General features: G+C 40.9%; 1 protein-coding gene and 3 long non-coding RNA genes across 22 annotated transcripts; all 4 read right to left on the bottom strand.

Annotated features, from left to right (window-relative positions):
• Positions 1-61,104: 61,104 nt before the first annotated feature.
• On the bottom strand, positions 61,105-63,371 carry LOC119852526. The gene is made up of 2 exons (XR_005291706.1): positions 63,214-63,371; positions 61,105-61,210 (listed from the first exon to the last, which is right to left on the bottom strand). It is a non-coding gene; the product is annotated as an uncharacterized LOC119852526 (long non-coding RNA).
• A 9,965-nt stretch (positions 63,372-73,336) lies between these two features.
• Positions 73,337-142,360, bottom strand: LOC119852525. Of its 2 annotated transcripts, XR_005291705.2 has the most exons (5): positions 142,137-142,360; positions 87,025-87,118; positions 79,989-80,117; positions 78,474-78,544; positions 73,337-77,910 (listed from the first exon to the last, which is right to left on the bottom strand). It is a non-coding gene; the product is annotated as an uncharacterized LOC119852525 (long non-coding RNA). The 2 variants fall into 2 exon arrangements; XR_005291704.2 differs by lacking the exon at positions 87,025-87,118.
• Positions 142,361-193,589: 51,229 nt separating this feature from the next.
• Positions 193,590-532,401, bottom strand: QKI (QKI, KH domain containing RNA binding). 18 transcript variants are annotated; one of them, XM_043511269.1, is made up of 10 exons: positions 531,295-532,366; positions 467,089-467,231; positions 387,154-387,270; positions 386,940-386,984; positions 318,794-318,844; positions 279,439-279,582; positions 208,392-208,479; positions 204,206-204,478; positions 201,313-201,384; positions 193,590-196,724 (listed from the first exon to the last, which is right to left on the bottom strand). In XM_043511269.1, exons 1-10 carry the CDS (start codon positions 531,434-531,436, stop codon positions 196,708-196,710), a joined length of 1,092 nt encoding a protein of 363 aa, XP_043367204.1. In that variant the 5' UTR covers positions 531,437-532,366; the 3' UTR covers positions 193,590-196,707. The 18 variants fall into 18 exon arrangements, with proteins under 18 accessions (XP_043367204.1, XP_043367202.1, XP_038253727.1 ...); XM_043511267.1 differs by having other exon boundaries at positions 204,206-204,502; positions 531,295-532,361; XM_043511268.1 differs by lacking the exons at positions 193,590-196,724; positions 201,313-201,384 and adding exons at positions 202,046-202,143; positions 202,788-202,812 and having other exon boundaries at positions 204,206-204,502; positions 531,295-532,364.
• Positions 507,757-531,288, bottom strand: LOC122459397. Its single transcript, XR_006280056.1, has 3 exons — positions 529,453-531,288; positions 510,769-510,866; positions 507,757-509,692 (listed from the first exon to the last, which is right to left on the bottom strand). It is a non-coding gene; the product is annotated as an uncharacterized LOC122459397 (long non-coding RNA).
• Positions 532,402-576,716: the final 44,315 nt, after the last annotated feature.

Genomic DNA, 576,716 nt, shown 5'->3' with positions numbered 1-576,716 from the left:
TGAGTCAATTGACCTGGGCTTTGAGACTCAATGTCATGAGTTTTTTATGGCAATGTAGATATACCCTTGGTCTTCAGATAGATGGCAAGTATCTAGTCAATTCTTTTGATTTTTTTATTTCCTTTAACATTTTTTCACTTATTTTATGCTCAAATGGAACAATATAAAACCTAGTATTTTTGAAGTTCTGGAGATCAGCTTCTGTTGAAAAGAAAAAACATTGAGGCTCAGGTCCCTCCTAACTTAATCCACAAATGGTATCAAAACCAGGGTACATTTTTAGGCTCTTCTTTTCTGCAGGTGACAAGAGATATTGGACTGCAATATATTTTACAAGTATTTTAGGCATCTCCATTTATTTTAGGAGGGAGATAGGCCTCACTGTCTTCATCTGGTATTGATCTATGGACTCTCAGTGGAAATGGTATAGATTCTCTATACCATAGCTGGGGAATAAGAACAAGCAACAGCAGATGGGAGCACCACACATACAGGTGTCTGAGCACCTGAATTAGCCACAACTGTCACTACAACAGCTGAATGCTTTTCACCTTGCAATGAAAATGTTACTGGCACCACTGGGGCTGGACTAAGATGCAGACAAAACATGCTAGAGATGACCAAAGGGAAACTTGCTTTTCCAATATGTGCTGGAATTACATCTGAAATACAGCTCTAGAATGTAGAATGAAGACTGTAGAATGCATTGTAGCAATGGAGAACGAAGTAGTCACACAATGGTTTTCATGTTATTTGTGCTTCCTGACAGGCCTATCAAAATAATTTACAAGTCTTTCAAAGATTTGTGTTTGAGGCAGAAATTCATGGTTTCTAAACTGGAGGAGAGGGTTGAAGTGAGGCCTTGTCACAGCTATAATCTCTTCAGCATTATGCCAATTCAGCATGGCAAAAAAAGGGTCCTGGCAAATTGTCACAGTGGACCCAGTTGAGCAAAATGTAGTCAGAGGTGAAAGTAATATTAAATTCTTACTGGTACAGGGGTGGGGCCTCGAGCAGAAGGGGTGGGACTGGGGATCTGCGTCACCCAGGGCTCCAGCAGCGATTTAAAAGGGCCCGGGGCTCCGGCTGCTGCTGCAGTAACGGCATCGATGGCCAGGAGCCCCGGGCCTTTTTAAGCCCCTGGGGCAGCTGCCCCTTTTGCCCCCCTGTTGGCAGCCCAGGGGGGCCAAAAGGGGCAGCACTTTAGCATCAGCTGCATACGGGCCGGTACCGGCTTCTTACCAGTACGCCATACCCACCCACTTTCACTCCTGAGTTTAGGCAACCCTTCTTTCCATCCTGCATGCCTTATGACAGCAAACTCCACTAGGTCAATCAGGCACTGGCAACTGCCATTTTATGTTAAGAGCCACTGGGGAAATGAGTGAAATCAAACCTGCAATCTGAAGTATGCTGGGCCACTTCCCCCTGTACTGTTTCACATTTTCTCCTCTCTTCAGAACAGTCTCTGCTTCTGCACACAAGATGCAATTTTTTCATATGTGCATACCCAGCACCACCACAAACCTTATGGCAGAAAAGCATTAGTCTCACTGCTAGTGCCAGGAGATTTCAACTTAGGCTGTTTTCATCCAAAATACCCTCTTTGAGCTGGTTTCAGCGCCAGTTTAATGTCAGCCAGCTCATATATGTCCAGGTTTCCAAGTTCTTAAAAAACAAAACACCCAAAAGCTGATGTAGATGAGTGCAGACATAAAATCAATTCTTGAACCTATGGCCTAGCCACACCTTTCTATGGTTTATAATGGAAAAACCAGTATCAAAATTAAGTGTTTAACTCGTTAACTTCCAAATCGTGCTTTTTGTTTTTTATGTTTAGCATAATTGACCAAATGGGGCACATTGACTTTTAATGGTGGTTTTATTTATTTTTTTCTACAATATTTCTTTAGTGCTTTTTCCCTTTTATATGACACATTAATACATAATTCAGTGGTTTTATGTCTCCCTGCACAGTCTGAATGATTTCTTGTGCTATTGAACAGTACTATTTATGACCAAATGGCCAAAATGTCTTTTTTATTATTATTATTAATAATGTTTTTTGGTGTGAGTTTCTCTTTTGGTTTTTTGTTTTATTGCCCCATTTTTAAACCTACTGAAAATGTTTAACCCTCCGGATTCCAGGCCTGAAACAGCTATTTCAGAAGGATCAGAATTGTATATCTACAAATACATATGATTGACAGGGTAGAAACATAGCAGAGGCTAAAGAATCTTTTCTTCTCTGAGTGTGCACATAGCTCTCACTGATATTAACGGAAGCTATGTACTGGTTCTGTACCAAGTGAGAATAGCCACAGGCACCCCATCCTGCTTCCATTTCATTCAGTGGAAGTTAATAAAAATTGTACACAGTTTGACTAAAAAAATCCCTTCCCCCTTAATACCTCTACTTTTACTTTCTTGCTTCACCACTATTTTCCCAGCAATCAGAGTTCTCTGGCCTAGATGGGACTTAAATTTCTAACATAAAAAACAAAGAAGAAAAAATATCATTTTAAAAATATAACCCTTTCAAACTTCCTTTATAAATCATAAAAAAGACAAGCTCAATTTACTGTTCCTTTACAGGAGGAAGGAAGGAAAACATTCTATGGTAAGATGCTATTGCAGTGAAGAAATGGAATGCAGAGGAGAGAGATGAGAAGCCCTCTAAACTAAAATATGTGCATGTCATTCTAAAGGAAGACATTGCATGTATTTACAGTGCTTCTGTCTGGCTCCTGTGGCTTTTATTGTTATTAGGGAACATATAGCAATTCCAACTGGCATTTACTTTGATTTGTCAACACAAAATAAAGGGGTCATTTATACTGATGCACTCCCAAATCTTTGTTTTCCCTAGTTAGTACCTCCTCCTCTTATCTTGCTTTAGATTAACTCAACACCAACACCATGTCAAAAGGTATTGTACTGGCCAGAACTTCCTCCATATACAAAAATATATGATTGACAGACACGGTAGAAACATAGCAAAGTTGTATAAAATTATCAAATTAACATGCCACAGCTCCCATGTCCACCTCCTGCTCCAAGCATTTGTGTGGAGGAGATCGTGTCCCCTGCCAAAGTAAAAGAAACTGGAGGCTGCGAGTCTCCCTTACCCATTCATTGGTGGGAGTTATATAATTCCTCTTCTATGCCAAGCTCTATGAATGTCACCATGGGCCAAACCCTGATCACCTTCCTGGTGCAAATAATCTTCAATGGTGAAAGGGGAGCAGGATTTGGCTTTAGAGGGTAGAGGAGTTTGTCAAATTGCTCCTTTCCCAAAAATACTTTTCCCATTCTTCCAACTGGTGCTCGCCAATAGGCATGTTCAACTCCTGTTGATACCAATGTGACTTATGGGCAAATATCCAGGGCAGAATCTAACCCAGCACTTTCTCCTGGGCAGTGGAACAACTGGTCCACCTTCACCATTATGATAAGCTGCAATGCCAGTTAATTAATCACTCCTTAAAAAGGATTTTAGACAGTGGTAGCAGTAGGCATTCACATTTGAGCAGAAGCTAAAACACTACCAATACAAGATGACTTGTTCCCACAGACTCTTCCTGCCAGCAACCTCTCCCTACGTTCTCCTGCAACACCAGAGCTAAGCAGCAAAACTTACTTAATTCTACCTGCCCTCTGCTGCAACTAAAAATGCACATCCAACAGCAGCACCTCAGATGTCATGTAGAAATATCCACCCACAGCAGACAAGATGATCAGAGAATTAAGGGTAGTCGTTTTCCTAGCATGCATCACTCTTCCTGGGAGCAAGTGTTCTTAGCTTTTGGTTTTAAGATTTTTCAACTCCAATCTCTTATGTTGTGTCTTTGACTTTCTCTTGCTTTCTCCCCACCCCCCATATTGATTTCTAATTTTCCCAGGGTTGCACCTGATCACTGATACAGTAACTCCCCACTTAACGTCCTCTCGCTTAATATTATTTCAATCTTGCGTCCCTGCTCAATTACAGAACATGCTCCATTTAAAGTTGTTCAATGCTTCCCTATAACGTCGTTTGGCTGCCTGCTTTGTCCACAGCAGGCAGCCCCCCATCAGCTCCCATACGCCCCCCCACACACAGTGCCTCCCACCTGCCGGCAGACCCCAAGGATCAGCGCCTTCTCCCTCCTCCCCCTGCCTCCTGCCTGCGGCAATCAGCTTGCTTGCAGGGTTCAGGAGGGAGGAGCGAGGACTCGGTGCACAGGCTCCCCCTCCCTCCCCTGCCTCCTGAATGCCGCAAACCAGCTGATTGCTGCAGGCAGGAAGCAGGGGAGGGAGGGAGAGGCTGTGTGCCAAGTCCTCGCTCCTCCCCCCACCCTCCTGCCCCTGAATGCTGCAAGCCAGCTGATTGCCGTGGGCAGGAGGCGGAGGGAGGAGGGAGGAGCAAGGACACAGGGTGCGAAGTAAAAGCGGAGGAGAAGGGGGGGAAGAAGAGGCAGGTTAAGGGGGGGGCTTGGGGAAAGGGGTGGAGTGAGCGGGCCAAAGGATGAGCCCCCTGCCTCTGGTGCTTGCAGAGTAGGGGAAGCTGCCGCTTCTGCTGTGTAACATGCTTCTCCTAACCTACAGCACCTTCAGCCTCCTTGTCTGCCTCATTGTCTCCAATGCCAGTGGGCGGTGCCTGAGTGGGGTAAGGCGGGGGCACCTCCCAACTATAGTACTGTACTGTACAGCCAAAAAAAAATTCCCTGGAACCTAACCCCTCCCATTTACATTCATTCCTAGGGGGAAATTGGATTCGCTTAACATTGTTTCACTTAAAGTCGCATTTTTCAGGAATATAACTACACCGTTAAATGAGGAGTTACTGTACACCCATTTTCACTCATACTTGTATTCCCCTTTCTGCCCCAACCCATTGCAAATTTTCAATTAGACAACCCTCTTTACCCATCCCCCTACTGAAGCCATCACAATTTACAACGCTTTATTATTGGATGTAAGTCAAGTATCTACTGTCTCTGTCCCTATGAAATAAAAACAATCGGCACTTCATTTGAATGTTACAGTGAGACATTTTGTCTTATTCAGCCGTAAGCATCTGCCTGCACCGAGGGTAAGGTGTAGACTACAGATAAAACCATGAGATTAATTCAGGTTTGCCTCTCAGTGTTTCGAGAAAATAAATCATATTTATTATTTCATTTATGTAATGCACTTCCCACCCATACAATGCTCACAGTTATCTGGCTACTGCTAATACTATCAAAGCTACTGACTTATGTCTTGGGACCCTGCTCCATTGTGCTCACATTTTAAATGCTGTTTATGAAAGCCACTTGTACTGCTGTAATTAAGGTCTAACAGTGACTCCATTAAAAACACCTATCTGCAAGGGTTTATAACTCCACCATAAAATTTTCCTCCAGGCTGAATGTAGCTAAGAGGTATTTTTTTTCCACATCAACATGAGCTGAGAACAGAACATTAGCCTTAATTTAGCCTTCATGAGTTTGAACACATTACTTGAATATATCATAGTGATATCTGAAGTTAAGGTTGCCTGATATTTTCCATTATAAGACCCTATTTTCAGTTGCTTCTAACTTTTCCAGACCAATTGTTTGGGCTGAAATTTTCTGTACTGTCTCTCTGCTTCAGATTGAAGTTTTATAGAAAGTTTCAGCAAAAGTTGCTCAGCTGTTTAAGAATGAGGTTAGGGAAAACTGGGTTTTGCCAATCTAAAAAAAAAAAAAATCTTACAGGTATTTAACTGAGAAGCTTTAGTACCTCCATGTTTTAGAGCAGAGACTTGAAGTTTGGCTGTGTTGGGGGTAAATGTCACCCTGGCAGGAGCCATTTTTTGACATTACAGTGAACATCTATACAAATTTGGTGGAGTACAAACGGCTGAAAATGTCAGCTAAATGCAGCCTGCACTGAGCATGTTCCAGCCCAGGGCCTTTCCCTGCAATTGTTCCTTCTTCGTGCTAGGGGTACTGTGGAGCATGACAACAAAACAGAGGAGGGCAAATCTCATTGCTGCGCTCTCAGTGCCGAGCTGCTCATGCACGCAAAGAATGGAGGAAAAAGGAGGGAACATCCTGACTAGAATGTAGAGGGGTAAGAAGCAGATGGAGGGATAGGCTGGGTGGAGAGAGGCAAGATGGGACAACAGGAACAAACAGGAAATAAGAACATGCTAGGCAGGACAGGAATAGAGGAGCAAGGGGAACAGGATACAGCAGACAGGAAGGAAGAGTCTGTAGCCCCTCAAGAACACTGCCATCAGAACCTAGACTAGAATCCAGGAGTCTTGAGTCACACCTTTTCTCTGCTGTCTAGCAAATAGCTATGAAACCCACTGGCAGAGTATGGCTCTCATCCCACTAAAATGACTCATCCATATAACGGATGACAGCCTATTACTTCTATGGTAATGTATATGCTCAAGTGGGCTGAATTAAGGCTGCACAGGCATTGCAAAACTTGAATGCTCAACTGTGTAACCTTAAGAATGCAGGGGTGTTGTTGTTTCGGGGGGGGGAGTATGCATAATATATTTATCATTGCACTTTTCACATGCTGACACTTAGAGCTGAGCAGTAAGTAGCTATACATCACCCTGAAGAAGCAAAGTTGTTTTTCTTGATCTGAAAATGACAAAGATAAGGCCACCCACATAATCTTAACTTGATTCCCTTGTTAGAATGCATTATGATATTAGTCTTTAATTACACACGACCATGAAGTATTTTTTCCTGCAGGATCCCTGCTTCATTCAGTCAAATGGTATACAAAGAGATGTGACCATGTCATTCAGTTTGTAGCTCCAGGTCTTATTTAACATACCATCCAAATCCTGCCCTGAATACAAAATTATTAATTTCCTCATAGACATTTCAACTATGCTCCCAGAATATCTGAGTGCTGTACAAACATTAATGAATTTAATTTCCAAACACCCCTGTGAGGTGAAAGAGTGGTATTATCCCCACTTTACAGATGGAGAACTGAGACACAAAGATATTAAAGCCAAAATTGTTAAGCATTTAATGGGTTTGCATGTCCACTTTGAGACATCTAAGACCTGTTTTTTCAGAGTCCTTAGCATATTTATAGCACTTTATATGTTCAGTGCACAGCTCCTATTCACTTCACTTGCAGCTGTGCTTGCTTAGCTCTTTTGCAAATCAGAACCCAAGTGTTTCAAGTTGAGCACCCAGGAAACAAGGATCATACAATTAGTGACCACATATGAAAATTTTGGTTTAAGTGACACCTAACTTCATAGAAACTCTGTGGCAGAGGCAGGGATAGAAACCAGTTCTCCAAGATAGGATTCAGCTGTCTTAACCATCAGATCATCCTTAAGGCAACTTTAATTCTGGGACTTCCTAACTTTTTATTCAGGTGCAAAGTCAAGCATTGGTGTTCTTTTGCGAGAGAGAGAGAGAGAGTAAACTCACAACTCCCACCTCCCAAAAAAATCCATTATAGAATATCACTGACACCTACATGGGTCATCATAAGGGCTGGAACTTTTAGAGTCACCACACAAACCTCTGCCACTTAAGCTAATGGATAACTGATAGCAGTAATGGGTTCTTATCCTCTGTGTGGGCCAGGGCTAGATGGGGATGGAACACCTTGTCAATGCATTTCACACATATGTGCAGACAGCAGCAGAATGGGGAGACTTGGGAATCCTGGGTTCCATTCCAGGTACTGGAGGGGAATATGCACTAGGAGGCAGATACTTTTGCCCATTGCCTCCCAACTTGACCCCTGACTGTCCTCTCTCTTCACCACCCTTGACTCCTCATCCCAGTCCTATTTTCCTTGCCTGCGCAATTACAACTTCCACTCTTCAGGCTTCTCAGCCCAGAACCAGTCTTTTTGCCCCTCCATAGTCCCCATCACATTCCCAGTTTCCTTGCCCAGCCAGTTCAGTTCCCCTCCTTCTACCACTCTCTCTCTCTCTTCCTCTCCCCAACCCTAGTCCCAGTTCCCACACCCACCCCAACTTCCAGTCCCAGTTTCCTTCTCTCCCCTCACAGCCTCTAGTCCCCATATCCCACACCCTCAGGCTCCTTTTCCCAATCTACTCCTCCACTCACTTCCCTCTGCATTCAAATCCTGCAGCTACCTCCTCTATATTTCCTGGGCCCAGTAGGGGTCATCAACAGCCCAGAAGAGACACCCTGCTTTCAGTTCTGGTGCCCAGCTTGCAGCAACCCAGAGCTGCAATTGCAGGTCAAGCCCTGCTCATAACCATGTAGCCCCAGCATGGAGCATGTTCTGTGCAGATGGAATCTTCAGGATATTTACCTGCAGTCTTACAAGTCTCTTCTGAGCATGTATAAACTGTGTTTTTCCCCCAAAGACTTATAACTTGGCCAAATGTGGGCAGATTTTCCATAGGGATAGCAAAAGGCTTTTCCCTGACACAAAGATCACTCCCCTGTCAAATTTCAAGCCCCTGCTCCAAAGCAACTGGGGGAGAGGGAGGCGCGCAGGGCGGGGAGAGACTAGAGCAAAAAGTTTTCCCCCTTGACTCATTATCAAACAGCTGAACTATTTTGGCTGAAACTACAGAAGTAATATGCAGTCTCAGGAGACACCCAGCATGGAAAATTTCAGCTCAAATGGTTAAGGTTTGGCCATGTTATAAGCAACTGAAAACAGGATCTTATAATGAGAAGTGTCAGGCAACCTTAATAGGCACTGCTATCAGCCTTTCCTATAATTATATTCTACACTCAATCCACACTTACAACTTGGACAGTTGCACAAAGAGAGAAGCAAATAGTCATTCACATAATGGAAACTCCCAACTCTAACTACAACAATTCAATGTAATTTAAAAAAATACATTTTAACATTTTTAATTAATCATAAGAATGTGGCACAAGATATTAAAATGCAGGCACATGCCTTGCATTCTAGCCATCAGTTACATGCCCTTTATTAAGTATTCAATTAGTATTACGGCATCAGGGGTGAGTTTGGTTTCTAAGGTTCTTAACTGTTACCTTTCTGGGAGATGGAGACAAGTGGCTGTCTCTCAGTGAAGGACTAGAAAAATAAAAGGAGAGTTTTATCAATAGTCTTGATCTAGCCAGCCAGCATGATCCAATGTCAATTGAATGCCATGTCAGAGTTTTGCCTCCTTCTAAATTGATCAAATCTAGAGTCTGAATGAGTCTGTATGCTATAACTGCATGGTGGTTCCCCATTTAAGAAAATGTGTACTAAACTGCATGTTCATTAGAGGTCATTGAGATCCATATTCAGCTTTTTTGGCAGAATTCAACTGTGACAGTACTTAAAAACAGACACTTTCCTGGAAAAATTATGCCAGCTACATTGTTTAATTTTCCAAATCACCCATAATTAGAGCTGTGGGAAAAAGAGGGTCTAAACCTCCCAGAGATTCATGTAAACCTCTTCTCCTGTTTGGGTCCAGATGGGGGTGCCATGCCTCATCTTATCCTAGCCTAAGTTTTGAATTTAATGTTTGGTGGGAGGGAGGAACCCTCAAACCTTAAAGCAAAATTCAATTAAAACTGCTGAGTTCCATTGCAGTAAGTTTTTTCACTCCAAAACATTGCAAAACACCCTGGAGGCAAGCACTTTTTGCCATTACTGTGAACACCCACACAAGTTTGGAAGTGAAAATGTAAACTAACTCAGGTTCATTCGAAGCTGGGGACAGCCTGACTGGTTTTTGTACTGCTTGCCAGTGAAAAGTTTGACATATTTCCCCCACACACACACACACTTTGGACCAAGGTTCCTTGTATGCTGCATGGCCATGCAGTGATCTTGTATCTACCACACACATCACACAGCTAGAAGTGCATCCAACAGCTAGCTCCCACTTTCATGCTAGGCCCTCACGCCTACCAAAACCACAGTGGCTCCTCTTGGCACTGGGGAGCCAGAGCAGGATGGACCCCAGGCTTGCCAGTGGGAAGGAAGAGGCAGGGGCTCTGGGGAGAGAATGGTAAGGGGCTGTCTCTAGGGCTTAGATGAGGGAGCAAGGGTGGCCAGTGGCTGGGTATTTCACCAGAGCTGGCAACCCTAGGACAGCCTAACCCAAAAGGCTTGCAAGCCCTAGTGAAAATTTGGTCTGATCAGGTGCTGGGCTAGAAAGATGTTCTGAAACCAAAGGAGTTTGGTATTTCAGTTGTGTTGTAAACATTTTACACAGTTCATACCGGGTTTATGCTCAGGAATAGCCCTGATTCAGCCACTGGTGGCCAGAAAGTTGGGCTAAACATAGATTAGTTCAACCATTGCACTCCCACGCTTGCCTTTGCCTGGAATTAGTGGTCAGCACTGGCTGCAAGGACACAGACTGCTGCTCACCGGTGGCTGAATCAGGGCTATTTCAAGTGTAAACATGGTCTAAAGGTTTACTGTCTTGATGCCAAAAAAATCACCTAAGAGTGTTGCTGTGAGCACCAGTGCATTGACTTCTAGTGGTAAAGAGATCAGGTACTCAAAGGGAAAAGACAGGCAGGGAGGCTGGAGGTGGAGAGAGAGAGAACAGTTTAATAATTCCATATCTTAGTAGAAAAACAAGTAATTAAGCACAATTTATCAGTAAGCCAACTTTTCTGTCTCCTGGCTACCTACTCAGTTCTACTTTCAATAAATTGGCTAGTCATCCTTGTATTTGCTGCTGCTTACACATGTTTTTATGGTTCAACTTCAGTGATGCCATATCAGTCCTTTGCTAGTTCAAGTTACATGAGTCTCATAGCTCTGGGACTTGTTAGATAAGGACAGACAGGGAGGGAGCCTAAAGACAAATGCAGTTAAAATGTTCATTAATACATTTCTATTTCCTGTAATTTTAGACAGTGTAAATTCAACCCTCTGTCCTCCTGTTTTGAAGTTTCTCCTTGCATCCGATGATGTGAGCTGTAGCTCACGAAAGCTTATGCTCAAATAAATTTGTTAGTCTCTAAGGTTCCACAAGTACTTCTTTTCTTCTTGGAAAGAGAGGACTTCTGAGGGAGAACACCTACTGCAGATAGTTTTGATGTTTCACTCATTCAGGGAAGACCTTCTTTATGATAATCATATCTATCTTCTAAATTACAGAATATCAACATGGTTGTCATTTTCCAGCTTGCACCATAAACTGTAAACCTCAATGGGTAATTTTCCTGAATGGAATATGTGAAATTTCTCCACAGGATAATATCTACCTCCTGGATCTATCTATTTATATAGCAATGTATATAATTTACTGCTTCCTTTAAAAAAAAAAAATCTCACACACAACCCAGAGAACAAACACAAACCTGCTGTAAATATCATTTTCAGGCTAAGTGGAAGGTTGTGATATTAGATGTCATATCCCCCTACCACACACACACACCCCATATTTGGAGACTGTATTAGCTTTTTTTAAAAGGGGGGGGGGTATACCACATCTTTGAGACAAATTTTATGGCTCGCTGAATGGTATGTGTGCTTTTTATGTTTATGAAACTACCATCTAGCAAAAAATAGCAGCCTAATATTTTGACATGAAGGTCATTTGAAAGTTTTACTGCCTACAAGCCTGATCCATTTTGTTGACAAAAGACTCTCTCAGGGCTCTTTAAGATGCCCCAGCCTGCTTGACTTTCTCTCTGTCTAGCATTTCTGTTTCCTCTACTCACCCCCTCCCACCAGAGTAATTATCAGCTCATTATGACTGTCCTAATGAATTATGTTACAGTATTAAGAAAGGGATTGGAATAAATGCTCATTTAAGTCTGAGGAGGAGGGACAGATAGTGTTGATAGAAGCAGTAATCTCTGCCTGAAGCAGCTAACTTGATCTGACCAAGCTCAACTCAGTCCACCCCTTCACCCCCCGACCATAAAAAAAAAACATAAATATTTCAGCTGAAATGAATTTTAGATGGATATAAACATGCTCTTGGGAGGAATTGGCTTCCTAATGCTCATTGGCTCCACAGAAAGAAATTCACTAGAAGGTTATGCCGTGTGCATGTCTGAGCGTAGGCTCTGGCTGGTACTCTCTGTGCAGGCGTGAGTGTATGGGAAGGAGAAGGGTGGAGAAGAACACACTATATTCATTGAGTCTGATCAAAGGACAACCCAAATGGATTCAGTGGTAACTAACAGTAGTAGTTAAAACTGCCTCTCTCTCAATTTGGTCTTCTTATGAAATTAGACAGAACACCCCCTCGCCCATTTTATTTCACTCTCCATAACTTATGTTAGCTCTTCCTAGTTTTCTATTAGCAATGAAATTTCTTCTTCTTGCCTTCAACTGATCCCTTGCCTTAGATAAAAGCTAGAATTAATAAGCAAATGGTGGTGTTATATTTTAAAGTCTTGGCTGTCTATTTTTTTTTTAAATGCTGTGTCTTTTTATTCAGAATCTCATCAAGGTATCCTTTGAGACATTATGCCTCCTAATTTACAGATGCCCTTGACTTTGACGTTTGAAGTTTTATAGTGTTGTCCCATTTTAAAAAGACCAATTTTACATTTTATTAATACCTTTATTTTTACTACATTCAACACACACTTATTTCTGACCTTTAGCTCTAGTTCTTTCAACAGATTTCACTGACTCAAATAGCTCTTCTACATGTCTGCTTTTCTGAGAACTGGCTCTTTTGATTATCATTAGTGTTTATTTATGCAGGGCTAAATCTTGAAATCCATACTTAGTTACTCAATCCTCAGTCAGGCAACAATTCTGCTTGAGTAAGTACTCAGGAAACACTGATGAAGGATTTCAGAATTTGATCCAAAGCATCAGTTTACCCAGCACTGTACAATAAGTACCGTAAGCCAAAAAAGGAGTCTGTACTTTGAAGACCTTACATTCCAAGTAGACACATCATGACCCAGAACAAAAAGCAAAGAGAAGACTATTGCAAGAAACCTTTGTATGTACCGTTATTTTAATTATATACTTTTGGCTCATCATAGTTTTATGTTGTTATACATATGCCATAATCCAGCAACATTTATTTATGTGAGTAGCCCTTTGTAGTTCAACAGGAGCAAACACATGCATGTTTGCAGAATCAGGTCCCTGGTTTGTAAGTAAGTGTATAAATTAAATAGAAAATATTTAACATCAGAGACAGGTGAGACCATAACTTGACCTCCTGACATTCCGTATTATGAGAGCTCTATGTAATTAATTTCAGATTTGATGAAGAATCATTAAAAGCCAGTTAATAGTGATTGCTGAATTAGCCTCTGGTTACTTTATATGTTGCGTTTTTTCAATACTCAGTTTGAAGATGGCACAATTCCCTGAAGAAGACAACAGCAGAAAGCTTATTGTTAGAGAAGTGTTAAAACTTTGCCCATATTGTATTTTTTAAATGGATTCATTGTCACTAAGCAAGAGTAAATATCCATGCAAGCCTATTAGCGGACATTTCTATGCAAACTTCAAAACCTTTTTAGCAGCAAAAGTAATAATTTAAGCTCTCTCTTCAAATAAGAGGCCATAGACAACCAAGGGCCTCTGTGCTTTAAGAGCTGTCAGTAATTGGCTACTTTCTTAGCAAATGCTCAGCTCCTTTGACCGAGCTTGCACTCTTAAAAGCGGCTACTTTCCAGCAAAGACTGTTTGAGGGGTTTTCCCCCCATGCACCAGAATTTAGGAAACTGCAGCAACTAACTCCTATTCTACATGCATTCACTACCCTCTACCCCTATGCCCCCAGAATTGGGTGTGTATTTATACAGAGTATATATTGTATATACACAATATTAAAGAGAGGCATTTTCCACAATAAAAGACAAGCTAACAGCCAAGCAGTAGATTAGTCTTATCACTCTTCTGCAGTAACCAGGGGGAGAGAAAGGGAAAGAGAGCAAAGCAATTTCTGCCAGAGCAGCAGATGACAAAGCTGTTGCCTGACAAACAAAAAATAAAGTGAGTTTTCCCCTCTCTTTCTCCAACTCATTCCCCCTTCAGCTTCCTATTTGTTTGTTAAGTTTGGCCTTTTGTCTTTTTTGCTTTAAAAAAAGACAAAAGACGTGACCGAAGTGGAAGAGGAGGAACAGGAGTGGGAAATGTCCCCCACCCTCCTTTATTGAGCTAGGCAAAAGCATGTCAGCAGTGGAATGACAGAAGCCATCAAGCACCTGACAGGAAGGCAGGCGGGTGAATTGGGCGGACACGATATCGGCTGGGGCCATCAGCACGTTCTGCTGCCTATCAGTGCTGTGCCTGGCAGCTTGGGAGATACATTTAGATAAAAGCAGCCAGCAATCATTGATAACAAGTCCCTCAAATGTCAGGCAGCATAAAGGGCAGCATTGATTGCTGCTGTACAGCCCGCCTTTCCTTTTCTTTGGCGCTCTATTTTCCCCCCCTCTTTTTAATATAGCAAAGACTCTGGCTGGGATAATCTGTCTGCAGAAAAGGCCATTGTGCTGCTACACGCATTGTGTTAGTCACTAAATAGAATTTATCAACATTTCTCCAATTCCCTTTCCTTCCCTCTCCCCTTCTTTCTCCATTTCCCGGCTGCTCCCCAGCCGCTTCCTCTCAGCTATTGGTATGATCAATGCAGGGACAGACAGCAACTCCCAGATCAGACAGATGGGGCCCTGCTGGTCTACCGCAGTTTTGAACAGGCATCCAAAGCTAGAGTTGAAATCAGCTTTCATGTACCCTGTAAAACAGAACAAGCAGAGTATGTCTCTAACCATTTTCTTTACAAGGATTGCCTTGAAAACATAAAGCCAATCAAGGCTTGGATGTTTGCGCCACTGATTTTTTCCATGAAGATTATAGATTTTTATACCATACATCACCAGAATATCCAAGCACCTTCCTGTATTGCATTAAGCAAGGTGACTGCACATGTCACGTGTCTGTTCTCTCAGCCTCACCCCAGAGAGAGAGAGGCATCTAGAGTGGAGTGTCCTGTTTTGCTAGGGATTTGTTCAATGTACCTGTTGCTATGTGGTTACAGTACAGAGGGCCAGGTCAAAGAAATGCACCTTGCACTTAGTATGGAAAGTGTTGAAGTTTGGGATAGTCCTGGAGGGAGTACATTCCACAGTCTCAAACCACCCTTGGAGAAGGTGCGATCTCGCCTGATCAGATAAGCTTTATTCTCATTGTTGAGAGTTTCATCATGCTAGAAGAGCAAAGTTGTCGATCATGGTTTTCGTCCTGGAGCTTTAAACTATCTATTAGGTATCTTGGGCCAAGACCATGGAGCTGTTTGAAGATAAGAGGGGAGATTTTGAATGTGATTTGAAATTCTGTGGGAAGCCAGAGTAAAGAGCAGAGGACAGATGTGACGTGCTCACTGGAGCCGATGTTGCTGAGGTGACATACTGCAGCATTTTGTATTAGTTTGAGTTTCCCAAACTCTGAAGATTTCATTCCCATGTGCATCACATTGCTGTAGTCCAGTCAAGAAGTTACAAAGGCATAAATAACTGAGGCCAGGTCTTTGTTCAGGAGGATGGGACAGAGTCTCCTAGCCAACTGGAGATGGTAGAAAGCATTACTCACAGCCGCTGCAAGACAATACCTCATGATCAGCAAGGACTCCAAGAGTATTCCTAGACTCCCCAAATACTTTCTTTTGTCCACCACCATCACCTCTGCTTGGGTTAGTTTTGATTCATCCCCCCTCGCCCCCTGTTATCCAAGTCCGGCCCTTGGGTCCTGTGAAAACTCACAGCCAGTGGTCCCTCAACTTTTTGTGATAACAGACCAATTCACAGCACCACCTAGGCTGCAGCTGCTGCTGTCATTAGGGCCACTACTCCACTAGGAGTTCTATTCCAGCCAGCTGTCTGCAGCTGAATCAGCTTCTCTGCCTAGCAGCTGGAGTGGCCTCTTTCCATCAGTGCTGGGTGAGGGAAAACAGCTTCACAGGGAAATGCGTGACCTGGTGTAGTGAACTAAGGATAGAACTGAGACCAAAGAATTCCTGCCTTATCACCAATGCCCTCTGTAGACTTCTTTGAACTCTTCCTCCATTTTCCCATCTGTAAAATGGGCATAATATGTAACTTCCGTGCCCATCTCTGAGGAGGAGCTGCAGTGACCAACCAGTTGATATTTGTAACATGCTATATTAATGCTAATGTCCACAAAAACTGAGTAGCTCTAAACCTCCAGCTTATTTTCAAGCTTCTCCCTTTACCACAAGGCTATCCTCCTTTTTAGTGACAAACTATGAAAGGTCATGTCTATTATAGAGAGAGGCTCAATGGTCAGGCATGTGCTCTGCACTCAGCTTAATCCTCTCTTTTCTTTTTTACTGATGTGAATTTCAAGCCAAGTTTTGGCTTTAATAATGAGCAGATTGTTCCCAGCTATTAAAAAAAAAAGTACAATCCTTGACACTTATAATCACCATTTTAATTATAATTTTAGAACTTGTACTTCGTCAATAATAGGGCTCAAACAAAAAGTATAGTGCCCCAGAGAGCTAAATTAAAAGTGGTTTTGTCTCAGATGTTTGCTATAATTTTGGCTATTTGATCTGATGCAGTTTTATGCTTTTATTGATTTAGCTGTTAGTGTTTTGCATGTAAAACCTTTCCGGGGGGATGACACACATTGAGGGCCACACCCAATTCTCAGGACACATCCCAAGTAACCAGCCATGCTGTGGGTACTCATGAGACAGGCAGGAATCCTCCTCAGGGACCACACAGTAGCTGCTGAACTGAGCCATAACCCACAATGCAATCTCTAAGCTGCAGCAGCACTTGTGGCTCCTATACCAATTTGTACAGAGATAGGAGGAAATTCCCAGAAGATCCATGCAGTGATAGATCCACCGGCTCCCCACACCCTCCGCTCCGTGTGAGCAGCAGAGCTCTGTAAAGCACCAGGGGTAAAGACCACTTGCCCAGAGCTGTGACATTCCAGACCTCTTCTTTCTCTGCACAATGGAACCATACTTTGTTCCATAGCTGCCAGGGGATGGCCACAGTAAGAAAAGGTAGAATTTGCCCCTTAATAAAAATCATTATAAATTCAGCAGGGTGTCAGGGGCAAGGCTGAGGGATGTTCTGGTTCAAGGAAATGAAGATTTGCAGTTTGAAAGATCATTGGATGATGCTGTCTAAAGACAAAAAGAAAAGGAGTACTTGTGGCACCTTAGAGACTAACAAATTTATTAGAGCATAAGCTTTCGTGAGCTACAGCTCACTTCATTGGATGCATCCGATGAAGTGAGCTGTAGCTCACGAAAGCTTATGCTCTAATAAATTTGTTAGTCTCTAAGGTGCCACAAGTACTCCTTTTCTTTTTGTGAATACAGACTAACACGGCTGCTACTCTGAAACCTGTCTAAAGACAAGTTTGCAACTGGGGAATGGAAGGAGAGAATGTTTCTTTTCAGAAGTGGTTGCTTTGATCAGAGTCATTCACTCTGAAGAATGGAATATCGAATTCCTTTTGTAGTCAGCCCAGGCTTAAGCAGGTTTGAGTCTGGCTGCAGTTTGTGGATTTGTGAAACATAAGTAACCCTCCCACCTTCCCTCCTCCTTTCTTCCTTGACTTAGGGACTTTCAGAGGGCATTACACAGCTTGACCTGGGAAACTGGGCTTTGTAAACTTGTTTGGAAATTGCTCATCCATGCATGGCCATGCAGTGGAGTACAGTTGAGCTACTATCACTGGTGATTTGAATGAATGTGAGCTAATCAGTGTGTGGGTATGGGGCCGGGGGGCGGGAGGCGGGGAGGGGAGGGCGGGGAGGGGAAGGAAGTGACATATATTACCCAGTTTAGAATCAGGATGGATTTCTGTCATTGAAGGGAAGGTACCTGAAGTGGAGATGTATTAAACTCTCCTTGATCAGGGAGAAAGTTTACAGTTCAGCTTTCAGTGCGTGCCAGTTTTCTCAATTATTCTGCGTGCCTGATAATGCTGATGTAACCAACTCTGCCAGTTTTTCCATTGCAAACCTCTGTTTTCCAGAGGACTGGACAGCCTGCTATATGGCTCCTAAACAATTTGAAGAAACATTCCCAATTCCTATACCTCACAGAATCCTTGCACCCCTCTTTCTCAGCAGACACTAAGCTGCCCCATCCCTTTTTGGCTGCTTGTCTGTGTCCCTTAGCCTGTACCTCACCCATGTATGTCTCCCTTAGCAACAGCTAAGATGGGCCTTTGTTTCAAAGCTTTTCATGAGACAAGCCTGAGCATGTTTAGCTAGCCAAGCCTTTAAAAGCAGTTTCCCTCAAAGCCACCAGTACAAGTAGTAGACTGTGATCTTATTTATATTGTGAGAGCTCCTCAGACAGGGAACGAGGCTGCACTGTGCAAGTCATTGTATGCATGTATACACATACTGCAAGACAGAGTCCATGCCCCAAAAGGCTTACAATCTAAGGCCTTGTCCACAAAGTGTGACAAAACTGATCACTATAATTACACGGTTATAACTGAACTGAAAGTCTGCATTCACACTGGTTTCTCTCAAACAAGTCAAGCTGCTTCCCGTGTGAAAATGTTGAGCAAAACATACAAAGTTTGCCTGCAGAGATTTTGCTTTTGCAGAAACTGCGTTTTCTGTCCCAGGAACTGGAACTAGAATGTGGAACTCTCCCTCGCAACTAAAACACAAATATAAAACTCATCTCTTTGACTTTGCACTTTCTCAGGAAGTCCTTTGCACACAGCCCACTCACCCACTAAAAAACAAAAAAGCAATATGAACTAATTAAACAACTTCTCCTGCAGACTGAGGAGGAGAGAGAAAGAGAGAGAGAGCAGTTCCTTCTACTTTTAAATATTTAGGAGGCACCCAGATACTATGGAGATAGATTTCAGAGTGGTAGCCGTGTTACTCTGTATCAGCAAAAAGAACTAGGAGTACTTGTGGCACCTTAGAGACTAACAAATTTATTTGAGCATAAGCTTTCGTGGGCTAAAACCCAATTCATCGGACCATGAAAGCTTATGCTCAAATAAATTTGTTAGTCTCTAAGGTGCCACAAGTACTCCTCATTCTTTATGGAGATAGAGGCCACAGAAGTAAATAAGATTTCAGGAGTTGATTCAGAAGTTTTATACAAAACGACAGGTCAGCTATTCAGAAATATTTTCTCATTTCGTGCTTGGGGATGTAACAACACATGGGGGGAAAGAGAGGAAAGGACCTGATGACAATTAAGGGTTGATGAAGAAGTTGAGATGAGAGCTATAAAGAGGGCTATGGTGAAATAGTTATGCTGGGTCAAGAAGGCATAGAGAAGAAAAGAATCCAAGGACGGATGGTAAAGAATGGGTGGATATAAGAAAGAGTTAAAATCCCCCCACCCCACCAGTAAATGTTAAAATACGTTTTTAAAATAGGCAAGAAAATAACCTTGTGTTGAATCTCTACCCCCACTGCTTTGCCTGTATTAGAACTGGGCAAATGTAAAGAAAAACAAAATTGCTATTAGTCAGAATTTTTAATTGAACTTGCTACCACAATAGTCATGATCCTTGTGTTTGCCTTCTGCAAACATTCAAGCCTTTGAGTTTTCTGGGCAAAAATTTCAAAGTCACATACACAAGTGTTCTCAGAAAGTAAATTCTCAATTCAGACATGCACATTTTCACATCAGAAGATTTTATCCAATCTGTCACAACTAAATAATACAGCTCCAGTTCGGAGCATTCATGATCAATCAATTCAATAAAAATTAAATAAATATGAATAAAGAATAAATTTGAAGAAATCGTGATCTGCTTATAGTTTTTCCTGTGAGCAGAAAGAGACTATGTTTGCAGAATAATTATTCCTTGTTCACTTAGCTCTACTCTTTATGTTGTCGACTGGAGGAAATGCTCCAAGAGTGCTCTGTACCTGGCAGGAGTTGCTGGCATTTTGCAGGATCCAGCAATGTGCTGCCAAAATTTTAATGTGGTGTTCCTTCAAGGAGCTTCTGCCTCTGTCAGCAATACTTCGGACACTTCCTAGGTAAAGCATTCTTTTGCCACTCTCTAAGTAGAGCAGATTTTATATGCCCAGGTTCTCCAAACTCCATACTGGGGGTGGGTGGGCAGGCACTGGGGTGGAGAGAGGTAAGTTTCTGTGGCTGCAGGATTCCCACTCAAGTGCAGCAGCACCTTAGCCATTTCCTCACCATCTCTCCCTAGTATGCTCCTGCAGGAGGAAGCTGGGGAAGTTTATCCCACATGCACTCCTGTATGCACTAGTGGTGGACACAAAAGTAGGGTGAATAAGTTTCCCAAATGAAATCTGGGACCATGCAGTGGGAGAGATGGACAGGTTTTTCCTCCGAAAACCTCATCCACCAACACTAATCCCTCTACTCTCAAGCCATGTTTCCCCACAAATCATGCTGTCATCCTCTCCTCCAAGGACGCTGCCCTCTAACCATTCCCTCCCAAAACCAAACCACTCAAAATCTGTTGTCCTTCCTGCAGGAGGAAGCTGGGGAAGTTTATCCCACATGCACTCCTGTATGCACTAGTGGTGGACACAAAAGTAGGGTGAATAAGTTTCCCAAATGAAATCTGGGACCATGCAGTGGGAGAGATGGACAGGTTTTTCCTCCGAAAACCTCATCCACCAACACTAATCCCTCTACTCTCAAGCCATGTTTCCCCACAAACCATGCTGTCATCCTCTCCTCCAAGGACGCTGCCCTCTAACCATTCCCTCCCAAAACCAAACCACTCAAAATCTGTTGTCCTCCCCTAACCACATTCCTGCTCTTCTCCTGTTGGCCTGAGTGTGGTACAGCTGGCTCATTGTAAGGCTGAGCATTTTAACCAGCAAAGCCAGGCTTAGTACTTCTGGATGGTATAGCGGTTCAGGCCTGGTACTCAGAAGAACTGGGCTCAGTTCCCTGTTCTGTCACACTCTACCTGGGACGAGGCATGTAGTGTCTCAGTCCCGCAGTTGAGAAATGAGGATAATGACGCTTCCCTATCTCACAGTCTGTTTTAAGATTAAGGAGACCGTAGAGATGATGCAACGCTCAAATACTCTGATGATAAGGCCCATAAAGATACCCACTGCAAAAAAGTATCCATCAAAGTCCTGTCTTTCATTCCTGTGCAACTATGTACGGGGTCAGGCTAAGAATTTTGTGGAGTGTCAGCATGATGTTCTTTGTGGTACACCCCAAACTTAAAGTCATTTTGTATAAATGACCATAAGATCCTACCCAGCCTTCTGCTGCAGATGTGCTAACCAGTTGCTGGTTCCTTTCACCCCTACAATCAGTTGACATTTCCAAGGCAATCTTTCTAAGGACAAGGACCAAAAGCTTTCTTTAAATAAAGAAAAAGCTTTGTTAACAAGGGACTTGTAAGGCCCAGGAGCAGCAAAAGCTTCCTAAAACTGGGCAGGCCACCGGTACTTGAAATATGGTCCCCCCTTCTCCCTGAGACCCTGCCCTGGCTCTGCCCATTCCCCCGAGACCCCGCTCTCATGCCGCCCATTCTCTCAAGACCCTGCCCCCGTTCGCTCCTCTCCGTCCCCTCCCTCCTGTTGCTCACCCTTACAGCTGGTAAAAAGTGATGCGGACATGGCCTGCTGCCTTTCTCGCAATTCTAGCGCCCCTGCCTCCTGTAGTTCATAAGTGGTAGATCAAGTCCTTAAGCCTCAATCCTACAAATCCTTTTAAACATGTGAGTAACTTCACTCACAGAAGTAGTCCTACTGAAGGCAGTGTGGCTACTCCAAAGCTTGCCGTTAAGCATGGTGTATATGTCTTTGCAGCACTGGGGCCCTAGAGACTGAACTCTTTGGAAGAAAGGTCCCTGACCCCACATATCTGTAGCACTACAGCTGATTTTTCAAATGCACCCTTTCTTAAAAGAAATAAAATCACCCAAAAGACCCATACAAAATAAAAATTCCACGTACAAAGGAAAAAGCAGTTACATCTTTTGTTTGGCCCTCTGTGCCTATGTACAGGAAGGATTTGTTACAGAGTGGAATGAGCCCACACTGACCCAGCCACCAATCACCCGTCCCCAGCAAATGCTCCGTTCAAAATTTGATGGAGCCATCCAGTTACGTAGCTGTGAATAGTCAGGCAGTAAGATTTAACTGGTTAATAGGAGCTCAAAAGGAGGAAGGTTTAATAGGTAGCTAACTCCTGGTTTGCCTGTGATAAGAGGGGGAGAGCAGCAGCAGGGAGGAAGCAAGCTAGCTAGCTCAGGACAGCTGAAACTGAGATCAGATTAATATTTGGGTGTGCATGAACATGCATGGGTAGGATTTTATTGGGGGTGGGAGAGAGAATGTGTGAAATTTTTATCCACTTTCTAATGCTTTATAGTGCTGTAGTGCGCCGGTTTCTGCCACAGCAGTGTCTTGGAATGACAGCCGGGTTGGGCTTTCCCTCACTCATTCTCACCATCATTTCTGTAGCTGTCACACTCTTCACCATAGCAAAGAACAAATTCCCTACCACCTGAACAAAGATCTGACATTCTATTTCTGTCGCTCGTTCTGCTCCCTGACACAGAAGCTACAAATCAGAAACGAGGAGCTAAGATCAATTGCATCAAGTTAAAAAAAAGAAAAAGAAAAGAAAATAAACATTCAGAAATCTAAAAATACAAGTGGTTTTTAACAATAAAACCCCAATTTTAAAAGAATATTCAGTTGTGGCTGGCATCTTATAAGTGGATAAAATGCTAATGTTCACAGACAGACAATGCCTCAATAGAGGAGGAGAAAGAAATTGTTCATCTCTAATCAGGGTTGATTTAGACTGCAGTGTGCCTGCTGTATCTTCTAGGCTCCTTTTCAATCCAGTATCCTAATTGTAGTCTCAAATACAGAGAGGAAGAATGCCAATGATTCAGGTAAAACCAGAAAAGGTGTGGGCAAGACTGGACTGCAACTAGGGTGACCAGACAGCGAATGTGAAAAATTGGGATGGGAGTGGTTGCTAATAGGTGCCTATATAAGAAAAAGACCCAAATATCAGGACTGTCCCTATAAAAATCAGGATATCTGGTCACCCTAACTGCAACACAGTTAAAGTGAAGCCAGAGTAGCAGATCCTACCATCTAATGAGACAGGGAAGGGAGCTCTCACCTTTGAAATGCAGGCTTCCGTGGCAGATTTGGCATCACGGCTGCTGTAGCTTGCAGGCAGGCATTCGCTTGCTCCCCATTAAAGCAACTGGAGGAAGCCAAGCTTTGAACATCAGGCCCTGCCACTGCAAACACAGCACAAACGCCCTGCAGCAATGCCACCATCATGGCAGCAGTGAATTGTCTGAACACCAGCAGCACAATTCTTAAGAAAACCGGCAAATATGACAGCACTCGCACATGAATCTGGAGACAAAGCAGAAGCTGCAGCCAGGGATTTATGAAGTGCAAGCCAAGATTGAAAAATAACATTTTGCAGAGGATTTTTTTTTAATTGCAATTGTTGGTTTCTGGTAAATTTTTGAGCAGATTTGATGAGATGGTGGTGAAGTACTAAGCGCCAGTTGCAATCTAGTATTGTATTGATAGACTCTCCATCAGTTCCCCACCTAGTTGTAGCTCTGCCAGCACACCTCAATGCAGATCTTTAAACACTCCTGTCCTGGAGTTCTTTAGACATCCTAATGCTGTGAGGCGGCTCTCCTCAGCACAGCCTGCCAAAGAAAAGTTCCCCTTCAAAACCATGATCCGATTGGACCTTTTGGTTGATATCACAGTAACACATCACCTTCCCCTATGGAAATGTCCTACAGAATCTGACAAAAAAAATTATAACTTTTCTATAGAATTTAATGGAGAATCACATCCCCACTTTAGAACTCTACTGGATGGTTAAAAACAAAGATGTAAAAACAAACTGGTCTATTACATTCTATAGATTTTAGAGTAATTTCTCTGGAATGAACAGAGTCTGTACTTCAGACATGTTACATACTGTAACGGCTGGGTCAGTGTGGGCTCATTCCACTCATTACTTTTATCTGTATTTTCTTATCGCTTGTGTTTCAGATTGAACTGTAAGGTTTTTGTGGCAGGGACTTTTTTTTTTTAAACATACACTCTGTGTTTGTGTTTATAGTTCTTGGTACACTAGAGCCATGATCTCCAATTAGGCCCTCCAGGCACTACTGTAACAAATAATAAAAGCAACTTTTTGTTTTTGTTTGTTAGATTCTGTAAAACTTTTCCATAAGGGAAAAAAAAATAGGGTGGCAGAGGGTATTTACTTATTTAAATCATATATTTTGGGGGAGTGGTAAAATCTTATGATGTCTTTCAAGTATTTAAAATTCATCAGAAAAGCTATGACTAAAGATTCACGCCTCCAGTAGTTCAGGCTTCTATTGATATCACAAAACCATTAGAGCATCAGTCATTACCACAATGTTATTAAAATCCATTAGCAGGTATATAGGCAGATTATAGCTTCATTTTCTTTCTAGTATATATATTCTATATAATATGTAGAGTCCTATCACTTTAAAAATGCAATCAAGCTACATCTTCCAAAGAAATGCTGCAGTTATCTTGGACGCACCCTTTCAGAGGAGTAAGTCCCTAGAGGCAACTTGTGAAGTTTGATTGGCAGATTTTGTAAGAGACTAGTTTAGTCAAACAGATCTTTGTAATTGAGACTGGAGCTTTGAAACCAGCCACAGGGACTCGCTTCTTGGAGGGAAAAAATCCAAGCTGGGGGACAGGATTCGGCTGCTCCTGTTTGAGCCTACAAATGTCAGCACATTGTCCCAGCAAGACATGACACTGATGTGATAGAAGAGGCTTCGCTTCAGCTGGGCCAGAATCAGGGCCGGTTCCACAGTTTTTGCCACCCCAAGCAGTGAAAAAAAACTGCCGCCACGGACAGCAAAGGGGAGAAGCTGGCGCCAAACTGCTGCTGTGGCCGGCAGGACTGAGGGGCTGCCGCTGAATTGCCGCCGCCCCTTGCTATCTGCTGCCCCAAGCACCTGCTTGGAACGCTGGTGCCGGAGCTGGCCCTGGTCAGAATAGACATGTTTCCTATTGGCAAGACAGAGTTGAGTTCCTGAAGCAGAATTCAAATTTAGAGGAGAAAGGCTGTGTGAAAATCTGAATATCACCAAGAGCCCCCTAACATCTGAATGCAAAGTTGAAATCCTGTCAACTTGTCAGTGAAAAGACAGCAAATAGATTGTGAATCCCTTGGCTTGGGTCTTCTGTTTCTTGTACAGAAGCGAGAACCCTTTCACTATTTAAATATAAATAAAACAAAGAATGGCAACAATATGGTGAAACTTTTCCAGACATCTAATAAAACATAACAAAAAATGTGCGTAAGACAACTTTACTACCCTGGTCCTTAGTCCACTAGCCCCTACATAGTCCCTGGGGCAGCTTTACATTGCACCAGCTCATAGCTGGTGACTTAATGGCGGTCATAGCAGCTGGGACTTGGCTGGATGTACTGGTTTCCCAGCCACATTCCTTTTCCTTGGCCATGCCTGCTATGCTGGAGGCCAGGATGGGAGGTGATGCAGAAACTACTCTTCCGCCAGAGGAATCCTCAGGACCTGGCTTGCTATTAGCAGCTGCAGAAAAACATGTAGTGTCACCTATCAATGGACACCAACTTCCCAGTTACACTAATTGATTGGATGACACCATTGATTGGATGACAGCCTCCACCACATTCTCTGGACTCAAAAGGGGACCCTCCAGTCCTTGACTGACCCTTTTCCTCTGTGTTCAAGAGATAACGGTTTCTGTGCTTCATTCCCCTGGAGTCTGTCATTAGCAAACTAAAGGAAAAAGTTGGGAGGACAAGGCTATGTTGGAGTTACACATGTTAGGACCGTCCTCTGGTATCCCCAGGGGGCCAAAGAGCTTATTTGGGCAGACCATTTTCTCTCACTGAAAATCTTGATATCAAAATTAGAGGTTTTTCTAAATATATATATCTCCTTTAATTCAAACAGGAATCAGTACAGGGAAGTCTGATGGCCTATGTTATATAGGAGGTCAGATTAGATTATCACAATGGTCCCTTCTGGCCTACGAGTCTCTCCATTGCTACTACTCTTGTTCATCGTTTGGGTTGATGACCAATAATGGCAGATAAAGATACAACAACTCTTAATTAACAGAGATGGGTGGGACAGTTCCACGACCCTCCCACCCAAACCCCTGCTGCAGACTGCTGAAGGGATCTTACCATCCCCTTGCAGTGCTGGCAACCTTCATGATTTTATCACAAGTCTTGTGATTTTTGGTGCATTCCTTAAAGCCCCAGCTCTCGGAATCAGGAGATTACATGAAAATCTCAGCTTTCCTTTTACAAAAAGTTTAACACCCTTTTGATTGCAAATAAATAAATAAATAATAGAAAAACAGAATCAAGTTCCGCTTAAAAACCTTAGAAGCCAGAAGGCAAATAAAAAGAATCCAAAATGCATGATAAAATAATTCATGTCTTTTAAGTTAGTCTCAAGCTTTTGGGGCCTGACTCACTATTTTTGAATGTCCTTGCCAACTCTGAAGGCCTACGTACATACACCCAAATCATAGTTACTCATTTATTTGTGACAATGATGAATTGTACTCAGTTACTGGCAACACAATGTCATCAAAATAAAGTGAAAGCAAAAACCTACTGGTTCAAAGTTTGCTTGTGAATCCAGAGCCAGGAAATATTCATGTCAAATCTAGTTTTTGAAGGAAAGGTTCATACACCTCTGCATGTGGCCCTACCAGTCATAAAGGTAACCCGGCCAGGACTCATCCATTAATCTATGTCATTCTTGGTGATCTTAAGGCTGGTCTACACTGGGAACTTCTATCAACATAGCTACATCACTCAGGGGTATGAAAAATCCACACCCCTGAGAGACAGAGCTATGCTGACCTAAGTCGCAGTGTAGACAGCACAAGGTTGATAGAAGAATTTTTCCATTAACCTAGCTACCATCTCTTGGGGAGATGGATTACCTATGCTGATGGGAGAACCCCTTCTGTTGGCATAGGTAGTGTCTACACTGAAGTACTGCAGCTGTGCTACTGTAGAGATTCAAGTGTAGACATGCCCTAAAGACTTGTCTTTACTGCAAAAGTAACAAGTTATAATTTGAGTATTGTCCCTACCTTGACTCCCATCAACACACAGAACCCCTTAACTTGAGCATGGTGAAGCTTTTAACTCAACTTGGATGGTTTATTAGGCCCTCTAGACTACTGCACAACTCATCAACTCCATTCCAGCGCTGCTAGTCCTTCAATGCCTTCCCACAATGCCCCAGTGTGTCCACAGAGGATAGACAAGTTTTTCTGCAATGCACTGTGAAAGCATTCTTAGTGCAGCTCAGCTTGCTGCACTAAGAACTATGGGGCATGCCCCCAGAAGTCTTAGTGCCACACAGAAGAGCGTGCAGCAACTTGAAGATGTCCCAGTGTGGCCACTCACATTCAGGAGGAGTCTACTTAAATGTAGATAACTCAAGCTAACTCTACAGTGAAGACATACCCTGTGAGTTTATTCCTCCTCTGTTTCCCTTCCACAATGCTTGCTGACTCCACATTGCATCAGTCCAGAGACTGGAGAATAAATTCAACTCAAAGTCACTCACAAAGCTCATGTCGCCCACATGCCAGTGGATTAAAGCATTGATACCAGAGAGTTTCAAACCTTCAATTCACTCTGAACAATTAAGAACCAGAAACTCCAATTTCATGTTAATTGGTTTTAATTAAAAATAGTTTTCCCCCCAGCTTTATCTACAAAGACTTATTGTCAGTATAGCAGCAATCTAATCTCTGAATTCCATACATTATATGCTTTACCTTTGCCGTTAAATAATAAAGTTTATCTCAGACCTGAATTGTCTTTTGGAGGAAAAATACAGAATATAAAGTTATGCAGAACAATAGGAAATTCATTTCAGGGACTTACTTATCCATAAAAGGCAGTCCTCCATCCTCACCCTCCAAAACGAGGCAATAACCCAAAAATTTTATCCAACTAAAATCTAAAGAAATTAGCTCTTCCTCTGGCTGCACATCACAAAGTGCTCTCATGAAGCTACTGATATTGCAAAGTCATCCAGTAGGTGATTGCAGCATCAGCAATCAAGAAGTTGGAGGATTATAAGTGGTACGACTTTCAGTCTATGAGAAACCGTAACATTCTGATCTGGAGGAAAGGAACAGAACAAAGGAAGCAGCAATCACTGGACATGTCTGGCCACTAGTGAGCAAACTTGAAGACTATGAAATAATGCAGGCAACATATTGCAGTTTCAGTAAGAGAGGAAAATGAGCAATGAGAAATAGCAAAGGAACTCTGAGTTGAATTACCAAACATTGCCTCTTACTAGATTTGTATTTCATATCCTGCTTTATATTCTGTTTTCTCAGAACCAAGGATTTTTGTTCTGGTGGGGGCAGGGGCTTAAATGTGGAGAAGAGGACTAGGGAAATGAAAGCTAAAAGGTTGATAGGGAACAGTAAATTGAGAAAAAAAAATTCCCTATTGTATTCTCAGAAACTCCATTTTCTGGTAAATTTGTCTTTCAAAACTGTGGAGAGATGATTTTCCTCTCAGAAGTTTACAGAGTGCAGGGAAAGGGTTATGTAAAATAATATACTGTATACTTACCTGGCACCCCCAGAAGATCTCAAAGTGCTTTACAAGCACTGAGCGAGACTGTGGCCTACCCTTAAGACATGGCACAGGGGAGAATGGGGGTACAAAACTTCCCCTGTGAGGGTTACTCACCTCATGGATCAGTGAATGGTTGGGGCTGATGAGATGGGAGAACAGCCTCTGCAGGACCACTACTCTCTCCTCTTCAGGTGAGTAGGGAATGGATGGAGCCTGACTCATCCCTCATTTCCTCCAATACACTGGCCAGAAGCACTGAACCAGCATGGAGAGAAAAGAGTAGTCTGCTCCTGGTATAGACAAGTAAGCAAATCACTTCCCCTCAGAGCAGAGGGGAACCACAGAGAGAAATGGAACTCCCATCGATGTGCCACTCCTTGCTTAGGGCCGATATAAGGAGACAATCTACCCACAGAGATTGGCACATAAAAGTAATGCATAGCTTTTTATATGCAGCATTACATGTGTAAAGCACTTTCCAAAGCGATGCTTCTGTTCTGACAGTGGATCTTTGCACTCACTCAGAATCCCATGAAGTCCCTTGGAGGTAGGCAAGCATATCCCTATTTGACATGGGAAAACAAGTGCACAGATGTTACGCCAGTTGCCTACCCAGAAAGTCAGCAGAAGAGCCTGCAATAGGACGTAGGTTTCTGACTCAAAGTCCTGTGGCAGCTGCATGTGGCCAACCTTTACCCTCTCCTCAGCACTGGTAGTAAATTCAGTCTAAACTGTCTGGGGTGTTTTTGTTTGACTTACATCAGGCCCTGTCAATTTTCAGAAACAGTCCCCTCCCCACATAGCCCCAAAGTCACATTCCGCTTATATACAGATTTATGTTATTTTGAGGATTTTTTTAAAAAAGAAATCTGTTCATTGAGCCAAGCCTCAGCAGTAACTAGTTTTCCCCTGTGAACTTTAATAATGATTCTTACAAAGCAGTGGCTGGGAACCAATAGATCCAGTGCCTTTCTGGAGAAGGTACCCTTACTTGGAAGGTCAGTCATCAGATGAGATTCATTTTTCACCAGAGACAAGAGAAGTGTTGAGGTCATATATCAGTATGGTGTTAGAAGCCAGTTCTCTCCCATTTGCAAAACTCTGACAATTCCTTCCTTTTCCAGAGAAAAACAAAGAAATTGTTAAATAGGACTGTATTATTGGAATTGTTCCATAGCCTTCTTTAATCAAAGAGTCAACTCCCCTACCTACCCTGAAATGTAATGACAATCCAGTTGTATTGTTTCTGTTTACATGGTCCATGACATCATAATGCCTTCTTTTGTTTTACAAGCTCTGTATCACTTTGTAAGTCACGTCCTCAAGTAGCCTGCCTAGGGACTTGTTGGCAAAGCAGATTGCTGCCTCATGGGAATCCTACTTCGTACTGGGAGTATCCTCATGATTTTCACCCCAGGTGTCAGTGGTGCTGACCAAACAATATAAAGCTAAGATTTGGGATATGCAATTAAAACAGCAGATGTCTGCTTTATAAGTGACTTCTGGAGGGGCAGTCTTCTTGGATTGTAAGCTCTTTGGGGCAGACACTGTCATTTTGTTGTGTTAGTTCAGAGCTTAGTACCACAGGATCCTCATCCATGACCGCGGTTCCTAGGCACTGCAATAATAATCTTCTTGGAGGTAGGTTACCAGCCAACCAGCCTTGTCAGATGTCAAGCATAGCAAAGGTAATTTACTCATGTTTCTGAGGAGAGTCAGTGATGTAAAGGGGAAAAAGGCAGGGCTAGAACAAATTGCTTCACAAGCAAGAAAGTTTATGGGGAAGCTGGGAACTCAAATTGGATATCCTTTTCCCATCAGGTCCTGAAGAGGGAAGAGAGATCAAGCCACAAGTTGCCTGTCACTCTGATCTCACTGCTGAAGGGGAGGGGGAGAGGGGAGGACTCTAAACAAGTTATACTGGGAGCCATAAGCACCTGCTTACCTTACTTGCACTTTTACAGTGGTTGGGGCAGAGCAAAGTGAGAATAAAAGCCAGATAACTTAAAGTTGTGAAAATCCTCATAAAATTCAAAGACAGGAAACAAAAAATCTCAACTGGTTTCAAGTTACCAGCCTAAGTTTGGGCAAATTTGCAAATCTTTCTATAAGCCCAAGGCAAATGTTGGGCAATCCTAGGTCAAAGTTTCAGGTGAATCTTGGGGCTGAACTATGTTCTTTTGTGACAACTATGCAATACTTACTCAATTGTCTATTATAATTTTTCCACCCAAAACCAAGCAAAGGTTTGTAGTTCAGCCAGTATTTACTTAACACTTAGAGATAGTGTCTCAAAACCAATACGCAGGATCTAAGAACAGATGCTAACCAAAAGAAAAAGGCTTGCATGAATCTCTGTGAAACAAAAGGCATTCAGTTTTGTGCAGGCACATTAACTGTATATAGATTTATATTAAGGTCCACAATCCAAGCAGACCTGCCTGGGGGAATTCACCAGAGGTGAGGGAAGGATTTTTGCCATATACCCATATACCAATTGCTCATTTACCAATTAAAACTTCTGGAAGCTTATAAGCTCTTGTAAAATGTTATTTGAAACTGCATTAACCAAGACAATGGTGACTCACTTCTCTCCCATGTCATCTTGGCAGTTAAAAAAAACAACCGGGGTGGGGGGGAAGGTGGGTGTAGGTGAGGATTTATAACAAATATCTTTAACAGCTACCAGGCATATTATTATTTAAATACCTACCAGGCATATTATTACCCAGAGTGACTGTAGCCAATACAATGGGAGCTGCTTATTCAACTGATTGAAGAGTTACAAGACTAAGGAATACTAACAATATTAAGTGAATATTTTTTTAAAAAAAATATAAGTATCCAAGTATAAAAATGTAGGAAAATAACACAGAAAACACGCAAGTATAGTACATGGAAGCGCTTTAGAGCGCATGCAGAGACTAGCTGAAACATATACAAACTGTGCACTAGAAAAAGCCACCACCAGACATCTTACTGAACAAGCATTTAAAATTTACTCATAAAATTTACCATCAGCCTCAACCTGGACCAGTCCACACAAGAGATCCACTTCCTGGACACTACGGTGCTAATAAGCGATGGTCACATAAACACCACCCTATATCGGAAACCTACTGATCGCTATTCCTACCTACATGCCTCCAGCTTTCACCCAGATCACATCACACGATCCATTGTCTACAGCCAAGCTCTACGATACAACCGCATTTGCTCCAACCCCTCAGACAAAGACAAACACCTAAAAGATCTCTATCAAGCATTCTTACAACTACAATACCCACCTGCTGAAGTGAAGAAACAGATTGACAGAGCCAGAAGAGGACCCAGAAGTCACCTACTACAGGACAGGCCCAACAAAGAAAAGAACAGAACGCCACTAGCCATCACCTTCAGCCCCCAACTAAAACCTCTCCAACGCATCATCAAGGATCTACAACCTATCCTGAAGGACGACCCATCACTCTCACAGATCTTGGGAGACAGGCCAGTCCTTGCTTACAGACAGCCCCCCAACCTGAAGCAAATACTCACCAGCAACCACACACCACACAACAGAACCACTAACCCAGGAACCTATCCTTGCAACAAAGCCCGTTGCCAACTCTGTCCACATATCTATTCAGGGGACACCATCATAGGGCCTAATCACATCAGCCACACTATCAGAGGCTCGTTCACCTGCACATCTACCAATGTGATATATGCCATCATGTGCCAGCAATGCCCCTCTGCCATGTACATTGGCCAAACTGGACAGTCTCTACGTAAAAGAATAAATGGACACAAATCAGACATCAAGAATTATAACATCCAAAAACCAGGTTTCAGAGTAGCAGCCGTGTTAGTCTGTATTTGCAAAAAGAAAAGGAGTACTTGTGGCACCTTAGAGACTAACAAATTTATTAGAGCATAAGCTTTCGTGAGCTACAGCTCACTTCGTAGCTCATGAAAGCTTATGCTCTAATAAATTTGTTAGTCTCTAAGGTGCCACAAGTACTCCTTTTCTTTTTATCCAAAAACCAGTTGGAGAACACTTCAATCTCTCTGGTCACTCGATTACTGACCTAAAATTGGCAATTCTTCAACAAAAAACCTTCAAAAACAGACTCCAACGAGAGACTGCTGAATTGGAATTAATTTGCAAACTAGATACAATTAACTATTTGTCATTACACAAAGTAAAACTATTTCCCCATGTTTATTTCCCCCCCCTCCTCCCCCCTCCAGGGTTCCTCAGACGTTCTTGTCAACTGCTGGAAATGGCCCACCTTGATTATCACTACAAAAGCTTTTCTTCCCCTCCGCCCCCCCCCCCCCCGCTCTCCTGCTGGTAATAGCTCATCTTAATTGATCACTCTCCTTACAGTGTGTATGGTAACACCCATTGTTTCATGTTCTCTGTATATATAAATCTCCCCACTGTATTTTCCACTCAATGCATCGGATGAAGTGAGCTGTAGCTCACGAAAGCTTATACTCAAATAAATTTGTTAGTCTCTAAGGTGCCACAAGTACTCCTTTTCTTTTTGTGAATACAGACTAACATGGCTGCTACTCTGAATCCTGTCATAGAATGACAATGGCCATTCTGTGAATCAGTGTCCCCAGTTCATTCAAAGACAGCAACCTTCTGAAGGCTATTCGGAGGATTATCTGAAAAGAGTTGGTGGTTTCAATTCAACTCCTTCCAAACAGTCAAAAAGCCACCACCAAAATTAGCACCTCTGTTAATAATCTCCACTAAGTCACCAAGGATCAGCTAGGGCAGCAAGCCTAAACTACCTCTCTGATCCTCTAAAGATGACCCCTCCAGGTCAGCTCTGTAAGGTGCCACAAGGATTCCTCATTGTCCCTCCAGGTCTGTGGTAAGACCCAGATTCTGGACAGCACTTAAGTACATTCTTTAAATTTGAACATATGCATAAGTGCTGTCCAGAATAAAAGAATTCAATAGAGAGAGTCACAATGCTAATTTTGAAAGTTACATGTGACTTCATCTTGCAGATACAAACAAGGCTGGCCTTTCTGCTTGATTTAACATGATCTAAACCAGCATCAGTTCTTTCTCAGCTACTTCAGCACCCAGTCACAATTAACTAAGGTAATTGGTTGGGTGTCAAGTGATACACGTTTCATGTATAGCAAAGAAATGTACTAGCCAGTTAGCAGTAAGAAAAAACAATCTCTAACCGACCCTAAATTTGGCTTAAGCACAGAATCCTTTCTAAAGTTTTAATTTGATGGACTCTACCTTGCAATATTGTTCCAAGTTAGAAAAACATGAATCTTCCTGATACATAGGAAGAGAAACAGAACACAGGGCAAGGGCAGCAGGTTGGAGGCAGCTACTGTAGAGAAAGTTGCAGGCAGAGCACCAGACGGTACAGAGCAGGGGAAGCAGCCCCTGAAGAGTTGGGCAAAGGAGTCGCAGCTTCAGAATTGGTTTAGGAAAAGAAAAGCAGCCCAGCTGGCAAATGGTGATACAGCCAATAAATAGTATTGATTATTGCATCTAATTTAATTACTTGTCTGGACAAATATATTTGAAGTTATTGTACTAGAGCTTCATTTCAACCCTATTATGTTTTTCCCCTGCACACATAAAGGGTGAAAGTATATTTCCGCCAACCTGATTTGTGTAAGATTAACAAAGATGAGAATGAAAGGAAAGGCTCCGTGTGAGGTCCTACAGTGTGAGCCTCTCCTCCCACAGCCACAGAACACAACACAAAATGGTGTCTTGTTCTGCAGACAGCATAAGCCTGAGTGATTTAAAGGTGTACTGTAGAGAAAGCAAAATCCATTCTGGGCCAAAGAATGGACGCTATAAGGAATTTTATGGACAGACTTACAGAAACAAATGTGATGTGCAATGGTACAAGAAGTTAGAAATCCCCAAAAAATGCTTTGTAAAACAACCACCAAAACGGACTTTGAAAAAAAAGTTTCCATTTCTACCACCACCTCAACTCGGAGTCTCTTGGAAGCTAACATCACAAACAAAGCACGTTTTAATTAGAAGCAAGAGATCAGGGCCTACAGTAGGCAAACATCCTCTAGCAGGCATATCTATAGACTGATTAATATCTCCTGCTCAGGATTTTATGGAGGAAAAGTAAAAAGCCTGTTCTTAAAATTTAAAAAAGCCCAAGACAGATATTTAATTAAACAACTGTTCTAGAAATAAAACACAAGGTTTTTTTAAACTAGAAAAAAGCATGAGAAAGCTTTTAACACTGAGCTATATTATATAAAAAAATAAAGCAGTAACACATGACAGAATGTAGCGATGAGAGTTTTCTTACCACTGCACCTAGCACAGGCTGCTCTGTGTAGCACAAAGACAACATTAAGGTATGTGTCAAATTCTGCCCTAAGTCACACCCAGTGCAACCCCACTGGTAACATGGTTTTCTTCATTTTCACATGCTTCTGCACTTCCAGGTTCTTGCCAGGTGAACAGGTTCTTGCATTATATCCAGATCCAAGAGATTGGGGTATTTCAGGTAGTTATACAAATTCTGGAGTGCACATTTTAGTGGTTAAAGCACTGGACCAGGATCAGGTAATGTGGATTCTATTCCCACCTCTGCCATAGATTTACTGCATTATCTTGGACAAATCACCATCTCTCCGCATCTCCATTTCATCTTCTGCAAAATGAGGATATTTCCCTATATCACAGGGTTATTGAAAGGCTTAATTCAATAATGTTTGCAAAGCTCCAAGGTCCTCAAATGCAAAGTGGTATACAAGTGCAACATACTACATTATTGCCCAAACACCAAGGGAATATTTTAGTGAGGAAGAAATGAAAATAATTTCTCTTTGTACTCCAGATTACAAATTATGGGTACCACTGCCAAATATCTCTAGAAGAGACCATCCAGTGAAGAATCAAAGCTTCCCTTTTTGAATTCGGTTTTGTTATAAATTCATTTTACTGTGAGAGAGAGTCAGAGGACTCAGAAATCTTTCTTGGATTTTGTTTGTGTTTTGTTAGAATTATTTTGCCAATGCCATAAGAACAAAAGTCAGAATACATGGATTACAAACTATCAAGCTTTATTAGGTTGCACAGACATTACAACAGATTTAATCTATTCAAGCCATTAGTATTTGCAAAATATGGAGCAATTATTTGCTGGAGTAAAGAACAAACAGAAAACAGTGTTAGAGGTATAATTAGTCAAAATATTGTAGGTTGCACACAGAGATTTGATATTAATCATGCTTTTTGTGTCTGTTCTCCCCTCCAACCCCTTTGCTCTCACTTTCTTCTCCCATCCTCTTGCAAAAACAACAAGGAGTTTGGTGGCACCTTAAAGACTAACAGATTTATTTGAGCATAAGCTTTCGGGTAAAACCTCACTTCTTCAGATGCATGAAGTGAAAGTTACAGATGCAGACAAAAATCTGTAACTTTCACTCCATGCATCTGAAGAAGTGAGGTTTTTATCCATGAAAATTTATGCTCAAATAAATTTGTTAGTCTCTAAGGTGCCACAAGTACTCCTTTTCTTTTTGCGAATTCAGACTAACACGGCTGCTACTCTGACACCTTTTTTTGTCATTCAAAATATAGCCACAATCAACAACCTGTTCTGTCTGCTGTCACCACCCAGGGCCCCTGATCTAGCAGGGCCCTTAAAGTTAATCATGCTCTTAAATACCTGATTTCAGAGTAGCAGCCGTGTTAGTCTGTATTCGCAAAAAGAAAAGGAGTACTTGTGGCACCTTAGAGACTAACAAATTTATTAGAGCATAAGCTTTCGTGAGCTACAGCTCACTTCATCGGATGCATTTGGTGGAAAAAACAGAGGAGAGATTTATATACACACACACAGAGAACATGAAACAATGGGTTTATCATACACACTGTAAGGAGAGTGATCACTTAAGATAAGCCATCACCAACAGCAGGGGGGGGAAGGAGGAAAACCTTTCATGGTGACAAGCAGGTAGGCTAATTCCAGCAGTTAACAAGAATATCAGAGGAACAGTGGGGGGTGGGGTGGGAGGGAGAAATACCATGGGGAAATAGTTTTACTTTGTGTAATGACTCATCCATTCCCAGTCTCTATTCAAGCCTAAGTTAATTGTATCCAGTTTGCAAATTAATTCCAATTCAGCAGTCTCTCGTTGGAGTCTGTTTTTGAAGCTTTTTTGTTGAAGTATAGCCACTCTTAGGTCTGTGATCGAGTGACCAGAGAGATTGAAGTGTTCTCCAACTGGTTTTTGAATGTTATAATTCTTGACGTCTGATTTGTGTCCATTCATTCTTTTACGTAGAGACTGTCCAGTTTGGCCAATGTACATGGCAGAGGGGCATTGCTGGCACATGATGGCATATATCACATTGGTAGATGCGCAGGTGAACGAGCCTCTGATAGTGTGGCTGATGTGATTAGGCCCTGTGATGGTATCCCCTGAATAGATATGTGGACAGAGTTGGCAACGGGCTTTGTTGCAAGGATAGGTTCCTGGGTTAGTGGTTCTGTTGTGTGGTGTGTGGTTGCTGGTGAGTATTTGCTTCAGATTGGGGGGCTGTCTGTAAGCAAGGACTGGTCTGTCTCCCAAGATCTGAGAGAGCGATGGCTCGTCCTTCAGGATAGGTTGTAGATCCTTGATGATGCGTTGGAGAGGTTTTAGTTGGGGGCTGAAGGTGATGGCTAGTGGCGTTCTGTTGTTTTCTTTGTTGGGCCTGTCCTGTAGTAGGTGACTTCTGGGTACTCTTCTGGCTCTGTCAATCTGTTTCTTCACTTCAGCAGGTGGGTATTGTAGTTGTAGGAATGCATGATAGAGATCTTGTAGGTGTTTGTCTCTGTCTGAGGGGTTGGAGCAAATGCGGTTATATCGTAGCGCTTGGCTGTAGACAATGGATCGAGTGGTATGATCTGGATGAAAGCTAGAGGCATGTAGGTAGGAATAGCGGTCAGTAGGTTTCCGATATAGGGTGGTGTTTATGTGACCATCGCTTATTAGCACCGTAGTGTCCAGGAAGTGGATCTCTTGTGTGGACTGGTCCAGGCTGAGGTTGATGGTGGGATGGAAATTGTTGTAATCATGGTGGAATTCCTCCAGGGCTTCTTTTCCATGGGTCCAGATGATGAAGATGTCATCAATGTAGCGCAAGTAGAGTAGGGGCATTAGGGGACGAGAGTTGAGGAAGCGTTGTTCTAAGTCAGCCATAAAAATGTTGGCATACTGTGGGGCCATGCGGGTACCCATCGCAGTGCCGCTGATTTGAAGGTATACATTGTCACCAAATGTGAAATAGTTATGGGTCAGGACAAAGTCACAAAGTTCTGCCACCAGGTTAGCCGTGACAGTATCGGGGATACTGTTCCTGACGGCTTGTAGTCCATCTTTGTGTGGAATGTTGGTGTAGAGGGCTTCTACATCCATAGTGGCTAGGATGGTGTTTTTAGGAAGATCACCAATGGACTGTAGTTTCCTCAGGAAATCGGTGGTGTCTTGAAGATAGCTGGGAGTGCTGGTAACGAAGGGCCTGAGGAGGGAGTCTACATAGCCAGACAAATACCTGAAACAGTGCTATTACCAGTCTATAGGAGCACTCATGTTCTTAAAGCTAAGCAAGTGCATAAGTGCACTGCCAGATTGGGACTTTGATGTCCCCAATAGTGGGCTATAAGCTGTTATGGAAAGGACTGCTGACTACATTATGTTTCTTGCCTTTCTGCCCTTCTTTTTGTCTTTCCAGTTAAAAAAATGCAAAATATATATCATCCACATGTAGTGACTGGCAAGTCTCAATGGTTCAAATAATCACTCAAGATACCAGCCATCCATAAGAATGGATGCTCCTATGAATTATCTCCATCTTTTGGATGGAATCTTGGACCTATGTAATCCATGTCAAAGTTCCCATTGATTTTAACAGAGCCTAGATTTCCCCTTTTGAGTCTACAAAATTGGATTGAGCATCCCAGAAGAAAGGCCCATCTTGAGAGTTTTGATATATTCTGTGTCTAGTCAAGCCAGGGATAATCTGAGAATAGCCTTGATCATGGTATTTCAGCACTTCTGCTTCAGGTACAGATGGGCACAAAGACAAACATAACTTTTAAAAAGTTAACAAAATGTTATCCACATTTTAAAAAAAAATTAAATTTGAATTTTGGGGAAAGGGTCAAGTCACTTCTTATTGCATCCAAACCAGTTTGCTCACCCCCATTTTCTCATCACAGCCTATGCTGGCAAATCCATTTCACTGTCCTCAGCAAAGTTAGCTCATAATAGTATGTACACAGGGGGCAGAATTAGATATAAACCCCTCTGCCCCAGATCCCAAAAACACCCAAACTTTTGGGTAAGTTTGGATCCGTACTTTGTGACTTGAGCCATCTCTATTCAAACCAATTGGCTTGAATATTCAACCACATACATTCAAGCAAAACTTTTAACTACCCTTGATTTTACTGGCCACTATTGACAGTCACAAGTGGAGGACAACTGTAAGTAATAATAATAATTTAATAAAGAGACCTTTGTCTGTCATAAGAGGACATTTCATTTTAATGCAATGCCCTTCAGAATAGCCAATGGACTGGCTGGGTTTCAGGATTAATGAACACTTCATTGTCAGGTTCAATATATTGCACTTGTGGAGCATACTGAGATGATATAATCATAGTTTTGCCCTTGAGTTTGGAATGACCCTTTAAGGACTTAAAATAAGTTTTAGAGAGAGAATCAAATGCACAGGTGCACCTATAAAATTAAGTGCTGCTTTTTGATAGTCATCTTAACTTTTCCAAGACATTGAGTTCCTAAGGAAGGATTACAGATGGGTGCAAACTAAACAGAGAATATAAAATCTGTGAATGCTACCACAAAACAGAATAGAAATAGGATTCTTACTAGAGCTTGCAGGATATTATGAGAAATTTGGATCGAATTCTATGCAAAATAAGAAATGTTAATGCAGTGTTAGGTTTAACGATACAAATGCATAAAAATGAGGCAAGTTAAAACTTGTTCTCATCACAGGCTAGTGCACCTAGCACACTGTTGTCACTGTACAAATAGTAAATTACCTCATTTTTAAATACTAGCATTTAATACAATTCTTAAATTGTGACATCAAGCAGAAAATTCCAAATATCTGTTCTCCTAAAATGTCAGCACAGCCACATTGTATGTACTGTGGATTTCACTTGTGCGTGATTTAACAGCAAACAGTAGTACATGAGAGGCACTCAGATAACATGGCACTGAAGGTGCCATAAAAACCTATAGCTAGATTAGAGAGGTAAGTAAGTACATTTAAGAAGGAAAACAAATAAATAACTACTGCATCATATGGGTCAGTTGCAGTTCTTTGTTATTGCTACTCGTTGACATGAATAAGATTGAAACAGAGAGCACTATTTAACCCTCTGAGTGCAACACAGCTGAGTTAGTGGCTCAGATCTTGGCCCCCACAAAAGTTGCTTTGCAACATTGGCAGTGAAAAAGCAGCCTTAAAGCCAACTTCACTGGGTGCCTGTTAAAACAAACGAGGACTTTATGTTTGATTTCTAAAATTATAGCTGCAGATTTCTGGAAAGCAAAGGGGACTCAGAACTCATCTACGAAGGCAAACCTTGCCCAGACAAGCACACATATGTGCGCACTCCTCACTCCCCGTTCCAGCTCAGGAGATGAGGCACTCAAGGTCTGTGGATACCGCCTTTAAGACCCAGTGGCCCTTTTACCCAAATAAAACCCATCCCCAAGGCCATTACTCTTTTAGAGTAGGCTGGAATCCCCTGGAAGTTGGATATCTGCTTTGGCAGGAGGGGTGTTTAGCTAAACAGGATGCCTTCTGACAAAAGAAAAACACTGGGCAATTTGTAAGGGATTGGATGAGCAGAGGGTTGGACTAGATGACCTCCTGAGGTCCCTCCCAACCCTGATCTTCTATGATTAGTTTATCTCTTATTTCTTTATGGCTTGTTGATTCCTCTGTGCTAACCTCAGGTGCTTTAGTTTTGCTTGTAACCTTTAAACTGAACCTCAAGTAGCTATCTTGATGCTTAATCCCTGTAATTGTTTTTTTTAAAATCTAGCAAAAAGCCTAAGTTCCAGATGTATTTTCTTTCTTTTTGTTTAATATTTACTTTTTTTTTTTATTAAGAACAGGATTGGATTTTTGTGTCCCTTAGAGGTTTGTGCATATGTTATTTAATTAGCTGGTGGCAACAGCTGATTTCCTTTCTCAGCTCTTCCCCAGAGGGGGGGTGAAAGGGCTTGAGGGTACCCCACAGGGAGGAAAAGGCCTGGGTAGAGACCATCAAATCGTGGAAGTCAATGAATGACTACGCAGGTGTGTCGGAGAGAAGGCTTTGGATTCTTTGACCATGGGATGGGGTTCCAAGAAGGAGGAGTGCTAGGCAGAGACGGGCTCCACCTAACGAAGAGAGGGAAGAGCATCTTCGCAAGCAGGCTGGCTAACCTAGTGAGGAGGGCTTTAAATTAGGTTCACTGGGGGAAGGAGACTGAAGCCCTGAGGTAAGTGGGGACGCAGGATACCGGGAGGAAGCACGAGCAGGAGTGTGCGAGAGGGGAGGGCTCCTGCCTCATACTGAGAAAGGGGGACGATCTGACGAGTTATCTCAAGTGCCTATACACAAATGCAAAAAGCCTGGGAAACAAGCAGGGAGAACTGGAAGTCCTGGCACAGTCAAGGAATTATGATGTGAATGGAATAACAGAGACTTGGTGGGATAACTCACATGACTGGAGTATTGTCATGAATGGATATAAACTGTTCAGGAAGGACAGGCAGGGCCCTGCACATTTTCAATCTTTTTTAGACAACCATGAGGGCAAAGATTTTTAATGAAAGCTGAGATTTTGACATTGCATGATGCCAGGAACTTGGGTCCAAGGCAAAAGCTTATAGCGCCTATGGCTTAATCTGGCCCTGGCTACAGAGGGCTCCAATTTCTGAGGGACTTGTCATATCTCTAGCCTGGAGTAAATTGGCTGGCATAGCTTAAAAGCTGCACTGGCTTATTGCTCAGCACTCATCATAGGATTGTTCAGGTAAGATTCTCTAACATCTTGTCTAGTGGACCTTGACAGTTCTTCATTCAAGCTAACTGACTAAAGTTTCCAAGTTCTATTCCCTGGTATTGCTACCTCCTAGCCCAGCTATTTAGCTTCTCCTTAGGATCACCCCCCAAAAAATTGTGTTACTAGTCTAGGTTAATGCCCACTGCAAATAAATATGGATAGTAACTGCCTCTGTGCATCTTACTCAAGCGGAGCAATAAGTGGCATAAGAAAAACAAACAAAGCAGACAAGAAAAGAAAGGAAAAAATTTCACGAGAGTGACAAATGACAGCTTGTCCCAAAAGCTTATGTCAAAACCATATCCAGCTGAAAGGCTGTAACACAGTGTAAAACATGCACTCATTAGAATTTGACATTAGCAATGTTTATAAACCAGGAAACTGATTCCGTAACCAACACGATCCAACAGGGGATAGTGAAAATGTTAATTATAATAAATGAGGAAAACTAAACAGATGGAGCAATTACAGTAGCATTGTATGAGCCTAATCCAGCTCACCTTACCCTTAAATCAAAGGGACAACTCAAGAAAATAAGGGTCATATTCTGCTGGCCTATCTATGTTTGTAATGAGGCTCTACTACAGCAAACATGGGAGACTGACGACCATAGAATATAGCCAGCTAGTGCTAAAAATAGCATCAGCTCAGTCAAGGAACAGGAACAGTAGTACACAGAAATCTTCTTTTATAAACTATGACTCCGATTTTCAGAGGTATTTAGGAGCCTACAAATGCAGATAGGTGACTAGTGGAGTATATTCAAATAAAACCAACAGAAAGGGAAATTTTTCAAATCTAAACATGCAAGTTGCTCATGGAAAATAAATGCCTGCAGCGCCAAACAGAGAAATGGTGCCAAATATGCAGCTACACATACAAGTTGGGTAAACTGTGCACCAAAACAAGGGAGTGACTGAGCAAATGCCTGTATGTGCATGTACAAACACCACATGTGTAACTTTTGCATATGCGGCTGCATTCTTTATGCATAAATTTGCCTTTCACCGACCCCAGCATGCATATTTTGAAACTAACTTGCATGCACAAAAACTTGTGCCTATGTCCCCAAACAACGTTGCCAATGTCTCTGTTAACATGTTCTACATTAGGGGTTTGGGACCCCTCGGGGGGGTCATGGAGTTATTACATGGGGGTTGTGAGCTGTCAGCCTCCACCCCAAACCTTGCTTTGCCTCCAGCATTTATAATGGTGTTAAATATATAAACAAGTGTTTTTCATTTATAAGCGGGTGATGGGTCACACTCAGAGGCTTGCTATGTGAAAGGGGTCACCAGTACAATAGTTTGAGAACCACTTTCTACATAATATGCCACAGCTATTCTTGGTGCAACTTGAACAAAGAAAGACATTCGGCTCTTTATTCTCTCCCTTTCTAGGTTTATCAAAAGGGTTTTAATATGTACAATTTGTCCCTATTTGCCTTTCCAGTAAACAAACTCTCTGCTTCCACAGAAAACTTTTTGTTGGTTAAGGAAGAACCTTTAATTCACCTTTTAACAAGGCATGATTTCCTGCATTTATCATTTTAGCCTCAAAAGTCTTTTGACAATAAGATCGGAAGTTAAGACAGCAGGGAGAAGTAGTGAGGGTCACAGGCTATTTCACAAATTATTATGCTTCTAATGACTCTACATGAACAAACAATTCAGAAGCAAAATAAAATAGATTTTTCCAAAATGCTCAAGCCCTAAATAATCATCCAAGAATTCAGCTTTCCTGCACATTTACTCTCCCTTCTAGATTTTTTGCTCCTTTTTTTTTTTCTCTCTCCGTTACTTCCATAATCTGTGCAATACTTATTACTGTTTGAAATGGGACTACATTAACACACTCTAGGGAACTTTTAGTATGTGCCCCACTTGAGCCAGTTAGCGTGCAACATGCTGGGGCACATTAGACTTTACACCCCAGCTGGTGTGCACTAATGCACTGAGTGAACAAGCCCTAATTTGACTGTAAAAGAAAACACCTCGGGGCCCTCACTCTCAACATTTGAATAACTTCTACCCTCCTTTCCAGAGATCACCAGCAAAGTTGGTTAGTCAGCTAAGGCAGCAGAAACTGAATAGCCAAATGCACAGTTTTGCCTTGGCCTATCCCATAATAGAAATAGGAGCCTACCACAAAGTTTATATCTGGACCCAGAGATAAGGTTGCTTCAGGAAGATGTTTCCTTCCTAGTGTACAGGATGACATACATGTGTTATGGGTGCTTTCTCTATGTTGCTATTAATTGGATATTGTGTTGAATTTAACTTAAATGAACAATGGATTTCCTAGTCTTTGAACAATTCGTTGGTGGGAGTTGCACTTCAGCAACCTTAACCAGTCCACACTTTAGTGTTTGTGTTTGAATCTAAAATAGTTTGGGACACCGTTTTTACATAAACTTTTTTTAAATTAATTTTTAAAGGGTGAGCTTCACTGTAAGTCCGTTCCTAAGCACCAACAGAATTTTTTAAAGTTGGTTCTCAAATTCCTCCCCCCCACCCCCCTTCTTCTTTCTTTTAACAAGATTTGACTTTCCCTTAAGAATTGTTTATGGTACAAGTCTCAGAACAACGTAAGCGGAGTTCAACTTCTTGCTAATGAGTTGATATTGAGCTGATTTTATGAGCTGGCAATGTATCAACTACTCATCATTAAATCATTCCCAAAATGAACATTAATGAACTTCACCAACTAGAACAATGCAAAGCAGCTCAGCCTTCCCCTGATTTCCAATTCACTGCAAAGTAACTTGAATTCAGACTACACCATTGGCTTCACTGAATTCCTGTCTAACAAGGGGCCATAAAAACAATGAGTTTCTGCATACACTCATTGGATGTTCTTATACATATTAATTTGGTCACACAATATATTCCAAGTACCCAGTGAATTCTTGCATGGATATGAACCATCTTAACATGCTACATCAATATGCCAAACTCTTGTAGGAGTAAACTGGGTTTTATCTTTAAAAACAAGTATCTTTTCAAAGTTAAAGATTTGAGTGGTGTCAATTTTTTTCATGTTAAAGGTCAAATGTAAAACAACACACCTGTTTTTTGCCTTGCACTGCTTCCTTGAAGATCGATAAAGATGGTTTCAAATGTTTTACATTTTCTAGCATTTGAAATATTAGGATTTCACTTCCCTCACTGTGCTGGAGGAATTTGGCACCAGGTCACACTTGTGGGAATGTGGATTCTATCTGGGAAAAGGAGTGATTCTGAAAAGGGCCATATCTGCTTTAGGGGAAAGAGTCCGGTTTTAAACACATGTTAAAATGCTAGGATAGACAAGGCAAGTTATAGTTTTAACTCGTTAGTCAAACTAGGTTAACTCTCAGCAGGGAGCCTACAGTCTACCTCAATCAGACTATACATGGTAAAATAACATCTTGCCTGGTCTACACGAGCTGTGAAATACTGGCTTCACGGAAGTCAATAAGAATTTTGCTGTTTATTACATGGGGTCAGAATTTCACCCTAGCATTTTAACAGATATTAACTAACAGGTGTTAGCTAAACAGGTATTTAAAAAATTTACCCTTTTCCCCCCTAGTAAGGACCAGGCCTAAGTGGGCTAACAATCCTTGAATGTGTAAACAGAAGAATACTAAGTAGGAGGAGGAAGGTGGTATTACCTCTGTATACAACGTTCATGAGACCATTACTGGAATACTATGTCTGGGTCTGGGGTCCACACTTTAAAAAGGATTTTGAAAAACTGAAAAGGGTTCTGAAAAAAAAGATCAGAAGTATGATCAGAGTCTGGCACATCAGCCTTACAGAAAAAAAGAGTCAAGACATGTGGTCTGGTAAGTTTCTCAAAGAGAAGCTGAAGTGGTGTCTCGACCATGGTTTACAAGTGCCTATGAGGGGAAAAGATTTCTGATAACAGAGGGCTCTTTAATCTAGCAGACAATGTTATGGCAAGATCTAATGGCTGGACATTGAAGCTAGTAAAAGTTCAGACTAAAAATAAGGTGCACATTTTTAAACAGTGAAGATAAGTAATCACTGGAACAACTTACCTAGGAGTGTGGGGGATTCCTCATCACTTGACATCAGTCTGGATGTCATTCTAAAAGAGACGATTGCTCAAACAGAAGTTATGGGCTTGATGCAGAGATTAAGGGGTGGAATTCTACGGCCTGTGTTATCCAGGAGGTCACTAGATTATCATAACGGTGCCTTTAAATGTAACAGCCTTTGGAAAACCAGCAAAGGGATGTCACATGAGGCTGATACCTGAACCTTCACTTCCACCTACTCTGAATTAGAAATATGTCGATTCCGGGACTGTTTTGCATAATCCCAAGCTACATGACACAGTTAAACATCACCGCCTATTTGAGAGACCATATCGCTCTCCATGCTGTACTGCCACAGCTGTGGCCAGCAGAGGTGGTAGGACTGGGCCCCGCTCTGTTCAACAGAGAGAGCTGCTGGCAGAGTCTTCTCCAGGAAGGGGTTGAGATGTCAGAATTCTATCTCAATCCTCACCCCATCTTTGATTCAGTGTAGCTTAGATGGGTTATTCTTTAGGGCACACTACAAGGTCATCTCTTTTCCTAGGCTTTTGGTGGGGAAGCTAAAGACTGGGGGGAAGGGGTGTACCGTGTAGCTGGGGTTAGGGACTGGCATGAAGGTCTTTTCTCCCTTTTTCTGGTTTAAGAAAATTGCTGTGCTTACTTTTGTTGATTCAATTATTTTGAACTTTTAATGCATGTCAAAGAAATCTTGAGTTTCTGGAGAGATGTTGTCTGGCTTTTAAAAAACCTAAATAAAATAAATGCGGCATAACAGAAAGAAATGCTCTTTGCCGAAGCAGTGGATTTTAGAAATAGCTAGATTTAAAAATACTGCTTTAATTATTGATGTTATTTTTATCATATTGTGACATTATGTCACAGAAGCTGTCACACCATTTAAATACATTCCAATTCGCTCACTGAAATGGTGCATCTTAATTAATATCACAGTTATTAGGAGGTAACAATGGCTGTACCCATGGACCCAGGTCTCCAATAAGGGAATTACTAGACTGTGTTTTAAAACTCGAGGCACCATGTCTCAGAGCCCAGGTCTACAGACTCAGGCTCACACTATGGCAGTACAGATCCATCTATTTCCGTCCTGCTTCCTTACAGCATGAATATACCTGAAAGGAGCTCAGTATTCCAAATGTAAAATGTTTCTCCATGTTAACATTTTATTTTAATGCACTTTTCACTATGTCTCGCGGCAGCTGGGGACTGCTAATGTCATGGCTCAGTACATGCAGTAGTGAAGCACTGCATCCGCTTGCCACATGTTCGTGCAGATCCAGTTACACGGCTCTTTAACAGTGAATGAGAACAGAGGTGGCAAACTCTGAGGCTATAGGGAGAACCAGAACATGCCCAACAAGCTATACATGCACTGTTACAGCTGGGTGAACACTAATTCAGGCATAGGCTGTAGCTGAAGAGGGTTGCAAGAAGCAGCTAAAGGGATATGTTAGTCTGCTTCAGTATGTTATTTCTCTGTGGTCAACACAGCTGAGTGGTAGTAGTTAAATGAGGCAGACAATATATGAAGTGGAAAATCTCTGAACCATACAGCCCTAGTGAACAAAATTGCTATTTTCTTGCATCGGCAATAAGAGAGAGGGTATCAAATATTCAAATCAGCGGCACTGTGATGGGTACCTGCATGGACCCACAGTATGCCAACATTTTTATGGCTGACTTAGAACAACGCTTCCTCAGCTCTCGTCCCCTAATGCCCCTACTCTACTTGCGCTACATTGATGACATCTTCATCATCTGGACCCATGGAAAAGAAGCCCTTGAGGAATTCCACCAGGATTTCAACAATTTCCATCCCACCATCAACCTCAGCTTGGACCAGTCCACACAAGAGATCCACTTCCTGGACACTATGGTGCTAATACGCGATGGTCACATAAACACCACCCTATATCGGAAACCTACTGATCGCTATTCCTACCTACATGCCTCCAGCTTTCACCCAGATCACATCACACGATCCATTGTCTACAGCCAAGCTCTACGATACAACCGCATTTGCTCCAACCCCTCAGACAAAGACAGACACCTAAAAGATCTCTATCAAGCATTCTTACAACTACAATACCCACCTGCTGAAGTGAAGAAACAGATTGACAGAGCCAGAAGAGGACCCAGAAGTCACCTACTACAGGACAGGCCTAACAAAGAAAAGAACAGAACGCCACTAGCCATCACCTTCAGCCCCCAACTAAAACCTCTCCAACGCATCATCAAGGATCTACAACCTATCCTGAAGGACGACCCATCACTCTTACAGATCTTGGGAGACAGGCCAGTCCTTGCTTACAGACAGCCCCCCAACCTGAAGCAAATACTCACCAGCAACCACACACCACACAACAGAACCACTAACCCAGGAACCTATCCTTGCAACAAAGCCCGTTGCCAACTCTGTCCACATATCTATTCAGGGGACACCATCATAGGGCCTAATCACATCAGCCACACTATCAGAGGCTCGTTCACCTGCGCATCTACCAATGTGATATATGCCATCATGTGCCAGCAATGCCCCTCTGCCATGTACATTGGTCAAACTGGACAGTCTCTACGTAAAAGAATAAATGGACACAAATCAGACATCAAGAATTATAACATTCAAAAACCAGTCGGAGAACACTTCAATCTCTCTGGTCACTCGATTACAGACCTGAGGGTGGCTATCCTTCAACTAAAAAGCTTCAAAAACAGACTCCAACGAGAGACTGCTGAATTGGAATTAATTTGCAAACTGGATACAATTAACTTAGGCTTGAATAGAGACTGGGAATGGATGAGTCATTACACAAGGTAAAACTATTTCCCCATGTTATTTTTCCCCCCACCCCACCCCCCACTGTTCCTCAGATGTTCTAGTTAACTGCTGGAAATAGCCTACCTTGCTTGTCACCATGAAAGGTTTTCCTCCTTTCCCCCCCTGCTGCTGGTGATGGCTCATCTTAAGTGATCACTCTCCTTACAGTGTGCATGATAAAACCCATTGTTTCATGTTCTCTCTGTGTGTATATAAATCTCCCCACTGTATTTTCCACCAAATGCATCCGATGAAGTGAGCTGTAGCTCACGAAAGCTTATGGTCAAATAAATTTGTTAGTCTCTAAGGTGCCACAAGTACTCCTTTTCTTTTTGCGAATACAGACTAACATGGCTGCTACTCTGAAACCTAGCATAAACTGTGAGTTGCACATGGGAATTCAAGTTGTATCAATGACTGATTTTAACCTGTTTATCCCACTTGACCCATCTTCCCTCAAATAAGAGGCATATCTGAGAATTTTTTACAAGTCTCTTGAAGAACATCTGCAAAATAATTAGTAATTTTCAAAGGAGTTGCAGATCTATAGCTTCCACTGAAGCCAGCAGTTGCACAACAGCTTTGAATAGTAGGTCCCTTTTTATGTAAGGTTCTTAAATGTAGACACTCAAGTCTGAAATGTTTGGCCTATTTATACTACAGAGTGAAATTCCATGGCAGTTGCAGGTGCTCAGCACTTCAGGATTAAGACCTAAAACAGTACATTTTTTCTTAGGAGGCCCAGTCCTTTGAAGTGTCAAGCACCTGCAAAAGCTATTTCATTCAACTGGAAGTGAGGGTGCTCAGGATCTCACAGAGACTGGGCCATTGGCAAGGATGGTCCAGAGACAAGAATAGCAAATATGGCAGACGAACAGCTTGGCTTAACAGTGAAATCTTCAGTGAGCTTAAACACAGAAAGTGGAAGAAATGGAAACTTGGACAGATGACTAGGAAGTATAAAAATGTTGCTCAAGCTTGTAGTAGTGTGATCAAGAACGCCAAAGCACAACTGGAGTTGTAGCTAGCAAGGGATGTGAAGGAAGGGGTTCTACAGGTATGTTAGCAACAAGAAAAAGGTCAGGGAAAGTGTGGGACCCTTACTGATTGGGGAGGCAACCTAGTGACAGATGATGTGGAAAAACCAGAAGTACTCGATGCTCTTTTTGCCTCAGTCTTCACAGACAAGGTCAGCTCCCAGACTACTGCACTGGTCAGCACAGTATGGGGAGGAGGTGAGCAGCCCTCAGTGGTGAAAGAACAGATTCAGGACTATTTAGAAAAGCTGGACATGCACAAGTCCATGGGGCTGGATGCAATGCATCCAAGTGTGCTAAGGGAGTTGGCTGATGTGATTTCAGAGCCATTGGCCATTATCTTTGAAAAACTCATGGCAATCGGGGGAGGTCCTGGACAACTGGGAAAAGGCAAATATAGTGCTCATCTTTAAAAAAGGAAAGATGAAGAATCCAGGGAACTACAGACCAGTCAGCCCTTCCTCAGTCCCAGAAAAATCATGGAGCAGGTTTACAAGGAATCCATTTTGAAGCACTTGGAGGAGAGGAAGGTGATCAGGAACAGTCAACATGGATTCACCAAGGGCAAGTCATGCCTGACCAACCTGATTGCCTTCCATGATGAGATAACTGGCTCTGTGGATATGGGGAAAGTGGTGGATGTGATATACCTTGACTTTAGCAAAGCTTTTGATATGGTCTCCCACAGTATTCTTGCCAGCAAGTTAAAAAAGTGTGGATTGGATGAATGGACTATAAAGTGGATAGAAAGCTGGCTAGATCGTCGGACTCAATGGGTAGTGATCAATGGCTCGATGTCTAGTTGGCAGCCGGTATCAAGCAGAGTGCCCCAGGGGTCAGTCTGGGGGCTGGTTTTGTTCAACATCTTCATTAATGATCTGGATGATGGGATGGATTGCACCCTCAGCAAGTTCACAGATGACACTAAGCTGTGGGGGAGAGGTAGATATGCTGGAGGGTAGGGATAGGCTCCGGAGTGACCTAGACAAATTTGAGGATTGGGCTAAAAGGAATCTGATGAGGTTCAACAAGGACAAGTGCAGAGTCCTGCACTTAGGATGGAAGAATCCAATGCACTGCTACAGGCCTGGGACCAACTAGCTAAGCGGCAGTTCTGTGGAAAAGGACCTGGGGGAAGCTGGATATGAGTCAACAGTGTGTCCTTGTTGCCAAGAAGGCCAACGGCATATTGGGCTGCATTAGTAGGAGCATTTCCAGCAGATCAAGGGAAGTGATTATTCCCCTCTATTCAGCACTGGTGAGGCCACATCTGGAGTATTGCATCCAGTTTTGGGGGCCCCCACTACAGAAAGGATGTGGACAAATTAGAGAGAGTCCAGCAGAGAGCAAAGAAAATGATCAAGGGGCTGGGGCACATGATTTATGAGGAGAGGCTGAGGGAACTGGGCTTATTTAGTCTGCAGAAGAAGAGTGAGGGGAGATTTGATAGCAGCCTTCCACTACCTGAAGGAGAGTTCTAAAGAGGATGGAGCTAGGCTATTCTCAGTGGTGGCAGATGACAGAACAAGGAGCAATGGTCTCAAGTTACAGTGAAGGAGGTCTAGGTTGGATATTAGGAAATACTATTTCACGCGGAGGGTGGTGAAGCACTGGAATGGGTTATCTAGGGAGGTGGTGGAATCTCCATCCTTAGAGGTTTTTAAGGTCAGGCTTGACATAGCCCTGGCTGGGATGATTTAGTTGGGGATGGCCTGCTTTGAGCAGAGGGTTGGATTAGATGACCTCCTGAGGTCCCTTCCAACCCTAATCTTCCATGATTCTGACAAAAACAAGTTGAACTAATTAAAAAAAAGAAAAGCCAGAGATCACTATACAAGGAGTAACTAAAAAAATGAAGGTCTGGATGTAACTGATACATACCAGTGGCAACCTCTCCAACAGAAAAATGTCACTTCTTTCTCTCCCTCCCTGGATATAGTCTTGGATCAATTTTTATATTTATAGACCAAAGTATTAGGTGTATCTTTTGTCAGCATACAGTGAGTGCTTTAAAATAAACACTTACAATACCTAAGAATTTGACTTTAGTGAAATACTTCCTGTTCTAACTATAGGAAATGCTACAAATATCACAGTAAAGTCCAAATACCACTGAGCAATACTTCTTCTTTTTTTTTTTTTTAAATGGCATCTACTAAATAGAGTTAGTAAAACTGCACAGTAAGCTTATCACTACAACCATCCAGAACTGGAATACTACAGGCACACTACATTCCAGTTGTAAATCCACTGAGGTCAATGGGGTAATAATACCAAGGATGAATCTGGCCCTTTGGAGGGGGGGAAAAAGCTTGAGAATTCTAATTAAAAACTACTATTTTAGTAGAGAAAGTGGTGAGGAGACTGATTTGTAAGATCATTTTTACTGAAGGGATGTCTGAAAACATCATTTGGGATGCTGTGAAGGCTGTTGTGAGAAAGTAGCTGATTAGCATTGCCTGACGAGTCAAAAGAAGGGAGGAAGAAGCGTATGAGAGGTTGCTGAGAGAATTAGCGGTCAAACAGACAAAAGAATAACAAATGCTGAAAAATTCTTGAGGGGTCCATCCTGGTCTGTTTTTCAGGGATGGGGAAAATCAGAATGCCCTTGTTACTATTAATAAAAGGGGGGAAATAGGCAACAGTATTATCCAAAGGCACTGACAAAAGAATTATGTTTAAAAGATAGCATGTTCTAATCTAGTGTCAAAGGGTTTGGCTCCCACCCCTATAGGTTATAAACGCTTTCTAAACACAGACCTTTGGCCACCAATGACAGTGTTCAGGTGGCCCTTCCAGAAGAGCAATGGGTGGGGTGGAGAATGCTGCACATGAACTGCCCATGCTATCCCTGATTTCTGGCTCTGTAATGCACTTCAGTGCCCAGTGAACTTAATCCAGCGTCTGGCATAATAATCATTAAATTCAGGAAGCTATAATTTTATTACTAATAATAATAAAAAAAATCATAAATTCAAAGTCCTATGTTGGAATGTTTAGTATTGGAGATGGACAAATCCAGAACTTGATCTGAATTTCACCAATTGCCCCTGCCTTTAAAATAAGCCTAACCAACGCCCCAGATCTGAACACAGCTCCAACTTTCAGGATGTGAAATTCAGATCCTGATCCAAAATTATGGCTTGGGCCTCAGCTCTACATAATGCACCCAAAGACTCTGCTCTCATTTACACTGGTGTAAGTCTGGAGCAACCCCAGTGAAATCAGTGGAATTACACTGGTTTCAATTCAAGATAGCAGACCGGCCTCAGGCCTATAAATGTCAAACTCTGAAAATACTGAATTAAACACTTTTCTAAAATAACCTTTTAGAAAGATTTTTTTTTAAACACACGCGCACACACACAAAGTTGTATGTTTTGAAACATCTTGGAATCCTCTACCCATCCCTTGTATATGTATCTCTCATCAGTCTATATGATACCACATTTCTGGTTGCAAAGCAGTGATACAGCTGCAATGCCAGTATGCCTAAAGCTTGCCTCAGGCAAGTGTTAAACCTTTACCACCCTCCTGAATTATACCAGCAAACAGTAAGAGCTATCCAGAAATCCTTTCCTTTGGACATGTGCCCTTTGCAGAGGTAGATACTTCAAAAGACTGAAGCCTTCAAGCTCATTCCTGGAAAATACATTTTTTAAATAATTTAAACGCAAATCACTGCATATTTTAGGCAGGAATCTAAAGGAAAGTCTCAGATAAAAACAGCAGTTGCTTCTTCTTTTGCATTAGCTAACAGCATACTGTACTTTTGAAGCCATTTGCCCTCCAAATAGGTATATTTCCTATCAGAGTCATTTGATGTCACTGGGAGTTTTGCCCAAGTAAGAAGTGCTAAATTGGGCCTTTAAACAGCATTTAATAATCATACCCTATTTAATCTTTACAGGATAGACTCAAATCCAAGAACCATGAAGGGCATTCGACCATGTGATTTGTGCAGCAGAGATGGAGAAGCAGAGGAAGATTGGCTGGATAGCGGAGGTGCACTAACATTCTGTTAAAAGTTTCAGAGTAGCAGCCGTGTTAGTCTGTATTCGCAAAAAGAAAAGGAGTACTTGTGGCACCTTAGAGACTAACAAATTTATTAGAGCATAAGCTTTCGATGAAGTGAGCTGTAGCTCACGAAAGCTTATGCTCTAATAAATTTGTTAGTCTCTAAGGTGCCATTCTGTTAAAAGTACACTACGTGATAAAGTGGTGTTTTCTTTGCTATCACTTTGGTGGATCTGCTTTCAATAAGAGAAAATATCAGGTGTATTGAAGGGGACATGACCCAGGGTGCTGACTGGCAGAGGGTACGGGGGTGCCTAGAGTTTTACTGGAAGCCCCTGGGTCACATATATACATAATATATCACCAAAGGGTGGCATGCGAGGTCTCTCCCAAGCCCCATGACCTCACTGGTTGTCAATCGTTTTAAGAATGCATGTGAGGATAATATTTGAGTATGTATCTATACTGAAAATTCTGTTCTTGAGGCAGGTAACCAGGTAGTGACAAGTCTCAGTTAAGTTCCTTTCAAGCAGGAGGCAGAAGACACTTCTCTCTGTCTGGTCGTGTGTGTAGTGACCCTGGATTGCACACAGAGTCAAATGCTAGTCAAGAGATGGCAAAAATCTTCAAGAGGGGGAAATTTAGAGGGGGAAGAAAAAAAAGCAGCAGGAAGGGATCCTGTTTATAGACAATGGAATGTTGGGGTACACCGGGGGGTGGGGCAGTGTGCAGACATACATCCTGGATTCTTCACTGAGGAGGCAAGCTAACAGCATGTTTGTCTTATGAATGTGGGGGAGGAGGGATCACAGCTAAGCTGGACTGAAAAATGCTGGGTGAGCATTACTCCACAAGACATGCATGTACCTAGTTAAGTAAATTTAGGCTCTAGAATGTGTGTTATGATTTTATATGTAACCATTTGTTTCCAGTATTTCTACTTGCTCTCAATTGAATCTCCATACGGTGTTTAGTAAATTTCTCCCTGATTTCAAAATAAACATATCTGAGTGCTGCGTGTTGAGCCAAGTGGTGATCTGAGGTGAAGCTGGTAAGCTCGGGCGCACTGTTTCTTTGGAAGCAGCAAATCTGTGAACACTGAGTGTCCAGTGGACCAGGGGCTGGATCCTCCAGGGAGGCCCTCAGAGGACTCAAGAGTTGGAATGTGCCCATCACTAACCTGTAGAGACAGCAGGGCCTGCAAGGACTAGAGAGGAGTGCTTGTGTTGCCCATAGCTGGTGGAGTTGGGGAGCTGACCCATAGCAAGCAGACAAGACTTCCTTATTTGAAGGACAGATGGTAGCAAGGTGCCTGACAACCCTGGGTATCCCCAAAGAAGCATCACAGGGGTGTTTCTTTTAAATGACACCTGCTGCTCTCTCTCAGTTTGTGCCAGATTCTGTTTGGCCCGTATATGGGCACATGGTAGGAATAGAAGAGAGGGTGCAAGAAGCCTCTCTCACTTGAGCAACACATGTAAAGAACACAAAGAACTGCAATCTCTGTGCTTGGAGCAGTGCCAAGGTTCCACCTCCCTTATTTCCCAGGAGGTACACAGTGTCCCAAAGGGGATAAAGAGAAAATGGGCCTCAGGGACTGGCTGACTGCACATGGGGCAATAATCCGCAGCCCACAATAAAAGATTATAGTTGTGGGAAAGCTTCCCCTGTACGTGTGGAAACTCCAAGACCACCCTGACTCATTAGAACAGGAGTGGCTAACCTGTGGCTCCAGAGCCACATGCGGCTCTTCAGAAGTTAATACGCGGCTCCTTGTATAGGCACCAACTCCGGGGCTGGAGCTACAGGAGCCAACTTTCCAATGTGCCAGGGGGTGCTCACTGCTCAACCCCTAGCTCTGCCACAGGCCCTGACCCCACTCCACCCCTTCCCACGCCCTCTCCTGAGCCTGCTGTGCCCTCGCTCCTCCCCCAAAACTCCTGCACGCCACAAAACAGCTGATCAGGAGGTGGGGGAGGGAAGGGGAGGCGCTGATCGGTGGGCTGCCAGTGGGTGGGAGGCGCTGGGAGCAGGGTGAGGGAGCTGATGGGGGGCTGCTGACGTATTACTGTGGCTCTTTGGCAATGTACATTGGTAAATTCTGGCTCCTTCTCAGGCTCAGATTGGACAACTCTGCATTAGAAGCAGGATGTCCCCAATGCAAGCCTGGGATGGGGTCACTTTACTCTGTCCCTAAACAAGGCCATTCAAGCCCTTATTAATTCTGGCAGCCGATTCTTTTTTGGAGGATTTCTGATTTTTCTTTTAAGTTTCCCAGCACAAAGTTAAAGCAGAAGTTCCAACTGATCCTAATTGCAGCCACGTGCCGGCTCCAACGCTTGCTCATAGGAATAACTCAACCACGCCAGATGGTACCTGATTTATCAGACTTTGGGGAGGGTACTTCAGAACAAAATGCCTGCAAAAGCGTCTGTAGGAACAGGGAAGGAGTGACTGCACTTTCTTTGTGATGCTTAATCACTCCGATAGACATTTTTATAAGGAGAGCACAGTCAAGCCCAATCAGTATGGATGTTTATTAGTAAATACCTACCTATTTTTTTTTAAACAAAGATGGCTCACGCACTTGGTAACCAGGGCCGGCTCCAGGCACCAGCGAACCAAGCAGGTGCCTGGAGCAGCAAATGTAAAGGGGCAACAGGACGTCGGGCTCTGGGGTGGCAATCTGCCCACGGCGGCAGTGGGAATTCGGCGACCGCTCTGTCACAGCGCGTTTCGCGCTTGGCGACAATTCGGTGGTGGAGACGCGTCTCTTCTTTGGCAGCTGCACCATCACTCCAGCTCCGCGTTTGGCAGCAAGGTTTTTTTTTTTCTTTTTTTTTTTTTTGCTGCTTGGGGCGACAGAAACGCTGGAGCTGGCCCTGTTGGTAACACAGAGCCTTTTGCTCCTAGGCTACTGGACCAAATCCAGACCACTCCTGTATTTACCAAGCATGAACCATTCAATAGTTGTTTGGTGGCCTATGTAAGATATGTTCTAGGGAGAAGGGGTTTTGTTCCAATTCCTAGAGAATAAGTGCCCATGTAATAACTCACTATTCACCCTCTTAAACTACTTCTCCCGGAAAAGGTTTGGCCACATTTCTAGGGAGGAAAAGCTTGTGAACCTGCCTGTTCTGTAACTGCCCAGTGATTAGATCTCGGTCTTGAATGGCTCTCAGTCTTGAAAGGCTGCCTTTTTCACAGACATTGAAATTACTTAAAAATTACATTTAAAGGAGAAAACTGACTTTGTACTAAGGATCCAATGGTGCATGAAGTAGAGGCTGGGCCCCCTGTGAAAGAAGCAAAGAAGTGTCACTCCCAGGATGCTCTGGAGGCCAAAGCTAGCCATGGACAGTTTCTATGCCTTCACACTAGCTCCAGGGCTCCCTTTCTCCCCTGGTTACCTAGAGATCAGTACTCAATAGAGATGCAATTCCAGGGACATCTCAGTACACTTACAGGGGCCTTCCATGAGGGAAAGGGACTGAATTAAAGGGGGCTTCCCACAGTGCAGAGTATTCCACAGAAAGTCAATATAGCCTCAGGTGGTATTAGCTTTTCTGGAAATTCTCTGGGAAGGGGTGTGGGTGTGTTGTGGGGAGGTAAGAGAGTCATCTGTGATTCTATCCTCCCCGGTCATCCCTATGCAAACTGGGGGATAGTGGCAAGTAAACTGTTGCTCACACACCCACTTTTGCATAAACAGGAATAAAGCCACATGGGCTCACCAACACATGATCTGCCCCCATCATTCTAGCCTTTCGTGATCCCTCTGTATTATTTCCCCAGCCCCATTCATGTTTGCCCAATATTTTTATATAAATGTTTGTTATTTCCACTTTTCTTGATATATTAACAATCGTGAGAAGGAGGAAAAGCAGATGCTTTAGCATACAACGAATAGATATATAGTATATAGTGGAAATAAACCATAGTTCTAAATATAATCTTCAGAAATAAATTTCCTATCATGCAGGATTTATTTCTACTTTTAATCTGTGTATACTAAATTATACAAGTTCAGTACATCTAGTGAATGATAAAGTGATTAGTCCATCCTCTCCTACATCTCCCAATTTAGTATCTGGATTTAATAAATGTGCTGTTTACCCTTTTCTTCCAAGGCATGAATAAATATGGTAAAGAAAATAGAGTCTAGCAGTGATCCCCGCGACACCCCAGGTGGACACCTCTCCAGGATTCAATACTTTGTTGTAAATCATTGCCATTTATTTATACTCCTTCCATCCATGTGACAGTGCTTATCCCCAAGTCAGTAACAATTAATTGTTCAAGATAGGAGGCATTGTATCAAATGCTTCCCTAGTATCTAGAGCTGTACTGTATATTACATCTATGCCATCCTTCCCATCAGCCACACATTTTGTAATTTAAAAAGGCAATCAAAAAAGGGATGATTTACTCTTTATAAACCCCTGCATTTATTTCTTATGATTCCAATAGCCTTTTGGTGCTTGCAGATATTTTTCCTTTAATATTTGTTTCATTATTTTACTAAGGACAGATAGTGATTTCCATTAGTTGATATCACATTTGCTCCTCCACCCTCAGTCCCTCTCAAAACATCTAATACCTCACATTCTCCTCCACTATTCAAAAATAATCATGAATAATTCAAGAAGTATATTAGCTAATTCTGGGAACATCCTAGGCTGCGCATTAGCCAGACTTCTGATTTTTACTCTATATCACCATTTCAAATTTTGGATCATTCAGCTTTAAACAACCACAGCTAGAGCAAGTGAACAGGTTTTCTTCAAACATTGCTTGTTTAGTAGATCTCATTCAGACTTAAGAATCAACCCAAGTTTGAAGACTTATGTACTGTATTAGGGAGGTGTTTAAAAAAATCTAGTTTGTATTATATTGTATTATTTGACAAAGATTTATAATAATGATATCCAGAGAGACCATATTTAGGTATAAGAACACAGGAGCAGAGTTAAGGATAACCTTTCAAACTTCCCTTCCATTTCATACTTTTGAGTGTTTGATTTCTCAGCCTTAAAGTTCTATTTAATGGTAGTGGTCTTTTTAAAATATTTTGGTTTTATAAATGGGATGCTTCTGGAGTGAAGTGGACTTGATTTTTTTGTTTGATTTGTTTTTTAAATAAAGGAAAATTCCAAGATCTGGAACTATTTCCCTTTACACTGGGAAGGCCTGTGCCTTTTCTGAGGCTAGCAGAATCCAGCCTTCTATTAATCTAGACCTCCTGGGTACCTAGTTTAATATGCCCCTTTATCTTTATTTGGCAACTGGTGTGTCAGGAAACAGATTTTATTTAACATGCAGTAAGTCACTACTTTACTGAATGGCACTCACTAAATCAATCCCCATTAAGTAGAATTTATGCTAATACTGTCCCAAGTAATTATTTGTTATTGTCACTCACTCATCAGCCTAATCAGCTTTTTAGTAGATGCATTTTGAAAGCTTTAATTGTGTTAGCTCTCATCCAATTCTCCCCCCGCCCCCAAGTTTAGCCAAATGCTTATTCATATTTAAGGCATAGTTCCATTCTGAAAGGGGCCTCTAAAATAAAGCTGCATGAGTCCATGTTTTTTGTCTGTCAATCAGTTTCCATATCAAATGTGGTCAGTTTACAAGTAGACATATGTTTTTTTCTAACTACTGGCCCCACAAACTCAGCCTGGACTGTGACTGTCTTTCCATCTCACACATAGTCCATAATAAGAAAGATTCTGTTGGCTAAATGAGGCCCTTGTCTACACCTACAACACTATTTTATTTTCAGTGGGTTTGCATAGGTGTAACTGATTGGACATCAGTAAACAATTATTGTAGGGCCTGATTGAAAGCCTATTGAAGTCAATTGGCTCCCATTAATTTCTATGGTTTTGGATCAGGCCCTTAATGCACAAGATGGAATACAATCCAGCTCCAGTCTGTTAGCTCTACAGAGACAACCTAGCTAACAAGCAAAAACTGTTTTTCAGGTCTATGGCCAAGCCAAAAGATTGCGGGGGGGGGGGAGGGATTAGTTTGTTTTGAACACCCCCCCCCAATTTACTCAATGAAATAAAAAATCCCCCCAAAATTCATTCAGGTCAAAAAGAAAAGTTGCTTTGAATCAACTTTACATTTCAAAGCTGTCATTATGAAACTACATTTTTGAAGCTGTTTTGATATTTTTTTCCTAGTGCACACTATTTCAATATTTCTTAAATTTTTGATTTCAGGTTTTCTGGCTGAAGCTATTCACCCAAATTCATGAATAGTTTTTGTGCTCTCCCCCTGCCCCCTACCAAAATGCATTTTTCAACAAATTTACTATTTGCCAAAAAAAATTCACCCAGCTCTAGTGCAGGTCTATTTCTATCACTGAAGTAAGTGATCTGATTCTGAATACACACAGAGACCAGATCGGCTGAGTAAGAAGGTACCATTTTTATAGAACCACTTTTCTGACTATAAGGGATATTTATGCATCAACCTTACTGTTCAGAGTTCAGTCATTTTTAACTTATCCTTCACTAAAAAACAAACGTTGCAATGATTTTTTTCTCCAAATGGGGAAGAAAAAAATATAGTCACCTACATAATACTAGAAAACAAAAAAGATTTTACTTAAACTCTCTGCAGCAGGGTTGTGCGTTCAGCCAGCAGGCCTAGTGGTCAGGCCCTGCTGCTCTAGTCTCTCTTTCACTTCAATGTTTTAGGGACGCCTGGCTATGGGTCAGCTTTCTTGCTGGGAATACCCTAGTCCTGCCCATCCTAGGACTAGCCAAAGGGGAACCCTGGGTGAGTAGGGGGACCCAGACTCTCTCACTCCTTGAAAGGGTGACAGCATGTGCCTGTCTACACTTGACCCACCTCCTGTTCACCTTCTGGGCCACTTGCTATCACTTCCGACATCTCAGTTTAGGGCATGGCTGCTGTTTGATTATAGTCCTTTGCGCCAAATCCGCCCAAGTCTCAGGGCTGATGCAGACAACCCTCTGGTGCCCCACATTGTTCTCCCTACCTCTGGGGTGATGTCTCCAATAAGAGACAGGGGAAAAGACTCACAGCAGGACCACTTCAGTAAGTGCTTCAATTCTTCCTGTCTCAGGACAGTGTTTGTGTTCCTCCCCCTAGCTTGGGTTGCTGGAACTCGTTTTATACTGCTCCTTTTCCCAGGAGCATGCTCAGTAGTGCCTGAGGCTTTCCTGGCCCAGTCCTATTCCAGCCGTTCCCCTGCCTGGGCCTTAGTGTGCATTTGTAAGCCCCATCTGACCCTCCCAGAACTCCATGCACAGACCAAGCATGGAAAAAATAGAGCCCAAAGGTTCTGATATAAACTGAAACAAAACAATTATAATGAAAATGGTTTTTAACCTTACCTACTTTGATTGTGTCGGATAATACACCAACGTTAAGATAGTCATCAAGAGTGACCAGGTTTAGAAATGAGAGTGAATTGTTTTTTAAATCTCTAATGTATTTGAGTTTATAATAATGGGAAAATTGCTTCACAAATCACACCACAGAGCAAGCTGGGTACAAGTCTTCTTTAAGAGTCCTTATTTTGGCTTGAAATGATTCACTGTACATATAAAACTCCCCCATTGTCCTCCGTTGATACATCGTTCAGCTTTACCTTCTGCAAAGACAAAGCCAAGAGGAGGATTAAAACCAGAAGAAAATCTCCCATATGAATTAGTTTAACGCCCCAGTGTTTTAGTACAGTAAATATTCTCTTCTTCCTACTTTCCTTAGAGGCAGAAATCAATACAGCTGACTTACTTGGAGGTATCTCTTCCCTCCAAGCGTTCTAGTGCAGGTAACTCAAGGAACTACCGGTAAATTATCCTTTCAAGAAAACCCCTATTCATTATATATTTACCTATAGTGAACACAATACATGCCCCTACTCTTGTTGTTATAAAGGATGGGCAACTCCTCTTTCCTGCCCTGTAGGCCAGGAAAGAAATGTAATGGGTGGTCATCTTAAGTCTCTAGCAAATGCTTATGTATCAAATGAGCAACCAAATTGAAGGAAATTCAGATGCGTATGTACAAGACTAAGGGCTAGTCTACACTAGAAGCACATCAGCAGCACGGCTGAACTTATGCAGTCATACTGCTGTAGCGTGTCCAGTGAAGTCATTCTATGCTGACGGGACAGAGCTCTCCCGTCAGCATTATAAAACCACCTCCATGAGAGGCAGACAGGAGAGAGCTTCTCCCGCCAACATAGCACTGTCCAAACCAGTGCTTAGGTCGGTGTAACTTACATCACTCAGCAGAGTGGCTTATTTACACTCCCAAGTGACATAAATTATACCGAAGTAAGTGGTAGTGTAGACAAGGCCTAGGAGAGGTTTGAAAGGCCAAGAGTTCCCAACACAAAGCAGGTCGAAGTGTCAAGTTTTAGCACACCCTGCTTGTGATTTTTAAATCTTCCTTAAAAGAAAAGGAGTACTTGTGGCACCTTAGAGACTAACAAATTTATTAGAGCATAAGCTTTCGTGAGCTACAGCTCACTTCATTGGATGCATTTCATCGGATGAAGTGAGCTGTAGCTCACGAAAGCTTATGCTCTAATAAATTTGTTAGTCTCTAAGGTGCCACAAGTACTCCTTTTCTTTTTGCGAATACAGACTAACACGGCTGCTACTCTGAAACCTGTTGAATCTTCCTTGTAAGAGTTGCAAAGCAAATATAAAGCTTCATTTTACTTATCCAGGGAGCTTTCCTAAAGAGGGAGAGACACACTTAGCTTTAGCTGTTTGCTTTCTGAAATTTACGTCTGCTTATGAAATGTAGGCGGCACACATTATGGCTTTTCTAAAATGAAAATAAACACTTCCCTGATTGGTGGATAAAGTTAACAGAAATTGATAAATTACTTTCTATCCCACTGGGCAAGAAAATCTCCAAAGTTTTAGATTTCAATTGTATGAGAAATTACTTCTGCAATTCAGCCAGCAGGAGCAAATTTAACTGTGTTTTTTAATCTTATCTGAGTGTGACAAAAATCAGAAATTTCATAGCTTTGCCACTGTAACATATGAATGCGCAAGTTACAAGGGCTCTGTTTAGAGCATTCTAATTTATGAATGCCACCTGCGTATTTGTAATGCTCATTTGAAAGTTAGGAATTCTTAGGATGCTGGAAGACTGCTCTCCAACTCACGTCAGCTGCACTGCCTAAAGGAACAGAAGGTAACACGCAGAAAGGATTACTGCTTGAGCTACACAAGGTCTGTTTCACACTTCCCTGAGCACACTCTCTGCGCTTAGGCTTCTGAGCGCTCAACAGTTAGTTAAAGCACTGACTAAGAATATATTTGCTGGAGTTTGAATTAGTCTCTTTTTTAAAAATTCTTCTTTTGGCAACTTCAGTATTAAAAATGTTCACAGTTTTCAGGAATACCTGTCACTGAGTTATTACTTCTATTCTGGGAACAGGGCTGCTGTCTCAGTGAAGGCTGCTGTTTTAATGGTACAGCAGGGTATTCCCACCAGGTTACCAGACAGAGTAGGATTTAGGTAATTCAGGTCCTGTTAGAAATTAGGGAGTTTCAAAACTGCACTGGGAAAGCAGAGACCTCACTACTCTCTATTAAGGGCATCTGCCCTCCACCTGTCAAAGTTACTTACATGGCGATTCTGTGGCTATTACACTCAGTCTCTCCTAGATATATAAATAGCAGTGTCGGCAAGAAATGTCTTCAGCAAGCCAGGAAATTATGCCCATTCCTCTCTGATGATGATTTAGACACAATGATGTATGCTTGTGTCTCCTCCAGGTGACACATTGCAACACTCTGTCTGGGGAAGACCAAGAAGTAGTCATGGAAGCTCTGGCACACAGCAGTCCACTACTAGGCATGGGAAACAGAACATATCACATTGGCTCCCTTCCAGTTCTGTTTCAGGTCCCCTGTCCTGATCTTTAAAGTTCCTCAGCAGTTTCCTCAGTTTCTCAGGATGAGCCCAAGTCTTGCCATTTAGGTCTCTTCTCCTTATGTTAGCCTTCCCTAATGGCCTAGCAAGATTAGTCCTGGAACAAGATTCCCATCAAGAATGATCTAAGTTAGGAATGTGGCATAGAGTTCAGATGCTCACCCAGAGCTTACATAGCAATTGAACTCTTATGGCTAAATCCTGCAGTCCTTATTCAGGCCAAATTCCAGCTGACTTTCATGGGACTTCAGGATTGAGCCCTTTGACTGAAATTCTCATGATCTTTCAGTATTTTCTGTTTAGACTAGAAATTCCACAAGAACAATTTCAACATAATGATGCCCTTCTTGTTCCAGGCACAACCTCACATCTGAAATTCAGATGGAGAATGTGAATGAAAACAAAAAAAGTAAAGAGAAAATTCAACCACAACATTTCAGAAATACTACAAAGGTTCTGTTTGGGTATAGTCCTAGAAATGGGCAAAGCATTGAAACATTATCCTTTTCCTCCATATCAGTGTATCCATCTATGCCAAATTAAGATGCCTTTACATGTTTGTGTATTATATATATATATATATTGTGACAGAGTTGGGCTAGATGGCTATAGAAGAGTAATAGAAGGCAGATATATTAGCCCCAGGCTAAGTAGGTCCCTTTTCCCTGGATAAGGTAACAGGAAAGGTTCCAGAACAATCAGGAACCTTCTGGAGACAATTAAGACAGGCTGATTAGAACACCTGCAGCCAATCAAGAAGCTGCTAGAATCAATTAAGGCAGGCTAATCATGGCACCTGGGTTTTAAAAAGGAGCTCACTTCAGTTTGTGGTGTGCGTGTGAGGAGCTGGGAGCAAGAGGCACTAGGAGCTGAGAGTGAGAACACGGACTGTTGGAGGACTGAGGTGTACAAGCATTATCAGATACCAGGAGAAAGGTCCTTTGGTGAGAATAAAGAAGGTGTTGGGAGGAGACCATGGGGAAGTAGCCCAGGGAGTTGTAGCCGTCGCACAGCTGTTCCAGGAGGCACTCTAGACAGCTGCATTCCACAGGGCCCTGGGCTGGACCCCAGAGTAGAGGGCAGGCCCGGGTTCCCCCCAAATCCTCCCAACTCCTGGTCAGACACAGGAGGAGTCGACCTGGACTGTGAATTCAGAAAAATGGCCAAGCTGAGGGCTGCCGTGAAGCTACAAGGGGAGCAAATCTGCCAATAAGTGCAAGACCCACCAAGGTAGAGCAGGAACTTTGTCACAATATATATATAAATTTAGATACAGAATCAATGGATTCTGGTAGGCATTTGTGTTCTTTACTAGGTATTTGCATGTGGGAATTCTTGCTTTATATTCTTCTACATATTGTGGTGAAACTTCCTGTGTGTGTGTGTGTGCGTGCGTGCGTGCGTGCGTGCGCACACACACACACACACACAAACAGCAACACGCACAGCAAGTTTCACCACAATATGTAGACGACTATAAAGTAAGAATTCCCACATGCAAATACCTGGTAGAGAACACAAATGCCTACCAGAATCCATTGATTCTGTATCTAAATTACATACAAACACACACACACACACACACAAGAGAAAACAGAATTCAGCTACAAATACAAAATACATGTATATTGTTGAGAGCATAAGAGAAAGCTGGTCCTTTTCTCTACTATAACAACAAGCATGATAGCCATCTAATCATGTATTGAGAGAGTGTAGCTGCCTAGTTTCCACTGTAGCCACAAGATACCATTTTATTTCTGGCTCATCTAGCTGTTCAGTCTGTTGTGTCCCTGAGGATAATTAGTCTTGAACTCAGGGAAACGATTTATCTTACACCAGGGATATTCTATCAAATACCTCTTCACAAAGAACTCTTTTAATAGATAGAAAACACTCCCTGAGGAAAATGATTATGTTTTAGGCCTTCTAGCCATTTCAAGCAAGTGCCATATCTGAAATCACAGAGTCTTCCTTTGGTAACTGGGTGGTAGGCAATTAGCATTATTTTGAACTGAAAAGGCTGTGTCACCATGACAGCCTCAAAGGAGCAAGTTATTTTTAAACAAACCTGTTTTTCCCATCCCAATCTGTTTTACTTTCCCTACAAATATTACACAGTACTACTGGACAGAGTCGTGATTTAGGCCTCATCTACACTGACAGCGGCGGGTAAGGTACGGATAGCTACATGCCACAGTGAAAAGCAGGCTGTGTGTCACTACACATGACAGTGAAAAGCTCCAGCAATGAGGAATGAGAGGGACACGACACTGCTAAAAGCAGCAGTGTAGACCTGGGAAGCACTGCTTGGATGTGTAGAGAGCCATGTAGATTACATGCTCCGAGGGTCTGGCGTGTCTTTACTCGCCTAAGCTGTGCCTTGTCAGCTACACTGCCATTTATACCTGTACTGGGGAGCATGCAGTGTATGTGCTCTACATGCCACAGTGCACGAAGCCAAAGCCATAGAGAAAGCCCGAAATCTGGGCTCTTTCCTGAGAGAGAAAGAAATAAAAGTGACAGTTCACAGCTACTGCAGGTAATGGCTGCAAACTGAAATCTTTCCCCAGAAGTCCCCAAAGGCTCTTTTAAATATTCTATGACTTCACTTGTGTCCAGAAGCACCTCCCAGGGAGAAAACACATTTCTCTTTCTGTTGGCAGAAAGGCACTGAATTGTCGTTATCAGTTTGTTTTTGCAGTCCTCCCAGGTAGCCAATTAACGGAAAGAAAAGTTATTTGAGCTTTTACCTAATGCAATATCTGGCTGTGCCACAAGGGCATTAATTTGAGCTCCACCGTACCTTAGAGATGGCGACTGTGAAACTAGATTCCCCCACTCTGAGAATTAAAATACTATCACCAAATAAAAGGGAAGGAGTATAAAAATAAGCAAATCCCGGACTGCTCTATTCCCCGCCATACTCCCCGCCATGAATACTGTCCTTGTTGCAGTGAAGACGTCAGCTGTTTGCTGCCTTTGGAGCAGTACGAAAACCTTTCTTCACCACGTAAAGGAATCTTGAGATAAGGGCATCTCTTGTTGTTCACACACATAGAGGAGCGTGCGGATCTTTCGAGGGGCCACCACAGGGAGTTACATCTTGAAGTCCGTACTTAGTTTTTATTCTCACTACAGCAAAACTCCACTTGGTATCAGTCCTAATTAATGACTGAATAAGGATTTAGGGATTGGGCACATTATTAACAACCCATCAGGCTACCCGGATAATAGTAAATGACATTCATCCCTCATTAAAATGTCCTTTTATACAATTTTCCCTAATTATGAAAAAAGGAAGAAATGGAGATTACCTCTTTCACCAGACGCGAGACCACACACTTATGATGTATAGGAGACAGGACCCCATTGAAGCCAAAGGGAGTTTTGCCATTTACACCAGCAGGGCCAGGATTTCACCCATGGTCTAGTGCAGCATTTCTCAAATGCAGCCACATGTGGCCACCAGGGGCTTTTCTTGCAGCCTCAGCCTCCTGGGCAGTGGTTTGGACTAAGGAGCGGGGGACAAAGCAAGTGGCCCATCCCCAGGGGCTACCAACAGTGGTTGTGCCCCGCCTCCTTCTGGAGACACACAAGCTGGAGGAGCAAGCAGTTAGCAAGTTCCCCCACCTTCTCGGGAATGGTGGGGTTGGGCTTCAGCCCTGGGGTAGCAGGCGGCAGACTCCAGCTATGGGGCTTCGGGCTCTGTCCCCTGGGTGTGGGGCTTTGGGCTTCTTTCTCCAGCTATGGGATGGCTGGCTCTGTCCTCGAGCTTCCCCGCCCCTCTCCCCCATCACCTCCGGCACCCGTTGCCTCCCGCAGTGCCCCATCGCTCCTGGCCCCCGCTGCCTCTGTATGCACCTCCCCATCCGGGACTTAATTTGTCCCCGAGCTTGCAGGGGCTGAGTAAGTTTGCTGTGAAAAGCGATATCAACAAACATACAAATATCACTTTTCACAACAAACTTACTTATATCAAGCAAGTCTAAAAAACCCAACAACCCAAAAAAGCAAAAGAAACAACAAGAAAAAAAGACAAGAATGTTCAAAGCACCTTATTTGTGTTTCTATTCTGTTTTGGTCCAATAAAGAATAGAGACAACTGTACATTATTTGTATTATTGAGTCTGCAACAACAACAACAACAAAAACCTACATAGATAAACTATAATGATTTGGACATGAATATGTGCATACTTATTTGTTTTTCCTAAAATTAATTAAGTATTTTAAGAAAAATTGTCAGAGAGGCCAGCAGCAAGCGTTGATGGCTGCACTCTGAGGCCACCAAAAATGTGTCTTGAGAACTCCTGGTCTAATGATTCAAGCACAGAATCAGGGGTCATAACTTCTTGAATTCTAATCCTGCCTCTGATAGTGACTTTCAGTGGGCCTGCCCACATTAGAATAAAAGGTGCTTTTAACATGTGTTAGTTTAAGCTTTGTCCATACTAGCACTTTTGTCGGTAAAACTTCTGTCTGTGAAAAAACACATCCCTGAGCGACATTAATTTCACCAACAAAAGCACTGGAGTGGACAGCGCTGTGTCAGCACTAACCCTGCTCATTGGGGGTGGTTTAATTATGTCGGGCAGGAGAGCTCTCTCCTGCCAGCAAAGAGCAGCAACATGGGAGACCTTAGAGCGGCACAGCTCTAGTGATACAGCTGTGCACTATAAGGGCTTGTCTACACTGTGAAGCGTGTTGAAGTTTTGATCTTGCAGTTGACCAAACTGAGGGTGTAAGGTTCTATAAGGTGTCTGTCCATAGCAGCAATGGTAGGACTGAACTGGAATGTTCGATTTATCTAGAGTCTACAGTGAAAGAGAACTTAGTTAACAAGGCTGAAGCACCTATATCACTGGTATATATATATTAAAAAAGCCCTAACAATATCAGAGTCATAAAAACCTTTGATCAGCAAGTTCCTTTTTTTTACGCCTACCAGGGCTCTGAAATCAAGAAAATGAAAGACGTATCTACTTCTTGTAGCATACACAGGAAAATAATGACAATTATTGGGAGATAGATTTAACAGCTGTTGATGCAACAAATGCTCTTCAAATCAGTTGCACGGGAGACATTGGAGGTAATATTATTTCTGGGTCATAGGCAAATTGAAGTGTTTCAAGGAAGGTAGTCTTATAGAAATGGGCTCACTGAGATTGCCTAGTATATATGCCAAGAACTTCCTGATGGTCAGGTGCCATAAGCCCATGTTTAAGTCCCTAGCTGCTGCTGTCATGCGACTGTCAGAATCTCAGTTTTCATTACATATAGCAAGTGAATACGCCTCATGGCTGGGAAGAAACATTTGAAAATGTGCTCTGAGTATAATGGATGAAGGGATGCCTGCCTGTGTCTGCAAAGAGTTGGAAATAATAGATCTGAGAGGTATGAGCTGCCCCTCGTGCCTCAATGGGGCATTAAGTCCAAAACACACTGCTCTGGGGAGCCCATCACAAGACTCCGGGTGTGGCATGAGAAAAGTACAATGGGTCTAACCCACCCACCCGGGGGGGGGAAGAGGAGCGACAGTGGAAACCTGCAGCTACCCTGCAACTTCTACAGGAAGGGAGGCCCTGTACTACTTCTAGTAGTGGGGTAACCCCATGCTATGCCCTTGCCTCTCTGGGAGGAGTAGGAAGGAAGTCCCTTTACCAACTAGACACCGGGTGCAAGCCATGGCCACAGTACAGGGGCAGGTCCAATGTGAGCCTTGTGTTGCAGTGAGTAGCGCGCTGGCTTGCCTTAATCTGGCACTGCTAAGAGCACCTGACGGGGAAGAGTAAAATCAGCAGCAGTGTCCATGAACTGAGGCTTCGGGGCACAAACATCAGTTAGGTGCCTAACTCCCATCTGACTTTCAGTGGAAATTAGGCACCAAACTGCCATTTTTGCCTTTGAAATCTCTCTCTCCTTTAGCCATAGTATTATTAAAAACGGCTTCCTCACTGACACTGATATTGACTCTAGGCTACATAAGCCAAAACACTGAAGCGTGACCATCTTCTGAAGCATGACTTTAAAAGAAATCATGTTGATTGTCTCTGTTGCTTCAATAATTCTAGGTCCAATTGTCTCCCTTTACAGTTTAACCCACTCAAGTGGTGGGAGCTGGATGGTGTTTCAAGCTCTCCGCTCCTCAAACTCCACTTGGGATCTGAAAGTCGAGTGATGTATATTCTTTTGAACAAAATGGACACTGCACCAAGTACTTGTGGGTCTGTTTTGAAACATGTATGTTATTAAACAGGGTACCATTTCTAAAATCTATCTACTGACCTACCTCACTTACAATGTATTTAATTAATTACTACCACTATTTTTAATAAAACATCCCTATAAAACAAAAGCCATTTTAAAAAAATCAAGTTTTGTTCCTTCTGACTCATGAATCATCACCAGCAATAAAGATTTAGCAAAGAGGAGCGAATTAACAAAAGAAAAGAATCCTATTCCATATTTAAACAATAGTAAAAAAGAGTGCCGGAAAAGCATGTCAGAAGAACAATCTGACAGGAGTCTAAATGTACGCAGACAACAAACCAGCTGATTCAGAAAGTCCCGTTTTACACAGTCCTTTTCTGAATAATAACTACACTTTAAATTTGCCTCTCTGGTTCCACAGAAGGGTACCATTTTTTAAATTATTATTCGTTTTGTTATTTGGTAGATTTTATGATAAGCAAAGCAAATTGGGATTAATGAAAAACAACACTTTAAATTTAAAGTAACCAAAAAGTGTGCACGTCACCTGGGAGGGTGAGAAAAGTGAAGGTCAGAAATGAAGCTCAACTTTCTGCACTTTTTGGTCATACTAATCTGACTCTGACTAGCACAATCAGCAACATTAGTCCTGCCATAACCAGGAGGCCTTGGAAAAGAGAGAAGCAGCGTGCATAGTGGAGAAAAAAGCTGAAAGAGTCTTTAAGACTGGAACAGGAGTCAGTGCATGTTGACCCAGTCATGTGACAGGAGTGTTGCCCTTTCTTGACCCTGACCTTTGGCAAGAGACAGAGTTCCATTCTTACCCATACTACAGCATATTGTACATGTGCTTTTTCCTCCATGCAGCGTTGCTGCAGCCATGTTGGTCCCAGGTATCAACAAGACTAGGTGGGTGAAGTAATATAATTTATTGGACCTATAAAATATTACTTCACTCACCTTGTCTCTCTTGTTCCCTCAGGCTCTTCTGCTCCTATATATTTTAATGTGAAATGAGCACTCTTTCTGAACCCATGATGAGCTGGAGGCCAGGGAACATGGGAGGGAAAATATGAATCCAAAAAATATCACTTTGAAAGGAATTGCTTGAAGAAGCAGTAGCTAAAATATAAATGGTTAGAGGTCCTATTCATTCCTTAGTCAGGCAAAACTCCCTTGGATTTTAGTGGGGGTTTTGCCCATATGGGAACAATCTAGTGGCCACTGAAGTCAGTAGGCGTCTTTCCATTGACTTCAATAGGCACTGGGTCAGGCTTCTAAGGAGTAAGCTGTAAATAGAATCAAATTTAGCTAAAGCCAGGGGCGTCTAAAATTAGTGACTGGCAAACTCTGAAAGGTTCAGTTCAAGTAAACACACAGTAATATGGAAACTTATTGAAAACTTAGCTGACCTCCCAACAGACTGAGGTCTTCGCCCTTCCTTTACAGTCTGCACACCAATGAGCAGACATTAGATATTTGATTTATGTTTGCTTGAAATCAGATAATGAAACCCTAACATAAAACCCACCTCTCCAGGACTAATTAAAAGTGAAAAGCCTATCTCATTTAGATTCAATGGGATCTAAAAACTGGTTCATTTAACCTAAAACCATACAGATATTTTTAAAGGCTCTGTTCAAGCATTTTCCAACAAAAACAGAAATTGCAGAATTACGATATGTAAATATTCAGAATGATATTCAGTCAGAATATCCTCTACTTTAGAGGCAGCAAGGATCAAGCAGATCCTCAATGATAATGCAGATTTGCATTTCATGGCGGAGAGTACAATGGGGAAGGAAAAGATCACACATACCAAGACACGCAACCTTTGCACAGCAGAAGACTTCAAAACTGATGCATTAAACAAATTAATTTTTTGGAATCACTATTGCTCTGTGAATTTAGTCCTTCTCTGTAGATATCATATTGAGTTAGATTTTCATTTTTAAAAGTATCTCCATTTGCTATGTTCAACTCAGTCTTATCTAGGACTTTACTTGGGATGTGTTAATCTATAAATGATAAAGGTTGTGTTTTGCAAGCCATATAAGCATAAGGATATTTTGAAACAGAAGGAACAGAGAAAACACATTTTTCCAGATCTGGCTAGAGCAACCCAGTTAAGTAGAGAAAGATTGTTGAACCCTAGATCAGAATTTATTTAATTAGATAGTAATATGTCTGTAGTTCTCCAGCCAAATTATGAGATACAGTTGAAGGCAAAACACATTTTTATGACAATGCTAAGAGATTTTTAATGAGCTTTTAAATAAAAGATGTAGACACTGTAATGACAAGTTAAATGTTTCACATGTTGAGACTGTCTCTCACTCTATGCTTGCTACATTTAAAGATGCCAGAGTTATGAATGCTAGATAGCTTGGTTCTCATATAAATTAAATATTGGAAGCCAAACAGAAAGTAGCCCTCCTCATTAAAGCTGAGCCAATAATTTATTTATTTAGTTACGGTTCTGGGGCTAAACCCTTCCACACCCCCTCCCCCCCCAAAAAAAATTTGGTTCAGACTGAACTAACACTGAATTTTTTCAGGTTTTCTTTACAAAATAAGAAAGACCCATAAGAAATTCATTTGGAAAGCACAGAACATGATATTTTCAAAACAAAATTTGCTCCCTCAGGACTGGCAGCTACTGCATGAAATTGACCTGCAATGCAAACATGTCAATTTCACCTAGTAGCTATCAAGGCTCCCAGGGTCTGCAGCTTGAGGCAGTGACACCATGCGGACTGCCCCAGGGTCAGGGACACCAGGGCTTCGACTCCCAGGCCAGCCTAGAGTCTAGAAGCCCTGCTGTACCTAGCCCCAGGACAGTCCATATGGCAGGGCTGTCCTGAAGCAACAGACCCTGGAAGTCCATCCCAGGAACTGCAGGCTCCGGTCTCTGCAGCAGTGAGCCTGGAAGCTCTGAGAGCTATGGGTCAAATTGGGGTTCTCAGGGCTTTCAGTCTCCCTGACTCAGAACTGGGATCCTGGAAGTCCTGAAAGCCTCTGCTCGAGCCAGGTCTCCCAGGGCTTTCAGGTTCCTGGCTCAGCAGCAGGGAGCCTGGAAACCCTGGAAGCCCAGACATATGGTCTGCCTCACAGCTGGGGACTCCAGAAGCATCAGTGACAGCTCACCAGGTATCCAGGCCAAGAAACCCTGCCTTTCATTTGTTGAAAGTTCATTGAATCCAGAGGTTTTGGATGAAACTTCTTGGGCTTAACGAACTGGCATTTTCCAACAAAAGTTTGATTTGTCATAAAATTTCCTACCAGCTCTACTCCTAATACATTTATGCACAAAGGGCCAGATGGGGGATCCTTTACTCACACTCATGAGCACTTGCTCACATGAGAGGTCCCTATTTGCAGGGGTGGAAAACATGGCTTCCTGCCTTGACAGAACAATTTGGGTCAATCCATTCATGGAATGTTTATTCCTCAGGGGATATTCTGTTATTATGAATGCATTGTCCTGGGATAACTCAGAGATATTTTGGCCCGAGTCCTACAACTTCTTGTCTGCAAGCAGACTACCACGCCTGCATGGAAATCTACCGCCGTCAACGGGGCTACACCCAGCCATGTACACAAGAGACAAGAAGCCTATAAAAGCTAAACACAAGAACAGTCCCCTTCAGTTTGCCATTTTCATCATTGATAAGCACGTACCCAGATGTTTTCTGAGAACTTTTTATTGACAAATTTTGGCAATGACTGTAATATATTCTCTTTGTGCTTGATTGTATATCAAGATTACATCAATATTTTATTGCTGTAACACCAATAAATGCAAAAATAAACCAAAAAATTCCAAATTACTGATTTACAATAAAAATGGTGAAAAATGCAAAAACTGTTTAATTTTCACTGCCTGATAGTGAGTTGCATTTTGCAGCCCTTACTCTGGCAAGCCTCCCACTGAGTCACAGCTAGGTTAAGGCCTTCAGGATTTGGTCCAGCATCAGGGAGTTTTAAGTAGCTAGGGCTCAGTCCTGCTATTAAATATGCATGCACACATGTCTTGTAAAATATTCATAATGCATGAGCATGCAAAAGGCCTGAGTAGATTACACATCATGCACACTAACATACGTGAAGTCAGGGTGAAATTCTTTGCTGTTACTGATTAAAAATATAAAATGACAAATCAGAAAGTAATTTGTGTTTCCCTCTGAAACAATCCATAGCGCTCATCTGCAATGACTGGCTATAATTAAAGATACTGGATTAATTAGGATTGGCTATGATGTGGCTGTAATTAAAGTAAAATATTTTAGGAGAGATGTCAATATTCCAAATTAAAATGAAACAGAAAATCCAAGGCTACTCTGCTTTAGAGGAAGCAGGTGTTTTTTTGTTTTTAAAGTGATTTTTGCTCGAAACTGGGCGTGAGGAGACGTATTCTATCCTGGTTCTGTCACTGCCTCAGAATGTGAACTTGGGCAGTCACTCTACCTCTCTCCGATTCCATTTCCTCCTTTTTAAAAGTATGGAGAAAACCACCCACCTTTGTGGAACACTTTGAGATGGTCTGATGGGCTGTGCATTGTGTATAGTATTTCTCTATAGTTATTATTAAATTGCAAAGTGTTCACTCAATATCAACCCTGGAACAGCAGAAGACTAAAGGTTTAACCCAGAAATGACCTATATAGAATGCTGCCTGGTAGCTCAGAATTAGTTCAGTGGGAAGGGGACTAATTATTTCAGAGGAAGCATATTCTAAATGGCCTCACAAGGAAAGTACTCATGAACTCATTACTCATGACTCAGGAAAGGTAACTCTGATTAAAACTATTGGCATCTGAACAGAACGAGTAAGGCCAGTTTCCAAGTCATCTATCATTTATTCCTGTTACTTCTGGTAAGTGAAACTGGGGCAGCTAGTGGCATTTTTTTTCCCAAACTAAAACACATCACACACACACCCCCAAAAAAGAAAAGCATCAGAACGTCACAAGAAAACTGCCAATCTTAGAGCAATTTCTACAATGTGTCTAGATCACCTGAGACAATGTAACTGCTCTTTTCTGGTGATAGTGATAACTTTCTGGATATGGGGCTAATAAAAATGATGTGGTGTAACATAGCAAGACTGAGGAATTGATAAGCCAATAAACTGTAACTGTCACTGAGTTTTCTTTTTAAATTCAAACTAATACAGTAACATGACCAGCAACAGTCCCAGCAGCTTCAATCTCAGTGTCTGCAGGAACCATGAAATAGAATATATACGTTATCTTTTTGTGTATCAACAAGGTAGCATGCTCACAGACCAGTTATTCTCCACTCTGTCACCCTCCCACCCCAGCTTTGTTACCTGTGTGCTGGAGCTATGCTCCTCCAGGTTATAAAAGAAAAATAAGGCAGTACTGGGGCCAGTATTGGTGGAGACCATTAATGATGCTTCCAGAGAGGGCAGGGTTGCATGCTTCCTTGAAGCAAAGTCGTTAGGTCCCAGCTGCTTAAAATGCCATCTTGTTATACTATCATCTTTCCAGCTATTCCCCATCCCTAACGTGCTCTCTTTGGGGGAAATAATTGAGAAGGTGGTGGCAATTATCTGCACTGGTATTATCTACAATTCTTGATTTTCCCTTGATTCCTTTCAATTGGTTTTCAGGTCCTTGGGTAGAATGGAGACTGTGTTGGTCTCAATGGATGATGACGTCCTGGTAATGGACTAAGATATTATGTCCATGAGGAGTCTTTTGAAGCTGTCAAAAGACTTAGGTGCCATTGTACTATGAGGTTTTGTGGACAACTGCAGACCACGAGAGAGATGGGAAGGAATACCCAAGGGGTTCCATTCATATCTGTTATCAAAGGGGGTAGTCCTAGGCAGTTCCTCGTTCACTCTGAAAACTCCCACATGCAGAGTTTTGCAGAAGATTTACTAATCTGGCACTTCATTTGTGAAGCTGCTGGCAGTGGCGCAGGGAAACAGTCCGAGATGGGGTGCGCTCAGTATGTAGATTATACCCCGATCTAAAAGCACATCTTGTTCATCAAGCCAGGACGAAGCAGTATGGATAACTTCTTAGGTCCGGACTTGCATGAAAGCAAGCTGGGTCCGGCTTAGGCTCAGGCTGTCAGGAATCAGGGCCTGCAGCAGAGTCAGTCTCTGGGCAAACTAGCAAGCACAATAGTTGGCTGCTTGATTGGCTACATCGCCTGATTGGTTGGAAGAATCAGCAGACGGGCTCTTAACACAGCAACAGTTCAATAAAGGCTCAGAGCTTTTGCCCATGGTAGTGATGGCTCTTGCTTGTTCCCAGCCTCTCTCCCACTTCAGATAATGTGACCCTGACCCTGACCCTCAGGTCCACTTCCTGACCTCTGACTTTGGCTCTGACCCTCAGCGCTGGTCTCTAACTCTGGGCTCTAATTACTGGCTACTGACTCCTGTGCCAACCACTAGACATGCCCCCGGAGGCAGATTAGGGAGTTGTGGGGCCCTGAGCTAGAGCAAGTGGGGGCCCCTCCCCAGCCCTTCTGCCTGCAGTCCCTCCTGTCCCCCTCCCCAGTGATCCTGTCAGTCCCAGGTGGCAGGGGCTCATGCAGAAGGGCCATGCACACCCGGGAGGTAGGGATAAGGGGACTGCCAGAGTCCTGCCACCCAGCTTCTCCTTCCACCACCCCCTCAATATCCAACAGGGAGGGAACCCAGGCTCAGGCTCTCCTCCCACAAGTCCCTCACCTGGAGGCAGTGGGGCTCCAGCTGTCATCCCTGTGGTGGGCAGCAGCAGCCCAGAAGTAAGGGTGGCAATGGGGCGCTAAGTCTGCTGTGAAAAGTGATATTGACAAATAACACTTTTCACATACCACCTTGGCTTCTGTGCTGCTGCTGGCACCCAGCCAGCAGCCACTGCTCTGCCTTCAGAGCTGGGTGGTGGTATATGTATTGTGGGAGGGGGGGGAAGGGAGCATAAATGACTACAAACACAAAGAAGGGGGACCCAATCAACTAAGTTTGAGAACCACTGTTTTGGGGGGACTAATTTTTTTTTTTAAACACTTTGGATTGGTAACCTTACATATGTTAAATGATGCTAAGCCCAGCCTCAGCAATAAAGTTGAGCATGTGCTTAAGTGTACGCATGTGTAACCGGGCACATAAGTGCTATGCTGAATCAAGGCATTAGACTGAGTGCCCCCCATCAGCCCTAGAGGTGGTCCTTTTGTGTCAGACTTGAGGCATGATAGCAGGGCAGCGTAGGAAATTTTCACTGACACGGCTCTCATGTGTTCTAATAGCAGACTTGTTTCCAGGGCTGTCAATCATTCACTGGCATTAAATTCACTAAATAACTTTTAAAATAAATAAAACCCATAATATACAATTAGTTGAGTGCATGAATATAATGCTGCCTCTTATAAAAATGTGTGCTGTATGAATTTTCAGCCAATCCTCTCCCCACTTTGAAATCTTTCCCCATTATCATAAATCAAAAGGCATTGCTTGGTTTAAATCACTTGCTGTTTGAAGATGAATCACCCTTGATTTGCTGAGTTTTGCTTACGGTAGGCAGAAAACTTGCAAAAACTCGACACTGGTAAAAATTCCTGGTCTCATGCTGCCTGAAAAAGAACCACACAGCTTTAAAAAACTTGATCTAGCAAGCAACATAAAAATGAAACAGAACTGTGATTTAGAAAAAAAAATCCCATCGGGGGAGCTAGTAATCTACAGTTTGGTCCAGAGAATGTATACACAGCAGTCTATCAAGAGGGATCCCAAGTTCTAATTACCATGTGGAGATGTGTCGTGGAATGTTTAATCTGAACTAGAGGCGCATATCTAAACAATTTTCTCTAACATCTGTCCCTCTGGATAAGAAACTACTAAACATCCCACACTGGATTGTGCAGAGTCACAGGTTTTATAACAATGGGTATTTTACGTGTAAATGACTGATATCTAATTCAACCAAAAGAGTCACTGCCGTAGAATTGCCCACTGAGGTCTTCCTGAGATCATGTCTTCTGCTGCCAGAGTCAGACAATGACTATTTGATTTCCCCTCTGCCCCCATCCCAGCACAATTAGATTCTTGCCACCTTTTCCAAAGTCAGAAAAAATGAGTCCATTTAAAAAGTCAGTTGAATAAACTGATGAGCCCAATAGTCTGGAACAGCAAAACAGATCATGAGTTGGTGTAAATCATCCCTAGGGGGAAAACACAGAAGAAATATGTTGCACGCAGTAGTATCTAGGCTTGTTCTGTGCAGAAAAACTCTCAAAAGAAAAGAAACAAGCAAAAATAAAACAGGCTTCATTCTTTATGGCTCCCATTAGCTAGAACCCCTCATGGCAATACCCATCAATTTAACTTTTGGATGTCTGGATACTAGCCAGGGAGCACTCAGCTTCCATATGCTCAGCAAAGAGCACAACAGCAACTAGGCAATGCTGTTGTCAGGCTAGCTTGGTAAATCACAGCATAGTTCTTCAGAAGCCCAATTTCTTAAACTTGCTGCTCAACTTTGAGAAGTCACCCTCTAAAATTAGCACAGTTTAGTAACTCAGACTCATGGACTTCAAGGTCAGAAGGGACCATTGTGATCATCTAGTCTGTCCTCCAGCACATTGCAGGCCACAGAACCTTCCCCACCCACTCCTGTAGTAGGCCCATAATCTCTGCCTGAGCTACTGAAATCCTCAAATCTTGATTTAAAAACTTCACTCATCCTTATTCTGCTACTCTAACTATATGAAATCTGGATACATACCTCAACTATCTTGCTATCCTCAGCTCCTCTAGTCACATTTTTGGCCCCCACTTACATCTAATGGTAGAGGACTATAGAGAAAACAGAAAAAGGTTTACTACAAATGGCAACTAAGATATTTTTATACTACACAAGAATGGCCATGTTGCGTCCGAGCAATGGTTCATCTACCCCAGTATTTGACAATGACCAATGCCACGTGCTTCAGAGGGAATGAACAGAACAGGGTAATTATCAAGTGACCCATCCCCTGTTGTACGCTCACAGCTACAGCTATGCTGCTATAGCGCCATGGTATAGATGATTCCTACATCTACAGATTTTTCCGCCCGTTAGTAGTTAATCCAACTCTCCAAGAGATGGTAGCTAGGTCGATGGAAGAATTCTTCCATCGACCTAGCTTCATCTACAGTAGAGGGTTAGGTCAACCTACCTATGTTGCACAGGGTGCAAAATAGCTCTGAGCAATGTAACTAGGTTGATCTAATTTTTAGGTGTAGATGAGACCTAATTATTAATTTTCCTCGGGAGACAATATTGTCAGGAAAAATGAGAACAGGGGTCAGAAACTTCTGAATTCTAATCCTGGCTCTGTCACTGACTGGCCTCATGGCCTTAGATAAGTCATTTCACCTCAGCCTCCCTTTTTTCCCAGCTGTAAAATGGAGACAATACAGACAGTTGTCAGGATTAGTATTAGTGCTTCTTATGTTCAAAGTACCTCGTGTTATTGTGTCTATCTAGAATCCTGTACTGTTACACATCCTGGTCCTCTTTGGATAGTGGAGAGTTACACTGGTGGCATATTGACTACTGCATTTTGTTTCCAGGAACTCTATCAAAATAAAGCTTTATTTTTCTTTTCCTAATCCTAGGGCAGTTATCTGAAGCACTTGGAAAATCTTAGTCTCACTAGCTTTGATCTACCATTGCTGCCATGTGGCCAGTCTGCTTCTTTCAAGCAGCAAATCATGCTCACTAAATGAATCCCGCTACTATGCCAACTGTGGTGGTGGGTTTTGTACTAAGAATACTATTCACTGGAAACTAAAATGAGATTCATGTGTCCACCAGTTTTTATGAATGGCCTCTTGTTGTCATTATAGTGACAATAAGCACTGGAAATTGCCTGTTGGATTATACTTCTTAGCATCTTTAACAGGAAATTGGGTGTGTCTTTTAGTGGGAGAATAGGGGGAGGGGAGATAGCATGATGGATTGTTAGCAGAACACACCAATAGTCTGTTTCCTTAAGGGAAAAACTGAATCCCATAAATTCACAATATACCAGAGAATACCAGCATATTTCACATATGCCAGACAGCCATCAGTTAACAATGATCTGTGGTCACTGCTGTATTGAATTCAAATAGAGGTCAAAGGGGAGTTGTAATTAATTTTGGAGCCTGACTCATTGCATTTCAGGATCAAATTTTTTTGTTTCACTCTAGGGTAGTTTATTCTTGCCTTAAAACTGAATGTCCATATTAGCCGAAGGGTTCTCTTTCTACTCACCTGTTGATAACCGTGATTGATTAGCCTTTCAGAAACCAGCTCTTGGTGAGTCTGTTGTAACCGCCTCCTGAAGAAGTCACTCTGCAGAACTAAGCTTTTCCCTGGTTTCAGAGTAGCAGCCGTGTTAGTCTGTATTCGCAAAAAGAAAAGGAGTACTTGTGGCACCTTAGAGACTAACACATTTATTTGAGCGTAAGCTTTTGTGAGCTACAGCTCACTTCATCGGACGCATTTGGTAGAAAAAACAGAGGGGAGATTGATATACACACACAGAGAACATGAAACAATGGGTTTATCATACACACTGTAAGGAGAGTGATCACTTAAGGTAAGCCATCACCAGCAGCGGGGGGGGGGGGGGGGGGAAGGAGGAAAACATTTCATGGTGACAAGCAAGGTAGGCTATTTCCAGCAGTTAACAAGAATATCTGAGGAACGGTGGGGGGGAGAAATAACATGGGGAAATATAGTTTTACTTTGTGTAATGATTCATCCATTCCCAGTCTCTATTCAAGCCTAAGTTAATTGTATCCAGTTTGCAAATTAATTCCAATTCAGCAGTCTCTCGTTGGAGTCTGTTTTTGAAGCTTTTTTGTTGAAGGATAGCCACTCTTAGGTCTGTAATCGAGTGATCAGAGAGATTGAAGTGTTCTCCGACTGGTTTTTGAATGTTATAATTCTTGACGTCTGATTTGTCCATTCATTCTTTTACGTAGAGACTGTCCAGTTTGGCCAATGTACATGGCAGAGGGGCATTGCTGGCACATGATGGCATATATCACATTGGTAGATGCGCAGGTGAACGAGCCTCTGATAGTGTGGCTGATGTGATTAGGCCCTACGATGGTGTCCCCTGAATAGATATGTGGACAGAGTTGGCAACGGGCTTTGTTGCAAGGATAGATTCCTGGGTTGGTGGTTCTGTTGCGTGGTTGCTGGTGAGTATTTACAACACACACTTTGCTTCTCTACAAAAGAAAAAGGACACTAAGCTATCTAAACTACTACATGCCACAAGGGGCCACAACAGTGGTTCCCGTAACCCACCCAGCAATATTGTTAATCTATCCAACTATACTCTTAGCCCAGCAGAAGAATCTGTCCTATCTTGGGGCCTCTCCTTTTGCCCCTCCACCCCCACGAACATGATACAGTTCCGTTTTCTATCCTATTTTCGACGTCTCCGACTCAAGGAATATTTCCAACACACCTCTGACCAACATATAAACCCACAGAGACATTCCTACCAACACTACAAAAAGAAGGATTCTGGGTGGACTCCTCCTGAAGGTCGAAACAGCAGACTGGACTTCTACATAGAGTGCTTCCACCGACGTGCACGAGCTGAAATTGTGGAAAAGCAGCATCGCTTGCCCCATAACCTCAGCCATGCAGAACACAATGCCATCCACAGCCTCAGAAACAACTCTGACATCATAATCAAAAAGGCTAACGAAGGAGGTGCTGTCGTCATCATGAATAGGTCGGAGTATGAACAAGAGGCTACTAGGCAGCTCTCCAACACCACTTTCTACAAGCCATTACCCTCTGATCCCACTGAGAGTTACCAAAAGAAACTACAGCATTTGCTCAAGAAACTCCCTGAAAAAGCACAAGAACAAATCCACACAGACACACCCCTAGAACCCCGACCTGGGGTATTCCATCTACTACCCAAGATCCATAAACCTGGAAATCCTGGACGCCCCATCATCTCAGGCATTGGCACCCTGACAGCAGGATTGTCTGGCTATGTAGACTCCCTCCTCAGGCCCTACGTTATCAGCACTCCCAGCTATCTTCGAGACACCACTGACTTCCTGAGGAAACTACAGTCCATTGGTGATCTTCCTAAAAACACCATCCTGGCCACTATGGATGTAGAAGCCCTCTACACCAACATTCCACACAAAGATGGGCTACAAGCCATCAGGAACAGTATCCCCGATAATGTCACGGCTAACCTGGTGGCTGAACTTTGTGACTTTGTCCTCACTCATAACTATTTCACATTTGGGGACAATGTATACCTTCAAGTCAGTGGCACTGCGATGGGTACCCGCATGGCCCCACAGTATGCCAACATTTTTATGGCTGACTTAGAACAATGCTTCCTCAGCTCTCGTCTCCTAATGCCCCTACTCTACTTGCGCTACATTGATGACATCTTCATCATCTGGACCCATGGAAAAGAAGCCCTTGAGGAATTCCACCAGGATTTCAACAATTTCCATCCCACCATCAACCTCAGCCTGGACCAGTCCACACAAGAGATCCACTTCCTGGACACTACGGTGCTAATAAGCGATGGTCACATGAACACCACCCTCTATCGGAAACGTACTGACTGCTATTCCTACCTACATGCTTCTAGCTTTCATCCAGCTCATACCACACGATCCATTGTCTACAGCCAAGCTCTATGATATAACCGCATTTGCTCCAACCCCTCAGACAGAGACAAACACCTACAAGATCTCTATCATGCATTCCTACAACTACAGTACCCACCTGCTGAAGTGAAGAAACAGATTGACAGAGCCAGAAGAGTACCCAGAAATCACCTACTACAGGACAGGCCCAACAAAGAAAAGAACAGAACGCCACTAGCCATCACCTTCAGCCCCCAACTAAAACCTCTCCAACCCATCATCAAGGATCTACAACCCATCCTGAAGGACGACCCATCACTCTCACAGATCTTGGGAGACAGACCAGTCCTTGCTTACAGACAGCCCCCACAACCTGAAGCAAATACTCACCAGCAACCACACACCACACAATAGAACCACCAACCCAGGAACCTATCCTTGCAACAAAGCCCCTTTACCAACTCTGTCCACATATCTATTCAGGGGACACCATCATAGGGCCTAATCACATCAGCCACACTATCAGAGGCTCGTTCACCTGCGCATCTACCAATGTGATATATGCCATCATGTGCCAGCAATGCCCCTCTGCCATGTACATTGGCCAAACTGGACAGTCTCTACGTAAAAGAATAAATGGACACAAATCAGACGTCAAGAATTTTAACATTCAAAAACCAGTTGGAGAACACTTCAATCTCTCTGGTCACTCGATCACAGACCTAAGAGTAGCTATCCTTCAACAAAAAAGCTTCAAAAACAGACTCCAACGAGAGACTGCTGAATTGGAATTAATTTGCAAACTGGATACAATTAACTTAGGCTTGAATAGAGACTGGGAATGGATGAATCATTACACAAAGTAAAACTATTTCCCCATGGTATTTCTCCCCACCCCCCACCCCACCCCCCACTGTTCCTCAGATATTCTTGTTAACTGCTGGAAATAGCCTACCTTGCTTGTCACCATGAAAGGTTTTCCTCCTTTCCCGCCCCTGCTGCTGGTGATGGTTTATCCTAAGTGATCACTCTCTTTACAGTGTGTATGATAAACCCATTGTTTCATGTTCTCTGTGTGTGTATATCAATCTCCCCTCTGTTTTTTTTCCACCAAATGCATCCGATGAAGAGCTGTAGCTCACGAAAGCTTATGCTCTAATAAATTTGTTAGTCTCTAAGGTGCCACAAGTACTCCTTTTCTTTTTGTGAACTCAGAATGAGATTGTAAGACTCACAATTGGAAAATTCTCTATTGATAAGAAAAACAATTGTATTCCTTTCTGCTCTCATTTTCCCCATTAATGATCCATTTTCTCCAGAGATTTGCAGCACAGTAGAGTTTTGCAAATCTCAAGTTAAGCAAGAATTTTTCAAATTTAAAAGTCCTTCATTAACATGGTGTAGCATGATGTCTTAGTAGAGAACATGCGTGGAATGTGGTTTGACAGAACAGCTTACAACAAAACGGAACTTGGCCTCTTGCTTTTTCCACTTTTTCTCATTTTCTATCTCCCTATAATTATGACAGATATTTAGTTTTTATCTTTTGAGTGAGAACTCCCTTCCTCTGAATAGTTATGACATCCTCATCATGAAGAAATCCTGTATCTAATATCGTGTCAGGTGATGAGAGGAATCCTAGGGCAGTTACTGGAGGCACCTGGAAATCCTAGGACAGTTATCTGAGGCACCTGGAAAACTTCAGTCTCACTCATAGGCAGTGGTGAACCATGGGGCCCGGCCCAGCCTGGCCTGGCCCGGCCCAGCATGCCCATTCCAGATGAGGCCCCGTCTCCCCCACCCCCCTTCCACTAATGAAGCCAAGAGACCCACCACCACCACCAGCCCCTCACCCCCGGGCCACCCGAGTGCCTCCAGTGTCCTGGACGGGCAGCACACACCTCTCCCCCCAACCCTGGAGCACCGGGTGGGCAATGCACCCCCCCCAACCCCAGAGCACCATGCAGGTGGCACATGTCCCGCCCCCCTCAACCCTGGAGCTCCAGGCAGCACGGCGCCAGCCACCCCCAGTCTCGACCACAGGCCAGCCGCCCTAGCCCCAACCCCACCCAGCAGGCTTCTCAGAAGAGGAGGCAGCCTGCCTGGACTGGGGCAACTAGCGGCAAGCAGGAGGGGTCTTTGGGATGGAACATGGGTGGAGCCATGCAGGGCTGTTTGGGGGGAGACAACCTTCCCCAGCCGATGCTATGCACCTCCCATGGTCTCACTAGCTTTGTTCTACCACTAGTGCCATGTGGCCAACCTAGGAAATCCTAAATTTTACCTTGAGAATTTTAGCAAAGCATTGAGGGATATTTTTTACAGATTCTTAAAATGCTGTTCTACTCTGAAAGGTAGTTATGTACAAATGGCCCCTTCTTACTCAGCAGATCTGCTCCCTGCATGTATGCTGTTATGGTTCAGATGACTTATATTAACTAAAATAAAACGTTTACTTCTTTTTGCCCCTCTGTTAGCACTCTAAAACTTTAATGTGTTTCAAGTCTTTATTCACCTTCTTTGTCTTTTCTCAGTACAGAAGTCTCTGCAGGAAAGATTAATAAATCCCCATTAACAGCATAAAACAAATCCACAGAAACCAAAATCGTTGACAGCCAGAGTGTCAAAAATCAGTTATGCAAGAAGCCTGTTCATTAAATTACAAGGTGGATAAATTCCCCCTATTGCTGGCTGCCAGATCATCAGAGCCTTCTCTATGTCTTCCCCACCTCTGGGCTCAGTCACCTGGCTGGAAGGATTCCCATATCTTTGCCTGTTCTATGGCCAATTGGGAAAACAACCTAAAACAAAAACAAAAGTTACAACAAGCGATATCCTTCCTGCCTCTGCTTTTAGGAGAGCAAAGGTAGTGAAATATTAGCAATTTCACACATGCTTTCCCTGGAGCTCTTGAGGTAGGTTTGTGATGGAAATAGTCTCTCCATCTGGTTCAGACTGCTGGCCAGGACCCCCGATGCAGCAAGACCAGACTTGTTTACAAACCTCCACTGAGGCCTGTGCTGTCAGTGTTCGTGTTGGGGCTGCCTGCGCTGCCAATGGCGTCAGGCCAGGTGTTGTCACAGCCATTGAAACATCTGGGGCTCAGATCCAAAGCATCTGTGGTGTCTTTGTGGTTTCCAACATCAGCATAACAAAAATATACACCTATGTATTTTTACTGTAAGGCACATGTGCATTGTAGAATGAGATTTTTCTATTTGTTATCTTATGTGATACAGCTAGGAGAGTGCAGTTCAGATGCTATCTCAATTTGGATTATAAAATCTTAAATTTTAGTGCAACTATTCAGCTATATAGAGGTTGTTGAACCACTTAATTGAAAGTGGTGGTTTCCAAAAGGCATAGTGCATTATAATATACTATCCCCAGGCATTTTTCCAAAGCAACTTCAGCTACATCCCACATTACTCACTGCCTCCTCCTCCTTGTATATGGCCTCTGTGAGGTGAGATCTGGAAACAAAGGAACCTTCGCTCAAACCATTTGGGGCAATCTATAATTTCTAAATGGCGGCTGAACCCTTTTTCTGGATTTAAGATAAGGTAGGAACCACTCAACTCTGATTTTTGGAACTTGTTACAAAATACCTAATTTAAAAATACAACATTGTAACAGATCCTCCAAATATTCCTTTTTTCAAGCATTTTAGAAAACGGTTGTTTTTCCTTTGAGAGACAGCGCTTTTGGACAGAGCCACAAGGAAGGCACTTTAGGGTCCTCATTTCACCCACAGAACGGGCAAAACATAGGCAAGGGTAGTATCAGGTTCCCTCCTTTGCTGTGACAATGTGTTGCTTACATGTTCTGACTGGACCACTACTATGGGTAAGGGATGGGTAGTCCGAGCAAATGCCTGGGAGCTACAAACTCCCCAGGTCTAACCCAAAAGACTTCCTTTGTGGCCTTGGAAAGTTTCCTTATTAGTAAAATGGGAATTATAAAGCTTCCTTCATAGAGGTATTATGACATTTAATCAAATGGGGTTGGCAAAGTGCTTCCAGGTCTATAGCAGCTATTAACAGTTCAGTGTTCCTGTTTCTTCTGTCTTTGGCCTCTGCATGGAGAGCAGCAGTTGTTGTTAAAACTTTATAGAAAGACATAGGATGGAATTCATGGTTAGTCCCCAAAATACCCACAACCCCATGGACACAGCTGAGAGATGACCTCTTGAGGTCCCTTCCAATTCTATGAATCTATTATGAAAGGTGGCAAGGAAGGAATTTCAACTACTGTCACATTTCTTATGAGTGGAATGAGTCAAATTTTGCCCTGGAATTATGAAAAAAAAATCTAGAAAGAATTAAGGATCTGTCCACAATACGTAATAATAATGATATAATGGCAGTAGAAAAATGCCTGCCTTGTCCATGGGCTTGTGTGTACACCTGTCTACCTCAATTTTCTCCACATTGCTTTAGCTCATTTTGCAATATATTTCTAAGGCTATAAAATAAATCTATTTTCTTCAGTGCACAGAGACTTTAAATATACAGTTATATGCCCTTATTGTTTTAAAATTCATATTAAAAGCAAAAAAAAAAGATTCATTGGTACAACATTAAGGTTGAAATTTTCAATAGCATAAGTCAAGAAACTAATGGACAATCAGGACCATTCAAATATTTCTTCCCTTGGTACCATACCTGGGTGCATCCAGAGAATGTACATTTCTATATAGCAGTAAGTCAATTTGTCACAGCTTCTCTCTCTTTCTTCCTCAGTCTCATCTTCCGAACACTGGAGAGAGGATAGAACTGCAAGTCTTGATTTACACTAACAACACATACACATGATCCTGCGTAAAAGGGAAGGTGACCTTCTACACCAATGTTGTCACCAACATTACAAAATTGTGATAAATCATGTACAACGTATGCCTTGTAAGGTATCATTGGAAAAAAGTTATAATCTGCTAAGTATTATTCTCCTGTTGAAATGTGAGTATCACCATTCAGAGTAACAGCCGTGTTAGTCTGTATCCGCAAAAAGAAAAGGAGGACTTGTGGACCTTAGAGACTAACAAATTTATTTGAGCATAAGCTTTCGTGAGCTACAGCTCACTTCATGGGATGCATCCGATGAAGTGAGCTGTAGCTTATGAAAGCTTATGCTCAAATAAAGTTTTAGTCTCTAAGGTGCCACAAGTCCTCCTGTTCTTTTTGCATCACCATTGTGTATGAAGCTATGCAATTTTACTGTATGCTTATTGCTAGACATGTTGTGTTCCTGGGTGACACCCACAACATAGATTTACTTCAATACCAGCCAGCCACTTGTTGACAGGCCATTAAGGAGAATCAGCTCTTCAAGTGGTCCCTCCCAAGGACATCTCAGAGAGCATGTGGACAATAGATGCCCATGACACAGCAGGGCAGGTAGAACATGTGATCCATGACTCCATGTTTGAGCCAGTATTTTTCCATGCACATATATTGGGGGTATAAATTGGAGACTATGACATCATCTCCTTGCCTCATTCCTGCCTCATATCTCTGGACTGTGATATCTACCAAACAGAGCTTTGAACAATGGACTGAGGACCCCAATCATTTGGGTGAATCAGAGAGACTTATTGCAAGTTAGCAGATTTAACATCACTGCTATTATCCTGATCTACGGACCAGAGGTGAAAGTAAGCCGGTACAGTACGGTACCGCGTACGAGCAAGAGTCAGTACACAGCCGACTGTAACGGCAAGGGGCAGCTTCCCCAGGCCAGCAATTTAAAAGGGCCCTGGGCTCCTGGCAGCCCATAGATTACTGCAGTTGAACATAATGCTGGCTGCATCACTCCCTTGTATAGCATTGACTGTGAAACTGATGTGCCTTAACCATATCAGCCTGATGAGCCATTAGCTTGGGGGGAACTTAGCAGTGCTGGCAGAGGGAGGTGAGAGAAGCCAAGCCTGTCCCCAATGTCTGAAGCTGGAAAGCAGGCAAGTCTCCAGGCTGTTCTCACAACACTTACTTCTAATAGGAGGAGCTTTCCACAATGTCCTCCCCAGAATCATTTCAATACTTAAATTTTCCATTTTATCTCTGATCAGAATAACGGGAAAGAACTATACAGGCATCTAGCCCTCATCCCTTGGTGTTTGGTACCTTTCCTCTAGTGGTCAATATATGGTTGGGATAAAAATTCGGTGGTGATGATGCCTCCCAGACACAGATCAAGCCATGCTGCCGACACTTATTCTTCCCACCCTTTCAAACATTCCAGTGGTTTGGAATCAGAAGACACCCTACAAGCCAAAGTTGCCTACAAGTGTGTCCTGTATCACTGTTTCCTTTTCTATCAAATTCAGTTTGTTTTTCTCTCTTCAGTAAGAGGTAAAAAGGCTGGCTAACGGGTAGCACAAGATGCATGCTCACATGATCCCTGCTGACTTCCCAAGTGACTATATTCACCACCTCACATGGACATGGGATGTTAACTAAACTGACAAGGGCCAGACATCAGTGAGAGAAGGTAAGGAAAATATCTGCCTTGCCAGTATATAATTATATATAATTATAGCAGTAAGTAAATATATTTTCTGCAGTTTTCAGGGTCTCTCAAGCATAGAGGACAGAGTTTCAAGCCACTGGAAACTCCTGCTTGAAGTGATGTTTTAGCAAGACACTTTCAATGCTAGAGCTGGGTCAGGATTATTTCGTTGCCTTTTGAGAATGGGAGAGCTGGTTACAAACCACACTTGCCCTCTCCCTTAAGAGTCTCAGTGCAACAGTCACCATACAGGGAGCCTTGCATAACTGAGTGTAAGCGATGTGAGATCACTGCTTGTTTCTTAGCAAATGATTGAAACTACTGGAAATCATGGCAAAATGCACTGATGCATTCCACCCCATACCAAAAGTCTGAAGAACGTTAAACAAATAATTCTTGCTTTGAAAATGGACCCCAATTTGTAAAGAGGTTTTCAACAGCGAGATGCCTGTCACTGAGGGAAGAGGCATATCAGAGTATTGTATCAAGGAGATAGGAGAGCAGGGTACTATAGAGACCCACAACAGGAAAACAGAAGCGCACCATGCCTTTTGCAGGACTTCACAGGCATATGTGGTACGGAATGCAACTTCTTTTGGAAGCTACCATCTTGGTGAGAGGAATTGTGGTGGGAAGGAATCTGCTGTGCACCTTAATTGCATGATGTGTGATCTACCTGTGAATAATAACCGGAATGAACCAAATACACACCATGGCGAGTTAGCATTTTTCACATCAGATTAATTCACACAACAGCCTCAGGAAGCAGGTAAGTATTACCCTCACTTTACAGATGGGGAAACTGAGGCAGAGGAGTTCTGTGGCCTTGGGTCACTCACTGAAAAAAATCACTATTCAACCCAGGATTTCAATTCAAGACTTGCTTATTCCCAACCCAAGGAAGAATTTGGCTCCATGTGTTTTTGAAGGTTGGATTTGCAAATTCGCCCTTCTGCCGTCAGACCCACACACTGAAAACATGCATTTGTGACACACAAGAATGTGGTAAGAAGTTGTGCATGCTACATTGCACAGAGAAGTTTACCAAAAAGCACCAGGAGCTAAGCACCAAAATCTGCCTGACAGCGCATTCCTCCCGTATTGTGATAAGGATGTCTCCTCAAAGAGTAAGTGAAAAGCTCAGCTTTGAGGAAACACTCTTGCACCAATGAGTAAAGCATACTTATAAACATAGAACAAATGTCAGTCACAAAAGACAACAAGATTTTGTCATCCCTTCCATACTACATACTTTTTTCCCCTCCTGACTGCCAATTCCTCAGCAGCTGGAGTACCACCTTGCTAGAGGAAGCCTGTCATAACTAATTGCATAGCTTGCCATTTCTGTTATTATTTTACTCTGCCCTGGTTCCAGGGTCGGTGCTGAACATTCAGCAGTGTTTGAGGTAAGAGATAGTGGATCTTTTTCATTTCTATGATAATGTACAATTGTGGCAGGTTTTCTATCACACTGCATAATCTCTATAACTGGTTTTCGTTATTACTTTTATATGGCATCCCATGCCTGTCCTCTAGACTCTCAGGAAATGTTAAAGCTATTCAGATGCAGCTCTTACTTTGTCTACATGATTGTTCAGTCAGGCTTCACAAATGCGTTTTCATTTGTTTCGGTCTCCCTTTCCCACTCCCAGGTTAAGGTTGTCATTTCAGTGGCTGTACACTAAGGTGGGATTGTTTGAACATAATATACCCTGGATTCTTCCAGGCCCAGATTCAGGATTAAGGACTATTCTGTGTCGTCTTGTATTACAGATGTGAATTTACCCTTTAAAAATAATTTAGTGATATGAATAAGGAAGTGGTGGCCCAGGATGGGACACAGCAGTATCCTGGTTAGCCTATAAAACCTATCTGTATTAATTTAAGTTTTTGCCATCTGGAAAACTGCTTAGCACATGATTGTCTCCTAAGCCTCAGCCTGTAATGCAATCTGATCCTTAACCATATTTTGTAGTTAGACTAAAGCAATATGGTCAGACTGTCAATGAGGACAGCAGCAAAAGGGGGAGCAGTTGTGGGGCAATGGGAGGAGAGTGCCGAAAAAAGAAGGATATTCTGATGGCAATGGAGGCACACTGAGAGGAAAGGCACATGAAGTGCAGCATCGAGAGGTATGGCCTCAACTCACACTTGAAAGAATAGGTCAGTCTCCATCTCCATGGACTTTGGCCTCTCAGCTAGGGTGATTTAAGAATATAATAAAGGTGTCAATTAGCACCAACAACTGTGGGAAGAAATTTTCAGTCACTACTGGCCTGGTCCAGATGTGAACCAGGGACCTAGAGGTAATAAACTTTGTATCCCCTTGCTGACCACTACACAATCCATTACCCTCCTGCCCTCCATCTTTATACTGAATCTATTTCTTGGCCACTCTAGAAGTTAACATGGTGTAGATTCAGACCTATCAGGTAGGCCAACTTTACTCTTGGTCTAAACGTCACTGACATAGCACTTCAAGAGGGATGAAATTCATTCCTCTGCTCCATTTCCTGCTTCCCAATCAGTCTTCCACTGACCTTGGGTCCTAGACAACCAAGAGGAATCTTCTTCCCCACAACCTCAGGCACTCTGTAGAACAGTAGTTCTCAAACATTTGTACTGGTGACCCCTTTCACATAGCAAGCAGAATTTGGGGTGGAGGCTGACAGCTCGCGAACCCCCATGTAATAATCTCGTGACCCCCCTGAGCAGTCCCAACCTCCAGTTTGAGAACTGCTGATGTAGAATTTTCCCCAGAGAACTAACATTTTCTGACACCGGTATAATTTTGGGGACAAGGGTATGTCACTTTCATCCCCTGTCTACAGGGAGCACTGACAATCTTCTCTCCCCTCTCCAAAATTAAAGACAGCAATGCCACACTAAATAAGGGGAAATAGTCTACTAACACGGGGAAGTACCTTACATAGTTTTAGGGCTGAAATGTAATTTAGATTTAGCCAGAAAGGTTTTTATACGTTAATTAAATACTAATGCTAACCCATATCTTACCAACGATTAGCTATGTTTAGAGATGGACTTATTACATAATTGTTAAACTAGGTATTTAGCAGATAACTTTCTTATTAGAAAGATTAAAAGTCTATTTGAGAGACTTCATTTTTAAATGTCACCATTTGAGTTTACGAGACTTCTCGCTGTGCTGAACGTGAACTGTGTGTATTTAAAGTGCTAATAATAGGCCATCAGTTGTAAGCATCCAGAGCAATGTGTGGTTTGCACTTGGATTGTGTTTGTACTATGCTGTGAATAGAGCCATTTTTTAAAGGGGACTGGCTATGTCCCTCTTATGCTGCAGGTCCCCCATTGTTCCAAACACATAGCTATATGGAAGAAATGTTTACCATTTATTCTAAAGACTAATCTTATTGGACTCCAGTAGGATTGACCCAATTCCCCAAAACATCCCCTTCTTTATTCTCTCCATGGCAGCATGTTAACTAATCAAATAAGGAGGCAGTATAAGAGACTAGGAGATTCATTTTAATCTTGCTACTCAGAGATTTATCCTTGCAACTGACACTAGCCTCAGTGGGATGGTATACACATGTAACACTTCATACACAGAAACAGGAATAAAAACCCACTCCTCAGTAAGGGTTCTAGAAAACTGATCAGCAGTATACCATGACAAAAGCCACTCAATGAGGAGCACTAAATATGCATCCTAGGAATTTGAAGAGGCATGTGTGATATTCAGGGCAAAAATGTGGACCTAGCCAGCATACCAACCTGCAAGGTCAAGAGAATCTCTAATGCTGACTTATGTACAGTGGTGTTCTGCTGAAGTTCCCAAAGAACCAAGCTAGCATTTCAGAGGACCACTGCTGTGTTTTACTTGAGGTGGGTTTGCACCAGAAAACTCAAATCCAAATTGCAACCCAGGTTTGAGACAGTTTGGCTCTAGAACTGAATTTCATTGCTGATTTCTTGCTGAATCAAACCTCATGCCGCAGAGGTGTTAGTCTATGTTATGCAGGTTAATATACCTATCTGGATACAGCATTTTAGCTCTGGCTCTACTGCCACGTTAAGAACAAAATTTTCCATCTCACTGCCTGAAGTTAGGCAACTCCTTACTTAAGCACTTTTTAAAAACCTGGCACAACTTTCAGAAATGTGGAGTTCCCCGCTGTTCCTCGCCTCTGCAGTGTGCATTGAGGATGCTTTGAAAATCCAGACACATGCACCCCCCCCCATTTAGGCAATCAAGTTAGAAAATGAGTACTTGTGGCACCTTAGAGCATTTAAGCATAAGCTTTTGTGAGCTACGGCTCACTTCATCAGATGCATTCAGTGGAAAATACAGTGGAGAGATTTTATATACACAGAGAACATGAAACAATGGGTGTTACTATACACACTGTAACAAGAGTGATCAGGTAAGGTGAGCTATTACCAGCAGGAGAGCGGCGGGACTGGGGAAACTTTGTAGTGATAATTAAGGTGGGCCATTTCCAGCAGTTGACAAGAACGTCTGAGGAACAGTGGGGAGAGGGGAATAAAAATGGGGAAATAGTTGTACTTTGTGTAATGACCCACCCACTCCCAGTCTCTATTCAAGCCTAAATTAATTGTATCCAGTTTGCAAATTAATTCCAATTCAGCAGTCTCTTGTTGGAGTCTGTTTTTGAAGGTTTTTTGTTCAAGAATTGCCACTTTTAGGTCCGTAATCGAGTGACCAGAGAGATTGAAGTGTTCTCCAACTGGTTTTTGAATGTTATAATTCTTGACGTCTGATTTGTGTCCATTCATTCTTTTACGTAGAGACTGTCCAGTTTGGACAATGTACATGGCAGAGGGGCATTCCTGGCACATGATGGCATATATCACATTGGTAGATGCGCACGTGAACGAGCCTCTGACAGGGTGGCTGATGTGATTAGGCCCTATGATGGTGTCCCCTGAATAGATATGTGGACACAGTTGGCAACGGACTTTGTTGCAAGGACAGGTTTTTGGGTTAGTGGTTCTGCTGTGTGGTGTGTGGTTGCTGGTGAGTATTTGCTTCAGGTTGTGGGGGCTGTTTGTAAACAAGGACTGGCCTGTCTCCCAAGATCTGTGAGAGTGATGGGTCGTCCTTCAGGATAAGTTGTACATCCTTGATGATGCATTGGAGAGATTAAAAAATGTTGGTCAAGACTTCAGTAAAATCCAGCAGTGAAGGTGTTAAACATGAGTCTTTATAAAGGGTTCGTTTTTGAGGGTTGGGATTGGGGGACTGTGCTTAAGGAAGCAGCATTAATAATATGAGAAAAGGAAGTGCTGGTCTCTTGTTTGTTTGTTTATTGTTTCAGCAGTTTGTACTGTGTGTCTCCTGTGCTATCTTCATTCCTCAGTCTCCCACCCGGTTAATTATACAAGGGAAGTACTGCTTCCTGCAGGGACCTCCTGGGTACTTTCCCATTGTTCACAGAGTTGACACAGAATAGACACAGAATACTGGAGACTGTAAAAAGGGCTGCTCATTTGTTGGCCTGTGAGAAAACACTCCAGAGACTTCGACTCTGTAAATAAAACAGATGGTTGTATTGGCAGAGGCAAATTTCCACATGAGTGATGCATGTAATAGGGTATACCCAATGAAAATCCCACTAAAAATAAAACAAGGAATTTACAAGGGGATGGGGGGGGAGAAGGGGGACATAAGAGGCAACAAGATTTTCTATGCCTCCAACAGCACCCCCTTAAATCTCCCTGGTCTTTAAGGTTCTTGGCAGAGGGTGCTCTGTGTCACTCTCTCCTAAGGCCACCACCCCTTCGATAGCTAGCAGGATGGCCTTTCCACTTCAAGTCCAGCATCAGGTCCCTCAGCTCTAATCCAGAAATTCAACCCCCTTGCTGCCACAAGGTTTCCTTTTCCTTTCTTTAACAGCGTATTATGGGTTTGTTGTTTCAAAAGGGAACATCCAACATGTTTCCATCAATCGTTGTGTAGACAGATCAATATTTATTTTTGGTAAAAAGATATCTTGTCTGAAACCTTGTAGCTGCTGCAAAACAGCAACAGCAAGAGGGCCATTGCTTTGAAATTGGGATCCGTCTGGCTGTGGATCTGAACACTCCCAAAGTCTGACACAGGGCTAGGGCTGAACTCCAACGATAACTTGAAAAAAATATTGTTAGAGAAATTCATACAGAAGTGTTAACATGTCTGTGGGAGTTGATTGTTCTCAGCTTGGAAGCAGCCGTGTCCCTGGGAAGATGCAGGAAGTTCAATTACCTGTGAGTGACGGAATTTTTACTCCCATTAATTTCCCTGGGAAAAAGCAGGTTTGGAAAACTGTCTTTTCACAAGTTGCGACATGTTTTAGAAGAGCTGATGGATTTGTGTTAAATTAATGGGTGGTGGTTTATTTTAAAAGTAGATGGGGTCTGGGGTTCATACAAGGGCATCCCCCATCAAGCCCACTCCCACACATACCCTGAAAGAGTTCCTCACACTATTTGGGCCCCTGTGTGCTCTTCTGTTGGCATCCAGGGGCTATAATGAGCACTTGCTAAATGCCTTGAGAGTAGAGGCAAAGTAGAGGTGACATAGGAAGCCCTATGCTGCCCTCCTGTGCAGCCTCCAATGCAAGAGCGTGCCAGGGACAAGACTCGGAGCGTACATGGCCAGCACACAAAAGCTCCACCTATTCTAGGCTGCCATAAATTAGAGTAGCGATTGGGGCTACGTCAAAAACTCATTCCATTGTTTCCAACACAAGCTTTTATTATACTGAGATTTTGAAAATAATCCCTGGAGTTTTTCTTTAAAGGGGGCACATTTTTATCTAAAAGTTGATCCCTCCTTTTTTTAAGACAGGGCTGCAGCCACAGGGCTATCACAAAAAGAGCTACATGGTTTTGTTGCATATAAAAATATTATTTACGCGTACCACATGCTGTTGGCGACAGTGACAAAGCAGGGTATTAGCAACTGACTCGGTTTAATAACTTAAAAACAAACAGTCTTTCCACAAACTATTCAGCTCAGTCCTTGCAGAGCTACCAAAGCCTTTCACTAATGCACTCCTAATAGCTCTGTTTTCTCTTCCCTACCCGCCTTTTGTCAACAAATATGTAAGAAAAGAATTTCACAATGTCAGGAATTTTCAAGCATTTGAAACAGGCTGTGTACACTTGACATGACCCAGCTGCAGAATAAAGCCTAGTGCTTGCCCAGATAGGGAGGTTCAGCTTGCTGCTGCTTCTTGAAAAAGATTTGTATTTTTTTTTAAATCAAAATCATAAACACTAACAAAAAGTAAGCCTAGTCCGTAGACAGAGAGAGCTCATTTTACAAGTGCTTAGATCAAATCATGTGAGGGAGACTTTAAAATTGTTAAAAGAAAAGTAGCACTTGTGGCACATTAGAGACTAACAAATTTATTAGAGCACAGCCTGGACCAGTCCACACAAGAGATCCACTTCCTGGACACTACGGTGCTAATAAGCGATGGTCACATAAACACCACCCTATATCGGAAACCTACTGACCGCTATTCCTACCTACATGCCTCTAGCCTTCATCCAGATCATACCACTCGATCCATTGTCTACAGCCAAGCTCTACGATATAACCGCATTTGCTCCAACCCCTCAGACGGAGACAAACACCTACAAGATCTCTATCATGCATTCCTACAACTACAATACCCACCTACTGAAGTGAAGAAACAGATTGACAGAGCCAGAAGAGTACCCAGAAGTCACCTACTACAGGACAGGCCCAACAAAGAAAAGAACAGAACGCCACTAGCCATCACCTTCAGCCCCCAACTAAAACCTCTCCAACGCATCATCAAGGATCTACAACCTATCCTGAAGGACGACCCATCACTCTCACAGATCTTGGGAGACAGGCCAGTCCTTGCTTACAGACAGCCCCCCAATCTGAAGGAAATACTCACCAGCAACCACACACCACACAACAGAACCACTAACCCAGGAACCAGAGTAGCAGCTGTGTTAGTCTGTATTCGCAAAAAGAAAAGGAGTACTTGTGGCACCTTAGAGACTCTAAGTAGTCTCTAAGGTGCCACAAGTACTCCTTTTCTTTTAACCCAGGAACCTATCCTTGCAACAAAGCCCGTTGCCAACTCTGTCCACATATCTATTCAGGGGACACCATCATAGGGCCTAATCACATCAGCCACACTATCAGAGGCTCGTTCACCTGTGCATCTACCAATGTGATATATGCCATCATGTGCCAGCAATGCCCCTCTGCCATGTACATTGGCCAAACTGGACAGTCTCTACGTAAAAGAATGAATGGACACAAATCAGACGTCAAGAATTATAACATTCAAAAACCAGTTGGAGAACACTTCAATCTCTCTGGTCACTCAATAACAGACCTAAGAGTGGCTATCCTTCAACAAAAAAGCTTCAAAAACAGACTCCAACGAGAGACTGCTGAATTGGAATTAATTTGCAAACTGGATACAATTAACTTAGGCTTGAATAGAGACTGGGAATGGATGAGTCATTACACAAAGTAAAACTATTTCCCCATGGTATTTCTCCCTCCCACCCCACCCCCCGCTGTTCCTCTGATATTCTTGTTAACTGCTGGAAATAGCCTACCTTGCTTGTCACCATGAAAGTTTTTCCTCCTTTCCCCCCCCCCCGCTGCTGGTGATGGCTTATCTTAAGTGATCACTCTCCTTACAGTGTGTATGATAAACCCATTGTTTCATGTTCTCTGTGTGTGTATATAAATCTCTCCTCTGTTTTTTCCACCAAATGCATCCGATGAAGTGAGCTGTAGCTTACGAAAGCTTATGCTCTAATAAATTTGTTAGTCTCTAAGGTGCCACAAGTACTCCTTTTCTTTTTGCGAAACAGACTAACACGGCTGCTACTCTGAAACCTTTAAAATTGTTGTTTGTTTATAAGCTTCCCTGTGCTGGCAAAGTTAAGATAAATGACCAATATGCAGTAAGTCAAAGGGCATCATGGACTTGAACATCCAAAGCTGGTGCTTTTAAAGGTTTTGATCCAGATTGCAGCCCAGTCTACAAACCCGCAAGGGGATATATAAGGCAGTAAGAAATCCCCATTTTCATATCTGCACAGTTTCCTCAGACTTCGGAGTAGATGCATGGGGTAAAGTGGACACTGGATGCCTCCTGATCTTCCACATCCTTAACAGGCAAAAAGGAAGTGGTTGAAGAAAGGTGGGAACTGGGCAGAGCCTTGGCATTGTTCCCCCTCCCCATTTGGGCTGACTTTTGTATTGAACACCTGTGAGGAGGGTAGCAATGTTTACCGCCCCGGGAGACCAGGGGAGTAGGCAAGGAGCCACCATTCCCTCACTGCAATGCACCACCCCTTACACACACACACACACACACACACACACACACACGTGTGTACAATCTGTCAGTCAACGTGGCTAGCAGAATAACTTGCGCACCATATTATTTCAGGGAGGACAGGAGCAATTCTGCTTCTTAGGGGACAAATTCAACAGGCTTTGATCAAGCAAATCTCCCATTGAAATTAGTAGGAACTATGCTTGATTGGCCCGATATTTTAAAGGTTACCTGCTGTTGCTACAAAGATGAGTGCTTTTCTAAGTTTATATGTCGCAATCTTCAATGTGAAACGTGATGTTAAATACAGACTTTTACAACTACCAAATGTATGTATGTCTCACACAGAGAAGAGCCTGATGAATTGGGAAAAGCAGTTGGACAGCCTAACAAACGCCCAGCAGGCAAGATAAAGAAAAGATACCATTTAAAACTGGCCCCAAATGAAATAAAATACAGTGCTGAATAAAATACATGAATAAAAACTGACAGCAAATACCTTTGGCCTTCATTTCTTCTTTAAATCTTCATTTAGCAGCTTCTTTTTTAAGGGACCAGAGCTCAGAGAGAGTCTTACTTAATGTTACTTTACACCAGCCAAATGCATCCCCCCTTAAGCAGGTTTTAAGCACTGATAGGTTTCAGAGTAGCAGCCGTGTTAGTCTGTATTCGCAAAAAGAAAAGGAGTACTTGTGGCACCTTAGAGACTAACAAATTTATTTGAGCATAAGCTTTTGTGAGCTACAGTTCACTTCATTGGATGCATTTGGTGGAAAATACAGTGGGGAGATTTATATACACACACAGAGAACATGAAACAATGGGTTTTATCATACACACTGTAAGGAGAGTGATCACTTAAGATGAGCCATCACCAGCAGCGGGGGGGGGGGGGGAGGAGGAAAACCTTTCATGGTGACAAGCAAGGTAGGCTATTTCCAGCAGTTAACAAGAACATCTGAGAAACAGTGGAGGGGAGAAATAACATGGGGAATTCCAACACACCTCTGACAAACATATTAACCCACAGAGACCTTCCTACCAACACTACAAAAAGAAGGATTCTGGGTGGACTCCTCCTGAAGGTCGAAACAGCAGACTGGACTTCTACATAGAGTGCTTCCACCGACGTGCACAGGCTGAAATTGTGGAAAAGCAGCATCGCTTGCCCCATAACCTCAGCCGTGCAGAACACAATGCCATCCACAGCTTCAGAAACAACTCTGATCATAATCAAAAAGGCTAACGAAGGAGGTGCTGTCGTCATCATGAATAGGTCGGAATATGAACAAGAGGCTACTAGGCAGCTCTCCAACACCACTTTCTACAAGCCATTACCCTCTGATCCCACTGAGAGTTACCAAAAGAAACTACAGTATTTACTCAAGACACTCCCTGAAAAAGTACAAGAACAAATCCACACAGACAACCCTAGAACCCCGATCTGGGGTATTCTATCTACTACCCAAGATCCATAAACCTGGAAATCCTGGACGCCCCATCATCTCAGGCATTGGCACCCTGACAGCAGGATTGTCTGGCTATGTAGACTCCCTCCTCAGGCCCTACGTTATCAGCACTCCCAGCTATCTTCGAGACACCACTGACTTCCTGAGGAAACTACAATCCATCGGTGATCTTCCTAAAAACACCATCCTAGCCACTTGGATGTAGAAGCCCTCTACACCAACATTCCACACAAAGATGGACTACAAGCCATCAGGAACAGTATCCCCGATAATGTCACGGCTAACCTGGTGGCTGAACTTTGTGACTTTGTCCTCACCCATAACTATTTCACATTTGGGGACAATGTATACCTTCAAGTCAGCGGCACTGCGATGGGTACCTGCATGGCCGACATTTTTATGGCTGACTTAGAACAACGCTTCCTCAGCTCTCGTCCCCTAATGCCCCTACTCTACTTTCGCAACATTGATGACATCTTCATCATCTGGACCCATGGAAAAGCAGCCCTTGAGGAATTCCACCAGGATTTCAACAATTTCCATCCCACCATCATTCTCAGCCTGGACCAGTCCACACAAGAGATCCACTTCCTGGACACTACGGTGCTAATAAGCGATGGTCACATAAACACCACCCTATATCGGAAACCTACTGACCGCTATTCCTACCTACATGCCTCTAGCCTTCATCCAGATCATACCACTCGATCCATTGTCTACAGCCAAGCTCTACGATATAACCGCATTTGCTCCAACCCCTCAGACGGAGACAAACACCTACAAGATCTCTATCATGCATTCCTACAACTACAATACCCACCTACTGAAGTGAAGAAACAGATTGACAGAGCCAGAAGAGTACCCAGAAGTCACCTACTACAGGACAGGCCCAACAAAGAAAACAACAGAACGCCACTAGCCATCACCTTCAGCTCCCAACTAAAACCTCTCCAACGCATCATCAAGGATCTACAACCTATCCTGAAGGACGACCCATCACTCTCACAGATCTTGGGAGACAGGCCAGTCCTTGCTTACAGACAGCCCCCCAATCTGAAGCAAATACTCACCAGCAACCACACAACAGAACCACTAACCCAGGAACCTATCTTTGCAACAAAGCCCGTTTGCCAACTCTGTCCTCATATCTATTCAGGGGACACCATCGTAGGACCTAATCACATCAGCCACACTATCAGAGGCTCATTCACCTGCGCATCTACCAAAGTGATATATGCCATCATGTGCCAGCAATGCCCCTCTGCCATGTACATTGCTCAAACTGGACAGTCTCTACGTAAAAGAATAAATGGACACAAATCAGACGTCAAGAATTATAACATTCAAAAACCAGTCGGAGAACACTTCAATCTCTCCGGTCACTCGATCACAGACCTAAGAGTGGCTATATTTCAACAAAAAAGCTTCAAAAACAGACTCCAACGAGAGACTGCTGAATTGGAATTAATTTGCAAACTGGATACAATTAACTTAGGCTTGAATAGAGACTGGGAATGGATGAGTCATCACACAAAGTAAAACCATTTCCCCCCATGTTATTTCTCGCCCCCCACCCCACCCCACCCCCCACTGTTCCTCAGATGTTCTAGTTAACTGCTGGAAATAGCCTACCTTGCTTGTCACCATGAAAGGTTTTCCTCCTTCCCCCCTCCGCTGCTGGTGATGGCTCATCTTAAGTGATCACTCTCCTTACAGTGTGTATGATAAAACCCATTGTTTCATGTTCTCTGTGTGTGTATATAAATCTCCCCACTGTATTTTCCACCAAATGCATCCGATGAAGTGAGCTGTAGCTCACGAAAGCTTATGCTCAAATAAATTTGTTAGTCTAAGGTGCCACAAGTGCTCCTTTTCTTTAAGCACTGATAGTTACCATTCACAAGAAGTATGTGAAAGTATTTCTCCAAGACATGTCCTGATAAAGCAGACTTCCCCAATGAAATCTGCCTGTAATTGCACTTTGCGTACAACTGCATTGGATATGTACTCAAGCCAAAAAAAAAAAAAAAATCTAGATTTCAAACAATTTGGGAGGAATTCAAATGTGGAGTTTTGGTCATTGTACCAGAACACCACTCTTTCAGCTTTGTCTAGACGAGAAGTTTTTAGTCCTATTGTAACTGACAATTCATTCAAGTTAACTAACATATACTTGTAGAGATGAGAGAATAATCGATTTTTTCAGTTCCATGGCCAACTGAAAAATCCAGAAAAAAAAAAAGTGTGGTTCTTTTTAAACCAAAATGTATAAACACAAAAACAAAAAGCAAGCATCATTCTGGGATGTATTAGCAGGAGTGTTGTAAGCAAGACACGAGAAGTAGCTTTTCTGCTCTATTCTGTGCCAATTAGGCCTCAGCTGGAGTAGTGTGTCCAGTTCTGGGCACCACATTTCATGAAAGTTGTGAACAAACCTGGAGAAAGTCCAGAGAAAAGCAAAAAAATTATAAGAGATCTAGAAAACATGAGCTATGAGGGGAGAATGAAAAAATTGGGTTTCTTTGGTCTGGAGAAGAGAAGACGACGGAGGGGGGAATATAACATTTTACGTACTCGAAAACTGTTGTTACAAGCAGGAGTAAGAAAAATTGTTCTCAACCTCTGAAAATAGGACAAGAAGCAATGGGCTTAAATTGCAGCAGGCGAGATTTAGGTTGGACATTTTGAAAAACTTCCTAACTGTCAGGGTGGTTACGCACTGGAATAAATTGCCAAGGGAGGTTGTGGAATCTCCATCATTGGAGATTTTTAAGAGCAAGTTAGACAAATACCTGTTATGGGTGGTCTAGATAATACTTAGTCCTTCCATGAATGCAGGAGAGTAGACTAGATGGCCTCTCAAAGTCCTCTCCAGTCCTACAATTCCATGATATAACGGCTGTCCTCTTCTGAAAGGACTTAAGCCATGGTGAGCTACGAGTCCTAGAATTCTGTACCTCAATTTGATAAATGATAACAAAAAAAAAAAAAAAATGTCCTTTCAACTAAACAAACCAAATTTTGAAATGTTTTTGTTCAGCCAAAGCTATTCACAAGTAGTTTGGTGTCCCAAAAATCAGATTTTACTACGAATCAAAAACATTTCATAGAATCATAGAATATCAGAGTTGGAAGGGACCTCAGGAGGTCATCTAGTCCAACCCCCTGCTCAAAGCAGGACCAATCCCCAACTAAATCATCCCAGCCAGGGCTTTGTCAAACCTGACTTTAAAAACTTCTAAGGAAGGAGATTCCACCACCTCCCTAATGCAACGCATTCCAGTGTTTCACCACCCTCCTAGTGAAAAAGTTTTTCCTAATATCCAACCTAAACCTCCCCCACTGCAACTTGAGACCATTACTCCTTGTTCTGTCATCTGCTACCACTGAGAACAGTCTAGATCCATCCTCTTTGGAACCCCCTTTCAGGTAGTTGAAAGCAGCTAACAAATCCCCCCTCATTCTTCTCTTCTGCAGACTAAACAATCCCAGTTCCCTCAGCCTCTCATCATAAATCATGTGCTCAAGTTATCTCATCATAGAAGGAAATCAGGAATTGGTCAGGCATGACCTGCCCTTGGTGAATCCATGTTGACTGTTCCTGATGACCTTCCTCTCCTCCAAGTGCTTCAAAATAGATTCCTTGAGGACCTGCTCCAGGAGGTGAAAGTAAGTTGGTACGCCCCGGTACGGCATACCGATAAGAGCCGGTGCGCTGTACCAGGACCGGCTTTCCCAGAGGGCAAATTTAAAGCCCTGGGGTAGCAGCAGTGGGGCTGTGGTGGGGATTTAAAGGCGCCCGGAGCTCCAGCCGCTGCTAACCCCCCCTCCCCCTGGGGCCCTTTAAATCCCGGCCTGAACCCTGCTACCCGAGCCCTGGGGTAGCGGTGGCGGGGCTCTGGTGGGGATTTAAAGAGCCCTGGAGCTCCAGCCGCTGCTACTGCCCCGGGGCCCTTTAAATCCCCACCTGAGCCCTGCTGCCCGAGCCCTGGGGTAGGGGTGGCTGCCACAGCCCTTTAAATCCCCACCGGAGCCCTGCTGCTGAAGCCATGGGGTAGCGGCGGTGGGGCTCCGGCGGGCATTTAAAAGGCCGGGGCAGGAGCGGCGGCTGGAGCCCTGAGGCCCTTTAAACCCAGAGCCCCCCCATCCCTACCCCAGGGCTCAGGCAGCAGCGCTCAGGCGGGGATTTAAAGGACTCGGGGCTCCAGCAGCTGCTACCACAGCAGAGCCCCAAGCCCTTTAAAGCCCTGCCAGAGCCCAGAGCCCCGGGGTAGCAGTGGCAGCTGGGAGCCCCCAGGACTCCTCACGGATTTAAAGGGCCCAGGGATTTAAGGCCTTGCCTCTTCTGGTTAAGGCCACGCCCCCTGCTCAGGACTCTGGTGTACCGGTAAGTCCTCTAATTTACTTTCACCCCTGACCTGCTCCATGATTTTTCCAGGAACTGAGGTGAGGCTGACCAGTCTAGTTCTCCAGACTCTCCTTTTTCCCTTTTTTAAAAAGATGGGCACTATATTTGCCTTTTTCTAGTTGTCCAGGACCTGGACAAACTGTTGCCACGAGTTTTCATAAATAATGGCCAATGGCTCTGCAATCACATCAGTCAACTGCTTCAGCACCCTCAGATGCATTAGATCCGGCCCCATGGACTTGTGCATGTCCAGCTTTTCTAAATAGTCCTTAATCTGTTCTTTCACCACTGAGGGCTGCTGACCTCCTCCCCATACTGTGCTGCCCAGTGCAACATTCTGGGAGATGACCTTGTCTGTGAAGACCGAGTCAAAAAAAGCATTGAGTACAGTACTTCAGCTTTATACATATAATCTGTCACTAAAAAAAAAAAAAAAAGAAAAGGAGTACTTGTGGCACCTTAGAGACTAACAAATTTATTTGAGCATAAGCTTTCGTGAGCTACAGCTCACTTCATCGGATGCATTTTTGCGAATACAGACTAACACGGCTGCTACTCTGAAATCTGTCACTAGGTTGCCTCCCCCATTCAGTAAGGGTCCCACACTTTCCCTGACCACCTTTTTGTTGCTAACATACCTGTAGAACCCCTTCTTGTTACCCTTCACATCCCTTGCTACCTGCAACTTTCAATTGTGCTTAGGCCTTCCTGATTACACCCCTGCATGCTTGAACAATATTTTTATATTCCTCCCTAATCATCTGTCCAAGTTTCTACTTCATGTAAACTTCCTTTTTGTGTTTAAGCTCACCAAAGATTTCTCTGTTAAGCTAAGCTGGTCGCCTGCCATATTTGTTATTCTTTCTGCACATCGGGATGGTTTGTTCCTTCACCCTCAATAAGGCTTCTTTAAAATACAGCCAGCTCTTCTGGACTCCTTTTCCCCTCATATGAACCTCCCAGGGGATCCTGCCAAAGATAGCTTTGTTTAAAAGCAGAGCCATTTTTCCACTGAGCTATGCAAGCAACTGTGGCTACACTGAAACTAAACTACAAGCGAGGGGTGGGATTCCCCTGCTTGTGCACACATATATTTGAGCCAGCACAAGTATAATTAGCAGCATTGCTATAGTAACTTAGGCATGCCTGAGCCATGCTGAGTACATGCCCACTGGTTTCAGGCAGTTTTGTACTCCCCCTGGCTCAGCCGTGCCTATGCTACCATGTCTTTGCTGATATTTATACTCACAATTGCTCCGTGACCATGGTTTTCAACTTGTGGGGTGTGGGCCCCTGGGGGCCCGCAGTATATGTTTAAGATTTCCAAAGGGGTCCACGCCTTCATTTGAAATATTTTAGGGGTCCGCAAATGAAAAGGTTAAAAGCCACTGCTCAGTGAGGGTGAGGGTGGCTGGGAAGGGGTAAGTTTTTGAATTCACTTCAGTCACAACTTCAGGACAGTGACGAGAATAGTAACGGTAGCCCTGCAATACTTCTTGCACAAGCAGTTATGGCCGCAGGCTCTGGCCTTTTGGAAAAGCCTCATGCAATTTAATAGAGGTAAAGTCAACAGGATTCTCTAGAAGTTACTCTAAAAGTCTGTTGAATTTGATAAAGAATGCCACTCTTTGTAGGATTTTCTAACCACCTACAGAATGTAATCAACATGGTTAGCCCCCCCACCCATGGATATACTCCTGACAAATCCAGAACCAAGTCCATGCAGCCAATAAACCATGAATTGGATGATGATCAAAGGAGTTCAGCATCAATCAAAAAGTGGGAGTAGGGAGAGAGGAATTGTTTCCACCTTTCAGTGTGGTCTGTATTCAGGTTTAATTTATGAGTCTCTCAAGTATGTTTGAACTCTCGGCTCACTCACCACTGTGTTCCACTGCTGCCTGCTGTTTCAGAAGACAGAGCAACCAACCTTGACTGCACATTAACTTCACCTGAATTATATTTTAGTCCTTTTGAGAGGAGCATCTGAAAGCTTTTTGTTCAAGAGGGAGGGCAAGAAAGAGGCACCCCATACATGGGGGAGGGAATTGAAATTAAAAGCCAGCTGGAGTTATTTCAATTAATTTGGGTTCCGAAGACCCCTAGAGAAAGGCTCCTCTTGGAACTACTGAAGCAGAACAGAGTATTTCAGAGTCTCAGTTTCACATTAAAGTATCAGTGGCACAGAAAAAACACTTTCCCTCCTGGTTCATTCATCCTCACAAATGCACTGAAGCTGCCTTGTAACTGCGAACAGGAGTTTAGTCTGACAAGTTTTATAAAAGCATGTGGCCCCGCCCTGGCAAAGAGAACACACACAGATTATTTTGAACTCTCACAAGCAGTCATAGAAATAAACCTTTAATCTTAGTGCTGGTAATACACAAAAGATCATAGAGCGGTCTCAATTATTTATTCTTTATGCTATTGTTTATCAGTGTTGATAGTCTGGCCAGTCACAGTGCTTTGAAGTTGTAAATTGCTTTATAAAACTGAAAATGTCATTATACCACCAATATGATCGAGTAATCTCCCAAAGCCGTTTATGCCCTCTGCATCATTAGATTAGGAGTTTCTTCCAAGCATTAATATTGCACTAGCAGAGTATTCACTGGATGATCTCAAAGAACTACAAAAACAATTAAACCCCAACATCCTTCTGAAATAGGACAGTATTTTTGTCTAGTACACTGAGATGGGTTAAACCAAGAAACAGCAGTACAATAAGTCTGTGTGACCCTGGGCAAGACAATCACTGACTGAGCCAGAAACAGAGCTCCTAATCTACTTTAACCTTTCAGTAAAACTGCTTCATTGATATGAAATATCCAGTGAGGTTTTTGATCATTGCAGTACCAATCAGAGCTCTAAAAGCCAAAATTTGCCAAGCTCAGGGGATCAGAAAAATCTCATCTACAGGTTTGCCTGAGAGTTCTGTTTCAGTCTTTGTCACAAGCAGTGAGTCTTAAATTTAGCAGGGGAGATACAGTAGCTAACGTTTTATAATTTAAAAATTTTGTTTCACCTGCCAAGCTTTGCTGAAGGGTTTTATTTTACAAAAATCTATAACCAGGGAACACTGGCATTTCCTTTTGTATTAGAGACATGAAGGAATTAAGGGATTCAAGATAGAAAAGCCCTCATGAATAATTTAGACTCCACTTCCAGCATATATACCCTTCACCTGATATGCACCAATATTGGGATCAGATACCTATGGAATGGATGATGGTGCCAGGTCTCACTGATCCAAAAGGAGGTAGAGTCTCTGATCAGTGTCAGCTATCAAGTTTTCTTCCACCTTTCAGGACCTTCAATTGCAAGTTGGGAACTTTGGCTCTGGAAAATCTGGTCTCATGGACCACAACAAAATCACAATAGGGGCAAGCAGATTCAGAGGACTATTTCTAGAACCTTTTGCACAGGGCCAAGTGCCAATACATTCTACCTAACTCTAGTATTTTTCCTCCTACACTCCCCCCCTCCCCGCCCAGTTAATATTGCCATAAACATTTAGACTAGATATAAAGTGAGAGCAAGATAGCACTGGGGAAGGATTCCCCTACAGTCTGAGTAACATCTTGTCAGGAGGAGTACTAGGACTGGCCAGAAAACAAGAATTCCCTTTCTGCTGATTCGAAGCAAGGAATTGAACTTGTGTCACCTATATCCTAGAGTGTCCTAACCACGGGCTATTGGCTGATCTGGGGGGTGGGGGGTTCCTAGTTTGTTTCCAGGATGGAATTTCTAGTCAGACTTTTTCCTGACAAAAATTTCATTGAAACCGATACATTTCCACAAGACATTTTGGTTTTGACAAAAAACTGCATTTTCCAGCCAAAAAAAGTTTCATCAAAAATTTTTCTACCAACTGTAATAAGAACTGCTGCTTTAAATATATAGCAGGAAGAAAGGAGGGGATCTGGAAAAGACTTGAGGCTCTACAGTGAAGCAAAGAAAAAAGATAGGTTATGTCTACACTAGAACTTTTTACAAGGAAGATTCCCAATGGTCCTAATACCTGTCCAGCTAACTGTGTGGAAGATACCTCATAGTTAACCTTATTTGTTCCATTTGCACCTGGGCTGGCGTGATATGACTTTGCACACTCTGCCGCATCTCAAACTTGGTCTAGCAGTATCCTAGTCATCCTTTCATGATGTCCAAATCTAAGATAAGCAGATTAGAGCGAGACAATGTAGACACCACCTATCCAGTAATAGTGGAAAGGTTTATTTTTTTGGTTTTTTTATTTCTATTTTGTCCAGCATACAGTCTGCTCATTTCCATGGCAAATTCTTTACGTGCAGTTGTGCAAAAAGATAACAAAAAGCCATTTCCCTGGGCAAAGAAAGAATTCCCCTCCATGGCATCGTGATAAAAACAGCCCAGATGCCAACAGCTCTCACTGCCACAATGGCATTACGGAATCCAATGGGAAGTCTAAAAGCTGAGTTGTCTTTCCATTTCTATAGGGCTCCTAGTTATAAATATATTACCCACCTCCTACCAGCATGGGATAAGGTATTTGCTTCTAACGTGATAGCCACTTGTAGTTGCAACACTTTAAAAGCGTGCCTGCCTTTCTAGTGCTGATGGCCTTATGGAAGGCGCAGTTATCTTCAGGTCCTGGGTCTAGGTATGTTCTCTGGTTATAAAACAGTAAATTGTAATAATAGGGCTCAGGCAAACAAGATGTTTTTCTGTCTATCTAACCTGTCTATATGAAGTTGATGTGAAGCATAGAACAGCCCCGGAGTGCTCTAAGTATCTTTTCAAAATGGCTCTGAAAACACTAATGATTTTATTATTTATAGTGAATCACAGTATCTTGGAGCAGCACGTGACAGGGCCACTTAACAGATCATTTGATTACAACTTTAAAAAAAAGCACAACAGTGTACGTGAAGGACAGAGTATCAACTTGTATGCTGCATTTTCCTGTTCATTATTTTGGGTCACAACCCTGGGCCTAATTTTGATCTCATGCCACCATAAATCTAGAATAACTGTGCATTGGTGTGAGAGGAGTTATAGAATAACTTCACTGGTGTAACAAAAGCAGATTCTGGCACCTTAATATTATTAAATCAGATTTTGATATTAGTTTCCTTGTTTGTTTAAATCCCTCAGAGTTTACAGGGCAAGTATTATTTACCAGAGAAACTAAACAAAACTTCTCTGAAACCCTTCTGATCTCCCAATAAATATGTATTTACCAGAGCCATATGGAAACCGTCATGAAGGGTACATCTATATAGCAAATAACACCCCTGCAGCAAGTCTCAGAGCCCGCGTCAATTGACTTGGGCTTATGGGCTCATGCTACTGGGATACAAATAGTGGTGTAGGCATTTGGCCGTGGGCTGAAAGCCTGGTCCAAGACCGTCCCCTTTTCCAGGTTTCAGAGCCTAGGCTCCAGCCTGAGCCCCTCTGTCTGCATGGCTATTTTTATCCCAGTAGCACAAGCCCAAGTCAGTTGACCTGAGCTCTGAGACTTGCTGACACAGGGGGCTTTTTGCTGCATAACCAACCATACCCAAAGAAACCTGAAGCCACAAGACTCAAAGTTTTCATGCCATTAAAAATAGGACATTCAGGCCAAGTTTGCCAAAAGCCCCATGAATATCCGTATGAAATGAGGCTCTAGGGGCTATCAATAGAAATATTACATAGTACACACAATAAATGAAACTAGTCTTGCCCTCGAGCACATTTGGGCCATGTATAGGGTTACACATGAAGGTCCCAGGAGACTTCCTGAAACCCACGATTTCAAAAAGAGAGACCATAAAGGGAAAAACAGGGGAGCTTTGCTTTGAGATTTTGGGTTTGTTTAACCTAAGAAACACGATGGGAGGAGGGGGAAGTGGGAAGTAAAGCTTCATAGAGCAAAACTAAAGATTATCACCAACCCCTGTCCTTTTGGAAGAGTCCCATAGAGTTTAATAGAGAATGGTACCCTTCCTTTAGAATTTAAGCCAATTTATAGAATTCTGCCACAGGGTTAGTATTTTCTACTACATTCTGTAGGGCTTATAAGAATATATTTGCATCATCCCTATTAAAGGCCTTGTCTACACACCAACTTGAACCAGTTTAAAGATATGCTTTTAAACCAATTTAGCATGCAACCTGTGTATGGACAAGGCCATCTATAGTGTCAATTTATTTTTTTTAAAATTGACTAATTTCAGATGCAATATCCTTTAAATAGAATTACATGTTATTGCTTAAATATCCTTTTAAAATTAAACTACTCCTCTTAATACTCAAGGAATTTCTCAGCAAGAGAGAACATGACTGGCAGGAGAAAGCCTGTGCAAACTTTCTAAATGGAAAGTGCAGCCCAAAGCACAAAGTAAACAAACTCAAAGATGAGCTTAGCTCCTCCTGTACCACTAATATTGGGCAGTCCAGTTCCTCCATTGGATTACAGTCGCTTGCTAGTTGTGGTACCTCATGCCAGGTATGCCAGCACATTCAAAATCCTCTACCACTGTCTTCTGTCAGTTCTTCTTTCCTTTTGGTTCGTCTCACTATCTTGCTTTAGATACACAGTTCAATGTTTGCTTACTGTCTCCTATCTTCCACACAGTGTACATGTCTCAGATACCTGAGACTTCTTTCTTTGATGTTATTTTCCAACATGTCCTGCTCTGTCAGCTTCCTTGCTCTCACATTTGTTATTTCGTCTTGCCATAAAATGTCTAGTATCTTCCTCAGCTGTCTCTGATAGGCAGCCTCCAATCTCTTTTTATTAGCCACGATCATCAGCCATCTGCCTGGCCAGTAAGAATCTTGCACAGATCCTCTTGAACCAGCTCCTAGCCCAAATTAAAATGGACAAAGTTCTGAGTTGCAGTGCAGCTTTCATGCTCAGCAGAGTACTGTTGACATAGTTTTCCTCATCTGACAATGACAGAAGAAGTATTGCAAACAGTATTCACCTTTGTACATCGGGTTTCCAAAGCTTTTGACGCAATCAGCAGCACTCCCCCCTGTAAATTGCTCCCTAAGTTGGAATGTCCAGACAAAAATCATCATCACTCAGCAATTCCACAAAGGCATAGTTGGGAGATTTAGTGTTGATAGTGATCCAATAGACCCATTTCCATGAATGGGTTGAAGCAAGGATCCTTTGTTTATTCTTGGCTGAGATGCTAGAAGAAACCCTCCACAGCTCTTAAAATGGCATCTCTGTATGCTTTCACACTGGCAAGCTCATTAATCCCTCATCTGTGTGTGATTACCAAGGTGATCAAAGCTCTGACCCAGGAATTGCTCTATGCCAGTGATTGTACCTTGTGGCACACTCCGAAGCAGCACTGCAAGATCTTACAAACCGTTTTGCTGTGGTGGCTTGTAACTTTGGCCTTACCATCAGCTAATTGAAAATTGAGGCCATATACGAGAAAGTTCCTCAACTCCTTACCAAGATCCATCAAGAAGATTGGAAAGTAACCACATTCCAAGCCATCAAATAGTCAAAATATCTTGGCAGCATCTTAAGCAAGAAAGTGACAAATTGATCAAGAAATGGATGAATGAATTAAGAAAGCCAACGCCTCTTATGTTCATCTTTATCACCAAATCTGTAAGCAACATGGAATCGGTCTACAGACAAAAATCAAAGTGTAGAATGATATTGTCCTCAGTATATTGCTCTACGGGTGTGAAACATGAACCTGTTATTAATGGCACATTAAAAATCTTGAGAGTTTCCATTTGCAACACCCACAATGACTGTTGGGCATCATATGGCAGGACCATATATCCAACATGGAAGGTTTTGTGAGATCTGGTTTAGTTGGTATCACAGCTCATTGATTTGTGCCCAATTGAGATGGACTGGTCATGTAATTCATATGCCTGATATCTGTCCAGCAAAACACATTCTATATTCCAAATTAAGCTCTGGCAACTGTCAGCATGGAGGGCAAATGACACTTAAAAGATATTCTGAAACAAAATCTGCACATGAAAAATACTTCTGATTTGACCTTTGAGCAACTGGTGGCCGATAACTTCTCACAGCTCTACAGCTTAAGGGTGGGGAGGAGGATGCTCATGACTGAGAAGAACCACAATGTGCATCTGGAAGCACAGCACCAGACATGGAAACAACATGCAGCACAATCAACAGAACCAGGCCAATAGCTCTCTGGTTAGAGTGGTAAGTGTTGTTCTTCCCAGATTGGTCTATGATGCCACACAAAGACCCATTAGTACAAAACCTGTGATTGTCAATCTTGTCCTTGAAATCTGGGTGACTACTATTACATCACCCAAGTCTCTGCTTCACACAGTAGCGTGCTCAGTACAATCTCATGGTATAATCTGACCTCTAGTTTGATGTGGAGACCTGTTAGACCAGATGATGTACAATCTTCCAAAGGTGGTTTCATTTTCCTAATTTCATATGAATCTCTTTGTCGCAGCCACCTTCAAACGTTATCACACTCCCCAGATGAATCGAACAGGTAGAGTTCTGTTATTTTCCCACCTATGTACACCTTTGCGTCTGTTCTCCAGTTTCCTACTTTTATCATCTTTATTTTCTCTGCATTTACCTTCAATCCAATTTTTGCTCCTTTCTCGGATGTAAGGGCAATCATTCTGTTCCACCTCACACTTAGTAAAGCTATGTTGTCAGCAAAGTCAAGGTTGTGCAACTCATCACCTCTAACCCATTTTACATTGTCCACAATGCCTTTTGTTGCCTGCTTCATCACCTGGTCTATTGCTAATGCAAAGAGGATCGGTGATAACACACATCCTTGTCTAACTCCAGTCACAATATCAAACCTCTCACCCAGGTCTCTATCCAATCTTATTGTGCATCTATTTCCATCATAAAAATTCCTTATATTGACCAGCTTGTCTCATGTCCCAGAGGTTCCACAGTATTCCACAGGGCTTCTCTGTGGATACTATCAAATGCTTTCTTGAAGTTGATAAAGTTAAGCTGGGTTTTTGCCAAGTAGTAGCTTTTCTGATGCTCTGTCGAAGAGTGAATATCTGTTCACAATATGATCATGGCCAGAACCCAGCCAAGTATTCTTGTAATATTCTGTCTGCTGTCTTCTTTTCAGTATAATGGTAGATTATACTTATCTGGGACTGATAACAGTACAGTAAAAAAAAAATCCTCATTTTTAATTTTAAAACATCTTTAGTGGTAATCCCCTTTGGTGTTGTCTGTAACTCTGACAAACAGTCAGACAGAAGATTATGTTTGAGTTGATAATGTCTTTTCAAATGTAAGTTCTATAGACATTTCCCCATCAGAGCTGTGAACTAAAAAAAAAAAATTATTCACATTTTGATGCCTCTATTATTTACCCAATCCAGCTGCAATAGTTTTCCCTTCCAAATACATGGAGGAAATTGGGACCCTGAGATCTGCATGTATGAATGCTTCCATATGGTAAGAGAGGTTGGGTGTTTCCATTGCACTGTCACCCCACCTTACTCCACCCCCCCTCGAGTACCGCAGAGAGAGCTCCATGAAGTCTGGGGCCCACAGAAAGCCAGGATGGTGTCAGGATGGGCGGGGACAGGATGGGGCTGGCCAGTAGGAAGGCAGGATCCATGTCAGCCCACCCTGGCCCCACCAAAATTGGCTGGAAAAGCTATTTCGGCATTAGGCTGTATTCACTTTTCTGCTACTCCCCAGCTGCAGTGGCTGACCCAGGGGAAATGTGAGCAGAAGGGTTCCCTGGCAGAATGACTCCAATGGAGCTGTGCTTGTAGGGAGCCAGTGGGGCTGACAGAAGCCAAAGCCGTAGTCTTCAGCAGATCCGCAAGGTCTGCCAGGTTTAAAGGCATTTTTCCCCATCAAAGAGGCCCAAACTCCTCCCTTCTCCCCCTCCCGATGTGATAATGAGAAAGAGTCCTGAAAGTTAAACTGCAGCTTTTCCAGCAATAAATCACCTCCCATTACCACAGAAGGGAGCTATCTGAGGGAAGCCATTCACTACTCTGTCTTACCAATGCTCATTGTATGCATAGCATTCAGCCGACTGGCAAAGTTTACCCAGCACTGCTCTGTGGACATAATGTCACTTGAAAACTAGATCAATGTAAAGTGGACCATGATATGGTGATGGGAGGTATATAAATGCCTGCAATGAATAATTATGGTGGTGGATATGTACTCAAAACACTAAGGCAGTGTCTGTCTGCAGAGGAATTTGCTTTAAAAGTCTCCTACATTTAAAACAGCCAGTCCAGCTCCACCAACACTTGTCATTTATTACCTTTGCTTTATTTCAAAGCTCCCATTAACTTTAGGGGCTGCATGAGCCCAGCACCCTTGAAAATCAAGCCATAGAAGAGCACTGTCAACTTATAATTAATGTAGGTGAAGTAAATGGTCTGCAATATCTTATTAACACCACTTTAGTTTCTTAGAACTGAAATATTTTAAAAATCCAATTCACTCATCACTATTTATGCTCCATTTACTTTCTCTGATTCCCTCCAGTTGAATAATGAAAATCAGTTGAGTCACTTTCACTTATATTTCATTTTCAGGATCCTAGTGCTGCCTCTTTTGAATTGCAAACATTGCAGAGGAAGGGGTTGTTGTTTTTTTTGTTTAACAATGGTTTCTAATACTTTTTTTTTTAATATTAATGAAGACTGTTCTAAGGTTTTCCAATTTTTTAAAAATTAATCTAAATTTGGGCCTAATTTGTGTTTACAGTGTCAATTCAGTTTTTTAAAAAGGCTCACCTTTGGCTGGTCCCTATCTTTTTGATTACAGAGATCACTAATTTTTAACCAGTATAATAAGTATAGAATGCCTGATCACTTTTCTTAAAGAAATTAATGCACACAAAGAAACCCCACTCAGTTTTGAGCCAGACTACATTCCGTTTGTCACTACAACCAGTTTACCAAAGTGACATCACCAGGAAGTCCAAAAAAGAACCAGCACCACACTTCCAAATTTTTCCAAGAAAAGAAAAATGATCTCTCTCTTCCTGTATTATGCTATGGCTTGTCATATAATAGCAATAATCACTACAGCCTTGTGATATATTCAGAACAGCTTTGAGATTAAGTGTTTCAGCTTTAACCAAATCCAGCAGCTGTTCATTGTTTTGTATACTACAAATCAATAGAGCTTGTGCCTTACATACACCGGTAAAATAGCATGCTGTATACAATCCCCACCCCATGAACCTGCAAGCAGCAATTACAATATGCATAAGTGACAAGTAATTGTTACCAGACTGGTAGAAATGATGACAATTTTTACTTTTCAAAAGTAACTTTTCCAGTTGCATATTTGTCACAAGTTCCAGTGTTAAAGGGTAGTTATATATAGTTTTATTATTCATATATGCAAACACCACGAGTGAAATTCTGATCCTATTGAAGTCAATTGGAGTTTTGTCATTGACTTAAATGGGGCCAGGTTTTCACTTTAAATGCTATGGGCCAAATTCTATTCTGTTACACTGGTGTAAGTTTGAAAATAGCAACAGCCAGACAGTATCAGCCAGATGGTCTTCTGGGGTAGACAGGGGTAGTTTTAAAATTCCTTATCAGCCCAAGATTTTTTTTAAATTCCTAAAAATATTTAGCTTCGAGACACAAGATATGGTATTCCAGCTCTTACTAATTCTCTCTCTTACACTCCTGAGATGGTAGTGACTCCCACTAATTTAGTCACATGGGTTCTTTTACATACCCTAGGCCCAGGGGACATCATCATCGAGACCAAGGAAAATAACCACAATTAACCATGGCTATTTTATTATTAAAGGAAAAGAGCACATTAAACAAAACACGAATGATAAATTGCATACTTCCATTACAACCTCTTGTATATGCCTCTCTATGGAGAGTTTTTTTCCAATAGCCATTACACCTGTGAGAGTAGACCACTTCCAGGAGCACCCTTCCTTCAGTAAGCCCAGACCAAAGTACATTGAATTCACAATAATTTTGGGAAACAATCTTGGTATCTTATTAGATATTTGAAAACTGTTGTGCACAAGAGAAGTGCCAAAAAAGGTTATGTATCTAGAAATTTGGTCACCCTTTTTAGCATCCCCAGCCAGCAAGCCAGAATCTTTTCATATTAACCTGATCCTAACTAACTAATGATGTGGTATGGTAACATTTTATTGAAACGTTTTACTAAGGCAAAAAGTTACTCAAAAAAACCATTTATGTATGGACAAAATAATTTGTTTAAGGGCAGTTGAAACCTGTCTGGTTATTAATACTAACCAGAGAGTTTATAACTGGGCAAAGTTAACTAAATCCTATAAAAAAAATATTTAAAATCAGTTATTTAGAAGAAGCCATTTAAGGAGCTGTCTTAAAACAGGCTAATGATGACTATTCAAAGTCTTAAAACCAATTAAATCCCACTCTCTGTTTACCAATGTTTCGCCCCCGTCTCCTTTCCAGGAATAAGATGCAGCTGAAGAACTGGGTTTTTTACCCAGGAAAGCTTATGCCCAAATAAATCTGTTAGTAAGGTGCCACCAAACTCATTGTTTTTGTGGATACAGGCTACCCTTTTGATATGTAATATTTTAAGTTACAACAGCATTTCCATACCCCAATAAAATCATTACAAGCGTTTTCAAATCTAATCCCTTGGCAATGTTTTAGTTAACTTTCTCTCACCAATCCATATTCAAGTGTTGGGGATGTTTCTTTGGAATCTTCTGTTTTACTTAGCTTTCATGGCAGCTTGCTTGTAGATAGAGATGGACAGGATAAATTGATGAGTGCTTGCCCTATAAGCAGCACAGCAAAGGGTGAGAGTATGAGGTGTGCTCACTTCAGAGAGTTTTTATAATACTCTTCTCCTTTCTATTTCCATGAAATTACAGGAATACTCACCTCTTTCAGGTTTGTTTAGATTCCAAGCTGGTTACTGACACACTTTCATTGGCTCAATATGGGCCTTCAAGGTTGGTTTTGGTGATACCCTCAGCTCCTGAATATGCAGTCTGCCTAATGAAGGAGCAACAGTACTTTCATTGCCTTCAATCTTGTTGTGGCAGGAAAGTATCAGATCACTTTGAAAGTTAAAGCTAACTTTTTTATTCTGTCCATTTTCTGAGATATTCCTTTCATTTTATTAGTTTGAGAGGAAATTAAATTCCGTTTTCATAAAGCCCGTACATTCCTGTTCTTTTATATAAAAGTTTTCATTTTTGAAACAGTCTTAATAATAAATAATTTTAAAAGAGGGTCTTTAGCTTCAATATTAGTGAGGACATTGTTGATTCTACATGCCAATTTCTTTGGAAAGATGATTCTTCTTGTCCTGACTTGGGTGAGAGATTTGCTTGAGCACTGCCTGTAATTAATTAATTTCCCATTAATATAAATATTGTATACTTAAATGGCTTCTTATATTAGCAATCAGTTTAACAAGGCCATTGGATTTCATATTGCAACACAGAACATTTTACCATTTGCATCGCAATGATAGGCATTATATTAGAATCTTTGTATTTAGCAACCATATTTGCAAGAATGCATTTCACAAAGGTGTTTGCCATTTCAATATTTAAGAAATAAACAAAAAGTTTTAAAAACAGTTCCAACTACATGCGTTTTTCCTAGACTTTTAAAGACAAAAGCAGAAGTTTTTCTTGCAGAAGGGTGGGAGATTGGTAGAGGCACACTTTACCCTTCTGTTGTATGGTTGGATGAGGATCTTCAGTGTTATTTCTCTTTGGAATCCTCTTTGCATTTACTTGTTGCAGTTTTTACAATTAACAAACTCTTATCAAGTACTGTCACAGAGTCACCAGGGCGATGCTCTGGAGCTACTCCATATAATGCCAGTCAGGACCCTGGGGGAGCATGCCTCCTCTTTGTGAGCATACAGTCAGCAGGGCAAGAAGCTTACACAGCTTCACTCTTCCTGGGTCTGACCTCGGAGCTTTCGGTGTCCCCTTCCACACTGCGTTCTCCCTGCCGCGAGTCTGCCGGGGCAGGACTCCTGGGGAACCCAGAGGGCCCTGCACCCCAACTCCACAGTGAGACGTGACTCTCAACCAGCCAATAAAACAAAAGGTTAACTATTCAACAGGAACACACTGTAGGACAGAATTTGTTAGCACAGAAATCAGTGACTTTCAGCCAAGTCCATCTTGGAGAGTCCTGGGCCAGAAGCCCTGGACTCCCCCTCTTCCAGTCCCCAGAGGCAGACGGTCAGCTCCCAGCAATCTGACTTCAGACAGCCCCATTGCTCCTCCTCCTTGTCTTTTTCTCACTTCCTGGGCAAAGAGTCACCTGGTTGTATCCCCCTCCTGGGTCTCAGGTTACAAAGGGCACCAGACATCGCATACGTGCAGGCCGCTGGAGCAGCTTCACCTGCCCCAGAGGTCTAGCCAAAGTCACACATCCCTATTCCCACCACCAAGGTATTGGTGCAGCACACAGGGAAACTGAGGTGCACACACTATTCCTGCAAAACAGTAAAACTCACATAGGCTCAACAGTAAGACTCACAAACAACATAACAAGGGAAAATCCCCACTTCATCACAAGTACAATCTACAAAACCCCAATCACAATAACCAATCTTACATCCATTTTTCAAAACAGTATAAAAATTGGCATAGAAAGTTAAAGAAAGATTAAAAACCCTGCATTTTAAACTTTTTTTGTAGAAGTACTCTTAGGGACAATAAATGTGGTTTCTGGCTAAAAAGAGATGATCTTCCTGACACTTGCTTGTCCTTGGGGATAGAAAGCAGAAACCTCCTGCAATGTCTTTAACCAGCCTGAACATTTTACAACATAACTAACAAATATACATGGATATTGTTATATTTTCAAGCATCCCTGGCTATAACATACTTGTAGCTATATCTTAATATTCAGTGAAGGTGCAAACAAGTAATGACCAATATTAAAAATCTTATACTAATTTTATTAATATCATGTTGGCATCCATATTGAGATGTCATCCTCACAGTTCAGCTAAGCCAGTGTCCTGTCTACAAAACTGCCAGTACCAAAAATCACAGGAAGGCACAATCATCACCATAATGGATCATTTTTTTATTCATTTGTATATAGAAGTTTCTTGCTAACCTATGAAATATCAGGTTTTAGATCCCTTTTAAATAAGTTAACCTCTTTAATAAAAAGAAAAGGAGTACTTGTGGCACCTTAGAGACTAAAATTTATTTGAGTATAAGCTTTCGTGAGCTACAGCTCACTTCATCGGATGCAATTGGTAGAAAAAACAGAGGGGATATTGATATACACACAGAGAGAACATGAAACAATGGGTTTATCATACACACTGTAAGGAGAGTGATCACTTAAGATAAGCCATCACCAGCAGTGGGGGGGGGGGGGGAAGGAGGAGGAAACCCTTTCATGGTGACAAGCAAGATCTCCCAAGATCTGTGAGAGTGATGGGTTGTCCTTCAGGATAGGTTGTAGATCCTTGATGATGCGTTGGAGAGGTTTGACAGAGCCCAAAAGAAAAGAGTACTACAGGACAGGCTCAACAAAGAAAAGAACAGAACGCCACTAGCCATCACCTTCAGCCCCCAACTAAAACCTCTCCAACGCATCATCAAGGATCTACGACCTATCCTGAAGGACGACCCATCACTCTCACAGATCTGGGGAGACATGCCAGTCCTTGCTTACAGACAGCCCCCACAACCTGAAGTAAATACTCACCAGCAACCACTCACCACACAACAGAACCACTAACCCAGGAACGTATCCTTGCAACAAAGCCTGTTTGCCAACTCTGTCCACATATCTATTCAGGGGACACCATCATAGGGCCTAATCACATCAGCCACACTATCAGAGGCTCGTTCACCTGCGCATCTACCAATGTGATATATGTCATCATGTGCCAGCAATGCCCCTCTGCCATGTACATTGTCCAAACTGGACAGTCTCTACGTAAAAGAATGAATGGACACAAATCAGACGTCAAGAATTATAACATTCAAAAACCAGTTGGAGAACACTTCAATCTCTCTGGTCACTCGATTACAGACCTAAGAGTGGCTATCCTTCAACAAAAAAGCTTCAAAAACAGACTCCAACGAGAGACTGCTGAATTGGAATTAATTTGCAAACTGGATACAATTAACTTAGGCTTGAATGGAGACTGGGAATGGATGAGTCATTACACAAAGTAAAACTATTTCCCCATGTTATTTCTCCCCCCCACCCCACCCCACCCCCCACTGTTCCTTAGATATTCTTGTTAACTGCTGGAAATAGCCTACCTTGCTTGTCACCATGAAAGGTTTTCCTCCTTTTCCCCCCCCTGCTGCTGCTGATGGCTTATTTTAAGTGATCACTCTCCTTACAGTGTGTATGATAAACCCATTGTTTCATGTTCTCTGTGTGTGTATATCAATCTCCCTTCTGTTTTTTTTCCACCAAATGCATCCGATGAAGTGAGCTGTAGCTCACGAAAGCTTATGCTCAAATAAATTTGTTAGTCTCTAAGGTGCCACAAGTACTCCTTTTCTTTTTGCGAATACAGACTAACACGGCTGCTACTCTGAAACCTCTTTAATATAACTATTATACTTGTCAATTTTTTTTTTTTAAAAAGAGCTTGTTAAACTCTTACCCTCAATATATTATGGCAATGAGTTCCACAGCAATTTCAGTAACACTACTCCAGAATTAAGAACGTAATTTGGCTCTATGAAGTGGGTGAAATCCTGGCCCCATTAAAGTCAGTGTCAAAACTCCTATGGACTTCAAAGAGCCAGGATATTACCCAATATGTTTATCGCAGCAAAATATATGAATTAAGGCTGAACTCAAGGTATAAAAATAAATTTCATTCTAGAAGCAGTATTTTTTCAAGGCATGTATGCATTGAAAGAGTCCATTTCTTCACATTGCCAGCCAGAAGCCAGCCAAGGCTGGACAAACTCTTGGCTGGGGCACTTACAAAGACAAATATTTGGCTTGTGAAAGGAATAGCACGTAAAATCATCATTTCTAAAGTGACATTATGTTATTATGGGAAAACTTGGCATCATTTTTACTAGTGGTTTACAGTTACTCATTAATTTTGCTAAATTACAGCAGCTGCTACTCTTAAGGCCTTCAGAAGTAGCAAAGTTGCTCCCCTGCTTATAAGCCCTATGGGCACAGCTGCATCACCACCACCACATGCAAAATAGTGTTTACACAGATGGTGACAAGATTCAACTCACACATGTATACACATCTGAGAGATGTTTGAAAGAGACAGTGTTGTCAGGAGTATTTTTTGAACCACACATAGCAATGTAAGTCACTTTCCCCAGCAAGTAATACTACATACATTAGTGTCAATGACACATTTATGTCCAGAAGTATATTACAGACAACAATTAATAGAATTTTGTGGAACACATCACAGACATTTTGGGTGGGCAAGTCTCAGAACCTTCATCTGATTCTAGTATCAGAAGAACATCAGATTGACAATTCAGTCAACTTCGATCTTTATTGCTTCAGGATGTTCAACTCCTTCTCTGAATTCTTTATCATATACAAAAATATACACTGCACTGTATTTTCTTCATTAGTGATTATAAGGGCTACTAAATACAAATAATAAATTAAACACACAATTAGTAAAGCCATGCAGAAAAGGAAAACTTTGGGACCCCAATCTTCCAAGAGCCACAAGAGGAAAAAAAAAAAAAACTTATAAAGTGAGATAAAGAGAATAGATTTTGACATTAGCATTCACAGTTTGGGGGTAAGAGAAAGAGCATCTCTTGATATTATAGGCTATTTTATGCTTTTCCTAGCCCTGGTTGGAATTTCAACTGTTTAAACAAAACAAAAACAAAAAACACACTCCCCCACACAGGCTCAAGTTGTTTTATGAATGCAGCCGACACTTCACTTTTTAGTTTCTGCCACTGCATGTTCCTTTTCACATTCCTAACCACTTGGAAACTTCTTACAGGGGAGAAACCAGCAGAGAAAATAAGTTTGGATGCTCCTTGCTTATTATATGCCATTCAAGCACGCCTTATTAACTCAGTTTCAGTTCTTCCTTCATAGGTAGCAATGCTGTGATAATATTTGCAAGCAGCCAAGGTAATTACCATCCAGCAGGGTCCAATTGTTTTCAATTAAAAGCTTGACTGAAGTCTTCAGCTTTTAATACCATTGTGACCATCTGCTTTCACTAAAGTTCACCATGCGGCCTACCAGCCAAAGCACGGGACTCATTCTAATGCTGTTTAATTAAATGGAGAAACTTTTTCTTGTCCGAGATCCATTATTTCTCCTAAGGAAAAGGCAGAGTAGATGGGCAGCAGAGGTACTGCATGGCTTTACTAGCAGCCTGTAGCAAGATGGAGTTTCCAGGAAGATCATTACCTTCCTGACAGGTTTCCTGACAAGTTTCAGAGTAGCAGCCGTGTTAGTCTGTATTCACAAAAAGAAAAGGAGTACTTGTGGCACCTTAGAGACTAAAATTTATTTGAGCATAAGCTTTTGTGAGCTACAGCTCACTTCACCTTCCTGAGAGATACATCTGTTATTGCAGTGACGAGAGGATCCAGGGGACCAACAGGAAAGGACAGTTAATGTTGGCTGCCCTCTTTTTCCTTCACTCAGCTGCATCTTCTCCTTTCCAGCAAGCCTGAAAAGGCCAAAATGAAGAGTTCATCTAAAAACATCCAAACCTATCTCCCCCTGCTGATTGTGCTGCTGCAGAGTCCAAGAGCATCATCACAGGAAGAAATAATTCTGATGCCTATGTGTGTAAGCTTCCTCTTGCTCTCACAGATGATAAATAATTTGCAAGTCTGTATCGTCTCTCAGCCAGGGATCTCAAACCCCCTTACAGACATTAATTAAGCCCCACAGATTCCCCCTAGCGATACGCAAATTTGACAAATGGGGAAATTCAAGCAATGAGCAGTTAAGAAACTAGCCCAAAGCCATAACATAAATAAGTGGCAGCCTGGATGAGGAGTTAGGAGTTCCTAACTCCAATACACAGCATTGCCTCTTGAATTCTCAGCACATAAAGAAACTAAAAAGTTAACTCTTTTGCTACAGCTTTGTTTTATACCTTCCAATATTAATATCTCTGGCTACTGTCATTCCAGAAATAGCTCCCAACCACGCAATGCGTAATAAGAGCTTTCAGGACCATTCATGCATTAAAAGCCTCTCGCAGGAGGGCAATGCCATTTGATTTTGCTCCCAGCTACAAATAAAGTGGATTATGCTGTCACCCTAATGGCCGACAAATTATTGTTTAGGAGGACAAATACAAGGTTCTACGTTGCAGGCCAGTGGGCAGAACCTATCTAGGGAAGGTGAGTAACATTCTCACAAAGGGCAGAGTTTCAATCTCTTTCCTTTACCGATGCACAAACAAACTAAGGAATCCAGACAACAACAAGCCACCCAGAACAGTGGATCCAAATGGCCAGGGACCTTCCCAGCTTCTTACCCAGGGAAATTTTCAATGGGCTGCAATTCTACCATGACAATGAATTGTTCTGTGCTAGAACTTCACATATAGCGTTTTAACTTTATTATGTAGATATTATATACAGATGCATATATGATCAGGTTCTGGTCTCATTTATGCTGATATAAATCTATAGTAGTTTTGTTGAAGCCAATTCAGCCCCTGTGAATTAACATCAGTGTAAATGGAAATCGGAATCTGAAGTTTGGGAAGTGATTACTCCAGAAAGTAGTCTAAATTGTTTTAGAGTGGGAGCCACAAAGGGACTTAAGCCCCTACAAAAAAAATAATAAATCACAGGAACAACACTGTGATCCACAAAGCCTGCGTTAAGCAGCTAGGCTCCCTAGACCTAGACAATGCCTGGGGAGAGACAGGCATCTTAGAATATGATCCACCAAAACCAGCACGCTAGGCCCAAGCTACCAAATGGGAGATGCTCACAACAGGGGCGTGTCATCAGCCTCACCCCTCTCTCAGAGAAAGGTGCAATCCAGGCTGCAGGGAGGTGCCCATCCGCTAGCAATCCATGAATGGGAACCAGCCACCTAAGTTGTTTCTTGCCGGAAAGAGGTGGGTACCTACCTTTCTCCACAAAAATGACTGGGAGGAGGAGGAAGAGGTGATGCCCACTTTAAAATGTTGAGCCCAGTGGTTAGAGCACTCAGGTGGGATGTGGGGGCACGCAGGTTCAAGGGGGAGAAAGGGGTAAGACACCTGTTGAAATCCTCAGGTGGGTGAGCTAAGCACAGAGCTATGGGATATTCTGATGTGGGCTCCCTCAGTCTCTCCTGTTGAAGCTGTTCTGCTGTGGGTACTGAAAGAAAGTGATTGGAGCAAGGGGACTGGAGCTGGGGTCTCCCAGTTGGGTGACCTAGCCAATATGCTACAGACTCATTCTCTCTCGCTTGCTGGTCCAAGGATGATTTAAGTCTTTGGCTAAAGTGAAAGAGCTTCAACAGGACCTTCAAATGGGACCCCGCCCATGCCTGAGGCGGCTGAACACCTACCTTCCCTGAATTCATGCCTCACTGTGGGGGTTAGGTGGATGCTAGGTGTTCAGGTGCTAGAGGAAGGCACCAGTGCACATGCTCAGAGGCAGGAACGTAGGTGCCAAGGGAACTTTTACCCTGAAAACTAAGCTGTCAAGTGATTTGAGGTGCCAACAGGGCTCAGCAGGAGTTTTGTGGATCACAATGGAGCCAAAACTGGGACTTGGGCACCTAAACCCCAGACTTAAGGGCTTAAGTATGGATCCCACCCTTTTGTATTTTGGAAAGGCTTGAGGTGTTGCTGTTTAAACACATTCAGCAACTGCAAACGCAGTACAATTGGTTTCCATACAGATTTCTTTTAAAACTGCATGTAGCATGTATCCTAAACATACATAATTATACACCAGGCTATAATGGTTTATTTAGAAGCATTCAGGTCTCTTGTGTAGCCAGCCAACATGCATTTTAAAAAGCAAGCACTGAATGAATATTTAGCGAACACCACCACACAATGCCGGTTAGGAAGTATTAGGTAGTATTAGGAAGAACTGGTCTCAAGACAGATTTGGGTAGCACCTAAGGGTCTATTCCAGTCCATCTGACAAACATGCATTTTAAAAAATGAATTAAATATAGTATTTACCCAAAGGTCCAGCAGAGAATTCATGTGGGATACACCCATTCAGATCCAGGGCAGAATCAGGACAGATCCATGTAAGAATAAAAATAGCTCATCATTTTCTACTTCAGTTTCCATCCCAGTACTCTAATGATACATCTACACTGCAGGAAAAAAACCTGTGGCACCAAGTCTCAGGGCACGTCTACACTGTGATAAAAGATCCATACCTGGCCCCCAGCTGACTCAAGCTCACAGGTCTTGGGTGTGAGGCTATAAAATTGCAGTGTAGAAGTACAGGCTCAGGCTGGAGTCTAGGCTCTGAGACCCTGCAAGAGGAAGGCGTCTCAGAGTCCAGGCTCCAGTGTGAGCCCAAATGTCTACACTGCAATTTTATAGACCCTCAGCCCCAGACCAAGTCAACTGATGAGGGGCAGCTGCTGGTCTTTTATCACAGTGTTGCTATACCCTAGTGTTTTACAAACATGCATGAAGTCTTACATCACATCTGAGGGAAGTCACTATTATCCCCATTACAGCGATTGAGAAATCAAGGCACACAGATAGGAATGAGCTATTGAAGGTGAGAAGCAAGTCGCAGGAAGAGACAAACGGACTGCAGTCCTCTGTTCCATGACTGCATTTCTTAAGTGGGAGTGACCTCCTTTGTGGTCATACGCTAAGTTTTAACAAAAAAGTATCTATTAAAAATTCCCAAGGTATGAAGAATCACATTTGAAGTGTATTTGTTTATATACGCATTTATTGCGACTGTAAAATGACATTCATGGATTGACAGCAATAGGTGTGGTCATTCTACTGAGCATTCCAGACATACAGTACAGTCATGTAAACAAAGCTCACACCACTCATTCTGAGACAAGCTAATTACAAGAAGACTCTAAAAGGCAGATCCAAACCTAACCTAAATGACCTTTTTAATCTGTAGTGTTTTTAGTCAGTACTACCTCTATCCCCTTTACCACCCTGGCAACCTCCATCACCTCACACCCCAACCAGAGAGAGAATTCCCGGTGTCACTGAGCACTTCCCTTACCTGCAGTGCTGAAAGAACTGATGGATGGATGAGTCATCGTAAGACTGAGAACCAGAAATGAACCATGCAAATACTCATGCATGCACATGGAGGTCCATGGAGTACTGCAATAAACTTTTCAGTTTGCTTCCAGGCTTGTAAATGAACTAGAAGGAAGTGACCAGGAGAGAGACAGATACCACAGTAGCATTTGGATGGGAAATAAAATCTCTTCCTTATCAAGTAAGATTCATCTTTTTTATGATTATTTTGCAATCAAATATGACTAATCTCAGGAGTCCATACTTCATTTTTCTGTTTGTCAATGTGATTTGTCCCATAAAAGATACCACAGGAATTCTAAGTGAAAGGAGAGGGGAAAATACACACCCCACACTGAAGATTGCAGAGAGTTGTGTCACAAACTTCTGCAGCATCTTCCTGCCAAAGAGACTTGAATTGTTGCTTTAGAAGGTTTTGTTAGTTTCCTTTGAGTTCTCTCATTCCCTTGGACCCAATTTACATTTGAATTTTGAAAACGTGTAACTGAGGTCAAAGGTCAGCAGTAATAATTTTCAGTGTGCAGCTCTAGAGTTTCACTGAGGAAAAAGTATGCCCGCATGATACCACCTCTAGTGCAGGTTGGAGTCCAAAGAAAATGGACTCCAGAGCTGAGCCATCAAGACTGAGATAGCTGAAAACAATAATTACAAAGGATAATTCAAGGCACATTTTATGTCCCAAGCCCTCAAGGAACTCCATGTCAGAGTAACCGTGTACATGCAGGGCACTACACTCATTCCAAGGTGCCCCAAGGTGCTGGAAGCTCTTTGGAGCACACGTTTCTTAATTATCACTTGCTCGGCTCCAAGCAGAGTTAGTGCCTAACAACCAACAACAACCTTGTAAAAGGGAGGGAATTGAGAAGTTGAACTGGACAGGCTGTACCAACCCACCCCTACAATACACTTTTGTTCGCATGGGTGAGGCAAATTCTTCAAATCAAGGTAGGGACAACTTTTTTTTTTTTAAAGGTGAGTTTTACTTTGTAAAAGTTATTTACTGATGTAGATAGTTTATTAGATAATTAAAGGCTCTCCTCTATGAGCCAGCCATTATTATCTTTCTTCCCTCTTAAAGCACCCTGCAGCTTAAAGAAATAGGTACTTGATTCTACCAAATTAAAAAGGGTACTGGAAAGAACAGCAGGATAATAAATATATTAATAAATATAGCTGATTTTCTGAACTTACATAAGTTGTTAAGAACCCATTAGGTTATTCCCCTAACAACATTCCTGTCTTAAAAATCTCTGCATTTGGAAAATCTCTGTCATCTCATACACTGAGCTCTCTAGCTGCATTCCATATGGCAAGTACAATTGTTCCAGATCAGCCCACCCATACAATATCACAGGGTTTGGTTCCTACACTCAATAAAATATTACTTGTCCTATCTGATCCGCTTCTCAGGTTTTACATCATCTTGTCACTACAATCCTCTGTAGTAGCTTTTGGACCTCTTTCATTATTGAGTTAAACACAAAAAGTTGCTACTTTCTTTCAGATACACAAATATTTTTTCCTTCTGTGTTGGGGGCAGGAGGAAGGCTTTCCTACTTTCATTGCATTTCATGGTGTTTCTACTTGAAGGAATTATACTAACCTCAGTACCACTCAGGCATAACGTTGTACTAGGATTCATCAGCATTACTTCTGTTGAAGGTTTAGTCATTTATAAAAACGTGTCCATTGTGTAAGTCTCTGAGAACATTTGTATTAATAAGACACAGGTAAAAATTTCCTCCCATAATGAAGTGGAGTGAAGGACCCAGAAGACTTTGGTGCATACGTAAAAGACATATTTCTTGTATATTGAACCTTTATCTACACATAACGGGGCCAAGTCTTTGTCCCTTTGAAATCCACAGCAAAACTCCCTTTGATGTCAGTGAGAGTCATTCCATTGATTGAGCCTTTGGGGGGGAGGGGAGAGAATTTTAGTGATGCCAAGTTATCTGCACCTCTTATGAGTACCCATGTGATGTAGTGACTGCTCACTACTTCTGCAAATCCTTAAGTGTCTCTAGCTGGGCATTAGGTCCCTAAAAATTAGTGGGTACTTTTGATAATTTGGACCTAAATGACTTGCCCAAAGTCAGTCAGAGGCAGAGCTAGGAATATAATTCAAGAGTCCTGATTTCCAATCACCAGCTTTAACCACAGGACCAGATGGCCTTGCCAAAAATTTAAGTTAAGACAACTTTGCAGATAAATATCCTCTAAAGATATGAAGCATCTGTATCAACAGCTGCTAATGCCAGGAGATCCATTAATATACTTCAGTGTTTCACTAACTCATTGTTCCTTCCTCTACAAGATGCAGTTTTTCCATTAGATGTGTAACAATATCAGTGGCATCCAAACGCATCAGAGACTAAATAAAGATATGCTTTTACAGAATGTTAAAGACAGCAAAAAAAAAAAAGGTTAATTATCTCTAGTGCACCTGGGTTAATTATAAAAATACAGCAGACACTGGATGTTATTGGGTACAAGTGCCTGGGAGCAGAGACAAGAAGATACTGTACATTAATTCAACAAGTGTTCTAGCCTCCACCTGTGTTTAATTAGTTATCCCAGAATCAGCTCTGTGCAGCAAGACAGCTCTGGAAGCTGCTGGTGAGAAGCGTGCGGATTTCTAAACTAGTGAGACTGCTGCTTTGATTAATTGAGTCCCTTGCAATCTTCCTTCTGTGTTCAAAGAAAAGTTTATCATTTACTGTGGAAATCCAAGTTGGATTATTCAACCCAGAGCATGGAACAATTCATTTTTATTGTCCACACAATATTTCCAAAATGACAATAGTGACAGTTACTGCTTTGGTTTCCCTGCAGCCCTAAGACAAATTCATGAGTACAATATAGTCCAGAGGGAGGGGACGGGGAGAGGGGGAGAAAAGAGAATCCAAGCAAGAATAGCAGTGAAAGCATGAAGCACACCCCATTGTTCCATAAGACGGATATTTTAGCACCACGTTGTGACAACCAGGAATGCCTCCTAAGAAACAACTATTTGATGGGAAGGGGACCGACAAAATAACAGGGTACATCTAGCTATTAGCCTACCTAGGCACTCATCTAGCCCTCATCATAGTCTCGGAGCACTTTGTAAATATTAGTGAATTTATCCCCTGGGGCAGTAGAAAAGTATGACTGTTACCATTGTATAAACGAGGAACAGGAGGGTTAAATGGCTTACCTAGGGTTACACAGGAAATCAGTGGTATAGAACTAAGGTCACCTACAGGTTAGTGCAGTGTCTTTACCAAAAGACCTTACTGGAAGGCATGTGGCCCCTTGTGGCACTGGGGAGAGCAGATAAAGGAGCCCCTTGCTGCACCAGGCAATGAGCACTCATCTCACAACACCTGTTTAGGGGTGGGGCAATGGCACCATCCTAGCCAGACACACCCTCTAGAGCTGCTAGTATCCTGGTCCCTGCACCCAAACATTCCTCTTCACCTGCAGTGGAATCACTAGAGCTGGCAGGAAAATGCTAATCTATTGTGGTGAAAAATGTTGAGGTTTTGGAATTGTTTCCATCCTGAACTGGGCCAAAAAGTAAAAAAAAGAAAACTTTTCAGAGCATGGAGTTTAGACTTATTTTCTGGATTTTGGAAGAACTGAAATGGAATTTTTTAGCTTGTAAGTTGTCTACCTGGAAGCCTCTTTTCAATTACATTTTCAAGTGAAATTGACAAGAGCCTTGCAGGTGGACAGACAGGGAGCTGTCATTTCCACTTTTCCCAATAGAAAGTAATTATTTTTTGGCAAAATTGAAGTTTTCCCGCAGAAAATTTTGATTTTGTGGACCGGGCTTTTTCTGTTAAAAATTTCCAACCAGCTCTAATAATTAAGTTTGGGGTCTGCAAGTGTAAGTAGAAAAGGAGGAGCTCTTTGCATCTTCTTTTCCCTCTGGCGCACCCAGGTATGCACCCTTAGAGTCTAAAATCCATGCAAGGATAAGGCTTGGTTCCACTCTGGCTCTCATTGAATGATTCTGCATTGGGATTTATCAATCTGAAAGGTTCTGCATTTGGACACAAACACAAAGAATGGGACTAAATGAGCATTTATTTGCTAGCAGAAAAAAAAAACCCTAAAGTTTTTTGAAGTAGGCAGTTTGGAAATATGGGCTCTTTTTCTGGAAGCAGTTTAGCACATCTCTTTTTTTTAAATGGAATATGCTTGATCAAAAATGCTAGATCCTGCACATTACACAGATAATTAAGTCTAATTTCAATAATGCTCTGAAACACTACTAATAAATCTTTGGGCTCTTGTGTTCCCTCCAAACACAGAATATACACAAGCTACTTCATAGCACTGAGTTTTATCCTTGAAACTGCTTTTTTATTCAAGCTTTGCTAACCAAGAGTCAAACTCTGTTCTCAGTTATATACATATAAATCTGGACCAACTCTGATATTTTCCATATCATTACTTAAGATTACAATGGTATAAATGAGCACAGAATATAGCCCGAAATTTTGTAAATCTGACCTTCAGCCTACTTCCATGAAAGGGAAAAAAAGGGAACTCGTTTTCACAATTAACATGCTTCTTGAAAAACTGTATAAATATTATGATTACAGTAGTGGATATTACAGTATTAAAAGAAGTTAAAACTATGCCCTGTATCTAGGTCAGCTGAGAACATGCAGGAGCAGAGCATCATATTTACAGGCTACTGTTCGCAACAGAAGAGCTATTTTGGCCACCTACAGTTTTACGGAGAAGTCACATCTGGGTCTTCAATTTGCTTTCCATAGATTAAAGATCAGAGTTTGGACTCAAGCGATGATAAATGTCGGTCATTGCCTGAAGTGTTCCACCACTAACAAGCCTACATTTGTACAGTAGCTTTGATCCATTTTATTTATTTCTTTTGGGGTGAGTTAATGTCACTGTGCCAACATTTTCAGAACTGGCCAGTGATTCCTCACTTGAAACACCTTGTGCCTGATTTTCAGTGGTGCTGAGCATTCATAGCTCCCATTGACCTTGGATGCAGCGGCTGGTCCACAGCATTTCTGAAAATCAGGGCCCAGGCATCTCCAGCTGAGCATCCATAAACTGAAGCACCAAAAAAATCAGTGGCCAGCTTCCAAAATTCAGCTGTATGGAATCAATCCTGCTGCCACTGAAAGGAATGGGTGTTTTTCCATTGACTTCAGTAGGAGATGGACCTAGTGTTCATTCTGCCCATGGTTTCTGTCCAGCTAAAGATACATCTGAGTAAGAGTGTATATTGGCAAGTGAAATTGCCTGTATTTCTTTATCTGTGCCTGTTAAGCAGGCCCTGAAGAGATTCCAAATGATCTCGTTAACTTCACCTCCTCTCCTTAGCCACCCTTTCTTTCAAGGGTCATTGTAAGACACTACCAAACCGGAGTGGGGGAAAAGGGAAGAGAAATATTACAAAAACTGACATTTGAACAAGACAAAATCCTAACAAGTTAAATAATTCATGATTTTTTCTGAACTGTTATTGGAGCAAACATTTGTCAAGAGTATGGAACAGTCCATGGTCTATTGTAATTTGCAATCTTGAAGGCAAAGCTATTGGTTATTATTTATTTACAAGTCTCAAATGTTACCAGGATAGTAGATTCAGGATGAGAGGAAAAAAATACCCAGCCACAGCACAAAAAGTTCATCCATACACGTTAAGTTGGATCATCCAGGCTATCCACATAGCTCTGGCTTTTGCAAATATTTACCAGTGACATTCAGAGATATCTATAAGCAAAAGATCAGGTTGCTTGACGTAATAAGCTACATTTAAATATAGATCTACAAGTGAAAGTAGCGTGAGATGAGGGTCCTCAGTGACTCAGAGCCAGATCCTCAAAGGTATTTGGGTACCTAAATCCCCTTGAAACCCATGGGAGTTAGGTGCTTAAATATTTTTGAGGATCTGGACCTTGGTGATTATGATTCCATAGCACAAAAGGATTGTACTGCACACACTATGGCACAATTCTGCACAACAACTGACCAGGTCTGGTGCTGAAAAGGCTGAAGACTAGAATAACCATGCCAGCAATGAGGTGCATTGGCAGAGGTATGTAGGAAAGCTTGCAAAGGGCATGCCCACATTAGGTCTGGCTCTAGTCAGCACTATCATTCTCAGACTTTAAAGAGCATTAAAAGGCACCAGATTCTTGTTTAAAAACATTTTGCACAAAACACCCATATTCTTTATTTCTAACTTTTAAAATATAATTTCATATTTATGTCCACAAATGCATTAAGGCACCACGCAGTCTCCTCAAAATGCACAAGGAAAAAAAATATTTTTTATTCAAATCATGAGGTCTGTAATTCACCTGCATTTGTGGGCCTGCTTCTAAACATGAACCAAAATTCACTCTGCACTGACTGCTGTTCTACCCACTTTAAATATTTTAAAAGAACATTTTCCATATGAAAGATTCAGCACTCACCACATTTTAATTCCCAAACTGAAAAGAAATAAAATGGTAGAAGATACTATTTCATACATTGGGTCAGATCCTCAGCTCAGGTACCTTGTGCTGCTACCCAGCTCCCCTTGAAGACAATGGAGCTATGACAATTTACACCAGCTGAGGATCTGCTCCAGTGACTATGGACAGGTGGACACCTTTCTACATTTAAGGTTGCAAGCAGCTCCATTATAAAGTTCTACCATTGGCCCTACTATAACTTTGGCTTGGTCAAACTTTGTGTGGCCTGTAAATTGCCATCTTTGCTCTACAAGCAAAAGGGAAAGTTCTCTGACAATCACCCCAGGAATGGGTGATTATTATCCACAGTGCCCTTCATATGGGCCACAGTGAAGATAGCTGGACAAGAGCCTTCTTTGGGCAATGCCAAGGAACACCCCCAGTAAAGGGACAGTGGAAGTGCTGTAACTATATGCCTTGTCTACACTATGACGGTAAGTCGACCTAAGTCGCACAACTCCAGCTGCATGAATAATGTAGCTGAAGTCAACGTAGCTTACGTCAAATTAGTTTGGTGTCTACACTATGCTGGGTCGATGGGAGACACTCTCTCATCAACCTACTTAAGCGTCTCATTCCGGTGGAATGAGTTGATGGGAGAGCAATCTGTGGTTGATTTAGCGGGTCTTTGGTGCATTGATCGCCACAGCGTCAATCCCCAGTAAGTGTAGACATGTGCAGTTTGATACATTTTCCAACTGAAAGAGATTAGCAATCCAAACAAAACCACCTAGTTTCACCTTTGGGGCATTAGGAGTTCTGGTTTCAGTTCCTGACTCTATTGCAGATGTCCTGTAGGATCTTGGGCAAGGCATGTAACCCGCTAAATTGTTTCGCTTCTCACACCAGTGTAATCATTTAACTCTGCCAACTTCAATGAGTTTATCCTGATTTACATTGGTGTAAGTGAGAGCAAAATCAGACCCTCTGTGCCTGTTCCCCCACCTATAAAATGCGCATGATAACTATCCTTTGCAAGAGGGAAGTTTTGTGAGGCATATCCCAATAGTGTTTGAAAAGCATTTGGAGGTTCTCATGGAAGGTGCTACAGAAGTGCAAACTAACCTCTATATTATTATACACAAAGTTGCATTTAAAAGTGATCAGGTTGCACAGTCAAGCACTCAGAAGTTAGGAAATGACTGTATTAAGGTGGCCTGTGCAACCATAACTTGTCCCTCATGTGCATGCAATATGATGGAGTCTTTAATTACGTGGTCACATACTATGTTTTCCACAGGACTGCTCCTTCATTCAGTGCACAGAATGCACCTGCTCTGAGGATGAATCAGGACTTTGTAAAGAAGGAGACTGTTGTCTGTAAGACCGCTGCATCATTTGTTGCAGTAGCTGGAAGGTGTGTGGTCAATGAAAACAGGGGAATGCAGAAAGAGAAAAAAAAAGGTCTCAGGGTCAGGCAGTGGAATGCTGCCCTAGAGAATTGGATTCTATCCCAGCCTCTGCCACAGAGCTCCCATACAAAGCTGTTCCACTCAGTTAAACCAACATTTTCACAGATTGCCACTGTACCTTCCTCATTTTCTGGGTACCTAATTGGAGACATCTGGAGTCTGATTTGCAGAAGTGCTGAGCACTCACCTGGGGGTCAGTGGGAACTCTGCTCTGAACATATGCAATGCTATATAATGCCGAGTACTCTGAAAAATCAGGTCCTAGGTTCCTCAAATCAGGCACCCAAAATGAGCTGACACTTAATTTTGGCTTTAATCTCTGTGCCTCGGTTCCCCTTGCGTAAAATAGGAATACAATACCACTTAACCTCACAGGGTTGTTATGAAGATAAATTCATTGTTTGTAAATAACTAAGACACTGATTAGAGCACCATAAAACAGCCTGTGAGGTAGTTAATACTTCTGTATTCAGTGCAGGGTTTAGATGGTGTGCAATGAATGTGGCCACATGTTGAATTATGAGGATAAAATACATACTGAATAGCTACCCATTTAGTGAGCATCATCCATCCATTTCTTAGCTTTTGAGTGCTTGACTTGGCAACCTTAACATCCTTTTCCATAATTTTTGGGAAAATAATATATGATTGCATTTTAAAAAATAATGTTAGAGAAATTTCCCTTGCCAACTTTTGCAGATTTACAATCACACTTTCCCATGTTTATAACGTTTTTCTCTCTATTGCTTGTGAGAAAGACCCATACTATCAAAAGTAAACATTGTCTGACAACAGAGGGGAAACATCAAAGTTGACTGTACATACATTGTTGTCAAATGTGAAATAAAGTGCTTTTTCCTCAGATCACACTGGGTTATTGTAATTTGCAAAATAGCTACACATTTTTTAGACAATTGTGATCGTTTAAACTCATCATGTTGTCTTATACCTCACAACACAGTAGTGGCATAGGAATTGTTGGTTACATATAGGGGAAATCCGATGAAGTGAGCTGTAGCTCACGAAAGCTTATGCTCAAATAAATTTGTTAGTCTTTAAGGTGCCACAAGTACTCCTTTTCTTCAAGTAATGGAAGTTTTCCCATTGACTTCAGTGGGGCTAGAAGTTTACCCAGTGGAACTAACCTATTAGTTGAAAGTTAACATGTATGTAACTGTTTGCAGGGCTTAGTTTACTTCCTCAGAAGTAAACACTGAGTTTTAAGTAATGCCAACAAATCAGTTTACATATGCAAATAAGTGCATAATGACTGGCTGCCGCAGAATAAGTGAACACTGTGATTCACCTTCTCCCTGGAGGAAAGAAGTAGTTTTTTAATGGACCTTTAATTTCATCTCCCATTTAGAATATTAGTTTAAAAGAAAAACCTATTACACGCTTGCAAATGTCTGTAACGAAGAGCTTTCCAGATATCTCTGATGAAAACATTCACAATACATGTAACCCTACCTACACTAACCTCGTGTTTCAATAAACATCAGGATCCATTGTAGTCCCTATTGTCCTTGGCTTTGTCTCAGCCAATAATACACTCTCAGGTCAATAAATCTATGTAGAAGTCAATATCTACTTATTACACTTGTTTGATTAAGAGACTGATGTTGTACATTTACAACATTCCGGTGATGGAATCGGAACTGCTCAGCAGCATGTCCAAGGTCCTCTAGTGCTTACAGCCAATAGACATTTTTCTTTAGCTCAAAGGTAAAGGGCCTGTGCTTTTGAAGCCAGAGAATGCAAGTTCTATCCCTGCTATCATTGTAGAGTTCAGCGTGGCCATGATGCACAGCACTTTTTACAGGGGATTTGTTACCTCACACAGCATTCCTAAAGCAAATGCCAACCATGATTTCAAAGGGTTTTGCGCACATTAGTCCGTCCATATTTTGTACTCATATGGCCTCCTTATTGTAGTATCTGAACAACTCACAATCTTTAATGTAGTTGTTCTCAAAACACCCCGCAAAGTTCTAACAGTCCCATTTTAGAGATGGGGAACTGAGGCATAGAGAGACCAAGTGACTTGCCCAAGGTCACATAGGAAGTCTATAGTGGAGCAGGGAATTGAACATGAGTCCCCAGATAGCACCCTAACCACTAGGCTACACTGCCTCACTCTTAAATTAGACTCAGCAATACCCCTGTGAAATTGGTGAGTATTCTTATCCCCATTTTACAGAGGAGTAAACTGAGGCACAGAGATTAAATCAGAGTGATAAAGCCATACAATGGAAGATCCAGAACTAGACAGAATACAGGAATCCTAGTTCCCAGTCCTCTGCTTTAACCACAAGACCAGTTTTCAGATTTCTGCTGCTTCCAGCTTCATCTAGAACAATATGATCCAGCCTGAAGTTAGGGAGTAAACTACTCATCCCCAACACAAGGAATTTTTTTTGTTTTGCAATGTCTCCTTCCAGCCTTCAAAGGAGATCAATAAAATAAAAATGGTGTTAAAAAGCCAGTTACATTTTAATACCATTGAAACCTGTGCTGAGAAAGTTTACATTTTATATTTACTCGAGAATGATAAAATATCTTTAGCTTAGCATTTACACCTAGGAGTAGCAGAGTGAATGGAAAGTTGGAATATGTAACAGAGTTGCAGTCTTCTGTGAACCTTTATTAGTAGGTATTGATCCTGCAGAGAAATGCCAAGTTAGTGTTGCTGGAGCTTGTTAACTCCATCCTTTATGTAACGAAGATAAAGGCATTCTCTGGAGAGAGAAGGCCCAGACTGTGAGCAGAGTAGTCCTTAGGGAGGAATCCATCTCCAAGTTTTTGGCCCTCTATAGCTAGAGGGCTGCATGAATACAAAATTTGTATCCGCATCCAATCCGCAAACAGGGTCCACAGATATAAAGTGGATATCTGTAGATTTGCCAGGCTCTATCTATAAGCATATGTAGGTGGTGTTTTGCAGAGGATAGGAAAGCCACCTGCTCAAATGGAAATAATTTAAAATGCTGCTACCACTATCCATGGAGCCTCCATCATTTGTTTCAAAGCCACGCAGGGGAAAAAAAAATCTCTTTTTGAGGACTTCAGTAACTCAGCCAGAGGTTAGGGGTTTCTTACAGGAGTGGGTGGGTGAGTAATGGCCTTTGTGGCTTGTAATGTACAGGAGGTCAGACTAGATGATCATGATGGTCCCTATTCACCTTAAAGTCTACGAGTCTTTATTCATTGCAAAAGCTGCCCAGGGAGGCCAAGACATGGGGTTATGTGAAGACAAGATCAGATTAAAAAGACAAGGGCATAACTTGCCCCTGGACTGCACCAGCTTCCACAAATGCAACCCAGGATACAGGGCACCAAGTGGCAGTAAATCATCCAGAGAAGAGCTGGGGTGAGTGGGGGACACAGCACTCACCAGGGAGGGTTCATGGCCAGGGTGATTGAAGATGTGCCAGGTGTCCCAGGCCCACCTCCATCAGAGAGAGGTCTTGTGGAGCCTTGATAGTGATTTAAAGCCACTTTCCCCTACCTGAAACCCTGTGAGAGGATTCATAGTAGCAGCCGTGTTAGTCTGTATTCGCAAAAAGAAAAGGAGTACTTGTGGCACCTTAGAGACTAAATTTTATTTGAGCATAAGCTTTCATGAGCTACAACTCACTTCATCGGATGCAGTGATCCGATGAAGTGAGTTGTAGCTCACGAAAGCTTATGCTCTAATAAATTTGTTAGTCTCTAAGGTGCCACAAGTACTCCTTTTCTTTTTGTGAGAGGATGATATTGTAAATCCCACCTGATGGCCCCAGGGCCAAATTTCCCATTGGTTGCAGTGGTTGTGCAGTTTGCACCCCTGGCATCTGGGATAGAGCCCAAGGACTTTGGGGAAGGAATGGTGATAACAGAACCTATTCAGCAAAGGGCAGGATGTGGAAGAAATATTTATGCATGCAAAAAGGAGCAGCGATCGCTGGATTTGAACCTGGGTGTCCGAGTAACAGCCCTTCCACCCAGCAAGAGGCTGATGAATCATGCCACGAAAAGTGTCCAGTGACACTGTCAGACAGTCAGGGACTCTGTGCAACTTTCCTACTCTGAACACCTGTGAGGGAGTGTGAGACAAATGCATCCTGTACCAGCTGGGGAAAAAAAAAATTATTCTCCAGAAACATAGTAATAACCTGGTAACTTAGGGATAATGAGCAGCCACCGTGGTAATTGAGTCTAAATAGCAATTGCAATGAAATGAGTGGGAACTGTGCCTCATTACAAGTAACAGCATGTTCAGGGCTCCTGAAGCTTCTCTGAGAGTAAGCTTTAACAATGATGTATTTGCACTGCTTCATATTCCTGCTGAAGCTACTTCAGTCATATAGGTGGAGAAGACCAGATGGGTGGCTTGACCTTGGCCTGGAATGTACTTGCAGCTTGACTGAGTAAAATTATATTGTTTCCTTCCTCCAAAACAAAGCCGGGAATAGGGGACATTTCGAGCCTAAGGTTTGACAGGGACCTAATTCGGTTCCTGTGTGTTGAGAGCCATGTCGGGCTGTGAGCAGGCACCCTTCTCAACCTACTCTAGAAACACAGTGCACACAACACAGAAACTCACCTTGTTCCTGGGATTTTGTTTTACTAACCAAGAAATCAAGAAGAAAGGCATAAAGTTTAGCTCCCCGGGCTTGGAGGCACTTACCATCATACTGCCCAGCCCACATCCTAGATATTCCCTCTCACCGCCCTTAAATCTGAGTGGGATAATGAGGCACCTGCCTCAGTGAGTCATTAAATCCCATTTATTTCTTTTTAAGTGGCCTCAAAGTGTGGTAACAGGGTAGGGTGTTTCAGGCAAATGCTGCCAAGACTTACACAGGGCTCTGAAAATACTTCCGGGACCACCAACACAGGCCTACAGCCTGTGCAACTTGTGTATCCAAGGCAACAACAGCAAGCGCTTTGGGGAGGGGATGGCAATGGACTATAAATCTAATTATCACCCGTTGAGCTAACTAGGTACTGAGGGGACCCTCCAACATGGAAAATATAACTGAAAGGATTCCTCTTGTCCTTCATCCTTCGTGATTGTTGGCTTTGGAGAACAATCTGCCCCAATCATTCTATACATTAGCACCAGAGCAGAGTCATCAACGGTATGTCTTCACCAAATAAGTTAACTCAGGCTCTCACTGAGAGGTTTCCCTTAACACACAAATTTGGTGGTGCTTTAAATCAGGCCTAGCTGGGGACACTGGTTAGGGCCCAAGTGTTATTTTCATGCAGGCCACTAACCCTCCCATTTCTCAGCAAGAACTCTGCCTAAAGAAGTGCTGCCCAAGGGAGTCACACCCCAAGACGGGGGATAGATTAGCACCAGAACACACACAGTGGAGTTGAGGTGGCCTGGCTAAAGACGAAAACAACCCACTGAAGTGGTCAGGTTCAGATTGATTCAGGCCCACTCCCTCATCCAAATATGAACTAAGCAAACCAGTAATGAGTGACCCAGCTTAGACAAAAACAACCAGAATCTTCACCCAAAAACTCAGCCTGAACCTTGTTAGGAGATTACAAAGGTCAGGGTGGTTATTTTTCATTATCACTCATCTCTGTGCTTCAATGTCCCAGCCAGGGTCAGAAGTGGAAACGTCAAAAATACCATGAGAAAGGCTGCTCTCCAGGTGTTTCCAGCCTGACTGGAAGCAGAAAGTACTGACGCTATCATTGCCAGGAAATCTGGTCTGGGCAGATCTCTAACCTAGCAGAACTGACCCAAGAGCAGGACCGGCTCTAGGCACCGGCAAAGCAAGCATGTGCTTGAGGCGGCACAATTCCAGGGGCGGCATTCCGGCCTTTTTTTTTTTTTTTTTTGGCTTGGGCAGTTGCGCTCTAAGAGCAGCAGATTTTTTTTTGCTTGGGGCAGCAAAAAACTAGAGCCAGCCCAAGAGGTTCAGACAAAGTTTTGAATTTGGTGGTGCTTTTCCAGACGGAACCCTGTGAGGGTCCCCCACCCCACTCTTAGACCAAACCCATATTCCTTGCCGTCATGAGGTAGGGATCTATTTCCCCACATATTGCAGAGAGCTCCCTCAACTCCTCCTGTCTGTGAGAGCTGAGGAGACTCAGCTCCGTGTAAGAATAGGTCCAAAATGTGGTTGGGGATTGGGTTGGGGGGTTTCAGTGTTTTTGCACATAGGATAATGCCTCCTACCTTCACCAAATCCATTTGAACAGTGTCTCTGTTCATCCTCCCTTGTCACAGCTCTGGCTTCAGTTTGGCTTTCAAGAGTAAATCTTATTAGGCTTTTGGCTCATACCACCGAGAACAGTAACACAAATAGCTTTCTTGTGTCATTTCTTTTTTATTTGGGTGTGCCATTAACATTAAGCACATAATGTTGAAATGACAATATAATTGATGGCTTAATGGGTTGAATTTTAATTCAAGTAATACTTCCATTAATCTAAAAGCTATCCCTTAAAAGTCTATAAAATTTATTTATTGGAAAAATTCCTGCATGGGAATGCTCTTCTGAATGACAATATGTCAGATTTTTAAGACTCTTTTCTGGCATTTTTTTCCTCTGCATGTTACTGACACAATCATATCTTTTCCACTGATTTTCTGTGGGACAAAAGGACCCACCTGGACCAAATCCTCAGCTGGTGTACACTGGCATAGCTCTAGTGACTTCAGTGGAGCAATGCTGATTTATGCCAACTCAGGGCGTGGCCCTCTAGAGTGGCATGGCTCAGATTTGATACAGTTTAATTTTAGATTAGGGAAGAGACAAAGGATTAAAAAGGCAACATGAAGCAGATGTAATACAGCCATGGGTAGCTGGAGAGGATCTCCATCATAGCAGAGCCCCTGCATCCAACACAAGACTGTTTTGAGGCAAAGCGAAGCTGCAGCAGCTGCGGGTGGGACATGCAGGTGCAGCTGTGTGAGAGGACATATGTGAGCATACTGCATTCCTGCTCTAGGAATGACTGACTTTCCTCTTCCCACAAAGTTTGCCAAGCAAACAAAATAAATCTAGGCCCCAGGCTGCTTATCCTCACACTCGCCCGGCATGCCTGCAGTGGAAAATTCTTCATGGATATAGACTAGAGAGCTTTCTCTGGGGACAGGCCAGGACTGTGGAATGAACGACCTCAGGAACTAAAGGCCATCACAAACCGCTTCAGAACTCGTATAGTTTTTTAAAAAATCCAAAACAAGACACTCTACACACTTCTCTCCCCAGGAAGATGATGAGAGAATACACAGGATGAGTGTACTGCTTGAAGACACTCGGGTATTACGGGGCAGAGCATGGTGTAAGAACCTATATAGAATAGAATACAGTCAAAATAGCTGTCATGGAAACACAGCCCCAACACCTGACAGTCATTGCAAAGCCCAAGAATACTTCTTCAGCCCTGACACTCCTCTAATTGGAGACATTTGAGTCAGGGGCTTGTAAGTGACTGTCCTACTGCGGTACCACCCATGGCATCAGGTCAGGCTATCTAGGGTTGCTAACCCTCCAGAATTGACCTGGAGTCTCCAGGAATTAAAGATAAATCTTTAATAAAAGATTGTCATGTGGTGAAATCTCCAGGAATACATCCAACCAAAACTGGCAATCCTAATCAATGAAGTCCTTTGCCTCTAGCATCCCCACTTCCCTCCGTTCTCATTCTGCAGCAGTTTCTGTGACCTAACTCATCAGCCAAGACACCTTTCAGTTCAGTCCCTTTCCATGGTAACCACAAAGTCCAACCACACACCAAAAGGCGTAGTGCCCACATAGCTGGCCTTCAGTCCTGATCTGGGTTTAACAGTCCTTGCCCCTTTATTCCTGAGGCTTACACTGCCCTTCCTGTGAGTGCCTGGTAGGGACCCCAGGCCTGCTCTCTGCTCCAGGCTCCAGCCCAGAGCCCTTGTGATAAGCAGCAAGAGTCTGTTTCTCATGATCCCTCACTGGTTCCCCAGCTGCTTCCTACCTTTACCTGCATGAAAGCGTCTATCCTGGAACTGCGCCCTTCAGTCTTGTCTCTGTGCAGCTTTTCTCAGCCTGTTGCTGAGGAGCTTTCTCAGGGTATCCCCAAGCATCTCTGGCAGCTGCCTAGAGACACTTTGCCCCTGCTACCATCTCCTTTCAGACCCAGGGTACAAGCTCCCTATCTCAGCTCTGCTTTCTCAGGTCTCCTCCTGGGCCCTGCAGCCCTTCCTTTACCAGCTAGGTCTAATTGTCAATTAGCATCTCCCCTCCTGCTGCCACAGACTAGACTAATTGGGCCCTCAGGCTCCCTGTTAACCCCATACTTGCCAGTGTGGGGCATAGGCCCCATCTCAGGGCTGTTCCTCTGTAAATGAAGAGGAGATGTTGTTTTGAGCGTGTCTACTTCTAACTGCAAGTCACAGAGAGGGGAGTGCCATGAGTCAATTCAAGCAAGCTGCTGTAGAGTGAGTAAGACTCTTTATTTAATCTCATAAAAAATTATCCAATCTAAAAGCACATTTGACTCCTAGTGTGTGGACAACATAACAGCACCTGTGCAGCCTCCCAGCAAAGGGCAAACTGAGCCAGATCCTCAACCCCATTAGGGCTGCTTTGCAAAGCTGTAATGCTGGCTTACCAATCAGTGGCCAATTCCCTCTGTTTGGTCCCCACTGAATGTCCAAGAGAAGAGATCCATGGCTAGGATAGCGATATGCCTCAGCAATCCCTGGCTGCAGAAATAGGCCCATGGGGCATGAGGTGCCTGGCATAAATCAGAATAGCTCTGAGACTGCTCTAATGTATGTTAGGGGCTAACCTGGGCCCTGGGTGGCTCTAGGATCCTGAATGTCTCTAAACTGGCTTACAGCCACATTTTTCCTCTTCCCACCCTCCTCCAGAACAGTGACTAGGCACACTGCCAGGCAGCCCCGGTTCAGGGCAGCAGTGTTCCCCTCTCCTTACCATCTAAAATATACAGTTAAGCTGTGTGCACCCCCACAGCTATTTGTTGGCCAATGACATATTCAGATTTTGGTGTAAGACCTCGGCAGTAAGACTCATATGCTGTCCCTACAACGTGGCAGCCATGCAGCCAGTGCAAATAGAAGCAATTTATATTTTTCAAGAGCATTCAACCCAAAGGAGGCAGCTTTCATCTCTGGGTGATGTACAGGGAGTGGCTGGATTCATGGAACTGGGTGGAAGAATTTGCTTTAACAGAGTCTGCTTATACTGAGTCTGCCACTGCAGACACCCTCAACTGCATCTTCTGTAACAGACAGTTTTGCAGCAGGTACAAAGAACACATCCTGAATCTGAAGAAAATCTATTTTAATCCCCCTTCAAGAATGAGAATAAGCACTTCTGGCTGTTTTATGACCCAGGAATCTGGAGATGAGATGACAAGTACACAGTCCTTTGCATTTCTCCAAAGGAGAACAAGAGAGTCACATAGTAAGAGGTTTTCATTCAAATGATTTGAAAATCCATGCTACAGAAGGTGGAATACAGCCCTTCATGTTTTAGCTATGTGTAGTTCAGCATCTGTCCCGTCCTCTAATTTACCCTGGCTTGCGCTTTCTCTCTCTGCAGGCAGATTTTGTGGTGCATCCAGAATGAGGTCAGATTGCTGCTTCAACTGCCACCAATGATGATTCCTTGCTGGCCTGTCTGAGATGCTCCCATATTGTCTTTTGACTCTCATCCCTCCCATCCAAAAGTCTAAGTAAGTGATGCCTGCAAATTCACTTAGTTCCCATACAACGTACAGCAATCGAACTTCTTCCTCCGGTCCTGAAGCACTATCCAGAGACACATCACTGAGCCTTAGCAGAACCAAATATCGGATAGTGAGTGCATTGTTATAGGAAGTTCCTCATATTAACAGCCATTCAGTTGAAAACCATGAACTCCTCACTCCAACAGGATCTCACAGCCTCGCTCCTACTACTTACTTCTGCTTTGGCAGGCTTCTTCCTCCCCAACTATCTCCTCTACCCGTTTTCAAGTCCTGCCCATGCTCACGCTACATCTAGCTGCTGTCTAACTGGGGGCAGCTATGCTCTAGTGCATTGAACCCAGGACAGCAAGTCATTCAACGTGGGGTCAGTTAACGTTTCTGCCACTGGCTTCCTATGAGACATAGGGTGAGTCACTTAGGCACAAAGGGGTTAAATTACTCCATCTGCAGAAGGAGACTAATGCTTATTTACCATTGTGAAGTGATTTCAGTACATATCCCATAAGCGTAAAGTGGTGTTACTGAAATTGTAAATCAAAGCGGTGGAAAGCAGAGACTGTGCAGGGGGGAAATGGCTTTGTTGCAGAACTGCACAGCCCTCCACACCCATTGAACACACAGGCTGTTGGAGCATGGGGTTCCAGTGTAGCTATCTTGGGCCTGGAGTTCATATGTCTCCTCTGGCTAAGCTAAGAGCAGCATTAAGATTGCATCTGGAGGAGCCCATTCATCTGTCTCACAGCTGAGAGTAACAGCAGATGCACTAATAGCAGCTGACAGTGAGAAAGCTAATGAGTGTGTGTTAACCTATGTGTGCACGTGGGAGGATCAGGAGGAAGCAGGCAGGGTCAAGCAGGTTACATTACCAAGCTCTCGGTTCCAGAGATTATGAAACTAGCAATAAGTGAGTGGGCTTCCATTCTATGACAATAATGAAGCAACTTTACAGTTGTTATAACAGACTTATTTCTGCTGAAGAGCATTATAATGCCATTTTCCTGAAGAGGATTTAAAAATGGAGCTCAACTTAGCTTTTTAAACCAGCTGTACCTCCCCACATCCCCCCTCAAAGTAAACTTAGCCAATCTATGATAAATGGGGTTTCTTTACAGCTTGAAAGCGTTCAAATTAAAATATACTGCCTACATTGGTCCAGCCAAGAGGCACCATGCTAGGTACCTTGTCTCCTAGTGATAGTGCACATATTTTAGTGCACCCAAGATTGGTCACATAAGAAGGGGTGTGCCATGTTACCAAAAGGTTACTTTAGAATTTTGTTTCCTCGGAGTAAACAATAGACAACATCGCTGGCCTGAACAACAGATGCAGAGCCTGGCAATAAATATTTCACAATAAACAAGAAACCACTGTAAACACTGAGTGCAGATTTATAATTTATGAAGGAGGCACTTGGGAGCGAGAAAAGTTCTAGAACTCTTTGCATTAGAAAAAGCATCCAAAGAATTACTTCTCCCAGGAACGCTGATTCCTCCCAAATCTGAAAAATGGGATTCCGGATGGCCCAGAGAGTATTTATTCAGTCTCATACAGGAGGTCAAACTGCTTCAGAAAACTTGAACCATGTAGGCTTATTAGAGAGACAGAAATCTGAAACAGAGCCGGATTTTGTGCATGGAAAATCTCTACTGGAAAGGTTTCCTATACCTTTAAGGATCATCATAATGTCTTTTTGTTGTGGGGACTTTTTTTTTTTAAACCAAAGCAGAAAGAGAGAGAGAGAGAGAGAGAGAGAGAACGCTTGGTTTGTTTCTTTCATTTTGGTAAAGGGCAGTTCCTGAGCCCTTCTCGTTAAGAAATAAGAGCAGTGTTACGTGTTCAAACAATTTAGGTTCGGGTCCTGCTGTTTGTTATTGGAACACCAAGTACAATCGCAAGGTCCATTATTATCTCTCACTGCCTGTGCATGCACAACATGAACAAGTGAGGAAGATTAGGGGTCAGAGCAATGCAGCTTGCAAGTTGGGGACAAATATGAAGAGCTTAAAATCATCTCTGAAGTTGTCCTCACCTACTGAGGTTTGAATTTGTTGGCTGATTTTTTTTTACTTACTTTAAGTCTCAAAAAGTTGCTGTTCTGCTTGTGATTTGATGGCTGAAGAACAAAGGGGGACAAAACAATGTTGTCCCTAATAGCCAGAGGGGTGGCAATAGTAAAGGGGTACTTCCTAGGTCCCGAAGTTGATACAGAGAAGTCATTAGCATGGGAAAGAACTTCAAGAATCTGGCCCACATAAAAAGAGCCAATTTCATCTGCTTTTTTTAAACAGGGAAACAACAGTTATTAAATTCTTATCTTGTTTTAAAACCCACCCTTCCCCTGCCCTCCACTCTCCATGTCTTTACCCTTCCACTCAGAGCTAAACTCTCCCTGACTCCCACCAGTCCTCCATCCAGCACTGTTCCACAGACAATACCTTTATGTTGCATTGAGCCTGCAGAAAGAGACAGAACATTTCTCATAATAAAACACTTTGCTCACATTCTAGAGCGATCACATTGGCTGAGCATGTCAGGAGCTTACACATTTTGAAAAGAAGGTGCACTGCACAAAGGGGAAAAAAATCTCCTGTAACAAGTCATTCCATTGCAAGTGCACTGAGCAGCTGGAGAGGAATGGAGACCAGGAGATTGTTACAGTTCATTGTGATAGTCCGTATACTGAGTTCTGAAAACAGGGTACATATAACAAAGACGAAAAAAAGGAAAGTAACTTGGCTTTTGTTGTGTATGAAAGACTCAAAAAACACCACTGGATTACTTAAAAACTGCTTAATTTACATTAAATAAAAAAAGGTTTCTGAGGGGTGATAGAGATCAAAATAGTAATTTAATCAGCTTCCAGAGAGCACACACGAAGAGTTCAGAAACATTCTTCTGCTCAGCTGTTCTGCCTGCAGACTTAATTGAACGCAGGTGCAGATGGAGGCTGTGAAAGAAAGAGGCCATGTTTTTGGTATTAGTGTTTACTTATGCAGAGGGTAGTGTTATTCATATCAGAGGAGCCCTTTTAAAGCAATATTCAATATAATGTTTTGCTCAAGGCACAATTAAAATGGGAAGTATCATTTTAAACTGGACCACTGTCTGGGGGAGCTGTTAATTGTGACTCCTGTTTGGTAGGTCATCAATGCCTCAGGAGTAGTACCGAATGATTGGAGAATTGCTAATATAGTTCCTATTTTTAAGAAAGGGAAAAAAAGTGATCCGGGTAACTACAGGCCAGTTAGTTTGACATCTGTAGTATGCAAGGTCCTGGAAAAAATTTTGAAGGAGAAATTAGTTAAGGACATTGAATCCATTGAAGTCTATGGTAAATGGGACAAAATACAACATGGTTTTACAAAAGGTAGATCGTGCCAAACCAACCTAATCTCCTTTTTTGAAAAAGTAACAGATTTTTTAGATAAAGGAAATGCAGTGGATCTAATTTACCTAGATTTCATTAAGGCTTTTGATACCGTGCCACATGGGGAATTATTAGTTAAATTGGAGAAAATGGAGATCAATATGAACATCAAAAGGTGGATAAGGAATTGGTTAAAGGGGAGACTGCAACGGGTCCTACTGAAAGGCGAACTGTCAGGCTGGAGGGAGGTTACCAGTGGAGTTCCTCAGGGATCGGTTTTAGGACCAATCTTATTTAATCTTTTTATTACTGACCTTGGCACAAAAAGTGGGAGTGTGCTAATAAAGTTTGCAGATGATACAAAGCTGGGAGGTATTGCCAATTCAGAGAAGAATCGGGATATTATACAGGAGGATCTGGATGATCTTGTAAACTGGAGTAATAGTAATAGGATGAAATTTAATAGTGAGAAGTGTAAGGTTATGCATTTAGGGATTAATAACAAGAATTTTAGTTATAAGTTGGGGACGCATCAATTAGAAGTAACAGATGAGGAGAAGGACCTTGGAGTATTGGTTGATCATAGGATGACTATGAGCTGCCAATGTGATATGGCTGTGAAAAAAGCTAATGCGGTTTTGGGATGCATCAGGAGAGGCATTTCCAGTAGGGATAAGGAGGTTTTAGTACCATTATACAAGGCACTGGTGAGACCTCACCTGGAATACTGTGTGCAGTTCTGGTCTCCCATGTTTAAAAAGGATGAATTCAAACTGGAGCAGGTACAGAGAAGGGCTACTAGGATGATCCGAGGAATGGAAAACTTGTCTTATGAAAGGAGACTTAAGGAGCTTGGCTTGTTTAGCCTAAGTAAAAGAAGGTTGAGGGGAGATATGATTGCTCTCTATAAATATATCGGAGGGATAAATACAGGAGAGGGAGAGGAATTATTTAAGCTTAGCACCAATGTGGACACAAGAACAAATGGGTATAAACTGGCCACCAGGAAGTTTAGACTTGAAATTAGACGAAGGTTTCTAACCATCAGAGGAGTGACGTTTTGGAATAGCCTTCCAAGGGAAGCAGTGGGGGCAAAAGATCTATCTGGTTTTAAGATTCTACTTGATAAGTTTATGGAGGAGATGGTATGATGGGATAATGTGATTTTGGTAAGTAATTGATCTTTAAATATTCAGGGTAAATAGGATTAATCCCCTGAGATGGGATATTAGATGGATGGGATCTGAGTAACCCAGGAAAGAATTTTCTGTAGTATCTGGCTGGTGAATCTTGCCCATTTGCTCAGGGTTTACTGATCGCCATATTTGGGGTCGGGAAGGAATTTTCCTCCAGGGCAGATTGGAGAGGCCCTGGAGGTTTTTTGCCTTCCTCTGTAGCATGGGGCACGGGTTATTTGAGGGAGGCTTCTCTGCTCCTTGAAGTCTTTAAACCACGATTTGAGGACTTCAATAGCTCAGACATAGGTGAGGTTTTTCGCAGGAGTGGGTGGATGAGATTCTGTGGCCTGCGCTGTGCAGGAGGTCAGACTAGATGATCAGAATGGTCCCTTCTGACCTTAGTATCTATGAATCTATGAATGCCATGCGAGGGCATATGAGAATGGGTGGGGACAGTGAAAAGGACCCAGGAAGAAAAAAAGAGAGTGAGAGCCTGACCTAATGATGGACTAGAGCAGGGGTGGGTAAACTATGGCCTGTGGGCCATATCCGGCCTGCTAGCCATTTGAAGCCAGCCCGCGAGCCACACCACGCGGCTCGGCCCCACTCTGGCCAGAGCGCTGGGTCGGAGCCGCACCACACGACTCGGCCCTGCTCCAGCTGGGGTGCTGGGTCGGAGCCACACCACGCTGCAGGGGCAGTGCCTGCAGACAGGGCAGCACGCAGAGCCGCCTGGCCACCCCGAAGCGTAGGAGCTGGAGAAGGGACATACCACTGCTTCCGGGAGCCGCTTGAGATAAGCGCGGCTCGTAGCCTGCACCCCTGAACCTCTCCCCACACCCCAACCCCCTGCCCCAGCCCTGATCCCCCTCCTGCTCTCCAAACCCCTCGATCCCAGCCCAGAGCATACTCCTGCACCATAAACCTCTCATCCCCAGCCCCACCCAGAGTCCGCACCCCCTCCTGCACCCCAACCCCAATTTTGTGAGCATTCATGGCCCGCCATACAATTTCTGTTCCCCGATGCGGCTGTCAGGCCAAAAAGTTTGCCCAACCTTGGACTAGAGAGATGAGTGTGCCCGTCAGTGTGACTGGAGGTTATTTCCCTTTTATGGGCTTAAAACTATTGAACAGTCAGGAAAACCTAATCCAAAGAGGTGTCAAGGAAACTCAAGATTAGCTCTGTGCAGAAAGTCTTCTCTGGAGACAGGGAGGAGGAATCAGGGGAAGTCACTGCGATTTTTCCAGTCGAACTGCAATAACATTCAATTCAGCTTCCCAAGCCAGTGTTACGGTGATGATCCATTTTTCCTTTCCACTCAGAGGGGAAAAGATTTCCCAGCTCCATTGAAATTATGCAGTTCAGAGGAAATTTGAGAGGTAGCCACTTGTAAAAGTCTGTGTAAAACAACAAAAGAAAAATGGCAGAGGGACAGGAGGCACAACTGTTGGATACTGACAGCAACAGATGTCTTTATCAGCTTTAAACAGGAGAGCAGCATGAAGTTTTCACACAACTGGGACGAGCAGCAGGAGGAAAATGAAATAATTGTGCTATGATCAGTTCGGTTGCTGATCAGTGAGTTCACCACCAAGCTCGAAGGAGGGTACAAATCCCCTAATTCTGAGCTGAAATAATAGGCAGCAAACCTATCTGTCCAACAATAGTCACAGCTGCTAGAATGGGCCTCTATAGGAGGGGCAACTAAGCCCTAATTCCAGAGGGATGCAGGATTTGGAAATACGGTAACACAGGATTTGGAAATACGGTAGCATTTCCTCCTTGAGAAATTGTAAATAAAACAAAACAGAGGATAGTAAAATATCGGAAGCTGTAGCTTTCTCCCCCAACAGTGCTTTCTGCTACAAGCCTCAGATGCATTAACCAGTGGACAGTGTGCAGTGCGGGGTCTTCCACTGCAAGTTTCTGCTGGGAGCTCCAGATGTGTGTGAGTCAGCTGCTGCTGCACCCAGAATGTCCCATTGGCACACTCTGCCCATCAGTCTGGGGCTGGAACAAGGCAAAACATCAACAACCCAGAGATGCCAAAAGGCCAAAAGATGCTGGAGCAAAGGACTTTTGGAGCAAAAGCGCTGATACCTCACAACAAAGAACCACTGTGCTGCTGTAGTGTTTGAAGTGTAGACACAGCCACAGAGTGCTCAGAATTTGCCAAATCAGAGGCTAGCACTGTATTCTGGAAGGGAAAATGACAGTGCAGATGCATCTGCTGTCTCGAGACCTAGCCGACTCCTGGAGGGGATTCACTTGTCCTATTTCATCAAAACAAACTGCAGCTCTTTTGCTTTGGTTTGTAATGTAAATCCTCCATGAATGTATTGCTCACAAGAGGTCAGTCTTCTCTGTCAGAAGCGTCTTCCCTGGAACATGAACAGCAATCAGAGCTCATTCTCCTCCGGCCTCAAGACAACAGCAGGAGACTGGACCAAATCGTGTCTGCAACCTTTAGGCCCTGATCAGAAACGGAGAATCTCAAAAACCTCCCCTTCGCTGAACAGCTGTTCAAGGGGTTTAAGACATGCACAATGTGTCAAGCTAGAGCTCAGGAAAACATTCTCCCTGTACACAGCACCCCACCCCTTCTTACATCTCTCTTAACTTTTGCTGCTCTGATATCACAAAAATCCATTATACAATTGAGCTCAGGCTGGCTCAGTAGTTTGCGCACCTATCTGTTCTGCCTGGCTCCTTTACGCAGCACACAGCCATACACCCTCCAGGGGTCTGGTTACTTACGGGTCCGTCCTGCACTCCTTGCACCTGGCTAACTCTCATTAATGCTAAGGGCAGTTTCAAACATGCCTGGGGAGGAGAATGTGCCCCTTGCAGGGGGGAAAAGAGCTGACCTTTCTCTATCTGCATCTGGTGTAGAGTTAGGCTGTAAGAGTGAAAGGGGGTTACTGGCGTGAAGCCCCACAGAGATTGGCATCTAAGGTGCCTCCCTGCAGCCCAGTCTCTGCTAGCGAGCCACCCATGGAAACCCCTCTCCTGGAGTCAGGTGGCTTAGACGCCTCTCAGTCACTCCTTGCAGGAATGAGTCAGGCACCTGCTTTACTCCAGCTGCAAGGTTATAAGGTTCAAAACTTATAACTTTTAGCCCAGAGGATGGAGCACTCACCTGGGACGTGGGTGACCCAGGTTCAATGGCCCCTTCTGCCTGAGCGGGAGAAAGGATCTGAGCTCTCAGGTGCGTGCCCTGAGCTATGGGACATTCCAATCTAAGGCTCCCTCAGTCTCTCCTCTTGAAGCTGCTCCACTGTGGATAAACAATCCGAGTCAGCCATGTGCATGCCCAGGGACAGACACATCACCACAGGAACTCTTACCCTGAAAATTCAGGCACATAGTATGTTTAGGCACCTACAGCGTTCGGAAGGAGTTTTGTGGATCACAGTGTACCCTAAACCTTTGTGGATCTGGGCCCATGATCTTACTTGTCAATGCTAACTACGTGTGACAAATCTTTAAATATAGGTGCCTAAAGTTAGGCTTCTAAATCCCTCTTCAGATACAAAATATCAGTGGGCCCCCACCAGCTCCAGGTCCCCAGTTCATGGTGCTTTGAGCTGGAGGAGGGACAGGGAGAGACTCCCCCCCCACAGGAAAAAAAACACTCATTTGTTAAAGAATCCTGATGTCAGCAAGGAGGAACCCACAATTTATAACTCTGTCCTTACTAGAGAGCACACGGCATCCCCTAGCACTCACAGATCAGCTCCCATACACGGAATCTAATATGAAGGAGACATGCTAGCATCTTTGTAGTGACATGGCCACAGAGATGCGTGCTAGCAGCAAGGAGAGGTGTCATCCTGGCCCTCAAGCATTGCCAACTCTGACTTGTATAGCCTCATGACATTTGATGCTTTTAATAAAGCCTTAGCTCCTGGAGTCCTGTGATTCAACGTAAGTTTCTAGTCCTCATGGGTGTGGAGAAATACTTCAAAATGTGACCCGAGTGCACTCTAAAGGCCCAGAAACCAGAAGGCAAATCAAAAGAACCCCAAATTCATCATTTTTTTAAAAACTCATAATTTTAAGGCAATCTCATGTTTTGAGGGGCTTGACTCCTGATTTTTGAACACCTAGGGTTGGCACTACTGGATCTAGCAGTACCTCTCCACCCCGAAAAATGTAAACACCACACATTAAGTGGTTTGCCAAATGCAGCCTGACAAAAGAGATGCTATAAAGTTATTGTACATACAGTAGGCTATGTCTTCACTACAAGCTAGGGATCCGAATCCCCTGCACATCGAGCTAGTGCAAGTAGGAATAGCAGTGTAGTGATGATAGCACTAGTAGAGGCAGCCGAGACATGATTGAGCTGTGCAAGTACAAACCTCCCTGAAACCAGTGGGTAAGTACTTGGCATGGCTTAGCCATGCCCCCATTGCCAGTACCTATGCTGGCATGGGTACACTGCTATTTATACTCATGTGAGTATATGTACATAAGCAAGGTAATCACAGCCCTAGCTCATAGTGTAGACATAGCTTATATATTTACAGTATGTGATGCTATTTCACAGAAGGGCTGACCTGAATAAATTTCTTGGCCTCTTTCCATCCCTGTAATTTCTTGAGTTCTTATGATCTCTGTCAAAGTTTATGCATAAAAGAAGAGTAAATGTTACACTATCCAGAATATCCATATACCAAATTTATTTCTGAGTAATTCACCCTCATTTCTTCACTCTAGTCCACAAAGTCCCTTCACGCAGCTCAGGTGAATTCCTCTACGGAACTACCGAGCTCACCAAAGGAATAGCTAATGTTAGAAATAATCCTGTGAAAATAGTCTGCTTACTGCACCTCAGCCTCCAAACTGCACATGAGACATTTAAATTAAGAAACCTGTAAGAAAAACCTGAAAGAAGAACGTACAAGGAGGTGAACCTTAAAGAAAACAATAACGGCAAGACTGCATATAAAATGAATTTTTTTTCTCTCCTTTAAAGGCAAACACCTAATAAAAAGACTAATGCATATACTAAAAAGGATTCAATTAAGTTCCCTACCAAATGGAATGTAAACCACATAGCTGGATGGTTGGCAATTATTCAGATATAAAAAGTTTAGAATGGAAAAACTGCAAAAATAAATATGATTCTTAGTGGCACTGTGTTTGTTTGCTTTTTCAGGGCTTCCCCTCTGCTGCAATAATCCAGGATGTACCATGTTATGATGTGACATCTCCTGATGTCTGTGATCTACATCTAGCACACAAGCCCACTGGCCTAGGAAGCTCCACACATGTATTAGGTTATGGCACGGTTTGACAATTTTTTTTTAAATATGATTATTTTGTACATGACACTGGGTGAAGTTCCACACATGCTTCAGTACTCTGCCTTGAATACAAACTGTTAGAGCACTGTATTGGACAGTAGATGCAATGAAACCCTTGTTCTTCCTATGTAATCGAAGGAATAGCTCTGTTCAGATGCATTTGGTTTTTACATTGATTAGTAACACCAAAGATGACAAGACAGGCATTCTAGAGTTTAGCCATGCCTAACCACCCATCACCATAGCATCTAGGAACCAAATGCAAAATTAATAACTTGTATGAAGTTTGTCTGAGATGCCCCGTGCTGCTGCCCCCTCCTCCTAGGGCAGATTCAGCTACGGTTACTCGAATCCCCTCCCCTGCACACACCCTTATTTCCCTTTTTGTCTCCGTTTTCTCTCCCTGATAGAAGAGCAGGGGAGAGAACTGCAATTAGAAATCGGAGGTCAGACCCATACTGTGAAGGGTCCAGGGTCAGCCCTAGAATCATAGACTCTGGCTCCTACCTGCTTTCAGTGCAGTGTACTGTAGTTACAGTGCAATGGAGTTATACTAGCACAAGTGGAATAACACAGCAGTGAATCAAATCCTCACCGTCCAGGTGGACATTTCATAGCCTCAAATAAATGGTCCATCTCCTTCAAGGGGTGTCCAGCAGAGCAAGGCAGCAGTGTGTTCATTTCAAAGTGGTTCCCTCACCTAATTCCCTCAATGGCACCCCAAAGCAGAAAGCAAGACCAGGATTACCTCGGTATATGGGCTGATGGGTATAAAATCTTCTGACAAGTCGTTTGCTCGGCCCTGATTGGAAACTATCTTTAATTAAAACACCACATCAGAATCCTGAACCAATTTCATTCCGGCACCGCTAAGTGCTTTGTACAAAACATTAACTCTAAAATCTCATTACACATTAGCAACCCCTGTGACAAACATAAATGATCATTTAGCTCTAATGCATTCTCCAGCATGCCATTTTTTAAAAGAGGCTCATGGATAACAGGAGCTTGCTAGGAGAAATGTAAGAGTTGGATTTATCTCTTTATTTTTTAAACAAATGTCTGTAGCTGGTACAGCCATGGGCAGTACAGATCATTCAAGTGGGTAGATCTGACAGTACACAGCAGCTGTTTCACTGGAATCTGGTACCTCTGCGTCAGGCTGAGTTTTGAAATCCCACCAGAAGTGATACTTTCTTGGGTCTTTTGAGCGCTCAGATAAGAGAAGCGGGGCTGGGAAGGTTTGTTCATTCTACAGGGCAGCAGGAAGGAAGAAATGCCTGGAAATTCCTGGTAATTCAAGCTTGCTCAAAACACACACACACACACAAAATATACATCACAATTTCAGCTAGTTTTGTCAACAAGACTTATGAGTGAAAAAAGAGTTAGACCAGTGTCATGAGCCCAGCGGCTGGTGGGAATTTGCACTATAACACTACTGGCCATTAATAACTCAACCACAGCTGGAGAGGACAGTGAATTCATTATATTTATATTAAGCAAAACAAGAGCTATATTAAAAGTGCTTTTGGGCTGGGGGGAGGGGAAGGAGGTGACAGCAGCCGTAATGTTATTATGCTCTGTTTATTGTCAGAAAGACTTGTTAAATAGCCTATCTTCGATTAACAGCAACACTTTCAATCTCTCCCCAGTCTGAAACGACCTTTGTAAACGACATCAGCGATGTGAATTCTAATTACACCCACACTGATTTTTCTGCGTACAAACAGGCATGCATGCACGGAACTTTGTGCAACAAAAATTATGTCTATTCATTATGTAATTATATAGTTCCATATTACGTGTGTATTTTTGTAACAGTATAAAAACCAACCCTAGAGCTGATCACCACCCAGTTTTGCAGGGGTTTTGAAATCCAGATCTAGTTCCAAGTTTGGTGACTCAGGCCCATCTTTACAATCATGACAGGTAGATACAAGTCACACCAGACAGGCTTGACACTCTTATTGTGTCTAATTAGAGCTGGTTGGCATGTTTTTCCATGGAAATATTGTGTGTCATCAAAACCAAAACGTTCTGTGAAAACGCATCAGTTTCAACAATATTGTCAACAGAAGGTTTCTAGGATCTAGGGCAGACTCTCCAGTCACTTCCAGAGAGAGAGAAAACATTTACAAAGTTTGGGGTTTGTTCTAATATGGCATGAAAACAAATACTGAAGCCTTGGGTGCTGTCACACGATGGAACTGTCATTCTCCAGTCAGTTCTGGTTATAATATTAAGGGACAGATTTGGCAACCCACACTCAAGGTGGGGAACACAGATTCAGATCAGAGTGGACCTACTGATTGCTTAATGTTCCATGGTTATGTTGCATTACAAGTAGGCTGCCTGCAAAAGAAAATACCCGTGGTTTGAATGGTTGCTAATGAAACACTCACAAAAAGGTGTTGTAGGACATAAGCAGAGCTACACACACTTTATGGGAATGGCTCAAGACCACTTGAACCACTGCGCACTGCATAGATCTAAAGAAGCATTCATTGGAAGAGGCAATCAGATACAACACTAATGGGTGCAGTATAAGAACCTAGACAGAGACGATAAGGATAAGATAAAGCGACAGAGATAAAAAGATAGGTAGAAGTGAAGGTACAACTTACGGCTAGTCTACACTAGAAGCGCTACATGAGCGCAGCTGCATAGCATGTCTGGCGAAGATGCTCTATGCCGACGGAAAAGAGCTCTCTCATCGGCATAATAAATCCATCTCTGCAAGAGGCGGTAGCTATATCAGCAGGAGAAGCTCTCCTGCCGACATAGTGCTGTCCACACGGGCGCTTAGGTCAGTTTACATATGTCTCTTGAGAGGTGGGAGGGGGGTTATTCACTCTCCTGAGTGACTTAAGTTATACCAAAGTAAGTGGTAGTGTAGATAGTAAATGCACCGGTATCCATGTTAACATTAAAATAGGAAAAGAGAAGAGAATTCATCCTCAATCAATATAAGCAAATGAAATCAGTTTTGTATAAAAGTCAGACTAATCAAACTAGTTGTGTAACAGGATGAAACTAAGGATAGGTTTATATTTGAATTTTTGCCGGTAGAGTAACATCACCGAGAGGTGTGATTTTTTTGTGACATTTCTGTGTTGGCGAAAGCCCTAGTGTACATGTAGTTATACTGCATAAAAGTCCTTTTGCCAGTATAGTTTATTTCAGTCGGGCAACAAGTACAAACTACCCCAGCAAAAGGACTTTTTTGCTGGTATAAACCCTCCACTAAGAGGGTTTGGCAGTATAGCTAGACCAACAAACCTTGTCTACTGTGGACTAAGCCTATGGCTGGGATTTTCAGAAGCACTCAGCATCAGCCTATCTCTGCTCCTGCAGAAGTCAATGGTGGTTTTACCACTGACTTCAGTGGGAGCAGAGTTAGGCCAAATGCTGAGTGTTTGGAAACTCCCACTCTAATTGTATTACTGTGACGATGCAAGAATGAGGATGTCACCGCACTATGGTGTACTGGGCTTGGAAAATGCTCCATTTTTTCAAATACAATTTAATTCAATCTTTTTCTACAGGGTTTTCCATACCATAGACTTTGAGACCCTGCCTACTTGCGACACACAGACCTTGGGCCTTGAAGCAGACCCAGCTCTGAGCTACAAAAAGGACTCTCTCAGAGGGGAGATCCAACTGTGACTGTTAGGACCAAACAGCATCCATGCTGAATCTTTTTTAAATTCTGCTTTTTAAAGTTTAGTGCCATAGTGCTAGATTTCGGTCAGAAGCCTGCCACCAAGATGTGGAATCTGATACTTTAGGCATTATTATTTATTTTTCAGGAACAAGTTATACCTGTTGTATCCTTGAGGGCAGCAGTTTTAGGAAGAAATCACTTGGGACGCAGAGAGCTGAAAAGCAGCCATTTATTGCCACACACTGAACTAACCAACAAACAGCCAAAACCAGCTGGGCTATCCCCTAATAATCTAACTCAATTGCCATAGCAAAAACAAGATTCTGTTACTACAACAACCAAATACACAACATATTCCTCCCGCCTTAAAAAGAACATCCCCTAAATAAAACAAACACTAAACTAGAGAAGGAGGGTAGACTGCCTCCATTCCCGGCTAGACCCCAGGGATTATTTGCCCTATAACCGTGGGCTCACCCAAGCTAAAGATCCACCCATTGAGGAGGGCTTCTGTCTCTAGGTGGATTACGGAGGACTTCTGGTGTTGGTGCACCGAAAAGTATCTTGGGCACAGGCCTGACAATGGGCACAGGGTTCACAGTGCGAACAGGTGAGGATGTGGTATCGGCTCGTTCAGGGAATGAGTGTATCTCCGCCGCAGGCAGTAATGGAGGGGAAAAATCAGGAACAGGTGACTCTTGATTTGGTGTCTCGCCCGAAGTGGTGAAGTGAGGCAACTCAACTGAAGATGTGTCCTGGGGACTAGTATGACCTGGCAACAGCAGATTTGCATGTCACGTGAGATCCTCGGCAGTCCGGACAATGTAGGAAACAGGTCCTGTTTGAGCGGTGACAGTGGCAGGGACCCATTTAGCTCCAGAAGCATAATTCCAAGCCAAAACCAGCTGTCTCAGGCTAAAGGTTTGGTCTTTTGCTCTGGGTGCACGCCTGATGACTTGATCTTGCTGCTGATGTTGCAATATTTGTCGGGGTTCAGAAGGTTTCAGCAGCTCAAAGCAAGTGCGAAGCTGTCATCCCATCATTAGAAAGGCCGGGGATGCCTTGGTCGTAGCATGAGATGTGTTTCTGTAGGATAGTAAAAAGGTGTCCAGTCGCTTTTGAATGCATAATTGTCCCGATTTCAAAACTTGTTTCATTGTCTGCACAAAACTTTCAGCTAATCCATTGGTGGATGGATGATATAGTGCTGAAGTGATGTGGTGTATCCCATTTGCCTTCATAACATTTCCAAACTCCTGAGAAGCGAACTTCAGTCCACTGTCATTCACAAGTTGTTTTGGCAGACTAAAATGACTAAAGAATCCCCGTAGTTTCTGGATAGTACTCTCCGCAGTAGTGGACTGCATTAGAGAGACTTCTGGCCATTTAGAATGGGCATCTACCACCACCAAGAACATGCTTCCTTCTAGTGGGCCAGCGAAGTCAACATGAATACTTTGACACGGGTTTTCAGGCCAGTCCCATGTATAGAGGTGCCCACTGTCATGCATTCCTCACACCCTGACATGACATACAAGCTCTTGCCTTCTTTTCAATAGCATTGTCCAATCCCAGCCACCAAAAATAGCTTTGTGCAATTTCCTTCATGCGCACTATTCCATTGTGACCGGAATGTAGCTGTTTTAACATCTGTGATCTCAGTGGTGGTGGGATAATGACACGTCTTCCCCACAACAACCAACCAGAATTGACCGATAACTCTGTTCTCCTGGACATGTAGGTAACAAGGTCGGGTGAGACCGGAGAGGATCGTCGAGATGTTCCATGCATCACAAGTTGCCTTCTTTACCTGAGTAGCGGTGATGGGTATGTTCTCTACCTGTAAAAGATTTCCTGTAAAAGATTTCCTTCCAGGCAATATCTCAATGCTTGATAGGCAAAGGCAGCCTTGAGAGACCATCTGCATGGCTGTGCAGAGTGGATTTCCGATACTGGATTTCATATGTGTATGCGGAAAGCAACAAGGCCCAACGTTGCATATGACTAGCAGCTAATGGGGGAATGCGTGTGCAGGGTCCAAAAACTGACATCAGAGGTCGATGGTCTGTGAGAAGTGTAAACTTCCGCCCAAACAGGTACTGATGAAACTTCTGAAGTCCAAAAATGATTCCCAATGAGAAGAATGAGGGGGGATTTGATAGCTGCTTTCAACTACCTGAAAGGGGTTTCCTAAGAGGATGGATCTAGACTGTTCTCTGTGGTAGCAGATGACAGAACGAGGAGTAATGGTCTCAAGTTGCAGTGGGGGAGGTTTAGGTTGGATATTAGGAAAAACTTTTTCACTAGGAGGGTGGTGAAGCACTGGAATGCGTACCTAGGGAGGTGGTGGAATCTCCTTCCTTTGAAGTTTTTAAGGTCAGGCTTGTCAAAGCCCTGGCTGGGATGATTTAGTTGGGGATTGGTCCTGCTTTGAGTAGGGGGTTGGACTAGATGACCTCCTGAGATCCCTTCCAAGCCTGATATTCTATGATTCTATGCTCTATATGCTCTTTGGCTTACTGCCAGACCATGCATCTCTACTATGCAAAAGTAGACCCTGATCCCAGGAACTCATTGCTAATCCACCCTTGGGGTTGTGCTTAGAATTTAGGATCTCTTCAGAGATAATCAGTTTTAATCAGTCATTTTTATTTGCATAACACAATCTTTGGTGTCCGTTTTCAGCTAGCATTTTCAAGAAGTTATGCAAAGACCTTGTACCTTGTTCCCCACATGATTCACATCCTTTTTAATTTCCTCTTGACCCTGGTCCACTACATAACTCCATTCCTAACACCAATATTTCCCGTGATGACTTCTGTGGTGCTCATAAACGGGTAATCGTTATTGTCCTCAAACAGCCCTTACTCCTCCTCAGTTTCCTCTATGTTTATTACACTATCTCTAACCAGATTTTTGTTCAAAAGAAGCAGCTCAGCTAAGTGACCTAAAAAGCAGCTTGGGCCTAACCCATCCCACAGTGACAGTGCTGAGCTCATCCCAGCAAGCAGTCACTCTCTGTAAATTTCATGCCAATCACATGGTTAAAAATCACACCCAATTCACAGCAAGTGGAATTTACTTTTCAGCAATGCTCTTGCAGAAAGCATAAGCTTTGCTCTCTCAAAGGAAGATTGCAAACATGAATTACACCAAAAGTAGCTTGATATTTCTCTGTTCTTTAAAACCAGTTAGTTAACTGTCAGAAAGGAAAGTCATAGCTAGAGGCAGGAAGCATGCAAGAGAAAATAAGAGACATGAACTAGAGATATAGACACAGAATGACACAAAGCAGCAGAGAAAATGAAGCAAAACTGGAAATCGAATGAGAAAGAATGAACACAGGGAAGGATGAGGATGTTAGGTGTTTATGCTCACGCTCTCTCTCTCACACACGCAATACTCAGATTTGCCACTGGAATGCATCTGTCTTGTTTTGGCAAAGAAGTCCAAAGGCAGGGATGAGAGGGCTGTTCTCAAACTGCTGCAGAATAGATGAAGACTTCACTCACAAAGACCCAGATCCAAACTTCCTCATAGTGATTGCCATGGTGCTTAGGCTCATCCCATTTCAGAAACAGACCTGTTCCAAGATGGTTGGACCCAGATCTGGATACCAGCTTCCTCCAAAGTACGGAGCTTCATCCATTTCTTTCTAGAAGAACTGGCAAATAAAGGCCAACTGTCTGTGAGCTGGACCTGTGCACCTCATGACTAATCAAGGCCAGAGGGGAAGTTTTGGGCCAACGGGTGATAAGAATTGTTCCCTTTGGGATGGCAGAATGTTGGCTGTCCTTTAAAAGGCAGGGGTGTAACTGCTGCCTAGGAAACCAGCTCTTGACATTTACAATATCACAAATATCTCCCAGTCTCTAGCCTACCATTGTTAGGACAGGTACAGAGAAAAAAGTGGCACAGATGCTTGATCTTATGGGTGTCCTTAACCCTTGCCACTCTGGTTCCTGGACCTGCCAAATCTATGGGTTTTCACCTGACTGGCGGCTCTTCCCCGTTCCCCCACCTCCTGGGGAAAAGCAGCCATGCAGGGCTGATAGCTGTGCTGAAGGAAAGCCTGGCAACTGAATAAACAAAGACCTGATCTCCCAGTCAGCTCTGGCCCTTCCTGCTCCCCTTGCTTCAAGGCCAAGGTGTGGGGTGAAGAGGCTAGCATTTCCCTCCTCCCTGGTTCAGGCTCCCAGGACTCTACTCCCAAACCAGAAAGGTGGCTGCTGCCTTGCCTCCCCACCCAGTGTGGTGCTGTTTCCGCCCCTAACCCTAGCTCCCGGCTTCCCCTCCACAGCGGTCTTCTTGCCCCTGATGCTGGCTGCAGAAGGTGGTGGCTGGCTTCCCCCCTTTTCCAGTGTTTGGGAGCTGCCAAGAGCAGGCCCCTTCCACCCTCATCCCAGAGCGACAGTGGTAGGATCTCCAGGGAGAAGATACTTGCCGCCCTTAAGCTAGCAGGACCTGGACCCCTTCCTCCAGCCACCATCCCCTCTCCACTCCCCCGAGCCAGCAAGAGGAGCAAGAAGGCCCCAGTGTAAAGGTAGCCAGGACCTGAGTTTAGGTATGGGGGTGAGGGAGACAGCAGCACTCTGGGAAGGAGCAACAGGTGGGAAGCAACAAGCAGGAATACAATAGAGTAGGAGGCAGTAAATGCGGGCAGGGGGGCAGCGTAGTGGGGAACCAGGGGCAGCAGCACATTACCGGAATGGGGACAGCAAGCGAGGGAGGAGATAGAGAACAGGGGCAGAGATATATGAAGGGATGAGGGAGCACATGGGGCAGCATCCACCTACGTTTGGAGGTTAGAAAGACAATGCTGAAGGCCAATAATGGATATTATGAATGCAGCTCGCATTTTAGTACTTCAGGTCTTTAGCATTGTCCTTCATTTTCTCTCCTATCTCTCCTTGTCATGGGGTCATGTCACTCTGGGTTAGGGACAAACAATGCAGATGTATGCCAATCAGTGTGTATGTGTGGAAACTGAGGGAAATTTATGTTACTTTGATAGTGCTGGTTTTCAGGTTTAGATGTTGGCAAGCCTGGGTTTCAGGCAAGCGTCTACAAGAGAGACAGAGCTGTCACCCATGGTGATTAACTCGTTCTGGCAATGGACACAATAAGGTGCCCTTGCTGATTTAGTTAGCTCTATCAGCAGCCTTTCACATCCCATACCTTTTTGTTGACTCACCTGCAGATCTTTGTAGATGTGGATGGGAAGGCCCTTCAATAACCGTACACCGTCCTGTCAGGGAGATCACCCCCTGCCCCCCCCCCCAGCTAAAACTTCACTTCTTCTAAAGGAATTCCCCTGTGTGGTGTTCTGCATGATTCCATCTTGTCCTCCCTCTTGGTCATGGCTGCTTGGGGAGAGAGCGAGACAGGACAGCTTGCCCTGTTCATATGCAGATAACATTCAGCTCTGCATCAGACTTGGACACAGTGCTTTCTGTGCTTTCCCAGGGCCTGAGGGGAAGTAAGAGAAGTAAATCTGAATTGGCTGAAGCTCAATCATCATAAAATAAGTGATGCTGACCGGTAGGGGAATCTTCTGGAGAAGCAAAGGTGGGAGCGTGTGTCTGATCTTTGCCAACTTATTTTGCAGTCTGAGAGGAAGGAGCAGTGGGTCATATTGTATCCATCGCTGCACCTGGATTCTCAGGTGTGTGTGTGAAGTGAGAGGTAGGAATAGTTGGTACAGATCTGCTGCCAAATAGATCCTTCCATCTTCCCTCCTCTAGCACCTCAGAGTGGTCATGTTAGGGCCAGATTGCTACTGCAACATTGGCCACTCTGTGGCCTAGGGGAGGAAGCCTTCCCTGGCCACCTTTCTGGAAATACTTGCTGCACAGCCTGTTGATCAGGTTCTGCACTAGATGGGAGTATTAATGAATGAGCCTCACAAATCTACCTCTAGCAGGTCTTCCTGTAGTATGATAAGCCCTGGGTTACATGATGACTAAAACCAAATACAGACTGACTGTGATAAGTAAGTTGAGAGGGTAACCTAGATAAGTGGAAGGAAAAGATACTAACAGGGCACACATCAGCTCCTCATGGGATCTAAAGAAAAGCTCACATGGTGAGGGTTTAACTTAACATAAAGACTCCTCTAAAGATTCACCGCTATCTTGGCTATGAAATGCATGCCTCGAAAGTGGAAGTTCACCATTCATATGAAAGAGAGGGAAAAAGAACATCTTTTTTCACCTGGGTTTTCAGCTTGCTAGGAATTTCCCTTTAAATACTTCACTCCTTTATCCAAGGAACATCTTTAAAATGAGTTTACAGCTCCCGGCTCAGCTCCCAGTGGGATCAGCCTTGCACAGAACAAGGAAACACACAGGAGACAACAGAATTTAAAACCAAAGCTTTAGTCCAGGTGCAGAGACAGGATATGCACTGAGCTTCAGCTTTACACAAAAAGAAGACAAAGTTAAGTGGCTGAGGAGAGCGGGCCAGATGTCTGATTTTGGAGAGACAGTTCTCAAAGGCACTGTTTAACAGACGAATGCCAACTGTGTACCCACTTTCTCTAACACTGCTGACTGGGGAAGGTAGGCAGAACTGCATTAATGAAACTGTACAGATTTTGAAACTTTTTCTCTAGGAATCCCTTCCTCAAGTTTGGGTGCAGACAGGGCCAGCGCTGGGAACCAAAGAACTTGACAAACCTGCTAGAAATTCCCTGTTTTAGGGGAGGAGGAAGAGGGTCGCCACATGAACCCTGAATGGGCATTATTTTTGCAAAACTTCCCATCTGCTTAAAATTCTCAGTAAAGACATTGACAGTGCAAGATGGTGACCCTACAAGGTCACAGGCCCACTAAATGCCTTGCTATTATTCCAGGCCCTTTACAACTCCGACACAGCCCTGGTGGTCTACTAAGGGTGACATAGCCCTATTGGTTTCCAGAGCCTGTGTAGTCCTGCATTAGTACCAGCATCTCCCAGGATCTGGCCTCACCTGTAGTTCGCAGGGGCTGCTTTCATAAGACTCATTAAGCCCGATCCTGCTTTGCCCATAATTTTGCGCAAATGTGAAAATTTAAATTGAAAAAATGCTTTAAAATGACCCGATATTATCCTTTGAACTCATAAAAAAACAAAAAACAAATTCTGCCAAGCCTACGCTTACACAGCACTTTTCATAGTAGATCTCAAAGTGCTTCATAGTCTTCAATAAGAAAAGGAGGACTTGTGGCACCTTAGAGAAGGTGCCACAAGTCCTCCTTTTCTTTTTGCAAATACAGACTAACATGGCTGCTACTCTGAAAATAGTCTTCAATGTGTTTATCCTCCCAACACCCCTGAGAGGTGAAGCATTTCACAGCTGGGGAACTGAGACAGCAAGAGGCTACTGCTCCTTCTGGATCCCCTGGCGAGGCGGAGCAAGTGTACTGCCAGACTGTGAGATCCTGGGTCAAGTCTCAGCTATAGTCAGCAAAGGCAGGATACATACATGATGAGTTCAGCTATTGAAAGGGGGGTGCCACTAATTGGCCAGTGCTCATATCTGGCCACCAGGGAATAGGTAACCATAGGGAAGACAGCACAAACTGTGAGATGAAATGCCTCCTTTCCCTCTGATAAGAGGGACCTAGCCTTGAATCTATTACTCAGATTACAGTGGATCTGAATTGGTTTCCTCTTGAGCTGTTAGAGACAGATCAGTAGGATTAAATGTCTCTCTCTTATGTAAAACAACTTAACTGGCATAGATAAACTTAAAAAATTTCTGAAGCCTCATATGTTTCCTTGAGACTGGATCATAATAAGTCCTTGACTTACAAATACCTTACTGAATAAGGAATTATTTTCTCCCTCTTGGGCTGTTAGTGAATGGAATACACTAGTAATAAATTATAAATAAATGAAATACACAGTTTTCCTGAAATAATTCCACTAGTAGATGTTCATTTGCAGAATCTGTGATATTATTCTCCTCCTACCACCTGTGAGCAACTGATTTGGTGATAAGAAAAGGAGTACTTGTGGCACCTTAGCGACTAACAAATTTATTTGAGCATAAGCTTTCATGAGCTACAGCTCACTTCATTGGATGCATTCAGTGGAAAATACAGTGGGGAGATTTATATCCATAGAGAACATGAAACAATGGGTGTTACCATACACACTATAACCAGAGTGATCACTTAAGGTGAGCTATTACCAGCAGGAGAGTGGGGAGGAGGGAACCTTTTGTAGTGATAATCAAGGTGGGCCATTTCCAGCAGTTGACAAGAATGTCTGAGGATTTGGTGATGTAAATTTCAGGGTAGAGGAGTTATCTCTGCTGCTTGCAAAGAGGGAGGGCCCAGGAGGGCAATGGAGAGATCATGTACAGGATGGGAGGGGGAAAGAGAGTGTTTAAGCATTAAATAAATAAACAAACTGGTCCCAAAAGTTTTTGGTGGAAATCTAATAACTTCCTGGTTGCACCCCGGCCATGCATTTTATTGATGGGCTCATGTATTTGAAAGCAGCACCAACAGAATGGCAGAGAAGGTGCTGAGATATGAGGGGAAGGATGATCTTATCTTATCTTGTGGCTAAAGTTCAGGACTGGGAGACAAGAGCTCTGGGTTCTATTCCTGGTGTGCCAAGGGCCTCATATGCGACACTGGGCAAGTCACCTCTCCTCTGTATGCTCTCCTCCTTTATAAAGAGGGATGATAGTTACTTACCTCACAAGGTGTGGAGAAGGCTGATTTCTTAATATTTACAAAGTGTTACAGATGGGCAAAGTATTACTGTAAGATGAGTCCTTGAGATTATGCAGTCTGCCCATCTTCCCTCCCCATCCCCAGCGGCAGGGTTTAGCGTGTAGACCTCATGGATCATTTCATTTGCAGGGTTAAAGCGGTGGCTTGGGAAAGCCCATGCTACACACATAGACACTGACACTAAACTAATTAGATTCAGCCACTCCAATTTCTCTCAACAGCACTAAGTGCTTTACAGGAGGAAAAAGTGAATTAAAAGAGGGGGAGAAGGAGTGATAGGAGAGAAAATGAAGGACAATGCTAAAGACATGAAGTACTAAAATGCAAGCTGCATTCATAAACATCCATTAATGGCCTTCAATGTTGTCCTCCTAACCTCCAAAGCCTAGTGTTTTTGCTTTAAACAGCCATGCCTTGACAGAATGCCATGCACATATTGGAAGCATCTGAAGATATACAATACAGCAATGCAATTCTCTGCATATAGCCAGCCCCAAATGAGTGCCTTTCCTTCAACCCAAAACAAAATAGCTTTAATAATTACTGTAGCCAGCAACCACAAGCTGGCCTTAAAATCCAGCACAGGAAGCAACATTCAGAAGAGAGGGAGGGACACAGAGAAGGGGCCTAGGGGAACTTAGGCTGACTGCAGTGGCACGCATGGGGTTCTTTATGTCTCCCTCAATAAAATAGGGAAATTAACCTATCAGGTCTTCCATAAATCATCCAGTGCATATCTCAATAGATGACTTCTCTCAAGACTGTACGCTAGGACTGCTGTTAAAAAAAGCCCAAAGCACTAATTTCCCAAAAGAGTAATTTGCAATGAAAGTGCTTTAATGAAGGGATACAGGGATGAGGGGGATTTATTTGAATTTATTTTAACTTTGTTGCTTTGATAGGGAACACTGAAGAGATACCGGGGAAACACCAAAGAGATCATCTAGGCTTCTCCCTCTGCTTTTGTTGTACATTTGTGTGTTCTCATACATTAAAAAGAAACCTACTCTATTAGTGTGTTCTGCAGGAAGCAAAAAAGGCTGTCCCAATTGTTCCTATGCAAAGGGCTTTGTAGCAAGTGATGTAAAGGCTTTCACTGGGAAAAGAGTTAATTCAGAGTCTCAATGTGAATGATAAGTGAGGTGGTCAGGTCACCTTTTCTGGGAGCAGAAGGCATCTTGCTTATTAGAACTGACTCCCAGATCAAAATTACAAAGCCTCTTGGGAGGAGGATTAGTCACTGCTCGGTTCTGCCTTTTGGATCTTCCCTCTTTTCAAAATTTGAGTTAATCATTTTGCCCTTTGCAAGTGAAGTGAAGGGCGGTGCTGGGAACTGGACTCGCGAACACAGTCCAGACACACACACGCACAAATTTGGGAAAGGATTTGTAATGACAAAAGGAGACAGAGCACAACGACCCTCATGAGCACCTGCCACCCTCTCGAGGGAAGGAAGAGAGGACGTCACCAGGCTTTTTGTGAGGATTCTTCCAGTCTTCAGTCTCTATGGATCACATAACTTAGGTCACATTGTGTTGAATGAGAGGCCACAAATTCATACGTTGGCTGGCTAGTCATTATACACTGCTTGAAGGCCACTAACTTCATTTAGAGCACAGCAGAACCAAGAGCAGGTTCCCAGAGCCAGGGGCCTGTTTATTGTTTACCTTTGGAATCATTAAGCCTCACTCCTGCCCAGGTATTTATTTCAACCCTTTCCCCCTTGGCTTTCAGAAAAATTGACAAGACAAAATTGGAGGTGGGGAGGCCACCGAGCTCATCTCAGTAGAGGGAGCAGCAGCAGCAACACTGACAGGATTTTTAAATAAGGAAAAACTTCCAAGAAAAACAGAAAGTAGAGTGCTATCTCAAGAGAAAGGAAATGATGAAGGAAAGGAAGGAAGTGGGGAGAGAGATGATGGGCACAGGAGAGAGGAGCAGGGCAGGGGTTGGGGAAACAAGATTGGGGCCAAAAGCCAGAGAAGAGATCACTGATTTCTTGGATGCCTCCATTTTGAGGGGGGAGGAAAGCAGCTTTAGACACCTTGGCCCGATTTTCAGACATGTAGAGCACTAATGACTAACTGAAGGCAATGGGGGGCAGGTCAGGGGCATACCCACAGGTGGGTATCGGTGGGCTGCGCCCATCCACTTAGCATCCAGGCCCACCCAAATTTAACAGGGGTAGGCAGCAGCCACACACAATGAAGCAGTGAAGGACAGCACCACAGAGACACATTAGCACCCCAGCTATTCTGGCACCCCGCCCCCTTCCACCTGGCCACTAATGGGGGAGACGGGATTGGAAAGGAGGCGATGGGAACCACCACCTCACACACAGAGCACAGGGCCTGGGCCCTCCCCCATGCAGAACGCAGCATGGGACGTTTGTGCTGGGAAATCAACCCTATGTGCGGTTAGGGGTGGCCTCCGCGTCTCCCCCCCGGCCGCTGGAGGGGAAATGGTTGGTCCTCCACTGGCAGCTGCTCTGAGGGGAGGGGGATAGCGGGCAAGTGGGCGGTGCCATGCCGCATTCAACAATGTGCAGCACCGGGTCTGGCCCCTGCGAGCGCGGGGCAAGGAGGAGGCTCCCCCCAGGAGAGGTGAGCTGAGCCTGGCGGAGAAGGAGCTGCTGGCAGTGATTGCCCAAGGTGAGGCATGCACATGCCCAGCTCAGCAGGTGAAGCCCTGTGTCTGGGGGCACGGGAGCTAGGAAGAGGGCGTGGCATTGGGGGAGAAGCTGAGCTAGCACAGTCTGTCATTGCCTGTTCACCCGAAAGTCGGGACCCACCCAAATTTCCACCCTTAGCTACACCACTGGGGCTCAGTACTTCTGTAAGAGCTTGGCTACACTTGCAAGTTAGAGGTCATTAAATCAGCCCCGGGTGCCTTAACTCCTGAGGTGTCCACACTGGCAAGGCACAGAGAGCTCCTGGACTCTGCAGCTGGAGCGCTCCTGATAATCCACCTCCACGAAAAGCACAGAGCTTGCTCACCCCGGCTGAAACACCCAGGTGTCAGTGTGGACAAGGAGTTGCATTACCGCGCTGTGACTGGCCTCTGGAAACATCCCAAAATCCCCTGAAGTCAAGTGTCAGAGTAGCAGCCGTGTTAGTCTGTATTCACAAAAAGAAAAGGAGTACTTGTGGCACCTTAGAGACTAACAAATTTATTGACCATAAGCTTTCGTGAGCTGCAGTTCACTTCATCGGATGCATTTGATGTTAGTCTCTAAGGTGCCACAAGTACTCCTTTTCTTTTTGTGAAGTCAAGTGGCCACTCTTCTCATTCTTTTGAAATAGGCTGCAGGCATGCGAATATCCCCTTTCAAAGCTCCGTTTATGACAGATGAGCTGCTCATCTGCTCTGGGACAAAGCAAACCATTAGTGTGGAATGTTGTGAGTGTGTGTGAGAGAGAGAAGTGTGGGGAGGGGGGCCCTGCTGCTGTCTGAACTTACAAGACAGCCTGCTGACACACTCTCTGCCCCCCAAAACACAGTCTCTCCCCCCACATACACACAACACACTTCCTGTCACACTTCCCCCCCCATTTGAAAAGCATGCTGCAGCCACTTGCACACTGGGATAGATACCACAATGCACTGCTCTTTGTGGCGTTGCAAGAGCTGCTAATGTGGCCACACTAGTGTGCTTGCAGCTGACAGTGTAAACACACAGCAGCGTTTCCCCTTCTGCTGCGGTCTCCAAAGGCTGGTTTAACTCCCAGTGCTCTACATCTGCAAGTGTAGCCAAGCCCTTAGTCAGGCCCAAGGTTTCTCAGGTTGAGCGTACAAGCTCCCAATCTTCTCTATCTGCTTTGACAATGAATGGGCTCCTCTTTATTAATCAGTACGACACCACATATGGCATTTGTCTTTTTAAGAAGTGTTTGTCCAAGTACTGTATGGCTAACGTCCATAACTGTGCATGTCTTCTGCTGATACCATGTAACTGTTGCAGGTCAAGATTTAATGTTCTTGTCTTAAACACTGGGTAATCACTATAGCCTCAGCTTTTGAGAAATGTGTACCAACTCTATATCTCATTCATAGTCTCACTAAATTAGCTCCCACATGGGGAACTCTCTGCAATGGTTGCTTCTCTCCCTGTATTAATAGCTCATGTACTAATGTATCTTCACTGTTCATCAGGTGGACAGGATACATCAGAATTGGCAAGACCCTTATGTCACCACAGCACCAACCTCTTGTGTATATTGGAGGGATTAGGAGTTATTTACATATTTGCATCTAGAGAAAACTGTCATAAAAAATTAGGTACACTTGGGAGGAAAAAAAAACAGAGTAAGCTCAAAGCAATTTCCAATTTCCAATTTCACATGTTCTTCTAACACCTCAGCACAATGATCAAGCTAAGGAAATAATTAAACAATGGTGAAATTGTGCTGAGGTGCCTGAATATATATGGCCTGGGAATTTTCTGCTATTATTGTTTTCATTTACAATATCAACACTTTGACATAGTTGTTTGTGTGGGAACATTTCCTGGCATTTTTTTTAACGCACAGGTTATTACTAATCATTTACAAGAGGCCACTAATGTACACAGCACAGAAGATGACAGATTCACTGCCTTGTTCTAAGAGACAAACAAAGGTTCCAAATCTGCAAATGGATCTACATGGACAGGCCCCTGCAACAGAGTTCTGCATAGGCATAGAGGTTTGTGTAGGACTGGGGCCCAACGCAGGACATGGGACAACAGTTTAGCTAAAGTAGGGTGTGGAGAGAGAATTTCAGAGGAAAATGAGGCTTTATGGAGGAAGGAATTTAAAGGATGTACAGGAGGGTGCTTGGCTGGTAAGAACAGAGTGACTGTGCCAAGAAGAGGTAACAAAGCTGGCAAAAAGCTAAGATTGGGAGGGAATGAAAGAGCAGAGAGGACTGGAAGGAGCATAGACACATGAGAAGGAATAAGAAGAAATTACATCAGAGGCAGAGGTGGGACAAAATTATGTACACAACTGAAGGTAAGGACAAGGGCCCAGATTCTGAAGGCTATTTAGGTTCCTAATAGCCATTGATTTCAATGGACGCCTAAAATACCTCTGAGGCTCTGGGCCAAGGAGCATGAATCATAAATGATCTGGAGGATGGTGTGGATTGCACTCTCAGCAAATTTGCGGATGATACTAAACTGGGAGGAGTGGTAGATACGCTGGAGGGGAGGGATAGGATACAGAAGGACCTAGACAAATTGGAGGATTGGGCCAAAAGAAATCTAATGAGGTTCAATAAGGATAAGTGCAGGGTCCTGCACTTAGGATGGAAGAATCCAATGCACCGCTACAGACTAGGGACCGAATGGCTCGGCAGCAGTTCTGCGGAAAAGGACCTAGGGGTGACAGTGGACGAGAAGCTGGATATGAGTCAGCAGTGTGCCCTTGTTGCCAAGAAGGCCAATGGCATTTGGGATGTATAAGTAGGGGCATAGCGAGCAGATCGAGGGACGTGATCGTTCCCCTCTATTCGACACTGGTGAGGCCTCATCTGGAGTACTGTGTCCAGTTTTGGGCCCCACACTACAGGAAGGATGTGGATAAATTGGAAAGAGTACAACGAAGGGCAACGAAAATGATTAGGGGTCTAGAGCACATGACTTATGAGGAGAGGCTGAGGGAGCTGGGATTGTTTAGTCTGCAGAAGAGAAGAATGAGGGGGGATTTGATAGCTGCTTTCAACTACCTGAAAGGGGGTTTCAAAGAGGATGGCTCTAGACTGTTCTCAATGGTAGCAGATGACAGAACGAGGAGTAATGGTCTCAAGTTGCAATGGGGGAGGTTTAGATTGGATATTAGGAAAAACTTTTTCACTAAGAGGGTGGTGAAACACTGGAATGCGTTACCTAGGGAGGTGGTAGAATCTCCTTCCTTAGAGGTTTTTAAGGTCAGGCTTGACAAAGCCCTGGCTGGGATGATTTAACTGGGACTTGGTCCTGCTTTGAGCAGGGGGTTGGACTAGATGACCTTCTGGGGTCCCTTCCAACCCTGATATTCTATGATTCTATGATTCTATGAATCCGATTTGGTAAAAGCCAGGAATTAATCAAACATTGGCATCAACAAAAGATGAGAGGAACTGTCAAAAGTATGGGAGAGGGAAATGACTATAGCTTGGATTTGATCAGAGAAAGACAGTGAGGAACTAAAATATTTATTAGCAAACACATTTTAGTCTGTGTGCTCAAATGCAGATGTGTATTTAGCACAGGCACTCGAATGTAGCCCTTGGTCACAGGGCGTCCTGGTACTAAAAACATGTCTATGAACGTAGTAGGTACTGGAAAATGTCTCTCTGCATGGGAACTAAGTCAGTTTCTTTTTAAAAAGCAAAAAACTATGTAGCTTTAACACAACACATGTAAACACTAATTTTTATTAGGTGGTAGCTCTGGCCTGCCAACAGTCGTTTTAATGGCTAAAACTCAAACACCAAAATAGGTTTTTTCAGATTTGTCATGCATTTATCAAGCTAACTGTAACCAAAGAGAGGCTGACATCTTAAGTATAATAGTTCTGATTCAACAAAGCAGTTCTATTTAGGAAAGCACTCAAACCTAAGTATGTGCTTGAGTATCTTTCAAATTTGGGACCAATATGAAAAAAGTGCAGAGCAACACTGTCAAAAGTTCATGGTTATGGGACTTTTTGTACTCCATTACATGACAGATAATTAAATGGTTTTGAAAATAGGGTTCAACTGCAGAGCTTGAGACTTTTTTGATAACTACGATCCAATCATCCACCGTTTCACATGTGGCCCAACCATTCACTTCAATCGTAGTTCTGTGTAGAGGGACATTTACAGGATCAAGTCCCAAAAATGCAAGTAAAAGTGGGTAAAACACCACACTCTTTAAAGTTTTCTTTAAAGTTTCCTGCTGCATGATAGCTGGCTGAATCACTACATCTGTACAAATTATGAATCTCAAGCCATAAAGCCATGCATCTCATGGAAAACGGGTGGGGGGCATCAAATACTTTAAAACTGCAGCTGACACCCAGTGTTATTAATTAATAATTTATTCTTGTGGCTAGCATGGTTCTAATCCAGGTGTGGGCAGAGTCAATGTGTCAACAGCCACTGAGGCAAAGACCAGAGAACAGTTCAAAAAGGGACTGGACATTTATACGGCTATCCAGAGTTACAATAATTAATGGTAACAAAATGAGGATTAGGAGGGGAAAAATCTCATGTTTCAGAGTTTAAACCAGTCTCTAGTTATTAAGGCTCAGGATGAGACCTTCATAGGGGCAGAGTACCCCACAGCTGCCTAGTGAAGGATCCTTGCAACTTCTTCTGAAGAAGCTCCTGGTACCGGCTGCTACTGGACTAAATGGACCCTGTGTATGGCTATTCCTATGTCATTGCTTTGTTCTGGACAAGGCTGGGTTTGTGTCAATTAACTGTGAAACATTGATTACATTTTCAAATATTTAGAGGAGCCTGGATTATTAATGCAAGGAAATTATAGAGAGGAGACCAAAGATGTAACTTTTTTCTGGCTCACAGGGGAGAATTGGAAAGTCTTGTTTACAAGGAAGCCTGTAACAAAGCTAGCAGGAGAAGAAAACAGTGTATTAGAAATCATTCATGTTTAATTTTGGGAGAAATGGGTGGCTTAAGAGAGTCAAATAATGCTGGCTTTAAACCCACAGTTAAGTAAATGGTGGATCTGCATTCAGGTCATCAGAAACCTTCTGAAGCAGCCAGACTGGCTTTGTTTCAATCCAGGAAGTGTCCCTCTCCATTTTTTGCCATCAGAAAGATTATTGCGGGAGCCAGGGATCAAGTAATTACTTTGTCCCTGTTCACAAGATATCTCAGAATAGTAGCAGACCACACACCCAGGAGATGATTAACGGAAGTCAAGGGTCAGGAACATAGCAAAGCTTGAGTCACAGCAAAGAAATTTGCATGGCCATTAATATTTCATAGCTTCACCAACCATGTAGCTCAGCAAAAGTACATGCATAACAATGTAAAATTGTCTGTCATCAGATCACTTATTTTAAGACTATATCATACCTATCTGATTCATAAAGGTGTTAGTTATTTGCTTATGAACAGAATACATATCTATCTAGATTCTTAAATCCATCACTGGGGTATCTGTATAAGGGCTTAAACTGGATTGAAGTGGTGCCTACACCTTGTGCTGGACCTCTGCACAGAGATTAATTTCACCCTAAAGGTGGAGCACAAGTGATCTCTTATTTACTGCAGGTGCATTAGATCTGATGGGGAAAAGAGTTACAGCATTATTGGAATGACTTTTTAGCCATGATTTCACAATGTGAAACAAATGTGCTATTTATATGCAAGTGTATAGGTAGCAATACAGAAAGGAGGCACTGTATTTTCTCCACATTACAGACACATTGCAGTTGTGATTATATTTTAAAATTTTTGTAGACGAAATATCTCAGCAGCAGTGACAACGTAGAGAAATCTCAGGGATAAAACACAAGGGTTTTGTCCCAGAGTTTTCACAATTATGACTGATAAAAATTTATTTTAAACAAACATAGTTTACTCATAAAAAAACTGTGGCAGCATAGGAAGGCCTTTCCCTGAACACCTCTTAAAATCAAATCAAGCTAGGGCTTTACCATGCTTTTGTTTGACTAGACTAGGTAAATGAAACATCTGCCTCACAAGGACCTTAACTCTTCTTTCATTGCTGATCAGCCACACAGATGTGTCCTTTTATAGTTCTTTGCGTGTGTGCCTCCCCCTCCCAACCCCACTGATGTTTGATGGGATGCCTGGCTGCAAGAGGCACCTCAGAACCAAAACAACAATGCTAATGGACCAAACTGGCCCTTGAAAGCAGCGAGGCACTGGTATTTGTGCTGGCCAGCAAAGTGGCAGCTACCCTCATTCCTTCAATGGTTGGAAGAGGGTGTGTAGAAAGGGAGAGAAAACAGTGTAGCACCCTGGATGCGCATGGAACTCCACAGACAAGAAAACAATTTAAACAAGGTCCCTGCCCAGAAGAACATACCCTCTAAATAAGTCTGATAACAGAGGATCCGATTGCAGAATCTGTGCCAGAGACTTCAACAGAAGTACTCTTGTCAGGGCTCACTAACATGAGTAAGGGTTGCACAATCAGCCCCATAATGAGTAACAGCAGCAAATGCTACGATGAAAAGAATGACAAGGGAGAAACTGCTCCAGGGAGAGTATTATTTACTAAAAAAAAATCAGATGATTCACTTTATTTTATTCATTGGTGTGTTTCTCCCTCTTTTTTAAAAAAGCCATTTCCCTGCCAGTATGGAAATAGTTAATTTCAAGGCTCTGATGAAGCCATGTGGAGGTGGCTGGGAGTATGGATCAGACTTGTTCTTGTGCTGCTGTGACTGGGGAGTTTATGGTGACTAACTGAAAGCAGGTGTTTACTATCAAAGATGCAACTCTTAAAGACAGACAGACCTGAGTGAGCAAATAAAAGCCCAGCTCTCCAGTCAGTTTTCACTTTGCTGCTACTGGCCAGAAAAAAAGGAGCTTTTGGATGCCTTGTTTGCAGAGACATGTGAAGTAGGACAGAGCCTCAAAGAGTGGGGTTTGACATTCGACCTGGGGTCTGTGGTATTATTGTCATTTTTGTTTTATTTTCCACATGCCTGCTAATAGATGCTCTAGTTTGAAAACTTCAATATTCCCTTATCGAGTAAAGGTAACCCATGAATACAAAAGGCTGCCACAAAAACTCACAAAAAATGCGCCATAACATTCTGCATGGGCACAAGCCTTAGGCTAAAAGTGCTGCTGTTTTTGCCTAAAAATTAATCATTTTAAAGGTAGATTGGTTTTAAAAATCAATAGCTGAGGCATAAGAGCATCATGTGGCTGTATGGCAGGGCTGGTTTTGATACTCCCGTTCACTCTCACGCACAGAGCCACAACAAAAGGAAGAGACGCTTGGTGGACAAAGGTAATCCAGCTACAGGATACTTGTTTAAAAAACAATGTAAGCCTGATCTTCAATTTCCATTCTTGAGGGGAAAGGTATATTTAACATAGACATCGGATTCTCCCCTCCCTTCACCATCACCCAGTCATGCTGCAGTTGTATCCTTCTGTTATACTGTAGCAGTGGACCTTGTCTCACTCAGTGTTGATTTTTTTCTGTCCCTTGCTTTTACCATGTGCTGTAGCATCGGGGTTCTCAACCTTTATCTTTCTGAGCTCCCCCTGAACACGATATAAAAACTCCACAGCCCACCTGTGCCACAACAACTGTTTTCTGCATATAAAAGCCTGGGCCGCTGTTAGGGGGTAGCAAGGAGGGCAATTGGCTAGGGCCCCATGCTACAGGGGGCACCACAAAGCTAAGTTGCTCAGGCTTCAGCTTCAGCTCCTGGTGGTGGGGCTCGGAGACCCCAGCTGCAGTCCCATATGGCAAGGCTTTGGGTTTTTGCTCTGGGCCCTACCAAGTCTGATGCCAGCCATGCTTGGCGCCCCCCTGAAACCTGCTAGTGGCCCCCCAGGGGGGTTTGGAGCTCAGGTTGAGACCCACTGCTGTAGCACACCTATAGGTCTGTGAAGAGCACTTTGCATTAAGGTAACTCGAGTGAAAATGTAGTTAGTCAAAAGCGATAATTATTGTGACTGCCCAGTACCCCAAAGCCTTAGGGGGTCAGTAGCATGACAGGTGTACTGCAAGTCAGAGGCAAGCACTGCAGGGGCCTCAGCAGCAAGGCCTGGTGGGTCCCAATAACCACGCAGACATGTGACTAAGTGAAAAGACATGTCCCTTAGGGTGGCAGGAGAGGGAAACCCTGGGTACAGAGGCTTAAACAGTTCTAGTTCCAAGTGAAAAACAGTGGTTCTGGGTTGGGTCCCTGGGGAAGCCCAGTCAAGAGAAAGGGCTCTTCAGACCTAGCGCCTGGGATGCCCTCTTCAGGCCAGTCTCTTTTAAGGTTGCCAACTTTGGTTGGATGAATTCCTGGAGGTATCATCACATGACATTATCTTTAATTAAAGAGTCATCTTTAATTCCTCGAGACTCCAGGACAATCCTGCAGGTTGGCAATCCTAGTTTAAGCAAATGAGCATTTGCTTGTTTCCAAGCTACGCTCAATGAGTGTCTTTCATTGGGGCCCCTTTGCACTGGCTCTCTGCCCAACCACTGCTGCTTCCCCATAAGTCTCATACAAACCTGCACCCACCTGTAACAGCCTATTCTACCTGAAGCTCTGCCCACACTGCCTAGGGCTTCTCTCCAGCACCTTGCCACCATGCAGCTCCAACTCCCAAACACAGCCTGGCTGCTTCCTGTGTCAAGACCTTTCCCCTTACGTGGCCTGGGGAAATGGCAGAGCAGAAGGGGAAGGGGTTATGGGAGTTGGAGTCCCTTGCTTTTCTCCATCCCAAAGCTCTACAATTTCAGCAGACAAAAATATCTGGGACTTTCAGTGTGCTCTGTAAACTAATGGCAAACACGGTTATTCAGAATAGCCATCTATTTCCCTGAAAATCAGTGGCAAATACGATTGGTCTTGTTGTTTTGCTGTTTGATTATGATTGCTCCACAGGGAAAAGCATTGCATTAGCTACCTTAGCACTGCTGTGGCTGTCATTCACTCAGCGCTGGGAAATCCTGAAATCCAGTATCAGCCTTTGTCATAAATCCAGTTTGTCTATTCCGCAGGCTCTGATGAATGCAGCTGACACGTGCTGCTCTTTCCAGAGCTCATCTCTGCCTTCTCCCCAGCCAAAAACAAAAAACCCAGACACCCTCTGTTCCCTGCAGGCTGCTTCTCATCTTTCCCTCTATATCTTCAGAGACATGGTTTCTGTGAAAAGCTAGAAAACAATTCACACTAAACCAGTAAAGGTAAGAGCACAGATAGGAACAGAGCCAGCTCTGGTACTAATTGACACCTATTGTGGCAACTTGAGCTGAGACCAGGCCTTGACTAGTCATGAAGACTGTATGACCTTCTTACACCTTGGCTTTGTCTGTACTAAGATTTAAGGGTGATGTAGATTGTGCTAGCTAACAATATCTAAGGTATTTATATGGCCCCTGTCATCACAGTATTTGAGCACCTCAGGATTATTGTTGCATTTATCCTCACAACACCACTGTCAAGTAGGGAAGTTCTGTTACCCCCCCCTTTTACAGATGGGGAACTGAAGCACAGAGAGACTAATGCCCCTGCCCACAAAGCGACATAGGCCTTGTAAGGCTAAGTGTTGCAATGCCTAACTTTTAGGCACTTAGAAAACCACAGGAACAACACTGTGATCCACAAAACCTGTATTAGGCATTTAGGCTCCCCATACAATGAATGGTGACCGAGAGGTGCCTAAGAATGGGATCTACAAAAGGCAGTAGGCTAGACAGGGAACTACCTAAATTAGACAATACGAGATGATGACAAATCCCCTCCCTTATCTCAGAGATAGGCCTTTAACTCTGTTAGCCATCCACAACTGGGAATCCCTCCCCTGGGGTGAGGTGGCTTACTCATTTCTTGCAAGAATGAGTGAGGCTCCTTCCACAAGAAGTGGTATGTCCACCATCACCACATAACTTATAACCTTTAGTCCAGTAGTTAGAGCATTCCCAAGGAGATCCAGGTTCAATTCCCCACTCAGCTCGAAGGAGAGACAAGATTTGAACAAGGGTCTTCTCACCTTCCAGCAGGCTGTCAAAACCACTGAGCTATGGGATAATTTGCTGTGGGACCTCCCCCGCCTCAGTCTCTCCTGTTGAAGACATTTCACTTTAGCTAAATACTTAAGAGTCAATGGGCCAAAAAGAGAGCAAGAGAATGACTCAGTAGCCTGATATTTAGGGTACCCACCTGGGAGACCCAGGGTTCAGTTCCCCTGCTCCAATGACATCATTTAAACAGAGTGTAACAGCTTTAACAGGAGACACAGGGGGAGCCCCACAACAGAAATCCCATAGCTCTGTGCTTAAGGGACTCATCTGGGAGGTGGGAGACCCCTGTTCAAATCCTTTCTCTCCCTCAGACAGAGGGGACAATTGAAGCTGGGTCATCTAATCCCAATGAGTGCTCTAACCACGGGACTAAAAGTTATAAGGATCATGAATAGGGGGTCCTCTTCCTCCATTTGGATTCAGTAGGTGGTCTCTGAGCACATCTACCTGATCAGGCCCCACTTTAGATAGACATCTGCCTATCTATCTTCCCCTGGATTGTGAATCATACTGAGGCTTAGGTGGGAGATAGGTGTTTGGACATCTAGAGTGAGGTCAGGGCTGGCCTTAGGGGTGGGTGACCTGGGCAACCAGCCAGGGCACCATGGTGGTGGGGGCACTGTGGTCAAGAGGCAAAAAGCCAGCTACAGACCTGGCCTCCCACTCTGCCCCCAGCCCTGCTCTTCACCGTGCTTCAGTTGGACAACACCAGAGGCCCCACAACACAGATAGGACACCAAGCAGGACAGCTATTGCCAAAGCAGAGCTGGCGGCATTCTGGGAAGGGGGAGGGCATGGCTTTCCTCTGACCAAGGCCGGCACCAACTGCCGGCCCTTCTGCAGCAGAACCACCAACTGCATGGCACGCACGGGAATGATGCTTTTGTGCTCTCGCTAGAGCCCCTCCCACCAGAGGGGGATAATTAAAAGCCAGGCACTGCCAGCAAAGCGCTATCCTCCTCTTCCCTCCCACCTCTTTCCCACATCCAACCACTTCTCCCCTCCACTCCCACCCTCTCCTCCTCTCTGCCCCTCCTTCTGACCCTTCCTCAACTCGCCTCCCTGTTCCTCCCCTCAGGGTTCCCAAAGGGCGGGGGTGTGGGGCTGTCACACGAGAACAAGGGACGCTGGCCGAAGGGGCATGGGAACTGAGGAAAGCTGCATGATGAGGTAGGATGAGGAGGTTCCTTCCACACCAATGGGGGGAAGACAGCAGGGATGGGAGGCATTGGGGGGGTAGCCCTAGGAGGAAGCGAGGGCCAAAGGTAATGGTGTGGGGGGAAGGGGAAACAGTGCAGGCCATGGGCAGTGGAGGCAGGGGCACCAAAATCCAATTTTGTCCAGGGTGCCATTTTCCCTAAGGCCAGCCATGAATGAGGTCCTAGTGTGCACTCCCGGAGGCAGGAACACAGGCACTGAGGGAACTTTTACCTTGAAAACATAGGTGTGAGTGCATACAGAAGCCTACCAGGGTTAGGCGCATGTTTTGTGGATCACAGAACATAATACTGGGGTTTAGGCACCTAACTCTGGGGCTTAGGTGCTTTAGTACCTTTGTGGATGTGGGCCTAAGTGACATGCCCAAAGTCGCACATTAAGCCTGTGGCAAAGCAGTGACTTGAATCCTGGTCTCTCAAGTCTTAGACTGATGCCCTAACAGCAGAATCATCCTTGCCCTCTAGTCTAGCAGTTCTCAAACTTCATTGCACAGCGACCCCCTTCTGACAACAAAAATTACTACACTACCCCAGAACGGGGGACGGAAGCCTGAGCCCATCCAAGCACTGTTGGACTGGGTGGAAGGGCCAAAGCCAAAGGGCATCAGGCCCAGGCTGGGGCCTGTAACTTAAGCCCTGCCACCCACGGCTTCAGCCCTGGGTGGTGGGGCTTGGGCTTTGGCCCTGGGTCCCAGCAAGTCTAACATCAGCCCTGCTGACCCCTTTAAAATGGGGTTCTGACCCATCGTTTGAGAACCGCTGCTCTTGTTCTAAAACTCTAGTATAGATGAGACAATGTATATTTCTAATGTGCTTGCTGATCAAATTAAAAGCCCACTTATAAATCCTAGTCTAGACATTTAAATGTAGACAAAAATGTATGAACAGTTGAACTTGTGTGTTCTATTATTTGGTGGATGTGTTTATATCTAATATAAAGTCATTGCTCGATGGTGATATTCTATTCAATTATCCACCAGCACTTAGTTTTTCTTTTGTTTGGTTAAGTTTATGGGAAAAGTTGTTTGGATGCCTTTGATTTCCTTCACCCTTAGCAATTGGGATTCAAACTCCAGAGAGATCTGTGCCCCTCTGCATCTTCCACAACACAGTGTCCCATCCAGTGCTCTGCCTGGCCCTACCCCACTATGCTATATCTCTTATTGCTTACCCCTGTCCTCTGTGTCCCCTGGATCAATTTTGTCAGTGTCCCATCCTCCAGAAGTTCAACTCTCTACAGAATGCTGCAATGAGGCACTAGGTCAGGATGCACATGCAGACCTCTGAGATACATGCACATTGTAAAAAAGGTGATTTTTTTTTACAACATTAAATAGATGGTAAAATCCTAGGGTGGCCAACACAGTTTGTAGTTGTCTCACATTTTCATAGATTGAGGTGAACAGTTTACTCCAACTTGTGAATATGTGGGACAACTACAAACTGCCTTGGCCACACTAGGATTTTACTAAATTTTAGCAAATATATAGTGAAAAAAAGTGGTTACTCACCTGTAACTGGAGGTTCTTTGAGATGTGCTGGCCCTATGTGTTTTCCACATGTGGGTGTATAGGCACACCATGTGCCAGAGTCCAGATATTTTAGTAAGTGGTGCCCATTGGTCTGCACATGCACAGTTGTTTTCCTTGTACTCTAAACCAAGAGTATAAGGGGAGCCTCTTCAGTTCCTTCTCCTACTGCAAATCCAGTATGATCTGCGGCCGAGAGCATAGAGGACGGTTAGTGGAATACAGATCGGGACCACACATCTTGAAGAACCTCCAGTTATAGGTAAATACCTTCAATTTATTCTTTGTGTGATAGTCCTTATGTGTATTCCACACATGGAAGATTCGCGAACAGTACACAGGAGGTGGATGCAAGGCCACAGACCTGCTGGCTGACTGTAATACTACTGTTTCCACAGCTGTTTCTGTAGTAAAAGACTGGACCAAAGCTTAATGTCTTGTGAAGGTGTGTAAGGGGTTATAGGTCTCTACTCTACATCTCTCTAGTAAGGGTACATCTCACAAAGATGCAGCAGAAGTTGCTTGCACTCTAGTAGAATAGGCCCTCATCACCACTGGGGGGAGCGAATCTGAGCTAGTTGATAACCGTGCAAAATACAGCCAGACGTCCATTTAGAAAGCCTTGTGCAGATTTAGCTTGATCCCTTGAGCTCTCTGCTATGGTAACAAAAAGTCAAGGTGTCTTTATGATTACTTCTGTTCTTTGTAGGTAAAAGACCACCGCTCTTCAGATATCTAGAGCAGTGGTTTTCAATCTGGAGTCTGCAGATTAGATCTAGGATTTCCAAAGGGATCTGCAACGCCATTTGAAAATTTTTAGGGGTCCACAAATGAAAAAAAGTTGAAAACCACTGATTTAGAGAATGAAGACTTCTCTCCTCATCAGAGGCATGCAGTTTGGGGGAAAATATCGGTAAGTGGATGGCTTGACTTGTAAAACTCTGAAATTATTTTAGGGATGAATTTTGAGTAGGGTGAAAGAGACTTTTTCTTTATGAAAGATAGTATATATCACACAAATGCGGCCACCTGTGGCCATGACACTTTCTTGGGTGGTGATGGCAGGGGGTGGCAAAGCATCAGCCCCTCCCCCTTCCTCCCTGTTGCTCCTGGATGTGCCACTCTGCACATCTCCGGAGAAAGGGGGGGCACAATGCTGAAGGAGCAAGGTGAGTTCTCTACCTGGGAGGGGGGACAGGGGCTCAAACTTCAGCCCTGGGGTGATTGTGCAGCAGGGACTTAGGAAGCCTGGCTGCAGACTAGGGCTCCAGCCATGGGGCTCCAAACCCTGGTCATGCGGCAGCAGGCTCCGATCACTGGGTCTGGCCATGTGGTGCTGACCCCCCAATCCTGCTAGCGGCAGCTGGCCCCAGGCGCTGACCCACATCTGTGTGCTCCAAGCCCAGCCCTCATCAATGACCCTGAGCTCTAGCAGCTGCCGGCCATGGGCTCCGGTGGTTACTGCCTCTGGATGCCAAACCCTAGATGTGGCTGTGTGGCAGCAGGCGCAGACCTCAAGTGCCAGCATCAAACCCTAGTGGCAGTCAAACCCTAGCTGCACACTCCGACCCCCAACCCTGGCCACTGACCCCAAGCACTGCTCCGGGATGTCGACCCTGGGTTCCAGCAGGTGCTGGCCATGGGCTCTGGTCCCCAGCCTTGGTGACGCAGCAACGGGCGCCAATCCCAGACTCCGGCAGGTGCTGGCCCAGGACAATGACTTCTAGCCCCATATGTGCAGCAGCAGGCATGGATCCCAAGCGCTGACCTCTGGCCCTGGTCACACAAAAGCAGGTGCCAGCTCTGGGTGCCAACCCCCAGCTGCATGGCAGCGGGTGCTGATCCCCGGGCCTGGCCACACAACTGCAAGCACCGACTCAGCCCCAGGCACCCACCCACACCACCTCCCCACTGTAGGAGGGCCCTCCATACATCGCCCCTTGCCTCTGCTGCCTCCCATCCATCCACCCATCCTCCCTGGCCCCTGCTACCTCACCTTCTACCCCTGCATCCAGGACTTATTTTGCCAAGGCTTGCTATGAAAAGTGATATTAAACAAACATACAAATATCACTTTTCACAGCATTCTTTTTATCGAGTCTGCAAAAAAACTCCTACATAAATAAATTACAACAATCTGGATGTGTATACATGCATATTTATTAGTTTTTCCTAAAGTTAAATATTTTAGGAAAAATTTTCAGTGCGACCACAAGCAAGAGTTCGTTACTGCACTCTGAGGCCACCAAAAATCTGTTGTAAAAACTTCGGTATATATGGTTGGTCTGCCATGAGTGATTCCAGCTCATTGACTCTTCTAGTTGATGTGATAGCAGCTAGGAAGGCAACTTTCATCGAGAGATGGGACTTAGAGCACGTGGCTAAAAGTTCAAATGGAGGTATGGAGAGAGATGAAAGAATGAAGTTGAGATCCCATTGAAGTGTTGGGTTCACCAATGATGGGAAGATGACATGAAGCCTCTTCAGGAATTTAGTCATTGTGGGATGAGTAAAAATGGTGGGGTTATCGATTACTGCTAAATGAACCAATAGGAAACTAATAGAGAGCCCCAATATCTTACCAGTAAATAGATACTCTAGAACAGCGATCCCACTGGACTTTGGAGATAACTGGTGGTGGTGTGTCCAAGAGGAGAAACACTTCCCCTTAGCTGAATAGTATCTCCTGGTAGAATCCTTTCTACTTTGTTGAAGATGGATTTAACCACTTTGTATGCAGTTCTGATCAGCCCATCCCAAAAGAGAGATATTAGAATTGGCAAAGGTGCAGAGAAGGGTAACCAAAATTATGAGAAGGTATTGAACAGCTTCTGTGTGATGGGAGATTAAAAAGACTGGGACTTTTCATCTTGGAAAAGAGACAACTAAGAAGCGATATGTTAGAGGTCTGTAAAATCTTGAACCAGGTTTTGAATTCTTAGCCTCAACTCCAGATCTTGTATTCAGAGGGGCACTGCCTGCTGAGTTCCCTGTACATTGTCCTCAATATACCTAGCCCAGATTTGATTGAGATCTCATGGTCTTCTCCATCAGATGTTTTCTAAGCTTTAGCTCTTGACCTTGATGTGTTCTGGGAGGGAATGATGCATTTTGCCGAGATGCGAGCCTCACCTAAGCAGGAAAGACAGCTTTGGGGGTTGCTGCTCACTGAAAAGGAGCAGGTGCAGAAAACACAATTCTTGAATCCCAGGAATCTAGGCATAACCCGAGTTTGCCAGGGAAAGTTTCTCTGGGGCAGGGTTAAACAACTAACTAACAACACTAGTAATTAAAATTAAAAGAGTAAACCACTAAAACTATTTACAGTTGATGGGAAGATGCTGTGGACACAAGATTCTGACTGACTACGTGGTGATAAGAAGGAACCAGAGAGGCACCACTCGGCACTGTCCCTTATGTCCTTAGTTCAGAGCATGAGGAGAACAACTGTGCATGTGCAGGCTGACAAACTTACTAAAAGTCTCTGGACTCAGGCATATGGTGTGCAAGCTTACAAGTAGTAGAAGTTTGGACAAATGACTAGGGAGGAATATAAAATATTGCTCAGGCATGGAGGAGCAAAATCAGGAAGGCCAAATCACACTTGGAGTTGCAGCTAGCAAGGGATGTTAAGAGTAACAAGAAGAGGTTCTTCAGGTATGTTAGCAACAAGGTGGTGGTCAAGGAAAGTGTGGGCCCCTTACTGAATGAGGGAGGCAACCTAGTGGCAGAGGATGTGGAAAAAGCTAATGTACTCAATGCTTTTTTTGCCTCTGCCTTCACGAACAAGATCAGCTCCCAGACTACTGCACTGGGCAGCACAGTATGGGGAGATGACCAGCCCTCTGTGTAGAAAGAAGTGGTTCAGGACTATTTAGAAAAGCCGGACAAACACAAGTCCATGGGGACAGATGCGCTGCATCCGAGGGGGGTAAGGAGTTGGCTGATGTGATTACAGAGCCATTGGCCATTATCTTTGAAAACTTGTGGCAATCAGGGGAGGTCCTGGATGACTGGAAAAAGGCTAATGTAGTGCCCATCTTTAAAAAAGGGAAGGACGACGATCTGGGGAACTACAGGCCAGTCAGCCTCACCTCAGTCCCTGGAAAATCAAGGAATCAATTCTGAAGCACTTAGAGGAAAGTGATCAGGAACAGTCCGCCTGGATTCACCAAGGGCAAGTCATGCCTGACTAACCTAATTGCCTTCTATGACGAGATAACGGGCTCTGTGGATGAGGGAAAAGCAGTGGATGTGTTATTCCTTGACTTTAGCAAAGCTTTTGACACGGTCTCCCACGGTATTCTTGCAAGCAAGTTAAACTAGTATGGGCTGGATGAATGCACTTAAGGTGGATAGAAAGCTGATTAGATTGTCGGGCTCATCGGGTACTGATCAATGGCTCCATGTGTAGTTGGGAACCAGTATCAAGCAGAGTGCCCCAAAGGTTGGTCCTGGGGCCGGTTTTGTTCATTATCTTCATTAACAGTCTGAGGGTGCAATCAGCAAGTTTGCAGAGGACACTAAACTAGGAGGAGAGGTAGATACGCTGGAGGGTAAGGATAGGATACAGAGGGACCTAGACAAATTAGAGGATTGGGCCAAAAGAAATCTGATGAGGTTCAACAAGGACAAGTGCAGAGGTCCTGCACTTAGAATGGAGAATCCATGCATTGCTACAGACTAGGGACCAAGTGGCTAGGCAGCAGTTCTGCAGGAAAAGACTAGGGGTTACAGTGGACAAGAAGCTGGATATGAGTCAACAGTGTGCCTTTGTTGCCAAGAAGGCTAACAGCATTTTGGACTGCGTAAGTAGGAACATTGCCAGCAGATCGAGGGATGTGATCATACCCCTCTATTCGGCATTGGTGAGGCCTCACCTGGAGTAATGTGTCCAGTTTTGGGCCCCACACTACAAGGAGGGTGTGGAAATATTGGAGAGAGTCCCGTGAAAGGCAACAAAAAGGATTAGGGGGCTGGAGCACATGACTTATGACAAGAGGCTGAGGGAACTGGGATTATTTAGTCTGCAGAAGAGAAGAATGAGGTGTGATTTGATAGCTACTTTCAACTACTGAAGGGGGCTCCAAAGAGGATGGATCTAGACTGTTCTCAATGGTAGCAGATGACAGAACAAGGAGCAATGGTCTCAAGTTGCAGTGGGGGAGGTTTAGGTTGGATTAGGAAAAACTCTCTCACTAGGAGGGTGGTGAAGCACTGGAATGGGTTATCTAGGGAGGTGGTGGATTCTCCTTCCTTAGAGGTTTTTAAGGCCAGGCTTGACAAGACCCTGGCTGTGAAGATTTAGTTGGGATTGGTCCTGCTTTGAGCAAAGGGTTGGACTAGATGACCTCCTGAGGTCCCTTCCAACCCTGATATTCTATGATTCGCTGTGTACCATTTGTGGAATACAGATAGGGACCATCACTTGAAAAAATCACATTCTTTCCTAGTGAAGACAAGGCCTTAGAATCTTCAGGGTGTTTGCCTTGCTAGCAAAAAAAAAGTCTGCACACAGTGAAAACAAGTCAGGAAATAGTGATTTTCAACACTTGGTAACTCACCCCTACCTGAATCAGCAAGAATATCAGCCCTAGCCCCCATGAAATCCCCCAGATAAAGTTTGAATGTCTGTTGCAAACAATAGAAGGATTACAGCTATTCAAAGAAAGGCTGCAAGAATCTTTTAAAATAGAAAGTATAGGTAGCGGTCCCTGCCAGCTTCGGCTGTAATATTTTTATTTTTAACATCTATTCTTGTTAAATGCAAAGTGACATGGAAACAATTGTGCTGTAAATAACACACTTCATGACTAAATCTGATCCATAATTCAAGTAGGAGGTTGGGTTTAAAAAAAATTCTAATGAATAAAATCTTGAAAATAAACATGGACAAACATGTTAGGCAGATTACATAGTATAGACATTTCTGCACTTGTAGAGGGCTAGATTAGATCACGGGTTCTCACCTGTGTCATGAACAGCTCAAGTTGGGAGGTGGGGCCTGACCACATTTGTTTATTTATGGCTGATGGGATGGGTCACAAACTTTTTCTATTTCAACATAGGGTCAAGCTGAACGCCGCTGGATAAATTATGTAAAAGATTTTTTCTTCTCCCTTTCTGTAATGTTGCACGTATTCTTCAGATACATAGAAGACTTCAATCTCCAAGGCTGTTAACACAGCAACCTTCCTGAACACCACATAAAATTATTTTAATTTAAGAAAAGCACAAAATGTTCAACACCTAAAAACACCAGGATTTTAGGGGATGTTGGTAAACTGGTGATGTAGGACTCTTAACATTAAAAACATTGGGACCTGTTGTTGGCATACAGCACAAGCAACTATCAGATAAAAACTGATAGCCTGAATCTATACACTTTATGAGGACATGAAAATGTGGACTTGAAAGTTAGAGGTAGTGAAGAAATACTTCCTTATGTTTGTTTTAAACCTGCTGCCTATTAGTTTCATTGGTGACCACTGATTCTTGTGTAAGGTGTTCAGCTTTCTATCTGCATTTTTTTTTTTTTTTTAAAAGGGGCCTTAACTTACTGACCAGCTCCTTCAAGGAGGAAGCATTGACAGGTCTCACAATATTTTTTTTCGCCCTTTAGTTAGGAGGTTATGAGGAAAATCAGCTTGCTACTTTAAATTTGTTTTTAATCTCCTCATGGTTGCAATAAAGAAACTTCTAAATGTGAACCCAAAAGGCTCAAAATCCACAACAAAAAAGCAGCAAATAAAAAGAACTATATTTTAAAAATACCATGATTTTTAATAAAACTGCATGATGGGGTGGGGTGAGGGGGTGCACTCATGCGTTTTCAATTGCTGTGGTTGGTCATACTGAGGAGTCATCTCAATAGAGAACAGCAGCACAGATACTTTGACGATTTGAGCTCACGGTGTAGATGTAGAGAAGGCAACGGACAATGGTTCTTTGTGCTTCAAGCCCAAAGCAGCAAAAAGTGAAGGGCAGTCATCTTTGATGAGCAGTGATTACTGAGAAGGGGGAGCATTATGCTTCACTTTATTTTCACACAGAAAATGATGATCGAGTATTGTTTTTACCCTCAATATAGTTACAATAGCTTTACTCTTTTAGTAAAGTACTCGGGAGTACTCTAGAAAATGAATGTTTAGCACCCTGCATAGGTACCGAAACACTAATGAAGGAGACAGACATTTCATGATACAGGATTGTTCCTAGTGCAGTACAATAAAATGTATTGGTAGTAACTTTCCACTCATCAGCTTCCATGTCTAATTTTATTAGCCAGCCTAAAGCAACAGAATGCTGGTACTATAAGTATTTTTTTTTACTGCATCCATAGCACAAACATGAGCCTCTACCTCCTCTCCTCCACACCACCAAATGATGGGTTTTGTCAATGGACTCCTTCTGTGCGGGAGCTAAAGACGACAGCCACAAAGCTGCCTCACAGGCTTAGAGTAGGGGGCAAGGCTGCAGCACTGCAGGGATTCCAGATAGCATGGGGAGACTGCAATAATTAAGAGATGAGCCCAAGTCTGTCTTAGATATGGCAGGCTTTTCCAGATCCTGGAACAGCCTGGGATCCACAGGACACAGAGGGGCACCTTTGTCCTCCCCATGTCTTGTCTTGGCTGAGAGTTCATGCTGCCCCTCTTGGGAGGGAGAGCACAGAATTTCACCCATTGTGAACTGGTCTACCCTAGAAAGTTAATTACATCCTTCAGGGGTATGAAATATCCACACCCAAATGGAGTAGTTGAGCTGCCCTAACCCTCACTGTAGACACGATAGAAGAATTCTTCCATTTACCTATCGACCTAGCTACCGCCTCTCTTGGAGGTGGATTACCTGTACAGATGCGAGAACCCCTCCTGTTGGCGTAGGTAGTGTCTACATTGAAGCATGACATGCGCAGCAGTGTGGTGCAGCTGTGCTGCTGTAACATTTTAAGTGTAGACAAGCCCTGTGTGTTGTGCTGAACCACTTTTCCTTTGCACAATTGTACATATTTTATACAGTACTCAAATGACTTCATACTAAATCCAGAGATAATTGCATAAATGTATTCAGTGAAAAATATTAAGACAGAGACCATTTTTGGTGAGAAATCCACTTTGCAGATGCCAGAGCGATAAACCATTCCTTTAAGTGTATGTGGCCATTGTAAAGAGCAAGAACTTTATAGTAGCTTGAGTTAAAACAATATTTGTGTCTCCTTTTGTGTTGACTAACAGTCTGGTAATTATAATTCAAGCAACTATAATGTTTTCATAATTTGGTAGAATCCAAGTTGCTCAATTTTAGTGTGCTTGCAAATCCAAATTCATATGTGGTGTTGTATGTATACTGTATGCATGAATTTGTACTCATTAACTTTTTCTAGTCTCTAATTGTAACCAAAGCAGCAATTCTTCAGTAAAAGGTGATATCCAGGTAGTCAGATCATAACAAAATTTTAAATCACTTCAAAAAGCAACCTCTCTCATAACATTGCTAAAAGCATTAATGAACAGTAAAGTGTGAAAAATGTAGATTCTTTATTCTGCTGTTTAAATACAGAATAAAATGTGACTTTTCAGAAAATAAAACTATAGTTGCAGCATTGATAGCTTCCAATTGGCTTTTGAGGATAAAGTACATGCACTTTTTCCAGTTATTTTATTGCACATCATGTACAGTCATACTTGGTGTTTTTATTTACATGTGTTTTGGCAATGTCTATTTCCCCCCTCAAAATACATTATTTTGTACAAACAAACCGTAAATGTTTCACACAAACTGCCACAATACAAGTCAGAAAGGATATATATTCTATGAACTCCTCTCTAATAGTTTTTTAGAAGCAACTTAATTTTCGCCCTGGGAGTCAAATTTCTCCCAATGCAGTCTGTTGTCAACAATGGACACCCAAACTGCTGGCACCAATGAAGCTAATACAGCAAGTAACCATCTGCTGCGCATGAGACCCACCTCCAATGTGGAACTATACCACCTGCAATCAGCGAGCAGACACACAGGAAGGAGACCAATGTGCTTTCGTTAACCAGTTTGATTCAACATTGATTACCACGTCAGTGTAATGGTTCATATGCTTAATTGAAAAACAGTATATCATTAATATATTATTTCACAAAACGCATTTCTATATCAAAGATCTATTAAAAATAAACTAGGCATTCTAAATACAATTACACACTTGTACCTCAGGAATGTTTGTAAAAAGCGTTACAAGGACTTCATTGTGTAATGTGCCATTTAGAGTGCCCGTTAATTATCCAGATACATAAGAAAGTTTCATACAGTTGTATTTTTCTGCATTCTTTTTTATTGGATAGTAACATACTTCAGTGTGCATTTCCTACAGCATTTTGCAGTGCAGAAAACTTTCCAGTGGTCCCCATAGATTTAAAGGGTGTGATTTGGAAATGAAGCAATTTTAGCTTGTTATATTATGTATAAGTGGATTTTTATACATTAACTTGTTAAAAGATCTGTTCAAATAGTATATTAGTAAATAGTGATTAGTAATCTAAAACTGGTTAAATATCTGCACAAAAGATACTTTAAGTATGTCTTTGGGGACTCTCTATGAAACATATTTTGGTCTGATGCACAGTAAGATTATTCTCCAAGAGGCTGATTTTCTGAAGTGTTGCTTTTTAAAAGTATATTGCTTCATCCAGTATTTTTTTTAAAAGGGTTTTCTTGTACTTCTGTTTACATTTGCATAAAAATGTAAATTAAATGTAAATAAAAATATACTTATTTAGATTGACTCCATGTTTGGAAGGAACTGGTGCTGTAGCTTTGCTTGAATACATGCCTTTTTTAAAATCTGAAAGACATTTTGCCCCTCCAGAATTAAAAACACAAAAAACTTTAACAGTACAGCAACACTGAAGTTATCAAGCTCAAGGGCCAGAAATTCATCTTAAATTGTTGTCTTCTTATAGTTGACAAGATTTTTAGTTGAGCACTTAGCTATGTACATCGAGACCTGCACTTATGTTCAATAGACACATACATTTGTATAAAAAGTTATTTTGCTTTTAAAGCTTATTGTTTTCCTTCAGTTTAAAAAACCATAACCAAAACCCCAGTTCTCTTCTGGGCAAATGTTCATTACTATGTATAACTGAGAATGAGATGAAAATGCCCACAGTGGGCAAACTATGACAGTATTCATAGATAATAAAAGATAATGAAGATCATGAAGATGTATTGTAAGCATCCAACTAATTGCCTCCGGAACAAAGATATTTTGCTATCATAAAATTGTAACCATGTCTACTCCCACCCAGGAAGTTTGAATCAAATTTGTAGACTTCTCAAAGTTTAAACACTTGTCCTGTCTAAAACATTTTGAGCATTTTCAATACAACTCTAAATTCATAAATGTGATGTCACATTACTTGAATCATAAGTTTCTGATTTTATCCACCGAGTTCTCTGCCCCCCCCCCCCACCCCGGTCTCATTGAATTTTTGGATAGCAATGCATTCGTAGAATAAGCAGTGAATGGCCCCCAAAAATATTTTTTTGGTACACGGGTAACTTGTTCTAGATACATCCATTTTCTCTATTTGCATCTGTACAGTTCTGTAAGTTAAACTAGACGTTTAAATAGGTATTAAAAAAAATCTAGTTTTATATCAACATGCCCAGCAAATTAATGCACAAACTACTGATTAAGTAGTGCTAGGTCCAATTTTTCTACATAAAATTAAAATCAACTTCTTAAAAAATTGTGAGAACTTTTCACTTTTTAAAATAAAAACTTTATTACAAGGATTCTGAGATATGTAACTTAAAACTTATAACGAATGGAAAAAACCCCCCACTTTTGAACAGATGCTGATTCCTCATCTGAATTTTTATTCCCAGGCAAGTAGACTGTTAGTTCACAGAAATGTAAACTGTCTATATCAGGGAAATAAGTGTTGTGCATCAATGGTGACCCAAGGCAACAGTTGGCAATTATTGTATATTTAAGATCACAAATCTGGGAGACCTAACCAGGCTACAAACAAGACCTCAAATAGTAGAAAATTTTAATATGAAGTTTCTCTGTAAAAGTCATTTGCATAGAAGCTCAAAAACAACACTTATTTACTACTGTGTTTTCACCACTTAATTCCCTGCATTCGTGTTGCTACGGTCATCCACAGGGAGAGAGATCACAGGTAAAGAGCCCTGGTATTTGAAATGGCTATTTCTCAGTAATCTAGTACAACAGGTTTAGTATTTTGTACTTTCTGTAGTCATTAGGAAATGATCAAGCTTGATCTTTGGCTTTTCAGAAGTTGTACTCCCCTGAGCTAGGTGATAATGACAGACTACAGAAGTACAAAAAAGTTACATAAAGAGTATGTCAAGTAGGAAATAAAGCAAGCTGCAAGAAAATCTTTGTGATGCCGGAGGAAAAAAAATCGGTTCCTTGCTTCAGATATACAAACAATATAGTCCAGTAGAAATGTGTGCTTATACAAAACAGAAGAGAGTCACAAGATGTGTGACACAGAATCAGGTGCTTTAAATAACGAATGGCAAATTTCAATGAGATTTACTGTGACGTCAAAATGGTTCAACAAAGAATCAAACTGGTTTCTCTGGGTACACCATCACATGATTTACCAATATACTGGCATCTTTGCTCTTTTGCTGTGAGCTGACAGTGATTATTTTAGAGAAAGAAAAAGTAACATGTGGAATTAGTAATGCAGATGCTAAAAGGCAAGTGGCAAGACTACAAGAAGAATGCTTTAAATAATACTACTTTGTTCCCATCTCTACTCCACCTACCCCCAAGGTAAAGGCCAGAATGACCAAAAGCCAATTTAATAGTAGTGTGCAGAATGTCAGCCGACAAACAACATAAATACAAGTCATGTGTTATCTGTGGTCACGTTCTTCAGGGTTAGTCCAGTAACTCAAGACTTTACATTCTTCTGTCTTTGTTTGTTTATTTTAATTAAACACGTAATGGTTAATAAACAGACATAGTCCAGAGTTAGTAGGTTGATATTATAACATTTATTAAAATAATGCTATGGGTTAATAGAAACAGCAAAGAACCAAAGAATTAAAATGCAAGCTATGTAAAAACCCAACTAAAACCCAAATATGTCTAATGTATTCATCCAGTAGCTAACTAAAAGCCCAAGAAAGACAACACTCCCAATATAATAAAGTACTGCAAAACAATTGGCAATTTTCAGTTATCAAAATTGTGGGTTTTGCATTTTTGTATCCTTTTTTTCTCAATCAGGAAAAAAATTGAATGTTTTATATAACATACATATAAAACAAGATAGAAAAATACATTATAAACTTGTAACAATGGCTGTAAATACATTATCTTACATGTTTCTCATAGGCAATAGGTTGGTTATGATACATACACAGCATGAAAATACTAAGATAATAAAGAATAGACAAATACATGTCATCTGTACTGTTACATACAAGCGACACTCCCATCTACCCACTCTAAAAAAATTACATAATACTGTCAGAAAGAAGTCTTAAAACTACATATTTTAATAAAGAAAAATTCAATAAAGAATTATAATACTGAGAACCAAGGCATTCAGAGATTTCAAAAGTCATGCTTTTTTTTTTAAGTTGATCCAAAATTTTATCAACTATGTTTTCAAAAGTTTGTTTGTTCATTCAGAGCAAACATTACTATTACATGTCACACTTCTATTTCATACACTTAACTTTCCCCCATTTGATAAACATCTAAAATGTCCAGGTTTATCATAGTTGAGATGAAATCTGGATCAAATACTGGTATTGTTTTAGCAAATCTCTTTTCAAATGTTTGAGTGTCGCAGGTTTATTCAACCAAACAAAAATCAAAATGGCACAGCATATATACTGTAAATTAAGTCAAAACAACTGTATGTGTAACAGGAAGACAAGCTGGTGGCACGATAAACAAAAGCTAGCTGAATACAAAAGGATGAATGTCTATTGCATAGTAAATAAACTGATAATTGTTTCCAGGTGAGACAAGATGTTAGATGAGATCACCATACAGGTGCTTAAACCATAAGCCCTCTTTCTTAGCTTACTATTGACCTTTGATTTGGAAGCTATGAAGGTTTGCAGGAGGAGAATAAGTTGACAAGAGGGAAAATAAATCACCACCTGATATTTGCCAAGTCTAATACTGAGCCATTAGCAAACTAATACTTGCTCAATATTTTCAGAATTCAACACTTTCAAAAAAGCTTTTCAGCTGTTATGCTGGTCTAGCTAGATGAATTTCATGTGGCGCTTAAAGATAATACTGAACTATAGATGAATTTTTAAAAAAATAGTTGATGAGTCTTTCTGCTTTTTTTTTTTTTGGAATAAAAAGCAACAATCAATCAATATTAATCAAGCAGGGGCTGATGAGAAATCAATATCTTATACACTATTTGACACCGTGGGAGCTGCTTACAAAATACTGGGACATGCTTAGGTCAGACTTCAAATTAGTTAAACATGTTCAATTTCATTATCCACCAAACTTTTTTCTGTGGACAAGTATAAGGTCTGATATACTTGTCAATATTTCAAATCAAGACAACTCCACGCCATCCCCTGAACAAAATGGAGTACTTGCTGCCTTATAAACATTTGTCAGCTAATGCTCTGATTTAGAATGAGTCAGAACCCTTTGGTTTAGATTGAGCAAGTACATGAAACAAAATATGCGTTAACTATGGTTTGAGATGATGAAAATGTTGCAAGACTAATGGGGGCCAGCATTTGATAGAAAAATTATCAAACATTTCACATTATAAGATTTGGCAAAGTTGCATCATGCTAATATGGCAAAAATCAGGTATTTCAAACGGTCAACTCATTTGTCTTCCTTTCCCAGCTTCTTTTCACATACTGGGCGACTAAGTGGCATGCATTAACTTGTTGTCTGAGGGAGGAGCTGATTATACGAGACATTTGACTAAATGACCATGAAGAAAATAAGGCACTTCCTTTTCTTTAGACTTATTCCAATACTTAAAAAATAAAAAAGAAAGACAAAAAGGCTCTTTTGGTCTTTTGTTTCTTGACAACCACCAGAAAAAATCATTTAATGAAATAAAGGGTTGTTTCTTTGTTCTTTTTTTCTTTTTTAATAACACTTGAAAGTATAAAATGCTACATTTCCAAAATATATTTTTCTGCACCAGCACCCTTGTATAGTAAAAGTATCTACTTTTTTGTTCATTTTGTTTCAATGGACTACACTTTATCTACAATTTCATTACATGTATACAGCAAATAGGCAAGCATGGCTTTTACATCCTTAATGAAATTTTTCTATACAGGGAGGTTTAAAAAAAATATTTGAACAGTTTGCCCAGTAATGTGACACATAATGCATGTACCTTGTTCTCATGTAATCTTTTAAGAAAGTTTAAATACGGTTAAAGTAATCTTAACTCAGATTTTGCTTTGATAGTGTTGCTGTTTTGTTCTTTGCATTAACATAGTTCTGAAAATTCACTGAAATCTATCTTTCATGGCACACGTTCTTTTAAAACATCCAATTTGGCAGGCAATAGAAAAAAGGCTGCAACTTTTGCCCTTTGAGGGCACTGGTAGTGACTAAACAGCAAGTCAAATTTTGAATACTTTTTGGACTCCCTTCACCAATGACATCCCTGACCAAAGGTTCATGCATGATGCATCATCACACAGTACATTCAAAGAGAGCTCTGACTTCATTAAAGAAGAAAAAGATTCCTAGAAGTCGCTCACAGTAACTGCCTCTGTCATCGGGTAGTTAAGGGACATCTGTCTCCATCACTTAAGTGAGGCCTTCTTACCGTTCGTTTAAGGTGGGACACTAAAGGATGATCAGTGCTGAGGGATGAATTGGACCTTATTGCTTTACTACTATTCAGTGCAGGTTCTAGAACCACTTTCACCCAAACAGGAAAAAAAAGCTGAGTTGGAGGACAATAATTTCTTTGTCTTTTTTGTTAGATGGTAAGACGAACGGACAAGTGCCTCAGCTCGCTGCACTGAAGACAGGCAAGCAAAGGCGATTACCAGTTAACTGATCAGCAGGCAGGCATGGTCAGGTCATCATTGGGTGAAGAGTTCAGAGGTCAGAAGGTCATAGGTTAGTTGCCGGTGGCGGCTGGGTGGTTAGAAACAAAAACAAAACAAAAAACAAAAACAAAAACAAAAAATCAAAATAAAAAAAACAAAAAAGAGAAAGAAAAGATAGAGAAGAGATTAGTTTCAGCTAGTGACGGCTTAATGACAACATGAAAACTAATCACAACTAATAAAAAACAAGCATGTTTAATTCTGACGCACTGATTGACACCATCTACAGAATGCAATAAAATCATGACAGCCTTGTATCATGATTTGAACATGTGAAGGAGAAGCCCACTCCCACAAAACTGGTTAACAGGAAAAAATAGAAATAAAATACAACTAACAACTAATGGTTAGTAGCAGTCGATGAAGGAAACTGGAAAACAAAAACAATGAACAGTTTTTGGAACTTGGTAAAAGAATTTTGAAACAGTCAGCGCAAAGATCAGTATCTGACTGCTATTAAGCATTAGTATTTCCCCAGGTGCAAGCATTAAAGCAACTATTAATGATGGATGTGATTATTAATAACTGTTTGTTAAAAGAAATGAATCTAAGGAATCTGAATTTTCATAAACAATTTGGGTTAACATAAACTATGGGCCAAACAAAGTTTCTTTTGTTCAATAAAAGTTTTATTGCTTTTCAATTATTCTATTTACAAACAACATGGAATTTCTTGGCCTCATGATACAAAGCAATACTAAACTGTAGTCTAGCAGTGTAGGCATCATCATGGAAACCAGGTAAAGGCTAAGCCTATTACTTTAGCCAGCATTTTCCTGTTGAAAATACTATTTTACACATAGGACACTTTTAAAATGCACTTGCATGTAAACACTGTAAAAGTCTTGCCATTTTAAATTCTATACTTCAAAAGCTCTAAGTACATCAAAAAATAGAGAAAGTATCTAACTGATACTAATAAGGCATTTTAAAACTACAGACAGCTTTCTTTATTCATTTTCAAAGCTAACTCTGCAAATACAATAAAATCTGACATTTCATACATTCCTGCTTTATATTTTTATTTTTTAAAAGAAGCCACCTGTAAATACTATTTTCTTTTGCAAAAAAACAAACAAAAACACACAAAAAAAACAAAAAAATTACAGTAAAACATAAAAAAAGTTCTCAAGTGGAAAGTTATCATTCCCAATGTTCTTGAGCTGTTCCTTCTTTAATCATTCTCTCTCACATTCTCCTTCACCAAACTTGGTCCACTTAACAGTAGTACAATTTTTAAGACTTGTTCAACAGCTTAATCATATCTAATAAATTCTGAGGTTTGATAGAGTTTTTGTACTGTTGCCATTCTGACTAAGGCAGAGGAGATGAAAGTGAGAAAGGTATTCAGTGCAAAGTCAGATTTGTGCCATTTCATAAAATGAAATCCAGTAGGTGTAATGTTCACAGATAGCATATTTTGAATGATCTGTATCATGGGCTGATTTACCTTCACATAATAAAAATGGTTTCTATGGCCTATCATTTAGGATACAGTTTATAAACACTAAAAATTACTGCTGTAACATAATGAGACCACATATTCCCTGAATTTCTTCAAAATTCTGCTAAGTGGGATTTGTTTAAATTAAAACTGCTGTTGCAAATATAAGCAAAAAAAAAAAAAAATATTTAATGTGGCTCCATCTCACCACTTTACAGGTATACGAAAAAAACACAGAATCTTAAAGCATTTTGATACTGATTGCAATTTTGATTAAAATGGTATTAAAATTTTATATATAAATTATGTGACAGTTGGTTTTGATAAAAACATTCAGAAAAATTATCAGGATTAACATTTCTCGTGGAGTATATAATCAAAGTAAGCTACCTTTTTAAGATACCAGAACACCTGTGATACATCCTCTGCCAAGTCCCTGGCCTTCTACAGTACACACAGGTTTGTCAACTGTGCAACACCATTTACAGTTTATTACAATTAAATCAGTCAGTCTCTCTATTATATGAATCAAATTCAGTTTTGGATTATTTATAGAGCGGGATCTTATTCTTAGTAGAAATTAACTATACTTGTCAACCCTTCACCAATTCTAAATGCTTGGTTATAAGAACAACACATTTACATGTTTGGGGGCTCTTGTTTTAAATGCAGTGCTTATATCTAAAAAACTATGTAAAAAACAAAAAACATACTCAAAGAGCAAATACAGTAGTACTATATAATATGAGAACCAGTTTAAAAGTCTTTTGTAATCTTAGACCCAATGAATGCATACTTATTTTAGTGATATTTAACAACTGTTTAAAATGCTTTCATGTTGAAAAAATTAACATTTCGGTTTGCTGACATTGCTTTTTAAATACCAATAATGGCAAATTAATCAAAATGTGTGTCATGAATTGCACAGAAGGTGCACATGGCAAGTGTTGATCAATTTCTGGTATTTTAATTTTACAGCAAATTTTCAAAACTCGCATTAACCTCCTCTATGTAAAATATTTGTAGTATGCCAAAAGGTATTCTTTCCAAAACCTACCCCTCTTCTAAATCTTCAAAGAGCATGCACTGATAGTCTGCTTTTTAAAATTTGAAATAAAATGAAGTACAGTCTTTAAAAAATCTTTGCGCAACTTATTGTTTGTAATGTAAGTTGCGAAGGGTAATTAAGAACTCTATTCATCAGAAATTATCAGCATAGTTTTAATATAAAAAATATACAGGTCACAGAAACATGTATGGTCTCCATGAGAGAATAGCTCTGTGTATTCTTTTTTAAAACATACAAATTAACTTTGAAGAGCTGTACATATGGACAATTTATCAACAAAAGAAGTGGCTGTGTTTCAGTAGAAGGTGAGGTGATTCCAATATTTACTATGTTCAGTTCAATGATTTATAGTTGCAACCATTGCCAAGGCAGCTGAACAGCTGACACGAATTAAAAACAACAAAATTAGTAAATACTACATTGGTCTATTGAAATAAAGTAACCAATAGACTAAAAAAACTCCATGGCCTGTCACAATGATTTGGTCACCAGCTGTTCCACGGAAATATCTGCCTAAACAAATAAGCTTTTCAACTATGGCATGAAGGACACCAAATCTGGACTCTGAGAGACCACCAGTAGGAGCAGATTCTAGAGACATGGGCCTTGTATAGCAATGCCCTGCTGCCCATCTTTCAACAAACCACCACTACCACCTAGCAGACTGTAACCACTATATAAGGGGAAAGCAATTTTTCAGGTAACTGTATAGTTTTTATATATCAGCTTCTGCCTTTTATAAAACATTAAAAGGTAAAGCCACTACATAAAATATAATACATAACTTAGAGAGCCCCTTTTTCCGATATTGGTGTCCATGATGTCCTCCTTATATATGGTAATCTGACACAGATCTTAATGAATCAACAGAAGGAGAGAGGTGGAATGTAGGCTAAATTCTATATTAGGAGTGCCTGGTCACCTGAATTTGGCCTTAAGTATATCAAATCAAATGTGGATATCCTATTTTGCTGAGAATAGGTCCTTAGAATAATAACACTTAGCAATTTCAGAACACTTTGCATCTTCAAAAGCATTGTACAAACATTAATCCCCACAACACCCCATGAGGTTGGGAATTATTATCATCCTTATTTATAGATGGGAAAACATACACAGAAAGGTTAAGTGACTCAGACAGGAGTCAGTGGCAGAGCTGGGATAAGAGGTTGGGTGTTTCAGTGCTCAACCTCCATTGCTTCCTAGTCAATGAACAGCCCAATGTCAAATAACCGAAAACATCACTTTTCTTAATAAGCTTAAGTAATTCATTCAAGGGTCCAAGGGCATACACAGATGGTAAGTTAAATTTGATGAACAGGAGAAAAATGAAGATTTATTTTCCATTCATTGGTTAGTTAAGAGAGATGTCCAAATACTGGATGTCATCTCACCAACAGGACTTCAAAAGTTGCTTCTCTTCAGACAGTGTATTTTAGCAGCAAATGACAAATACCAAGAAATCCATTTTGGCAAAAGAACATAAAAGAATATTGCCTTTACTGACTCAAACTCAACAAACTTCTGAAGTATCATCTTCACAGTCCTTATTTTGTTGAATTAAGTTAGATATCTGAGAACATGAATCTTCTTTAGAGTTATACAGTACAGTGGCTCAAATAGTTTATTAGAAAAAAGGAATCTAAATCTTCAGTTTTCTCCAGACAGGAGGCATTTATTTCTTTACTTCCTTCTCATTTAGCACCCATCCATTCATTTTATTTTTGCAACACCAATCTGATATTTCCACACCAGTTAAAAGAGCAAGTTTGAAGGGAAAAACCAATTAATTAATGTTGCACTAAACTCTTATTTCCTGATGAAGCTGAATCTTATATAGTTCTTATAAAGGAAATCAGTTATAGCATTTTAAACATATCACATGATTTATATTTTTAGATGGGAAAGCTAAAGAAGTTTACACAATGTCTTTAAAATTGCAAGCGTTTCCAAAGCTCTAAAATAGTCACTATTGAGATTTTTGAGAAAAAAATATTAATGAATGGGTCAAAATATGGTATTTGGTTAACCAGCTGTGGTGTTGCAAATTTCATGTACACTCAAAGCATCTCTTATAAAAAAGAACTGCAGAACTAAACTAACCTCGGTCTGCGGTCACAATCCTTTGGTAAGGATGGACACGCATATCGGCTTCGAACTTAGTAGCCACCGCACCTAGTTAAATTGCACTTATATCCAGACACAAGTTAGAAAACATTCAAGATAAACTTCACAGAGTTTAGCAAATGGATTTAGTGATCATTTACTACTACAAATTCATTTTAAGAAAGCAACAAGTTAAGGCACAGTAGTTTCAATCTTAACTTTATATTGGAGTATCTGTGCAGATATTGCATTTATTTCAAACATCCTGGCCTTAACCTGTTTAATCCACTCATTTTCAATCCCAACATTACAGTATTTTATGAAATCTAATTAGATCCAAGAACATTTAAGCTTTACTAGTCACATATTCACTGAAGTGCCTTTCTTGCAGCAGCACTACTTTAAATATGCCATTTTTAATACTGACAATTATTTGCTATCCTTAAACCACTTCCAGTTTCTATCATTAAAAAAAGTTTTAAAGCATTCTTCATGCTTACAGATGTAGTTTTAAACTTTAAGTCAATAAAGTATGAACTGCAATGAATTAGGTGATTAGTAAAGCAAACAGTATAGAACACTTAGCAGTCAGTATACTACTATACACTCATAAATTACAGCTACTTTGTAATAATAGAGACTAAACCAAATTAATAGCACTATTTTTTTTTAATATCTATGTGCAAAAAAGTGCAAGTAAGTCACTGACTGCTAGGCTACTTTTTTTTTCCAAGACTGCTGAAACTAAGCATTTGTTAAATTCAGATCTGATGAGGGTTCAGTTAAGACCGTTCTTGAATTCTTAGCCTTTCGTTGGGAAAGCCATACCTACAGATAAAAGGAAGGGAATTAAAAATTAGTTGCCAACTAAGATTTGACACAGATACCGACTTTCCCATAACAACCACCCCCCCCATTTGTAATTTTTAAGGGAATTGCTTTAATATTCCTAAATAGTTCACCATAAAAATGGGCAAAATAGATACATATATATTAGAAGTTAAAACTCAACAATGAACCATTTCAAATATATCAGTTCGGTCAGCAATGCACAAGTTACTTTCAATTTCATTGCTCAAATGATAGAGCACATATTAGAATCAGTAATTCTACTTGCCCAGGTTACTTTGTATTATAATTGAAGTTCTTTAGTGAAAACTCATTCTCAGTTGTCAGCCAAAAGGGCATTTGCTTAGACAGCCCTACTCTACATTATTTTTTGCGCTCTAAGCAACACTGACTGTACAGGAAGGATTCTGATACATGCACTTTTTTTTTTTTTTTAAAGTAATTCTCCACTTCCCCATTCTTTTTATATAAAAACCTTGCCTGAAATTCACAAAAACTCTCTGTATTGTATCAATTACCACCATGCAGTAACACATTGCATCATTATTTCTTTACTGCTCAACTATGTCAGACAGTAGAGAGATTTGTAACTGGACTCAGCCAGTGGCTACAATGATACCTACCCCAGTGAAACTACCTCAACAGACCCTGTAAATGCCAGCACAGAGGATTCATAGGTGGAAAAAACAACATGCACAGAGTTGCAGGAGAAATTATTATTAAAATGGAAAAGATTACCAAAAAGGTATAAAGTTACACTGTTACTAATTTATTTATCATCATTTTTTGGCTATTTTAGATATTACACAATAGAAATAAGCTATTCTTGACTGCATTCTTTTGACCAATTAACTGTTTTAAAAAAATGACTAGTGCTAAAATTGAAAATAAATGACTAAATGCAAAAAAAGTACATTTTCCTATCTACAGTGCCAAAAGGAACATGTAAACACACATGCATACACACAGCATCTAGTAGTATTCACTTCATTGAGCATTGGTTTTTGTGCTTCTTTCAATAAGATATTGACTTAGAATCTTAGTGTCCAATGTTCATTAGAGACTTTTAGAATTTGTGTAAATCAATAACTTCTGCTGAACAAACTTTAAAGATCAAAGTCTTGTAAGTCAACAAAATCATGCAGCACCAAGGTTATATACAATTCAGTAAAAGAACCAGAGAGGAAAGATTATTCAAATTCTGAAGGGAGTAGAGAGAAGAGAAATTGCATTGAAACAGTTTGTTTTATATTGATTGGTTAACTGCATTATAAACAGCAGATGTAGTCTAGCCTTGATCTAGCAAGTCAATGGACTGAAATACTAGATATGATTGGCATTTCAGTCAACTCTATAAAAAGGTGTCAATAATGTTTCTAATTGCACTGTTCTCCAATCACATCTTAAAAGAACTACGTTTATTTACAGAAACTATTATTTTGTTTTCTGCTTAAAGACAGATTCATAAGTTCTTGCCACAGGATTAATCTATCAGATCTATCAACTGAAGCTATATTTTTAGTTTTTTCCAAGGATTTGTTTGATACCACAAAATATTGTGCAAAATTAAAAATGATTTCCTTTAAATATTATTGTAAATGTATTTACAATTTAGGAAAGTACATTCAAGTTCTCCATTTGGGACAGTACAAATATTTATATTAACTATGCATTTCATTTCTATTTGCTTTTCTTCTGGTCTAAAAGATGTTCATTTGACAGCACTACAAAAAAGTAAATGTATGCAATTTGATTAAAATAACGCACAATTTTGTGTTAAAATTAAAAGTGCTCCAAAATAAATATTGACCTTTTAAAGACATATGAATTTAGCAATCTATATAAAACAAATATAGAGCTGCACTTATTCAATGCATTTTTCCAGGAGAATTTATGAGTCTTAAAATGAAACTAAATTGGGTCAGAGCTCTCTTTCAAAAACAAAGTTTCAATGAACCACTGGCTCACACTTTTCAAGTCATACAATAGTATTAGAAAAATGATCTACAATTCAATTAATCATCTTAGTAGAGAAACTTACCTAATACACCACTAGGTTCAATAGGATACTCAAGAATTGATGTCGCTGGTGCCAGTGTATAGGGATACTCATAGGGTGTGTAAATTAAACCAGCTTCAGGTCCTGGAGGAACTATTGCAGCAGTTGGATGAGGAGTTCCGTTTGGCATGACAGCGGTCTGTATCTGTCTGATCAAAGGCATTATGGTAGGGCCAGCTGGCGTAGGAGTACGCAGGGCAGCTGGGGGGAGAACAGGAGCAGGCCCAGTAATAATCCTTGGAGCCTGGGCTGTGGCTGCAAGAGAAAAGGCAAGGGCTGCTACAGTAAGCAAAGAAATTTAGAAGAAAGTATGGAGATAGCAGTACAAAACGTGAAAAATGGGGAAAAAAGGGAAAAAGTAGGAAAGAAGAAAATAAAAGGAAATCATTAGTACATGCGCTGATCACACAGTGCCAAAGCACACCATTCAAATGCAAACAGCTTTCCATTTCTCAGTGTGATTAAGTATGAACATGCAAAAATAAAAAAGCCATTATAAAACAGATTTCTAAAACAGGTTACAGAGCACAAAAGCTCAATTTAAATCATGTTTCTTTTACCTATGCTTTCAAGACTGCATGAGACTGACACGCATGCAGGAGATGCACAGAAAATACTGTTGTGATCATACATGGAATGTAAAATATAGTGCAACTATAGAATCCACAGATAGTCAGTTATGCAGAGCTTTCATACAAAATGGAAAACGGTTTCGTAATACTTTTGTTTATATTAAAATTCTATTTCAAAATACATAACTCTCCCCAGGATCATTGGGGTTAAAGGTGACCTAGTAATGTGGGTGTCTTTTTTTTTTTTTTGCTTCTTTGTGATGAATGAATAGGTCCAAAAGGCGATATCCCCCACCCCGCTTTCTCAAGAATAAATTTTTTTTTTCTCTACTTCCATTTTACATTAGAAATTCATGTGTTTTTCACACTGTTTCCTGGAAGTGTAGGTTAGGGAAAAAAAGTACTTAAAAAAAAAAGTGGAGCTAACACATTTTAATTAAATGCTGTTTAAAATGTTTTAGCACCCAATGTAGACAGGTTTTAACTCTTGTGGGGTCAACCCTCAAGCATAGATTTTATGGGCTTGTGTAAAAGCAGAATTGCAATGGTTTAACTTAAAGTGCTTTTAAAATGATTTAGTTAAACCATAGCTGGTTGGAAATCCAAAGTTTTCTTGGAAAAAAATTCACTGGAAAAATGCCCTTTAGAATTCTTTTGACAGAAAATTTTCAGGTTTTCTGTGGAAGTTTTTGAAATGAAATAAAAATTGTATTTCATGTAGTCTTAAATTTTGTTTTGTTTTCTGGAAACTGAAAAATTTCTGTTTTCCATTTTTGTTTCTGGATTTTCAGGCTTTTGATAAGTCAAAATGAAAAGAAAAATTGAAAATTGTTACATTTCAAAATATCTTCAAAATTAAAGAATGCTAGAAATTGTTCTGAAGAAAAAATTGAAAACTTGAACAAGCTCTAGTTAAACTGCTGCATGGGCATTCTTATTTTGACAGGTTTCAGAGCGGTAGTCATGTTAGTCTGTTTCAGCAGAAACAACGAGGAGTCTTTTTGGCACTTTAGAGATTAACAAATTTATTTGGGCATAAGCTGTCCTCGTTTTTATTCTTATTTTTGGCAGGCTTTAACTTAAATCAATATAGAGTGTCCAAAAAGGGATTGCATCAGTTTAACTAAACTGGTTTAATGGCTGGTTTATTAAAAATTCAAGCCAAAAATATACAAGGTGTGAAATGAATCCAAAATAATCCATATACTACACGCAGTATAACTATGTTGGGAGTGATTTTTTTGTTTTGTTTTGCCAGCTTATACCAGTAAAAACCTAGGCTGTGCCTAGACTGCCACTTTCAGTGCTAAAACTTTTGTCGTTCAGGGGTGTGAAAAGTTTTAGCACTGAAAAGCGCCAATAAAGACAGCACTTTATCGCCAGGAGCATGTTACTTATACCTTTATTTTTTAAATCGCCAGGAGAGCTCTCCCCCGGTGATAAAGCGTGTCTACACTACCCACATCACTACCGTGGCCGTGCTGTAAGGTGGGCAGTGTAGATATACCCCTAGGGTGAACATAGTTATACCAGTATAGCTTATTCCCTTCCCAAACAAAAATAATCCATATTGGTATAAACATTTTCACATCGGTAAAACTGCAACCCCACTAGGGCTATGCCTACACTACATGTATGCTGGCACAGCCCTCTAGTGCGACAAAATGTACTACAACAGAAACTTTTTCTGCCAGAAGGACCAACGCCTCCCCAAACAATGTTAGCTATGCTGATTGAAGCATGCTTACATCAACACAGTTGCATCTATGTGGGGTTTTGTCCCCATAGCAGTGTTGGTGAGGGGTGTTTTTTTCCTCCCACATCTGATAAATATAGCTATGCTGAACTAAGTTTTAAGTTTAGACTAGAACTTGGGGAGTCATATTGCTTTAATTATACCTTTATAGTTAAATCAGTACAACCTTTGTGAGTAGACTAGGCCTTATTTCAGTGCACGTGTGTTAACCAACCTTTGTTAAACCTGTGTAAGTTTATGTTTTGAAAAAGCCTACAATCCACAGATATCAAAGTGACTGAAACCTGAGTGACAGGACCAGGTTTTTTAATCACAATTTTCAAAACTGTGCTTTGTTTTTATTAAGACAAATTTAACTCAAATGCCAGAATAAGCAGTAGGAAGAAAAGCTCTTTTGTTAAAGATTAACTACTCTGCTCCTTTGATTATGGAAAAGTTTCACCTCCACAAAATCTGGGTCCTTCAAGACAGGCTTCCAGTAAAAGAAGATTTGACATTCCTGACAGATTTTAAGGAGGAGAAAAAAAGCAGGTTCCTCTCCCACCCCAAGCCTTTAAAGATTTTTTTTTAAAAAATCCAAAAGCAGAAAAAAAAAAAGGCACAAATCCAGTTCTTCTCTCTCTTCAGGTTACCTTTATCAGATGGCATCTGAAGATGTTAAAGTGGCTAAATCTAATTGGAATTACATCTCTCACTGGTTTGTTTTGCACATAACCATCATTCACTATAAACTGTTACAGAAGTGCATATGTAGAAGACAATTTTTGCGAATATCAGTATGCCCTTAGTGAAAAGGTTCACATGACTGTGCTTACATTTAACACCTGTCTCAATGAGAGTAAAGGTTTGCAAATGATTTTAAACATTTGAATTTTCATTAACAAGTTTTTAGTTCTAACATGGAGAAAAGAGTTTATACCATAAAGAATAGCAGGCACATGTCACATGTACTCTGATAACTAAGTGCATGCCATTCAGCTTAAAGTATAAAACTGTACATACATGCATGCTCAAATCAATCTAATGGAAGAAGAATCATTACAAAAGGGCTCATTACATCACTGATCTCTGTGAACTTGCATGTGAAATCAGTTGATGAATCACTGGAAAAACATAACATTGGGGAAACATGCAAACAAGATGACAGGAAGGAATATAATACAGAAAATGTAATTAACATTATCTTGAACAGTTACATTCCCTTAAATCTCTCTAAAAAATGTGAAAAGGAATCTATCCTCTTTTATGCATGGCAAGAAACAAACAAAATTATGAGGAATACCATAGCTTCTGTAGTTTACAAAACATAAAAGAGCTGGTCTACACTGAAAAGTCACATCAATATAGCTCTCTCTCTCTCTCTCTCTCATGGGTCTGAAAAATCCACCTCCCTGACAGATGTTCTTAAGCCAACTAATGAAGTCAGTGCCAAGCTGATGGAAGAATTCTTCTGTGAACCTAGTTACCACCTCTCAGGGAGATGGAATACCTGTAGCGATGGGAGAACCATCCTGTCACTGTAGTACGTGTCTATACTGAATTGCTACAGTGGAACATCTACGCCCCTGTAGCGTTTTAAGTATAGTTAGCCTAAAAAGCTTGCTTGTAGGGCTGAACTTTGATCAGAGTTAAAAAATAAAAACTTATTTAAAAATGTTTCAATTCAGACATACTGAAAGAAAAAAAATCAAAATGTCTTGAATTTGCAACAGTACTAAGTACACTGTCTCAATCTCTTCAAAAGATATGCAACTGTGCATTTGCCAAAAGGAGAAAGGTTGGGAAACAAAACCTGTGGAGCATGCTCTCCTACCGGCCCTTAGGATTTTGTCATGCTTACGTGATTTGATGTTGGCGTCTCTGTAGGTGCCATTCAGAATTGCAAGTTCCATTAGCTGCATCTTTTTAAGGCTGTCTTCTCCCTCTGCCTGCATATGAAAAGTAGGAAAGAAAGTTAGACTAACGTTTTATTTTACCAGCCAAACCTGTGCCTAGGACTTGAGAGACGGGGAAAAAAAAAGAAAAAAAAAAAAAAAAGAAGACTTCTCCGAGTCTGAATGGATGGAAACACTTATTTATATTACACATAAACCTTATGGGAACATTAGTGTATTATTAACCTCCATGGATCTGAAAGTATTAAAATTGTTTAATTGCTGGATGATCATATAAAAATGAATTTAAAAAAAGTAAAAAATTACAAAAGCAGAGTTAAAGTTAAAATCGCCTTTCACACACAGATTTAAAGATTTTAAATGAAGAGGTACTAACGTCTAAATACTTGTAGAAGATATTTGGTTGGTGGACAAAATGACAGAAAATGCAAATATTAAATAACTGGGGCTTAGATTAATGTGCTTTATTATGCCAGATATTGATTATTACATAAAAAGATATAATTTGGGCAGCTATTCTGAACATGAAATCTACCACTGTTGAAAGTCAACATTCACGGCCACAGCTTCAAATTCTGAACTAAGATAGGCCAAATTCAGCCAAATAAAGCTTGCAGGTAAGTTGGTGCAAGTTTCCTGAAATTCAGCAGTGAGTGATGTAAATGCTGATGCAAACTGGTCACAAAATAAAAATAAGTAGCAAAGTAGTACAACTTGTAATCATTTTGTATTCCTAATGAATGCCAAACCTGTGCAATTTACAAGCTAGGGGTCAGGAAGATGAATGTTCTAGAAAGTAACTAACAAGAGATTGTATAATAATAAAGCAGCCTGACCTCCTCCAAATTAGGCCTCACTCCTGCAAAACATTTAAACACATACTTAAAAGTATGTGAGTAATTCCACTAAAGTCAATGCAAATTGTTTTTGGGTCAAGGCCAAGCACCAAACCCAAAACGTCATGAACATCAGCCCTGGCAAAAAAGGGCACAATACTTATTGATTTCAAATAAAAATTATACATGTTTATACTAGACCTGGAATTCGATTCCCACAGAATACCTAATCATCTTAAATTGAGCTCATTTTGTACAGTCACTAAACGATGAATAGGTGTAAATTACATTTTATTGCCACATAGACACATTTTCTGATTAAGGTACACCTGGGTTATTCACACCATTTATGTTACTGTTGGAATTTGGCTCAGTCTAGATTCCCCCCCCCCATATGTATCCCATTAACAATAATAATATTAATTCTCATTAAAAAGTAAATGAAGGAAAAAGAGAACCGAGTTTCGATACTTTAACTCAAAAGCAGCAAGTAAAACTGGTACTGTTTCATGTGTTTTATTCTAAAAAGTTGTATTTTGATATCCTGAAGAGGCCTTTAATATATTCAGTTTAGTTTCCAATGTGTTAAAACATTTTATGATCCAGTATCAAACCAATAAAGTTATCACATAATAGCTCTAGCATCTTTCTTTCAGTACCTTGCTGCTGGTCTAAAGGTAACGGAACAGCTGCTCATTTAAGTTAGTTTTTTCACTTGCTAAACAAAAATAGTTCTTTTGTCTAATTTGCAATTTCCCAATATTAATGTCACACACTTCCATTAGCAGAAATACTGCTATTTTCTTAACTTGCACTCCACTATCCAGATAGCAAAATAACATTTATTGGAGATTAAAAAGACTTGTATATTTGGTTATACCACCATGCCAGGTCACCACTATATATTTAACAACAATTACTACTACACATGATGCTCTCTCAGGGATTTAAAGCTGGATGGAAAATTGGCCATCTAAAGTGCCAGCCTGAACATGTTTTGTCCACAAGAAAAGTTCACTAAATTTGTGTTTGGGGAATTTTTTAAAAAAGTCACCTATAAAAATGTATTTTTGTAGATATTTAGGTCAAAATTTTAAAAAAGTGATTAGTGACTGAGTGCTTTAATACTGGGGTACCCAACTTAGAGTCATTTTAAAGGGGTCTGTTTTTCAGAAAGTATTGCTCACCTACACTCAAAACCAGACCCCTTTAAGGTGACTCAAATTAGGTGTCCAAAAACAAAGGCATCCAAAATTGCCAGTTACTGTTTAAAATCTTGGGAAGAGTTCATGGTAAGGAAAGGTACCTTTTTCTATTTCCTTTCTTCTTACTGACCTGCCCCAAATGGACTAGTTAATGAATTAAAATGAACCATTATTGCATATTTCCAATAACTACTGTTCATAACTATGTTACAATATGGCGATAACTCCATTCATATTTTGTGATCAACTTGGAAAGGAAAAGAGCATGTCTATCTACAGGAGTTCCAAAATTTTTGGTACATATTTTATGCTGACTTAAGGAAAAAATAACTAAATATTTTATTCCAAATGCAAAGGAAGAACATATTTAACAAATTATGAAGAGACAAAGTCAAGAGAAAGATATGATTATGAATATGCAGACTAAGTATACCTATTATACCATGAAGAATGTGTTCTGACATCATAAAATCCAAAAAAAAAGTTTGCTAACAAAATAATTTCATGTAACTGTTAAAGAGTTCAAGACTATATAAACTTTACATTTTCATAACTTTTGAAAATTCACTAAATGAGCTCATTCAAGTACTTTCATCATCCCAACCACAAAATAGGCTATATACACAGTATCCATACATGTACACATACCATATAAAACTTCTGTTCTTGGTAAAATATTCAGAATAAGCTAAACCTATAAGAGTGATGGGTTCTTTCTGATATACTGTGATTACTGTGTGGTGGCATACATAGATTTTAGACTAGTTTAACACTAATTCTGGAAAAGTAAATGCTTTGTCAATTACCTCTAACTGCAAATTGTACCATTAAATGCAGTCCCAAGCTTCACTTACTTCTCATATTAATTGAAATTAAACTTTTCAGAATAGTCATTATGCTATCCCTTATCTAGTATGCTCTGAATTTTCAAATTGGCTAAGTGTTAAGAAAGTTGTCTAGCTCTAAAAAAAACAGGAACTGTATTCCATTTTATCACTGCTGATAAATTGGTCAGAATACATGTAAGAAGCTAATTACGATGCACTAACTGAAAAGAACTTACATTAGTCTTTTTTTCTACTGTTACTTATGGTAGCACTATAACTGACCACATAATTATGGATGCTATTTTACTTCATATTTCTATTTTATTTATAATAAGCATATACTTTTATTGATTTTTCATTTTAGTACCAATCTATATTTTTGATAAAGGCTTTCAGTCTTAGTAATATCTGGAACATCAACAAGAATCTAGCTTTTCTCTGAAGCGATGTGCAACACTGCTATCAATGAAATGCAAAAGACCAAGCATAGTACCATTAATTATTACCAGAACTTGTGTTTCTTCCAAAATCAGCTTAGGGAATTGATCTGAGAGTTATTAATATGTCTGTGTAGGTGACAAATCTTACATTAAACTCCCTGGAAGATCTCAATCAACTCCTAGGCGCTGAATATACTTGAATCATGATGAAAACCTTGCTAATGTAACTGATCATAGCATAGCAGACTTCCAAGGAAGAGAAGGTGTGGAGAAAAACAATAGGTAGCTGCTTAAGCAACAATAAAATCATTAGTATCTCCTTGGATCTGTAACACGTTTTTGTAGATTGGTGAGAGTTTCCTATAGTAAGAGGCAAGTATTTAGAATTTATACAAAGTGCATTTAAAGGTACTGTACCTTCAGCCCCCAAAAACAGACATGACTGTCAACTGTTCATTCTCAGCCTTCTCTGCAGTTCTACTTAACGGTTCTTCATCTAATTTATACAGCTTCAAGATCACTTTTTAAATTTCTGCTTCAAAAGAAGATATGTCTACTTGTCCATGGTACTTCACTGTTGTAAGATCTGGAACTTGGAATGCCATATCAGCAGCTTTTCCCAGTTTTAGTTTGGATTTTTGAGCAGTATTTATGTACAAAAGAAAACACCTGAAAAAAACTTCAGAATTGCGAATCACATGGGCATGATTCCAACTCTTCCCAGAAGATGGCACTGTTTATTACATAATGCTATCACCTCTAGGCATTGGTGGTTATCTTGTCACTGTATTGCTCCACCTGTATTGTTTAATAACTTGTATCTGATTATGCATTGAGTAACTTGTCACAGTTGCTTGCCACCTCTTTTCAAACTGCCAAGTACAAAAGTGTTCAGGGCCATTTTGTGTGCCACACATCCTGTACTATCAAATCCTCCACTCCAGTTTCATTGGCCCTTATTCTTCAGCTTCCAGAGACTAGTTTTAGCGACACAGAATGCAGAAATGGGCATGTGCTGTTTGACCTGTCCTCTCTCTTCACAGCTGACAGCTGATCAAATGAGACACACTGATGCAATCTATTTTAGCTCCGGGCATTTCTGCAGGCACTCTCTGCTGAAGCAAAGACAGGTTGCATCAAGGATACGAAGGCAAATCACTAAAGAGACAGAATGCTACCTGTTCAGTATCTACAACAAAGCCCAGTCATTTGTACTGAGAAGAAGCTGCTTTAAGCAAACATCAATAAGATTACTTAAAGTCAGATTTGCATTGCTTAAGTTTAAACTCAAGTGATTCACTCAAGCCTTTCATCCGCTTAATTCTTCAATGCTTCCCTTGTATTTCTCAGGTACAATATAACATGCAGATTAAGTAATAAAACAGTTTGGTACCTCCCTGTTGAAACATCTCTTTGCAATGGGAACATTCAACACTTCTTACTGAATGTAAAAGGCTGAAGGAAAATAGGTAGGAATTCCTAAGAAGGTACAATGTATAGTGAGAGAAAGTATACTGTATGCCCTGTTTACATTTTGCAACAATTTCTCACTGATGCTAACAGCAGTTCAGCTGCACCTGTGGTAGCAATGTCAGGAGCTACCAATGACGTTTTAAGCAATGTGCCATCTAACTCTCAACAGAGCAGGACTAATGGGCACAGTGCTTAAAATTCTAGCAACAGCTGGCTGCCCATCTATAACACTGCTTCCAAAATTACTAATATCTGTAGAGCTGGTGTTAGAAACTGCTCAAAACTTTTTGCATAATTTCTGTTGTGAATACAATCATAATTTTTATTTTATTGCATGCATTAGAGTTTAGAATTCTTGCCTCTTGGGTAGAAAACTACTGGAAAGAGGAGTTTTATGAATTATGGTATTGATGCTATATTACCACCCCTCTCTAATCAGTATTAAACAATAAATGTCCATGAGAGCAAAAAGATACTCCTAACGAGATTTTAAAAGAAACATTTATAAAAATTAAAAACAACAACAACAACTGACCACCACTAAACCTTATTATCAAGATTAAGCGGTCTTAGCAGCCTAAGTCTCAGGTTTGAAATACCCAGTCACCTTGGGATCGATCACATGTTCAAAACGGTCCCTTCATCTTGTTTAGGTACATGAAGTGAGAACTACACAAACACATGTGTTTATCTGTATAATGGTCATCCACTGAGATCCATACATGAATAGATATATGGGGAGGGCTGAAAAGGAAAAAAAGGAATATTGAAGGAAGTGTGCAGTAAGTACATTAATATCAGTGAGGTACGAAGAAATATTCAAATACAGTACATTAAAAAAAATGTACCACCTTTCACATTAAATATGTATTACTCCACACATTTAAGGTAAAGTAAGGACTTTCAACATGTATCTACTGTTAATGTATCTTATACAGCTTCCTGGAAGAAGTGGATCATCTGATTTTGCTCAGGCAACATTACATCTACTAAATAAGTGTGCTAAAGCACACATCAACCTTTGAAAGGTAGTGGAGGAGAGGGATCAGGTTAAGCATTTATTTTTGGTATATTGTGTGGGTTTCAAATTATACTGTCATTATTTTAAACCCTCAGATGGTCTAAGGTATTTAAAACAATTATTTAAACCCAGCAATATACTAAAACTAATGGCATTTACCTTGGACTCCATCCCATCCATTAAATTGAATTCATGGGTCAAGAGATTTCTATCAGGGGTATAAAGTCACATTGCATAAGAACTAATGATCTAATACTTTGGGAGATTTGAAGAAAGGGAGAGCTTGAGAGAATTAGTTTCAAACTAAATGATTTGCTTTCTGTCACAGATCCTAGCAAGTGCTCCCCTTCATGGCCTTATTCTAGGACTATTGTGAGGAGAATCCAAGCCTGTGTGCTCTGGGGTGTGAAACATCAAGACACTTAGCAGGCTGTAGCAGTTTCTACTTTTGGCCTCTCTGGCACACTTCCTGGGCATTGACTACCAGTATGATTCCCTTTTCAGAAAGGGGGCTTCTCAGCCCACCTGCCCTAAGCTTCTAGGACTAGCACTAACTTCAAGATATCCGAAGTTACTTAACAGGCGCTCTCAGAACTTCATCCTAAATATGGGAAGCTTCTAGTTACAGTTTTCAGAGTAGCAGCCGTGTTGGTCTGTATTCGCAAAAAGAAAAGGAGTACTTGTGGCACCTTAGAGACTAACAAATTTATTTGAGCGTAAGCTTTCGTGAGCCACAGCTCACTTCATCGCATGAATTTGGTGGAAAATACAGTGGGGAGATTGATATACACACAGAGAACATGAAACAATGGGTTTTTATCATACACTCTGTAAGGAGAGTGATCACTTAAGATGAGCCATCACCAGCAGCGGGGGGGGGGGGGGGAAGGGAAGGAGGAAAACCTTTCATGGTGACAAGCAAGGTAGTCCATTTCCAGCAGTTAACAAGAACATCTGAGGAACAGTGGGTGGTGGTGGTGGGGGGGGGGGGAGAAATAACATGGGGAAATAGTTTTACTTTGTGTAATGACTCATCCATTCCCAGTCTCTATTCAAGCCTAAGTTAATTGTATCCAGTTTGCAAATTAATTCCAATTCAGCAGTCTCTCGTTGGAGTCTGATTTTGAAGCTTTTTTGTTGAAGGATAGCCATCTTAGGTCTGTAATCGAGTGACCAGAGAGATTAAAGTGTTCTCCGACTGGTTTTTGAATGTTATAATTCTTGACGTCTGATTTGTGTCCATTCATTCTTTTACGTAGAGACTGTCCAGTTTGACCAATGTACATGGCAGAGGGGCATTGCTGGCACATGATGGCATATATCACATTGGTAGATGCGCAGGTGAACGAGCCTCTGATAGTGTGGCTGATGTGATTAGGCCCTTGATGGTATCCCCTGAATAGATATGTGGACAGAGTTGGCAACGGGCTTTGTTGCAAGGATAGATTCCTGGGCTGGTGGTTCTGTTGTGTGGTGTGTGGTTGCTGGTGAGTATTTACAACACAAACTTTTCTTCTCTACAAAAGAAAAAGGACACTAAACTATCTAAACTACTACATGCCACAAGGGGCCACAACAATGGAAGAGAAGCCCTTGAGGAATTCCACCAGGATTTCAACAATTTCCATCCCACCATCAACCTCAGCCTGGACCAGTCCACACAAGAGATCCACTTCCTGGACACTACGGTGCTAATACGCAACTGTCACATAAACACCACCCTATATTGGAAACCTACTGACCGCTATTCCTACCTACATGCCTCCAGCTTTCACCCAGATCACACCACACGATCCATTGTCTATAGCCAAGCTCTACGATACAACCGCATTTGCTCCAACCCCTCAGACAGAGACAAACACCTACAAGATCTCTATCAAGCATTCTTACAACTTCAATACCCACCTGCTGAAGTGAAGAAACAGATTGACAGAGCCAGAAGACTATCCAGAAGTCACCTACTACAGGACAGGCCCAACAAAGAACAGAACAGAACGCCACTAGCCATCACTTTCAGCCCCCAACTAAAACCTCTCCAACGCATCATCAAGGATCTACAACCTATCCTGAAGGATGACCCATCGCTCTCTCAGATCTTGGGAGACAGACCAGTCCTTGCTTACAGACAGCCCCCCAATCTGAAGCAAATACTCACCAGCAACCACACACCACACAACAGAACCACTAACCCAGGAATCTATCCTTGCACCAAAACCCGTTGCCAACTCTGTCCACATATCTATTCAGGGGACCCATCATAGGGCCTAATCACATCAGCCACACTATCAGAGGCTCGTTCACCTGCGCATCTACCAATGTGATATATGCCATCATGTGCCAGCAATGCCCCTCTGCCATGTACATTGGCCAAACTGGACAGTCTCTACGTAAAAGAATAAATGGACACAAATCAGACGTCAAGAATTATAACATTCAAAAACCAGTCGGAGAACACTTCATTCTCTCTGGTTACTTGATTACAGACCTAAGAGTAGCTATCCTTCAACAAAAAAGCTTCAAAAACAGACTCCAACGAGAGACTGCTGAATTGGAATTAATTTGCAAACTGGATACAATTAACTTAGGCTTGAATAGAGACTGGGAGTGTATGGGTCATTACACAAAGTAAAACTATTTCCCCATATTATTCCCCCCCCCCCCCCGTTCCTCAGATGTTCTTGTCAACTGCTGGAAATGGCCCACCTTGATTATCACTACTAAAGTTTTCTCCCCCCCCACCCGCTGGTAATAGTTCATCTGAAGTGATCACTCTCCTTACAGTGTGTATACACCATTTTTTCATGTTCTCTGTATGTGTATATAATCTCCCCACTGTATTTTCCACTGAATGCATCCGATGAAGTGAGCTGTAGCTCATGAAAGCTTATGCTCAAATAAATTTGTTAGTCTCTAAGGTGCCACAAGTTCTCCTTTTCTATTTCCCATTGTAATTTCCCAGTGGTGCGTACTTGATACAGGATCTGTCAGCAATGGTGGACAAACACTCATGACACAGCAGTTTTCCTTAATTCAACTACATAATATCAACCAGAATTCATAAGTTATACAGACATAGCCCCAATCCATCAGTAACTAAATCTCTTATCCTTGGTGTTTGGGTTTAGTATGTGTTTTCAAAGTTTGTGCATGTTTTGTAATGCAATTTGCAGATCACCATGAAGCGTAAAAAAGCCATTATGCACTCACTCTACACATCCAAGGGCTTCCCTCCCAGGCCTGAAAAAGAACTGTGTATCTCGAAAGCTTGTAACTTCCACCAACAGAAGCTGGTCCAATAAAATATATTATCTCACATACCTTGTCTCTCTCACCCATGCATTAACAAACTTTCTCCATAAAACAACTTTTTTGAAAAAAATGTGACAATATGATTATTTTTTGAATAAAATGCATCTCTTTGTACGTCACACATTACTGCATCTCAGCTGGATATTTGTGCATGCAGCTGAGCTGCAGGAAAGGCTGCAGACATTTGCCTGCAGTTCCACCTTTCTGCAGCATGCAGCCATGAGAGCATCAACCCCACGCACCTCGGCAACCTCATGGATCCAAAAAGAAAAGGAGAACTTGTGGCACCTTAGAGACTAACAAATTTATTTGAGCATAAGCTTTTGTGAGTTGTAGCTCACGAAAGCTTATGCTCAAATAAATTTGTTAGTCTCTAAGGTGCCACAAGTTCTCCTTTTCTTTTTGCGAATACAGACTAACACGGCTGCTACTCTGAAACCTCTCATGGATCCAGAAACCATTCCCCCAAATTTCCATGGAGACCCAGTAACCCTAGGCACTCAGCCCAGGTATCTCAGGATCCACCCCACTACTAGCTGTCTCCCAGACACCTCCACCCAGCTTCTTCCAACACTTTAGCCTCTCCAGTCACCCTTCGCCACCCATCCAGCCACCTCTTCCACCTACAACTATTACATTTTGTGCAACTCCATGTCCTTCCTCACCACTGCTTGAGGCAGGGTGTGTTGACCATACAATAAATTTATGAATATTCAACTATGCAAAGCAGTGCATTAAATAACTTACATAAATGTCACATGTAATCGCAAACTTGCCAGCTGTGGAGAACAAGTATTACTAAGAATGAAAAAGCGCTGCACTTTTTCCCGGAATAAAAAAGTCATTCAAATCCTGTATTTGCACAACAATGTTACTTTTATACAACCACCTTTTACATATCCGTGTAAAGAGGATATGCCCCCCCCCATAAAAAGGGGGGAAGAAGCTCTTCAAAATCCATTTCTGTGCCATATTCACATATCTGAGCAATTCACTGAATATGTATTGCAGACAATGCCAACTGTAGATTTTTTCAGAAATATCATTAAGCTCAGTTAAAGCGTAATATCTGCAGGGAATAGTTTGCTAATGCTGAGCGTATTTTTCTTATCCAATGAGCCCCTCTGGCCCAAAGGGGTCTGTCAGCCTATACCTTTTTCTGCATGCTGCCTTAACTCTGGCCCTCTACTACACTACTACAGTGGACTAACAACTGCAGCTTCATAGGCCAGCACTATGAAACTCTTTTTGACACAACATGCTGTGGAATGCTTTTTTCTAGCTGACAAAGAAAAATGTTCCACTGCAATTCACTTGTAGATCAGTAAGTATTTCAAACATACTATGCACCAGTCAAATATCCTTTACACATGAATGTTTCCATTCAGGGGCAAAAACCTTCCATTCATAATTTATAAAGAAATAACCTCACACAGTATACTACAGATTCCTAGACATGCACGTGGTGGTTTTTTTTAAATTCAGATTTCAGCCATGAATATGGGACTTGTAAAAAAAATTATGGGTTAAAAGCTATTGGAACTACTGAAGCAAAAGTATACATGTCAAATTCATTGTACACTTTGAAGGACTACTGCTTTTGCTTGTACTGCTTCAAAGTTTTTATTGTGCTCTCAGTTTTCTAGAGTCTCTAAGCACTGAAATCTTAACAGTCAATAAAATAGGATATGCCCAGTAAGACTTGAGAAAAGGTCTCCTTTTGAAGACCTGAATTTGAGTACATCAGAAGATTAGTTTAGTTAGTACACTGATTCAATTTACTATACAACATCAAACTTCAGCATGGTTATCTTTTATTTTCGGCTGTTTGATTTATAGTAAGAAAATTTTAACCTCTATTTTATTGAATTTAAGAAAATAGCACACTTTTCAACTTCAATTTTCATGTACACAAAAAACAACTTTGACAGGGAAACAAAGACTTGCCACCATGCACTGGTTTCTAGATCCAGAATATAAACATTTCTCCAGAGGAGTGATTTATCATGGGGACTTCAACATGTATTTGGTTACAATTAAATAAAGTAAACGTGTAGCTGACAGGAGAGAGAGAAACAGTCCTCAGTAAGGCCTTGTCTACATTAGAAAGGGTTTGCCAGTAGAGGAGATTCATTTTACACCGGCAGAAGTTCTTCTGAGGTTATAGTTTGAGAGTTCTTTTGCTGATATAGTGTATACCAGTTCCCTGAGTCTCAAACACCTTTGAAGCTCAAAAGTAAAATAAATGAACACTACATGTCTATGCACTGTTAGAGAAACCCAGAGTACCATAAGCAGAATTGTGGTGTTTAATAGGTGCATGGGATGGGCTCAGTTATTTCTCAATTTCCTTTTCAACACTGATGCAGACTACTATGCCTAGGCAGACAGGCAAAGATAAATTAGCATCATTATTTCTTCTGGGCAACACAGCCTGCTTACCTTCTTCAAAGCAAGCTCTCAGTTCAAATGATATGCAAAGACGACTGTGCTATTTCACTTGACAAATTCATTGGTCATAATGTTAAAGATACACCGGGGAAAAAAGGCAGCATATCTTCTTACATTTCCCATCACCCTATCTGACATAGTCCCATTTAATCATGATATTTGGACTAGGAGCAACATTTTCAAGAGTCCTTTTTTTTGTTTCTGCAACAAGTAAAGCAAGATAAGGTACAGAAAAACAGTGTGAAGTACATTTTTATAAGCTGAGCTGAAATACAGCATCATTGCAACCTAGGGCCATTAACTGCTCTAATATGAAGAGAATGAATTCTGGAGAAAAAAAATCACCTACAGCATTCTCTGTGACCTTAAGGAGATTTGTTGTGTACTGGCACTCCTTTAGCATGTTGCAGAAAATTAAGGGATCATCTTCAAATTGGTATGAATAGAAGTTTGGTCCTTCATGCTAAAGATATTCTTTTTCAGCAGTATATCATTCTATAACTTGCTCTTTAACTCACTAAAACTTCAGAATAGACCAATCTCCTTCTCCCACCTGTAACTCTTCAGTGAGAGAGAAAGTGTGCACCTGTGTGTTAAGGGACCTTATACTAAAAACTTAGAACAAGATGCATGTTTGATAGCACACAGAGAAAAGTAACTTAAAAACTGGAGAAAAAAAATCTACTTACACTGTGCCTACTAAAAATGTTTTCATAAAAACGATCATCTCAAATCCTGTTAATAAAGATCCAAATTAGGTAGCCAGCATTAATATGATCTATAATATCTACCTACTTATCAAGAGCACTGCTAGAAATCTCTGAAGTTAAACCTCGGTTCTGACTTATATGGAGGTTACTTACCTGTAACTGTGTGATACTGAGCTGTGTGATACTTGTGTTCCACATGTTGGTACATATGTGCTTCATGCACTTGAGACCGCAGATTATTAGCGAGTAGAGTTCACTGGACCGCACCTGCGCATTGCTCCCTTTCTGCTCTGTACCAAGGCTATAAAGGGAAAGTGCAGACTGATGCCTCTCAAGTTCCTCCTCTTACTGCAAATTACATAAAATCCAAAGTAGAGGGGAAGGAGGGCACGTAAAGAACACAGATGGGGACAGAGGATGAATTAACTGGATATCCAATTAGAGAGACTCTGGACAGACAGCACTTGTCCTCAATCACTCGGCTATAGTGACAAATAACCTCGTTTTCCTAATTGGTTTTGCTCTTTGCAGATAGAACATCAAAGCTGTCTGATGAGGAGGTTTTAGAAAGAATACTGGTAAATGAATAGGTTGATGCACGTGAAACTGAGAAATTACCTTGGGGATTTATTTTGGGTGAAGGGAAACATTCTTAGGGAATTGACAGGTCAGCCATGCGTGCTTCCAGTTCATCCACCCTTCCAGAAGATGTGACAGCTAATAAGAAGGTGACTTTCATGGAATGGTGGGACACAGAACATGTGGCCAGCGGTTCAAAGGGCGGTCTGGTAAATACTGATAGTATGAGGTTGAGGTCCCACTGCAGTGTAGGTTTCAACACCGATGGGAAGGTCCTAACTAGACTATAAAAAACACTAAAATACTAAGAACTCTAAAACTATGTACAAATACATTTAGATTCTGAAAAGAGACAATGTGAAGAGTGCTTCAAACACAGAGAATTCTAACCCAGGCCATAAAGCAAGAAGGAACTAGGAAGGTGTTGGTCTGCGCTGACCCTTTTGCCCTCAGTATTGAGCACGAGGGAAGCAACTTCACAGACGCAGATCAATGGACATTACTTGCTAGAAATCTCTAGTCTCAGGCACATGGAGCACATATAAACCCGTGTGTAGAAAAAACGGGCACCAGCATTAAAAGAAGAACTAAAGAGGAAATTACTCACCTTGTACAGTAACAATGGTTCTTTGAGAGGTGTTCCCCTAAGGGTGGCTTCACTGTAAGTGCATCTGCACCTCTAATCAGAGAATTTAGGTAGCAGTGTCCGTTCGGCCTGCACATGCGCCCTCCCTCCCCTTGTAGTCTCCTTTGAGATTATCTAGTGCTGAGCAGGAGAACTACTCTCAGTTTTTTCACTACCGCAGAGCCCCTTCCTGAGAACTCCTGAGTAGGGGGAGGAGGGTAGGTTGTGGAGCATCCATTGGGAGGGGAGGGGAGAGGGGGACCTCTCAAAGAACCATCATTGCAGCACAAGGTTAGTAACTTCCTTGTCTTTGAGTAGTGTCCCTACAGGTGCTCCGCTGTAGGTGCTTCCACAGTCATTTCCCCATGGAAGGCTGGGGCTTTAGCGTGGAGTCTGTTATTGATGATAGTACTGTGGAGTCGAAGATGACATCATGGCTGAGTCTCAAGTAATTGCGTGGTATTCCACAAAAGTATGGGCAGAGGCCCAGGTTGCTGCCCTGCAGATTTCTGAGATGAGGACATCTTTAACAAACACCGTTGAGGCAGAAAACAATCTTATGCAGTATAAGGATTTCTGATGGGGGCAGCAGGTTATGCATGGCAACAGTGTTTAATGCAACTGGAGACCCATTTGGAGAGTCTTTGAGCTGTTATTACAGAGCCTTTGGATCTTTCTGTGAATGAAAGGAAGAGTTTAGGAGACTTCCTAATGTCCTTAGTCTGGTCCAAATAGAATGCTGGGCTCTAAAATGAACACATGAAGAAATGCGTCCCTGTTGTCACAATGTAGTTTGGGAAAAAGGAAGGGAGACGAAGGAGGTTACCTTGGGGAGGAATTTTGGGTGTGGTCTCAGGGTGACTGTCTTTAAAAAAAGACCGTGAACAGTGAGTATGCCATCAGCATCGCTATTTCCTCTATTTGCATGCTGAGGTAATAGCAACTAGAAATACTGTCTTCATGCAAAGGTGTAGGAAGGTGCAAGTGGCATAGGTTCAAATGGTGGACTAGTTAGGATTTTCCTAAATTCCTAATTTCCAGATTGAGATTCCACACTGGATTGAGTAGTCTAATTTGCGGAAGAGGCTTCCCATGCCCTTGAGGAATCTGCATGTTGTTGGATGAGCGAATACTGAGCATTCATCCGCCTGATGGTGTAAGGTCGTTATTGCCACTAGATGTTCTTTAAGCGAGCTCAGAGAGACCAGTGCTTCCGAAGTCCAGAATATAGTCTAGAATCAAAAGGAGGGAAGATGTCGGAACCACTTGTGTGGAATTGCACCAATTTTGGAGTAGTTTCCATTTTTGCAGGTAAGTGTGACAAGTCGTTGATTTCCTACTGTGCAGTAATACTTCTTTCACCTCCTTGGAGCAATTGCTCTCTAAGTGTTGGAAACATGAAGGAGACAAGCCTGTAGATTGCGGTGTAGGAGGATCCGTAGACTGGGGTAAAGGATTTGTCCATCATTTTGGGAGGAAGTGAGGAATGGGTCAGAGAGGAATTGGAAGACATATTGCCAGCTGTGTAAGGTATAGATACCACACTTGCCTTGGTCAGGAGGGGGCAATCAGTATGACTTTTGCTTTCTCTTGGCATACCCTTATTAAGACCTTCAACATCAGAGGGAAGGAGGAAAAGGGGTATAGCAGCTCCTTGCCCCATTGAAAGGTGAGAGTGTCCCTTAGAAACTGTTTCCCCAGTCCGGCTCTGGAGCAGTAGCAGAGACATTTCTTGTTCCTGTAAGTAGCAAGCAGGTCTATTGTTGGGGTTCCCATAGGTCGAATATGCCATGAAGCACTGCTGGGTTATCACCCATTTGTGGTCATATGAGAAATTCTGAGAGATGGTCTGCTGTCACATTTTGTATCGCTGGCAGGTAAGTGGCTGAAATGAGCACATCATGGCAGGAAGCACCAATTCCAAAGTTTCAGTGCTTTCGGGCAAAGGGAGGGTGATCTGGCACTTCTTGACAATTTATGTACAACATGCATGCTATAGTGTATGTCATGACTTTCATTTGAGTATCTCTGATGAGAGGGAGAAAGTGTGTGCTGGCATTTCTAGTGGCTCTTAGTTCCAAAAGATTGATGTGGGAGACCACTAGCCAGGGACCTTGCAGTCATTTAGGTGGGTTCCCCAACCTATTAGAGCGGCATCTGTTTTAGAATCAGTATTGGTGTGGGTTGCATGAACAGGATTGCCTGCAGGGACATTGGACGGTTCTTTCCACCAGTCCAGGGAGTGTTTGACCCCAGAGGGCATCAACAGGGGCTGTGTTTAACCTGTCCCTGTTCAGAGTAGACAGATCTGAACCATATCTGTAAACATCTCATGTACCATCGGGTGTATGGGGGCACAAATGTACATGCCGCCATGTGCCCAAAAAACTGGAGACAATTCCTGGCCAGTGTTTGTGGGCTGGCCTGGACTGGACTGTCTCTATGAGACTCAACTTGGTGCTGAATCTATGCAGTGGGAAGAACGCTCATGCTTGCACTGCGTCAAGTTCGGCCCCAAAAAACTCCAGACGCTGTACTGGGATCAAGGTTGATTTCTGGGTATTGAGCTGCAGACCCAGTTGCATAAATATGGGCATGGTCCTCTGGGTGGCTCGTAGGGCATCTTTGAAGGAACGAGTCTTGAGAAGGTAGTCATCCAGGTTTGGGTAAATTACAATACTTAATGTTCGTCGATGTGCTGCTATGATGAAGAGGAAGTTGGAGAATACCCTGGGGGTGGACAAGAGGCCTAATGGGAGCACTCTGTAGTGATAAAGGTCCTGCCCAAACATAAATCAGAGGGGTTCTGTGGGATGGTCGGATTGAAATGTGGAAGAATCGTGTAGGTTGAAGGCCAAAAACCAATCTTCTTGCTCCAGAGATGGAAAAATGGCTACTAGTGTGACCATCTTGAAATTTTGTGCCTTCACGTATCTGTTTAGAACCCATAGATTTAGCATGGGTCTCCAACCTCTGTTTCTCTTGGGGATCAGGAAATATCTGGAATAAACACTCATGCTTCTGAGGTGAGTACAGACTGCTTCTATGGCACATAGGCATAATAGGTGATCTATTTCCTGATGTAATAGTCTCTCATAAGAAGGGTCTATGAAGAGGCACAGGGAGGGAGGGTGCGTAGAGATATGGATGGAGTAACCTTTGGAGATAATCTCCAAGACCCATTTGTTGGAAGCAATGTTCTCCCAGCTCATGAGGAAGAGTCAAGTGACTCTTGTAGGAGCTGTTGTTGCTACAAAGGAATGCCTGTCTGGGGCCTTAACCAAGGCATCAAAACTGATGCTTTGATCGTGATAGTTGAGACATTGAGGATTGGAAAGCGGATTATTTCCACTTTTGCAGCCTGGGTCTCTTACATGTGGCTCATAATACTGCTGCACCAGGAGGGAACTGGGGTTCTTGGGATCTGTGAAGTTGCAAACTGAATTTCCTTTTCTGTCCCAGTGTGTAGATTCCTAGAGAGCATAGTGTGGCTCTATAATGTTTTAAGTTGTGGACTGATGCATCCATCTTGTCAACAAAGATTTGGATCCTTCGAACAGGAGGTTCTCAATCGTCATCTGCATTTCCTTTAGCAACCCCAACAGGTGTAACCAGGATACCCAACTCATCACCACCACTGTCGAGACTGAGTGGCCTGCTGTATCTGTGGCAACCAGTGCAGTCTGTAGTGCGGTTCTTGTGACCAAATGGCCCTCTTGGATGATGGCTTCAAATTGCTCCTTTTGTGTATCTGGCAAGAGGTCAATAAAGTTGTTGAGTTTGCAATAGTTCATGTAGTCATATTTAGCCATTAGGGTTTGGTATTTTGACACCCTGAATTGTTAAGGCGCTGACGAGTATGCCTTCCTCCCAAACAGGTTGAGCCTCTCATTCTCTGCCACAGGGGGTCGATTTGGTATGTGGTTGCTTCCCTTCCACGCTAACAGCATCCACTGCAATACCATTGGGCTGAGGTTTCAGAGTAGCAGCCGTGTTAGTCTGTATTCGCAAAAAGAAAAGGAGTACTTGTGGCACCTTAGAGACTAACAAATTTATTTGAGCATAAGCTTTCGTGAACTACAGCTCACTTCATCGGATGAATCCGATAAAGTGAGCTGTAGCTCACGAAAGCTTATGCTCAAATAAATTTGTTATTCTCTAAGGTGCCACAAGTACTCCTTTTCTTTTTGGGCTGAGGGTTCATGAAGAGAAAGTCTGCCTCTTTGGGGGGAGACATGTAATACTTTTTGTCAGACTTTTTGCTTATTGGGGCAATAGAGGCTAGTGTCTGCTAGATGACCTTGGCAGGGTCTAAAAGAGCCTTGTTGACCAGGAGGGCAATACTTGGAGGAAGAGGTGTGTAGTATGTCCAACAATTTGTGGTGCGTCTTTCACCTCCTCCAGGGAAATTTGCAGCGCATCAGCCACCTTCTTAGTGAGATCTTGGAAAAGTTTAAAATCATCAACTAACCATGTAGGAGGGGGCATTATTGCCTCGTCCAGTGAGGAGGAGATGTTCAGCAGTGGAGTGGTTTTCACCTTTAGTCTGGCTCCTGTTCCTCAAAAGTTTCTTCCTAGGGCTCTGGGTACAGAGGCCACAGGGGAACATCTGGTGGGATCCCTTTAGGAAACACTAGAAGACCAAGAAGTGTGAGATCTGTAAGCTGCCCTTGGATCCCAGTACAGCCATGGGGGAGGGAGATGTGTGCGTATGAGGGAGGTGTGGGGGAGGAAATGCATGGTGGCACCCATGAGTGACGATACCAGGAAGACTGGGGATCAGAGCATGGGTGTAGGTGAGGAGATCCCAGATGCTGTAATGGTGAGTTATGGTGTGAGAGCAGAGAGAAACTGTTGCCCTTGTCACAGTCTGACTCCCTGCTGGAACATGATGGGGATGACAGGGTGGCTGGAGGTGAGTGCACCAGTGCCACTGGTGATTCTGGGGACCAAGACATGCTTGGTACTGGAGCTCTGGTACAGGGTAGTGAGGACTCCGGTTCATCTGAGATCGTAAAGGTCCCTTGAGAAGCAGAACTCCAGCAGTACACCCTTATTGCAATTGATACCTTCAGGGATTGCAGATGCTGACTCGTCAGCACTGATGGTATCTTATGGGAGGTGCATTTCGATGAGGTCTGTTTTGAAGCGCTCAGTGCAGAGGATGTTTTTCTTGGTACTGATTTTGTAGAGACAGTACTCTCTCTGCAGACAGTCTTTGCTCTTGTTTTTGGCAGGTGGTGCTGTCACTTCAGAGCCTATGCCCCTTGAATTTTTAGGCTTTATAGAGGAGCTTGCACCTGGGGGTCCCTATTTATTCTGGGTATTGTGTCTTGGTGCAATCGGTGCTGAGGTGTACCAAGGATCTCCTCTGGCTGGTCAAGAGCTCTGTTTGGGGGTTTGCTGCCCTTTTTCTAGAGGCTTTGTAGGGAGAGTCAGCTGATTTTCTCAGTGATTCTCCCTCTCTGGAGGTTGATGGCTCTGGGGACTACCTTCATCCTAGAGAGGACTCAGGACTGAGGTCAGATGCCAGTTTAAGGGCACCCTCCATGAGGAGGAGTGTTAGCTTTCAGCTGTTGGCAGTAGGTGCACTTCTGTGGAATATGTCCCTCTCTACGAGTGTCCATCTGTCACGGGACCTGCCATCTCTGCAGGAGAAGCACTTTTTGAAGCCAGGGGAGCTCGGCATACCCCTATGGGGGCGATCCCACACAAAGTTGTGGAAAAATGGGTTGAAAGAAAAAAATTTTTTAAATTAAAAATGGAAGCTCTAAAATTACTACAAAAGGAATGGTAACTCTAAGAAAAACTATAAACTAAACCCTATCAAATATAAAAAGAGGTAAATAAGTAAGTAAACTGGACTACTACTTGCGCCATCTTGGGAGAAGGAACTGTTGAGAAGGAACTGAAGGTGGTTTGCCCGTGCAATGCAAGGTAGCTGTGAGGCAGACCATGAGGGAGGGAAGGTGCATGTGAGGGCCAAATGGACATTGCTACCTAAATTCTCTCAGTAGCGGCGCAGATATAGTTACAGTGGAGCACCCATAGGGCTACTACTTGAAGGAGATTTATTTAGCTAAGGGTTTATAAATCTTTTTTCTTTTGTGAATGTACGGAGTGCTTTAAAACTAGAGATGAACTAATAACCAGATTCAATGAGGTATCATACCAACTACACAAAGGTACAGGATGCAAGCTTTTCCACATACAACTCTGCCAGCGCAGTCCAGATACCACAATGATGTGTATGGTATAAGAATTTGAATACAATAGAAATCAAGCCTGAACTGTGCAACACAAATGATGTTATTCCAGTCTTGGGTGTCTTTTGAACAACTGCATAGAGATATCACCATGAGAAAAAAATGAGAACTCAGATTAATTCAAAACACACATTTAACCTAACCTAAAATTAAAAAGTAACCCAACTCCACCACCTGCTTCCAAACAAGGAGTTCATTTTACAAAAAAGTAACCAATTAAAAGAGTGGTTTGTTCAAAATTTTTTTTGATGGCACAATACAGTTAAATATTTGCAGATAGGTCAATTCTGATCTCATTGCCACATGCATTTTTCTTTTTTTTTTTTACCAACTCAAAAATTTACTATTAAGGGAACAGGTGTATCTGCACTGACAGATGAATCTGCCCCTTGGTACAGCAAGACCAAGAATGCAGTTTACAAACCAACATAATTTTTCAGTTCTTTTTTTTCTAAACTAGCATTTTGATGCAAACATTTCATACTCTACTGCTGTATATCTTACAGTAAATTTTGCTGCTTTCCTCTGTGCTGGTGTTTTAGTTAATTACATTAATACAGTTAATACATTAATACAGTCTCTGATTCCCAATATGGAAATGGAATATGATGAAGTTTTCAAAGCTGTACTGTAGCTCCTATTGGGTGGCAAAAGTTATATATATTTTTTTAATTTTTTTTCCACAAAAAGGGCAAGAGATATTTTATTCCAGATGCAGATTAACTAATCTTGAAAGAAAATGACAATTCTGTATCACTACAGAAACAAGACAAAACTAGCTGCTGGTGATGGAGAAAGGAAAGATTAGTGCTCTGAATTAATAAATCTATTTCATAGATTCACAGATACTAAGGTCAGAAGGGACCATTCTGATCATCTAGTCCGACCTCCTGCATAGCGCAGGCCACAGAATCTCACCCACCCGCTCCTATGAAAAACCTCACCTATATCTGAGCTATTGAAGTCCTTAAATCATGGTTTAAAGACTTCAAGGAGCAGAGAAGCCTACCTCAAGTCAACCATGCCCCATGCTACAGAGGAAGGCGAAAAACCTCCAGGGCCTCTCCAATCTGCCCTGGAGGAAAATTCCTTCCTGACCCCAAATATGGTGAACAGCTAAACCCTGAGCATATGGGCAAGATTCACCAGCCAGATACTATAGAAAATTCTTTCCTGGGTAACTCAGATCCCATCCATCTAATATCCCATCTCAGGGGATTAGTCCTATTTACCCTGAATATTTAAAGATCAATTACTTACCAAAATCACATTATCCCATCATACCATCTCCTCCATAAACTTATCAAGTAGAATCTTAAAACCAGATAGATCTTTTGCCCCCACTGCTTCCCTTGGAAGGCTATTCCAAAACGTCACTCCTCTGATGGTTAAAAACCTTCGTCTGATTTCAAGTCTAAACTTCCTGGTGGCCAGTTTATACCCATTTGTTCTTGTGTCCACATTGGTGCTGAGCTGAAATAATTCCTCTCCCTCTCCTGTATTTATCCCTCTGATATATTTATAGAGAGCAATCATATCTCCCCTCAACCTTCTTTTACTTAGGCTAAACAAGCCAAGCTCCTTAAGTCTCCTTTCATAAGACAAGTTTTCCATTCCTCGGATCATCCTAGTAGCCCTTCTCTGGACCTGCTCCAGTTTGAATTCATCCTTTTTAAACATGGGAGACCAGAACTGCACACAGTATTCTAGGTGAGGTCTCACCAGTGCCTTGTATAACGGTACTAAAACCTCCTTATCCCTACTGGAAATGCCTCTCCTGATGCATCCCAAAACCGCATTAGCTTTTTTTCACAGCCATATCACATTGGCAGCTCAGAGTCATCCTATGATCAACCAATACTCCAAGGTCCTTCTCCTCTTCCATTACTTCTAATTGATGCGTCCCCAACTTATAACTAAAATTCTTGTTATTAATCCCTAAATGCATAACCTTACACTTCTCACTATTAAATTTCATCCTATTACTATGACTCCAGTTTACAAAGTCATCCAGATCCTCCTGTATAATATCCCGATCCTTCTCCGAATTGGCAATACCTCCCAGCTTTGTATCATCTGCAAACTTTATTAGCACACTCCCACTTTTTGTGCCGAGGTCAGTAATAAAAAGATTAAATAAGATTGGTCCTAAAACCGATCCCTGAGGAACTCCACTGGTAACCTCCCTCCAGCCTGACAGTTCGCCTTTCAGTAGGACCCGTTGCAGTCTCCCCTTTAACCAAGTCCTTATCCACCTTTTGATGTTCATATTGATCCCCATCTTCTCCAATTTAACTAATAATTCCCCATGTGGCACGGTATCAAACGCCTTACTGAAATCTAGGTAAATTAGATCCACTGCATTTCCTTTATCTAAAAAATCTGTTACTTTTTCAAAAAAGGAGATTAGGTTGGTTTGGCATGATCTACCTTTTTTAAAACCATGTTGTATTTTGTCCCATTTACCATTGACTTCAATGTCCTTAACTAATTTCTCCTTCAAAATTTTTTCCAGGACCTTGCATACTACAGATGTCAAACTAACTGGCCTGTAGTTACCCGGATCACTTTTTTTCCCTTTCTTAAAAATAGGAACTATATTAGCAATTCTCCAATCATTCGGTGCTACTCCTGAGTTTACAGATTCATTAAAAATTCTTGCTAATGGGCTTGCAATTTCAGGTGCCAATTCCTTTAATATTCTTGGATGAAGATTATCTGGGCCCCCCGATTTAGTCCCATTAAGCTGTTTCAGTTTCGCTTCTACCTCAGATATGGTAATATCTACCTCCATATCCTCATTCCCATTTGTCATGCTACCATTATCCCTAAGATCCTCTTTAGCCTTATTAAAGACTGAGGCAAAGTATTTGTTTAGATATTGGACCATGCCTAGATTATCTTTAACCTCCACTCCATCCTCAGTGTTAAGCGGCCCCACTTCTTCCTTCTTAGTTTTCTTCTTATTTATATGGCTATAGAACCTTTTACTATTGGTTTTAATTCCCTTTGCAAGGTCCAACTCTACTCGACTTTTAGCCTGTCTCACTTGATCCCTACATGTTCTGACTTCAATTAGGTAGCTTTCCTTGCTGATCCCTCCCATCTTCCACTCCCTGTATGCTTTCTGCTTCTTCTTAATCATCTCTCTAAGATGCTTGCTCATCCAGCTTGGTCTACAACTCCTTCCTATGAATTTTTTCCCCTTTCTTGGGATACAGGCTTCCGATAGCTTCTGCAGCTTTGATTTAAAGTAATCCCAGACCTCCTCTACCTTTAGATCCGTAAGTTCTTCAGTCCAATCCACTTCCCTAACTAATTTCCTTAATTTTTGAAAGTCAGCCCTTTTGAAATCAAAAACCTTAGTTGCAGATTTATTTTTCTTAATCCTTCCATCTAGTTTGAACTGAATTAGCTCATGATCACTTGAGCCAAGATTGTCCCCTACAACCATTTCTTCTATGAGGTCCTCGCTACTCACCAAAATTAAATCTAAAATGGCATCCCCTCTAGTCGGTTCATCAACTACTTGATGAAGGAATCCATCAAATATCGCATCTAGGAAAATCTGAGCCCTATTATTATTACTAGCACCGGTCCTCCAGTCTGTATCTGGGAAGTTAAAGTCTCCCATGATCACGCAGTTTCCATTAGTATTTACTTTATTAAAGACATTAAAAAGGGCTCTATCCATATCCAAATTAGATCCCGGAGGTCTCTAGCACACCCCAAGCACTGTTATCCCTATAATATCTGATTTCACTTCCTGCACCAGTAGCTCTAGTTCCTCCATTTTGTTACCTAGGCTCCTCGCATTGGTGTACAAACATCTTAATTTTTGCTGTTTGGCCTCGCTCACACTTTGTACCCTATTAGGCACAGTCATTCTACAGCCAATATAACCTATTAGACTAGTATCCACACCGCCCTCGCTCCTTATATACATTCTCCTACCCACGGCTGTATCCTTTCTTACTTCGTCCTCTTTCCTCTCAATGCTAAAATCTGGCGTGGAGATTACCTGGACATCTCCCAACCATCTCCCCCAAATTCCTAGTTTAAAGCTCTCTTTATCAGTTGTGCCAGCCTCGATCCTAGAAGTCTATTTCCTTCCCTACTCAGATGAAGTCCATCCCGAGAGAACTGTCCTCTGTCTGTGAATGCCTCCCAGTGGCCATACATCCCAAAGCCCTCCTTATAGCACCACTGCCTAAGCCATCTGTTGACAGTCAATCTTGTCAGACCTTTGTTGCCCTTCTCTAGGAAGAGGCAGGATCCCAATAAAGATCACCTGAGCCTCAATTTCCTTAAGCGTCTTCCCCAGCCTAGCATAGTCTCCCTTAATACTTTCCAGCGAGAATCTAGCCGTATCATTTGTTCCCACATGAAGGATAATTAGGGGATTCTTTCCCGCTCCCTTTAGGATCCTTTTCAACCTCAGGTCTATATCCCGTATCTTAGCACCCGGAAGACAGCACACCCTTCTATTCTCTGGATCAGCTCTAGTTACAGGCTTGTCTATTCTTCTCAATAAAGAGTCCCCGATCACATAGACCTGCCTTTTCCTGGTGACGGTGCTATTCTCCAGTCTCTCCCCTGTTCCCTCTGGCTGCAAGTTCTTTCCATTCCTATTTTCCTTTATAATCCTCTTCAACCCATCCTGTATCCTCCTGGGGCTCATATTTGGTGTAGTCTCCCTTGACTCTTCCCTTTTCCTATAGGACTAGCCTCTCTTCTCTTCTTCCTTACCCTTCCACCTTCAACAAGTACCTGCTGAGCCCAAATACTTGCTTCCTTTCTAATATTTTCATTACATGTATTATTTAAGATTGCATGTTGACACCTGGGACTGAATATTGTTAGAACAATATTGTTATTGAAAATAAGATACATTTTCATCTCCAGCAGGATATGTTTTAATTTTGAATTAGGTAGCATTGACTTAATTAGAATAAGTTTTTTTATGATAATATATCATCAAAAACATTATGGAATACTAACATTTTAGGATAGATATGATGAAGTATGTCAGTATTTGGAGGCCATCTGTCTTATGTAACAGCACCACATATTGTCTATTCTCTCCATTACAGTTTCTATCACGTAGGCTACATGGACTGCAAAGGTAAGTGGGGACGAGGAAGGGTGGGAGGGAAATATGACATGAGAATTTAAAACATGAATAGCTGGAATAAATGTATTTTCCTCCTGTCTAAAATTATTTGGGAAAAATTTTAACCTTTTAACATATGTAATGGTGGAATTCCATACTTTCGTTGAGATTGCCCTACTTTTTCTGCATGCATTTTTCAAGGCAAGAAGATATGTAGTAGCATAACAGACAAACTGAAAATGTAATATATCTTGATATCTCTAAATCTTTATGTAGATTCTACCTTTTTGAGGGAACCTTCATTCAGACAGGGGTATTTTTGTTTCGTATGTGCAGGCACAAGGAGTATATGACTGGTTCAAATCCTAAATTTCTGTCTCGGTTGGGGTCAATGCAAGAATTTGAAAGATGAAAGAGACCTCCGACTCTCAACACACGACCCTTAAATAATTCAAAAACTTTTAAAATGTGAAAAGTACTTAAAATTCATGTTTACTTCCAAGTTCATAGAAGACCATGAGAATTCTGCCTCCAATACTTTACTGAACAGATACATGATCTGTACATTTTGCTGCTAACCAATTTAAATAGCATAAATCTGTTACTGTTAAAAAAAAATCTAAATAAACTTTTACAATGAATATTGTAAATGTGTGTGTCTTATTTGTCTTCAGTGTTTTGCTGCTCTGTAACAGTTTATGAATATCAGAATGAGATGATGGTACTATTTCAGCTGGTTAGTCACAGCTCATCTTACAGCTGGCTAAGACCTGCATTCGCTCAGTTTAAAAATACAGAGTAGTGAATAAAAGAATTGCGTGCACTCTCTTTAGGGGACAAATATGCCAATCATATGACCTTCTATTTGAAGGTTCAAGCTGCTCAAGGCACTGTGTTGTAAGGGAGAAGGCTTTCTTTGCTATTTATTGAGCTTTCTTTTCAGCTCCTAACAGACTAGCCAATGATTATTTTCCAGAGAAATTAGTGTGAACTCAGAACTGCCTAGCTCAGGCTGTAAACAAAGGGGCTTAGAAGAGCACTCCTTCTTGAAAAAGCTAGATGACTGCACACTCATGTGACCAGCTAACTACATTCAGTTATTTTTAAATGGAGCTGTAATCTGTGGCTAGGTTGTCAGAAAGTAACCCTTTGCAACACCAAAATGAAACACTAATATTCCTTATGTGGTGAATTTTCCTACTTTTGTGGCTGTCTCTAAGCAGTAATGTATATTATGATTCTTTTTATTAGGTTAAAATGTTAGCTAAATAGAAGTTCAGGTTGTGATGAATTGGAAAAGTCAAGAAATTCAGTTAACATTGAAAACTGAATCACGTCATACAAAAAGAGCCAGAGTAAAATATGGATGCCTTTTCTGCCAGTTTGAATCACAACTTTAAAGTTGTTTCCATATAACTTTGGTATTAAATATAATTTAAAGGAAAGTTCTGACTAATCTATCTAAAAGACCCATTTGAAACTAAATGTATTTACACTAGATTTTTTTTAAATGTTTACTTTGAATGCTATATTGCACATCTCTAATAAAAACAAATGTATAATTACTAGAGATTAATAGACGATCAGTAAATCATTACAAAGCAGTAATGTCCATAAGCAGTAGTTATTTTTCAAAATTTAACATATTTCACTTGTTAATAATTCCCCAGTACCAAAAATGATTAAATCATTCTTATGCATCACTCAGACTTATTTTAGTAAGAAAGTCAGACTTAAATATATCTTATTGTATAATGTGTCACTCAGTTTAGACACATTATTTCAAACAAACACTTATAAGTTTTCTGTTCTCATTGAACAGAAGACAGACTGTGGAAAGAGACAGGATACTAGTGCTCCGTGAGTCAAGCAAAGTAGAGAGAGAAAGAAAGGCAGAAAAACTGAAGACTATGGTAAGTGAACAGGTGACCACTGGAAGAGTGAATATTGTTGTGATGTCACTATATTTATTGCTATGTATAAAAAGGCATGCAACATACATCTGCACATGCTGGGATCTCTAGTTCCGGGGGAAGGACATGAATGTGTAGAGAAACAGGGGCAATAAAGCTGTTTTACAAATAGTCACTAAAGCAGAGCTGATGGTAGTCAGATTTTCAGATATAGATGTTGGGGAAAGATGTGTACATAGTCAAGGTTGAAATTAAGATTACAAACAACAGAGGCAAATAAGAAGTCTGAACTGATAATTGAGCTAGAAGAGACAGAGCTGTGCTTAAGGATGCTCCTCCAGCATAACAGAACTAGACATCCTTTCGATAAAAGAAACAACCTATGGTTGAAATTGACTTGGTGAGGCAAGTCCTCTTTTATAGATAGAGGATGGACTATAAGTACTCCACAGAGATTCAAACAATGTGCAGTTGAGAATCATTAGCACAGAAGTTGCAGACAAGGTTTAAGACAGACATTTATTGAAATGAAGAAAAGAACAATGGAGTAAAAATTTGAATCTTATGGAACACTACACAAAGAAGAATTCTAGGATGCAAGTGTAGAAAAAGGGAGTTTTCATACGTGGGAATGACAGGAATTTTAGATCCCTTTACAGCACTTTAGAGAGACACATTCAGATTTAAGCTTAAAGCAATTTGCAAGCAATTTAGGCTAAAACCAAAATAAGGGCAGAATTTGGCTTATTGTACATTAAAGGATGTTTAATATTATAACTAGTAATCCAAAGAACCGTAATATTTTCTTTTCCTAAACTAAGTTATAAAAATGTAAATGTGTATGTTGTGTGTTTAACTTTCCAATATTTAAGGAACATGAAAAAGTTTTAAAGAATCTCTGGTTTTAACTGTGTACTTCCTCAGCTGCATAAACTATGGAAGTATCAACTATTTAGTGAAAGAGTAACAATCCCACATAATGACAGGTTTCAGAGTAGCAGCCATGTTAGTCTGTATTCGCAAAAAGAAAAGGAGTACTTGTGGCACCTTAGAGACTAACAAATTTATTTGCGCATAAACTTTCGTGAGCTACAGGTGCCACAAGTACTCCTTTTCAGTTTGCGAATCCCACATAGGTATTTAACATCATTAACGTGAATTTAAAATTTTACATGATGCCACAGCAGGATAATTCTACTAATGTCAATGGAAATGTCACACTACACACATGCAGAAATGAAATGATTTATGATTTCTTAACTTTTATTTTTATTTTAATTTGGTTTACTGGACTAGAAACAAATCATCAGTGACGGGAAGCCACTTGGAAAATTTCAATTTGTGAGGTATGGACATTTTAAAGTTACGTCTATATAAAGAGAATCCTCTTTCTAGAGCAAAAAAAAAAAACAAAAAAAAAGGTTTATACATTTAAACACTCCTATAACTTAAATATGGGTGAATCTTTTGGCCATGATGGACCATGGAATAAAAACATTTTTAATCCAAGAAAAGTATTTTTCTCAAAGTGTGAATATGTGAAAGAGTAAGTCAAATGGAAATCTCAAATTTAAGTTTAATTACAACATTTGCTATAACCTGAATGTATAATATGGTAAAATTGGAGATGCTCTGTTCTATTTGTTCTTGCCAACTTCTGTTTTACTCTATTCACAGCTCTGTAGTTATAGCTTGTTATGCCGGGGAAGGGTCTGATCAACCACTATAGAAAAACAAATGGCAGCTAAGTATATACATTTTAAGTAACATACTCATGTTTTCATGTTGCATAAATATGAACTATACAGCTAGTGAAAACACCTTCTAGTTTGGCTATCCTGTCCCCTTCCATACTTTCTATGAAGTCCAAGACCATTAATTTGCACTGTAATGCAATTTCTACTGTTCAGAACTTTGGTTAATATGAGATAGAGCAAGGATAAGTAGTACCAGACATCAGCATTTTCCCAGGATTAGAGAAGATACAGAACTACGATTCTATGAACTTTGCAAAATGTACCAGTCCCTAAAGATAAGCATGTACACCCTAGAAAGCAGCTGAAATCGATTAAAAACTCATCTATTTTTTTTCTCATAGTTCAACTCTTAAAACCCTTTATCAGTTAACCTCTTCTGAGCATTTAGTCTCTCTCCATTATCCTTCTTATAATCCAGTGTGGAAAATATACAGAAAGCTCCATAAATAAGATCACAAACCTATGAGCTATTACATTACTTCTTTTACTTTGTTCTCTCTTCTTCTAGAAACCAAGATAAGATGAATTATGATGAAATTATGTATGTGGAGAGTTTCAAAGTATGCTCTAAAACACCAGTATTTAATCAACATGAGAAACCACTGCTTTTTAAATTAGGTTTAATTGAAGTTCTACAATAGAGAATATAAGTAATAAGTAAATGCCCATCACCACTTCATCTGACTTCCTGGTAGACGGGTCTAAAAGTTTCATAGTAAACAGTTCCCCAAGACTCCCAGCAAAATTTCAGCTGCACCTTAATACAAGTTTAGGAATTTGTCAGAATTCAGCAGCTGTTCAACAAGTGAATGACAAGTACACTATAAATGTTAATGAGAGAAGAATTTAGTAGTATGGTTTACTTACTAAGTTTTTGCTAATTTACGGACACACCATTACTGACATCATATTTGGTCAAGGAGTTCAAAGTATAACTACACAGTGCTTTTACCAAAACTTAGGTTACTACAATTAAAGCAATATTGCCTTCTTTTTTAACCTACTAAAAGTTCTTCCACTGATCATCTTTTAATTCACCATAAAGTTTGAGGCAGGTACTAACAATTATCAGCATAAGGCAGATAATTAAACGTTATCTTTATTCAGAATGTAATTTAAATTACATTTTGTAAAAACAGTGCTGTGACACTGGAAAACCAAGTGCCAGCTCTCGCCAAGGGTCTCAGCATCAGCTGAGCACTGACATTCATTGCTGGAAATGAATTAGGCTTGAATAGAGACTGGGAGTGGATGAGTCATTACACAAAGTAAAACTATTTCCCCATGTTATTTCTCCACCCCACCCCACAGCCCACTGTTCCTCAGATGTTCTTGCTAACTGCTGGAAATAGCCTACCTTACTTGTCACCATGAAAGGTTTCCTCCTCCCTGCCCCTCCTGCTGGTGATGGCTCATCTTAAGTGATCACTCTCCTTACAGTGTGTATGATAAAACCCATTGTTTCATGTTCTCTGTGTGTATATAAATCTCCCCACTGTATTTTCCACCGAATGCATCCGATGAAGTGAGCTGTAGCTCATGAAAGCTTATGCTCAAATAAATTTGTTAGTCTCTAAGGTGCCACAAGTACTCCTTTTCTTTTTGCGAATACAGACTAACACGGCTGCTACTCTGAAACAATATAACTTATAACAATGTGATTAATACTTAGTCTGTGAAATGCTTGTAAGCTGTTGCATGCACTAATCTCACTTATATCTTTATCACAAGTTATAAGGTGATATTTAATTTTTTGCTTTATAACTATAAAAACTGTTTGCCCTAAAACTGTCAAAAGGGATGGTCTCTTGCCCATCAGGAAGGACTACCAAAACTAAATGGGCCATTGTGGAACATAACAATACAAAGACCTTGCTAATTGCTCCTGATGATCCCATCAGCTTCAATTCTGGAAGACGGAAATAAAGATAGTGAACAACAAAATGTTTCATCTCTGTTGCTGCTTTGACTCTCACTGGGCTGGAGCTATGAAACAGAAGCAGACATCCCTAGGGTCAACCTAGGTTATTCCTAAAAGACATTCAGTGCTGACAGATGACTAACTCTCAACTTTTCAAACCATAGACGGCAACTCATTTGTATATATGTTTGCCTGCTTTAACCAGTAAACCACATTTCTTTTTCCTAGTTAATAAATCCTTAGTTAATTGACTATAGGATTGGCTTGGTCTGCAGGACTGTTTCATTGCTGTGCAGACTTCCAGGCTTAGGCAGGATACTGAGCTGTGGGACCCTCCCACCCCGCAGGGTCCTACAGTCCAGGCTCCAACCCAAGCCAAGAAGTCTACACAGCAATGAAACAGTTCCCAGCATGAGCCCCACAAGCCTGCCGTGGGTGTCTAGCTGCCATGAAGACGTACTCTGATGTACGAATTGACCTGGGGTAAGTGACTGGTCTCTTGGCCCTGGAAGCAACCTAAATCTTTCGAGATCTTTGGTGTATAGCAACCAACCATCAGTAAGTCAAGCTAGCTCCAGTGGCAAGATAGACTGGAATGTCCAAGGGGAACTCCATGATAAAACTATTATAGTGCTTCAGGAGTTCACATTTGTTCCTGGGTTGGTTAAATCTAATTATAGGACATAATACAAGTTTGTGGTGTCTGCCCTGTTTTTGACAGTCCACCCTGAGGTTGGCACTCACAGTCGTGAACCACTCCAGACAGCATGACAAGTACACATTAGTTTTCTAATTAATAAATTGACTAGAACGTTTATCTTGGAATCTAAGACCACAATTCATACTTCTGGAAAATAGATCTTTCCCCCGTTTAGGTTAATTAATACATATAAAAGACTATCAATCAAAGACTTCACTTAAAATTATGCTTCCAAAGGCTGGCATAAAACACCAGTGCATCATCTTATTGTTGCAACTGACTTCTTGAGCATTACTAAAGGTTAAACAAGCATAAGTGATGTTCATCACTTTTGGCATTTGTGAAAGCAGAGTCCATCTTCTCACATTTCAGTACCATTGGTGCTGACAAACAAGTCAGCAGGTCAAAGCCCAACTCCTTTCAGAAAGACGGAGCCTGAACTTTGAAAGCATTTACATGTGACCTGAAAGAATCAGTTCAAAGGGCCGAGGCACCTTATTTGTTTTTGAAAGAAGCCTTCGATGCCCTCTTTCCTTTCAGAGAGGGATTTGAGAAGTGTTGTAATAAATATTACATGCACAGGAAAGTTAAAATCAATAGCAGGTTAATGTTTATTGAAACAATACAATGAACCATTTTTAATACCATTACTTGAAAACAGATCTAATCTAGCAAGGGAAATTCAATTTATTTTTAGAGCAATCAGATTTTGTTTTTTTACCCCAGGGATTTGTTGAAAACTCTGTCTCTTGAAATGTGCTTACAGTACTGTATTTAGCAGAAACAGTTTAGCCTTAATAAGCTGATAGTCTGCACGGGAGCATGGATCAACTCATTCTCATTAAGAATGTAAGCAGCTTTCTAACAGCCTACTTTGCTGTTCAGCCTATGCCAGAGAAAGCAGGGATCTCTGTTCTAAAACCCATAATTTATGAGTTTATTCAAACCCGCCAAATTGCTTTAAGTAAACGCCTCTTACATTTGAAAATTCCCATGGCAACTCATTTAGTTTGGCAGGCAGGCAGACCCAAATTCAATCCTTTTATCCTCCAGCTAAACCATTACAATGGTAATTCTGCTCTGACACTCTGAAGAGACTGCTAATTACTGTACTTTGGGTCCCCAGACAGATTTCCCATTCAGATTAAAATGGCTGTGCACGGTTGAAAACAGTAGCAAACACCTTTCTGTACATGAGAAGGATGCACTCTCACATTACAGCTTTATCCACGGGAGGATCCATTACTGCAAAGTCAATCTTGCAATTCAACAGATATTTTGCCTAACAAATTCTGAACTAGAGAAACAAAAGTAATATGAAGTGTGCAAAAAAAACCTTTCAGCATCTGGTGCCTTGCTCTCAAAAAAAAAAGTATGGTTTCAGAGTAGCAGCCGTGTTAATATGTATTCGGAAAAAGAAAAGGAGTACTTGCGGCACCTTGGAGACTAAAATTTATTTGAGCATAAGCTAGAGAACTGTTGTCAGGCCCTGGGTGGTGCAGCCTCAGATGCTGAAGGGTTTTGTGAGCTGGGTGAGGGTCCCAGGGATGAAGCCCCTCGCCTAAAATAAAAGTATGTCACTGCCAGGACAACAAAGTTGTGGATCTGTCCATCAGGAATTAATACATTATTGAAGAGACTCTCAACCACCTTTCTTTCACTCATCATACTGTTTCATTATGAGAATATATTTCTAGTTATTTTAAATATTAAAATCTAAGTTATAGATCAAAACACTACATAAAAGCACTACTGAATATCATACAGTATAAAATACATTAAAATGTAATTTAATAATATGGCAGCCCATAATCTTGTTTTGACTGGGATTGCCCCAGGTTTTATAAACCGATCTGGGGTATTTACAGCCCCAGGTTAACAGGAGAGAGGTTACTCAGAGCTGCTCCTCAAGTGGGGTTTTCTTTTGTTTTATAAGCAATGCTCATCTTCTGTCACTTGTTAGCTTTGGCTGACTAGGAAGTAAATTAACTGATGATTATTCCCCTGCTTTCCATTCTTCATCCGTTTCCCCTGCTATCCAACTGAAAAGTGTAGTTCAGTAGCAGGAAGTAGAAGAGTCACTAGCTACCTCCTGCACAAAACAATGGAAGCCCAAACCCCTGCCTTAATTCTACAGAGGGGATAGGGAAGAAAAAAAAAAAAGAGGTGGCATTTCTCTTCTCCCACCTTTCTCTATTGTTCTAAGTACCTGGAGGTAGGAAGGGGCACATCGGAATTACTAATATTTTTAGGGTGGGGAGAGGATCACTGCTGCCTAGAAGCCTCAAACTTAAATGGAGATTTGTCCTTGGAAAAGTTTTAAAAATATACCAGCACCTACTACATGTAATTATAAACAAACAGAAAGAAAAGGAGTACTTGTGGCACCTTAGAGACTAACAAATTTGTTTGCACATAAGCTTTCGTGAGCTACAGCTCACTTCATCGGATGCAACTGTAGATCACGAAAGCTTATGCTCAAATAAATTTGTTAGTCTCTAAGGTGCCACAAGTCCTCCTTTTCTTTTTTGGGAATACAGACTAACACGGCTGCTACTCTGAAACCTATAAACAACACACTAAATCTCAGGATATGTAAATTATAAAACAAATACGACTCCCCCATCCCCACCAAATGAGGTAAGACTAGTTTTATTGTAACACACTGGTTAGTTTTATTTTTTTTCCAGCCTAGGTTTGCTAAGGATGCCAATAACAGAGTAATATCAACTAGTTCATACACACACATATATATAAAATCACTTTTCACCAATATATCTGAAAGTGCTTCTCAAAGATGGTCAGCATCACCATCCCTGTTTTACAGCAGGGTAAGCTGAGGCACAGAGAGGGGAAACAATTTATCTGAGGTAACCCAGCAGGCCAGTGGAAGAGCTAGGAACAGAGGAATAGAACCCAAGTCTTGAGTCTTAGTCCAGTGCTCTTACCACTAGCCCACACTGTCAAGTACTCTAGATTTTTAGGAGATTGTATTTAAGGCAGGATGGCCTTACCAGCCTGTTTGAAATTGCAGTATGAGATCTGGAGAGCACTGCACACCACTTACGTTATCCTACTGTAACAGTTAACCAATGGGACAATACTTCTAAGGGGCGGACTCTCATTGGGTAGTCCTGGTACTTGCAGGAACTCTTGGGTTGGCTGGCTGGGACATAAGACAGTTAATAGTAGCAAGCAAGACAGAAAAATCCTCCTTCCAACTCTGCCCTCCACTACAAATCCCTCCCCATTTTACTCTCATGATGATTCTTGGTGAAGGACATTAACAAAATTTGTACTTATCTTTGGTTGGAATGCTACATTTCAGGTTTTACAGGATGCTGTAGTTCCAGCCAATGATTTCTGCAGGTCACTAGACTGCAATGACACCTTTCTCAGGAAAAAGGTTTGGATTTGTGGGCAAGCTTGAGCTATCCTATAAGTTCAGGAGGAATCCCAGACATTACTATGGTCTGTAACCCAGAACAGCCTAGACATTGGAAGTAATCAAGTCTCTGATAAGTAGGGGTATTACTTTGTCACAAAAGTCAATTGAATTTGAATAAAGTCCACAAAATGTTCCCAAAACCAAGTGGCACTGCAACTTGGCACATTGGGTTGCAGTGCCACACAGGTCTGACTCATCTCCAGCTACAGAGAGATGGATGCACTAAACTTGAGTGGTGTTAAGACCACATGCGCTAGGTTGCAATGCCTGGAGCAGGGAGCCAGGCCCAAGTACCTCAGGACAGGAGCAGTTGCTGTAGGATGGAGCTCACGCTCCAACCTCCACCGGCCCCCCCTCTCCTTCCCCTTGCTGTGACTTGTTCCCCTTCCTCCCCCAGCACTTCCGCAGAGAAATGGCTTAAAAATTTCTGAGACAAAAAGGTAGCCCTACTGATAGGGCCTGTTTTAGCAGGATATTAAATGCTGATAAAAATTTGGGGCAATGCAGAGTTTGATAGGGCTTTAGTTAAAAGCAGCTGGTAAGCCACCCTCAAGATTTGAATATCGAAAAGGAGGAAGGATGATGACAGAGGAAGCATTAATGACCTTCCCCCATGTGATGGGGTGTTCACCCGAAACCGGTAGGTGATTAAAAGCAGCCTAGGAAGGATGCACTGGGGACAGTGAGTTACAAAGAGGTTGTACGGAGCAATCTATCAGGGCCCAGCAGGTTCACATAAAATGGAGCTGCAGGGCAGAGTAGGGTTAGTTGCTGCCGGGAGCCCAAAGAAAGAGGACTGTGTTCCTAGCGGGCTACAGGAAGGTAGCACCTTTGACAGAGCAGCTACTGGCAGGGACAGGGGAAGCAAGAGGGAACTCTTGGCTGGCTGCTGTCACTTGTGTGCTGGAGGCCCTGATAAGAGGGCAAAGGTGGTGCTGGGGCCACAGGGAAGTGGCCCAGGGAGCTTAAGCAGCACTGGTGGAGAAGTTAAGGAGAGACAGCAGGAGAATGCTATCTACAGGGTCCCCGGGCCAAGACTCTGAGCAGTGGGTGGGTCTGGGTCCCTCCCCTCCACCCCCGACTCAGGAAGTGAGTGGACTGTAGAACTGGGAGATACTTTTTCCCAGGAAGGGGGAAAACACGGATGGTAGCACAGCTGGAGGGCTGAGTCACGAAAAGGACACTGTGGGACTTGGACTTAAGCAGGTCTTCAGATGGAGACAATAATGGGAGAAGGTGCACCGGCTGAAAGACCTAATCCTCGAGATGGCCAGCAGGAGGTGCTGCTCTGGTGACTGAATCCAATATAACCCCTGGTGCCAGGATAGATTTCCCAAGAAGTTACCCTGTTATGGAATTAAGTAAGTTGTGGCCACTTGGCCAAAAATTCCTCATGTCCTGTTTCTGTTTTCAATGGCCCTTGTAATCTGCAAATTACTTATATTTGAAGAACATTAATGCCCACACCTTTTTCTTTTATTTGTAATAATTTGAACATGAAGAGATTAAGTTAAGGAATGTCCTACTGTGAATTCCCCCCCCCCAACAACCCGCTTGGAATTCCACAGTGGAAACCCATTTCTAACTGTGCCTTTGTTAAATGTTTGTCAACACTTAATATTAAATGTGCAGTAAAGAACTTTAATTTCCTTACCCCAAAATATGCGTTTGGGCCATCTGTAGGGAAGTAGAACATTCTTACGTTAATGTGGAATTTGTTTACAAATGTATTTTTTTTTGAGGTACAGAAGCCAAAATGTAACAAGTGACCTTATAAGCGTGAAAATTTCTCAAAGGATGTACTTTTAACAGTACTGTAATAGTTAAAGTATAGTTAAATGTTATCAATTATTTAATACAAAAGAATTTCTAATTCCTGATTTTAAAAAGTATGTAAGCTTTAATCAAAGATGTAGATCAGCTGCCCTGGAGACTCAATTAAGTGGACGAGAATGGAGATTCAAGGACACTGTGTCCTCTCCCACCACTCATTTGGCAGTCTCTTCCTCCAATGTAATCTGAAACAGTCATGCCCACAGCTGAAGTCAGGACATAACCCCCGTATCAGGTAACACTTTGGATGAGAAATATTACAACGTTGAACCTATCTCCAGCTCTGAACTCAAAGTACTTATCTATTTTATACAGAAAGGAACAGATCTGTGTTGAGACAAGTCCATGTATCTCCTCTTGAGCATGAAAATACATACTTTTAATTCAACCACAAAATGGTCACTACATTTTAACCAGTACTTTCACAAAAATAGCAGCTTATCTAGTAAAATTTGGTACTGAACATATTACCGTATGTAAGTGGAGAACTGAATTCTCTGTATACAGCATAAAAAAGGAAGGACACAGGTCTTCAGAGCAGGCCACTCAATCAACCTTGCCTTCATGGGTTAGCATGATGCTGGGAGGACACTCCTGGTTTCTTGCCCATCCTACTGTTGAATGGAAAAACTGGTGACCAACTGTATCTCGAGGACAGGATTCCAGTGATGACTATCTGCCCCCCTCTTGACCAACTTTAACTTCCTTTTTGTTGTATAAGACTGTTTTCCACCACCAGTCTTGTTTCAAACTAAATTAAAGTAAATGCAAAAATGCAACTGTATTTAGTGCAATTAGGGTAACGTTCTGACAGTTTCAAGAATCACAGAGTTTAAATATATTCTGATACTTTCTGTTTTGGGATTTCCCCCACCCACATACACACAGATAGACTACTACCAATATAGCAAGCAGTTACTAAGGAAGTCACAATGTATAAACATCTGGAAAGCACAGCAAATAGTTTTGTTTTGCTTTCACACAACATAGCTAAAAACCCGATAACAATTTTTAAGGGGACTTTTAGCAAATGTTGGAGTTTGCTTTGTTGGATCCAGTGCCACATTTAAACATACCCAACAAAAAACAGTTACTAACCTTTTTGTAACTGTTGTTCTTCGAGATGAGTTATACATGCCCATTCCAATGTGTATGCCTCAGTGTCGGGTTTACAATGGCGCCAGTGGGGCTCATGCTCACAAGGGGCCCCAGCCTGCTTTGCTTGCACTGTACACTGAGACCCTGCCAGCCTGCTGGCTCCCCCCACCCCGCCCAACACTTGCTCCTCTCAGCCTACCCGCTGAGGACTCCTCTTCACCCCGATCCCACCCGGCAGCTTTTCTCTGCCCCCTGGCTGGACCCCAGTGCACTTCCGGGTCCGGGCAGTCTCTGCTTCTCACCACCTGTCTCCCCAGAGCTGACCTGCCTGGGACTGGTGCAGAAGCCTGGCCAGTCTCAGCCAGTTGTGGGGGACAGTGTTGGGAGCTTGGCTGGCCCCTTTATACAAGTGGAGCCCTGACGGAGCCCGACTGGGGCAGGCCCTGGCCTGGCTAATTGCACAACTCCTGAGGGGCTGGAGCGATTCCCCACCCCAGGACTAGCCCTGGCAGTTCAGCCTGGCAGACAGTCACCTCCCAGCAGGGCTGGTGAGTGCGTCTGGGAGACGGGGTGTGGGGAGAGGGTGTCTGGAGGGGTGGTGGTGCTGGGCTGTGAGAGGGCAGGGAAGGTGTGTGTGTTGGGGCACTAGGGAGTGGGGATTCTGTCTGGGGTGCTAAGCAGTTGTGGTGGGACTGTAGGCAGGGGGGCGCTGGGCAGGGGTGGTGTTGTGCAGGGCACTGTGCATTTGTGGCAGGTTCTGGTGGGGCCCTAGGCATAATGGGTCGGGGGAGGTCTGGCCATAGGGAATTGGAGGGGTGTTCCAGTGTTGGGTGGGGTGGGGGGAGGGGCTGTGTGGCATGGCATGGGCCCACACCTGAGGGGAAGTGGCCCGGTGACAGCACAGGGCTGGGCAGGCCACTGTGCATCTGGCAACTGCAGGTTTGTAAATAGTGCCCTCGCACTGGGCTGGACTGAGCAGGGCCACCCGTGCCAGGCCCCTGCCCAGCCCCTCGCTCCGGGGACCGACCCCCCTGCACCATGCTCCACTGCTACCTTGGGGGCCCACAAATATGTTTGGTGCCAGGCCCACAAAAGGTTAATCTGGGCCTGGTGTGCCCGTACAGTTGCCAGAAATTTTCCCCTCAGTGGTATCCCTCGGGACGGCTCTGGTGCTGCGCTATGAGCACATGGCATCCAAGTATGCCAGAGCCACTCCAACGGATGGGAAAACTTCCAGCAACTGCTCAGGGAGTGCACACACATACATGTGCAATCACTTGAAGAATATGAAGTAATTAAAGTCAGTATACATACGTTCTGGCAAAAAGGTAGCATAATGCATGGATTTAAGTTTTAATTCCACTGGAATCTGTGCACAAAACAATGCTTAAGTGTTATGCCACACCCATGATTTACAGAAATCTGCCACTCATTAGAACAGCAAGGAAACCCACCCATTATGAAAGTCCCATATTTCTTTATCATTTTCCTCCAGTTTATTCCCCCCATCTCTTCATTTTGTTCCTTACAGCTCTCCCCTTGCTTCCTTGCTGATTCTCCCCTCACCTGAAAATTGAATTAGCTTAAATTCTGCTTCCCTCCACCTCCCAGGACTAGACTCTGCCTACGTCTACACTTATGATGGCATGTAGAGTACATATACTGCACACTCCCCTAGCATGGGTATAAACAGTAGTGTAGTTAATGAGGCACTGATTAGATGAGAAGAGTAAAGACATGCCAGAACCTTGGAGTATGAACTCTACAACAGTTCTAGGCAGTGTCTCCCACATCTACACTGCTGTTTTTAGCAGTGTAGTGTCCCACTGCTAGAGCCTTTCCTCACTGTAGGGAAAGGCTCTGGCAGGGGATAGGCAGGGTGAAAGGCTCTGGCAGCAAGGGAGCCTTTCTCTGCTGACTCCTCTTACTGGAGCATTTCACAGCTCCATGTAGCTGCACACCACAGTAGGGACACAACCTACTTTTCGTAGTGGAGTATAGCTACACGTATCCTACATGTTGCCACCAGTGCAGACAAGGCCTTTGAGACTTGTTCTAACATGGACATACAAAATGCTGCTTCGGATTAGGTAAGCTACACTTGATTCCAGCAGTTCCTGAGCTGATCATACCTGCCAACTCTGCAGCAAGCTGTTTCAAAAGAACTTCAAGAGAAAATAATCATGGCTTCCACCTATCTCTTTCCACCTTCCACTTCCAGAAAATAGGATTTTTTTTTTTCCTATTCATGACCCAAAATTTCTCTCATCGGAAAATGTAGTGTAACTGAAAGTGAAACTTGCCATAGAAAAAGGCTGGTTTCAACAAAAGTTTTCAGTTTTCCTAGTGGGAGAATTAAAACAAAATGTTGAACTTTCTCATGAAAGGAAGCTTCCATTTTTCAAACATCTCTAAAGAAAAAGTAACGAAATAGTTACAGCAAAATATTAATGAAAACAATACCTATGTTGGGGAGAAACCTAGGGAAAGCTAAAGTGAACACATACATATTAATATATTTTAATAAGATGAAGGCATCTAATATAATTAAATCATTTTTTCACAACAGCTAATCAAAGTTATGTTTTTTTAAACACAAAATTTTAAATGTGCTATGATCAAAATGAAAAGGAGTACTTGTGGCACCTTAGAGACATCCGATGAAGTGAGCTGTAGCTCACGAAAGCTTATGCTCTAATAAATTTGTTAGTCTCTAAGGTGCCACAAGTACTCCTTTTCATTTTGCGAATACAGACTAACATGGCTGCTACTCTGAAACCTATGATCAAAATAAGACTGCAGAGACTTAGCTGTGATAAGGCTTTTTTACCCTTAAATTACTGTTACATACCTTAACTTCAGTTTCTTGCAGTTTTTAATAACACTTAAATTACACAAGAAACTCAGGGAGAATGTTATATTTGTAATGATTTGAAGATAATCTAATTTTTTAATTTGAAGTTTTAAGGCTGCTTTACTCCACTCCAATGCAGCATAAATGCCAATTTCTTCCACCACCTTTTGAGCAGCACATTCCTGCATGAGCAGACATCTTAGTTTCTTCATTAAATTATCTGTAGAAGAATTCTGCTGAAGAATTGCTCCTTTTTCAAAGCAGTTATCTCCTATTGCTCTCAATGAGACTGAAGCCACAGACCACCTTCGGGGATACCCGCGACCAATGGGAGTGAAGCCAAAGTACCCTCAGCTAAAATGGTGTCACTTTCTGCTGTCATGAGCTATCATTTTCTCTAAGAACAACTTGACCTCTCCCATCGGAGACAGTATGCAATAGCCATTTTTGAAAGAGGGCAGTTCCTTGTTGAATTCTCTGTAGAACAACATTCGTCAGCCTCTGCTGAAGAAGCAGCTTTCAGTTATGAATAATGGCACACACAAAAAAACCCCAAAACAAAAAAACCCCACACACCCCATTTCTTCAAATGTAGCCAGTAAACAAGATTTCAATGGATTTTAACTAAGGGTAATTTGAAAAGTCCGTTACTTTCTTAAGATCATTCAATGAACTGAACATGGAGCTAAACTTCTAAAAGGACCTATTAAAAATTAATTGTAACTAACAGACTAACTTGTAAATTATCAGAATTTTCATTCTGCGCTCAAAAAGTGCTGTAATTTCAGAGGATAGACTGTATTCTTTATAACAAAGTTTAAATTCATGCTGTAAGTGCGAATCTCAAACCTCAGCCTTAACTAAGGAACTGCAACCGGCATTTCCATAATACAAATATTAAAATAGACCCAGGAACATGGTGTTGTATGATAATTAAATGCAAACATGTCTGTGCTCCAAAGAGCTTGCTATCCAAGGACAATGGGAGTACAAGAGTTCAGTACTCTACCAGCAGAATAGCATATGGTCATTAAACCAGAATGCTACATGGATAATGTGGAACAACTTGGATTTGAGGGTTTTTAACAAGTTAAGGGAGCACAGAATACATTAATTCGAAGGCTGCTTTAAGCAAATGCAGTGAAAGAAAGCTTTGAAGATTTGAGTGAGTGAAGACGACACAGTGTTATGGCAACAGAAGCCTAAACAGAGTGCAGGAAACTGAGATGCTATCAAAGAAATCGAGAGCGATGAGGGAAGAAGATACAGTGGTTTGAATAGGAAGAATTTTGAAATTAATCCAGAAAATGGAAAGAAATTTTCAGTAGACTCAAACTAAAAACTAACAGCTAGCATTATATATAATGTTGATCGTAGAATATCAGGATCGGAAGGGACCTCAGGAGATCATCTAGTCCAACCCCCTGCTGAAAGCAGGACCAATCCCCAATTTCTGCCCCAGATCCCCTAAATGGCCCCCTCAAGGATTGAACTCACAACCCTGGGTTTAGCAGACCAATGCTCAAACCACTGAGCTATCCCTCCTCCCACATAATAATCATTTCACTGATAACAAAAAGAGATCCCTGAAGTGTGAATGCTGATCTACAAAAAATATTTAACTCTGTTGGCAGAAAAGGAAGTCAGAATCACAGAATTGTAGGACTGGAAGGGACCTTGAGAGGTCATCTAGTCCAGTCCCCTGCACTCACAGCAGGACTAAGGGCTTGTCTACATTTATAGCCTATAGCACTCCAACTGTTTATCTTAATTCAAAGTGGCATCATGCAAAAAACCGAAAATGTTAATTTGTGGTCCCAAATTAGAATGAACTGATTTTTAAAAGCACACTAGTTTTTCCTTCCAGATTTCCCTCTCCCCACCCCCTCATGGTATTACTACAGAATGAAGGTTGTCTGTGTGCTATAACTGTACATATCTTAGACTTACAAGAAAACCAAATATATAATGTAACTTTAATTTAGAACTGGCTTACTGGTTTATAGGGCCGTGTTAATGAGATTGATGCTAACACTGGAAGTATTTATCAGCAATTTAACAGGATATGTCTTTATCCTAATCCTATGCATCAGTACAGGGCTGCGTTAAGGATGCTGGGGCACCTTAACTGTCTTTCTGCTATGTATTCTCAATTGCATCTTAATGTAATTTTGTGTCTGGGAATATTATGTTTGCAAAGCATTATATGGATATCTGTAGTATGAAACTGTAATTGCCTTTCTCTTAATGACAGGTTTCAGAGTAGCAGCCGTGTCAGTCTGTTTTCGCAAAAAGAAGAGGAGTACTTGTAGCACCTTAGAGACTAACAAATTTATTTGAGCATAAGCTAGTCTCTAAAGTGCCACAAGTACTCCGTTGCTTTCTCTTAATGTACAGCATGCACACTTCCATCAAACCAGCAGATATAGTATTTGGAAAGAACTGCAGCAACCTACAGAATGAATGTATAAAAGATTTTCTGGTATGACATTTAACATCTTCAGTACATAAGGTAGAAGCTGTTAAGCCTAAAAATGTTTTGAGCCTGGAATTTAGAACGAAATGCACAATACTCTCTGGAAAAAAAAAGAATAACATTCCTATGTTCACAAAAGATGCCTCCCACAAGTGTTAGTATAGACAGATTAATGGTATTAAAATCTTCCCTAGAAAATTAGATTAACTTTATCAATCTTCAATTAATTATGGAGAAATCATTTGCGCTCATTCATTTTAATGAATTCACAGATTCATAGATACTAAGGTCAGAAGGGACCATTCTGATCATCTAGTCTGACCTCCTGCACAGCGCAGGCCACGGAATCTCACCCACCCACTCCTACGAAAAAACTCATCATCTGGACCCATGGAAAAGAAGCTCTTGAGGAATTCCACCATGATTTCAACAATTTCCATCCCACCATCAACCTCAGCCTGGACCAGTCCACACAAGAGATCCACTTCCTGGACACTACGGTGCTAATAAGCGATGGTCACATAAACACCACCCTATATCGGAAACCTACTGACCGCTATTCCTACCTACATGCCTCTAGCTTTCATCCAGATCATACCACTCGATCCATTGTCTACAGCCAAGCGCTACGATATAACCGCATTTGCTCCAACCCCTCAGACAGAGACAAACACCTACAAGATCTCTATCATGCATTCCTACAACTACAATACCCACCTGCTGAAGTGAAGAAACAGATTGACAGAGCCAGAAGAGTACCCAGAAGTCACCTACTATAGGACAGGCCCAACAAAGAAAACAACAGAACGCCACTAGCCATCACCTTCAGCCCCCAACTAAAACCTCTCCAACGCATCATCAAGGATCTACAACCTATCCTGAAGGACGAGCCATCGCTCTCTCAGATCTTGGGAGACAGACTAGTCCTTGCTTACAGACAGCCCCCCAATCTGAAGCAAATACTCACCAGCAACCACACACCACACAACAGAACCACTAACCCAGGAACCTATCCTTGCAACAAAGCCCGTTGCCAACTCTGTCCACATATCTATTCAGGGGATACCATCATAGGGCCTAATCACATCAGCCACACTATCAGAGGCTCGTTCACCTGCGCATCTACCAATGTGATATATGCCATCATGTGCCAGCAATGTCCCTCTGCCATGTACATTGGCCAAACTGGACAGTCTCTACGTAAAAGAATGAATGGACACAAATCAGACGTCAAGAATTATAACATTCAAAAACCAGTTGGAGAACACTTCGATCTCTCTGATCACTCGATCACAGACCTAAGAGTGGCTATCCTTCAACAAAAAAGCTTCAAAAACAGACTCCAACGAGAGACTGCTGAATTGGAATTAATTTGCAAACTGGATACAATTAACTTAGGCTTGAATAGAGACTGGGAATGGATGAGTCATTACACAAAGTAAAACTATTTCCCCATGGTATTTCTCCCTCCCACCCCACCCCCCACTGTTCCTCTGATATTCTTGTTAACTGCTGGAATTAGCCTACCTTCTTGTCACCATGAAAGGTTTTCCTCCTTCCCCCCCCTGCTGTTGGTGATGGCTTATCTTAAGTGATCGCTCTCCTTACAGTGTGTATGATAAACCCATTGTTTCATGTTCTCTGTGTGTGTGTATATAAATCTCTCCTCTGTTTTTTCCACCAAATGCATCCGATGAAGTGAGCTGTAGCTCACGAAAGCTTATGCTCTAATAAATTTGTTAGTCTCTAAGGTGCCACAAGTACTCCTTTTCTTCTCACCCATTTGAGCTATTGAAGTCCTTAAATCATGGTTTAAAGACTTCAAGGAGCAGAGAAGCTCCCTCAAGTCAACCATGCCCCATGCTACAGAAGAAGGCGAAAAACCTCCAGGGCCTCTCCAATCTGCCCTGGAGGAAAATTCCTTCCCGACCCCAAATATGGCAATCAGCTAAACCCTGAGCATACGGGCAAGATTCACCAGCCAGATACTATAGAAAATTCTTTCCTGGGTAACTCAGATCCCATCCATCTAATATCCCATCTCAGGGGATTTGGCCTATTTACCCTGAATATTTAAAGATCAATTACTTACCAAAATCACATTATCCCATCATACCATCTCCTCCATAAACTTATCAAGTAGAATCTTAAAACCAGATACATCTTTTGCCCCCACTGCTTCCCTTGGAAGGCTATTCCAAAAGGTCACTCCTCTGATGGTTAAAAACCTTCGTCTGATTTCAAGTCTAAACTTCCTGGTGGCCAGTTTATACCCATTTGTTCTTGTGTCCACATTGGTGCTGAGCTGAAATAATTCCTCTCCCTCTCCTGTATTTATCCCTCTGATATATTTATAGAGAGCAATCATATCTCCCCTCAACCTTCTTTTACTTAGGCTAAACAAGCCAAGCTCCTTAAGTCTCCTTTCATAAGACAAGTTTTCCATTCCTCGGATCATCCTAGTAGCCCTTCTCTGGACCTGCTCCAGTTTGAATTCATCCTTTTTAAACATGGGAGACCAGAACTGCACACAGTATTCTAGGTGAGGTCTCACCAGTGCCTTGTATAACGGTACTAAAACCTCCTTATCCCTACTGGAAATGCCTCTCCTGATGCATCCCAAAACCGCATTAGCTTTTTTCACAGCCATATCACATTGGCAGCTCAGAGTCATCCTATGATCAACCAATACTCCAAGGTCCTTCTCCTCTTCCATTACTTCTAATTGATGCGTCCCCAACTTATAACTAAAATTCTTGTTATTAATCCCTAAATGCATAACCTTACACTTCTCATTATTAAATTTCATCCTATTACTATGACTCCAGTTTACAAGGTCATCCAGATCCTCCTGTATAATATCCCGATCCTTCTCCAAATTGGCAATACCTCCCAGCTTTGTATCATCTGCAAACTTTATTAGCACACTCCCACTTTTTGTGCCAAGGTCAGTAATAAAAAGATTAAATAAGATTGGTCCTAAAACCGATCCCTGAGGAACTCCACTGGTAACCTCCCTCCAACCTGACAGTTCGCCTTTCAGTAGGACCCGTTGCAGTCTCCCCTTTAACCAAGTCCTTATCCACCTTTTGATGTTCATATTGATCCCCATCTTCTTCAATTTAACTAATAATTCCCCATGTGGCACGGTATCAAACGCCTTACTGAAATCTAGGTAAATTAGATCCACTGCATTTCCTTTATCTAAAAAATCTGTTACTTTTTCAAAAAAAGGAGATTAGGTTGGTTTGGGGCGATTTACCTTTTGTAAAACCATGTTGTATTTTGTCCCATTTACCATTGACTTCAATGTCCTTAACTAATTTCTCCTTCAAAATTTTTTCCAGGACCTTGCATACTACAGATGTCAAACTAACTGGCCTGTAGTTACCCGGATCACTTTTTTTCCCTTTCTTAAAAATAGGAACTATATTAGCAATTCTCCAATCATTCGGTGCTACTCCTGAGTTTACAGATTCATTAAAAATTCTTGCTAATGGGCTTGCAATTTCAGGTGCCAATTCCTTTAATATTCTTGGATGAAGATTATCTGGGCCCCCCGATTTAGTCCCATTAAGCTGTTTCAGTTTCGCTTCTACCTCAGATATGGAAATATCTACCTCTATATCCTCATTCCCATTTGTCATGCTACCATTATCCCTAAGATCCTCTTTAGCCTTATTAAAGACTGAGGCAAAGTATTTGTTTAGATATTGGGCCATGCCTAGATTATCTTTAACCTCCACTCCATCCTCAGTGTTAAGCGGCCCCACTTCTTCCTTCTTAGTTTTCTTCTTATTTATATGGCTATAGAACCTTTTACTATTGGTTTTAATTCCCTTTGCAAGGTCCAACTCTACTCGACTTTTAGCCTCTCTCACTTTATCCCTACATCTTCTGACCTCAATTAGGTAGCTTTCCTTGCTGATCCCTCCCATCTTCCACTCCCTGTATGCTTTCTGCTTCTTCTTAATCACCTCTCTAAGATGCTTGCTCATCCAGCTTGGTCTACAACTCCTTCCTATGAATTTTTTCCCCTTTCTTGGTAAACAGGCTTCCGATAGCTTCTGCAGCTTTGATTTAAAGTAATCCCAGACCTCCTCTACCTTTAGATCCATAAATTCTTCAGTCCAATCCACTTCCCTAACTAATTTCCTTAATTTTTGAAAGTCAGCCCTTTTGAAATCAAAAACCTTAGTTGCAGATTTATTTTTCTTAATCCTTCCATCTAGTTTGAACTGAATTAGCTCATGATCACTTGAGCCAAGATTGTCCCCTACAACCATTTCTTCTATGAGGTCCTCGCTACTCACCAAAATTAAATCTAAAATGGCATCCCCTCTGGTCGGTTCAGCAACTACTTGATGAAGGAATCCATCAGCTATCGCATCTAGGAAAATCTGAACCCTATTATTATTACTAGCACTGGTCCTCCAGTCTATATCTGGGAAGTTAAAGTCTCCCATGATCATGCAGTTTCCATTAGTATTTACTTTATTAAAGACATTAAAAAGGGCTCTATCTATATCCAAATTAGATCCCGGAGGTCTATAGCACACCCCAAACACTATCGTAGGAGAGGCTTTACTAGTTTTCTTCCCCAATGTAATTTTTGCCCACACGGACTCTGTCTTATCCATTGCATCGCTTCTTATTTCTTTACATTCTACCTCATACAATGCTACTCCACCACCTTTACCTTTATTTCTGTCTTTCCTCAACAGCACATACCCTTCAATACCTGTAGTCCAGTCATGACTACTATTCCACTATGTTTCTGTTATCCCTATAATATCTGGTTTCACTTCCTGCACCAGTAGCTCTAGTTCCTCCATTTTGTTACCTAGGGTCCTCGCATTGGTGTATAAACATCTTAATTTTTGCTGTTTGGCCTCGCTCACATTTTGTACCCTATTAGGCACAGTCATTCACAGTGAATTAATCATTTAGCCTACAGATTTGTTATTACTTATATTTTAATGAAAAAAGCAATTGAGTTTTCATTTTGGAATTTCAATTCATGCTCTGTGTTGCCCACTGAGTGCCTGTATTTGGCAGGTTACGAGTGAAAAGTTGTATTTGCAGCAATTTATTGTTAAGTTATTAAATTTATGCATACCAGCAGACCCTACTTTCCTCTGTTGAAGTACAACCCTATTTGTCATTTTTGTGTATGCTTCAACTAATCAACCTACATGAATAGTATTTGGCATCATTAGATAACTACACAGTTTGTTTTATACTACAGCAACTTCTGCTCTTCTTTGGAATCTACTTTTCTATACAGCAACAATTATTTCATGCATTCCTCTATCTGCAGACAGCAGTTATTTTTCCGTATTAACATCTTCATCAAACAGACACAAAGGCTAGCCTAGCTGGTAACCTAGGGGGCACTTTTGTTGTTACCCACACATACCAATGAGCCACTACACAGAAGCTTTAGCTCATGGTTTTACTTCAGTGTTTTGATGAAAGGAAATTACTTGTTTACTAGAAATGTAAACTACCTTTACAGTCATCCATACCTCATTCTGACCCTCCCAAAAGCTCACATTAGAGCACAGTCTTAGAAATGACTAAATTACGTATGCTGCTCTAATTCACATTTCAAAATGCACTGTTAGTTTTATACAAGTGAAGTCACACAAATAAAACGTCTCCCCTACTGACAAGGAGTCAGGCGCAAGTCATTCTTTATGTCCTCAAGGGATCAATTTCTGTACATGTTTTTTCTGTTGTTTGTTTTGTTTTTTTGTTGCCATGTTGCATCAGTGCTTATGCAGTGAACATATGTTTGTATGGGGAAAAAATGAAAATCACAAACTAATCCTTATTCTTTACATGTGGATACCTTAAAGAAAAATGTATTTTTACAAGTATAAAGGATGCTCTTGCTAAAGAAACATCTTTAAGGATGCTACAGGAGTTTTAAGGAGACTCTGTAAGAGATATTAGAGAAGGCTTTTCCTGCTGTCCCTTTTGCTTTGTGCCTTCACACACACACACACACACACACACACAAATAAGATCTGGTATTATTTTTAATGTCTATCATACAGAATATATCTGTTCAAAAGCTGTGTTGTGACAGTAACTAGTATAACTTCCTAGCAACATTAATGGAAGATACCAGTCAGCAGCCTTAAATAATCAAAGGAAGTTAACAGTTCACACTCAGAATCATATTCAGGAGCATACCCCCTCATCCTTCCCCAAAAACCCTATCAGATATATGGGTTTTGCAACAGGCCTGAATGGACATCAAATTTGGGCTGTTTCAGATTGAGAGAGAGTGGATGAGAGTAGGTTTCAGAGTCCTAGGGCCCTCATCCAGAACAGCCTGACAAAACCCTCTTCTTGATTGTGGCAAGGAATATGATCTAACCCAGTGGTTCTCAACCAGAGGTCTGGGGACCCCTAGGTGACCATGAGCAGGTTTCAGGGGGTAGATCATTCTGTAAAAGTGTGTGTGCATGCACACACAATGAGGCAAGGTCTGATCACTCTTCCTTGCCTAACTAATAGTCACTTTGTAGAGTTAACTGTAAAGGACAGCACATTTACTTTAAATCTATAAGCTATCATGCCATAGTCACAAAAAATGCTTTCAAGTTAATCAGTTTCTTCAAACAAATTCAGCTTTGTTATATGGATACAATTGGCTATACTGACCTTTTTTAAAGTGAAATAATCTGAATGACTGGCGACCAAGCAAAAAAAAAAAAAAAATCTACCATACCAATGTAGCTAAAACTTAATTTACATAGTCATTTTCTGAAAACATTCTCCTTAGAGTCATCATGGTAAAAGCAACAACATTTGGAAGATGTACTGTTCAAAAATTTGAGTTTGCTAACACATTTAAAAAAACTATTATTGTATGCTATTCTGTGATAGATCAGGCCTTGATGCAATTATCAGCAAGCGAGAAATCACAGGAAGCAGCTTGTGAAAACTAAAGTTCATTTCATCCTTATATTGTCTTACTGATACCATCCCTAGGCACATCAAGTTTTCAAGAAAACATTTATAATTTTCTTATGTTGATTCTTAATAAAACCAACTATAATGCCAAGGAAAATACAATAAGTCTTGGTAATTACCTTAATTGATCAGACCATAGTCCATTTAGTACAGTATCTTGTCTCAGACAGTGGCCAAATCCACATGCTTCAGAAGAAGCCCAAGAAAGCTTAGAGTTTACACTAAAATAAATCATAACTTCAGTGTTAAAGGCATAATTAAACAATCTGCTTTATCAATAGCACCACCTTTCATTTATTAAAAATGAAAACATTAAAACCTGTTTTTAATCATTTATTCTATTTATTTTGTGTACCTCAACTGATCACAGACAATGAAAATAGTCTAGTCAATTTCACTTTCTGGTTCTCCAGCTCTAAGGATACATTCTTGACTGTACATACCTCAAGGAAAAGTTCAAATACAAATCTGTTATGATTTAAATGCTACAAAATGAAACATTTTTAAGTAATTAGGTATCTGAAAAACCATTTTCATTTTTGACTTAAATCTACCAAATATATCTTAAATATAAATGATTACTGCGACATTTCCAAATTTGCTTTATTGGCATAACAGGATAGATCATTAGACACCTAATGTTTCAAAATGTTGCTCTTTGCTCTGCTATGCATATAAGATTCTATTACTACTTCCCATACTGACAATTAGGGACAGCCAAGCTTTTCCAGTTAAGGTTGCTACAATCCTTTCATTGTAAACTAGGTGCCTATCTATTGCCTCGCACCATTATTTATATTCCTGTAGTGCCTAAAAGCCCTAATCATGGACCAGGACCCCCACTGTAATAGCTACTGTACAAACAAAAACAAAAAGGACAGTCATTGCCCCAAATAGCTTACAATCCCTAAATACAAAAGAAGAAATAAGATGGATATATTGTTTTAATCTTAAATTTATAATTTCTTGGTGTTCTAATCCTTGAAGTTTTAAAAACAATTTTAGAAGACTTTTCTTTGTGCAACTGATAACTATCAACCATAACCCCACTTTCTCAGATTAGTTGTGTGTGGGCAGTTTACTGTATTTGCCCTTCAGCCAACTTGTGGTCGAGTTTGTGGCATTGCAGCTGATCAGCTTCTGTTCTAGAGAAACTGAAGTTGCATAATCAGGTAGTGTGATTTATTTACACAATGTACATATTCTTATCTACACTATTTTCCACTGAATGCATCCAATGAAGTGAGCTGTAGCTCATGAAAGCTTATGCTCAAATAAAGTTGATAATCTCTAAGGTGCCACAAGTACTCCTTCTCTTTTTGCGAATACAGACTAACACGGCCGCTACTCTGAAAACTGTCACTATGGACATGAGCATTACTTGTGGAGCCAAAATGAGTTTTCACTAATTTTAAGTTCTGCAGATATCATATGACCATCCCTCTTTCATACACGCTTTTAAACACAAGTGAATTAGTTAACACTGACATTTAAATCATCAGGCATCTGAGTTAACACCTCACTGAGGTAAGGAAATTCACCTCTCAGAATATTTTTCAGTTTGTTGCAAACTCAGACAAATGTTATGTCATCAGTTTACGCACTGCTCACAAGTTCTCATGACAACCGTAACAGTTACTGATTTATTTAAAAAAAAAAAAAAGCAAGCTTAGATTGCTAAACACAGGATGGCTGCATAAAAATGGTGTTATACCAGCCTAATTCAAGTACCTTCTTTATCCAGCTACATTCTTACATAACCTTCATCAGAATGCCCATGAGAACAAATATACTCAGGTCTGTTCTTTCCTCCCTTTCCCACTTCTCTCTGGGCACACTAATGGTTTGCATCCGTGCCGCTAAATCAACGTAGCTACATAGATGCAATAAAACAAAATAAAATCCCAGTATAGTCAAGGCAAAAATTCCATTTTGAATTTAGGGATGCAGATTGAGGTGAGGATAAAGGGGTTTTTAAGAGGTCTCCATTGGCTGATGGGAAAGCATAATAGTGCTGGTGATTACAAAACTTAAGATCGTATGTGCCAAGAAATCAGGAGTCAAGCACCAAAAAAATCAGATTATTTTTTTAAGATCTTATTTTTAAACCAGTACATTTAGAGTTTTTATTTACCTTTTAGTTTCTAAGACTTTAGGGTACACTTATATTTTCAAGTTTTTCTCTGCAACAATGAGGGATAAAAACTTTTTAATGGGAACTAGAATTTTTTTTTTTTAAAACAACGGTTGATATTCTCATATCACTTTTCTCAGGAGCTGGGGCTTTAAGCAAATCAAAATATTGTGAGTTTCATGATAAAAATCACAAGAGTTGGCAACACTAGGACTGGTTGTTTTAAGGATTTGTGCTGATCAAGAACTCTGGAACTCAGGGACTGCCACATGTGATGAAGAAGAAATAAAACATTTGAAAAGCAATTCTAACAGTAAATGTATTCATAAAAAAGTTCACATACCAACTCTTAATTATTTGGAATTATTTTCTTTAAACAAGCTGTGCTGTTCACTCTCCACCTAAAGCAGTAATAGTCTGATATCAAAATTAGTTCTATAGAAGGTACTGTTACAGATAATTTATTTCAGCTGATGAGATACAGGAGCTCATACAAAGATGTTGTTTTCATGTAGTTGTCTCTTGTACTAAAAACTGGGTGTAAAAACAAAAATAAGAATAATGGTATTTCTAGATAAAATACTGTATCCAAATGAATCATGAAGTACAACAGGTCTAAAATTTAATGCAAACCCACAGGATTTAAATTACAGCTATGAAAGAAACCAAGGACAATGGCACCTGTATCTACATTAGATGTAAAAAGGTTTAGTAGTAAATTAATTTGAATTCAGGAAGACAAGTTTCAGCCTAATCTTGTCTGAGTAAGTCATTAAATGTGTGTGTTTAATACAAACCCCAATGATCTCTTAATTACGATGCCCAAATCTACTATAAAGTACTTTAAGAATCTGAAAACAATATATTAATAAAAAAAAAGCCAATTCTCCCATATTATTACAACAGTAGTAATTCTGGGGTATGGATTTTTTTTAAACTTCTCATGAAAACATGATGAAAGGCTGCTCACTTTCAAATTTTCCCTTACATAAAATGGCAACCAACTCCTATTACTGTCAACAGGGCTGAAGCCAGAAAAATGGCTGCCATTTCCCAACAGTTTTTCTGCAAGTGGAACTGAGGCTACCCTCGATAAAGCTGTTTGCCACTTTCTAAGGCTTTTCAGTTAAACTGAAGCCACGCACACAAGCAAAGTGGCTGTTACTCTATAGTTCAGGAAACTAGACAGGATCCAGGGACTGTGAAGAGCAGCAAAAAGACGATGAATGGGCAGAGTGAGGGGATACAAGAGGCAGAATTAGGAAAATAGGGTGCAGGAGGATGTGGGGGTGAGGGAGTAAAGGGAGGAGTATGGAGTGGAGAGAGGTCTGGAGCAGCGAGAATGCAGCCTCATCTTGGGTAGAGAAGTGGTCAATGAGAGGGAAGAGAATCAGGGAAGTTCAGCTTATTGCAAAAAGCTAAACCAAGCCCATATTGTTTTTACTATGACATTATTGCTTATATGAATAACTGATATAAGTTTACAGTTCTTTAACATGTATATTTGGAACTCATCAATCCTGAAAAGTGGTAAGTTCTATACACAAGTGTGTACTCCTGATACATTAATTAGGTCAGTAATTCTCATACTATTTACCAAAGGATCTAAATTCAAGAGGGGAGAGTCAAGACAGTAATAGGAAATGGATGGCAGTGTCTCTATCTTAGAGGAGAGAAAAAGGAAAATGGAGTCTCCATCTGAGCAGCCAAGAAACATACATTTAAAGTTGACTTTTCAACCTGAAACCACACACACACCACTCTCTGTCTGTCTCTCTCTGTGTGTAGAAAGTCAAGAGATTAAAAAAATCAAATCATGTTTTTAGTTTATTTAATGATTTTTGGGGCCAAATCTCATTATCTTTGGGGGCCAGATTCATGATCTTTGATCTCGAGGTTGGCAACAACATAAAACCCATTTTTGTAACCATTATACCTGATTTTTGTCTTTTCAGTTATGGAAGACAAATGTGATTTTTTTCCCCCCCCCTGTACTGGATCTATCAAAACTGTGCCACTTACAATCTTCTTCTAGGAAATGGCCCCATATAGTATAGACACAATCCTGCTACATTAATAAGATTAATTTAACCCTAAATTAAATATAATTATTGTTTTAATCTTTGGCCAGAAAACCACAAACTACCTTCTGAACAATTAAAGGCAACATTAAGACTATATTTCCAGCATTATACATTATATGGCATGCGACCTAATTCAAATGACATATCAGCTTCCTATCTAGCAGACAGAAGTTAAGATTTCAGTAACTAAATATGGAACAGCTTTCAAAAGGAAAAACTCAGAACAAAATAACAAAGGGAAAAAAAAACATAAGGAAAAACAGGGTTGACTTGAGTTAAACAAACTGCACCCCCCCCCCCCCGATCTATACACCTATAGAATTTCAGAATGGCGGGGAAGGCCGTCACCTATTCAGCATAGGGTTTATTTAAAACATCTTTTCTTGTCTGCGTGGGTCAGTTTTCATTTCACAAGAACTCTACTGTAGGAGTGGAACCAATATCCAGAGATCAGTTAAGTGTCCTCCCACCCCAAAATATTGCATGCACATGTGTAAATATTCTAAACTTTGAATATATTTTAATATTCAATGACTATTTCTTGAGCCAAGTTAGAAAAAAAAAACACTCAATTTAGAGTTCATACATGGGGAGCCCTTTGAGAACCCTAGGAGGATGAGTAAAACTGTGGCTATGGGTGTCAAGTACACAGCCTAGAAAGAAGAGAAAGGTTAAATAAAACATGTAGGATTAATCTATTTAAATAGCTATTTGTTTTCTAACGTAGAAGTTTTACAGCTGAATCTGTTTATTTGACACAGCTTCTTTGTGAAATATTTTGGATCAGATAAATTCATAGTAACGCTTACATTTGTAGTAATGATAGATTTGGGAATTTTAGACAAATTTAGATTTTGAATTAGGAATAAACATCCCAATACATAGATTCAACAGATTAAAAACAGATCCCTAGAAGTGAAAAGCAAATCAAATTCTACAGTCCAATGCACATGGTGATGAGATTATGTTGACCGTCACAAGCCTTCACTGCACTAAACATCATCCCTTGGTATGATTACTAAACTTAATCTTGCTGCATGATTGCTACTGTCTTGGGAAGAAGGGATTCATTTTTGTCTTATTTAGCAGGACAATCCTGCACTCGAAAATATGTAACTCTTCAAGTGCTGGCAACTTTGAATAAAAGATCACAATGGCTGTGACAATTTCACAGCAAGTTATCTTTGCTCAATCATATTTGGTCTTCCTATTACAAAACCACTGCAACACCATAGACTGGCATATTTGTTTAGTACACAGTTATTCAGGATTAAGGCTGCAAGACTGTCACAGAAGTCCCAGATTCCGTGACCTCCATGACTTCTGCAGTGGCTGGCCCGGGGGCTGCCTGAGCAGCTCTGACAGCTCCTGGGCCAGCTGCTTGGGCCATTGCTGGGGCAGTCTGGGCCACCCCCCCCGCCCCACCTGTTGCCAGCAGCAGCAGGAGTTTCGGTGCAGGACGGGGCTCTGGGCTGGGGCAAGGGGTTGGGAGGGGACACGGGCTCCGGGTGGTGATTACCTTGGTGGGGGCTCCCTGGAAGCAGCGACATTTCCTTTGGCTCCGCCTGAGGCAGAGGTGTGGCCAGGTGGCTCTGCACACTGCCTCAACCTCCAGTTCCCATTGGCCATGGCTCCCGGTCAATGGGAACAGCAGAGTCCTCAGGGTGAGGGCAGCGCGGAGTCCCCCTGGCCGTGCCTCCACCTAGGAGGTGAGGGACGTGTGGCTGCTTCTGGGGAGCTGCGCGGAGCCAGGTAGGGAACCTGACACTCCCGCAACCTCTCCCATCAGCAGGAGGGGTTCCCAGGCTGTCCCACCACCCCGAGCATCCACTGCGCCCCCCAGGCTGCTGTCACCCCCAGAGCACCTGCGGAGCCCCTGGTCCACCTCCTGCTCCAGAGCATCCAAGATTTAGTCAGGGGTATATAGTACAAAGTCATGGACAGGTCACGGGCCGTGAATTTTTGTTTACAGCCCATGACCTATCCGTGACTTTTACTAAAAATACCCATGACTAAGTCACAGCCTTATTGAGGGACTACTAGTTTGGCTCTTTTACAGTATGAGTGTGTTTTGAGAGAAATTCTCTACCCTCCTCCCATTTAATTAAATTGTCTAATACTCTTCAACAAGATCTGACCTGGTGCTCTGCTTTCTGCACTGGTTTGCCAGTCCCCTTCAGATGAAATCTAAGGCGCTGGTTACTATCTACAAAGTCCTACATGATGCAAGTAATTTAAAAGATTGGTTTCTGCAGCTCTGATATACTACCTATCCTCATCTTGAGCACAAGTACTTAATACCCTAAGGGTGAAGTTCACTGACAAAGGAAGCAGGGCATTCTAGGCATAAGTTCTGCAATTAGTTATCTCTAGAAAACATATTTAAGTTAAAATTTCACCAAATTTATAGACAGTCACTTCTTTCCTAAACTTTTCACTGAACAGGGACTAAAAAAACTGGGCACTTTGCCAAATGTTAGTATTTTCTCTCTATTTTGGCTTTAAGACTGCACAGTGCAGGGAAGCATGATGTATTAGTATTAACTACTATTATTTGGAAATATTAGACCCAGTTTTAAGCCACAAAGCTCACCCAGATACCACAGTGATGTGTACAGCAAAAAGCTTATTTGTTTGGATTTATAAACAAAAATTAGCAATATCAGCAATACTGGTTCTAATTCTGCTCATTTTAGACTATCTATTTAGTCTTTTACCATTCCATTGCCATTAACCCATGCAAAATCTGTTTCACCAGGAAAACCTTTCCAGACACAGCTGCCAGGAAGAACCAGGACTCAAAATTCACTTTACTGCTGTAACATCTTCCAATTAACATCCACCTTTTTATTATTTATATAGATGTTTAGTTGTAATACAAGAATAAACCAAACATTTGTTCTTCATATAAAAATCTACCCAAGAAAAAGCGCCAGGCCATTATATTCTCTCCTCAAGCTATAATGCAGGGACTTTTAAAGCAAGCTATGAGGAGTCAGGTGCCCAAGACCCAAAGAATTTCAATGGGATTGGGACATCTATCCCCACAGGCTCTCATTCAAAAATCTCAAATAAGATCCTGTGGGTTTCCGAAGTGCATTACATTTCATTTCTATTTGCTTTTAATATTTTAGGTGTACTTAAAGAGGAAGGGTAGGATTTATCCAGTATTTGTCTGTATTCAGATCAATCTTACCAAAACTTAATATTCTTGTTAAGAGAAGGTAGCACTTATAACAGCTTTCATTTCAACCTTTTGCAGCTTTTAGCATAACAAGTGAAGGCATATTTATTTTAATAAAAAGAAATCTGAGAGGACAAAACAATTAAATAAACTGGACACACCATTATCTAAGATAAGCAATCTATGAGAAAAAGGAAAATACACTCACTGGTTATTTTTGTGATAGCCCTCTCTTATCCCACCCCACAACAGGGACAGGAAAGGAGCACTATGGCTCTACCTACCAGGAAGCAAGGAGGTAAGGCATCTGTCAATCAAGACCTACCTTTAAGGCCCCATTCTATCCCCCACTTCTGTCAAGAAATTTCAGAGTGAGAGAGAACTTAGAGAAAAGACAGACAAGGATAAAGACAGTATCTCTTCTCAGAAGGTAAAAGAGTTACATGTAGGACAGGAGAATGGAGGACTACAACAAAAGGAATGATCAGAATATAGTTTCCCTTAAGGTGTGGCTTTTTTTCCATCCCACCAATAGTAGTCTGCCAAAGACATAGCTGGGAAATACCAATACAGGGGCTATTAGATTTTCTAATATTTGCCCTACTAATGCAGGGTTGTTTCTGCTCTGTTGGGTTTAGTTTTAAGTCTCTCAAGGAACGAAGCTTTACCATTTCCCTTTGGGAAATCATTCAGTTGTGCAACAGATCTCGCAGTCATGGCTCCACAGCCCAAAATTGCACTGGCCAGTTTTGCTGCCACACTACTCATGTCTAATTTGTCACATACCCTAAGGGCTTAGCATTACTATTTAGCAGTTTTTTCCCCTATTACTTAATTTTTAAAAATTATTTCTCCTCAGATATATGAGCTTACATTATCCAAAACTTGATATCATTTTGTTATTTTTGGTGTGAATTTCTATCATGTCCAACACCATCTATCTGTTTAGTACATTAATTTTACTTTTTACAGATCACTGAGTCATATTTAGTATATTTGTTACTGTTCACAGCTGACAGGAAGAAATTCAACAAAGCCCCAATATTGGCTTTATACTAGTCTTCTGCAATTCTGTTTCCTTGAGCAAATATCACAGTTTGGGGCATGTGATTAGATTATTCTTCTGGGGATTATTGGTGGGTTGGGCATCTGGGAGACAGTTTTTTGGGACGAGAAAAACAAAGGATGAAGGTTTGCAGATTGGAAATTTGAACTTATTCTATAATCAATCCATACATTTTGATATGGTTAAACTTAATACAGGTAAGACTTTATACATAAATGATATATTTGCAAATCTATATTAAGCATCCACTGAAGTCTGTAGAGAACAGACTCCTCTCGATTCATCTTCATTTGCCTTTTCAGTGTTCTCCATCTACTTGAAAGTGGGAATGTGCAGATATGATCTTGTATAATTGTATACGCACACACAAACCAAAACTTGTCAACTCCTGCTTTAAATCTCTTAAGAATTCACTTTCAGAAATGCAGTATTATTAATTCTGTAGAGCTAAGTGGCAAACAGCCAGTACCAGAGATCACTTCAAAAAAAAACCAGAGGGATTTATAGAATTAAGCAGCATTTAATTTAAGTAATTTGTAAATAATCTAGATTGCTTGCAATAAATACAGTGTCAAAAATCAATTTTTACCAATGAAGCTCATTTTGATGGCAAGTTGCTTTTCATTCCCAGGATTCCTTCCAGCATGAGCAATTATCTAAGGTGCCTCCTCTCACAGAGCTGACTTGGGAGACAGATTTTTTGATTTTTTTTTTTTTTAAATGTCAGCACACACTCCTTATTCAAGCTCAAAAACGAAATAGTATAAAAGCACATCAATAGTACCTTCTGGATATCTTTTAGTGACTTACAACATAATTTCTTCTCTTACTTTAAAAAAGACTCAGACACACACAAATGTCATCCAAAGGACTATTCAAATGATAAACTCCTACCTATAGGCTCATTTAACCTAGTTATTCAAATTAACAATATTTGAACCTATTTGGTTTTCTCCTTTTGTCTTCCACTTTCAAATATACTCCTCTCCACATAAATATACTGTTTGTAGTTATTCCCATCTTTCCTGGAATTGAACATAGTGAGAATGCTTCATAGTACTAGAAGAGAATTGTTTATTTGTGCATGGGACAGACCATCATCAGTCAGCAGTCACCTACCCAAAACTTGGCTGCCTGACTGTGCCTAAACATGTATTTTTTAGTATTATTTGTATTACCCTAGCCCCTAGGAACTGTGGTATTGGACAAGGACACAACAGCACTTTCTTCCTATCATTAATATGTCACTCATTCTAAGAGACCTGTGACAACTTAAAAACCACATTTAACAAGGAAGAATGGCATAACCATCACTTTTTTCCTATCACTGTATATTCAACTGTTTTCCATTTTTCAACTTTAGCAATATAACTTTTGATTAAAAACTAGAATACAAAACTAACATGGCATGCATTAAATGGATTAAAAACTTCCTATCAGAGATCTCAAAAGGTAACTGTAAATGGGAAAATCGAGTGGATGTTTCAAGTAGGATCCCACAGGGATCAGTTTTTAGCCTATGCTTTAACTTATCAATGACCTAGAATAAAAATAAAATCACTGAAAGTTTGCAGATGACAAAACATGTGGAGTGGTAAATAATGAAAAGTACAGGTGACTGATTCAGAGCAATGTAAATGTATACATCTAGGATGGGGGACTTTATCCTGGGAAACTGACTCTGAAAAAATGGGAATGGGGTGGATAATTAGCAGAACATGAATTCCCTGTGCAATACTGTGGCAAAAGGGCTAATATGATCCTTGGATGCATAAAGAGGGGAATCTCGAGTATAAGTAGAGAGGTTACACTACCTCCGTATCTAATACAAGTGCCACTGCTCCTGGAATATTGTGTCCAGTTTTGGTATCCACAATTCAAAAAGGATATTGATAAATTGGAGAGGGTTCAGAGAAGAGCCACGAGAATGATTTAAGGATTATAAAACACGCATTATAGTGATAGATTCAAGGAGTTGAATCTATTTAGCTTAACAGAGAGAAGGTTATGGGAAGACCAGATTGCCCTCTAAGTACCTACACAAGAAATAAATATTGGATAAAGGGTTCTTCAATCTAGCTAAGAGACAAAAGGTATAACATGATCCAATGTTCAGAAATTGAAGATAGATAAATTCAGACTGGAAATAAGATATGTACATTTTAGAGTATTTCTGCACACCTTTAGAGCATAAAACATGCATCACATTGCTATTTTAATCTCTAGTGTAGGTGGTGTATACAGGGAAGGGTGGAGAATGAGGGGACTAGAATCCTAATTATTCCTTATCCCAGTAAAGGGCTGAGACACAAGCATGACAATGATAATTAATGTTCCAAGAATAAAAACTGTAAAAGCACTCTGTAGACATTGTATTCAGCCAGATTAAACATTCTATGGTGTCTTTTGCTATTGTTGGGAAAGGGAACAGCTATCATTCAGAGTTAAATCCACAAGTAAAATAGTCATAGCAATTCCACTTACCACTCCCTGGTATCAAAAATAGAGTTTCTCTTTGCACAAATTTACTATTATAGGTTGCTGTCTCCACCTTCACTGATACTAGGAGACATACAGAAACGTATTGTGAACAGGTTGCTGTAACAAACGAAAGCAATTCATGAAAACAAACTTGAAATCTGCAAGTCAATTGTTTTCTCCATTTTACTTACGTTTTAAATTAGTCATATGGTCAGATTTTAATGAAGGACTTTCAAACTGAGGGAAGTGTTAACTTTTAAAGCTGAACTACAAAGCAATACATTGGCTTTACCTATCACTGCCCCTTTACTCTCATCCAAGCTTATTGTCATCTTGCATCTTGATATTGCAATATCCTTCTCTCTAGGCTCTGACAAACACAATCTGGTCCCATTAATATCCATTCAGAATGTTGCTGTCAAGATAAGTTTCCTGGCCTGTTGCTTTAAATCCCTCCACTGGCTTCCCCTTTCTTCTCTAGTGCATCCAGTGTAAGACGCTTGTATTCACTTTCCAGGTCCTCACAGTCTATCTTCCCCTAGCCATCTATCACCTCATTTGCTGTCGAGGTGTTGTTGCTCATCAGCCTTCATTGCCTATTTGTTAAGTTAGCACAAAGTTGCTTGTTTGAATTCTCCCATACTTCCCCCATACATGCAAGGCATTCCCATAAAAATGCGTGAAGTTACATTATCCACCTTTGAAACCCTCTTCAAAACTCTCCTTTGCCATGACACCAACAAAACACTTGACAACAGCTGACCTGCTGGTATGCAGAGACCAGTGCCCATCATGCTGACCAAAATGTGGTGTCTCATTATTTCCATGTATATCCCCATCTGTTGTTTCTGATGTTATACTTAAAACTAAGCTCCTTGGGAGTGGGACTGTCTTTGTACAACGCCTTACACAACGGGCTCTAGAACTACGACTCCTACATGCTACAATAATTTAAATAAAGAAATAAATGAAAATGTACATTGTATAAACATTTTTTAAAATTAGAAGTTATCAGGTCCCAACTTGCTTCTTTCTCCTTTAGTAATTTAGCAATTTTTCAAAGACCTGGAACATGAGAAAGGAGCTGGAGGTAAAAACCCGAGGAGCAGCTCTCAATCTAAGCTTCAAAATGTCCTCAATTAGGCCTTAGAGAATTCAAGCTAAGGTTCCTAAGCTCAGGCTGTAATTAATCATCATGTTCTAGGCACTAGCTTGCCAATTTTCTCCTAGAACAAAAAGAGATGATTTGGTATTTCTAAAATTAAAAGAAAAATGTTTAAAAACAGCAATTGTCTTTGTACATCATAAAGGCATAAACCAAAACTTAACTCAGCCTTCAGAGTCCATCTACTCTTCTTTTTTATCTTGTTTCTTTTTCATATTAGTATTTTCCTTTAAAAGTAAAATGCAACAACATATAAAATTTTAAACAATACAGGTAAATTGTTCAAAAGCACCTACATGACTTAGGCCCTTTGGACTATCCCTGTACCTGGCCATAAAGAAGATTCAATAAAATGAAATTTATTGTGGGATACTGTAAGGTCTGTTTTTAATATTAAAACATGCATTTTCTCTATATATGCTGAATTTTGTCAGAAGAGAGATTAGCAGCCCCTCCTCCCTTTACTTTTACAAATGATAAATGTGAGAAGTTCTTGAAAAGATGATCCAGCACTAGTGTATAAGTCTGGGCTTGAACTGGAGCCAGGGCTCAAACGTCTACACTGAAATTAAACAGCCTGGACCCCGAGCCCCGTGAGCCTGAGTCAGTTGGCACAGGACAGGTGTGCGTATTTAACTGCAGAGTAGACATACCCTTAAAGTCAGACCGCAGTTCCTATTCAAAAACTAGTAAAATAGCAGCTCTACAAAAGAGATCACAGCAAAAATACTTGTTTTACTATCTCCAGAACATTTTATTTCCTACACTGTCAGACATTGCTTAGGATACAAACAAGACTCCATGATCTCTGTCTATCCTGAACTATTCCTTGCGTGTCCTTTATGTTAAGACCCATAAATTATCCCTCTCTAGCTATTGTTCAGAGGGGTGAATTCTTTCGGTTAGCTCCTTTTGTGTACATTTCTCCAGCTGCTCTATGCTACATTCTTAACACATCCCAGATGATTCCATCATCTTTTACTGATAACTTTGGAGATGGGGTTGTTGCATGTTGACGAAACTCAGCATTTGTTATAAATTCATTCTATTTAATAACTAACCTTTTCCTGATGTCCTGACTAAAGAGAAGTGAACTTTCCAATTGTCAGCACTCCTGTACCCAGCCAACATGTCTCCTATATGGCAGCAAGGGAAACCTGTAACTTGATTAACTCCTCCTCTACTAGCTCAGCCTAGCTTGTAGTGAATGGAGTTCTAACATTCTAACAGCTTTCAATAGCAGTTAACCGAAACTCATGACCATTTCCATTTGTTAGGTCTGATCCTGGGTCATAATCTATATAGTCAGCTTGATTTACTGTTCTATTTCTATAACAAGTGAGTTTCAGATGTAATGACTTGTTAGACCAATTCACCCCATCTCACTCATGGTAACGCCATGTCATAGCCCTAGCTGGCTAGGACCAGGTATCAGTGGTTCTACCCCATTCTGCTTGCTTTCCAAGGCTGAGGAGCTTGGCCTGCTTGGAACTGAAGAGGTTTCCTTCTCATAGACAGACTTGCCTAAAGAGAGCTAAGTGAGGTGTGTTGGCCCTGGTTTGAAATCAGTTTTCCTTCTTCTAGATACTGTTGGTTAATGGCCCCTTTATTCCATTATATTCAGTGCAACACTTCTGGGTTTCCCAAGGCAGGCTTCCACCATCCACCACCCAGTGGGCATGCCTCTATGCCACTATATCCCTGCTTCTATGGTCTGGAAGCAGCTGCTGATGGCTAGGTGATAGTACTGCTAACAAGGATCTGGGTTATAACAGAACACAAATTGAATACAAGTGAACAGTGAGTGTGATGCAGTTACTAAAAAGACTAATAATATTCTGGGATTTATTAACAGGAGCATTGTCCATAAGACACAGGAAGTAATTATCCTGTTCTACTCAGTACTGGGGAGGCCTCAGCTGGAGTGCTGTCTCCAATTCTGGATGCTACACTTTAGGAAAAATGTGGACAAATTGGAGAAAGTTCAGAGCAACAAAAAAAGATGATAGGTTTAGAAAACCTGACCTACAAGGAAAGGTTAAAAAAATCTGGCCATATTTAGTCTTTAGAAAACAAAACAGTCTTCAAATACGTTAAGGCCTGTTATGCAGAGAACTGTGATCAACTGTTCTCCATGTCCACTGAAAGTAAAACAACGAGCAGGGGGACTCAATCTGTAGCAAGTGAGATTTAGGTTAGATATTAGGAAAAAAAAAAAAACTATTTGCTTATAAGGTAGCTAAGGTCTGGAATAGGCTTCCAAGGGAGATTGCGGAATCCACATCATTGGAAGTTCTTAAGAATTTAGACAAACACCTGTCCCAGGGGCTGGACTTGACTTTTCAAGGTCCCTTGCAGCCCTACATTTCAATGATTCTTTGTTAAGGTGGAAATATCATCATAAGGTAGTTTAAGTTATAGATTTGTGATAACCAAGACTTGTTTAATTTGGGGAATATTGCTGCTCCCTTGACAATTTGTGACATTATTTCCTTCTTAAATTGAGAGTTCTTGGGGATGTGAAGAATCATTTTTTTCATAACTGATTAACAACAGTCTTGCGATTCTGGACAATTTTTTGGTCTTTGCTTACATGTTGGTTAAGTTGTCTCTTAGAAGAGCTACATCGTCCTTAAAATCTGAATATTCTAATGTGTTGTTAAACCACAGGATGCATGTGTTGCATCTATCCACATTTCTTCTCATAATGATGCCAAAGGGGAATGCCAACCTGAAGAATAAGGAGAATCTAGCCTTGTTTGAAACCACTGTTTATATTAAACCATTTGCTCAAGTCCGTGTTTACCTTAACTTGATATAAAGCCTTGATTATATTAATTTTTTTGTTGGCATACCATTATCACTTTATAGATTTTAAGAAAGGCGCTTGACAGTTTCCATCACAATCCACTCAAACATCTTGACGTTCCTGATGAGTGGTTTTTGCCATTTGATGCTCTCTGATGACTATTTTTAGGGTGAAAATCTGGACAACATTTGAATCTTATGGGGTGAAATCCAGTTTGTTTTTCCTTTAGCTTTGCCTCAATAGCTTCCTTTATTCTGCTTAAGATGACAGGCAGTCCTCTGCAGTATCACTGAAAGGAATGTAACACTTCACTAGTTACTGCAATTGCTTAGGTCACTTTTTTGGGTATTTTGACTATGCCATTTTTTCCATTGTCCTAGAGAATTTTCCTAGTCCCATACTTTTTTGAAAAGTTTCCTGATTTTTATCAATAGCCTCATCACCACTATTTTCTAACATTTCCCCAGTGACTTGATCTTCAAGTTTTAACTTTTCATTTTTTGAAGTGAAATGTTACAATGTCTAGTTCTAGGTGTTCAATTTCTTTGTCAAAATCAATAGTTTGTTGTGATGTTGGTCTGTTGCTCTGCCAACTGCTTTGTTTTTTCTTTTTCCATCATTCAGATTTTTTCCTTGTTTATCCTTAATAGGCCATCTAGTTGGTGTAAACTTACCAGCTAGAACCTTGTTGTGTTGATAAAGTGCTTTACGATCACCTTTTTCATGCTTTACTATCACCTCTCTCAGCAGCCTCATCAGCTTCTCTGCTTATGACATCCATGTATTTTCTCATCTCTGTGTGTGTGCCGCTTTTTACTACTTTCTCTTTTGTTTTACACTCCCTCCATTTCCCCCCCCCCAACAATGCTTTTTCTGGAGGTATTTGGGGAGTTGATTGCTTTTGCTTGTTTCCTTTCTTTCACACATCTTTATTTATGCAGGCTTCAAGTTCGTTTGTCTGGAAACCAGCTACAGTTATTGAGGACTTCATGACACTGTCATGCAGAAAGGACTGTGATATAACTTCCAGTGCTGGATTGAAGTCCAGGAATCCAGGGTAATGCTCTAAAATTGAGAGTTGTTGTTGGAGAGATGCACTCAATGAATAGTAATGGGAAATTACACCTCTTCCACTAGATCCTTCAATTGTGGAGTTCCACAAGGATTTCTCCCCAGCTCATTTCAATATCTACATGCAACTACTAGGCAAACTGGTCAGATTAGATGGACTCAAATGCCAGCAATATGCAGATATCTACTTTTCACCAAATACAATCACACCACTATCCTCAAAATGAGCTTCTGCTTGAATGAGATCAGCTCATGGATTAAGAACAGCTGGCTGAAACTGAACTGAGCAGTGATCAAAGCAGTACAAGAACCTATATAAGTATATAGTATAGCTGTAACACCTGAAATCTGTTCACTTCAATTTTAAATTGCTGTTGTAATGTGTAGTCTGTTTAACTTTTTGCTGTCTATTTTCTTTGTACTTTTGTGGGGGTTGTTTTTCAAGTTTGATCTTCAGCCTTGCCACAGATAAATTATGGTCATTTCTGATATCAGTTCATCTGTGTGCTCTGATGTTCTGGAGAATTTGTCTAAATTTCCTTCCTCCACACACACACACACACACACACACACACACACACAGAGTCAATCTGGCTCCCAGTGACCCAGTCTGGAGAATCCCAGTTACTTTTTAACAGTGTTCCACAACTATGGGTCCTAATGTCAGGCACAGTTCTCTCAGTCTTTCACTATTCTGATTTTGGGAACCAAGGCTGTGCTTCCCCACTGCTTTCTCAACTCGATTGTCATCATCTTGAACTTTGGCATTAAAGCTCCCCCATTATTAAGCAGATGTCATACTTGCGAATATTGTTAAAGTTGTCCGTTAGTGGATAACATTGTGTAACTGTCATATTTATGTATCCTGTTTGAAACTTAGCTAGAAGCAACTACCAGTCAAGCCCATCCCTCTTCAGTTAGATACTTCCAAAGTTGTATAGTAAATAGAGATATAGAGACAGTGGCACCTTTCCTCAAAGAGGATGAAGGTGGGGTGTAGGATGACCGAAGAGAGAACAAAGGGAATTACCAGTAAGTAATTTTCACCTTGCCACCTCAGAGCGTCTCATCTAGAAAGTGATTGTGTGTACAGTCTTCATGCTTCAGAGTAGCTGCTGTGTTAGTCTGTATCCGCTAAAAGAAAAGGAGGACTTGGGGCACCTTAGAGACTAACATATTTATTTGAGTATAAGCTTTCGTGAGCTAAAGCTCACTTCATCGAATGCATTCAGTGGAATGCTGTTAGCTTGAGAAGGCTGGGTCGGAAGTGAAATATCAATCCCCGAGACAGACTTGGGAATCTCAGGAAAAGACCATCATATCATTCCTGGATTCATGAGGTCTGAAAACCAATGGAGATGATGCCATCAAAGAGCAAGCAAGCTCACCCCTGCCTTGTACTTCCAGACTTTCCAAAGCACGCTTGGGAGGAAAAATAGGAGGGTAATAGCACCAATTTTATGCTCCATATAAATGACTCGTGTGCCCATGGACTCAGAGCAGAATCAAGGAAACTGGTTGTAGCAAACAAACGTATCCAGGGGTGCCAAATTTAAAGATTAACTGAAGTACATGGGGGTTCAGATTCCACTTCTCAAGGAGAGGAATTGATTGCTGAATCAATCTGCTCCTGAACTGTACGCATACTCTCTCTGAAGATAAAATGCAAAGATATGCTGCCAAGACACTGGGACATTGGTCTCTGTTCAGCCTAGGTTCTTCACCAAAGGGCAGGCTGATGAACTGAAAATGGGAATCCTCAAGAACAAAATGGAGGAACTGCCAATGAACTAGGCCAGTGGTTCTCAGGCTTCCCAGATTACTGCCCTTTTCAGGAATCTGATTTGGCTTGTGTACTACAAGTTTCACCTCACAAAACTACTTGCTTACAAATCAGACAAAAATTTTAAAAAAAAGTGTCACAGCACACTACTAGGGAAAAACTGCTTACTTTCTCATTTTTACCAGATAATTATAAAATAAATCAATTGGAACAAATATTGTACTTACATTTCAGGGCATAGTATATAGAGCAGTATAAACAAGTCGTCTGTATAAAATTTTAGTTTGTATTGATTTTCTATGTTGCCTGTTGTAAAACCAGGCAAATATATAGATGAGTTGATATACCACCTGGAAGACCTCTGTGTACCCCCAGAGATGCACATACTCCTGTTTGAGTACAACAAAGCTAGGCAAGTGGGTATATTAAGGTACACATTCTTGAGACTGATGGAGCATAAGTCTCCCTCTTGGAGAGATTGTAGGGGTACAATAAAATTAAAAAAACAAACTGACTTCTGCTTTACCTCTGCTCATGTTTAAGTCTATTTTCTTTGTAATAGATCTCTATATGGTATTTATCATCAAACTTCTAAAAAAACAGATGTTTTAATTTGTCTTTCAATTCTTTTATTGATGTCTCCACAACTGTGTTTTTAGTTTTAGCCGAAGTACAGGAAAACTTCCAATAACTCAGTCTCTTGGCTGATAATGTACCACATGGCCTACAGACTCTAACAGAGAAATACAGAGAACCACTAGACATAGTAAGCTGAGCTACACAAGAAATTGATTCTCTTTCATAAATAGTTAATCACAGAAAACCAAGAGCTGAAGATTTCAAGAAAAGAATGGAAATTTTTATAGTGAGGTCTAAAACACATACAACAAAGCTGCAAACTGCAATATGAATATTTCGAATTAACACAAAAAATAATAGAGGAAGCAAGGAATTCCAGATGTAGAGCTTCCATTCCATCTTTAATATAACCATGACATCCAGATATTGCACCAGTCAAAGATCAGTACACAGCACAATAATCCATATACTCTTCAAAGCTAGGTGAAACAGAGACACTAACAATGTAGTAAGAAAAGTAGGTTGCACAGGCTCCGGAACCGTTAAAAAAAGAAATAAACCTCACTAGGGTGCATTAAAAAATTTGTTCAACAGGTCAAGACTCTTGGACTAAACCAACCACCTAAAGGTAGATTCAAGAGGAAATTATTGGGAATCACACTAGCAAGGTCCAGGGCAATGAAAAGATCACCCCCAATTGTTGGAAAAAATCAAGACTGCTAGAATTTCTACCTTAGTGTTGTCCCAAGATGCTGACTTGGGGGGTGGGGGCAGCCTCCACATTTGGGGGGGGAGGGGAGAAGAGAATCTTCTAGCTTGCAAACTGATAAATGTGAAGTTTGACTCCCCTCTAGCAGTCTCCAACACCTCCAGAGTCGAATGGCTGCTCCCTGCAGACAAGTCTCTACCACACTAAACCTCTCTAAGCTATTTTACACTCACCCTGCGCTCTCCCACACCACACACATACTTTCTGGGTTTTTGAGCTTCCCTCGAATAACTCCAGTCTCTGATCTGTCTCAGTTTTTCCAAGCTGCAGTATGAAGTTCACACAGTTCTTGATAGGTTCATGATAGCTACCCACAGGGCTTTAAATAGCAGCAGAGAAATTAATTGGAATCTTGTTAATTTCATTCCACTGATACCTGATAAAACTCTGACCATAAGTAGAAGCACTAGGGCTGGCTCAGTGTGCAGATGCAGGAAAACAGTAAGACATCAATTGAGTTTTGCTTCATATTTATGAGACTAACTTTCCAACCTTAAGTGCTAGAATTTTAATTTAAAAAAAAGATGTCAATTTATGCAGAATTTGATGGCTTATTCTCCCACATTCATCGGGGAAAGGAGCTCAGCAGTATCACACACTAATTATCATCATAAAGGCTTAGGGAGCATGCCTAGATGAACACATGTATATTTACACTGCAATTAAAAACCTGTGGTTGGCCCATGTAAACTAAGTCAGTCTCAGAGCTGTTTAACTGCAGTGTAGACATTCTTTGAGCTCTGGGACCCTCCCAACTCAAGCCTTAGTTACACAGATAAATGTCGTATTTGTATTTAGTATTAAAATATTAGACCATTTTGGAATAAGAAGGGATAGCTTTTACACGTACTTGTTGACTAAAAATAGGAAACATATTTTACATACAATCACTTGGAAGTGGAGGACCATAGGAAGTTATGTAAAAGTTGACTATATTCTTACAACTTAAAATAGCCAATTAAGCACTGAAGAAATTTTTATGAAAACTGTTCTCATTTAAGTAGTAATTTAGAGCTAGCATTTAACACAGCTACAAACAACTGAAAATAATGTTATATAATGGAAATACTAAGACTTAAAACTAAAAGTGTTAGCCAGCACCAGGGAAGAAAATTAGTTACTCATTTCAACTGCTCATTGTATGTAAAAATAACTCATTCACAACTCTCAAGTTATGCTTGGCTAAAAATAAGGAGCAAATTCATCTCTTATTTCCTTCATGATTTACCTTGGGCATCTTATATCTAATACTGTGATCCACATACTGTCTTTAATAGTAGTCAACTTGTTTTGCATTTCCAGGCTAAACATCTATTTGGTGTTCCTTCTAAAAACCACTGAGTTCTAATAGTAAAACAAATTGCGAACATGTTATACATATAGGGACTTCAACATTAAAGGTATGAAATCTAAGGAAAAACAATATCCATACATACAAAGCCTGTTAATTCTAAAATTCAGTTTCCCTCCTTAAAATTTATTAGAATGAGCCATAAAAATCAGTGTCTCCACTGAGTCCATGTTTTTTAGTGCCTAGGAGAGTTATGAATTTAAGTTCCTGGGCTTGCCTTTTGAACGTGTGCAGGTTTTCTTTGAGGAGGACATAGATAAGATATGGATTGATTGCTTAGTGAAAAGTTATTTTCCCTTAAAAGTAGGGAACCCAATCTTTTCATAGAAGAGAGACACATGAAAGCATATCACATTTTCTTCCAGCACACTTTAATTAGCATTCCCTTAATGGGATTAGATTTCCATTTATTATGTCACATACAAAAAGATCAAAATCTCTCTGAAAAAAAACCACCCTGTCTATTGCAAAGGCTAATTCCATCCTCCCCGCCCCACCTACCCCAATTACATTTTGAGAGAACTGGGACGCTACAAAATAGTTGTGAAAAATTATGTTCTTAAACTGCAGTTTTCTGTACTGCAGCTTTATTCTTACTACTGGAATATTACTTGGAGTCTGTATTTTAGAAGTCACAGCTCAAATTTTGGAGAGATCTGAATGTAATTACTTACTGCAGGTACCAGTAATTTTTTTACTTCTTCAACAGCCCTCTTCAATTTGATTTCTGCTCTGTTTTGAGCATCTTCCACAGTGATTAATACATGTAAATCTTCATTCAGGTGTTCCCAGTTTGGCTTGCCTCTGTTTTGTTCCTCCTAAGATAAATAAATAAATACATTCAATCAAAGGTGCATGGAATTTATTGAATTTCCTTGGCTACTGTATTTTCATGCAATCTTTATCAACCTTTTTTGTCTTTAGGGTTTAAAAAAGCCAAACAAAAAAAATGACCATCACAAGTTATGGTGCCTTACAACAGATGACAAGAGTTTCCAGAGTAGGGAGACAAATTAGGTGGCAAGCGGAGAGTCTGAGCAGATCTGAAAACTGAATACATGTTTGTTTTTGTTTTTAAATGAACAATCAACCTAAGACAGTACTAAAATTTACTTACAATTTTCAAACAATTTAAAAAGTTAATGTTAATGGGGTGTGGGGGGCATGAATATGAAACTGCAAAATTTCCAGTTGACTACTAAAATAACTCCTCTTTCATTTAAGATAACAGCAAAATGAATAAGGCTTTTTTTTTTTAAAAAAAAAGAACAAGCACTGCAATGAATAAAACTTTTAGAACAAGTAACCCCTTCCTTCAGCATGTGGAAGAAAGAAAGAGCAGGACAGGGACAAAAAAAACTTTTAATCCTTAAATGGCCCCAGAGAGGAGTGTCTAAACAGATGTAGCACATTGTTGGTTAAATAAGAGATTACTTAAGTACTTCAAGATGTGTGATCCCTATTTGTATTCCAAATGCAGATGCACATGCATGCCACGTGCTGGAAATTTTCAGCAGCAGCGTCCCTCGACTTGCATGTGCATCATACTTTGCCTCATGTTCCATGTGAGATTATAAGAGACCATGCAGGGCAACGCTCCTTCAGCCACCCTGTTACCGCTGATTAGCCCAGTCTGCAGCAGAGGGGATGGTGGGTGGGTCATGAGGTCTTTATTTGTATTCCACATCTTGAAGAACCTCCAGTTACAGTTAAGTAACCTCTTCAGCTTTTGAGTGATGGTCCCATGTGTATTCAAATGCAGGCGAGTATCAAGAAGTGATCAGCTTAGAGGTGGGTATGAGAATGCAAGAGGTATCGCCTTCTGCAGGAGGGCACAGACGACAGCCATGTCTTCTGCCACTCATTGGTCGATGGAGTAGTGGGTGGTGAAGGTATGTAGAGCGCGCCAGGTCACCCCTCAGCAGATGTCATGCCAGGGGATAAATGTGAAAGGAAGCACATGGTCAGGAGCTCAAAGGGAGGTCTGGTGAGAGTGGAGAACACAAGATTGAGGTTTCAGAGGGGTGAGGGTAGTTTAAGGACTGGGAGGAAGCTGTTCATCAGCCCTTTCAGAAATCAGGTGGTGGTGGGATGAGTAAAGACAAAGTGTCCATCCACCAGCGAGAGGAAAGCACTATGCGCTGCTAAGTGGACCCGCAGCGAGCTAAGGACAAGGTCTGAAGTCTTAAGCTCTAAGAGGTAGTCTAGGATGGTGGGGATGGAGATGTCCTAAAGGAGGAGACAGCTATGTTACAGCTATGTTAGTAGGTGAAACGCTTCCATTTCACTGTGTAGTATGCCTGTGTGGAATCTTCCCTGCTGTGCATAAGTATGTGCCATACTGATGTTGAGCAGGCATTGTCTATGTGCGAGCCCCATCCAAAAATCAGGCTATCAGTTGAAGCAGGTCTGGGTTGGGGTGCCAAACTCTTCCTCGGTCCTGGGTGAGGTATGGCAGAGTGAGGAGATGGATTGGGTGGTGGGCGGAGAGTCTGAGATGATCTGAAAACCAGAACTGCCATGACTATGGCCTGGTTGCATTGGATCTTGTACAGGATTTGAAGGAGAGGAACAGGGGGAAAGGCGTAGCAGAGACCACCCCACCATGGAAAGAGGAGAGCATCTCCTTGCGAATCGTGCCCCCTGAACTCCTAGGAGCAGTAGAACAGGAACACACAGTTTTTGCAAGTGGCAAAGAGGTTCCAGCGAGGGGTGCCCCAAACACTACAGATGAAGCTAAGAGTGGGGTTGTATTGTTCCTATTCCTGATTGAGGAATCAGGTCCGGCTTAGTGTGCATGCCGGAGAGTTCAGTGCCCCCGGGAGGTACACCACATGGAATGTTACGTTGTGGTGGATACATCAGTTCCAGAGGCAGACACAATCCACACAGTGACCGGGACCTGGTAGCCCCTTGTTTGTCGATGTATGCCATTGCAATGGTATTGTCGGACGGGAGCTGAATGTGTTGGGCTCGGATGAGGAGCAGGAACACATGGTAGACTAAGTAGACTGCTCGCAGCTCCAGAATATTGATGTGCAAACATGCTTTGCGCTGTGTCCGCGCCTGTTGGGTGGCATGTCTGTCTGGGTAGGCACCCCAACAGGCTAGGGAGGCATCTATGGTAATGGTGGCTGTGTGGGTGAGAGTGGCAAAGGGGGTGCCTAGTAGCACTTTGGCAGCATTGGTCTGCCAAGCTAAGGAGGCCCGGACGGGGCATGGGACAATCAGGATGGTATCAAGGTGGGCAATGTGGGGGTCTGCAGAAAAAAGGAGCCACAGTTCCAGACAGTACACGTGCAAGTGGGCATGTGGCCGAGGAGGCAGAGGTGCACTGTGGTGTGTGGATTGCAATGTAGGGCTGCCATGAGGGCCATAAGAGTGGCGAAACTGTCTGACAGGAGGAAGGCCTGCGCTCCCCCAGAATCCAGGCATGCCCCGATTAAATGGACTGCCTATGTCAGGACAAGCACAGATTTCTCCTCATTCATACAGATGCCAAGAGTGGCAAGGAGCAAGCAGAGGGCATGGATGGTCTACAGTTTTGGCGAGGGCTGATGTCACCAATAGCCCAGTCATCTAAGTAAGGGAACACAGAGTACCCCGTAGTTGCAATTGGGCCACAATGATTGAGACGACTTTGGTAAAGACCCTTGGGGCCATTGCAATGCCAAAGGGAAGAACTCTGAACTGGTAGTGGCTGTCACCCACACTGAAATGAAGCAACCTACGGTGGGCCGGATGGATGTCAATGCGAAAGTGTGCGTCTTTCATGTCAAGGGCTGCGAACAATGCTCCCTGGGGAAGGGAGAGAATAATTAATGCAAGTGTCACCATACGGCACTTGCAATTCCTGATGAAGGTGTTGAATAGTTGGAGATCAAGTAAAGGGTGGAGACCTCCTCCCTTTTTTTTGGATGAGAAAATATGGTGAGAAGAAGCCATTGCTGGCACTGGTTCGATTGCACCTTTCATCAGGACAGCATCAGCTTTGTGTTGAAGGAGGCTACGATGCGAGAGATTCTCAGGGGGTGCTCAGGGGGGAGCCCAGTAGGATGGGAAAGTAAGGAACTCAATAGAGTTACCATGCAGTATGATCTCCAGTACCCAACAGTCCATGGTGATCTTCCCCAGTTGTGGGTGAATAGGGCAAGATGGCCCCCAAAGGTGGTAGAGGAGGCGGGGGTGGTGATGTGGGGGGCTTGCAGTTCTTCAAATGCACGTCAGAACTGGATCTTAGGTTGATACCATGTTATGAAGGAGGAAGTGGCTGTGGCTGATGGTTGCGGATGCTGTGATCTAGGGCAGCATCATACAGGCTCTTGATACGGAGTGTAATTGGGCTGGTACGGTGCAACCTCTGTGGTTTTCAACAGTGCACCAGGGGTAAATCCTGAGAGATGGGAGTCTCGCTCTCAAGTCTTACAGAGAGGGGAGGGACTCTCTTAGAAGAGAACTTGTCCTCATTGAAGGGGAGGTCTGGGATGGTGGTCTGGACCTCCTTGGGGCAGCCAGAGTAGTGGTAGTGGGCTGCAGTGCCAAGAGCAGTGGCAAGGGTGGATCCGGCAGGTCTAAGTGCGAGTTTGGAGCAGTGATTTGACTAGCCCCGGTGTCCAAGGTACATCCTGCTGACTGCTGAAGGGGGGAGTCATGTGGAGTCTGTGACTCCAGTCACGCCAGAGGTGCATGCTGCGGTGGGCCGCTTCTTGGTACAGCTGGTGCAATGGCTTGTGGTACCTATTCCTTCTCCTTCCTTTTGGCTTTACCCTCCGCATGGGGAAACTTAGGAGGTGGTGTGGTGAGATCTGCACATGATGTCTTGCCCGACCTGGCACGGTTTGAGGAGAAAATGCTGTACTTCACTGCAGTCCGCAACAAGGACTTGCTGCGATGGCCACGTGAGCACTTATGACCCTCTGACTTGGACTCGTTCTGTGCTGGTGGTGCTGTTGGATCCAGGCAGGAGGTGGCAGATGGGCATTCACCGTAGGTATGGAATACACATAGGGACCATCACCTGAAGAACTCAGCAATTTCAAGGAAACCTAAAGGGATGCTACAGTAGCCACGCCATATTAACTGCTCTCAAGAAAAGCAAAGTGAGGCAATCTTCTCTTGATCTCAAATATTTACAAATATGCATTTTTCTTCCAAAAGGACAGCAACAGAACATAAAATACAGGTTTATCTCTAGACTGATTTAATTGCTTAGGATGACAAGAGTTAGTCTTAATATCTTTGTCTTAAATGGAGAGCAAACAGAAAAAGTTGCCTCTACCTGATCAATATTAGAATGAAATAACAGTGTGTAATATTTTAAAACATTAAAAACAACGGCTAAAAGCTCTAAAAGAATTAAGTCCCATTAAAGACAGAGATTGATACACACACAAAAAATAAAAATAAAAAAAAATCTTGTACCACCCAATACGTACAGAGGCAGTTCTTAACTCTGGAATTAAATTTATCTAAAAATATACTGGGCATAACAGAATGTTCTTCTGAAACCTTCTTGTGGGACAAGCTTTTAACATTAACTTTCAAAAACAAAAAACCCAAACCAGTAATTAATATTTCAAGAAATGGAAGGCAGTCTGTGTTGATTTCAGAGGTGACATTTTAAACTCAAATTATTTTAAATCCTTCCAACAACTCTCAACCGGTTTTTTTATTTATACAAGTTTTAATCAAAAAATACACTTCTATGTAATTTAAAGTGATAAAAACCTGAGTATTCCACCATCAACAAATAGTGTGCATATTTTAAATTTAACCCATTATAAAAAGTTTCTATGGAACTGACATGGCTAAAAAATGAGAGCATGAGAAAATGTAAGGGAAAAGTATCTGGGGGATATAGCAGGGACAAAGGAGAGAAGAGGGAATACAGAAGGGAAAAATCAAATGATCATCTTAGATGTCTGTATACTAATACAAGAAATATGGGGAACAGCCAGCAAGAACTAGAAATACTAGTAAATAATCACAATTACGACATAGCATCACAGAGACTTGGTGGTCTAATTTACAACTGGAATATTGGTATAGAATGATACAGCTTGTTTATGAAGGTCAGGCAGGGAAAAAAGGGAGGTGGTGTTGCTTCGTATATCAAAGATGTATATACTTGCACTGAGGTTGAAATGAAGAAGAGTTTGATGAGGCTTTAAAAAAAAAAACGAACAAAATCATCCAAAACACAGGACTTCAACTATCCAGACATCTGTTGGGAAAATAATACAGCAGGGAACGGATTATTCAACAAGTACTTGGAATACACTGGAGACAACTTTTTATTACAGAAGGTAGAGAGAGTGACTACAGGAGATTTGATTCTGACAGACAGGGAGGAACTAGTTGAGCATCTGAAGATGGAAGGCAGCTCGGGTGAAAGTGATCATGAAATGACAGCGCTCATGATTTTAAAAAACAGCAGAAGGGAAAAACAGCAGAATAAAGACAAAAATCTTCAAGAAGGCAGACTTAAGCAAACTCAGAGAACGGGTAAGCAAGTCTAAAGGAATAAAGAGATCAGGAGGGTTGGCAGTTTAAGAAAACATTAAGGGCACAAGAGCAAACTATCCCAATGTATAGGAAAGATAGGAAGTACGATACAAGACTTGCTGACTAACCAGGACATGTTAAATGACCTGAAACTCAAAAAAGAGTAATACAAAAAGTGAAAACTAGGTCATATTATGAAGAATGAACATTAAAAACCACTACAACCATGTAGGGACAAAATTAGAAAGGCCAAAAATGAAATTAAACTAGCTAAGGACAACAAAACATTTTACACACACACACCACACACACAGCAACAGAAAGACCAAGAACAGGTTAGGCACGCCTGCTTCCTGCAGCTTCCACTGGCCAGGAACAGCCAACCAAGGCCTCGGAGCGGTGGGGGGCCGTGCCTGCAGATGGTCAATGTCAGCAAAACGTCTCACGGCCCACAATCAGATTACCCTGATGGGCCGCAGGTTGCTCACCACTGGTCTAGATAATCCTTAGTCCTGCCTCAGTGCTGAGGACTGAATTAGTTGACCTACTGAGGTCCCTTCCAGTCCTAAATTTTATGATTCTATGATATGTGGTCAAAGATTCAACAGCCATGTTCGCCTTTTAAAAACTCCACTGCAAAAGTGAGAAGTGTTCAGCTGTCAATTAACAGTGTTAGATTTCTATGATTCTATCATTTGTTATACTGGAGGAATGGAAAGACATACATGAATATAAAGTATCAATAAATAAAATATTTCTCCCCACATGTACTGTATCAGCTATTGAGATTCTTGGGGTACAGTCTGACACCAAAAAACTCAGAAGATTCACTATGTGCTCTGCCATAATTTAATCTGCTACAAAAGAATCCACCAAAGGACATTTGAAGCATATTTGGCTCACTCACCATATCATGGTCAATGCTCTGGTACCTTGGCTTTCATCTCAGAGTAAATTACCATTTGCAAAATTCAGATTCAACTTTTAAAATATTATCCTAAGCAAGAGTAAGTTAAATTTTCTTTTATAAAGATGGAAACAAACAGTACCTTAATAGGAACCAACCTGAACCATATTTTTTAAATCCTATTATGACAGATCAGATTAACATTGTTAAACCAGCCGAGAACAGTATGAATCTACTGCCTGCTTTTACTTTTGCACTAGATGTTCATAAATCGCCAGGAAGAGGAGCGTTCCACTGAAACTGTGTGGATGATTGGTGAGGAATGGGTCAGAGACAATGTCTGGAGCCCTTAGAGGACTATCAAAAGGACTGCTGTAGTCCAAGAGGGACAATGACAACAAAAGGTGCCCTAGAGTAGGAGGGACATGCTAAATGAACTGATGTTTCTGCAGAGGGGATTGTCTGCATGCAATTTGAACCACCTCTGTTCATAGCGTTAATAAATAAAACGCAGAAAGATACCCAATTCTGTCACCACTTTCTCTAATAATGGAAACTGATCTGGTGCAAAGCCTCTAAACAGGGTACTGCTCAACTGTGGGGCAACAATATAGTCTCTTTATTGAAGTTCCAACCTGACAGCAGTGGAAAGTACAACACTCAATAGACTTACAAAGCTGATCTATAACTTTAAAATAAGTACCATATATACTTGTTCATAAGCCGAATATTTTTGGTAAAAAAGTGCTGCATCAAAAAGCAGGGCTTGGCTCAAACGCGTCTACACCAAAATGTGATGATTTTAAACTCTACGAAATCATTGAATTGAATAGCTAATACATTGTTGTTTTGTTTACCTGGAGCGTCTGCAGGCACGGAGCCCCTCGGTTCTCTGTGGCCACGGTTTGCTGCTCCCAGCCAATGGGAGCTGCGGGAAGTGGCCTGTGAATGCTCCAGGTACACAACGTCCCAACCCACCAGACGCTTACCCTGATGGGCTGGGAGCCAGAGTTTGCCAATCCCTGAAATATTGGGTTGGCTTATGAAAGGGTCATACAGTTTTTACTATTTTTACCTATCCATTTTGAGGGGTCGGCTTATAAACGAATGGGCTAATGAACGAGTATATGGTAATTAACAGAAATAGAGAAAAAATTAATTCTCTTATATGCAGATGAGGGATCTGTCTTTGTTACTTAATATTTATCAATTACTTTCAAGTTAATGAGAACCACAAAACTAATATTGAAAACATTAACTACTTTGTAGATATAAAAGTATAATTCTGCTATATCACTAGGATTTAAAAGGTGACATGTGTAACATGATAGTCTTAGATAGTATTCTAGATTCATTATCTTTTGTATTCAGCCCCATGTTATTTACTGTAGTGGAATAGGGAATACACTGTCCATAACCACAGTCTAATTGCCCTGTCATACCCCTATAGTATCACAATCATGCAACAATATATTAATAAGACACAAAAGAATGTATATTACTAGGCAAATGGCACAGATTTCCTTTTCTGCTCTTTTCCTTCAATCACAAGACAAGTGTACCAATAGCCTCCTAATCACCACTTTGGAGTGGTTTACTGCTATGATTCCTTTAAAAACAAAGTTTTGGAGAAGGGAGCTATGCAATACATTCTCCTTCTTTGTAAAATAATTACTAAAGAAAGATTAGGAGAAAATAATAGGGAAAGGGACAATGTTGGCACAAGAATGAGTATAAACTAGTCCTGAATTCATTTAGGCTGGACATTAGAAAACGATTTCTAACCATCAGAGGAGTGAGGTTCTGGAGCGGCATCCCAGTATGAGTAGTGGAGATAAACCACCTAACTAGTTTTAAATTGGAGTTTGATAAATTTAATACGTCAGGATTGCCAGCAAGGGACTGGATTTATTGAGCCAGGAAGTCCCTTCCAGTCCTATATAATATGTGGACTTAGCAGCTGGGATCATTGGGGGGGGATGGGGGGGGGGGGAGGAGAACAGGAGGACACGGAACAGCAGGAAGCAGTAGTTTAGAGCTGCAATCCCCTATCCTCTCTTATCCCCCTCCCAAATTCGGAAAAAAACTGATTTGGGAGACAAATCTGCTCCCGATTCAATCAAATCTTTACTTAAAATATACCAGTCCTCTTCAAGCAGTAAATCTCAGAAATTGTCTCCTCTCCCAGGGCTGCCATTAAAAGGGAAGTGGAGACTAAGCAGCTTGAAAATTTAAGTTTCATTGAGGGATTTGACCTGGAAGATGGGTTAAAGTTACCAATACAGATTTTTTTTTTAATCATTATTTTAACTTAATTTAGGAGCTAGGGAAAAGAGGAAAGGCAAGGTGACAAAAGAATGGTTAGGAGTGGGTTGCAGAGAGACAGAATAAAAGAATTACAAGTTCCAGCTGCCTTAAGTGAATTTCAGCTAACAAAAGCCTGCCTGCTCATGTAGTCCAGTTGAGCAATTTAGCCAGGCTGGCAGGGCCAATGCCACTTGAGTGTTTTGAATACTTTTCAGTGTTACTTTTATAAGAGGAGATTTGGACAATGCTGTTGAGCCAAATACATTTGTTGACAGAGCAGACAGACTAACCATGTGGAGTAAGTCTCTTTATTCTGAGCAGAGAAAAAACTGAATAAAAGGAAGGTTCTGAAAAATAAATTTTCAGACAAATTTATTCAAAATAAAAAATAGTATTTTAGACTGAAAATCTCACTGTATTCCTGACTGGTTTTGCTAAATTATATACAAGAAGTGGCAAGTAGAAGAAGATACAGAAAATTACTACTGAATAAAATGATTTGTGACACAACCTTGTGGAACAATAGTATTAGAGAAGCTTAATTACAACCAAACTATTTTGTCTGCTAAATTAAACCACATTACGAGTTATATAAACTGGCAGGTGAAATTTTACTCCATTCTTTTAATTTGGCAGAAGTTTCAGAATCCTAAATTTAGCCCAATGTTGTGACGGCTCTTACTCAGTTTTGTGTATGGATATTCACTATCCTCAGTGTTACTAGACAGAATAATGGACTTGCTTAAACTCCTCTCTCTCTCTCTCTCGTCACTAAAGTCTGCAAATCAGGTGATAAAAAATTTCTCTTTCTAAAGCTACTTTGTATTTTAACCACTTTAGACATCTATATAATAAAATAAGAAAATAAACTACGCAAAGTTAAAACCAGGAATAAAAATCAAAGACTAGGTTACTCAGGGTGCCTGCAAGCAAGCTCCGAGGCTGAAAAGAAATGTGTTACAAAGACCTTGTACAAAACTGTCACTTCATTTAGTTTCTTAAGATGGGTTCATAAACTGTTGTGTGCAGGAAATCTGCTGGTGAAATGAAGATGTCTCTTCTCACTTCCAGGTGCTAACAAGTACTATAAAGTCATACTTTCCCAAAATTATTTTACACATAAGCAATGTATATAGTTGCCAGAAGGATGTTGTATAATTGAGAATGCGAAGGGAAATGACCTGTGTGATCAAAATGGGAGAGGAGGTGGTCCACAAGGCAGGTTTTTTTTAAATTAAAATACCGTCTATACTATGAACAAATATGAATGCCTGTGCTATGCGTTTTTCCTGGATTTCTTGAAAAAATTCTGTCCAGCCGCATTACCAGCCATACACATTTACACAAGTGGCAAAACATTTAGGCTTATAAGTATTTAATACATTTCATTATCCCAACATCTTTCTTCAGCTAAAACTGATCAATGCGGTAGCTCTCATTGCAAGACTAAATTGATGAAAAGATTGGAAAACTAAAAAAAAAAAAAAAGAAAAAACAGGTAATAATGGAAGTACATTTTTCATTTAATATCAGATCAAATTAAGAGGTATAATTAGAAGCCACGGGGCATCTGTTTAAAATTTGACTTTAAAAAATTCAAGATTGAAGTCAAATGCTTCACTAACTTTTAGTTAAAACCTTACACTAATCTTAGCTAAGCAGATAAAATACAGCGCTTCTGGCTACTTTAGTTGCTAATGGCCTGCATCTCTTGTGATATTTGGAGTCACAATGCTCTACAAATGCTCAACATGGCAGCCAGTTGTGGTGTCTGAGACTTATGACCTGCAAGGTCATCTTGCTTACCAACTGGCTTTCCTTCATTATGTCCTTCAGTAGTTCTCTGCTGTCATGAGGGAGCAAGCAAAGGTGTCACTTTGTCCCTTATAAGAAAGGTTTATTTGGCCAGCTGTGCCTGAGCTGCAATTGCAGCAAAGTTGAAGCGTACAGCTTCCTCCCAAACAGGTCAAGGCATTTGTAGTGTTTGTCCTTAAGGATGCTTTTGATTAATGTCAACTCCTGTCATATAGCTGATAAGACTAAGGAATCTAGGTTGAGGTGAGTGCAGGAATATTCAAACCCCGAAGTGGACCTGGTACCTCTTCTTGACTGATTGCGCCATTGGTGGTAAAGTGGCTAGTGTCTGCCACAAAGCTTTTGCCAAGCTTTGGTTGTCCCACGTTAATGGAGAGGGTGACTAGTTGAATCAGAAACTGACAGGATGTAAAATAGCTTGTGGGATTTATCTGAGACCAAAGATTCAATCTACAAAATCTTGACAATCCATACAAAGAGCTCCTGGAATGCTCTGAAGTCAGCTGTGTATACAGGTGTACTGTATACATATGGATGGCTTGCTGGTTGCCAGGGGGACTAATGATGGTCTTAATGGATGGGTAGCGACCGGGGCCTATAGGAAAAGTCTGTCTTAGCCAGTAATCACGGACCTCAGAACAGAAGGTTCTCTGCTCAGCGACAGGGATGTATGCTCCTGATGACAGTAAGGAGATGTTGATTTCCTAGATATGGGGCACTAACATGTAAGACACTTGGTACCAGAGTCTGCATGAGTTCTGGCAGATGTCTCAGCATCAATAACGAACCTACTTTGATTATAGTTTCATCCCTTGAAGCCAGGTCAATGCCAACTGGAGTACCATCAGTGCTAGCTGAAACTATTGCTTTATCCTCTACTCTGTTCTCCCAGCCATCAATGCCATGTAGGGTTTGGAGGACTTCTCTCTGGAGGTTTTGTTGTGTCTGTTCTTATGGAAGGACACCAAGGTTCTTGAGCGTCTGCCTTCATGCTCAGAGCAGCCCCTTTCATTGCTTGGCATTGACAACAGAAATGTTGGTGTCAGCTTCGGCCATGACTTTTCTTTGGTGCAATCTTCTCCACACTTAGGCACAGTCTGGCTGCTCCATGGCGTACTCATACATGGTGGCTTGTCCACCAGCAAACGTTTCTGAAGTTTGTTTCCTTTGGGTCTGATGAGACATTCCTGGCCTGTTTCAGAAGACAGTTTCAGCCTTGCATCTCGTGAGTCTACACAGATAAGGATAAGCATACCAGTCATCTGCATGGTACATGATTCCCCACAGGCAGATGTGACACTTACTGTGCCTGTCCATTGGGAGTAGGGGATTAGTTCATTACAGAATGATAGGGCTTAAAGCCCTCAGACATCAAGCCCATCATTTTGAGGAGCTATGCGGGGTGAGGGGAGAGGAGAGAGGGAGGGATCCTGACCACTAAAGTTTGGTCACAGCAGTGGAAGGAGGAAATCAAAAGTGGGTTCTAAAGATTATGAAGAACAGAATCATAGAAATGTAGGACTGGTGGGGACCTCAAGAAATCATCCAGTCCAGCCCTCTGTGCTGAAGCAGGACCAAGAAACCTAGACCATCCCTAGCAGCTGTTTGTCCAAACTGTTTTTTTTAAAACTACGACAAGGATTCCACAACATCCCTTGGAAGACTATTCCACTATTAATTACCTTTAGAGTTAGAAAGTTCTTCCTAGTATCTAACCAAATCTCACTTGTTGAAGATTAAGACCATTATTTCTTGTCCTGTCTTCAGTCGACACAGCGATCAACTGATCACATCCTCTTTATATTAACTTATCTGAAGACCTATCAGGTGCCCCCTACCCCAAGTAGTCTTTTCTCAAGACTAAAGATGTCCAGGTTTTATTTTTATTTATTTTTTTTAATTAACACTTTCCTCATGGGTCAACTTTTCTAAACCTTATCATTTTTTTCTCTCTCCTCTAGACTCTATCCAATCTATCCACATCTTTTTTAAAATGTGGTGCCCAAAATTGGATATAATACTCCATCAAAGGCCTCAGCAATGCAGAGTATAGAGGGACAATTACCTTCTCCTTCTCAGCTGCATCACATTGGTGACTTATATTCAAGTTATGATCCATTAGAATCTCCAGATCCTTTTCAGCAGTACTACCACATAGCCAGTTATTCCCCCCTTTTGTAGTTGTGTGTGTGATTTTTCCTTCCTAAGTATTTTGCTCTCGTCTTTACTGAATTTCATCCAATTTGTCAAGGTTGTTTTGAATTCTAATCCTGTCCTCCAAAGTGCTTATAACTCCTTCCATCTTAGCATCATTTGCAAATGTTATAAGCATACTTTTCACTCCATTATTTAAGTCATTAATGAAAATATTGTCTAGTACTGCACCCAAGACTGATCTCGTGGGACCCCTAGATGTTTCCTCTCAGTTGACAGCAAACCATTGATAACTATTCAGACTACAGTCTTTCAACCAATTGTGCATCCGCCTTATAGTAAGTAGTTTAGTCTGAACTAAGAACTAATGGTTTGGATACTTGCCATGTTCCATGCATCTGCCATGGGCTGTCAGACAAAGTCGTGACCCTTTTATGTCCTTTTTATAGGATCACAAGGAGGCACAGGATGCATGCATAGCCTTGATGGACACTACTAGTCAAAACACTCTGGTCTTGTGTATATACACATCTATAGTGGGATCCACACTGACATACTCTAAAAACCCATGATACAATCTTCTAATATTCAGAACTATTTCCACTTACCAAATTTTTGCCATTTAAACAATCTTATTTTATTCTTGTGTCCCCTCTATTTCTTCAATTATAATGAGAACCTCAATAGTCCAATGAACGTGAACTTCCATTCAATGGTTTGTAAAGCTTTAACAGGAGTATATGCCTACATTATAGCACATTAAGTCTTCAGGGTGATGTTGCAAACCAAAAATAGAAAAATGTATGAATATATTGGGAACTCAACTATTTCATTGAAGAAATACCTATTTATTAATGACATTTTATGAAGCTACTGCTTTCACTAATTCTGATGTTGAAAGTTAAGATTTAAGCATTGGAGGGGTGAAGAGAAGAAAAGGAGCCCAATGTTGTAAAAGCGTGGGGTAGGTGTTTGGGATTCAGGTGTAACTGCCCTCTGTTGCCATCTTTTGAATTTAACACACTATAGTGATATGCATAGGTGATATGAGATGCTCTTTAATGTACAACATGCTAAATTCAAAACACAAGAGATCGCAAATGACAGGAGTACACATATATGGTAGGCCAAACACTGAGACAGCTGAGCCCAAAAAACAACATGAAACAGCAGGTCTAAAAATTCTTATCTGGAGAGAGAAAAGAGACTATTGTTTTGGGCCCTAGTGGTAGAGATAAAGGATAGGCATGATAAGCCATTGCTAACTTGGACATACTTGTGTGCGTGCATGTGCGCGCATCTGTTCTCTCCTTTCTCTCTTCCCCTTGATTTCCCAGGCCAGCAGTGGAAAAGGAACACGTGGTGAGCATGTTTGAAAGAGAGGAGATGGGGAAAAGTCCAACATTTTTTCCACTCTAATTGGTTTCACTTGCCAGAAGGAAAAGGGGCAGAACACACCCAATATCTGTTGGTTTAAACCACAGAACAGAAACATTACTTTCTTTAAAATTCTGTCCACTTCTCTGGCCCAGGTAGTCAGGGAATGTACTCTAAAAAGTGATAAAGGAAAGCTGAAAACTTCAAGTGAAAAGTTATTTAATGTATTCTACACAAAATAGTGTCTGAAATCAGTCTTGAGTTGCCACAGCAGAGAACCCCAAACGGCAGCTTTTAGAAAATAAAGAATTGGACATAGGTACTGTAAGCACTAAAGAACTGTGTTCACAGGGAATGTGTTTATGGAACTAGTACTGCAATGGTGCGCTAAAATAAAATACAATAATAAAATCAGTTATACTTTGCATGCAAAATAGATTTCTAAAACAAACATTAAAGTATCCAAGATAGTGTCCACAGGGAGCACAATTCATGTTGCCAGATAATCGTCATCATCTGAGGAACCAATACCACAAAATTTGTAGCATTCGCTACAAGAATGCTTCAGATGACATGATTTTTTGCAAATTCCATTAAAAATGGTTAATTTACTACACTAGTAATCTGCTTGAGATAACTGGACCGAACTCACTAATCTGTAAAAGAATTACTATCTGCTTAAACATAATATGGAAGATTATAACAACAGGTTCCTATTAACAGTATTGCCACAAATTTGAACAGCTATAAAAAAACCCGGATAGGATTGTAACAAAACTGTGACCAGCATTTAATATTTTATTCACATACTGATACACTGCTGACACTAACATTTCATAAAACTTTATCTGATATTTTAAAAGTAGGCTGCATATAACTGAAATAAGCATTAGCTAAATAGCAAAAACTCAGCGTTTTAAAAAATTTTCAAGATAAAAGCACTGTGACAGCCCTTTGAAGAAAACAGGTTTAAAATAACTTACTAACTACAATATCTATTTGAACAATAGAAGTAATTCCATAACATGAAGCGTCAGAACACACTGATCGTCCTAGCCTCTTGCTGATACACTGCTTTAATTGTGCATTTATAGTCAGGCAAATTAACAAAGGCTTTCACTCCTACTGGGCTCCTAATGATGAGAGTTCACAGAGAAAGCTGCTGGAAAACACGAACATTGAAGCAGGGACTGGCTGTGCTATTCCTGGTTAGGAAAAAAATATTGTAGCTTACTGTAAATGTAACATGTCTTATCTTGCCAGGGCTGGTCCCGGGGTGGGGAATCGCTCCGGCCCCTCGGGAGTGGTGCAATCAACCAGGCCAGGACCTGCCCCAGTCAGGCTCCCTCAGGGCTCCACTTTTATGGAGGGGCCCAGCCAAGCTCCCAACACTGTCCCCCACAACTGGCCGAGACTGGCCAGTCCCAGGCAGTTCAGCCCTGGGAAGACAGGTGGGGCCCCACAGGTGGTGGGAAGTAGAGACTGCCCGGAGCCAGAAGTGCACTGGGGTCCAGCCAAGGGGCAGAGAAAAGCTGGCAGATGGGGCCAGTCGGTGAGAAGAGCCCTCAGTGAGCAGGCCGAGAGGAGCAAATAGTGGGTGGGGTGGGGGGAGCCAGCGGACTGGCGAGGTCTCAGGGCACAGTGAAAGCAGAGCAGGCTGGGGCTCCTTGTGAGCATGGGGCCAGCTCCATGGCGCCATTGTAAACCTGGCACTGACCCTGTGGATCTAAGTTATTGCAGCCTCTCTAGTCTTACCCATGGGCTGCAGCACTGTCTGGAATATTCATAGCACCGTGAGATATGGCTGCTGCACCAGCAGAGCCCTCTGCCTCCAGCCCCACCCTTGCATGCCCCTTATGCAGAATTATGAGGGGGTCCTTGGGAGGCAGCATTATGCCTGTCTTTCAAAACACCTACATCAGATGCCCCTTTATGCTGCTCCAGCCTTCTACATGGCATGAAGGGTCTGGAGCATGGTGAGGATCTCACCCAGGGACACTTCCACAACTAGGTCACCAGTTCCATGTGTGATATGCAATGGAACTCAATGCATAAGACAATTACAGACTGCTTTAAAGAAAATATGTCTAATTTAAAGGGGATTTTCCCACAGGAAAACAAAAATCTATGACTTAAAAAGAACGATTCAAACAGTAATCTTGTTTAAAAAATATGAACTATCTGAAGTGTTCCCATAGCCACTTGTTTCTAATGTCCTGGGCCAACCTAAATGCTCAATAATTTAACATTTATTTTGAGATTATGCCTTTCATTTCAAGATATGTTAATTATTTGTATTTTGTCAAATATAATCTAATATAATAGTATCATGGGTTTTTAATTAAGCATCAAAGAGAACCATCAACAGTAGGTTATTTTGATGTTACTCTTAATTATGTCACAAGGTCCCCACATTTCTGTTCTTTGATAATCCGAAGACTTTTGTATTCATATTTGTATCATAGATATTGACTGGCAAAAACTGAGGCTTTGGCTGGGTGCAAATGGGGATTTGGCACCTAGGGAATAGGTGACAATCATGGGATAAGCACATTAGCTGAATATTTCTACTACAATGATCCATAGTGAAATGTTGACATTTAAATTCAAGTTTCAGACTTAACCCATTGAGACAAATGGGGATGTTCACAGAGTTTTGGGCTTATCTACACATAAAAGCTTTTGGGGAGGGGGGCGTATACCTACATACACACCATTCCCTATACACACACTGCTAAAACAATATAATGCTGTTAACGTGGACACAGTTATCTGAGTGCTTATCTTGGTATAGTCTATTCTCACACAGTAAGGGGAAGATAGTATACCGGTATCAGGCATATTTATATCAGTATATCCACACTAATGTCTGTACCAGTACAATTATTTCAGTTAAAGAATCACAGTCCTCTAATGGAAACTGTATACTGACAAAATACACAAGGGTGGACCAAACTTTGTTTCAGGTGAAGGGTTAAAATCCATTGCAGATGTAATAACCTGGTATATGGATTTGTGTTCAGGCCCAAAGTCCAGAGTTTGGTCAAAAGGTCAAAGGCCTAGCAATAGCTAAAAAAAGGCAAAATAACCCAAAATAACCTTGCTTTTGCTAAGATATGCCTAGTCAGCAAAACGTCAGATGTTAGGGGCAATAATTGTGTCTTATTCAAAGTTGCAAATAGAACAAAGAAGCCCTGTTTCTGTTGTGTTAGTTTCTTCTGTAGGGAAATGTTCTTCCCACACATCCAACCTTGAGTTTATGAAAGGTTGGAACATGTCAGTATAAAATATAGCCTCCTCCCACCTCCCTTTCCCAGGAACCAATGCCTGCCTTAAAACACAAATAAGCAACTTAAAAGACAATCTTTATTGCCATATACTTTCACTGTTTCTTTGCTTTTACCCCTACGTAAGTATCTATTAAACAATCAAAGGAGCTACTTCATTCCTATAAACCCCAAATTAAATCCAACATATATTTTATACTAATACATTTATTAAAGTACTAATTAAATGCTAAATGTTAATTTGTTAACTTAAAACCATGGGCAGAGACATTATGTAACCTTTTGACCATTAGCTATTGTGCTATCATGTCTTGCAGCTAAACCTATCCAGGGGTGTGGGACTGCCTACCCCGTCACTTTCTCCACCCATAAAAAATCCATATATTCCATTATAATCAATTAATTGACAGTGTCTCTGAACCTAATAAGTGAGGTGACACTCCGTCAGCGCTGTACATAACAAACTCCTATGCTTGACCTCTACATGGTGTGGATTTATGACTTTCAAAGGCAATCTGCAGAAATAGTATCAGTTCAAACTCAGTTCATGTTTTCAAAGTTTTTTGCAACCATAACGATTACACACTTTTTTTTTGAATGGAAGTGTGGATCAAGAGAACAATTCTGTAGCAATGGGCAGATTCCTCACCATATTCTGTAGTCATGGAATAAATGGAGCTTTAACTATATTAAAACTAATGACTGAAATCTATTAGCAGTTACCAATTAAACTAACAGTTAATTATACAGAGTTCACATTTAAGAAAATCTATACCGGATTTAACATCCCTTCTGTATGTACCCCATTGAATCTAAGTTAATAATTAATTATGTTGATCAATACTAAGCAAATTTTCCTGTTCTATGACAATCAATATCATTAGAAAAACTGACTAAAATGAATATCTTTTGGCTATAAGCAATGCAATATCATATCACTATAAAATAAATTACTCAGCTAATAGGAAGTCTTAAAAGGCAATTTTAACAAACTATCAATAGGGCACTAAATTCAAATTAAAAAAATCACCAGATTATAAAAACAGTTCAGCATTTCTAAAAAGATATCTTTTGCAATTAATGGTATGAGCAACATAGATTCTACAGTGTGTTGAGCATTATTATACATTACTGGACATAAAATTTGCACTTATAAAAGAAAATTTAATATGTTTGTTGTATCTCAATTTCACAATTTTACTGAAGAACCTGTTCCTTAATTTCTAATGTGTTCTATTCCATTAGAAAATAAGATTCATTACTCTTGTTCAGGAGAAAGAGGATGGTCCAGGGATTAGGGCTTTAGCCTTGGATTTAGGAGACCTGGATTCAATTCCCTGATCTGTCAGAGACTTCTTGTGTGACCTTGGGCATGTCACTTATCCTCCCTGTGCCTCAATTTCACATCTGTAAAATGGGGATAACAGCACTACCCTACCTCATAGGAGAGCTGTGAGAGTAAATACATTAACACTTGTGAGGTGCTCAGATACTATGGCAATAGGGGCCATATAAATACCTAAGTCAAGTCTGGATCACAAGTGTTCTATCTACGTCCAATAGCTTTTACAGGTTACTCTAGTCTATTGATTTAACTCTTACAATAGGATTTTAAATTATCTTAATATTAACTTCATTTTTAGGCCATTACCTATTTACATCTACACAGAGGTGCATTGTTTCCTGCCTTCTAACACTTCTAAATATCATGTTTGCCTGTCGGTATTCTACTTAGACTGCACGTATTTAGTTCACTGAATATTCTTTAAACACTTTTTGAAGCTTTTGCAACTCTAGGCATTTACCTTTACTTACCTCAATTATAAGGATTTAATCAATTTCTCTAAAAAATTACTTTATTGAATGTATTTTTAGCACATTATCAAAAGCTTGTCAGGACTGCACTTTTATTAGCGTTCGTAAAAATAAAAATGTAATAAATATTTTAAAATATGTTAATGGAGAGAACAAAACAGAACTGAATAGAGCTGAGGCAATCCAAAATTGTTTCAGGTAGTCTCTACATTAAATTTTTTTGAAATTTTCAGTTAACCAAGAAGTTTAAAAAAAAAAAAAGTTCTGTTTTCAAGAGTTTTTTTTAAAATTTGAAGGCTATTTCAAAATGAAGTTGTTTTGAATAAAAATATCAAAAAGTTTTGTTTTGAAAATTTTAAAACAAAAAACATTTCAACTTTTTCAACTCCCCCTCCCGCTGACATGAATAATTTGGCAAAACTGACACGCATTCACAAAACATTTTGATTTTGCTGAATCTGCATTTTTCTCACACAAAAAGTTTTGCCTCAACATTTTATCCAGCTCTGCAACTGATACTAAATATATACGCCAGCTATGCATGTAGACAGAACAATTATCTCTTTGGTGTAATCTTTATACACACGTTTTTGCTGCTGACTTATTTTGTATGGTCACATACAATTTTTTGAATACAATCACCACCCACAGATATCGTCAAGGTATTTCTACGGTACATCAATGTATTATATATATCCAAGAGAACCCCTTGGATTCTACCTTCGTTTACCACAAATATATTGATTTCATCCATTTCTCTAGTTGTTGTAGTTCCTGCTGCATTTCCACTTTTCCTACTCATTGCTGGTTGTTACGCCTAACTTCATATTTTTAGCAAATTAGGTCACTGTACGCTCAACTTATTAAATTATCTAGGGGAAAAAAAATGAAGGAATGCTCAAAGATTCTTGTGGACTCCAGGTCAATAACGCTAGATCAATTCCTCAATCAGCTCAATATCCCTCCACTTATTTTTATACAAATCACATTGTTCCAACTATTCTACACAATAGCACCATATGCAAAAATATGGTCAGTCTTAAAGAACAATTATGCTCAGTGACAACATAAAAATCTCACATTTTATTCAAATTTATGTGTAGGCTGAGCAATGCATGACCCACAGCTAAACCCAGAGCAGTTTTTCCACTATTCTTTCCTGCTGTGACCATAATCCAATGTGGGAATGAGAGTTTATAACAAGAAGCAGAAGGCGACTGAGTCCCTTGTGGAAAGAGACTGAAAATATTTGGAAATCTAGCCATCAATATCTAGCCGTATATCTAGCCATCAATGCAAACAGCCTCTCCTGGTTCTTATCCTTTACTCTAATTCTAAAATAGACTTCCACAACTACTGAGACTCATCCACATGAAAGTAACTGTTAGTGTAAACTATTGGGACCAGACTCCTTTCCCCAACCCTGATGCATGATGTAAAGATAACTTAAGATATTGACATTCCAATAAAAGACTAAATCAAGTACTCTGAGACCAATGACATGACAGGGAACCATCATCAAAAATGAGACAATGGTGTAACCATCAGGAAATGAAGGTTTTCTTACATAACTGAGGTCTTCAAGATGACCTCTGCACATTTGCACTATTGCAGTAGTTCTCAAAATTATTTAATCATGCCCCACTTTGCGTTTGTAGTAGTTTAAGCCTCCCCACACCACACAAGTACATATACTGATATATGTGGTGGTGCTTTGCTTGAATCAGTTTTGGCTTCTTTGTTTTTCTCTGGAGGAATTTGTTTTCTGTTGCATGAATGAGACAACAATTCATTGTACGAAGAGGAAAAGCAAAACTGACTGTGGTCCATGCTTACAGTTAAACGTGCACACCGCGTTGTAGCAAATGGATTAAGTACAGATGGCAACAACTTTGCATAATGCTATGCAAGCTTAACAGAAATCCGTCAAAATGCACAATTCCATCTGAGAATCTGATAGGTCTGGAGGAATCAGCGTTGCTAGTTATTCATTGCTGTGGGTAAGATGTGCACGGTGAGGTTTCCTAAAGCCCCTCACTCACCCTCGGAATACCCATGCCCCTCCAGGGGGGCCCGTCCATCAGTTTGAGACACTGTGCACTACTGGAATGCATAGCTGTGCATCTTGGGACTGTGGAAACAGAGCTGGAGAGGGAAACTTAAGATTACTGGAAATGAGATACAAGGAGAGAGAACACTGAAATAGGGCAAGGAGTTGGGGTGGAGACTGGGACTGGCTGGACAAAGACACTAGGACTAGAAATTAGTATGGAGGGAATAGGGATGTGGAGACAGATCTCCGACAAAGAGCTGGGGTGCAGGAGAGGACTGGGACTGGTTGGTCAAGGAGACCAAGAAGCTGGTGGGGGAAGGAGGGAGGGGAGAGGCATACTTAGACTCGGTGGGCAAAGACTCTGGGAATGGATGTGGAGAGGGGGAGACTAGGACTGGATGAACAAGGAGAGTGGAATCAGAAGCCTGAGGAGTGTAGATTGGGACTGGCTAAGTGAGGCTAATGGGAATAGGACCCAATCCTGGGGAAGGCAGGGCAAGGTTGGACGGGAAAAGGCAGATGGGATCAAGTTGGGGGGAAACAAGCAGAAGAGTCTGCCCAAAGAGCACACTCCTCTTCAGAGCCTAGAATGGAATTCAAGTTTCCTGAGTCTCCCGATTCCTCTGCTGCCAGAGTAACAGGGAGAGATGTATGTATGTGTATCTGGCTGTATTAAAATACATTTTGTTTGAATGGGTTCAGCTTACTTTGTGATCCTGATTGCTGTGATGACTGTCCTGTCCTCATTATTATACCACACCACCAATCTTTGTGAGATCTGCAAATGCTATTAGTAATGATTTTATATCTACTGGCAGATCATTGATAAGAAATCTGCTGAATAGGACCTGACTTAGTACCAGTCCCTGTGGAACCCCCATTAGAAACATCCCTATGGGATGATGATTACCCATTGATGACTACTTGTTGAGATCTGTCAGGTAGCCCAGCTCCTCATCCATTTAATATAGGCTCTACTGATATTGTACAGTACTTTTTAAAAATAAGAATGCCATCTTATACCAATCAGACTTTTTTATAAGTCTAAATATATTACAGCAACACAGTTATCTTTATCAAGCTAGCTTGCAATCTCACACAATTAATTCAAGTTTCTTTGACAAGGCCCATTTGGCATAAAAGCATGTTGACTTGCATTAGTTATATTCCCATCCATTAATTCTTTATTATTGAATCCCACATCTGCTTTTCCATTATTTTGTTCCAGATTACCTGGGCCTATTACCACCCAAGTTCATCTTACTTGACCTTTTTGAATACTGACACAAAATTAACACGCTTCCGGTCTCCTAGAATTTCTCTTGATATTCCAAGATTTATTAAAAGTGAACAGCAGTAGGACACAGATCTCACGGAACTCTTTTAGAACTACTGGGTCCAAGTTGCCAGGACTGCTGATTTAGAAATGTTTATCCCTATTTGATGTTCAACATCCTCCTCACAGTTACTAATGGACTGGAAAGAAGTTCATAATCCTCATGGGATACAATTACATCATCCTGCTTCTTTCCAAATCCACAACAGAAATATCTGTTCTGCCTTTTCTGCATCATTAACAATTTTATCATCTATACCTAATAATAAGCCAATACCATTCTTAATACTTTTTTGCTAATATACTTGAACTCCTCCTTATCGTTTTCTCGGCCAGTCATTGATTTTCCTTGATATCTTTAGCTTCCCTTATCAATTTTCTATACTTAGCAATCTATATACATTAGAAGTTGTCATATACTGCCCCTTTTGTTCCATTTGTATGTCTGTCTCTCTCACACACACACTTCTAATTAGCCAAAATTGTCCTCTTTCTTGATTGCAGAATTGTGGCTTTTTGGCCCATCCAAATTCTTAAGGAAATCATTATCCATTTCTTTAAGTTTTTCTTCTAAATCAATTTTGCCCCCAAAGAGCCGAACTGTACTTCCAAATGAGCTCCCAACTTTGGACCTCAGTAGGCACTGGCAGGGATAGAAGTAGTTGGCACGTCCCTGCTAACCCTTTCTAGCCTTGCTCTCCCAATATTTGAAGCCATGAGGAGAAACAAAGAATGCGACAATGCTCCAATGGATACTACTATTAGAGGATTCCATTGTTTCAGGCTACAATGCCAGCACATCCCAAGAGTTGGAATATGCAGAGACCCCTCAAACTCTTGGTCTGACTATAGAGCCTACACAAAGCCACACACCAGGAAAAGATAATTTTAGCAAAGAAAGGGATTTTATTCCTGATATTTTCTTATTCCCAAAGAATTAGTGGACTCAACTCTATTGTAGAGGAAGATGACAACCACCATTGTTCAAATATCTACAGAAACTAATTCTCTGTGAATATAATTCCTAGTTTCAACTCTGAGGACTGTTCCAGGGCCCTTTATCTCTGTGCAGCCAAATTCTACATCTTGGTAAGGCAGAAGAAAAACAAACCTCAGGTTTATGGTGGGCAAAGCTTACTGCAAGATACTACTCTTTTGGCTAGCTACAACTACTAAAGGTGTCCATCACGTGAGGGGCTGCTGTGGCACATACCTACACCATCAGGGTCTGTAGAGTTATCCATATCTAGATGACTGACTCATACAAACTACAACTCACAGCAGAAAGAAAAGGAGTACTTGTGGCACCTTAGAGACTAACAAATTTATTAGAGCATAAGCTTTCGTGAGCTACAGCTCACTACATCGGATGCATTTGGTGGAAAAAACAGAGGAGAGATTTATATACACACACACAGAGAACATGAAACAATGGGTTTATCATACACACTGTAAGGAGAGTGATCACTTAAGATAAGCCATCACCAACAGCGGGGGGGGGGGGGGGGAAGGAGGAAAACCTTTCATGGTGACAAGCAGGTAGGCTAATTCCAGCAGTTAACAAGAGTATCAGAGGAACAGTGGGGGGTGGGGTGGGAGGGAGAAATACCAGGGGGAAATAGTTTTACTTTGTGTAATGACTCACCCATTCCCAGTCTCTATTCAAGCCTAAGTTAATTGTATCCAGTTTGCAAAGTAACAAAGAAAACAACAGAACGCCACTAGCCATCACCTTCAGCCCCCAACTAAAACCTCTCCAACGCATCATCAAGGATCTACAACCTATCCTGAAGGACGAGCCATCACTCTCACAGATCTTGGGAGACAGACCAGTCCTTGCTTACAGACAGCCCCCCAATCTGAAGCAAATACTCACCAGCAACCACACACCACACAACAGAACCACTAACCCAGGAACCTATCCTTGCAACAAAGCCCGTTGCCAACTCTGTCCACATATCTATTCAGGGGATACCATCATAGGGCCTAATCACATCAGCCACACTATCAGAGGCTCGTTCACCTGCGCATCTACCAATGTGATATATGCCATCATGTGCCAGCAATGCCCCTCTGCCATGTACATTGGCCAAACTGGACAGACTCTACGTAAAAGAATGAATGGACACAAATCAGACGTCAAGAATTATAACATTCAAAAACCAGTTGGAGAACACTTCAATCTCTCTGGTCACTCGATTACAGACCTAAGAGTGGCTATCCTTCAACAAAAAAGCTTCAAAAACAGACTCCAACGAGAGACTGCTGAATTGGAATTAATTTGCAAACTGGATACAATTAACTTAGGCTTGAATAGAGACTGGGAATGGATGAGTCATTACACAAAGTAAAACTATTTCCCCATGGTATTTCTCCCTCCCACCCCACCCCCCACTGTTCCTCTGATATTCTTGTTAACTGCTGGAATTAGCCTACCTGCTTGTCACCATGAAAGGTTTTCCTCCTTTCCCCCCCTGCTGTTGGTGATGGCTTATCTTAAGTGATCACTCTCCTTACAGTGTGTATGATAAACCCATTGTTTCATGTTCTCTGTGTGTGTGTGTGTGTGTGTGTGTGTGTGTGTGTGTGTGTGTATATATAAAAATCTCTCCTCTGTTTTTTCCACCAAATGCATCCGATGAAGTGAGCTGTAGCTCACGAAAGCTTATGCTCAAATAAATTTGTTAGTCTCTAAGGTGCCACAAGTACTCCTTTTCTTTTTGCGAATACAGACTAACACGGCTGCTACTCTGAAACTCACAGCAGGGTAGTTTATACCCTGCAACTGATAGAATGTTCCATTTTCCTATCTGTCCAAACATGAAAAAGGAAAAAACTGTCAACCCTACTTCTGACTCAAGTTTAGGACTTCAGATGGGGTGTTCTAGATTCCACAAGATCTCTAGTTTGCCTGGCTCAAGGATCTCATCCAGGCAGTGGACCCTGCCAGATTAAGGCGGCCCTGTGAAGTTTTATATTTGAGTGAGAGGCCTAAAGGTTTCTTGCATCGTTCTCTCCCTCTGCAAAGCTCTGGATGAAAGGATGGTTAAGTCTAGTGCACACATGTTTAAAGTCCAGGTATGACAGTGTATTCTCAGCAGGTCAAGGATTCTTATGATGAACTTTACCAGATAATGTCTTAAAAGGATTGTTGTTTCAGCCTGTTCTCAGCTGGTACTAGACATGGATGCTTACTCAATAGCTTCCCCAATCTGAGGTATGGAGCACATAAGAGCTCTGACCATTTATGGTCTTTGGAATACTTAGGAATTGAGACTTCATGTAAATTAGGCTGGCAATCAAAAGCTTTTCTTCTGCATAGGGGAGAGCCAGACGATACTCTCAGACAGCATGGCTGCCATCTATCTGGCAGAGCTCATTCACTGCTGTTGTAACAGGAAACAATCAATTTGTGTGAATGATTCATCTGGAACCATGTGACCCCAACAGCTATACGCCGAGAAAGAGTAAAGAACACCTTAGCGATTGATTTCAGTCTCTCATGTGCAGATCAAAACAAGCTGTCACTCAGGAAATTAGTGGTTAATCTGATATTTGCCAGGTGGGGTTAGGCAGGGAGATTTGTTGGCTCCAAATATCTGAGGTTTTGCATGAGAGCAGACAAGGTCCTACAGTGCAGAGATACTTCCCCCCCTCCCACTGGGGCAAAAAGGACATCTTTATAACATTCGTCCACTTCTTTTCATCTCCAAGATTTCTGAAGGACTCAACAGGACATGAAGTGATCTTGGTAATGCCAGCCTGAGTATGGCAGACTTGGTTCTCAGAGCTGCTAGCTCTGTCAAAAGGTTATCCTTTCACTCCTCCCTTGAATCAGGCTATCTGTTCCAGCAGAGGGGCAGGTTAGTTCACCCAGCCCAAGTTTCTTCAGCTGGTAGTATGGCCGCAGGGCCTCCCAAGGCTAAATGGCTTGTATGTGTTGGAGTTGGTCAAGGAAGTTCAGCTCAAATCCAGGAAGCCTTATACTATTGTTATGTTGCCAAATGGAACCAGTTTAAAAAACATCTGCTCAAGGCAGAGACTTCAACCCGATTTCCTATCTGGTTCCAACTATTCTGGTTATTCTCCAGTCTGAATCTATCAAACCTACCCATAGCAATTGCAAAGATTTATTTAGCATCTATTTCTACTATTGTGTCCCTGTTAAATAAAAGTCAATGCCTGAGCAACCTTTGGTGAAATAGCCTTTAAAGTGGTTTACAAACCTCTGCACTCCTTTTGGGGAAATCTACTGATCCTTGAAACTTTACTTTGGTGTTCATCAAGCTTATGAAGGAGTCTTTGAGATCTTCAGTGAGAGTTGGTGAAGAGGTAGAGGTCTTTCTGAAGGCCCTCTCTCTGGTCAGGTGGGTATGAGAGATGCAAACATTAAAGGCTAATCCACTTATATTATTTTCACAAGGTGGTTTTCAGCCTCTTCCAATGTATTTGATCAAAACTGTTTCACTCCATTTCTCTGCCTGCATTTTCCCCAAATCTCCATAGTCAACCAGGGGATATGATGTCACATGTCCTGGATGTCAGAGCTGAAACTATTTAGACAGAAATAAAGGGTTTAAAAAAATATCCAAACCGCCTGTTTGTGGACTCTGGGAAGAAATTTAATCTTTAGACCATCTCAGGTAATCTACATCTTTCCTCTTGACTGTCCCATAGCTCCTACTGAATAGCTTCCCCAAATTGAGCAAATTGTCAGTTATACTGTTTCTCACAGGATATCAGAGAAGCAACATCAAAGCTGACAATACTCTGGTCATTTTCTACTGTGTTACCTGGAAAAGTTCTGAGCCGCTGCAGACAAACTGGAACCGTCTGTTTTCAGACTTTGGAAGACAACAGCCCATATGTTCACACTTGGTTCACATGTAGAAAGTTAACTTTGCAGCCGCAAGAGCTACAAAAAGGTTTTATTTTTAAATAAAAGCTTAAATCCTGCAGAACTTCATGACATTTACCTAGCAAAGCTCCATAAATTAAATCAAGTAGCTAATCCACTACATACTGTATGGGCAATGCTAGTCTGAAAAAGGACCCAACTCTGATTCTCTTAATTCATTAGATATCTAATGCAGTCCCATAAAGATTAGTAATTAAGTTTTAAAAATCCCCTAAATGTAGAATGGGGCATTTTAAAAATTATTTTAAGTCTGTAAAAGTTGAACAGCTAGGATCTATAATTGACTGTATAGATCAATAAAACTGTTGCAAGGAAATATAATTGTGTGAACTTCCAATTTCATAACTGTTTTAATGCTTTTTATAGGTCATCTTTCACATATTTATTATGAATCCTAAAGACTTTCCTAAGGTTTCAAATAAAATTATTCCCACAAATTCTCAATCTGCTTTACCACTGTGTAATACAGCTGAATTTTAATTTTAGTCTTTGGGAATTACATACTTTCTAAAGGCTCACTGCTAAAGACATCAATTCTTACCAGTCCTTTCCCCCTCATTAATTTAAGTGTACTGTTATCAAAGGTACTAGAAGTATGCAATAAAACCCTCATTACTGTAGTATCTGAGCATCTTCCAGTAGTGCATTAAGCAACGAGGGGAAAAGTGACTATAATGTAGTGCTTTGTTTTTAATGCACACATAATGCTATATGTTTATGGTACAAAAAGCAAGGTCAAAGAAGTGTCCCTAGCACTTGGGGGTAGAAGATAGTGAGGACTGTGATGATCCTTAGTTCCTGCAAGAGTTCATTCCGCAGCCTCAGAATGGCCTTGTGAAAGCTCCATCTCCTCCACAGAAAAGCTTTGCACCCTTGTGATAGAAAGATCCACTATCCCAAGTATATTCTTCATCCCAGAGCTTTAGGTGATCTTTTAGGTATTCTGAGCTCAGGCCATTAAACACCTTGAAGGTAAAGCTTAGACCTTGAATTTGACTATATTCAATCGGAAGCCAGTGTAAAAAATGGAAGACTGGCATGATGTGCTCACAGTAACTTGTGTTGCTGAGGAGATGTACCGCTGCTAGAGGGAGTATCCTAATGGTTTATGGCTTCATGCCCAGGTATACTGCAGACCTCCAGCCAGGACGTGAGGGGTGCATGTATTACCGAGGACAGGTCATCATCCATCAAGGTGGAACAGAGTCTCCTTCCCATCTGGAAATGGTAGAAAGCATTACACGCAGCAGTGCCCGCAAGTAATGTGAAATCCAGGAGAACTCTCAAGCTATGGGTTGAATTGACCAACTGTGGATATAAACCTTCAACCAAAGGAGACTGGACCATGGCCACAATCTCTCAAAATGCTTTCCTCTGCCAAACAAAATAACCTCCATCTTGCTCACTTTCAACCAGCTGTCCTTCATCCATGAGCTTCATGTAGTTTTGTGCTGACTGTTTTGGGCCTGTGCCTAGGTAATGGTTTTAAGCAATAGGTAAGTAGTAGATGTCTGGTGACCAATTTCCTGTGTGTATTCTTCTGTTTTCTTGGATGGTGAACTGCAATTGGAAAGTAGCAGATTTCATAGAGGGATGCTCCAAGCAGAGCAAAGATTGCCCAGTTCACCAAATGCCATGGAAAGTACAGTTCTTAGTTTTCTTAATTTCAGTGAAGACCCTCAGAGCTTGATACATTGACATATAGTACTCTGTCCATCTTCATATTTAACTCCTCATCTGTCTTTTTTACAAAATGCTAAGCCAATTAACTAGCAATTTTGCTTAACATCCTTAGCTTTATATTTCAATGGTTACACAAATTCTTCAGTTTTTTTTTTTTAAAACTCTGCCGACCAAAAAGGGGACACATTTTCAGTTCAAGAAAAAAAAAAGTAATGCTTTTTAAGTTCTTTCCAACTTTTCAAAACTGCCACAATTAAAAAGCAAGTAGAAGAACATTCGTAAAAAACAGTATGGATTCCAGAACAAAATGGCATGGGAAAATATCAGCAGACTTTCTGCACTTATGTAGAATGAGGCATTGGTTCTGATTCATACTTAAACCTGAGTTCTATTTCACATTACGACAAAAGTTATGCTGTTTAATTAAAGCGCTTTAAACAAACCACTGTTGCATATCCACATTATGCTCCTTGTGTCGGCAGAGTGCATCCACACTAGCACCTCTTGCATTGATACAGAGCAATGTACTGTGGATAGCTATCCCACAATGCAACTGGCCACAGGATGCTTTGGGAAGGGTTTGCAATGTCTCATGAGTAGGGCCCTACCAAATTCACAGTCATGAAAAACACATCATGGCCTGTGAAATCTGGTCTTGTGTGCTTTTACCCTTATACTATATAGATTCCATAGGAGACCAGTATTTCTCAAATGGGAGGTCCTGACCGAAAAGGGAGTTGCAGGGGGAATCACAAGGTTATTTTAGGGGAGTTGCGGTATTGCCACCATTATTTCTGTACTGCTTTCAGAACTCGACAGCCAGAGAACAGCGGCTGTTAGCCAGGCTCCCAGCTCTGAAGGCAGTGCCTTGCCAGCAGCAATGCAGAAGTAAGGGTAGCAATACCATACCATGCCACTCTTACTTCTGTGTTGCTGCCTTCAGAACTGGACGGCTGGAGAGTGGCAGCTGCTGACTGAGGACCCAGCTCTGCAAGCAGCAGTGCAGAAGTAAGGGTGGCAATATCATACCATGCCAGCCTTACTTCTGCACTGCTGCTGGTGCCAGCTTTGCCTTCAGAGCTGGGCTCCCAGCCAACAGCTGCCACCTTCCGGACGCCCAGCTCTGAAGGCAGCACCGCCGCCAGCAGCAGTGCAGAAGTAAGGGTAGCAGTACCACAACCCTCCCTACAATAACCTTGCGACCCCCCCAATTTATTTTTGGGTCAGGATCCCTACAATTACAACACCATGAAATTTCAGATTTAAATAGCTGAAATCATGAGGGCCCTACTCATGGGGCAGGTATAGCATATCACAATGCAGGTTTCTCAATCCCATTGTTCCAGCTGCTTTTCAACTGAAGTGTGTATATGAGGCAGGCAGTGTGTGTGTGCGCGCACGCGCGCGCTGGGGGAGTTAGAGAGTGAGGGGAGTGTGTATGAGAGAGAGAGATGGGGTGTGTACTGGGGAAGAGAGAGAGTGTCGTTCCGACAGCCGCCAGAAGCAACCACATCTGAGGCAGAGGGAGAGGGACACCACCGACATCAGCCCTCACCTCCTTCCCTGGCTCTACGCAGCACAGCAGTGTCTCTCTCTCTCTCTCTCTCTCTCACACACACACACACACACACACACACCCCCACACACACCCTTTGCTTGCCTCCCTCTGTGTGTGTAGTGCAGGAGAGAGCAGCATTCCTCTTTAATGATTTGCTCTCTGCTGCCAGAGCTGAGTGGCATGCTCAGCTCTCAGAACTTCCTGGAGCTTTGAAAGGGGAGGGTGCATGCCTGTGTAGCAGAAATGCAGGGCAGCCGAGTTCAAAACAGTGAGTAGAGCAGTAATGGCGGGCATTGTGGGATACTGGGGGAGGCCAGTTATGGTGATATAATGAATGGCAGTGCCTACACACTGATGTTTTGTCACTAAGTTTGCTGCAAAAAGCTTTATTATGCCTCTTGCCAATGTGGTTTATTTTGACATCAAAATAGAACAGTTTTGTCACCAAAAGTGGCAGAGCCATTGCAACTCCACTGTTTTGCTGCCAAAAGCGGCCTTTTTCAGCCAAAACTCTGTAGTGTAGACAAGGTCTACAGCAAGGATTCAACATCTGTTTTGTATGAAAAATACAGTCCATCTTCCTGAAATGTATGGCATTTAATCCAACTACACAATTAATTTAAGAATTTACAAGTAAATGTTAGTCTATGAATTAAAAACTGGGTCCTTTTAGAAATTTGGCATCTGTCTTTTTTTTGTCCTGAGTGAATTTACAAATGGAACAGACACAATTCAAACTTTTAATGCAGTTAAAACTGAAACCTCATGAACAGGCTATGTTTGAAGACATTAAGTTGTAATTAAGCTACATTACTAACCGACGTTGTATCTGTTATTCCTACATAGTCATAACAAACACACTCAGGTGAACACCTAAAGGAAAACTACAGGCCTGTTAGTTTGACATCTGTAGTATGCAAAGTCTTGGAAAAATTTTTGAAGGAGAAATTAGTTAAGGACATTGACGTAATTGGGACAAAATACAACACGGTTTTACAAAAGGTAGCTCATGCCAAACCAACCTGATCCCCTTCTTTGAGAGGGTAACAGATTTTCTAGACAAGGAAATGCAGTGGATCTAATTTACCTCGATTTCAGTAAGGCATCTGATATGGTTCCACATGGGGAATTATTAGTTAAATTGGAAAAGATGGTGATCAATATGAAAATTGATTGGTGGATAAGGAACTGGTTAAAGGGGAGACTACAAGGATCATACTGAAAGGCTAGAGGGAGGTAAGTAGTGGAGTTCCTTAGGGATCAGTCTTTTGGCTTTTGGGACCAATCTTATTCAATTTTTTTATTACTGACCTGGCACAAAAAATGGGAGTGTGCTAATAAAGTTTGTGGATGACACAACCTGGAAAGTATTGCCAATACAGAGAAGGACCAGGATATCGTGCAGGAAGATCTGGATGACCTTGTAAACTGGAGTAATAGTAATAGGATGACATTTAATAGTGAAAAGTGCAAGGTCATGTATTTAGGGATTAATAACAAGAATTTTTGTTATAAACTGGGGACTCATCAGTTGGAAGTAACAGAGGAGGAGAAGGACCTTGGAGTATTGGTTGATCATAGGATGACTGAGCCGCCAATGTGATATGGCCGTGAAAAAAGCTAATGCAGTCTTGGGATACATCAGGCGAGGTATTTCCAGTAAAGATGAGTAGGTGTTAGTACCATTATACAAGGCACTGGGTGAGACCACATCTCAAATACTTTATGCAGTTCTGGTCTCCCATGTTTAGGAAGGATGAATTCAAACTGGAACAGGTACAGAGAAGGGCTACTAGGATGATCCGAGGAATGGAAAACCTGTCTTATGAAAGGAGACTCAAGGAGCTTGGCTTGTTTAGCCTAACCAAAAGAAGGCTAAGGGGAGATATAATTGCTGTCTATAAATATATCAGAGGGATAAATACTAGGGAGGGAGAGGAATTATTTAAGCTCAGTACCAACATGGACACAAGAACAAATGGATATAAACTGGCCATCCAGAAATTTAGATTTGAAATTAGACAAAGGTTTCTAACCATCAGAGGAATGAAGTTTTGGAACAGCCTTCCAAGGGGAGCAGTGGGGGCAAAAGACATATCTGGCTTCAAGACTAAGCTTGATAAGTTTATGGAGGGAATGGTACGATGGGATAGTCAAAGATCGATTAAATGCCAAAATTAGGCTATTAGAGATAAAGATGCCCAATGGCCTATGATGGAATGTTAAATGGGAGAGATCTGAGTTACTACAGAGAATTCTTTCCTGGGTGTCTGGCTGGCGAGTCTTGCCCACATGCTCAGGGTTTAGCTGATCGCCATATTTGGGGCCAGGAAGGAATTTTCCTCTAGGGCAGATTGGCAGAGGCCCTGCGGGGTTTTCACCTTCCTCTGCAGTATGGGACACGGGTCACTTGCTGGAGGATTCTCTGCACCTTGAAGTCCTCAAATTGTGTTTTAAAGACTTCAGTAGCTCAGACATAGGTTAGGGGTTTATTACAGGAGTGGGTGGGTGAGATTCTGTGGCCTGCATTTTGCAGGGGGTCAGACTAGATGATCATAATGGTCCCTTCTGACCTTAAAGGCTATAACACTTAAGTGGGCCTACTGTGACAGTGGTAACTCACCCAACCACCAGTTCTTCTATAGTTAGTTTGCACACAGCAATTCTATTAGTTGTAATGGCTCAGTGATATGAGGGAACCATACCACTGAGGGAACACTGTCAAAAGTTGGCATAAGTAGATTAACTGGCCCAACTGTCACTGCTATTTAAAGGTAGTGTGGCTGTGCACCGGTTTAGGCATCAGTGTTTAAAAGGCTCCTGGTAGCAGTGCCACTGACTCACAGCAGAAGCCCTTAAAGCACAAACACAATGGAATGCAAGAGCTGGGCTCTTCTTGCCCCATTTCACATAGCAATGGTCTCAGTAACACAGCCTCCCCCTTTTAAGAATGACCTTGTAAACTTTGAGAGATTTAAGAATCTCTCCTTAAAAATGAAACTCAATGCTACACATCTATACATTATTAGAACTATTGCATGGTATTGCAACTCTTTGGGCTCCTTGTTCAGTGGTTGCAGGTGAAATTTAAAATAAGAATTTAAAAAAAAATCAAAGGAAATACCCAGAGGAAAAACTATGTTAAAATGGAGTTAAGGTTGAGTGTACACTTAAGTTAAGACTCCCAAACAACTCTAGAATTATGTCATGAAGGGAAAATACATATGAAAAAAATGAAATGGATCTTTAATCTAATCTGGCACCAAAAACACTGAACTGCATAAGAACATAAGAATGGCCATACGGGGTCAGACAAAGGCCCATCCAGCCCAGTATCCTGTCTATGGACAGTGGCCAATGCTAGATGTCCCAGAGGGAGTGAACCTAATAGGTAATGATCAAGTGATCTTTCTCCTGCAATCCATCTCCACCCTCTGACAAACAGAGGCTAGGGACACCATTCCTTACCCATCCTGGCTTTTTTAATGATTCCTAACATCCTGTTTGCTTTTTTTGACTGCCGCTGCACATTGCATGGACATCTTCAGAGAACTATCCACAATGACTCCAAGATCTCTTTCCTGATTAGTCACAGCTAAATTAGCCCCTATCATATTGTATGTATAGCTGGGGTTATTTTTTCCCAATGTGCGTTACTTTACATTTATCCACATTCAATTTCATTTGCCATTTTGTTGCCCAATCACTTAGTTTTGAGAGATCTTTTTGAAGCTCTTCACTGTCTGCTTTGGTCTTAACTATCTTGAGCAGTTTAGTATCACCTGCAAACTTTGCACCTCACTGTTTACCCCTTTCTCCAGATCATTTATGAAAAAGTTGAATAGGATTGGTCCTAGGACTGACCCTTGGGGAATATCACTAGTTACCCCTCTCCATTCTGAAAATTTACCATTTATTCCTACCCTTTGTTCCCTGTCTTTTAACCAGTTTTCAATCTTCCCCCTTATCCCATGACAATTTAATTTACTTAAGAGCCTTTGGTGAGGGACCTTGTCAAGGCTTTCTGGAAATCTAAGTACACTATGTCCATAATTATATGATTATTGCACGCTAATCATTACTACAGGAACATCTTAAGGTAGTCTAGCTGCCTAAACTGTGCATTTCTTATCTTGATGTGTTTGAATTTTTAAGAATAAAATTCTTAACCCTGAATTTCCAGGTTTTCAGATAATGACAACATCCCAGTGATTTTTATACCTTTAAGCTAATGATATATACTCTCAACCCCTAACTCCATTTTAACAGCTTTTTTTGTTTGGAAATATATTTCTGTCATTCCTTGCTAGCTAGAAATTTAGGGCCCAATCCTGAGCTATTTATGTTAATGGGCGTTTTGTCATTGAGTTTAATGGGAGCAGGATTGGGGCCTCAATTAGTATAGTAGTCAAACTAAAACTGAAATGGAGTACTGCAGGGTTTTAAAATAATTTTATATTTTTTAGACCGTGAAATCAGTCTCTTTCTGATTCTCCAATGCTTGAAATACTATATTATCATAGATTTTCTATTTGCCACTAAATTTACAGCCAAGCTATGACTGCATCTCTCTTACCCAGTATCATATTTTTAAAAGATACATAAGATTACAGTTTTTCCCATGAATAAGTATTTAAAATCCATTATATTTTAAATTTTAATGGTTATTCTTTACAGTACCCAGATACCACCCAAACACTACAGTATAAAAATAGATAATGTGAAATCCCTTTTGAACATTTTGTTTAATTTTCAAGTCACTGTGTATTCGGGTTAGAAATGACTAGTATTTTGTTTAGGTCCCAAAGTACCCAATTACTGCAGTTTTGGGTACTGTCAATAATGGGCTCTTAGCAAGCTTCATATAACCCTCATATATTATATGAATGTAAGTCAATAATCAACAAGGGGAAATTCAACTTAAGAATTGCTTTCAAGTTAAGTGTATATTAACATGGTACTATCAAGGAAAATTCTATTTAAACATGCTTCCTGCAAGATCAGTTGCAGTTAGTAGCTCTACAGCTGTTGCTTATGAGATTTTTATTCTTCCAAAGCTACCAACACAAAATGGCACACTTATCCTTTAGACTAGTTAATATAAACTGATATGCGGGGGTGGGGGGTAAGGTCCACAGATATAAAATTCTCAAAATTACATTTTGTTGAGTGTTAATAAAAAAATTAACCTTTTTCTCCTAAATAGCCAATCTGGCATTAAATTATATTCACCATAACACTGAGTAAAATGTATTTCATCACAAATCCAGTACATGTTCTCTGCATCTGGAAAATCAAGTCCAGAACAGGCAAATTAAATGTGTCTGAAGAGATTGAGCTTTTCAGTCTATTAGCACAACAATATGCTGCCACATGAGAAACAACTTGGGTCCTAGATGAGATACTTCCTCTTTCTGTGGTATCTTCAAGTCAACCCTCTCAGACCATAGAAGGAGCAGCACTGACTAATACTGGAGGGCATCATAAATCAACTATATTTGCTAGAAGGAATTTTGCCACAACATTCAGACAAAGCAGGGATGGAAAAACTACATGGAAGAGGGGAGCAAATCAGCAAGGATTCCTAGAAGGACAAAAAAATTAATACATTTATCAATAATTAATGTATTCTTGTTCTCCTTTATTGGCAGAAACTTGCAGAGATTTGTAAGAACATTTTCACTGGTTCTACTCTTTCAGAATCTTGTAAAACTACTACGTTTTGTAAAAATGTCTACTGAAACTGATTCAGGAATCCATTCTGCCTTTAGATGAAAGTCAGTCAAAATTTCACAGTGAGGTTACTACACTTAAATGTTGATGGACAAAGCACAACTTGAGGAAAGGCAGTGAGGTGGGGAGAAAAATATTGGGAGTATGCCCTCATTTATACTCTATACATGCTTAATTCTTTTAATAAAATAGAAAAATAATCACATTAATTCAATTGCTATACAACAAAATATGCAACTGCTTTCTGTGGACCAGATTTTGCTTGGCCCCTACACAGGTACTTAGGGGGCAGTGGGCTAACTAGAAACCGTTGTCCCTCCATTGTGCAGCCTGCATTAGGCACAAGCACAATTGAAGTCCCTGCATGCAGTAGAGAACAGGGATAGGTTCCTTCCTGCTCTGATGTGGGTGGTTAAGCTGAATGCCTTAATGAACCACAGAAGCACACACACTACCTTCCTGGCATGAAGGTGGAATTTTGAGGCAGAGGATTCCCCAAAAAGATACAACTGCACTGCTTCTTAATACTTGGCTGTGTCTAAATGCCATGACCAAGCTTTATATTGTATAGAGACAGAAAAAAAGTTACCTATTATCCAGCATAAATGTATTCTTCCATTCTCAAAACACCACGATGAGTGCTAAAAAGTTTAGTGTGTCATTTTTCATTAGTATTCTATGTTGCACAGTATTTTGAAGACAAAGATTAATGCTTACTTTAAATGTTAGCCATTTTATTTTAATCTTTACATTGTACTGTTATGACCTAAGAATTCTCCTGCATCTCTCAAAAATGGAAGTAATCACTGAAATAGGAACCAGAGCCAAAATATAAACCTAAGAACATAAGAATGGCCATACTGGGTCAGACCAAAGGTCCATCAAGCCCAGTATCCTGTCCTCTGACAGCGGCCAATGGCAGGTGCCCCAAAGGGAATGAACGGACACGTTATCAACAGGTGATCCATGCCCTGTCACCCAATCCCAGCTTCTGGAAAAAAGAGGCTAGGTATACCATTCCTGCCCATCCTGGCTAATAGCCATTGATTGACCCATCTTCCACAAATCTACCTAGCTCCCTTTTGAACCCCGTTATAGTAACGGCCTTCACAACACCCTCTGGCAAGGAGTTCCAGAGGTTGACTGTGCGTTGCGTGAAAACATACTTTATGTTTATTTTAAACCTGCTACCTATCAATTTCATTTGGTGGCCCCTTGTTCTTGTATTATGAAAAGGAGTAAATAACATTTCCTTATTTACTTTATCTGTACCACTCATGATTTTATAGACCTCTATCATATCCCCCCTTAGTCACCTCTTTTCCAAGCTGAAAAGTCCCAGTCTTATTAATCTCTCCTCATACGGAAGCCATTCTATACCCCTAATAATTTTTGTTGCAATTTTTGTTGCCCTTTTCTGAACTTTTCCCAATTCCAATACATCTTTTTTGAGATGGAGCGACCACAGTTTTCACTATTTGCTCCATCATATCTTTAGCACTCTAATAATTCAAGAAACTAAAAACTAAGATGTAAATACTTAACCTTGAACCTAGATGGACATTAATTGACATCTGTAGGGCAAAGAGGTGAAGAAGTTCTAGTTATTGGAAAATGAAGTCTCATTTATACCTGTGCATCTTTGAACAAGAAAATTAAAAACAGTACACAGTAGTTCATTCCTGGTGGACACAGAAAGCCTTTATTACAATGGATATGAAATCTCAAAAGGATTATTTATTATACATGGAAAGACTACAGGAATCACATCTAAAGAGACATGCACAAATTGACCCATGTAAACCATGCCAATCTAATTGAAGTAGTACATCAGCAACTACTCCATTTTCCCAAGATTACTCCACGGCAGCAGCCAAAGGCTCAGCGTTTAGATTGTGGTACTGAGACAGAGAGCTGCTTCCCCAAACTCTTCTGTGGGTGGCAAAAAGAGGACAAGAGCTCCCTCTTTTTCAGGACCCAAGAATGTCTGTAGGAGACATCTTACCCTAGCCAAAGAAATGTCACCTCCTGGGGGATTAACCATTGCCTGGGGACAGGAGGAACTGTTGAGTTTTCCTACATAGCAATGTAGGAATTGCCGCCACAGTCTTGAGAGGAAGGTTGGAGTGTGAAGGGGAAAGACAATTCTACTTATAGAGGTGTGTATTTTCAACTAACAAATCAAAGAATCTAAGAAGCAAAAACTTGAGAAGCTCCAGCAGCTGGAGGTATGGAGCATAAATAACTAATTTTTAGTAGGAAATCAACCTGATGAAATTTCCATTTACTGATTTATATTTTGAAGATGGTCCCACAAGGAAAAGATCTAGAAACTTTTTTTTAAATGCTTACATGGGCTATAACATCCAGTGGGGTTAAAAAGATTATCTACAACATGTTTCACTAGTTTAATTGCTCACATAGACAAACAGTAAGCAAGCAAAGCTTGAATAAATCTAAAGATATATTCTTCATACAAAGTGTATACAATGTTTGAGGTTTTTAAACTAGGCCTTCTTTAAGTTATATGTACCCCCCCAAAAATTATTGAAATGTTGACAAAAAAGTAAAAAATTACTTGCCTCTACCTCCAAAACTGCTGGATCAAGGTTGCTTCTGCTCTTAAAGGAGACCTGCAAAGGAAAAAAAACATTGGGCTTGTGCCCTACTTTGCTTCTTTAGAATGTTTAAAAGAGGCGTGAAGGTTTAGTTAAGGTGATTTTTTCTGCTTATTTACACTCAAGATTCAGGTCCTGTCTATTCAGGAAGACACCATGATGAATAGAGAACTAATTACAAGACAACATCACAAGAGCCAAGAGGGAAAACTTAGCAATTGAGAGGGAAAGAGACTGTTACATAGTTTAATATTTTGTTTTCTCAACATATTTCACTTCCATGTCTAATTACAATTTGGAAAAAGGATGCTGAGTTAAAGTTCCAATATTCCCATGCCTTCAATTGAGTTGTGAGAGCTAACATTATGCATCTTCTGAAACATGCTGCAAGTCCTCTAGAAAAACCAGGGGAAACCAGTAAGAACATTTCTGATATTTCTAAGGTAAAAAGCAAGCAGAAAATAAATATTCAAAATCACTTTCAGGCCCTCTTTATACATAAAGCAAAAAGAAAGAGTACAAGCCCAATTTTAAAATATCCTTTGCAGGTCACCTTCCATCAAAACATAACGGGAGACAAAGGAAGAAACACGACATGGTTAACTAAAGGCACCCAAACTGCGTATTCTCACTGTTCACTAACCTTTCTTTGAAAAAAAAAATAAAAAAAGAGAAGTTGGCATATATGTACTGGTGGTAACAAGAAACAAACTTCTTGATCAGTTTCCCCGAAATATTGCAAAAAAATTTAATTTCTGGTCTCTAAGAGCAAGCTGCCAATTTTTGGACTAAAATGGAAATTCAAGTCAAAGTTATAGAATGGTGGTAAAAGTAGGGATTGTAACAGGACAGCTGCAATATTAATTATGGATTATTGAGGCACCAGAAATAACTCCATTAAAAACACTGATCATATACCCCTGCATAAGTAGTATAATGCTAAAGTATCACTGTTCTTCAAACAGATGCTCCGAAAGTGCGTCTTAGAAGATCTGATTCTTAGTAGCAAAACAATTAAGCGGTTGTCTTAACTGCACATTATAAATTTTAGTTATCCTGAAAACAAGTTTATTACAACGTGACAGAGAAATTTAGTACAAGAATCCCTTAGAAAAATGCTTTAAGGAAAGTCCTTTGTACTGCTCCCATACACCCCTAAAGTGTATAAAATTACACTTATATTAATAAAAATAGAGAGTGAAGGCATGAATTGTAATTACTCCTAGGGAAATCAAGGAATACCAAACCAAACCAGAACAATAAGCAGGGAGAATGAAAAGGAATTTTAAGGAAACAGAACTCTGATTTTATTTTATTTCATCCTTACTTCATTGAAACTAACTTCCACAATAGCAGGAAATAAAACCAAACTAAGAAACTGAATGTTTATTCAGAACAGTTTAATTTCTAGTTAAATTCTGAAAAGTGCAATGTTCCAAGCTAATATAAAGCCATTTTGACTCAAAAAGCTAGGATTGAAAAACACTTGTGAAAATTATACAACTTGTTTTCCCCTCTCTTTAGGGAAATGGTACATTGATCCTGGAACAGTTCTAGAACAGAGAGGTTTGCTCTTTCTGGTTTATCCAGGTGGTCATATAATGGCATCCGAGAAGCTCTCAAATACTCAAAAATAGAAAAAAAATCACTTTTGTCCTTCCCAGCCTGAAGGAAAATTTACTCGATTAGTTTACATGGTTTATGGGAGGGGGTTATTATTACTTTGTTTGAGAAAGTGGTTGAGTGCCATTGTGTGTCTATGTACGAGTGAAAAATTTATTGTGGCAAAGCTAAGCCAAATAAAAGAGCTTTGCATTTAAATCTGGAAGTGATGACATCCAAGGGTCATTTTAGTTAGATCCGTACTATCAAATACAGGCATGTAGGTAAGTATGTGGTGTTTATGTGACCATTGCTTATTAGCCCCTACTCTACTTGCGCTACACTGATGACATTTTCATCATCTGGACCCACAGAAAAGAAGCCCTTGAGGAATTCCACCATGATTTCAACAATTTCCATCCCACCATCAACCTCAGCCTCGAACAATCCACACAAGTGGTCCATTTCCTGGACACTTCTGTGCTAATAAGCGATGGTCACATAAACACCATCCTATACCAGAAACCTACTGACTGCTACACTTACCTACATGCCTCCAGCTTCCATCCAGGATACACCACACGATCCATTGTCTACAGCAAGCTCCAAGATACAACCACATTTGTTCCAATCCCTCAGACAGAGGCAAACACCTACAAGATCTCTATCAAGCATTCTTAAAACTATAATACCCACCTACTGAAGTGAAAAAACAGAGAGCCAGAAGAGTACCCAGAAGTCACCTACTACAGGACAGGCCTAACAAAGAAAATAACAGAATGCCACTAGCTGTCACCTTCAGCCCCCAACTAAAACCTCTCCAGCGCATCATCAAAGATTTACAACCTACCCTGAAAAATGATCCCTCACTCTCACAGATCTTGGGAGACAGACCAGTCCTCCCTTACAGACAGCCCCCCAACCTGAAGCAAATACTCTCCAGCAACCACACACCACAAAACAAAAACAAACCCAGGAACCTATCCTTGCAACAAAGCCCAATGCCAACTCTGTCCACATTTATTCATGTGACACCATCACAGGACCTAATCACATTAGCCACACCATCAGAGGCTCGTTCATTTGCACATCTACCAATGTGATATATGCCATCATGTGCCAGCAATGCCCCTCTGCCATGTACATTGGTCAAACTGGACAGTCTCTATGCAAAAGAATAAATGGACACAAATCTGACATCAGGAATCATAACATTCAAAAACCAGGAGGAGAACACTTCAACCTCTTTGGCCACTCAGTAAAAGACTTAAGGGTGGCAATTTTGCAATAGAAAAGCTTCAAAAATAGAACAAGAAACTTCTTAGCTTGAATTAATATGCAAACTAGATATCATTAACTTGGGTTTGAATGGAGACTGGGAGTGGCTGGGTCATTACACATTGAATCTATTTCCCCATGTTAAGTATCCTCACACCTTCTTGTCAACTGTCTAAACGGGCCATCTTGATTTTCCCTATAAAAGTTTTTTTCTCTGCTGATAATAGCTCATCTTAATTAGCCTCTTATAGTTTGTATGGCAACTTCCACCTTCTCTGTATGTGTGTATGTATATATCTATCTATCTTCTTACTATATGTTCCATTCTATGCATCCGATGAAGTGGGCTGTAGCTCACAAAAGCTTATGCTCTAATAAATTTGTTAGTATCTAAGGTGCCACAAGTACTCCTATCATTACTAGTAACACTTAAGATTCCTATAACTGAAATAGATTAAAGCAGGGGAAAAAAAATCTCATTGTTCCAGTGTCTTTACTTTGTGTTTTTGATACCACTTTCTGTACAGTCATTTTTCCCTGTTTGTTCAAATATTTCACACATTGAAGGGGAGAAAAACATTTAAAAATATGAAAAAGTGATTGTGAACCCCAAAGTTAGCAGTGGGACTCAAAGACAGGTGTAGTAGATGAATCTACTTTTAAGTCTGAGATTTATTGATTTCAAAGTTAAGAGTTTTTAAGACAAAAAGTTTATTGTTACACAACTGTATAAATTAAGCAAGTGGTTGTGAATACCGTGATAGTTGCCAAATATGAAGATCAGCAAATTACTTGTTTTCTTTCAAGTCCTATGTACTTATTTATATGAACCCAACACTAGAATACTTGTATGCTTCACATACATTAATTTAGCCACTCCCCACCCCACTGCAGTAGGGAAGTGTTATCTCATTTTACATATAGGAAACTGAGGCAGAAAGACTGACCATAAAGCATTGACATAGGAATTCTGTGCCATAGCTTGGAACTGAACCAAGACATCCTGAATTCCAGTTCACTGTCAGAACATATTTCCTTCTATTAACATGTAATTTATTTTAAAAATTACTTTTTTAAATGAGAGAACATCTTTGAAAGTCAGGGACTCCAGAAGAGATTTGCTACAACAGAACACACAACTACTAGACCATATACTGAAAGTTCTCTCTCTACAAACCCATCTGGTCTCTTAAGAAGATACATTAGTAAGGAAGACACTTAAAACTGTTAATCCTTCAGAGTACCTAAATCACAGAATACAGCATTAACTGTATTGTACACCAGCTCTGTGACAAAACTGTCAGTCAAAAAACTCCCTAGAGATGTATTCAAACTACATAACAATGATGCTGATAAGTAAATGAACAGTACAAAAAGCTTCCTGCCACTTTGCTGCTCTCACCATTTCTTACATATGAAACTGGTGTAAGGTTTAAAGCGAAGAATACCTTAACAGAATCCCTATGCCAAACTGCCCATGCTGAATATCTGAAACTCAGGCTGAATTTCATAAAGCTTTCCCATTGGATGATCAACGCTTCTTAATATTTAAGAAGTCACAGGATTATAAATTATTTTCCATGAGAAAGTAACTACAGCTATTGTGCTAATCCATTTAATATTGATGATATTGGTAACATTTGTGCTTAGCTAAGGGAACATTCAGGAATACACAACATTCAGGAAAAAGCTTTCAGAGTAAGCTAAAGTGTCTGCAAGGTGTACGTATTGTAGGAATACTACTTACCTGTAATTTTTTATTTTAATTTAATTTAATTTTTAAGATAGGAGTTAAAATATATCCCAGTCTTGTGTTCCTACTCACACAGATAATCAAATCTGGAAGGAACAGTAGCAAAATCTGACTCACTAAATTGTCTTAGCAGATGAACGCAGCCTCATGCATCTACATTGTTTTGATCAAATTTTTAAAAGGGCTTAGTAAGTAAATATTCCTCAACTTCGGGGGGGAGGGAGGAACATAAATCTACTTTAGTCACTATGTACAGAGACAAATCGGGCATACAGTTTGTCTTCTCCAAATACAAGAGTTACAACAGATCTGACAATGAGAAATGAATCATGCAGGTGTGTCCCTGGAAGAACAAAGCACGCAAATACTAAAGACTTTTCTTCTGGAAGAAAAAGATACCCTAGACAGTGAACAAGAACATTTAAATAAAAATGTTTAAGAAGTAGGATTGTCTCAATCAAGTAAACATATACTGTACAACTTGAGAGGAGACCGGAAGGAAATAAATGAGTTGAATCATTGGATCATTACAATTCTCTTTTTAAAAACATGTCACTGATAAACCAAAACTGGATTAATGTCATGACACAAAATGTGTATACAGTAATATATATTTGTTTCAAAAATATAAATAGAAAACTATACAGTAGATCTGTAAATCTTCTGGATGGGAAGTGATGGAAGCCTTGCTACCATTGCTGGCATTACTCTACCTAAATGAACCTTGAAGGTGAACAGGACCTTTAAGCATCAATGATGCTTAAAAAAAAAAAAAATCCACAATGAAAAATGCAGTCAGATGTATTTTTAGATGCAGTTTGGTGGAAGATAGGCCAGATGAAATTTATTTGCTGATGTAAACCTATTTGCTGGATTAACTAAGTGTTTGTTTCCCTTCCAGACAGCCTATTTTACATCCAGATTTTTGGAGGGCATCTCTGAAATGGTGATGAGGGTATGAGAAACCTATTAGCAGAGTAATTAACCACAATGTCACTGTAAAACTATCTTTGGGAAAAGATCTCAGATGCAAACATGTACCACAACTTTTTGTAACTATGGAGTGTGGATGAACCACCAAAATGTGAAACTCACTTATATGACAAAGGACAAACTGAAAGCACTACCGCCTGAAAAAATAAAGGAGATCTAAAATTTGACCTAACAAATCTCCTGACTTTATTTTAAAATGCAGTAATCCTGACAAGATGACCTGCAAAGGAAAATAATTGTTGGAATCCTATTTTGCCTCTATTATTCTTAAAGAAAGTATAAATATACCTTCCCCACCACAAGAGTCATTTTCTGCTTACTTTTACATGATAAATATGAAGTCTTGTCTTCTGCTTATTTTTACATTATAAAGTTGTCCCTGTCCCCCTGGTAGTCTCTATAGACTAGAGGACAGAAGAACAGTATTGGGACAATATCACAAGAGATTAGATACTGAAGTATGATCAATTTTTAGATGTTAAACTAAAACAAACAATGTTTTTAACAACTATTTAACTCAAACCCCTACCAAAACTCCAAGGAAAAACCATATTTTATAGTTTCCAAACACTTCTCTGACTGACAAATGAGAAAAGTTTTTGCTCCAATTCTCTAAGCCTCCAAGTATGCCAACATATAAACACTGATAATAAAATTTTATAATCCTGATATTTAAGGAAAAAGAATACTTTAAAGTTTTCTACACCCCCGGCTCCACACCCAAGGGGTGGGGGTGTCTGTCTCAGGGCTGGGAAAGGGGCAGGGAATGGGAGAGGGTTCAGGGTGCTGACTCTGGGAAGGAGTTTCGGAGCAGGAGGGGACTCAGTTTTGGGGACTGGAGTGTGGGAGGGGGTGTGAGCTCCGGGCAGGGCTTAGCTGAGGCAGCTCCCTGGAAGTGGCGACATCTCCCTCTGGGTCCAGCCAATGGGAGGTGCAGAACTGGTGCTTATGTTGGGGGCAACACACAGAATCCCCCTGGCCATCCCTGTGCCTAGGACCCAGAGGGAGCTATCACCACTTCCGGGGAGCCGGATAGGGAGCCTGCCAGCCCTGCACCAGCCAGATTCCTGGCAAGCACCCCTACAATACTGGGACAAATGGCGTCCCAATCATATATTGGTCAGGACGCTGGACAAAGTTAAATATCAGGACGTCCAGTCACCTTAACTGCTGGATGCAGTACAACTGTTCTATAGAACAGACCCATAGTCAATAGGGGCAGCTACATTGTGAAACATGTTCCACAGGCCCCAACACCACAACACACAACAGAATGCTAAGTATTTGTACCATTGATTTAATACAGACAAAATTTGAGCACGAGTCCACAAAAATCAGACGTGATGGTGTAACGGGTACACGGCAGACTGAAAACCTCTGCCAGTAAAGCAAGTTTCAGGGCACACTTTCATGACATACTTCTTGCAGGATTCTTCCTTTATTTGAGAATAGAACATTACAAAAGGTGTACATCAGGAGTGATGCTCCTAGTGATGCACATCTTCAGCTCTGATCATGAAAAGGTGTGCTGGGTTTTCCACTAAGTTGTGTGGAAATCTTTTAAACTTGACAATTTACAGAAGTTAGTCTCAAAAGATGGACTATTCCAAGGAGGCGGCCAAACTTCAGTTTCTAGATACATTTTACATTCTAAAAAGTGTTTTGTTTGTTAGAGTTGAAAGAAATTTAAGATCACATCTCTTTAAAATTTCCCCAGAGTTATTTTTTCAGGCTTTTACATCATCAGATTTTAAAAGTGAAACCTACAATTTCACACCAAGCTTTCAGACAATTTAAACACCAAATTCAAGGCACCTTTCGGTAGGAGTGTAGATTTTTTTTTTAAAAAAAAAATCAGAAAATTATTTGGCTTGCTCACCTTAACTGGTATTTTTCCAACTTGAAGATCAAAATAATATTGGATCTCAGTGGAAAATTTATATTCTGAGAAGCTGCATCCCTTACTCTGCTACCCATCTGGATTCCCAGCTCTGCTCCCCCAGTTCATCCCGACTCAACAGTCCTCTTGCCCTGTCTGCTCCCCAACTACTGTTCATGCCAGAAATGATAGCAATTTGCCCAAGAAACAATTTCCAGCTCCACTGGGGAGGCAACTTCCTAAGGATCACCACAAAGTGAAGCCTCTCTCGAAGAAGCCTTACAAGACTAGATAGCAAAAAGAAAAGGAGTACTTGTTTCACGAAAGCTTATGCTTATGCTCTAATAAATTTGTTAGTCTCTAAGGTGCCACAAGTACTCCTTTTCTTTTTTGCGAATACAGACTAACACAGCTGCTACTCTGAAGACTAGATAGGAATCCATGTGGCAAACTGTACACATATCCAAGAATGGTGGGAAAATGTACAGGTGTGGTTAAGACCACCAGGGAAGGCAGCGGTTTCATACATGCTCAGGGCTGAGGAGGTCTTCTGGTGACGGGGACAGACACTCAAAGAAAAGAAGGAATATTTTTCCAATCTTAAGCTTAACATGCTTAAAATTGGGAATACTTTCAACACGGAGGAAAGGCTTCCTTTCCACTATATCCGACAACTACAATTTCCCACAATTCCATCTCCCTTCACAGCTTCCCTAAATACTGATGTTCAAAAAGTCTATAGCAGAGAAGCTCTGCTACAGTGACCAACCTCATTATGGTGACTTGACATTGGTTTGAACAGGATTCCTCTCTTCCAGACATCATATACCAAGGCTACTTAAGCTTTCGTTGATAATTAAGAGGGATTTTCACTCATTATATATGAAAACCCAAAATGCACACCTCAAAATCTTATTCAAATGCACAATCTTAACTCCAAGCTAAGAAAAGTTTAGGAAGAAATTAACAATTACACAGTTAAAAAAATAAGTCAAGTATCAGTCAAGTATTGCAGATAACAAAAATCAGTTATATGAAATCATGTATTCGACTTAAATTGAGGCACATACAATATTAGTAAACAACTTACAAAATGAAATAATGCATTCATCTAGGACAACTGACATTCGAGAGACAGATGAATCAACTTCATGTGAAGCTAAATGTTACACTGACCCATTCCTATTCATTACAAATTCAGCATCCTTACTTGTCTGTAGTACTTGAGAGGAAATTGGGACACCAACAGAAGAAACCACATGGAGATCACTTTATACTGAAAATGTCAGTCTACAAAATACCAGTTCAACCAAAATCCTAGATTTTCCCACAAAACACTCTGCTTTTCCCATTTTTAATAACTGTTTGTATATTCACTTTAGTCATGCAATAAGTTGGACTTCTAATAGTTATCCCAGAATGTTCTATGAAATGTATCCATCACTTATACTCCCAACAAAACACTTATCAAAAGATGAAAAACATAGCAAATGTATAATCTTACATTTTCTATTAAAAACACTGTCTTTAGGCAAGTCATTTTAAAGTTTCTTTATATAGCTTACAAACATCAGCTAAGATTATTGAAAAAAAATTTCCAAGCCAGTTTGCTTTTCACCAATTATGCTGTTTGTCCGCTTTCGGCATTTTATTAGACGTAAACAACAAAACCAGACTGGTCAGTTTTGAGGTGTATCATTCACTTAAACAATGTTGTGCTTAGCTTTCCAACACTACTGGAGAATGTTTCAAAGCCTCATAAAACATTGCTACTGACACCAGGTTAGTGAAACAAATTTACAAATTGTAAGTCTAAAATTACTTGATACCATACTTTTATTTAAAAAGTATAAAGTATGAATACACACAGAAATCATGGAAGAGTATAAAATATGCATTTTGTTTTTTCTAAAAGAATGTCATTCAGCAAAAAAATAAATACATAAAAGCAACCAGCATTTGGCTAGGCATATCTTCTGAAAGTTTTCTAGATTACAATCAGATGAAACCATGATCATCTAGTCGGACTTAGCATTTTCACCTACTTTCACCATATTCATGCATCAGGCCTACAACTTTTGGGTGAATTATACCCAATTTTTATTTATTTATTTATTTACTTATTTATTTGAGACAGACATCCAATTTGATTAGAACACTTCAAGTGATGGAGAATTCACTACTTTTCATTAAGTTGTTCCAGTGGTTAATCATGCTTCAAAGATTTTAATCTTTCTTTCAAATTTGAATGTGTCAAGCTTCAACTACCAGCCACTAGATCTTGTTATGCTGAATTAGAGAACCCTCTAAAATCAGGAATCTTATCCCCAATAAGGTATTTATAGACAGTGATCAAGTCATCTCTTAAACTTCTCTTGGATAAAACTGAACAGTTTCTTAAATCTCTCTCTATAAGGCAGGTTTACCAGACAATAGTCATTCTTGTTACTCTATTCTGAATGCTTTCCTATTTTTCTAAGCCCTTTACAAAGTCTGAACACCAGAAGCAGACATTCCAGTAATGGTCTCTCCAATGCTACATATATTTTAATACTTTCTCTCCCTACTCCGACTTGATATTTCCATTTTAACATCCAAAGATGATGATAGCTCTCTTAGCTGCAGCATCACATTGGAGATTACATTCATTTGGTTATCTGTCATGATCCTTAAATCTTTTAGGGAGACTGTTTCCAAAATATAGTACCCCATCTTGTAATTGTGACCGATATTAATGCTTGTTCCTAAGCTCAGAACCTTCCATTTTGCTATATTTAAATGCATGTTTGCATGAGCCCTGTTTAAAAAGCAACTCATATTACCCTGTTCAACTGACTTGTTCTCCTTATTTACCACTTCACCAATTTTTATATCTGTAGCAAAGCTTTTATATTTTCTTTCATATCACTGATAATGTGTGCGCACATACACATACACACACACTAGCACTGAGCCAAGAATAGATAATTAATTAGAGTACCCTACCAGAAATCCCCTCATTTAACAGATTCCAGTAACAACTCTGCTTTCTGATCCATAAATTAACCAGTTTTAATCCATTTTGTGTGTGCACATCAACTTTGCATAATATTAATTTTTGTATTAGCATATCATGGAGTAGTAGGCTTTTATAAGGGAGTTGACTTAAGTATATTGTAAGTCAACAGCTATTTTTAAATAAAATTACAAGTTTAGTTGATAAAGGTATCAGATTTGTCTGAAATTGTGTTTTCCATAACCCAGGTATACTGTCATGTTAACAACCCAGAATATATTATTTACTGAATCTCACATCAACCATTCCAAGATTTTGCCCAGGACTGATATCAGACTAACTAGCCTATAGTTACCTGGATCAGCCTACGTACAGAATGGTAGCAGATTTTTGTGAAACAATTATAATTAAAAGTCACTTTCTGAAAAATAGTTTTGTCCTTGTAAATATTTATCAGCAGCTGTAATTTAAAACTTCTTGAGACACCACACATTAGCTGTTCTGATACGCAATACCAAAACATAAGCTAAGGTGTGATGATTATTCAATTTGTGGGATCTTGTGAGAATTCAATCCCTCAGTCAAATTAAAATAAAGTTTTCCTCTGTAAAATTGTCATTAACAACTATTTCGATTTCTATTCTAGTCAATGGAAAATACATTAAATCGTTGCTTCAAAAAGGATCTTTACTCATTTGCATGCCCTTAGATGAAAGGAAGTGAAATAGATTTAAAAAATCCAATGTTTATAACTAAGTAATAGAATTCAGTTCCAACTCCTCATCTTTAAAAGATCTGATTTTGTATTTCATGGATATTTAAAAAATTAGAACTTTTGTAAAATGATCAATGATGTTGTTCAACTTTTTGTCCAGTTCACTATTAGAAAAATCTTGCAATCAGCTTCCTGAAAGAGACAATCTGTCCAGGCAGACTGATTTTGGGGACTACTAAGTAGACCATTGGTTCTGAACCAGGGTGGTACACAGAGGTCTTCTGGGGGGACATCCACTCATCTAGATATTTGCCTACTTTACAACAGGCTACATAAAAAGCACTAGCGAAGTCAGTACAAACTAATTTTATACTGACAAAATGAGAAAGTAAGCAATTTTTCAGTAATAGAGTGCTGTGACACTTGTATTTTTATATCTGATTTTGTAAGTAGTTTTTAAGTAAGGTGAAACTTGAGGGTACACAAGCCAAATCTGACTTCTGAAAGAGGTATACAATAACTCCTCACTTAACATTTTCGCAGTTAATGTTGTTACATTGCTGATCTATTAGGGAAGAAGCTCGTTTAAAGTTGCGTAATGATCCCTTATAATGCCATTTGGCAGCTGTCTGCTTTGCCCGCTGTTTGCAGGATTCTCTGGAAGAGCAGAGCCTCCCTGTGGCGATTAGAACAGGGTGGAGGGGGGAAGAGGGGAGGGGAAAGAGGTGGAGAGGACGGGGACACAGCTCCCCTAAATTCCCTGTAAGGTATGTGGCTCTGCAGCTGCCCAGCAGCAGTTCAGGTGTCCCTCCCCTTACTGCCGTGCTGCTCATGCCCTGTGCCTTGGAGCTGCTCCTAGGAGCTTCCTGCTTGCTGGGAGAGGTGGGGAGAGGGGTGCTGATATCAGGATGTCCCCCTGCTCACTCGTTCTACACAAAGGAGTGGAGGGCCTCAGAGACAGAGACAGAAGGGGGTGGGTGGGAGCTTGCTGGAAGCTGTTGCTTCCTGTCTGAACTAGCTGAACTGTTTAAAAGGGCAACATACTTGAAGTGGGGTCAGTGTACTTAAAGGGGCAATGCACGCCTCTCTCTCACTCATGCATGCACCCCCTCCAGCCCTTTGGAAAGTCAGCACCTGTGCAGCCATGCATGTGCTGTCAAGAGGAGGGAGTGGTGCGCTCAAGCTGGATAGCTTGGGCTCATCATGATGTTCAGTTTTTGCAGGGAAGTTTTTGCAGCTACTGCCCTGTATCTATTGTGTTTCCTTCCTCCTGCCTCAGTCCATGTTGCTTTGTAGAGTGAGAGGCTAGGACACAGCCCTTGAGGGCTCAGCCGAGTGCTAGTTCATCATTTAGCAGCAAGGCATTCCCTGGGAAATATTCCACCCTCTTACTCCATCACCTCAACCAAGCTTCACAATCATTCATTGCTGTGTACAGTAGTAAACTATTTAAAATTGTTTAAAACTATACTGTATATAATGTCTTTTGTCTGGTGAAAAAAATTTCCCTGGAACCTAACCTTCTCCCCCCCCCCATTTACAAATTGAATTCGCTTAACATTGTTTCGCATAAAGTCACATTTTTCAGGAACATAATGTTAAGTGAGGAGTTACTGTAGTAGTCTGGAAAGGTTGAGAACCACTGAAGTAGATAGTTGTGAATTTCAGATACAGATTAGTCGAGCGTGATGGATTCTTTAAAGGTTTTTTTCATCCAAACTGCTGAGTAGGAAAGAACCCTTATTTTTCAAGTGATACACTTACTCTTGCTTGGCCTAGCCACTCCGGGAGAATGCCTTATTCCAACTCAAAGTACTCCAAAAATAAGTTACGGGGAAGGTGGAAGCATGGCCATAAACTCTTAGATGTAGTGACAGAAGATGACTTGATGCCCTTGTCCTTGCCCACACAATCAGACCTCCAAAGCCATGCGACATCAAGAAAGGCCCATGCTTCCTTCTCTGGCAACTGACCATTGTTGCTGGGTTCCACCACCTCCTCATGAGCCAACAACTAAGACACAAACAAGCCTGTAGACTAGGAGACCGGCTAGCAAACAAACTTTAGAAGAAGCTGAAAAGATCACTTTCTATGGCAAGCAATATTCTATAAATGTTTGAAATGTTTTAAGATTGAAGAGGTCACATGATCTTAAGTATGCAACTGAACACGTGTAAACCCCCAAAGGACAGCTCCTAAATTTCCCAACAGCAGCTATGACTTAAGCTTCTTATTCATAAATAAGCATAAATAATCCATGCTTTCCATTACAGGAGTTTGTGGATAAACACTCAAATTTTTGGTTTGTTAAACATAAATTGGATTATCAAAGTCTTCCTTATAAAGCATATGGGAATACCTGTAGCCAGCCACCAAGCAGGGGAGGGAGAGAACCAAAACACTGATATTAACGAAAGAAACAAGGTGGTTTCTCTGGGTTTATAAATAATTCTTAGCGAACTCAACTGGAATTCTTTCTCCCCTGCATGTTCCTTGTTTGACCGAACTGTTTGAATACTGAATTGGCTCCAATATTTTTTGTGTTTTAGAAGTCAATTTATGAACAATCAATTTTTTAGACGTTGCATAATTGTTTACTGATGTGAAATTACTGTATTTTAATCTATTTTATTTTTAACCTAGTTATTTGGATTTTTTTGCGGGGGACGACGACAATGTGTTTGTATAGCTTTATTTTAGATTACAGCTAGGTATAGTTAATAAAACATATAAAACTGGAGCTATCTCATATCAATGTTTCTTGAAATAGATGCCTGGGAACTTTAATTAGAGAACTTGTGGGGTAAAATTAACTAAGGTAGCCTTCTAAAAGGAGGCTCCAATTTGATGTTCTCACCAGCACACAAAATGTTTTTCTCCAGTTTTAAAAAAATATGAGAGAGAGAACAGTGAACCAGGGAACAAAGACTCAGAATACAATACACTCCAGATGTGACAAATTCACTTTAAGTATTCAAGTGTTGATGTTCCACTCTTCTAAGGCCTTGTCTACACTACCAAGTTTTGACGACAAAAGTTACGCCGCTTTAATTAAAGCACTTTAAACAAACCGATGTTACATGTCCACACTATGCTTCTTGTGTTGGAAGAGCACATCCACTTAAGTAGCTTTTGCACTGACAGAGAGCAGTGCACTGTGGGTAGCTATCCCACTGTGCAACTGGCTGCAGGGTGCTTTGGAAAGGGTTTACAATGCCTCATGGGGCAGGTACAGCATCACATGATGCAGGTTTCTCAATCCCACCATTCCATTGGCATCCTACTAGATAGCCAGCCACTTTTCAACTGAAGTGTATGGGGGTGGGGGGAAGAATGTGATAGGGAGTGTGTGTGGGGAAAGGGAGAGACAGAAACAGAGTGTATGCTGGGGAAGTGAGAGAGATTGTGTGTGAGGGGAGCATATATATGAGAGAGTGTTCAGGCTATGCAAACTACTTATCATAGAATCACAGAATATTAGGATTGGAAGAGACCTCAGAAGGTCATCTAGTGCAACCCCCTGCTCAAAGCAGGACCAACACCAACTAAATCATCCCAGCCACGGCTTTGTCAAGCCGGGCCTTAAAAACCTCTAAGGATGGAGGTTCCACCACCTCCCTAGGTAACCCGTTCCAGTGCTTCACCACCCTCTTAGTGAAATTGTGTTTCCTAATATCCAACCCAGACCTCCCCGCACTGCAACTTGAGATCATTGCTTCTTGTTCTGTCTTCTGCCACCACTGAGAATAGCCTCCTTCATCCTCTTTGGAACCCCCCTTCAGGTAGTTGAAGGCTGCTATCAAATCTCCCCTCACTCTTCTTCTGCAGACTAAATAAGCCCAGTTCGCTCAGCCTCTCCTCATAAGTCATGTGCCCAGCCCCTTGATCAATTTCGTTGCCCTCCGCTGGCTCTCTCCAATTTATACACATCCCTTCTGTAATGGGGGGACCAAAATTGGATGCAATACTTCAGGTGTGGCCTCACCAGTGCTGAATAGAGGGGAATAATCACTTCTCTCGATCTGCTGGCAATGCTCCTACTAATACAGCCCAATATGCCATTGGTCTTCTTGGCAACAAGGGCACACTGCTGACTCATATCCAGCTTCTCATCCACTGTAATCCCCAGGTCCTTTTCTTATGGGGCGCCTCTATGCTTCTCTGCCCATAACATCAACAGCTTGCTTTCCTTAATTATATCCTTGCTCCTGATGCTGGATTATACATGTGATGGTGCTCCTGTCTCTCTCTATCCTCAATAGGCCATTCTAGAGTCTATGCTAAAAGCACAGAAGGAAAAAAAGAAAAGAAGTACTTGTGGCACCTTAGAGACTAACAAATTTATCTGAGCATAAGCTTTCGTGAGCTACAGCTCACTTCCTCGGATGCATGGAAAAAAAGGTTACTCATCTTCTTGGGACTTGTCTGTTCACATGAAACACCGCTGTGACAATGCCAATAAGTACCTACACAGTCTTGCCCTGAATTAATATGAGGCAGGAAATGCTCACAGGCATGGAATATTGTGCACAACTCAAATATATTTATGTATAACCTGGAATCATATTCAGTCCACAATCCCTGAGATTACAGGTCACTCAGATGTGCCCCCCACCTTGCAGCAGAGGTATCCATTACTAAATTGATGGAAGGGAAGGGAGAGAGAAGGGAACTTCTACACACAGTCTTGGCTTATCCATCAATCCAACATCCTGTCCAAGATGCATACCAACTTGTCTAGGTGGTGAAGCGGAGGACGACAGACCGACTTCAGCCAAGCCTGCAGTGCCTTGAGCAGTCATGTATGTACATGCATCTACTTGACCAAAGAATCTGATGATGATTCTTGAAGGACATACCTGGGAAGTGGCAGGAATATTCTGGCAGAAGTAGGACTCAGGAACTTCCTGTTGCCAGGATCAATACCCACATGGAAGCAGGCATCCTGTAAGTCAATGGCAGCACACCAGTCTCCCAGATCTAGGGAGGAGATAATTGTAGCCATGAATACCATCCTGCTCCTTATCTTCTTTACTTGTTCAGGTTCCAAAAGTCTATGATGGGACTGAGTTCCCCTTTGGCCTTGGGTATTAGAAAATAATTGGAATCCATACCCCTGCCTTGATGTAGAAGGGTCACCTCCTCTAAGGCCTCTGAAGAATGTAAGGTTTGCATTTTTTTGTTTTAGTACAGACTAATGAGGAGGTCCCTGGAGATGGACTGGGTAGTAGAAGGGAAATAGAAAGGAACTGCAGGATATATCCCAATTGCATCAGGCTTAGTACCCATTTGTGCAAGGTGATGGACTACCACATATATAGAAAATGGGATAACCTGTCCCAGAAAAGTGGGGAATGGCCAGTGAAATCCTGGTCAGGTAGCATGCTGTTTTTGACATAAGAGTCAAATCAGCTGCTTTGAGTCCTGAGGACATCTAAATGAAGAAACCAGGGAAGTAGAAGGCATTGGCCTTCTCTTCTGTGACCTTTGCCTCCTCTTAGATTATCAGTCTCCTGGAAGATGTAATACTGCTGTCTAGGATGTTACTGAGAATTATATTTTGTCCTTTTCATCACCTGCATATAGAGGTTCAAAAACTTCAGAATTCCTCTCAAGTCCTTCAGGGAATGCAAAGTCTCATCTGTTTTAGATAAAAGCAAGATACCTCAAAGGGGAGGTCCTCAATTGTCTGCTGCACCTCCACAGGAATCCTCACTGACTGCAACCAGGAGGAATGGTACATAGTCAGTGCTCATGCAAAATCCACCATGTCCAAAGAAGCCTGAAGAGCTGATTAAAAGATGAGGCATCTCTGAGTGACATGCAAGTACAACTGGACTCCTTTCAATTAGATAGTCATATCTCCACAACAGAACATGGTGATCAGCAATAAGGAATTATAAACTCACCGTAGAATAACCCATTCTACCAAAATGGTCACATTTTTGGCACCTTTGTCTTTGGGGATAGCCGTAGCCCAGTCCTGACAGCTTCTCTTGTTCACCACATGCATAACTAATGAGCCAGGTGCGGGATGTAAACAAAATAGTTCAAACCCATAAGATGGAATCCAATATTTTCTTTCTGCTCATTTGGCTACAGGTGAAACAGAATATTTTGGCCAGCTGCATAACGACCCTATTTATAGGCGGGACCACCTTTCCTGACACTGTGGAAAGGAAAACTTCAGTGAGCTTCTGGGTATTCTCTTCCACTATCTCACCCACTTAAATGCCCAAAAAAGCTGCCATTTTCCTGAGGACCTCTTGATATACCACAGTCATCCGGGACTGGAGATGATCTCTCCAATACTAGAGCCTCATCAGTGATGAGGAAGATGCCTTAAGCAAAGGAGATAGCTCCTGTGGCTGTTGTTGCAGTATCAGAACAGGGTGTGGCTCAAGAGAAGGCTGAAGTAAGTCCTGTAACCTAAGAATCCAAAAGCTGATCAGTATCAACCAGCACACGTCTCGATACCAGGAGGAGAAGGCTCCCTCCTGGAGGATCTAACTCATATGAAGTATTGGCAATGTAGATCTGGATGCTGGGGCATCCCCCCCATGGCATCCAACAGGCCACTGATGGGGACGTATGGTAGTAGGCCCCAGATACGTCTGTCCCAAGCGTTGAACTCTCTGGCTGAACTCTTCTCAAAACAACACCGGTGAGAGTGGAACCAAGAGGAAGGTTTGGACTCTCATTATGGATATACCTGAGAGACTACTTTGAGTCTGACGAGGAATCAAAGTATTCCAAGAACCAGGGTGGCATGGTACCAGAAAGGGGTCCTCAGCGATCGAGATCTTGATCTATGTCAGAGATGCAGCACCGGAGGAAGTATGGATGGCTTCTTAGCTGCTGATAACAAACCAAGTGCAGGGTCCGGGTTCTGAACCAAACCAGAGGAGAAAAATAGTGTTGAGCCCAAAGCTGGTGGCCCTAGAAAAGGATTTTCTGTGCCCATGACCTAGGACTTTTGCCCTGAAGTAACAGTGATGGTGGTAAACAGGTACAACAATCACTGGCCATAGCATAGACTCTACAACATAGTACAGACATGGGCTACTGTCCTGTAGTGATCAGGGATGATTGCTCTGCTACCACTGAAGAAGCAAGTAGTCTCATTAGTCCCTGAGAAGGCACCAGAGTCAACAGATTAGGTCTCTCTGAATTAAGGATGTAAATCTAGTTTAAAAAGGTAACCGTTTAAATGATTAAAATTATATCGTGTAACCTGTCAACTGATTAAAGGGAGAGGGGCCGGGGCTGCTCCGGGCTGGTGCTGCTCCAGCTGGCTAGCTGGCCTGGGGGTGGAGCTGGGGCTAGAGTGGGCCAGCGTGGCTGGAGCTGCTCCAGCCAGCCCAGGGCTGGGAGTTAACAGTTAGGGTTGGTTAACAGTAAGATTAATGCTTACCGATTAACCATTTAATATTTCACATCCCTACTCTGAATAAGCCAATACCAGAGTGATGAGCCAAAGGATGCTCTCTACCGTTGGTACTGGAACAACCTTCTATGGAAGAGTCCCATACTCTGATGCCAACTTCTGCTATGTTTTGAGGCCAGATCTGTTCTGATGTCTTGTGCATCAAAGACTATCCTCCCGGATGACAGGAATCTCCTGCGACCTCTCTGTATCCACAGTGTGGGGAGCACTCCAGCAAGGAGACTTTTAAAAGCTTGCCTTGGATGATCAAGGGGGATCTGATGTCAGTCTAAAAGCAGCCTGATTCAGATTACATTGGAAACACTCCTCTCTCAGCTTCCTCAGTCTAGTCTTGAAGCTGTGACAAATGGAGTACTTGTCTCTAATATGGCCCTCATCCAAAGATTTGAAATAGGGGGAATGAGAGTCACTGACAGACATAGGCTTCCCCAGTACCTGGCAGGGTCCACAGACCCACCAGACTGGAAAAATCAAACTGAGAACTAAATCTGAAAATGAAATACAAAACAAAAATAAAAAGAACGTCGAAGTACTAAATCTGAGTACCAGCGGGTAGAATCAAGTAGTTTTGTTCACAGGGAACACTGGTGGTAAGATGGAACTGAAGGAGGAGCCAGGCTGACCCCATGTGTGACCATCTTTAGGAAACAACGTAGAACTTTCCTCTTTGAGAAAGTCCTTCCTTCTTAAGTGCTGTTCAGAACACAATGACCCCATTCTATTTATAAATACCTATCAACCTCCCTCCCCAGAACAAAAACAGACTCCAAGCCAAGTTTTGACCCCTAAAATTGATACATGCCAAAGATTCCATGAAGTTCACTAAGGACTTCTGCATTGTTATCTGATTTTATGTGGAACTGGCTCAGATACTACCATGATGGGCAGCAGTATAAAATCCTAAAATGGTAACTGACAATTTTGGCATTAGTCATCTAATTTTGTGTGCCCAATTTGAGACAGCTAGGGCCTGACTTTTCAGAGTATTTAGCATTATATCACACTTTATATGTTCAGGAAAGAGCTCCCACTGACCTCAGTTGTAGATGAGTGCTTAGCACTCTGCAAATCAGATCCCAGGTCTCAAAAAAATGAGAAACACTGGCCAGCTGAAATTTTGGTCTACATCACTTGTCTAGCATCACATAGGAAGAATCCAGTTCTCCAGAGCAGCATTCAACTGCCTTAATGATCAGACTAATCTCTTTTCCTGCAGTCTTCTGCCTCATTCACTTCACACCTTCCGCAACAAGTGATGGAGGGGGTCATATATAACTTCATTCACTACACAACTCTGATTCATTCCCAGAGCATACTCTGCACTGTGTGAGGCAGGGGTCTTTTGGAAAAAATGTGTGTTCATGCAATTAAAAAGTGTATCACTGCATATGTACAAGGAAAGCAAATTAAAGATTCACAGGCAACCTTAATTCTGACAGGTTTCAGAGCAGCAGCCGAGTTAGTCTATATCCGCAAAAAGAACAGGAGTACTTGTGGCACTTTAGAGACTAACAAATTTATTTGAGCATAAGCCCACCTCATCGGATGCATAGAATAGCATATAATTACACACACACACACACACACAGGTAAGTTGGAAGTTGCCATACAAACTGTGAGAGGCTAATTAGTTAAGATGAGCTATTATCAGTAGGAGAAAAAAAACTTTTGTAGTGATAATCAAGATGGCCCATTTAGACAATTGACAAGAAGGTGTGAGGATACTTAACTTAGAGAAATAGATTCAATGTATAATGACACAGCCACTCCCAGTCTCTATTCAAACCCAAGTTAATGGTATTAGTCTGACAGCTAATTAGTTAAATTCTGACATTTCCTAATTTTGGGGTGCTTAACTTTGCAACCATAATGTTTTTTTTTTAGATAGTCTTTTTGGATGTAATTTTTTATGTTTTTCACAAAGTTAAATTTGAGAAAAAAATTCCCCCATGTTGGGAACCATATTGGCCCTTGACATTCAGAGCTCACCATAAAATTACCTTGTCTAAGTTAAAGAGATGAAGTACATCATGGGGGAAAAAAAAAAAAAAAAGATAAACTGACAGCTTGGAGAATGGAAAGACAAGGTGGGTAAGATAACTACTTACGCTAAACCATCTGTTCCACCTTGCATTTTGCTGTGATGTTGGGAGTAAATTTCCCAGACCTGAAGAAGAGCTCTGTGTGGCTCGAAAGCTTCTCTCTCTCTCTCTCTCTCTCTCTCTCTCACCCACCAACAGAAGTGGAGCCAATAAAATATATTACCTCACTCACCTTGTATCTCTAACATCCTGCGTCAGACATGGCTACAACTATACCGCATGCAGCCTGAGAATGTTCATAGGATGACCTTTAAAGATGTGCACATTTTTATTCTCGACTTATTTCTCATGTAAATCAAAGATTTCTATTAGATTCTTCAACTTCTCAAATTAAATCAAATCTACTTATCAGATTAAATCAAGTTTCTGATCATTTTAAAATATTTTTATTTCAAACTTTTGTAGAAAATTCAAGATGATTACTTCTGAAAGACAACTAGAATCATCTTTATGGGAGAGGCAGAAAGGGGCAATTTGTTAAAGGTTTAGGACAAAAAAAAAGCCTGTTCCCAAGATACTGGTTGCAGTCATTGAATAAGTAAAGAAAGATTGGGGACCTCTGGGAAGTGACAAGAAGCTGCTGAAGGTACATCACAAACCTACCTAAGTGGTTTTCTGCTCTACCAATAGGGCATGGATATAGATAAATTTAAATTTAGCGTGCACAGTTAGGCAACTAAGTACATATTTAAGCACCTTCAGGGATTTGGTTGTTAAGAGGGGATAAGCACCCAAAGCTCCATCTGGAGTGGTCAGCACCCCTAAAAAAAAATCAGGCTCTTTATTTAGATGCCCAACATTAGGACCCCAAATATGTAAATTCTGGATATAACTGATATACCATTATTAACTAAGTCTGGAACTTGCCATTAGAGTACACACATGACTTATAATTTTCAAGGGCACACTATATTCCTTTTCTCTAGGCCATTTTGTAAGTAATAGCTCTAATCTGAACCATAATAACCAAGAACAGGACAAGCAGATGGGATATTTCATCTACCTATTAATATTAGGAATAGAAATTCTTCGTATTAGAAAAATAATTTCTTCAAATTTATTTTAGTATGAGCTCCAAGATTATACATTTTACTATAAAAATGACTATTGTTTTTAAAAATGTTTCCATTTTCATGACTCCAGTGACTGAATGCCAGTATTGAGGATGTGTTTTAGGGGAGCAAGAAAATGTTGCCCAAACTCCTAACATCTTCCATTTTACCCTCTATTTGGATGTTTAAAAATTAGTAACTGTTTCTTATAATGTATTCAACTATTTATTTAAGACTAACTTTTTTAAATCAATAGTTAAAATTTAACTCAAACATATAAAAAAATCCTTAAACTGAAACGCTTTGAACTCAGATTTATAAACAAATATCTAGTGTCCCTAGCCTGTTTGTCAGAAAGTGGAGATGGATGGCAGGAGAGAGATCCCTTGATCATTACCTGTTAGGTTCACTCCCTCTGGGGCATCTAGCATTGGCCACTGTAGGCAGACAGGATACTGGGCTGGATGGACCTTTGGTCAGACCCAGTATGGCCATTTTTATGTTCTTATGTTCCAATTTAAAACTGCAAAATGTCTGTCTGATGTATTTACTGGGTCTGTAATAAGAAGTCTGAAAATTATATTTAGTACTGCACTTTTGACCTATCATATTTCCAATAGTTACATTACTTGACAAAAGTGGTTTTGCCGATATTTGCAACGTACAAGTTTTCTGAGGAAAGCACCGTCTCTTCATATGTGCTGGTACAATGTCTAGTGCCAGGGGCCCCAAACCTAAGGCCTTGTCTACACTAGAGTTTTGTTGGCAAAAGGCAGCTTTTGGCAACAAAACTGCTCTGTTTTGGTGACAAAACAAAACCACCTTGATAAGAAACAGGTTTTTTGTGCCAATGTTTTAGCAGCAAAATGCCAGTGTAGACACCGTGCTTGGTTTTGCCACTATAAATGACTTCCAGGAGGTGATGTCCGTGCTGATCGCTCTGGTTAGCAGTTCAAACTCCGCTGCCCTGCAGCCAGGAAACAACCTTTTCCACCTCTCCCCCTTTAAAGCCCCACTAATTTTTGAAGTTCCACTTCCTGCTTGCATGGCATGCAGAGCTCACATTACATCTTCCCACCTTACTCTACATAGCTCTACATGGCAAAAGCTCTCCTGCTTGGACCAATGCAAAAAAACTGTTGGATCTCTTGAGTATATGGGGAGAGGAGGCTGTCCAGTCCCAGCTGTGCTACAGCTGTAGGAATTTAGATACCTACAGGCAGATTTCTCATGGCTTGTGTGAAAAGAGGTACAATCGAGACACAGTGCAGAGTGAAGAGAAGGCAAGGGAGGCAAACCATTGCTCCAGTGCTGTGCCCAAGACCTGCTGGTTCTATAAAGAGTTGGATATCACCCTCAGTGGTCCACCAAGAACCCAGTGGACACTTCGGCAGGGTTTGAGGTGGTGGAAAGCGGACCTAATCCAGAGGACCTCGGTCTTGGACGAGAAGGTGGAGTTACAGGATGCTGTGGCGCCTGCAGTGGGGTCATCAGACCATTTAAGAACTGTTCTAACTCCAGAGTGGTCTAGCCAGTCCTGTCACACACAGTCCAGCAAGCAAGAAGCAGGAGAGGAGATGCTGGTAAGTTTTGTTTTGTTTTTCTGTTTTTTAAAGTCAGTGGTGCTTGATTACATGATGGGTGCAAGGACAGAAATGTCTTTCTGTGTGCTGGACTTTTCCGTGTGCAGATAAGCAATACAGCAGAACGGTGTGTTGATGGACACCAACTTTTCATGGGAATCCTCTAGAGAGATCACTAGGAAAGTTTCCTGGAGGTACTCGGCAATTCTCTGCTGGACGTTCCTTGGCAGAGCTGCTTTGTTCCTTCTGCATTGAATGAAGCTTTCCCATGCCACTCGGCAATCACCTGCAGGGACCAAAGCGGCACACAGGCAAGGAACATAGGCACCGGGTCAGAAGTTGCAAGCATGCAGCAGACGCAGCCTTGCTTCCCTAGTTACCTTCACGAGTGAGATACCTGCTTCAATGTCCCCTGTAGAAAAGGATTATAGAATTTACAATATTGTCCCTCATCACCAGCACTGCGTCCTTTCCATAAGCACCACCGCTATTTACCCCAGGTACGAGACCCGTCGGCTAAACTTACCAGGCCGGGGGATACACGAGGGATCTGTGGATATGTTCACAGAGATATGTGCTTGCCAAGAGACACTGAGAAAGTACTTGGTATGTTATAAGAGGTGTACTAAATTGCAATGATTCAATGCTGTGTGTGAATGAACAATCATGCTTGTGTAATGTTTCTTGTGCTTCTGCAGATATGGCTTTCAGGGGAACCTCCTATACACAGACAGAGCGTCTCTGCCAGATAAGGAAGTGTCCAAGATGGAGCAAGGAGGGCATGTTCAAAGGCAGGACAGAAAAGAATATCATTACTTAATTAAGGACCCCACTGAGCGAATAATAAAAATAATGGAGCAGCAAACAGAGATGCTCAAGTCCCTCATAAAGCTGCTGTCAGAACAGATGCATGCCCATGCCCCCCTGCAGCAAATTCAGAACTGTTTTCAAGCCCCCCCCTCCTTCCCCACCATGCATTCCATGACACTTCCCAGAACTTCTCAGTTTCCCATTCACTCCACCCCCACTTTCAAAATGGTTGCTGGACCTATGCCCTGCTCCTACAGTCTGTCCTTCTCCGCTCCCTTCTTGTCCCACCAAGTGTTTGTGTGTGTATCTGACAGATAATTGATCTAAAATAAAAATTGAGATAGCAGGTGGCAGCAAGATAACACAGGAAGTTTAATACTTTGCTTTCTGAAATCCTAGATCACAAATAATTGAAAGTGCTTCCTAGAAAAATTCAATTTAATGAAGCATTGCAGTTTGCAGCATAGAAATATACATTATTGATTCTCATTCTCAAAGTGTTGCCTCAAAGCTCCTATGATTCAAACTGCCCCTTGTTGTGCCCCTCTAATAGCCCTAGTATCAGGGTGCTCAAAAATCAGTTGCCAGGTGCTATGCCTCAGCAATCCATCACTGAACAAATCTTTCACCCTTAGCTTCACAAATATTATGCAACGTACAGCAGGCGGTTATGACCATGTGAATAGTCTCCTCATTGAGGTCTAACCTGCCAAAAATACATCGCAATCAGGCTGTTAATCTCCAAACAAACATTCCACGGTCAGCCTGCACCTACTCAATCTATTGTTGAAGCACTCCTTACTGCTATCCAGGTTTCCTGTGTACTGCTTCATGAGCCATGGGAGTAAGGTGTATGCTGGGTCTCCCAGGATCACTATGGGCATTTCAACATTCCCCACTAGAATCTTCTGGTCTGAAAATAAAGTCCCCATCTGCAGCTTTCTGTACAGGCCAGCATTCTTGAAAATACATGCATCATGGACATTCCCAGACCAACCAGCATATACATCAGTGAAAAGCCCGGGTGATCCACAAGCACCTGCAATACCCCTTTTTATTGATGCATTCCATTGCAAGGTGGTCCGGCGCCAAAATCGGAATGTATGAAACATCTATCATCCCTCCATGATTAGGGAAACCTATTTCCGCAAAGCCATCCACTATTTCACGCACATTGCCAAGTGTCATGGTGCTTCAAAGCAGGATGAGATTAATGTCCCTGCACACTTGCCTGAACGCAGCCCCAACAGTCTACTTCCCCACTCCACAGTGATTAGCGACTGACATAGCAGTCTGGAGTCGCCTGCTTCCACACTGCAATCGCCATGCATTTCTCCACCGAGAGGCCAGCTCTCATTTTGGGTGTCCTTGCGTCACAGTGCTGGGGCGAGCTCTACACACAACTCCAGGACGTGGCCTTCCTTGTCTGAAAATCCTGTAGCCACCGCTTATCATCCTAGACCTGCATAACTATGCAATCCCACCATTCAATGCTCTTTTCCCGAGCCCAAAAGCAACAGTCCACTGTGTGCAGCTGCTCCATGAATTGCAAAAGTAATCATAAATCGCTCCTATCCATGTCACCCAGGAGGTCAGGCTAGTCTGAATCCTGTTCAGTTAGGAACTTTATGATTAACTGCCACTGCCTTCGGCGATGTGTTAATGACAGTTAGCAGAGCATTGGAGAGCAGTGCAGGCTCCATCCTTTCCACACAGAGATGGCAGGCAGACAGCGAACAAGAGACACGGAAAAATGCTGCAAACTGAAGCTGGAAGACCATGGAATGCTGGGACCAAAACGAATGCATCATGGCACTCTGCGCTTGCACCCATGATGCACTGCCATCCATTCTGCCAACCCAGAATTCACAGCAGTATAAGGTGGCGAGTAACACTGTCAATGCTAGAGCACTACGTGTGGACATGCTCTGCCGACAGAGAGAGCATAGTGTGAATATGCAATAGCGATGTTTATACACTGCTTTTTGGTCATCGACATAACTTTTGTCGACAAAACTCTGTAGTGTAGACATAGCCTAAATGGATTCCCCTCCAAGAATGCCAAGACATGAGCAAGTAGTAAGTGAATAAGATCCAAACTATATTTTTGCCCTCCCCAACTTCCTTCCAAGGAAGTTAACACTTTTTGGTGACAGCCAGAACTGTTAAAATAAAACATTTAAGGACTACAAAAGCATAAAAGACTCACCTTGTAAGTAAACAGGTTTTTACTCCTTCCAGATTCAGAGACAAAGTGCTTCCAAGCAGCCAAAAAAAAAAATCCTTTTAATTTTCTTCACCTCACATCTTCCCCACCAGATAAACAAGGGCATTATCACTGTTTAATACAAGTTTTAATTGAGTACTGTCACTGGTGGAAAGAAAAAGTGCAGAACCACTACTTTCCATATCAAACAAAGCAGGTAATTAACAGCTATTCTGGCACAATCCCTTATCACCAAAATACACAACACTGCTAAGTTCTCTCAATGCCAGCGCTTTGCTACAACAAAGCAGAGCTGATGTTTCAGGGTCACATTCACTCTTTAATACACAAGCATATATTTACTGCTCAGTGAGACACCTATAATTAAACACAAGAAGAATATAATTCTAATAATCAAACAGTCTTACATATGAGTGGGCTATTTCCCCCTGTAAAGATGATTGCCTTTCATTTTATGGTTTCAAGTAGCTACAGTTCACTTAGTTTTGATTACACAGCAATTAGATATGCAAATGCCAGAGATCTAAAAAATGCTTTTTCAAATTTCAGATTGTGAGCAATCAAGCCTATTCTTTTCTCCTGTACACACAAGTTAGTCATTAAATAGCTATTGTCTCACAAATGTATCTGCCTACAAATCTCTTGATTTTTTTTTAACCTTAAACATTAGGCAAAAACTGCTTAACGTGCATGATACTTTGAAGTCTTTAAGTTTAATTATCTCTTTTGGACCTTACCTTCTGTATGATCTTAGTACAACTACTTAGAGTCATAGAATCATAGAATCATAGAATATCAGGGTTGGAAGGGACCCCAGAAGGTCATCTAGTCCAACCCCCTGCTCAAAGCAGGACCAAGTCCCAGTTAAATCATCCCAGCCAGGGCTTTGTCAAGCCTGACCTTAAAAACCTCTAAGGAAGGAGATTCTACCACCTCCCTAGGTAACGCATTCCAGTGTTTCACCACCCTCTTAGTGAAGACTACAAATGTACACAGGTGGTCTTACTATGTTAAGCAAAATGGGTCAGATTTTCCTTTAAGATTCCACTGAAAAACAGACTGGGGACATTTTACAGTGGTGTAGCTGTATCTGTGTACTTACATCAATAAGACAGAGTTTCTATCAAAACGGCCTATTCTGGTATCTTCCCTAGGTAATCAGTATGAACACTCTCCTATGCCATTGCAGGTATATGAATCAATGAAGACTGCGAACCAATGACCTACACTAATTAAAATGATGAGAAAATGGAGTCTAGCTCAAAGAAATATGACAGCTAAGATGGAAAAAAACCCTTTCCAATAATACAAATAAAATCCATTTATTTGGGGTCAATAAAAACATTGTTCTTTCAATGTTGAATTTCAGACTTTTCAAAAGTAAAAGTGTATGTGCTCAGACTGCAGAGAACATGGCTCAACAGGGAATGAAAAAATCCTAGGATTAATTTTATATTGTAGTAGTTAACTATCCTGTAATCAAAATTATATGAGAGCGCAACAATTACTATATTTTTTTTACATTTCTTTAGTGCCTAGAAACCTCAGTGAGATTGGGCCACAACTGTACTAAACACTGTATAAAACATATAGCAAGACTCTCACAGCCCCAAAGAACTTTAAGCTTAGAAAAAGTAGGAGAGAGAGCAGTTGCATTTCAAGACATGGTGGTCAAAAAGACACTAAAAATAAATTTGAAGGACATCAGAAAAGTTAAAAATCACATTTTTGTTTTTACTGTAACTACCACTGACATCTAAGTTTATACTGTAAAGTCAGCAAAAATCTATTTTCTTCACTTTGTTTCTTTCTTCATTTGATAGCATTGTGTATATGGCAAGTTTTATTTTCCCCCTCTATAATCTGCAGAATTCATTCAAATGTTTTCACTAATTCTACAGATTATACCGGGGGAAAATAAGTTTTTTCACAGAAAAAAAATAAATGTATCATAAGTTTTTAAAGGAATTTTAAACTGTCAGCATTTAAAAGGTCATTTGTGTAGATGTTGAATAATGTAGGTACTAAGACACTACCTTGAAGGAGGCCATTCTTCTGTCATTGGCTCCTATTTGCCACAAAAGTTCATAAGAATCTTCTGTTCTCCAGTATGTCTGTATTAACTGGATGTATCTGGGAGTATTCACCAAAGTGATAACAAGGGCTATGATTATGTCACAGAGGTCAATGAAGTCATGGAATCCATGACTTCCAGAGAACTTTGTGACATTTTCTGCCCCAGGGCTGGACTGCTGTCAGCAAGCAGCCTTGCAGCTCTCAGCCACTGCTGGCGGAGGCTCCCAGCAGCTCCTAGCCACTGGGCAGCAGGGGATCCCATAGCTCCCACTTGCAGCGGGCAGCTGGGCTCCCCGCAGCTGCCCAGTCACAGCGATTGGCAGGAGCCCTCCTCCCCCACAGCTGCCCAGCCACATCGGGCAGCGGTGGAGGACAGCAAGGGGACTTCCCCACAGCAGCCCAGGTGCGTCAGGCAGCGGGATCCCACAGCAGCCCAGCCGAGGAGGGCATGAGGACCCTGCAGCAACCCAGCTGAGGAGGGTGGCAGAGGAACAACCCCCCGTGCAGGTCATGGGCTTCCATGAATTTTTGGATATTGCCTGTGATCTGTCCATGATTTTTATTAAAAAATATCCATGACAAAATCTGAGCCGTAGTGATGACCATTATTCAACATCTATTCAAATGGCCAGCCAAACTACCCTGGCACAAGGTGCTTTCTCTAAGCAGAACTGATCTGTGCCTCACCACATACCACAAGGAGTTTGGCATATTAGAGAGTACTCTGATGAATGCATCCTCGAGAAGTACTAAAAGTTGCCAACCAACTGCAAACAAACCCAACAAAGATGCAAGTCAGTGCATTCCAGCTCATAAACTGAAAGGCCAAATACGAACTCAACATCAGTTAGCTTAGGACAAAATTTACTCATTCCATAAATCCTATATACCTTGGTATTGCTCCTGATCTCTCTCTCACTCCTTAAGAGCCCACACTGAGAAAACTAAAGTTAAGGTTAGCATGGGAAACAACATTCTCACCAAGCTGGTTACATTGAAATGGGGTACAGATCTGTCTACTCTGCAATCAACAGCACTTGCACTTTGCTACTCCTCTGATGAACACATGGGTGCAGTGTGGACATGATCGCCTCATGCAAAGAAGCTAGTTCCTGTACTTTATACCAGTGGTTCTCATCCAGTGGTCTGGGACCTCCTGGGGGGGCCCTGAGCAGATTTCAGGGGGCCCATCAAGCAGGGTTGGCGTTAGACTCCAAAGGCAGAAAGCCGAAGCCCCCAACCATCTGAGGCTGAATCCCGGTGACCCAAGCCCCGTCACCTGGGGCTGAAGCCAAAGCCAAAGCCACTTAGCTTTGTGGCGTGGGGCCCTGGGTAACTGCCCCATAATACTGGCCCTTGATCTTATATGCAGAAAACCAGTAGTTGTGGGCCATGGAGTTTTTATAGCAGGGGGATGGAGGAGGCTCAAAGAAAGGTTGAGAACTCCTGCTTTATACCACCTGCCACTATACTACAGGATCCCTTAAGCCTATTCACATCAACAGTCTACATCTTCCCAGGTATTGCTCCTCCTGAAATATGCCAGGAATATATGCTGATAGAGGAGAGCACAAAAAGTAATACACACATTCAAGGCATCCACTACAAGATATAACACTTTTCAGAGTAGCAGCCGTGTTAGTCTGTATTCGCAAAAAGAAAAGGAGTACTTGTGGCACCTTAGAGACTAACAAATTTATTAGAGCATAAGCTTTCGTGAGCTACAGCTCACTTCATTGGTTGCATCCGATGAAGTGAGCTGTAGCTCACGAAAGTTTATGCTCTAATAAATTTGTTAGTCTCTAAGGTGCCACAAGTACTCCTTTTCTTTTTATGATATAACACTGTGTCAGCTGAAGTTATGACAAAGTTTTCTTGTCACCATTAAATCCCTAACATTGTCACCCAAAGAGACTGGGGTTCAATTATGACAAATGCAAGTAGAGAATGACCCTGTGCACTCAGGCTTCCACCAGCCAAGCACCTACCACCTGGTGCAGATCAATCCTGCACTATATGGCATTACCTTAATCGAATCCACACTGGAGTTGGCCAGGCTAGAGATGAGATGTGTGACACTATGCTCCCCATATTCTTCATAGTATTTATTATTATTATATGAGTATGGCATAATTATAATATTTTGTGCAAGATAAGGCATGTGAGATATTCAGTAAATCAGAACCTTTTCAATTGTATGATTCCCATATTCGTATGCATGTATCATTTTTTGTATCTGAAGTTAGGAATATTGTCTATGCACCTATTACAAAACGTGTTTATACCTGGGGAAACGCCCACTAGACAGAATGCAATCAGTCTAGACTGCTGCCTGGAAAGGGCCACTAGGAACAACAATAGGTTTTAGAAGATGCTAATCTTTCACCAGGAAAGCCTTCCTGGGGATGCTGCAAGCAGACTGAGTTATGGCTGCAGGGTCATATGATTGAGTCACCTGATAGTGGACACCGTGATAATATGAATATTTTTCCACTGATTGCAGATGGGAATCACACTGAAAGACTAAGGATTCCTGCCATATGTAAAACCTATTTAAGGCAGGGTAGTGACATCATCGTGGTTCGTTCTTCACTGCATCCCCACCCAAGATGACTGCTGTAATTATCTAAGAAACAGACTGAATGAGGGGAAAAGGACAGCTGAGGCTGGAAGGTTGGCTAGCCTGTGAATGAAATATCTGAAGTTTTAAGCTGCAAGCAAGGGCAGCTGACCTTCAAGAATCTCTGCAATCTATGTAAAACAACATTTAGGGTGAGAAATTACTACTTGTAACCAGTTTCTTTAGTATTTTAAGGTTAGATTGACTTTTTGTTTTATTTTCTGGGTAATCTGCTTTGATCTGTTTGCTGTCCCTAATAAGCACTTAAAATCTATCTTTTGTAGTTAATAAACTTGTTTTTGGTTGGTCTAAAGCCTGTGTGTGGATTCATAACTGGGGGGCAAAAAGCATTTCTCTCTCTCTCTCCACATTGAGGGAGAAGGCGAATTTCATGAGCTTACGTTGTACAATTCTCTGTGCAGCGCAAGATGGTACAATTTTGGGTCTATCCTCTAGATAGGCGTGCACTTGAGTACTGGGCAATTCCTTAGCTGAGTCTTCCCATGCAGAACTGATCTCAGCATGTGTGTGTAAAGCTGCAGGTGGGTGTGTCCCTACTGGTATGTGTGCTGGTAAAGTACAGCCTGAAGCCTGAGGGAGGGCTTGGCTGGCTTGCCTCAGCATTACAGTGTGAAGGGAGCCCAAGCTGGTGAGTCAGGCAGACTCAGTGGCACCCCAGTTCTAAGTGGCACCCCAGGGGGAACATGTCACAAGATGACCAAGCAAAGCTACAGTACAGGCCCCCAATACCTGTGACTGCAGCAAAGAGCTTCAAAATATGCAGCTGCTTGAGTGTGAATGTTCTTCCAGTGACCTGGCAAACTGCAACAAATGGGCAATCACATGTGCATGGATGTGGCAGGAAGCAGTACGAGGACACAAGAAGCAACATAAATTTAAAAAGTGCTCTATCAAAATCTGAACAACTCAGTTTAACCTGGGAGTCCAGCATAGGTAGAGACCTGCTTTATCCCTGAAAGAGTCTCTTTAGCCTGGAAGCTCAGACCAGCCTAATGCTTGTTCTAACATTTTACTACTACTTGTTTTTTTTAAGCTTTAACTGCGCTTTTTTACTATAACTGAGATCTAAGTTGTTAAGGAGTTACTTTAGGAATTTATGTAACCTAAGTTATTACAGTTCCTATGAGACTTTAGAATTTAAGAAGTGTAATTTTTCCTTTTTAAAATGATCCTGATCTTTCCATTCCAAAGTATGTTTGACTCACCATTACTGTGTTAAACTATGTGATAGTGCCTGGGAGCCAAATCTGCTAACCCACATTTTGCTGCTACTAGACAAATAGCACATAAGCATTTGCATTTTAAGTGTAATGTGATCAATATTCTCAATCCTGAGCACTAGTGTTCTCCAGTACTTTATAGCTTATGTTAAATGCAGTTACCCAGATATCAGTTGGACGTTCTGTGAATTTGCATGACCAGCCATTTCTCTTACTATCTCTTTGTAAGTGTAGGAATAGTCTTGCTATTGTGAGGAACTTTCCTGGCTTCTGCACTACCCTGGTGAAGTGGGCTCGTGAAAGGATCCGAGTCCTCGCTCCCACTTCCTTTACCCAGTGGCCTCTCTGCCCTTGAGTACTCCCCTTCCACTCTCCTGTCGGCAGAGTCCTCGTAACCCCAACAAGGCTGGGCCCAGGATTCCTGGGGGGCTCGACCCCCAACCCTGTTGTGGTCACCTCGGACGGGGCTAGGGTGTTCCCACTCTGGGGTACTCTCTCTGCACTGGGCACTTCTCTGACCCACTGACCATTACATACAAGTTAAAGCAAATGCAAGTTATTTAATCAACAATTAATTTTAAAAAAAATAAGGAAAAATGGGAAAGGTTAAAGAAAACACATCAACCCGCTCTGTGGCAAGGAACATCACAAACAGTGTCTCTGGAATGTCAGGGAAGTTCACAGTCTGCTCCCTGTAAGTCCCAGGCCGCCTTCTCAGGCCCTGGCTGTGCAGTAGGGATGCTGTGGGTTGGATACTTGCTCTGGTGGTGGCCATGCGCTCTCAGGCTCTAAGTGGTAGGACCCTTCTTCCCAGTGTCGCCCCCGCCCTGTCGAGGTTATGATCAAAGCCTGGCCTGCAGAGCCTCTTGGCTGAGGCGTCTCCCTGTGCTGAGCCCGCTACCCAGGGTCCCCCTCGGTCTCCCCAGCTGCTCACCGCACCCAGCTCCACCACTCTGTCTCTGCACTGCTGCTGCTGCTCTGCCTCCAGCTCCCTGGACTGCTTCTCGGGCCCCTCTGGTTCTGGTTGCTGCAGCTCTGCTCCCAGGACAGGTCTGCTCTGCAGGCTGCTTCTGTGACACTGCTCCCAGCACTGACTTGCTTCATGGGCTGCTTTTCTGGTCCCTCTGGATCTGGCACAGCTCTGCTCCCCAGCTTAGCTTGGGCTTCTGCTTTCTCCTTAGCTCGGCCCCAAACTGTCTGACCCAGGCAAATCCAGCTCACACAGAGGACGGGACCTCCCTGGCCTCCTGACTCTCTGATTAGCCTGCCCACCCTGTCATTCAGGCTGACCTGAGAACACTGGCCTCTCCCCATTGTTTCTGGGGACTATTAGTCTCAGGATCCTGGTTTCCCATAGACCCTTCCCCTTTTAGTACTGGGAGCTAGCCAACCAAAACACCCCCACTGAATGCTAGTAAGGGGGCAACAGTCCCCTTATATCTTAATTACTTCAATAATTGTAATTTATGAGATTACAGCTTCTTCAAGATGAACTTCTTCTGTGGATCTGTCTGGAAAAATTCACTGGATTCTCTAAAGGTGAAGCTTATATTATAAACAAAACCAAAAGACTGTCCTTGATTAAAGGATTCAGATTTGCTTTTCTGCTCTCACTTTGAACTTTCAGTATGCTCACACTAGTTGAGCAAATTAACTTCTTGCTAAGGAAAGCAGCTGAAATTGCCATTGTCTATGGGTTTCATAAGGGCACAAGTAATACAAGATCAAAATACGATTAATCTTAAAACTTCTATATAGTATGCTGACTGCAAACTTTCTCCAACTATGACAATCAAGTTAAACACATTACTTATTTACAGGAGACAAAAAATATATTTGGCAACAAGCAGCTAGCAAATACAACTGGTGTGCACTCACAGTTAATGCAAACACAAAAATAACCAAAAAAGGTTTCTACTCAAAATAAATTTGATATATATTATATATTATATTATATTATATTTAAAAAAATAAAAGAATGAAACTTGCAAAATTAAAGACATCAAGATTTTTAGGAAAGCTGCAATTAAGAAATAAATTAGTAAAATTTTAACATCTTATTTACAAGTTAACTTTTTAAAGGTGAATTACAAGCAAAACTAAAAATTAAGTTAAGCAAAATTTCTAACTAACCTCTTCATAACTCATCCTCCCGTCAGATCCTTTGGCTACTTCTAAGCTTGGTGAAGATATTTCAAGTCATTCAAATGACACCACTACTACCAATGATTGCAAGCTTGCAATGCAGCTTCCAATATGTCCCTTTTTGATGAGTGTTCAGTGAACCAAGGGGATTTCACACACAAAAAAGCTGGGGTGTTGGAAGGAGTTAAATGCAAGTTAAAATTTAAGGGGGCATAAATTTAACTCAAAAGTTTAACTTAAACATCCCATCTTTAAAGATGAATGTTTGTTTCAAAGCCACTCCATAAATGCTGATACCTCATAAAGCTATACCAACTACAGTCCCGGTCACATATTGTGGTTTTACTCCATAGACAGATATTAAAATAAATACCGAAGTTATTCTCACAAAAACATTTCCAAGACTGCTTTCTCTGCCAAAGAAGAAACATTGTGTTCCTCAAATTACTCTTTATTCTACCACCAATTAGCCTTTATTTCTTAGGAATGTCTGGTACTATATATAATTTGCCAATTTAGTTAAAAAAAATCAAATCTAACTAATGAATTCTACCTGTAATCTCAGAGAAGTCTGTGGCTTTAAAAGTCAGCAATACTAACTCTCCACAGAGGGGCTCCAAAATAACCTAATTAGACCAGTGAATAACCACCATGACCAAGTACTGGCAGATAGACATAGCTGTGTTGGTTGGTTCAACACTGGTTTGGTATTCTTTTCTTCTATCCGCATCTGACTGCCACATAGTTAAATTAAACCAATGGTTAGTCTGCCTAGTGCACAGCATACACCCTCAAACAAAAATGCTCCAAATGGTCACAAGTGACCAGTATGAAACTTTTTTAGGCAATACAAACCACCATTTCATCCTCCACAAAGCCAAACACCCACCAGTGCAATTGCCATGTTAGACAGAAAATATGGACAATAGTCCCAAAGACACCAATAGTTCTCCCACTATAGTGCCAAATACCTATTTAAGATGGGCATCACTTGCAGCAACAAGTACACATGGAAATATATTAAGAGGATTGAGGTCCAGTACAACACTAAATCCAGGGCAAGGAAGAGAACATGTCCATTCTTTTGAGACCTAGATCAAAGCCTCTGTCTGCTTACCATCTCATGCTGTTCATTGAGTTTATGAATAGCATGGCGGCTCCATGTCCTTATAGAAAGTGGCAGTGAAGAAGAGAGGAGGGGAACATTATCTCTGTGAATCAGGCAAAGTAGAAGGAAGAGAACACAGACCAAGAGATGTCCAAGACCACAGAAGGATTTCAGGAACTGTTCACAGAGTTCTAGAATCCAGAAATGCTTACAATTGAGCTGGTTCAATAGAAGATTAGGGTGTGAGGAGATTTTTTACTGCAATAAAAAACTGCAAGCCTTTGTATATATCAATGCAAGTTCATTTTGCAGGGTTATGAGGCTGACAGAAGTTCTGCAAGTATTAACTGAATGCCATCAGTGTTTAAAATTGGAGGGTGTACCTAAAAGGGAGGGTAGAAGAGTCCACCTCCCATGCATTCTGCCAGTCCCCTCCACAGCACATGGCAGCAGCTAATCCCAGCTATGGGCCACTCAGTTTGGTTCCTCCATCTCCTTTTCTGACTACATGAGCTACTATTCCTAGTTAGGGTTAAAGAGTACAGCTTGCTAGTTATACATTGTGGCTACACTACCAGATAAGTGGAGGTGGGGAAATAGTAACATAGAAGCTATCATTTAACAATTGTAAAGAAAATGTTATTGTAAGAAATTATACAATGAGCACTGCGGCCAAAGCAGTTGGATTATATGCATCTGTCAGCTGACATGCCAGATCTAGGCACCTAATCAGGATGCTGCTCTTATCTACCTGCAATCACATTTCATTCTTCCTACTTAAAGGATGAAAAACCATCAGTGGCATATATAGATAGCAAATAGGTATACCCAGGCCATGGGTGTCAGGCTTATATTTATTTTCACTGCCCATTCTACCTGCTGTCAGGAATCAAAAGGCATGTAAAAAAAAAATCTAACAAGAAACACCAATTAATTTTATATTCTCCAGTCCTCAAGAGTTATTTCTGCAAACTGTTTATGAAGCCACTGCTATAGCCTGCAACCAAGTTTGGGGCCAACCTTATTTCCCTCTTCTCACAAAGAAGCTCACAGCCTCTACATTCACAGAGTTGGTATTCCAGTATCTTCTATGTGAATAACTAGCACAAATTTCCCAACCCTACCTTGAATAAATAACTTGTTTGTCCAGTTCAACTGAGCTTCGTAAACCTCCTACCTAATTCCCTTCAATTTCCACAATAATCTAACATTCCACGTTCCTCTTAAGTGCATACCTTCATTACATAAATTCTGTGTCTTCAGGATATCCAGTTTAACATGCAATTGAATTGTCTGTAAAACTACACTGAATTCAAAACTGAATTTAAATAGTCACTCTTATTCCTACTTAGTATTCCCAGTGATGGACAAGCTGCTACTACAGTAATTAACACTTATCTTCTCTATTTTTCATTGTAGTGATCAATACAGTACAATGGGCAGTGGAAGAGGTCAGAGAGCCAACAGGTATTACAGTGGTGGTAAAAGTAAACCAGAGATGACCTGCTGAGGGAGATGAAAAGAGACTAAAGTGCATGTTCCAGAGTGGAGGAAATGCGGACCAAGTATGAAAGAGGATAAGCACAGGTAGAAGCTAAATAATTTATACTGGACTATTTCCAAAAAGAACAGAGATATGAAACATTAGGGAAGAGTTATAAATAGAACATTTTAATGAGATGATAAGGGCTCAGGAAAGAACAGCATAACGGACTCAAAAACTGGCCACCTGGCAATACATCAGTATCACGTAGCACAATGGTATTTTTCAGACTGCCCCCCACTCTATAGTAGAGCTAGGCAACATTTTTCAGACAAATATTTTTGGTTGCTGGAACCTGCATTTTTGGCAAAGACACCATTTACACATTCACATTTCTTTATCCCACCAAATGACTATGAACTACCGCTATCAATAACAATGAATAGTCATTTGGCCAGTGAAAAAGAATGAGAATGACTCTTTAGCCTGGTAGTCAGGACACTTACTGCTACTCTGTTACCTAGAATGGAGAAACCCAAGTTCAAGTCCCTGCTCCAATGACTATTTATATACAGCAGAACAGTTGCAAGGAAGAGTCTCCCATCTCTCAGGTGAGTGCCTTGACCACTGGGCTAATGGTTATAACGAAAGCACTACCACATCACCAAAATGTTTTGTTTCAACTTATAAATTTCTGTCTTTTTGATTTGCTGGGGGAAAAATATGTATTTTCAGTTTGACCCAAAATGATTTTTTTTATTTTTCAAAATTGCCAGTAAACTGAAAATCCCTTATTCATCAGTTCTACTCTCCAGTTCCTTCATATCCACTCACCCGGAAATCCAACCCTTCACACGAAAACTGGAACCCACAGAACGTGCTGACAACTGATTGCACCCACTAACTAGCCAAGAGAACCTCTCCAATTTTTCCAATCACCAATAACCACTGGGCTAGGTTTCTAGATAATTATATAACCTGTAATTGTTTCCTAATGGAATTAGGAAGAACTTGGATGTTCCTATCATTTCCCTCACATTTTTTAGAATAATTGAAGCTGTGCAAATTGAGTATTTTCTGAAAATTCTACTTTCACCAGCCAGAAAATAATAATTCATTCCAGTTCTAAATTGAACTGTTAAGAGTAGAGTATCAGGGAAGGCTGTCATAGGGCATCTGACTCACTATGAATTCATTTATAGTACTTGAATTACATTTGTCAACTACTTTTAGAAATAAAGCAATCAAGAAAACATGACTCCACTGTTTCCCATGTGTTCTCAATAAATAGTTTGTCACCTATTAATAACCAACTGAAGAAAATTTGCAAGGAAATTCTTAAGATCTTTTCAAATGCCTCTAAACAGCTGCAAACTCAATTTATGTCATAGGAAAGTTTTGTAAAATATTACACTTTTGCAGTAATATAGTTTCTTGTAAGGGAAAATAGATTTAGCCTTAATAGAAATAGCAGAACAAGTTTTAGTTGTTTTCTTCCATGCATATTGAACATAAGATAAGAACGGCCATACTGAGTCAGACCAATGGTCCATCTATGCCAGTATCCTGTCACCCAACAGTGGCCAGTGCTAGATGTTTCAGAAGGAACTAACAGAACAGGGGAATTATCTAGTGATCCATCCTCTGTCATAAAGGCCTAGCTTCTGGCAGTCAGAAGTTTAGGCACAAGGAGTGTGGAGTTCCATCCCTGACTATTTTGGCTAATAGCTATTGATGGATCTATCCTGCACAAATATACCTAATTCTTCTCTGAACCTAGTTATATTTTTGGCTTTTACAACATCCCCTGACAACAAGCTTCAAAGGCTGACTGTGCACAAAAGTACTTCCTTATATTTGTTTTAAACCTGCTACCTAGTAATTTCATTGGGTGACCCCTAGTTCTTGTGTTATGGAAGGGGTAAATAACAGTTCCTTATTCATTTTCTCCACACCTTTCATGATTTTATAGACCTCTATCATATTACATCTTAGTTGTCTTTTTTCTAAATTGAGTGGTCCCAGTCTTTTCACACTCTCTCCATATGGAAACTGTTCCATAACTCCTCTCATTTTTGTTGCTCTTCTCCTTTTTTGATACCAATATATCTTTTAAAAAGCTGTTGCTGCGCATTGAGTTGATGTTTTCAGACAGACAAATATCTACGACTACAAAATCTTTTTCTACTGTGGTAACAGCTAACTTAGACCCCACCATTTTGTACATATAATTGGGATTATTTTTTCCAATGTGCATTACTTTGCATCTATCAACACTGAATTTCATCTGCCATTGTCTTACAGTGAGATTGACAGAGCCCGAGGAGTACCCAGAAGTTACCTACTACAGGACAGGCCCAAGAAAACAACAGAATGCCACTAGCCATCACCTTCATCCCCCCAACTAAAACCTCTCCAATGCATCAAGGATCTACAACCTATCCTGAAGGACTCTCACAGATCTTGGAAGACAGGCCAGTCCTTGCTTTCAGACAGCCCCCCAAACCTGAAGCAAATACTCACCAGCAACCACACAACAGAACCACTAACCCAGGAACCTATCCTTGCAACAAAGCCCATTGCCAACTGTGTCCACATCTATTCAGGGGACACCTTCATAAGGCCACGCTATCAGAGGCTCGTTCACCTACACATCTACCAATGTGCTATATGCCATCATGTGCCAGCAATGCCCCTCTGCCATGTACATTGGCCAAACTGGACAGTCTCTACGTAAAAATAAAATGGATACAAATCAGACATCAAGAATTATAACATTCAAAAACCAGTCGGAGAACATTTCAATCTCTCTGGTCACTCCATTACAGATCTAAAAGTTGCAATTCTTCAACAAAAAACCTTCAAAAACAGACTCCAATGAGAGACTGCTGAACTGGAATTAATTTGCAAACTGGATAACTTAGGCTTGAATAAAGATTGGGAGTGGATGGGTCATTACACAAAGAAACTATTTCCCCACCTTTATTCTCTCCCCCCGCCCCCCCCCCCGCTGTTCCTCGGACATTCTTGTCAACTGCTGGAAATGGCCCATCTTGATTACTACTACAAAAGGTTCCCCCCACCCCCCGCTCTCCTGCTGGTAATAGCTCACCTTATCTGATCACTCTCCTTACAGCGTGTATAGTAACACCCATTGTTTCAAGTTCTCTGTGTATATAAATCTCCCCACTGTATTTTCCACTGAATGCATCCGATGAAGTGAGTTGTAGCTCACGAAAGCTTATGCTCAAATATATTTGTTGGTCTCTAAGGTGCCACAAGTCCTCCTTTTCTTTTTGAGATCTCTTTGCAACTCTTCGCAATCAGCTTTAGACTAAATTATCTTGAGTAATTTAGGCTTCTCTGCAAACTTTGCCACCTCAATGCTCACCCTCTTCCAGATCATTTATGAGTATGTTGAACAGCACCTGTCCCAGTACAGATCCTTGGGGAGCCTTGCTATTTATCTTTCTCCATTGTGACCATTTATTCCTACCCTGTGTTTCCTATCTTTTAACCAGTTACTTATCCATAAGAGAACTTTCCCTCTTACCCCATGACTGCTTGCTTTGCTTAACAGCCTTTGGTATGGGACCTTGTCAAAAGCTGACTGAAAGTCCAAGTATACGACATCAACTGGATCACTCTTGTCCACATGCTTGTTACATTATACAGCTAGTCTCAAAGAATTCTAATAGATTGGTAAGGCATGGTTTCCCTTTACATAAAGGAGTGGTGACTCTTTCCCAACATATCGTGTTCATCTATACATCTGATAATTCTATTGTTTAGTATAGTTTCAATCTATTTGTCTGGTCCTGAAATTAAGTTTACCAGCCTGTAATTGCCTCTAGAGTGTGGTTTTTTTTTTTTTTTTTAAATCAGCATTGCATTAGTTACCCTCCAGTCATCTGGTACAGTGACTGATTTAAATGATAGGTTACATACCATAGTAGTTAGTTCTGAAATTTCATATTTGAATTCCTTTAGAACTCGAGTGAATACCATCTGCCACTGGTGACTTACTACTGTATCACTTAGTTCCAAAACCTTCTCTACTTACACCTCAATCTGGGACAGTTCCTCAGATTTGTCAGCTAAAAAGAATGGCTCAGGTGTGGGGATCTGCCATATCTGCAGTGAAGACAGATACAAAGAATTCATTTCGTTTATCTGGAATGGCTTTGTCTTCTTTGTATGCTCCTTTTGCACCATGATCGTCCAGTTGCCCCACTGATTGTCTGTCAGGCTTCCTGCTTCTGAAACACTTTTGGGGGGGGGGGAGGGGGGGGGTAGAGCGCTACTAGTTATGGCTTTTGCTAGTTGCTCTTGAAATTCTTGTTTGGACTGCCTACACTTTATACCTTTACACTTGACTTGATAGAGTTTATGCTCCTTTCTGTTTTCATCAGTAGGACTTGACTTCCAGGATAGTTTACATTTAAAGTATTAGTCATTACATGATTTTTAGATGCACGATTTTAAAAAATTTACATGCATATGGCCATACATCAGGGAGGATATAAATCAATGATTTTTCTAAAAAAAAAAAAAAAAAAAAAAATAGGATTTTTTTTGATAATGCTTTTTGAGGAAAAAACCTACCTAAAGATAGTTTTAATTAAGATACATAGCTTAAAGATATCTCATCACAGAATAGGGATTATAAATTCTAATTCTATAGTATGAGACCATATATTCATGTAATGTTTAAGAAATTTTTGTAAATGAGTTCCAATAGTCCATGGAATAGGAACCCAATCTTATGGGATTCCAGGGACTTCTGTATATATTATTTAGGTTAATCTTTCCAGCTACCCAATGGGACTCAGTGCTCACTCTAGAAGATACCATCGAAGATGCTTAGTTTTGCAGCTCTAAACTGAGGATTTGTGACTCCAGAGATAATATGCTTGTTAACAGCAAAAATGTTTTAAATAAATAAATATATAGAGGTGAGAAACAACAGCCCTCAACCCTATTGACTATGTATACAAATTTGCAGAGAGACAATCTCTTACTGTTCTCTAAAAGTGCAAAGTTTCAAAAAGTTCAGTGAATAGAAGATTGTTGGGGGCGGAATAGATCTGGACAAGGAGAAGTCTGGAGATAAATGTGAGAAGGGAGTGACAGGCAGTAGAAACAAAAGTGAAACTGTTTGAGCAGCATATTCCAGAAGTCTTGAGGTCTTTCTGAGAGCAGCCTTCATTGATTTGAGATCTACCATACCATTCTCTCACTAAGAAAACCTATAATGGCAGCAGGCCTTAAAAGAGATGGAGTTTGGGAATAAGAACCATTCAACAAATATATGTTTGCTGATGTTTTAAAGAAAGTCACACCAGTGAATTGGTGAAAGTCACTTAAATTCTTGGATTCAGAGACTGTTGAAGTGATAATCTCACTTTTAGCAACAGTAGCTTCTTCTGCCAGTGCAGAACGAATATTTTCTTCCTTTGGACTAATTCATTCCAAATTGAGAAATTGTTTGGGACCTGAAAAAGCAGGAAAGCTTGATTTTCTTTTCCAGATTATGAACTAACAGGAAATTGAAGGTGAAGAGAACTGAGTTAGCTGCAGAAGCCAATATTTTAAGTTTCTCATGTTGACCTGGCTGACAGTCAAATTCTCCCCCCCCCCCCTCAATATTTCATTTTACTATTTTAGTTTAAAACAATTTTAACAAAAACAAACCTGAATTCAAAAAAATCATAGGCTTGTTTTGTTAAAATATTATGTTTGCTGTTGAAGAAAAAAATCCAGAATACATAATGTTGTTGTTTTAGTTAAACAATTTAAATGTCTGTCTGGTGATGTTCTCCTCCTAATACATCATGACAAGCAAATCTTCCAAATATTAATCATTAACCTGTTGAACTGGAGATCATTCACGTCCCAGTGACTTCATAAATATCTGCTTCAATTACCTTTGACAAATGAAATAACCAAACAATCATTCATTTTCTGAAATAGCTATAAAACTAATCTGAAAAGTTTTCAAAATAAATCACTTGAAAAATTTATAGTGTGTACCTACTAAAAATGAAACCTACATTTATCTCTCAGTTGTGAAGAATATGTATTAAGGTTATAACAACCAACAAGAATGCACTTCTATGTAGAAATTCATGATTAAATTGAGTCTTCCTGACCAGTGATTTAAATCAAAATCCACCCTGCCATACATTACATGGAACTTAATCAGGTAATTACATAAAAAATTGAGTTTATCTCATGATGAAGTAATCAACTTTCAGAGTTTCAGTAATTAAAAAACAAAAACAAAAAAACCAAACATCTCCCCACATAAAAACACTCATATCTCAGAGGAATCAAATAAATCAAAATTAACTCCCCAACAACCAATCATCATCAATACATCAATTATTGATTGATACATCAATCATCAATTATTATGTACAAAAAATTGCAGGAAATTACTTCCAAAATTAATATAATCCAAAATATCAGAAGAATATAAACATTTAGCAACAATGAATTTCTCTTTAATTTTACAAATTTTTACTTTTACAAATTATAAAAGCACCATAAACACTTGAAACTGTGGATGAATGGACTGAAAGTAGTGACTTAATCCCATGGAAAATCCATTTGGATCTTCACAACTATTTTAACTTTACTCATTTTTGAGTAAGCTCTACTGCTAGACTTACTTACATGACAAAAGGCCATGACTGACACCTCTAGTTCTACCCCTAAACACTAGGTAGATGAAAACCTGCAATATTGGCAGACCTTTGTAAAATGGGGATGATTTAATATATCATTGAAGTCTGCTTTTAGTTAAACTATTTTGGTACTAAATAACCGCTTAGTAAATCTATTTTGTAATTGCAATTCCTGATGTAATTAACCAAGTCGAAGAACATCCTATCTTGCTCTAAAACACCATAAAGATCATTCCCTTATTTTGAAAGTGATAAAACAGCAGATAAAAAGAAGTCAAACATCCCTTTATCTTTTAAATAACCAATAATTTAATTGCTTATTTTAAATGAATGGTGGTGTCATGTTTTTCTATCATTCCTTTTCTTTATGCAAAAGAACTTTTCTATCTCTCTCCACTGAAGCTGCCAAATCCCACCCTCATGAGTTATCCAGGATGGTAAACCTCTTGATCTTAAGTGCCTACAGCCCACCTGCACCAAGCACTAACAAGAACTATCATTCTACTTCAGTGAAAAGATCACTTACATTTGAAAAGACTTCTCAAACAGCATGGATCCATTTTCTCTACACCAATCAACAGCCTGCTTGCATTCCTGGATTTGAATACATTCACTGCAAGAAATACTGGACACCCAAAAGGCATCTCAACACAACAGCTGTTAAGCCACCTGTATTCTTTCCTGGATGGCAAAAGACTTACCAGCAACTGGTGCCATTCATTACCAAAACAGCCAACACTTCATTCTGGGAAGGGCTCTTCCATTCCTCTTTCAAACATGTTAGAGTCTGACAAACACTGAAAAACCTCACCTTGGATACGTTTCTAACCAGCTACCAGCCAGTGTCAAACCATGCATTTGATACGAGAAGCTAGCCAAAGGCCAACTACAAACTCAAATTGAAGCAAGTATCCTTGACCAAGCAAAACTGAGATTCAGGCCAAGGCATCAGACAGAATGGCACTGATGGATGATCTCCTACTGTGAATGAATAGTGGGCAAACATTCATTCTTATCCTCCTTGCCTTCGGTAGCATTCAACACCGTCAACCCATAGATATTACTCACCAACCTAAGAGGTGTAAAGGATCCAAGGGAAAACCACTAAAATAGTACAAGTTCTTACTGGAGAAACACATTCAACAACGGTGATGGGAAACTGCACATACACCACAGATTCCTCACTTACAGAGTCTCATAAGAATCAATTCTTTCTCTTGCCTAATTCAACATCTAAATGCAGCCTACTAAATGAACTGATCAGCCAACATGCAGCTCTTCAGCACTTATGACCGCACCACTATGATCATGATAGCCTTCTGTTTGAACAAAAACAGCTAGTTGAAGCTGAATCTGAGCAAGTCAGAGGTTATGTTGGTGACCAAAGGAAAGCACTTTGAAGAATCTGTACCCATGGCGTCGTCTCCTTTGGTTTACAGTATATACCCACAACTGGTCAAGCAAGTCTGTAGCTTAGAAGTACACATGGATTCCTTCTTGACACTAAGTCATATATAGTACAACCACAAGAAACACTTTCTACCATCTCTGGCTGGCTAGGAGACTTCATCCCATCCTGGTAGATAACCCAGCTTCAGTTATACACGCTGTCAGCACTACAACAATACTATATATCTGAGTGTGAAGCCATTTATATAAATACAGACTAACACGGCTGCTACTCTGAAACATACAATATCAAGAGAAGTTCATGTTCTAAGTGCTTATATATTACGTACACAATGACCTATGCACTCAGGCTATCTAAAAGATCACAAAGCTTCAGGATGAAGACCAGGTTGACAATTCCACTTCTCAGGCACAATGGAACTTTCTATCATAAGGGTAAAGTTTATTGGTGCAGGAGACCAGGTGCTGGGTAGAGACTGAAGAACGAAGTCCAATGAAACGAAGGATCACCACAAACCTCACCTCATCCAACAAATACACAGTAGCATGTACATTTTAAAAACATACTACCAAAACACCACATTACACAGCACATGAGTTTTCTCCCTGGGGAAAGAAAAAGACAAAGAACAAACCACACAACAGATATTAGTCATTACCTTGCACTACTGGAAGGCATTAAGATATTATTGTGATGAGGGTAGTATAAGAACCTATATAGAATAGTAAAATTGACTTACATATAAAACAAAATGCAGAAAGAAACAGAGTCAAGGCTAATGTGTTTATGATTTCATATCAGATATTTCAGCAGTTCTGAAGCAGTGGTCTGCAAGCTGGTTTTAGGAGGTCCTCGAAGCAGGGCCAGCATTAGACTGGTTGGCACCCAGCAGGGTGAGAGCACAGAGCCACACAGGGTTAAAGCCCTGAGCTTGCAAGCCTATGGGTTAGAAGTTCCAAGCCTCCCCCTGCTTGGCCCTGGAGTATTTAATAGCATGTTGTGGGGGAGGGGACCTCAGAAAGAAAAAGGTTGAGAACCCGTAAGATATTGGATATGGAACTTGACCCTTACAATAATTTTTTGACCAACTGAGCATATGTAAATGAAGATAGTATGGAGGTAATACTACATATGCTGCCACCTCATCCTAGCCACTGAATTTGTGAATATAAAGTAGCTACCCAAAAGCAAAATTAAAACAAAAATCAAGGTTAAATGGCAAACTGTCTTTTCTGCATTGCAAGAGTGAATATATTTTGCAAACAGTCACAATAGTTTACCTTTCTACATTATCACTCAAAAGTGAAGTGTTACAGCATATTAAAAAAAAATTCACCTATACTCAAAAATTTAGATTTATAAAGTATAAAAAAGGCACTTAATCCAAGCACTAAGAATCCCTGGCAATTATTTAAAACCAAAGAAGAACAAGTACTAAATCAGCTGCAACCTCTGCTACATACAGCGGTAACTAAACCTAACAGCAGGCGAAATGGTATCTCCAGCACATCCAACAGGAGATTCTTCAGTGTTCTGGGGGCATTTTCTTCCCAGACTTCCATATGCTTGTTGTCCACTGGGAGCGATAGGCTGAAATGGTATCATCTCAGTCAACATCAGCAGCTGTGGGGTCTTAGCTGGTGTCACAAAAGTATACATAGCTCCTCCAGCCTGAGAGTCAGACTGCGCAAATGTTTGGACTTAGTTATTTCAATAAAGGTTTGGACTGACTTGTATGAATGGCCACATCAGAGACTGGAGATGGTCTTAGAAAATCTCACTCAGAGGGCTAAACAGCCAGGAGGGTGTGGAAAATGAGCTGAGGAATTGAGACCGAAAGCCAGTAATGGCCAGGGGGACTCCTCCAGAGATCGCCTTAGCGTGAAGGATCTCCAAACCACTCCCAGACCTGGGAAAACTGGCTCCGGCAGTAGTACAGGAGGAGGTACTCATGATGGCTAAAGCCTTGTCTACACTAAAGGGAAAAGTGGATCTAAACTATGCAATTTGAGTTGCATGAATAGTGTAACTCTAATTGACATAGCTTAGATCTACTTACTGTGGGGCCCACACTACCTGGTGCCGATGGGAAACACTCTCCTGTTGACTCCCCTTACTCCAGTGATTCTCAAACTTTTGTACAGGTGACCACTCTCACATAGCAAGTCTTTGAGTGTGCCCTCCCCCCCAATAAATTAAAAGCACTTACATATTATATATTTAACACTATTATAAATACTGGAGGCAAAGCGGGGCTTTGGGATGGAGGCTGACAGCTCATGACCCCCCTCCCCCACAAAATAACCTCATGGCCTCCTGAGGGGTCCCAACCCCCAGTTTGAGAACCCCTGCCTTACTCTTCTCGATCAGGTGGAGTACAGGAGTTGATGGGAGAGCGATTGGCAGTCGATTTAGTGGGTCTTAACTAGGCCTGCTAAATTGACCACCAATGCCTCAATCGCCGCAGTGTCGATACTCCGGTAAGCGTAGACAAGTTCTCAGAATTCGAAGAGGAGGATGTCAGGAACCACATAGGTGGTTCAGTACTGTGGCACAAAGACAGAGAAAGAATCAGGCATTAGAGAGACACCTTTGACACTGGTTTTTAATGTGCTCCTCCACCAAGAGGAACTGCTCATGTGCAGTCCGCACTGAGGGATCCCATAACAGGATGATAGGGGAAGAAGAGTATCATTTTACAAGTCTCCTCAACAGCAAAATGTTGCCCTCTTTTCTCCTTCCTTTTGGGGGAAAAAACTGTTGTGGGAGGTAGTAGCTGATGCTGGAGTATCAATATTGGGAAGATGTGTTGGTACTGGCATGGGAGCAAGAAGTGTATGTATACTTTTCAGGTGCTTCTAGTGCAGGGTTCCAGGTGCTGGAATACCCAGCACCATAAAGGAAGTTACTGATGCTGGAGCTCACTTAAGCTTAGAGGTCTATGGTATCAAAGGGCACAGACCTGCAATAGTGCCTTTGGTGGTAGGTCTACAGGAACCAAACCTCTAGGCTTCAGTGGCAGCCCAGAGCCTAAGTGCTTCTTAGGATCGGAAGATGAGGGCCCTCAGAAAAGAAGTGGGCTGCCTTTGGGGAGATGCAGGCCTCTGGCCCACAGATGGATTGCCCATCTTAAGGGCATCAGAGCCCAGCTGTCTTTCCCTGTGAATCCAAAGGGTAAGAGCCTTACAAAAATAGCATGTGGTTGAGTGAGATTCCCTCAAGTACAGCAGACATGCTCATCCAACTCTGGAAAATTAGATGAGCACAAGACATCTTTTAAAATGTATTTTAGGATCAGTATCAAGCATGGTCCCATGCACTGACCTCAAGGGCTCCAGAGAAAATTGAAGAATTTTGAAAATCCTTCCCTATCTAGCCTACACTAAACTAAAACAAAACAACTATTTATAACTTTATATCAAAGGCTAAAGCTAAACCAAAGAGGACTGCTCCCCACAGCAGCAAAGACACCGAGGCAGCTGTGGGGAGTGCACTCCATAATATAGACTAGAGTGTCCAACTTAAGGTACTGTGTGAAGAATTCGAATGCCAAACAATAGCTATGCTTTGAAAGATGGCTTCATGTAGTTACCACAAGTGAGTGCAGAGAAGACTCTCCAAAAAGTAATAGTACAACAACAGGCTAATAGTACTATTTTTCTATGGCTCAAAAACAGTTTCGTACAACAGTATTTTCATAGTTCATAGTAAAATATTGATTTCAACTTGTTCATAGTAAAATATTGATTCATTTAAGTTTACATCAGAAAGCAACATGTTGAGAAACTGATTATTGGGTAAATAAAATGCAAGAGAAAACCCTTGAGAAGCAGAAAGTTTTGTTTTCAATTGATCAATATAAAGTTGCTTTTCCTTATCCCTTGGCACATAGAAGTAAAGCATGAAACATGTCTACTACCTCATGGGTGTTCTAAAACTGAAACATCAAGAAAAGTAATACTGTGTTTCTTCCATGGACTTGTGCAGCTGAAGTAGCAAACACGTTGAAAGTATTTTTTTTACTCAGTGACCCGATTCAAAACAAGACAGCTGAATTTTCTCATAATGTTTAATGCCTTGTGACACTCTGATGGAGAAAATCTCTTAGCATCAAAACTTCTTGTTCAATAATTTAGGGGAAAAAATTCAATTGACACATTCTGTGTGATAAAATACATGTAAGCAACAATTCACTATTAATTTCTGTCTGCCGAGAGGATTAGCTCCTTTAAAAGGAAAATCTTTTGTTATTCAGCAAAACACAGTACAAGTACAAGGTGCTTCAATATTCCTTAAATAAACTGACTGCAATCTAATCAGGACTTAATTGAAAAAGACTCATTAAAAACAGCTAGAAATAAAATGGACTCTCCTTTTTCAAAAGAAACTTAGCTCATTCCATTGGACATGGATAATTAACTAATCTTAGTATTAGATCTATGCCATAGTAATTAGTCTAAGTTTTACAGGTTAGTTAAAAGTAAGTTATTTCACTGATGGAGAAGTTAACTGTTCCTTACAGCTCCCTTTCAAAACATGTTTCTGATTCATTTTAATCTCAGTACTGACTAGCAGGATGTAGTAAATTATTTTGTTTCTCTTTACTGTACGTCATCTTAAATTTAAATAGCAGTTGATGATATAAAGCATGTGCTAAACCTTTAACGTATATCTTCATAATATTGCAAAATAGACTCCAATATGAATTGCCCTAAAATATTATATAGTTTTTAAGCCTGCCTTTTGTTCAAAACAACTGACGTCAAAAGCTGTGAATTCCAGCATATTCAGCCTATAAACACCACCACTTTAATCCCTACCTTCCTTCCCTAACCATCTTTCACTGAGATAATTCTGAATTTAGTAGGTGTATGCCTACTACCATGGATCTGGTGATCTCTTCAGTTTTCTTAGCAAGCACATAATTTGACCATTAATTTATTGTGTCATTTATGGAATTAAAGCAGGCTCATTATGCTTATTCATACAGATCAAGACTCAAGAGTTTCATTGATATACACTTTCGCTGTATATCAGCTACCATTTTGTCCATTTCAAAACAATCTGAATTCTCTCCCCTTCTGGTATTTAAGGGGTTTTTGCTCTGGAGTTGTCAGAAGAAAGTTTAGATAAAGTGACAAACTAAAATATTAGTGAAACAAAAGAAACTGAACTCTTACTAAAAGTTATATATTTTCATAAAACTCCTCAATGTAGTCTACATTCTCTTGTATCCTATTTTCAAAATCCCCCCCCCCGTCACAAGCTCAATAATCCTCTTCCCACATCAGAGATTTTGAATTCAAATAGCCTAACAGTTAACTACCTATAGAACAAATATCGTAATTATCCTCTTAATCCAAGTTTAATACAAAATAATACCTGATCAAGGTTTAATATCAAGGACGGAATTTGATCCGAGGATGAGGCTGCTGTCAAACCATAAAGGCTGAATTTTTTTAAATGACAATCCCCATCCGGTGAGTTGCAGCTTAGTATTTAGATAAGCACAATTCTCTATAAACATTAAATAGAAAGTTCAAATATGTAAAAGACAAAACTATTTAATGTCTGAGGACATTACATCAGATAAATATCGGTTGTATTTTTTCTGAAAGATTAATATGGCTCTACAGTGATTCTAGTGGCCCTCAGACATCAGCATTGCTCTACCTTTCAAAGCAAATCAAAGTCATTCTGCACTAGAAAGTAAAAAAGTTCCTTAACAGATTAAATAGACTTTTTATGCAATCATTTCTTTTAAGAATGCCATTCATTTGGTAAGCTTTTACAAAAAGTTTATTTAAAATATACTGCATCAACATTGAACCTGTTAAAAGACCTGTACAAAAGGAGGAGACAGCCTCTCTCATTAAAAAAAACTACTATTCTCAAATGTAGACAAGTTACCTGTAATTATTATGTTATACCTGTGATATTTCTCATTCACCTCTTGATCAGTAAAGACTTAATTACATACTGGAAGTGATAGGGTGAAGTAAACTACTTTGTGAAGAGAAAAAGTGTGTAGGGTAAAGAGTTAATTATTCTTCCCAGACTGCTTACAAAGCTCCCTACACAAACAACTTATTTCATTAGGGTAATTCAAGAGAATTTCTAATTACTACTTTCAAGTCTTTGACACTTTCTTTCAAGTTTCCTGGAGTATGGCTTCCACTAATCAGCATTTATACATTTTAAGTGTTTTACATGATCAACTAAGTTGTAAAACTCCAGTCCTCTTAATTATAACACCAGAGTTATGAAACTAAGGCCTGGTCTACACTAGGAAACTAGTTTGGTATAATTATGTCACTCAGGGGTGTGAAAAATCCACACCCAAATGACGCAGTTAAATCAACCTAACCCCCAGTGTAGATTGCGCTAGGTCAAAAGAATTCTCCTCTTGGGGAGCAGAGAGTATCTATGCCAATGGGAGAAGCTTCCTGTTGGCATAGGTAGCATCTTCACTGATGCACTAGAGTGGTGCAGTTACACCACTGCAATGTTTTAAGTGCAGAGAAGCCATAAGCACAGTTAGAAAGAGAAAGGTCTTTCTCATATTAGATGGAAGGGCAACACAGCTCAAGCTAAAATGGTTTTCCAAATAAATCAGAACAGACTCTCTGTTCACTTTGCAGGCAATAGCAGCCACAGAAGCAGTGAAGCTGTTGGAAGTTGAATAGAACAGCCCACTTCTAGAAGCATCTATCATTGGTAAAAACATACTGGGTCACCAAGACCCCACTGCATCACATGTCCTACAAGGAAGCACGATAGTAGGGAAAATAAGTAGGTAATCTTCTATCGACACTGTTCCAATACCTCTAGATTCTGCAATTTTCCCCACATAATTTGTAAATCTATCTGTAAATCATCTACTCTATAGATGCTGATATGACAGATTTTTCATTGTGCTATAAAATTGTTAGTAGATTAGATGGAGCAAGAAAGCGCTTTTAATACAACATCTTTTAAGTGAATACATGACTTCCACAAGAAAATTAAGCTTAGAATAGGGGTTTTTTGTTTGTTTTTTTAAACACAGAAAAGATATGATACACTTGGATCTTTCGGACACTGTCCAAACAAATTCAATATATATGGTTGAACCAGGGTAACTTCTGATTTGGAATTGCATATTGACAAAGAAAGCCTAATAACTAATGGTCACAGAAAATTTGGCTGAAGGGACTGCTAAAATGGAAGCTTTAAAATGGAATCAGTCTGTCTTCAAGTTAGAAACATTTTACTTCAGTTGCAAATTCATTGATCACAGAGTAATAAATTCAAATACTGCATTTTGAATGCCTGAAGTGTGTATATGTGTTTGTTAAAAACACAAACCTTAATGACAGGTTTCAGAGTAGCAACTGTGTTAGTCTGTATTCACAAAAAGAAAAGGAGCACTTGTGGCACCTTAGAGACTAACAAATTTATTTGAGCATAAGCTTTCGAGAGCTACATTCCACTGAATGCATCTGATGAAGTGAGCTATGGCACACAATAGCTTATGCTCAAATAAATTTGTTAGTCTCTAAGGTGCCACAAGTACCCCTTTTCTTTTTACAAACCTTAATGAAATTTAGATAAAGTCATGACCTAAAAGTAAAATTCCTGGAGCCACTTTGTAAATATATGAAGCTTCTCTCTTCAGCTGCCTGCTTGCACATTTCTTTTTTCAGATTGCAGAAACAAAATCTGACAGTGATGACATGTGACTGCAACTATCAGCCTGGCACTTTCTTCTACAGACAACTGGCAACACTCATCTTCAGGAAACACTGTTCCAAGCTCAACCCGTGAAGTTTAACAAACTGCAGCATGCCGGGCAGGCCCAAGCTAGGAAGTATCTGGTAAGTGGAAATCAATGCACTGTAAAGACTAGTGCGCCTGATAATGGATTTTTGTGAACTGATTCTGACAGTTCTAATAACTGCAAAAGTAAGCCTTTGAGCAGCATGAATTTCCTTGACAGCCATTATCACAAAATGATTGCATCGAACACTGATCATCTTGGTTGTATATTCTGTATACAGACTGCATGTTTCATTTTTGTCTAGCTATCAAGAGCACCAAATATTTAAAATGTGTCTTGTCAACATAGCTAGAAAGAATCAGGAATATAACATGCAAAGTGCTCTATGGCATTGGCCCTAGATTTTTGAGAGATCACCTTTCCATCCACAACCACGACCCGACTCTCTCATGACAGTTACATTCTGCTGTAACTACTGAAGTGTCAGCCGATAGCAGGAGACTGATGAAGTTTCACAAGAACTGGATTTAGATTATGCAATTCACTCCCACAGAAGAGAAGTATGGCAGATTTCAACTCTCAGAACTAAATGCTATACTCATTTCTTCAAATTAATTTTCCCCTCAAAATTCTTCATATTCAGAGACAGACACTCAACATCCATTCAAGCAAACAAAAAGCTACTTAAAGTAAGCAGGCTGTTCCTCCTAAAGCCTAAGAAGGAATTTTTAGATACTTGATGAAGTTATATACCTGGCAAATACCTAGAGAGAGAAATCACATGAAGTCCCAAGTATAAGAGAAAACACTTTTTTAAAACCACTTCACCGTTCATAAGAAGTGGTTACTATGTGCACAAAAATTTTAGATCCTAAAATTGGGGGTTGTTTTCAAAGGAATGTTACTTAGTAATATAACATTTTCCTTCCAGACTGATCACTTCTGAATCACTGAAATCCATGCTGTATTACACTAACTTTAAAAAGCAGTGCATTTTATTTCTCTATTATGGCATTCAATATCAACCAACCTTAAATTTCAAGGCAAAATATACACTTCACATTATTTCTAAACTTTAACATTTTCTTTCAAAATGAAGTCTATTTTCTAGGGCTCTCGATTAATCGCAGTCAACTCGTGCGATTAACTCCAAAATATTAACTGCGATTAATCACAGTTTTAATTGCATTGTTAAATAACAGAATACAATTGAAATTTATTAAATATTTTCGCTGTTTTTTCTAAATTTTCATATATACGTTTCATTCTGTGTTGTAATTGAAATCAAAGTATATATTTTGCTTACAAATATTTGTACTGTAAAAATGACAAAAATAGTATTTTTCAATTCACCTCATACAATACTGCAGTGCAATCTCTGTCATGAAAGTGCAACTTGTATAGATTTTTTTCCTACATGACTGCACTCAAAAACAAAACAATATAAAAATATCAGAGCTAACAAGTCCACTCAATCCTACTTCAGCCAATCACTAACACAAACAAGTTTGTTTACATTTAAGGGATATAATGCTGCTCTCCTCTTATTTACAATGTCACCAGAAAGCAAGAACATGCATTTGCATGGCACTTTTGTAGCCGGCATCGCAAGGTATTTACGTGTCAGATTTGCTAAACTGTCATATGCCCCTTCATGCTTTGGCCACCATTTCAGAGGACATGCTTCCATGCTGATGACGCTCATAAAAAAAAAGCATTAATTAAATTTCTGACTGAACGCCTTGGGGGAGAATTGTACGTCCCCTGCTCTGTTTTACCTGCATTCTGCCATACATTTCCTGTTATAGCAGTCTCGGATGATGACCCAGCACATGTTGTTCATTTTAAGAACACTTTTACTGCCGATTTCACAAAATGCAAAGAAGGTACCAATGTGAGATTTCTCAAGATAGCTACAGTATTCGACCCAAGGTTTAAGAATCTGAAGTGCCTTCCAAATCTGAGAGGGACAAGGTGTGGAGCTTGCTTTCAGAAGTCTTAAAAGAGCAACACTCTGATGCGGAAACTATAGAATCCAAATCACCAAAAAAGAAAAATCAACCTTCTACTGGAGGCATCTGACTCAGATAATGAAAACGAACGTGTCAGTCCGCACCGCTTTGGATTGTTATCGAGCAGAACTCATCATCAGCACGGACATGTCTTCTGGAATGGTGGTTGAAGCCGTGAAGGGACGTGAATTTTTAGCACATCTGGCACATAAATAACTTGCAACACCGGCTACAACAGTGCCATGAGAACACCTGTTCTCACTTTCAGGTGACATTGTAAACAAGAAGCAGGTAGCATTATCTCCTGCAAATGTAAACAAATTTGTTTGTCTGAGTGATTGGCTGAACAAGAAGTAGGACTGAGCAGACTTGCAGGCTCTAAAATTTTACGTTGTTTTATTTTTGAACACAAGGTTTTTTTGTACATAATTCTATATTTGAAGTTCAACTTTCACGATAAAGAGATTGCACTACAGTACTCGTATTAGGTGAACTGAAAAATACTATTTCTTTTTTGTTTTTTACAGTGCAAATACTTGTAATCAAAAATAAATATAAAGTGAGCAGTGTACACTTGTATTCTGTGTTGTAACTGAAATCAGTATATTTGAAAATGTAGAAAACACTGGAAAATATTTAAATAAATGGTATTCTATTAACAGTGCAAATAATCCCAATTTTTTTAATCGCTTAACAGCCCTACTATTTTTTCTATTGAAGATACATTTTATTTTTAAAAGGTGTTTAACAGGTTTTCCTTACAGTTAATGTATCCAGTCACCAATGCTATTTTTCTCGACTTTACAAGATCTGCAAAACAGGCTTAAAAACCTGCGTCATATATTAGAATATTCATAACCACTTGCAGTGTTTCATTCATGTAGGTCATCTTCATAAAGCAAACGAAAAAAAAATGAAAATTTTCAGACAACTCTTCTGGTGTTAATTATCACCACCATACATTTTAAACTTTGGTTCAGCTTGGGGGCACTAGCTTACATTAAGTTTTTATAAATATCTTAATTGCAAGGGGTTTAAAAAAAGAAAATGGAGACAAAATTAATTCTGACATACAAAAGAAAAGCCTTAACACTTGCTAAACATATTCTAGTTGAATAAAAGTGCCAGTACAACAGCTTTATATTGGTTATTCATACACACATAGTACATGTAGCACTTCTCACGATTTGTGAACATTAACTACTCTATGTTTAAGGCAGCTGTCAAGTGACTCAGCAAGTGAGACAGACCCTCCAGCAAACATTATGGTTATTATTTCCTAAGGTCAGCAACTCTACATTTGATTACATTTATTCACACAGACAGCTCAAGACCATGCGTTATTGGAGGAAAGCAAGTCTGGAGCAAGGTCAGGGACCAGTAACTACAGAAATGTTACAAATGAGTTATGAGCAGAACTAGGTGATAATTGTTTAGTGAATAGTTTTTGTTTGCCAAAAAATGCAGTTTCATTCAATCTGAAACTATGTGTACTTTACTGATGAGTTCGCGAAATAGAATCATAAGACTGGAAGGGACCTCGAGAGGTTTTCTATTCCAATCCCCTGAACTCAAGGCAGAACTAAGTGTCATCAAGATCAGGGGTTTTCAACCTTTGTCCTTCTGAGTCCCCTACTCTCCAAAATACTATAAAACTTCCACGGCCCACCCGTACTACAACTGTTTTTCAGTAGATTAAAAGCCAGAGGTAGCGTTAGGGGTAGCAAGCAGATCAATTACCCAAGGCCCTGTGAAGCAAAGTTGCTCAGGCTTTGGCTTCAGTCTCGGTAGGAGGGGCTTCAGTGGGCCAGCCAAAGCAGCCCCAGGCAGCAGGGCTTGGGATTTGGCTTTCTGCCCTGAACCCCAGTGAGCATAATGCTGGTCCTGCTCTCTGGTTTATTTTGGCAAACCCCCTAAAACTTGCTCATGGCCACCCGGAGCCTCGGACCCCTGATTGAGAACCACTGATCTGAACCAATGGCACCGAAACTTCTCCTGTTGCACCCCTCCCCTTACAAGTAATACATTCCATCCGTACTAGGAATGTAAAATATTAATGGTTAAACAGTTAATTGATAAACATTAGTCTAACTGTTAACCCACTCTAATCGTTAACCCCCAGGCCCACGGGCTGGGCGGAGCAGCCCCTGGCCCTCTCCATTTAATCGGTTAACAGATATAATTGTAATAGTTTAAATGGTTAACTTTTTAAATGATATTTATATACCTAGTCTGTACCCACTTCCCCATTACTGCACAGTTGGCTCAATGAACGAGCTTGAGCCTAAAGCAGAGCTGGAGGCAGAACTGGGGATGGTGGAGGAGCTGGGCCTATAAGTGGAGCTGGCCTGGGGGAGAAGAGGGAATGAGGGCAGAGCTGGGGCAGAAGCTGGGCTGGGAGCAGAGCTGCGGCCTGAGTTGGGTGGCACTCCCTCGCCACACCCCAAAGGAGATGGCCCAGGCCCTGCCATGTAACACCCCCAAGCCTTCCACTGTCCCCCCGCACCACACAGTTTAGGGACCATTGATCTAGACCATCCCTGACAGATGTTTGACTAACTTGCTCTTAAAAATCTCCAATGGCAGATTCCACAACCTCCATAGGCAATTTATTCCAGTGCTAAAATACCGTGACAGGAAGTTTTTCCTAATGTCCAACCTAAACCACCCCTCCTGCAATTTAAGCCCATTGCTTCTTGTCCTGTTTTCAAGAGAAGAATTTTTCTCCCTTCTCCTTGTAACAACCTTTTATGTACTTGAAAACTTATGTCCCTCCTCAGTCTTCTCTTCTCCACACTAAACAAATCCAATTTTTTCCATCTTCCCTCATAAGTCATGTTTTCTTGACCTTTGATAATTTCTGTTGCTCTTCCCTGGACTTTCTCCAGTTTGTCCACATCTTTCCTAAAGTGTGGCACCCAGAACGGGACACAATACTCCAGTTAAGGTCTAATCAGTGCAGAGTAGAGCAGAAGAATTACTTTTCATATCTTGCTTGTAACACTCTTGCTAATACCTCCCAGAATTATGTTTGGGTTTTCTTCAGCAGAGTTACACTGTTCACTCATATTTAGCTTGTGATCTACTGACCCCGCAGATCCTTTTCTGCAGCACTCCTTCGTAGGTAGTCATTTTCCATTTTGTATATCTACAACTGATTGTTCCTTCCTAAGTGGAGTACTTTCCATTTATCCTTATTGAATTTCATCCTATTTACTTCAGAGCATTTCTCCAGTTTGTCCAGATCATTTTGAATTTTAATCCTATCCCCCAAAGCACTTGCAACCCCTCCTGCAAACTTTAGAATTGTATTCTCTAGGCCATTATCTAAATCATTGACGCAGATATTCAACAGACCCAGATGAGAACTGATCCCTGCAAGACCCGACTTGATACGAGTTCCAGCTTGACTATGAATCACTGATGACTACTCTTTGGGAATGGTTTTCCAACCAGTTGTGCATCCGCCCTATAGTAGTTTCAGCTAGGCTGTATCTCTCTAGTTTGTTAATGAAAGGTCATGTGAGACAGCATCAAAAGCCTTACGATACTCAAGATATATTACACCTCCTGCTTTCCCCCATCCACAAGGCTTGTTACTCTGTCAGAGAAGGATATTTGGTTTGATGTGATTTGTTCTTGATAAGTTCATGTTGACTGTTATTTATCAACTTAGTTTCTTCTAGGTGCTTATGAACTGATTGACTTGTTATTTTGCTCCATTATCTTTCTGGGTACCGAAGTTAAGCTGACTGGTCTAGAATTCCCTGGGTTGTCATTACCCTTTTTATGGATAGGTGCCATATGTGCCCTTTTCCAGTCATCTGGTATCTCTTCTGTCCTCCACGAGTTCTCAAAGAGAATCACTAATGGCTCAGAGATCTCTTCAGCCAGTTAAGTATTCTAGGATCTCTCTCATCAGGCCCTGCTGACTTGAAGTCATCTAACTTGTCTAAGTAGTTTTTAACTTGTTCTTTCCCTATTTTAGTCTCAGATCCTACCTCATTTTCACTGGCATTAAGTTGGATGTCCAATTGCTACTAAACTTTTTGGTGAAAAAAATCATTTAGCACTTCTGCCATTTCCACATTTTCTGTTAGTGGTTTTTCCCCCTTCATTGAGTAACAGACCTAGCCTTCCTTGGGCTTCCTCTTGTTTCTAATATATTTGTAGGATATTTTCTTGTTATCTTTTATATTGATAGTTATTTTCAGCCGATGAAAAAAATCAGAATGTTTTGAAAATGTTAAAAAAAAAGTTTCATTTTCATCTGATGCAAAAAATTTTGCTTTTTGGGCGTTCTGACAAAAGCAAAGGAGGACTAGATTCATAAAATGGCTAGGAGGTGGTGAATGGGGGAATTCATAGTCACTTGGCCAGGAAAAGAGTGAGAATGTCTTAATAGCTCAAAAGGCTTGGGGCACTCACCTATAAAGTGGGAGACTCGCATTCAAATCCCTGCTTCAATGACTTATTATTTAACAAAGGCAGAACAGCTTCAACAGGAGAGATTGAAAAAGACCCGGATCAGAATATGCAGTCAACACTGGCTACCGCACTCTCCTGCAATATGGGAGACCTCAGTTCAAATCCCCTCTCCACAGTAAGCAGAGTCAAGAGTCTCCCACACATCCAATATGAGTACCTAACCACTGGGTGAAAGGTTATAAAGAGAGGCCCTCCTCACCATTTTGTCCATATGCCAAAATCAAAACAAAAAGTTCATGTTGGATCAAAATTACACTTTTCATTTTGAATTGAAAATATTTTAGACTTTGAGGTGTACAGGAACATAAGCCACAACCCCTAACTGGATGGCTGAGTACTAAAAATATTATTGCTATTTTAAGAGTGACTCCTTCATGTAAACTGCAACCTAACTTCAAGTCCTGGTCACCCATGATATAAGCGACTAAACCCCTAGAAGAATCTCAATAGGAAACCAACAGATAAACTTTTAAATGCATCATAAAAACAGGGTATAAATGTAGAATTCTTAAGTATGACTAAGTGCAACTATAAAGAGAATTATTTCAGATCTGGAGATTCAGATAGGGTTAAAGAACAGTGAAGAGAGAAGGGTCATGCCTCTTTTCTAGCTATGTTCTGTGCATTGTTTGACACGTTGTGCATTGTAGCAAAGCATGATGCTAGTTTAGTTTTTTACAGTTCCGGAGCTTATGTAACATCACTGAGTAAGGAACCGTAGATGCACCTTCAGAGAAATTATTTAAATTTAAGCCCTGGATTTGATACTATTTAGATATAATTAATTTAAATTTAAAAATTAAAATTTTAAATGTATTTAGAAGATTAATGTTACCATTTACACGTTTTTTCCCCCCCAAATTTTTACTCCTCCCTAAGCTGCTGAACTTTTATAATGCAGTCTTTCAGCGTATGATAGTTGAGACAACCATTGCTATCTAAAAAAACTTTGGTACCACTTCCTCACTGATAGAAGCACAGCTGAACCACATGCTACATCCTAGGGTGTTTTTTTTTGTTTGTTTGTTTTTTTAAAAAGCAGCTTCTGGCAAAGGCAGTCTGTCAGTAAATTAAGATTCATGTTCAGGTTTTCCTGGCCTCTAGGTAAATTCACAACTTAAGAAAATAGCTTGTAACTAAATGGCTTTTGCCACTCCCGAAACCCCACTCATCATCAACTCATGATACTTCTACAAAACCTTTCCCTTGTTGCCATTTGTATTTTAATTATTCCTCCAACCAGCAAGGGATAATGTATCTATTTTTTGGCTCTACTTATGACATTGTTTACAACACAAAACTTGCCATCAAGAATTACCACAGTTAATTTAGCAGCTTTACATTTGATTACAGAAGAACACCAAGTATTACAAATCAGGTGCCTGAAAATTAGACAAGTTATTTTCTTCAGTATTTTCGAATAAAAAGGTCAAATATAGCCTATATCACAGAACTTAAGTCAAGATAAATAAACTTCAAGAACAGATCTTTGCTCTGAGGTATGAAGACTGTTAAAATGTGGTGCAGTACAACATTTAAGCTTTTAATTATTTGCTCATGAGTTTTACCCAACTATGTAATACTAAAAAGCAACAATTTGCAATCAGAAAAGTTACTGGTTTAGGAATCGTGAGAGAAAACTGTGCAGAGTCCTGTAAGGGGAGCAGGGAGTGGTATGCTGATATAGCTGCCAAACACACACTTACTAATACAGTCCCAGGCTCTTTAAAAATCAGCAAGTTCAGGACAGTTTGGACTTGGGTGTCAATAGGAAATAAATGGTGGTGATCAGCCCAAGTAATAAATCTCCTCCATTTGGTTGCATTCATTAATCTGGTGGAGTCTTTTCAACTCAAAATATTTTGTACCTCCAGAGAACAGGATCTTTCCACATCAGTCATCCAATCTGTGCAATGTAAGGAGGTCAGATCCAGATGCACCTTCTTTCCAATCTGGGAAATTAATTCCAATAGAATAGAGGTAAAGGTTTTAGAGAGAGTATGCTGACAAGGTCATCAGGTCTAGATATCAAATCTGCCTTGGCCAGGCTGGTGCCAATTAGATCACTACTGCCAAATCCTGTCTGATAGTTCTCAAAATCCTCAGAATTGGAAGGATGGGAGAATAAATATAAATCCTGCAGGTTTCTGTAAGGCAGCTTTCAACTAACACATCAAAATGATTTCTTTAAAATCATTGCAACGTAAGAGGAAGGTGGTCTCCTTTTCTAGAAATGCTGTCTTTTCTTGAAAGTTCTGAGAATCTTTGATGAAAAAAAAAACATTAGGCAATGACCCTTGCCTGGTGTAGAATCATGGCTTTCTTTCTAGCAACTGGTGTGTATGCACCTGGTGACCAAAGAGTGGCCCAGGAGTCTTAACATATGCAAGGAGTCATCCACTTTAATTCTAAAAAGGCCTTTGAAGGGAAGGTCTTCAATTGTTGCCCAGTTGAGTGAGTCGGACACCACTGCCATATCCAGGAACAATGAGATGTTAGTTGGCATAGGGTGATCTTTTCCATGCAGGATGCTATTCCTCTAATACCTTTTTTGAGTATTCGGTATGTAGGAGTGCAAACTGAGCCCCTTGAGAGGAAGGTGCAGAAGAGGTGATTCTAGTTCTGGAAGGGGGGAGTGTAGACGGACACTGCCTCACATATTTTAAGACCCAGAAGTTCCAATAGGGCCATGAATGCATATTACATGGAAAATGGGGGGGGGGGGGGGGATTACAGGCCAAGGTGGAGGATACCTACCTCTAAACATTAGATGCATATAGGAGGCCCTCAATTTCCTAACTGAGTTAATAAGGGAAATATGAACAGGATGCCTATCTACTTGGCTCTGAATCAGACAAGGCAACAGTCTTCATCCAGATTTGAGGCTACCCTAATTGAGGTCTCAGGAGATCTCAGATTGTGCCCTATGTGGTGCTAAAGAGGTAATCAGTAATGGTAGCGGACACGATAGTTGAGACAGTCAGCACACAAGATAGCAATGGAGGTGGTGGCTCAGTAGAGAGAGATCTCCTGGTACCACAACTGAGCACGATATTGAAAAAAAGACGGTGCTGTAAAAAACAGACTGGGCATTGACAGAAGTGGAGTTGATGGTGCCAAAGCGAATGGTACCGAGCAAGTTGTTGGTATGCAGACTCAATACTGGAGGTAGTTACTCTCATCTTGTGAGACAGTGCCAACAGTCTGGTACTATGCTCCTTCAGGTCTCCATCAGTAGCTGATCTGGGCCCTAAAATCCTCTTAGGCTGGAAAAAAGGAGGTAATCTTAACCTCTTTTTGCTCTGGTATGCCAAGGGAAATCTCCCTGGTTTCCAGAGAAGCAATGCATCTTTCTACTCTTGCCTGAAGTTTGACTTGAGGATTTAGCAGCCCTACCAGAGTACACAACCAAGGCCATTTGGAGGACAGTGCTCAGGAGCTGGCAGCTGATTGGACCTTCCCAGAGCACTTCTGTACTCAGATAAACTAGTTTGATGGGTCTTGCTTACCTGGGTCTGAGGTAGGTCAACAGGGCAGTCTAAAAGAAAAATTTTAGGTGAGCCTCTACTGCCTCTTGGGTCCATTTTGAAAAAGACATACACAGATGCAACATTTGCCAGAAATATGCCCTTCCTGAAGCAAAAGAAGCATCTGTTGCAGCCATCATTAAGTCGCTTCACAGGAGGGGCAGTTCCTAAAGCTTCAATCATGACTAAATCCCAGTACCGAGGAAAAATATTTTTCACTCTGAGTAACAAAAAACAGAAAAATTACACAAACGCCAATAGGAAAAATAGACTATATCTACACTCGTAGACCTAACTAATCTTACCACCATCTACAGTATATGGGGGGGGGCACGAAGAAAATGCCTTGAGATGTAGACACTGGCAGCATTCCATCTTGCAGCCAAGGGCAGTAAGAAGGAACTCAGGAATGTTTGGGTCCACTTTGCCTTTTCTGACGTCAGTGGTATGAAGATGCTCAGAGTGCATGGGTGGCCCCAATGGACATTTCTGGCTAAAAGATTCCAATCTCCAGTGCATGTGCACCCAAAAGTGGAATACATATGGACAAATACTTGAAGAAAAGTCAACTTCACTGCAGCTGCTCAGAACCATGTGGGCAGCAATAAATGACAAGAATGTACATTTAACTCTGCTGATGTAATTTAGGAAAGCTGAACAGCAACAGTGAAGAGATGACAACTCAAGAAATGGATGATGAGGGAGGGTTAGAGTAACAGACCACACCACAAGCAGGCCAAGAAGGAGCAAAATAGATGAGGTACCCTCCTGTGAACCAAAAGAATGGGACAGGGCAGAGCTCTGGACCCAATAACTCCGAATACTGGAGAAGCTCCAGTGTGGCAATGACAGAAGGAAAAATGAGAATGCTCCTTTTCATTTCCACCACCACAGAGGTGGAAAGGATGCTTTCAGCATCAGTCACCTGACTAGCTAGAGTAGGGGTTCTCAAACTTCATTTTACCAATCCCCCCCTTCTTACAACAAAAATTACGACACGACCCCAAGAGGCAGGACTGAAGCCTGAGCACCACTGCCCAGGGTGAGGGTGGGAGGAAGCCAAAGTCCAAGGGTTTCAGCCCCAGGCAGGGGGCCTATAACCTGAGCCCCGCCATCCAGGGCTGAATCCCTCTGGTTTCGGCCCGGGCAGTGGGTCTCAGGCTTCGGCTCTGGGCCCCAGCAAGTCTAAACTAGCCCTGGTGACCCCATTAAAATGGGATTGCAACCCACTTTGGGGTCCTGACCCACAGTTTGAAAACTACTAAGCTAGAAGCAGATAAAAGAATAATGCCTTGTCTACACTAGAAAAGATTTGCCAATGTATCTATAAATTATAGCTATACTGGCAAACCTGCCCAAGGTAGACGCTACTTATACCAGCAAATGATTTTTTTGCTGGTATAACACTGTCTACACTAAGAAGTTTGCTGGCACAGCTTTGTTGGCTGGGATGTGGTTTTTTCACACTCCTATTCAACATAGCTACATCGGCAAAACTTAAGTGTAGACCAGAGCTCAGTGCACCTCAGCAGCATTCAGAGTAGCCCACAAGCAAGAATATCAGCATCCTCCTCCTTCCTGACATGCAGGTGGGTTATTAATTAGATAGTGCCCCTGGATCTTGTTGGTTAGTAATCTCTCATTTTGTATGACAATTAATAAGTTTAGGGCTGTGAAGAACAAGTGTCTGAAAACTTTTCAACCAGGATACCCATAATATGGAAGATTAAGAATTAATAAACCTTCATTCAGGCAACTATTCAACCTAACTGCAAGTGAGCTCTCTCCCAAAATTCTTCCCCTATCCCTTTGTGTCTGTTTACACATTACTCATTTTATTACTACAATTTAAGAATTATACCAAAGTCTAAAGAATTAAAGACTATCATCTGTCTCTTGGAAACCAAGGTATACATCTACATTTAGGCAAAACAAACAAAGACTGAACGAATTTAACAGCATCCAGCTTTCTAAACAGACCAATGTTTCACTTTTGAGAGAAAGTCTGACAGTTCACCCTTGCAATGTTAACCATATTGTGTCTTCACATTTGACCCACTCTGCAGAATCTGATCTGAAAAAAGGTAGAAATCAAACTGTTTGTTGGTAAACTAGTAGCTACAATAAAGCTTCCATGAACAACAGCCAGAATGATCTTCTACTAGATTAAAGCTGAATGAGGTTTGAAAATCCTAAAAGGTTCTGGTGAGGTGGAGGCTGGCTCTGAGTAAGGTATGTACGTTCTTCTTACTCAATATAACAAGTTTTTACTAGGATTTTTAACAGAATTTTCAAAGCGTTATTTTCATTAGCAAGCTTCTGCTACAATACATATATATTTTTTTAAAATGTGTAAAAATTTACAGTAGTGTACTTCAAAAGATTAATACCCTTAATATTAGTATTTAACATTATGGAGTCACCTAAGATTGTTTACATATGGTCAACCATATGATTTGTTTTAACACACATCCTTTGCTTCAACACTCTCACATTATAGGTCATCTGAAGCATTCTGAAGCTACTCATTTATCAAACAGTTCTCATTTCACCCCCATCCAGAAGAAAACCATTATTTCAAAAGCCTTTACAAACTGTCAAATCTACAGTGTTACATTTGGCAAGTTATATTTTAAAACTCCATACAAGCAATGCCTTAATCTCAAAAAGTGAATTACAAAGCAAAAATGGAAATTTAGTTAAGGATTTGTTTATATGTGGAATGTCCCTGCTAACTAGAAACTAGGCAAGGTAAGCCATTGTCCCTGCCCAAGAGCTTTCCATCAAACTAGACAAGGCAGTTATGGGATGAAAGAAAAGGATGTTATAACATAAAAGTACAGTGAATGAAGTAATGGTTTGAAAATGTGGTTAGTTTCAGGTTTAAAATAATTATTGGGTGGCTTTTAGTTATTTTACTTATGCTTGTAATTCTGTTTAAACACACACACACACACACACACACTGTATCATAGGGCAGAGTGGGTGAGGAGGGAAGGTATTAGATGAAAGGAAAAACAAAGATGAAGGGACATTCAGGGATATTTTAAAGGAAAGAACAAAGGATCATGGTGTACTAAGACTGAAATAAAGAGACTGAGGGAGGGGGGCAGGAGAGAGTTAAGGCAAGCAGTTTGCCAGGTAGCAGAGAGGAAAAAGTGACCAGAGTAAACATTGTAGAAAGCACAGTCTGATGATATCAGCATCTGATGGTGCCTGCAGATATTGCTTTTGTAACTGCTTCTGCCATCATGAGCATCTGCCCACAGGATGACTCCTGCCAGAAGGTTTGCCCTTCTAAGCTCATATGGCTGGAGGAGAAGTGGGGCCTAATGCTCCATGGCAGGCAGTTTAGGTGTCATCTCCCTCTTAGCCCAGAACTGGTATATGTGAACACACACTTTTGGTGCATCTTGATTCAAACAAAATATTCAGGTTACATCACCACAAATACTCATGGTCTTTTCCCAACACATACTATCCATGATCATTGCAAAATCAGATTTTCTAAGTTCTAAAATACCTTCAGCGGACCAGGATGTTTTTAAACAATTATGGAAAGGGATTTTTTTTTAAATTAAAATTACTTCTCTGATGTATGGCCCTTCCATAGATACAGTTGAACACATTTTGGGGCTCTATTTTCATGTTTAACTTTGCTGTACATCATAAACTACTAATAGAAATTGATTAAGTAGTGGAGAATAATATTTTAATTGGTTAACTGAAAACTGAATTGTGCAATTACAATGCACCCAAATTTAAGAATTTATTAAAATAATATACTGTGCTTTGAAGTATTGTGCAATTCTGCAAAAAGGAGAGGTTACTTTCTTTCCACAGTAATTGGAGTTCGAGATGTGCGCCCTATGGGTACTTCATTTCAGATGCACATATACTTTAAGTGCCTTTGATCTGAGATTTTCAGTTGCAGTGCGCATTCAGCCCATGCATGAGCTCCAGACCTCCTCATGTCCCATATCGAGGATAAGAACCACCCCCAGTTCCTTCTCTGTAAAGTCCCTCAAGATGAGAGTCAAAGGGGAAGGGGAAGCAGCGGAGCACCCACAGGGAAACAGGTCTCAAAGAACTCCAGTTACTGTACAAAGTAGGTAGCCTCTCCTTCTTTGAGTAGTGTCCTGAAGTGGGTGCTCCACTTCAGGTGACTCCCAAAATAGTACTCATGGCAGAAGGAAGTGACCTTTGGAGCCAAATTTAATGCCAACAGGACTGCCTTGCCAACAGTAGCAACATGTACAGAAGCATGTACCAGGGAATAGTGTTTGGGAAAAGCATGAATTCATGCCCAAGTTGCAGCCTTGCATATTTCTGCAACTGATACATTTTTCAACACTGCACGGACTTGGATTGGGATCTTGTAGTATGGGCTATTTTAGAAGGGGGCTCATTGTGACCAGTCTAATAACAAGAAGGAATACATCTGGATATGTATTTTGAAAGTCTCCTTGGAAACTGGGGGTCTCTTAGATCTATCCACAAATAAGACAGTTAGAATGCTATTTAGAAAGTCTCCCAATGTGGACAGAACCAAACTAATGCCCTTCTAACGTCCAAGCTATGGAAGGCAACTTCCTCCTTGGTCTTGTGTGGCTTCAGGAAAAAAAAAATGGAATGTGGCTAACCTGGTTAATGTGGAACTCAGAAGACGTTTTAGGCAGATGTGGCCGTAACAATACTTTTTCCTTGAAGAAAACTGCAATGGGAGGGTCTGCCATTAATGCCCCTAATTCTCCCACTCTCCAGGAAGAAGTGATGGCTACCAAGAAAGCTGCCTTCAAAGACAGGTGTAGCAATGCACAGTTAGTCAATTATTCAAAGATGGGTTTCATTAGGAAATTAAGGAACAAGTTCAAAACCCATACAAGTGTGGGCTCTCTAAGCTACAGAAAAAGATTAATCAACCCTTGTTGTGGGGGGGGCAAACACAGAATCCCTCTCTGGGGGAATGAAAAGCTTTAAGTGCAATCAAACTGTGATGACATTCATAGAAAGACCCAACTTTTTAAAATTCAAAAGGTAATCCAAACCAGTAGAGAGGGAAGAGAGAAATGGGGGAGAACTATTGCTGGATACACAAGTGGTGAAATCTCTTACTTTTGCAGGTGTTTCTCCAGATGAAGTGGAGCACTCATAGGGACGCTACTCAAAGAAGAAAATTAAATATATTGTAACAGTTTATGGCAAAAAGTGTTAAGTAGGAGAAATAGTTTTTAAGGCCTTCACAGTTATTGTGCTTTAGAAAAATGTTTGCCTTATGTATTATACGTAAAATCCATATGCTGAAAACTGCTGCTTTTCAAAAACTTACCTTCTTTTTGTCCCTCATTGAGCCCTTTCCTCGGACCATTATCTTGCATCCAGTTTCTGCCTCAAGCTGTTTAGCTGTTAGTCCTCTGGGACCAAGGATTCTTCCCACAAAATTGAACTGGAATAAAGAGGAGGGAGAAAAATCTTTAAATATAGCAATGACATAATTATTCAAAAAAATCTATCAAGATGTATTTATAGCTCTAAGATGTCATCATCTGTTGCATAAGAGCCTACACTAAATCCTTGATGTAACTAAAGACAAGGCAGCTAACATTTGTGGACTAAATAGATCAGATGTTTGTGTGATCTTCATGCTGTAAAGTAATTTCACTATTTTCTTACATCAAAAGTTCTCTCAATTTACCAAATTAAAATCTACATCAATATCTTCCTGAAACACCTCCTTCCAAAATTCTTACACATTTACTGAATACGAAAACATCTGAGAGAATAAAAACAGAAATAATTTACATAAAAATGCTGAAAATATATACAACTGCAAAAAAATTATGAGTAAACTTCAGTTTTTAAAAAGAGAAAAGTTTCAGCATAATGCTGGACTTATCCTATTTTGCATGACCAGGGTCTAAGAAACCAAAGAGATTTCTATTTTATTGGTCTACTACTAGCTTTACACAAAAAATGGCCAACAGAATTTTTGGGGTGCTGCAAGTTTCAGTCACAAAGGAGGAAGATTTTACACATGACAGCTTTTACTCAGTTCAGTGTGTGTGTTAAATGTTCACTACGAAACTGACTGCCACCAACAAGGGAGAATATTCTTTATATTATTGTTTTTACATTAATTGTACTCAGCACTGATATATTCCTGACACATCCACACTGTGGTTTCTTAAAATTAGTTCCTCTCTTAACACTTAAATTCCAACTAACTATATATTCAATACATCTTGGAATTTATATCCATATAATATATATGAAAAAGGTTCGGAATATGTATGAAAACATTTAAAATAGCGTTTATTTCACAGACGAAAAATGAAGTAAGGGAGCTAGATAGAGAATACACAGCAGTATTTTAGGGTAATAAACATTACAGGAATGCTGAAATTATCTCTAAAACTAGCGATAAAACAAAGGAAATTCAGAGTAAACGTTGAATTTAAAAGAAATTTAAACATCAAGATAAAGAAATGCATAGCATGGGAACCCAAAGAATCTAAAACATTCCTGCCATTGGTTCTCCCTAGAATGGATAGACTATTTACCTACCTAGCAGGAATGTTGTGATGCTTAATTAATTTTAATAAGGTGCTTTCAGATCATCTGATTAACAGGATTCTGTAAGTGCAAAGTAGCATGCATTAAAATATTTGTATAAAGGGGAAACAACACTGAGTTGCTGGAATACCTACAGGTGTAAGTGAACATTATATTAATTTCACAGCATGTGGCAGGCACAAAAAAATAATTCCTTTTTCATTATATTTTCCACTGGTTAAGACACTGACCATAATTACTCTATATAATACAAACACAAACATGGTCTTGCCTAAATGTCAAGCTTTTTTAGAGTGATGTTACTGTGGGGAAAATAGACAGGTTTCAGAGTAGCAGCCGTGTTAGTCTGTATTCGCAAAAAGAAAAGGAGTACTTGTGGCACCTTGGAGACTAAAATTTATTTGAGCATAAGCTTTCGTGAGCTACAGCTCACTTCATCGGATGCATTTGGTGGAAAATACAGAGGGGAGATTGATATACACACACACAGAGAACATGAAACAATGGGTTTTATCATACACACTGTAAGGAGAGTGATCACTTAAGATAAGCCATCACCAGCGGGGGGGGGGGGGGGGGGGGGGGGGGGAGGGGGGGAGGAGGAGGAAAACCTTTCATGGTGACAAGCAAGGTAGGCTATTTCCAGCAGTTAACAAAAATATCTGAGGAACAGTGGGGGGTGGGGTGGGGGAGAAATAACATGGGGAAATAGTTTTACTTTGTGTAATGACTCATCCATTCCCAGTCTCTATTCAAGCCTAAATTAATTGTATCCAGTTTGCAAATTAATTCCAATTCAGCAGTCTCTCACTGGAGTCTGTTTTTCAAGCTTTTTTGTTGAAGTATAGCCACTCTTAGGTCTGTAATCGAGTGACCAGAGAGATTGAAGTGTTCTCCAACTGGTTTTTGAATGTTATAATTCTTGATGTCTGATTTGTGTTCATTCATTCTTTTACGTAGAGACTGTCCAGTTTGGCCAATGTACATGGCAGAGGGGCATTGCTGGCACATGATGGCATATATCACATTGGTAGATGCGCAGGTGAACGAGCCTCTGATAGGTTTCAGAGTAGCAGCCGTGTTAGTCTGTATTCGCAAAAAGAAAAGGAGTACTTGTGGCACCTTAGAGACTAAAATTTATTAGAGCATAAGCTTTCGTGAGCTACAGCTCACTTCATCGGATGCATCTGATGAAGTGAGCTGTAGCTCACGAAAGCTTATGCTCTAATAAATTTGTTAGTCTCTAAGGTGCCACAAGTACTCCTTTTCTTTTTGAGCCTCTGATAGTGTGGCTGATGTGATTAGGCCCTATGATGGTGTCCCCTGAATAGATATGTGGACACAGTTGGCAATGGGCTTTGTTGCAAGGATAGATTCCTGGGTTAGTGGTTCTGTTGTGTGGTTGCTGGTGAGTATTTGCTTCAGATTGGGGGGCTGTCTGTAAGCAAGGACTGGCCTGTCTCCCAAGATCTGTGGGAGTGATGGGTCGTTTTTCAGGATAGGTTGTAGATCGTCGATGATGCGTTGGAGAGGTTTTAGTTGGGGGCTGAAGGTGATGGCTAGTGGCGTTCTGTTGTTTTCTTTGTTGGGCCTGTCCGGTAGTAGGGACTTCTGGGTCCTCTTCTGGCTCTGTCAATCTGTTTCTTCACTTCAGCAGGTGGGTATTGTAGTTGTAGGAATGCATGACAGAGATCTTGTAGGTGTTCGTCTCTGTCTGACGGGTTGGAGCAAATGCGGTTATATCGTAGAGCTTGGCTGTAGACAATGGATCGTGTGGTATGATCTGGATGAAAGCTAGAGGCATGTAGGTAGGAATAGCAGTCAGTAGGTTTCCGATATAGGGTGGTGTTTATGTGACCATAGCTTATTAGCACCGTAGTGTCCAGGAAGTGGATCTCTTGTGTGGACTGGTCCAGGCTGAGGTGGAATTGGAATTAATTTGCAAACTGGATACAATTAACTTAGGCTTGAATAGAGACTGGGAATGGATGAGTCATTACACAAAGTAAAACCATTTCCCCAGTTATTTCTCCCCCCCACCCTACCCCCCGCTGTTCCTCAGATATTCTTGTTAACTGCTGGAAATAGCTTATCTTGCTTGTCACCATGAAATGTTTTCCTCCTTCCCCTCCCCCTCCCCCCCCCCCCCCCGCCTGCTGCTGGTGATGGCTTATCTTAAGTGATCACTCTCCTTACAGTGTGAATGATAAAACCCATTGTTTCATGTTCTCTGTGTGTGTATATATCAATCTCCCCTCTGTATTCTCCACCAAATGTATCCGATGAAGTGAGCTGTAGCTCACGAAAGCTTATGCTCTAATAAATTAGAGACTAACAAAGGTGCCACAAGTACTCCTTTTCTTTGTGGAGAAAATGTTACCACATACTGTTTCGTATACTGTTGAATACAGCAGATATCCAATAATACACATCATCAGGAATTCATTTAGTTTTTACAAGTTGTAAGCTTTACAAATTTTATTTAATCTTAAAATAACTTGATCTGGTACTTATGCTTTTGATCATTTTGCCCCTTTATAAAGCATCTGAAAGGAGTTCAGATCTGATTAACAAACTAATATACAGTAAAACCCTCTTCTTTTAACAGGTTTATTCTTTTTAATATCACTGCAATGCTATTTTCTTCATTGTATCCTGGGCATTTGGGAACACATTAAAGGATATTTTTAAACACATAGGAAGAGAAGCTACCAGCTAGCCCAATCTGAAGTATAAACCTGAACTACATGTCCTAATTTTGTACATTATTCTGACAATGTCACTGGTAAGTGATAATTTTACTTTTAAATCATTCAGGTATGTTAAATAACCAGAAAACTACCATTCAGCAGTAAAATTCCTCTGTGTTCAACGCAAAGGAACAGCAATGGGAACAGAAATGGAAATAGAAAAATGGAAATACAAGCAATGAAACTCTTATGTGCTACAAAGAGGTTTAACAGATGTTCAACTATCACATGGTACAAACCACAGCTACTTTTAACAAATACCAAGACAAACAAATGTGTTCAAATGTTAAAGTTTACGCAGATCTGATGAATATTGCAGAAGTCTAATTTTTAACATCTTCTGATTTAAAAAGATCTTAGCTGTGCACTTGTTCTGCAGTCACCTGCAAATCCACACAAAGATATTTAAATTCATAAACAGCATGCTGAAAGTTATTTATCATTGATCAAGACACAGAGGTGAATGAAGACGGTCAGGGATGGATTCAAACACCAAGCTTCTACTTTCTTAACGCTACACTGGGCACAGGCTCTATATGCCCACCCCACCTCATCTCTCTCTTACACTGTTTGTCGCATAACAGCCATTTAACTGAGTCCAGTGTGGGGTTACAGGGCTCCCACCATAAACTCAGGATACTCCTTAGTCTGCTCCTATGACTCAGCACACTTCTGAATCCTGTCATGCTCTTTCCACAAAGGTGGATCTTAGTCTGCAAAGACTTCAGGTCTGCCCTTTTCTCCCAGAGGTACAAGATCTACCAATAAAATCTTAAGTCTCTTATTCTCTAGGAGCTGACCCTTTTAACTTTTACTCATACTGGACACTGGCTGCAAACTGCGACAAACTAAACATTCCTATAAACTCCTAATATTAAATAATCAAATCCTATTCTTTTTAACCCAACCATACCTCCATGACAACTTCAAGGAAGGCCAAGAAACACCAGGCCATTGCCAATTTGGCAAAACAGGAAAAATTTCTTCCAGCTAAAGGGGACAAACATCCCCAAAATCTGTGGAATAAGTTCAAATTAATGGGGCCACTCAGCTCCCAGCTCTTTTCCCATTGCCAAGCTGGCCAATGGGAAGCAGAAAGCCCGAGGAGGAGGGCCCCAGATCTGCATTCTCAGGTGTGGATTCTCCCTCCCTTCTAGGCCAATCCATTTCTCACCACTCTGTCTTCTGCAGTTCCTGCACTGAGGGGAATTCTCTCCCAGCCATTCCAGCCCCTTTATGCTGTGTAGATGGGCTGAAGTGGCATTAAGGAGCTCAAATTGGAGGAGAGAGTCTCCCATCACAGACAAAATATGGACTACTTTAAAAGGACTGAAGAGCATCTACAGACTTTGGAAAGTTGTGAATGATGGACCAAAAGGCAGCATGATCTAGTGGGACCAAAGGAAAGCACATAGAGCTTAGGAACTTTGCATACCAACTGAGGCAATGCTCAGAGGAGACAATGGGAACTTCAGTGTTGCCAACTCTAGTAATTTTAACTGTGAAACTCATGGTTGTTTTCTTATAGCCCCAGCTCCTGGAAACAAGTGATTAGGTAAGAATCGTAAGACTGAAAGGGACCTCAAGAGGTCTTCTAGTCCAGTCCCCTGCACCCAAGGCAGAGCTAAGTATTATCTAGACCAGTGGTTTTCAAACTTTTTTCCTGGCAATCCAGTTGAAGAAAATTGTTGATGCCCACCACCCAAAGGAGCTGAGGATGAGGGGTTTGTGGTGTAGGAAGGGGCTCAGGGCTGGGACAGAGGGTTGGGGTGCTGGGGTGAGGGCTGGGGCCGGGAATGACAGGTTTTGGGTGTAAGGGGGGGCTGCAGGTTGGAGGGGGCTCAGGACTGGGGCTGGGGATTGGGGCGCATGCTTACCTCTGGCAGCTCCCAGTCAGCGGTGCAGCAGCAGGCTTCCCGCCTCTCCTGGCACTGCAGACCACGCTGCACCCTGGAAGTGGCCAGCAGCAGGCCTGGCTCCACAGGTAGAGGTGTGCAAGCAGCTCCACACGACACTTGCCCACAGGCACCGCTTTCTCCCCAGCTCCCATTGGCCAGTTCCCAGCCAATGGGAGTGCAGAGCTGGTGCTTGGGGGGCAGCACACAGAGCCCGACTTGTTGCTGACTGCTTCTGGGGCGCAGCATGGTGTCAGACCAGGTAGGGACTACTAGTTTTACTGACCGGCCACCAGGTTCTCTGGGTACTGAGCAAAGTGACCCAGTGCCTTGCATTCCGCAATCCAGTACTGGGTCGCGACCTGAAGTTTGAAAACCACTTATCTAGACCATCCCAGTTCTTAAAAATCTCCAATGACAGAGATTCCACAAAATCCCTGGGCAATTTATTCCAGTGCTAAAATACCGTGACAGGAAGTTTTTCCTAATGTCTAACCTAAACCACCCCTCCTGCAATTTAAGCCCATTGCTTCTTGTCCCGTTTTCAAGAGAAGAATTTTTCTCCCTTCTCCTTGTAACAACCTTTTATGTACTTGAAAACTTATGTCCCTCCTCAGTCTTCTCTTCTCCAGACTAAACAAATCCAATTTTTTCCATCTTCCCTCATAAGTCATGTTTTCTTGACCTTTGATAATTTCTGTTGCTCTTCCCTGGACTTTCTCCAATTTGTCCACATCTTTCCTGAAACACAATGCCCAGAACTGGACACAGTACTCCAGCTGAGGCCTAAGCAGCACAGAGCAGAGTGGAAGAATTACTTCTTGTATCTTATTTACAACACTCCTGCTAATACCTCCCAGAATTATGTTTGCGTTTTTTGCAACAGTATCACACTGTTCGCTCATAGTTGGCTTGTGATCCACTATGACCCCCAGATCCCTTTCTACTGTACTCCTTTGTAGGCAGTCATTTCCCATTTTGTATCTGTGAAATGGACTGTTCTTTCCTAAGTAGAGTACTTTCCATTTATTCTTATTGAATTTCATCCTATTTACTTCAGAGCATTTCTCCAGTTTGTCCAGATCATTTTGAATTTTAATCCTATCCCCCAAAGCACTTGCAACCCCTCCCAGCTTGATATCATCCACAAACTTTAGAATTGTATTCTCTAGGCCATTATCTTAATCATTGATGCAGATATTCAACAGACCCAGACGAGAACTGATCCCTGCAGGACCCCACTTGATATGACCTTCCAGCTTGACTGTGAATCACTGATGACTACTCTGGGAACGGTTTTCCAACCAATTGTGCATCTGCCTTATAGTAGTTTCAGCTAGGCTGTCTCTCTCTAGTTTGTTAATGAAAGGTCATGTGAGACAGCATCAAAAACCTTACTATACTCAAGATATATCACACCTCCTGCTTTCCCCCATCCAGAAGGTTTGTTACTCTGTCAGAGAAGTATATTAGGTTGGTTTTACATGATTTGCTCTTGACAAATCGTTGTTGACTGTTACTTATCACCTTATCTTCTAGATGTCTGGAAACTGATTGTTTAATTATTTGTTCCATTATCTTTCCAGGTACTGAAGTTAAGATGACTAGTCAGTAATTCCCCAGGTTTGTCCTTATTCCCCTTTTTACAGATTGGCTCTATATTTGCCTTTCTCCAGTCCTCTGGAATTTCCCCCGTTTTCCATGTCTTTTCTAAAATAATTTCTAATGGCTCAGATATCTCCCCAGTCAGCTCCTTGAGTATTCTAGGATGTATTTCATCAGGCCCTGATGACTAAGACATCTAACTTGTCTTGTTAATTTTTAACTTGTTCTTTTCCTATTTTAGTCTCTGATCCTACGTCATTTTCATTGTCATTCATTAAGTAAGATGTCCAATTGCTACAAAATTTTTGGTGAACCCCCCCCCCCCCAAAATCACTTCACACTTCTGCCATTTCCGCTTTTTCTGTTATAGTTTACCCCTCCTCATTGAGTAACTGGCTTAGCCTGTCCTTGGTCTTCCACTTGCTTTTAATGTATCTATAGAATATTTTCTTGTTACCCTTTATGTCTCTAGCTAATTTAAATCTCACTTTGCGCCTTGGACTATTTGTTTATATTCATCCTTTGTAATCAGACCTAGTTTCCACTCAATCTCAGTTTTCAGATTTAAAAAAAAAGAAGAAGAAGAAGAAGAAGAAGAAGATTCTAGCCCTTGTGTAGTCTGACTCATGATTTTTTAACATTTGGGGTGGGAAATCTGGAACTTCTCCATCCTGCCTCACTTTTTCCTGTCTCACTTTTCAGTTCAGTTGTCTATCATAGAGCATACGAAGCAGCCATCTTCCCTCAGATCAGATGATAGCTAACTTCACCAAGAGTGACCTTACTTCTAGAGCCCTGGAATCTGACGGCACTCGACTACACGTGCCAGGTGTGGTGAAGTCAGGTCAGAAGGGAAAATAACTGCACACTCTTGAGCTTAGGTGGGTTCTCTTTCTCCTGCCCATGGGTTGGCAAAGGAGCAACTGCATGCCCCGCTCCTGTTGGCCACCTCCACTTTGCTGTGCTGAGCTGAGAAACACAGCAGTGCCTGCCTCTCACTTCACAACATCCAGGTGCGGTGGCAGCAGGGCACTTCACTGCTGAGTCAACCCCACAAGCATGAGGCAGTGACAATGACCCAGACTTTAAAATTAAGCCCAAGCAGACCTCTACTTATGTCCATATGAGAAGGCTTTATGGAAATAGCAGCCATCTTAACAAGGAGCCTATGGCTTCAGACTAACTGATGGACTAGAGCAGCCATTAAGACGAGAACATTTAGTAACAATCAATCACACTTTGCTTAATTACGAAACAGTTTCTTCAAAATGTACCCTATTAAGTTTCCAATGGCTTAACTATATTTTAGCTTTGCTGAGATAGTAACTAGCCGTTTGTTAGCTAGGAAGATCGAGAAAGGCAAAATTCACCAACACAAATTTCTTAATATTAACTCAAGATGGGTCTTTCAATTCAAACAGGTTTCCTTGAAAGTCCTTTAAAAAAATCCATTTTTACTTTCAGATATGTATCCACTTCCATTAAGATAACAGGTGAGGCAAAACTCTGTCCCAAGATGTATAATGGAATTTGGCAAAAGTGTGCTTTGAAAAGATAAGAATTGGACTGTCCAGACGACAGTTTAAGATAATATTCACAAATGAATGGCACCATCACAGTCAAAATATTAAACAGATTTCTAATGATAATTTCAGATGATATACAGAAGTCTATAGGTATTGCAGTGGATAAACTGCAAGCAGATAGCTGTATTACTACTAATGCTGTTTAAATCTGGAAGAAATTTAAGGGTACATATTGAAGGATAAAGTTAAATCACAGACAGTAATAAAAATGGATGAATCTGGCACTTATTCCAGCTTTTTCTTGCTCACATTCTCCACCCAGTATAGTAGATGTGTAAGTACAAACGAGGTGGATGCCACTCTGACAAGGATATCTGTTAATAAATAGAAAAGGAGTACTTGTGGCACCTTAGAGACTAACAAATTTAGAGCATAAGCTTTCGTGAGCTACAGCTCACTAGCTGTAGCTCACGAAAGCTTATGCTCTAATAAATTTGTTAGTCTCTAAGGTGCCACAAGTACTCCTTTTCTTTTTGCGAATACAGACTAACACGGCTGCTACTCTGAAACCTGTTAATAAATGGAATCATGCCCTGCCTAACAATATTTGAGAGCCGAATGAGAACCATTAAAATACATGTTAACTGCTAAGCCATCAGTAAAGTTGAGATATTGAATTGGTTTAAATTGTTGACCAGACACATAAATCACAGAAGTGATAAGACAGCTTTTTTATGAAGTAGCCTCTACAACAGGAGTAAAAACAACATTTTCTAAATTTAGAATCATTCATTCTAATTTGATAAAGTGACTGGTTGTAGAGAAAGCAGGCAAAAAATAGTTTTCGCCAACCATAAACAAGCATTAGGCAGCAGGGGAAGGTACTGAATTCAAGAAAATAGTTTAATGCCATTTTTGTCTTGTATATTCAGTTTACTAAAGCTTGTTTCACCGGTACCTACCATTTAATTTTTTTAATCTTTAATTTTAATGAAGGATTTTTTTTGTTTTGTTTTTTCAGCTAAAGAAAAGATTGTTTCTGGGGGCGGTGGAGGAGAGAGAACACACGTGCCAGGCAGCCTCCCAGTTTGATCGGGGTGAGAGTTAGTAATGTCGTCTCATGAAATTAAAATTCCTCACGAAATAAAGGGTATTTGCCATTCAGAAAAAAATCCGTAAAATAATGCAAATGAGTGGAGGATATTAATATAAAAACCCAATTAAAGGAATTTAAAAATAAACCTAACATACAGATTAGTTTATTTAATTGTAACAACGCAGTTTATATATAACAGTATAATGAGTCAACATCTAGTAAAACAAATGTGTATGTAATATATTAATATTACACAGAGGGAAAAAATACTGCAGCATCAAGAGTATCCAAAGGAATGAGGCAAGACCACATTGTCAAATATTCAATCATTCACTGTCGGCACATTTTAATACATATAGAGCCTTCACCACAAAGCATGGATCTTAGCTGGCAACAAGCAGCCCACCTACCCAAAGAACACTTTTTCAGCTCCCATGTCCCTCAGACTCTTTCTGTCTCATACCACACCTACCTGCAAGCTAGGTAGTGAAGAAGTTGAAACTCAGTGCAGTACACACACAGAACTCTAACTTCGCCCTTATGTACACAAGGTGTTAACAGTGCACACAAATATGGAAAATAAGCACTGACCACCCCATAAAAGGGACTTACATCACGAATGAAACTTAAGGAGAATAAAATTTGGCTGCTTTGATTGAGATATAGTAACTGATTTACTGCGTAATGAGACTAGATGAGAGTTTCCCTTGCTAAGCAGTTAACACTTTCTTTCCCTTTTATGTTACCTGATATATAACCGTCACAGACTATACGTGTTCAGGTAATACAGTAGACCAATACTTCTATTAAGTGGTTTCCAGACATTTTTAGTAGCTGCTAAAATCTTAAAAACTACTTAAAAATAGCTCACAAAAGCAGCCTACCCTAAAAGCCAAGTACAGTACAACAGAGTATAAAGACAGACAACTTTCTACTACATACTTCAATATTCTGTTCTGACAATTGCACATGACCAGCCCAACTCTCTAATCTACTACCAAGGTCACACTGAAATATTTTGCTGACAAACAATTTCTTCCCACAAGAAAAAAAAAAAACCAAACCCTGACTCCTAATTTCTATTTCCTTCAGGTTAATTTCCTTCATAGGCTATCCCTGGCCTTAAAACCCATGCATACAGAGCTCAAAATTAAATAAAAACAAACAGGAAAGAAACAGATTCCCAGTTTTAGAAATACATTCCGACAATACCATTTATTCTTTTGTGCATTTGGTCCATTAGTGAGTTGTGTGCCCGTTTGTTCCCCGTGTGCAGGCTGCACAACTGGCCCATGGGCCCTTGAGTAAACAGCTGAAACAGGTCTGTTTGTTGGTGCCTCAGTAAACACTGTGAGGCTCTGACCCTGGGAGTTTTGATCAGCCCCAGTGTTTGAAGTCTGACTGGTTAATTGCTCTCTGGTTGTAAGTGGCAGATTGAGCTAAGAAACAGGAAGACTTGGTATAAATAGTTGTTGGGTGCTATCTCCCTGTTCATCCCTCTGGGGGATAGTAATCCTTTCAGGTTCCACCAAGCTACCTTCCTAGACATATCCTGTTAGTGCAGCCTACAATGGTCACTTACAAGGCAAACATGAGATCTCAGAGCTGTGAGCAGAGGCAACTAATAGAAGAGTTTGAGGAAATGAGAGTCTTTCCTTCCAGGTTCAGCTCTGTGTGTTATTCCACGATGGCCAGCAGTGGTCTAGCAGTGGCAAACTGCAACAGATATGCCCAGTTATCGTTCCTGCCTGAAGCCAGAAGGAACTTCCTGTGCATGAAATACAAATTGGTGGCTGTGCTGGAGAAAAGATTCTTGGACTGAAGGGGCAAGCAGAGACACTACTGAGAATCAGAGAAGCTGAGGAGTTTGCAGGCAGCCAGGTTCAGGAAATATCAGTATCCCAGCTTCAAGGAAGAAAGGAATCGGGCACCAAGGAGCTGGAGAGAGAAGAAGTTAGAGGATGCCTGGCACTTCTAAAAATGTATGTCTTATTTGGTTATGAAGTGAGTAATTAATGACTAGAACAATTTTCCAAGGTCATAATGGATTCTCCATCACTGACTATTTTTAAATCAGGATTGTGAGTTCAATCCTTGTGGGGGCCATTTAGGGATCTGGGGCAAAAATTGGGGATTGGTCCTGCTTTGAGCAGGTGGTTGGACTAGATCTCCTGAGGTCCCTTCCAACCCTGATATTCTATGATTGGATTTTTTCCTACAAAATATGCTCTAGGAATTAGTTTGTGAAAGTTCCATGGCCTGTGTTATAGAGGAGGTCAGACCAGATGGTCATAATAGTCCCTTATGGCCTTTCTAATCGATCAACCACCAGAGGCAAAAGGTTATGGTGGCATTCTACATGGCTGGAGACAAACAAAGATGGACAGGCTGTGACCACCACAGATAAGAGGACAAGGATGAATTCCACAAAGTTCCAAATTGATCCCAGATCCTCAGCATGTAAACTGTGAAGATACCTCTTAAGATCCAGATGGACCAAGCAAACAGAGAGATACACAGGACAGCTAGGCCCAAGCTGTAAGAAAAAAAAGTTCACCAATAATGAGATCTTAAGTTGTCCAAGAAACAGACAATCCCTGCTGAGGGATTCAATACTCAGAAGAATCGAACCAATATTCTACAAAGAACTAAATGACATATGGGACAATGTGTTGCTTTCCTTGAGCCAAGATATGAGACATTCTGAAGTAGATGGGCAAGGATACACTAATGATGGTTTATATCCGTACTAATGACACTTTATTGCCAGGTCTCAGAAATAAGGGAGTTCAGTGAACCTCGAGTGTACTGAAGAAGAATATCTATGCAATCTTCTTAGAGGTACTTCCTGTCCCATGAGCAAAGGAAGACAGAATAGTCTGGAAGTGATCTGCTGGCTAGGTAAGTGGTCCAGGGTAGAAGATTTTAGTTTTGTGGAACATTGGTCCACCTCCTATAGGGTCAGGGGGGCTGCACAGTTTGGTTTCCCTTCTACTGAGGTGGAGGCCATCCAATCTAAATCAGGGACAGGCTGGCTAGACCCATGAGAAGGATGTTAAACTAATAACAAAAGGGGAAGGTGTAAAAAAGGAAGACATGAGCACTCATTTAGCATAAAATCAAGAAGTTGAAAACAAAATTAGTCACGGAACCAAACAACATGAAGAAATTATTTAACTGCCTATTATGACACAGAGGCCAATAGCAAAGGGTCCCATTCTTTGCAAAAAACTTTCACCTCAGATCTGATAAACCTTCTATACCAAACACGTCTTACAGGATAAAGAACAACATGCAAGGTATCTACAAAAAGCTCATAACTTGCCAAGATTCATTGTCTTTGTGGTGTATGTATGGGAAATACTGAAGGAATAATGGATTTATACTGAAAGTATGCTTTATGGACTTGGAATAAAAATTAGTTAGCAGAGGATAATGTGTCTCTGTGATGGCTCATTCAGGCATGAGGGAGTTGTCACGGTGCCCTGTTTAGCCAGTGATGCAATCCAAGGCTCAATTGTTTAGCTTTGCACAATACTAAGATTTTAACAGAGAAGGAAGATGTCCTTCTGGATCCATTCACTGAGGAAACCCCTTGTGGAACAGGGGAATTTTCATGAACATTTGAATCCTGAAAGAAAAGCAGTACTTGTGGCACCTTAGAGACTAACAAATTTATTAGAGCATAAGCTTTCGTGAGCTACAGCTCACTTCATCGGATGCATTTGAATCCTGGTTAGCTCTGCAACAGACTGAACTTTGCAGGGAAAACCTACTTTCCTATCTAATAAAGGTAACCATTAATAAGTATAGATGTAGGTTCACATTTTATGATTTTGTTTTGTATTGTAACCATTTGTTTCTACCACTCGTTTCTAAACTATTTTTTCTTAAATAAATCTTTTTTGTATTATTACAAGTGCTGTGTGGTATACATGAGCGGTGGTTTAAGGTAAAACTATTAAACTGGAGGTACACTGCCCCTGTGGGGGGACAGAGGAGCTGCAATTTCTGAGAGAAGCCAGGGGAATATTTCAAAGGGACTTGGGGTGCACCTACTTTTAACCTGCAAAGCGAAGACAGGGCTGGCACAACTCAGAAAGTGCTTGAAAGGCTGGTGGTATTAGGGAGCTGACACCCAGGCAGGCACAGGCAAGAATCCCTCATGCTGGAAGCAAGGGGAACAAGATGACTCAGTCCTGAGTACCCTGAGAACCATTACATCTACAGCCAGGCTTCTATTCGGTCAAACAAGAGGAAGAGAATTGCTCATTTATGAGCATGAAGTCCATCTACTTGGTATTACTGAAACCTGGAGGTCTGAGTCACATGATTGGAATGTTAAAATCAATGGCTATAACCTATTTGGGAAGGATCAAGTGGGCAAAAGGGGAGAAGGAGTGGCATTACCCATTTTGAGTCACTGAAAATTCAAAAAAAAATTATCTTGAATGCTTATGATCAATGACCTAACAGATAAAGCATAAAATGGGGTACTAGCAGATGTCTGTTACAGACCTCAAAATCACACTAAGGACCAGGATGACTGCCACCTTATGTACCTATCATGTACGAAAAAGAGCTGCATGACCAACTGGGGACTTCAATCTGAGTGACATATACTGGAGTTCTCATGCTGCCGCTACTAAAACAGTTTTTGGAATTTCTAAACACAATAGATGAAAATTCCAAACTCAAGGAGTGTTGCAGCCGATAGAGGGGAATTCTAGATTAAATCTTGTGTTGGCAGATAAGGCGGAACCAATCACAGAACTAAAAATTAATGGTAGCTTGGACACAAGCGCTCATGATTTGATCACACTTATAACAGGCAAGCAGAATTAAGTCCTGACCAGTAATATATATACTTTGTGATTTAAAAATGAAGGTTACTTACTTATAACTGAATTCTTAGAGATGGGTACTCTGCCACCTTGTGGTGCCTTATGGTAGAACCTCCTAACTGTCCATTAGAGCAGTGCTACTGAAAGTGGTGGTCCGCGGACCGGTGCTGGTCCGCAAGCCATCAGCTGCCGGTCTGTGTGCACATTGGGGAAAAAAAAATTCCGGTCCACCACATCAGATAGCTTGAGAAGCACTGCATTAGAGCACTTGAGCCCCCAACCCTTTCCCTCTGCATCTCTGAAATTTCTGAGACCGATGAGATATAATGGGGCAGCACCCTCTTACCACCTCAGATACTTCCACCACAATGACAAAACAAAAAGATTAGGATTCTGACAAAGAGGTAAATGTGGGTGGGAAGCGTGACTATGCAGAGCCATCTCTAAGAACTTCAGTTGCAAATAAGTTACCTTCATTTCCTCCTTGCACTGGCTCTGCATATTCCCACTTACAGGACAGACAGACTGACAAGGAATGCTGAAAATAACCTGGAGGCAGAGACCTAATTAAATAGAGAGCATTGCTCTACCAAATCCAACACTGGCCCTAGAGGCCAAGTCCAGGGCATAATGCTTAGCTGAAGTGTGAACAGAACTCTAGGTTGCCATTTAAACGACAAGGACCCGTCTAAAGCAAGTAAGGACAGTTGCTATAACTAACAGAATGTGGTTGCACTGTATCAGGTATAGGAGTAAGTGCGAAGAAACATTCAACAATACATTGCTTAATCCATATAGAAATAGTCTGTGAAGAAAACTTATATCCCGCGTAATTTTTAGCACAAGACACAATCTTAATGATTTTCGAAAAAGTTTTTGTCCTATCCAAATAATAAGCAAAGGGCCTTCTTGCATCTAAAGTATGTAAAGCCAATTTCCCCTTATCAGAATGTGGCTTGGGAAAAAAAAACTGGCAGATTAATTGACATGACTATGAAAATCCAACTACCTTTAGCAAAAAGCTGGGATCAGGTTAAAAAAAAAATTTTTTTTTTTAATAGTAAGTTGTGAAAGGTGGATCAGCTCTAAGATCTTTTAACTCACTTACCCTTCTGACAGAGGTTATGGCAACAATAAAGCTGTTTTAATAGATAAAGAATATAAAGAAAACTCAGCCAAGGGTTGAAAATGTGACTGTATTAGAGAGAACCTGAAACATGAGGCCTGGTAAGAGGCCTACGGCTCTCTCTTTCTACTACAGTGATTTTATCAGCATGACCAGAACCAAACTGAGATCCCAAGGAGAAACAGGGTTTCTCAAAAGGAAAATACACATTAAACCTTCAAAAACTTCTTAGCAATACTATGCACACAGATCTAGCATCAACTGAGGTATGAGGTGGGAGGGATAGCTCAGTGGTTTGAGCATTGGCCTGCTAAACCCAGGGTTGAGAGTTCAATCCTTGAGGGGGCCATTTAGGGATCTGGGGCAAAAACTGGGGATTGGTCCTGCTTTGAGCAGGGGGTTGAACTAGATGACCTCCTGAGGTCCCTTCCAATCCCGATATTCTATGATAGGCAAAATGGCTGTCAAATGAACCCTTCCACAATGAATCAGCCCTTCACACTTTAAAAACATTAGGTATTCTAAAACAGAGTATGGATACTGAAGTAGGAGAATTGTCCTTCTCAGTCATACAAGTTACAAATCTGGTCCACTTTGACTTATAACACTGACTAGTAGACTGCTTTCTAGCATTAAATAGCACATCTTGAACAGTTAACGAAGAGGTCTGCTGAAGTTTAGGCAGAGTCAAAGACCAATAGCCCAAGCCATCAGATGAAAGGACTGGAGGTCCAGATGAAGAATCCTCACTTCTTGCTCAGAGGATCTAGTGACAGAGGAAGGTGTGTGAAGATTCTGCTGGACAGCCAGAGGAAATCAATATATCATTGCTGATGAGGCCATGCTTAAATTATGAGAATTATCCTCATCCCATCCCTGCAAATCTTTACCACTTTCTGGGTCAATGGAAAGGAGAAAAAGCAGGAGAAAAGCATCTGTCAGACACTGTGCCAGCTATGGAACAGAAGAGGTGACACTGCTAGATCTGTGTGGCAAATCCTATCTGGAGAACATGTGCAAAACCAGCTGATCCTTTAGGAACGAACCACTCTGCCATCTGGGAAAGGTGCCTGCTGATACAGTCTGTAATCAAGTTGCGCTCTCTCCCTCTCTCGTCAAGTGCTGAGCCACCGGACAGACATTGTTAAAGATGCACCAATCCCATAACCTTATTACTTTTGCACAAAGAAGTGGAGTGAGCACCTTCCTGCTTGTTGATATAGTACACTGCAGAAGTATTGCCTGTTACCACTTGTAAAACCCTCCCCTGAACGAGGGAGGAACGACTGAGGGCTAGACAAATGGCTCAACTCCAACACACTAATGTACAGACTCCTCTTCTGAGAACAATGCCCTCGAACTGTCAGAGGATTCAGATGCACCCTCCTCAACATTTATACAGAGAGAGAGAGAAAATAAAAGACTACAATAACTATTACTAAAAACTAAGCTCTGGGCTACAAAAGTAATAGTTGTCTATTACTAATATCTGCTAATAGCTCCATCTCTAGCCAGGGCAGTTGAAAAGGAACTGAGGGGGAGTTAGCCTGCGAATGCTGACTCACCTCGTGATGCAGCACAAGGAGCGACTGCATGTACGGACCTAGCAGACACTGCTACCAAAGTTCTCTGATCAGCAGTGCAGGGACGCAAGCACACCTACAGGGACACTTCTTGAAGAATGTGTGTCCTTCAAATCTAGAGTTGCAAACAAATCCATGACCAAAAGGGAAGGGATTATAGAGGCCAATGTTAATGTCCAGAATTTAAAATTTCTAAACAAAAAAGTACTTGTTCAGGTACATTAAATCCAAGATTGGATGGAAACCCCCCACTTCCCACCTGCACCAGGGAGTATCAGGAATAAAATCGCCAACCTCTGAGATGTCAGACACCTCATCCACTGCCCCATCAAAAGCAATTTCTCTACTTCCAAAAGAAGAATGGCCTTGTGAGAAGGGTATGGAGAATTGAAAAGGGGCAATCTTTTGAGAAGTATGGCATTTTCAGTAATTTCTAGAACCCATTGATCCAATGCAACTCGCCTCCAAGCACTAATAAGAGGCCAGCCTGTCCCCAAACAAAAGGGTAGAACAGTCCTGATTGAGAATCAAGAACTAACCAATCACCATGTCAAATATGAAGTTTGATGTTTCACAACTACGACAGAGGTGGCAGGTTGTTGGGATTAAGACCAGTATTAGAAAGGCCTTTGCTTATGGTTAGCCCTAATAGGAAGAAGGCTGCTGATACGGCTGGTGCCTCTGAATAGCCAAAAAAATAAGAGGAAGACTGAGGGTAAAACTGCCTCTGATAGTGAAAGGAAGGATTAGGTGGTCTCCTTCTGATAGAAGAAATCAAACCCAGAGAGTACGCCGCTAACCTCTGTCCTTTTCCAGCAACTCAGTCTTTATAATGAAAATGCTGTCCCCTTCAAAGGGAAGATCCTCAAGTTAAGGCTAGGTATCCAAAGACAGAGACAGAGAGAAGCCAAGCATATCTCCTTATAATCACAGAAGAAGCCATTGCTCTAGCAGCTGAGTCGAAGGCACTGAAGGAAGCTCTGAGTGAATGCTTAGCCACATTATGGCCCTCCAGTAAAATGGTAATTGCCAGTCACCACATGCACTCAGGCAAGTTCTTTACAAACAATGCCAACTTTTCACACAAGTGGAACTGATAATGGGCCATGACCACTTGAAAAGCGGCCATCCTCATATCGAGCAATGAAGACACCACCCTTCCCCATAAATCTATGATCTTCCCCCATGACTGGGGAGTGGAGTGATGCTCAGATCTTGCCTGCCACTGGCCGCAGCCACCACCAGTGAATTAGGAGCAGGATGTGTATGAAAGTCTGAAAAACCCTTTGATAGTGTCTGGTACAACTTTTCAGCTTTCTTAGAAATAGGCTTATGTGGACCATACTGCTCTTGCCAGTTGGATCAAGCCACCAAGAATTGGTAGGAAAAAACGGTTACCTACTTTTCTGTAACTGTTGTTCCTCAAGGGCTGTTGCCCATGGCCATTCCACTGTAGGTGGGTGCATCACACACAGTTAGAAATTTTTCTCTTAATGGTACCAGTCAGGGCAGCATGATCACCTCTTGGTGATTCATGCCACTGCACACCGGTATAAAACACTATGCTGCCCCAACTCCCCTCAGTTCCTTCCTACCGGAAAGACTTTGATAGAGAGGTGAAGTGGGGAGGTGGAATGGACAAACATCTAGAAGAACAATAATTATGGAAAGGTAGGTAACCATTTTTTCTTCAAGTGATTGCACATGTCTATTCCACAGCAGGTAACTCAAGCACTTCGAACTGGAAGTAGACTTGAAGTCTACTTGAACAGGAATTGTACGACCACCTGTCCAAAGCTGGCATTATCTCTAGATTGATGAGAGATGGGATCAACTTTCTATAGGACTCTACTCCTCTGCCTGATTTGGTTGACCGGTACCTCTTCATTCCTGTAGTGGTATTATGTGGACAGCTCAAAATATTGGTGCTCAAGAGATTGTCCCATTACCAATAAAGTGAGTTGATGATCTCAGTTCACTAGTGAAATTGAGTCCACAATACTCAAACAGTCACCCAAATTGTCAATCCTGTTGGCAATTTCAGCAGATAGACCTAAGACATTAGACCAAACTACTAAACATCCCCAAGAGAAGGTAACACTTCTAAAAGTAGAACTATACTGGCAGCACCACATGGGGGAAGCTCACACTGTCACTGTTCACATTCGTGTTTTGTGAGATGCCTTCAATCTAGCAAAATAGACAACTATTTTACAAAAATAAAAATATTTTAAACGTAAAGAAATTGTGACCTGCTCTCCCCACCACCACCCCGTTGATTCCTACTATGTGTTCCCTTTTGGTGTCAACCTACATAATCTAGTAATCACATAATCCAGTGTATAACAGTTAGTTCAATATCATGGAATTTTGATAAAACATGAAAATTTGTAAAGTTTCTCAATACGATAGATTTTTTGTGTTTCTAAATTAGATAAATGATTACTCCTGAATTTCCAAATAACTTCATCTGTATAGCCTCGGTAGCATTTCCAGGAGAAAAATGCTGGTCTGTGAAAATGACTAGAAAGCAGAGAGTACAGTATTAGAGAAAACCAGGTTTAAATCCCAGTTCTAAATACCATGGTATCAAAAGCTAATCCAACTGTACAGGCAAGAACAATCTGAAGTGGTTCAGTTCTTTCAAGGAGGTAGAGCTCAGTGATGACATGTAATTTATTCACTGGCATGGAGGGCTAATGTATGAAATTACACAGGAATAGGTCCTATCTACATTGTTTAGTTTTTACTTGAGGCCATTCAGAGAACTGCTACAGTGGCATAATCTGAGGTATCAGTCCTATTCAACTGCTGAATGCTTTATATGGTCTCATGTGTGAGACTAATCTTTATTGTTGAACAACACTGCAGACTGGATGCAAGATGACTGATTAAAAAGCTGAACCAACACAAGACTTACTGTTGGTGGGGGATCCTGCTTGCCCAGGAACTGCCCTATCTGATGGGTATGGTTGTACACAAATTGGTAAGGAACTCAATTGGTGAATCTTTTTCACCAAAACCCTGACCCAGAAACTAAGGTTTCCATGGACAGCAATAACTTTTTCCTCTCTAAAAGATTTGAAACTGCAGCCTTTCCCTCTTGGACATCACTAATGCACGCTATCAGGACCTCAAGGCTGGACTGCTGTAATGAGCATTTGGACCAACATTAGAAAATTAGTAATTAACAGTTATTGCTCAAAGACCTTCATTTATGAGAGTTTGCTCTTTTATTTGTGCTGGCTGAATATCCTTTTAGCAAGTATACTCCAAAGTCTGATTCTGGCTTCAGAATCTACCTGAGGGACAGCCTGTCAACCTACCTTCCTTTCCACAATCAGCAGGATTGGAACTTCCAACCATTTCACAGTGGGGGGTTAACATTAGCCGCTGTGTGAATAAGTGATTTTACAGTTCACTGGCCAAACATGCCGGGGGGGGGGGGGGGGGGGGGGGGTGAAATTGTTTCAGACCAACCTTAAACAAAATCATGTTGGTTTTCTCAGTGAAACACACACAATATTGGTTGACATGCTTTGTTCCACCCAAAATAAAACTTGAATCTTTTTGCACTTTAACTACTTTGTTTTATTAAAAATAAAGGAAATTTGGAAACGTCATTCAAAAAACACCTAGATAAATTCATGGACAATAAGTCCATCAATTGCTATTAGCCAGGATGGGCAGGGATGCCTCTGTTTGCCAGAAGCTGGGAATGGGCAACAAGGGTCAGATGACTTGATGATTACCTGTTCTGTTCATTCCCTCTGGGGCACCTGGCATTGGCCACTGTTGGAAGACAGGATACTGGGCTAGATGAACCTTTGATCTGACCCAGTATGGCCACTCTTATGTTCTTAAAACCACTGGAAGAGGATAAGCGCCTCTTACACTGTATAGCACTATGGCTAGAGCACTCATATGGGACATTGGAGACCTAGATTGCATTCTCACTCTACCCAAATTCAAAACAGAAACTTGAACGTGGGTCTCCCCACACTGCCCTAACCACTGAGTTATAGGGTATTCTGGGGTGGATCTCAATCTCCCCTGTTGAAGTTGTTCCACTGTACACAAATTATTAAATTTTCATTGGAGCAGAGACTAGAACCCAAACGCCTCCCTTCCCAAGTTAGTACACTAATCTCCAGGCTAGAGTTATTTCCACTCTCTCTCCCCAGCACAATGAATATTTAAATATTTAAAAAGGAAAAGATGAGAAAACCCACCCCAGACTAGCGAGTAGTCTGGTGATTAGGGCACTTTTCTGGAAGGTGGGATATCCAAGTTCAAATCCTTGCTCTGAATCAGGCAGGGTGGGGACTTGAGCCTGCACCTCTCCCACATCCTAGATGAGTTTCTAACCATGAGGCTATGGAATATAAGAGGTGGGTACCAACACCACCACCACAAGATTTGGGAATGGCACCTAAATTCGCTTGTGAATCTAGTGCGCCCCCTCCCATTGGAGGGGGGAGGGGACCTATTAGAGAAACTCATCAGATTCGCAAATAGTCTTGGTTGATCTGAAACTGCATTTTTCAGCAAATAAACAATTAGTCAAAACAAAAACTGCCCTGCTCTTGTTAACATAAACCTCTCCAGAAGGATACAAGTTATTGCAGTGCCACTCAACACTAAAACGTACTTTTCCAGTGTCTTTGTTTCTGTTCTTCACTGGAACTTTAGCTAGCTTCGGTCTAGTATGAAAACAGAAACTACACACCAGATATGCAATAGCTCCAACTTCAGTTTGAGGAACTCAATTTACGCTCCAAATTTTGTGCTTTCAAAAGGGTAAATTACATTTGGTTTCTTTTCAAGATGCTTTTAAATCCCTCAGCCTTGCAGGACAAGCATAATTAATAAATCTCTGGGGAACAGAGAGTTAAATCTCAATTTTGTTTGTGTTGCTTGGCCAGAAAGTTGTTAGTTTTGAGTTACACTTTTATATCTAACAATGTTTAGAAGTTTACTTTTTCTCTGGATAGTTTAACTTTCCATTGTATATCCAAAGGGCACTTGTTAATCCTCTCTACAAAATATGGCGGCAGTGGATGAGTCTTATGTCTTAGAAAGGTTTGTGATTGTTCAAAAAAGTGCTTAAATCAGTACAGATAAGAATCAATCTAGCTGTGAGAAATATGGTAATACCTTTCCATTGCTAGTTATTCACATGAAACCATGCCTCATTTACACAACACAAACTTCTGACAGACCTAAAATCAGGGCTGTCCACAAAACAATGTCAAATTTATATCCTGCCTTTATATTTCAGAGAATCTGTCAGGGAAGCAGCTGTGATAATCAGGATTCCACTGAAGAATTGAGAAAAGCACACAGGTCACTTGAAAACAAAACAAAACAAAACATCCTTTTCTTATTTACAGATCAAAAATCTCTCCCAAGAGATATTACTGGTTTCACTCAGGAATATCTCAGAGGCTTGTGCAATGAAGAAATTGGCTTTATTACATATTTCTGCTGTGGATTTATAGCTCAAAGCTCATAGTAAACAGAGCTAGGATTTCAAAAACACTTACAAAAAGTGCTGTAAGTGTTAGAATTTCAGTTTCCAGTATAATCTGGATTACACAAAATGTAACTGGTTACAAATTCAAAACTACATGATAAAAAATTAGGTTAAAACTTGTCAAGGTAGCTTGTACGCTGCAACAATTTATAATTCTGGGGGGATTTAAATGTACTTTATCAATATCTGAGTCAGATGTAATTAAATGTTACATGCCACATTAGAATAAATATATTTTGAATTGCTTGCTAAGGTTAATCAAAATCAAAATAGCAACATTATTTTAAGAGATTTCACCTCTGCTTTATATATAACAAGATATTCCACTCAAAGATGCCAAAGAATTCAGCAAGATTACTTTTACTGCTAAAGGAAACCTCTCAGAATTGCCAAATTATTTACATTCCTTTTTGCTTTGGTAAAAAGGTCACTGGCAGTCAATTCAAAAGGCTCTGAATGATTGTCTGATCATTGCATCTTTAATCTAGACTAACCAGATTATTCCTGTGATCTTGATAAAATACATTCTACTCAGCAGCAGGTCCTCCCGTACTTAAAAACAACCTTTTTAAAAGCAAATAATAAAAATGGATAAATGCAGCTGGGATTTAGAATGAATTACTAAATCCTTTAAATCCACATTATTCACCTCTAATAACCTATGTGCTGAATGGTTTGAGAGCTTGTTTAACTGACAAACAGCTTTAAAATCCCCATGTAAATGCAATGGATCAGATGCATAAAACCAGACTAGTTTTCCAGGTCATTTTAAGAATAGTAATACACAACCTTTTACAAGACTTCTCTACAGTACGCTCTAGGAACAAAATAATGCACTTAAACATACAATTTATCCTATTACAGTTCTTCACATTCCTAAAAGATTCTCTTAGCTATTTGAGATTAGCAACCAACTCTATCTGAAGATTACTGTAAAATATTTCCTATATATTATCCTTAGGTCTGAAAGGTTTTTTTTTTAAGTTATATATATTATATAATATGTAGAATTTATAAGTATGCTTAAAAATGTGTATGCATAGAACAGCAGAATCTAATCAGCAGCTACTTGTCAAAACCTGTAATGCATTACAGCTAGGTAGGGTGCATAATCTACTGCTTCTTCAATCAAAACAAATTGGGTTTTTGCAAGTGTTAGCTACTAGACCATAACTAGTAGCATTTAGATTGGCATCTTAACTCTCACAAAAATCCAACACACCTATGTAAACCTTGAGATGAACATGTTACCATTCTTTGCACTGACTTTTTTCAATCTCCTCCTCAGCCCCATAACATCTTGCTGTGTTCATCTCCTCCCCTAATGGCCTACCTTGCATCAGTGCCCCTATAGGGTACTGAGGGGGAAAAAAAAAGTGGAAAAAAGTGAGCCTTTAAAAATTTCTGTTGCTAGTTTGGTTTGGTACAGTTCCCCTCACAGCCAAACAAACCTAAATATCAGTCCTACTCATGGGCTTCTAAAAACATTCCTACCCTCTCAGGTTGAAAGGTTGCGGTTATTTTCAAAATATGATCAACCTAACAGGCAAACAAGCATTTATGCAAAGAAAAATATTCCATTTATATTCTTAGCTTAAGATAAAAACAAAATGACAGACTAAAAGAGTTAGTATTAAATACTAACTGATAGGCTAGTGCCAATATTTATGCTGACCGTTTTACTCCCCTCTATTCTGAAATGATAACTATATAGTATGGATATAAAATGTTTTTTGTACTAATAAGGTTGTTTGTAGAACAACGGGTGGGAAACCATATATTTTAATTAAAATAGAAAGGGGTTGTGTTTTCATAAAGGTTAGCGACACTGTCACCATAGAACTAAATTGTATGTTCAAGTGTCAATAGGAAAAGAAATAAGGAAAGTGAAATTTGCACTGGCCATACAGTTTTCCACAAGAGTACTGTCAGCAAGAGTCAGATAAACTGACTTAAGTTTTCACTCTATAGGGCTAAATTCAGTGCCTTGCATAATGACAGGTTTCACATTTGTTAATCTCTAAGGTGCCACAAGTACTCCTTTTCTTTTTGCGGATACAGACTAACACGGCTGCTACTCTGAAACCTGACTTAAGTTTGAAGACTAATAAATTAAAAAACAAAGTTCCTCAAAATAAATTACTGATGACTGTACAATCAAATGATAAACTGCATGCTTCTAATTTCAGTGTTAAAAATTAAACAGTCCTGTAGACAGAGAACTATACTACAATACAAGAGATTGCAAATACATAGTAATAGAAGCTATAAAGGCAAGTTTACCAAGCTACTCAATGTATAAAATGTAAACAGCATATAATTTCTACTCTCTTGCTTCTTATAATTAGAAGTTAAAGTACTGAAGCAATAGGCTGAGGGGTTTAATATGGTAAACCATGAAAATTTAAGTTTTCATTATTAATGTTTGTTTCACTAAAATGGGCATAAATAACCATACTTGCTGAAATTTATAGTTGAGGCTTGATAGGAAGATTATAAAGCTAGTTTAAAATTGACTAGAAGAGCAACATGAAAGATGTCACCATGCTAGTGCATTAAATAGGATGTGAAAATGACCATAAACAGAACAATCTGACTATATACAATATACTATCAAATGCACAAAGTACAAATCTGAAAATGGATTTCTCTAATCTGTTTTATTCCAAGTTTAAAAAATCCTATCATGTGTGAGTGAATTAGAGTGCTATTAGATCCTGCTGAAGCTAACCTTTCATTTTAAAATACAAGTTTTTAGTACTTATGGTCGGGAAGATTAAACAGTGTTACGATTTGGAAGGTTAATAGATACAACCACTACCTTTCTAAGTTTGCAGAAAGTCAAAAACCAGTCTGAGAACACTTCAATCTCTCTGGTCACTCGATTACAGACCTAAGAGTGGCTATTCTTCAACAAAAAACTTCAAAAACAGACTCCAACGAGAGACTGCTGAATTGGAATTAATTTGCAAACTGGATACAATTAACTTAGGCTTGAATAGAGACTGGGAGTGGATGGGTCATTACACAAAGTAAAACTATTTCCCCATGCATAATGACAGGTTTCAGAGTAGCAACCGTGTTAGTCTGTATTCGCAAAAAGAAAAGGAGTACTTGTGGCTAAGGTGTCACAAGTATTCCTTTTCCATTTCCCCATGTTTCCCGCCCCCACCCCATTCCTCAGACATTCTTGTCAACTGCTGGAAATGGCCCACCTTGATTATCACTACAAAAGGTTCTCTTCTCTCCCCCACCCCCGCACCGCCGCCACTCTCCTGCTGGTAATAGCTCATCTTAAGTGATCACTCTCCTTACAGTGTGTATGGCAACACCCATTGTTTCATGTTCTCTGTGTATATAAATCTCCCCACTGTATTTTCCACCAAATGCATCCGATGAAGTGAGCTGTAGCTCACGAAAGCCTATGCTCAAATAAATTTGTTAGTCTCTAAGGTGCCACAAGTCCTCCTTTTCTTTTTGCGAATACAGACTAACACAGCTGCTACTCTGAAACCTGTCAGGGGGACAGCTTTTCCTGTTAAGGGGAAATCCACCTCTCACCAGGGTTAGGCATGTGAGGCCCCCTGCTGTTAGAAGTAGGGTGTCCTGTGTGATGCCACCTTCAGCCCCTGAAATATGGGATACTGCTTCCTAGAGGACAGCATGGAATCACCAACCACCCCAATAGAGGCCTCAATAAAGGGAGTCCCTGTTTCTCCAGCATTAAATAGTTTGGGGGCTCCTGTTGTTCCACCAGCCCAGCAATGGTCACTGTTGGGGTAGTTGGACCCTCACCCACCCACCCACCCACCATCCTCCCAGAGTCCTCCATGGGGTTTAGGGTTGTCAGGCATTCAGTTTTCGACCAGAACACCATTAAAAGTCCAGTTGGCAGCGCAGAGGAGCTAAGGCAGGCTCCCTGCCTGCCATGGTTCCACACAGCTCCCAGAAGCAGCGGCATGTCCCTCCTCTGGCTCCCAGGCATAGGGGCAGCCAGGGGCCTCCACATGCTACCCCTGCCCCAAGCGCCAGCTCCACAGCTTCCATTGTCCGGAAACTGCAGCCAATGAGGGCTGCAGGAGTGGCACCTGCAGATAGGGCAGTGCGCAGAGCTGCCTGGCCATGCCTCTGCCTAGGAGCCATAAAGGGGTCTCCTCCCACCGTCCAAACACCTTGGCCCCACCCCAGCCCCTCCTGCAACCCAGCCCCACACCCCAGACCCTGCACCCTCAGTCAGAGCCCTCACCCCAACCCTCTGCCCGTGAAAATTAGCAAGTGAGAATGGAGGAGAGCGAGCGACTGGGGGGAGGGGCGCCTTGGAGAAGGGGCAGGGCAGTAGTGGGGCCTAGGGACAGGGCGGGGGGGCACAGGTGTTCGGTTTTCTGCAATCAAAGTTGGAACCCTAATAGGGGTGGGCAGGAGCCTCCTTCCCCACAGTCCTCTTCTTGGAGTGTAGTGGCAATGAGAGCCCTTATGCAAGAGCTCTGATAGCAGTGAAGGGCTCCTGGCCTGCCATTCTAGCCTTTGGGCTGACAGGGGTTCATCGTCCTCTTCTGCCTACTGGCTGGCCCAGAGTAACAGTTCTGGGGAAAATAAACCTCCCCCCCTTGTCAACCCAGAAGGCAGCTCTGTGGGGTGTCAGCAAAAGCATCTTTTTCGGAGGAAGATTGCTCAGAATTCCCAATTGTTGGGAAGAAAGGGCTTTTTGTTTTTTGTTTAAATATTTCAAGGATTGTTCATAGATGTACTTAATACCGTCCCAGCACAGGAGCTTGGACTAGATGACCACCTCAGGTCCCTTTCACAGCCCTGTAATTCTACAGGAATCTTTGTTACAGGTAACAGTTGTAGGTGGGTTTTCAGAGAAAAATATGATTATAACTTGATGGTGACCCTCGCCTTTAAAAAGGTTTACCACAATCAAATACTAGAACTTTCCAAGTCTCCAACTTTTCTTTGGAAATACATAAAATAAAATAAAAATTACATTAAGATAGCATTCTCCATCACTAATTATGCAACTACTGAATTTTTCCTTTATTTTATTTTGTTATAAACAAATGCATAGCTTTTAAAATGTAATCTTTTAAAAGGACAGTTACATTAAAGAATCTGGAAACATGTTAAAACCTCTTCAAATCCAAGCAGTTATAAGTGTTTCTTAAATACTTAAGACTACAGATTTGTTTAAAGGTAACTACAGAATTTTGATGTTAAAAAAAATTGTTTGAATTCAGGTAAAATATAGTAAAACACCTAATGCCCAAGACATCTAATTTGTTTCTAGAGAGCTATTCTATAGACTGCAAATACTAAAGTACCCATTCCTACTCTCTTCCCACAACTTCTAACAGTTACAAAGTTAGACTCATTTCATAGAATGATCTAATCTGTAAATGAATATCGTACATTTAATGCAGCTAATAAAAGCATTGTCTTTCAAAGTGTATTTTTGTCGTTCCAAAGTGTTTGACCTTTGCTGTCACTAAGCAGAGTGATAAGCCCACCAGCTGTTTTTTTCTTCCCAGTACTACAATGCATTCTCTTCCTTTTTAAGGCAGTGTACCCCAGCAACAAATAGCAGGGCTTAAACCAGCTGCTAGAATGTCACAAACCTGTATATTTAGCTATGAGCTCATTTATTGCCATCCTGCAGTGTCAGTTGCTTAATGTCCTTTTTGCTACAGTCTGTTGACATTCCTCACCAAGTTGACAACACTGTTGTCTGGATCAGCAGGTAGGCGGGTACAAGAACACATAACAAAATAAAGAGCTTATCCTTTTTAAGAGACAGACAGAAAAGCCAAAGTACGTGCATTACATGCACTCAAAATGAAAACATTTTCATAGTCACAATATAGTTAGGCATTACCATTCCTAGCATTCTTCACTTTCCATCTTTATTTAAAGACTACTGCAGTAACTTGTAACATCACAAAAAAAAGAACTTTAAAAGTTGAATGACTACATGTGCACAGAAATTTATAGTTCTATTAGCAATGACAAATAAAACCTCATAAACCTTTTGAAGGTATATAGTAGGGTTTTTTTTTTAAAGTATTATTTCTAGGTTGCCACTCTGTAGCCATACAAAAATCTTCCCCACCCCTCCACACGTGCATGCCCACACAATACAAAATTTAGGAGTTAACTGCAGAGATATGAAAAGAGGCAATACTGACTTGATTTTAGAGGAGACAAAATAACTCAACAATACATTCTATTACGAGCTCTGCCATTTTAGAAAGTAACTTGAAAAAAACAGTTTAAGTTTCAGATTCATAGACATTAAGGTCAGAAGGGACCATCATGACCATCTAGTCTGACCTTCTACACATTGCAGGCCACAGAACCTCACCCACCCCAAACCATGGTGTAAAGACTTCAAGTTACAGAGATTTCACCATTTACACTAGTTTAAACCTGCAAATGACCCATGCTGCAGAGGAAGGCAAAAAAACCCCAGGGTGTCTGATAATCTGATCTGGGGGAAATTCCTTTCCAAATCACAAATATGGCCATCGGACCCTGAGCATGCAGGCAAGTCCCACCAGCCAGACACCAGGGAAAGAATTATCTGTAGTAATTCAGAGTTCTCCCCATCTGGTGTCCCATCACTGGCCACTGGAGATATTTGCTGCTAGCAGTCGCAAGCCAGCTACATGGCATTGTAGGCAATTTCATCATACCATCCTCTCAATAAACTTATCAAGCTCTGTCTTGAAGCCAGTCAGGTATTTTTTGTCCCCCCACTGCACCCCTTGGAAGGCTGTTTCAGAACTTCACTCCTTTGATAGCTAGAAACCTTCACCTAATTTCAAGCCTAAACTTGTTGGCCAGTTTATAGCCATTTGTTCATGTGTCTACACTGACGCTTAACTTAACTCCTCTCTCTCCCTGGTATTTATCCATCTGATGTATTTAGAGAGAAAAATATCACTTGTCACCCTTTGTTTGGATAGGCTACACAAATCAAACTCTGAGTCTCCTCTCATAAGGTAGCTTTTCCATTTCTCAGGTCATCCTAGGAGCCCTTCTATGCACCTGTTCCAGTTTGAATTCATCTTTCTTAGACGTGGGAAACCAGAACTGCACAGAGTATTCCAGATGAGGTCTCACCAGTGCCTTTTAGAACGGTACTAACACTTCTCCCTCTCTACTGGAAATACCTCACCTGATGCATTCTAGGACTGCACTAGCCCTTTTTCACAGCCGCATTACTATGACTATGGGCAGCTCATAGTCATCCTGTGATCAACCAATACACCAGGTCTTTCTTCACCTCTCTCACTTCCAACTGATACAACAGCTTGTAGCAAAACAACTTCGTTAGTCCCAAAATGCATGATCTTCCACTTTACACTATTAAATTCCATCCCATTTCTATCACTCCAGTTTACAAGATCATCTGAATGACCTTGTTTGATATTCCAGTCCTCCTCCATATTGGCAATACCTCCCAACTTTATTTCATGTGCAAATTTTATTAGCACACTTCCACTTTTTGTGCCAATGTCAGTAATAAAAATGTTAAATAAGAGTGGTCCCAACACAGATTCGTAAGGAAGTCCACTAGTAACCTCACTCCAACCTGTCAGTTCACCTTTCAGAATGGCCTGTTGTAGCTTCCCCTTTAACCAGTTCATTATTCACCTTTCAAATCTCATATTAATCCCCATCTTCTCCAATTTAGCTAATAATTTCCCATGTGGAACTGATCAAATGCACTACTGAAATCTAGGTAAATTAGATCTACTGTATTTCTTTTGTCTAAAAAATCAGTTAGTTCAAAGTAGATCAGGTTGGTCTGGTAACATCTATCATGTTGCATTTTATCCCAATTACTGTTAACCTCTATGTCCTTATCTACTTTCTCTTTCAAAATTTGTTCCAAGACATTGTATACAATTGAGGTCATACAGGCGTGTAGCTTCCCAGATTACATTTTCCCCCCCTTTCTTAAAAATAGAAACTATATTAGGAGTTCTCCAGTTTTAGGGTACAACCCCCGAGTTTGCAGTTTCATTAAAAATCCTTGCTATTGGGTTTGCAATTTTATGTGCCAGTTCCTTTAATATTCTTGGATGAAGATGATCTGGGCCCCTCAATTTAGTCCCATTCTGCTTGATTTACATTAAAGCTTGATTTCTACCTTGGATGTGGCAATTTCTATCGCCATAGCCTCATTGCCATTAGCCACCCTGCCACTATCCCGAAACTCTTCATTAGCCTCACTAAAAACTGAGGCAAAGTATTTGTTTAGGTGTTAGGCCATGCTCAAAAAGAAAAGGAGTACTTGTGGCACCTGTGCCACAAGTACTCCTTTTCTTTTTGCGAATACAGACTAACACGGCTGCTACCCTGAAACAGGCCATGCTCAATTTATCTTTAATCTCCACCCCATCCTCAGTGTTCAGTGGTCTCCACTTCTTGTTTTCTTTTCATTTATAAGGCTATAGACCCTTTCACTATTGGTTTTAATTCCCCTTGCCAGGTCCACTCTGCTTGGCTCTTAGCAGGTCTCACTTTATCCCTACACTTTGAGCTCCAAGAGGTAGCTTTCCTTGCTGACCCATCCCCTCTTCCATTCCTTATAGGCTTTCTGCTTTCTTTTAATCACTTGTTTGAGATGCTTGCGCATCCAGCTTGGTCTGAAACCCTCCCCTATGACTTTTCCCCCCTTGCTTGAGATGCAAGCTTCAGATAGTTTCTGCAACTTTGACTTAAATTCCAAGCCTCCTCCACATTCAGATCCCCGAGTTCTTCAGTCCAGTCCATTTCCCTCACTAATTCCCTTAATTTTTTGAAATCAATGACTCTAGTTGCAGATCTACTTCTGTTTATTCTTCCATTTAGTTTAAGCAGAGGTAATAAGGAAAGAGTAATTTTAAAATGTTACATTTATATCTAAATTTATGCTGTGTTTAAGTGCACAGGTATTTTTTTAGAAAGTCGTATGATAATATCTGGACAGTATTACACAGTGGGACAGATCATGTACTGCATTAAGGCAAATGTTAACCTCTTCCAGTTGTCCTCTCCCCTAATGCAACCTCAGCCTACTGGATTGAGTCTCCCTGTGCATGGGGGGATACTGGCTTGCACAGAACTATCTTTTACCAGCTCCCATGCCACCCACTTTCTGTATCCAGTGTACAGATAATGGCCAGGAAAGCCTCATACATCCTACTAATCACCAGCTGCCCTAAGTGCTCCATCAGACCATTGGGAACCAGCTTAAATAAAAAATTCATCAAGCCACTAATTCACATATGGAATCAGACCCAGGAGCACAAATGCACCTTTGCACTCCAAGTCAGACAAAGCTCTCCTCCCCCAGAGCCAAGGACTGGGCTTAATATTGGCCATCACAAATATTTGAAACTCAATATTTTATGTGCCTCCATACTAGGGGGAAAAAATGTTGCCTACCATGGGTAAGCTAACACATAGCAATTAATAAAAGGTAAAATCCCAGTGAAGACAAACCAGCCTGCCGTTTTCACATGTGTTAGCAGGTCAAAGTACATACTAGGTAGGAACCCAAGATTTACTTCAACCTGCTAATACATTAAAATTACAAACTTCCTTGTCTTAACATGAGGTAATCATGCACCTTCTGAAAGAGAACAATGATCTACACTGTAAATTATGATATGATTGTAGCAAGGCTAGGCATACTCACTCTACCTTAAATCTAGCTAGCATAGGTAACAGTGGCAAAAGACGTGGTGGCACCAACTTCAGCGCAGGCTAGCAACCCAAATACATATCCAGGTTTGTACTGGGGCAGCTAGCCCACGCTGCCACATCTTCACAACCACCGTTACCTGTGCTAACTAGATTAAAACTAGAGTGAGCATTCTATAATCACACCTTAACTGGCAGTGTAGACATACACATAGGTCTCAGAGTAGCACACAGATTAAAAATGCTTTAAACACAAATTTCCTTCGTGTTAAACATTACAATTAAAAGAGCTTTTTACATATAGGCTGAAATCCTTGCATAATCAGATTGACCAGGTTATTAATCATTATATGCACATTTTTTTCACCGTACACTGATTATGTATGTACTGTTTTATTCCTTGAATCCGATGAAGTGAGCTGTAGCTCACAAAAGCTTAAGCTCAAATAAATTTGTTAGTCTCTAAGGTGCCACAAGTATTCCTTTTCTTTTTGCGAATACAGACTACAAGGCTACTACTCTGAAACCTGTTTTATTCCTGCAACCCATCAATATCCCTTGGAATTATAATTTAATCTATGCAATAGTTTGAAAAAAGTCTGTATTTTGTGTGAATTTCTGTGATAAAAACAGATTTTCACTCTAATATTTCCTAAAATACTTCTTGATCAATGTGCAACTAAAATTAAATTCTCCACAAAATGCTACAGATTTAAATTTAATAAAGATAAGTGTTTGATAATTTACCAAAGATAGATATCCTTGATTGTAGAACAATTATGCTACACAGATCAATGTATGAAAACTGTTCGGTCATCACAAATTGCTTCCAAGGACAAAACATTACACTTCCATTCAAACTCAATGTCTAATTCAGTGATACTCAGACTAAGGCTCACAAGCCGCAATTGGCTCTTTGATGAGTCTCCTGCAGCTTTTTGCAGCATATATTAAAACACTGATTTAATTATTAACCAATCAGGATACTTTCATTATGTATTACCCAATTGTAGTTGATAAAATTATACTTGATCATTTTGTTAAACATTTCCCATCATATTGCTTAAATATGAATATATAGTACTATAGTAAATGAAACAATGAATTAACTGTGGCTCTTTTGGGTTAAGCTAATCACTAATTGGGCTCTCGAACCACAGAGGCTTAGTATCATTGGTCTAATTTATGTATTACTGCTTTATCTTATCAAATTGAATACGTAACACTAGATAAAACATTAAAATTAACAGAACCCAACTATTTTCACAATGGAATTAAATCAAATTTTTTCCCAAATTCTTTCTGAACCTGCGGATGCAGCAGGTAAACAAACTGGCCCGGCCCACCAGGGGCTTTCCCTGAACAAGCGGTCCCAAGTTTGGGAAACACTGGTTTAGAGCACTATTTATTGACAGCTAGAAAAACAGTACAGTAGAACCTCCAACATACAAATACCAGAGTTACAGACCGACCAGACAACTTGACACCAAGTGAAACTGGAAGTAATCAATCAGGCAGCAGCAGAGACCACAAAAAAATTAATGTGTCATGGAAAGCCTACATGCATGCAGTTCCACTATGAGTTGGCAACGTTGTATCATGTCTCAGCCAGGCCAGAGACAATGGTGAGCACTCAAATATTCAAACCTTGAGCCAATGGGTTTGCTCTGAGAGAAGACCACACTTCCCCTTCCTCTTGTCTGAAAGGAGTGGGGGTTAAGAGTTATGGAAGGTTACCAGGAGGAGAATAAATATAGTAGGTGACCCCAGCAGGAATCTATAATGGAGCTCAGAGGAAACTGGGGAGACAGCCATTTTGCAGCAGAGAGTCTTCTTCAGGTCTCTTCAGTGCTGCGTAAGCTCAAAAGCTTGTCTCTCACCAATAGAAGCTGATCCAATAAATGATATTATCTCACCGACCTTGTCTCTAATATCCTGGGACAGACATGGCTACAACAAAAACAACGCATACAACATTTTAACCAGAGAAACATGAGGGAGGCTGCAGCAGCGGCAGGGTACACAAAGAAGAGGAGGAAACTGCCTGCTTGGACCCAGATGCTCTCCCAAGGATTCACAAGAAAAGGGTGAGCTAGGAAGTGAAATAAGTTTGCGATTTCGTATGATATGTAGTCTCCTGTGCTTTACATGGTTAAGGATAAAAGAGCATAAAGATGTTAGTCTGCACAGAGAATGTGTATTGGCTGCTTCACAACTGTTTCATGCCCCTGAGAGTTCACTGTAAACCAGAAACTTCATATCTTTTAGGGGAAATTCTGGGAAAGGGGTATGTTTAAATACTAGGGAGTTTCTGAAGGGTCAGATCTGCATCCAGATGGACTAGGTGGCTGGACAGTTGTGGGAGAGGGGAGATGCCAGATAGAATGTGTGCACTGCGGGTGTGCACAAAAACCTGAGATTGAGAGACAGTGGCTAGACTCACTTTAGGTTCCAGAAGCTTGGAACACACCTGAGATTTGGACCACAGAGGCTTGGATTCTTCTCACCATAGTCCTAGTGCATGGTCAGGAATGGGCCCTTGCTAGGAGCTGTGATAGTACCTCGAAGCACTTTAACAGTACTTTGAATACAGATTATAAATAAAATTCAGATAGTACAACTGTAATTTCCTACATTTGCCCACAACATTAGTGTAATTAATATCACATCTGAATTTCCTAAACCCCTGAGCCCCATCTTCTAAGCAGAATATTTGAAAAAAGACTACAATAGTTATGGTCTGAGATTATAATGGATCTCTCTTCATTTTCCTTTCAAAAGTGTAGGAAAACTCATGAATTATAGAGAGGTCTTTTCTGGCTCCATGATTCTAAGAAATGTTACATAATCAGTGTCTTGGAGATTAAATATAGCAGACATGGAACATGTCCATACCCCATTACTATTAGCTTAACTCTTGGTCTGAAGAAATTGAAATTTAAAAAAAAGCTTTAAGAGAAACTGAAAACAATGCCATACATCCTGTGTGATCCTACTGCAGCTGTGCAAGTTTCTATTCATCTGCACCAAGTAATTTTTCCCCACAGAAAATAAAATACATCTATATTTCTATTATACCATCATGATAAAGGCAGGCAAATAGGTTGCGTGTCTGGACTAGTACATAACTTTTCAGAACAATTTAAGTAGTCACTTCTGTTGATTTTCAGGTTTGCATACCATTCTCCAATAAGTGACCATACATCATTTTAAACTGCTATTGCAGAGACACAAATACTGATTTCTAAGCCATTTGAATTTTTGCTGAGTACCCAATTGTTTTTCCATGTTTTCCCAATTGTTTTCTATACTGGTCTCTCATCTGGTCAACGGAAGACAGTCAGAAAAGAATACAAATCCATGCAAGCCAGACACTAGTCAAACAATCCTACATCACTCAAGGAAAAATATAGTGAATGAAATCCTACACAGGTGGTCACAAAACTTGTTTAAAACACAACCCTTAAAAACACTGCTACAAACAGGCATATAGCATTTCAAGAACTACAGAACATCTACAAAGATTTTCATAAAACAAGATTATATACAGTTGTACTATTTAATTTGATCCTCTTTTCTCATTTCCTTTCCCTTCCATTCTGACAATCCCTGTACTATGAACACAAATATCACAACAAATTTCACCTCTAAAACCTTGCTTTAAAACAAAGAATTAACCCTTCAGTTCATGCTACTATAAAGAACTCATTACAATCTGTATGGAGCTGCCTTTATTCTATTTCCAAGTATGGAAGGGTCTTCAAAATGAATGTTATGCTGCAAATTCTGTTCATGTAAAAACACTAATTTAATTACTATCATATTTTGGGAATAATTGGATTTGAAATTGCTTAGAATTATCAACGTGAGAAAGCTGTAATGACAGAAAAATTAAAGATTTCATGGTTTTAAAATAGGAGACTACTTGTTGTAGGCCCATTTACAATGATTTAAAGATCCACAGTACATTTTGGTAGCTTCTTCTTTAAGCAATCATAAAACCTTTAAACAGAAACTGAAAGAACTGTTAACAGAAACTCTTTTGGAAAAATCAGATCCCAACAAATAGCAGTTATTTTTAGGCAAAATAGTGAATGAACTGTGTGCATCCTGTTAACACAAAGATGAGTTGCTTTAGAACATTGCTAAAATTATATCGCCACTGTGGCACCAGAAGATCAGCAAATTTCACCCAATTCCATGACCTACTTGGAAATCATAACATCTGGAGAATTAACAAGTCATGCCATGTATAAGTCAGTCTCCAAAACTTATTTCCAGTTTTTAATCCTTTGAGCACTGCCTCCTAAACCTCACAGGTTTATCATTAAAGGCATATTCCATTAAAATATCCTCAGGATATGCAGGCTAATATTGAATTGCCACAGTTAAACCTTTTAATTTGATGCAACTCTATGTGACATGATCCAAGGAACTTAAGTGGGCATTTTTGTTATAGATTATATTCTTACTTCTAATTAGAGAGATTTCTAACTGAAATTCTAATTCTGTTGAAATTAGGGGACCACTATATTTTATGTATACAAGATTTGGCAGAAATTCAAGAATTTTGCTATGACACCAATTTTTTTTTTTTTTTTAAAAAGAACACCTCCTTTAAAATCAGTATAGTTTATTACCAATTAAATTACTTTAATCTCCTGCCTCATCTCTTATTAAAACAGGGTTTTAGAAGGTATTACTCAAATGATGCTGATGGCAGAAGAACAGAACTCACTTCCTCCTGCACCTGCAATTGTATAGTACTTTTGGTCTGTAAATTTTGAATAATTTTAAGTCTACCTGTGTTGTTCCGTTAACGATTCAGGATCCTAAAGAGTCCTTTGTATTAATTTATGAAGCAACCTTAATCATCAGCTGCAAAATAGAAAAAGTGTTGTGCCCTCTTTTGCTTCTTTATGATGTATTAAGGCAGGAATTTATTCCCAAAGTCTTCTGCCATTTTTTCCATCTAAAAATTTCAGATGTCATGTTTTGTCTTCTCTAGATTTGACTCGAGTATTGTGAGCGCACTCAGGTCTATCTTTAGTGGAAAGATCCCTCCTTTCAACTCTTTATAGGAACTTTGAGCTACAGGTTTTAATGAAAATAAAACAAAATGGAGGTTACTTACTGTAACCTGAAGTTCCTCAAGATGTGTGGTCCCTATTTGTACTCCATATGTGGGTATGCATGCGTACTATGCACCCTACTCTGGAGATTTTAAACAAGCTGTGTTCATTGGCTTACATGTGTGCAGTAGCTCTCATGCTCCCAAGACAGGGTATAACTGGGGTTTTCAAACTGGGGGTCGTGATCCCTGAGTGGTTCGTGAGGTTGCGAGCTGTCAGCCTCCACCACAAACCCAGCTTTGCCCCCAGCATTTATAATGGTGTTAAATATATTTTAAACATTTTTTAAAAAATTTATAAGGGGGGGGGGGTCGCACTCAGAGGTTTGCTGCGTGAAAGGGGTTACCAGTACAAAAGTTTGAGAACCATGACGGTATAAGATGCAGTGAGGACTGGTGCTTCCTCAGTTCCTCTCACCACAAATCCAACCAGATCTTAAGTACAGGAGACAGAGGGCGGGTAGTGGAATTCAGATAGGAACCACACCTCTAGAAGAACTTCCAGTTACAGTACATAACTTCCATTTATTTTTCAAGTGCTATGTGCATTCCAAGTGAGTGATTGGGAGTATTCTACAGACTGGAGATAGGGATCAGGAAGCCAGAAGCAAAGAATGTGCAATACTGCAGATCCCACTACTGCTTCCCAGCAGAGGCCTGGACTAGTGCATGATGTCTGGCAAACAAGTGTATGGAGCACCAGGTGGCTGCTCTGCATATGTTCTGCATCGGGACTTCATGCAGGGAAGCTCGTGTGGTGGCCCCATGCTTCCATGGAGTGAGGTATTATACCACCAGAAGACAAGATGTGAACTAATCTGTACCATTCGATGATACAGCCAGAAACCCACTTAAAAATGCTTTGAAAGGATATAGCTTAAGCTCAGGTTCTCTCTGCTACCGTGACAAAGACTCTTGGTGACTTATTGATGGGTTTGGTTCTTTGCACATAAAAAGCCAGCGTGCACCAGACGTTGAGGGAGTGAAGTCTCTTCTCTTCAGGAAAAACATGGAAGTTTTGGGGAAAAAAGACAGGTGAGTGAATATATTAGTTAAGGTGAAATTCGGAGATAACTTTGGGAAGAAATGTAGGGTAAAGGCAAAGAGATCCCTGTGAAACACTATAAAAGGAGGGTCCCCCATGAGGGCTCCCAGCTTGCTGATCCTCATGGCTGAAGTGATGGCCATGAGAAGTGCCTCTTTCATTGAAGGGGTCGGGGGAGAGACAGAGACATACAGACAGACATGGAACATATCGCTACGGGTTCACATGGAGGTCTGATAAGTTCCAACAGCATAAGGTTAAGATCTGATAGCAGTGTTGGTTTACTAACTGGCAGGAAGGCCTTGAAAAGGCTCTTCATGAATTGTGTTTTAGTTGGGTGGGTAAAGACATAGCACCCGTCTACAGAGGGAGGAAGGCACTAATGGCTGCTAAGGTTGACTCGTAATAAGCTGATCATGAGACCAAACTGCTTTAGAGACTGGGGGTAATCTAAAACAATCAGGATGCTTGAAGTAACAGGGTAAGACTGACTGTGCTGTACCCCGGCGGCGAAGCACTTCCATTTAGCTAAATAGCAGGTCCTACTTCAATCTTTTCTACTCTGGTTAAGAATAGCTTGGACAGGGGACAAGCAATGTGTTCTACTTCCGACGTCCATGTGGTGGAGTGAGCCCAGTTTGGGGTGTTTGACAGTGCCCCTTTCCTGTGTCAAGAGTTCTGGGAAGGGGTGCATCTTGATTGGAGGATTGGCCGACGTCTGTTAGGATATAGATATTAAGGCCTGTCTGTAAAGACCTATACTTTAAGAATTTAGGTATATGTTTATCATTTAGCTAGTTATAGAGGTATAAAAGAAAGAATCAAAATCACTGTCTGCCTGTGTAAGTACCTTCTCTCACTATGACAGTAAGGCCCTGTTCTTAAGCTAAGGCCTTTGGCTAAGCAGTGGGAGCAGCCATAGGCTGGAAAGCACGGTCACCTCCTCACACATTTCAAACTAGTCATATTGAAATAAGGCAATCTGGGGCTGTTAGAAAGGCGATCTGATCTATCACCTCCAGGTAAAGGGAAGAGTCTAGAAGATGTAAAAGGAAATTTAGTTTTCTGTTTGGTAAGAACTCACTTATCAATAGACATAGTTGGGAAACCCTTATGTCTTTATAGGTGTAGTTGTGAAATCCTCACTTCTGTATTGTTTTGTCATTATAGTTCCCACTTTACTATTGTTTATTTGCATGCTCTCTGGTCCTGTGATTGTTTCTGTCTGCCGTATCATTAATTTTCCTGGGTGTAAACTAATTAAGGTGGTGATAATTGGTTAGCTAATCATGTTACAACATGTTAGGATTGGTTAGGTAAATTTCAGTAAAATGACCGGTTAAGGTATAGCTGATAATATTACTATATAAATTAGGGGCAAACAGGAAGTTAGTTGAGATTCGAAAATAAGGAAAAAGGAACTTGGATTTAAGCTTGCTGGAAATTCACCCCAATAAACATCAAATTGTTTGCACCTTTGGACTTAGGGTATTGTTGCTCTCTGTTCATGCAAGAAGGATCAAGGAAGTGGGAGGATGAAGGAATAAGCCCTCTAACAACATCGACAGAAGCTCTAGGAATAAAAGTGGTCTGGGCAAGTAGGGGGCTAGGAGAATGATGGTGGCCTTGTAATGTATTTAGCACCTGTGGAATCAGGGGGGATGGGAGAAAATGCATATCCAAAAACCATTTGTCCACAATAATAGGATGCATCCGATGAAGTGAGTTGTAGCTCACGAAAGCTTATGCTCTAATAAATTTGTTAGTTTCTAAGGTGCCACGAGTACTCCTTTTCTTTTTGTGAATAATCGGAGTCTCTCTCCTTGGGAGTTGTGGCCTATGGCTCCTCTGGAACAATATATTGGGAAGTTTTCGGTTTATTTGGGATGCAAAGAGATCCCACAAAGATGTGCCTGACTGCATGAATGTGTGTCAGTATGGAGTTGTGGATTTCCCACACATTTTCACTCCATGCATCTGAAGAAGTGGGGGTTTTACCCAAGAAAGCTTATGCTCAAATAAATGTTAGTCTTTAAGGTGCCACCAGACTCCTTGTTGTTTTTGTGGATACAGACTAACACAGCTACTCCTGATACTTCCTACACATGGTCTACCAAGAAGTGCCTGCTGAGCTTGTCTGCTAAGGAGTTATTCCACTGGGACAGTCATGTTGTACCGAATGCAACAGTTCCAAAGCCTGCCTGCTTCCAGATCAAGCATGAGTGGCCTTGCTCCTGCCTGTTTGTTTATGAAGACCATGGTGGGTGGTATTTTCCAAGATCACTTGGATACAGAGATCGCGAATGATTGGCCTTGTATGCAAGGTGGACTACATACAGCTCAAGGATGCTGATATATAGTCTGGCCTCTTGCGAGGTCTATGTGTTCTGAGCAGTATAACACACACACAAACTATAAGTTTTAAACAATTTAATACTGTACACAGCAATGATTATAAAGTTTGGTTGAGGTGGTGGAGTCAGAGGGTGGGACATTTCCCAGGGAATACCTTGCTGCTCATGATGAACTAGCATTCAGTTGAGCCCTCAAGGGTTAACACATTGCTGTTAATGTAGTCTCACACTCTACAAGGCAGCACAAACGGAGGGAAGAGACAACAGACACATGGCAGTGGCTGCAAACATTCCCTGCGGAAACTAAACGTGATGATGAACCCAGGCTATCCCACTGGAGCACACCACTCTCTCCACTTTCCAAAGTGCCAGGGGCTGCGTGTGTGTGCACGCGCGTGCACGTGCGAGACCGACACTCATATTGCCCCTTTAAGTATGCTGACCCCACTCTAAGTACACTGCCTTTAAGTAGATCAGCAAGTTGAGACAGAAGCTGCTGCCAGCAAGCTTTCTCCGTCCTGAGCCCTGCATGTGGAGATGGAGTACCGGAGCAGGGGGACAGGGATACCCTGAAAACAGCACCCCCTTCCCCCCCTACCCAGCAAGCAGGAGGCTCCTGGAAGCAGCTCCAAGGCAGAGGGCAGGAGCAGCACAAGGCAGTAGGGGGAGGGACACCTGAACTGTCCAGCAATTGATAGCCTGCTGGGCGGCTGCCACACAGGAAAATTAAAGAGCTGCCAGCCCACCCTGGTTCCAGGTCCCCACCAGCTAGCTCCAATAGGCTGCTCTTCCTGAAAGCAGTGGACAAAGCAGGCGGCTGCCAAACAACATAAGGAAGCATTGCACAACTTTAAACAAGCATGTGCTCTAATAGATCAGTGATGCAACAACGAAACAATGTTAACCAGGACAACGTTAAGTGAGGAGTTACTGTATACAGGCTAGCAGCATGCTGGTCCAAGCAGCTTCGAGACACCAGCAGTATTTGTGCTCTCTCCCTTTATTACCCTCAGGAGTGAGCTGTGAGTTAAAATCACCTCCACCTATGGGAAATGGTGCCAGTGTTCAGTGTCACTGATCTATACTACTTGAATCTTGCAACCAAGCAAGGAATTTCCTCCTCATTTCCTCTACCCTCAGTGGACAGTACTCACCATGGCTGGTGCAGTGCCTGGCAGCGCGCACAAGCGATCCCAAGCAGAAGTGACAATGTAGTGCTGAAAACTTTTGGGGAGCAAGAGGACTGAGTTAGGCATCTTAAGTTCAGCTTTTTGTAAAGAATTCTCACTATGCTACCTATGTGTGTTTTATCTTCAGCTGCTGCAACTGTGGCCTTCAGGGTCTCCCCCTCCACACTTGCAGATTGCCTGAGCCGTATAAAGAGGAGAAAGAACAGGACTCAGGATGACATGTTCAGTGAGATCCTGCAAGTCGGTGCGGCATCAGTCCATGAGCACAGGGCCTAGAGGATGAACATTACAGACAGTCTGGAGAAGGAAAGAGTAAACAGGAGAAAAGCTCAGGAGTCCTACCAGGAAAAGGAGATTTTGTTACAGAATAAAGTTGTATTATTTGGAAAATAATTCATCTTTAAAGCTCAAAACATATCCTGCCAAGTCCTCTGCAGTTCTGAAAGCAACCAATGTCCTGTTACTGCAAAATGTGACAACTCATAGGATCATTCACAAACAAAATTAAAACTGTTGCACTGACAATGTTATATTCCTACATGTACAGAAACCAACTCAACTCCCAACAGGCCACAAAAACCATTGTGTGGTACCATACAGAGCCAGACATTACAACACCACACAGTACTCTAGTTCAGTGTTGAAATGTTTCACCATCTCCCTGAGCCATATAGCTCCACACTGAGCTCTTCTAATAGCCCATGTATCTAATTCAAATTCTGCTGACAGCCACTCCACCTCCACCCTGGAGGAAACTTTTCCCCCTTTGTTTCACATACATTATGCAGGACACAGGAGGCAGCTAGAAACACTGGGATATTTTACTCCAAGGTCCAATCTTGTGAGCAAACAATGCCAGCAACCCTTCAAACAGTCATTCTGCACCTGCTGAGCCAGTATTTGAATCCTTGGTGCTGCTGAGGGGGCCGAGGTACAGCTTTATGAGCCAGGGAAGCAAGTGTTAGGCTGGGTCCTCCAGGAGCACTATTGGCATTTCAACATTCCCAGTGGTAATCCTCCAGTCGGGAAAGAAAATCCCTGTGCTTTTAGCTTTAAGAACAGAGGAGTGTTCAGAAACATGAGAGCATCATGCACCTTCCCTGACCAGCTCACACTGATATCAGTGAAGCACCTCCAGTGAGCCGCCAGTGCTTACATACCCACTGAAAACATAGCCCTTTCTGCTGATGTACTCAGTGGTAAGGTGGTCTGGTGCCCAAAATAGGGATATGCACACCGTCTACCACTCCACCACAGTTTGGGAACCACATAGCTGTAAATCCATCCATTATGTCCTGCACATTGCTCAGATTCACACTCCTGTGTAGCAGAGAGCGATTAATGACCTCGCGCTCTTGCATCACAACTGCCCCCACAGTGGATTTCCCAGCTCCAAACTGATTCCTGACTGACCAAGAGGATTCTGGCATTGCAAGTTTTTACAGTCTGATTGCCATTTGCTTCTCCACTGTCAATGCAGCTCTTATTTTGGTATCCCTGCGAGGGAGGGCTCGGACAAGCTCGGTGCACAGATCCAGGAATGTGACTTTGCACAGTCAAAAGTTCTACAGCCACTGCTCATCATACCAAACCTGCATCAAGACACAATCCCACCAGTCAGGGCTTGTTTCTCAGGCCCAGAAGCAGCACTACACCATCTGCAGCGACTCTGCTAATAGAAAAGGAGTACTTGTGGCACCTTAGAGACTAACAAATGTATTTGAGCATAAGCTCACGAAAGCTAATGCTCAAATAAATTTGTTAGTCTCTAAGGTGCCACAAGTACCCCTTTTCTTTTTGCGAATACAGACTAACACGGCTGCTACACTGTACTCTGCTAATGACACCAACAACCTTAATTGGTTCTTGCCATGTCCAACAATAATGTATCCTCCACAGAATTATCACAATCGCAACTGACTCAGTTCTTTCTCTGGCTCTGCAAATACTCCAGGATCATGCATCCTGTATTTGCAATGCTCATGACAATAGTGCAGAGCTGTTCAGACTCCATGTTTCTGTCAGAGACTGCAGACAGAAGACCATGTGGGTTTGCGGGATTTTGAAAAAGATGAAAAAAAATATAGGATACAGATAAAATTATGGGATGGAAACAGCTGCAAACTGGGAATTTGTCCCCATGCTCCCAGTCACTAGGGATGTAAATACCATTTAAAGAGTTAACCATTTAAATGATTAAAAATATTTCATTAAAACAGTTAACCAATTAAGTGGCCAGGGCTGATCCCGTTGGCCAGGAGCAGCCAGGGCCAGTTGACCGGTCCTACTCCAGCCTGGCGCGGCGGTTAACAGCTAAGATAGGTTAACCAGTAAGACTAATGATTACCGGTTAACATTTCACATCACTACCAGTCACCCTTGCGTGACTCATTTGGGCCCCATCATGCACTGCAAAAACCTCTCAAAACACAGGGCGCTGGACGGTGCGAATTGCACAATGAAATACCTTCCCATGGTGAACCAGACACTGCATTGATAAGAGCTCTCCCAGTGAGTATGCACACCGCCAACACAAGAAGCCAAGTATGCACGCTCACAAGTGGTTGTATGCCAGTGGTCACCAATCGGTTGATCACCGTCTCCAGCAGTACAGCGGGGCTGCCACTAAGACAGGCTCCCTGCCTGCCCTGGCACCACGCTGCACCCGGAAGTGGCCAGCGCATCCCCATGGCCATGGGGGCAGGGGTCTCCCTCTGCGCGCTGCTCCTGCCTACAAGCACCGCCCCCGCAGCTCCCATTCACCAGGAACAGGGAGCTGTGGCCAATGGGAACTATGCAGGTGGTGATTGCAGAGAGGGCAGCATATGGAGCCACATGCTACCTGCCCACATCCCACCCAGGGGCCGCAGGGGTGCACTGGCTCCTTCCAGGAGTGGCATGGGGCCAGGGTAGGCAGGAAGCCCGCCTTAGCAGGGGCCACACTACACCACTGACTGGGAACTGTCGAGTAAGTGCTGCCTAGCAGGAAGCTGCACTCCAACCCCCAGCCCTGAGCCCCCTCCCAGAGCCTGCACCCCCTAAGAACATAACGGCCATACTGGGTCAGACCAAAGGGCCATCCAGCCCAGTATCCTGTCTCCTGACAGTGGCCAATGCCAGGTGACCCAGAGGGAGTGAACCTAACAGGTAATGATCGTGTGATCTCTCTCCTGCCATCCACCTCCACCCTCTGACAAAAAGAGGCGAGGGACACCATTCCTTACTCATCCTGGCTAATAGCCATTAATGGACTTAACCTCCATGAATTTATCCAGTTCTCTTTTAAACCCTGTTATAGTCCTAGCCTTCACAACCTCCTCAGGCAAGGCATTCCACAGGTTGACTGTGTGCTGTGTGAAGAAGAACTTCCTTTTATTTGTTTTAAACCTGCTGCCCATTAATTTCATTTGGTGGCCCTTAGTTCTTATAGTATGGGAACAAGTAAATAACTTTTCCTTATTCACTTTCTCCAGACCACTCATGATTTTATATACCTCTATCATATCCCCCCTTAGTCTCCTCTTTTCCAAACTGAAAAGTCCTGGCTTCTTTAATCTCTTCTCATATGGGACCCGTTCCAAACCCCTAATCATTTTAGTTGCGCTTCTCTGAACCTTTTCTAATGCCAGTATACCTTTTTGAGATGAGGAGACCACATCTGTATGCACTATTCAAGAGGGCGTACCATGGATTTATAAAAGGGCAATAAGGTATTCTGTCATTCTCTACCCCTTTTTTTTAATTGGCTCCTAACATCCTGTTTGCTTTTTTTGACTGCCGCTGCACACTGCGTGGACATCTTCAGAGAACTATCCATGATGATTCCAAGCTCTCTTTCCTGATTAGTTGTAGCTAAATTAGCCCCCCATCATATTGTATCTATAGTTGGGGTTATTTTTACCAACGTGCATTACTTTAAATTTATACATATTAAATTTCATTTGCCATTTTGTTGACAAATCACTGAGTTTTGAGAGATCTTTTTGAAGCTCTTCACAGTCTGCTTTGGTCTTAACTACCTTGAACAGTTTAGCATCATCTACAAACTTCGCCACTTTACTGTTTACCCCCTTTCTCCAGATCATTTATGAAAAAGTTGAATAGGATTGGTCCTAGGACTGACCCTTGGGGAATATCACTAGTTACCCCTCTCCATTCTGAAAATTTATCATTTATTCTTACCCTTTGTTCCCTGTCTTTCAACCAGTTCTCAATCCATGAAAGGATCTTCCCTCTTATCCCAAGACAAATTAAATTTACATAAGACCCTTTGGTGAGGGACCTTGTCAAAGGCTTTCTGGAAATCTAAGTACACTATGTCTACTGGATCCCCCTTGTCCACATGTTTGTTGATCCCTTCAAAAACTCTAATAGATTACTAAAACATGATTTCCCTTTACAGAAACCATGTTGACTTTTGCCCAACAATTTATGTTCTTCACGTGTCTGAATTTTATTCTTTACTATTCTTTCAACTAGTTTGCCTGGTACTGACGTTAGACTTACCAGTCTGTAATTGCCGGGATCACCTCTAGAGCCCCTTTAAAATATTAGCATTACATTAGCTATCTTCCAGTCACTGGGTACAGAAGCCGATTTAAAGGACAGGTTACCAACCATATAGTTAATAGTGCCGCAATTTCACATTTGAGTTCTTTCAGGACTCTTGGGTGAATGCCATATGGCCCCCGTGACTTGTTACTATTAAGTTTCTTAATTCTAAAACCTCCTCTAGTGACACTTCAATCTGTAACAATTCCTCAGATTTGTCACCTACAAAAGATGGCTCAGGTTTGGAAATCTCCCTAACATCCTCAGCTGTGAAGACTGAAGCAAAGAATTCCTTTAGTTTCTCCACAATGACTTTGGCATCTTTAAGTGCTCCTTTTGTATCTCGACCGTCCCACTGATTGTTTAGCAAGCTTCCTGCTTCTGATGTACTCCTGCCTCCCAACACTATGCCCCAGCCCTGACCCCCTCCCAGAGCCAGCAACCCTTCCTACACCCCAGCCCTCCCACACCATGAACCCCTCGGCCCCAGCCTGCACTCCCTCCCGAACCCCAACCCCCTACCCCAGCCCAATGAAAGTGAGGGTGGGGGAAAGCGAGTGACTGGGGCAGGGAATGGAGTGAGTGGGAAGGGGCAAGGCCTCGGGGAAGGGGTAGATCCTGGTTTGCCCTTAAATTCAAAAAGTGATCTTGGGCGTACAAAGGTTGGAGACCACTGCTGTATGCCAACATAACTTGAGTCAACATAAGTGTGTAGTATAGACACGGCCTCAGCTATGAGTAGGAATTTAAGCGCCAGTCACTTTCATTTAGGCATATTTGAAAATTCTCAGGCTCATTTGAAATCAATTTAATTACTGACTATAGTTAATCTCTGTTCTTTTAATATATCACTGTGTTATAAACGTGAAACATGTTTTGATAAGAGAAGTTAATATATCCAAAACATTTAAGGTAATTTTGTTTAATAAAAACAAACATTATATGTTGTTTTGTTTAATTAAATTCCAGTTACCATCCTAATGCAGTTTGACAGATAGAGCAAAAAAGTTAAATAAGTCACCATTTTCTAACATACTAAAAATGTACACTTAGTAAGAAACTGAAATCCAGCTATACAATTGCTTAAATAAGTGAAGTTATAGTTTATACTAGATTTGGTACATCTTTTTGCTATTTAGGAGAGTAAAGACTCTAGTTAGTTATCAGTCAATATGTTTTAATGGGATGTAGCCTTCTTTAAAAAAGAACTGAAGTACATATTGAAAAAGTATTAAAATTGATTATTAAATTGAGCCTATTTGGTGATTTAGATCACCTTGATTTAAAAAAAAATAAAAAAAAATCAATCCACCCATTTTCATACCTCTCTCTAAACCATCTGATAGAGTAAAGCACAGGATACCAGAACAGAGACCACTGGTCTGAAATGGTAAGACAGTTCCTACAGTGGGATGACATTTTGTATCCAGTTATGACTTCTATTTATTACTCCCTATCTACTTATTAATTTTGGTAAACCAGCTTTTTGGAACCAGATAAAGTGGGATACAAGCCAAGATTTTGCAAAGATACACTAGCCCTAAACCTTGTTTCATTCTTACAAAAGTGATTAATTTATTGGACCAATTTCTGTTGGGTGAAAAAGGCAAGCTTTCAACCTTACACAGAGCTCAAAAGTTTGTGTTTCTCACCAAACAGAAGTTGGTCCAATAAAAGATATTACCTGACCCACCTTGTCTAATATCCCGGGACTGACACAGCTACAACAATACTGCATGAAGTGATTATCTGACCGTTTCCCCCCTTGTATTTCTTACTACAGTGAAATTTAGTTTAATCTTATGAGCACTTGCTTACCTGAATGCTATGGGAAAAGTAACAATTAAGTGGGACAGCAGCTCTCAAACAGTCTATACACACCTGATGGTTGGTGAATCACTTGCTGGTAGTCTGCAAACTGAGAGGAGGGTCATGTGTACTGGGGAGAACTCTCCATAAAAACAGATGTGGCTACCACCAGGAATAGCCCAGCTTCTTCTAGAAGGCAGCTTTACTGTCAATAAGAGCTTAGCTGCCTCCATGAAGAATAAAACCCAACAGCTACCATGTGAAGAGGAGTCAAACAGCCACCATCACTCCCCCGTGCACGCACACACACATTCCTGCAAAAAAGCGGGGTAGGGAGGAGCAAAGGATGGAGCCCAAGAGCTTCGGACACAAGATGCTGGAAAAAGGGAGCAAAGAAAAGCAGGCCAGTGGATAGGACAGTTAATGGTACTGTACTTCCCGGAACTTCATTCTAGGATGGGGTGGGCAAACTTTTTGACCTGAGGGCCACGTCTGGGTATGGAAATTGCATGGCGGGCCACGAATGCTCACCAAATTGGAGGTTGGGGTGTGGGAGAGGGTGAGAGTGAGGGCTGGGGGTGCGGGCTCTGGTGTGGGACAAGAAATGAGGAGTTCAAGATGTGGGAGGGGGCTCCAGACTGGCACAGGGGGGTTGGGATGCAGGCTCTGGGATGGAACTGAGGGGTTTGGAGGGCAGAAGGGGGATTGGGGTGAGGCAGGGGGTTCGGACGTGGCAATAGGTCAGGGGTGCAGGCTCCGGGTGGTGCTTACCTCAAGCAGCTCCCGGAAGCAGTGGCATGTACCCCCCTCCAGCTCCTACGTGGAGGTGTGATGAGGCGGCTCTACGCGCTGCCCCGTCCACAGGCCGTGGTTCCCAGCCAATGGGAGCTGCAGGGGCAGCACTTGGGGTGGGGGCAGCGTGCGGAGTCCCCTGGCTGCCCCTGTGCGTAGGAGCCAGAGGGGGGACATGCCATTGCTTCCAGGAGCCAAGCACAGTGGGGCAAGCGCCCAACCCCACTGCCAGCCAAGCTCAAGGATCGGAGTAAAAGGTCTGATGGACTGGACGTGGCCCATAGTTTACCCACACTTGTTCTATGAAGATCTGTCACCATATGGCCATCTGTAATCACCATTATCAGCCCAGCATTCTTTCATCAGTATACCATATTGCATCATATTTTTTAAATCTAGCCAAGATCCAATCTATCAGCACAAGGATTATTTATTTGAAAATGTAGGTGGAGTCAGTGTGGGGGTTGAGGAGGAAATGTTTCTCTTGTATTAATAATAAATCCTTTAACTGGTTGCTTCTTTACCAATTGGGCTTTTAAAGTAAGTATCTCCATATTTAATTAATTACTTGTGTAATTTTATTTTTAAACTCCGTTCTACCCAGTCATGTGTAATAGATGGGAAATACAGGGTTTGGGAAATTTCTTCAGCCAAAACGGATCACACTTGTCAAATTTGAAACAACCTACTTGATTAACGTACAACTATATCAAGCTAAACTTGGGTGCCTAAAATTAGACACTATTTTCAGGGGTGCTGAGTACCCAGAATTTCCACCAATGCTCAAGGGAAGGTGCTTAGTACCACTAAAAGTCAAGCCACTTACATATAAATAAATTTAGTCACCTTAAGTTTGAAAATTCTAACTTTACTGTAACAGTTTTAATATTTTACTCTTATCCTTTAATTTTTAAATGTAGGACTTCTTTTTAGTCTTGTATCCTGTGAGCATAGTTATATGGCCACTTCAGCAAAAACCTGGTTTATAGGATTAAAACCATGTTTTTTCTAACAGAATCCTTCTGCTATATGCATTCAGTGTGAAAGATGGAATTCTCAAACTTTTTCAAAGCAGGCTAACTCATACTGCCTCAAGAGAAATAATCTATGGAGCCTTTTAAACCCACACCACTGGCATTTCCGAATGTTTTCGGAAAGGCCTGGCAAGGCCATCTCCTTAACTCTTTAAGTTGTAAACAAGAAAGATTAATCACAGTAACTACTTTATATACAGCAACTGATTTCCAAGTTAATATTGTTTGCATTACATTAGAAATTCATTGTGTTGATTTATAACACCATTTATAGAGCTTTATTCAATTAAAACAATGTCACAACACTTTCAGAGAAAATCATTTTCAAACAGCCTGAGATGAGTGCAACTACAAAGGCCAAAAGAATGAAAAAAGTAACATTCATTAACCAAGCTGTTTAAGTAGGGGCCCTTGTCTATATTTGTTGGCCACAGACCTTTCAAGTGTCATTATGTTTCACTCAGGTAAAGGTTTAAAGGAATAGTAGCTTTCTCTGTTATTATTCCTTGCTGCTCAATTCATTTTAATGAAATATTGTAAAAATAGATCTCTTACTGAGATATAGTAGTTTATAGTGAAAGGTGTATATTGGCATAAAGGAGGTGGGAGAGCTGCATAAAGAGGTGGCTACAGCTGAGGATTATCTGTGCACATGAGGAATTCATTGAAAACATGCATATGGAGACCTCCAAGGTTGAGGAAGGAATCCAGCTGAAGAGAACTTCAGTAGCACCAGTTGGGGAGGAGGAGGAGGAAATTACTTCTTCACAGAAAGCAAGCTAGCTACTGGTTACTTCAAGCAACACTCCACAACAGCCCCCAACCCACCGTCCATAGAAATAAAAAGCTGGTATGCTGTCCTGGCAACGAGGGATGAAGAATCTCTCCCAACGGTGGAGAACACCGCATGTACCCCCAAAGCGGGGAGGATCGAGGCCACCACTCCCAAGAGGAAACAAAAGGTATGACCCTGAGCAGATCAGAGGTGACTACAGGGCTCCAGTAGTGAGGGTGAAGGAGCTGGGGCACAGGTGGTGTTCTCACTGATCCTCCTAGTCAAGGGCAGAGGTAGAGACAGACATCCTGGAAGTAAACGCATGGCTGCACGGATGGTGTCACCAGAAAACCTTCGACTTCCTCAAACACAGGATGCTGTTCTGAGAAGAAGGCCGACTGAGCAGATATAGAGTTCACCTATTAAGAAAGCGAAAGAATATCTCTGGATACAGATTAGTTAAATTAGGAGCTGGGCTTTAAACTAGGTTTGATGGGGCAGGAGACAAAGCCCACAGCTAAGTTGAGCCATGGAGACCTGGGTGAAGGATAAGAAACTGGGGAAAACGTAGGCAATCACACCAAGGACAAAGGAGAGAAGGGAATATAGAGGGGAAAAAAAAATCAAACTAATATCTTAGATGTCTGTATACCAACACTAAATAACTATGGAGAATAAATAGAAAGAACTAGAAATACTAGTGAATAATGACAATGACGACAAATGGCATCACAGAGACTTGGTGGGATAATTCACAACTAGAACATTGATATAGAAGGGTAAAGCTTGTTCATAAAAGGACAGGCAGGGAAAAGAGAAAGCTGGCGTTGCCTTATATATCACAGATATATAGATATACACTCACACAGAGGCCGAGATACAAGGGGGAGACAGACCTATTTAACGTATCTGGGTAAGGATAAAAGGTCTAAAATAAATAAAGGTGCTATCATAGTGGGTGCCCACTACAGACAATCTAACCAGGAAGAAGAGTTGGATGAATTTTTTAAAAGAAAAAAATCATCCAAAACATATGACTCGGTAGTAATGGGGGACTTGAATTATCCAGACATCTGTTGGAAAAATAATACAGCAGGGCACGAATTATCCAACAAGTACATGGAATGCACTGGAGACAACTTTTTATTACAGAAGATAGAGAAAGTGACTATGGAAGAGGCTTTCTAGATTTGACTCAGACAGGGAGGAACTAGTTGAGAATTTGAAGATGGAAGGCAACTTGGGTGAAAGCGATCATGAAATGACAGAGGTCATGATTTTAAAGAATAGCAGGAGGGAAAACAGAATGAAGACAAAAATCTTCAAGAAGGAAGACTTTAGCAAACTCAGAAAACTGGTAGGTAAGATCCTATGAGAAGCAAGTCTTAGGGGAAAAAAGGAGTTCAGGAGAGTTGGCAGTTTTTTAAAGAAAAACATTATTAAGGGCACAAGAACAAACTATCCCAATGTATAGGAAAGATAGGAAGTATGGTACAAGACCCACCGATTTAACTAGATGTTAAATGACCTGAAACTCAAAAAAGTCATACAAAAAGTGGGTCATATTATGAAATATGAGTATTAAAAAACAACACGAGCATATAGGGACAAAAATTAGAAAGGTCAGGAGAAAAAAAATGAGGTTAAGCTAGCTAGGGACAAAAGAGTTCAGTTAAACATTAGGAAAAACTTCCTAATTGTAAGAGTAAAGCTCTGGAACAAATTACCTAAGGAGGTTGTGGAATCTCCACCACTGGATGGTTTTAAGAACAGGTTAGACAAACGCCTGTCAGGAATGGTCTAGATCATAGAATCATAGAATCATAGAATATCAGGGTTGGAAGGGACCCCAGAAGGTCATCTAGTCCAACCCCCTGCTCAAAGCAGGACCAAGTCCCAGTTAAATCATCCCAGCCAGGGCTTTGTCGAGCCTGACCTTAAAAACCTCTAAGGAAGGAGATTCTACCACCTCCCTAGGTAACGCATTCCAGTGTTTCACCACCCTCTTAGTGAAAAAGTTTTTCCTAATATCCAATCTAAACCTCCCCCATTGCAACTTGAGACCATTACTCCTCGTTCTGTCATCTGCTACCATTGAGAACAGTCTAGAGCCATCCTCTTTGAAACCCCCTTTCAGGTAGTTGAAAGCAGCTATCAAATCCCCCCTCATTCTTCTCTTCTGCAGACTAAACAATCCCAGCTCCCTCAGCCTCTCCTCATAAGTCATGTGCTCTAGACCCCTAATCATTTTTGTTGCCCTTCGTTGTACTCTTTCCAATTTATCCACATCCTTCCTGTAGTGTGGGGCCCAAAACTGGACACAGTACTCCAGATGAGGCCTCACCAGTGTCGAATAGAGGGGAACGATCACGTCCCTCGATCTGCTCGCTATGCCCCTACTTATACATCCCAAGATGCCATTGGCCTTCTTGGCAACAAGGGCACACTGCTGACTCATATCCAGCTTCTCGTCCACTGTCACCCCTAGGTCCTTTTCCGCAGAACTGCTGCCGAGCCATTCGGTCCCTAGTCTGTAGCGGTGCATTGGATTCTTCCATCCTAAGTGCAGGACCCTGCACTTATCCTTATTGAACCTCATTAGATTTCTTTTGGCCCAATCCTCCAATTTGTCTAGGTCCTTCTGTATCCTATCCCTCCCCTCCAGCGTATCTACCACTCCTCCCAGTTTAGTATCATCCGCAAATTTGCTGAGAGTGCAATCCACACCATCCTCCAGATCATTTATGAAGATATTGAACAAAACGGGCCCCAGGACCGACCCCTGGGGCACTCCACTTGACACCGGCTGCCAACTAGACATGGAGCCATTGATCACTACCCGTTGAGCCCGACAATCTAGCCAGCTTTCTACCCACCTTATAGTGCATTCATCCAGCCCATACTTCCTTAACTTGCTGACAAGAATGCTGTGGGAGACCGTGTCAAAAGCTTTGCTAAAGTCAAGAAACAATACATCCACTGCTTTCCCTTCATCCACAGAACCAGTAATCTCATCATAAAAGGCGATTAGATTAGTCAGGCATGACCTTCCCTTGGTGAATCCATGCTGACTGTTCCTGATCACTTTCCTCTCCTCTAAGTGCTTCAGGATTGATTCTTTGAGGACCTGCTCCATGATTTTTCCAGGGACTGAGGTGAGGCTGACCGGCCTGTAGTTCCCAGGATCCTCCTTCTTCCCTTTTTTAAAGATGGGCACTACATTAGCCTTTTTCCAGTCATCCGGGACTTCCCCCGTTCGCCACGAGTTTTCAAAGATAATGGCCAAGGGCTCTGCAATCACAGCCGCCAATTCCTTCAGCACTCTCGGATGCAATTCGTCCGGCCCCATGGACTTGTGCACGTCCAGCTTTTCTAAATAGTCCCTAACCACCTCTATCTCTACAGAGGGCTGGCCATCTCTTCCCCATTTTGTGTTGCCCAACACAGCAGTCTGGGAGCTGACCTTCTTAGTGAAAACAGAGGCAAAAAAAGCATTGAGTACATTAGCTTTTTCCACATCCTCTGTCACTAGCTTGCCTCCCTCATTCAGTAAGGGGCCCACACTTTCCTTGGCTTTCTTCTTGTTGCCAACATACCTGAAGAAACCCTTCTTGTTACTCTTGACATCTCTTGCTAGCTGCAGCTCCAGGTGCGATTTGGCCCTCCTGATATCTTTCCTACATGCCCGAGCAATATTTTTATACTCTTCCCTGGTCATATGTCCAACCTTCCACTTCTTGTAAGCTTCTTTTTTATGTTTAAGATCCGCTAGGATTTCACCATTAAGCCAAGCTGGTCGCCTGCCATATTTACTATTCTTTCGACTCATCGGGATGGTTTGTCCCTGTAACCTCAACAGGGATTCCTTGAAATACAGCCAGCTCTCCTGGACTCCCTTCCCTTTCATGTTAGTCCCCCAGGGGATCCTGGCCATCTGTTCCCTGAGGGAGTCAAAGTCTGCTTTCCTGAAGTCCAGGGTCCGTATCCTGCTGCTTACCTTTCTTCCCTGCGTCAGGATCCTGAACTCAACCAACTCATGGTCACTGCCTCCCAGATTCCCATCCACTTTTGCTTCCCCCACTAATTCTACCCGGTTTGTGAGCAGCAGGTCAAGAAAAGCGCTCCCCCTAGTTGGCTCCCCTAGCACTTGCACCAGGAAATTGTCCCCTACGCTTTCCAAAAACTTCCTGGATTGTCTATGCAGATAATCCTAAGTGTTGCCCTATTGAGGTCCCTTTCCAGTTCTACATGTTATGATTCTATAATATTTAGTCATAGATTAAACAGCAATATTTGCCTTTTAAAAACCCCACTGATCAAGGGAGACAGGTTCAGCAATCAAACAACTTGCTTACAAAATTCCTAGTCAAGATTAAGAAGAGGAGTTACTTGTGGCACTTTAGAGACTAACAAATTTACTAGAGCATAAGCTTTTGTGAGCTACAGCTCACTTCATCGGATTAGTACATTTGAGCACTTCAAAAGTCTAAAATACTCTCATCTTAAACCACAGCCCCCCTAAACACCCTGTACCTACCAGAGCTATCAGTAACATTTAGCATTACTAAAACAAATTTTTTGGGGAGGGAGCGAGATGACTACTCTTTTTGGCATGTTGTTTACTTTGTGCATAGTCCCTGGCATCGTACTTAGCAACAGCCTAATCAGCATTATGACTCCACCTATCATGAAGTAGGAGACAATTTGTCAATCAACTACAGTAGGTTAGCTCCAAGGTCACCTTTTCTTCAAATATTTTCCAGAACTGATTGTGCCGCCTCCTCCGCCTTTCTTAGTAGGAAGGAGAAGAAAAATGAATGGAGAGGCAAAGAGGAAAATAGGTGAACAAGTCTGCACCTCCCCCACTCAGCTACTCCAATCAACTCTACTGCAACAATTCTTCCAGGCTCCAAATATCTCAGACCAAGCAAGCTCTAATTTGAAGGGGCTCCTCTCTGAGCATGTCCCTGGCCATTCTGGGCCCTGCTTCCAATTCAGTCATTTTCCACAAGAGAATTATGATCACAGGTGCAGTTTTACCCACCACAACTAATACATGCCAGCACATCTCAGCACTCTCACTAAGGGCTTCTCGTTCAGCACCAAGTTCCACTGGGATGTAGTGTAGCCAATTAGCTCATTTTATCATCCACTTATCTCATTATGTGATGTTATGGTCAATTCATATGCTATTTCATATATAATCAATGTATGCTAAATTGATTTAAGTTGCTAGGCATAGCCTTAAGAACACTTGACATGAGTGGGTGACCTAGGAAGAACCCTATGCCAGCAAGATAACTGTAAAAGGTGTACAAACAGGTAATGTTACAAAAAATTAGATTGCAATAAACAGCAAGGTACTGTCTAAGATCACAAGACACTTGACTGTAGCATCATGGACACTCCTGTCCTGACCACAGGGTACATGTGTGTAGATACGAATGAGAATAAAAGGAACTAAGAATAACCTATGAAAAATGGGGCACCCCAATATTCATGGGGTGTGGAAGTACAGATGGGGAATAGAGGGTTGAAACCCTCATGCATATGCGTAAGGTGTTAGATGTGGTCAGACTACAATAAGAAAGGTTCCCAAGTTGGGTAAAAGTGGGAAGACCCACAAAACGACCCCACAAGAAACCATCCCACTAACTATGATAATCTATCGAGAGGTTCATTGGACCCTACAATATCTGAGGATGTGAGTATGACTACAGTCTTTGATCGTCGCATGAGTTTTTGTAGGATTTAAATATGCATGGATAATTCTAATTTTAACTTATTGCTTTAATAAAACTTGTAGTACAAATAAGACTTTGTACTTGCAATTATGTTTGTGGTCGCTATTCTTGGACTTCATGTGTTCCTAGAGTCTCCACATTTGAGAAAAACAGAGGTAATGTTTACTCTGTTCAGCTTGAAACTGTATCAATAGAAGCTGTACCTATGATAGTTTAATACAAAATTACTAAATTCAATTTTAATAAATAAAAAGGCTACAGTAGGCTTCCCTTCCGGTGTCTGCTCCTGGGTTTCGAAGTGTCTCCCAGCCCAATTGGTTCAATGCTAGTTATAGGTCCATCCCCACTGTGCAGCTAGCCAGTCCTGTCCCATTCTCTCCCTGGCCCATACACACACGCACACCCCATCCTTCATAAAAGCCCCCAAAGGGCTTGTCTTTGGGCTTTATAGGGTCTCTGGAGGATGACAAACATTTGAAGCAGTGGGTGTAAAGATTTTGAAGTCTTGTAGCAAGTCAGTTTCCTGTCAGCTGATAATTTGGTGACTTTGAATCGGGGTATTTTCAGTGCAATTTATGTATTTACAAAATACATAGGTCTCATTTACCTTGAGCAGAGATGGGTAAAACTGCACACAAGCAACTCCCTCTGTGCTGCTGTCCTCTATAGGTTGAGCAATATTGCCTCACTAACAAACCACACAAAAAACCTGGTGGCTTGGCTCCCCTCCCCCCCCCGCCCCATGCCTCCTGGGAGTAAAGAAGGGAAGAAAGATAACCCACTGAACTTTTCAAAAACATAAAAGATCCTTGCTAGTTTGGGATGACCACCTCATCTCCTTATCCCACTCCAAGTGATGGTGGACTCTGGGGCAGGGGAATTAAGAAAATCAGTGGAGAAGGGAAACAGCAAAAATACTGGTGATGGAGAAAAGGAAAGGGAAATTTATCATGGAAATAACCCAATAAATCATAACCATACAAGACTACTGCAGAAAAAACAGGGATCTACCATGGCAAAACACAGGATCAGCACTGAAATAAGAAGTCCTACATGTTACCACCAGCCAGGAGATTGGGAGAATTCAAATCATGGTTCTGACTTTGGTCTCACTAGGCTACCCCTCCATCACAAAATCTTTTGTATCGTCCTTCTGCTAGAAATTCTCTGGTAAATTTTTAAGCCCTGCTATTAGTTCTAACATTTTTAATTCCTTCCATAGTCTCCTGTGACATACACTAGTATATTTCTTTGAATTACCCAAAGGAAACCACAAAGATGGTAATAAATTCTGAAAGTGCATACAGAGTTAGGGTGTGACAGGGTGCTGAGCAGGACGACTGCAGAATCAGCCCCCTGCCATTCCAGCCCCACTTCGGTGAATGAAGTGGAGCTGGCTGGAAAGAACCTGCCCTAATTGGGGAATTTGCAGGGAGAAAGCCCTTCCTTCCTTCCTGGGTTCAGACACCAGGAACCCAGAGCTGTGTACACTGTCTGCTGAGAAGGTGGTGGGAGCACAAATTTGTAAAGAAAATCACCAGTGGTTCCTGAACCTGAGGGTCTCTGAGTGACTTTATCGGAGGCAGGAGCCAGGAGGGCCAGCTGCACTCTGCTACATAGGAAAATCCCATTTTTCTGCATCAAATCAAAAAATCAGAGCCACTATAGACGCAGCTATTTTGATTAGAGCACCTCTTCCAGAAAAGTCAGTTCTGATAAGGGACAAAATAAGTGAATTACACAGTTTTAGACCTTCTGGACTATTTTCTCATTTAGTATATTTGTTGTTTATCTAAACGTTATCTTAAACTTTACCATCAAGCTTTATAGTACTTTTGTATGAAGCATGATCTGCAAGTTTGTGGGTTCAAGTGCAAATGTTGATTTACTACAGTTACTTTACAATAGCTAGTATCTATCCCAAACATCTGACAATCTTTGGGACCAACAGAACTGAAAATGCACTGCTATATCATTTTGTCAGCTGTTATACCAGCAGCATTCATGCCCCAACAACGAAGTGTTAACATACCCCTCTTAATCCTTTTCTGCTGTGCTTTTTGAGCTCGTTTTGGAAGGTTTGGTTTAAAACCTTTGCAAAATATGCTAATAAATCTGGCATTAAAGCTCAAGACACATTTTTTCCCTCCTACCCAGTTTTATGGTCAGCCTATCCCAACTACTCCTCAGAATGGGTTCTTTGCCCAACTATTCTTCAAATGCTGAAAACTGGGGTTTACCCTAGAGTCCAGTAAATGGGCATATAGTTCATTTGTTTAATTGCTACTCTAGATCCAAGCTCCAAAGAATCAGCAGGTAATCTATAATAAACAAGCTCTTAAGCCTAGTGTGGTCTGCACTACAAAAAAATGACTTCCTCTGAGTGTTCAAAACAAAGTTTAAATCAGTTTCTGAAATCATGCTGGACATGGTCCTTGTCTATATTGGCATTTAAATGGTATTCAGCTGCAAGCATTGCTACTGTCCATTGTCATCAACAGTTATTTTTACACGGTAAACAAGCCCTCTGAGGTCCAGAGAGTGGAAGTAACAGTACTCACTATAAAAAGAAAAGGAGTACTTATGGCACCTTAGGGACTAACACATTTATTTTAGCATAATCTTTTGTTAGCTACAGCTCACTTCATCAGATGCATGCAGTGGAAAATACAGTGGGGAGATTTATATACACAGAGAACATGAAACAATGGGTGTTACCATACACACTAACAAGAGTGAATTATCTAACAAGTTAATTGTATCCAGTTTGCAGATTAATTCCAATTCAGCAGTCTCTCAGAGTCTGGGTTTGAAGTTTCTTTGTTGAATAGCCACTCTCAGGTCTGAAATCGAGTGAGCAGAGAGACTGAAGTGTTCTCCAACTGGTTTTTGAATGTTATAATTCTTGACATCTGATTTGCGTCCATTTATTCTTTTACGTAGAGACTGTCCAGTTTGACCAATGTACATGGCAGAGGGGCATTGCTGGCACATGATGGCATATATCACATTGGTAGATGCGCAGGTGAACGAGCCTCTGATAGTGAGGCTGATGTGATTAGGCCCTATCATGGTGTCCCCTGAATAGATACGTGGACAGAGTTGGCAACTAGCTTTGCTGCAAGGATAGGTTCCTGGGTTAGTGATTTGGTTGTGTGGTTGCTGGTGAATATTTGCTTCAGGTTGGGGGGCTGTCTGTAAGCAAGGACTGGCCTGTCTCCCAAGATCTGAGAGAGTAATGGGTCATCCTTCAGGATAGGTTGTAGATCCTTGATGTGTGTTGGAGAGGTTTTAGAAGGGGGTTGAAGGTGATGGCGACAGACAGACAGACAGACAGACAAAGCCTTAACTTTACATTGTTGTATACCCACCTTCTACAACAATTTAACTTTACGATTAAGTAGCTTCAACTTTCAATTTGTGTTAGATATTTTCATTTTCTTATGCTCAGAGAAGCATGTAACTAGTAATTTACCATACAACAAATACTTAATCTTAAAATGGCAGGAAATTATTAGCATCTTTCGCTCTGGATCCTAAAGTACTTAGTTAACATGAATGCAAAACAATCCCTTAACTTGTCATTGAAATTAAACCTATTCTGGAGGATAACATGTTAACTAAAGCACAGCAAATATTCCATAAACAGGTATAAAGAAAAAATGGGGGAAAAAAATCACTAATTTTAAATTACAAGGGGCATGTTAAGCAGGAAGAACATAGTTGCTCAGAGTGGTATTTAGCAAAGACCGCAGAGGTAAAAATGAAATCAGAAGACAGTTTTGCCCTTATTCTGACTACACATCCCTGCTCTCAGTAGAGATTTAGGAAGTAGAAGCTCAGGCTTCAGTATAATTGAAGTCAATCCCAGTACTTCCAGTCCTACAGAGGAGCCAACAAAATTAGGGGCAATTACACCCCAAACGTCTTATATAAAAAAAGAAAAGTACTAAAGTAACTTCTTAGACCTTAATATACCATTTAAAAAAAAACAATGAAGAGTACAAATTGTGTACCTTTTGCACAGGGTAGATAGAAAATTTTTAAAGTGAACAAATCATATTAATACTTTTTTAAAAAAATAAACATTTACAATTAAATCTGAAATTATGACAACCTATTTAATATAAGCTTAGACCTATTGTGACAAATCCAATGCTTTGTAATCGAATATTCGAAGACAATTGTATCAACTTTATAAATGTGGTATGTATTTTTACGGGCTGTCTCATGATTGTATTCACATTGAAGGGTGAGCTAAAAGATATTTCCTGTAAGAACTAATATCACTAGGGGTAATTAAGGCAAATCCATTATGCTGAAACAAAGCTGGTAACAAGTCTGTTTCATCCCCTGGGAAATAGCACATACTGCTTTAACCTGGTTCAAGAGGCATGGCAGACAAAACTGTAAGCTTTATGAAGTAGGGAGAGAGATGTCTCACTTGATTCAGGAGCTGACAAGAACCTGTGACCTAGAGACAGGCCCTGTGGAAAGGGCATGAAATAGTTTAGTCCTCTCAGGGTCTCCATGTGGAACATGGAGAACTGACTGATAAAACGCAGCTGCATATAAGCTGGATATTGTTTCTGTTATGTTTTCTTCATGATGCTTTTGTTCTGAACAAACAGTACTTTGCTTAAATGAAAGTTGGGCTGGTCCCTGGTTAACTGTCATAGCTCCGCAGAGAAAGGACTGAAACAGTCAGATTTGCTGAAATAATCACAATGAATTGCAGAAGTCTGCAGCCCAAGGTCCAGGTCTAGAAGGAAAGTGTCACAGAACTTCACCTTGAAGTTAACAGATAGAGCCCTGAGACCTAACAGGGATATCATTAAAGGGGCCATGAAGGGGTCAGAGATGCAGTTAAATCACGAACAGTGGCATTATAATCTATTTAATTAAATTTAACTAAAAAATGTTCTAGGAATGCGCCCTCTTCAAATATTAATGAGTTGAAGGGTGCTGCCTTTTTAAATTATATACAGACTCAAAGGGAAATGGCTTTACTAAAACCAGGTAGAAGAGGATCAGATCCACTACACCTAAAAAACTGAAGGACATATGGCTAGATATTCAAAGATGCTTAGGTTCCTAAATATGCAGGATTTAGGCATCTAACCTGCTAAGGCACTTTTGAAAATCCCACTAGGTGCCCATCTGCAGCTTTAGGCACCTAAATACTTTTGAAAATCTGGTCAGTAGTGACCAGAAACAATCCACCAATTCACTAATTACTTTTAATACTACTTTTTGTTTACTAAATCTGGTTTAAATATAAAATGTTTTGATAAACTTTTCTTATGTATCCAGCACATTTAAGGTAGTTTTAACTAATGGGGAACAAAAACAGCATTTTTATTTTTTTATCTGTAACTGAATTCCAATTTCCAACCAAATGCAGCCTGATGCAAATCACAAAAAAACAAAAAACAAAACATAAAACAAACAAACCAGAAAGTGAGGAATAATGCACGTTGTAACAAAAATGAAAAAAATTAGGAATGAATAAATGTTGGGCTATGCAACTGATTAGGTATATATAGATATAGCGCATCCTTGTTAACAAAATTTAGTATAAAGGCTACATTTAGTTGTAAATTAACACGGTTTAATGATTACAACAACCAATGTGAATGAACCTCTCTTTAGGAAAATAAGTACAAAAGCTAAACAAGATTAAAATCTATTTTAAAAAAATCAAGTTTTTCTGTTTGCTTATTTAAATTAAATTGTGACAATTTTATCAAACCACCCTACTTTTGCAAGTTTACAACCAGTCGTCAAGTAGAAATCATTTCTTCCTGGTACTCATGGGAGGGACACAAAGGGGTGGCACCTGACCTCCCCATGTGACCCCCCCATTGACTCCTCCCACCCCCAGACCGGGACCCCCACACTCTCCACCCCTCCCCATGATCCACATCCATCCTATGTTACCTGGGAGCTCTATCCTCCTCCCACTGCGCCAGAGACTTCTGCTGTACAGACCCCAGGCAGGAGGACTCAAGAGATGCAGCTGCATGGAAGGGCTGGGAGCAGCACAGCCACAGCAGAGGAGCTGCTGGTGTTGGGGGATGCTGTACCCCCCCCCCCACCTGCAGTCCTGTCCTCCGGCAAGGCTGCAGTACAGACCTCAGGCAAGAGAGCTCAGGAGATTCAGCTGCATTGAAGGGCTGGGGGCGGGCTCCTCCTGTGTCTTTCTGGTACACCATACCAGCTATAAATAGCTCACTGGTACAGCATTCTGGACCGTACCACTATACTTGCACCACGGTTTACAATCCAATTTTTGAGGAAAAAAAGCAAACCATGGGGCTCTTTAATTACCACAAGATGCCAGAATCTATTAAGCACAACAATCTTTAACTCTTAGACCTATTGATTCAAAAACCAAAGAGCAGTTTGTCATTTATACTACCCACATGTATAATTCACAGCCACAATGTGAAGAGACTAAATTAACAATCTTCATTTATTCAATACCGTTTTTAATGTGCAAGACACGAGATCAGATAGTATTCATTAAAAAAAATTAGCCTTTAGCAGCAAACAAAACTCTGCTTATAAGCTTTCCATTTTTTAACTGCCTCTTCTACGCCATACAGAGTCAGTAATCTTCACTTTATTCCTTTAAATAATGTACCATGGACAGTAGTTATAACTATTAGGTGTTGAATTTCTAAAACTACTAGAATCAGTTTTCAGTTTTTAATGACTTACTTAGGTGACTATAAAGAATTATTGACAAGCTTTTGCTCCAATAAAAAGTTTTTTCTGGAAGTATGAAAGAAAAACTAGGTATACAGTGAATCAAACAACTTTTATGTTTACACACTGTGTAGATGACCAAGACAGTGATGCCAGGAGACAGGGCCACTGCCATTCCCAGGACGACCCAACACAAGAGTAGGCAATTAATCTGGAGGGAGGGAAATTGAGAGACAGGCAACTGAGTGTTCAAGAATCAGGAGGTGTTGCTTGAGCGAGGATGTGGATTTTTATAAGGGTGAAAAAAGAGGTGTATATTTAATCCCTTTAAGATTCATAGATTTCAAAAGAAATCAATGCATTTAGCATACAGTAATTGAACTACATTACACTGTTCTTTGAATGAGCAAAACAGAAGTTGTATTCACAGACTTAGTTGCCCATTACAATAAGCAGATCCACGTAAAGCAGGAAGAATCATGGTATGTCAAAAACTATGCCCTAACTGTCTTAAACTGACAAAAAAAAGTTTGCTTGCTGATAATTGAGTAGACAGTATAGATCCATACTGCAAAATATACAAGCCTTCCAAGAGCACAAACTCAGAACCCTGTGTTACAGGAGTGTCTGAAGTAGTATACATGCTTCCTTGTAAATCCAAAATTTAGATTACGGACATAAATCACTCTGCTCCTGTCAAGGTTCCTTCCCCACTCTGAACTCTAAGGTACAAATGTGGGGACCTGCATGAAAGACCCCCTAAGCTTATTCTTACCAGCTTAGTTAAAAGCTTCCCCAAGGTACAAACTTTGCCTTGTCCTTGAACCCTATGCTGCCATCACCAAGCATGTTAAACAAAGAACAGGGAAAGAGACCACTTGGAGATGTCTTCCCCCAAAATATCCCCCCAAGCCCTACACCCCCTTTCCTGGAGAAGGCTTGATAAAAATCCTCACCAATTTGTACAGGTGAACACAGACCCAAACCCTTAGATCTTAAGATCAATCAGGTTCTTAAAAAGAATTTTAATTAAAGAAAAGGTAAAAGAATCATCTCTGTAAAATCAGGATGGTAAATACCTTACAGGGTAATCAGATTCAAAACAGAGAATCCCTCTAGGCAAAACCTTAAGTTACAAAAAGACACAAAAACAGGAATATACATTCCATTCAGCACAATGCATTTTACCAGCCATTAAACAAAAGGAAATCTAATGCATTTCTAGCTAGATTACTTACTAACTTAACAGAGTTTGAGACTGCATTCCTGTTCTGTTCCCAGCAAAAGCATCACACAGACAGACTGACCCTTTGTTCCCCCTGCTCCAGCTTTGAAAGTATCTTGTCTCCTCATTGGTCATTTTGGTCAGGTGCCAGCGAGGTTATCTTAGCTTCTTAACCTGTACAGGTGAAGAGTTTTGCCTCTAGCCAGGAGGGATTTTATAGCACTGTAGACAGAAAGGTGGTACCCTTCCCTTTATTTTTATGACCGCCCCATATCCAGATGGCTGAAAAATATTCTGAAGAACGAAAGGGAAGGTGGGAATTCTGGATCCAGATAGAGTTAATATACTCATTTAGCTGGTACCTATCTGTTACCCTTCTTTCTCCACATATTGATTACAACAGTGGTTCTCAAACAGGGGTATGCAGAGGTCTTCCAGGAGATACATCAACTCATCTAGATATTTGCCTAGTTTTACAACAAGCTACATAAAAAGCACTAGCGAAGTCAGTACAAACTAAAATTTCATACAGACACTGAAAAGTAAGTGCAATATTTATATTCCAATTTATTTATTTTATAATTACATTATAAAAATGAGAAAATAAATTTTTTAGTACAGTATGCTGAGACACTATTTTAGATCTGATTTTGTAAGCAAGTAGTTTTTAAGAGGTGAAACTTGGGGATACTCAATACAAAGCAAAATCCTGAAAGAGGTACAGTAGTCTGGAAAGGATGAGAACCGCTGGTCTACAGGGATTTCCCCTTTTAGAAAACTGACTAGCAGTGACAACCCTGAAAGAATGTAGGTCAAAAGAAGATCACTGAAATGGAGACTGGATGGATTGTTCTCTTGAACTGGTGAACCTATGTAGCTAACTAGAGATGTTTACAATATATTAAGATGGTCAAATTCTATTTTTGTATCACAAAACTAGAGACATTTCCTTGTCAGGCAATAGAACCTACTTTATACCTAGTAAAACATGAACCAAGACCTTCAGGAATTGTGACACCACAAAATCATTTGAAGACAATGAAAAATTTTATCCATGTGTACCCTTTTCCGGGCAGTTTTCAGCCTGAATTACAAAAAGTGGAATAAATAGACCTATTCCTATTCTGGTAATTACTGGCAGCTCTTTTAACCTTTCAACCATGTACCCTAGTTTTACCAATGAGAGAGACTATGACTTAGAAAAAATACAGACATTAATAGACGTAAATAGAAATTTAAAACTACTGCCAGGCATAATTTAGGTTGCAGGCCCAATACAATCTTATCTTTGAGAAATCTGGTGTTAGCAACAGTCATCAGGACTTGCATTTCACTTATTCTCCTGGATGAAGTTATTTTCCACTCAAAAGGAACACCGTTCAAGGAAGGTGGAACAATGTCTTTCCCAAGGGTGACTTCATAAATCTGTGAGCACAGACTAAGCCCTAAAACTGGAGGCTACCAAGAACAGGAAGGAATACAGAAGCCTTTTTAAAAGTATATTGGCTACTAAGTGTGCAAAAATGGAAGAACCTTGAACAGGAGAGTGATAAAATGATATAGCTTCTAGATTACACTTTAGCTGAATTTAAAAGAAAACAGTGTCAAAGGTCTCACCTTTGTTAACTGTAATCTCTATGAGAAGATAAAGTAAAAAACCTTTTCATTTCATAAATTTGCTTTGTAGGTTTCCTACTTTCTAAACAGAAGTTAGTTGCTTACTTCTCAAAAGTGAGCAAGAGGAATTTAATGAAGTTCCAACTTCTAAGCACCCAGCTTCCATCTTGATCCTAGATCTATCCTTATTTAGAGCTCTAAGGCATATTGCCATATTTACTGTAGGTTCTGGGGCCAATGCTAAAATGAAGTGAATATCAATACAGAATGCCCAGGCTGGCTCTATAATGTAACATGAGTTCTGTCCTGCATCCTTTTCAACTTAATGTTGCTCTTTAAACAGGATCTGTAAACAGGCTGCTCTCTGACAAAGATATAATACCCTTTCCATGGTATTGTGCATCAATAACTGAACAAGACTTTTCATGAGATAAAATGCTTTGAGCGCCGCACAAACTGCTTTTAGTTCTGTGACATTTATATGAAAGGTCTTGTATGTTTCATGGTAACCTGTACCTAAACTATGCAGCAAGACAGAATGAACCACATGTGTCAGAATGGTTTCACAGGAGCATCCATGTTAGTCTGTATTTGCAAAAAGAAAAGGGGTACTTGTGGCACCTTAGAGACTAATATTTATTTGAGCATAAGCTTTCGTGAGCTACAGCTCACTTGATCGGATGCATTCAGTGGAAAAATGTCAGAATGGTAATCCCCAACAGCCTCAACTACTTTCAAAATGAAGATTATTACACAGGCACTAGTACCAACTCCATAATTAGAGTTGTGTTCTAAAAATAGGGCAATACATTCCTGTTACTCTCCAAATAGGTGAGGCCAGTGTGAAATTTCAAACATAGTATTTATGCCTCCGAATTTTCTATGTAGTTCTGAATTGGGCTCCATCTGAATTTCTTCCCTGGGAATCCTACTGTTCATTATGGACTAGTAGCTCTTCAAATATATTTAATGTACAAAAAATTTAGTAGAGATATGTATCCTGAACAGAACTGAGCCGCTGGGCTTTTTCACACTGGATTTAAGGCATTTACTTAAATTTACAACTGTTACTCATACTGTAACAAAGTTTATGTATTGTGCAGGTAATCCTCCTTCACTGATTCTGAGGGCAGATGCACGTCTGACTGGTAGATGAGGGCTGGGTGCACATACCCTTCTCCATGAAGACTATGCTTTTCTGTCAAATTTTATTATTCAAAACACCGATTCAGGTGCAACTGCTGACGGATAAAATACTCTGTCAGCAGCTGCACTTCAGTCCCCCACTTGTCCATTCCCACCTTCATCCAATCCCCACTCTGGAGTGGGGTAAATACTTTCTCAGGAAAGGAGGTCTTCTCCAAAAAAGAGTGAAGAAAGGAAACTGGGAGATGTGACTGGAATAAGTTCTTTTCTCTAAATGACAAAGTGCCCACTGGTATATATAAATTCTACTCCATGCTCAAAATAAGTACACCTTTCAAAAAGGAGAACAGTATTGTTACAGGTAATGGATACTGACTAAGCTTCTTGTCAATATTGCTGACCAGATGCTGGAGCAACAATTACAGGTTGAGGCTGAAAGAGCAGATTTCAATTTACAACGTTTTCTAGTCCCCTCTACCACTGCCTGCTATAAAAAAAACACAAAAACTTGTTTCTGAAATCTGAGAGGACTGCTACTGAACTAAGTGACAAAAGCTATCTAATTCTAGAATCTGAAGTGATCTTTCAGCATAATGACTAGAAGAAACCCAATGATTCTGTTGTGGATCTGGTGGACATTGCTGAGACAGATTCAATAATGGAAGCATCTCATCTAAAGTGTAAAGCGATAACAGATAAGGGCAGCTTCATAACCTCCACTGGAAAGTAGTTGAGGATCATGTGCATCTTGAAGCCAAGAGTCTTCATCTTATCTGTCCAGTTGGTAAGCCCATGGCCACAACAGATATTTCTATACCTTAAGTTCCAAGGATGCATATATTCCCCAGAAATGAGGGTCCATAAAAACAAAACCATTTTCCTTTGAGATTTAAAAAACATCTTCATATGCAATAAGTTATTTTTAGGAAACCTATTAATTCATGCTTTTATAATATCCTACCAAAACATGAACGAAATCACCAAGCATGACTTTTTATTGTTCTACTGTAGCCAAAATGTGACTTCACAACACCATAATCAAGTCAAATCTATTTTATTTATATAAATTTACTCTGAAGAAGCAAGATCCTTCCTACCAATTATTCTCATGCCTCTGCCCACAACGCTAATAAACTTTCTGACAAGAAAAGGATACAGGAAAGGAAAGCTCCAGTAGTTTGATAAATTCTCCCCACTGACAAGACACAGCCTTGAAGGCCCCCAGATTCTGCCCTGAACATCTGCCCATCTGTATTGCATTACAGATCCTCCTCTACTCTTGTAGCAAGCTACTTGAGTTACAATGCCATTAGCTAACCCTCTAGTCCATATCACATGCTTGTGCCCTACCAACATATACCCCAACCCCTCAAACATCAATTCCCCACCAAGTGCAGGGAACAGTGTAGTGCAGATTTACTAAGTACCATTAAACAAACACTAGTTTTGCTGTCAATATTTCCACCAGGTTTGGAAATGGAGTGTGCCATGTGGACTAGCAGTTATCTGACTTTCACCTTGGTCCTCTTGCACACTGACCATGCAGTACTTTTGAGAAAGGGCTTCCATGGGTTTGGAGGAGAGGATGAATACCACAAAGTTTCTGCTCCCACCTTTAGTACTGCTATGGCTAATTTCTGATGGTCTATACACAGCATAAGTACACTCAATCACAAAGCCTTCAGATACCTCCTGATTGGCAATACAAAAGAATGAGAACAATAAAAGTGAAAGAGGGTGCTGTCATTTGCGTAATCCATATTAAGAATGCGATTTAACTTTGATTTTACGAAATACAGAAATTATTTAAATGCTGTTATGTCAGTAAGTTCCCAGTAGCCAAATGAATCCCCAATGTTCATTGTTCTGTTGTACTAATTAAATAATTTTAACTAAAATGGTCAGAAAGTATGCACAAGCTGTTTATCAGTGTTGGTCTTTGAGCTTCAGTATACTCAAAGGACATGCTACTTTAGATGTGTTAATTACTGAGCTCTTACATTTTTGCTTGCTAAGAAGCCACAGAAGAGCTCCAACAGAGAATTTCACATTAATCAGAACTAACAGGGCACTTTATTATTAAGCCCGTGATTACCATCTAAAAACATTTATTTAGCACAATATTTGTGGGTGCAAATTCCAAGAGATTGGTTAAATTGATAAAAGGTTTACCCTAAGCTCCATTGAGGGAATTTTAAAGAAACTAATCTTTTATCAGCTGCATCAGAAATACTAATCAAATTTTTAATATTCATCCATAAAACAATATTAAGTTCTTTACTCCCCTGTTTACTAAGGCTCCAATTATCTTTTCTAGACCCAACTCTTCACTAATTAACTCTGAAGATGGGTATTTCCCAACATCAATCAATAGGAAATACCTGCAAATTCTAATATCAGTGAGTCAAATGAAACCACAAGGGGATTAACATGTATACAGGAGGATCAAATATTTTAAATTTTTTAAAAAGAAAAAGTGTAATAAAACTGTCAGAATTCTAATCCCTGAAATAGACACCCCAAAGTAGTAAGAATGAATGGAATAAATAGCACATAGTCGTGGGCTTTGCAGACTGGTTTGAAACAACTGAGCAAAGAAATACTGTTCTGGAATCTACAGTGTTGCATCATACTGACTGATAATGTTAAGGGACTACATGAATTTAACAGCAGAAAACGATGAAATGGAGAACAAATCCCAGGTCAGATATTTAAGGCTTACTGGTGTACCTCGAAAAAAAGAATCCTCCAGCCCATTGTTCTGTTCGAAACTGGTTTAACTTACTAACACCTCTCCAAAGTCACTAATTCTTCCCCAGGAAATTTTCTAGGCGAGTTGACTATGGATAGAAAAATCCTTGATCTAAATCAGTATCATGTACCGTCTTACAGTGTACCACTACATCATTCCTTAATTTGATTTTTTAAATTCAAATATTTCTAATTACTAGTTCAGAAACAGGAAAATATCAAGATTGCACAATCTGCTTTACTTAAAGTTGTGAAGACATTGTTCCAGCAAATAAATTATTTGGAAAAATTGGGCAGAGTCACTGTCTACACAATGTTCAGCTATCTATGCAAGTGTTCAATCATATATTAATCTGCAGAAGCAGAAAGTTGCACATTAGCAAAAGTTAGGAAGAATGTATAGACTGAGGTCTAAGACTACAGTAAATATTATGCAAAGGTAAATGCTTACCCCTCATATGTGCACTGTGCGTACATATACTCATTTTTATAAAGTTAACATTACAAATTTCATCTCTCCTAAAAGAATAATGTGGCTAATTATGAAGAATTTACCCTAGGAATTTCCTAGAGATTCAGGCCATAGAGTGAAGTGCTTGTAGATTCTGCCATAAATATACAAAGGCAGGGTTGCCATAGTTGCACTAATTTTAATTTGCTAGTTTGAATTTAATTTAGATATAGTTATTTTCTTTAATTATAAGTGATCTAATATGCACAGAAATAAAGATCATCATCCATAATCAAGAGGTATGTTAACATCCTGCATTGGAATATACAAGGGGGTGGTTCTTTTAAAAAAAAATTGTATAAAACTGCCATTTATACCTCAATAGTGTAAACTTTATACATGTTCCTACCCTTATCTAGAAATAAGGGTAACCTAAGAATAATTTAATATTTCTGTGCTTCATGACTAATTTAAAGTTCTGCATAGAGAACTATGCCGTAGTATTGTCTCACTATCCAGCATACAGATCTATATACGTCATGTTGAATGTTTAGGGTGCTATTTATTAAATACTCATAATTTTAATCAGGATTTTGTATAAAATGATTGAATTTCCCCTCAGATAGTAGTCCTCTGGTCATAACTCTTCCACAAATCTATAAACCTTATCAATCTTTATGTCCTTGTAAGGGATAAATGATTGACAATCAGAAGAGAAGGATAGTGACAGAATGAGTTAATTATATCAATCTGATCTGAACTCAGTTCATTCACCTACTGCACACATTCAAGTCTCAATGAAACTGAAGTCATGCTTTTAAAGTTTGAGTTGGCATTTATACGCAGCATTGTGTTTTTAAAACTGCATCTTATACAGTGAAATGATGGTTCCCAATGGTAAATCCCAAATTCTTGAGGTCAAAGGAAGCATAGTGTTGCATAAGTTACATTTCATTGCACTCCAGACTTAACCTGAACACATCAGCCATAGATATTTCAAATCATAGGATATATTACATTTTTATAATTTTGCATATGAACCACAAATCCAGTAATTACACTACTCACAGTGTTTACTGGAAAACAATTTAAAGGAAAGCTTCAGGCCGCTCATTTACTGCTTCTCAAAGTAAAACCTTTATTGCAGCTCCTTAATAGAGGGCCTGCAGTTTAAAATTTCTAAATTATAAATACAGAAAAAATAGTCTGATATCCTCATATAAAAGAACTGTAGTTCTATTAGATTGTTAGTATGCATATTGTCTTTTGGTATGAAGTTCACAACCTTCCAGAAAGCGCTGGTTGCCAGAGCCATATACATGTCCATCACTAAACTCAACATTCATTACAAGATTATATAAGGATCAATAGCCCACATTCCACCTCAGGTCTGTGCTGCATAATCAGAATCCATATTAGAGACTAGGAAGTAATAGGAAGGTGGGTGGGGAGTAAGATACTATTTCCCTATCTAATTCATTGAATAGATTGTAAAATTACTAATTAATCTATTTCTTCTTTGAGTATTGTTAGTTTAAATCCCCAGTTGTGGTAGACCAAGTTACATTAGGAACACAGAACATCGGTCTGATCCAGTATGGCAATTCCTACCTTATGCAATATCCTGTCTCCAACTGTAGTCAGTATCAGCTGCATTAAAAGATGCAAGAAACCCTGCATAAGACAAATATGGAATAACTGACCCCCAGAGAAAGTTCCTTCCTAATCTTCATTAGTTAAAAGAGTTTGATTTGTTCAATGAAGCATGAGGGTTTAGATCCTTTCCAATATTCTTGTTAAAAAATCCCTTCTGGACATATTTTGTCAACTCTCGATATTTGTGTTATTTATGTAAGTGGCAAAAACAAGTGCATATAATGTCACTGTGTACTTCATTGCCACATTATGGTAAGGCCAAGAGTTTAGCAGTATTCAAGATAATATTTAATTTCCCCAATTTGCCACTTTTCAAGTTCTTTAAAATGTCCCACAGTTCTTGCATTATGAGAAAGGATAAATACAAGTGCCTGATCTACCTTCTCCATACCACTCACTATTTTCTATGCTTTTATCATGTCCCTTCTTATTCATCAATAGTCCCAAACTATTCACTTTCTATGTACGTTTTTACATGTTGGTAATCACTCACTACTCTTCTCTGAAATCCATTTTTTTTTTTTTTTTTTTTAAAAAGGATGACCAGAATTGAACATAGTACAGACCAGATTAGTTGTTGAATCCATTCCACTTATACCTACCAGCCAACAACCTGCCTGCATTCTTGGAATCAGTATGCTAACTCATACAGAATTACTGGACACCCTAAAGGAATTTCAACTCAAGATCTAGGAATCCAACCTGTATTTTCCCTGGCTTGTAAAAGAATCATGGGCAACTGGTACCACTCACAATCAAAATACCAATTTCAGAGTAGCAGCCGTGTTAGTCTGTATTCGCAAAAAGAAAAGGAGTACTTAAATTTGTTAGTCTCTAAGGTGCCACAAGTACTCCTTTTCTTTTTGAAAATAACCAATGTTTCATTCAAGGAAGGAATCTTCACTTCCTCTTTCAAACAAACGTCCGACCAACACTGAAAACCTCACTCTGGATTTATCAGTCCTAACTACCTACCATCCAGTTTCAATCCTACTATTTTTGCATAAGCTCAGAGACACTACCAAAGGCCAGCTTATCTGATTAAGGCTAATATCTCTTATACACCCAGCACAATCGGATTTCACTCTGGGTTATGGGATGAAAACTGCTCTAGTGGCACTGAAGGATAATTTCCTGCTGTCAGCGGAAGAAGGGCAGACATCCATTCTCACCCTCCTAGATCTCTCTGCAGCATTTGATTAGGGATGTAAAATAGTAAACGATTACACGGTTAACCAGTAAGCATTAATCTTACCGGTTAACCCAGCCTAACCATTAACCTCCAGCCCTGGGTGGGCTGGCACACCAACCCCAGTAGGAGCCCCGGCCTTGTGCCCACTGGCTGGAGCAACCCCAGCCTCTCTCCCTTTAATCAGTGAACCAATATAATTTTAATTGTTTAACCAGTTAATTTTAAAATGGTATTTACATCCCTACATTTGGTATTGTCAACCTGAGAGGTGGCAGAGGTCCAGGGAACATGCTGAAATAGTGAATCTTTCCTGGAGGAACACACTGAATAAGTAGTAATGCAAAACTGCAACTCCACCACTCGTCCTCTCACTTGTGGAGTCGGACAAGAATCAGTTTGCTCGGACTCGTCTTATTCAACATATACATGCAGCCACTAGGTGAAGTGGTCAGATGACAGTGAAGTTCCAGCAATATGCAGATGATACAGCTCTACCTTTTCTTCAACAAATACGACCATGTCACTGCCACAATGACGGCAAACTGTTTGGACAACATAAGCTAGCCAAAACTGAAACCAAGCAAAATAGAGGTGGTGAGCAGAAGGCGGCACTATGAAGAGTTCGCAGCCACGGTGTCATCTTCATTTGCTGAAAGATGCACCTAAAACTGGTCAATTCAGTTTGTAGCTTAATACTCCCAGAGTCCTTCCTGACATTAAGCTTTCACACACCAGTACCCACAAGTAACGCTTTTTCATGATCTCCATTGGCTAAGAGATGCCATCCCTTTCTGGTAGACAATCACCTAGCTTCCTTTATACACTCCCACCACCTCTCAAATGGACTACAGCAATGTAGCATATCTGGACATGAAGCCTTTTGCACTTAGGAATCTGCAACTAGTACAGAACACTACAGTATCTCTCCTCAGTTACTCAGGCTATCATAAGCACATCTGTCCCATGCTTTCTACATTCGTTTTCCACTGAATAATTATCTTCAAGGCACTCAATAGCCTGGATCCAGACTATCTGAAAGATCACCTAAACCTCCGGGATGAAGTTCACTATCAACAGCTCCACTCCTCTAGCACAATGAAACTTTCTGCCATAAAAATAAAGCTCACCTATGTAGGAAACTGCTTTCTTGGGGGTCAGTCCAAGGCACTGGAATGAATTCCCATCAAAAGTACAGACCATCACAAACCTCCCTATCTTCCTCTTCCAAGTGCAAGGTGTACTTCATCCTTGCCTTCTCTGACATTTGGCAGCAACAAAACACTCCAGTGCACACAATTCTTCTTCCTCTGGGGAAAATTATAAGAACCAACCAACCACGACAGATGTTAGTCATGATACTTAAAACATTATTAGAAGCCACTGCGGATGACACAAGAACCTGTACAGAACAAAATATTATCACTGATTTATATAATGGAATTATATTTTCAGTATTTTCCATTACCAATACTTCCTGTTTTTGTTTCTTCATTGAATTGTCCATAAGGATGTCTAGGCCTTCTTCCTGAATCACTATAGTTAATTCAGAACCTGGTAAGGAGTACAAGGTTTGTCAACACTGACTCTGACCTACAATAGTGTTTTCTACTGCCCATTCATCTAGCTTGATTAGGTATCATGAGCATTAGCTGAAATTGTCACCTCACTGCTCATTCCCTTTTCATATTACAGAACCTTGCAGCACGCCACTCAACTCTTTGCCATGAATGAAAGCTGATTAAGCTTACCTACTTGAAGTTTTTAATAAGAAATAGTTATAGGAAGATTACAGAACTGTTCTCCTAAATTAGGCATCAGACATGCAGAATAACTTACATAAAAATATTAACTGAATGCCAGATCATATTGCTAATCTTCATAAAGGAAAAGAAAGAATGCTGTAGATGCTGCTTTGGAAACAATGGAATGTTTCCCTAAGACTTTTAGGCAAGATAGCTAATTCCACCCCTTTTTGTGCATAAACAATAATTTACCAAGTTAAAACCAATTACACCTGTACAAACCCATGGAAGACAGTTGGGGATGCAAAGGTGTCACTGACAGCAGATTTAAGTAGAAAGCAGAAACTTGTTATTGATGACAATGCATCAGGAAGAAGGTTAGCATTGCTGAAGTCTCAGTTCTGGTATATAGTTTCCAGGGTTGGTAGTTAGGCACTAACAATTTTTTTACCTATAAACCAAAGACATCTGGCTGGATATCAGAGAAGAAAAAAAAAAAATTTTTGCACAATTACTTCTCAGTGCTGAATCACACAAAGTGAGTGTGGAGTTCAATGCAGTATAGTTTATATCTTCCAAGTAGAAGGGATAACAGCTTTTTATAAAAATATGTTATGACGCCTTAGGAGCAATGAAATACTTAGTGTATCATATCACAACCCAGGATGCTAGACTCCAATTTCTGATCTAGACTTAAAAAAAGCGACTCTGGTTCTCTAACACACTATCTTGATGAATTAATTGGTGGTAGGATTTGAGGCTCTGCTCACGGTAACGGGTCAAGTAGGTTGAGAACCGAAACCAATAAGCTGTAGTATCAACATCACCTGTGCTTCATCTTGTCAGCTATTCTTGACTCCTTGATAACCAAAAATAAGTGCATACACGAATGCTCAATTTTCAGTTGAAGTAGGCACTGCTCAAGGAGCCAGGATCTCCGCTGCTTCTGGCACAGTATTTGAGAACATATGCTGCAAAGTGATATCACTACTGGAAAAAACTTGTACATCTGAAATTACAGAGAAACAGTACATTTTTGGCTCAAGTCATTTTTTAATATACAGTCTTTGTCAGGAAGACAAAGAACCATGGTGGTAGTATGATGCAGGAAATGCCATTCCCAAAGTCAGACAAGTGGTCTTTAATAGTGGTCATGAGTAAGCTCCTCCCTATATATTTCCCTAACTTATGAGAGTTGGATGTCTGTCAAAAATGACTTGTGGAAGCTCAAAGTTAAACCATATGAAGTCTGGCCTCTTCTTGTCAACAAGCCAATGTGATGTCACCAAGCCATGCCTGAAGCATTTATCAAAATTGCAATTGATGGCTGAAGGAAAATTTAAGGTACCCTTCTGCAAGGGGTTTGTGGTGCAGGAGGGTGCTCCAGGCTGGGACTGAGGCATTTGGAGGGAGGGAGGGAGGGGGATCAGGGCTCTGGCAGGGGGTTGGGGCATGGGAGGTGGTCAGGGATGCAGGCTCCAGGCAGTAATTACCTCAAGCAGTTCCCAGAAGCAGCAGCATGTGCCCCCTCCGGCTCCTACGTGAAGGCACAGCCAAGAGGTTTTGCACACTGCACCATCTGCAGGCGCCGCCCCCACAGCTCCCGAAAGCAGCGGCATGTCCCCCATCTGGCTCCTACACAGAAGCGCGGTGCCAGCCAGGCAGCTCTGCACACTGCCTGTCCACAGGCACCGTCCCTGCAGCTCCCATTGGCTGCTGTTCCCAGCCAATGGAAGCTGCAGAGCTGGCACTTGGGGCGGGGACAGTGTGTGGAGCCCCCTGGCTGCTCCTACACGTAGGAGCCGGAGGGGGAACATGCTGCTGCTTCTGGGAGCCGCGCAGAGTGGGTCAAGCCCTGGACTCTGCTCCCCAGCAGGAGCTCCAGGATGGATTTAAAGGTCTGATGGGCTCGACGCGGCCCTCAGGCTGTAGTTTGCCCATCCCTGGTCTACAGAGTTCTTGCACCACTATATCAGTTTAGAAATAGACATAGTGTAACTCCCTAGTGTGGCAACAAATATACTGGTATAAAGTACGTATATCAATAGAGGATATTCTTGTAAAAACTGAATAAGCTATACTGATATAAGCATCTTTATATCAGTATATCTGCATCCACATTAGGGAGTTTACTACTTTATGTCCATTTTTGTACCACTATAACTACTAACTGGTTTACAAACAGTTTAGACCATTTCTAAGAAGTCCATTATCTCCTGAAACATGGTCACTAGTGACCACACATCCTAAAACTTTACAAAAGTGGACCGATTAACTCTTAACTCACAGTGTCATGTGAAAGGTGTTCTTTATGTAAACGCAGAAATCCATGAAGCCTAGAGATCTCAGAAAGAACCTTCCAGTTTTGCAAGATTAAGATTTCAGAAAAACTATTCCCTTTTGAATTTCTTGAATCTAGCACTGTGGTAAGCAGTTGCAGACTGTGTCCAGGACAGTCCCTCTGCATTTCACAGCCTGAGTTTATAGACTTTTCACATTTGATATCAAGACCTAGAGACTGAAATTAGGTACACACCGTATGAAAGCCCAACTGAACCAACTTGGGAGTTGGCTTCTGCCAGCCCTATACAGGTAAAAGCTCACTTAGATATCTAGAAGTCTTAAGTGTTCTGGAATCATTACCAGGTATTTGGAAAAGGTCCTTTGAGATACAGAAGAGTCAGAAAGGAGTCATGTGAAATCTGAACATATTACATATAATTGTTCAGTTTTCTTGGGTCCAATAGGGCATTTGTATTATGGTAGCTCAACAAAGGTGGAAAGCTGCAACGTGCTAGGCAGTATATAAACAGAAAATGAAACAGACCCCGTCCTGAAGATTTTACAATCTAATTAGACAAGACAGAGACAGTATTAAAAGGGCAGGGAATATAACACACACAGTGAGCAACTATGGTCTGCATATATCATACCAATTACGTCATTTTTGTTAGTCTGCTTTGGGGGGTTTTTTTTTTTTTTTGGCATATCTCCATCTATTCTTTGGCATGAGGAAACAGCTAAAATAAAGTCATCCCTTCATTACTCAAGTATCTGTATTATTCTTATTGGAAGGAAGGATATGATTTTGTACTTTTCCTGAGTCTAATCAGATGGTTCCGTGAAAAGGGGACAAGGTGGAATTAAATTAGGGTATCCCTTGCTAAATGATTTCTAGGATCTATTTGAGCCAACAAATTCGATGGCATGCAGCCACATAAAAAGAAAGGCTATCTGCATAATAGGATTGGAAACGTGGTCATCCATAAAGTCGATGCGAGAGAAGAAGCACTGACTGGATTGCAAAATAGTGCAGAGCTAATGACTAACTACAAATTTAGCTTTTAAAAAAATCAGAAACAAATTACTAAATTACAACAAGAAAGGTCAAATGAGAATTTGGAATACAAACACTGATAGTTTCAAATCCAATCTAAAGAATCTGAAGATGGGAACACAGCTTCTTAGCCCTGGTCTATACTACAAACATATGCCAGTATAACCATGTCACTCAGGATTTTTCACAGCCCTGAACAACAGTTTTCCTGACCTAACCCTTGGTATAGACAATGCCATGTCATCAGGAGTGCTTCTACCATCAGCATAGCTATCTATCTCTTGTCAGAGTGTCGGTACTCCTCCTCTGACAGGAGAAGCTTCCCTGTCGGTGTAGGTAGATTCTTCACTAAACACTACAGCAGCATCACTACAATTCTGCAAATGTAGGCAAGCCCTTAGATAGCTTATATAGCAAATGTTTACTTCTGAGTAAACAGCTATTTCTTTCATGCAGATTTTTACCTCCTGCCAAGAGCACAGCATTCTAAGCAGCGTACTATGCTGATAGTACCCAAGAGTAAAACCTGTGACCCTTCCAATCTTGGATATATTAAAATTATAACCTGCACTTAATTTTGATATTTAAAACTTTTATCTTCCCCCACCCCACTTAACTAATGCACCCAACCATAAAAGGTGCAGATAGACTTTCCTTTCAGAAAGAAATACTTAAGGGTTCAAAAGAAGCTTTTACTGTGATCCAAAGGCGTCATCACATACAATATACATTTAGAGAGGACCACAAGGACTAGAACAGTTTATGAATTAAAAAAATATATACTTACATCTGGATATTCTTTTACAGGCACATATAGTTTCTCTTGTAACTGTACAATAGGTCCCACAGCATCTGGTAATTCTGCACTTCTCTTCTCCGTACTACCATTTAATGTGTCGTTATACATGTCTTTCCGTACTCTGCTAATTTCTGTGGGGAGGGGAAAAACGTATATTATGTATTAAACATGATAATTCTTGTATGACAGCGATTTTATCTTAAAGATTACAACTTTCCTATATTAACACTTCTCCTAACTTCCTGAAAGTCATTGGGAAGTGTATACACAAACATGTAGCTTTTTTTTTTTTTTAAATTTACTAGAGTCCATGCTGATACTTGGGGGAAGTGTTTTTTCATGTTTGTCAGTCTGCTACCTAGCCAACCTATTTAGGAAATAAACTGCACTCAAGTGGAAAAAGCGTCATGTGAAATTCCTAAAGTCCGGGAAAAAATGTGCACACGAAATGTTAGAACTTAGGAGAAAAAAAAAAAGCAGTTAATTTATCTTCCATTTAAATATTAGGTGTAAAGGTGCCAGAAAGATGAGAACAGAATAATTTTACTCATTCACATGATTTAATTATCAAACAATACCACAATGAATTCTGACAGTAATCCATACTTGGTATTTGGTTGATAATTATAGTATTTGGAAACTAAATATGGTGTAATTATTAAAGTCATGTTATTGTAATTTTAGAATATTTCTCATACTGATTCAAACCAAACCACATGAAGGATTTTTATTTTTCTAAGTTGTCAGTATTCCATTTGCATTCTATTTGCACACAAAGTGAGCCTACAAAAAACTGCTGTTATAACATTTTTTAGGGATAAAAATTAGTACTGCCAACTTCAAACCTAGACTTCAGCAAAACATGAATATACATTGTGAGTGAGTGAAAGAGTTAAAGTCAAAGTCAATGATGAATTATTATGCAGTGAAGGGTACAAAGGCATTAAAATGTCTATATTCCAGATTCGTTTCCTTATTCAGAACATTGAATTTGCATCATAGGATTAATTTTTTTCCTAATTTTGAGCTGAGGGAAGTTTAAAGATCAAACAGCATTCTGAAATGGAGATTTTCCTGCAATAAATGAATAGTATCGGGTAATACTGATCAATAGCGAATATAAAAGCAGTGCATTCAAGACTCAGAGGCAGGATAATCCAATGGATAGGGAATTAGCCTCAAACCTAAAAGTCCTGGGTGAAACTCTCTGCTGCACCACAAATTTCCTGTGCTCCCTTGGTGTGGTTGACAGTTGACCCATGACCCCGATCCTGGAGGAAATATAGTTTGGGGTAAAATATAATCTATTTTCTACGCATGCATATAGAAATAATATTGGAAGTTATTGACGCTGTAACAGCAAGTAGAAAAACGAAATATATTACTAAAAATAGGCTTGGCTATAGGTTTTAAGCATGAAGTGTTAAGGGGTTAGAGTGAGGCCTAGAAGAAATTGGCAGCTGACATAAGTTAGCATGTGTATTATGTTCCTGAAATAAAAAGTTATAAAATTTAGCAATATAGATCTTGTGATAGTTTAGCAATACACTGTCTGATAAACAGGTCAACCACAAACATACGATAGCATCATAAGGTATTTTTGCAATAAAGTAATCACATATTGAAACTATTGGGACATCAATTAACCCAAAACAGATGTTAAACAGTTGAAAGTTTAACTACAGCTAGCCAGAATTCTACAGATGGGCAGGGGCTGAAACCTTATAAAATGTGTGGGTGGAATAGGACAGGACATGTGTGGGTGGAATAGGAAAAGGTGTATAAAATGTTGTTGGAACAGGAAGGGGGGGGGGATGATATGGGACAACTGAGTATGAAGCCTGACCACCCTCAGTGCTTTTTTCTTCCATCTTTGTTTCAAAAGAGCTCCATAACGTTTTAAGAACGAACAACGCAGGAAGCCACTTTGCTGTAACTGTACTATTTTTATACTGATGTATATTGATTTTTCTTAGATTTTTAATTATCTGTCTGTTAACCAAAGCTCAAAGTTGGTGTGTACTTCAATTTTATCTTCTTAATTAATTCTAAGTAGCCATGTGAAAAAAAAAAAACCTGTTCTCTTTGTGACTAGTGCTGTTGCATCCCAATAAATAATTTTATAGTTGTAATAACTGATAAGGCTACATTGGGCAAGTCAGTTAGCCTGTGTGTGCCTCAATTCTCTTCTGTAAAACAGGGATAATACTTCCATACCTCAGAGGGTGTTGTGAGGATAATTGGATTAAAGACTGTAAAGTGTTCAGATATTATGGTGATTGGGGCCACTTGAGTCTCCTTGGGTAACTAAACAATAAAATATTTGAAGTTAACCAATATAAAATTATTCAAGTTGGTCATGGAGCACCATTTAAAGAGAACGTTTTGAGGTTTGTTTTTAATTTTTTTTAAAATAGTATACTTGTTTTTCAGCTCCACTGGTGTTTATAAATGTATTTTTTTCTGCAAAGTAAACAAACTGAAGCTGTCTATACAAAGTATTAAATTCAAAAAGTAAACAAACTGAAAAATGATTTATTTTGACTACTCTCAGGTATAGTAATGTAATCTTCCTAAGTACAAAGTCTTCAGAAACAAGAGATTTTTCAAATTGGCATCCCTTGAAAAAGGATCAGCTTTTTTTTAATTAATCTTGTCAAACCTTTAACTTGTCACATTTCTGAGTTATCTACTCAAATAATAAAACATTTAATTAGGAAGGATCTTTGATACTTTAATATCAGTAACCAAAAAAAAAAATCACTCCTTTATGCCATCCAGGAATAATGCAGGAGAGAAGTGTCGTTGAAACAAAATCCTTTACATGTGTACACAACAATATAAGAGTTCAAAAAAAAAAAAAAACCACCTGGTTTTCTGCAAGAGTCAGAAACTGACATGGTGATTAAGTTCTGAAGACTTAGTATTCTAGACTACCTTCCTACTGACAACTAGAGCTGTGAAGACTGTTGATTTCTCCCCTCCCTTGCTTAAAGTAAAAGGTCCAGTAGTTGCATGGGGTTTTTTTTGTTTTTTGTTTTTTTTAAGTGGGGGAATGAAGATTCTCCACCCTCCACCCCCAACAGGTACATGACTCTGAAGTGTTACTATGGACATATTTAAAAGGTTTCTGTACTAGGAACATTACAAATTATAATAAGCATTCTAAAAAGTTAGATATGGTGCAGTGACAATATTAAAGGATTAATATTGAAAACAGGAGATTGGATGCAACTGAACCTATTAGATTGACTTGGTTTGCTCCTGACCAATACTGCGAACAGGTGAACAGTTTATGAATTTATCTGACTCAACATGCCTAAAGTTGAAAGAAGTGACATGAACAACTAAACTGACTAAAGTAATAAAAACTGAATTCCTCTAATGTAAGGCCTAGACACTGTAAAGAGCTGTTCAGTGGCAAAATAGACTATACGTGGGGTCATCTCAGAGTGCAACTAATCTTTAAGTTCAAATGTCCTACTGAATGAATCCATATGTCCACTGAACTTCAAGAGCAGAACACTGATGAGTTTTGGTGATTCTGCAATTCCACCAACACCAAAACTTCCCTCCATGATCATTTAAAATCCTGGTCCAAGCCTTCCAGGAGTTCATCATAAACTTCATTCAAGACTAGTCTTTTCATCTTTGAAACCCAAAAAATGGCAGCCATCTATCGGTGATCATGTCAAAAACAACTGAAAAGCAAATTCGTGAACTTGGTAAGAAAGCTGTAAACATCACTATCAATACAGCACAAATGAATAATTTAAATAAAATGACTGAAGAACGTGGTCTTTGATATTCTCAGAGAGAGAGAGAGGTCCACTGCTAAATACTGCAACTAAAGAAGAACATTTAGAAGCAAGAACTACAAGATCAGACATCAGTGCAAGCTGGCTGGTCAAACATGAGAAAAGACCAGCAAGTGGTAGACTTGGTCAAAACATAGCGAAAGTGCATGAAGAGACTATTCAGAAAGGCAATAAATTTACAAAGGAAGGCGGTGGTTTCAGAGAAACTTGACAGATTAGAGACTGATGATACTGTTACAGTGGAAATGTGACTGATATACTTAAATGAACCAAACAAGGAGATAATGCAGTCTCACCTCTCTAGACTTTTTTGTCCAGGGTTTTAAGTCCCTGAAGATCTGGCAATCCTTGTCTCCAATGTGACCCTCAAAAAGGCACTTTAGGCATCCGGAATTAGGCTAACTCACCAGCACAGATATTTTGCAGCAGGCACAGAGTTTAAAGCCCAGAGACTGAGGAACACCCTGATAACAGGTGGTGATACCCCTTTTAACAAAAACCGATACCCAAAGTTGCTATAGAAGATGAAGAAAATCTATACTTAACTTACACTAACAAATACTACTAATTAACGATTTATAGAAGAGAGAAACTCCCTGCAGTGGGAGAAAACTTGCAATAGCAAGCCAACACACTCCAACTACCTATCACAGATTATAAGAAGGAACTGAGGGGAGGTCAGGGGTGTACCTGCCCCTCATAATATCAGGCAGCAGCACAAAAGTGCTGGGGTGCATGCATTACCCTGACAGGTACGGCTAGTGAAAAACATCTGACTCTCCTCCTCTTACAGAAGAGAAATGGACGTGTGCAATCAATCACTCAAAGAACACCGTACTGCATCTTTGTCCACAAGATTGTCCAACTAGCAAGGGGGGTAGCAGAAAGGAACGAATTTCAAAACATCAGTGATAGCAAGCTATGAACACATGTAATTTGGCAGAAAAAACAAACACTGTATTAGCCTAAATCACAACATCATGGAAGACACTAAGAGCCTACTACTTCTCTGCTACAGAAACTCCAATAGTTCAGAAACAGGAGAATTATTATTTGAATAGATTACAAAAACAGATTATGTTACAATTAAATTTAAATCAAGGTCATTAAAGTCACTTCAAAAAAATAAATCATTGATTTAAGTCAATTATTACAAAAACATTAACCTAATTTGAAATTGTGCTATTTTGGATTATGGTTTAAAATGAACTACATTATAAATGCTAAAAGAAAAGGAGTACTTGTGGCACCTTAGAGACTAACAAATTTATTAGAGCATAAGCTTTTGTGAGCTACAGCTCACTTCATCGGATGCATTTGGTGGAAACATTATAAATGCTGTTGGACAATTTAACTGCCACTACTGGTAGGGTATCTACATATTTTACAAAACTACTGTTCTTTTGCCTAAATACTAAAGTTATTAAAACTATTTCATTTATAACTAATAAATCTCAAGTGGCATCAAACCTTGATCAATACAAGCCAAGTCTACTACAAGGTTAACTGAAACGTTGTTTAGAGTTTGGAACTAAATTGAAAGTTGTGAAAAAAATGTAATGCACATTTACACAAGCCCTGTTACCGAAATAGCCACATTAAATTAAAAATGCAACATTTAAGAGAACTAAAATCCATGATCAAGAATAGCTAGACAGTAACAACTTATTTCCATTAGTCAGACTTATTAAGATGCTTTCAAAGCCTTCAAAATTAAAATTGAAAAGGAAACTGAAACCTTATCTGTTTTATGCAGTTTGCATCATGTAGTACAACAGCCACATGATGAAAATAGTCATTACAACTTCAACAAAAGACATAAGTTAAAATCTGAGACACTACTTTTATGATCATATCTGTTTTCTTAAGTTTGAGATTCCCCCTCCCCCCCCATTGAAGAGCTGTTGCATTTCTGTACTGAAGAATATAGCTTTCTGAAATGAAAAAGTTGATTTACAGTGGAGTTTCTCTTGGCAGGAAACTACTTCTACTTCTAGCCTAAGCCTATTCTGCATATTCATAAGCAAATTCTGAACCCTAGGTTTAAAAGTAAAAAATGGGCACACACAAGGTTCAATTATATATAACAGAAAACAACCGTATTAAAACTAGGCCAACACACTTGTGGAACACATTCTGTCATCATGTAATTGTGGCTCAGTAAAGATTTTTCAAGCTTCTTTCACACCTCAACAGCTTCAGCAACTGAACATGAAATCCTATGCATAGAAATAGCACTGCTCCTGGTTTCAATAACTAGAGCAATTCTTCAGCACACCTCTCTAAACAAGTGTGTTAACTTTTGGCAGTCAGTATCCTATCTATCATCTTCACAGATTTTCCATTAATTTGGGCCACTTTGAAATGTAAATTCCTAGATGGGGTCTGCAAAAGTATTAAGGCCTAACAAATACATGGCCCTCTTTTTTTGGCGCTTGTGTCTAGCAGCCACAAAGTGATTATTGCAAAAGAATTTAATCATACATAGATAAAATGAGCTCTGATATTTTTTCCTTCCAAAATCTTCTGACAGTAAGTTTAGGGTGTTGGAAAAACAACTATATGAAACTACACCAATACACATGGGCATGAGTTTGGGGAGGTGCGGGGGGGGGGGGAGGAGAAGAGCAGAAGTGGAAGCACTGCCCCCCAGAGATGAGATGTGGAAGAACACATGGTCATGTGCCATATTCTCCTCCCCGACACACCCCAATTTCTGCAAGCGCCCAGCTGCCCTGCAGGGCTTGCTCTGCTCGGCTTGCGGAAGGGCGTAGGAAGTCTCCGTCTTTCCCATCCCATCCCCCTTGCCTCACTCCCCCATCCCCTTCTCGTCCCCCATGGGCACTAGGACCCAGGAGGTAGCATCCAGCTGGTGAGGTAGTGACCAGGAACAGCTGCTCCATCCTGCTCCCTGCCCACCTGGAGGGCTTGGTCTGTTTGGCTTGCTTTGGGGGAAGCGGGGGTGAGAGGCAGAGTGTGGGAAGGACGGAGACTTTTACATGCCAGATATGTTAAACATCCATAGGCCCCTTCATGCTTTGGCCATCATTCCAGAGGACATACTTCCATGCTGATGTGGAAAAAATAATGCATTAAAAAAAATTTTGACTGAACTCCTTGGGGGAAAATTGTATGGTCTCCTGCTCTGTTTTATCCACATTCTGCCATATATTTCATATTATAGCAGTCTCAGATGATGACCCAGCATATGTTGCGTTTTAAGATGACTTTCACTGCAGATTTGACAAAATGCATAGAAGGTACCAAAGTGAGATTTCTAAAAATAGCTACAGTACTCGACCCAAAGTTTAAGAATCTGAAATGCTTTCCAAAATCTGGGGGAGACGAGGTGTGGAGCATGCTTTCAGAAGTCTTAAAAGAGCAACACTCTGATGTGGAAACTATAGAACCCGAACCACCACTTTCTTGTGGTGGCATCTGATTCAAATGATGAAAATGAACATGCATCAGTCCACACTGCTTTGGATCATTACTGAGCAGAATCAGTCATCCACATGGATGCATGTCCTCTGGAATGCTGGTTGAAGCATGAATCTTCAATGCATCTGGCACCAATATCTTGCAACAGCAGCTACAACAGCGCCACGTGAACACCTGTTCTCACTTTCAGGTGACATTGTAAACAAGAAGCGGGCAGCATTATCTCCTGGAAATGTAAACAAACTTGTTTGTCTGAACGATTGGCTGAACAAGGAGTAGGACTGAGTGGACTTGTAGGCTCTAAAGTTTTACTATGTTTTATTTTTGAATGCAGTTATCTTTTAGAAATAATTCTACATTTGTGAGTTCAACTTTCATGAAAGAGACTGCACTACACTACTTGTATTAGCTGAATTGAAAAATACCATTTCTTTTTTTACAGTGCAAAAATTTAATAAAAATATATATATGGTAAGCACTGTAATTGAAATCAATCTGAAAATGTAGAAAACATCCAAAAATATTTAAATAAATGCTATTCTATTATTAACAGAGGGATTAATTGCGATTAATTATTTTAAATCTCTTGACAGCCCTAATTGTTTTATATCCCTTATACCTAGCTTTTATTTCTGGTGTAGGTATGCAAATGTTAAGTCTATTCCACTTGTTTAGTTTTTAAACTTTGCCTATTTTTCTTTTCAGATTGAGTTTTAATTTGTCCCCCCCACACCCACTCTTTCCCCAACTCTCACCTGTGTAGATATTGTTTTATTCTTTACTGTATTCAGTGAGGGTTTTTCCCCCTACTTCACTGGTTTAACCATTGCCTATCTATTCTAAACACACCCCAAAAAATCTTAATTGGACAGTATAAATTAGATATGTACATATCTTAAGACTGCCCTATACATTTCTTGCCACTGACTGAAGCCTTCTTTCCTGGGGGATCAGGTTCTACTACAAACTACCCATGGTAGTTTGCTGGTGGGGCTCTTACTCCAAGTAGCACTTGGTGTGGGTAAAGGGAAGGCTACTATGGGCCTACTGTTCGTGTCTAGATTTTGCGGGACCAGTTGTTGGTCTACTCGTCACTGTCCCCTTGCTGTTCTCCAGAGGCCATTTGCTCTACAAATTTACTCTTCCTATGAAAACAGGTTTTAGAAAAGAAAGCTCCAAAGTTACCTAAACAACTGTATTTGCAAAAAAATAAAAGAAGGAGCTACAATACCTTAATAGCCAACCCCCACATACTCTCTAGGCCTTTTAGCCCTTAAGATCTACAAATTCTATTTTACACAACTTGGTAATTGGGTATCAATGTGTTTTATATAGCTCTCTTTACATGAGAACTAGTAGTACTCTTGAGCAAAACTCCTGAATTTTAATTGAGCATCTTTGAGAATATACACAATAAAGCAGTGTAAGTGATCATACACTTTAATTTATTCCATTAAACTGACAGTCCAGGAACATTTTTTAGAACTAGCAGCCTTATAGCCCTTTACAAGTGTTTAAAAAAGCCTAATACACAATATCCATTCAAAATGCAAACCACTGGCAAAGTTTTTGGTTTTTTTTTTTTTTTTTTTTTTTTTTAAAAAGAGGGAGGGCAGATCCTGCCAATACAGGATGGGTCATCAGACAAGCTAGGTGACTTCTTTTTCTAAAACAGCAAATGCAGAAATAAAAAAACCTCATATGTACACTGAGAAGATCCACCAGCACCTTCAGTAGGTACTGTATGTACTGTTTGTTTCTGTTTTCAGAACTATAGACGTACCTTCAAGAATATAGCATATGTAAAAGTTATATTTTTATATGACTTTCACTAAAAACATGGTTTATATTTGATGCTTTTGCTCACCTTCCACTGCCTCTGCAAAACTCATTTCTTCTACTGACTTTGTTCCTTTGCGAGTCCAATTCAAGAATAGTACTTAGGATGATTAAACTGTCAGTCCAATGATTAATGGACAGTTCTTTTAGCGCTGTGTCAGCTTTCAACATTAGAATTCAATCATTTTCTTTGTGAGCAAGGCCTGAAGGCCTGCGTCGAACTGACTTTAAAACTCAGACCAAACACACCCACAGGCTGTTCACTTCCTAAAAGCCTTCAATCGACATTTTTAAGTACACTCTATTTTATTGGCAGAAAACAATAATTCATAGAGTTCTTAATCTAGCATTTTTATTAACCTGAAAACTACAGTTTAGTTGGTGAAGTGACAGCCTTTTTCCATTCATTAAAAGTCAATCCTTCGCTGGTCTTTTCTAGAAAGTTTTCCACCACGAACACCCATGCTTCAAATCCACTGACAATAGCAACAGCTGAAATGATAGTGCAGGCAAAAACTGGGAGACACTGGCATTTTATTATTATCATGCAGATCTGTTCTAAGCAGGTTTTGGCAATAGAGTGGATAAAATGTTGGTAACCACCCAATTGGTCTACTGTCACACTCCTACTGCTAACACCAGCAGTGGAGCTGCACCAGCGTTGGTAACAGTAGGAATTTTTTCCAAAAAATGCTAACATACATACAGCTAAAAATAAAAAGGTGTCAGGCAAGAAGTTGTGGTTACTTACTGCAACTGAGATTCTTTGAGCTGTATGGTCCCTAACTGTATTCCATACATGGATACACATGTGTGCCATGCACCCAAATCTGGAAGTTGTTCCAGGCAGTGTCCATTGGCCTGCATAAGTGCAGTAACTCTCCCCATGCTCCCAACAGAAGGTACAAGAGGCAATGGAGGTCAACGTCACTCCAGTTCCTCCTCTTACCACAATCCAATGTACGGGGAGAGGGGGGAGAAGAGAGGGTAGTGGATAGCAATTCACACATCTCAAAGAACCTCCAGTTACAGTAAGTAATCTCCACTTCAAGTGATGGTCCCTATATGTATTCCACACGTGGGTGATTGGCAAGCAATGTTCAGACCGGAGGCAGGTAAGAGGATGCTGGTAACAAATATGCTTGCGATATTGCCAATCCCACGGCTGCATCCGCAGCCGAGATATGAATTAGGGCACAGTGTGTCGTGAACATGTAAATTCAACTCCAGGTGGCCACTCTGCAGATGCTTTGCAGCAGAATGTTTGACAGGGATGCCAGGGAGGCAGTTTGTGCTCACATAGAGTGAGCTGTGACACCCAGGCAGAGGAATGTTTGCTAACTTGCATTTAAAGATGAATCCTGAGACCCACATAGAAATCCCCTGGGAGAATAGGGCTTGCCCACGCAACCTCTCTCCTATGGCAATAGAGAGTCTGATTTCCCACTGCGTTTGGTTCTTTGTACGAGAGCGCCAGGACACCCCGGATGTGGAAGGAGTTAAGTCTCTTGTCTTCAGCTGAAGCACTGAGTTTTGGGAAGAGTAAATAACTGGGATATTTGGGTAAATATCATTTGACTGACACAGAACTCAAACAATCTTAGGGGGAAACTTGAAATGTAGTCTAAAAAACTTTTTTGGGGGGGGGGGGTGAAAAACTATAAGGAGGATTCCCCATGACAGCCCTAAGCTCACTAACTCTCATAGCTGAGGTGATAGCTACTAAGAACGCCACCTTCATGAACAGGTGGGTCTTGGTACAAGTTGCCATGGGTTCGAAAAGCAGACTAATGAGCTTGGACAGAACAAGGTTAAGGTCCCATTGAGGGGTAGGTTTAAGAACTGGTGGAAAGGTCCTGATCAGGCCTTTCACAAATTGTGCAGTAGCTGGGTGAGTAATGACAGGGTGTCATTCTACCGGATATAGGAAGGCACTTATTATGCCTTCTTTAGGGATAAGACATAAGATTTTCAGTTGTTCTAGACTTACAATATCTGGAGAATGTTGATGCAGTTGTGCCCAGTTGTGCCAAAAAAAAAAAAAAAATCTCTAACTGGCTTGTTAGCAGGTTTAAGTACACTCTTTTCTACTCCAATTAAGGCTCATCTGAACAGGGGCCAACTATGAATGTTCTATTTCTGATGCCCACCCAAAGTCCAGGCTGTGAGGTGGAATGAGCCCGCATTAGGGTGCTTGGTCTTCCCTCCCACTGAGGGGTAGGAAATCTGAGAACAGGCAAATCCTGAGTAGTGGATGGGCAGACACTTAGAATTTCTGTGAATCAGAACAGTCTGAGCCAGTGAGGAGCCAAGAGAATGATGTTGGCTCTGTCATGACATATCTTCCCTATAAGCTATGGAAGCAAGGGAATGGGAGGAAAGGCATATGAGACCATTCATCCAAGACATCAGGAGAGCATCACCTTGGCAATCACAATCCATGACTCCTCTGGAGCAACACAGGGGGAGCTTTCTGTTCGTTTGGGATGCAAAGAGGTCCCATAGTGGAGTACCCACTGCCTAAATCTCTCACTTGGGACTGTCGTTAATTTCTGACTTATGGTCTATTGAGAAGCTTCTGTTTGTCAGTCAAGGAGTTGTGAATACTGGGAAGGCACACAGCTTGTATGGTGCATCAGAAACCACATCACAAAAATCTGCTGGCTTCCTGACAGAGGGAACAAAATGCCACGCCTCCCATACAGATCACAGCAGTGATACTACCTTTAAGTAAATATGAAGCTGAAGTGGAATTGGAAGGAAGGCCTTGTACACAACGAGGATCACCCTCTGTTCCAGTTCTCATGGGATCCAGGTACCCTGAACAGTGTGACTGTCCAGGTGAGCACTCTACCCCAGAAGGTAGGTGTCAGTCACAATGGTAGTCCTGGGGGTGGGAGAGCTGAAAGGAACTCCCACCATGACCTTTTCCCCATTTGACCACCAAGTTAGAGAGGTGACAACTGTGGCGGGAATGACCACCCTGGAGTTGATGATGTCTTTGCTTAGTAGGTTGAGTGGAGCCTGGTGAAAGGAGTCACATAGATGCATACAGCAACCATGTGGCCAAAGAGTGAGAGGCACTTGTGCACTGTGGTTCATGATCTGCAAGTTGTATGTGAAATCAGGATGATGATCCTTTCTGGAGGGAAGGAATGCTCTTGCAGAAACAGAGTTCAACCTTGCCCCCACAAAGTTTAACAACCTTTTTGGTAACAAAATTTACTTCTAAATGCCTAGGGCTGTTAAAAGTTGTATGAGAACCTATTGCTGACCTCAACTCCTTACAAGATCGACCTACCAGGAGCCAATTTTCCAGGTATGGGAATAGCATATAGCCCTGGTGTCATCTGGGCTGCTACCACAGAAAACCTTTGTAAATACTCTAGGTGCGGTAGCCAGCCCAAAGGAGAGTACTCAAAACTGAAACTACCATAAAACACAGGAACTTCCTGTCTGATGGGTCAGCGTTCACACTGAAACGTGTGCCCTTCATGTCAAGATCTGCAAACCACATCCCTTCCTGAAGGGAGGGGATTATAGTTTACAACTTCAGTTTTTGAATAAAGATGAGTTACTGAAGGAGTGGGATAGGTCTCCACCCTCCCATCTTTTTTGAGAATTATGAAATATGGAGAGTGAAATCTGCCCATGTTAATGAGGTGGAACACATTCTATTGCCCCTTAATGGCAGATGGATTCCACTTCCCATTGAAGAATTACCTTATGAAAGTGGTCCCTGACAGGGGTTTGTTAGATGGGAAGGAAAAACAAAAAACAAAAACAAAAAAACCACACAACACTATGGAGTATCCCTGGTGGCTAACTACCAGAACTCAACTGTCCGCAGTGATCTTGTTCCAACTGTGAATGAAGAGCGCAAGTTAGCTCCCAAGGTAACTGGGGACGAGAGGGTTGCATCAGTAATGGTACACAGGTCTCAATCAATATGTCTAAAGTGACTTTTCGCTGGTGGTTGACAGTGAGCAGAGGCTGTGGCAGTAGTGGGGACTGAGAAATGAGGCCTCTGACTAATATTTGCACAGTGATTCAGCTGTGTGCTGGTAATAAGGTACATGAGGAGGAGGTGGCCTCAGTCTATAGGGTTGCCTCTGGTGTTCCCTCTTGGGGCGGGAGCAAGGAAAAAATCCCCAGGGAACATGGTGTCTATCCCAATCTTTTAGTGAGACCAGGGACTCATCTGTTTTCTCATTGAAAAAATTCAACTCATCAAAAGGGAGATCCTGGATGGTGTTTTGAAACAAAATAACATCTCTTGGCCCTTATCAGTGCTGGGGCACAGGATGCTGGAGTGTGCCATGCCACTCTTTCTGGTTCTAATATGGTCTCATTGATGGGTAAAGCCACTTTACTTGGTCCTTCCAGCTGCAAGATGTCCAGGAGCCAGTGCTGAAGGTTCTGGACCTCCCCTGATAAGATCTGTAGGTCACTGCCCAGTCTTTGTAACAGCTCCGGGTACTGGCGAGAACTATTGGTACCTGTAGATCCAGTTCTGCCTCTTCCTCCTCGTACACCAACGGAACTGGTTGATGAGAAGATGATCAGCAATACAACTCCTGAGAGGCACCTGGATGCCTGCCCTAAGGTCCCATATAAGGTCAGAAAGAGGGACTGATTGGTTGCGGGGGACCCAAAGGAAATCAGTACCAGTGGCCCCTGGAACCCAGGTGGTGGGGGAGGGGAAAACAGAGTTGGCAACGGGCTTTGTTGCAAGGATAGGTTCCTGGGTTAGTGGTTCTGTTGTGTGGTTGCTGGTGAGTATTTGCTTCATGTTAGGGGGCTGTCCACATATCTATTCAGGGCACACCATCATAGGGTCTAATCACATCAGCCACACTATCAGAGGCTCGTTCACCTGCGCATCTACCAATGTGATATATGCCATCATGTGCCAGCAATGCTCCTCTGCCATGTACACTGGTCAACTGGACAGTCTTTACGTAAAAGAATAAATGGACACAAATCAGACGTCAAGAATTATAACATTCAAAAACCAGTTGGAGAACGCTTCAATCTCTCTGGTCACTGGATTACAGACCTGAGAGTGGCTATCCTTCAACAAAAATACTTCAAAAACAGACTCCAACGAGAGACTGCTGAATTGGAATTAATTTGCAAACTGGATACAATTAACTTAGGCTTGAATAGAGACTGGGAGTGGATGAGTCATTACACAAAGTAAAACTATTTCCCCATGTTATTTCTCCCCCCCCACCCCATCCCCCACTGTTCTTCAAACATTCTTGTTAACTGCTGGAAATGGCCCACCTTGCTTGTCACCATGAAAGGTTTTCCTCCTTCCCCCCCACCCCCGCTGGTGATGGCTCATCTTAAGCGATCACTCTCCTTACAGTGTGTATGATAAAACCCATTGTTTCATGTTCCCTGTGTGTGTGTGTATATATAAATCTCCCCACTGTATTTTCCACCAAATGCATCCGATGAAGTGAGCTGTAGCTCACGAAAGCTTATGCTCAAATAAATTTGTTAGTCTCTAAGGTGCCACAAGTACTCCTTTTCTTTTCACCCAATCTGGACCATCTCGGGGAGGAAATGCAGTTCTTATTGACAGTCCTCAATGGGGATCTCTCCTTGCTCTCATGAGTTTGCCCTCTACTTTCATGGAGACCCCTGGAAGACTAGTCCTTGGTTTTAGATATTGATGGCTCTGCTTCAAGGCACATGCTTAGAGACGATCTACTAGACAGCTGAGTCCAATGCATGGGGCAGGAGGGCAGGGGGTGGGTTCCCTGGCATGAATCTGAGAGCTTCTCCATCCGGTGTTTCCACAGATAAAGCTCCTGGGTTTCCTCAGGTTATCAGTGGGAAGAAGTGACAGATATTGCACTTTGCAGAGATACGCACCTCACCCAAACAGCACAGCCACCATTGATGGAGAAGGATCAAGGGCAGGAGATAGTTCTTGAATCCCGGGATGCTGGACACAGTCCTGAAGTTGGATTCCTCAACCAGGGAAATATATTGTATACTGTAACTTTTTAACTACTAATCTAAGTATATAACTATTTACAAAATGTTTTCTATCCAAGTTATACAACAAAGTGAAGGAGGACATGATTCAGACTCAGGTCATGAGGCAGTAAGAAGGAACTGGAGAGGTGTCAACCTACACTGTCTCTTACACCCTCAGCAGGGAGTATGAAGAGAGTTATTATGCATGTGCGGGCCAATGAAGAACTTCTTGACTCAGATGTGGAATACACTTAGGAACCATCACTTGAAAAAGTATTTTCTGACATCAGAGATGAGCCAACACTTTTGTTGAAAGGTACAAGGATCTACAGACAGAATCTGCGGCTGGAAAAATCTAATACATCAATTTTGGTTTGCAGCACTAAACTATTTTATTTTACATAATCAGCTAGTAGATTTTAAAAAATAACTAAATTACTTTCAAATTAAGGTTATTCACTGCATTATGCATTTGCTTTTAATTCTTATTAAAACCTATATTTATATTAAAAACTGAATGGTAACATTCCAAATTATGTTCCAAAGTACGTTCAAAGACTTCTCTGCAGCACCCCTCGCCAATTCAAACATTACAGAGGCTTAAAGGGGCCAGGACCATAATGATTTATGTTTTGCTGAGCATATTCAAGACAGACCAAAAATAATGCATGTTTCAATCCAAATTTAAAGAACTACTTACTAGACATTGCAACAGGCTGATCTGCATCAACTTTATTTGTTAAAGTTATTATAAGCCCTTTGAAACATTAAGATTCTGTGATCCTTCTCAAGACAGAAGCATTAATAGCTCAGCAGCACTTCTGTTATTTGGACAAAGCTTTGAGCATCAACTTACTTGGAGGGCACTTCAAGAGATGATCAATCAGCCCTGAAAATCCCTGCAACCAGTTTTCAGCCCTCAAGAACAATCTTACTTGTATAGACATGACCTGTATTAATTTTAGGAACTTGCATTGCAAGTGAAAATCTTTGATAACAAGTAACACCTGAAACCTTAAAATAATCTTTAGAATTGTTTGCAATTTTGAGAGAGTCAGCTTTCTCTCTTACACACTTAACCCTGAGAAACAAAGCTGAAAATGTTTTTTAAAAATCCTTTACTCACAAACACTGCAAACTGCTAACAAAATACCCTTACCGTTAAGGTACTACACTCTGCCCTATCCTCCTCAAAAATGCGAAATGGCATGCTGTTCAACAATGACCCTCTGGAGTATTAAAGAAATATGCTGAAAGATTTTTAAATGTATTTGTCCATTCCTCAGTCTGGATGATGGTAATTATCTCTCAAATGAAATGGATACTGGACCTCGTGCTGAAAGGTGAACTGCCTCAAGGCGTACGCCGCAAGATATGAATTCCTGTGCAGTAGTATCATAGCAGTGCTTAATTAGGGTTTGCTAAAATACAAAACTGAGCAATCTCAAATGCTTACTAAAAATATCAGCCATTTTCTCTTTAGCTCATCCTAACCCCCAAATGACCCCACATTTCTGGGGGGCCTCACTAAGGGGCAACAGAATTTAGTGGTTTTGGGGTGGCTAACATAGTACTTACAAATATTTGTATAAAACTCCTAAGGGGAGGTACATACCTCCATGTTAAGTTAGGCAGAGAGGAGTTAACTAGGGTCTCCTAACAAGGAGAGAGGAGAAAACTGACTCACTCCTCCAGAGCTCAGAAAAACCATCAGGAAATGAGAAACAGAATACCAAACAAGGGAGAAGCCAGAAAGCTAGTCATGATTTTAAAAGCTGTGTCAAAGTTGAAGTAACAACAATGTCCCAAATTACTACATTTTACAAAAACTCTAAATCTTTAAAAAGTCCATATGTAAATAGTTAAGTGATCCACTCAATAACCCACTGCCACACAATCTAACTAACGTACACCATCACACCAACTAAGTTACACTATCTTCACATCTTCAACCTTAACTGCTGCGAAAAATTAAGCATTTGGCTATGAGCAGAATGATGGTCCAGGACCAGCTGAGACAGAAAACAATGCTTAAACAAGATAAGGAAAGGAGTACTTGTGGCACCTTAGAGACTAAAATTTATTTGAGCATAAGCTTTCGTGAGCTACAGCTCACTTCATCGGATGCATCAAATGCATCCGATGAAGTGAGCTGTAGCTCACGAAAGCTTATGCTCAAATAAATTTTAGTCTCTAAGGTGCCACAAGTACTCCTTTTCTTTTTGCGAATACGGATTAACACGGCTGCTACTCTGAAACCTAAACAAAATAAAGTCTCTCTAATCAAGGCAATTGGGTGTTTAAGGTCCAAATTGAAGTTAAAAATGTTTCTATAATGAAAGGAAATCCAACACAGTAGTCAACTTCTTGACTATTCAAAAGCAAGAACATCGGACAAGTCAAAATGACAAAACAGTTATTGTGAGTAAATTGTTACTGTTCAGTTTTGGTATAAAGTTTCCTGGCAGTATGAATTAGGTTAACAGTGTCAACTATTCTCCAGTTTTCACTGGACAAGTTCTTCAGCATGACCACTACAGTGGGCTGTATACATAAAAGACTTGTATTGTTATTATTGGGTTTTGAAGTGATTAAAATATGACCACTTACTCTGTTGTCCCAGTCCCCTCAAAGCAAAGATGGCCAAATTCAACACTTAATTTTAGTTGCTTCTTGATTGTATACATAAATTTTATTTATACCCTGAATTGTGATCCATTTACTTAGTTACAGGTTTCAGAGTAGCAGCCCTGTTAGTCTGTATCCGCAAAAAGAAAAGGAGTACTTGTGACACCTTAGAGACTAAAATTTATTTGAGCATAAGCTTTCGTGAGCTACAGCTCACTTCATCGGATGAGCTGTAGCTCATGAAAGCTTATGCTCAAATAAATTTGTTAGTCTCTAAGGTGCCACAAGTACTCCTTTTGTATTTACTTAGTGGTTAACTTTGGTAATGTTCCATAACTAAATAAAGATTAACTAGGTACAGACAACTAAGCAACAGTAGCATACCATTCTAAGGACTACTAAATAATGGTATTAAAAGAAGCTTCCTATTTTACACATTCAGATAGCAAAACTATGATTACTGATATGAATTAATTCATATTTTCTGTAAGTTCTATCTGTAGCTTTTAACTTTATGGAGAGAGATGCCTGTTTTTGTGTAAACAGTTTACCTTTACTTGATTTCCTACTTCTTGCTTTTAAAAGAATTTAGTGTTCATGAACAGTACCACATTGACAGGCCTGGAGACAGACATCTTCAAGCCACAGAACAGGGTAAGCACAGTTGCTTTCCCACACTGTGCCATTAATATTTTGAGATTATTGATGCTACACTTTATTTCTAGACTACATACCCATTCCATCCTACCTATTGAGGCCAGGGTACCAACTGATGCCCATTGCAATTTGGATATACTAAGAATACTAACTAATGAGACCATCAACTCATTTCACATTAACAAAACTGTCAGCTGAAAGCAGAAGGCAGGGTGCATAAGTGCAAGTTATTGGACAAGCCCATTAGATGCTACAGACAGTAAATATCCTGAGCATCTTTCTGCTAAATTCCATTCTAAACTCTTGACTAAAACCAGGCTATCATGACTCATGAACATGCGCAAGGAGTGCTTAATGACTACCTTGAAGAGTTCAACTGAAGATCCTGGATTCTCAACTCAGAAAAAGCATACTTCCTTACTAGGTAAGAGCAAATTGTTTCACAAGTCTTGAGAACACAGGCCTTGATACATATAAACAAATAAATCCCTAGTTGGAGCCCCTCCAAAAATAATCAGCTGCATTTGGAAATGAGGAGGAAAGAACACCACTACTTAAAGTAGATTAAGAACCATATGGGTTCCTTCTGAACTTCAGAGTTTCACTCCCTTTCATGAGCAGAGTAGAGGAACTGGATACTGAAGAGTCCTAATTGAAATGGAAGTCCAAAACACACACACTCCTGGATGAACAATTAAGAAAGAAGAAATTCAAGACAGAAGCACCAGTTCTCTCAGCCCTCTAGGCAGATGCTATGACAGCCAAAGTCATATTTGTCATAATTGACAGCCTAAGTCAATTTCCATGTTGTGAATGAGAGAGAAAGAAAAAAATACTAGTCCACTGATGTTCCAAGACACTTCCTCAAGAAGCTGATGCTCTTCCTCTTGGCAAATGCTTCTAATGGTTGGGGATTATCATTCCTTCCTTCCACTAAAATTTTCCAGGAGATGGGAGAATTTTATTTCTCATGCTGAGCCTGACTGCCGAAAGTTAAGTTTGAGATTGAGGTTCTCTCAAAAGCTATGTGAACTTTGCCCATGGAACCTCTACGTCTGTGTATCATATCTCTTGTACTGATACATTGACTATTTTCCTGGATAGTACTGGCACTATAAGTATACACTGGACTGAAAGATTAAGGGACTCTTCAATGTAATTCTGAACACATAATACCCAACTCTCAGAACCTTTATAAGTGCATCAGATGTTTTCCAAAGCCTCACAGAGTGGATTTTAGAAATACAGATGAACAAGCATGGTCAGAGAAACCCCCAGAACTTGAGAAATATCAGACAACCTGATGTTATTTACAACAGTTAAGGTTATAGGCTCTCTTGGAGAGGAGAGCCTCGTGGCTCATTCCATTAATGACAAGAACTTGAACGTACAACTAATAGCCTTACCTGTTATGTATGGAGAAAATGCACACAGACTGGAAGTATTCATTAACAAACAAGGCAGTGCTCTCTGGTTTCAACAGTTACCACAAAGGACCCAGATCTGATAACCTCCAGTACTCTCCAGGTCTAAAGCATGTTCTATCATTTTCCATTTGTGAACAACCATACAAATCAGAAGCAAGCTGTTTTGCCAATGGGTTCATTTGAAAATCATTCAGCCTTTTTTTTCCTAACCATTTTCTGAATTGGGGAAGGGTTACTACACTTCTGTCTTGCTCCTTTGTGTGATGAAAGAATTGCCTTTTTTCTTCCACCATCACTCAGAATAAATGGTTATTTGGGGAACAGTAATTTTCTGGAATCCTTTCTCCACTTTATAGAATAGTTCTTTTGTTCGGGCATAGGAAAAAGTCCCTTGGAGATGTGTAAAAACCATTAGTGGAGTCTGAAGAGATTGGGAATTTACTTTTCAGTCTTCAAAGTTGAATGGTCTCATTTAGCCCTTGCTCTCAAGTAGCTTAGCGATCCAATAGTTCAATATGAAAATTCTATCAACAATAACTACAGTGAGTGGACAGGTTATTCTGATATTTAATTCCAAGACACGTATCTACATATTTCCACTGTTCACACCAATACCGCAAAAAGGTTTTCCCAAGGGTTTTCTCAGGGTTGAACCATTCCAAAAATAACCGGTCAACTGACTGGTCAAAACATCAAAAATGGTCCAATATTTTAACTCACTAATTTATTAGAATATTTACAACAGCAACGAAAGAGTAACACTATTGTCTCCAGTAGGCTTAGCCTTAGATACTTAGACCCAATAATAAAAAAATGTTACTAAGTTATTTTTAACCCAGAAAAAAAAGTTCTAAAAGATAAAAGAATGGCACCATGATGCAATCAAAAAGGTAGGCCAGCAGCTATATCAGAACATTCTTCCTGGAATATTTGACTATGATCAAACAGTAGACAGTCAATTCACATTCTCTGACCAGTCAGTTGACTAGCTTGCCAATAGGTATTTTCCATACCGTAATATAGATCGTTCCTGGTTATCACCACTATCCTGAAGAGGAAGAAAATGGCTGTTTGTGCGACATTCTTTATAGCAAGATGATCTGTGCAACAGGTTTTTCCACTTAGTTCAATTGTTCACCCTTTCTTTGAGGCAGAAGCAGTGATTCCCCAAGGTATGATGAAAGCTTGGGTCTATTTAAGTCTTGCGAAAAAGAATGAATGTCTTCTGCCCTTCTCAGACTCGTATCAAGAAAACCTTCATTTGGTTTGAAAGCATCTCATACGACCTTTCCAGTTAACATTGTTCCGATATTTCTTCAAGTGTCTATAACTGCTCATATCTATGGAAACCCAAAAAAACTATGTGCAGGTGTTATGAAACTGCCACAAGTTTGAGCAAGCTGTTTAATCAGTGGATATTTTCACAGTAGTAATCTACACTCTAATACTATAAATTAGATATTTATTTTAATCATTTACATTGCCATTAAATTACAGCAAGTCATTTGAAAGTCTATTTCTGATTTTTAATAAAAAATAGGAGGGATCAGCTTTAACAGTTTACATTACTCAACCTTAAATATTTGTATCTCCAAACTAAAGTAAGGATTGGAATTAAACTTGTTGAAAAAGAATCATAACTAGAATAGCAAGCCCATCTCAGAGTTTACAAAAATATAAAAATAAAACAGTAAGAATCATATACATCTTCTGAGATTCCTCATGTAAAATATAAAAAATATTTAAATACAATCAGAGTCACTGAGAATGATTATGTATTCTTTACAAAGAATCACATTCAACTTTTGAGATCTCTATTAATGGAACTTATTAGCATTATTATAACAGCTCAACTTGCTGAGACTGTATCAGATATGCAAAATTGAATATAAGCATCCCTCTGTCTTCTCTTTGTGCATTACTAGTCGTCATCTAAATCAGGATCAGTGGAGTTGCCAAAAAATTAACCTAGTACTGCAACACAGCAAACACTGAAAAAGGAGAAACACCATGTCACTATTTCCAGAACTGGCTCAGTTTTCAAATGAGATCTTCAATTAATTTAATCTGCTGGTACAGCAAAATAATAAAGCCAATCCAATATTTATAAAACCATGCATGTCTATGTAAATGAACACGATTTCATAAGAGGCTGAGCTGGCTGACAGCTTTCATCATTTCAACTAGAGCCTTAATCCACAGGAACAGGATCTGCTAGCTCCTCACACATTCCCAATTCACTTAATAATGAACTCTGACAATTTACTGACTAATGATAGCTCACTCCCACTTTAACATCTTCTTCCCTATCCCCAGACTACAGTTGTTGTGTAATTTTGCCCTAGTCCTGGTATAAAAAATGCAGCCCCATCACTCTGTCCAAAGGATGGATGGAGCAATAGGCACAATTTTTTAGCTGACAGGTGCCAATTCTTACAGTGACAAATTAGACACCAGATAATGCAACTGTATTAGTTACTACATAGTTTTTAGTTTATGGATAGGCTTCGATTACATTTTTGTCAGTAGAAGTCTTCACTGTACACAGAAAAAAAAATACTTCCATCGATGACTGAAATTTACAGACAGGAAAAGAATGAAAAATGCAGCTTGAGAATTTATTAAAGATTGATTTAAGTTTATTTCCTTTCATATATTGACGATTCACGTTTTAATAGTTATAAGCCTTAACTTTCTGAATCTCATCATTAAATTAAATATCCCCAATAATTTTCTACAACTGAAAATTTAAATACATAAAAATAAACAAAGCTTAAATATCAATATAGCCACCATTATAAAAAAAATAATCAAATACTGCCAAGCCTAACTATGGAAGATATTTTTGGTTTCATTAAATAGATTGACAAATGTTCAGATATGCCATTCTTATTCTTCTTATGGCCAAGCTGTACATATATGACAGCTCTGCTTAGTTACAAGAAACCTTCACTAAAAACTATGCAGTCAGCATGTAGCTCAAGTAACTGGGTGGACAGCTGACTGAATGATAGCCTTAAATCAAATGCTGCTTGTCACAGAAGAACAGCAAGTTGTATGAATTTCTGACATTTTAAGGTATTAATTGTCAAATTGCTGGTCTCCCTTAGCATGGGCATCATCTGAGACTTGATCACCACATTATAAAATTTAGCCTCTCCATTTATCTATCATTGGATAAAACAAATCTTTACATAGCTGGTTTACCAACTGTTTTGCAGCCTATGTTTAAACATTTATATGCCTAGCTTTAAAGAGAAATGTTTGTAAACAATTTAATTCCGCACAATACATACTTTAGGCTAAAAAATGAAAATCCTTAAAGAACACCACTTATGCAACCAAGTTCAGTTTCACTATCAAATTCTGCCCACAATGCATGCACAGAATGAATTATACAGATTAAATATACAAATTTAGCATGTGAATAGCGCAAAAAATAAAAATCAATTCATTTTATAAATTCACAACGGACAAGTGAAAGCTGTTTTCATTCTAAATTGTCCACTTAGAGAAGCTGAGGGGTAAAAAATAAAACCCTTGTCTCAGGTTCTTCATATGCAAGGCAATGCACAATCAACCAATACTTAAGAACTACATTCTTAGAATTTCTATGGAAAAGTATTCTACAACTTGAATTTCATGTTCAAAATAACCAAAAAAAATATCTGTTTTAAATAAAAATGCAGTCTAGTCTGCTTTAGAATACAGCCTGGGTTTGGTACAACTTTAGTGGCAGCAATAAAATGTGTTTCACAATCTTCTTCTCAGAAACTATTTCCTCTTATATATATTTGAATATTTAACTTTGAAAAATAAAACAGCTTGTCAATTATGGTTGGAAGCCTATACTCCAATATTCATGTTTAAATGCAGCTTTTATTCCCTTTCAACTGCAAGTCAGAGCCACTGAAAATGTTGAGAAACTTAGTCCTAGATGGTTAACTCAGGCGCAGTCTCACAATATCTCAAAAATTAACTTCAAACTGAAACAGTTTGTATTAAGTCATTAAACTTGAGTATTTTTCAGACCTAATCTTGTGTTAAACTGAACCACCACACACTAGAATACTAATCTTACTATAATCCACCCTTTTGTATTTATTAGTTCAGTCATCTGACTTGACATAATACCAAGATGGGGGGAAACTAGCAACTAACTTTCTCTAATCAGTGCACTTAGCAAGAAGGGACATAACCACTCATGAGACAACACCTGCAAAAGTGAAAACAAAACATTCATTTAAATATTATCTTAACAGAGCTAGAGTTTTATTTATCCACCAAACATGAAGAACCCTTGTTCCAAATGCTGGAAAGATCAACAGAGTTTAGAATGTTTGGAAATGGTATATACACCAATAGCCAGGTAGTCAACATGTAAGTTTCTTCTATGAAAAATGGAGGTTACTTACCTGTAACTGGAGGTTCTTTGATGTGTGATCTCTATCTGTATTCCACATGTGGGTACACACCACATGCTTGAGACCAGAAAATCTTGAGTAGTGTCTACTGGTCCACACCTGAGCCCTGGAGCTCCTCTGGTTCAGCACCAAGGATATAAAGGGAAGTGCGAACAAGCTGCCTCACCAGTTCTTTCTCTACCATGAATACAAGCAGAATAGAAGAAAGGCAGGTAGTGGCATACAGAAAGAAACCACACATCTCAAAGTACCTCCTGCTACAGGCAAGTAACCTTCACTCCAAGTGTTGGTCCCTAGGTGTATTCTACACAAGGACGACGGCTAAGCAGTAAGTCAAGTCGGAGTGGGGTGCGAGAAGATGCAAACAGTAAGATGTGTGCAATACTGTCATTCCACAGGCTGCGTCTGCTGAAGAGGTTAGACCAAAGCATAAATTCTTCACGAAGCTGTGCATGGAATTCCAGGTTGCTACCTTTCAAATGTCCAGCACAGGCACTTCTTGAAGAGATGCTACAGAAGCTGCTTGTACTCTAGTGGAATGGGCCCTCACTCCAGTCGGGCGGTTGGGGGGTGGAGATGGTTAAGTGAGATCAAAGGAAGAAACAGCCAAACATCTACCCAGTCTCTGAGCAGATATCAGTTGATCCTGTGTTCGTTCTGCTCTAGCATCATATAACCTAAGCTAACTAGTTTAAAAATTCGTTGTATGTAGAATGCCAAAGCTCATCTGACATCAAGAGCGTGAAGGATCTTCTTCTCAATGGAAGAATGAGGTTTCAGAAAGGAAACTATTAAATGAATTGATTTGCAGAACTCTAAAGGGATAAATTTCCGGTGGAAGCGAAGGGATACTTTCTCTTTATGAAAAGTAGCGTATGGCAAGTTGGCCATGAGTGCTCTCAGCTCATTTACCTTCTGGCTGACAGGATAGCAACAAGGAAGGCCAATTCCATCAGGAGCTCCTGGTTCTCTTCTGGAAACTCTGCAGCTTTAATAAGAAATTAGAGACAGGTGGGACACTGAGCACGTCGCCAGGGGTTCAAAGGGTGGCCTAGTGGATTCCGAGTAGCAGCTGTGTTAGTCTGTATCCGTAAAAAGAAAAGGAGTACTTATGGCACCTTAGACTAACAAATTTATTAGAGCATAAGCTTTCGTGAGCTACAGCTCACTTCATCGGATGCATACAGTGGAAAATATAGTGATCTCCCCACTATATTTTCCACTGTATGCATCCGATGAAGTGAGCTGTAGCTCACGAAAGCTTATGCTCTAATAAACTTGTTAGTCTAAGGTGCCATAAGTACCCCTTTTCTTTTTTCTAGGGGATTCTGAAAGTAAAAGACTGAGTTCCCATTGTGGTGTCGGCTTCACTACTGATGGGAAGGTCCTAATGAGACCCTACAGGAATCTCATTATCAGGCGAGTAAAAATAGTGTAGCCATCTACCCAAGGTGACAAGACACTAATTGCTGCTATGTGGACCTGCAGTGAGCTAACAGAAAGGCACAAAGTCTTGAGAGTGAAAGGTCTAGAACATATGGATTTTTTTGCGCCCAGGTACACAAACACCTCTATTTAGCTGGATAACATTTTATAGTGGAGTCTTTTAGTTTAATAGCCTCTGAACATGAATGCTCTAGACCTGATGCCCCACGGTGAAGGTACCCTGGATTGGAAAGTCTGGTCCCACTGTCCTGAGTTAACAGATCTGGAAAGGGTCAAATGCTGATGGCAGCATGAGTTGACATTTGTAGGAGGTCCAGAAACCAGAACTGCCCAGGCCAGTTGGGTGCAATGAAAATGACTGAAGATTTGCCATGGCAAATCTTCAACAGAACCTGCTGCAGCAGTAGAATGGAGGAAAGGAGTACCTCATGTGCTCTATCCAGAATAGTAGAGGGCTTGGAATCCCTACCTAATACTAATCGGGAGCAATATATGTTGAACTTCTTGTTCATCTGGGAGGCAAACAAGTCCCAAGATGGCATTCCCCACTGAGTGGAGATTCCTTTAAGCACCGATTTGTGTACCTCCTACTTGCGGCTGATGAAGTATCTGCTGAGATTGTTTGCCTGTGAGATTTGTGCACCTGGGAGGTACCTCACCAACAGTGTGATGTGACTTAGGATAATCCAGTTCCATAAGTGTATCACTTTAAGCAGAGATGAGATTTCACTCTTTATTTATGCTCCTTTTTATTTAAGACTGTTGTGATGTTGCCTGACATCATCTGGGTATGTTGGGACCATGTAAGTGGGAGTAATGCATTCCAGACCTGTCTGTCTGACTGCTCTTAGTTCCAGAAGACTGATACGCATCTTGGCCTCCTGAGGTATCCATGTAACTTGTGCCATGCAGTCGCCCAAGTGGGCTCCACAGCTTATGAGAGAGGCATCCACTATTATGGTCGCTTTGGGTGTGGGAGTCAGGAAATGGACTCTGGCGTGCACTTGCTCTGGATTCATCCCCCAAATGAGGGAAGCTGCGACATTGATGGGGATTGTCACTTAAGTATTAGTACTGTCTGACAAACAAACCAAAGCCTGCCCTGTATGCAACAGAGACAGCATGGCAAACAGCCTTATGTAAATACTTCTGGCCATGTGGCCTAGCAGGGAAAGACAAAGCTTGACGTTCCAGATGTGAGAGTGACTTGTCTTATCAGGCTGTTCATAGCTTAAGGAGGCAAAACATGTTCCATAGCTTGGAACATGTCCATATGAAGGTAGGCCCTTACTGAAATCAAGTTTAAGGTTGCTCCTAGGAACACTGGTAAGCTGTCAAATGAACTTGCCATCTGGATTTGCCTGTTAGGACTGGTTGTCCAGATCTGGGAAGACAGCATAGCCATTTTGTCTCATCTGTGCTGCCACCAAGACAACCTTTGTGAAGGCCCTTCAAGCTGGTACTGGTCTGAATGGGAGTGCTCCGAACTGGCAGTGTCCTACCAGAAATCTGAGGAATCTTTGGCTCAATGGATGATTGTCCACATGAAAGTAAGCATACTTGTACAGAGTCCTGACCCATGTGCCTTTTCCCATCCAGGATGGAAATCAACAATACCAATGTAACCATGCAGAATTTTAATTTGCAAATTCTCAATTTGAATCAGCTAAATATTTGTATGGTCTCACATCCTCCCTTTTCTTTGAGAGCTGTGAAATATTGGGAGGAGAATCCTTGGTCTTGATGTTGAAGTGGCACTCATTCTATAGCTCCTTGTTCTAGGAGAGAATCCTCTGTCAGCAGATCTCCTCATGAGAGTGGTCCCCAAATTGAGGACAGAAAAGAAACTCAACAGTATAGTCTGAATGGAGGATATCTACTACCTGTTATGGCCCTCTGCTGTGGACAAAGTTTACGAGGCAGCCAAAGGTTCAGGAATCAGTTGGCGATGGCACCAATGAAGGTTCGCAACTTTCGAGCATCCTGCCAAAAGCAACCTTTGGTCAGTGGATGAGATTGGGTGGCTGACATCAAGGTGAAGGCAGTGCATAACCTTGGCGCTTGCTTCTTCTGACGCTTGTGTGGCAGTCCATAGAACGCCTGTTGGAGAGACCTTGGCTTGTATATCTGCTTATCACGTTTTCTCTTCTGGGCCAATGTATAAATGCAGAGGGAGCAGAATACAGTGCTGGAGTCATTTAATGAGTGCAAAGATTCATCTGTCTTCTCATTAGAGAATTAGACTCAAAAACGGCAGATCCTCAATGGTGTTCCAAACCTCTCCAGGGAACACCAAAGAGTTAAGCCACAGTTCACAAAAGATTACTATTGGGATTCTATGGTTCTAGTTAGCAGTACTGGCCACATCCACTGAGGCCTGAAGCAAAGTCTTTGCCACAAGTCTACCCTCATCAATAAGCGCTTGAAACTGAGCCCGGTCCTCCTGAAGCCATTTGTTTTTAAACTCCAGGAATTTAGAGTAGTTTATAAAAATTGTATTTCACTAACAGTAGTTATCAATTCTAAACAGAAGGCTGGTGGATGAGAATACTCTCCTCCCCAGCAGGTCAAGGCGTTCTGCACTCTTGTCCACAAGGATGGTCTTGGGGGTGTTACTGCTCGGATCTTTTTGTGACTGTTTGCACTACTCAGGACTTGAGAACAAGGCAAATTAACAAAAATTCTGTTCCTTTAGCAGGAATAACTGTCTTTTCGCCCTTTTAGGGATAGGAATGCATGATGCAGGTGTGTGCCAGACCTCTCTAACTGGTTCCATGATGGCCTCATTTACTGGAAGAGCCACTCTATTGGGAACAGTGAAGTGCAGAATGTCGAGGAGATTATGCTGTATATCATGGGTCTCCTCAAGTGGACATGAAGTTCCCCTCTGCAAGAGTTTTTGGTATTGTGTGTAGTCATAAGGAGGGGACTGGGAGACAGCTTAACCAGACAAGAATGACAAAATGCCTGTCGGTTCCGTCCCAATGGACCTAGTTCGATGTCTTCCTCTTCTGTACATTCCAGAAGAGTTGGTTGCTGCTGTTTAGGAGAAGAGAATTGGTGACACACACACAGACCCAGGGTGCATAAGTATCCCATGGGCCCCAGAGCCAGTATGTCCAAATGCTGGTTGCAGGAACCCCAAGGCATCAGGTTCCTGCGGTCCCTTGGAGCGTAAGCTTATCTGGGCAGAGAGCAGTCTAGAAGCCCTGCCTGGGCCAACCTCCTGTTGTGGCAGTGACAGTTCATCCTGGAAACCAGATTCAGCCAACAAAGAGCTTGGATCCAGTTCCGTCAGCACTACTGTTGGTGCCAGTTGGTGATTCCAGCTCACTGGCAGTAGGTGAATAGCATCTTCTCTTCAAGGTGGTTTCCTCTTCTGGTGTTGAAACGTCTCTCAGAAGGAATGACCTGGAAGCCAAGGAGAATTTGGATAAGGGAAGTCGTAGATATCCTCCAAGGAGGTATAAATCTCAGTCTGTCCTGGAATGCAAGGTGTCCTGTAGTTATTGCCATCAGATCTGGTGCCTCCACTTACTTAGTGGTTGGCAGATCCTTATGGAATCAGGCCAGTACCACTGGAGATGAATCCTACCTGGTGCTCTTTGTTGGTGCCAGCAGATGGAAAGTTTTAGTCCAAATGGCCTCAAGTTTGGCAAAGTTCCAAGCAACTGAAAGCAGGGTCTTATAATGGGAAGCATTGGGCAACCTTAATAAGCAGAGCTATCAGCTTTGCTTAGAGTAAGTATGATCAAAACTTCTGCCATACCATAGAACATTGTACTGGAAGTTTCCAATCTAAAAACTGGGGTTGAGGAGGCAAAAAAACCAAACATACAATATGCAATATTCCACAGTTCAGTAGCTACAACCACAAAATAAGGAGTTGAAGGATTTAGTGCCTTATACATTTTAGTCATCAGAATATGCTGTTTCCTTCAGGCATGTATGTGCAACAAGATATGTAATAAACTAACATGTACTAGAAACATTGGGATTGTCATACAGGATCAGACCAACTGTACATCTAGTTTTTGGTCTGACAGCAACCAGTAACACATGCTCCAAAGGAAAGTAAATTCTGTATAATCAACCATTATGGAATAACCTGCCTATAGTCAAAGTTCCTTTCTAAACACGAGTTAATCCTTTGGCTTATACAGGAGGGTTCAAATCAGTCAAGATGCAACTCTGCTTTTTAATATAGTATATTGGTATGGAACTGACGAAGCTTTACAATTAAGTTTAATATGTAAAATATGGCTTTCAACAACAACAATTTTCAACAACAATTGCCCAAAACTATGTTATGACAGGTGAGCCTTTTTGATATCATAGTCATGCACCAATGCATATGTTATGCTGCTGAGGCCACATCAGCAAAAGGAAGGAAAACTTTAATGCTTATTACATTAAATGAGTATAAAAACAAAGGAATTTGGGGAAAGACCATAATCTCTTTCCTCCATTCAATGCAATAGCTGTAGAGTTTAACAGGGTTTGGCTACAAAAGCAGATGAAACCTCAAATAGCCATTTAGGCTTACCTTCTCCGTTGGCTTCTCTACCATCCCTCACATCCTGTTCTCCACTCCTCCCCATGTCTCCACTGCAGGGAGAAACAATTCCCTTTTGAAGAAACATTTCCTATGCTCCTTCGGCAGAAATGCTTTAAAAAAAAAAACAAACAGCCACTCCCCTTCTGCCACCTGGCCTGCAGCATCTGCTAAAAACTTGATTATTTTTCAATTAAACTGTACTGGAAGGGGGAAAACAGAGGCAGGGAAGAAAGGGAGATAGGAGGAAAAAAGGAGGAAGTAATTTTGCTTCTCTGGTCACTAGTGACTGCTATTTTACAAAATCTCATTTCAGCATAATAGTTTATTTTCTTATAGAAAATGAGAATTAAAAATGACTATAGGATCACAAACTGCTATCGAAAGTGAAGATACATGAATGGCCCTGGTAAAGTTTATAAAACTAGATCTATGGTATAGCAGAGAAAAATGGGTGTTTAACATGTTTCTCTATTGTCAAGTTACCCTTATAGAATTATTTTTCTGTGTGGAATAATATGTTCCATATAACACCAAAAAGTGCGGAGGGGGATGAGATTAGTGCAAACATGAAAGAGCATCACTAAATAGTAGCAAGTTCTGTCAGATGTGCAACAGGCCATTGGTACATTCAGTGGTTAGGGCTGCTCTTCAGCCTTGTAATTAACAGTGCACCTGAGACATGCATCAGTAACACAGTAATCCACACTACATTATTTTCTCTGATTAACACTTTTTGTAATGCAGCTTGCAGTTTTCTTCCCTCACTACTCTAAGTTTGAAGACCATAAAGGGTCTCAAGTGTCCATTTCATTGTTTTCCCCACAGTTCATTTTAATGTGAAACATACAAGCATAATCACAATTTGTTGATTAATGAAACTCATGAGTACAGTAAGTTTTAAACTATTCCCTGACAACGAAATTTTCACTTTCTCCTTATCTACTGATTGCCACTAGAACTCTAACTGCATACGACCCAAAAGCTGTGTATCAATTATTTGTATTACCCTACCACCTAGAAGCTTTAGTCAAGGTCCAGGACACAATCATGCTAGGTGCTGCATAAACACAACGCAAAAAGATGGTCCCTGACCTAAAGAGCTTATGAACAAAGCATAGCACAGGAGTCACGTAGATACAGACAGACGTGGGAAAAAAATGAAAGACACAATATTGGTCCATCATGATAGGCAGTGGTAAAAGTGCACCAGCTGTACCTACCATCAAGTTTTTTGTAGGCATCATGGCAAAGGAGAGTTTTAAGAAAGAATATGAAGGAGGACAATGAGTTAAGTTTTGTGGATGTTGAAACATAACACTGCAAAACCTCAAAGCAAATATTGGAAACTAAGAGGGAATATCAGTTATTTATAGTCCATGTGGAAAAAAAAAAATCAGTATTAATGCAGTGGAAAAAGTTCTACTTGCCTAGACAAAAAGTTTTAAAAAAAAAAACAGAGTGAAATCTCATTAATTTTATTCCTTTTGTAAAAACCGTGTGAATAGATTCCCTCTTGGTGAGCAAATTTTCACGAGAATTTTGAAAGGCTGTGTTAATGTTGCTACCTTAATGCTAACTCTTAAATACCACAAAATTCCAAAAATTAAAAGGTGACCCGAACGAAGGAGTTTTCAGAAATTGTGCTTCAGTACTTGGTTTCTTTAATGTATGAAGAACACATGAAGACATTATCCACTTCATACTCATCCATGCATGCAAATCAAATGGCTTCAGCAAAATTTGCTGTTTCAATTTTATCATTTTGCATTATCTTGACTAAGTGCCAACAAAACTGCTGTGCAAAAAAAGCTTTTCAGTTACATCACTTACTACAAATTAAAAATTAAAGTATTTTTAACAAGACTACTAGGGTCTCACATTCCTCAGTGTAGTCACTGTAAATATATGTCATAGCAAGTTGGTATTTCTATATTGACAAATAGGAGTCAACATTTTAAATAAACAATGCCCCAGTTTGTTTCTATATTTAGATAATTAATAAAAATGCTTTTTGCCTACAGCTGACAAAAGATGCAGTTTCTTATCAAATAAATTACATCTTTTAGGCCTCTCTTGCTTCATCTGACCCCCCATATACTTTTTCCTATACAAATTACTACGAGCGTTAAGACTCTAGAAACTTCTAGCATTACACTCTTGAAACAGTTATGTTTAACCCAAAACTTATCTGTACCCAATACTAGAAGTGACCTCAACAACAACACTGCTAGCTAATGCTTCTTACTATACCTTCCAACTCAATGCACCATGCAGACCTATGAGAACATACCACAACAAGTCAGGTTTGCACTTCCAGGTGACAATCCAACAGTTTGAAGTGATTCCTGGCTCTGTCCAGGGTTGAACAAATTAAAGTTAGTGAATTGATCTAGAAATTTAATCCCTAATACAGAGAGAGGAACAAGTACCACAGATGTTAAAACCAACACAAAGTACACTAAACAAAAAATGTGAGCTTACTGTCTTACTTTACAAATTAACTCATGCTTTCACCCAATTTTAAAGGACAATTTTTAATTATGTAAATACAAGACACAAGGCTTGTCTATGTGGCCTTTTCAAGCAAGTCCTTTCTTGCTTGGGTTCTACCTGAAAAGAGCTTGGCATGAACAAGTTACAAAGTTCTCAACAGAGTGTGAAGTACTCAGCTTATATTTGGGATGCTATGTCAAACAATGACTTTTATATTTCGACAGCCTTCCTTAAGCATTTATAGCTAAATCAATACCACCTACACATTCAAAGTGGTATTTTCACAATACTCACGATGGGCCTTAACTCCGCTTTCTTTGAAGCCAGTGGTAAGACTACCACTGACTTCAATGGAGCAATGTTAGGCCAACTGTGAGCACTTCTGAAAATCTCACCCTTAAGGCCTACTCTAAGCAAAGGACTATATATACTCTTCTTGAATAAACTGCTCATCGGAGTATGTCAAAGTTTAGATTTATCTAACTAGAATTTAGAAGAATCAAACGAAGCAAAGAACTAGCTTTTGAAACCATCTTTCCCTGAAAGTAATAGCTAAACAATCTCAGATACAGGTATTTCAGTGGACTTGTGTTGAGCAGCTACTTCTAGGCAAAAAGGTTTATTTAAAAAAAAAATAGACTTGTTAGGGTAAATAAGGATAATGAAAGAGTTGATCTACACTGGGAACCTACACCGGCATAACTACATCTCCGGGGAGGGACAGGGGGGGGTGAAAAATCAACAGCACTGAGACATAGTTAAGACCATGGTTAATCCCTGATGTAGACAGCACTAGGTCGATGGAAGAGCTCTTCCCTGAGAGGTGGTAGCGGGTCGATGGAAGTTTATTACCCAAGCCAACAGGAAAACACCTCCTACAGGCATAGGTAGCATCTACACTGAAGTGGTTTTAAGTGTAGACATATCCTGAGAATTTAGATATTTAGATCACGTAAGGCTCCAAGTACCTTGCAATAATTAAACCATCTTTCCCCTCACCCACCAACCTTCAAGAGTAGCTTGAAAGGTTCACCGATACATTCTCCTGCTCCCACCCCTTCCATCCACTTACAGATTGTGTGAAGAGCAGCCAATGGGGGAAAAGCAGTTTCAAGAAAAGGGTTTTGCATACTGCGTCATCCTTAGCTCTTGAGGGAGCAAGTTCCAAAGTTCAGCTTCGGTTCCCAAGAAAGTTGTTTCCTGTATTCACAAGTTTCCCCTTTTGGTTGACTGGAGTCAATGCTATGGAGGGTTTTCAGTATTAGGAAAGGGACCTTTTAATTAGACTTATCATTGGGCAGCCAGTGCAGAGATGAGTTCTGGAGCGAGATGTGACCCGAGTTGCTGAGCAAACTGGCTGCTGTGTTTTGTACCAGCTGAAGATTTCCCCCCCCCCCCTTCATTCCAAGGAATTTAAGATTTTAAAAATATGTCTAAATAGTTGATATTTGAACAATTACAAGTCTCAAACCCATGTTTAAGTCCTTTTATGAAAACTCAAGTTAGTAGTATCTGGGAAACTCATCTTTGCACCACAATTTGTTTTTTGCATAAGCAGTAACTGCCACCTTGCTCCACTCTCACTACAAACTGCTGTGCATCATCTCACCCCTTCATCTGAGAAACCGGAGCCCGCAGAAAGAAAACAGGAAGAGAAGCCGATCATTTTGGTTCCATCCTCTTCCCTCCCATATTGATCTTCCCATTTTCTCCATCTCCCCTGCTTCTCTTCACCAAAGAGAAAAGCTCCAACCCTCTATCCCTACTCTCCTCCACCTATTTCCTTCATGCAGGGAGGGGCAGCATTTGGCAGGACTAGAAGCATACTTTAATGGTTCCCCACACACATTGTAGGCTGTTTTTCAGTTATTTAAATGTGCAGTACTGGAGACATTGTTTTCTCTTCTTGGCAGACCCTGGTCTTAAAACAGTGTTCTGCCTTAATATACATAACCAAATATTCAAAGTTAACAGACATTTATATGATGCATGAAAGCTCCGAGTAGCCCTTTTTTTAATAATATTTAATTAGCTGTATGTATCCATCTGCAGTTTCCTATTACTCTGCCTGTTCCAGGTAGTAAGAGGAGATTCAGTCAGATTGAGGCATCAAAAGAAATTGTACTGGAATAAATTTATAACTGAACAAGTCACCAGGATCAGAGGATATAAATTTGAGTTCCTGTATCAGATTAATAAATTGAAATAAACCTAAAACAGAATTCTAAACACACACACTGACAAGAGGAATAAATCACAGAAAAATCATGCCTCAATTTTTTGAGCATGTCAGCGAAACAGTGGATAACTGAGAACCAGCTGAAAATTTGGACTTTCAAAAACTTTTTCATGAAGTCCCTCAAAGAAACTATTTAATCATGACAAACAGATTCAGGGAAGTTCTAGGCAACAGTGGGCTGAAATTTTGGACCTGATCAAATGTTGCTTTCAAAAGTTATCACATTACATATAGAGATAAACAGATGTGATTATACGGAGTGTGGGGCCTCAAGCTCAGCCAACAATGATCTAAAAAGGAGCATGTTGAGCAACAGAAATGGCAAAATTCAGTTAGCACACTATTACTTCAAAAAACTTTCATAGTTATTACAGAAGATTAGAAAAGACTGAGAACCTCTGGACAGACCTAACACAGCCAGGTAACAGAACACCACAATAGCAAAGGTAAGTCACACAATCAGAGACCTGGAGAGGTCATCTAGTCCAGCCCTCTGCCAACCAACTGGGAGATCTCAAGAACCATAACTGAAAAGTGTTAAAGATGACTGGACTTCCAAAAGGTCCTGAAATTAAAGGATTCCTGCTGCACTTATGAAAGAAGCAATAAAATGCTCAATTAAAAATAGAGGACACAGAGAATCACACTATCTGTCCTAGGAAGGAGGAGACCCCTAGGGAAACTATTTTAAGATTATTTCATTAGAGACCAATGAACATTAGAAGCTACAGAAATATAAAGGTTATAAAGCAAAGATTCTCTCTTTATACTTTAATGCCAGATATTAATGGAGTGATCTTAATGTCAGCAAAAGGAAGCTACTTCCCTTAAAAAAAAAAAATTAGATTCAGCATAAATCCACCAAAAAGGTAAAATGTTTTAAAGAGAACTATACGAAGAGCTGGTCTACACTAGGAATTGACATCCTTAGATCTACGTCTCTTGGGGTGTGTGAAAAATCCACACCCGAGACATGCAGCAATACTGAACTAACACCTAATTGTAGACAGCACTAGATTGATAGAAGAATTCTTCCATTGACCCTAGCTTCAGCCTCCGGGGGAGGTGGATTTTACCTACAGTGACAGAAGACGCCCTCCTGTCGGCATAAGTTGTGTCTACACTGAAGCTGCACCACTATAGCATTTTAAGTGTAGACATACCCGAAGAGAGCCTCTTCATTTTTTTAAAAACAGATTTTGGTTTAATTATATATGGCAGCATGAAAACTAAGTATTTCATGGAATAGTCTTCCTCTTTGTGGATTGGTCACAATTTACTATACAATTTATATTTATTGCAACTTGTCTTTTTGAGGTGTAAACAATAATTCTAAGCAAAGCTTGTAATAATTTCCACTATCACCATATCAATCACGGAAGCAGAGTAAACTGATTTACTTAGCCCTAACACACACACAGAATATTACAGTATAGAGTAAATGAGAGTGCAAGACAGTGGTTCTCAACCCATGGCCACTGGGCTGCATGCGGCCCAATTAGCACACAGCTGCAGTCCAGCCGTGTGCTAAAAAAATGTCAAAGTTTCCTGCTCCAATCCAGCAGGGAGAGGAGGGAAGCTGAGGGGGAAAACAGCATTATGCTGCCTGGCTAGAGGGCTCCTGCCAGGAGGGAAGGTGGATGAGTCCCCTGTGGCAGGGGAAGAGCTCAGCAGTCCAACACAGGAGCCCCTGCCAGGCAAGCCCCACTCCTGCTCCAGCCTGGCTGATCGCACTGCTCCTGAGGGTCCAAAGCAATCACTGAACAGTCCCAGCCATGCTGCCGGCTCAGTATGGTATTCCTGTCCCATGAGTTACAAAAATGGGAAGTTCAAAAACTGTATGCATTGGATTTATCCAAGCAGATTAAGCTGGTCTAAATCAGGAGTGTCCTTGACCTCAGTGGCTCAAATCAAGGTGGGAGCATCAAGGATCTATCATACAAATGTGAGATACACAGGGGAACCATTACAACCGGGTGTTTTTTTAGATTTTAAAAAAAAAAAAAACCACACACACCCCGGGTGCCTTATCATAACCAAACTTCAGTTTTCTAGATAAAAAAGAGGGATGAATGGACCTGAAAAGCAGCTTAAAATAGAAAGGGAGCTATTCTGTCTCATCACACTCACACAGTAATAAGACTCTTAAATGCTGGCACAGCAATCTGGCCACGTTTAACAACTGATATTTGTAATTCAGCACATGTCTAACTCAACTTTCTAATAGACAAACAAATTATTAGCAGTGCCGTATTCAGTAAGGTCTTTATTTCTTACTTCCTCTGGTGTATAATTGAGACTAATTCTTTAAATTATAAATGAGGATTAACCTCGTCAAAATATCTGGGAAGCATGTTATCAAGAGAATCAGTCCAGCACAGACAGAGCCATTTGATCTTATTAAACAGAAGTGTTTGACTTGACTGAAAACCTATGGAAAGAAATATGCTTACCAGATTTCTCTGAACAGCCAGATTCAACACTGAATGAGTTTTCTGCTCTTCATTTTACAAGACAGGATCACACTAGTCATTAAATGGGAAAAAGGCTTGGAAAACTTCTGGGAAAATCCCTAGTGAGACTGCTTGCAAAGCTGAAAGATGTCTCACAAACTCAAATTATGAACCTTTACTATTTAAATTTCCACTGAAATACCCTTCAGGGAAGGCCAGAGAGCCCAGGGGAAAATTAGATGCCCTCTTTCCAACTTAAGGATGGAATGGGGAACCTAGATATTTGGAGAAGAGAAGTCAGGTAAACAGATTTATTTTTCTTGATCAGTCAGCTTTGTCGTTAAAAAATGGGGTTTAACAGCTGTGACACCCCATCAATGGCTTTATAAACAAATCTATTTACATAATCAATAATTTGTGTCTAATTGATGTGGTACTATGGAATGCAGTACCAGACACCGATTGCAGCATGCAGATCAAATAGTGACTGACATGAGATTTGTCATGTGGCCACTTTGTAAGTTTCCTCTTGAAAGAGGATTTCTCTACCTATGATGCTGATGCTGCATTGATCTAGTAAAGTTTGAAATGTAGCCTTTTTGATTTGAAGGATTCCTTGACACAAAATTTTAGCAGCCTTACTACAGAATGAGGCTTTATTTAAGGCTTTATTTTCTCTTATACCTAGATAGCACAGAACAAGAAGCGCTGCAATTTTCTTTAATGTTTGTTTTACACATCCAGCAAATGTCATTGCTTTTCTTTAGAAAGTTTTGAATTTGGGCAGAAAAATGCAAAGACTACTACTTGTAATCAATAACAGCTGACACATGAAATAAGCGCTGGATCAAAATACTAAACTGTCAGACTGAAAATATCAAAAGGGAAGTCACTACAACTTTAAATTCTAAAACTATATGGCCTGTCATAACTACCAAAAATTCTACCTGCAGGGAAAGGCAATATCATACTGAAGACAAGGGGTCAAATGGAAACTCCTGAGAGAACATCTAGATCCATATTAAGGTTTCATGGAACTACTCTATTTTCTGAAGAGTAAGCCGTGAGCAGAACACATCTGATGTGAGGGTGAAAAAACCAATCCAGTTTATGCACTCTTGGTACTGTTTTGATGATTAGCTTGCACATCTTACACAAGAATTTTCCAAAATACCACAGTGATAAGGCCCATAAAGGTACCTATACAGAACAGCTATTTTCTTTAACTAGTGTACTTACAAGCACTCTTATTACATTAACTTTACTTCTAGGGAAGGAACAAAACAGTTACTAACCTTCTGTAATGGTGTTCTTTGAGACATGTTGCACATATCCATTCCTGCCCACAGTCATTGGAAATTTTCCCCCTGTGGTTCCTGTTGGGGCGGATTGAGCACACACTGCTGCTATGAGCCACTGCAGTCTCTATACAGCACCCAGCTGACCACCTTCAGTAGCTTTTCTGGAAACTCCAATACAGAAGGGTAGGACGACAGGTTGTAGAATGGACGCGTGCACCACATCTCAAACAACAGTTACAAAAGCTTAGTAAGCATTTTTATTTCTTCGAGCGATTGCATATGTGAATTCCACTCTTGGTGACTTCCCAAACAGTTAAATAGGTGGAGAGACTCGAGTTCAAGTACACATGGGCTGCAGTATAGCTCGTTGAAATTTTGCATCATCTTGGAGTACTGAGTGATGACATAATGGAAGGAGAAAGCACGCACCCATGACCAGGTTGCTGCTCTGCAAATGTCCAGGATGGGGATCTGCACTAGGAATGCCATTCAGGATGCTTGTGAAGTAGGCAGTCAGCTTGTCTGGAAGAGACACACCTGCCAGATCATAACACGATACAAAAAGTTATCCAAGACAAAATTCCCTGTATGAAAATTAGATGACCTTTCATGCTGTTCACTATGGCCATGAACAGTTGGGTGAACCATTTAAAATGTTTGGTCCTGTCTATGTAGAATATCAGTGCTTATCTCACATCCAATGTGGGTAGCCGTTGCTCATCCTTATTTGCACGTAGCTGTGGGTAAAACCGGTAAGTAAATTGATTGATACGAAAATCTGGAACTACCTTAAAGAGAAACCTTGCATGAGGGCGTAAGTACACTAAATCTTTAAAGAAGACTGTTCCGTGGCTCAAATGTGAGGGCAACTCTTCTGTCAGGAAAACAACATTCCAGAAAAGGTGCAATCAGAGACACATTGCTAGAGGCTCAAATGATGGTCCCATAAGTTTAGACAAAACTAAGTTCAAGTCCCCAGGGGAAACTGGCTCCCTGAGGGTACAATCTTTCCAGGCTTTTAAGGAATCTAATTGTCATGTCATCAGAACAAACGGAACATCTATGTGAGAGCGTGGAAAGCCGATATTGCTGCCAGTTGAACCTTGCTAGAGGAAATTGCTACGCCTTGCTGTTTCAGACACAGCAGATAGTTGAATATTTGTTGGGTGGACGAATGCAACCAGTAACACTCTGGTTTAACAAGCCCAGATAGAGACCCACTTCCATTTTTATAGGTAGGTGGCCCTGGTGGAGGGCTTTCTGCTATCTAGTAAGACCTGACCAACATACTCTTAACAAGCCGGCTCCCCCTTTCAGCCATCTGCTTCTTATGCCTCTTAGGCACTGGGGATCATAAGTGGTGTCAAGTCTCTGGTATGGTAGGAGGCACACTCCTTACCAACCCTGAGAGTCTTACCAACCTGGCTCAGATGGAGGTCTCAACAGCACTATGAGTAGAACCTTTAATTTGGCTTCACAATCTTTCTTTGTGCTAGGCTGAAAGTACCTGCAAATTTGGCAGTGCTCTCCAATATGAGTTTCCCTGAAGAACTTCAAGAAACCTGAGCATGGGTTGCTTACAGGGATAGCCTTATTGCAGGAAATGCATGACTTGAAGCCTGGTGACCAAGGCATCCCTCAGCACCAGGTCAATCAAAACCCTGGGATGGTAAAAAACTAAACAACTAACCACCTGAATGACACCAACTATTCCCAATAAAAGTACACAGTGCACTGAGACCCCTTAAAAATGCAAGAAGAGCAGATCCAGCAACTGTTATAGGAGTGACGGGATTTGGGGTCAGCTGGGCCCTCTACATCATGGGTTCTCAAACTGAGGGTCATGACCCCTCAGGGGTTGCAAGGTGGTTAACATGTAGGTCTTGAGCGATCAGCTCCATGACCCTGACTGCCCTGAGCTCCCATTAAATTAAATTAACTCCCCATTTTTAATTTATAAGGGGTGGGTCACATTCAGAAGCTTGCTTTGTAAAAGGGGTCACCAATACAAAAAACTTTACAAACCACTGCTCTATACTAATGCCGGGGAGCACGACAGCAAAGGACACTGGAGCCATCTCCACAAGTACCACTGAGGAAAAATTTCCAGCAACTATGCACAGTGCATAGACACCCCAAGTCTGGAATGCACATTACTTTTTGTAAAGTGCTTACAACAATGAGGACCTTATCAATAAGTGGGGTTCCCAGGTGCTACCATAATAGAAATCAACATGTAGTACTATTAATACTATTTATTTTATTGTAATCTAACTTAATAAGCTGCAAACAAACATTTGTAACATCTTCAAAAAAGAAATGTCTATCATGAGTTCTTCCAGAGAAAGGATAGTATCCCCATCTCCACCAATGTGACTAGAGACTAGCTAAATCATTTTATAGGATAACTTAGGTCAGCAATACTCTGCAACCTTCAAGGTTTGTTTTTCACATTCATTCTCCCAAATTGCAACAGGGCCTCCAGCCACAAACAATGGAAAACAGGACAAAAATGCAGAGATTTAAGATCATCGTGCTTATCAGTTTCAAAAGGCAGTGCAAATATTTCAAAATGTTAATATATTTTCCAAAAGTCTTACACATAAAGTTTAAACAACAAGGTCATTCTTTTAACAAACTGTATCACTGCTTCTTAAATAAAAGACCGAAGTGTCATCCATCTGAACTAAGCAGGCCAAGCAAAATATCCTCCAATACCTATGTTCTCCTCAATGTCGAAATGGGTGGATAAATTTAAAGCCTGCTCTCTCAGGAGTTGCTTTATAGGCAATTTTCTCCCAGTATCAAGGTCTGCAATTTCCATTTGGCTGCCAGTTTGCGATTAAATTCATCACCTTTATTATAAAAATGTGCTGCACTCCACAGCCTGCTGCACAAGAATTGCAAGACAGACATTTTTCATTGCTAATGGCAGCATCACTCTAAGGCAGTCACCACATCCATTTAGACATTAGGTCCCTGCATCATGTTGGAGAAGCTATCACTCACATGGGAAACCCCTAACAATTGTAAACCGCAGAGAAATAGTTCTGAACAGATTGCATCTTTCAGTTAGCTTTTTGGACAAAAGCTACAATTATATTTCACATTAAATGCTATGACAAGTCAAGTTTTCTAGGTCTCTGGATAGCTTTTTTAAAGCTGACTGTTTACCTGCATTCAAACGTTAAGCAGCAAACGAAATATTTCACCTCTGTAAACTTATAGGAAGTTAACAAACCTCAAAGGACTGACAGTTCTGATACCTTTAATTCCATTATTAATAACTGGGGTTTGTTTTACAGTTTAAACTTTAGTCATGTTGGCATATACCCAATGGGGAAAATGAAAATAAAAAGATGTACGTACATGCACAGGACATTACATTGCTCTTTCACCTGGCTTTTCCTTTGTTAATGAACTACAATGTAGGCATCCGCTTTTTGGATATATTCTGAGAAATCTTAAACACAGGCTTAAAACAATGCTTGATAAAATACTGGCAGAGGTACTTTTTTTCTTCATTATTTGATACTAAAGTTATCCTCAAGACTACTATCTAGATTAAAATAAACCAGTCGGTGGACAGTTATACTATGTTTAAAAAAAACAACAAAATGCATTACTTTAAAAAGGGTCATAAACATTCTAGATCCAGGCTGCTTGGTTTTAAAATTGTCACCTTCAGAGCTGGCAATTTCCCAGGAAAAATTAGTTTAGGACAGGATGCTGGTAAATACTGGCTTCAACATGGTTTGAACCAGGAAAAACAATTCCATCAGTATCCAGCAAGCGCAGAACGAATCTTTTCAAACTTAGACTGAGCTTATTCAGCAGTTTTGAATGGATACAGTCAATCTTCAAAGTTGGACTTCTGTTACAGAATTAAAAATTTTATTAAAAAAAATTATGTTAAAATTACATAATACACAGGTTAAACAAAGAGTGTCTATACATCCAGGTGTATGCAAAAGTAAAAAGGTTCATTTAAAAAAAGTCAGACAATATATAGACTACATAATCAGCAATAACCCAAATTTAGATTAATAAATCTAAAGATATTCTTTAGATATTAGTATCCAAATATTTGGGTACATCACTCATGAAAAGTTATACAGAGAGTTGGTTGTGGAAAGCAAATTTAGCAATGAATGAAAACTATCCCTCACTATTTGAGAAGGTAGGATAGGTTATCCCTTAGAAAATACAATCCATCAGGCAAATTGACCGATTCTGCATTCTCTCACTCATTCGTTACTGGGGTCCGGACTGTTAGCCTGCAACTCTGCAAGCTTCCGATTGCTTAATGCTTCAAGCCTACAGCTCTGCATGATTGTTGTTTTCATATAATCGCATGTTTTACTTGTATACAATATCACAAACAGAAATGAGTCATTAGAAAACACTAAAGCAAAACATATGCAGACATTCCAATGTTCAGTATCATTAGATATATTAGTATTACACCCACTGCAATTTAACTTGATTTGTTCCAACCTAAATTAATCTATGAATTTATTGCTTTACATAACCACAATTTGAATATGTAACTAAAACTGTGTAATGTGGTATGCATTAACAAAACAGCTTTTAAAATAGAAAATGCCTTAAACTATGACTAATTTTTCCCAGGGTAGTAACACAAACAAAAAAAAACCAAAACAAAAACAAACAAGATTTTACCTGGTAAAAGCCACCTCTAGTAAATACCATGCCATCCATGGTTAGGGTGACCAGATAGAAAGTGTGAAAAATCAGGACAGGGGATGTGGGAGGGGAAGAATAGGCACCTATATGAGAAAAAGCCCCAAATATCAGGACTGCCCTTATAAAAAACATCAGGACATCTGGTCACCCTATCCACGGTTACCTGGTGAGAAGTAACCTAGAACATAAACATCTCAATTTTTAAGATGTGAACTAAGAATACAATACATAAATTGGTCATACCTCATTTTTGGTCTGCTGTTCAAAACCAACCACCAGGAGTTCAAGTTGGCTAAGGCAGTTGCCATAGTTATGTCTATTGGACGAAGTGAAAAATCATGCTACATGTAAAACAAGAGGATAGAAATCAACAGCTGCCAAAAGGTAAGCACCACCACCAACACCACGCTATTTAAAGCTTTTTTAAAAAGGATACTTGTAACCTACAATACAATCAGATGAAAAAAAGTTAAAATAAGATTCTTTAAAGAGATGTTGTTAAACATGTTTGCATTAGGGCTGTCAAGCGATTAAAACAATCACAATCACGATTAATGGCACTGTTAATAGAATACCATTTATTTTATTTTCTACATTTTCAATATATTGATTTCAATTACAAACACAATACAAAGCGTACAGTGCTCACTTTGTATTTAAGTTTGATTACAAATAATTGCACTGTAAAAAACAAAATTGTCATCTATTTCAGTTCACCTAATACAAGTACTATAGAGCAATCATATGAAAGTTGAACTTAATTCTACATTTGTCTGTACAAAAAAATAACTGCATTCAAAAGTAAAAAAAAAAAAATGTAAAAAACTTTAGAGCCTACAAGTCCACTCAGTCCTATTTCAGCCAATCGCTCAGACAAACAAGTTTGGTTAAAATTTGCAGGAGATAATGCTACCCGCTTCTTCTTCACAACGTCACCTGAAAGTGAGAACAGGCGTTCTCAGGGCACTCTTGTAGCCGGTGCAACAAGATATTTACGTGCCAGATGCACTAAAGATTCATATGTCCCTTCATGCTTCAACCACCATTCCAGAGGACATGCATCCATGCTGATGACCGTTTCTGCTTGATAACGATCCAAAGCAGAGCAGACCGTGTTCAGACTCATGTTCATTTTCTTCCTCTGAGTCAGATGCCACCAGCAGAAGCGGATTTTCTTTATTGCTGGTTCGGGTTCCATAGTTACCATATCTGAGTGTTGTTCTTTTAAGACTTCTGAAAGCATGGTCCACACCTCATCCCTCTCAGATTTTGGTCAGCATTTCAGATTCTTAAATCTTTGGTCCAGTGCTATAGCTATTTTTAGAAATCTCACTTTGGTACCTTCTTTGCATTTTGTCAAATCTGCTGTGAAAATGTTCTTAAAATGAACATGTGCTGGGTCATCATCCAAGACTGCTATGACATGAAATGTATGGCAGAATGCAGGTAAAACAGAACAGGAGACGTACAGTTCTCCCTCAAGGAGTTCAGTCACAAATGTAATTAACGTATTCATTTTTAAATGAGCATCATCAGCATGGAAGCATATCCTCTGGAATGGTGGCCGAAGAATGAAGGGGCATACGAATATTTAGCATATCTGATACGTAAATACTGTGCAACGCAGGCTACAGAAGTGCTATGCAAACACCTGTTCTCACTTTCAGGTAACATTGTAAGCAAGAAACGGGTAGCATTATCTCCTGAAAATTTTAACCAAACTTGTTTTTCTGAGCGATTGACTGAAATAGGACTGAGAGGACTTGTAGTTTTACAACAAAGTTTTACATTTTTTTTACTTTTGAACGCAGTTTTTTTTTTTGTACAGACAAATGTAGAATTAAGTTCAACTTTCATGATAATGAGATTGCACTATAGTACTTGTATTAGGTGAATTGAAATAGACTATTTCTTTAGTTTTTTACAGTGAAAATATTTGTAATAAAAAATTATATAAAGTGAGCACTGTACACTTGTATTCTGTGTTGTAATTGAAATCAATATATTTGAAAATGCAGAAAACATCCAAAATATTTAATAATTTTCAATTGGTATTTTATTGCTTAACAGTACAATTAATCATGATTATTTTTTTAATTTGATTTCTTTGATTTAACAGCGATTAATTGACAGCCCTAGTTTGCATTACAGTCATATCAAAGATAACCAGACAATATCTACTATCAGTTATATTCCACTTTTTGAATTTCACAATCTGAGCTTATTTAGCTGTTGCCACATTGCATAAATTAGTGTTGGACCCCAAACTCTTATCACGTCTATTCTCTTCTTCAAGGCACATTCCTGATTTAAAAGATTTCAATAGCTGGTGACTGTACTAAATTCAGAGGAACTGCACCCCAGCCAGCCACTAATCTCTCTTCTATTCAGACACTTCATCTGGCCACATGACTAGGGATAAAATGGCTGAACAGGAGGAAAAAGTGCTATTGTTTTGGTTGATTTTTACTTTGAATCTCCCATGTTCTGGTGTTTTTAAATTCATACCAAAGACCATTAAAAAAAATTTTGTAACACAGGCAACTTTTGGTGTGGAATTTGTGTACAGCCAAAAACTACAAATCTAGCCTGAACACTAGACTTTAGCTCCAGACATGACGTATTATTTATACCCTACTGCATACTATTTCCATATTATTTTATCCCACTTAACAGTTTATATTGAGTTATAATAAAAAGCTATTACTACAGGGGATTATCAAAGGTATAGCTCCAGTATTGGTTTGCTAGATAAGTAGTTTTGCATAGCTTTGGAAAGTGTTGAATCTACAGCCTAAGATAAATAACTGGACATCTGTTTTACAGTTACTTCATTAACAGACTACATTCTTTGCTTAATTAGATTACGTTAAACTTCAGTCAGAAGTGCTGGATATTTGAGATGCTTGTTCCTCTGATGGGATGTTGTTAGCAACCTTTTCTTGACATGAGTGAGAAAATGACATTCCTTGTCACATTGTAATTAACTGGTTTTCCACTGCAATGCAGCATGGAAAGCTGATTTCAGCTCAACTTTATTGAAAACAATAGCTGGTATTTGCAAGTTGCAGTTCCGATTATTTCACAGCTCATTGCTTTTAACAACTGGTACACCAAATTTCTAGGACTATTTGATGAAATTAACTAGGTAAGATAATGCACTGTCAGTATTTATTTCTTGTCTTTTTAATGTTATCTGCAATTACAGCTCTCAAACCAATGCATGACAAGGGGACTACTGTTATGTCAAATTCTATCAAAACTGAAGCAAAACATGGATTATTTTAGAGACAAGTGCTCTGTGACACACAAGGCTCCATCCTTTGTAGTGAAAAAGGAAACAAAACACTATTTACTAGGTTTACATCACCACATCCACCTTGTTCTCAATACAAGTTAGCCAGGTGTATATTTTGCTCTGACCATACGGTTTGACACAAGGGAACCAACCATAGATTTTGAATGGAGCACTATAAAGCGGAAGCACCATTCAGAATGAAAGTTTGACCCTTCATTTGGTCTTTGCTATCCTAGATTCAAAAATGTACCACAAATAGCACCAGTGAAGAAAACCTAAAACTAAAGGGCCACTAATCTTAATTTATTTTTAAATTGACTTCAGAGGAGAAGGATCTGATTTATTTAAATTCCTTTAGAAGTGTTAAGTTTTTCCTTCTCTTCCATTTAGAAGTCATCTTTCCAGCACAGGTGAAACTTACAGGCCACATAAGGAAGAACAGGTTTCAGAGTAGCAGCCATGTTAGTCTGTATCTCGCGAAAGCTTATGCTCAAATAAATCTGTTAGCTTCTAAGGTGCTACAAGTACTCCTTTTCTTTTTATAAGGAAAAACAATGAAACCGACAATACAAGAGCTGTTATATCACAAATTAAACAGATCTGAATTTTCTTCACTAACTTTTCAGTTACAGCAATTGTATATGTAACTTAAATACAGTATGTATAAAGTCTTCAAAGGGGATTTTCAAGTTAATGTAACTATAACAATAACTCAAGTTAACACCTACTATCAACACAGATTATTATTTGGCTACTAAATCCTATCAAACTTATAAGGCAGCAATTTCAATATTTGCATGGTCAATCAACATATAAAATTACTATTTTACTGTTGATAGTAGTAGTGTCAGCTGGTAGACTATTGTGAACTAACAATAGATGTAAGCACTTTTATTCTACATTGTACAAAGACAGTTTAAAATGTCCATACTCTAAACCAGTGGTTCTCAAACTTCATTGCACCGCAACCCCTTCAGACAACAAACTTATTACATGATCACAGAGAGGAGAGGCGGAGCCCAAGCCCTGCCACCCCGGGTGGGGAAGAGGGGCTGGAGCTCAAGACCCACCACCCTGGGTGGGGGTGGAGCTCAGGCTTCATCCATGAGTCCCAGCAAGTCTAATGCTGGCTCTGGTGATCACATTAAGCTGGGGTTGCGACCCACTTTGGGGTCCTGACCCAGTTTGAGAAACTGCTCTAAACAGCAATAGCATTCTCTTGTTTTACTGGGAGATGTTCCTCTTGAAGTATAAGACAGCCTCTTTTGGCAACGTCACATATGCACTGCCAGAAGTAGAAATCAAATTGAGTTAGTGTGTCTTTTTAATTATTTAAAACAAATGTTAATAAAAATCACCCAAACGAACAAAGTATTTCATTGTGGGTGCTTCAAATGTAATAAATAAGTTAAAAAGTTTAACATGATTGAGTACAGTAGTTTTAGGAGTCTCCTTTCAATGTTACCCAAATTAAAGGATGTTTACATATTAAAACAATGGATAATTTGTGTATACATGCTGGAAAGAGGGATCAGTAACCAGTGTTCAGCCTATTAAATGTAACTGCTTTCCTAACTTAAGTGACAAATTAAAAGAAAATTAAACCCGTCACTAACACTAACTGATTTGGCAGGTCCTATCACCCAACACAACTGCTTTTTCTGACAGTCAAGTGAAGTTTCTGAGAAAAATATTTAAATCTAAACGAAGATATTTAAGCCCCATGTACTTTAACATCTGCAGCCTTATCCCACAATCCTTACTGATGATATCTATGGGAGCGTTCCCACAGAATTGAAACAGTATTGCCATGATGTTCTTGGGCACATTCTACTAATGCAACTGTAATACTACCACACAATTTAGCAGGGTACATTTACACATCTATCCTCAGTCATTTTCAGTAACAAAACAGAAAAGGGTTTTAAAGTTTTGATATGAAAAGTGAGTCAATGCACACCACAAGTGTGATTTAACTGCATTATCATGGGGTCTGTAGACCCTGCTGATACGCACTAAAAGTTCCTTATTGAGCTTTATCATCATCTTCAGTGATCCCTCAAAGTCGAGGATGATCTCTTTCACGGGTCCTTTGGTGACTGAGGAGTCTGATCCTTGAGCCACACAGGCTCATTGACAACATTGCAGGTGGTGTTGAAACACAGGGTTGGGCCACGATTGCTACACGACAGTTATGTTTCCTTTCTTTTCAAGCGTTTTTCTGCAATCACAGCAAGGTGATTTTCCTCAAAAGTGAACATTCCCTCTCCCCTTCTTCATCAGTTATCCCTATCCTGGGCTGCTGTCCGTCCCCCAGCGTGTGGTGTCAAAGCTACATCTCTTGATGTTTATCTTGAGGGTGTCTTTAAAGCATTTAGAAGAAAAAAAGGCCAAAGAGGAGCTTTAACATTGAACTGATTCAAGCAGCACTACAGTAAAAAGTGCATCAGCAGGATCTACATGGAACAATTAATGCACAACACATTAGTGCGCTTCAGAAATTACACCTCCATAGAGGTGCATTATCCCACCCTGTAGATTAGCTCAGAGAGGCAACCTTGCTATCTAATGATGCCTCCTTCAGGTGCAGAGAATACTGTATGAAGAGATCCGTTTCACTTCTGAGATCATGGTTCATGTGATAGTGTGGAAGGCTAATCACAAAACTGAGTAAAGAACCTTTGCCATAAACATTCTTTATGCTACATTTTGTGCAAGCATACTTACAGAGCCTGACTGACAATCACTGATGATGCCAGATCATACAAAAAAATGGAAATCAAACAGGTGTTACTTTTAGCCTTAATAAAAATGGGCAAATGAGAGAAAAGGCAAAAGTAGTCAGCGAGATAAAATGGAAGAACAAAACTATAGATGAAATTGCTCACCAACACATTGTTAAATTTAAGTTAATACAAACAAGTGTATTTCATGAAGTTAGATTGTACTAAGCTTAAGGTCAACAGAAATATTTTTATGATTTCTGTAGTCTGAAGAAAACCTTTGTGAAATAAACAGCATAAATGGTGAACAGGGAAATAGCTTTATAAAACTGTTTTAATAATCAAAAGTTTATACATTGCAGGTAACAGCAATTTTGAAAAAAATACGCATTTTAACCCAAATGCATTCCTTTAATCTAAAAAGATAAGCTAAAGCTATATACTATAAACATGATATTTGACAGTAAACCTTTAAAAGGTAAACTTCTATACTTCCTTCAAGTTATTTTCAGATTAAGACACCTGGAGAAAAGCAATGTTGGTGCTCATACTGTAATTTTATTGCCACCTTTAGACTTCCCTTAATGCTACTTCATGGCTTGTTTGAAAGTTTTTAGAAGGTGGAAGTATAATTTGATTATATTCCAATTATTAAGTTTAAAAGCTAGTTTGCTATTTTAAGCAAACAGTTTCTGAAGGATGGATATCATTTGAGAAAAGAAATATATTCCAGTGTAAAATGCTGAACACTTAATTTTAGGAGGGCAGTTTTTTACTTTACATGTCTTTTATCCAAAAACTGGACTGTTTTGCTTATTCAAATCTAAATTTACTGGCTTTGCTATGAAGATCATTAACTATTTGTAAGAAACCCATAACACTTTCTATTTCAAAATCAATGCATGTTTTCTGCAGTAATTTACATAGTACATAATGCATTTCTTTTGAAAGTAAATACGTTTTGTTTAGTCTATCACATTTATGGTACAATCCCACTCATATTAAAAAGTGCACAATATTTGCCTTCATATTTGAAGTATTAAGAAGCCAATTAGCTTCAGGGCTTGAAAATTATCCAGGTTTCATTAGTAGTCATATTCATTCCTTCTTAAAAATCCCAAGCTTTTTACGATCACATTAAACTGTCCTCCATCTACAGTATCTCCATGAGGCAACATATATAAGCTACTGGTTAGTAGTTATACTATTAATCAAACTAAAGAGTCTAAGCTTTACCACTAGAAACAAGAGATCCTCTAAGATTTGTCAGTAAACGAATACCATATTAAAGATGAATCATATTTCTATATCTACCAAATATCAAGGTCACATAGCAAAAATTTAGAAAAAAGAAAAAAATTGTTCTCCACAGACCTGTCGTTCTGATTACTTTAGAATATATTTTAGGCACAGAGCAGCTGATCAGATATTGCAGCAGCCAAAATACTCTGTTCATCACTCAATCTAGCAAGTTCAGAGAAATGAGTCAAACAGAATTTATATTTAATAAATATTTGAAGTGAGAATGCAACTGATGCTTCAGACTTAAGTAGTAACAGAATTCATATTAATTCATGACTACACAAGTAGGTGAATCTGCACCCTCCAATTATAATACTAATTAGGATTGCTCAGTGTTTTTGTACTAATAAATACTTGCCTCTGTTAGGGACTCGAGCTGCAAATCAGAAGTTCAGCTAAAGATTGACCTGGATCTACACTAGGAAATTATGTCTGTTTAACTATGTCACTTAGGGATGTTAAAAATCCACCCCCCCCAAATAACAAACAAGTGTAACCCCCAGCACAGACAGCTCTAGGTCGATGGGAGAATTCTCCCTTCAACCTAGCTACCACCACTTGGGAGGTGTAGGTAATCCACTTCTCCATCAGCGTAGGTAGCACCTTCAGAAGGGAAGTCTACACGATCACATAAGTCAATATAATTTACATCACTCAGGGGCATGACAAAGCCTCCCCCCTCCCCCAAAGCAAGTTTTGCGTTGTCCACACTGCTGCTGTGTCGGCATGAGACACTCACCTGTTGACATAGCTTCCACTTCTTGCCGAGGTGGAGTAATTATGCCGACGGGAGAGTGCTCTCCCATCGGCGTAGCGCATCTTCACCAGACATGCTACAGCGGTGCAGCTGCACCAATGTAGCATAGACTTGCCCTGCAGCACTACAGTTACTATAGTTCCACTGCAGCATTTTAAGGGTAGACAAGCCCTAGACAAGCCAAAGTATATAGAACTGATTGCACACTCACTTTATAAATTTAACACCTTATAATGGTCTAAGATACTGAGTTAGGGATACAGGTGGCTCGCAGCCTTAAATGTAAACATTTGAAATGTGTGTGAAAAATATACTCAAGTTTTCTGTACAAAATAAAACAAACATCAACAGCAAAAAAAAATCTTTAATATTCACCGAATAAAATGGATAAACATCTGCACATGGCAAAAATAAGGAACCTCAACCTACTTTTGTTAAAGCTTCCTTCTCTGTATCTTCTTATGCAATGCTGGGAGAAGCAACAGGCAATTTTATCTCTAATGTCCTTTTGTTCGTAACTATTTCTTTATTTTCTGTGCACTTGCAGAAATACCAAATAACTGGAACTCAAATATATAAAATAGTTAAACGTGAGAAAATTAACTTTGAAGCATAAACTAAAATCATCTTGCTTCCAAATCAATATCTGCACAAGAAATCCATTGACCTGTAACATTTCTGAGAATAATCATGACATTTATCTGAACTTCAGGTATCTGCCTCAGAAATGTAGCAACTATCAGTCCTAAATACATCTGGTGTTCAAAACTCATTTTCCAAATTGTACGATTCTGTTATCTATTTGCCAGTCTAAGCTACAGAAGTTGCTAAAATTCTTTAAGCATAAAGGGACATGTTTTCTATTCAGCCAAGCACAGGATTGCAGCTCCTCCTCAAATACCCTGCATATAGCTAAATATCAGCTACCATCTTTCAAGACTGTAGTCTTAACAGTGGCCGTAGTGGCTATCTACTGCAGCACCTACTTTCATCCAATTCATCATCATCAGCCTTTTTGCTAACACTCTTCAGGGCTGCCTGGTTGACAAATTGCTCTGTTATTCACCCTATGTTAATCTGAGGCTGACGCAAGTGTACCTTTCTGACTGAAGACATTTAGCTATATTAAAACTCTGAACTACCAAGTAGCCTCAATGTGCATTAAACCTCCCATTTGGAACCAACAAGTTTCCTCATGAATAGTTATGAATAAAACACAGTTAGTAAATCAATAGACACTAGCTTTATGTACCCCATTATCTATATAACTGATGCACTGTCCTTTGGTTCCCTAGGATCTACACTTTAATTATTAGCAACTGGAAACAATGCAATACCTATGGAATTTAATCTAAATTAACCCTTTATCACTGTGGAACACCTATCTGCAAATTGTTTCACTTAAGGCTTGATTAGTTAGAAACACACGTAACAGCTTCTGCATAGAGCCTGTCAGATGTTTTACTTGATAAGTTCTGTAATTTTTTTTAAATGAATAGCCCTACCTGAAACAAGCCTGTGTCACATTTTTATATTTCTACCAAGATGATTTTGATTAAACAAATGTAAATATTTCAACAAACATTCTTTTTCAATTCTCTCTCCTAAAATGATTTATGCCTCAGTGGCTGGCCATAAAAACAAGTCTGTTAACATCAGCAGTTAGATGAGGAGATTAATAATAGAATCCTTACTAAAATTCATGCAAATAGGTATATTCACAGCTAGGGCAGGATTTCCAAAAAAAAAAAAAAACCACAAGTGACTTAGGAGCACAAGTTTCACTGACTGTGGCTATGTCTTCACTGCAAGAAAGTGAGAAAGTCAATACTATATCCCTCATCCAGGCACATACTCACCTAGTTACATCATGGTGAAAACTGTCTATGCCTTCTCTCCACTATGATTTTACAGTGAGATAGCTAATACATATTACCTTGCTGTAAGAACACCCTTTTTATATCAAAGACATAATCTTAGGAACACAAATCCCACTGATTTTCAATGGGACTAGTGCTCTTAAAGTCACTTGGGATCTTCTGCAACACCTGTTTGTTCGGACCAGATTCAGATTAACTCAAAACTGTTATAAACTATTGACAAGAGAATTCTCTAAGTACAGTATTTAGAAATTTTGTTTTAGTTGTTTTGTAGATGCTTCACAGGGCATATGTAAACTAAGTTCTATGAAGCAACTCATGCTTGTCCACACTAACACTTAAAAATAAACTGAAGTAGACTGAATTTGGAGCACTTAAATGAGAAACTAGCACTGGACAATGTAAGGACAGAGGGAACTTTAAACAAGTTTTTTCCATGCATCTAAACCAGATGAACCTGAAGCACAGCACCTCAATTACTACAAGTTTAGACGTCCTCCATACCTGTATTCCATAATTGTGCAGTGACTTTTCATGCGAAGATTTAAAGGCAATTAGATTAAGACCAAATTAACCCATAATTTACACATGTACTAAACAAGCTGCCACCACTTAAAGAGTTGACCACCATCACAAATACAAGCACTACATAACGAAGCTAACAGCTTTTTTTTTTTTTAAAGTATTGATTTTATCCTTTTCTGCCAAACAAAAAATTGATATTAAATAAAATGTAATGTGCCACTGGCATCTCCTTTGGAGAAACCCCTCACTCCCTTTCTCAGATACTAGGCATACTTTCACTGCTGTACTTTAATGAGAATATACCTGGCTAGGGGAAGAGGGGAATAAAATTTCCAGAAAGCAAAAGGTAGGTGGCTCTCCAAGATACTGTATTTAATACGGACTGAATAACTAATAAAAAGAGACACTATTTCAGAAGGGGAGAGGTTTAAACCAGGGGTTCTCAAACTCTTGTACTGGTGAACTCTTTCATATAGCAAGCCTGTGAGTGTGACCCCCCCTTTATAAATTAAAGAACAACATGTTTTTATATATTTAACACTATTATAAATGCTGAAGGCAAAGTGGGGTTCGGGGGTGGAGGCTGACAGCTTGCAGACAACCCCCAGTTTGAGAACCCCTGGTTTAAACAATGAAGCTTCCAGCAACGTTTAACACTGGATGCTAGCAGGCCTACGAGATGGAAGTGTCCATTTGAAAATGACAGAGACCAAAAAATACACCACCACCACAAACACTATTAGCACTATTTGACACCTGTTGGTAGTCTCAGATGCAAAGAACCGAACACGAGGATTTGCGATGAATCTCTTACCCCAGAGAAGTTCCACCCAGAACAGGGATGAAGTAGGTGCGAATCTTCCACCACCTCTGCTCACATATTACCTGTTCTGTTCATAAATGAGAAACTTAAGTCTCTGGAGCTCTCCATGTACTATCTATTCAGAAATAACTACTTGAACTTTTCTTTAAAAATACTACTACAAGTTCTCATACTGCTATACTGATAAGCCCAACTGAATGTCAACTGTGCAGTAAAGTTTTCTTAATTGATTTTCCTCAGAAGTTTCCTGAATATATTTCTGTTTTTAAAATTAAAAATAAGGATTGCACTTCCCAGAATAGAATAAGATCACAAGATGTCACAATTCCTAGGACATGCCATCTTAAAGTATAGAAACCTACCCTAATTCATTAAAATGGAATAAAAATATCCTCAACGTTCAATCACTGTTTCTATTTCCACACAAGGGATGAGATTTTCAAAAGGACTTAAGTTGAGACCATAAATCTCACTGGCTTTCAACAGCATTTGTGCTCCTATAACCACCTTCTACGCACTTGAAAACCCCACCCTACAAGACTTAATGGAGAGGTTTACTTACACAAAGAAGTTTAGTGCTTACTGCAAACGTCTTGCACAAAGTTATAAAAAGGACCTATTCCATCTCCCCTTCTCTGCATAAGTTTTTCCCAGTAACTGTAGTAAAAATGAATCACATTTATCATTAGGAGTCTGAAAAAAATGATTAAGTCAAGACAAGGATAAAAATGTATGCCAAAAACAAACAAGTACTAGAAAATACTTACAATCAGTACTTTTACACTGTCAGACTTAAAATTGGCATTTTGTTACCTCCTTCAAATGTAGACACTACCAGCTGTTAAGGAATTATGGACTATCGAAAACCGGAACTTCAAGTTCTAAAGCCACATGACAAATGTTATCTATAGTAATTTGACAGTTTAGATACACGTAAAAAAATATAGCATACTTAAGAGACCATTGATAACATAGCAGAACACTAGCTCTGCCAGAGTTAAGGTTGAGCATCACTTTGCTTGTTTAATTATAATTAGAAAAACTTCACTATTAAAAATTAACTGTTCATTTTTTTTAAAGATCATCTATAAAGAAGTTTAGAATACTTAAAACAACCCAGGACAAGCAGCGAAGATGTCAGTCGCTGGTTTTAGAAATAATGGTGGTTTAACTCAAGCCATTCACAACAAAATAGAAACAAAATCTGTTGACTGCCAGCAAACAAGATTCCATTATGAAGATTAATCATAGCTCCAGTCTGCTTATCAATAAAAGGTCCTCCTATTAGAGAAATTCAATATATCCAATGAACAATTGAGTTAACCTGAATTTGATTTCATGAAGTCTATTTTACTGCTTCAACTAGTTCTCTTAGTATTAGAATATTGTTTCTTTTTAAACTAACAAACTTCAGAATGCAAGGAATATTTTGGTATATGCAGTTCTGAACAAAATCCATGTGGCAGAATGCACAAGTCTCAATCAGAAGCTTCTGAATTATGTTTCAATAAAGACAAATGTCAGCAAGTGGAGGCATTTCATTTATTCTACACTCCTCTTGGTAAAGAGTTTTTTCCCCTCCCTTCATCAGAGCAGCAGAGTATAACCCATCAGTTTCTATGGCTGTATAACAATCAGCTTGAGCTGTCAGGATAGCCCAGTAGTCAGTTAGCTTAACACAGGTCATCTCCCCTGACACCCATACGTGAGATCAGCAGTTAACTATACATCTAATTAACAACAATTTTTATATAAACAGATTGTCAAATAAACAGAGTACTTTAAGATTAGGAAGACTAATTAAAAGACAAAACTCAAAGTGTTGGTTTTCTAGAGGTCTACATAATTAAAATGCTATTTTAAATATATCCGATTCCTGTTTTATAGTCCTCATTTTAAAGTGTTTTCTCTTCCAGACACGAAGCTTTTCTTTAACAAAGATCGGTAACAGGAAAAGTGTATGTGTCAAAAAAATGGTTAGTGAAATAATTCATTTCTATTTCACATCCGACCTTCCCTTTCTAATACACATACTATCTAGAGGACAAAAAGAAAAGGAGTACGTGTGGCACCTTAGAGACTAACAAATTTATTAGAGCATAAGCTTTCGTGAGCTACAGCTCACTTCATCGGATGCATCCGATGAAGTGAGCTGTAGCTCACGAAAGCTTATGCTCTAATAAATTTGTTAGTCTCTAAGGTGCCACACGTACTCCTTTTCTTTTTGCGAATACAGACTAACACGGCTGCTACTCTGAAATCTAGAGGACAGTCACAGATTTTTTAATCCTTAGCTTTGGAAACTTGACTTTTGGATTTTCTATCCTTCTATGTCAGCACATCACTTTTTGTAGTTATTGTATTCTTAAGAGCTGCCAACACCCAAGTAATTTTGGGGGGAAAAGCTATTTAGAAACACTTCTGTTGATTAATATTTTATAGTATTTTTTCTGTTCATTAAGCAATGTATTTATTTCATAACTAATCTGATATGCTGATGGCCAATCACTCCTTACCTGAAGTGTCAGCTATTTATAACACAACTAATTATTGTGCATGACTTCAGATAAGGAATATGCAGCCAGGAGAATACTAACTCTAAATTAACAAGTATCTTGTATAAATACAATGATAAAGGAAAGTAAAAAATATTTAGCAAGTAATGGCCGTACCCAGGTATTAACGGAAAAAGGAAGGGGAAAATGGATTCATCAACAGAAGTGTTTCTAATTTTTTTCCCCCAAACTACCTAGGTGTTGACAGCTCTTTAAAAATACAAAAATTACAAAAAGTGATTTACTGATACTGATCAGTTGAAAATGCAAAGGTCAAGTTTTCAACATGAAAGTGACCCTATTACAGAAAATAATTCTAGTAAGCAAAAAATGTTAAGTATGGAAAATGCAGATCTCTAAATCAAGAGTGCTTTCTATACTGGCCGAATAAAGGCTAAAACATTTTTTGACTACTTAAAATAATTTTGTTAGTGTACCCTTTAAATGATATATCATGAATATGTTCTAAAATACCTTTTATTTGAAAAAAGGGGTTTTCTGTTCAGCTTATGTTTATAAGGGATAGTCAATTTTTCAGCTGATAATGGAACATACACAATTTGCTGTCAAATGCTTAAAGTCAGAAAAAACTGTTCCACTAAAAAACTGTTCTGTTTTAATCTTCTGCATAATCTTGCATATAAAATTTTTAGAAAGTGATTGTCTAGTTGACTACATCCCTTCCAACAATGCAAAAAATATGCAATCACTGGTAAAAAGAGTGTCAAAAAAATGGAGAAAAAACCCCACGTTTGTGAGGGAGTTTTAAACTCTTTATGCTTCTTTGAGAAACAAGTAATATTTTAAATTGTAGTCCACAAATAATTCAGGAGACTGTGCATGAATAAACTTTCTTATTACAAAGTCTAATGTGACTTTTGTTTTGAAAAGTATTCTAACAGATTTTGAAAAGGAACACACCACCCCCCATTACAACTACAGACTTTTGAAAAAACATTCTGGAGCCCTACAATCTTGTCTGTTACTATATGTCAGGCGTCTCCAAACTACGGCCCGTGAGCCCTATCCGGCCCGGGGTTTCCATTTGTCCGGCCCTCCAACCAACAGGTGAGGAGCCAACAGTTCAGGAGGCAGGCCACTGAGCAGGCAGGGGGAAGGGCTGCCGGCAGCAGCTCACGCGGGGCGGCAGCACAGCTGAGCTGTGCGGAGGGGGTGAGTGCCTCTGGGAGCCAGTGTCCCCCCAAAAGGGGAGCCAACTAGGGGACAGTCGTTGCTGAAGCCGAGCAGGAGAAGCAAAGAGGCAGGCATAGATACCCATCAGCACAAAGCAGGCAGGCTGCAGCTGAGTAGGCAGGGGGAGGGGCTGCCGGCAGCAGCTCACGCAGGTGGGGAGGTAGCTCAACTGAGCTGTGCGGAGGGGTGAGTATCCCCGGGAGCCAGTTTCCCCACAAAAGGGGAGCCAACTTAGGGGAGTGTTGCTGTTGCAGCCAAGCAGGCACGAACCCCTGCTTAATTGCATCTCCTTGTCTGATGAAGATTTACAATCAATTTTGATGATGGGAACACTAACTTTGAACCACAGCTAAATGCAATTTTGTCAGAAAAACATCAGTACCATACTTCTCACTAATTCTAAAATAATATTTCTTTATTTTTGAATGTGTGTTGTATGATACAAGGAAGTTTTTAAAAATAAAATTTAAAAATGTGAAATGATAATGTATTGACAAATATTGTGCGATTTCACAGTACCTGCATCAATTAACTTTTATACCTGGATTTAGAATTTAGTGCAACACTGACACAGTAGAGTAGTGCTGTTTTAACTATTTTGCATATATTTAATTTCTTACACAGTCGCTTCAGCTTGCAAAGCCCCTTCAAAAATTTAATATGGCCCTCGTCTCAAAGTTTGGAGACCCCTGCTATATTATGCCATTTTATGAGGTGCAAATTTCCTATAAAGAGAATGTTCGCGTTTGCCCCATGCTTTTACATATAGTTGCAACGCCAAGTGAAAAGGCTCAACAGTAAAGTGGGTACTATTGATACCTACACAGAAAACATTAGCCTTTTATTGTGTACACTCTTAATGGACATATACCCTCTTAATTAATTAAAGTTAGTTAGAAATAAATTCTGACAAAAGATGTAATATTTAAGGCCTTGATCCTCCAAAGATCTGTGCTTAACTTTGCCTATGAAAGTATTCTCATTTAAGTCAAGTGAGCTACTCATGTACGAAGTTAAGTGAATTATCTCAAAGAAAAATATTTACAGACTTGGTACCCAATCCTGCAAACCTTAGTCAAGCAGGCAGCTTGGCTGAAGCCAACTGGATTACTCCAAAAAACTGTATGATTTGGCCCTTCATAGTTCCACAACTTTCATATACAAATTTTTTTTTAGAGCCAGTGTACTGGCTAATTGACAGTAACATGTAAGTAATGTAAGTCTGGATGCATTTATAGTTTAATTTGTTGTAACTACTGTTACTCAGATTGATTTCAGACAAATGTAAAACATGCTGCAACTAATCCTATTCATTTCCAAAAGTAAGCAAAAAACCATCACCCAATTCATCATTTCCTTTTGGAAGTGCATACACACACACGCGTTTTTGATTGGGTTTATCTGTAATAATTCCCTCACTCCTAAAGAGAGCAATTTAACAACTGTGAAGTGAAAGACTTTTGGGTAGGGCTTTCAGAGGAAAGAATAATAAATAAAGAGCTGTAATTCTTCATAGGAGTCCACATGCATATCCTTGGACAGTCAAAGACCCGTTACTCTTAGTGATACGTGCTACCAAAGAGTATCAGAATCTTGCCATCTGTAGCTTCAGGAGTTCAAAGATATTCTTAAAAAGTAAGCTAAGTTCCTCTAAAAGTCAGGATCACTGCCACATATAAAAAATTTTTAATGTCCATGCTATTATACTCATTGATGGAATTTCTGTATTTTAGAATTACTGTCTGTTAAGATCAGCATATACTTTTTCTAAAATAGTAAAAAATATTGGTTAAAAACAACTAGTTTCATAAACCTAATGTTTTTTAGTTTTCAGAAAGTATCTGAACTAAATAACTTCCATTTATTTTAAAATCTCAGTCTATGTTTAGAGTTCTGAAACTTTCATTGCTAGATAACAGAGTCCAAGAAATGAGATACAAGTGATTCACTGTGTGAAAGAGGTCATATTATAAAGGGGAAAGCAAAAAATTAAGTTACCAAAAATAATATAGGTTAAATTAAACATATTTCAGTATTTTAGAAACTAAAATCAAATGTAAAAAATTCAAGTCCCATTTGACGGTGCAAACAATTACAGGAAATACAGCCCATTTGACATTCAGGAAAAACGCCCCCCCTTCCAACAGGTTTGCACTAGTCTGATAAAAACAATCCAACTTCCCACTTATCATGGTGCTCATTTTAAACATCCCTGTTAATCTACCAAAGAATTTTACACATGAATTAAAAAGGCTACAACTTGAAAAATACTTGTAAGCTAAGCAGAAAGCCAATCTTCGAGTTTTACAGTAAAGTTGATTTTTTTTAAAAGTCCATATTCATACCAGCCACTATAACCTTTAAACTGACGATAAATTGCAAAAAAAGCTACGCCAGTGGTCTTCAATCAAAATTCAGCACAAGGTATCAATATCTTCAAAGACCAACCTTTAGAGAAATGTACAGAAAATGAAAATATGTTTTGGATAACAAAGTTCAGAGTAGAATGGGCTGTTTTACAAGTCACTTAATTGTTAATGTTCTAACAACTAAGGAGAGTAAAGAGTAACAAAAGCCCAGACAATCATAGCAGAATAGCTGGTTCAATTTCTGCTTCTGATTTAACACAGGAACTACAAGATCACATGCACTCCATTTGTTGTCTTTAGATAAGGCCATGTGTAAAAAGTGTTCATAAGAAAACTTCTATAATCCAGTAACAGTGGAGAAAATGAATTTTACTTAGAAAGTATTTTTTTTTAAATCAAGGTTATTTTAAGTGCTTGCTACACTACTTTAATTAGGATGAAAGAAAAAGAAAAAGAAAAAAGAAAAAGAAAAAGGACTCAGTTGCTAATCCTTCAGAAATGTTATGCCTCCAAAAGCATGGATAACAGAATCTTTACAAGGTAAAGGTAACAAGTTTTAAAAAAAGCACACACACAAAGAAACACACCTAGAACAGAAACTATTACTATTAAAATAGAAATGTGATCTATTGAAAAGTGAATCAAATACATTTCTGCTGATGAAAAATAAACTCCCTTTTTTCTTCACTTTTCTATGCCTGCCTTCCTAAAAGCTAATTAATTCTTTTGAGAGCTACTTCTAAGGAAACTTAAAATTACTGTAATTATATAAAAAACCTTTAAGTGCTCTAAATAAAATCTTGGGTGCCCTAAAAAGCAAAACAAATTAAGGTGAAACTAATATTGTCTGGTTCAAAATATTTAACTTGCTCTTTTTGTTGCCACAGCGCACAGTTTTGCAGAATTTTTTCCTAGCCCATTGTGACTTGTATGTAAAAAGTTGGGTAAACTTTCCTATGATACATGCTTTTTTATGAAACATCTCACACTAACACTGCATATAAGCTCATAATTATTTAAATACAGAGATCTATGATATTTAAGCACATCCTCAAATGTAATTCTTGACTGTCTTCTAGTAAAATTGCTAATTTTAGTATTAAGGTTAGTAAAGATCTTACAAATCTGTCCTCATCTTTCTCACAAAAAGAAATAAATGGCGCCCCTTAGTGTTCACATTTTGAAATCTTCAGATAATTCACTAGATTTACAAGCAAACTTTTTTTTTTTTTTTGGGACATTCCAGAAAGTTTTCTGCCTCCACAATTCTTCCATCCAAACACCAACACAATCAGGAAAAAGCAGGAAGCCTTAAAGAAGTAGAATGCTTCCTGAGCTATTCAGAAACAAAAAATGAACTGTTTGGAAAAAGAGAAGGTGGAAAACAGCCTGAACATTCAGTAACAGTTTTAAACTTCCACCACATTCCTCATATCCATTATTTTGGATTTAGGAAACTTTGGTAAAAAACAGATTTCCAGGGCTTCCAGGATTCAACCACCTTCAAAAGATGCAGTGACCTCATGTATTCCTCTATTTCAATATCCTTTCGACACCAGCGATGTTTCTCTTTTGTTCTTGTGACCAACGAACTTAGGAGGACTCCCCCCATGCAGATCATATATTCAGGAATTTAAAATCCATCACCAGGCCTCTGTGAAGTTCATTTATGTTTAAATGTGTCTTCATCCAATTTCTTCTTGATTTTACATCTCTTGCTTTTAAATCTTTCTGAAGAATATTTCACAGTGACCATAATTATACATTTTAAGTGGTTTTCCTTTTGATGACCACCTTCATCCATTCAAGGTTTATAAAAGCAATCCTCCAAAACACATGAATAAAAACTTCTTCGAATAAATACTGTTTACTAGAGTCCAGTTGTACCAATTCTTGTTTTTCACCTCAGGTCATTTCCTTCAAAAAGGTAATATTTTTCAAAGTATGTTATTTTCTGCTGCAATATGGTCAGTCTCATTTTTACATATCGTCTTTGAATGTTTTGTCATATCAACTATATAGAAACAGTTTTCTCCTTTGGGGTCAATCACTTGATAAAGTTTTCTTTCAAATAAGGATTTGACTGCAGGCAGAAATCCTTCCCAATAAAAATCTCAAAATCCCATAGTTTATGTTAAAACTCCCTAGAATCCAAGTTGAAACTCTTTCAATGGTTTTCATTTCTACAATTAAAAACTAACTATTGTAATTATATTAAACAGATTTCCATATTTCCCCACCAAGCTGAATGGCTGTACATTCAGTTGAGTACTACTGTTTGTGCACTTACAATGAAAAAAACGGGCACCCCACACATACAAAGAATCTAAAAAAAGCTCTAAATACAAGGAAATTACAATAAAGCAGATACAAAAAGGGGAAAGGCAGAGAACGTGTGAGGTTTCAAACATTTGACATTTTAAAATGAGACCACTGATTTGTAAATTAATTTTCACGGAAAGTGTTAACTGAGAACGAATGTGGCTCTGAATAAGCGGCCTCTCTGCACCCTTTGCAAGCAGGAGTTGGGTGCGGGGATCAGAGAAAACGGCGCCCTGGCTGGAGGCAGCAGCGGACATTTGGCAGCAGAAGAGAATTTATTTCGTAATTCTTTTCAGTAACTAGTCACACGTAGGAATCTTTACGTTAGTTTCCTTAAAATACAAGGACAACCGGGATAAGCATTTGCTCCCTTCGCACACGCTGGGAAATTTTTAATTATTACTTTGTGATCAGTTTGGGGTGGGGTAACGCGGGGGCCCATGCCAGAGCAGGGAAGGGAGCTCAGCCATTCCGGTGTTAGTCGTTCAAGTTCAAACAGTTTCCAGAACAGCCAAATCCCGACACCAAACACCCTTCCCTTGCTCCAGGCCCACAAAATGAGTCCATTAACTCTCCCATAAAACACGCCACACAGGATCCTTCTCTCCTTCCAATACTTTCCAGCGTGATCCAGTAGCCACACAGCTTGCAAACGACCCTCCCGTCCCCCTAAACCACATTCCTCAGCGTCGTTCCCCTTCCTGTTCGCTCCCTCTCCTCCATAAGGTGGTGGTTCCCCTTCCCCGTTTAACAGACGATGTGCAGAGAACCGGGGGAGGGGGGGGAACCACACAAGGCGAGGACCCCCCCACCAAATCTCTGCTGTTACAGGCAGGAACCAGGGGTCCCCGGCCGCTCCTTTGTTTCATGGATTGAAATGGGAGGCTAAGACCGAATCTAGAGACACCCGGGAAGAGAAGGAACCAGTGAAGAGCCCGCCCGCGGCTCTCGGGGCAGGAATGGAGGACGGAGACGGATCCAGGGAGCAGCGCGGAGGCCCGGGGCGGGGGGAGTGTTTTACCTTCGTCCAGCAGCCTCTCGAGGTGGTTGAAGATCCCGCAGAAGTTGGGGAGGCTGCTCATCAGCTTCTTGTCGTTCATCAGCTGCATCAGGTAATCGGGGCTCGGCTTCGGCTTCTCCTTGGCTTCCATTTCCCCAACCATATTCCAATCGCGCAGAGCCCGCGAGCGTCCGCCGCGCAGCCCGACCACGGCACTGGGCGCCCGGCCGGATCCGGGCGGGGCGGGGCGGGGAGGGGAGCGGAGGGGACGGTGGGCTCCCCGAGGAGAAAGAAGATTCAATCAGCAACAAACCAACCCGCCGCCGCCGGGTCCCGGGTGCGGAAAAGAGGAAACTCGGTCTCCCCCCGTTCCCCGGCTCCGTGCGCCCCCGGCCGGCCGGCGCAGTCCTCCAGGTTCCCCCTCCTCCCGCGCGCACGCACGCACGGAGCCCAGCTCCTCTCCGCGGTACTGCCCCTGTCTGCTCTCCGCAGCGGGGGAGGGGGCGGGCAGGCGCTGCTGCTTCTTCCCGAGGAGTCGCCGCCGCCGCCGCCGCCGCCGCTTGTTTCCTCCCGGCCGCTGCGGGTGTCGCTGCTGCCGCCGCGTCGCGCTGCGCCCGGTGTCCTCGCCGCCTCCCTCCCGCTGCCTCTGGCTGGTGAGTCTCAGCCCCGCCGCCGCCTCCTCACTTCTCCTCAGTTCGCTGCGGAGTTCCTCTTAGTCCAGGCTGCGCTGGTAGCAGCAGTGGCGGCGGCAGCAGAGGGGGCAGGACACGCGGGGGGGAGGGGAAGGGACACGCGGGGGGGAGGGAGCAGGGGCGGGGCGGCCGTTAGTCAGGGAGCAGCGGCGGCGCCACTTGGCGGAGCCAACCCGCGCCTCACTCGCACTCTCGGGACTGGGGGGGGCGCAGCTCCCCAGGGAAGCTCTGACGGGAACAAGGAGAGGCGGAGCCAGCCGGCCACTCCGCGGCTCTTACGGCCCCGCCACACCCACGTGAAGAGCTACGTGCGGCGCACGCGGAGAGGCTCGCGCTGTTCCCCCTGCGCGCGGCCCCGGCTCGCCTCTTAAAGGCACGCATGAAAAACTCCTCAAAACAACAAACTCCTGTTACTTCATTCCGCGAGGGGGCGGGGCTGAGTCACGTGCTGCGGGGGGAAGCCCCGCCGATGCGCATGCGCGACGGTGCTCCGAGGGTGGTGTCGCCGGGGTGCCGCCTCCTGCTGAGGCATGGGGAGGGGAGGCGGGGCGCGTCATGGGGGAGGGGGAAGCTCGGCAGCGCGCGAGCAGTAACGGCCAACGTTCACAACGGCGGCGGAGGCGGCGGTGCGGGGCCAATGGGAGGCTGTAGCGCCTCCGGCAGCCCCGGACGGGAAGAGGGAAACGCCCCGCGGTAGCGGCCCTTCAGGCGACCCCGCCCCCTTGCACGCACACAGCCCGGGGGCGCGGAGCCGGCGGCCTTCTTTTACCCTGGCGCTCAGCAGCGTGACGGGCGCTGGGTGCTAGCGGCTGAGGGGAGCGACAGGCTCGGGGCCAGCTCGCGGGGCGCCGGCGGCGGCGGCGGCGGGGCTCGTTTACTGTCCCGAGCTGGACGCGCAGCCCGCCTGCCTGGGCCCCAGCCCACACGGCTCTTCAGGCGCGGCAGCCCTGCTGCTTTCTGGGCTGCGCGGCGCTGCTGGGTGCGGCGGAGTGTCCTGCCCGCCGCCCCCAGGGCCCCGACCACGGCGTTTCTCCTTGAAGCGACGGCCGTGAATCGGAGGACTAGCGGGGCGGGAGGGGGCAGCTATAAAGCAACGCCCAAGCCCGGAGGGCCATAGGGTCTAGAACGCCCAAGCACCAGAAGCTGAGGGCGCTCCGTATTTCATTTGATGATGGTAGTGTTAAGTGATAAGATCATCAAGAAATAAAGGGCATCATGTGTGATTTGCTCAACAGGAGTAAAATGACTTAGGGCATGTCTGCATTACAAACTTAAATAGCCCTATATTAAGTTGACTTACAGCCATTGCAGTAATTACTGCAGTTGATGCCCACGCTGCTCAACTTTTGTCGATGCTGCACATCCTCACCAGGAGCACTTCCACGGGTTTAAGAGGGCCAGTGTGGGGCACTGAGAGTCCAGGCTCTCTCAGCTCGGTGCCGCTCCCTACCAGGAAGTTGGCTGCCCCCAATCCCTCTGGGCACCCGGCAGGGAGCTCTGGGGCCAACACCTGGGCAGCTGTTGGGCTCCCTGTGGGGAATGGAGAGCCTCAGTGCAGGTGGGCCGGCAATGGCCTGCCAGGGAGCCAGGGCAGCCAAGCTTTAGGTAGAGCCCCCACCAGCCCCAGGTTGACAGTCTAAGCTGGGTGGCTTTCTTGTCAGTTTCATGGCTCTGGGCATGTAGCTGTGAAATTGACAAGAATGACAGTCAACAGCCAATGTAAATAACCCACAGTCTCTACCCTGACATTGTGTTGCCTAACTACACTGGTGTAAGCCCTGTGCCTGTCATGGAGGTGGAGTTATTAGGCCTTCTCTTGAACTAACTGTACTGTAGACCAGGCCTCAAAAAATGGTTGAAAATAGCAATAATTGAAATCAGGTGTCAAGAGTAATATTTTCGCTGGCAGAGTAAATGAAAACATTGTTTATGTTTTCAAATAAATAGGTGAGCATTATTTGTGGGTATTTCCCCTCTTACTCTATGAGCAACAGTATCACATACCCATACTCACTCTCCTGGTTCTGCTTTGATTTTGTTAGTCATCAAACTTTTAATGAAATTTTAACATATTATAGTTCATAGTCTGCCTGATGCTTTTTTTTAATAAAATGAACCAAGTAAAGGAATTTGTTCATTTGCCACTTTAGAAGTGATGTTATAGTTCATGTGATTGAAGTCACTTGATCTTTAGCCACATGCCTCACATAAGACTGACCTGTGTTGTGAACTGTTTTGATATCTATAAGTGAAAAACATTCAAAGAGCTAGGATTATTGTTGATTTTTCAAGTATGATAGTAGTTCAAAATCTGAATATACAAATCAGTGCTCTTTTGAAAATAAAACATTTTAAATTTGTTATGCTAAATAAAATGCAACCAAAACTAAACTAAGCAAAACCACATTTTGAGTAAGTCTTCTTGGGCTAACTAGTGCTTGATTACTTATTGGTTATTGTTTAGTATTGACAGAATGTTTAGGGAAAAGCAGAATTGTCAGTTTAGCAAAACTAATTAAAATGACTGTATTTTTAAGTGTTTTCTATATCTTCCTATTGTAAATAGATATATCTTGGAGTTAGAGAATACCTCATCTCATTTCTGTATGAGGGTTTGGTTTACATACCAATACTTTGAGCAAAGATCAGGTAAGTCCAAATTGTGGCTTTTTAATTTCTCTGTATTTGGAAAATAATAAACACATACAGTATTAGTTTTGTTCCCAAAGAGGGAGTAGCAGTATAATGAATTAGTTTCTTAAATTAGATTCTTACTCTTCCAATACCTTTGCAGCAACATTTGAAGCATGGTGTTGAAGATATAAAAACACTGCCTCAGTTGAACAGCAAGGTTACAGGCTTAATTTTTTTCTTCTGGCTCTTGAATTTTTTGGCTGTTTCTCAGATGTACCTGAGTTGTTCACATCTTGACCAAGTACATTTTAGGGATATGTAACAGAACAGGGTTTGTCACATACAGACAAGTCAGTGTTGAGGCAACATGTGTGTCCTTTCTGGGTGCCACGGTTTAGTTTTTTAATCTGATGTGTGTATATTGTGTTCCTATATTTAAGTCATTCTTAGGGGTCTGTTCTCAAATTGAAAAACAAATGCAATTATTAAGGACATCAGTGAGCAAAGACACCCCCCCTTTTTTTACTTTAATAATTTAGTGAATTTAAAGCTTGTATCAAATTTACAATTCTGGAGAGCTAATAGGGGAAGCATGGAAGTAGTAATGTGAGCAACTCATACTGTCTCTGTGTCTTAACTATGATCTGAAGGATCAGATGTAGAGAGATGGTAGATCAATCTCCATGAGCCAGTTGTTGGCATTTCTACTGAGACCATCACTGTAGCTAGGCACAAATTACTCCAAAGATGCCCTTTATTTTTAATGTCTATTACACAGAGCATATCTGTACAAAAGCTGTGTGGTGACAATAACTCGTAATAATTTCCTAGCAACATTAGTAGAAGATAAACTATAATCAAATGAAGATAACAGTTCTCTCTCAGAATCATACTCAGAAGCATACCCTCATCCTTCCCCAAAAACCCTGTCGGATATATGGGTTTTGCAACATACCTGAACAGTCATCAAATTTGGGCTGCTTCAGCTTGGGAGAGTGGATGAGAGTAGGTTTCAGAGTCCTAGGGCCCTCATCCAGAACAGCCTGCCCAAACCATTTTCTTGATTGTGGCAAGGGATATGATCTAACTCAGTGGTTCTCAACCAGGAGTCCAGGGCTCCCTAGGGGGCTGTGAACATGTTTCAGGGGGGTCTGCCAAAATGAACCGGAGAGCAGGGCTGGCGTTCGACTTACTGGCCCCAGGGCAGAAAGATGAAGCCCAAGCCCTGCTGCCCGGGGCTGAAAATCAATCCTGAGCCCAGCTGCCCAGTGTTGAAGCCCAAGCCTGAGCACCTTAGCTTTGCGGGGCTGCCTGTGGTGTCCGACCCTAGGCCATTGCCCCGCTTGCTACCCCCTAATGCTGGCCATGGCTTTTAGTCTACTGGATATGCAGGAAAACAGTTGTGGCAAAGGTGGGCCAAGGAGTTCTTAAATAGCATGTGGGGTGCATACTTCAGAAAGAAAAATATAGAGAACCCCTGATCTAACTTGAGCGTCTCTGACTACATCTTTGGCAGTCTGTCACAGGGATAATCTCTCAGGCAGGTTTCAGGCCATTTAGGCCATAACCAGCACCTTAACCTCTACATGAACATCAGTAGGTATCCAGTCCCCATTCTGAAGTATTGATGTCTTGTGTGACAAGCAAGCTGCCACATTTTGCATAAGCTTGTCTACAAATGGTTTTAAAGGTATAGCCCCCATAGAGCATATTGCAGTAGTCTAATTTGAGGTAACAGACATAAATAACACTGGCAATGTCTGTATCTGAAAGAAAAGGCTTGGCACAGATCATAAAAACCCAACTTGGTTACTGCTGTAATGGGATCATTGACAGCAGCTGCAAGGGGCGGTGTTTAATATCACTCCCAAGCTGCAAACTCTGATAACCAATGCTAGATCACTCTTTCAGTCAGAGGAGTTGATATTACCTCCACTGTCTTTTCCAGCTGCTTCCAAGAACCTGTCATCACCACCCTTCTGTTGTCTGAGTTCTGCTTCAGCCAGCTCTCTCTCATTCATGTCCCAGTGTCAGCTAGATATGTGGCTGAGGTACTGAGCCACATCGCTGTCAGAGTTGGATGAGAGAGATATCTAACTGGGTGGCATAAACAAAGATACTAAATACTGCATCTTTCAACCTTAACTTTTTCTGTTTAAGAATAGATTGAGATTACCCAGCCTGATTAAACATATTCATTCTGCTTCTTGACTCACATTCTACGACAATAGAGTTTTAAGTGTGAATATTAACTTTGGTACAATATTTTAAAATTTCTCTTTGATTAGAAGACTGAAATATATAGATATGTATATATGTTGACTTGCAGTGAGGGGCTGTGAAGTGCTGCCTGTATTTCCTGTTGTATAATACACAGCAGTTCTTGCCTCCAAAAAGTTTGTATTCTAAAAAGACAAATAATGCCACATAAGGAGACCAACAATAAGGTTCTGAAGTTTTTAAAGCTTTTTGGTAATGAGCTGATGTCATTTTTGTTGATGTGGTTTGGTAATAAACTATTGCCTGTCAGTCTGAAAGAGTGACACAGAATATGGTTAAGTTTTTCAGCCATCTAAAGGTCTTGTTCCTTTTCAAATAATAGTTCTCTATAAATTCCCAAGTTCAGTAAATACAGAATGTTTTATTGCATACTTTACAAAAGATTGAGGAGGAAAGAGTAACTGTTCACTCACTTGCTTGGCATCCCTTACCCCTCATAACCCCAGATGTCCCCTCTGCTGTAGGAGGCAAGGAAAGGCAGAAACAATAAAGGTCAGAAGAGTCTCAAAAATTGTGAAAGGCAGACCACCACTCAACAGCATTTTGCCAAGCTAAGGGGAAGCCAGGCACCACTGTGGCCATTGGTTCCCCACACAGAGGTTCTTATGCTTGGAGTTTGCCTACATACCTTCATGTTCTAATATGTTCAGAGGCCTAGTGTCCTGCCTTAATAGGGGTTCACATCCTTCCTTTAAAGCTGAGCAGCAGGAACAGTGTCTAATCTCTCAGAAATCTCAGGAAAGTGGAAAAGTTCACTGTTTTTCTCTGAGAGAGGAAGATGGGGTCTTGGTTGTTCTGGAAGCATCTGACATTCTTTTCTTTGTCTTCCTCACCCTTCTACCCACAGATTTTCCGTTGAACTTGGGAATCATCTACTGGATATAGCAGCCATATAGTTTGTAGCTCCGATATCCCCTAGGGTCCTTTTCCCAGTTTCCACAGCACTTCAAAGGCCATGAAACATTTTTTACTAAAGTACTTTAAGATGTTAAATGAAAGGCACTATACAAGTGCAAAAAATTATTACTTAGACTTATACATACCACAGGATCTTTTCTGATGGTTCAAGAAGCATTCCAAAGCACATGCCACTTGTATTGGCACTTCTGCACTCAGATTCAGCCTGAGATACTTGTTTGGCTATCACTGGACATCTAAGGAGGGATCACTGCAATCAGTAAACAGGATCTTGGGCTCAACGCCAAAAAGTGGCAGCTGCCGTGGCTCAGAAGAAAGCCAGATCACTTGGATTACAAAACAATCCAATTATTTGATACAAAATCATGTGACCCTATTTAGCTAATGGTTTGCTACTCATCAGTTTAAAATAAAGTGGTTTAGTGGCAGGGGAAGTGTACAAGACACGTTCCTATCTAAGACAATTGGATTGTGATTGGAAACTGGTAGTATATACACATATTGGGACCTATAACACTACAGATTTGTCTATGCACCAAGGAGTTCTGAGGAGATGGTACTCACAAGCATGAACTTGGTGTAGTTTGGAGTAGCATTAAGACCTTTTGATATCTTTGAATTTTCCTCTGTTTTATGAGATGGCCTGGGATGCATTTCCATGCTCTGCATGTCCCTAAGTCTTTGACTGCCAGACTCTGGGACTGGATGATAGGATGGATCACTCAATAATTGTCCTGTTCTGTTCTTTCCCTCTGAAGCATATGGCATTGGCCACTGTTGGAAGACAGGATAGTGGGCTAGATGGCCATTCTTATATCTATAATTTTTTAAAAGAAAAAATTAAAACAATACCTGCTATACGTCTGACTCCATGGTTTGTGAGATTCTGACAAGAGGTAGCAGAAACACTTGACTTTTAAAATTTTGCTTTCAACAGTTATGAACAGTGAGTTGGTTGCCAGAATTGTTACCAAAAAAAGGGATAGCTACTGAATTTAAAGGAACTGCTCATTTGAATAAAGTTTTGCAGGATCAGACTGTCTAAGTGCCTGTATACCTTTTGTGCTATAAGAAAAAAATCAAAGATAAACTTAATTAATGTGCATGGTATAGTCCCATTGATTAAAATGCTATCATGTCTTGTTTTTCACAAGCATAATAGTTGTTTTAGAGCTGTGAATTCGCCTTAAGTATATGTAATGGGGAAAATGGAATGTAAATTAGAAGTCCATCAAGAAGTTCTTTTGTCTAAGCATAAGAGCAAAGCCAGATGTGTAATCAGGACTTCAAGCTGGAAGTATACCCCAGATACTAGATAGATTACTGTTTAGTGTAGCAGTCACTATAGGTCAAACTAGACTGTCATTTCCAATGTCACTTCCATTCTGACCCTCCTTTTTCCTCCAGTTCTCATAATGTTTTCTCAACAAATTCCTTGCAGATTGGAATTTTCCATGGTTGCTCTAAACCCAGAGGTTAGAGGGTTTTTTTGAAAGCTTGAACCAAACCAGTGGAGCTGTGCTTGAGTTATGAGGGTGGAAAGAGGAGAGAGAAGCAAACACTTCCCATGTGTTCAAGAGACTTTTTTGCTTGTACAACTCAAAACTACCTGAATCTAAAGCTTCAGACTTGTTTTATACATGTGCAAAGTTCTTATGTATGTGTATGATAATTTAAGTGTGTTTACAAGTTCACTGAAAAGACAAAAATTTGTCAAGGCCACTTAATCTCATTGGCAAAGGTGGTTAGCTAAGCAGCTTTATATCTAGAATTTACAAGATCACTCCTCGTTAGAACTCTAGCACTGAAAGTTTCTCAGGGAGAGAGAGAGCTACTAGTATGGTATTTATTAAGAATAGGATATTTGGATCCACCAGAGTTTCATGGCCTGTCTTCTATAGACTTTTGTATGTGAAGTTTGCTAGTATGAAAAGCTATGTACTGCTAATACTGACATTTTTTGAAAAACATCAAGCATATTCGGTTTTATTCTAAGCCCTGGTCTACACTACAGGGTTAGGTCGAATTTAAGTCGCATTAGGTCGATTTTATAATGAATACGTCTACACAAGCAACCCCATTCCGTCGACCTAAAGGGTTCTTAAAATTGACTTCTGTACTCCTCCCCAGCGAGGGGAGTAGCGCTAAAATTGACCTTGCTGGGTTGAATTTGGGGTAGTGCGGATGCAAATCGACATTATTGGCCTCCGGGAGCTATCCCAGAGTGCTCCAATGTGACTGCTCTGGATAGCACTTTCAACTCCGATGCACTAGCCAGGTACACAGGAAAAGCCCCGGGAACTTTTGAATTTTCATTTCCTGTTTGGTCAGTGTGGTGAGCTCAGCAGCACAGGTAACCATGCAGTCCCCCCAGAATCGCAAACAAGTTCCAGCATGGAGCGAATGGGAGACACTGGATCTGATTGCTGTATGGGGAGAAGAATCTGTTCAGGCAGAACTCTGATCAAAAAGAAGAAATGCTAATATATATGCCAAAATCGCACAGGGCATGATAGACAGAGGTTACAACAGGGACACACAGCAGTGCCGCGTGAAAGTCAAGGAGCTCAGGCAAGCCTACCAAAAGACAAAGGAGGCAAACAGTCACTCTGGGTCAGAACCCCATACATGCTGCTTCTATGATCAGCGGCATGGCATTCTAAGGGGGGAGCCTTCTACTACCTTACCACTTTCCGTGGACACCTGCAAGGGGAGAGTCTCGCAACACAGAGGACGATTTTGTGGAGGAGGAAGAGGAGAATGAGCAGCAGGCAAGTGGTGAATCCATTCTCCCCAGCAGTCAGGACCCTGGAGCTCACCCTGGAGCCAATACCCTCCCAAGGCAGGATCTCCGACCCTGAAGGCACTCTGGTGAGTGCACATTTGTAACTACAGTACAGGGTTTAAAAGCAATAGTGTTTAATGTTTGATTTGCCCTGAAGATTTGGGATGCATTCGCGGCCAGTACAGCTACTGGAAAAGTCTGTTAACGTGTCTGGGGATGGAGCGGGAATCCTCCAGGGACATCTCCATGAAGCTTTCTTGGAGGTACTCTGAAAGCCTTTGCAGAAGGGTTCTGGGGAGGGCTGCCTTATTTCATCCTCCACAGTAGGACACTTTACCACGCCAAGCCTAGTAGCAAGTAGTCTGGAATCATTGCAGCATAAAGCATGGCAGCGAATGGCCCTGGGTTTTGGTTGCATTCAAGCAACATTCGGTCTATATTTTTTTTGTGTTAGCCTCAGGAGAATGATATCATTCATGGTCACCTGGTTGAAATAGGGGAATTTTTGTAAGGGAACAGTAAAAGGACCCCGTTCATGCTGGGCTGTTTGTGCTTGCCTAAAAGAGATCATCCCTGAAAATAGCCACGTGGAGGAGGGAGCGGTGAGGGGATCATCTCAAATAGCCATGCGGAGCGGTGGGGGGAGGCGTGTGCTGCACATCCACCCGAAAACCGCAGCCTCTCCTTTTAAATGGCAAACCCAACCAGCATTGCTTGCTATCGGAAAGTAGGGTGCTGCAGTTTGAAAACATTCCTACATTTTATGAAGGCATTAGAAGCCAAACCCACTATCCTTTGGCTTACCATGCCTGCCTGGAAACTGAATTCTGTTGCCCCGCCGTGTATGATATGTCACCATACCAGCAGGTGCTCAATATAAAAGGCAAAATGCGACCTTGTACCTAAAGCACATGTGCTGTCTGCTGTGAATTGCTTGATTCCCTTTTGTTCTCAGAAATGTATCTTAAATTTTACTCTCCCTTTTTATCCCCCTGCAGATGCAAATGTTTCTATATTCCCCCTATCATCTCCGTTCCTGAGGATATTGCAGATTAGAAAGCGGAAAAAAACCACACTCTTGATGACATGTTTTCCAAGCTCGTGCAGTCCTCCTGCACTGATAGGGCACAGCTGAATGCATGGAGGCATTCAGTGGCAGAGTCCAGGAAAGCATTAAGTGAGCGCGATGAGAAGAGGCAGGATGCAATGCTAAGGCTAATGGGGACGCAAACAGACATGCTCAGGTGTCTGGTGGAGCTGCAGGAAAGCCAATCGGAGCACAGACCGCCGCTGCATCCACTGTACAACCGCCTGCCCGCCTCCCCAAGTTCCATATCCTCCTCACCCAAGAATGCGCAGGAGGAGGCTCCGGGCACCCAGCCACTCCACTCCAGCGGATGGCCCAAGCAACAGAAGGCTGTCATTGAAACAGTTTTGATTTGTAGCATAACTACAATAAGCAATGTGGCCTTGTCCTTCCCTCCTCCCTCACCCCACCCAGGCTACCTTATCAGTTATCTCCCTTTTTTTTTGTTTTAAATTAATAAAGAAAGAATGCATGGTTTCAAAACAATAGTGACTTTATTTCCTTTGCCAGCTGTGATCGAAGGGGGGAGCGTGGTTGGCTTACAGGGAATTAAAATCAACAAAGGGGGCAGGTTTGCATCAAGGAGAAACGCACACTATGTCACACCATAGCCTAGCCAGTCATGAAACTGGTTTTCAAAACTTCTCTGATGCGCAATGTGCCTACCTGTGCTCTTCTAATCATCCTGGTGTCTGGCTGTTCAAAATTGGCAGCCAGGCGATTTGCCTCAACCTCCCACCCTACCATAAATGTCTCCCCCTTACTCTCACAGATATTATGGAGTACAGAGCAAGCAGTAACAACAGTGGGAATATTGGTTGCGCTGAGGTCTAACCTAGTCAGCAAACCGCGTCAGCGAGCTTTTAAACATCCAAAGGCACATTCTACCACCGTTCTGCACTTGCTCAGCCTATAGTTGAACTGCTCCTACTACTGTCCAGGCTGCCTGTATATGGCTTTGTGAGCCATGGGAGCAAGGGGTATGCTGGGTCTCCAAGGATAACTATTGGCATTTCAACATCCCCAACGATAATTTTCTGTTCAGGGAAGTAAGTCCCTTCTTGCAGCTGCTCAAACAGCCCGGAGTTCCTAAAGATGCGAGTGTCATGCACCTTTCCCGGCCATCCCATGTTGATGTTGGTAAAATGTCCCTTGTGATTCACCAGTGCTTACAGTACCATTGAGAAGTACCCCTTGCAGTTTATGTACTGGTTGGCAAGGTGGTCTGGTGCCAAGATAGGGATATGCGTTCCATCTATCGCCCTACCACAGTTAGGGAAACCCATTGCAGCAAAGCCATCCACTATGACCTGCATATTTCCCAGAATCACTACCCTTGTAGCAGAACATCAGTGATTGCATTGGCTATGTGATTGCATTGGCTAAGTCTTTCAGCTCCTGCCTCCACTTCCTGAATTGAGGAAGAGGCTGTTCCCTATCTTCATAGGCAGCAGAATGTTGATTATTGCATTTTCCCAAATATTGTAATCCAACATCCAGTTTTGCAGGTTGTATATTACTGTTGTTTTTATTATTCACAAGTTAACCTTTTGTCTGATTAGGACAACACAGTCAGAGACCCAACAAGTCACAGCAGGAACTGTGAAGAAAACACTCCTCAGGCAAAGAGGGGGGAAATCCTTTTTAATTAAAATACCACTATAAAGAATCAACAAAAAGTCACTACTGCAAGTCAGGTATTGACTAGCCATTCCTAGGCAGTCTTCTTTCCTTCACTAAGGCCTGGAAAGTCCTTCACATTCACCAAGCTTGCAGACTATTTCTACACTCCCAAAAGATGGGAGATTGGGGATATACAACTAGACTCACAGCTTTCTCTTACCGCAAGGAAACTCTGTGTTTCCTACCCTCTGACAAACAAGCATTAGTTCTTAGACCCCTGATAGCCAATTTCTTCCAAGAATAACAGAGGGTCTTCATCCTAAAAAGCCAACTCCTCGCTTTTATTTCATGTTCCTCTCCTGATCATTCCTTCGAGGTGGAGCATTTCTGGAGATACTGCACAGCTGATTTGCATTCATGGGAGGGTCGTATTAATCCTTTTCTACCCTGCTCCATTGTGGATTTTCTATATACCCATTGTGTCTTTGGCTATAGATAGGCTATCTGAAAACTCCACCAATAGTATTGGGGGGAGGGATAGCTCAGTGGTTTGAGCATTGGCCTGCTAAACACAGGGCTGTGAGTTCAGTCCTTGAGAGGCCATTTAGGGATCTGGGGCAAAAATTGGGGATTAGTACTGCTTGGAGCAGAGGATTGAACTAAGTGATCTCCTGAGGTCCCTTCCAACCCTGAGATTCTATGATTCTATTTCAGATTGGGTGGAGATCCCTGAGACAGATTGAAAGCATTTAAGATGATTAGTAATGGAGTCCTTTAAAGAGGCCTATGATAAAATAAAAAAAGGTTGAGGCCCAAATTCTCAAAGGTAATTAGGCACCTAGCTTCCCTTGAAATCAATGGGAGTTCAGTGCCTAAATAACTTTGAGGACCTGGGCCTGAAGGATTATGTTAGTGGGGAAAAGATTGGATTATAGAAATCAAGTAAGTTTAAGAAAAAAATTATCTTTTCTGTGCCAGCTGGGTTGGGTGTTAGCATGAGACCAACATAGTACATTAATCAAATTTTGATCCCAACTAACTTTCAAATGTAAACTATATTGTGACCAAGGAGAGCCATTTTACTTAAGGTATTGGTTTCTGTTTTGCCTTTTTAATGTTTTGGTTGGAGAATCCATTAGGTGAAAGACAACAATTTACATTAGGTCTCACCATTTGGCTCTCCTCTGGCCTTGCTCTCATAAAAAAAGATGCTGTGACCTGGTAGTTTCTGATCAATAGCTCAGCCCTGTGTGAAGCCATTATTTTCACCATCTTACACAATTCAGAGGTCCTTGGATCATTTTAGAAAAGGAGATTGTCTAAACACAGTGACTGCACCTCCCAAGTTCTTACAAAATTTGTAATTCTTCCTCACTAATTTGATTTCTCAATAGCACATAAAGGAAGGATGTAGAATTAAATACTTACACAATAAGCATCTTTGTATTTGTAAAAAGCTAAAATTTATAAAAATGACATTTGTGGTGTAAGAGTGACTGCATTATAACAAGTGATTGGTATAATTCACTGAAATCTCAGGGACAAAAGCACTGTATAAATGCAATATTCATATTCATTCACAATATTTTTATTCGGGAAACTCAATATTTTTCTTATTTCTCACAGGAAGGTTATTGGGCCTTTTGTGAACACTACCACAAGATTTAAATAGCATATGTTGGATGTAACGGGCTTAATATTTATACATACACAGAGACACTAACTCTGATTTGGTGTTGCAGGAGAATCAGGCCCATCGTGTATTATTTTTCAGCTGTATGTCAAATAATAGTAAAATGTAAGATTTTTCTGTGTACTTTATGGGAAGGGAGATAGACCTTGGTCCTAAGTCTTTTCCATCATTAACTATCATCCAAAAATTGTTTACATACATCCTGTTTGTCTATTTTTGTCAGTTACTAAATTCAGATATCTGATGCACATGGAGAGGAAGCAAACAAGCAGGTAGGCCATTAGAGAAGCCAGCTACTCCCAAATTTTGAGGCATTTTGCTTCTCTTCCAGAAAAATTAGATGATGGAACAAAACATGCACATCCTTTTGCAACCTTTGCAAAGCTCCTCTGTTTGGTCATGCGCAGAAAACAGCCAAGCAGTGAGACTGAGATTGTATTGACAAGAACAAGATGAATGACCCCCTGGAGACCATGGGGTTTGTATGCTAGTTTCCACTAGCTTTTCATCTTTTTGTACCCCCTTTCAATTCACATGCAGATTAACTTAGACCAAGTCCTTACTAAATACTCTTTTTCACTTTAGTTTGGAAGGTAGACGGGAGGATCTAAATATTTATGAGGCTTTTTTTCTTCTGGTTTATGATGCACTCTTGTTGAATGTTGAGGAATTACGTTAATGAATGCATGCCTGCACACACAGACACAGAAACCAGGCAAAAGGGAAAAAAACACACAAAGCTTTGTCAGCTCTAATGTCGGCACTTACCAAACAGTTCCCATGGAAAAAAAAAAAAAGGCAAAGAGATTTAAAATCTGATGCCAGGAGAAAAATAAATTGTACAGCTGAAAACAAAAGAGAGAACAAAGTTTCATCTTTGCTTTCCTCAGCTGCAAATGTAACTCTTGTTTCAACTCAGAAGAGATTTGAAATAAAACATGCTAATTGAAAAATGAAAGCTTTTCTAAAAAGCGTTAGCTAGTTTTGTGTGTTCAATAATGAATTAAGATTAAGCTTAAGTATAGTACACACACACAGTTTGTCTTAACACCAACAGCAAAAATATGACTCAGATTTTTTTCTTGTATGTAACACTGTACAGGTGCCTTCATTTAGCTTGATTATATATATATATATATATATATATATATATATATATATATATATATATACATACACACACACACATACACACACACACACATTGAGTAACACTGTTTTAAATTATTTATGCCAGGTAAAATTTTATTTCATTTTCCCTCCTTGTTTGATTTGGTTATTTCTTTTTGGAAACTGAACCTACATTTAACCAAAAAAAAAAAAAAGCCTACAATATACTTAAAATAAGACTTTGGCTAGAAGAAGCTGAATGTGAATCTCCTTTAAATATGAATAATGCAAAAGTATAAATTAAGGAACCTTTATGGGTCTTTTTATAGAAGGAAGAATATATTGCATTAAAATACTAGAACTGAAACATGGACATATTAACTGCTTTAATATCACATTGTCCAGAAGAGTCATCTTCTCAACCTTTAATCATATCTATCCTCCCCCTTCCCTTTTTTATTCTCGAGTGCACACATAGCTGTTGCAGACAAGGCCCTGCTCATAAAAGTGAGACAGTAATTCCATAGTATCCTTTCATAATCATGCACCAGGACATGAGATTTTAAAAATGCTTTTGTACTATCATTTAAAAACTCATTCAACGAATGCCGGAATGTTAACTCATAGCTCTTAAAGTGCAATAGAATTTCAGTGTCTAAGCTTTGTTATTCATATTTATAATATTTCTATCTGGATTTCATAAAAAGTTACCCTAATAAATATATTCCTGTTTTTATTGTAGTTTGTTTTCAAGATGTCTAATTTCATATGTAATTGAATCCGATAAAGCCATCTACCTTTCATTTATTCTACAGCTATCATTTATGTCAGCTCCAAATATTGGCATTACTATTTTCAGCGACTTTGCCTGTGGTACCTAAGGGTTGTGATAAGCAAAAATTCAGCTCAATAGGTCCCAAGGTAGAGAAGTTCTAGATAGCCAAATCTGAATTCAGTATTGAGAAATAAAATTACCTTAAAACACTCATTCTGCTCTTTCATCCTATGGGCAAAAATCCCTTTTTTGGCTGTATAAAAGATATATTGCCAATAGTGACCATGGGTTAATTTTTCAAAAACTATTGAAGTGCCAACATCACTTTTAAAAATAGGAGTTAGGCGCTTTAGAAAATTTTACCCCATATCAAGAGAACTTCACTAGATACATCTGAAGAGTTTTCAGATTTCAGAAAGGGGGAGCAGAAGTAACTCTCCTAGTCTGGTTGCCAGCAATTCATCCTGCCAACTGGGAATTGATTTTCAAAAGATTGTTTGTTACTTCCAAAGAGGGCAAATGTGAGTGAGGTAATGAGTCATCCCTGAGCAAGAGCCTGCCTGATCCCCATGCAGTGATGAGTCATTCCTGTGCTAGACTCCAGCCAATCCAGGAGCCAGCAGCTGGCCTGGTGACTCTTAGGTCAGGTATATAAGCCTCACAGGACAAACAGCAGCTCAGCCTGCGCAGTGTTACTTCATGGCTTGAAACCTCTTCTGTCACTGATAGTGATAACAGACTCCACAGGCTGTTGCCTGCTCCAATGGTGTTTTGACTCTAAACATATTCCCAGTTCTGTTCCAGCCTTGGTCTTCATCCAGCGTAACTCCCAGCTCTACTCTTGCTTTATTCCAGCCCTGCTCTTGATTCTGGCTTTGACCTCTGGCCCCAGTTCCTGGCCTGGCTGCAATGGCATTGAACACATCCTACCGCCAGTGCTCCAACCACTGTGGGGATCCTTGGGAAGCAAATATTTGGCCCCCTCCTACATACTAATTTGTCCCTCCTTTTCCTGTGCTTTCTTGTGGATTATTTTTATCCTCATATAGGATAAAAAAGCACTATGGCATAAGGACAGGCTGGTGGGAGGCTGTAAAAGGAGAAAGAAAAAATTGTGGGGCAGATGAGCTATGGAAGAGGAAAGTCCAGAACATGGGAGAAAACTCTAAATAGCAGGACAGTGCCAGAGGCAGGAAAAGAAAGTCCCTTCAAAAGGGGGCAGCATATGCCTCCAGCAAGCAAGTAAACAGAGGTGATGAGGCATAGAGGGAGTCCCTATACTGGGGCAGCAGGGGCTAAACTGGAACCAGGAGAAACTCTTCAGGGCATGAGGGAAGTTCCTGGTCAGTGAAAATAGCAGCTTTAGGTGGGAAAGGAGAACAAAAATAGGCCCAAGCTAGGGAGCAGTCCTGTGGAATGTGGGAAACCAATAAAAGGCCTTAATCAGGAGAAGAGCAGCTACCAGAAAATGGCAGGAGCAGAAAAGGAGCCAGTTAGTTGCAGCCACAGGACCTCTAAGTTAGGCAACCCGCAGGGAGGAAGGAAAGGACAGTGTTTCCACCCTTAATACTATTATTTTTTATTTGTATTTCAGCAGCACCCAGCGACCACAACTAAAATCCGGATCCCCATTGTCGTAGGCACTGTACATACCCATAGTAGGAGAAAGTCCCTTCCTGATGTACTGATAATCTAACTAGACAAAGGATGGAAGAAAAAAATATAATTCCCAGTTGGGGAACTGTGGCACAGAAAGAATAAGGGACTTTTCCTGTGTTACCATGGGTGTCATTGGCGGAGACAGAAATTGAACCCTCATCTACTGCATCCCAATCCAGGGCCTTAACAACAAGACCAGCCTTCTTCTCTGTAGTGCCTTCTTTGTAAGTCTCACGAGTTTGTGGGAAAGAAATGTCAATTCTGAGGAGCTGGAAACTTGTCGGGGCCAACAGATTTCAGGTGTTAGTGAGAAGTTTGGTTCAGCTGGTTTACACTACTAATATAGAGTTTGAAACACAAATACAGTGCATAATCTGTGCTTTCACTTCCTGTGGGAACCATCTGTAGCCACAGATTCCAAACCTGTGAGCACCATCTCTGCCTCCAAAAGAAGAAAATGCTCAAATGCAGCAGAACAAATAAATCAAGATTCTTAAAATAACAATTTCAGTGAATTTTGCAGCCAGGGCCACAAATTTGCCTAAGGATCCCTTTCTGTGCTTGTCCAACCTTCCTTCAAAAGCACGCAATGCTAGGAACAAGTTTTTCACCCTCCTGAATCAAAAGTTCAGCAGTGAACTGAGAGTTTAGGACCCAATTCTAAATCCTTACTTATGCAGAGTAAGATTGTCAGTGAGACAGACTTAAATATAAAGAGCCAAATCACAGTGCTATGCAAGATTACTCAAGTGAGTAAAGTTTACAGCACAACTTTGCCCTTTGTTGCTTGCCAAATGAAGAACCTGAAGAATCAAAGAAAGTGGTTTCCATGGGACCAAGGAATCTTGGTCATACTCAGAAGCCAAATGTAGTTAAGGCTGTAAAAAGTGTACAACACACAAAGTTGTAGATCATTTCTGCCTATATTCATCCTTGACAACTAACTTATTAAAATGGAGTAGGCTTTCTTTTCTTTCAATCTAATTTTAAATATTGGCACGTTTTATCTTAAATAAATCAGATACTCCTTGAAAAAACTCAAAGATTTTTCATAATTTGTATAATGCTTGGGCTAAGATTGTTCCTTATGGATTAATGAATAGTTATCCCAAAAGGAAGGGAGTCGATACGTATGTGATGCCAAGATGGAGCTTCAGTGAGTTCAGGAATGGAGTTGGGAACGTACCACTCTACACAACCCACAAAGAGTCTAGTGATTTCCACAATGTAAGAGCAGAATAAACTGTCAGACTTGTATGACTTCCCACTGAGTCTCTCACCCCCAACCCTGCTACTGAACAGCTGCAGAGGAACCCAGCCAATGGGAATTCCATCTATAATTGTTTTTTTCTAATATGCCCATCACTACAGTATCTAAATGCCCATTTTGGAGCTGTGATATCATATGGTAAAGAGTCCAACAAAGCATTCCCCCAACTCTCTGCAGAGACAATCCCTTTCCTGCAAATCCTCAAGAATATGGTAATTGTGAAGTAAAACAGCGTCCAAAATTATGATATTTCACCCAGACAGATTGATTTAAGAAAAACTGAAGTGAACTTGGGAGAGTTTTCTTCTCCCATTGGCCCCTCTTCTGGGCTTCTAGTTAAAAAAATTAAATGAAACTTGGTTTAAAAAAAAACAAAAACAAAACAATTACACTGATTTTTGAAAAAACATACAAAACGTAAAAAAAATACAACATACAGTAGTTTGGGCCTAAAGTTTCCAGTTAAGGACTATGTAGACCTTAAATCAAGATAGAGTAATTTATCACCATTGCAGTCTTGCCACTTTAATAATAACCATTTTTTTTTTTTGGTCAGACAGTATTTTTCTGTGAATAGCAGCATTTGATTTTTCTTGATTTTAAATAACTGTTGAACATCAGGGAGTAAACTTAGGCAGGAAGCTTACATAAACCTCAAATTTAAGCATATTTTTTCTGAGAGAGATCATTCAGTCTTTCTAAACTATGTCAACTGAATTTGTTTGCATAAATGTAATTCTGCCAAATGTTGATGCTCATAAACTGAGTCCTAATTAGATGATCTAATTTGGAGCTTTTTAAAAGTTAATCTCTGAACCAGTTAACTTTTCTTGCCCTTCTTTAATTTGTTTTTGATTTTCTTTGATTTTCACAAAGTATTAAAAGTATCAACCTAGAGACAAAAAGCATTGTACTATCATTTTGTGAAGGTTTACTATGGGAAATAGGCAAATAGTACACCTTTGTTATGATTTTACTAGAGCTGTTTTAAGAGTAATGTCACAAATAGGAAGGGTGGTTCTGTCCCTAAGGCAGAGTTGTGGGATGCAGGAGATCATTTCCGTTCTAGTTTTGCCACAGATGTCCTCTGTGACCTTGGGCAAGTCACTAAAGGTATGTCTACCTACACTTAACACTGAAAATACTATAACAGCTGCAGCACAGTTGTAGCACTTCAGTGTAGACGCTATCTGTTCTAATAGGAGGGGTTCTCTCATCAATGTAATTAATCCACCTACCCGATGGGTGGTAGCTAGGTTGATGGAAGAATTCATTCACTGACCTAGCAGTGTCTACACTAGGGGTTACGTTGGCATAGCTACGTCTCTGTAGGGTGTAGATTTTTCACACTCCTTAGATTTGAAGCTATGCCAATATAAATTCCCAGTTTAAATCAGCCCCTAGTCTCCCTATTCATCAGTTTCCCATCTGTAAAATTAGGATAGTGATACTTCCTTTCTTCCACCCTTTATCTGTCATGTCTATTTAGATTATGAGATATGTGCAGAAGGGACTGTCTCTTCCTTGTGTACAGCATCCCGTACAATGGGACCATAAGGCATTTGGAGCTTGTAGTACAAATAAGCTAATAAAAAGGGGTTTGCAAAGCAAAAGAAAGAGGAGCCTTGTAACAGAGGGATATTAGCGCTCCGATCTAGAGCAAATACATTCACTGAAATATATTTATAAACATGCTTAAATGTGCAAAACTTTAGGTTATTGTATCTTCCTGACAACATAATTACAATACTTAAAAACAAAGAATAATAATAAAGAACATGTTCAATATGTATTTGACAGAGATGTTGTAGTTAATTTCCTAAACAAACAAATCTTTGCATCATATATAATTCCTGTTCTAAAATCTGATAACACTACATTTGAACTCAAAATAAACTAACACATTTGATGTATAAAATAAACAGTAAAAAAATACTGGTTTTAAAAAGAAATAATAGCAAATCCCTCTTTTTAGCACCACCCTATTAATCATTTTAGCCATTTTTAAAGTCATGTTATAGATCACATCATTACAATATAGTTTGCAAAAACTTCTGTGTTCATCAAAGGTGAAATTCACCTCTATGCATAAGGCCTACGGTTCACAAAGGTACTCAAGCACCACAGCACAAGGCCTCTGCACTAAAGACCTGCATAAATCCTCAAAACAGAGTTCAAGCAGAACTCAGGCAGAGCATAGGTCTTTTGCTGGCCCTGCACACATGCATGAATTTCATTCCAACAGTGTATCTTATAGGCTGATTGGGTGAAAAGAATGAACATTGTAAAAGATGACAGTGCTGTTCAAAGAGGGAGCATAGGAAGCAAGAGCAAGCTTGCATCAATTCATGAAAGGTCAAGTCTGTTATTTATAGCAGTAATCTGTAAAAGATAAACCAGGAATAAAAAAAAATGAATCCTTTGATTTTTAATAATTATAGGACCTAAGCAGAATTAGGCATTGAAATAACCAATCAGTAACTGAAATAACTGATTAGCAAAGCTGTCAAACAAGTATCTACAAATACTCAACCTTCCTTTGGATACTAGAAACTTGGCCTACCGTCTAAAATGTCCTTTTAGGATGTAGTATCACAATTTCCAGGAGTGAAGTTACAGTATAAATACAGAGTCAAAAACTTCTGAAGTGATGGTTAGTAATGTGATTTAACAAACTGATACACTGTGTCTTCCCTCAGTCAAACACTTAAGACCCTTCAGGCCTAATTAGAATCAAAATCACAGGAAACATTTGCTTTAATATAAAATATGCACAATAACACAGTCTTAATTAGACATACACGTCTCTCAAGATATCAATAAATGTTTCCTTTTTGATAAGTCTGATTTAATAGACTGTAATAAACAGGGGAACATTTCCAAGATGTTATTTGGGAGAGAGGGAGAAATTGAACTCAAATATTTAAACTTCAACACCAATTAACAGACCATTCCTTTAAAGGAAATGTCTGAATTTTAAGTTTCTTTAGCTTCATCCAAGCAGGGCAATGCTTTGAATTTTATCATAATTGATTTGGAAACATGAGAAGATGATTTTGGATGTTAGTGTCTAAATCCATGGAAGGCTTCGCATGAGATCATAATGTATTGAATGCTGGAGGTCTAAGCAATGATTTAGAAAATGCATTTGAAAATGAGAGCTACAGTTCTTAATTATTTTTCTTCCTGTACATGACGCAGGAATTGGAGGGGTGGAGGAAAAGAAGGTGGCCTGCTGTATTCTAGTTAAAAAAAGGGGGGATTGTGGAGGGGTGTGAGGACACGTGACATCTCTGTCCAAAGCATAGGAGAAGGTACAGAGGAGGGGTGTCCCTGGTATCAGAATGTGGAATGAGGTAGCTATTTCCTCTCTTGATCTAGTATTTTGCCATAAATACTCTGTAAAAATCAGAAATACAGAACAAGGAGGTCTCTTTATTCTTGGACTATTTTATTGCCCTGGAGAAGTTGGGAGGACCAGTGAGTGGCCCTAAAAGAACTCATCTTATGAAAAGTCCAATGTATTTCAAAGGTATTAAAACAATATCCCAATATATAGCTTATAAATGTTGGCAGATATGGTGCAGTAAAGATGTGATGGGCATTTCATCTGTGTCATTTCATCTTGAAAAGCTCACATATGCAAATAGCAGTGAAACTGGAAATAATGACAGAGACTCCAAGTGAAGCAGCAACAGAGCCAGCCACCACAAACATAAAAAGACAAAAGGATAATAAAAAGATACAAGCACCCCAAAACCCTGTCCTTAACTGTTTATAAACTAAGATTCACTGATCAATCATGTCTTTTTGAGGCAAGCTGGTTAATTTCCAAAAAAACAGGGTATTACATTGATTAAAAGAGCAATGTTGACACATTAATATCTATATACACACACAGCAATAACTTAACAGAAGTGAATGGAAACTTTGTAAATCAATCACATTAGTACTGAATTATACCATGAAGAAAGACTTTATATTTTTTTATATTTATTTGCCAAGGGAACTCCACAGGCTGGCAGGGCAGAGGCCCAGGTTCACAAAGGTACTGAGGCATTGTGATGCTGAGTGTTGCAATGCCTAACTTTTACGTGCCTAGAAAAAAAATCACTGGAACACACAAAGCCTGAGTTAGGTGCCTGTGCTCCCTGTACATTGAATGGGGAGAGATAGGCACCTTACACTGGTTTCAGAGTAGCAGCTGTGTTAGTCTGTATCCGCAAAAAGAAAAGCAGTACTTGTGGCACCTTAGAGACTAACAAATTTATTTGAGCATAAACTTTCATGAGCTACAGCTCACTTCATCGGATGCATTCAGTGGAAAATACAGTGGAGAGATTTATATACACACACAGAGAACATGAAACAATGGGTGTTATCATACACACTGTAAGGAGAGTGATCACTTAAGATGAGCTATTACCGGGGGGGAGGGGGGGAAGAAAACCTTTTTAGCACATCTTAAGTGATCACTCTCCTTACAGAGTGTATGATAACACCCATTGTTTCATGTTCTCTGTGTGTGTATATAAATATCCGCACTGTATTTTCCACTGAATGCATCCGATGAAGTGAGCTGTAGCTCACGAAAGCTTATGCTCAAATAAATTTGTTAGTCTCTAAGGTGCCACAAGTCCTCCTTTTCTTTTTGCACCTTACACTCTGATTCATGAAAGCCAGCACGCTAGGTGGAGCAACCTAAGCTAGCCAATGGAAAATGCCAATGAGAGGTATGCTTTCGTGAGCTACAGCTCACTTCATCGGATGCATCCGATGAAGTGAGCTGTAGCTCACGAAAGCTTATGCTCTAATAAATTTGTTAGTCTCTAAGGTGCCACAAGTACTCCTTTTCTTTTTGCTAATACAGACTAACACGGCTGCTACTCTGAAATGAGAGGTATGTGTCCTAAGCCCTGCCCCTCTCATTGAGATAGGCACTTATCTCTGCAAGCGATTCACAAACTGCTCCTCTGGAGTCAAGCCATTTTAGTGCCTAAGCCACTTCTTGTGAGAATGAGTTAGGCAGGCACCTAACTCCACACAAGATGGCTGGAGGGGGTGCTGCCACCCCCTTATAGATTAGAGCCTACGATGTAGGAGACCCAGCTTCAATTCCCTGCTCTGCCTGAGGAAGAAAAGGATTTGAACAGGGATCTCCTACACCTCAGTTGCTTGCCCAAACCACTAAGCCAGTGGTTGTAAAACTTTTTTTTCTGGCAACCCAGTTGAGGAAAATTGTTAATGCCCATGACCCAGTGGAGCTGGGGATGAGGGGTTTGGGGTGTGGGAGGGGCTCAGGGCTAGGACAGAGGTTTGGGTTTGGGAGTGAGGGCTGCAGGGTGAGGCCAGGAATGAGTGGTTCAAGGTGTTGGAGGGGGCTCTGGGCTGGGGCTGCAGGCTCTGGGGTGGGTTCAGGGATGAGGGGTTTAGGGTGCAGGAAGGGGCTCCGGGTTTGGGGGACTCAGGGCTGGGGCAGGGGCTTACCTCGGGCGGCTCCCAATTAGCGGTGCAGCAGGGGTGCTAAGGCAGACTTCCTGTCTTTCCTGGCACCACAGACCATGCTGCACCCTGGAAATGGCCGGAAGCTGGTCTGGCTCTTAGGCGGAGGCGCATAAGAAGTTCCGCGCAGGTCTCGCCTGCAGGCACTGACACCGCCCCCCAGCTCCCATTGGCTGGTTCCCAGCTAATGGGAGTGTGGAGCCAGTGCTCGGAGCGGGGGCAGCATGTGGAGCCCTGTGGCTTCCCCGCCTAGGGGCTGGACCTGCTGCTGGCCGCTTCCGGGGCACAGCACGGTGTCAGAACAGGTAGCCCCACCAACAGGACTTTTAATGGCCTGGTTGGTGGTGCTGACCAAAGCCGCTGTGACCCAGTGCCTTCCATTCTGCAACCCAGTACTGGGTCACGACCCGCAGTTTGAAAACCACTGCACTAAGCTATGGGATAGTGTGATGTAGGGCTCCCACAATCTCCTGTTGAAGCTGCTCTACAGTAGATTACATAATGACTGAGTGACTGGAGCAGGAGGATTGGACCTTGGGTCACTCATGTGGATGTCTTAATCACCAGGCTACAGAGTCACTGGGGGGGCGCGGGAAGGAAGAGAATGACTTTGTAGCCTGGTGGTTAGAGTACCCCTTTAGGAGATCCTGGATCTAGTTCCCCTGCTCCAATGACTCATTATTTAATCGACAGTGGAATGGCTTCATCCAGAGAGACTGAGGGAGCCCTACATCAGACTACCCATAGCTTAGTGGTTTGGGAACTGAGTGGGGTAGGAAACCCCCTATTTAACCCTTTCTTCTCACTTAGGGAGAGGGGAGTATCCTTCATCCCAGGTCAGGGCTCTGCCACCTGGTGTTCAAATTTCTCAATGGTCAATGAAAAATGGCATAAGCAGAGGACATTCCCCTTGATCAGTGTGCAGAGCTGTTTTCTCTCTGGGGACAATCAGTTCTCCTGGCACATAAAGAGCACCAAGATGCTTTTATCACTTTCCAGAGGAAAGTCTCAGTCTCACCAGATGGGAAACAGGCCTTTTCTCTTGCTGCCAGAAACTGCAGCTATTCAGCAACAGCTATACTGAGGAAAAGGGGAGGGAAGCCGCAGGAGCAGAAAGGGAAAGAAACAAGTTAGCTAGCTTAGCTTTTTAAGGCACAAATAATTCTGTGGCTGCCAAATCTACTGTGGAGGAAGATTCCACATTCTGAGCAAGAGGAGAAATATTCATCAGCAGAAATTGGAAAAAAAAGTGAAATCAAACCTGGAGTTGGTGTATCCCAGAAAGTAACCAAACACAACAGTACAAAAAAACAAAAAAAAAACTATGGCACAGATATACTGAAACATAGAGCAACGTACAAAATGACAAAGGTGAACACATTTCTACTCCGCTGGGAAGCAGGGGAAACTAAAATGAGATGCAGTAGTTACAATAAACGTGTTAAAGAACAACAGCAGGAATCAGACAGTATTACAAAGCAAATATGTAACAGAGATTTTGAGAAATTGTTGATTCATTGAAAACAAGGTCCAACACTGCATAGAATCATCTGCCCACCCCCACCCTAACTAACTTTTAAAAAAACATGATACTTTGTTTTTATTTCAGACACAATTTTTTGTTTTGTTTTGTTTGTGTCACTGAAACCCTTTCCCCTTGTTCACTCTCCATATTTGCCTAGTATATCATGCCTATATTTCTCCAGCTGAAAGCTCATATTGTATCCCTGGTTACTTAAATCAGTTCTACTGAGATTGTATAGTGAGGTACACTTTGGAGCAATGTTAGCCCTGTTCCCTCTGCATAAGATTTTTACTTACTTTTTCAAAGAGAAGACACACAAGATCCACTGTGACCTCCCTGCTCCACCCCCACCCCTCAGTTCTTCTTTCTCCACTCTCTCACGCTTTCCTCCTTGTAACAATTCTTCCCTCACACACAACAAGGCATCTCAGCTGCTTTCCACCCCCACCACTCTACTGACCCCCTCAATCCATCCCTTCCTTGCTGCTCATCTCCTTCACACCCACTCTCTCTCCTTCTTAAGTGCTTCTCACTCTCTTCTGGCTCCTTCTCCCAATACAAGCAATCTCAGGTCTGACCCATTCTTAAAAAGCTGATCTTAAAACCCACCTGCTTCTCGGAGCATTGACCCAACTCACATCTTCCTTTCAGCTCTCAATTCAAAGGTGTCATTTAGAAGTGATGTCTCCAGTGCCTCTTCTCCAACATCATATGGTTCCCTCCACTCTGGTTTCCATTCCTTCTACTCTACTGAAACTGTTTCAGACAACATCTACCTGGCCAAGTCTCAGGGTTTCTACTTTGTCCTCATCCGCCTGGGCCCCTCCACAGCTTTTCACACAGGCTGTGTCTACACAGCAGCTGGGAGCATGCTTCCCAGCAGAGGTAAATAGACACATGCTAGCTTTGCTAGGCCAGTGCATTAAAAATAGCAGGTGGCCACAGCAGCTGGCTTAGTGGCTCAGGCTAGATACCCAAGTACGCTCCCACCCAACCCCCTGAGTATGTACACAGATGGCTAGCTCAAGCTGCCACCTGTGCTGCTGAAACCATACTGCTATTTTTAGTATGCTAGCTGGAGCAGAGCTAGTACATGTCTGTCTATGTGCACTGAGAAGCACACTCTGAGCTGCAGTGTAAACATATACACAGTGTATCAATCTCCTTTCTGATATCAGCTATCATGCTATGCCAACAGCTCACAAATCTAGTTTTCCATTCCTGACCTAACTCCCTCCATCCAAACCCATATCTGAGCCTGTGTCACAGGCATCAGTTCTTAGATATTTCACCATCAGCTTAAACTTCAAATGGCCAAAACTGAACTCCTTATTGTTCCTCTTGAAACCTCTCCATACTCTGTCACTACTGACGACACCACCACCCTCCCCGTTATTTAGGCCCCGATCTTCAGTTTCTCCCTCTCTTTTGCCACACACATCCAGACTGTCCAGATCTTGCCACTTCTTCCTCTACATTTCTAAGATTTAATGTTTTGTCTGTCTGTCTGTCTGTCTGTCCAGGGAGCTAAAAACAGTCATCTAGTCTCTCATCAGCTCTTTTCTTGATGACGGCAAGTCCACAGAAAACATAGCTGCTAAAACCATTTTTCCCCCATGTCAATCTGACCACATCAGTCTTTCCTTGAATCTCTTCCCTCACTCCTCATTTTTCACCATCTTAAGTTGAAGTTTCTTGTCTTCAAGGCCCTGCATAACTGTCTTCCTGTGTAGGTATTCAATCTTATCTCTTAGTGCATCCTCCCTACTAAGCTGTGCCAATGATACTAGCCTCAGTGCCCCATTTTCCCACAGCCATCTCTGCCCTTTCTTTCACATTGCCCATACTTGTGGCAAACCCTTTCTGACCTGATACTTAAGGGTTCTACCCTCTCTGACAAATCCTCCTTAAGACCTACTTTTTTCATCACATCTACAAAAAATTAGTGAACTACTATTTCTGGTTATTAACTCCCCTTCCTTCACTGAATAGCTGTCATCCTTGACCTTCCTCCTTTCACTCTCCATACTATTCTATTACATAGACATACATACACATAGAAGTTGCATCATGTTTGAAATGAATTTGTAAGCTTGTTAGGGCAAGGATCCTGCCTTATCTGTACTATGAAGTGCCTTCTCAGCACTTTAAATTAGTAATTTGTTAAAGTTGCATTTTATTTCAAGAGGTCTTGTTCTGTAGAAACCAGAACAACATTGCCTCTGTGTGTCTCTTTTTGACTGCTCTCAAAAGCAATTCAGAGCTCCTGGCTTATACAGGATTTCAACATGGCTGTCATGCTTCTTTTGCTGCAACTGAATGTAGTGGTTTCTTTGGTGGCTGATATAGTCTGTGTTGTTAATGTGGCTGTCCTAGTGCTGTCATGCAGAAAACCGTACATCACTTCCTGGCTTCTCACTCCCACAGCTGAGAGGACTTAAGTGCTGTGGAAGCAATATGTATGTTCAGACCCTATAGAGTGTGTGCCTCATGCTGTTCCATATAATCTATATTATTCCTAGAGCCATAGCAATGTATTGTTATCTTGGCTCAAACTCATGATTTTTGGAATGAGATTTAGTTTAAAATAAAACAAACAAGTGATGTGTCTTTGCATCACAGACCCAGGAAAACAATCAGTCTGAGTTATGTCAATCACATGTTAATATGAAACAACACATAACATTCTGTATTTTATTCTGCCATTCAGTAAAATCTGTATCATGTTCAACTGAACACTGAAAGAAGCATTTTGATGTAACATCTGCATAACCAGGAGTTAAAGGTATAGTTTGTATAATCGAATTACGTAGTATTGTAAAATGGAGGCAATACTGAAACAACTTATGAAATTTCTTTCAATGCGTACATTACATCTAAAGAATCTATTGTCTCCTCCTAGATCTTTGCAAAAAGTTGAATGCTAGTTGATTATTGCAGCCTAGTCGATATCAACAAATGTGATTCTAATGCCATATACATCTTCTCCTTTTTCAATAACACTGCTCAAATCTCTCTCTAAATATTCTTCTCCCAACCACATACATACCAGGCTATAATAACAGATGGAGTTTTATGCACAACTGGCTTTTTTCCCCCCTGCAGTTGATCAAAATGAGCAGCCAGACAAGATGGGAATTTGCTGAAATTCTGATTTCTTTCTGCAGTTTTAAAGATTTTACAACTTATCATTCATTGATTATGTGATGTCCCGGGTCCCCAGCATCTGTTTGTTGCATATGGGAGAAAAACAAACTCCTTTCTTTATACCACTGCACCAAAGAAGACACAAATCCATATCTTGATTTAAGAGAATGGTACTACAGCAGCTTTCTTTGCAGCATGGTCTCCCTGTCCTTCCCCCACCTCCACCCCGCCCCAACCAGTGCTGGGCAGATGGAATCAGAATGAGGGGATATAGTGTACCATGCACCCTGAGTGCTTAGAGACAGAAATGATAAAGTCAGGTTTTCCCAAATGGGCAGAAACAAGGGGCTCTGTAGCCGGGATTCAGGGCTGGCAACTTACAGGAAGATGAACTGTTCATAATAAGCATAAGTCTTTCTGGCAGTTGTTTCATGTATGTATGCAGATAATCTATCCATTTGCAAAAAGTGCAGACTATATATATTTAAGGATCCTGAAACTCATGGATTTATTCCTAATCATCAGGAGACATGATTATACATTGCAGAGCTTCATTATTAGGACTGTAGCTTTCAGATTTCTTCCTCAAACCTCAGCTGTCTGTTTCAGCCCATTCAGCTCTGAACAAATTCTACTTTTTCCTCTCCCCCCTCCTGACTACTAAAATTCCAAACCCAACCATTACAAATGCAACATTTACTTAATGGAATGTTCTGTTAATCAGTATTAACAGCAGAACACCTTCAGAATATACCTTTTCCAAGAAAAAAGGAAGGTGGTTTTGGAAAATTTGAGGAAATATTCTCCTTCCACTATCACTATTCTCACACACTTTTTTCCCTCCCTTCCAACAGCCAACTTCCATTTATAATGTCCACTGCTGCTAGGATAGAGGTTTTCAGGAAGCACTGGGGAACACATGTCAAAGCAAGCCTACATCTGAGCTATATACGTCACTGTTATGTGTATTTCCTCAAATTTTCCAAAACCACCTTCTTGGAAAAGGTATATTCTGAAGGTGTTCTGCTGTTAATACTGATTAACAGAACATTCCATTAGTAAACGTTGCATTTGTAATGGTTGGGTTTGGTTTTCTATTTCCCAAGTTCAGACAGAAGTATCATGTTTTTAGACAGGTTGCTTTCCTGAGGCCCACAATATAAGAGGTACATTTAATAAAAAACAAAAAAACAAAACAAAAAAAAACAACCAATCTACTAAAGAAAGAAAGAAAGAAAGAAAGAAAGAAAGACTCTTTCAGCCTCCAATTCTAAACAGAGAAAAGGCTGACAATCTCATCACTTGATATGTTGCATATACCTTCTTTAATCCTTTCATTGCCTTCTGTCCCAAATCCAATTCAACGCTTCTCCTGATCAAAGCTCTGCACAACTCTTCTGCTTCCTACATCTCTGCTCTTATCTCTCCAACACACTCTCACACATTATGCTTCTTCCTAACCTTTCTTCTTACTGTTTCTTTCGTCTGCTTCTGGTCCTGGCTTTCATCTTTCTTTCACAGCACCCCTTACCATGGCACAGCATCCTACTTCCTGTGTGTCAAGCATCACTCTCTTCTCTCTTTTAAAACCCCCTTTCTTAGATGATGCCTTCCCCCACTGACAATGACTTCACAATTTAACCTGAGTATTGTTGTCCTATACAATTAATCATATTTGTCTGACTTGTATTGTAAACTCCTTGGGGCAGAGACCTTGTCTTTATTATGAGCTTAGTCAAGTGAGTCTTTATAAATAATATTGTGGAAGGTAAATTTAATCATGGTGTGTTGATGTATCTCAGGATATCTGAACACCAAATAGATTACATTTGGACTAGTCTGATTTGAGAGGCCCATGCCACAAAATTCAGATCCAGGTCTAGACTTAAGGCACCCAAAGTTCAAGGGCCAACTACAAAATATGGATCTGGATTTGTTCTGACATTCCCCTCCATCATTCCCCAATACCCAAAGATCAGGGTTTTAGATTAAAGAGCTCTAGTTTAATTTTATCAGGTTTTGTTTTACACTTACACTAACTTGTGAACCTGTTTAAATGACAGGATGGGAGTGCATCACTTAGAGGGCGCGAGTGCTGTATTTAGATGCTGAAATGTATACGGTAGTATACGGATGTTACGACAGGGCAGCTGCCCCTCACTGGCTGGCAAAGGGTTAATAGCAGCCCATGGAGCAGCTGCGCAGAACCCAGCCAATCAGAGGAAGGCTTAGAAGCAGCCAATCGGGGCCAGGCTGGGCCCTATGAGAAGGGCTGCGGGGCAGAGAAGAGCTCAGTCTCCCCCTGGAGCTTAAGGGAGAGGGATTGGCTCCCTGTAGAGAGAAGTGGGCAGGGCAGGGCAGGGCAGGGCAGGGCAGGGCAGGGCAGGGCAGGGATAAAAGAAAAAGAAAAAGAAAAAGTGGAGCTCCAGCCTGGCTGGCTCCCAGACTGAGGCCTTGATACAAGGGCTGAGGAGATGCTGGGGCTACGGGGACGTGGCCCAAGGAAAGCAGGTAGCGGCAGAGGGGAAGGAGAGGAAGTGAGCAACTGCCAGCTAAAGGGTCCCTGGGTTGGGGCTCAGAGTAGCAGGTGGGCCTGGGCCTGCCCCCCTGTGTCCCACTGACTGCTGAGGGAAGTGGCCAGCCAAAGGACTGCAGTTTGCCCCCGAGCAAGGGGCTGCACTAGGGGCTGCAGTTTGCCACTAGTGAAAGGCTAGGTGAAGGACTGTCAGTTCCCCCAGAAGTGGGGGAAGACAGCATAGTTGGGGCTGTGCACTGAAGAGGATGCTGCAATCTGGGAGCAATGTTGGTCCCCACAGACTGTGGAGATACCACAAGAGGAAGGTGCCCTGCTGATAGACAGAGCTAATTCCCGGAGCAACCAGCAGGAGGTGCCACAGTGGTGAGCACAACCTGTTACAAACATACAGAAATGGAAAATGGCAAAACATATGTAAATATCTCCTTTTTAATTTTGTCAAACTAGGGTTTATTTGTACTGGGTAGGATTTTTCTCAACTCTTGATGCAGATTCTGCAATATTTCTTATTTCATATAAGAAACAGTCTCTGAAATTTTGTTCCTTCTATAATGTAAACTGCAAGGCCTATGCCACATATATCCTACATTTATTCTTTCTCCTCAAGCTAAAGAGATATAACAAAACGCAGAAAACTCCTAGCTTCAGTTTGACTAAGAACTGTTGGTCTTTTGCAAGCCAAAATAATAATAATAATAAAAAAAAGTCTTTGTATCTAGAATCTGCTGGGTGCTAATTTGACATGGCAATGAGATGAAAGTTGGGCTCATGCTAGTTTCAACATCAGAGGATTGGAATGCAGCCTACTTAGCACAGAAGTCAAACAATTCACTGGCAATAGATTTCTATTTATTTAGCAGATCTAGAAGTGGAAAGCAAACTAATTAACAGTGTAGTATGGCAGATGTAGCAGGTTTGAATTTCATTAGAGCACTGGCTAAGAACTGAAAGATTCAAAAAGTCATTGTATGTCCTAGTGTCTGATGCAACTTTCATATGGTCTTTACTATGGGGAAGACCAAACATTAGCAATTTGCCCTTCCTGTAAGCATTTTCTGGTATATCTCCACTTTGATTTTTAAGAAAGATGCTAAGCTCCTGAAATTAGTCCAAGAATTCTTCTCATTTTTTCATAAAACTGTTTTGGTTCTGAAACAGCAGGGTTGTATTTCTTTGCCTTTGTGCATTTCTGTTCAACTACTTAAAGCTTTACTAAAAATCAGTATTTTGCTAAGATATGTTTCGGAGCTTGTATTTCTATCTCTTTGATAAAAGTGACAGCAGCTTATATCATGTACTTTGCTGTCGCAGTTGGTATCAGATTTGCACAACAAATATCTAAATACACACAGAAAAAAAAATAGATTTTGATGGCATTTATTAGTCTTCCCATCCCCCTTTCACACACTAAACTGAATTCCCAATATCCAGAATTGCATAACCAGATTTGGCAGTGTTAATTAACAATAAAAGTAGTGTGTGGCACCATTAGAATAAATAAGATAATTATGTTATTTAGGAAATGGTGGTCATATGATTTTGCTTTAGGTGCTTGATGAATGACATTAAGCTCTGTGCAACGAAAAGGTTTTATAAAACAACCCAGGCTATAGAACCTGTCTGACATTCTTTCAACAAATACCTGACTGAGGTTCTTCAGCAAATGCAGGGGTGGGTGGGTGGGTGTGTGTGTGTGTGTGTGTGTGTGTGTGTGTGTGTACACACTACATAAAATGTCTAAACCACATACTCTGCAAAGGTGGTTTTGACTGGCATGCAGGAAATACCTGAAGTATTTTACTATTTGGACCTTTTGAATATTTTGGTCACACTTCACATAGTTTCATTCCTAGGCAAAAAAAAAAAAAAACCCTAGGTCTTTCAAGTAGCTATTATAAAGCTAAGTACTGTACATAAATATGCATGAGGGGTCATTATTGCCATGAGATGATGCTTAAAAGGTTCAAGTGTCTCTAAGATTTTTCTACTTGCTCTGTGACAGCAGGGTGAGTACTTCAAATGTTCATTCACATCCCCAAGATCTGATGGTGTGGGGGGGGGGTGTTTAACTCTTGTATTTGTGCATTGGGCACTCCTAATTATCACATTTTAGCTCCCAGAGGCCTGTGCTTGGAATCTGCCAATGGCGTGCCAAGTCTTCTGTCTATATTTAGTACCGGATGTCACCAGTGTAATTTGTTTGTACTGCATTAGAGCTTTTCTTCAAAACAAGGCCTAACCCAACTCTCTTCTCTAGAAGATTGACTCCCCAACTAGTGTCTGCAATCTTTGCTTTAATTCTCAGCAAAAGTAGACTTTGGAGTAAATCAAATGCCATCAGCGCCTCCTGTCCACAAAAGTGTGTGGCTCTCAGTAAAAAGTCTGTCCACTGTCTTTATGGTTTCTATTCAACAGCATCTCTCTGTCATTGGTATCACCCACCCTCTATGCTACTGCTGTGGAGGGAAGTGGAGCAGAGTGGCTATGTAGTATTGCCTGCACAGTTCTTTATTCATATTGCAAAAATAATGCAAAAGATAGTAATTTAAATGTCTTGCTCATGGTATTCTACAACCACCATAAACACTGACATCAGGACAAAGGAATGCAAACATACAAGGCTATTGCTTCCTGCTGTAGATTCAGTTTTCTTTCTGTGCTTGAACACAGCAGAGGCCCAGCATAAGATCAGTGTATATTCATTACAAATGAATAGCCTGATTTCCCCTCCAAGGTTCTGAGCACCCACATCTCCCTCTAACTGCAATAAAAGCTGCAAGTGTTTCTCTTCTCTGAATGTTCGACTAATACATTTTTAGAGACTCATTTTCAGTAATGGCATCATGCCTGAGACATGTTACAGCACAACCACATCACTGAGATTCCAGATTTCATAGTGAATTCTCTCTCCATTTCATTACTACCATAAATTTTTTCCCCTATTTTTCCCCGTTAGAGCTGTGTTTCATAAGTCTTTCTAGTGCACAAGCCTTTCCAAAGGAGTGTCTAAACCAAGGCTTTTTTCCACTTGTGTGGGAAAGTTTGAAATGCAGATTCTCCCTTTGACATATTAGGAAAGCTGCCTCCAACACCCAGGGTAATATGCTGAGGGTGAATAAGCTGTCCCCAGCTGATGCGGATCCTTTTCCTTCAAGTCAGTTAGTCATATCCTCTGTTACAGCTGGCTGACTAGTAAATAATTAACCCCATGGAGCCAGTTGGTCCTTAGTTCTTGCTTGTAGCACTAATTCATTAGTGTGTCACACTGGAAATCTCTGTTCCTAGAACACCAAATATTTAAAGTTAAATCTATATAAATCCCTTGTGTCTTAGTCTCCTTTTTGCTCATGCTTTGATGCTTGCTCATTTAGTGCCACGATGTGCACTCCTTCAGTGTTGCCGATTCCTGAGTTTTGGCTTATCCTGGAAGTATATTGGCTCTTACCCCTGATTATCTATCCATCTCTTGACTTATTGACTTTGAATTGATCTTTATTGATTTAGTAGAAACAAAGATAAATGTCTCTTCATTTCCAAGAACAACGTGTGCTTGTGTTACAGGACTCTTGATTGCAGGGTTATCTCTCGTGCCATGGCCTTCATCTGTGATAAATATTCTACTGATTATTTTGTATGACTAATCCCCTTTGAAGAGACCACTCAGTGAGCTGAAAACTTACACTGCGGACATTAAGTTATTTTGCATTTAGCTAATGAACACACCCATTCATTCGGGACACTGCCAGCTTGGACCTGTTCCTCACTGGTAAGGAAGGACATCATCATCACGCCAATAAATCCATTTATATAACAGAAATAGTAGTACTCAATAGGCTTGTCAATCTAGCTGAATTAAAGGTGCAGTGAAGATTTTATAGCAGCAGCTAGGAGCAGCCAGAGAAAGACAAAGCTGACAATTTCCTCAGCTTTTAAACCATGTTTTAGTGGATGAGGCAGAATTTGTCTTAAGACTACAAACATTTGGAAAGAGGAAATGACATGAACAACATGAAGCGGCTCACTTCCTCTGCACAAGGGCAGTTTAGTTTGCAAAAGAGCTGTGGGGGAAAATGTTGCATATGCAGCAAAAATGGCAATAGATGCTTCTGAACAAGCTTTGCAGGAAAATCGAAAAAAAAAAAAAAAAACCCCAAACCAACCATTTCCTCCCTTCTCCCTAAAAACCGACTTTGTGCCTGAGCCATATGTGTGTAATTTTCATCTGCTGAGCTATTAGATGCCTAACTATCATATCAGAGAACAAACCTGATCATGTTGTTAACTGCTTCTCTTTTAAAATGCCATTATGGAGCAGTGCTCCAGACAGCATGGGAGCTCCTGTTTGAGCACTTGGTGCATTTTGGGGAAATGAAACTCTGATTCCCAAAATAAAAAGGGGAAATTAATCTGACCAGCTTTAAACTGATTTAGTTTTCCGCTTGTCTGTGGAATGTATGTTACCAATTCCAACTGCCTTTTTTTTTTTTTAAAGTAGGATAACATTGTGGGGCTGGTCTGCTTGTGTCTGTCAAGTATTATCAACCTCTAGGAACCTCAAGATAGAAAAGTAAACTTAAGAACGGTAAGCTTCCTTCCCTTCCCACCCCCAGACAAATGAGTAAATTAAAAACATGATATTCCTGATTCTAGTGCCATACTGTATAGTAACAATCATATGTGGGAGACAGATTCTCAAGGCAGACCTCATGCGTTTGAGATGTCAGTAGTGAATGAATGCATTTCATGCTTCACGATGCCCTGTGGGTGAGTAGTATCAATTAACATAACTTAGCCATTCTTATTCAATGATTTAAATTAATCAAAGGAAAAAGATTTCATGTTGCATGCTCAATGTATGGATCAAAATGTAGTACAAACGCCGCATTATTGTATCATCAAACCAAGCTTCCAGAGTGAAATTTGCCCATGTGCTGAGGGCTAGCACAAAAGACTTGTATGAGATTTAGGTCCCATGTAAGCCTTTGAAGTAGGGTTTGAGAGATTTTAATAGTGTATAGGTCTTGTGTTCACCCTCTACACAGGGGTGAATTTCACCTTTAATAAAGCTCTGCCAAGTCAACAAAAGAGTGCCATATGTGCAGGCAGAAGCATAAGGTGATGATGGTAAATAGTTAGTGAATCAGAAAAACTTAATTGCAGAGGAGACTACATTTATAAGACTTTTGCATGGATGGATAGACATGAAGGCAAGATATGCATGCTTTAGAAGATAGATGAAGGCAGTCAGCCAATGGAGTTAGAAGTATAGACTCCACTACCAGGATTATCACTCTGAAGCTAAATGAAGAGTCTGGTAGGTTTTTTTTTTAATTTTTTGGGGTACAGGATACAAAGAATCATGTAATGGATTACAGAGATATCGCAATTATGTCATTAGTTTTTCCTTGTGACTCACTCTACAAGTGAATTACACTTAGTTTAATAGCAACAATTTGGATTGAAGGAGGCCCATAGGTCTTGTAATATTTCTTTCCTCTAAATGTCTGGCTTCATTTTTCTTAAGTCAAAGAATGGAATATATTTACATTTCTGCGGAAACCTGAGAATTGCCTCTTTTATTCTGCTTTAGCTTTCTTGACTCCCTCATGGACACCATTCTTCCAACCTAAAACTGCTTTTTAGTTGACCTTATGGGCTACTATCAAGTGACAGCAGTCACACCTTGTCTCCAGGGGCTAAGCATGCTACCTCCACAGTTGTTCCATCCTCTGCAAATATTTCCACCTCACTCTGTACTGGGACCTGTGCTGTTCAACGCATTCATAAATGATCTGGAAAACAATGAGGTGGCAATATTTGCAGATGATACTAAATTACTCAAGATAATTAAGTCAAAAGCAGACTGCAAAGGAATCTCAGCAAAACTGAATGATTGGGCAACAAAATGGTAGGAAAAACTCAGTGTTGATCAGTGCAAAGTAATGCACACTGGAAAAAAAAAATCCCAGCTATACATATAAACTGATAGGGTCTAAATTAGCAGTTACCACTTAAGAAAGATCTTGGAGTCATCCTAGATAGTTCTTGGAGAAGATCTGCTCATTGTGCAGTGGCACTCAAAGCTAATAGAAAGTTAGGAACCATTAGAAAAGGGACAGATAATAAGACAGACTATATCATAATACCACTATATAAATCCATGGTACGCCCACACCTTGACTACTGCAGGCAGTCCTGCTCGCCACATGTCAAAAAATAAATATTAGCATTGGAAAAAGTACAGAGAAGGGCAACAAAAATTATTAGGGGTATGGAACAGCTTCCATATGACACAAGATTAAAAAGACTAGGACTCTTCAGCTTAGAAAAGAAACTATTGAGGGGGGGGGAAGATATGAAAGAGGTCTATAAAAATCATGACTGGTGTGGAGAAAGTGAATAAGGAGGTGTTATTTACCCCTTCACATAACTCAAGAACCAGGGGTCAACCAATGAAATAAATAGGCAGGTTTTAAATAATCATAAGGAAGAACTTCACACAAACAAAAGTCAACCTGAGGAACTTGTGGCCAGGGGACACTGAGAAGACCAAGAGTATAACTGGCTTCAAAAAAAGAAATAGATAAGTTCATGGAGGACAGGTCCATCAATGGCTATTAGCCAAGTTGGACATGGACACAGTCCCATGCTCTGGATGGCCTGACTACCAGAAACTGGGACTTTAGTTGGATCACTCAATAAATTGCCCTGTTCTATTCATTCCCTGTGAAGCATCTGGCATTAGGCCCTCTTGGAAGACAGGATATTGGGCTAGATGGATCTTTGGTCTGACCCATTCTTATGTTCTTTCATCTCGAAAACTGATGTATAGTGTTAACTGAAAGGGTCCACTAATGATATGTGTGGCATTTCATTAACCACTTCCTCCTAAGTAACCTGTACTCAATCAATCCTTTACAATCTAACCTTATGTATTAGTCTTTCATGCAGCACTGTATCAAAAGCATTCTTGAAATCCAGGTATGCTACACCTTATTCCTCCACCCATGTCAACTCTCATTTTCTAATCCTCAACAAGGTTAAAAAAATAAATGTGTTAAGTGTGATCTCTCTGAAAAAGTATATGCTCAATAATTCAAGTTTTCTGTACCTGGTAATGGTCATAATCAAAGAGTATAAAATCTTATCTAGTACCAACCTCCTATTTTTCCCTTGATCCCATTTCAAATAGGGATATAATGTTGACTCCTCTTCAGTTCCTGCATACCTCTCCAGTTTCCAGTAAAGAATTAAAAATTTCCCTACTAGTTTAATCCATTTGGCATGTTTTTAGAATTTGAATTCTGAGAGGCAGCCCATCCCATTCTGGAGTAGTTTTCATTTTCAGCAGTTTCAACAATTTCCTTTATTTTTTAAACCTATTCTACTACGTTTTTTTTTTAATTTAGTAATTGTTCATTATCTAACCCTGAAAAATGTATCTCTATTTCTGGCATATTTTCCCTGCTCTCCTGCTGAATACTGAGACAAAAATAGTGATTCACTTTTCCAGCAATATCTACCTCTTCTGTCAAGTTATTCCCCACCATCCCCCAAGAAGAGGATTGTCATCTCATTCCTTTTCCTTCTCTTATACCAAATTTTATAAAATATTTTATTGTGTTCTCATATTTTCTTGGCTCCCTTTCCTTTCCAGGCTTAGCTTTTTCAGATCACTTTCTTGCAGTCTTTATTCTTCTGTACCAGTTCCTGCAGCGCTGACCCTGCTGAGTTATAGGTCTCATTTTTTCTTTTATTGTTCTTTGTATTTCCCTGGTCATCCACATTGCTCACTTCCACTCCTACTATATTTATTTCTCAATGGTATACATATTTGTTGAATTCCCTTCAATCTGCCTTTTAGGACCTACTATTTCCCTGATGTATCTGCTTTGCTAATTTCAGTTTTCCCATGTATGCTGCTCAGCACTACATATGCTTTTCCGAATATTGTTTTCTGTAAGTTTTTCTTTGTAATTCCAGTTTTGGAGAATCACCATGTCTAAATTTCAAAGTTAATTATGTTTTGGTCAGTATTTCTTATCATGCAGAAATGGGGAGTATAAGAGGCAAATCTGGTAAGGTGCCAGTTACCACAAAGTACGCCCAGAACTTTACTCATTCGTAATTTTTTCCTATAATGCTCATCATTATAGTCTGAGGACATAAATATTTTTTTTGTCCCCAAACACCTCTGTGAGGTAGGGAAGTATTATTGTCCCCACTTTACAGAAAGGGAAACTGAGGCACAGCAATTACTTGATTTGCCTACAACCACACAAAGCCCGTGGCAGAACAAGTAACAGAATCCAAGTCTCCTAGAAGCACTAGTCCAGTATCTTAAAATAGTGATGGGGCCTCTTGAAACACATCTAACCTGCATTTGTAAGTTTGAAAGCTGGTGTATGTTTCATCCACCCAGTGGGAGTTCATGGTGGAACAAAAAAATTTTAATTGTCTATTTTCACAGCTAAAAATCCTCCCTATTTCTACCACTCTGTTGCTTCCTTTCCTGTCCTACAGCCCCATGCACAGAACCTGTCTTCTCCAATACTTCGCCATTTACCTGTTCTTTTCTCATGCATAGATAACCTTCTCTAGCCCTCATATCTCCCACACGTTGGAGCTGAAAGGGCAGAGGGCAAACAGAGGCACAGCTTACTGCTTACTCTAGAGCAGTGGTTCTCAACCTATTTATCATGGTGGGCCACGTATGCAACCCTGTGTGTGTTATGTGGACCACATCCACACTATATGCACTACCTGTCTGGCCCTGAGGGGTCACATGGGCCGCAGCTGTGTGATGATTGAGCCACAAGCAGCCCCACAGGCTGAGAACCACTGCTCTGGAGTGAAGAAAGAACTGGGCTGTATGCAGTGCAGCACCACTTCCTGTGCAACAGCTTGCAAGGGCCTGGAAGACACTCTTGCAGTTGTGCACTTTGGTAGCACAGCACAGAAGAGCCAGTCACTTTTTAAATTTTTTTTTAAAGTACCAGATTCTTCAAAGAAGGGCCTCTGCATTAAGAACTTGTTTTTCAATACATAGGAGGAGAAGGGAAAAAAATGGTGAGACCAACACAGTCTCTTTTCCCATCACCTCCATCTTGCCACCTACTGCATTGATTTCAGAAGTACAGGGCCCTGCTTTTGTCTCTAACATTTAAAATGTCATAACTTACATAACTGAGTGCTCCATGTGGAGCTGTGGCCAAAAAGGCTAACACAATCCTTCGATGTATCAACTGAGGAATCTTGAGTTGGAGAAGGTAGGTTATATTACATCTGTATTTAGCAGCATAGTGACTGCTGCTGGAATTCTGTGTCCATTTCTGATGCCCACAATTCAAGAAGGATGTTAAGTTGGAGAGGATTCAGAGAAGAGCCACAAGAATGATTAAAAGATTAGAAAACATGGTTTATAGCAGTAGACTCTAGGAACTCAGTCTTATCAAAGAGAAGTTTAAGGTTTTGGGGAACAAAAAGTTTAATAGATGGCTCTTCAATCTAGCGAAGGTATTCCAAGGTAAAATGGCTGCAAGTTGAAGCTAGACAAATTCAAGTCAGAAATATAGGTGAACATTTTAACAATGAGGGTAATTAATCATTGGAACTACTTTCCAAGGATTGTGGTGGAGTCTCCATCACTGGACACTTTAATATATATTTGAGTTTTTGAATCTATGCCTTTTTGCATTCAGTTCTATTAGAAGAAGAAATCCTCCTAAACTTCCACATCTATTGAGCCTTTAAATCCACATCTGCCTGTGGTCATTCCATTATACACTAGCTATGTACCATTGTTTTCTGACTAGACAGTGTTTCACTATGTTGTCCCCCTGTGGATAGATTGTCTCAGTTTATCATATATGTATGGTAGGTGCCTCTGTTTCAGGTGCACTTCAGAATCACCTGAAATGGCTCCTGTCATAAAAATAAAGGGAAGGATAAACACCTTTAAAATCCCTCCTGGCCAGAGGAAAAACCCTTTCACCTGTAAAGGGTTAAGAAGCTAGGATAAGCTCGCTGGCACCTGACCAAAATGACCAATGAGGAGACAAGATACTTTCAAAGCGGGGGAGGGAAACAAAGGTTTGTCTCTGTCTGTGTGATGCTTTTGCCAGGAACAAAAAAAGGAATGGAGTCTTAAAACATTGTTCTTAAGATCCAAGGGTTTGGGTCTGTGTTCACCTTGCAAATTGGTGAGGATTTTTATCAAGTCTTCCCCAGGAAAGGGGGTGTAGGGTTTGGGGAGGAAAGATATCTCCATGCGGGCTCTTTCCCTGTTACATATTTGTTAGATGCTTGGTGGTGGCGGCAATAAAGTCCAAGGGCAAAAGGTAAAATAGTTTGTACCTTGGGGAAGTTTTAACCTAAGCTGGTAAAAATAGGCTTAGGGGTTTTTTTCATGCAGGTTCACACATCTGTACCCTAGAGTTCAGAGTGGGGAAGGACCCTTGACAGCTCCTGTGGCACCTCTTTTTGAAGCACCACTGCAGCCAGTGCAAAGGATTCTGGGACACAGATGAGCTCTAATGTGACAGAGCAGAAACAATAATGCTCTTTTGAAAAAATAAAGGACACTGGAAGAATCTGGGATGAGTGAGCCAGTAACAAGCTATTTTGATGGGAGTGCCAAAATACTGTCTTTGCCTACACTACACACCAACCTGTATGTTCCTTCACATACAGGCTGGGTACTGTATTTTAGCAGGCATTTATTAATTACATGATAAATACAGTGTCACTACATTTTTCAATTCATGATCATTTGAGTAGTTTGAGGTGAGGCGGTTTGCAGCTACTATAAAATCTTGATATTTTCAATAACCTCTTATGACTGTTGTAAAGTATCCTATGTTATAAAATAAATATGGGGTAAATCCTGCATAATAATAAAACACAGGCAACATTCCTGTTGAAGTCAATGACCGTTAAACGTGTATTTATTTTCTAATTTGGGTGCACAACAGTTCTTCCCATGGTTATATATTTTTTCAGGAGGACACTGCTTCAGTGAGCTTGCAGCACAGAGGAAAGAAAATGGCTAGGAAGACAAAAGTACAAAGGTGCAGTTAATTGGGCACCAGTCTAGGAGCCATTTGCCCTTGGGTCTATTCCTGGTACTACCATTGGCTCAGTGTGACACCTTGGGCCAGTCCCTTTACCTCTCTAACTGTTTCTCCATCTTACAGATGGGAAAATATAGAACAGAGAATTTACCCACCTCTGCAGAGTGCTTTGAGATCTATGGATGACAAAATGCTACATAAAGGGTATGGAGCATTACTAAACAAACTTGAGTGATATTTAGTTTCATAATTGTGTTCATGTGGCAATGGCATGTAAAACATACCACATCAAAATGTCTTAAAAATAAGAGCTGATGTCATAAATTAAAAAGTGAAATCTTGAGAGTAAAAATGGGAACTACCAGACCATAAACAGACAATACTAAAATTTTAAAAACCACATTGCAATTTTTTTCTCTCAAATGACACTTCTTATGAACTAGTTTATGTCAATGGAAAATATTCCCCATTACTTAAATTCCTGCACAAACTTTTAATCTGTTAGATTTTGCTCTAACAATCAGAGGTCAGTATGTTGAGCTGGAGCTGCAACGAGGATTTCTCTACTACTCCCAAGTAACAGGCTCAATTGTTATCTTAGAAATTATACTCACGGATACTGACCTAATAAGTAACAAGTAGCGAGACCCTCAGCTTCCAAATAAAGAGAGAGGTCCCCAAATAGGAATGAGTTACTGTACATGCCATTAGAGATGTATGACATGCAGTGGAGTTCTAGCAGTGCATCTCCCAAGTGCATAACTTAAGTTCTTGATAGCAAGATAAGTCATTGTGATCTACAAAGTGCTGGTGTTTAGTACACAGTATTTATATTTTATGAATGTTAACAAGCAAGAAGCTCTGCACGAGGGAGTAGTTATGATCTCAAAAGGCTTTGTGAGATATTTTCTCTGAGGACTCATTAATGTGGGCTTTTAATAGAGTACTTCCATATCTGAATCCTTAACTGTAGCTATAAATAGGGGTTATAAGTACTTGACAGTGTGTGGTGAAGCAGTGTTAGCAATGCTTGCCCTCCCTCTCTGCAAGTTTTATTTGCAAAGGGTTTAAGAGGTGGAATTAAAATGTTGTCAACAACTTGTTTAAACATTTATGCATCCTAATACTACACTTCTGGTGTGCCTGTCATCTGAGCATCCCGAAATGCTTTACCAAACCTAAAACAATTAAGCCTCACAACACCCATATGAGATAGCTATAATCCCCATTTTACAGATCAGGAAACTGAAGCACAGAAGTAAAGACATTTGCCAAAGGTCACGCAGCCAGTCACTGGCAAAGCTGGGGAAAGCACCAAGTAGCTCCAATAATCTGCTCCGACCTTTGAACACAAGGAACAAATTCTGCTGTCAATTACAATTGTTTGCAGTGTTGTGGTGTTGGTCCCAGGATATTAGCAACACAAAGTGGAATATATCTGGAGTAAGTGAGGTATATCTTTTATTGGACCAACTTCTGTTGGTGAGAGAGACAAGCTGTCTCTAATGAGACTTGTGTAAGTCTGGAGTAACTCCACTGAAGTAAATGGGATTACTCTGGATTGGCATTTTTGTAAGTGATTGCAGCATTTCCCCTTTCTGCCTTTGCACATTGGGACTCTGTACTATGAAGTGTCACATTCTGAATGGACAAGACAAATGTCAACTTTTGTTATTGGTGGTGGCTTGTTTAGAATTACAACTTTTTTTTTGTTTACCAACAAATATGAAACAACCAAAATATACTTCCCTCCGACCCAATGAAGAGCCAGCAGAATTACTCAGCTTAATATACCCGACAAGAGTGGTGTTTTATGATATAGTAAAATTTGCTGGAGGGGCACATCCTTTAATAAATCAACATAGTATTATCCATAAAAATGCATTTTTTCTATACTAGCAAACATATGGCAGATCTCTTCTTTTGTCTGACCAATGGGGTGTGTATCCACTCAATATACCAGCTCTGTATCAGCAGTGTCCCCCCACACACACTTTTTTTTTTCCAATACAGGCGGACAGTCACCACAAATCTAACTCAGTATTTAAGTGTTGATGTTTCAAAGTATCCTCTTGATGCTTTGCCACAATATGAAGGCTTAAGAGGTAAATACCCTTTTCTTTTCTAACCTGGATTTCAATGCTATTTTCTTCTAATCTATTTAAAGGGACTCTAGAAAGCTTCTTAGGATCACATGCAGCAATTCCTTAGGATGCCCTTTGTAGGTGAATACAGATACACATGTATGGGCCTGACTCCGTGCTATATTACTCCAGTTGCATGCCAGTGTAACTCAATCAAAACTTAAAATGTCTTGAGTAACACAGGTTTCAGAGTAGCAGCCGTGTTAGTCTGTATTCGCAAAAAGAAAAGGAGTACTTGTGGCACCTTAGAGACTAACAAATTTATTTGAGCATAAGCTTTCGTGAGCTACAGCTCACTTCATCGGATGCATTTGGTGGAAAATACAGAGGGGAGATTGATATATGGTGTGTATATCAATCTCCACTCTGTATTTTCCACCAAATGCATCCGATGAAGTGAGCTGTAGCTCACGAAAGCTTATGCTCAAATAAATTTGTTAGTCTCTAAGGTGCCACAAGTACTCCTTTTCTTTCATCATAGGGCCTAATCATATCAGCCACACTATCAGAGGCTCGTTCACCTGCGCATCTACCAATGTGATATATGCCATCATGTGCCAGCAATGCCCCTCTGCCATGTACATTGCTCAAACTGGACAGTCTCTACGTAAAAGAATAAATGGACACAAATCAGACGTCAAGAATTATAACATTCAAAAACCAGTCGGAGAACACTTCAATCTCTCCGGTCACTCGATTACAGACCTGAGGGTGGCTATCCTTCAACAAAAAAGCTTCAAAAACAGACTCCAACGAGAGACTGCTGAATTGGAATTAATTTGCAAACTGGATACAATTAACTTAGGCTTGAATAGAGACTGGGAATGGATGAGTCATTACACAAAGTAAAACTATTTCCCCATGTTATTTCTCCCCCCCCACCCCACCCCCCACTCTGTTCCTCAGATGTTCTTGTTAACTGCTGGAAATAGCCTACCTTGCTTGTCACCATGAAAGGTTTTCCTCCTTTTCCCCCCCACCCCCCGCTGGT

This window comes from Dermochelys coriacea, chromosome 3, assembly GCF_009764565.3.
Source record: "Dermochelys coriacea isolate rDerCor1 chromosome 3, rDerCor1.pri.v4, whole genome shotgun sequence".
In the NCBI taxonomy this organism is placed as follows: Eukaryota; Metazoa; Chordata; order Testudines; family Dermochelyidae; genus Dermochelys; species Dermochelys coriacea.
This window is presented reverse-complemented; position numbering and strand designations above follow the sequence as displayed.

Excerpts from the sequence above, each read along its gene's own strand:
- QKI (XM_043511267.1), bottom strand. The coding sequence starts at position 531,436 with ATGGTTGGGGAAATGGAAGCCAAGGAGAAGCCGAAGCCGAGCCCCGAT. Across the intron at positions 467,232-531,294 it reads CGAGAGGCTGCTGGACGAAG|AAATTAGCAGAGTACGGAAA; the intron begins GTAAAACACTCC and ends CCCTCCCCACAG. Across the intron at positions 279,583-318,793 it reads CAGCAGTTTTGGAGGTAGAG|GAGGAACAAAACAGAGGCAA; the intron begins GCAAGTAATTTT and ends TATTTATCTTAG.